At 31.5% G+C, this 575,943-nt stretch overlaps 6 protein-coding genes and 2 long non-coding RNA genes across 11 annotated transcripts; 4 read left to right on the plus strand and 4 right to left on the minus strand.

Moving 5' to 3' along the window:
• Positions 1-11,844: 11,844 nt before the first annotated feature.
• LOC126742796 (MAM domain-containing glycosylphosphatidylinositol anchor protein 1) lies at positions 11,845-402,154 on the minus strand. 2 transcript variants are annotated; one of them, XM_050449592.1, is made up of 10 exons: positions 402,016-402,154; positions 397,010-397,227; positions 345,400-345,507; positions 136,972-137,169; positions 25,305-25,426; positions 24,073-24,223; positions 23,381-23,478; positions 13,455-13,612; positions 12,577-12,718; positions 11,845-12,276 (listed from the first exon to the last, which is right to left on the minus strand). In XM_050449592.1, the coding sequence occupies exons 2-10, from the start codon at positions 397,104-397,106 to the stop codon at positions 11,968-11,970; spliced, it is 1,383 nt and encodes a 460-aa protein (XP_050305549.1). In that variant the 5' UTR covers positions 397,107-397,227; positions 402,016-402,154; the 3' UTR covers positions 11,845-11,967. The 2 variants fall into 2 exon arrangements, with proteins under 2 accessions (XP_050305549.1, XP_050305550.1); XM_050449593.1 differs by lacking the exons at positions 345,400-345,507; positions 397,010-397,227; positions 402,016-402,154 and adding an exon at positions 152,494-152,514.
• LOC126742799 (uncharacterized) lies at positions 83,903-84,944 on the plus strand. The gene is made up of 3 exons (XM_050449599.1): positions 83,903-84,363; positions 84,466-84,597; positions 84,702-84,944. Exons 1-3 carry the CDS (start codon positions 84,276-84,278, stop codon positions 84,803-84,805), a joined length of 324 nt encoding a protein of 107 aa, XP_050305556.1. The 5' UTR covers positions 83,903-84,275; the 3' UTR covers positions 84,806-84,944.
• Positions 402,155-408,523: 6,369 nt separating the features above from the next.
• LOC126742798 (transmembrane protein 42-like) lies at positions 408,524-425,954 on the minus strand. 2 transcript variants are annotated; one of them, XM_050449597.1, is made up of 3 exons: positions 425,719-425,954; positions 412,579-412,725; positions 408,524-408,761 (listed from the first exon to the last, which is right to left on the minus strand). In XM_050449597.1, the coding sequence occupies exons 1-3, from the start codon at positions 425,803-425,805 to the stop codon at positions 408,627-408,629; spliced, it is 369 nt and encodes a 122-aa protein (XP_050305554.1). In that variant the 5' UTR covers positions 425,806-425,954; the 3' UTR covers positions 408,524-408,626. The 2 variants fall into 2 exon arrangements, with proteins under 2 accessions (XP_050305554.1, XP_050305555.1); XM_050449598.1 differs by having other exon boundaries at positions 425,627-425,756.
• A 6,290-nt stretch (positions 425,955-432,244) lies between these two features.
• Positions 432,245-488,765, plus strand: LOC126742794 (periodic tryptophan protein 2 homolog). Its single transcript, XM_050449590.1, has 16 exons — positions 432,245-432,384; positions 449,880-449,992; positions 450,085-450,308; positions 452,489-452,660; positions 452,734-452,917; positions 460,281-460,530; positions 460,746-460,913; positions 462,113-462,365; positions 466,657-466,831; positions 469,305-469,615; positions 471,121-471,268; positions 475,154-475,297; positions 475,356-475,533; positions 482,529-482,603; positions 483,536-483,755; positions 488,576-488,765. Exons 1-16 carry the CDS (start codon positions 432,367-432,369, stop codon positions 488,739-488,741), a joined length of 2,799 nt encoding a protein of 932 aa, XP_050305547.1. The 5' UTR covers positions 432,245-432,366; the 3' UTR covers positions 488,742-488,765.
• An 8,973-nt stretch (positions 488,766-497,738) lies between these two features.
• LOC126742797 (ER membrane protein complex subunit 2-A-like) lies at positions 497,739-507,989 on the minus strand. The gene is made up of 5 exons (XM_050449596.1): positions 507,796-507,989; positions 500,644-500,757; positions 499,257-499,551; positions 498,866-499,118; positions 497,739-497,973 (listed from the first exon to the last, which is right to left on the minus strand). The coding sequence occupies exons 1-5, from the start codon at positions 507,809-507,811 to the stop codon at positions 497,824-497,826; spliced, it is 828 nt and encodes a 275-aa protein (XP_050305553.1). The 5' UTR covers positions 507,812-507,989; the 3' UTR covers positions 497,739-497,823.
• Positions 507,990-542,926: 34,937 nt separating this feature from the next.
• On the plus strand, positions 542,927-546,874 carry LOC126742801 (uncharacterized). Of its 2 annotated transcripts, XR_007662724.1 has the most exons (5): positions 542,927-543,239; positions 543,374-543,527; positions 543,858-544,161; positions 544,220-546,200; positions 546,260-546,874. It is a non-coding gene; the product is annotated as an uncharacterized LOC126742801 (long non-coding RNA). The 2 variants fall into 2 exon arrangements; XR_007662723.1 differs by having other exon boundaries at positions 544,220-546,874.
• A 322-nt stretch (positions 546,875-547,196) lies between these two features.
• Positions 547,197-547,867, plus strand: LOC126742800 (uncharacterized). The gene is made up of 2 exons (XR_007662722.1): positions 547,197-547,353; positions 547,447-547,867. It is a non-coding gene; the product is annotated as an uncharacterized LOC126742800 (long non-coding RNA).
• A 726-nt stretch (positions 547,868-548,593) lies between these two features.
• On the minus strand, positions 548,594-564,963 carry LOC126742795 (probable cytochrome P450 6a17). The gene is made up of 8 exons (XM_050449591.1): positions 564,808-564,963; positions 554,810-555,245; positions 554,331-554,523; positions 553,809-553,936; positions 553,625-553,747; positions 553,053-553,289; positions 551,814-552,065; positions 548,594-548,787 (listed from the first exon to the last, which is right to left on the minus strand). The coding sequence occupies exons 2-8, from the start codon at positions 555,237-555,239 to the stop codon at positions 548,624-548,626; spliced, it is 1,527 nt and encodes a 508-aa protein (XP_050305548.1). The 5' UTR covers positions 555,240-555,245; positions 564,808-564,963; the 3' UTR covers positions 548,594-548,623.
• Between the last annotated feature and the right edge of the window lie 10,980 nt (positions 564,964-575,943).

A 575,943-nucleotide genomic window follows, 5' to 3' on the forward strand; every position in this document is an offset into this window, starting at 1 on the left:
TGGATTTTCAGAGCTGACGGGCGTACCATGGTTGACATGTTTTCGAACTTATACAAGTAAATATATTTTTTTAATTACCTTCTGCTAAAGGCAAGTAACTAAAATAAATAAGGTAATTTTTTTAATTTTTTACTAGGACCAAACTATTTTTTCACTTCTGTAATTAAGTGTACTTTTGTTTCAAATTGTAATAAGTAGTATTTAGGATGATTGTATATCTCTGACTCTTAGTGTCTTAGACTCATTACCCCCAACCAAACCTAAGGGTGTATTGTAAATGAGTAAATTTATCTACAGAGTGAAATCTATAACATCTACAGGGTGATTCTAACAAGAATTATACAGGAAGAATTGAAAGAGATTTCCTTTGAACTAGGATCTACAGTTTATTTTTTTTAGTTTGGAAACCAGTAGCATTCTATTTTTTTATCTATTAATTAATTAGTTACAACCCTTATCTACTCTTCCTACTCATTGACATGTGAGCCGCGAGCATTGATAGTAGAAAACAAATTAGACCTTGAAACAATCTCAGATGCCTTTCCATTAATAGATAATATTTCAAATATTACAAACAAATATGGCAAGGCTAGCGAAAAATAAAATGCTTTAAATAGGGTCACCGATAATATTCATAAATCATAAAGTATGCTATTATATAAAATTAGAGTTTTGGAAAAGGAAAATAATTCATTAAAATTTTAGATTAAAACCGTAACGAACAAAAAATAAATATTTACAACCACGGAATACAGTACATCAAACACAAATATAGAATAAGCATCCATACACCAAGCCAAAAAATCCTATGCCTAGAAAAGTGCATTAAATAGACAATCATTTACCATAAAATAAAGAATAAAAATCTAGCTGGATAACACCAATACATTAAAAAAGCTTGAGGTTGATTAAAAGCAAGCGATAATTATGTATTTTTTTTGTATTTTATATATTTTTTTATATTTCTATAAATGTTTTTAATTTCTATATAATTTTCTAAGTCTATAAATTTGTATATTTTATAAATTTCATTATTCGTTATAAATAAACTGTTACTAAGTTACAAACGCAAGCCCCGCGTTGTTGGCACCATTCAGTTATCGTGTGCCGGCAACGATGACTTTAAAATTTTTTTTTATGTTTCTATTCATGCTCCTATCCCTATCTCTAATCCTATCCCTTCGGTATATCAAAATAAATTAGCAAAACTATAGATCATTTCATTTTATTAAATCTGACATAAAAAAAAATTGTTGGCACTTAGAGTATGCTAGGCTCATCTACCGGCAGCGAAAGTGTTAAAGGAGAACTGGATCTAGCAAGAACCTTGGATGTTGCGAAATGGTCTCTAAAATGAGAAAAAATATTTATAGATTTATGGTGGGTTATATCCAAGCAAACTTTACTTTAGCAATATGTTTTAATTGTTTGGGATTTTGACATATTGCTAAGTATGGTAAAGAAAAAATTTGTTGCCACAAATCTGGAGAAGTCCATTAGTATTTAGCTGTATTAGTAATATACTAAAGTGCCCAAATTGTACTAAGTTTAAGCTTAAACCAGAAGAAAGTCAAGATTCAAGATAGCAAGAACCTCTAAATATGCACTATACCAACGAAGACTCGGACAATATCAGAGTAATATAAATTACAAGGAAACACACAGGTTAAGAAATATCTTTGCCAAACGTTCAGTCATTAGGTAATAAAGTAGACCTAATTAATTCCATTTATTTATTTATTACATGTTATGGCAGATACGAAGCCACTTATAGCACACAGATATTAATTTTAAGATTCCATAAAATCTACTTATGAAATAAATAGTAAAAGAAATACAAAAATAAGCAAATACACAAAACAGATAATAACGTAGAAATTACCTACAATAATAAATATTGTATGTGTTTCTTTTTCTGCTGCAGAGAAGAGAGCTACAGAAAACTTTAATGGGTTTATGGTACAACTTAAATTCCTTTTAATCAAAATGTTAATTTTTATTGTAGAAGACTAATGTTTAAATAATTATTGTAAACGAAAAAATCAGATCCTTGTTATGTCTTATTACTACCTCAAGCAGGACATCGCAATCTTCACCGACAGTCAAGCAGCCATAGCAGCACTGAGTTCACATGTCATCAGTTCTAAAATGGTAAGAGACTGTTTGGGCAAACTTAATGAGGTAGGAAAGAGAAATAAAGTCACAAAATTGTGGGTACCTGGACATACAGGCGTGCAAGGTAACGAAGAAGCCAATATTCTGGCAAAAAAGGGATCTGGTTCTCAATTTGTAGGACCGGAACCTTTCTGCGGCATAGGAAAGAATACTTACCTATATGAGCTTACAAAAATGGAGGATCAACTCAGAGAAAGCCTCTGGGATGATCATCCAGGGTTGAGACACTCCAAGATGTTCCTTGGAACCCTCGACCCAAAAAAATCTAAAGCTCTAGTAAGTTTAACTAAAACTAAACTACGGATTGTAACAGGATTCCTAACAGGGCACTGTCACCTTCGAGAACACCGCAGGAAACTAAAACTAGAACAGACAGGTGAATGCAGATTCTGTGGGGAAGAGGAAGAGACCCCAGAACACCTAGTAACTGCATGCGAAACAGTTGCCGAAAGTCGTGCCATGCACCTCGGAAATTATGTAATTCCAGAAGGAAATATCTCATTACTGGAACCGTCACAACTACTAGCCTTTATTAAAGCCATAGGATTGTACGAAGTAATTTGACTTGAGAATAACATCAAGCAGTAATTAGAAAGGGGCACACAATAGATCTTTTAGGTCGCAGTGAAACTTCACCCTTATTTTAATCTAATCTAATCTAATCTATGTCTTATTAATTCCTTTAATTGTATACATCTAAGACCAACGATCCAATCTGCATAAATGTTATATTTCCAAATAGTAAGTATGTAACCGCAACTGTACATGCCAGTTTAATACAATATAATTAAAAAAAAATTAAACTGATATGATTGGAAATTATATAAATTATAGATGCATCTTCTCTGATGAAGATAAAAATCACCTTTTACTAGTATATCGCTCACGGAAACAGGAAAGGATATATTAGGCGACGAGTGATAATGTTAATAAGCCATTGGTCGAGTTTATGAAAGTCTACAAAAATTATTTAATGAAAGTTTTTTTTAAAGATTAAAGGTAAAAAGTCGAAGACAAACACTGTATAGAAATGTAAGTATTTTAACTTGTAAGATCAAGATAAGATATTTTGTTTTTGTTAAACCTGGTAGACAGCTTAGTAAATATCATTGCATACATAATATAAGGTCAATATTTCCGGTCAATGAGTCCTGTAACACCAGATGAAATTTGTAAAAATAACAATAAATAAAATATTTGTTAGGCGCCTTTTCTAATATGTCGTAAATAAAACAGCTGATTTTTTTTTTCTAATAGGTCGTATACCACAGTCGCTCCATGGTTTTACTAAGTGAGTGTTGATAGTACATTATACTTTGTCTATACTTTGTTGCAATATTACAATTAAAAAGGGTATCTTAAGTGTCTATATTTTCAAAATGTCGAAGGTAAGTTGCATTGTAATATCTATTATTTTCTTAACGCATTTAAATTTATTTATACTATAAAATTATAGTAACAATATTTGCTTTTAAATAATTAGGTCATATACGTCGTATTGTAATTCTGAATAACCATGTTGGATACGACATATTTATAAAAATTACTGCTTAATACGACGTAACGATACCATGTATTTTGTGGCTTAGGTCGTATTAGAGCTATAAATAAATGTATGGGTTTATCTGAGCAAAATCTATAAGAATAATTTATAATTTAGGCATTTTAAGCCAAATTATAAATTAAAAAAAACGCTGTGACACCTATAGAAATTGAACGAAAAAGAACTTTTTTATTTAGAGTAAAACTGGGTATAGCTATTTATTTTTTTATTTTACCTTTAAAGTTTGTTATGGGTAGATATTGTAAGCCTTTTACTTAAACGGACTATTTGTTTTAGATCTCTAATAGAGTAGCAAAGATAATGACAATGGCTTTAAATCAAACCGAAACGAAGCCACATTCATCAATGACGAAGTAAATATTAACGATATGATGTACAATGTGCCTTACGATTTAGAAGTAATTAACGAAGATGACAATAACTTTTTTCAACACCCCTTTGATAATCACAGCGTGAACGTTGATTTTTTGCATTCCGCAGACGTAATCTATGACAGTCTGCCAATAATCGACTTAAATATTACCATTGAAGCACCCCAAACAGATGAAATAGATGAAGATGACCTATCTCTATTGGAACTTAAAAGCAAGATTTAGAAGATAACCCAGATGAAGATAGCCCAGGTTTAGTACAGTCTGAAGGTAAAATTTAACATCAGTAAAATGCTAAAGATGGGAGAAAATTGTTGGGTAGAGGCCCAATAAATCTAAAATTTCTTGACTTAAATGTCGAGATTTCGACTTCAGTAAAGTCATCCTCAGGACCCCTCGATGGAAACCAGATATTATAAGTTTTATACTTAAAGAACATAGTAGTTTTTTTCCGAAATTTAAAAAAATAAACATTTTAAATCCGTTTACCATTGTAGTGTCCTAAAGATAACTTCATAAAATTCGAACGTCGATATTTAAATAAAGAAGCCTTACTTTTATTTGACCCCTATTCAAAAATCTTCTCCCATCTTATTCGATTTTGGGTTGCAAAACCTATTTGAGAATCAATTTCTTTTTTTATAGATACAAAAATAGCTGAAAAAAGAAGGAAGAAAAAAGCTAATAAAGAAATATGGGACAAAAATGTCAACAAAAGAAAAAGAATGATGGAAGAAAAGTACATTGGATACACAAGATCTAAAGACGGGACAGTTAAACACGATACAAAAAGAAATAAAAGAATACTTGGACCTAAATGTATGTCGAGTTTTTGTAAAAAAGCAGCAAATCATTTCTGCCACCTAATGTCAGAAGAAATCCGACAATCAATTTTTAAAACATTTTGGATTGTGTCCTGGGAGCAAAAAAGGCTTTACGTTTTGCACATGACTAGTTACTTTGAAAGAAAAAGAAGTTACACAAAAAATCCATCCAGAAGACAAGGTTTAAAAAGTTAGTACGATTTAAAAATTGAGGACGGAAAACACCAAGTGTGCAAGCAAACATTTCTTGGTACGCTAGGTATAAAAAAACGAATGGTTAGGCACTGGGTTAATGAGGGATCAGTGTTTGGAACACAAAATAATCAGGAGGACATTAACAAAAATAAGACTAATAAAAAAAATACATCAGTACATTCAGTTGAACAAAATAAAACGCTAGAACAGTTGCACCTATTTTTAGATAGTTTGCCTAAAATTGAAAGTCACTACTGCCGCAAAAAGTCAAACAAGTTATATCTAGAGGAAGATTTTAAATCAAAAACTGACGTATTTCAACTTTATAAAAACAAATGTCTAAACGAAGATGTGGTGCCCTTGTCAATGAGTACTTTTCTAAGAGAGTTTGACGAAATGAATCTTGCATTGTTCACGCCTAGAAAGGATCAGTGAGGTTTATGCTGTGGATACAAAATGAATCAGATTGACGAAAATGTTTATCAGAATCATATTTTAGCAAAAGATCATGCTCGAAAGGAAAAAGACTTCGACAAGAAGAAAGCACAAGATCAGTCTATTTATTGCTTTACAATGGACGTACAGGCCGTGAAATTATGTCCTCAATTACAAGCAAGCTCCTTGTATTATAAAACAAAATTGCAGATACACAATTTTACCACCTACAACTTGTCAAGCCATGCATGCAAAAATTTCCTGTGGAATGAAACAGAAGGGGAACTATGTTGTTCAGTTTTTGTAACCTGCATCATCAAACAGCTGACATCAGCTTTGGAGGCAGACAAAAAACCTATTATTTTATACTCGGACAGTTGCGGTTATCAAAATAAAAATATCGTTCTATCCAATACATTTTCCTTTCTTGCAACAAAATTTAATATTGAGATTGAACAAAAATTTCTTGAGAAGAAAGAGTCACACTCAATCTCTTGACTCAATCTCTTGACTCTTCTCATAGCCTTATTGAGAGACGATTGAAGGAAAAAGATATTTTATTACCTACAGACTACATTAATATTATAAAAGATGCCAGAAAAAACCCAATGCCTTTAGAAGTTGAATATTTAGACCACTCGTACTTTCTTAATTTTGACAACCTGAACTTGATGAGATATAACTGAATTCGCCCAGGAAAATTAAACAGTCCGTTAAAGGCGGCATACTTAAGATGTCTAAAATATTTACCTTCGGGGGAAATCTTGTATAAAACTAAATACTACGACCCGTATGCAATTTTACCACAACGACAAAAAGGCATTACCTAGTATGAATATGAACCCAGGCCCTTATACAGTAAAAGGTTAGAAATTTCAAAGAAAAAATGGATGGATTTACAACAGTTAAAAAAAGTGATTCCAAAAGACATACTTTTACACTTTTTTACGACCTAATAAAATATTACGAAAAAACAGAAGTATCAAACAAGAAGGTAAACAATACAGAAGTACAAAAAAATAAAAGTTCCACAAGAAAGACTGATAAGGCTGTAAAAAAAAGTAAGGGAACAAAATAGTCATATTAGAGTTCCATTTTGTAAAGATTTGGATTAGTTTTTCAATATTTGTTTTGAATTAAACTTCTATTTCCTAATTTTTTTCTTTAAAAAAGTTTTGATAAGGAATAAAGTAAATTCGTTTTAAATATAATCGTTGTTTAATTTGTCTTAAGCCACAATATTTAGAATTTAGTTATCGTGCTAACATGACAACTACAAAGAAATATGTTGTATCCAATAAAGTCATAATATTATAATAAGACGTAACCCACTTATTGCCGCCAATTTAAAAAATAAGTGAAAAAAAAACCTCATAATCTAAAACAAATAATAGAAAAAAAAGGTATTAAAAAAAAACATTTTTTTCTTAAATCCTTAAAAAAATATACGGTTTTTTCCTCCTCCTGAAAAATTTGGGTTTTATGGGATACATCCTATTAGAATATTGGTATCGATATATAATAAACAATATATTTAAATTTAGAATACATATTTTCTGATAGTTTAAAAGTGGCATTGATTTAACTTTTCTCAGATCTTCGAACATGTGATGTGCTCCCAATTAGAAAACTTAAAAAAAAAACCTTTTTAGCCATTGTCAACATAGGTTTTAATAGGGCAAATCAACAAGTACTGCATATTCACCGGTATTCCGATATGCGGTAAAAGTGCGGACTCGGAGGCCCGACTAAATGAAATATGAGTAGCGCAAGGAAGCATATTAGGCATATTATATACCTGGTACTAGAGGCTCCAAATCAGCGTATAATAACTGAATTATTTGCTGTAAACGTCTGGAGATATTAAAGTTAGATACTAAGGAACTTTTTGATTGAATTTTTTATTTTATTTAGAACAAGACAATCAAAGATTATCAGACCAGCCCAAATTTACTTTGATAAAAACACATTTGATATATTGGAACATGCTAAATTTTTGGGTACTTTCATAAATGGAAATTTGTATTGATCCTGGCAAATATTAAGTAAATATAGGAATGAAGCTTCCCTTATGATACTATAGGCTGAGCCATTTTAATATATGTACCCAAATTGCTCCAAAATTAAGTGAGATACAGAAAAATGATTGAGACCAAAGTTGTTCAGGATATTAGATATAAGTCAGGATATTAGATATAAGTCAAGATATAAGATATAAGTTAGATATAAGTAGATATAAGTCGCATTCACAGTCAGTATGCATTAAGATCTTTGAAGATCTACAGTTTTATTCGTAATACATTTTTTATTATTCGCAAAATTCGTTTCTGTACAATAAATATATTTTATATCAAGCTATCTCCCCAAAATATATTACCATATTTAAGAACCATAGCATTTTTTTTGTTTTGATCTTCGGCGTCCGTTGCTTTCATGATCGGCACGTTCTCTATCTAAAAGTATTCTGGTTGTAACTTACCACCAATTATGTTAATCCATTCCAACGATCATTCCAATATCACCAGAAAACTCTTCCACTATTTTTAGTATTTGGTCTAATTGGTTTCGGGTAGCCGCTAATATCTAAAGTAGATGATTAAGCTTGGTTAGTTCTATAATATTCTTTATTGTAACAGCAAATCCATATTCAAATCCGACTTAATTCAACCATGTGGTTGAATTAAGAATGGATTCATGGCGAGGCAAACACTATATTGGGCTTAGCAAATCCCCCTGAAATATAGCTATGCAAATTCGAATTGTGCTTGTATTACTAGTGGGAAGCTGGAAACCGCCAGTGCGATGATCGTCCTATATATATAGTAGATTTTAAAAAGGAACTGATGTAGGCATCTACCCTGTGTAGTTAGCGAGCCATTGATGTAGCACCACATCAAAGGACTTTTGGTAATCGATGTAGGCAGGCAAAGGGTTCCTCTTACTTTAGATGTCATTGCTGACAAGTTGATTATCAATTTTTTCCATTAGTTAAATATCTAACATTGCTGTCATGTCCAGCGCTAGCTCTATATATAATATCTAAGTAAGTCATGTAGATCTAGGAAAGTCACATCAAAAAATAGTCTATAACTATAAACAATCATAATATAAATACTATTTACGATTTTGTTACCATAAAAAGAGCTTTTATAAGTTAAAATTAACATCCCTAACAATAATGTTAATACCATTAAATTTTACTTGTAGAACAATTAAACTTAAATAGTAATCTTTAGATTACTTAGATTACATAAAAAGTAATCTTCAAAAAAATCTAGAAAATTTGGCATCTTCATTCTGATGTGTTGCGTCTATAAAAAACATGTCTGTTTTTATGAAAACCTTTTCCAGCTTCACAACGTTAACTTCTGTTTCTAAATAATTTGACTAACAACCTGCCAAAAGATGTCAATAAACGTCGAAACGTCGGTAAATATTTGTTAATCAGTTTTATTTTGTTCCTAATGCGCTCCTCCTTAGCTGCCAAAAAAAAAAAATTAACTCTAGCCTGAGCTCCCGCCCATCAAGGCAACTAGCGAAACGAAAAAGCGGATAGATTAGTCATGGTTACAGTCCCCAATTTATAGACGTAAAACTTTTTTTAGGCTAAAAAATTTGTAAAAACGGATAATTCTGAATTTACCACAAATCTTTTTAGGCAGAACAGGAAAGTTGTAAGGATGATAGTAGATTTTCTCACAAGACATTATAATCTGGGTAACCGCCTGATTAAGAATAATAATTCAATTTAAGGAAAACGAAAAAACCTCATTCAAAAAACCGAATGGAAAAATAAAGTAAAATCGTCCGAAAATAAAAAGGCTTGCTTTAAACTAATAAAAAGGCTACTGTATCTAACTAACAGGTCACAATGAATATAACATGATATCACCTTAAAGCAACATTATATCTTACAAGAAAATATGTACCTAATACGTATCTTATTATTTATTCCCTGCGTATTTTTCTAATATGCGCTCGTATATTATCGTAACAAGCTACACGTTTTTTTTCAGCAGATTTCTTATTCATGACACGGTTAGAAGGGCGGAATATCTTAAAATTCATGCCTTGTAGGGAAACTGGAGAAAAACCTTTGCTATAACTGTGTTTAATAGGAAAATTCAACTTTTATATGGAACTCAAGGTAAAAGAACACAAATAATAATCCTTGTTTTATGCAAATTGAAAGAAGAGTTCTTTAACTTTAGAAGTAATAATTTAAAGGATTAGGTTTATCTAGTTTCTTTTTAGTTTTCTGATATTTATCAAATAATAATGTCAAATTAAAGTATTATTTTAATATAATTAGATTATCTTCATAACTTGATATTTGCATTAATCAAAGGATAAGTTTGTCGCGATATTCCGTAAGACGGAAAGCAGAGGAAATAAAGGTTGTAGCTCCCGACATATGGGAGATTTGTTCTTTAATCTTCTTCAGAGCAGGGCATTCAGACAACCAAAAGAAAAAGAGCAAAAAACGAAAGGGATTACAAATAAGACAGAACAACCAATTCGTGTAGACAACTTATTACTTTGGTACAGTTTTGAGAAAAAAATAGAGCATTTATTCTAAAGAAGCATGAGCTATCTCTGTGATACAGCATTAACCCGAATTAATATACTTAGTATTAAAGAAAGGATGTTAATACAGGAAAATCAATCAATAAAAAGATAAGTTTGTCGGAACTAGAGCTGATTTTTTTTCGACTTTTTGAGTTAGATACTAATATTTTTTTATTACAATGGTATCAAAAATTTAAAATTCAATCTAAATTCAGTAGCAAATTATATATATTGATCTAAGACAATCAAAGGCTTTTACAAGCCCTCCAAGGTAAAGAAGAAAAAAGTCACATTATTTTATTATTCGAACCACAAGGCAAACATGTTTCCACAAATTCTGTAGATTCTTAGTATGGAAAAACTATGACTAATTTTGAATTTCACCAAGTAAAAAAAGGAAATATTCTACGTGCACTTTTTTCACAATTTTGGCTTTTCCGGTCATATAGAAAGTAGTTGTTAACTTCGTAAATGTAGATAAATGGAATTCTATATATTCTATATCTTCCTTAAAGACGTGCTAATATTTAAGAGGGTAATTCCTGGACCCATTTTAAGAAAAAAAGTTCCTATGAACATATGTCCTAAACTTTTGAGATATGAGGTGTTAGAGTTTAAAAAAAAATCAGTTTTTTAATAATAACTTAAAAAATATTGTAGATATTTGCATGAAATTTAATACATGTATTCCATGGATAGGAGACAAGTACCAAGTCGGCCGTTATAAGCTGCGACCGTAGATAATCGATTTTTAATTAATTCTGCAAACTCTGCGTCTGCAAACTGCAACTCAGCTTAAACGTGAGTTAGCGACCATTCGAAATGTACAGATATCATTAGAAACCGTAAAAAATATCCTGGAGTAATCTGAAATAAAAGCCAGAGTAGCTGTTACTGCGCACCGGGCGCATGGTTAACATTCGCAAAAGAACACTTAAATTGGAATATAAGTGATTAAAGTGCTCTTCATAGATAAGTCGATCATTTGTTTATAATCCTCAGATCGACGAATACCTATTTATATACGATATGGTGAGCGCTATTTGCTGTGTGAAATGGAGGACTTATTCTGCTCTAGGAAGGAACATCTTTACGAGGCCACAAGAAACTGGTACTTGTTGAAGGGGTTTTTAACTGTCGATATATTAGTGATATTTTGAAACAACGTGTTGCGCATTATGTATTATCATGCACACCTCCACGTATTTAGAATATTTACCAAATATCTTCAGGAGATGAATTTTAGAGTTTTAATCTAGTCCGGATTTAAATTCGATAGAGGATACTTAGGACCTACGCTAAAGAGGCGTGAGATCTGGAAACGACCACCTAGTTAAACTTAAGGACCTGCTATAGTTATTAACTGTATTAAGGGAAAATCTGAACCAACATTACTTAGGGACATTGATTAGAAGTATGTCACAGCGTCACTTTTTTTGTTGCCATACATTTTTTCAATTCAAAAGTAGTATTTATTTGATATTAACGATTTATAATCCAATTTATAAAATTTATTAAAAAAATAATTGTTTATGATGTATTTTGCATTTTTTACTCAATAGACCAATAAAAATTTATTAAGCTACTTAAAAAACATAAAAATTCACTAATATATATATTTCTTTTCCTATCGAGTTAAGAAATCTTAATGCTATGATACTTTCTCGGCGGAGTGTCCTTGTAATAATTTTAGAAATAAAACACTGTAAAATAAAATAGGTAAACCTCATTTATTATGATCTTAAGATAATATGTAATAAATTTGCAGAAATTAAAACAAAAATAATGGCATAACTTACAATGTCTTCTTTTTTATATAATATAAATATATCATTTACAGCCAAAATCTTTGTACAAAGATAATGTAACTAAGCACAACATACATTGAAACTTTAACACTATTACTACCGCTATTAGTAAAAATTATTCTACCTTTTGGTGAGGTAAACCACTGAAAAATGTCTGACAGTCCACCATAACCATGTTGATTTTTTGTTTGAATCAGACACTCATAGACCGAATCAGCGTGAAGATTAGTTAGTCTGTACCACTGTGTTCGTTCGCTGGTGGCTGAGTTGTATGTTTGGCTCGGTTTTACCAGAAGATCATGCCAGTGGCCTGGATGATGATAGGACGTATTTACCTGAAATGTCGTATTTTTATATGTTTTATTAACATTGACCGTTGAATTGAGAATTATAAGTTTAATTCAAAAGTTTGGTTAACATTTTCATTAACCTTTCGTATAAATCCAAATAACTACTGTAAGTAAAAAATCTTAAATTAAAATTTGCTTTAGGACATAACTAAAGTCAATTATCTTAAATATGTCAGGTCTCATCTTAATGTATTTCCTATAGGTATTTCTTTACACTACAACTATAAAACATACATAACACCATAAATATAAAATTACAAACTCTAAAAAGTTAAAATTACTTACCATAACTTTGCGATACAATATTCGAACCTCTAAAATGGGAAAGACTGATTGAACCACCCACTTGAGATCATATTCGTGTGGGTTTGAGTATGATGAGCTAATGATTTTTGCTGGTCCAGGCTTTCCTGATAACTCAATGTATCTAAAATAAATGCGTATTATTTGATGTAATATTTAATTTTGAAAGCAACCAAATTTGGCAGAAGCGTCCAATCAATTAGAATTTTTAAATTAAAATGTGATCTTTTACTAGGATTTACATGACAACATTGAAGCAGCAAAACCTGGGAAATGAACATGATATACAGAGATGCTCTGGCTTTTTTTACAGAGAGATATGTTAGCTTATGGATCTATGGTATGCTATAAAAACGTGTCTCAACAATTTTAAAGAATAAAACTAAACAGCCTTCAAAGGTATCCAACAGCCGCTGGACATGACACTCTGAGAATGGTATAAAATTATGACAAGAAAGACAAACTTTACGATAAAAACACGATCCTCATACATGTCTCCCTAATGTAAATACCAGTATCTACGAATTAAATGAAATGAAACGTTAGAAGTCTGGTGCTAAAAATTACTTGCTTAAAGTTATAAAGTCTAGAACCAGCTATACCATCTGTAATAAAAGAACACTGAAAAAAGCATCCTGCCTCTGCATATAGTACTTATGGCACTAATGCACAGTAATAATTTTCTTGACTAGAAGTTTCGGAAGTCTAAGCAATATGATAATAATTATAAGGCACTAACTACTTTGCTTTTTTGATAAAATAAAAAATATTTTATGTGTGGGATCAATTTAAATATAAAGTTATTATAGTAATTAAAGAATAATTATAAATTATACTGATCTTTTTTTGTTGTAGCTTACCTTTTATCTCTTCCAATGGAATTTGAAACCAAGCAACTGTAATTTCCAAAATCTGACATTTGAACATTCTTAATTGTCAAACTATAAGTTTGTCCATTCTTTGTCATAATTCTCCGATCGGTTGGTTGTATTTGAAAAGAATCTTGATACCACGTAACCTGAAAATAAAATCAACTTTAAATTTAAATAACTACGTATATAATACAAATTACTATAACCTAGATTCGAAACTTGTATATTACGCTATATGTATTTTGATTCTTTCCAACTCCACACTACTATTGGGTTCCAAACTAAAAGCCATATTTTAAAACGTAATCTCATGTTAAGTACAGTCATTATTGCGTCTACCTGTGTATAGATAGGGCGCTTATGTTTCGTTTTATTTAGTTAGCAGCCCGATTTTTGCTAGTTTTTGACTCCTTCGCCACGTAGGCCATCGTAGCTTTTCCCAGATATGCCTCCTCTCCCCCACCCTATTAAAGCAGTTAGTTTTTTTTATTACAAATGCTGTGAAAAAAAATTCTTTTTTAAAAAAAGTTGAGATAATTATCTTTTAATCCGAGCTTGGAATGAAACACGACATAAGATTCATATAGATCATATATTATCGGTTCATACAGTTATATTTTTTTGTTGCATTTTCGTTAGAGAATTTATGATAGTTGCGCGGACTTTATGAACGAGAATGAAAATATATACAAATAAAACCACGTAGCCTAGGCCAAGAGATCCTCCCATCCTATGTAGCTTATCGTGGATTTGCGGCGACGCTCTCTATGCAGGCTACTATACTATTTTATTCATTACTTAGTTTTGATTGATTGCGTTACATAATTAAATGGTTTTGTGATCTTATATAAGTTACATAAATGTGGGTATTATGCTTATTCAATTAAAATAAAAATGATACTTAACATTAATTTGGTTTGTCTAAAGCCGCTTTTCCAGAACCGGAATACTCGTCACCCAGGCATTTTTTATGTTTTAACTTGAACCAGATAAAAAAATATATTTTCATGTTTACTGGATGCCATATAACATAAAAACTTTTGATAGTACTTTATTTTAAAATTATTAAATTATTATTATTAAAATTTTTTGACGTTATGTGTTAAAAAGTGACAAGAGGGTTCATAGTTTCTAAAATATCTTAGAATATCCTGTTTCTATGAAATATGTAAATTCATATAAAATACACACATTTTACTTCGTCTGCGAAAGGCCCTTATTACTCTTCTAAGTTATTCATGTCTTTCTTTCATAAACACTGCCGCATTTCTAATGCTTTAAATTAGCCACTCATTCACTTGGTACATCTCATTTTTAAACCAGCCTCTCAAACAATAGTCCAGTGGTGTGAGGTCTTGAGATTTTGGAGGCCAACTAATAGAACCAACCCGACCTATCCGTAATTCTAAAAACTCTTTCTCTAAATATACCGGGACCTGATGAGCGAAATGTGCGGGCGCTCCCTCGTGATAATAGTACATTTGCATTTTGATTTTTAGAGAACTTCGATGAACTATTGACTATGCAACACCACACGTTTACCGAAAACTTGTGCTATAAATTTATTTCGACTGATCCCTGTCGATTTTCGTCTGCCCATACATGAGAGCTGTGAGTATTATTGATGCTTTTATGGGTGATTGTTGCTATATCGATCAAAAATATACGCGATACAACAAGGACGATTATTATTTATCCAACCACAAAATTGCATACGCCTAACATAATTTCCGGTTGTAGGTGCTCTACACGCTGTATGGATAGAGGCCTTAGGCGTGAAGCGTAAACAACACTCTTTTCTGTGGAATGACTAATTAAGTAGCAATTCTTCGTGAGCTGGTCATTGGATCATCTTCTACCAAATTCAGAATATTCTCCACTTTTTCTAAACCTTGTCAAGTCGTACGTTCAGATGTTATGTTAGTATTGGGCAAAATTCCAGTCTCACTAAGTTAAAAACACTTTGATAAATATGTTTTTCTCGTAGTATAGCATTCCCACTACCAAAGCCGTAAACAAAAAACATATTTACATATGCTTAATTTGAATAGATGTACTGCATGTTATACTACTTTAATCGCATAAACTCAAAAATAAACGCATCAAACACTAATGCTAACATTTGTCAGAACAACAAAACGAACCAAACCATCAGAGCTTACAGCATTTTTGATAAAAATCGGTAAACTATTTAAAACATTTTAATTACGCTATAATTTAAAATCAAATGACAATCCGATAAGAACTTTTGAATTTTTTAAAATTATTTTTACGTATACAATACTCACTTAGAGTTTGATACGTTCTTTCCGACTCACCCTATATATTGAATAAGACATAATTTTCAGTGCTCTTCATATTTATGAAATTATTGAAATACTAATTTTAGTATTACATAATAGACGTAATAGAGGCGTTCATTAAGTTATGACAAAAAGTGTTAAATTCCTCATCTATCTAAACTAAAACTACCATTTAAACCAGATTTCTAGCTAACTAAAAGTCGTTCAATATTTTAAGACATTTATTCATTTACTCATTAGTTACTAGGCGAGAGGATAATAATAATTATAAACTTTACGACTAAGGATGCGGTTGCCATTCTAACAGAATCTATTAATCAGAGTTGTGTTCAGGGTAAACAACATACACACCATATTATATTTGATAAATTAGAGAAAATTCGAATACGTGCTTTGGTACTGGATTTTCGTCAGTCATAAAGTCGAAATTATACCCATTTGTAGTTACGTCATCCAGGTGAGAAAAAACGTATGACGTAGATATTTTTGCTAATCAATATTAGGTTAGAAACTTTACCATCGCCTTCAGAAATTAATAGTCTGCTATGTATTTGTATACGTTCAGAAATTAACAAATGATTAATTTTAGCAGCATATTATTATATTTTTATATTCGTCATTCTTTGACATTCTTCGTTTTTCTCTTGACTTTCATTCCCAAAATTTTTAAAAAATCTTGAAGTATTTATTGTATTATTAACAAACTTAACAATTAACAAATATTATTATAATTAATCATAAATAATGGGACATAAACAACAAGTCCGAAACGGAATTGCACTTCAAATTGAAAATGTGATGAGCGAGCCGCAGATGCAACAAAATTGAGCACAACAACGATCGCAAATATAAAGAAGAATGGGATAAAATCAGATCAGGATTAAATTTTGTGTCCTAAAGGTTTAACATATTCATTAAGGAAGTACTTTTTTTCACTAGGGCAGTTTCTGCGTGCAATACTCCATATATTATCTTTCATGGCTTTTTCTGGAAAGCCAATATTCTTTTTCTTCAACCATTCGGTCAGTCTCTGCTTTGTCCAAGATTTTCTCGGGATTTCTTCTAATAAACCAGAATGGTAACTTGCATTGTCCATGATTATAAATGACTTTGGGGGAAGATTTGGAACCAGCTGAGTTTTAAACCAGTTTTTGAAGTTTTTCCTGTTTATATTGTCATGATAATCTCCCGTCTTTAATCCACTCTTGAATATTAAATTCGCACCCTTGATGAAGCCATCTTTGGTTCCGGCGTGGACCACGATATAACGATGGCCTTAAAAATAAAAGATAATTCAAGTCTCTACTTTTAGAAATCATTCTTCCAGAACATAAATTTAATATAATTAATAAGTAATGTTCCATGCACATACGACTAGTGTATGGAGTTAAATTCCCTCATATACAAAACAGCCAAATTATGAAGTTAGAGGGCCCTTACAAGGGCAATAGTTTTTATTAAAAAATGTTTACCTTCACTGTTTCTCCTTGAATCCGTGTGCTTGGTGTCATCTTGCCAGCTACTACGAAATGATCCCTTGATAAAAATCTACGTCTCGTCAATGAAAACTGGAGTAAAACCTTCCGGACCTACATTTCTATTTTTGATATACTCCCTTAAAAAATTGATTCTTTTATGAACAATATTTGGCAAGTCCATCAAATATTTTCTGTTATTTGATTTTTTCCACTTGAAGCCTCTACTATTGATCCATCTTCTTAAGGAGTCAATGGAAAACTCAAACTATTCAATTTCTTCCCTGAACTTTTCTCTTATTGTTGCCAATATTACATATTCTTTTCTGGCGTACATAGAATAAATTGTGTCCCGAATTCTATGTTTCAAATATGTTGTAATTCTGGTTTTTGCTGTCTTTTGCTTGGAAGATATACGGCCTGCGTAATCCTGATCTGATTTTATCCCATTCTTTTTTATATTTGCGATCGTTGTTGTGCTCAATTTTGTTGCATTTGCGGCTCGCTGTATCACATTCTCAATTTGAAGTGCAATTCCGTTTCGGACTTGTTCCTTTTCCAGTTGAAAAAAAGCCAATATAAATCATCAGCTGCGATTGTTCATTATACCTATTATATCTTTTTTTAGGCATTATCTAACACTTTTCGAAATAACTTTTAAGAACAAGTTGACAAACCAATATTTTTGATTGACAGTGACGGATATTTCACATAACCTAGTATATAAAAGATGAATAATCATCAGACACCATTTTTTTTCAAAAGTTTGTTGTCGCCGCTATTTGGAATATGCTAAACAAAGATAAACAAAAATTACGTCATTACAAATGGGTATAATTTCGACATTATCTAGTGGGTAGAGCACGGTGTGTTAAAATGAATAACTCAATTCCCTCATATAAATCAATGACGTATGGTGTAAATACAGCCTAGGAAACAGTGCTCATCTAGGTGTTATTTAATATATTTATGTGAATAGGTTATTTGCGATAATTTCATAGTCAGGGTCATTTGGTGTATTTTGCGGATGACACAGCTATATTACAGAGGAAGCTAGTGACAACATACAGAAAATGCACTTAGCCATAGCATTATAAAACTTGCTTTGCTATCTAGCATTAAATGCGAAACTTGGTTTAATTGGCAAGACAGGTATCGCATTTTAACACACCTGTTATCTGCATTAATAATTCAAAATTGTCGATCTAAAAAGCTGTTCTCTTTTTTAAAATAGTTGTTTTAAATATATTTTGATTTGATAATAATTCTTGTACATCACATAATCCATATAGTATCAATTGTTGCGAAATATTCTGTTGATGCTTTTTCTTTTGAAAAGTCTTAAAAACAATTAATGATTTAGATATCCTTTATTGCAGTATATCATCTAATATTATAAATGCCATCAAACTGTAATTTAGAAATGATCAAGCCTTAATATCAGTTCAGTGATTCAAGTCGACAAATAACCAAATTCTAATCGAAGTGAATCAACTTATGTTAGTTAAAATATGAAGAAGTTTGTTCATTAATAATTTGTATTAAATTATATATTTCCAAGCATGTGAGAACTGGGTTAGGAATATTGAAGACATTTACATTAAGGTCTCCCATATAACTAACGTTGTTAAAATTTGGGCATATGTGTGATATAACATTATCAATATTGGACAAAAATGATGTTATATTAGACTTAGGAATTCTATAACATACTATAATGCCATACGTCTGGTTGCGTATTTTTAACTTTAAAAACAGGTGCTTAAGGAAGTTACCTGAAAATCAAAGATGATTTTACCATAAGGAATAGTATTCTTAATATAAGCAAATACTCCTCCTCCTCTATCAAACTTTCTAACCTCACTCTGTATTAAAAATTTTCGAATTTGTATTTTGCTTTAATTAACTCTCAGTTAATATAACATGAAAATATAATATTATTATGAAAATGTAAATACGTTAATTATTCTCCTAGTTTTTGTACTACTTTTATTCATTGCATTCTGTAGTTAAAGTTGATTCATAGGGTTTCTTTAGGGTTCTACTTACGTTTGGTTTATTAGTTTTATCTAAAGTGTTTAGTTTTTAAGTAGTTCATCTTATTCTAGAGCCCTATTTTGGCCCCAATTTAGGTTATTTCGGTTATATTATTGTAAATCCCTGTAGTTCTAACTTTCTAGAATTTGTATACTTGCTTGCTTTGACTGTCAGTATTCTCCTAAAATTATTGGTCTCTTTCGGCAAAAACAATGAAGATAATTCTAAATATTTCGAAACTGCTCCATCGGGTTTTAAAAAGGACGCGCTTCGTGACAATTCAGTTTCAGTTTTTAATTGTTTAGTCAGTTTTTACCTTGGAAACAATTAAATGACAGTCAAAGCGAGTTAGGTTAGTGTTTTTGACGTTGACAATAAAAGTGTGTTCCCGAATTTCGTTGCAATATAATATATTATGAAAGTTATTTTGTTGGATTAAATAAGAGGGATCATTAAATTCAGTAAATATGTATACCTGACATTCAAGTATGCAATTTTCATTGCTAGTAATAAGATAAACATACTTGTGGTATACAGTTTATCACTGATAGACAATATATGACATAAAATATTGAAAATAATTTAAACAATTTATTTAATAATTGAAAAAACTTTAATTTATTTAAAACCAATAACCACTTAATAAAATAATGCTACTTATGCTGCTCTCCACCTTGCAAATAGATCAAAATAGGTCTCTGCCTATACAAATCAACAAATAAATTATATCTAGAAAAGACAATTCAGTATGATGTAATCAAGAACTTTAACAGCTATATATACGATAGTTCTTGCTCATGCTCAAAATTTAAATGAAATTTTTAGATATATAAAATAAACATTAGTGTTTTATAACAGCACATATGAGAGCAGGAATAACATGATATCGGTACAGTTTATAAGACGTTAGCCAAACTAAATAAATGTATGCTTACAGAAGTAATACCTAAACTAAAAAAGTCTACCCTTTGTCTAACCTGCCAATGCGGTATCCCCAATAAGAATAGTAAAATTAAAAAAAAAATTCTTGGAAGAACAAAGCAGAACACTACTGAAAATATTACAAATGAGTGTATGAATTCTTATATTAGCTAGGTAACTGCAGAAGTTGGTAAATCGTCGCAAGACCATTGTTGACAAAAATTAATAACGAGAGGGCTGAGCCGATTGCTGGAATGTTTTGCATCTTTTTTACTTAAGTGGTAACAACTACTTATATTCATTTTTTGACAAAATAACAGATTGTAATATGTTAAGCACAGAAGTATAAATGTCACTATCATTAGATTCCTCCTTTGACGTGAAGAATAAGAGATTGTTCATTGAATTCATTCAAAGGATCTTGAGCTAGGGATCAAAAGTAGTATTTAAGATGCTAATGATGTGTGCCCAATAATTTCAAATTTTTATATAAAGTCATTCAAAAGATAAGAGGGGGAGGGGTACAATTAAGAGGCGCACTGTATACTGTACCTTCATATGTGATAAATAAAAATTGAAATCTCGGGCATTGACTTATATAAAGTCAATATAAATCCGTCTCAAGTCCCGAACTAAGAATAATTAGTTTAAGAACAGACTGATAGGGAAAGGCAGTAGAGCCAAATGCTTTATACGCTTCGGAGACGAGAAAGGAAATAGAACAGGAGAATATAATTATAAATGCGCAGATTGCATTTAAGACGATTGCAGACGTAACTGCTTCTCTTCGCTATCGCTATTTCTATATACTTCTGTTCGATTAACTCATAATTTTCATTTTCCGTTCTAATTAGACAGTTGGGTATAATTGTCGTTTTCAGTTAAGCTAGCAAATCAGCGAATTCAAGACATTAGTCTTTATTTCATCAGACGAGTTTTTTGCCAATATTTGAAATATATTTGGTACAGAATATCGTCAGGTGACAGCGTTCCTTCAAGTATATATAGTTATATACTCTATTTGACTACACGGGCTGGTATTTTTAATATAATGTTGGATTTTAGTTATTTGGATATTGGATATTCGTTAGCGTAAACTAGTTAAATAAAGATTAGCTAGGTCGAGAACGTTCGAGAACGGTCGAATAATGAAAATCGACAGAATTAGGATTATATATATTTAATAAAAAATCTGCTTCTTCACTTTTAATTTTAAAAATGCCTAATAATATTTTTTAATTGCACGCCTTTAAAAGTGTGCGACTACTTGACTCTGACTAAAGTCCAAAATAAAAGTTCTCCAGCCCCCATAAAGTTTTGGATAAGTAGAGCATATTGACAAGAATCTTAGGGTTTTTCAGTATCTTTAGCCAGGTGCAAGAAATCAATTCTATTTTATAATATCAAAATAATTGATATAATTTTATAATAAGATTTGTGAAAAGTACATTCTTCTGGTTAGAGAGACTGCATAGTACACATATCAAGTAAATTCTCCTCATACATAATTATCTACTTTAAGGATGTCCTTGGATAGAGTTTTAAATGGGTCTTGTTGAATTATCAGCTTAGTCTTAACCTTAAATAAAGGTTTTGACTAGTTTGGATATTCTTGTCTGATAATGTCTGTTAAATGAACATTTAGCATCAAATAATACTTTTTTATATTTGATAAGTCCTGAAAAAAAGTAGGTCTACATATAATGTTAAAAAGCTTCAAAATGTGTATAAAGTAATTTGTACAGTTGCTATTGTACAGTACAGTACAGTACAGTATAGTACAGTACAGGTTTTGCTTTTAATTTGAAGGATATTACTTGATACTTGTTAATGTAAACATTGAATTTTGCATCACTCCAAGTAATTAAGGAATTAAAAAAATGTAAGCTTTAAACATCGCTCAAAGAGTTTAACTGAAGCAGGATTTTAAGATCGGCCGAATAAGGAAGCTAAATTTCTCGCTATCACAAATAATATAATAATATTGAATTAAGCACAAGCGCTTCCTGAGGTGAATAGGTACTAGTGACAAAATTAATAGTTATAATATGTTATATCTTTACAAAAAAAAAACAACCCTGAAGACTTATAAAGGTTTTAAATAAAACTAACTATATAAAAACTATATTTCAATAAAACAGTACTTAAGTTTATGCTGCTTAGCGAGGCCTTCGTATCGGAATTCAATAATTAAATTATAGATTGTTTCTTACGGGATATTCATCAATTCTTTTATACTACATATAATAAGCTTTTGCAAATTTCTTAATGGATTATTTCGATGGAATTCGGCTCTATATTCATTCTATAGCATTTAGACGACATTCCCAATCATTCTAGTCTAGTAATGTTATGATTCTCCAGACCATCTTCAAGCGATCTAGTGAAATGTCCCCTGGCAATTATGTCTATAAAAATAAATGAAGCCTTTTTGTTATTAGGAAAGATTCTAGTTATAAAACTTATGACACCTCCACGATAATCGTCTCGAGAATACGACTTCTTTTCTGAAGTATTATGCTAGTTTTAACGAATTCGTGCCCAAAATCTAACTAAAGAAGAGCTGAATTCGATGATAACTAGTTACTAGTAACAAAGAGACCCGTAAAGGCCTTTTTTAATCCCGATGCTAACATCATAAAACTGATATAAATTGCAGCACTTCTGGAGGTGCAATCTTACTGTCGGTGCAGTAAATGACCAATCTCTATGAGCTGAATGAGTAGTATAACGATTTATTCGAATCGTGACAATACTACTACTCAAAGCAATAAATCTGGCTGAGCATTTTACACCTTTACCGAACTCTATTATACTTTGTAGATTGGTGGTGCCTCACATTTCGGTGTAAACGTACACCAGTATTTAAATAAGAGATTTCCCCATCGATGGATTGGAAGAGGGGAGCAGTTGGATCACTTTATTTAAATTTTAAATTTTCCTTTATTTAATAAAAAGCAAAATTATAAACAGTGATTAAATTAATGGACAAAATAATGAGTACCAAAGAGTTTTCTTGCTTTACAACCCGAAAAATTCATTTAAACTTATGTTTCATAAACAAAAATGTGTTCATCCTCTATATCTACCACCCGTTAGAATTTCTAAGTATAATTTTGGGATACCCTCTATTTAGCAAATAAAGAATTTATTTTCATTATTATTATCTTTTTCTTACCTCAGCAGGCGGATCAGCATGAACCACACAGTCTAATTTAGCTTCCAAACCTTCTCCTGAATTAACCCAAGATCGCACTACGCTGACTTCCGGTTGATCTGAAATTATTATTTGTATTATAAGTTTACTAATATAAGTATGGCGATGAAATTAATAGATACTTTTGTTACCGTTAAAAGGTTATAAAGTTTTGTTAATTGGTTAGTCATTACATTATTATGTTGTTAAGTGTAGGTATATATATTTAAAAAAATAAATTTAGATCTATATTCTTGGTATCTACAATTACAGAGATAACTTTTAATAGTAATTGTAAATAAGTATAGTGTAATTTAACAACTTATTATTAACTTATAGAATAAAGAGTGTATAGCTCTGTCATAGTTCAGTTTTAATCTACTAAAAATGCCGACTAAATATGAAGTATTTTGGTAAACTAACTATGGAAAATGGAATTTTTATATCTATATATATTGAGTTTTAATTTAAAACTAGAGCTTAGTTATTTATTTATTAAGTGTGTGAAATGATCGTATATTAAAAAATTTTAAATTTGTAATAATTCCCATGATTTATACATAAGTGCGTAAAAAGTTAAAATTTATAAACTTTCGAGAATGTGACAAGTAAACACCTTACGCATAATTATAAAAAAAAGCTTTGAATACTAAGAAAAAAAAGGTTTTACTTACATAAAACATGTAGTTTAACTTCACCAGTTACTGGTTGACCAATTCCGTTTGAAGCTGTACATTGATACGTTCCTGCATCTTGTCGTTGCACTTCATTAATACTTAGTAGATATCCAGTTTCTACTTGTAATCCTGATGGAAGAAGTCCATCCTATATTTGAAGGTAAAACTGTTAAGAACTTGGAAAATTGGGCATGATCTTTTCCTCTCTTTTATGGTAGTAATTTAAAGTAAAAGAAGGTATATAAAGGGAGTTTTTTTTAGAGGCGGAGAACTTTCATTTGGCAATACTGTTTTTTATGACAGCCGACCTGAAGGTTCTGAGTTATTTTTAGATTAGTTTGGTTTGGAAATTCATCATGAACAGACTCACGTCGGAGCAACGTTTCCAAATTGTTCAAATTTATTTTGAAAGACATGGTTCGATTCGAGAAACACATCGGGCATTACGTGAGTTTCATGGTGCTCATAATCGTGCTTCAGAGAGATTAATTCGAGAAACTGTTGATCGTTTTCGCAATACTTTTATTCTAGTCGACAATACGCATCCCGTACGACGCCGAATAGTGCGCACGCAACAAGCTATAGCTGCTGTGCAGCATAGTGTTGATAATGATCCAAATGTGTCAATTCGTCGTCGTTCTCGACAAGTGAACTTATGTCCATCCACTTTATGGAAAATTTTGCGCAAAGATCTCGGATTGCGAACATATAAAATTCAACTTGTCCAGGAGCTGAAACCCCAGGATTATCTTTTGCGCCGTACATTATAGCTGAATGGGCGGAAGGAAAGATTGCTGTTGATCCACCATTTCATATGAAAATTTTGTTCAGTGATGAAGGACATTATATTATTTTCTTTGGGGCTATGTTAATTCGCATGTCTACGCTGATAAACCCGAAATACTTGAGCACTTGGAAGCCAACATACGACGCGTGATTGCCGAAATACAGCCTGCAGTACTGGAAAGAGTGTGTGAAAATTGGACCTCTAGATTACGCCACGTACGCGCCAGCCATGGGGGTCACATGCCCGAAATCATTTTTAAATATTAATGCCAAAAAAAAATCTTTAATATAAAAGCAAATTCGGTTTATATCAATAAAATATTTTGTGTTTAATTTTAATTTAAAGTTCTCCGCCTCAAAAAAAAACACCCTTTACATAAGTGCTTACTTAGACGTTCTCATTATAAGGTACAGCTCAAATATATGCGAATTGTATTACATACCTTTTTGGACCACTGCACCGTCGGAAGAGGATTTCCATTTGCCTTACATTCAAACGAAACTGGACTACCTTTTCTGGTAACTATTTGGCCGCTTTGTGGCATTATTTGTAGACTAGGTGGCACTGCAAAAAGATATTTATGAAAATTTCAGTGTTCTAATTGAAAAGTGTATTATATATTAAAGTATATAAATTAAAAGCAGTGTAATAAAGTAGTAATGGATGATATCCGTGAGCAGGTAACCGTGGAGGAACAATCAGAGAAGCGGAAGTAATTAGAGATTAGGAAAAACAGTGGATTTTAGTAGAGTTGTCTAAATAATTATATAAAAACCGCCAGATAAGGATAGGATAATATATCTTGCTAAAGGAAAATAGTCGACTAACTATATGTTTTACTGAAACGAGAATACGTGTACACGTGTCCATTGTATTTTATATTAATGGAAATACTTGCTAGGAGGTCGAAAGTCACTTTCGCTAAAATAAAAAATAAAATGTTATTAAAATGCCTTTGTGATACCTTTTCAAAAAATTAATCTGAGTGACCTAAGCAGAATGCCAAATTATTTTCGCTAATAGATTTTGCCAACTCATTTGATAGCAGAACCACTTATCAGAGATCGTGTTTTGACTCTTCTTATATTATTACAAATTGTACATAACCATAATCATCTGGATCATTTTGAAGCAATCACCAAAACTTTTTCGCCAGAAATAATGCTTTAACTAATTTAACTCTTTTTTATCCTTTAATCCAAAAATATTAATTTCATAAAAATAACATAAAGAACTAGTCGATCGATTGTTGAAACAGCGTATTGCCTACAGCTATCGAGCTATCAAGCAAATATTACCTTTCCCAATAAAGCGTATTTGGGTCGGGATTCTGAATTCGTTCTCAGGCGGTTAATACAGCCAATCTACGTTATTTGCCAAATGAAATTATACGTTGCTGGCAGCACATCAAATTTTCGACATTTCGAGGCGGTTTTAACTAAATTCAGTTTATTACTAGGTAAAATTTGAAAATACTTGTTCTTATGTAAACCAGCAAAATGTTTATTTGTTTGAGTCACTGATGTCATAATAATAGGTAAGAAATTAAAATTGAATCAATATAAATTAACTTTAGTTTTAGCGGTCGAGATTTCGCAATCCTCATTACATGCTTTTTTAAATTCTTTTGATCTTGCGATATGTCAAAAAATGTATTATTTCAAACAATAAGCATTTTCAAAAAAACACTTAAAAATAAATGAGTAACTGGATAAAGAAGAATATATAAGAATATATTATATCAATTTAAAATCAATCCGTAATCTTGATGTATCAGAGGAAATAGAGAAGATAATTAAAGAGTCAACTTTTCATACTCATAATGAATTAAAACGATTTATCGAAGCTATCGAGGCACTAACTCTTAAAGACGTAAAGAGTTTTTTTCCAACATAAATGTCTTTAAAAGCTTTATAGTAACTTTTTTCTTTGAATATAGCAAAACTATTGGAAAAACTACTAAAAAAATCAATTTTTTGTTATTATTTGTCTATGAAGGAAGCTTAAAGTTAAAAATGTGTATATCTTCTAGCGATTTTAGGAGCAATCTAAACATGATTTACTGCCTAACCTGTAAATTATATAGAAAAACTAAGAAATTAAGATAATTAAAATATCAACAATTGACCTTCTTGGTAAAACTAACTAGGATAACGTTAGCAGGCATAAAAAGTCAAAAGTTTAAAAACAGAGATAACTAAAGAAATTATTTTGAAGCAAATCATCGTAATTCGGTTTTAAATGTATTTAAAAACTCCTAAAATTTAATACATGTTAAGTGATGCCTCTTGTCAAATTAAATTTACTTAGCTAAAATATTAAATCTGTTTTTCTTTCGTGTCTTATTTAGCATAAAAACGCAGTATAAAAAACTAATAACTTACAAACATTTATTTCGATTGATTTGAATACACTCTGCATTTCAATTCTTCTTTGCTCTTAAGTTATATAGCTTAAGTTTTAAGGTTTTGCCTAGTTATTATATATAGTAAAAATAAATTAATTATTCTAGTTCTAACTTTATTATTTTTTCACAAAAAACTTTAAAACAAATTTATATTCTAGGAAAGTATCGGTATAAAGGTAAACAGTAAACTTAGTGATGTTTAAGCAGATTTTTCTCCTTTATATGTAAATATAAAGCAAATATGTATTTTTGCTAACCACAGCATTTTTTATTTTATCCTATAATCGAGCGAATCACTTGAAAACGTGTAGCGATTTAAATTATAACTTAAAGTGCAGACGTTACAAAATATGATTTTATGGAGTATTAACCAAACAAAACAAGCATTTTAAATACTTACACCATAAATTATTCTCTAAATACGGCACAAGTATCTGAATATCAAGCCTATTTAGTGGATCAATAAAAACATCCACCTTAATTTTTTCGTTATTTTTCGCAATGTGGCGGCTTGTCAAAATAAATTTTAAGTTAAGAATAATGAACATAATAATAAAGATTGACTTAACTATTATTAATACAAAATAATTATTTAAAAATAAATCTAGCATTACTATAAAATTTTAAACTTAGCTCCTGTTTACGTCGAAAACTTTAGATAATTGCCTGGTACTTTTATGGTTAATCACATTTATCACATTTATTTAAGATTTTATCCATATTAAGATGCCCCAATACAGTAATTTGGATTGTGCTTACACTTGATTGAAATTGCACTTGAATCGGAGTGTCCTTCTGGTTTTCAACTGTCTCAGTTTCCAAAGACTATACTTAATTATCTGGCATAAGTATGCAAGACAAGCCTAAATCACACTAATTAATACTGAAATACCTTCTAAGTTTTTTTGGGCTACGTCATTCTTTATAAAGACACGATTTTAAACAATATAGTAACGGCTAAAGCAAATGCGATAATATGGCCAGACTTGTACCAAAATAAAATTTAGTTAAAAAACTTTACATTTTCATTGTTATTTAAATACAAGGTAATACTTTTTTTGGTAGAAAGCCCTTTTAGTTTCTTCTTTATTGTAATTTCGATAAGCTGTCATACTACAAGAATTAAAAACAGCCGTTTTAAGCATAGCGAATAAAATCACAATTAAAAGATATTTAAAATAAGATGTTAAGGTCCCCGTTTAATATTTAAGGGTTGACAGTAACCTCGCGTTGGGGATGCACTTGGGGAATTAAAAACGGTAAATTAATTTGTTCCTTTGGTACTAAAAATTAACGTATGCAAGTTGTTTAAATTTTTGAATATCTTTAAGAGTCCTGTTTTATATAATAGTCATAACAGCAAATTTTTAACAAGCTGTCACATTGCGAAAAAATAGCAGATAATTTAAACTCGGGTGATAAAATCAAAATAGAAAGACCTTTAAACTAAGGTACAACTCGACCCCTATTCCTATTTAAGATTTTGGGGTTGATACCCATCCCCGCGTTGAGGGATGATGTTTCGAGCGTTGAAAACTATAAAAAGAACGAAGATGGAAAGTTTTCATTGGCCCACCCTGTATATTACATATACTAATATTACAAACATATACAGTGAGGACGCGGAAGTTGAAACAAATTCATTTAAAATTCAAAGCGATTTTTTGATGATGAATTCATATATACAAGGTGAACCAAAAATGAGCTACGACTATGAACTAAATTTTTTTAAATAGAAACATCCATTTTTATTTTATTATTTAATTATGTATAAAATTTAAAGTATATTTTGTATACCATGTCCTATACCTAACCTCAATAGTTATTTAGAAATTTGCGATTACATTTTTTTTTAATAACCATGAATTTTTGGTTTATAAAAAACACAAAACAAAAAAATTAAAATAAATGTTCAAATTGGTGACCATTAACTTCCTGAAGCTAACCAAGTTGATATTCAAATTCTTGTAATACTTTTAATTTTTGGGCTTTAATTTCATTTTTTCATTCTTCGAAACTTTCAGGTTTATCAAAATAAACTTTAGATTTTAGATAACCCCATAGATAAAAATCCAATGGGGTTAAATCTGGCGATCTTGTTGGCCATTCAATAAATCCCCCCTCCCCCATCTATTTAGGAAACTGTTGGTGTAAAATATAATTATGTAAATAAAGGTAATCTCGCACTATTCGCGAATAGTGTGGGGGGCGCCATTCTGCCTGAACCATATCGAATCTGCCGGTATAAATGGCTTTTCACCATTTGGATAAAGTGCAATTAAGCTAGGTACTATCTGATTTTGAAGCAACTCTAAAATATTTTTCAGAGGTACGAGTGCCCTTAATAAATGTAAAGTTTTTATGAAAAAAAAATCTTGACGCATATTTTTCATTACTTTGATATAAAATATATAGAGTTTTTCCAATTAATAAAATTAAAGTTTTTAGATTTTTTTGTAAAGCTCTTCTTTTAGAAGATATGGGTTTTCGAAAATCTAATGGAAAGAAGATTTTTTATTTTACCACCAGGCATATTTCAAATGTCTTTTCATAATGCATAGTAACACTGTTCAAATCTCTATCAAAGTATTGTGAATTAGTCAAAGCAGCAACATGAATTAGCTCATTACCATTTTTTTTATACGATGAGAATTTTGCACGGCTTTTTTACATACCTTTAACTATTAATTAAAAAATTAGTATAATTTACTTTATATGTAACTCTTTCACCTTAGTCCCCTGTTCAACTAGTCCTAGGTTCCATTACTTGTCTGGTCACTTACGAGCAAAATGAATTGACCATAATTGAATATCTCGGCATTGTTTCTCTTTTGTAAGCACACAACAATTTTCGGTTACAGTTTTTAAGCTCCCACTTAACTTCGGAATCTTTGCAGATTTCTCCTTATGGATAATAACAGATTACCCAAAAAATTATTTTCTACGATTGCTTCGGTAAGCAGTCATCAACAGACTCCACGACTCATATAACTACATATAACTGGGTAGTATAACTAAAAGGATTTTTTAACAAGATCGATTGTTGTGAGACACTAAAATATCTTGACTCCAACTCACTGTAACAAGAATAAGCAATTATAAAAGTAAACTATTTTAATCGGTTCGGATAATGAAATTTGCCAGGTAGTACTACAAATCATAAGTAATAAGATCTGTTCTGCAAAATGAATGAATAATTATAGTTCCGATTTTATGCACTAATGCTTTATAATAATTTTAGATTCAAATTGTTAATAAATTGTATATTTCTTTATATTTGCTTTTTCCTTTCTTATATTTTTTTTCTTAAATTATTTGTATTTTTATCGTCATAAAATCTTGTTTACAAGAATTTCTTGTAATTCTTATAGAAATAATAAAGACATTGAAATTGAACTGAAAAATGATTGCTCATATGATCAACCAATAAAAATGTAAAAAAATTAAGTCAAGAGATGAAAGAGACCAATCAATGAGTTATTTTCTAGCGGTTTTCATAAAAATTATTCAAGTGCTCCTACATAGAAAAACTGAAATAAAAGGGGGCCCGATCTTGAACACAAATATCCTTATGTCGGGTAAGTGCTCTAATAATTCGTGAAAGTCGTTCTGTAGGAACTTCAAACTAAATTGTTCATAAGACCGTGATGGCATTACAAGTCATTGAAGCAAAATTTTTCTATGGTTTATCGATGATACTAAGACATAGATCATATAAATTGATGCCAAAATTAAAAAGTACGAAATAAAAGTCAATATATAGACAGTTGTTTAAATTAAGGACGAATCATCATTTTTAATATATTTTTTTATCTGCGATGAGAATATTTTAAATGCTGTAGATTACTATAATAAAGCTCTGATGAAGTATTAGCGCATCAGACGCATAAAAAATTAGTATATGAAGGTCTTAACAAAAACAATATATAATTTATGAAAGGTGCATTTTTGAAAAATTTTCCAGTAGTGTTCCAGCTTGAAAGTGGCTACTGGATCAACAACGAAAAAATTTCAATTCAATTAGCAATATTAATATCAATATAATATCATAACACAAAGTGCTTAGTGTGCTTCAGTGATATTTGTAAACGTTTATTTTTGATTTATTATATTGGTTAGTAAGTAATAACTAATCAATATAATATATTGTTATGTATTATGTATATCGTTTTTTTTAATAAACCTTATTATTGTTATTTTAAGACAGATTTTATGCCAAAGGGCAAATGCCCTCCCCTCTGGAGAAGAGAATATCATTCACTTATCCCAGATATTTCAGATATTAGAAGGATAAAGCTCTGATAGAGTTCTTTCCGGATGTTATCGGACTCTGTTTTTTTTTTACCTTTATTAACAAATAATTTATTTACAGTTAAATTATATAATATGTTTTTTTAAAATAGTTGACGTTATCTGCGTTTCCAATGAACTTTCTGGCGGTTCGAGATGTGGATAATATCGTCGACTTCTTCATTAGCTTATAGATGCATTTCTTAAGGTTAAGCAATTTAATGTTTTCGATCAGGCTCTTTGCTCAACTCCTGTTCTTGACACAATAATTGGGATTGTCCGCACTTCTCTCATTTCCCATTGTCTGTATCTGGTGCTCTATATCCTTGTACTTAGCAATCTAATCATTATGTTTCTCTCTTAGGTTGTTATTATTAGGAATAGAATCAATAAGGGTGATCTTCCTAGAAATTTTATCGATTTGTATGATATTTATTATAATTATTATTATTGTTTAAGAGAAACTGGGTATAAGCCATAAAACTGTTAAATGTTTTGAAAAAATAAATGTTTCAAATATTCCAATATATTTTCCGAAGATCAGTGGTAAAGAATGGATTTTTGTAAAACTTAAACTAGGATGCAAAAGTTTTAGAAGATTAAAAGGCTAGAAGTAGCATATCGTGAAACTATCGGTATTTTCAATTCTCTAATGCAATGATACCAAATATTTATGTAGAAATTGCAAAGAAAAATGTTTAATATCATAAAAATTTGTCACTTAATTTGACAGACCCAAAACAATGCTACTGTCCCTCCTCAATAAAATATCAATTTTTTTTAATAAACTATGATAAAATACTCTTTAATGAAGTCGATATTCAACATTAAATAAATGTAGATAATGTATTTTAAAGAAAAAGGTACATGCCAACGCCGCTCGATCTCATTGTTGATGCCACCAATACAAGGAACCACTTCAGGTACCATCGTCAAAAAGTATTTATATCATAAATATTTATTAATAATAGCGAATGCTTTTATTTATGCTTTAATTATTACCGTTTATGAACTATGTAAAGACACCTAGCTAATAAGCAGCATGTTTATGTTAAGTTAAATATTTAATAGATTTCTTAATAACACGTTCTAATATACACCAATTTAATATTTTGCGTAATTTTATTGTATTAAACAAATATTACTTTTAAATCACTTATTATATATCACATCAGATAATATATACACAGTCGTGATTTCTTCAAAGGGACATTATTGATATATCGAAAACGAATGTCTTTATTGAAAATACATAATAACTATAGATAGGTGTACGTAACAAAACATGAAATAAGTCCTGTTAGTAAAATGCGTTGTTGCTATGCCACATTTTTTAGAAGTGCGATGAATGAGAATGTTAATTTTTTTTGGCTTAAAGATGTTATGTTTACTCTAAGAATAGGTTATATCTATATTTGTTTTATTTTGATTCAAAAATCCTTTACAAATGATTTATTTTATGTATTTTTATATATATAGCTGAATTTCCTTTTTAGAAATATGTATGTGTAAACAGCAGAGAATCGCTAAAAAATTTGTAAGCAAAACACCCCCTTGCCCCTGAATGCATGTTAAACTCAAACAAAGTTGTTGTTTACTGATCCTAGTCTTTCCTGTGCTCTTTCAATGTTTTAAGTAAAAAGCAAATTAAAATTCCTAATTTTTTTACGAAATATTCTATTTTCAGACGAATATTCTTTTCCATTACATGGGACACAACCCTTTCGTTATTCGATATTTATCTCGGAAAAATTGAGTCTGAACGCCCAAAAAAACCCTCAGGTGTTCTAAGGCCATGTTCGTCTTGCCATTTATCCTCCTGGATTTAGATCTAAGATAAAATGATGGCAATGCTCTTACCTTTACAAGGATTTTTAAAATAATGATTAAAAAATAAAAATAAAATAAAAAATAGATAAAATTAATAGTACTAATTTCTAAATTAAAGCTGGGCTAAAGATAATATTGATAATAATTAAAAGTCTGTTATCTTGATTAATTGCTTGATATGAATACAACTTCTGGAAAAAGACTGTTTGGAGTTGGAAATATGCGGATCGGTTAAATTTTTGAGCTAAAGGTTATGCTTAAGTGACCTAAATAAAAGTTTCTCATAAAAATACGGCAGTATTTTTCGACAGCTAATTATGTATATGTACGAAGTTCAGAAAAGATTGTTACGATATTGTTCCATATTTAACTAATGTAGTTAATGTATATTTTTTCAAACTGACTATAAATCTGCAACATTAATTTTGAATAATTCGTGTTTGCTTTTTATGTGAAAATCCAAAATAACTCGGGTAAACTTTAGCACCATGGTTAAATAAGGAAAGAATCAGAAAGTTGAAAACCATTCTATTTGTCGCGATATAAAATTCGTAGCGATGTGTATAAAGTAGTTTAAGGGAGAGATAGGTCCTGGTGGTGATGAAAAAGATACGTTCTCTAAACTTTAGTGCATTATTTAATATTATACCCAGATTTTTACGGGATATCTTTGCCTCTAACATTTTCTCATCTATATGGATATAAAACTCAAAAAATCTTATACTATCAAAAAATCTTATACTATCCACTACTTCCAAATATTGTCAAGAATCATCTATTGGAATATTGACGATTTATTGTATCAAATACCTTCTCTAGTAAAATGATGGCTGTATCCTCCATTCAATATTGGTAGTTATGTCATCGGCGAGATTTGTTAGCACTGTTGTAGTTCTGTGATTAACTCTGAATCCAGACTGATGTGGAGATGTTTTTTCAGTTAGCATACGCAAAGACTTGTTACATTATTTCTCTAAATAACTTCTAAACAATTTAGAGTATGCAGTAAGAATGCTCGCATTGCTTTTTCTAGTGTTAATTTTCTATTAACTTAGGAAATTACGATATTCTATACAAAAATGTATAATATGTACATCATATTTATTCATAAAGGGGCTACTCTACTGCAGCATTAGTGGAAATATGTCTTAGTGACCAGTTGCATTTGTTTTAAAGTATTTAATTAGCATAAAGATTTCTACTATATTGAACACTTTGAAGCTAAAATAGGCTTTTGTGATTATTACTCAAAGAAGTCGACCAAATCCTGATCACCTCTAGGTATAAAAGATGCTCCAAAATGGTTATTTACTTCACTGACACTTCGAAAACTGTCGGGCATTCATGAGGATTTACCATTTTTAATCTTTAACTCATTTAGAGATTTCCACAAAAATTTAGGGTTATTGCTTTCACACACTCACACTTTAGATAAGATATGTATACTTGATAAGATATGTATACTTGATAAGATATGTATATTTTGATAAGATATGTATGCGTGAAAGTTGCATTGCAATTTTGTTACTTTATATTTTTTGCAGGCATTGTTTCGGCGGCTTATAATTTGTTGAAGTTGCTCGTATTTTTTGAAATCCAGTGGCACTTTGATACACACGCTCTATCCTGGAGGTAATGTGCTTAAAGACATTTAAAATAAACGAATTAAATATTTATAATTTAGTATCAATAATCTCCACCCCAAAAATACTATCGAACGAAGAGAAAAACAGATCATTTAAAAAACGTATTCTCTAACCTTTTAAATTGCCAGGCAAAAATTCAAGAATAATATAAGATATAACCAAAATGAGATAGATATGTCGTAGAATTTGCAATACAAATATAAGTTCGAGCCCAGATTTTTAAAAATACTTTTGTTATTCAGCAAGCTTAGAAAAACCAAACGTCTAAAAGAAAACTTCCAAATCAATTACCTCATCACGAGTGGAAAAAAGAAGAAAAAGCTGATTTTCGACCTTAACTTTCTCTATCGGCCCTATACAAGGTAAAACCAGGAATTGATACACTAGAATTATAACACTTGACTGCAGCTCTCAGAGATTCCCATAATTGAAAAGCAAAGAATTTTTTTAAATATCAAACTTACACAATAATTATCTAATGTTCAGATGTCTATACTTAATTTTCCCCATTCAGCTGTGAAAGACTTAAAATATTTATCAAAAAACTACACAATAAAATAAAATTAATAAAATCAAATCGCATAGACATTAGCTTAGGCATCCAATAAAACAAGAATAAGTTTAAAAATAGCAAAAAATCAAAATTAAATTTTGATCTAAGCTTAGTATAAACTTGTAAAACACACAAGACATACAAACTTTTAAACAATGTTTAGATATATTTATAACATAATAACAATTAAAAGAAGAAAAAGAAAGGTTTCTAACATGTAAAATTTACGGAATAATTTCCTCTATTGTTTTTACCTGATTAGATATAGAGTTTGTTTGTTTTTATTTAGTGGTTCATAAAGGTTCCCTGACTATGGGTGTAGCCTCTGCCATTTAAGATTTTGGCTTCCCAGCACTTTTACCAATTTTATCTTTACGTCCTGGTAGTTCAACTACAGATAGTTAAACTACCTACCTTCAAGTTATGTTAGTTATATATATTCTCATTCACTTCTTCGATTGGTTGACGTTTTTTTTTAACCAAAACAGTTTTGTTTAAAAAAAAACGTCAACCAATAAAGTTGAAAGCTGAGTTACCTTTTGCTAAGCCTTTTTTTTAAGCTAAAGATAAAATAGAATTTAGTTTGCTTTTGTCTATAGAGATCGTATTATCGTGAGCAACGTATTACTCAAAATAATGGCAACACCGCTTGGTTGCGGCTTGCAGGCGGCGGAATTTTTCGTCTTTATTTTTGGAACCGGGAGTCAGCAGACCTCGCTTTGCTGTGTTACTGCACGTTGCATTAATAATTTTTGAGCGTTATTTTCGTGTTTTTTTCACTATGGCTGTTTATACCCCTTCCGAAAGAGTTCAACTAATTAAATGGTTTTATGGAGGCAATTCGGCAGTACAATGTAGAGATTTGTTTTCAGTGACATTTGCGAATAGACCGATTCCTTGTGCAAAAACGGTTTTAAATGTGGTTACAAATTTTGAGACATCTTTTTGTCTTCAAGATTGTAAAAAATGCCACACAAAACGTCAAGAACCACCTGTTGAAGTGGTCCAGGATATAGAACGGCGGGAAGAAATGGTTTACAGTACCCTAGAACTTGATTCGACACGGTCCACTAGAAGTGTTGGAGAGGAACTGGGAATGAGCAATAAAACTGTTGCTCGTATCTGGAAAAAATATGGGTACAAATGTTTCAAGTATTCAAAAACTCAGGAAATATTTCCTGAAGACCAGTGGCGAAGAATGGAATTTTGTGAAACCATGATGGAAAAGGCAAATGAAAACGAATATTTTTTTAAAAATATTTTGTTTTCTGATGAATTTTCTTTTCCATTACATGACAAATACAATCCTTCCATTGTTCGTTATTGGTCTCAGGAAAAAGAGCACAGAAGTTTTCAGTTTCGTAACCAGTATCCTCAGAAATTGAATGTTTGGGCAGGTATTTTGGGCGACAATGTTATAGGGCCATTTTTTATTGATGGCACTTTAAACGCCCAAAAGTACCTTGAGTTGCTGCAAAACCAAGTTCTTCCTGCCATTCAAATCCTACCTGATGTAGACCTGGGATCGGTTTATTTTCAGCAAGATGGCTGTCTTGCTCATAACGCGGCTAGGGTAAAAGAATTTTTAACAAATACTTTTCCTAACCGCCTTATTAGTGGGACTGGCGAATTAAATGGCCTCATAGATCTCCAGATTTATCTCCAAATGACTTTTATCTATGGGGATACCTTAAGCAGACCATTTACAAGCATGAATTTAGTAGGCCAACAAATTTAGAGGAGTTGCGAAATAAAATTGTCGAAGGTGCCAATTCCATTTTACCTGAAACTCCTTTGGAGGTGCGAAATAGCTTTTACGATAGGTTAAGTTTTTGTTTAGCGAAAAAAGGTGGTTTATTTGAGCCTTTAAATGATATGTTGTTAAGTTTGTTTATTAGAGATTTATTTCTGATTCTTTATTATATTTTTATCAGTTGATATTTTATTTTTCATTAGAATAACGCTTTAAACACAGCATATCAAACATTTTAAGATTATAATTCTATGCGGGTTTTACACATTGTCATGTCTGTAAAACCCGCATTAGAATAAATATTTTAAAAATGCCTGGATTTTCACGTAATATTTTGTCGCCAAACGACGCAGCTCCCACGAAAGTCAAATATTTACTAATCCCGTCCTCCGACGGGCCGGCCGGGGCGGTGCTCTAGTACACGCGCGACGCAAAATTTTGTGTCTATGCGGTTTCCTATAAGTAACGAACGAAAACACGATGTGTGTTTTCGTATGTGAGAGTAATTGAGATATGGCTATTGATTCTTGCGCGGAACTGTTCTAAAAGAGTTAACAACAACGAATGAAACTAAGAGGTCAGTTTTAAAAAATTAATATAGATGTTGGTTTCTCAATTAATTCTTTAGAGTATTTACGAAGAAAGAGAAACCGGTATATTAATGAAACTAATAACTGGTCTAATAGGACAACTGACTTTATATCTGTTTTTCAATAGCAGTTAATAAAGGCCATATTTATACATGAACATTTGCTGTAATCAAATATAATATTTTGTTAATTTTTACATTAATATTTGAATATTATGATAATTTAAAATCCCAAAATATAACAACATTTGAAATGAACATAAAAATCTCATTTATTTAGCCGAAGCGCGAAGTAAAGAACTTTCCGTAGCTAATTTAACTTTATTCGTCAGTTAAATTTTACAACCCTGCGGCTGAAAAGATAAAATCTTTTTCCTGGAACTGACATTTGGAATGACGAACTTGCGACTCCAAATTAATATTTTTCTTTATGCCATCGTCATCATGAGCCCCAGTTTTAAATTAGATTTACGGTAATTGCTTTACTCAATCCACTAAACTTCAGAAAATAAATGTTCAGTTCAGATATCCATATAACTTTTTCTAAATTCAGTCGACACTATTAGCATAACTTTATTATCTCAGAAGCTACAAGGTTGAGGATTAGATTATTGTTTGATTAGACTAAAACATAATTTATAGTTGTCTTCGATAATGTAATCAATCTAATTAATAAAGAATCATTATTTAATAGAATAAGATTATTATTATAATAATTATTAGTAACTGTGGTCACTTATTTTGTAACAAAAGTACTATAATAATAGTGTTAAATCCAGTTAAAAAGCCTAGCCTTGGTTAATAAATACAACTTTTTAGAAAAATTTCTAATTAAAGCTGTTATTGCTAATGTTTCTAGGTGTATTTTTATTTGTAATGTTTTGTAAGTCACAAAGGGGCTTAAGGTGCTGATACAATATAAACAGCAGATTTATACTTTAATAAAACCTATATAGCTACATAAAATAATAGAACAATGTGTTTTATTTTAAAACTTAAAATTAAATAAATTCTTAAATTTCATCGATATGCTGGAGTTGTTCTGTAATATGAACTTCTACAAAAAGAACCCTTAGTTTATACCTTTGTCTAATAATTGCCATGCCTTTCCCTTATTAATAAGACCAATGATAAGAATTAAATGCTATATCTAGGATTTAAAAATAATTCTTTTAATAATCATTCTCTTTTGTAAAATAAATATTTTATTTGCATCTCTGTTAGAGCTTTAAAAAATATGTCATAATTTAGGACTAACTGCGCATGTATAAAGTAATATACTAAATAAAAAACTCTTAATAGATATAATATTTCTGAGCTTTCGTATCATAGCGCAAATTATTTACTTTTGATGTTACTTTCTATATATGGTAGGCTTAAGTTAAAAAGCTGTTTCATTCCCAAGTGGCTTATTAAACTCTCAAATTGAATTTTACTTCCCAACAAAGACTCCTGCACTCTTTTTGCAAAATTCAGAACAGTTTTATCTGTATTAAGTTTGAGTGAGTTGTTTGAGTGCCACTGATTTATTTTATTTGCTGACTTCCCAACGATCCGAACAAAATTCATACATGTCATCAAACGCTTTTATCTAAATATAAAAAAGGGATTATTTTTAACGACCCCAGTCGATTTCAATGGATTCATGTTAAACTTAATAATTACCCTGGTGACCTTTCTAGACAAAGCAATGGAGCGACGGAGTGCACCCACTCTTTGAAACTGAATTGAGGTTAATATGATTGGCTAATCAGTCTTGCATTATGATCGACCAAGGATCTCACCACAAATGAACAGGTGCGTGAGATAGGTCCACAAAAAATAAACAGTCCCTTGGTTTGATTTCCAGATCTTTGAAAAACTTGATTTCATTAAAGATCTTTGGGTCAATCTCCATTTATATCGATAAAGACTAACATAAAAAAAGTTAATAATATCCAAAAAAAAGTTATATTAACACTTTATTTTCTTTTGCAATTCACAACCACGAGAGATTCTAGTAATTTTTAAGACCGTAGTATGACATCTGCCTAGTGCTTTCAGCTGTAGGTCATCATCAAGGACGTCGTTAAAAAAGACGACTCTACTTAAATGGACATACCGAAAAACCGAAGACCATCAAACAAAAAAAGGGTCTACGACAGCGCTAGACAGATGTCTTATATTTCTTAAGCTGAATACGTGTTTTTATGCCATGTGATTTTTCCGATAGTCAAATTAATAGGTACACAACATAATACTACTAAAAATTGATAGAAACAGGCGAAAGTATGGTATAATCATGATTGATAATACATTTTTGAATTCTACTGTTTTTAAGACACATCATTTATAAAACGTAGATTTTATAAAAGCTGATATATATTTTGAATTACTTTTTACCAAATACGAGAATATCTTAAATTGTCTGCATACATTTGGAACTAGAGCTATTGTGCTAGATTGAAAGAATACGTATTGTCCAAAATAATGGCAACACAGTTTCCTTTCGAATCTGAAAGGCAGGCTCCGGTCGTCTAACGTATTAACGTTGCCCTTAAGTAATTTTGACATTTACTTGATTATAGAACCACAAATAAGTGATTAGTGTGGTTCAGTGACATTTTTAAAGGTGTATTTTTGATTTATTGTATTGGTTAGTAAGTAATATACATATAATAACTAATCAATATGTATATTGGTATATATTATGCATATTGTTTTTTTTAAATTAACGTTATTATGCTACTATTATGACAGATTTCATCTGAAACGGCAATTGCACTTTCCCCTGGAGAAAAGGTGACCATTCACTTATCCCAGCTATTTAAGATATCAGAAGGGTGAAACCCCGATTGAGTCCTTTCCATGTTATCGAACTCTATTTTTTTACCTTTATTAACAAATAATTTGCTTACACTAAAATAACATGATATGTTTTCTAAACTAGTTATCTTAAACTTATTATCTGCGTTCTCACCATCACCACTCGGTGCGTGAGCCCACAATAAATGAACTGGTCCTTGGTACTCATTAAATGTTCTACGTGCTTGCGAGACTTGCGTTTTTATTCTTTCGATTTTATTGATCTTTCGTTGTTTTATTGTTGTTATTTGTAATTTTGTTGTTTGTTTGTGTGTGTTGTCACTTGTTACTTATTATTTCTTTTTGATTTTTCTTGTTTATATTTTGTGTAGCTGTCGCTTGTTTGGTACTTCTTTAGTTCCGATTATAGCTTTTCCACATTTTTGTCGTATCCCTGTAGAGTATTAGAATTTTCATTAGGTTTAAGTTGTTATAAAATTCTAAAAAACATCTAATTTTTCTCAGTATTTAGAGTTTGTTTTGGGAGTAGAATTGGTCGTTCTTATTAAATTTTTGGTTTGTTGCTTCTCTCACCTTACTCTTTGAACATTAAGTGTTCAAAGAGTAAGGTGAGAAATCATTTAAAAGAATTCTGTAAAGAATTATAGATAGTTATTTATCCTGAGTTCTTGGGAAATAGCTACAAACATGTTATTTTTAATATGGGGAGCAATGCCAGGTATAGAGCAATACCATCCTTTGGCTGGGCGCTTTGTTCTTGAAATCTTTTGGAAATTATACTTTCTAGGGGATGAAAATGTGTGTATATTAATATAATTAATACTTTGAAAACCGTAACTTTACCCAAAAGGGGATTTTATAACAACCTTCAGGATTAAACCCACAGAGTCACATTCCTTAGTGGAACGTTTTTGGTAACCCTCATTAGTTTGCCTATCATTTCTACTTGATCCTATTTTCATAGAGGTTATTTCTTCTTGGGTTTTCAGTTTTTTTTTTAGTTTTTCCTTTTTTTCTGTCTTGGCTTGTTGCTAATTAGACATATATTCTTTTACTTATTTCTTTCTGTAGTCTACCCATAATCTATTTTCTTTTAAATTTAATATTGTTGACTACATTTAAATATCTCCTTAGTTTATTACTCGCCTTAGAGAGTTTTACTTTATGAAGTGTACCTAAATTGAGGTTGGTACTATGTGTAAAGCAGCTATGCTCATACTACTTCGCTATTGAGGGATGAAACAAAGTAAATTTTAATGATTTAATAATTAAGCTGTTTCTTTCTTTTTTTTATAAATAAGAAGTACTTATATTAGATGAGCTACTATGATATAAACCAAATATTTTAAATAATTTGAGGAGCTTCTTCAATAGTCGGATTTAACATTAAACGACATTAAACGACATTTTTCGAATTTCTGTCCTCTTAGTATCTTGAATAATGTCCTAGAATTTGGGACTAAAAATTCAATGGCGCTCATTAATATTTAAAATGTTCTAGTTAATCTTTGTTTAATTTAAATTTAGATAAATTGGTAACGTTTCTGATATAATAAACTTATACCTGAGTAAAGTTAAATATTGAATGGTTGAATTTGTAATTTAGATGGGCACAAGAAGGACCTTTCAGGTCTTTAAGATTTATATATATTTTTTTTTAAATCACAGCCCTTAACCCTATTTAGTTAGTTAAGTCTCTTAAACTAAATACCTATAATATTTAATTTAGTCTAATTTTTACCACCAGTGAGAAAGAAAAATTTACATTAGATATACGATACCAACTGCCAAGGCCACCCACGTCTGGTCCCGAATTGGAAGTTGGACAGTGTCATCAGTAAAACATATAGTCTTACCATCAGTTAAAAGCTCTGTTAGAGAATTCACATAGATTAAAAACAGAATAAGGTCGAGCACTGTGCCTTGTGGACTACATTCAACATTTAGAACTTGACTTGTATTTTTTCCAATTTTACAACTTGCTTTGCTTTGGTTAACTAAAACTTAAATAGATCCAGTAAAACACCTTTATAAACCACCTATTGTTATAACAATATTTTTAGTTTCATTAAGAGAGTGAGGTGCTCCACCGTGTGGAACGCCTTTGACAAGTTGAAGAAAACCGCTAATGGTTTGAGTCCTTGGTTAAAATTGTCGACTATAAAGTGTGTGACCTCTGAAATCCTCCCTAAAACCAAACTGAAATTTGCAAAGTAATTGTTGATTTTTTAAGAAATCACTTAGTCTCAGTTTTATACACTTATAACTTTATTTATATTAGTATTAACGGCAATAGGTCTGTAATTTGTCTTTTCGTAATGAAATTGTTAAAAAAAATACCAGTAGCAAAAACGCAATTTACTAAATGGTTTAGAGGTTCCAATAGGAAAGTGTGACAGCCGATACTCCATCAGCATAACCCCCATTGACCAAATTTTTAGAGAATTAATAGTCATTATTAGTTTACAATTTCTAATAAAATTAAAAAACATAATCTTGCCTTTGAATAGGATCGGTTAGTTTATTTTTAGGCACTTTTATTTTACTAGTAAATGTTTTTCTCATCGTGCAAAAAATTTATTAAATTCGTCTTCCTTTCTTTTCTATGTATTAATTCGTTTAGATCCGATATAAATATGTCTTCTTCTTGAGAATGCAATCTGTAATATGCAATAAGCCCACAATAGTTGGTAACCACTCTAGATTTTTGCTTTTAATAAAATTTGACTGATGTTTAAAGTCTTTAATAGAGTGGTACATATTAGTTGGGAGCTTATCAGCTATACCAGTTTATCTAGCTATACTAGCTTATCAGTCTGGAGAACAGATTGGTGGTTGGTTGGAGTTATTCTAGAGATGCTTACCTTTTAAATTATGGGCGCCATCTAGTTAGATGTGTTTATTTAAAGTGCAGTTGAAAGAAACTTTAACTGGCAAATTGGTTCTCATATAAACAAAAGGGTGTAAAGAAATATGATACATAGTAAAACACAAAATAAGCCTTAATTAACAACACTATACTATAAAAAAATCTGTAAATATTGGTCATTGTTCGTTGTTTAATCTTTCACTTAAATAAATCCATATTGTAAAAGTTATAAGGCAATTTCTTGTTACAAGTTCAACCCCTGAGTTGTGCAAAAGTCTGCAAAAATATAATGTTGTATGAAAATGAGGATAGTATAATTAAAAGATATTAAATAAATTATTATTTAGGTAGATATGCAAATTAATAAATTAAGGAGCCTCCAAATAATATAAATTAGAGTAAAATCTCAAAATCCAAATAAAAATAACAAAGATAAGATAACCTGTAAAATTAATATATTTACTGTTAGCTTCCATGCTATTATTAACTTATTTATATATAATTTGGGTTGCATACGAGTACCTCGCACAAATACCCATGACTTGTGTATTTTTTGTTATCGGCCACTATGGTAGCGCTGTAGTCCTTCTTATCCTGGGGTTATATAGTATATATTTGTAAAATTATTTGTGTGTAATTTGTATATGTATATTTTGCGCAAATAAAAAAAATTGAATTTCAATTTGAACAAGTCAGAAATCATGACATTGCCTACACATTCCTTTAACCTGGTTTGACCGGGTAACCCATTTCACAGATTTAAGAACAGCACCTGAGATGGCTCAGAATGGTCTTGGGATGGCCCCCAAGACTTAATACTTCGCTTGAGACTCGGCTTAAGACCCTGCATAAAAAGGACAAACAGATGAGAGAAAAACAACCTGATGTCAATCAATTACTTAAAAATTTAAAACGAAGAACCGCTAACGCCATCTAGAAGTTCTTATTTTTCACAAGGTCATTAACCGACTTTACACTAGATGTTGCAACCAATACTATTTTTATACAATATTAAATTATTACATTATGAAAGCAACCAAAAAAAATAAAACGGTATAAGTTGATGAATTCTTTTGAAGAGTAGTTCTAAAAAACTTAGCTTCTCTTAAATAATTATTCCATGACTTTTATTTGATCTACTTTTATTATAGTAAATCTCATATCCATCAATAGGATATTACTGTAAATGATTAAAGACGTTTCTGAAAGTACTATCACATTAAAGCTTACCATTATTGACTGCTAGAGCACAATTCGTTAAAACCGAAAATCGTTAAATAAAAAAATTAATTTATTTTAAAAAAGGTATATATAAATATATAAAATATCATATGTAAATACCTCTAAGACTGAAGTTGGATGATTGAAGGCACATGAAAAGTCTTTAATTAAACTATAAAAACAAGAGCTAAGAACAACATGTCAAGCAGAAAGTAGCTTTTCTACGTCATTACACAGTAGAGTCTTCATTTTCCTTTACATTACATTTTGTTTTATCCAGACAAACTTATAGGCACCAACTTGCCGAAGCCTATGGGCGTTTCGAAATCATTTACAGTTAAATCTTTATTAATGAAAATATTATTACTCACACCCAGATCGCATTGGTCACTTGTAATTTTTCCAATCGCTTTTGTTTTTATCATTATTGGTTGGTTTGGTTGTACTGTAAGAAAAGAACCTACTAACGGTGAGCTTTCTTAATTTTTATTTAAAACCTGAATTTTGTCATTGGTTGGGATTAAATCCTAGTCAATGTATTCAATAACACTTTTAACTTTGCTAATCATATTTGAATATAATTTATACCTTTGGGTATATTCGGAATGCCTATAATGACTACGTTGTTTTTGAGTTCTACGAAGTTCTAATCGCTGATAGAATGTTGAGCTTTAAGTTGCTGTAATTGCTTGTGTGTGTCTTCTTATTTTCTTAAGATGGTTAATTTCTGCGAAAAAGAGTTCATTTTTAGCTTTTTGGTCTGCATACTGTTGCGCATAAGACATCAACTTCAACTTCCTCGGCTAGCTTGTTGGATTCGATTTTATTATCCCTGTAGGCTTTTTTTTGCTCTGAGCTATGATTACTAGAGGTGGAGGTTGACTCCTCATTTGTTGCTAATAATGTCCTAATCTCCTTTTCCATCCTTTCCCTACACAGATCCACTTTTTTGCCGTCACAGAGGTTTTTGATTATGTTAGCTTCTACATATATATCTGCAGCCGAAAAACGGATCTTATGTTTAAGATTCTCGCAAAAAAAAAGATCCTTGACCTACTCTTTGCACAGTTTGTTTTAGTACTTGCCATAATCTTAGACATAAATCGATAGCAAATCTACTTTTTCAAAGTAGACCCGGGAACAGTACGAGTTGATGTAGCAATTGTCCAATATAAGGTACCCGCTTGCAGCAGTAATAGGTTACCTACCGTTTCACGGTCAAATATTTTTCTCCCAAAGTACACCTCTTATCGTGAGGCAATATTTCCAATGATAAAATTTCTCTCTAAAATATATCATCTATGTAATATATTAATAATTAGTCGGGAGACTAAGGAATACTTATTATCATTTTCAAAGTTTCTCGGCAGTAAAGGCATGAATACCTTTTAACAGGAATTGAGTTGAAAGTTACGTTGGATTCGTGGATAGCATGCTGGCTCATAAATAATTAATTCGGGTTCGATTCTGACTAAAGAAATTAATTTTTGGTTTATTTTTTATTTATGATTTAAAAAATGGCATATCAAAAAAAAGGTTACTACTTATTTCGATGTTAAAACTATTGCAAAAATGGGTTACAAGTAAAACACATCAGTCAGAAAATATAATTCTTAACATTTTACATTTGACATTTTTTAAATAAATATTCACCTTAGTGATTTTTAATCGAAAACTGAGAATATACTGTATTAATTGGTATTATTAATTTTTTTAAAATTTTTTAAATAATAGTTTTTATTCTGTCCAATAAGCAATTTTGTAAATCTAACGATATTTTCATAAAAAATATCATTTCTATCTCTTATTATTTAAAACGGTAATTTGCCGACTTAGTTAAAATATAACGTGGAGGAAAAGTTAAGTACACAACTCGTTTTCCACTGCCAACTTCCACTTTCAAAATCAGAAAAACTTCTATTTGCTATTACAACGTCTATAAGAGTGAAGAAAATAAAAAAGAAAATACGCGAGGTCAAGCAGAACTAACCATCACAAAGGTAATTAAGTACAAGTTGGTGCAATCTGCGTGTTTTTACGCTACAAGGTGATTCTATAAAACTTTTTTTAGAGATCTGGTCGATATTTAAGAAAAATAATACAAAGACAAAACTAAGGTATTTGGCTTCAGAGCTAGCTTCTTTTTTCATCGCAGAGATGACGCTAGATCACGTTGTATATTTTAGTAATGGGTTACGCTCGATTGAATCTACCAATTTTCACCACTCAAAATTGGAACAGATAGTGCTGAGCTTACTAATGTTAGAATTAGAATTAATCTAAAATATTGCACTATGGTCCGCGTTTGGAGTAACTTCTTTTAGAGCTAACCAGTTAGATTTTGCAAAAGATATAATTTTAATAGCACAGCCTTTTGAAAAAAATGGTGATTCAGTGACATATAAAATAAATGTCGCTATTTTGCTATATAAGCTGCTGTAATCCTATTTTCATTACAAAAAAGGCAGTCAGAACAAGACTAAAGGTGCACAATTAAACTTGTTTTTTTGAGCCTAGAATACTTTTATGACGACTTTATATTTTTTAAGCGGTGTGGCGTTGGCTATTTGAAAAAAATTACACAATGCAGACGCATATAATTGCTGAACCTGCTGGATTTAGAGATATTTTAAATTCAGAAGATATACAAAAAGCAACTTATTTTTTCAATATTCCAATAATAAGTAGATTCTGCAAATAGCTTGGACGGAGATGATGAAATTAATATTAATTCGAAAACGGATCTCTTACTTAACCTATTAAAAGGAATTAATGAAAACTATATTGAATTCCCAATTATCAGCCCAAAAATTAATAAGTTTAACATGACGAACAAGGGCGAATTTTATTATGTTAGATACGTAATTTGAAACACCTGTGCCTTAAAAAAAACTAAGAGATTTGAAAAAAAAAATAATAAAGGATGATTTTTACATAAGTGTTTTCTTTAAAATAATAAATAAAACCTCAACTATTATTCGTTCGTAATAAGAACATCTACGGTAGTTTTCGTTACTTTGTCCTACGTTCTGTGTTTACAGGCTTTACATAAAATAACAAACTTCACTTCCAAGATTACGACATATACCATCATTTCAACCTGTATTTGCCATCGATCAACATTACAGTGTTTATTTCAGTATTTTTATATGCAAAATAATGCGCTATAATAATATATGCACAAATTTAGCATTTATTGAGAAAAGTAATTTATTTAGACAGTCAAGCGGAAAAAGATAAGCAACCAGCTCTGTAAGACAAATTAAGTAGCCTGAGTACCAGTATGTTCTAGTATATTCTTCAGCCATTCAGAAAAGGAAAAAGCAGAAGGCTCAAGCTGCATATTAATACCCCAGTGCCATTCCATGTGTACTTTTAAGCTAAACCTGGGGTAAAAATAAAATTATAATAACTTGATTTCTTTAGACACCAGGACAGAGGCGAAGGGAAAATTAGCAGAAAATTACAAGCCTAAATTTACTGCAAAGCTTAACAGCTCTTATGGGGAGGAAAAGACCTATACCCATGGTACGCATTCTGAAGCATTATGTAGGGATAGGTTCGATAGTTGACATATAGAGGAGCGGGTGTTCTGCCTCTGGAGTTTAATTAGAAATACAGGCTTAGACAAACACCACTAACTACAGTTTAGAGAAACTAATAAATCTTCTTAAATTACGATAAAGAACGTGCTGTTAACTCTGCCAAATCTCGGGATTATTCTAGAACATGTCAAATAAAACATTATGTGTTTAATACCTAAAATGTATTTCATTATTAATATAATCACAAACAATTTGTTACTATTTTAAAGGACCGTGTTGCGGTACTTCGACCCTTTATCAAAATGATAAAACTCGCAACGGCAAATTAATTTCCGATAATTCCTGGCAATGAACAATGTGTTGTCACTTGCATTCGGAAATTCAATTATTTTCCTTAACGTGCTTATTTTTGCCGGATACTAATATGATGGCTGGCAGACCAGTATTGTACCACATAAATCAATAATTGTGTTTTATAAATAGCAGTTTTTAAATTTTACCAAAAATTTATTGATATTTTTTTATTTATTTTGCTTTAGATAGGCAGTCTAAATATTCAAATTTAGTTTCATGTTGAATATATTTAATTGATGTAAAATTAATGAAACTTAATTTTAATTTATCGGTTTAAAGATTTAAAAAAATAGGATGTAGTATAAATATTTACTGAGCTAGTTATCGGATTAGGATAACTATACATTTTATATTTAGTATTTTTGCGTTACTTTATTTTATAAGTTTAAAGGTTTTTTTATTTTTCGACCGCTATATGAGATATAAAAAACAGTAATAGTGCAGCAAAAAATAATATATTAAAATTGTGTAGGTATAAAACACATTTTCTGACGGAAACATTTTAACATTCATGCTCTGCGAATTGAGCAATACTAAAAAAAACATGATAGTAATGACTGTGGTTTATACGCCCCCAAAGTTCTTACTTTTATTATCATTGTCGGGGTATATTTATGGATGAGCGAGATCCATGTTTCACGCAAGGGAATAATAAAACTGAAAAACCGCAGGTTTTTAAAAAACTACAAGTGTAACAAATACTGAGGGTGATAACCTTTTTTATCAGGGGAAAGAATAAACTTAATATAATAACGAAAATAACTTCTTGTCTGCCAAATAAGACTGTTCAAAAAAAAGTTTAAAAAATAAAATATTATAAGTACATGTATAAGTTATATATCATATTCCTTATAAATCTAAATAGTAATCATATTATATTACCACTTCATTATTTTATATTTAACCTTTCACTATTTTACCCGATTTAACCTTTTTATATTAATTGTTTTAAAAAGTTAGTCCTGAATTAACTCTGTTCTAGATTAGTCGTTTTCTATTTGAATGAAGTTTTTTTAAAAAACAAGTTTCGTGGCATCACTATATAATTGGCGTAGTCGGTTTTTAGGACTCTCTAACGTATTTAGGAATAAAATACGGTTCGGTTTAACGGTTTATTGAGAGGTGAACCTTAATTTCGGGAGTGCGGATTTAAAGACTTTACGTCGTTTCGTGCTTCTAACCAGTTGAGTGAACTGAGTAGCTCAACGAGAAGATCCAAGAACAGTACAACTCCGCTGAAGCACATCAGCGTCGTGACAGCAACCAGTTCAGGGTTTCCAGAGTCGAAGACTTCAAAGGGATATTGGAGGACACGGCACATGGACAAAATACTGGTTCTGCTGTAAGTATATATGTCATTTAGAAAATCTAATCTTGATAGTGATAGCTCATATGAAAGTTCATTATCTTTAGATACAGAGGATTTTAATTCAGGCTCACAAATTTCTTTAAGATTTAAAAACTTGTATCGCTCAAGATCTCTTTTAAAATCTAAAACGAAGGGACATCGTAAGAATTTAAGAGATTATTTTAAATTAACTAAAGAAATTGATTTAAACATGCCTAACGAAGGTATTAACCCAAGAGCTTTAGCTCACAATGTTTCTATTTTAAAACATAAATATTTAAATATGGTTCCCGAGTTTCACGGCGAAACCGAACTTCTTCCTAGATTTTTAAGTATTTCAGAAAAACTCGTGAATAACTTTCACAATGCAATAAATATTGTAACGAAATTCAGGAACACACTTTTATTGTCAACGTCAAAAGCACTAACCTAACTCGCCTTGTGGTTGTTGACTGTGGTTTAATTGTTTCCTAAGTAAAAACTGACTAAACAATTAAAACTGAATGAATTGTCACGAAGCGCGTCCTTTTTAAAACCCGATGGAACACTCGAAATATTTAGAATTATCTTCATTGTTTTTGCTCAAAGAGACCAATAATTTTAGGAGAATACTGACAGTCAAAGCAAGCAAGTATACAAATTCTAGAAAATTAGAATAACAGAGATTTACAATAATATAACCTAAATAACCTAAATTGGGGCTCTCGAACAAGATGAACTACTTAAAAACTAAACAATATAGATGAAAATAATAAACCAAACGTAAGTAGAACCCTAAAGAAACCCTACGAATCAACTTTAACTACAGAATACTAATAAAATTGTACAAAAACTAGCAGAATAATTAACGTATTTACATTTTCATAATACTGCTCCCCTCTCAAGTTTGATCGTCCCTCAACCATCAAACATGGGACCACCTGAGCCATGATAGGGCGCTAGCCGGATGATGTTTACAATTTTCATCTTCGCTGTCGGATGTCGCTGGATACGGTACACCACGTCGTTGATTCTGGTGTCATTGAATCCATTCAATGAATGTCCACATTGAATGGACCTTCCCAATCCTTCTGGAGCTTTGGTGACTTGCCCTTCGTCCTCCGTGGATTGTATAACCAGACTTTATCCCCAGGATTAAAACCGGTAGAATTTGCCTTTATATCATAACGTCATTTCATTCTGTTACTTTCTAGATGAAGTTTATCCCGTGCTTGTTCGTGAACAATTTGTAAACGCTCTTGTAAATGGTCAACGTACTCCTCAAGGGTTTCAGACTTATGGGGTCTTCCAGTAATAATGTCCAAACGTAAACGAAGCTCATCACCGTAGACAAATTTTGCCGGGCTTTTTCCATTTGACTTGTGGATAGAAGAACGATATGCCAATAGAAATGGTTGTATACAGGTATCCCAGTCGGTTTACTTAGAGTTTACCACCATCCTCAAATAGGTTTCAAATGTGCGGTTAAATCTTTCAACCATTCCATCAGACTGAGGGTGTAGTGGGATTGTACGGATCTTATTGATTCCCAGCAACTGGCATACTTTTTGGAATATTTGTGACTCAAAGTTCCTTCCTTGGTCTGAATGTATCTCTCTGGGTACACCAAATCGACAAATCCAGTTCTGGAACAGCACTTCAGCTACTGTCGTTGCTTCTTGGTTTGGAATCGGATAAACCTCGGGCCACTTACTAAAGTAATCCATAGCAACAAGAGCATATCGGTTTCCGGAGCTACTAGTAGGAAAGGGTCCTGCTACGTCTATGGCAATTCGTTCAAAGGGTGCACCAACAAGATACTGCATCATCTTTCCTCTTGTCCGGGTTCTTGGGCCCTTGCTTGACGAACACTGCTCACACTGTCGGCACCAGCGCTCAACATCTTGATGACTGTTCAGCCAGTAAAACCGTTCTCTAACTTTTGCCAAGGTCTTACTAACTCCAAAATGTCCTCCGTCGACACCGCCATGAACAGCTTCAAGAACTTCCGGAATCCGTTTTCGAGGAAGGACTGTCAGATATGTCTTTTCTTTTCCATCTACGCTCTCCTATACTCTTTTTAATAATCCATGTTTTATAACCAATGAATTCCATTGAGACCAATAGGCTTTAAGTTCTGGAGATTTGTCAGAAATGTCTTTCCATTCTGGTTTTGAAATTTCTCGAGATTTTAGTTCGTAAATAAGATTAAATACTAGGTCATCACACTGATCTTGGATTAAACTAGCTATATCCCACTCTTTAGAACTGTGAAGGCCAATACGATTACAAGTAAATATCCCTGGATGCTGTTTTGATTCCTTTTTAAAACAATGTTGACATGTTTCAATACAGGGTCTTCTCGATAAAGCATCGGCATTTTGGTGATATGCGCCTTTCCTATGTTCTATTGTAAAGTCATACTCTTGTAATCGTTGAAGCCACCTTGCTATTTGTCCTTCGGGGTTTTTAAACTGAAACAGCCATTTCAACGAAGCATGGTCGATTCTAAGGATAAATCGTCGACCATACAAATATTTATGGAAATGTTCAATAGCTTTTACTGCTGCCAATAGCTCTCGCCTGGTGACACCATAGTTTCTTTCTGGTTTTGATAACGTTTTACTGAAATAAGCTATCACTTGCTCACCATCTTCATATTTTTGTGATAGAACGGCCCCAATTCCAACATTACTCGCATCGGTATCCAAAATAAAAGTTTGTCCAGGAATCGGATATATTAAAATTGGAGATGTGCATAGTGCTCTTTTTAACCGTTGAAATGCTTCTTCACAGTCTGTTGACCAACTAAATACCATTTTGTCCTCCGTGAGCTTATGTAGAGGCTTTGCAAGATTAGCGAAATTTCTTACAAATCTTCTGTAATAGGTACAAAGGCCCAGAAAGCTTCTTAACTAGTGTTTGTTAGTGGGTCGTGGCCATTTTTCGATTGCCTCTACTTTATCTGGATCAGTCTTGACACCTTTTTCTGATATTACATGGCCAAGGTATCGAACTTCTTTTTGAAATAAGCAACATTTTTTAGGACTTAGCTTCAGGTTGGCCTCTCGCAGTTTAACAAATACCTTTTGAATATTCTTCAAATGATCTTCAAATGTTTTTCCCAGTATAATAACGTCATCCAGATAAACTAAACATGATTCCCAAGTCATTCCACGTAAAACTGTGTCCATAAGTCTCTCAAAGGTAGCTGGAGCATTGCAGAGTCCAAAGGGCATTACTGTAAACTGCCAAAGTCCTGTTCCAGTCGAGAATGCGGTCTTTTCTTTATCTTCTGGGTGCATCTTTACCTGCCAGTATCCACTCTTTAGATCGAGTGTTGAGAACCATTGTGAACCTGATAGCGTGTCTAGGGTGTTGTCAATTCTTGGTAGGGGATAACTGTCTTTCTTGGTAATGTCATTCAGTCGCCGATAGTCTACACAAAATCTAGTGGATCGATCTTTTTTCTTCACTAGCACAACTGGAGATGTCCAAGGACTCTGAGAAGTTTCTATCACTCCTTGTGTCCTCATTTATTGAAGCATTGAGGAAACTTCTCCTTGTTTAGCTATCGGAATTCTTCGAGGTGCTTGTTTAATCGGAGCATTGTCTCCAGTGTTAATTCGATGCTGCACCAAATCAGTTCTTTCCAGGTCTTTATCGTGCAAGGAAAACACATCTTGATTTTCTTCAAGAAGACGTCGCAATTTACTACACTGGTCCATGGTTAAATTGGCAGAAGATTCTTCAAATAGGTTTTGTAAACTTACAGGAAAAGGTCGTTTTGAATAACGACTTCTATCAGCATTTTTCATGACTGCCACTACTTCAGAGCATACGCCAATGTTCTGTCCTTGTTTCAGGTGTTGATCATATCCTTTTAAATTTACCATTCGAACCAAAATAGTAGATTTCTTCTGCGTAGATAACGTCTTGGCTGGAAAAATTCCTTGACCATATAGTTTGCAGTTTTCCATGGGCTCAATCAAAACAGTTTCTCCCTCTTTTCCTCCAGTTGTAGCATTAACCACCACCTCTGAATTTCCTGGTATAGTAACATCCTTAAATAACTTAACGACTCTGGCATTTACTTTATCTTTATATAGGTGGTGCATAAAATCTCTTCATTTCTCGTCGTCAATATCCGGTTATATACATCCATTTTAAACTGCTGAGCATTCATAACATCTAATCCTAATATGACATCATCCATGATTTCTGCCACTAGTACTGGCTGTTGGAATGTTGTTAGGCCAATTGTAACTGTAGCTTCATGCAATCCAAGGATCGGCATCCTTTTTCCATTTGCAGACTCCAGAATTAAATTGGGTGGTGCTGAAAGCCTACAGTGTGCTACGATGTTCGGCTTCACGATAGTATGACTTGATCCTATATCCACTACCATCTCACATTCACGGTCGCATATTTTTCCCGGTACTACCAAGCTCTCTCCAGGATGTGGCAGCCGGTTTAGTCTTACACGTGGGGCTTGGTAGCACCCAGCCAGCTTGCGCACCATAAAGCTGACTAGTTGAAGTTTTCCTGGTTCCTTGGATCTCTTAAAGGCTTGGGGCATTGACGTTTAAGGTGCCCCTCCTCATTGCAATTCCAGCATTGCAATGGTCTTTTAGGTTTCCTCGCTAATAATGATTCAATCTTCTTTAGGCGGTCTTCGAGATCACTTTCCGAAGTTCTGATTTGTCTTATTCGTGTTTGCCTTCTAGTTGCTTGAAAAGCTGCCTCATACTCTAGTCCATGGGCCAAAGCTTCTGATATACTTTTATGATGAGCCATCCTTAGAGCGTGGTTAGTATCTGGATCTCGGACTCCGTCAATAAAACAATTTATAGAAATTTGTTCTCGGAACTCTGTTGGGGCTGAAGGGTAAGCCAGATTTACTAATCGAGCAACATCGGCCTTAAACTGTTGGAGTCCTTCCTCGGGTTGTTGTCTTCTAGATTTCAATTGAGCCTGGTACACTTGTTGTAGATGGGCTTCACCGTATCTCATCTCTAAGGTATGCACCAGTACGTCGAAATTGAGCTGATCCTCAGATGGCACCATTCTTAATATTTCTGTAGCTTCTCCTCTAAGGCTTAGCTTAAGATTGATTGCCTTTTCTTCGTTATCCCAGCGATTTCCCCTAGTAGCGGCCTCAAATTGATTCAAATAGGTACTCCATGCTTCTTTGCCGTCGAATTTTGGTGGCTTTACTTTCATCATTGTTTGCATTCCAGGATCGGGATGAAGAGAAGTCCGTTTCACTTTCATCTCTAGTTCTTGGATCTTTTTTTGTACTTGCCCCAATTCTTCTTCTACCGTTGCTTCGAAGTTAGTCATTAATTGTTTCTGATTCTTCTCCAGATCTTCTTTAAGTTGTAAAACTCGTTCCTCTTGTTTTCTGTCTCGTTCCTCCTGGTTCTTTTTAAGATTATCTTTTAAGTTAAGTAAGTCATCTTTCATGGTTCGAATCAGGTCTTCATTTTCTTTCTTTAGGTCATCTTTCATGGTCCTTATCAAGTCTTCATTTTCCTTCTTCAGGTCAGATTTAATTGTCTTTAGTAAATCTTCCTGTTTCTTGTCTCGCTCTTCTTGTTTACGGTCTCGTTCTTCTTGTTCTTCCTTCTGTTTACGGTCTCGTTCTTCTTGTTTGCGGTCGCGTTCTTCTTGTTCTTCCTTCTGTTTACGGTCTCGTTCTACTTTTTGCTCTTCAAACTTCCTTAATAGCAGCTCCATCAATTTCTCGGTCTCCATCTTGGCCTGACTTCTTGTTAAAGGCATCCACTAAAATGAGCTTCCAATATCCTTTACTTCAGACACCGATTGAAACGAAATTCGGGAACACACTTTTATTGTCAATGTCAAAAGCACTAACCTAACTCGCCTTGACTGTCGTTTAATTGTTTCCAAGGTAAAAACTGACTAAACAATTAAAACTGAATGAATTGTCACGAAGCGCGTCCTTTTTAAAACCCGATGGAACAGTTTCGAAATATTTAGAATTATCTTCATTGTTTTTGCCCAAAGAGACCAATAATTTTAGGAGAGTACTGACAGTCAAAGCGAGCAAGTATACAAATTCTAGAAAATTAGAACTACAGGGATTTACAATAATATAACCTAAATAACCTAAATTGGGGCCAAAATGGGGCTCTCGAATAAGATGAACTACTTAAAAACTAAACAATATAGATGAAAATAATAAACCAAACGTAAGTAGAACCCTAAAGAAACCCTACGAATCAACTTTAACTACAGAATACTAATAAAATTGTACAAAAACTAGCAGAATAATTAACGTATTTACATTTTCATAATAATATAAATGATTTTCAAAATGAATATCTGATGTCTAGTATAATATCTAAAATAAAAGGCGAAGCCGCAATTAATATCTCCTCTTATTCAATAACAAATTGGCAGGAACTTAAAAACGCTTTACTTAATGCTTATGCTGATAAGCGTGATACCTATACTTTAAATATTAAGATGACTGAAGTGAGACAAAATAATAATGAGACACCATTTGAATTTTATAATGGAATCCAATATTTATTAAATTTACAAATCTCTTATACTTCGACACACTATATAGCAAACGAATCTCTGGTGTTGTCTCAGTATTGCCGTAATTTAGCTTTAAGAGTTTTATTACAAGGTTTAAAAGAACCCATAGGTGCACTTATGCGAACTAAAAATCCTCCAGATCTAAATACTGCCTTGAGCATGTTAGTCAATGATTTTCAAATACAGTCAGCTCAATAGAAATCTCAAAAAATAATAAATAGGCCCATCAATAATAAAGCTAAACATCCAAATATGCCAAGAAATTTGCCAATGCCGCTAACAAATTATAATCATATCCGTCCAAATTTTTATAATCAAAACTTAGCCAATCAAACAAATTTTGGTCAAAATACTTCTACCCAAAATTTAGCAAACCAAATAAATTTTGGTCAGAATTCCAACTTTCCAAATCGCAATTTTCAAAATCAAACTAATATAAACCCAGATCAAACTGTTAATGTGGTTCGGCCGAACCAAAATAAAAACTTAAACCAAAACCCACCCCAATGTCAATCTCAACAAGAAATACCTTTAAACCACCAGTAAACAATTATTTTAGAAATCAAGGCAACAACCCTAATATAATTGTTGAAGAATTACATAACATTGACGAACCACCCGCTGACGGTGACTTCAACGAATTCGGAGACGACGACCCCTACAATTATCCCGAATACTGTGTTGAACAGCCTAATGAAAATGATGATTTTTTCGTCACTAGGCCTCGGAACCAACTTACAAAATTTTCAACTAATGAATTTTTCGTATAATTAAAGTAAATTGCCATTTATAATTTTTCCAGAATTTAATTTAAAAGTTCTTGTCGATACCGGTAGTACAAGATCTTTTGTAAAACCTAGAACCGCTAAGAATTATTTTGAAAAATTTATTAAACAAGATCCATTTCAAATTTCAACGGCTCATGGTACATCAGTTGAAAATGTTAGCACCTTTATCCCATGTCCAGGAATATTTAAAAAGGAAAAAATCCCTCCATTAAAATTTTACATTTTCAATTTTCATAGTTATTTCGATTGTTTACTAGGAATCTATTCCTAGTAAACAATAGAATTTAAAAATATTACAGGCAACTATTGACTTAAATAATAATATGCTTTGTACACCCGAATCGAAAATTGCTTTATCATATTACAATGTCATGACCCAAGACACAAATGTCATTACGCTGCAACCAAGGTCGGAACAGGTTATTAAACTCAATATTAAAAATATAGAAAACGGGACCGCAATAGTACCTTACATGAAATTTGATAGTATAGAAATTCCCGAGTGCCTTGTCAAGGTTAAAAACTGTCAAGGTATCTGCTCCGATTTAAATTCCTCAGAACTGCAAAAAACAATTGACTTCTCCGAACCAGTGGAAGTCATTAACTTTATTAACTATAAAATAGCATGTAATAAGAATACCACACTGAATAATCTTAATGTCGAAAAATATCAATTGGATTTTTCGAAAATGCGACAACACCATATGAACACTGAGGAACGAGATGCAATTTTAAAGCTTATAAAAGAATATACGGATATATTTCATGTAGATGGCAACAAACTAACTTTTACAAGTAAAATTAAACACCATATTAGGACTATAGATGACATACCTGTGCATACACGAACATATCGATACCCAGAAGTACACAAAAAAGAGATACAACGGCAGATTAAAGAAATGCAAGGCAGATTAAAGAAGGACCAAAATATAATTAGGCCATCCCACTCAGCTTGGTCCTCACCAAATTGGATTGTTCCAAAGAAAGCTGACGCATCTGGTCGCCAAAAATTGAGAATTGTTGTCGATTTTCGGAATGTTAATGCAAAAAGTATTGGTGATTCCTACCCATTGCCCAATATTTCAGATCTCTTGGATAAATTAGGCCGCTGTCAATATTTTACCACATTAGATTTGGCATCAGGATTTCACCAAATCGAAATTGCAAAAAAAGATGTTCATAAAACCGCATTTAATACAGAAAATGCCCACTATGAATTCCTTAGGATGCCATTTGGATTGAAGAAAGTCCCAGCGACATTCCAAAGGATTATGGACAACATACTAAGAGGTTATCAAAATGAAATATACGTCGTTTATTTGGATGATATTATCATTTTCAGTACTAGCCTCCAAGAACACATTTCAAGATTAAAAAAGGTCTTTATAGACTCAAAGAGGCCAATTTCAAAATTCAGGTGGATAAATCGGAATTTTTAAAGAAGGAAGTCTTCTACCTAGGTCACATTGTAATACCTGATGGCGTTAAGCCCAATCCTGAGAAAATAATGGCCATAAAAAATTATCCAATACCAAAAAATCAAAAAGAAATCAAAGCATGTCTTGGACTTCTAGGTTACTATCGTAAATTTCTTAAAGACTTTGCAAAAATCACAAAACCTTTAACGATAAGGCTAAAAAAGGACGCTACAGTAAACATAAAAGACCCAAACTCTGTTAACTGCTTTGAATTATGTAAAAACCTCTTAACAAATGAACCCCTCATGCAATACCCTAATTTTGCCGAACCTTTTATTCTAACTTGCGACGCATCAAATTTCGCTTTAGGAGCAGTTCTTTCGCAAGGAAAAGTCGGATCAGACTTACCGATCGCGTACGCTAGCCGTACCCTTAGTGAATCAGAAATTCATTATTCCACTATTGAAAAGGAATTGTTAGTGATAATCCGGTCCACAAAATACTTACAAAAATGCTGACGTTAAGGAAAAAGTCCATTCTGAAATGGAGTCAATATATTATTGAAAAGTTAGTAGGAAAAGTCTTTTTTCCACAAATAAAATGCTAATCCTCTAATTTCAGGAGTGATGTCATTTCGGCAAGTGTTCTTGCCATCATCAGACTTGAGTTACTTAACACATACACTAATTTTAAACGATAACATTATTGTTTACAATTTAAATTTAGTTTAGAATTTGCCATAATTTTTCACCAGCAAAAACAAACAGGATTAGCCTCTTATATAAAAACAAAAAGAGAATTCATGTGCAATTTTCAAAAAATAACTATGAACAGGAAATGATAACATTTATTAAAGAAAATATTGCACCAAAAATTAAATACTATTTGTATTTTGAAGATCCACTATATGATAAATTTAGCAATGTTCTTCAAAAATATTTTAATAAAAATTCACAAATATCCATGATAAAATGCATCAATTCAAAATTAATAGATATAACCAGCCAAGATGAAATCCAAAACATTATTCAAAACCATCATGAAGGCAAAACCAACCACCGGGGCATAGAAGAAATAGAAAAACGGATTAAAACTGTATACTATTGGCCTAATCAGCAAAAATCACATACAATACAATACAATACAATACAATACAATCGTATATTAACGAATGCGAAATATGTCAAATCACAAACTACGATAGACAACCTCTTAAATTACGTTGTAATATCACCCCAACAGCTACAAAACCATTCGAAATACTGCACATAGACAGCATTACATTAGAAAAATATAAATTCCTAACAATTATAGATTCTTTTTCTAAATATGCCCAAGCCTTACAAACTAAATTCTTCTTAAGGAATAGAAATAGCAAATAATTTAATAAAATATTTCACTCACCACTGCATACCAGACAAAATCATTTCAGACAATGGCTCAGAATTTAAAAACTCGATTATTTCCGAACTTCTTACAACCCAAAAGGTAAAAATCCATTTTGTCAGTTCTCAACATCCTGAGTCAAATGGACTTATTGAACGGTTCCATTCCACCTTAATTGAACATATAAGGCTATTAAATAATCAAAAAAAAATACAAAAATGAACCTATAGATATTAAAATTAACTATGCCATTCTTGCATACAACAATACTATCCATTCTGTAACCAACTTAAAACCTTACGAAATCATAACTGGTCACTTGGCTCCTTTCTCCTTTAGATATAAACATTGATAGTCAACTGATTAATAATTATATTTTAACGCATCGCGAAAAAATTAAAATTCTGTATGAACAAATTAATAACGACATTAAAATGAAAAAACAGGCCGATATAAATAAGGCTAATAAAAACCGTGAGGACCTTCCAACAATACCTTCGACTGTCTATGTAAAAAATAAACAAAAACAAAGCAAAACCTTAAATAAATATAAAAATGAAAATATTAAGTCTCTTGCCCAGATTTAAAAACTGCAAGACTCAATACAACACATGGCAACACAGCGGAAAAAATACATCTTTCAAACGTAAAAAGGCCTAGAAAAAAACCATACAAATTCCAAAATCTTTCAGGTTCCTCACACTTGGACAAGGAACAGAAATAACGAACATTACCAGCAACCTAGGCCTCCTGCTCATAAACCTGGATCCTGCAAAACTACAACGTACAGATCATACCTTTGTACATTACTTTAATCTAGAACCCCTTTACACCGAATTTAGTCACCTAAATAAACAGTTCGCTGAACTAAAATTTTACTTAAATAATTCAACATAAAATTTTGACATAACAAATTATTATAAAATTGTAAATTTTACCCAACGCTGCATTTCTGAAAAAATCGAAAATATACAGTTTCACCAACACAATCGCACAAAACGGGGTTTAACCTTCCGGAGCTCGCGCGCGGACTCTCGTTCCGCAGGTTCACTATTTTTATGTTAATTTAAAAATCCGCCGCCTTAGGCGCTCGCACCGCTTAGTATCTTTCGCCCGCGACGTACTAGTTAATCAGGAGCCGGAGATCCAATACGATGATGAGGAAGAGTCTGGAGAAGAAGATCATGTAGAAAGACAGGATCTCGACAGTGACACTGACCAAGAAATATCGGACGTGGAACAAGAAGAAGAAGAAGAGAGGACGATGATGATGATGATAATTTGGAAATGCAGCCTACCTTTGTTGGTAAGGATGGAATTACAAAGTGGGAAGAGAGTATTTCGAAATAAAATTTAAAAACTAGAGCTCAGAATATAATAAAGCATTTTCCAGGAGTAAAAGTAGCTGCTAAGGGCTTAAAAACAGAAATTGCGATTTGGAAATATTTTTTTACAAACGACATTTTGAATTTAATTGTTCATTACGCAAATAAACACATTCAATCAGCTAGATCAAATTATACGGGGATACAATTAGTACGGGATTAAAATTTTTGCTTTAGCAGATTCGAAAACTTTTTATACTTCAAATATGGAAGTGTATGAAGGGAAGCAGCCAAGCGGACCATATGAATGTAGTAACTCACCAACTGCAGTTGTACAAAGATTATGTGAGCCAATCAAAGGAACCAGCCGCAATGTGACAGTTGACAACTGATTTACCAGTATGGATTTGTTGACATCGCTTTATGAAGATTTTAAGCTGACTCTTTTGGGTCCTGTACGGAAAAATAAAAGACAATTGCCCTTAGAATTTTCACAGCCATCACGTCGTCCAGTTGGATTAAATTTATTTGCATTCAGAAGTAATTGTACATTGGTATCACATGTACCAAAAAAAAAACAAAAATGTTTTAGTTTTGTCAAGTATGCATTATGATGACAAAATAGATACCATCACAAACAAACCTGAAATGATAGTGGATTACAACTTAACTTACAACAACTTGGATTACAACTTACAACAACGAAATATTTTACTCCTTACTCAATGTGGCTGGAATAAACTCTTTTGTCATTTTTTCGACAAATAATGCTACTGCAATACGACGAAGGAATTTTTTGCGAGCTTTATCTTTTCAGTTGGTAGAAGAACATGTTCGCTGACGTGTCACCCAGTGCATTCCCAGGGTTATGCAACTAAGGATAAGTGAAATTTTTGAATTAGAAACACCTAGACCAGATCGAGTACCGACATAAGCTGACCAACGAGGACGCTGCGCATTCTACGATCGCAAAAAAAAATAGGCCTTCACGTTATTTATGTATTGAATGTCATAAATTTATTTGTTTAGAGCATTCCCTAATGGTATGTCATGAATGTCACCCATAAATTTAAAGTTTTTATTTGATTATAAATTTCCTGTCACTTTGTTTGCTAAATTTGTTTGCTAAATGCCTTTTTCACCAATAATTAATGTTTAGATTTCATAATTTATATGCAATTTTACAATAAAAATCTTGTTTATTTAGAATCTGTACATTTATTTTTGGTTAATATTGCATAAACATTCTAAAAAAAATTGATTTAGCCTTCGACTTTGACTGCGGACTGACAGTCCGCGTGCGAGCGTTCTATCTCAATATATGGCGCGAGCTCCGGAAGGTTAATTAATGGTTTAGGCTCTATTTTTAAAGGCATAACGGAAAATTTGGATGCTGAAGATAGTAACGAAATTTTTAAAATTCTAGAACATCTTACTTTACAGCTTGAACAAAATATAAATTTTATAATAAATATAAACTGTCCTATCACATCGTCCACCCACCGAACAACATCACCAACAACAATAATTTTAGATGCCTTAGTTATTTCGGCGGAATTTCTCAACAACTTGCAAAATTTTTTAAGCCTTTCAACCTTTCCATAGCTTTCAAAGTGACTAACTCGCTAAAAAAGAACCTAGTAAAGACGCTGGATAAAAGTAACCCTCTATCTAAATCGGGTGTATATTGTCTTAATTGTAGGGATTGCCCTGCTGTTTATGTGGGACAATCAGGAAAGAGAGTATCCACAAGAGTACAGGAACACCTAAGCCTCGTTAATAAGTTCAGGGACACCGACACCACAGAAACTAAGTCAGCATTTGGTAACCATTTATTATCAACGGGTCCTAGTTTTTCCGTCCCTGAAAATGTTTCCATTGTTGGATCTCTTGGAGGAAATGGAAATTACCAAAGCCAAAAAGAGTCCAATTTTGACATGCGTTAATGATATTTTCACCTTTGATCCAGGACTTAGCTTTAATAATCTTATCTAACCTCTTGTTTCTGCTCACCATACGCATATGCCTTTGCTCTAATATTCATAAGCAGGGCTGGCCGTGTTGTTAACGGTCTGGTGTTTCACCGAGATCGACTTTAGAGCGTGGGTTCAATTACTACACCTGTCACGTTTTTTCCTTTTTATATTTTTTGTTGAATTTTTGTGCCGTGTTATTGTTTTTGTTATAAAATATGTGAGTATTCTCACATTTAAATTTTATTTGTCAGTACTTAGCAGGTCATCTAGCTATAAGGTAGTTTTAACTAATTTTTAATATTTGATTTTGTTTTAGTGTAAGGTTTTATTGTAGTTACGTGTGTTTTTCTGTTTATTATAGGTCTGATGATGCTTTATTAGCGAAACATGTTACCTGATTAATACATATAAAAAGACATTTTGAGACTGAGACTTAGAGTTTTCATTTTTTCTCTAGTTACGTAGGTCTCTTTGAGATAATGGACGAGTTCTTGCAAATAATTAAATAAAATATTAATTTTAGAGATATTTTATTTGCCAAAGATATATTCAATCAACTTATAATCTTATATAACTCCATATTAAATATCTTATAAGATATCGAAAACTCAGTAACCTTTTGCAAACTTGGCATTATGCATCCCAGCACAATTAAACCTAAAGAGTTATTTTTAGAATTACAAAAAATTGAGAAACATTATCAAAATCAACTCCTTTTCGACGTGAAACCCGAAAATATACTAAACTTTGAAAATACCATAAAAGTTTCTTGTCAAATTAATCTTAACAAATAATATATTTTTTATAACTTCCAATTGAATACACAAATGATTTTAAACTCTATTATTTACTTCCTATTCCAACTCAACATAATTCAGATTTCCTTATAATAAGTTTAAAAATTAAATATCTTCTGAAATCCGAAAATGATGAACATATTAGACCTCTGAATGATAAATGTGTCGAAGGTAGACCGTACCATTGTCCAAAAACGTTGCAATCCACGTCTAATGTACCTTGTGAAATCAATATTTTAGTTAAACAAAAAACACAATTATGTCGTTTTCATAAACTTCAGATCCCAGAGAATCATATAGAAATGATTCCAGAATTAAACCAATTTTTGGCAGTTTTCCTCGAACCTGAAAACCTCGAAGTGCAATGCAAAACTCAAACGACCATGAAGAATCTTAAAGGAGTCTTTCTAATCAAGAAGGGATTTTGCAAAATTTTCTACAGAAAACAAATGCTAATTTTTCAAGAAAAAAGCTACGGTAGCCGTCTAGTCCTCGACGCCCCGAACGTAGAGTTCAAACCAGAAAATCTCCCGAAGTTTCACATTCAACTAGAAAACTTGTATCTGGATACGTCAATGCTTAATCCAATAATCCCAGTAGAAGAAACCTCATATTCAAGCAAATATTACATCCCAAGCCTATGGACAATCACCCTGTATATAGGCCTACTAGTGGCAGTATTGCTTTTCCTCATAAAGAAAAGAAAGGTGTACAGAAACTGGTTCAAAACCAAGGACGAAGATTCTTCCTTTCAGGATGTTCCTCTCCAACTAAGATGTCCGAGAGTAAACCTTCCAGAGGATGGTTCATTCTAAGAGGGGAGGAGTTATATATCATATTCCTTATAAATCTAAATAGTAATCATTTTATATTACCACATCATTATTTTATATTTAACATTTCAGCATTTTACCCGATTTAACCTTTTTATATTAATTGTTTTAAAAAGTTAGTTCTGAATTAACTCTGTACTAGATTAGTCGTTTTCTATTTGAATAAAGTTTTTTTAAAAAACAAGTTTCGTGGCATCACTATATAATTTATATAAATATTAACTTAATTTAAAATAAAGAAAATGTATTTACTTCTTTTAATGCGATTGATCTATTGTTAAACCAAAATATAACAAGATAAGCATATTTTATCTTATTGTATAGTGATTTTAACTCTAGTTTGCTTGAATCAAACTAAATATAATTCAAAGGTTTGCTTAGTATTATAGGTTCTCTAAAATTGTAAAGTAAAATTGTAAACAGACATGCGAGATAGAATCAGTAACCACAGTACTCTGAAAATACTTTTTGATATGACGCACAGATAGACAACATACCCCAGAATAAAATAGAAATTTTTGGTTTAAGGTTAGAAGAACAATCTTGATTTATTTAATAAAATAAATACATTTTTATGAGATATTTGTATTATTTATCAGATATATGTTTTCATTTTAACCATAATTATTATTAAAACCCATATTAAAATATTATGAATAAAATATTTCATTTTTAAATAAACTCACAAAACATATATTTCCAAATACTTTAAGAGTCCATATGGCATAGCGAATGCGTAGCCTAATTAAATTTATACATAACATGCAATATAATATTTAAAATATTTAATTAAAAAAAAAAACAAGAGATTTCTGCACCAAAATTCATTGATTTGAATGTTAATTAATATTTATTACCGAGAAACGAGATAAAATTTTAAATTGTCACAGCTTGGCAATATATATTATAGAAATATGAGAATAAATATTAATTTTGAATTCTAAAAAATATCAAAATATATGATATCATTATTATTAAATTAAGTGTGGTTTTTAGATTTAATTGAATATATAGAATGACGATTTAAAAACTTGAAATAGTCATATATTAGGAACGAAAAACTTAATAAAAAACGCTGGAAACAGTTTCGATAAAACGAAGTGGGATTAAAAACAAGGAAATTATCTCACTCCTATCTGTAATTCCTTGAACAGGGTGAGATATACCCCTAAAATGTTAAATAGAAAGGAAAACAGTTTATTAAGGAAAACAGTAAATGAATTAAATTAAGATTATTATTTAATTAAATGTTTAAAATGATGTCTACCAATATACTGTCTCTTAAGAATTCTAAATATGTCAAGTCCATAGGTATTTTATATTGGCTTATTTGCTATGTTCTTCGTGCCATCGTTGTTTGTTATGCCGAAAAAAAGCATTGTTTATAAATATTCGCATTTTATTATTACCGAATTTACTTTAAAAGTAACTTGTACTAGTATTAATATTTTAAGAACAGTTGACTTTTGGTTCAGTTTATATAAAAAGCAGCATATATCTGAACGTGTAAACATTATTTTAAGGTAGCCAAATTTGAAGAAACTGGTTCTGTCATAAATAAAAAGAGAAATCAAGTTAAGGAACTAGCGCAAATTGCAATTTTGGGTCAGTTTGCAATGAATTCAACTTTATCAACTGGTCAATAATCTGTAGTAATTGGATTGTCTCGTGAATTAATAAGAAAGGTACCTGCTTTTCCTAAGCTTTATCCCTATAAGCGGCAAATGTTGCAAGAACTTGGTGACGATGATTCGGATACAAGAATTCAGATTTTTTAAATGAAGACAAATATAATTAGGGCAAAACAGTGACTAATTAAAATTATTTGCTTCAATGATGAATGTACCTTTTATTTAAATGGGCATGTTAATAAACAAAATGTCGTTACTGGAATGGGAACCCACACGTATTTAGAAGGGTATATCCAGAAATCTTCGAAAATTAATGTTTGGGCTCTATTGAGAGATGGTATTATCGGCCCGATATTTATATCAGGAAATTTAAATGGCCACGAACTAAATATCGAACCACTAGTGCGGGAATAAGAAAATTAATGGGTGATAGATGATCATTATCCTAACCAGTGAATTAAAAGAAGAGGTCCCATTGAATAGCCATCTAGATCTCCGGACCTAACAGTTCTTGACTTTCTTTTGTGTGGTCACCCAAAATTTGTGGTTTTTAGAACGCAACCTGAGTCACTGGAGCAACTTCCACATAAAATAGTTTAGCATTACCGTGCTATATCCAGAGAAATACTTGAACATTTACGTCAAAAATTTGAAAGTAGGCTTTACTATTTGTCTATTTGATTTTTATTTTTTGCGAAGAAAGTACTGTATCGAAAGCTCACTGTTGAGAAAAGTAAACTGTATTTATTGTTTTTTGATAATTAATGGTTGTGAGACCTTACCTGGTTTTCTCTCGATTACAGTTTTTGACTCGCGTTAGCTGGCCAGCTTTTTGTGAGTACGAAATGCGGTTTATTCCATAAACACGGGATTGTATCGGGTGGTACTAGATGCGTGAGCGATGCGGTCTAGCGAATTTACTTCTTCTGGTAATGGATTTCAACGAACTGGTTCAGTATGTTGGACGCGCACCTTTTTATAAGGCCTCAAAACATTCTTTTGGATGCATTTGAATAGAAATACTTTAACTAACCATTTCTACACAGTGAGCCAAGCGAAATTGAGTTAAAGTTTAAAGTTTAATGAAAATTTGAAATAGAATGAAGAAGCTGTTGTAAAATTTAGGAAAACTGAACATACCGCCCACCAAAAATGCATTGCATTTTTCAGTGGCTTCAAAGCGGCAAAGAACATAGCTTGACTACAGGTCGCTTTAAGGTGCCATTACTGGTTTAAACAGTAGCGACTCTGACTACTCCATCCGAACCCGGATGTACATACCTCCTTAACTCGACCCATATGCCACTGCAGCGGCGGTGCTAAGTCACTGCGAATTAGCACTAGAGTACTAAAAAATGCCCGGGTGTCAAGGCGGTCAGGTTGTTTGGGTCGTTACTAAAGGGTGTAAGAGGACGTGAATTTAAAAAGGCTTCAATTTGAATTAAAACGGTGTTTAATTCTTCATAAGTTAAACACTGATTACCAATCACGCGATATAAATGGATTTTACCCCCGCCTCCCACAGCCCTCCAAAATGAGGAGCGGAAGATGGATTGAAGTGCCATGATAGTCGAGGCAGAATTAACCATAAAACCATTCAATTGGTTAGACGCACCAGTAAAATTAGTACCGCAATCGCTAATTAAGTGCTGACAACGGTCACGGCGAGCGATAAACCTACGTAAAGCAGCTAAAAAGGCCTCGGTAGAGAGGTAAGAGATCAATTCAAGATGTAAAGCCTTGGTGGCAAAGCAAACGAATAGGCACAAGTAAGCCTTAGTGGTGCGACTGCCACGGTAGCGTGACATCATTACATTAAAAGACTCGGCGTAGTACACTCCGGTGTGAAGAAAAGGCTTTACTTGGGAGACGCGCACAGCAGGCAAATCACCCATTGGGGGCTGAATAGACTGGGGTCTACACCTAAAGCAGCGTACACATTTTGAAATAATTTGACAAATGACCCTTTTGGAAGATACTATCCAAAATTGTTGCATGATAAGAAACTGAACGCTTTGGACACCTGCATTTAAATATTTTAAATGAAAATAAGTTACTACAAGCTTTGTAAACTCGTGAGTACCAGGTAAAAGGGCAGGATAATTGTGATTAAAACTCAATGAGCGTTTTAAGCGACTATCCACGCGCAAGATATTGTCACTATCCATTAAAACGCTTAATCGTCTAAGCGGCTTCGAATTAGCCTTATGTCTGAACAAAGGCCCGGGACTGAACATGCTTAACCAAAACCATTGTGGCGGCATGAAGTTGGGAAGGCGTAAGAACGCCTGTAAGTTTTTTAAGTGGGACACAAATGTTATTTTTGTAGCGAAAGATATAAACAACAATGCGCGTTAATTTATCAAATGATGAAAACTTCAAAATAAGGCTTTCAAAAAAATCTTCTGAAGCGGGAACCAATAAGCAGGTTTTATTTTAAAGTAAAGAAGAAGATTTTAAGATAAAGATTTTAAGGTAAAGAAGCGACATTTGAAGAAACATTATAAAAGGGATCCAGTTGTGGTTTGAATTAAGTAAAAAACTCGGACCTGCCCACCAAAGCGAACTATTTTTTAACTCTACCGGAAACAGGCCTCTAGAACCTAAATCATTTGATTGTTTTCAGAGGAGACATGATACCAATAAGAAACGGGTAACCTTTCTTGGATAAAGGAGACCTTATTAATAACAAAAGTACTCCAACGATGTAGAGACGCTTTGATCCACGAAAGGGCAATTGTTGAGTCACTCCAGGCGAAAATCTTATGAATTGCGAAAGATGAGGTATACATTTTGTAAACATGTGACAGCAAACGAGACAAAAGCACGGCTGCGCATAGTTCCAAGCATGGAATCGAAAGAGTTTTTAGCGGTGCAACTTTCGACTTAGCACATACAAATTGAGTGGCTACTTCTCCATCAGGAGTTAAATAGGTAAATTACAGCGCAATAGCCTGTAATAGCTTTGCAGAGCTATCGCAAAACCCGTGAATTTCTATGGTCTTATAACTGAGAGGGAACAAACAACGAGGAATTTCACATTCCGATATAGAGGATATCTCCAAATAATATTTATTCCAAAGAAAAATGATCTCGTTTGGAGGCGTTTTATCCCAACCTAGCTTTAAGTACCATAACCACTGAATTAAGTGCTTAACAAGAAAAGTTAAGGGAGAAATTAATCCCAAAGGATCAAAAATCTTTGCTAAATTAGACAAAAGTATTCGTTTTGTGCATCCTTTATCAATTGAACTAACTAAAAACTGGAAAACATCAAGAGAATGATTCCACTGAAGACCTAAAACTTTCAAGGGGCTATCTGAATCGAAATTAAGTGAAAGACTTTCATTATAAAGAATAGATGGTTGAAAATCAGCTAACAAACGAGGATCATTACTACACCATTTTCGAAGTTCAAAACCCCTTTCTGAAGAAGAGACATCAAATCCCTTTGAAGATTTTTCGCTCCCGATAATCAGCGATAATCAGCGATAGGTTGATCTTTGGAAAAGCGCCACACGATTTTTTGATAATCGGCGTGGGCGGGGTTTATTAAAATTTGCCTAAACATTTGACGAACATCGGCTGTGAAAACAAAACGACGAATTCTGAAGCCAAGAAGTAACTCGAAAATATCAGTTTGTAATTTGGGTCCAGGGAGAAGACACTCATTAAGCGACATGTCCCCGGGAGATTTTGCTGAAGCGTTAAATCCTACGCAAAGTTTAGTGGTGGGACTAGAATGGTTTAACACACAATGATGTGGGATATAAAATGACCGTTGTGGTAGGTCCCCTGAAGGTAGTATTTCCATGTGATTTTGAGTAAGGTATTCCTGCATAAAAGCAGAATAATCACAGTAGAGCTTCGGATTCCTTTCGAGTCTGCGCTCTAACGATAAAAAGTTTCAAACAGCTAATTCTCTACTGCTAGAACTCAGGGTCCTGGCTTTGAAATGGCAAGGAAACTGCGAATCTCCTATTTTTGTTGCGATAGGTAGAATTAGCAAAGATTTCCTCGCATTTTCGATCCTCTGGAGATAAAGTCTTGACGTGATGTACCTCCTCAACTTCCCAAAACTTTTGCATTGTATCATTAATAAACGTATTAAAGCAAACGACAGACTGTGAAGCATGAGGCAAAGACCCTGACGACACTTTACCCATCAAAATAAAGCCGAAGATGGTGTTAATAGCGACAGGCTCATTGAGCTGACCATTAAGATGACCCTCCTCCAAAATATAAGGCAACAAAGAAGCACCTATTAGCATGTCAATAGGACCGGGGATGTTATAAGTAGGGTCAGCCAGCACAGCATTGCGCAAGTGAGGCCATGTACCTTTAGGCAAAGGGGATTTAGGTAAACTACCATAAATTTTTGGAAGAACTGCTGCTTCCAAATCAATAATAGGGGTAAGTTTGTTACAAGGGCGAATTTTTGTGAAAATACTTTTTGAACAATTAGGTACATGGGTATACAAAAATTCTTTAGAAACTAAAGTAACTACAAGTAAGGAATATATATAGAAATGACCAATCGTTATTCTTTAATAAAGTGACGATAGTGAATTCGAAGTATTAATTTATGTTTGAGTCACCCTTTAAATCTAACACAAAATACGACCATGCACCAAGCACCAAGAAACGTTCAACTGGTAAAAATATTTGCGGTGTTTATGTTTTTATCAATTTATGTTTTTTAACTATTTATGTTCAAATTTCAGCAAAACCTGAGCGTAAAACGACCTGTAACAATGAAGACTACAAAACTTTATTTAGAATTTATTTTCGATCAACAAATAACTGCGATTTAAGAAAGATATAATAATAAAAAATGGTAATCCGGCTCAAAGGACCAAAATGTCTATTGATTTTTATTTTTTGCTGAAGAAAGTACTGAATCGAAAGCTCACTGTTAAGAAAAGTGGACTGTATTTATTGTTTTTTGACAATTAATGGTTGTGAGACCTTACCTGGTTTTCTCTCGATTACAGTTTTTCACTCGCGTTAGCTGGCCAGCTTTTTCTCAGTACGAAATGCGGTTTATCCCATAAACACGGGATTGTATCGGGTGGTACTAGATGCGTGAGCGATGTGGTTTAGCGAATTTACTTATTCTGATAATGGGTTTCAACGAACTGGTTCAGTATGTTGGACGCGCACCTTTTTATAAGGCCTCAAAACATTCTTTTGGGTGCTTTTGAATAGAAACACTTTAACTCACCGTTTCTACACAGTGAGCCAAGCGAAATTGAGTTAAAGTTTAAGGTTTAATGAAAATTTGAAAGAGAATGAAGAATGAATTACTTGATTCAAACTGTTGTAAAGTTTAAGAAAACTGAACACTATTCACTATTCAGTCTTTAAAATAACGGAAATAATTTTCAACATCTAATTAAATATTTATAAAAATTTCAAAATAGTTTATTATTTTCTTTCATAAACAGAGTAGAATCTTCTGAAATGTGGCTTTCTATGATATCATTGGAGAGCATTTTTAAAGAGCTTCAAGATGATCTCCTCAACACCCTCTTTCTATTTAAGATGTTAGTGGTGTTTTTCATTCTGGATAAGAAGTTGCAGAGATGGGTGGGATAATATGCTTATTCTTGTTCCCCTTCGTTCGATAGAAACTTTCAGTGAAAAGTTTTTAGTCTTTTTTATTCAGTTTTTCAATTGTAATATATGACCATTTCAAGTTATTAAAGTCACTCTGTATAATATGTCTCATACAACTCGTAATATGCCTCTACATGTTTTTATTATAGGTATAACAATAATGGTAAATGGCAGTGTCAAGTGCCTCTAGATGTAATTAATGTCTACTTGTTGCCTCGTGCCCAAGCACCAAAAATAGTACCAAAAACAGCTTTATTAAAAAATCAGTTAATGATTATTAAAAAGAAATTAATACACTCGTTATAAATTTTTGGTATGCGTTTGTTGTTCTATCTGGTATATTGTTCGAAATAATTATAAATTCGTTTGATTTGAAAAGTTTCGCTAATGTGTAAATAACTAAAGGCATTGCAAATATTTGTTATTCGTTAAATTTTGTATTGGACAAGAAAGATTTATTATTTTTATTATTTAAATTGTCTGCTTAAAGATTCACTTCTTGAAAATGTTGTGTTTTTTTTTTAATATAAAAAAAATTAGTTCTGCTTCAATACCCAAAATTTTGTCCATATGGTATGTCGTACTTTCAAAAAACTGTAATGTAGGATCACAAAAATATTCGTTCACCTCGTGCAGTAACTGGCTATTTTTTTAATCATAAAAACGCATTTGTCGCATAACTTCTAAACTACAACTGGAGAGTTTTACGAATAATAGGAAGTCTTCCTACAGGACACTGTAAGGTGGTAAGCATATAAAAATAATAAAAATCTCAAAAAACAGTATTTGCAGACTATGGCAGGTGGAGGAAAAAGCTTTTGAGTATGTATGACATATAATATGGTAACTAGAAAGTATTATGTAGGATTAGGTTAAAAAGCAGCCAGAACCGCAAAATAGTTCTAAAGGCTACATGCGTAGAATTTAACGCAAAAATAAGTTTTAGACACAGATAAGTTTTAAACATCTTTACAAATTTATCTACTTAATTGAGTATCTAGATTATTAAAAACTATTTCTTTAACTACAAAATTAGTTAAGTTGATAATATTATTCCATTTCATTATTTACTTTGTCTTTTTTTCAAGTCTCATATCTTAATAATATAGAATCATGTCTGATAAATCTTGTTTTTCTAATTAAGGCACCTGAAAACTCCTTTTTTCTTTTTGAATTTTTAATTTTTCTATTCCATTACGAACAAAATAAGCATAATAACTATGGTATTTTTTTTTGCGGTTACATTTTATTTCCTTTTAAAAATCTTAAAACTATTTCATAGGTATTTTGGGTAATCCATAATGCCCACAAATCTGTTTATTTCGATGCATGCATCTAAACTGTATTTCAATGCATTAATTCGAAACTCTGAAAATATGGGATGAATTTCAAATTTAAAAATATGACAATAGCGCATAGAATTTTCGAGCTAGCGTTCAAATTCTCCCCTTTTATTATCTTTTTAACAGCCTGGCTGCATATTCATAAACGGCAATGGCTTTTATTAAAGTTTCAACCTAATACTGGCTATTTTCAATGCCTGTAAGAACGCATGCGCCCAATCTGAATAGAAACAGAACAAGATGTTATTATGTTTGTACACAATACGTATGTGAACAAAAATGTAAAGAGAAGTTTAGGGATTTGCATTTAAGTCTATGTATTTCTAGATTTTATACTTGATACATTAAGAAAAAACAACAATAAAAAAAAATAATAATACTTAGATCAGGTTATCATTTCGATACAATGTTTAGACCAATTACATTAACGGAAGACTTAAATTCAATTACCTAGAGTATGCCAAGATATGCCAGAGCATAAAACAGCCCTAGCACTCAAAATCCACTAAAATGCTTGTCAATGATTTGCCTACGTTGTAGAAACTAACGATATCTTCATTATGAAACTTATATACAAGGGGTCCCAAAAGTAATGGGACATAGAATAACAGTAGATTCCTTACATCAAAATAATGTGATTGAGGTCAACTTGCCTTATCCTAACTTTAATAGTAGGTAACTGAAATACAGGGTGTCAAAGTATTATTTGATTTATCGTTTTTTTTTCTCATAGGTCCTAAACCAAATGACATACTGTCATGAAATTTAGAACATACGAGTCTTTTAAAAAGAGAAATAAAATTTCGTATACATTTTTTGTGTTTTCAGTAGAGGGCGCTCGTTGCTTTAGTTTCTACTTTGCAGCTCAGTACATTGGTTTGAAAACTAACAAAACTGTTTTCATTTTTAATATTACATAAAAAATGTATACCAGTTATATATTATATCCTTATTTAACTTATAAGAAACTGTACAATACCAACCAGCTTGCCGAATCATCATTTTGCCTTTTCCTATTTTCAGCATTTTATAAACTTCAGCTTTTATTGTACGTAAATTTATTATTTAGTCTAGAATTAACTCTGTACTGTATAAGACATATCTAATTTGAATAAAGTTTTTTTTAAAAACAGAGTTCCGTAGTATCGTTACATAATTGGCGCAGTCGGGCTTTTAGGACTCTCTCACGTTCTTAGCATAAAGTACGGTTCGTTTTAACGATTTATTGGGAGGTGAACCTTTTGTTTTCGGGAGTGCGGTTTTGGACTTTTACGTCGTTTTCGCGCTTCTAACCAGTTGGGTGAATTGAGTAGCTCAACGAGAAGATCCGGAACAGTACTACGTCGTTGACGGAATATCAACGTCGGAAGCAGCCAGATCCAGAGACGAGACTTCAAAGGGACATTGAAGGGCTACGTATGGACAAGATACTGGTTTTGCTGTAAGTACATTTAATGTCATTTAGAGTGTCTAATACTGATAGTGATAGCTCATACGAAAGTTCATCATCTTCAGATACAGAGAATATTAATTCTGGCTCACCAAGTTCTTTTAATTTTAAGTATCGTTCAAGATCTCCTTTAAAAGTAAAAGCGAAGGCATATCGCAAAAACTTTAATAAGGAAAAAAGAATTCAAGAGAGTAACTTTAAAAATTTTAATATGCCTAACGAAGGTGCAGGAGCTTCGACTCCAATCTTTCCTTCTTTAAAAAAGGAATACTTAGACATGGTTCCCGAGTTTCATGGCGAAACGGAACTACTTCCTAGATTTTTAAATATTTCGGAAAAACTTGTAAATAAATTTTACAATACTTTAGATTTAACTGATTTTCAAAATGAATATTTAATGTCAAGTTTAATTTCTAAAATAAAAGGTGAAGCCGCAATAAATATTTCATCTAGTTTAATAACAAATTGGCAAGAATTAAAAGATGCATTACTAAATGCTTATGCTGATAAGCGTGATATTTATACGTTAAATATCGAAATGGCAGAAATAAAACAAGAAAATGAGACACCATTCGAGTTTTATAATAAAATACAAAATTTATTAAATTTGCAAATATCATTTATTTCAACACATTCAAGTGTGATAGAATCTCCAGTGCTGTCTCAATACTGCCGAAATTTAGCTTTAAGGGTTTTATTAAGAGGGTTAAAAGATCCAATTGGTTCATTAATGAGAACCAAAAATCCACAGGATTTAAATACAGCTTTAAATATGTTAGTTAACGATTTTCAAATTCAGTCAGCGGAACAAAAAAGTTTAAAAACGTTTAATAAATCTAATAATAATAGGCCTAAATATCCAAATATGCTAAGGAATTTTAATTTACCGATAACAAACTATAGCCATAATAATTATACACATTTACAAAATCAAAATCAAGCCAGTAATTTTAGGCAACATTTTCAAACTCAGAATTTACAAAGTCCAAGCAATATTGGTCAGAATTTTAAAAACACTCAAAACCCAACACAAACAAATTTAAACACACAAAACACCACAAACGTTTTTAGGCCTAACCAAAATAGATCTTTCCCTGCACCCACACCAATGTCAATTTCAACGAGGAATACTTTTAAGCCACCCCTTAGCAATAATTATTTTAAAAATCAGCGAAATAACCCAAATATTATTGTTGAGGAATTACATAACATTGACGAACAAAGTAATGATAATATATTTTACGAGATTGATGACGAAAACGATCAATCCGATTGTATTATTGAACAGCCCTGTGAAAGTGACGAGTTTTTTCGGTCACAAGCCTCGGTAGCACTGACACCATTACAAGATTGCCAAAATTCCAACTGATGAATTTTACTTATAACGAAAGCAAATTACCATATATCATATTTCCTGAATTTAATTTAAAAGTCCTTATTGATACAGGTAGCACAAGATCTTTCGTCAAACCTGATATCGCTATGAAATATTTTAAAAATTGTAGAAAACATGATCCGTTTCAAATTTCCACTGCCCATGGTACATCAGTTGAAAATTTTAGCACTTTAATTCCCTGTTCTAAAATATTTAAAACAAAAAAGTCTCTTGATTTAAAATATTATATTTTTGATTTTCATAATTACTTTGATTGTTTACTTGGAATTGATAATTTAAAAAAATTAAAGGCTATGATCGATTTAAATAAAAATATTCTTTGTACTCCAGAAACTGAAATAAAACTTTCATATTATAATGTGATGACCCATAATACAAATTTCATAGTACTGCAACCAAGGTCAGAGCAAGTTATCAAACTCAAAGTAAAAAATATAAAAGACGGTAACGCGATAATACCCCACTTGAAATCGGATAATCTTGAAATTCCCGAGTGCATTGTGAAGGTTGAAAATAATCACGCCATTTGCTCTATATTAAATTCGTCAGAACAGCAGAAAACCGTTGATTTTTCCAACCCAATAGAGGTCATAGACTTTTGTGATTATAAAATATCAAGTAACTTTAATAAAAATGAAAATTTAAATAACGTTAATTTAAAAAAATTTAAATTCGATTTTTCGAGAATTCGGCATGAACATATGAATTCTGAAGAACGTGACGCAATTTTTAAACTTTTAAGGGAATATTCAGATATTTTTTATCAAGAAGGCGATAAACTAACATTTACCAATAAAATTAAGCACCATATCAGGACAAAAGATAATATTCCCGTACACACCAGAACATACAGGTACCCAGAAATACACAAAAAGGAGGTACAACGTCAAATCAAGGACATGCTGGACCAAAATATAATTAGGCCATCCCATTCGGCTTGGTCTTCACCAATTTGGATTGTCCCCAAGAAAGCTGACTCATCTGGACGCCAAAAATGGAGAATTGTCGTCGATTTTAGAAACATTAATTCAAAAAGCATAGGCGACTCCTATCCACTACCAAATATAACCGACCTGCTGGATAAATTAGGGCGCTGTCAGTATTTTACTACATTAGATTTAGCCTCTGGATTTCACCAGATCGAAATCGCAGAAAAAGATATCCAGAAAACGGCATTTAATACAGAAAACGGACACTACGAATTTCTTCGAATGCCGTTTGGGCTAAAAAATGCTCCGGCGACATTCCAGAGGGTCATGGACAATGTACTCCGAGGATATCAAAATGAAATATGCGCCGTATATTTAGATGACATTATCATTTTTAGCACCAGCATCCAGGAGCATATAACCAGACTAAAGAAAGTATTCGATCGACTTAGAGAAGCCAATTTAAAAGTCCAACTAGACAAATCGGAATTTTTGCAAAAAGAAGTGTCATATTTGGGCCATATAGTCACACCCGATGGTGTAAAGCCCAATCCTGACAAGATCCGAGCGATAAAAGAATTCCCAATACCAAAAAATCAAAAAGAGATCAAAGGATTTCTTGGGTTACTAGGGTACTACCGTAAATTTATTAGAGATTTTGCGAAACTAACTAAACCTCTAACAAAAAGACTAAAAAAAGACGCCATTGTAAACATTTCGGATCCAGACTATATCAACTGCTTTGAATTTTGTAAAAACCTTCTAACAAACGAACCCCTTTTACAGTATCCAAATTTTGCCGAACCGTTTATTTTAACCTGTGATGCATCGAACTTTGCTCTAGGAGCGGTACTTTCACAAGGAAAAATTGGATCTGACTTGCCAATAGCATACGCTAGCCGTACCTTAAGTGAATCAGAAATCAACTACTCAACAATAGAAAAAGAACTCTTGGCAATAATCTGGGCAACCAAATATTTTAGGCCATATTTGTTTGGGCGTAAATTTAAAATCGTCACCGATCATAAGCCCCTCGAATGGCTATTTTCATTAAAGGAACCAAACTCAAAGTTAATAAGATGGCGCCTCAAATTAGAGGAATTTGATTATGAAATCGTTTACAAAAAGGGCATTTTAAATAAAAATGCCGATGCCCTTTCTCGTATGGAACTAAACGCTAATGAAACATCCGAACAACAGCAAAATTTTTCTTTACATGACTACATAGATCAATTTAACCAAGAACTTGAACAAAACAATAGAGAAAATGAATCTGTAATAGTTGAAACGGGAGATCTGGATAACACAGAAAACGTAGCTGAAGACGATAGTAACGAAACCGTACACTCAAATCACGAGAATCCAGTGATAGGAATACCAATCGTAGATTGCCCCGTAAATTATGGAAAAAATCAAATAATTATCTCAGAAGTCAATTTCTCTCCTGCAGATACTAATAGGGTCAATCTTTTGTATCGAACAAAGAAAAGAATCCATGTACAATTTTCAAAAAATAACTATGAACAAGAAATGGTTAAATTCATTAAAGAAAATATTGCTCCAAAAATTAAATATTATTTATATTTTGAGGATCCCTTATATGAAAAATTTAGCAGTGTTTTACAAAAATATTTTAATAAAAACTCCCAAATATCCATGATAAAATGCACTAAAAAATTAATAGATGTTACCACCGAAGACGAAATTAAGAATATAATCCAAAATCACCATGAAGGAAAGACAAACCACAGAGGCATAGAAGAAACGGAAAAACGTATAAAAAATATTTATTATTGGCCAAATCAACAAAAATCAATTCAAACATATATAAATGAATGTGAACTCTGCCAAATTACCAAATATGACAGACGACCTCTTAAATTAAATTTTAACATTACCCCAACAGCCACAAAACCATTCCAAATTTTACATATAGACAGCATCACTTTGGAAAAATGTAAATTCCTTACTATCATAGACTCTTTTTCTAAGTATGCACAAGCATACAAATTAAGGTCATCACAAGGAATTGAAGTAGCAAATAATTTAATAAAATATTTCAGTCACCATTGTATACCAGATCAAATCATTTCTGATAATGGCTCAGAATTTAAAAACTCTATTATTTCTGAACTTTTGACAACGCATAAAATTAAAGTCCATTTTGTTAGCTCGCAACACCCTGAGTCAAACGGGCTTATAGAACGTTTTCACTCTACCCTTATTGAACACATTAGACTATTAAATAATCAAAACGAATATAAAAATGAACCTATAGAAATAAAAATTAATTACGCTATTCTTGCCTATAATAATACAATTCATTCTGTAACCAACTTAAAACCCTATGAAATTATTACTGGGCATTTAGACACAAATTCTCCACTTGATATAAATATTGATAGTCAACTGTTAAATAATTATATTTCTAACCACCGAGATAAAATTAAAATTTTATACAAAAAAATTAATAATGATATTCAGAAGAAAAAACAAGTGGATATAAATAAAGCTAATGAACACCGTGAAGAATTGCCGATAATACCCGATACCGTGTACGTCAAAAATAAACAAAAACAAAGCAAAACTCTAAATAAATATAAAAACGAACAACTTAAAACAATCGACCCCACTTTAAAAACTGCAAAATTAAAAACAACACACGGTAATACGGCTGAAAAAATACATCTTTCCAATGTAAAAAGGCCTAAAAAGAAACCCTACAAGTTTCAAAATATTTCAGGTTCCTTTCGCTTGGACAAGGAACAGAAATAAGGGACATCACCAGCAACCTAGGCATCCTGCCTATAAATCTAGGACCTGCAAAACTACAACGTACAGATCACACTTTTGTACACTATTTTAGTCTAGAGCCCCTTTATAATGAATTTATTAATTTAAATGATCAATACAGTAGACTTAAGTCGTCCCTCTCGAACGGCACGTATAATTTCGATTTAGACAATTATTACAAAATTGTAAATTTTTCCCAATATTGCATTTTTGAAAAAATTGAAAATATACAATTTTATAAACATAACCGCACAAGAAGAGGTATAATTAATGGCCTGGGTTCTATTGTTAAAAGCATAACTGGAAATTTAGACGCTCGAGACGGTGAAAAAATTTACACAATTTTACAACATCTTCAGAAAAATGACCAAAATCTAGAAAATCAAATTAAAATGCAATACTCCGTTAATAAACAAATTATCGAAAATTTTAATAATACTGTCCAGAGTATTATGCACAATGAAAATCTTTTAAAATCAAGAATATTGCAGCTTAACCAATTAATTAAAGAAAATGCTAGTTTCAAAGATATGCTTTTTGCCAAGGACTTGTTTAATCAACTAATAGCCTTATATAACTCCATACTTAATACTTTGCAAGATATCGAAAATTCAATTACCTTTTGCAAACTGGGCGTAATGCACCCTAGCATAATTAAATCTAAAGATTTGTTTTATGAATTGCAAAAAATTGCCACACACTATAAGAACCAACTTCCTTTCGATGTGAAACTCGAGAACATAATAAATTTCGAAAACATTATAAAAATCTCTTGCAAAATCGATTCTAACAAAATATCGTATTTTTTATCACTTCCCATAGAATATAAAGACAATTTTAATTTATATTATTTACTTCCAACTCCAACAAAAATTAATTCAGAATATTTTGCAATAATTCCAAAAATAAAATATTGTCTGAAATCAGAAAACGATGAACTTATTAGGCCTCTTAGTGACAAATGTACCGGAGGTAAACCGTATCACTGCCCAAGCACGTTGCAGTCAAAAATAATTAACGCAACTTGCGAAAGTAAAATTTTGTTTGAGCAAAAAACCAGTACTTGCCGCTTCCTCAAACTTCATGTTTTGGAAAACCACATAGAAATTATTTCTGAATTAAACCAATATTTGGCAGTATTTCCCAAAGCCGAAAAACTAGAAATTCACTGCCAGTCGCAAATAGATGTAAAAGAACTTAAAGGCATTTACCTAATTAAAGAAGGAGCTTGCAAAATCTTTTACAGGAAACAAATACTAATCTTTCAAGAGACGAGCTATGGAAGCCCTTTGGTCATTGATGCCCCTAAGCTTGAGTTCACACCTAAAAGTTTCCCGAAGTTTCACATACAGTTGGAAAATCTGCGCCTAGATACTCCAGCGCTAAACCCAATTATCCCATTAGAAAACAGCACATCAGCCGACCAATATTATATACCAAGCCTGTGGACAACCACTCTGTATATTGGTCTAATAGCCGCAGTGCTCTTTTACCTTGTTTACAAGAGAAATATCTGTTGGAAACGGACCAGAATTAATGTCGAAGATCCTACCCTGCAAGATATTCCCCTACAGCCAAGATGCCCAAGAGTAAATCTTCCAGGGGATGCTTCGTTCTAAGAGGGGAGGAGTTATATATTATATCCTTATTTAACTTATAAGAAACTGTACAATACCAACCAGCTTGCCGAATCATCATTTTGCCTTTTCCTATTTTCAGCATTTTATAAACTTCAGCTTTTATTGTACGTAAATTTATTATTTAGTCTAGAATTAACTCTGTACTGTATAAGACATATCTAATTTGAATAAAGTTTTTTTTAAAAACAGAGTTCCGTAGTATCGTTACATAATTTACCTTAATAAAGTCGCTAGGAGCAACAATTTACTAGATTTTTAACAATGCAGTTATAAATAAAATAAAATTAATACCTAAGATTAATGATATTTATGTAAAATTAGAAAATTACTAATTAAAAAAAATATTACGGTTTTTTTGTCAATTCTTATATCATAACCAAGATAAATATTAATTATTTATTTTTTTATATTTTATTTTCAAACAAATATACCAAAAACAATAATAAACAAAGAAACATAGAAATAACGCTACTATAGCGACTGTTCAAAATGCCCTCCATTAAACGTATTTCAGAATGCCCTTCAATGCATTTTGAATTACGTTTAACAAATGACTGCCGTATTTTGAAATGAAGATTCTCATGATTTTTTAATATATTTACAGAATTTACAATTTTTAAACTGATGACAAAACTGCATTCTGGCTGGCAAATCTGGTGAGATCAAACACTGAACTGGTGTAAAGTGGTATGGATGGAGACCTTCTTTCTGAAGTACTTTATCAACACATGATTTAGTTACACCCGTAGCTATTCCGCTATTCGCCTAATACTTAACCCAGGTTTTTATACTACGCCGACAAAAACTTCTCCTTCCTGTTCTTGGGAAATTTTTTGGGCTGCCCAAAACAGGCATTTTTGGCCGAAATGATCCAGTTTCTCCTAGTCCGCTATAAATTATTTGGAATAATTTATGGTTTGGTTGTTGTCTATCTGGAAATATTTCCTGATACCTGCGTCTTGCATGTTGTCCATTAAAATTTACTTGCGCGAAAATACTAAGCATATCCAAATTGGTAAACAAATTATGCCTAGGCCTTACTTAAAATGATTAAACTTAAGAAAAAAACTTTTTTACTCGTTTTAAAAATTTTATATGACATTCAAAAAGTTTGACATAAATAATACAAACATTTGTCTCCAACGCCAACTGCCAAAGATGTGATATAATTATAGTAGTAACTAAATATTATTAAATTTTTTTTTTTGAAAAATGGTGATTATGTTGAAAATGTTTGCTCCTAGCGACTTTAATAAGGTATACATTATTTATGTAAAATTAAAAAAGGAATTTATTTTAATGCTTTTTAAACCGATATATGTGGCTGAAAAAGAGTTAGGTGTTCTAAAAAAGAAAAAACTAGCGCAACGAGTGGTCTTTATCGAAAACACGAAAACTATATACAAAATTTTATCTTTATGTTTTTAAAAGACTCGTGTGTTTTAAATTTCATATCAGTATGTCAATTGGTCCAGGACCTATGAAAAAAAAACGATAAATCAAATAATACTTTGACTGTATTTCAGTTACTATTAAAGTTAGGATAAGACAAGTTGACCTTAATCACATTATTTTGACGTAAGGAATCTACTGTTGTTCTATGTCCCATTACTTTCAGGACACCCTGTTATAAGTACGGTGTTTAGACTTATCCTATTTTATGTTCAAATTAGATTTAACGTCTTATTGCGCAGTTACATTTGTGACGTCATATTAGGTATTAGGTATTAAGTTAAAGAGAGGAGCGGCAACACCGCTGATGAATTGCCATTTATGTCGAATGTCAGTGGTCATGTCATATGTTATTACTTCTTTAGAATTCAATCATCAAGCAACATCATCAGGCGGCTTCGCCGATTTCCCTGCATCATTTTTATCTTTGAGTTTAATATCAAGTTGTACAATTAGTGTATGTGAATATCTTGGCATTAAAGACATTAAAAACCTAAAGAAATTTCATGATACAACCGGCGACCTACACAAGGAGTAACCGCATATTTAAGGAGATCTCTACATATGGTCATTGCAATTTGACCGAAATCATAGCGCTGCGGCTGATCCAATGCACCAGGCGCTATGGGCTGCAAAGAGCAAGTGATAGATAACGTCCCTATATCAGAGAAGAAGGCAACGCTGCTCGATCGCATTGTTGATTCCACCGATATAAGTATTTTTTATGTAACTATTTTTAACCCTTTTTGTACATTAATATCCAATGTTTTGTAAAAATGTATTTATGTATAATAGGTACATATATTTTATCTTAGAACGAATAGGGACATTAGTGTTTATTATCTTTCCATCCTTCTCAGACACTGGGTTCAGAAATGATGAATACAGAAGCTGATTCAGAAATTCTTTATGTCACAGATAAAATGAAAACCAAACAACAGGTAGAAAAAAACATAAATACAGGTATATGTTTCATGAGAATAATTTTAAATTAGAAATCGTTAAAAATTGTCTTTGGCATTTAAAAATATTTTCACCTACATCATAATATTTTTATTGTTTTAGTTGACGATGAGCGCTGTGATCTCCAGGAACGAGATGAGCTGGAGATGCCAGAAAGACTAGGATCAGAAATTATGGATGTTGAAGCTGACTCAGAAATTCTTCAGACTTCTGATATTGAAAACAACACAACAGGTAAAAAAAATACCCTAATGGTCTCTGGTTATCACTTAATTTATACGTTTTTTATTAAAACTACACAAACATTGTCTAATTATGTACTTATTTTTTCTTTTTAGAAAGTGTGTCACTTGCTACTGCCGAAGATTGTATGAAATTGGATACTTTTAATACAAAGAAAGGAGAGGCAAGAAAAAGAAAAAAATATGTAGTGAATGTTTAAACTGGTAATAATGATACTATTTTGCGAATTATAGGCAGTCCTTTGTCAGATCAACGTGGTTCATATAAACGTATAAAGGCCGATCGTGACATTATCCAAATCACATTAAAAAATATTCACCATGCGGGTCCCACTACAGAAGGGAACATGCGCCAAATAAACTATATTTGCCCAGTGATATAACAATTACAAGTATGTTTCAAGATTTTAAAATATGTCACGCCAATATGAAAATATCATACGAACAGTTGTAAAAGAAATGAAAATATCATTTACGAAATTGGGACACGAGGAGTATGAGGAATGAGAATCTTTTTTTCTGCATAATTCTAGCCACAATAAAGAAAACGCATCACAAAATACCGATTGTTCTAATTGTTCTGGATGGCTAGAACACATAAAAAAAGTTGAATTTACTAGAGAGGAATATCGTGCTGATAAAATACAAACTAACAATGAACATAGCATATTCTATTCTACCGATATGCAAAAAGTCATTATGCTTCCTAGAATAGATATGTTCAAGCAAGTTGTATTTACACCTCACATAATTGCCTTTAATCAATCCTTTGTTCCTCTTGGCAGTCTAACTCGAGAAAATAAGGCTTTGGCAGTTCTTTGGCATGAAGCCATTGCTGGGAGAAAAAAAGAAGACTTAATTAGCTGCTACAACGTTTTTATTACTAAATATGCAAGAGATAAAGAGAATATTTACATATGGGCAGACAATTGCAGCGGGCAAAATAAAAATTGGTCGCTCTTAAGTTATCTTGTATATATAATTAATATCAATTACACCGCCGCTCAAAAAATAACCATTAAATATTTTGAGCCCGGACATACTTATATGTCAGCAGATAGCTTTCATCATTTGGTGGAAAAAGGCCTTAAAGAAAATCCCAAGGTCTACGACTTTCAGGATTTTTCAAATGTTGTCCAAAATTGCACAAAGAATATGCTGATTTTAAACACTGACGAAATTTCACTACTAACTATCAGCTCAATAAAGTTAATAAAGATCATCCACTCCTAAAAGATATTGTTTTGATAGAAGTAAGGAGAGGATGCACTCAATTATTTTACAAAAAGTGCTTTAAAGAAATGGATTTCAGAGAACTCCATTTATCCTCAAAAAAGAATTTTTTGGCTCAAGCCCAGGACCCCAAAAGTTACACGGCAAATCGAGGCATTTCGTCTGAGAGAAAAAAGAAGATTCTAAGCAACTTATCCCCTATTGTTCCAAGCTAAAAATTGCATTTTTGGAATAATCTGGTTGAAAGCAATGCTGTTGATCTAATTAACAATATTGAGGATGAATAAAATTAATTATTTAGTGGAAACACATATTTTTTTTCTACATAATTTTATATAACAAACCTAAGTCATTTGTTTAACTTCTACTTTGTTTCTACATTTAAACATTAAAACTTTAAAATTACATAAACTGTCTTTTATTTTATTATATTTTGTAATAGATCCCAGATTATTATTTTTTGTCTTTTAAAATAATAGATACTAAATTTACGCTATACGGTCTTTATAGCTAGTAAACTACATTTTTAATATGCTGACTCGAACCGTATGTCAACATACGGTTTTTTGCCTAGTATAAAAACATTTTACACAAGAATAAATTCACGTATCTATCATGTTTTTCGGAATAATTTCAAAAATACATATCCCATACACAAAATTTTGGTCATTTTGAATAGAATAACTAAAAATACTTATAGTTACGGACAACGTAATTGCTATAAAGCTTTTAAAACTACAAAATAACTCGAATTAAAAGCCTAAAATTTCAAACGTCATTTTCTCGAAAGTAACTTTTTTGGAGATGCGGTGTTTTTAACAAGGACGGCAGTATTGTCATTTCAATTTTTTTAGAAGCAGTTTTAGAAATAAGAATTTTAATAATTTTTTTATTGCTTTGAAGATGTTACTTTTGCGCTTAGAATAACATATATCTATTTCTACTTTTTATTTTTAATCCAAAATCTAACATCAGTAAGTTAAATTAACATTATGATATGTGTTGATACATAGCTGAGAATTTCCTCTTTTAAAAATGAGTGTAAACTTGACAACAGAGAATCGATGAATATGTTTGTAAACAAAACACTCTCCTTGCCCCTGTGCACATGTTGAGCTCAAATAAAGTTGTTGCTTACTGATTCTAGCCTTTCAATGTTCTAAGGTTAAATATAATTGTTGGTGTGTCTATAATCGATATATATATATATATATATATTATCGTGATTTTCATTAATGGTTATGACAGTCGGTTGTGTTTAAAATTTAAATTATATTTTATTCTTACATTTTTTATATTATTATATTTATATATTATTGTCTGATATGTTTTATTTTGTTTTAATTTTTATTTCGGTTAAGTTTAAGGTTCGGTTCGGTTTAGTTTAACTATTATATGAATTAATACGTAATCAATATATCAATAATTTCTTATTATTGGGCAATTTAGCTGGTATAAATGAAGGTATGCAATGTATGAATGGTTAATGTATGGTAAGAAAAATGAAAATAAATGAATAATTCAAAGATTTCTCATCATCCTATTAACAGAATTTTAATTTGCTTTAAATTTTAAATATTTGAAGATTCCTGTGCCCCAGTTAGTTTAAGAAAGGTTAGTGAAAAAGCCGCTTTAACATCGATTTTTTTAAATTTATATAGAAATCTGTTATTTTAAGCAACATCTGGATAGCTTACAAAATTAACTAATCGTGTGTATGCAGCTCAAGAGGATTAACTATACCAATTTCAAAGGGAACGAATTATTTTGAATCATTGAGCTGAAATAAATTATCGAATTTATTCGGCCGATGTGTCAGCTGTTTGATATAAAACTAAAATGATGACATGATTTGCCTGATAATACCTAATAAAGTTTTAATTCTGAAAGAAATTGAACCCATTCTTTTCTATAACCAACTCCTATGTTATATTTTAGTGTATGCTATCTTTGTGATTATATAAAATTCCATGTTGGCTAGAAAACGTTCATAAATCAGATTTATTACTTTAGTTTGCTAAAGGTCTAACGTTTTTTTGAGCTAAAAATATCAGGTTATCAATGCACTAAGTAATTTTCTAAGTAAAATTTCTTTAAAAACAAAATTAAACCGGATTGTTAAGTAGAAATGATCTCACTCATTATCGTGTAAAAAGTAGACAAAATATACTTAAATCGTATAACCTAAAAATAGTTTTGTTATTAGTTGTGACCTTTGCTATACAGTGATTGAAAAGCTGTTAGTTTAATGTATGAATATCCGCATAATAATAACTAAATTAATTCCGTACTATTAAAATTGGCCTGCTAACCCGACGCGGAATTACTTTGTCAGTAGTGCAAGTCACTGATAAGAATTTCGCAACAAGACCTACTACGCTGTGGCTCGGCCTGAACTCTTTGCTTTAGTATGTCTATTACAAACCAACAAATTTTTGATGTATTGCAAGAGGTTAAGCAGCAGAACGTTGGCATTAGGTCAGATAATAATGATATTAAAAAGTACCTTGGAGAATACTGTAGAAGACTTCAGTAGCTAGAAGAAAGGATTTTGGAATTAGAGATCAAACAACTTAGCATAAAAACTAAGCTTAAGCGTGTCGAGGAGGCTGAAAAGAGGTGATATTTGGAGTTGAGGACAAAGCAGTAGACGATTTAAAAAAACGAGTTATGGAGATATTTTCTAAGGTCTTATTGCTAAATATTAAATCCCGAGATCTAGATGATACACATCATATTGGTAGTAAGAGCGACGGCCGACCCAGACCAGTTATTGTAAGGTTTCTGAGGGACTATTAAAAAACAGATTTTGCTGAATCTCCGAAAGTTAAAGGGTTTAGGTATTATTATTACTAACGATTTAACGGTTAAGCAACAGCAAAATCAGAAGATTTTAGATAAATACTTTAAAATAGTAATAAGCAAGAACTTTAACGCCAAAATATCAAAAAACCACTTGATTGTAGACGAGCATAGTTTCATTTCAATGAGCATTGCTAATTCAAAAGAAGCTTCAGCGGAAACTTTTGCAGATTTTTCCATAAACAAAAAACAACTATTTCCTAGTAATAGCGCTCCAGCTACACCAGAAAGACAGAGCAAAACTACATCTACAAGTCACCAGGCACTGCTTCAAGAGATTCCATCGAGGTCTGATTCAAGAAGCAAAGAAGAGTCTACCAAAGAAGTTAACGGGAACCCAAAAGAAAAAGGGAAAAGGATAGAACATAAAAATGAGGCCTCAACTACTTCAATTGTTCAGCGAACTACCAGATATACTGGAAGAACTAACTCGACAGTCAAGGAATGGCACAAAAAAAACAAGTCGAAAAAACTAGTATGTAAATCTTATGTATATATCTTTGTCTTATCAATAATGTAATGTAATGTATTTATTTTTTTTACACTATTTCATTAATGCTTTTAATTTGTGTTGTGTTAAATTTATCTTATTTATACATAGATATACACATGCATCTATAGACAGACACATGCATCCTAATATTTTTTTTTGCAGTGGGTACATTATTTTTCTCTTAGCGTATAATTTTTGGCCCTGTTACACCTCTTAAAATCCTAAGAATGTTTTTCAATATATCGCATCTTAATATTCGATTGTGGCTAATTTTCTTAAGTTAAAAGATTACATTACATTTTAAATATTACATTTACATTACATTTTCAGATACATTTTAAACATTGATTTTCACATTGTAGGATTATCAGAAACCTGGCCTATGGAAGATTTTGATTCAAGTGTCATTAATATCAATAAGTTTACTTTTATCTCTCAAGATCGATCTTATCGCCGGGGCGGATATGTCGCGCTATGCATTAGAGATGGCATAAAATTTAAAATTCTAGATGGTAGGGATCTTTCATTTGTTCAATTTATGTGGGTCGAATTGAATTGTTGTGGTGTGTTGTATGTAGTAGTTGTAATGTACAGGACACCAAATAGGAATGTAGCTGACTTTTTGAAATTTTTTGAAAATATTATTTCTATTGTATACTCGCAGTATGAAAATATTATCTGCCTGGGAAATTTTAATATAAACTTGTTGCAGGATAGCAATAGTGCAAAAAAACTGGAAAATATTGAAGTATTTGAAGTAAAACAATTGATCAACGAATCCACCAGAATAACTAATTTTTCTCCATGTCTTACCTATTGATTTAATTTTCTGCAATGAAATAACTGTAAAATGTTTTGGAGTTGACAAACCTTTAAAAGCTGACCATTTTTCTATTTATCTACAGTTCACCAGTCCAAATGCGCTATCTGAACCTAGGATAATTAAATACATGCCACTAAAAAATATAAATTTTAATGCTTTTAATCATGATCTTTTAATAGGCCCTTGGGATGAAATTTTTTACAAGCCGAACATCGACGATAATTTTATTTTAATTCTCTTATCCTAAACCTATTTGACATTTATGCTCCAATATAAACGTTTCGTACAAATAATAATTACAAACATTCACCATAAATAATAGATAATATTAAGTTTTTGCAGAATTTGCACAATAATGCCCGTCTCAGGGCAAAAATCTAAACAGCCCGCGCATTATTCATATTATAAAGAATTAAGAAATTACACTACTTGTGCTATAAGAGTTGAAAGAAAATCTTACCTTAAAAATAAGTTTTCCAGCTCAACACTTATAGAAAAATGGGCTGAACTGCAAAAACTTAATCTTAAGTCTAACAATAATAACATCCCATCGGCTTTACCTGAAGATCTCAATAAAATAAATTAATTTTTTGTTAATAAATAAGACTCTACATGCCTTTTAGACAATACCTTGATTCAGTTCTACAATACCCATGTTAAGGAATCACGAGTAATCTCACCTTTGAACCAGTGGCCGAGGCTGACGTAACTAAAATAGTGTTTGACATTAAAAGTAAGGCAGTTGGTAGTGATTTAATTAATTCTGTTTTGATTCAACTATGTTGCCCTCATATCACTCCTTACATTACTCATATTATTAATGTATGCATTGCTGAATAACTGCTTACTTTCCACATTGCTGGAAACATGTTTACGTAGTTCCTTTGCCCAAAGGTTCTAAGCCTGTCGATCTGATTCACCTTCATTCTATAACCATTCTTCCTGTGCTATCAAAGATTTTTGAGCAAATAACTGAGAAACAAATAAGATCATTTACTTGTAAATTTAATGTTATTCCTCCCGAACAATCTGGTTTTCGTCCAGGTTTTGAGTGTTCCTCCGCTATGGCAGATGTCACGGATGATATTATCAAATCAACTGATGATGGAAAGATTAGTGCTCTTGTCTTGCTAAGTTATAGTAAAGCTTTTGATATGTTAAATCAACATGCTCTTATAGCAATTCTTCATTTCATTGGATTTATTATGTCAGCTATTGAGCTAATAAAAGAGATCTAACTAACAGGTCACAGGTGAAGATATGTCTTCGGACCGTCTCCATGTTAGTACTGGAGTGCCGCAGGGAAGTATATTGGGACCACTCTATGCGATCTACCATCGAACATTATTAATGACCATACATTTTGTAACTACCACCATTATGCGTATGACACTCAATTATATTATTCATTTTTTCCAAATGAACTAGATGTTGCTAATGAGCGCAACTTCCGCTAAACACCAACTAAGAATTAACCCTTTAAAGTTAAAATTCATCTTGTTTGGTAATACTGTATCAAGAAAGGCCGTCCAAGAACGCCTGAATCTCCAAATCGATAATGTTGTTATTCCTTGTGTGACTCATGCGAAAAGTTTAGGTTTGGATATTGACAGCGATTTGCGGTTGCGGAGTCACATCACTCAAAAGTAAAAAAATGCTTATTCAACGTTTCGCCTTATTTACTCTAGTCGCATCTTCTGCATAAGGACATACAAATTTTGTTATGCGATTATTTTGTGCTAACTATTGTGACGTTGTTTACGGGCCATGTCTTGATAATTTTAAAGCAAGACTTGTTCAAAAAGTTTAAAATTCACGTTTACGTCTAATTTATGGAATCCGTAGGCATGAACATATTACACCTTTTTTTATGCAGTGCAAAATGGCTAAATATGTACAATCGTAGAAAGCTGCACACAAATGTTTTTTGTTTAAAAATTCGTAAAACTAAAACACTTGATTATTTAAGAAGCTTGAATTTAGGGTAAATGTGCGCGGTCATCCTCTGTGTCATAATCATGGAGTTTCTATTCCTAGGCATCATAAATAAATCTTTAAAATATCTTTTTCACATGCTGCTGCCAAAGCTATAAATTTATTACTGCAAACGTTACTTGGTTCCTTGTTAGTTACTTTTAAAAGAAAAAGACACTGCATCATTTTTAACTTTTAATCCGTGAACAAATAGGCGACTAGCTAAAGTTGGTAGGTGATCTTGACTTCTTTGCTTATAGCAATATATATGATTTCAAATGATCTTGGTCATTGATATAGAACTTACTCTCATATCACTTTTCACATATTTGTTTTACTTCTTAATTTTTACTTTAGTTTTTTTCTTTTTTAATTATTTTACTTTAATTATAAAAGTTTACCCAATTTTGAGGGTTTGTAATTGATTATAAATTGTAATAACAATCAGTATACCTATATATTTTCCTACTGGATTGATTTGTTGTATTTTGGAATTTTAGGCACTTAAATTTAGATTATTATAAAATTTAAGTTAAGTTAGTTAAAAAGTAAGAGCCTACGAGCTAAATATTAGTTTAATACTTAGTTTCCAGCTTAAGAAGTACCCTTATCTCTTGTTATAGAGCGTCTGAAGAGCCTTTTAGGACAATTAAACTTTTTCTTTATTTTTAGATACATTATCTTAAGCAAATGTGTAAAAATGCATATTTTGTCCTAATAAACACATTTATTATTATGATAATCCTTATTATAATCGTAACACTCATTAAGGTGAAATAATTTATTTAATGTATTCGTTTGATGTTTTAATTTTTTCTAATAAAATATGCTATAAGCAGTTTTAAAGGAGTTCATAAACTAGATTTCTTTAAGATCTCAAGAGTAAGTAATTTTATTTTATAGTTCTAATTTATCAAAGGCCTCGCCTGGGGTTAAGCAGAATTGTAACGGTTATATCATTCGTGGAGTACTGAAAGCGCCTTTTCGTTTTACTGTACGCCTGGGGCTGGCTGAGAATATCTTGCTTTTGTTACGAAAGCTCTCGGTGGTTGCATTCGTAAATGCCGAATGACTTTAAGCTGGATGAGTGATAGTTGTAATTGTTAGCTGAAGCAGAAATTTTATTTAATATATAAACGGCATAGAGAAATAGAATAAAATGTTATTATAATTAAAATGCAATTTATATCCATGAACTAGTAATTTTTTAAATATAAAAGAAGAAAACATGAATACTTATTTACCTTACTACACAAAGTAATGTATTTTAGTGTGTGACTGCCGTTAGATTATCATTTAAGTGGTAAAAAGGACATTTTTGCTTATATTTACTACATAATAGAATATTTTTTACATAATAGTAGAAAAAAATATTTGTTTATATTCTATTATCTTTGCTAATCAAAAATCAGATCAGTTTTGGTAAAAAGAAGAATCTCTAATGAGATTTATTGGAAATTATATTAACAATATTTACATACGGTTTTAATAAGATAGAAAATACGAATAAATGGTGCGGAAGCTAATTGCATGCCAAAAGTAGACATTTCTGCCAAATATTGTAATAATGCGTGCAAATTTTCTACATTTAATAGTTATATACTCTTTAATATTTATCACAAATTTTTACTTTTAAAAAGGGGATCAATAGTGATGAGTGAAAATTTAAGATTAAATAGAGAATTGTACAGGATTTGTCAAATTTGAACGTGACCAGTGCCAGAAGTATTTTTGAAACCGCAAAAGATATCAGGTTGTGCTAATTAAAACAAAATTGCATAATTTAAAAACTTAAAAATTTCCGGATATATACGAGAAATGCCAAAAAGTATTTTTTTTACTTGAGTTTTTTTTTGAGTTTTCTGATTTAATTTAATGCCATAGAACAAAATAAAAAACGCTTTTTCATAGCTTATTTTTTGCCCTACATGATGATTTGCCATTTGAAATTGATGATACGATGGCTCATCTTTTAGTGACAGTCATCAACTTTTTTTTATTTTATACATCATATTGGTAACAAAAAATAATCTGTAACGGGATTTATTGGAAATGATCTTAATAAAGTTAAAAGTTGTCTTAGGTACCATTTCAAGGAAGTTTTCACATGCATATCCAGCAAACTTTAATTTTTTTTTGGTTTCGCTTATGTTTAAGAACCATTTTTTATAGTTACACACTATTTTCTTATATGGTTGCAACACAATGAACAGGCGTGGCAATTAGAAACTGGAAGATCAAGTTAAATAATAATTCAGTATTTTAACTTTATAGCGATTATGTATTAGAACCGAACTGTTCTTTAATTCTAATGATAAATTCAAAATAAGTTCTTACTAAGGAACTTTCTTTATTATAACGGCAGGTGGATATCAAACCATGTAAGCTGTAAAATCCCCACTGAAGACGCATACTTTACAAAAATGCGGGCTTCAACCTTTTACATGTTGAATATTGCTGCTAAAATAACGGAAATAAAGTAGGTTATAATTAATTATCAAATATTGTAATAAAATTTGGAAACACACTTTTATTGGCAAGGTCAAAAACACCAACCTAACTCGCCTTGATTGTCGTTTAATTATTTCTAAGGTAAAAACTGACTAAACAATTAAAACTGAATAAAATATCACGAACTGCGTTCTTTTTAAAGCGCGATGGAACAGTTTCGAAAAATTCGAATTTCGAATTTTCTTTATTGTTTTTGCCGAAAGATACCAATAATTTTAGAAGAACATTGACAGATTTTTTATCTCCTTGTACCACTATAATTACATATTTTGTAATTTACACACACGAAAAATAAAACAACAACCTTATTGACAAAAATGGGAGTGGCTTCACTATGTCCCCAGTAGTATTTTTTGATTTTGTCTGGACACTTTTTAGTTGGATGGGGTGGCTGTGGACTCAATTTTAGATAACAAAGCTATAAAATAGTTAGATTTTACATTACATGAACAATTTACAACATCTTTATCAGGTTATCAAAGTATAAAATTTGAAAAAAAAATAATTATTAATAGGTGTTGGAAACAAATCCAACAACCTTTTATTAATTCCTGAAAATACATTCCACATTTTTTTTTATATTGAAGCAGTTACATCGCCGAATATGTGTACCAGTAAAAAGGGCATGCACAATAGGTAAATAATAGCGATGAGGTTTAATGTAAATTAACTTATAGTCAAAACAATAAATATCTTTATTAATAAAACATTGATATAAATAACTAAGCGCAACCATAAGAACTTATATCCAAAACTATAATCTAATGATTAACAGGGGTATTTCCCGCACGTCAATATTATATTGGGACTTGACATGCACATAGGGCATACGCTTGTATGTACACACGCATATACATATAAGCACACTCACACGGGGCTAGCGCCCCGTGTTTGTGCCTATAATTCCCATTTCCTAACTATTATCCCATTCCCTAAATAGGGCTCAACCGACTGCCTAACCCTCTATTTAGCGCCAACCCAAGGTTCCAATCCCTTTTTGCAATCATAACTCCACATGTGCGCCAACCACACAGTCCCGTGGCGCACATGGGGCTACCGCCTCGTGTGCATATAATATGATTAAACAGGGTGTTTCTTAACCTATACGCATAAACTTGGAAAATTATTGCTGACGGCAAATAATGACTAATAGTGAAAAAAAAATTTAGTAAAATAGTTTTAGTTACGGAGATAAACGACTTATTAATTAAAATTTAAAAAAAAAACGTAAATTCTCCAAAATAAATGTTTATTTAACTATTATAGTAACTGTTCGAAGTTATTTCCATGACTTTCAATACATAATTGAGCACGCCTAATCCAAGAGTTGCAGACAGCAGCTAATCCAGGTTGCAGTCGAATTTCCTCGGCGGCAGCAAATATCCGATTTCTTAATTCTTGTTCATTGTCAACTTCGGTTACATACCAGAGATTTTAGGTGGCCCCAAAAATAAAAGTCAAGCGGATTAAGGTCGGGTGATCGAGGAGGCCATCCAATTGCACTGGTCGCGTAAAATGTGGTGGAGCACCATCGTGAAGAAACCACAAATTCTGCCTAATGTGAAGAGAGACTTCTTCAAGGAGTACCGGCAAATTTTGTCGCAAGAATTGTGAATAAAGAGCACCAGTTAGACGATTATCCAGAATGAAAGGGCCAATAAGTATTCCGTTTACAATTCCAGCCCACACATTTACTGAAAATCGTTGTTGAAAGTTTGTTCGCCGAATGGCATGCGGATTTTCAACTGCCCAAAAATGCATGTTGCGAAAATTGAGAATACCATTGCGTGTGAAAATTGCTTCATCCGTAGCTAAAATGTTCTTGGTAAAGTTTGGGTTTAACTGCTGCTGATGTAACAACCACTCGCAAAAGTTTACTCGAGGCGCATAATCCCTTAGAAGTAAAGCTTGTACCCTTTGGACGTGAAATGGATACAGTAATTCATGCCTTAAAATTCGCCAAACTGTGACTGGTGATAATCCAAATTGCGTTGCAATTGTTCTAGTGCTTATGTCAGGATGCTCTCCGATGATATCTAAAATCAAATTCTCCAGATTTAAAATGCGCCTAGGTCTAATGTCTCCACCATGTTGCCCTGGCCTCGGCCGCAAATTTCCAGTTTCTCTACCCCGCTGAACCACACGCAAAAAACGCGACGGATGATACCTATGAGGAGACCTTTGTGCATAAAGATTAGCTGCAGCCACACTGTTTTGTCTTGATTCCCCATATGCCAGTAACATGTCCATTAGTTCCTCATTTGAAAAATTATGCGGCATAATTTTAATAAAAAACGAAATACGACCACAACTGTATCAACTGATAGCAAAGTAGGTACTACTAAACATAATAAACATCATCCAGACTTGTTTACTTCTTAATTTGAAAACTAAATTCCACCTGACACAAAAATGTAAGGACTTATTACATTTTTGTGAAAAAAAAAGAATTATCTCAGAAACTAAAAATATTTAACTCAAATTTTTTTTCACTATTAGTCATTATTTATCATAAGCAATAATTTCCCAAGTTTATGCGTATAGGTTAAGAAACACCCTGTATAAATAAACAAATACTTACCTATAATGAGACACGATAGAAAATTACGATAATCGTACTAGTACAGTAGCTTCTCCTAATAAATATTAAAATAATATTTGTTGACGTAAGTGACATTTGACAGTCTTTTACTTATGAATTAATCCCTATTTACATATTTGATATTCCTGATTTCCGTGTGGAAATTTGTGTTTATTACCTAAAGAAGTGATGTAAATCCTTCTTAGTTACAGAACTTAAGGCTTTAAATTTAAACTAATAGCATATATAATATATCAACGTGATGGCTAGTCGCAAATAGATTGTAGTTAAGCCGGGTTTAATTGTGAATTATACGTAAGTAGAAAATCCTTTAAAATTTTTAAAATTTTGCATCTTTTTATTTCACCCTCACTTTTTTATCAATAAAATGTTTAAACTCAACATTCTTCAAATTTTTCAAAAAAAAATTGGTTTTTAGACGTCTCTTTAACTTTACCGGAATCATATAACCTAAATTGGGGCCAAAATGGAGCCCTCAAACAAGATGAATTACTTAAAAACTAGACACTATGATGAAAATTTTAAACCAAACATAATTAGAACCCTAAATAAACCATACGAATCAACTTTAACTACAGAATACGAATAAAATAGTACAAAAACTAGGAGCATAATTAACGTTTTTACATTTTCATAATAATATATTAGAAAAAAGAATGTATTACTGTATACGATTCATTGGATTAATCAATATTTGTCTTTAAAGGTATCTTTTTAATCACTTTAATACTATTTTGCTCTTTATGTGTATTGAAATAATATCCTGACTAATTAAAAAAAAAATAAGATATAAAAATAAAAATAAAGATTATTTAAGGGCTTTTAAGAATTTTGATGCCACTAGGTGGTTAAATATATTTATATATAACTTTTTGGTCAAATTGCATGTTGGGATTGGCAACGTCAGCTTAACATCCCGAAGATAGTCTCCTTCCTAGGCCAAAAAGCGCGAGTGTTTCACAGGGCAACCAGCAATAGCGACACTATTAACATCATTTAAAAGATATCATTTTACTCTTGGTGATTTAGTAACAGTAAGTTTAATTGAAACCAGTGGTTTTTAGACTGCAGATCTGGCGCCATGATTATTCGCAGTAATTTAGTACTTGAAGCAAGCCAAAAAAGCGCTATTGGTTGTAAATAGAGTAAATCTGTATCTGTAGAATAAAGCTGATAAGATCATTACTATAAAGCAGAAAGGGCCGTTTAGAAAGTAGAGAGCGAGAATAATAGGTCGCGAAAAACTGCAGCGAATATTTCATAATTATTTAACTGGGAATAAATCCCGCAAAGAAAACTAAATATGGCATCACTGGTACTTTTCTTCTAGTGGAAGCCAAATTAAACTCGCCCAGGATACTGCTGGCCTCTAAAAAAAAGCAAAAGAGACGTTGACCACCAAGCACTTCGGTTCTTTTAATTTTTATTACTTCTAAGAATTTCAATCAATAAGAAAATATGTTTCTCTTCCATGAAATATTAAACGCATCAACCAATCATTCAGGTAAGTTCCAGTTCAGAAAAAGCCTGGCAAAAAGAGTATCTCCTGCACCGCAGAATTGTTGTTTTTAAGAGTGTTAAGTTAAAATTTGTTAGTTAGTCATTTGATTCAATATGAGTTAACCAGAAAATGTTATTGAGTGTTGCTTAAAAAATGTATACAAATGTATACTAGTTTCAAATTGTACTATATTAAATCAAAAAATAAATTTGTTCAATAGAAAGAAATATTTTTTCTCTTAGCTGGCAGTGGACAGAACAGCATCCTAGGTCTAAAATATGCATAATCTAATTATATCTGATATATTTTTTCTTATATGCACGTTACGAACAACTTTAAGGTATTTTCTATATTTAGTAATCTCTTCAATACTATTTTATTTTTTATATGTAAAATTCTGGCAATATTGGACAATATTGCCTTGATTAAAGAATTTCTCATTCGGTCAGGATTTTATGATCTTACTAAAAAATAAATATTATTTTACGCTTATAATACTAGCAAGTATTATTATTTTGTTAAAACAAATGTTTTCTTAATACCATTTCAATATGATTGAGCCATAATATCATTTTTTTTTAAACATGTAGAGATAACAACATTTGTATTACCTTATTATGCTTTTAGAACCAAAAATATCATATTATATCCCTAATACAATGACAAAAATAAAACGTTAAATAAAATTTTTGGTTAATATTATTATATAGACGGAGACATTTTATTGATTAAATTGAAGTAATAAAAAGAAACAATAAAAGTACTTCCAAATCAATTTTTTCAATGGGCTTACCAGAAACAAAATATGGCTTTATTTTAAAAGCACTTGAAATTTCATTTTGTGAGGCTGAATTACTAAAACATTAGGTATATTAAAAGTTTTAATTGGAAAGCTTCAAACTTTAATTCAAAAAAGCATACACAAGAAAAACTGCCTTAAAAGTAGGACTAATATTTATTTATGTATAAGCTTATAACTATAAATATTAAATCTACAAAGTGCTTTCGTGCAGAATATTAATTTAGATATATTAAAAAAAGTTTTGTTTTGTATTTAATAAAGTTCTTTTAATCACCTCCTCAACTCCAGCTAATCTTATTTTGATATTTAAAATCGGAACCCTCATGGTATGACACGCCATTTTCGGCAGTATAAAATTGTTTATTGAACTGTAACAAAGTAAGGTTATCTGAAGGCAAGGAAGTGACCAAAACTACTAAATGCAAAATAACACTTTCCCTTGTATATCTAAATTAACGTGTATTTTATTATATTTACATTAGAAGTAAAAGATAGGTCCATTATTTATAGTCTAATATATTTTGTTTATATTAAAATAAAAACTTTTACTACTAATTAGTTACTCAGCTTTCATAATACGCTCTTAAATAAAAAGAAATTTTCTCGTCAAAAGGTATGTACTAATAGGACAAAAAAAATAAAAAAATAAAAAATACTTTTGGTGCGACTGTTATGAATACCTTTATATAAAAATCTTGTTAAACAGTTTATTCATGTAAAATTCATCTCATTATACATCATCATCGCTTTTTGCCCTTATATATTTTCCAAGCTTTTTAAAAAGAAATTAATTATCTTATAGCTGCAGGTGCTTCCATAAAAGTACAAACATTTTATTAATACCACCTATTAGAGCTTTGCCAAGCTCTTCAAGTCATTCTCAAGTCATCTTTTAGATAGTCTTTCATAACCAGAGATAACTTTATGAATTTAGGTGTTCACGCCAGAATAAAATAAATAAGTAGATATTGGAGCAATGCTGCAATTGGAGCCCTCAAGAAATTAATGTATGGGCAGGTATTTTAGGAAATAAAATGATTGGGCCTTTATTCATTAACGGAAATTTAAATGGAGACATTTATTTGGATATGTTGGAAAATACCATCAATCCGCTTATCACTGAATCCATTGAAAACCAAATCGATGGTGATGGAAACTCCTCACTATGTTCTTCCCGTTCGGCAATGGCTAGACGACGAGTTTTCAGATAAATGGATAGGGCAAAGGGGGCCTATAGAATGGCCTGCTAGATCTCCTGATATAACGCCGTTAGACTTTTTTCTATGGGGTCATTTAAAATTCATTGTGTTTACTCTCCAACCTGAAAGTTTGAATGAACTTCGTCAATGCACCATCGACAGCTGCCATGATATCCCACAACATGTTTTTGAAAATGTCCATCAGGAATTTGAACATCGCCTATATCATTGTTTGGCCAAAAACGGGGAACATTTTGATTAATTATTAAAATAAAAACTGATATTTTCATGTTTTTGTTGTTGTCCCCCTTGACAAACCTTTTGACGTATTTCGGCGTTTTTTTTTAAACGGTGGTTTTCGATAAATTCGTGGTGGGAAGTTTCCAAATGAACACCCTGTATACATTTTTTCAAAAGCAACTGACATAATTTATTGTTTGTTGCCGTTAAGCTTTAAATACAGTCTAAAACTATTTAAAAAAAAAATAAAAAAACGTAAATTCTATAAAATGGTGTGAACTTAAGAAGAACAATCAAGGAAGCAAAGTAAATCTTATTTGTATGGAGCAGGTTTCAATGGCCTTAGAAACCAAAGCTGTGTTCTAATAATAATTTCTGGGAAAACTTTTAGACCAGTGGTCATATATATGGATTACGTGGAAATACGAACATAATTATGGGCTTCAGTTCATTTTAAAGTATGATTTGGTACGTTTTATTTTTAATAATATTAGCAAAACTAAGTAAGAAACTGAGTAAAATTTTCCGCCTTTGAAACTTGAAATAGGAATGTGGTTTCTTTATCACTGTGCTCTTCAAATTTTACCTAAGTTATTTGAAATAATTACATTCGTATTATAGTAAGTAGGGGTTGGGAGGGCATGCTTAGTGCCAATCGACGTAATACTGAATGGCATTTGAATGGGTTCCAGAGGCAGCGATGTGTTACATACCAGTCTGTCATGGCTGCCGGGTACCCTCTGACAAAGATCGGGGTATGCGAGCCATGCAAGCATCCTTCACGCGGTAACCCTGTTCAAACTAAACTCTAGACTGAATATCGGCAATCTCCCCGGTGGCGGCGCATTCCACGCGCGACCTGCCACGACCTCATGTTTGCATGGCATACTTTCTGGACGACGGCGAAGATTCCCGCCTAAGTTCGGGTGATGTGCTAACGCGTCTGAGGCGGATGAACCGAGGCGCGAGGACTGGATATTCACGAATGGGTCGTAGTAGGTCGCGAGTGTTCGGGACCGGATCAAACCTGGACTTTTGCTATCGCCGACACATCTATAAAAATAGTGAGATCAATGGCCTTCAGATCGTTTTTTGGCTTTGGCCAGGTGCGCTTTCGCCCAAGGACTAAAGCGTCCCATCGAAGAGCTGAGGATCTGGGCGATAAGAAAGGCCTCTCACGGCCTCAGCTCAAATCTCGGGACAGTCATCCATAGGGAAGTTTAGCACCAACCCAAAAAAGAATGCCCTGAGGCAGCAGCAATTGCCCTCAGCAAAGGCAAACACACACTGAGCAAAATCAAAACGGTGTCCAAGAGGGGTAAAAGACCTGAAGGGGAAGAAAGCGATAACAGCCGCCCTCTAAACGAGGTCGTGTGCTCTTTATCAGAATATAAAGGGGGCGCACCTGAGGAACCGAAAGGGCTTAAGCCAGGTGATAGAGGAATCGTTTTATATAAAATGGCTGCACCACGCTTTAAAGTACTACAAGCCAATTTGCAGCATGTTAGGGCTGCAAGCACCCTCCTGGCAAAGATCTTCGATGAGGCAAAAATACATATCACCCTTATCCAAGCACCATGGAACTTCAATAAAGGTCGAGTCTGAGGACTGAGTATAACCACTGGTAAAGTAATCGAACAACCCTTTGGCAAAAATCCCAGGCTGTGTATGCTTACAGCGAATAACATTAAGTATTTTACTCTCTAAGATCTCTGCAACAGAGACACCATAGTAACCCACATCTTCTTTCCGGATTATGCGGAGGCAATCATCTATATAGTTCCTGGGCGATGTAGCAGAACAACCTTCCCCACAAATGGTGCAAAATCTGATTGCATACTGCAAAAAGAAACATGTACAATTTATGCTGGGATGTAATGCAAACTCTCACCACACAGCCTGGGGAAGCACAAACATTATTGACAGAAATGAGTGTCTCTTTAACTATATACTTGGGGAGGGAATAACAAATAATATTACAGACCATGAGCCAACCTTTATCACTAAAAACACAAAACGGTCTGGGTCGTGTCATCTCAGCCATCATGCTCAGATCACAGACACATACGGTTTGACATTGCTATCGGTAACAGAACAAAGTTGAGTGCAAGACCGTAGCAAGTACTGACGGAGGAACTTACTATCCTGTGACAAAACTATAAAGAATCATGATCAGCTAAATTACATGGCTGATAAGGTGTCTAAAGCTATTGTAATAATTGCATAATGTAATAATTGCATATTTTAATAATTGCTAATTGTATAGCATTAAAACTGTCCGCTGAAGGTGAAGCGGGACAATCGCGGCACCCCTTGGTGAAACAACAACCTTAACAAAATGCGGTCTGAAGCACGTAAACTCTTTAACCGTGTTAAAACCACTAACAACTGGGAACCATATCGTAGGGCGTTAACTGATTACCATAAGGCTATATGTAAAGCTAAGACGGATTCATGGAGAAGGTTTTGCGAGGACGTCAATGAAACGCCTCGTAATACAAGGATCTACAAAGTGCTCTCAAGGGAACAAGAACAGGAGCTGCGGTCGATAAAACGCCCCGATGGCACTTTCACACAAACCAGAGGAGAGATGCTTGCAGTCCTAGCAGAAACACACTTTCCTGGATCCGAATTGCTTCACCAGTTTGGAGACAACGCTGGGCCAGAACCCCGGCGACCATCCAAAGAAAACTGCTTTTTTACTAGAAACATAATTTCGCCTAGTGCGATTAAAGCTGCTGTTAAATCATTTCAGTCCTTTAAATCATCAGGAGGGGACGGAATCTATCTAGCATTTCTTTAAGTTGGGTTAAACTTACCTACTCTTACCCCACATGTTAGCACTACTCAGAGCCATGGGGGTACATTCCAACATGCTGGAAAACTATCAACGCAACATACGTAATGAAAGCCGAGCGACCAAATGCTGAGGCATTTGGTCGCTCAGATCAATAAGCCTGGCATCATTTCTGTTGAAGATCCTGGAGAAGGTCATTAATGGACACATCAGAGATGTAGCGCTGGGGAACCGCCCGCTCAATGTCCATCAATACGCCTGCCAGGCAGGTAAATCAACAGACTTAGTTCTCAACAATCTTGCAACGAAATTCGGAAACTCGTTGAAACAAAAGTAAGTAGCAGTGGCGCCTTCTTAGACATAGAAGGGGCTTTTAAAAACGCACTGCCACGCTTACTCTATGAATCGACAGCAGCAAGAGAAGTCAGCCCTTTTATTTGCAAAGATCAAAGTCAATGCCGATCAAAGTCCTGCTAAGTGACAGAAGAATAACGACCACCTTAAATGGCGAACGTGTGCACTTCAGAGCCGTTTGTTGACGGAGTCATTTGAGTTTTTTGACGGAATTCCCAATTACAAAATTTAAATATAAAATAATATAATGAAATAGAAATCTTAGTCTTTACAAATACATTAGAAACGATATAAATAACCTTTAATATAACCTCTAGTAAAAAAACCAAAAGATATACTTGAATTTAAATTATCAATCTTTTTATTTGTGACCTAAACTGCAAAAAAGGCATACGAAAGATATGAATTTCCTTGGGTAGATCATTGGCCAGTCTACACATTCGATCAAGAGGCCTATTAAAACCATAATTAGTTCTATGAAATTGTGTTCCAAACGTTACCTCATATCTATTTCTCTTAACAGGTACATGGAAATTAACTAGCGCAAGGAAATTAGGAGAATTGGTCATACCGTTCAATGATTTAAATAAATTATATAAATCTATGTAAGTTCGTCTGTCTATTAACTTAGGGAGTTTTAGTAACACAAAGAGGTCATCATAATTAATATTATCTACAGGAATATTTAACTTGTAAGCGATGAATCTTAGGAATAGTCTTTGGACCCTTTCCAGAAGATCGATGTGGCACTGGTAGAATGGTGACCACACAGTACTAGCATACTCCAATACAGATCTTACAACAGCACAATAGACATACCTAATGACATACACATTATTAAAGCATTTGAGGAATTTAAATACAAAACCAAGCAATTTCATAGCTCTGTTGGATATCTGAGCAACATGAGAAGCAAGTGCAAGCTTTTGATCTAAGGTGACGCCAAGATCCTTTATCTCTGGTGGGTAAGTTTGTGAATTAAAATACAAGGATTTACCTGGTCGAAAGCCTTCGAGAACTCTCGAGTGTATATTGTATCCATTTGATAATAGCTCTCTAGGGCTCCCAGCACAGTAGATTGAAATTCCATTAGGTTAGATGTAGTTGACTTAAACCTTATAAATCCGTGTGATTGCTGAATCAACAAATGATTAAACTGAGATGTTAGAGCTTTAGTAATAAGAGATTCCAAAATGTTCGGTATAAGAGATATTTTGGATATAGCTCTATAATTAACGACATCAGAACGATCACCATTTTTAAATATAGGTGTAATGTAGCTCTATTTCCAGAGCAGCGGGCAAATAACTAAACTCAAAGATCTAGTAAGGAGTCCTTGCAAGACATTTGACAGAACACACTTTGTTTTTTTCAACAAAATAACATTTACATTTTTAATGGTTTTAAATACATCAATAACAATAATAAGTACATTACAGAAACTATTGCCAACAGAATTACGTTGACGATCTGTTGGCCATAATTCGACTGTGGGAGGTCGAAGTCTAAGCTTACGCAGATGATCTGGTGATCCTGTTACAAGGAAAACTAAGAAAGCAATCTTAACAGTACTACAAGAAGTGCTGAACATGATTCTTAAATAGTGCGAGAGGAAGGAAATGTCCATTAATTCGCATAAAATGGTAATAGTGCTCACCAGAAAAAGAAATATATCGGCGAACTCAAACCGCCAATCCTGAGAGGTGAAACAATCCAATTTGCAACGGAGGCAAAATATCTTGGGATAACCTTAGATAGGACGCTTAATTGGAACTTACATCTTGACAAAACAATCAAGAAAGCAAAACTGTCCCTATGAAACTGTCGCAGGATATGCGGGAAAACATGGTGAATAAACTCAAAACAGATGCCGTGGTTATCCATACAGGTCATCAGACCTACAGCGGTCTAGTCCTATAGCGGAGCAAAGCAATACAACAACTTACCAAAACAAAACATAACAGCCTTTAAAGGCCTGCTTGCTGATTACGGGGGCAATCAGAACCACCCCGACTGCCGCCATAAAAATACTACTTAGACTGACTACTCTGCACATATAGCTGCAGGAGGAAGCCATAAGAACTATTTACAGGCTGCACCATATCATAAATGGCATCTCGCCAAACAAAGTCTGGATGGAATCAACTGAACTGTCTGAACTGAGAAGGTGTGCAATCACAGCACACTTGGTAAGCCATCAGACCTAATGCTAAGAAAGACACTAAACATGAGTTCATACTCGTTTAACATACCAGACTGGGATCAGAAACGGATGGAACTAGAAAAAGCGGGTCATCGAGTATATTCAGAGGCTCCAACACCAATTTTGGAGTAGGAGCTAGAATATACTGCACTAATCCAAGGAAAGAAAGATCTATTTGCCTTAGGAAACACTCATCAATTTTTCAGGCAGTTTCATCAAGTACATGCCATTGAAATCTGTGCAAGAACGCTAAATCAAATGTCACTTGAGAATAAAACCATCAAAATCTATAGTGACAGTCAGGCGGCTTAAAACGCGCTAGAATCCCCTATCTGCACATCTAGAGCAATATGGAGCTGCAAAAACGAGCTCATACTGCTTGGGGAAGGGAATAAAATTACCCTAACATGGATTCCGGGATATGCCGGGCTTACAGGAAACGAGGCGGCTGACAAGCTAGCCAAAAAAGGACCAGAATCTAACCTGATAGGTCCAGAACTGGCATTAGGCTTTGCCAACAATATAGCAAAACACACAATCTGAAACCTGCTGCAAAACAAACCAAAGTACTACTGGGCGGGATTACCAAGACACAACCATGCGAAGGCTTTCATACCGGACGTAGCAAGGAAGGTAATAGATAATATAAGGGAACTCAACAAAAAGCACCTAAAAGTTCTAATGGGAATGTATACCGGCCACTGCAGCCTGCGTGAATAGGATTGATTTGGCGGAAGTCGCCGAATGCAACCTATGCATGGAGGAAGACGAGACTGCAGAGCACATCCTATGCAGATTACTAGAGAGATTCAAGTAGGCCTGATTAAATCAGATGAATGAATGCCTTACCTAAGATACATTAAGAATGCTTCTCCCAGTCAAATTATAAACTCTTACAGAGGGCGGACTTGATTGGGAAAGTGTAAACACCTAGGAGTGAGCCACAATAGACCTAGGGTCACAGTAGAGGGACACATGCTGTCCCACTCAGAACAAACCTACTCATTATAGTAAGTAAAGGCGTATCCGGAAATTGGTCAACTCGATTCCGTGACATACCCTCAATGTAAATTAGTTCTTACGGTAAACTTTGACCCGTTGCGCCGCTAAGCCAACATACAGAAGATAAAGCCAGGATAAATATAGATTTTATTATAAGAAAAGTTATTTTGAGCATTTCTTAGAAGGCAACTTAAAGTCACTGAACTCAGTGCATATTAATTAATCAAAGATTATACGTATTTCACCCACTAAACCATCAAACAGAAAAGTAACCCTTACATAAAAAAATTACAAATTAAATAATTTAAACATACTAACAAAACCACATCATTAAATTTTAATTGTACAAATACGTTAAAAAAATAATTTGTATTTAAAAGTTAATTATAGTGAAGTATTATTAAAGATCTCAAGTAATAAAAATGGCTCTAAATACAGTGGAAATAAAAACAAATTTTATTTTACCCCACAACTTGCCGCATTTTGTAGCAATACACAAATTATTATAAAAAAAAATTAAAAAAATAACTATCTAATCTATTCATAAAATATAAGATATTTGTTATAAGAAGCGCTAGAACAAAAACCCCCAAATCATATAAAAAAATTAAAATATTAAAATCACTTTGCATTTAAATGAAAAAATTATCATTCCCTTTAGCCTGCATCTATTTGCTTTTGCTTTTGCAAAATTCATAGAGTCTCGAAAATTCATCAGATTTTAGAATTAAACGGGGGCCAGGGTGACACATATGAGACGATGAGTAATGAGGTTATTTAAATTCGAAGTTGGACTTCCCCGCCAACTCGTTATGTGTTCGCCCGAAATTAGTGGAACTAGAGAAGTTTAATTGCCAACGAGATGTGGTGGAATACGAGCTGCAAAAATGAGCAACACGACGAGTCACGGTGCTGTTACCGTGGCTAGGCGTGCAACTGTAACAAATTGGATTTTTTTCTCATTTTAGGTAAACTCGAATTATATCATATGTTTTTAAACGCTATTTAATTTTTAATTTGCCAAATCCTTTCCGGTTGCTAGATTATTTACATATATTTTTTATGCCTATAAGGATCCTTATTTTATATGATTATAAGCTTTTATTAATAAATTGTCTTCAAGGAAAATTCTCTTTTAGTTAACGTAGAAATGGTTAATAATGATTATTTTCTTTTAAATTGAAGAGGTTCCGTGAAAACCTTTCTGCAAATAGTCGTTTTTCCTTCTGCGCAAAAAGGTAATCATTTGTAAATGCATCTCGAAACACTATCTATATGTTTTCAATGAATTGGTGTTTTTGTAATTTGTTCCCTTGATACATTTTTTTAACGAATGTAAATTCTTATATTTTACATTACAATTTTATAAATATTTAACGATATTGGACATAATATTAGCGTTTGTCGAAATAATCACATAATATCGCACCAAATTATATATGAACAACCTAAAATAATTCTCCTATGTCATAAAGTTTAGAATTAACGATTAATGGCAGGAAAAATGGCTTTATATATAAAAAACAGATTAAAAAAAATAAGGATAGCAGAACAAATTGCCAAGATTATTTTGACTACACGTAGGTCAAATGCACGGCTTAGACTCTGTTCCAAGCTACGTTTTCCTGAAACAGAGGGATTTATGATAACTTTATATCAGGTTGTGAAAACTAAGAACTATTTAAAACATATAACTAAAGATTCTAAAGTAACAGTTGACAGATCCCGAATATCCAAAGAGAAGTCAGAAAGTATTCAACACATCCAAATGCAATAGTACAGCATAGACTGAATGTCTTTATCGGGATAATCAAGTATTAGCTATATTTTACCAGCAACTAAGCTTCAATCTTAAACTTAAAAACAAATAAAGAAATTACTTTAAAAAAGAAAAAAGAGCTAACACTAAAACGAGTACCCACGGTACTGAAACTCCAGAATCATACATTCTGTAATAATAGGTCTATCCTTATATAACAATCCTGTAAATTACTGAGCAATTACCAACACAAGATGGGACACCATATGGCAAGATAAAGGCAGCATACCTATCTGATTAAAATAGCGGTACTAATAAAAACCTAGACTACAGATTCATAGAGAAAAATCAAATATAAAAAGATCTGCTGGCAAATTTTTGAGTAAGTAGAAAATTTGATATTTGTCTGGGCAATGCTAAAGACATATTGTAATGGTATTACTGGCGCTTACTAATTTTTTTCTATCCTCTCTCGATCTTCTGGATTATTTATAAAGTTTGTAGTTGGTTATCCAACCATTATCTCGGGCGCCACCCTTAAGTTTAATGTGGATGAGGGACCACGGCCTATCGGGTAGCCTTTAGACAGTGGAGAAAGTAATCCAGGTCTGCTGTGTAAGTAAAATTAAAGGCCACATTGTAACAAAATTACATTTATTCATCCCAAAACCTAACATGTCATCTCTTTGCTAACACTTCTCAATAAGCTTTACATACGGCCAAATTCAATACGATACGGTGCGGGAAGAGGAGCGGTGCAATGAAGAGAACCCATGTCGCTAAGCAAAATGTAAAAGCGATGCGGTAATTTATGGCAGTGAATAAACGGATCAGACACAGCCCAGAGAAAATAAAGTATGAAACGGTCGGTATTAATCGGAATGGTAAGCGGAAAGTCACCCACAGGATAATTAAGCGGTCTTATAAAAAATGCGGTCGCTCGTAACCTTGGCCAACTCTGTTTTAAATGTCGGTAGATGCGGTCTTAATTATATAGGTAGAAGATGGCAATGTTGTCAGGTTGGGAATAATGGGATAATATCCAATGCAGGGTGATACCTCCTAACGGTCCAACACGTAGCCCCCTAGCACTTTTTAAGGAATACACAGTGTTACCCCGTAACGGTCCGGCACGCAACCCCGTGTATCCTGTGGATATTAGGAATAAGGAGATAATGTCCAATGCAGGGTGATACCTCGTATCGGTCCGACACGTAGCCCCCTAACACTTTTTTTAAGGAATACACAGTGTTACCCCGTAACGGTCCGGCACGCAACCCCGTGTATCCTGTAGACACTAGGAATAGGAAAAAGTAATTTGCCTACCTTCTTACTAATTATACTTACATGCTGACAACACCGGCGGAGCGATGTACGGTACTGTGGGCTTACCTCGGTCGGACTACTACTCAACGGACTGCCGACTGCCGGTCAGTGCATCGCGTTATATAGAGCACGGACATGCGCGATACTTAGTAAACGCGGTAACAGTAGCGGTGGTACGGACACGAACGGGACTGAGGTATTAACGCGGTGATAAATTAATAATTAACGCAGTCGCGCGTTTATTAACAAAATAGAAACTTTCCTAACTTTACTGGGCAAATCTTAGTTGTCAATATGAATCTTGAAAATTATTAATTTAAGTTGGAAAAAGAACCGAGTAATTCTATAGATAACTAAGAGAATTACAGAAAATTTAGTAACTTCGTTACAATATAAAGAAATGGAAATAATAATACTATTATACAGTAGAGCTCGTTAAATAATAACTTTATATTAATTATTATCAAAGGTAGCAAAATGACGCCTTGTTTGACGACTTGATATGTCCCGTACTTTTTGATGTACGTACTTTTAGACGTCCTTACGACCTTAAAGTGACGTAAAGATGTCACATCTAAAATGACGTCTTAGGAGACGTCGCTGAGACGTCCTAAATAAAGGCTAAAACACGTCTTATACGGACCATAAAAACACGCCTGGAAGACGTGAAATATTTATATAGGACGACGTTTAAGGACTATTTTAGATCATTTAAAATTACTTCTTCAATATAAAAAAAAACATTCTTACTTAAATTCCAAATATACCTTTATTTATTTATTCATTTGTAAGTATACCAAAATACAACAAACATTCTTCAGTTAATTTTCTTGAAGCAAATTCGGAACAAAAATATTGAAATTTTTCATCTTTATATATTTCAGGCGGACATTGCCTCCATTACATTACAGGACATTACTCCAAGTATTAAATATCGCATTTTTTATGAACAACGTAGTTTTTTACGTACACTTATATAAAAAAATCATACGTAATATAAATATAATAAGACTACTACAAATTAATGATGTTTTTATTTCTTAACTTAAAATTCCAAACTATCAAACATTTAATTAAATTAAATCAAATAACAAAACGTGAAAAGAATGATTCCCTTTAACAAATGGAGCTTATGAAGACTACTGCTGCAAAAAGCCATCAGAAGTAAATTAGCTTTATTGCACAATATGGCCGCTTACCATGTCCAAACACATGGCTGAAAGAAGTAAACCATCTATTAAAAAAAAAATTCTGTCGATATTTCAATTATAAAATAATGTACCGGATTTGATCCAATTTAGCCATTTGCTAAGATGGTAGGCATGTTCAATACCCAAAACGTGAAACAAAGAGCGAACACAAAAAAAAATACAACACCAAATAATTACAAAAGCAGGTTGCCGGTTGTTAGCGATGGTGGGGCCAGTGCCAGCGCCACCTGTATCCCCAGTTGCATATCTTATTTTAGTCGCGTGGTCAATTAATGAAAGTTAACCCTGTTTGGGTATTAATAAACTAAGCCGCGTTAGTGTGTGTTTGTTGTACAGCGAATATGGTGCAAGGTGAGCCCGAGTTCAATTCTCGACATTGTCTCTTCTTTTTTATTTTTTTTTTACTTTAATATTTTGATATTTTTTTGTTATTGAAATATGTAATAAAAAAAAATATTTACCTGTGTTAAAAGAAAGTCATTTTAAAGACCACAAAGAAACGCCATTATGTATGAAGGATATGAACGACCACATTAAGACGTCTTTTAATGGCGTCAAAGTAACGTTTCTAAAATGACCTCGCCCGGACGTCATTTTAGGTCACAAAAAGTCTGTGACCCAAATGCGACCTAAAAATGACGTCATCTTGCTACCTGGAATAAGGTGATTTAGATATTTTAATTTAATAATGGAATATTATGCATGACTTAAGAACATTTTTATTTAAGCTCGCCATATTTAATGTTACCTCTTTTTCCAAAAGAAGTGCTATTTAGCATAATATTCTAAAATACTGGTCCAAAGAGAGTTAAAAACGTCCTTTAAGATCTGCATCAAAGGAAAAAGGCAATATCATTTTACAAAAGTGACTGAAAGAATAGCGGGCCGTTAAGTGGGTTAATCTCTTTGTCCTTTTTGAGATCAAACGAGAATATTTTTATAGGCAAATCGATTTTTATATTTAAAAGAACCAAGCGTTATTTTAAAATTTATCTCTTAGTGGCAAAATATGGTGTATAAACGTAAAGTTGTTACATATAGTCAACGATTATTTGTGGCAAAAAATAAGCAGAAAAATGCTTTTTTTATCTTGTAACATATTAATTACAAAATCATAATTCAAAAGAAAAGTCAAAAAAAGACTTTATGACGATGCCCTACTAAACTCATATAAGTAATCTTATTAAATCTATTAAATCTAATATTTATTGTATTATTATATTTTATAATATTTTTTAATTTTAATATTGTACATTAAAATTCGGATCTTAACATAAAGATTTTGGCTTTAAAGTATATACGCCATATGATTCGATAAACATTAAGTTAAACAAACAAAATTTTCGTTAAGCACGACTTCGTCAAATAGCCGAGTTGGGGTGCCTTGATTAACTCTTTAAGTTATGCGGGCAAAATATCCCCTTTGCCATGAAGCGAAAACTTTTGCGACCGAATTACTTGATGAAACCCAAATGCAAATAGCCTGCTTGAAATTCATGAAGTTAAAAATTTTCTTACAGAAAAGAAGAAAAGTTAAGAATATAACCTTGCTGTAAACTTTGTTGGTCAATAAAATCGTAACAGAAAAACTGTCATATTTTTATTGGTTTTTATAAGGGACACTTTTTGAATGCATTATTTTTATTTGTACGTCAGGGAAATAATAAAATAGAACCTTCAAACATGAAAATGTGATGATTATGTTCTTTTATAGTTGTTCAAACTGTCTTTATACAAATAAATATTTTCCAAAAGAAGGTAAATAAAAACGTACTTTGCCCTTAATATTAGGTAGGGAGCGAGAACTAGAACAAAAATATTTTAGTTACAAGACGTATTGCCCCTTAATATAATTAGGCGCCTCACGATCTCAAATATAATATATCTCCTTTGCGACACCCTAAATTAAATGGCTCCTAAGTAATATTTGCACATTAAAAAAAATAACAGAATATAATAAAGAAACGATTTAAAAAATATAGTTTATTAAGTAATGCTTTGGTAATTGGTAAGTTGTTCAAAATACTTTTTATTTTATTTTAAACAGAGAGAGAAACTCTTTTAAATTAAATGGTATTCATGGGTAAAAATGTATTAGCCTGAATGTACTGGACCTTTTTTAGTGTTAAATTTAAATATAATATACTTATCTAATAAATATAAGATAAAATAATATATTATACATATATTTTAAAGTCAAATTTACAAATAACTATAGTCTTTGTCTTCTCCCACGGTTAGGTTTTGTGGTACATAATCTCAAATCTCCTCAGGTTATTCCTCTACTCCAGTTAAAACACTATTTTATTCAGAATCTGTACTACAATAATAAGAAATTAATCCACAACAATATTTAGTGATATACAATATATCAATATACAATATACAATATATATGATACAAATATATACAATATTTAGTAAACAAATTCTAGTGATTGTTCTTGTTTTGTTCAATTGATGGCGATTTGATGCTGCTACGAGGCAATTTGCCAGCACGATTTGAGATTCGGGAAAACCGTCGGGTATGTACCCTGCTCCCCGAATCGACACTTTCACTATATTAAATCATCAATCACAATTAAAACTTTTAAATGCACGATGTCGCCTTCCCCACGATGCATCCGGCATCATCCGGCCTGGTTACCGGCGTGAATAGGATCAGCTACCATCGGCAAGGGGTATGGAAGGGTCTGGGAAAGGTATTTAAAGGATAGGAAGGACAAAACACCACGTGTTGATAAGATGAAGAATAACGCGGAAGTGGGATAGAAGCTTTCACAAAGTTTAATTCTGAAATGCACGTTTTAACACTGAAATACACGTATTAATGCCAAGGGGTAGGAAGGGGTCAAGGAATGGAATCCATAGGATAGGAAAGGACGAGAACAACCACTTGTTAACTGGATGAAGGATGACGCAGAAGTGGGGTGATTGTTCTTTAAAAATATATTCTTGTTCAATTTTTTTGCATGCTCACAACGAGATTTCCATTTGTCAAAAGAAAATTCTTTAAAATAGTTATGACACAACTTGACTACAAATAAAGTCTACGTTTTTACCGATCTGGATGATATGGTGGTAATCTTAATACGTCATGAACTTTTTCTTTAAAGAGTTTATCTATTGCATAACGTTTTGTAAAGCTTTATTAGATTATATATTTGTAGCTTTAACATAGATTCATCATATGCATCATTCCTCTATACCATAACTATTCTTGCATTTAAGCTTTCCTTGACAAAGTTAATGGTTCTTTTTCTAGTGTATTATTTGTTTTGGTATCAGCTTTATCGATTTTTACTACAGTTCTTGATTTTAAATTTTGAATCGAAATTTAAAATTTTCAAAGTTCATGTCATGATAGTCATTACTTATGGTATTTGAGTTCCTATTTATATATTGTTTATCAGAAATATTGACTTCTTCAGCCACGGCTTCAGTTTCCATAAAATTTATTAATATGCTAATTATTTGACGACTTTGACCGACTAATAATTTACTTTTTATTTTACTTTTAAAAGACATTTTAAGATTAATAAGTTTTTAAAATGCACAAAAATGCGCAGATCGTTTTTATATTGAATATTAACAGTTAGATCCTTAGCATACAATGCCCTGTCCTCAACAAATGATTGTGTTTTTTTTTTAAATTACACCAAGAAGAAAAATGTAAGGAGGGAAGGGTCGGTATTTTTAGTCTACTGAAGTTAGGTTTTCAGAAGGGTCTGCGGGTCAGGCCTTAGAAACAACGAAAGATACACTTTTTCATTCTAAATATATCTAGAGCTCGTCTTCCTGATTCCCAGAAATAGTATTCGTAAGATATTATAAGATCATCTGTGCCTGTCGGAAATAAAACAGGCGAAGAGATACCTCAGACACTATATATGCCTTAATCTTTTAATCAATCCGCACAAACTAGCTAATCTGAAATAAAGGTTTATAATATCTCCCAATATCAATAGGGTCAATGTGTATTCCTAAGAATTTAATACTGTTGGCTATAAGGATTGACTGCCCACCAGACCACAGATGTAAAATATTCCGAGAAAAACAAGGGTATTCGAAAAATAAAAAAATTACCATTGTCTTCCGGCCCACTATAATTGATGTGTCGTCGACGAATTAAAAACTTATATCAGGAGGCAACAACTCATAAAAACCATTGACATATAACAGGAAGAGCAGGGGTCCCAGCACATCTCTTCCTATAATTTGGGGCGGGAAAACGTTGGTGAGCCATGGTCTGTTGCCATACCGTCCTAGGATGTCCAATAGTAAACAATGGCAAACCGTATCGCTTTAAACAAATCCAAATACAGTCCAGCTACTGTAGCTTTTCTCTCAAGTTTCTCCATGATACATTGTATTGTCCTATAAATGATAATTTGCATCGGTCTTTTGAGAATTAATCGGTATTGATGTTTATTTATTATTTGATGGTGAGTTAAATATTTCATAATTATTTATAGCATCGATATTATTTCCTTTTATGTTTGTATGTAATTTAGTATTCCCTAAAATTAGTATATTTGAGGCGTTGAGAACCAGAGCGGACTATCCCTGACTGACTTTAAATGGAGATAATTAGGTTTAAAAAATATGAATTTTTTTGTATACTTCTAAAAGGTTATATTTGAATTTAATTTATGTTGCAATACTAAAAATTATATATTTTGTATGTATCTAAGAAAATAATGTGGGTTGGTCCGTTTTGGTTTTATAGAAGTTTAATTAATTTCCATAATGGACTAACCAAATAATGCAAATTATAAATTTTTGTACATATTTTTATTTCAAAATGAACAATTAACTTAAAACTATACAAAAAAAATAAAAGTTTTTTTCTGCAAAAACAACGAGAAATATATTCATTTTCTAAAGAAATAGAGAGAAAAACTATTTATCATTTTTATCAACTATAGGAATTTCATCCCGTGCTGCTGCCGAACAGTTTAAAGAGTGAAAAAAATTGTGATAAATTGGCGGAATGAAATCGATTAACTCTAGAAGATCTTTTTTTTTTCGACAGTTACACAGTGTCCGGTAGGGTATAATAAAGGCAAAGGTCCCTGTATGCTATCTTTTGAAATATTTCTTTTTTGAACATTAAACTTTTGCAAGGGTTGAGTTTCGCTTATACCATATTTAAAATAAATTATAAATGGATCCTCTGTTTTTATTATAATACAGTGCATTTTCAACCATTCTACTTTTGTAGAATCTAAACTTATTTTTCTGTTTGTAATTAGTTTTTCTAGGCCGACTGTAGAAAAAAATTGTTTTGGTTTATTTGAACAAATTTAAAAGGATTTTTTTTTGCAGTTGTAATGACATTAACCCAATCATGAGGAACATACATATTGGGAAATATTTTTTTATTTTTTTCAATTACACCAAAGTCTCTGTCGCAAAACTAAAAAGAAATGACCGCTAACCAAAAAGTTATACTGAATTTCCTCTACCGTAAATTCCTGAGATTGAACAACATAATGGCAAATTAAAGCCATTTTAATGTTTCTGTTCTGACCTCTGCAGCCGTCAGAATATAATATAACTTTCTTGGTCGTTACGTTATGTTTAAAATAATACATAAGACATGATCCAATTTCTTGAGATCCACGAGATACTAATGATTCATCCCATACAGACATCGTGGCTTCATTGCTCTGCAAATTGTGTACTCCAAGATAGAATGTCCATAATTGCCTTTTATAATAGGTTATATCTGTAGAGATGACGGGCGTAGGCAATGTTTTCATCAGATCGAAGGCTATAACTGTAACTTCGTCCTGTGACATTTGGGCATCAAGACTCATGGCATCGCGTAGTTGTTGAGCTTTTCGTTGGTGAAGTTCTAGTTGAAAATTTAGTTCCTTTTTCTTTCCTTCATCTACTTCATATTTTAATTTATTTTGTAAAGCGTCACATTTCTTACAGGAGTCTACAATAGTTAATAATATATATAATATTGTTAAATACATCAACTTAAATTCTGACACAGGATTAGCTGCTTTTTTCTTATACTCAGTATAAAGAATTCTAATATTCATGTCGGGACAAAGGTACTTTCTGGTCTTATGCCTTGAGTAATGGGAAACATAGGTTGGAAAGGTTCTAAAGAAGTCACAAACATCATCAATTTTTTCAATGGGTGTTTTGTTTGCAGGAGGGTGTCGGCCTCGTTGATCCTGTGGTAGCTTTAATTTATTTTTTTTCTTAAGGGTTCTATCAAGTTTACCGTCTGACACCATTAGAATTTGTTTAAACAAGTTTTTACATATTCTAACGCCACTTCCTTGACTGTTAGGTAAATAATATTCTCTCGTCATATGTTTTCATTTATTAGTAGAAGTAGCATTATTTGTGGCATAATGACGAGCCACTGGCTTAACTTTAACTTGTGAAAATTTTCATATCCGGTCTGTAAGTCGAAATTAGCTAGTTCATAAAATTTATTATGGATTTTCGTTTGAATTTCTGGAATGATTAACTTTTAACATTCTAATTTACAGCAATAGCCTGCAGGTCAAAACGTTTTAGCGGGAACAATTTGGTTTTTTACATTGGTATAACTCTTACCACTAGCTCGAAAACATTTACGTTTGTTTTTTTTCCATTGACTCTCGTTTCTCATACCCTTTCTTGATTTTTTTTACGCTTTCTTCTAACAAAGATTCTTGAAAAACATTGTTATCAATAGTATTACTAGAATCGCTCTCGGGTTCTAACTGTGAAATTGAAGGCTGGTAATCATCAGAGCTTCCATTGTCTTCAAATTTCGAGGGCTCACTTTGACCATCTCAACTTGTTTCTTGTTTCTAAAAATTAGGTTAGAATTAGCTGAATATCGGTTTACTAAAATTTAAAAAACAAAAACACCAACCTTCTATTTCCTGGGACGTCCCTGGACCTGAGCAACTAGTTGAGGCCATATTTTTTAAACGAAACTCTAATAAATAAGTATTACTAGCTTTTTAAAGTATTAAACGCTACCACGCGTATCGTTCATGAACTGGACTAACCCACGGTAAACAATCTTTAGCATAAATACCAAAGCGGATCAAGCCACATAGTTCGCTCTGGCACCGATTTATCATAAAGTATTTTATCACCCGAAAGGGTGGACCATCCTATTTAGTGGCACCATCTGTTATAGAATGCTTGCAACTCAGATGGTCCACTTTGGCTTTGAAAAATGTAATATTAAGTATCGAAAACACGTCTTAGTCCAATATCTATGATTTTGTGGGATGGTCCGCTCTGGTTCTCAGCGCCTCATTTGTACCAAACATATAGATATTTTTTATGTAGTCAGAATATCCCTTTAGCTCTGGTGTAATCCAGGTTGGATTGTTATTTTTTTATCCTAGTTGTCCTCATTGGAAAAGCCAGATCAAAATAATAGAAGAAGACACGCAAAAAAGTCTTAAATTTCCTTTCAGCTCCTTCAACAGAATAGACCTCCCTCCATGACTCAGACATTAGCATATGGTAAAATCGATTTATGTTGTGTCGAGGTTTTTCATCGCTTTACAACTATACAATGTTCGGTATCTTTTAAAAACAAAAATTTGAGGATAATGTTGAGACAGGTTAAAAAGGGGATTTCAGAAGATGACAAGACTTGGACTCATATTTGTATAGATTTTGTGCAACTGAAAGGCACAATGAGCAGTGATTCTTGAAGTTAACCTAAGGTATTGGATTGAAGTTCCGCATTGGTGAAAGCAAGGCCCTCACGTCATGATCATTAGGATTACTGAACTTAAAATTAGTCTCCTGAAATAATAAAAGAAATTTTGTTGAATTGGCAAGATTGTATTGAAAAAATTGGTTGTCAGCTCTAGGTGATCTGTAAACCCAAACAACTAAAATTAATTTTTTGTTTGAAAGAGTGATTAGAGTTCTAATAAATAAAATGTTAAGTAAAGGGAATATCTTTTAGACTCTCTTTCAATCCTATATTAGAGTTTCGAATGAAAACTGTTAAATGTGTTATGAAGAACAGCAACTTGGTTAGCAGGGATGCTAGTAATAGGGTTACCGACATGACATTGGAAAAATGATTGATCAATGCATATTTTCGTACGTAATAATACCGGAGCAAATAGGCGATAAGCAATTACCATACTCTAAAAACATGTTGGCAAGACTATCCATTAAAATTTAAATAATTATTTCGAAAAACGAAATTTAAGATGTCTATAAATTCTTGCAAAGATACCGTACATCGGCCTTTTTTAGATCCTACCTTCTCGTTAAAATTGCAATGACCAGGTCTGTTGAAATATTTGTAAATAAGGAAATAACATCGAATGATACGAAGATATAATTTGGTGGTAATTAAAAATCTTGCAATAAGTTGACAACTTAAAGGAATTTTTCGTATAATGATGATCTCTTTCACAGGCAACCTCAATCAAACTGGCCAAAAACTTTGTTAACTGATAAGATGGGGAACCAATTAAGCTTATTTGTAAATTTTTGATAAACAATACATTTATGTATAATACCATTATTACATTTAAGTTTTTCTCCCTCTTCTTTCTTTAGACCTGATGACAAAGTAAGTCTATCTAAGATTTTGTTCATTCTGTTATATATAGGTAGTGACTGTATGATCTTTATTAGTTTTAAGTAGGTATTTTGATCTGATAAAAGTGTGCTTTTTTTCCAGATATTCATTTCTATCCATTGTCCCAGTAACATTGCCCTTATCCGGCTTGTAAAATAAAAATATTGAGATATTGTTTCAAAAAATTGTTTGTTAGTTTATTAACTTAGCTTAAATGTCTTTTAGCTTATTGCGGTTCTCTATTTTTACATTTTTATCTTGCACTTCATTTATAACATATTCTGCATCTATAATAAAATTAGCTATAGGGAAGTCTATTCTTTTTATAACGAAGGTTAAACTTGTCCATCAAAAAATCTGTACCTTCAATATACAGGACTTAAAAGAGGTAAAGTGTTTTTAAGAACTAATTGCTAACTCAAGTATTTGAAAGGAAGTATTAATATTTACCAAATTAGTATGAATTATTTAACTCACCATCAAATAATAAATAAACATCGATACGGATTAATTCTCAAAAGACCGATGGAAATGACCGTTTATACGGCAATACAATATATCATGGAGAAACTTGAGAGAAAAGCTACAGTAGCTGGACTGTATATCACCAAGAGCCAACAATCATTGTAAATTACTAGGAAAAGTGGTGTTGGTAAAACTGATAAACCATTTTGTTTTAAAATCAAAATCATTGTTTTATTGACAAACTATTATTATATAATAAGCCTATTCAATTTAGATTTTTGTTGTAATTTAATAGATTTTTTTAAAAGCATTTTTTGTTTAAAGGCATTATCAGTTTAAAGTAAATTTTGAAAAGATTTTATTGATCTACTTATATGCGAGGATAATACCTGTTTTTCTCTACATTGCAATAAAAACAACTTTTTTTTTTAAATTTGCCAGTTGTTTTGTAGCGTTTACCCATATTTTTATATCCTAGTAAGTATCATTTCCATATCTATTCCTAATGGTTCCTAAAAATAGTATATTTCTTCTTGAGATGATCTCCAAAGCTGTATTAGATGTGAATTATTTCTCGTGACCTAAATTTTAAGTTTGTTTAATTTTTGATTTTATTGGATATAGGTGAAAAAAAACTTCTTCAGATCAACTATATATTCTGTTGATTTTTCGATCTCTATGGAGTCATTCTCAGGACTTTAGAATATGCACAAAAAATACAATTAAAATCATTAAATTAAAAGTCATTAAACCAATTTTATACAATTAAAATGATATTGAATAAAATTAATTATTTTAAAGAATTTTTTATTACGGTGTAATCACAACTAAAATTTTAAAAAACCATTCAACATGAAACTTCTAAAACTTTAAAAATCGAAAAATTCCAAGAGATTGCAATAGTATTATTTATATTTGAGGAACATTCTATCTAAATGAAAAACTGCATGTACATTTACATATATGGTAGATCGTCCTCAGGAATAATAATAACGGTAATATTACAATTAATACAAGAATTTAGGTTCTTCCGGGCTCTAAAATTAGATAAATATACCTGGGGACTCTCGCACTATGTACAAGTTGTTCTGAGTTTCTTTTTCACATTCATGTTGATAAAGGTGAAATAAGTATTACTTAGATTTTCAACATCTTGTTTCAATTTTCACCCTATGCTAGTTGGGTGTTTGCGTAATTTCAATGATTTCACTTAAGTCTCTTTTTATAATTTTGCTGTTTAGATAGAATTTCTGTTTTTTCAAAATCAAAGGTCTTTGAATTACTGTTAATAAGTACGTTAGCTTTTGTACTCCTTTAGGTTCAGAAATCCTAGTTTTTAAAGATCTTAACGTTTTACCGATCATTAAAAAAAATAATACTAAAAAACATAAAGATTAAAGCACCACAATTATCTCATATTAACTATCACAGAAAGAATCTTCTTAAAATATTTTTTTTTTAAATCATGATTATCCACAAAATTTAATTAATAAAATGTTGTGTAATAGCTTAAAAACAAATTAAAACCGAGGAAAAAAATGAAGATAATCTTAAAATTTTTCTTAACAATAAAAACACTACCAAATGGTTCTTTTTAAAATTAAAAACAAAGATACCAAATGACATGTATTCTGTCGATGATACCATGAGGATGGTATCTATTGCAACCTTTTGGTTTTTTAGTTTTTTTAATTGAAGTTTTAGAAGTTGGGTACACATCGAAATGTCGACAGAATATATAATTGATCATCTAAAGTAGTTTCTTTGACATATATCCAATGAAAGCGAAAATTAAGCAAACTTACACACTGAGATCTCCAGAAATAATTCACAATAATTTTTACATTTTGTTTAGATTCTAGGCACACACTTGACTGCCCATTCTAATTCATAATCGATAATAGCCTCACTAAAGATCTCTCGAAATATTTTTTTAGCATTTTAAAATTCTGTTTTTTTTATTATAAGTTTTAGTAAGTTAACGTAAAAACATGATAGGTACATACATTTTTTAAAGCATGTGACCAATAATCTCCTCAAAATTTGAATTAAAAAAAAACTTACTAACTACGCCATACGTCAAACATCAGATAGAAGATGTCATAGCAGTACTTTAAAATAATGCTTATATCAAACCTTGGTTCAAATTATGTGACAAAGTATTTTAGTATTAAGTTTCATGTATGTATACTTCATAAACATTTAAGTAGACGTTTGCATATGCTATTTTTTTTCAATTATTAATTAAATTCAATTTAAAAACGAAAATAAAATCAACAAGAACTAAATAAATATTCATTAATTAAATTCCATTCACATAGCAGTTGCATTAATTTGTAAACTTCATAGGAACTGAATAAGTATACATGTTTTTACTGGTATTTTTTTGCAGTCGAAATCAATTAGGAAATATTTATTTTTCATCAGACAGTATTTTGATGAGTATATTTTGCCGCAAAAACGAAATGTTGGTGTTTAATTTTCGGTTTCGAGTTTTACCTGGAAAAATACACATCGTTTTATTACAGTTACAGAGCTACATTGGATAATTCGCCAAAACGACCGACTCGTAACGACATAGGGCTATTGGGCTTTGTTTTGCTTTAAATTTGGATAAAAAATAATAGTAGATTACGAATCTAGAGAGGAAATAATACTAAAGATTTAACGTAGGTCGGTATCCAGCGCAAACTTCCTGGGTGCAGAGTACTAGACATCCTTATGCTATAGACATTTTTTGGTTGGTTTACTATTTTTCTATTGTGCTATGAAAAAAAGTAGCATTTTGTATTGCGGAGCAGGACAATAGTGGTTCTTTCCTCCAATAGAACAACATATTTTTATAATATGAATTATGCAATTATTGATCAGTAAAAGAAAAATATCGTGAAGAGATTTAATCAAAATATAAGAAATTATTTAGATATAGCTTTTGTAACTTGATAACTTATGATAAATTATAATATATAAAATAATATCGTCTTATTGGCATTTTCAATATGTTTCCAAATAACAAGTTCAAACGAAGAGAGATGGACTTTAAGACTAAAAAAATCAAGTTTCCTAAAAACATCAACAAACGCTTCGTTATTGATATAGCGAGTTAAAATGTTATTTTTTTAATTGCAATCTTCAACGTCAAAATCAAAATCTATAGAGTAATATTTTTTTAGGGACCACAAAAAAGTTCAGGGCGTGGCATATCGATAGACGCCCTGTAAACTGGTAATGAAGCGTTTGCGGACTTTAGATAGTCATAGGAAGCTTTAGTCTTAAAATAAGTTAAAAAGTCATCCTTTTTCATTTGTAAACGACATTTAGACAGTCTTGGAAGCAATAAAATTGGTCAAAGCAGGAAGCTAGAATTTTTTAAATAGGAGACTATTTAAAAAAACTTTGAAACTGTAGAAGTACTAGCTAGACCGATAATAAACTTACTTGCCTAGTTCTAAGAAGATAAAAACAAAAAAGTAAGTATAACAGGGAAACGTAAAAAGTATCGAAGAAAATACGCGATATATTCTGGATCATATTTTCGAATAATTGTCGAAATTCAGTACCGACAGATTATTTGTAATCGGTAACTTATTATTTTTAATTAGAACCTTCTGAAAAAACTTAACAAGATAAAATGATACACCTGCTAAGTAGAGCATTCAAAACTAGTGTAGCCATATATAACAGTCCCAAGAGATCTTCTGCAGTATCTTCAGAAGCAAACATAAGTTAGATACAGCCCGATCAAAAACGTGAAATGATAGAGACTATAAAGATCAAGTTAGAAATATCGTCTAAAGAATTATAAGAATAGAAAAAACTAAAGCTTTTTATAAAATGCTAATATACTCTATAGCAGATTACTTTGATGGATCATAAAAGGTCGAAATAGAACTAGTTCGAATATTGTGACTGTAAGGAATACACACATAAAGTTCTTTTTATACAACTATTATAATAATGGATAATATATGGATTCCGATATAATTTTTGATAGAGTAGATTCATTTCGCAATTAGTGTGAGCATATTCATTCCTTTACTTATTTGTTAATTGAATTAATAAAATAATATATAATAATAAATTGAATGTAACAATTATAATAATATAATAAATAAACAAAAGTATAGTAAAATAGGATGAGAAAGAGCAATAAATATTAATAATAATAACAATATTAATAATCAAATAGACCCAAACAGACCTACAGACCTGGAAAATGTCCCTATAAATACTAGGTCAGAGTTCACGAAATATAGGAAACACCATTCCAATTCTTGTAAGGAAAAAGTTACAATAAATAGAAAAAAGGGAGAAAGAGGCATGATAGACATCAAAGCACTACATTTAAATAAGATCTAGTAACTGCGGAAATTCTTCCTTTGTAAACAATCAACCGTTCACCAGGCAGTCTGCAAAGCTGATAAAAATTACACACCTCTTGATCTATCCTGACCCAGTCAGTATACCCCAACTGTCGTATAAATAGCGCGAAAAAGGAAAACTCTTTTCTGAGATCGAAGATTTTCTTCTCGCAATACAGGACCAAGTCATAACCACGCACAACGACAAAAAATAAATAATAAAAAATCCAGAAATAAACACCGATATATGCAGAAAATTGCATCAGTCATATTATCAAATGCCAAATATTAGCAGGCACAGAATACACGCAAAGACACATGGCAGGAAGAATTATTGACCAGGCACTCGCAAAGACAAGTAGGCTCATTAAAGAACAAACACCATACTACAATTTATTTTTCAACATTTTCAGGGTGGACTGTTTTGTCTCGGACACCCTGTATAACATACACAATAATGCGACGATCAACAGATACACACATTCTACCACAGTAGATAATTTTTTATATTTATGCTTTAATATGCCCGTTGAAAAAATAAAAAAAATCCGCAGGAATCCAGTCCTAAAATAAATAAAAATGACCGCTGATAAAACATAGTGGTATGCAGCGGCGGAGAAATTAGACCTCTATGCCGGAGATTTAATAATTGTACGTCAGTTTTATAGCGTATTTTAGTTGTTAGATACAAGGGGCAATTTAATTTTATTACTTGATAAAACAAAATTTCTAGAATCCTCCTTGGAAAGCCATTTCATCTTGGACAGGATCTCTACGACGAATGCCGTAACTTAATAGCAAGCATGACTTTTGTACTCGCTGAATTCGACATAAAATATACAGGGTGTAAAAACATTTAGTGACGTAAAATTATTTGGGAAATCAGAAAGGGTAGTTTTTGCAAGAATAGGGGGTTGTTTCTTGAATAACTTTTTAAAGTTATTATTATCGCAACGTGGATTTATTTTTTGAAAACTACATACTTTTTCCTACAAAAAAGTACTACTTGTTGCACATCGCCAAGAGCGAAGGTTTTCGAGAAAATTGAAGGTAAAGAGTTTGCTTGTTTTATTGAGGTTTGATGGGTCGCTAACTGGTTAATCAACATAAACTTGAGAAAGTTATCGCGTTTCAAAACTAATCAAGGAGTTATTGTTTAATTCATCAAAATTTAATGTTTTTTTTAAAACATATGATTTAAAAAATTAAATAGACCAAATACCGAAATTCCTTATTAAATACAGATCTATTTGATTGATTGAAGGTATGCGGTTTTTATTTATTTTACAGGTACGCAAAAAAAATTGTGTTTTGATTTGCAAGTATTTTTGTCAGCTTATTGTTGTTGTGCGTACACGTAAAATTTGACTAATTATGGAATACACTGCGTGAACCGGCAGATATGGATTTTATTTATGGAAGAGTGAACGGAACCGGTCTTTTGGCTAAACGCTTGTATATGTCTAAAAATATCCAAATCGCAGGGCCTTTTCTCATCAGATATTTTTGGGAATTCATCAGCTCCTAAGAGACATAGGTTCATTTGCACCCAGAAACCAAATCCGTGGTCGTAATTTTGACAGTACGTACACCTGGTGTTAAGGAGCGCATTTAACCCATATAGAGGAAGACTGGCTACTGGGCTACTGGGCTCTCTGTAAGCAGAAGTGCAGCGAGAGAAAACGTGACTCGCCATTTTCACTGCGCCACTCTTCGTACTCAACTTCTATATCCATATCACATCCAAAGGGTACGAGCTCTTGCTCCGGCAGACTATCCCGTTCGAGTCATGTTTTGTTGTTGCTTATTAAAAAATTGGTACAAGAACTCTTTTTTTGGTAAATGTTTTATGCACGAATAAAGCTGGGCTTACAAGAAATGGAATTTTTAATTACCATAAGACACATCACTGGTCAGATGAAAACCCTCAAGCTGCTTTGTGAAAAGTCGACATTAAATTCGATTCTCCGTTAACGTTAGGGCGGAAACATTTTTTGCAATTTTTTTTACGTATCAAAAATGGTTTAATAGAGAATTGCTTATTAAATGTACTATACATCCATTATTTTTATGTTCTATTTATATGGTTGTAATATCCTGTTTCGGACCTATAATAAATTGTTCAAATATTTATGACTGAATGGATCGGATAAATGATTATGTATCAAACAATACTAAATCAAATTGTGGATATATCCTGATTTGCCAATTGTAGCGCGACGCAGTAATTCAAACCGAAATGGTGCGGAGCGGGCCACAATTGTTCCGATTCGGTAATAATTATGTTTTTCATTATTACTGAACTGCTGTTCCCAAAATTTTGCCATATTATGTTTTGGTTTAAGCCCGATATTAGGTTTAAAAATTTAATGAGTATAATTTTGGATATCATGGTCATGCATAATCATATTTTAGGTTTTTAGTTTGTCTATTATATATTAATTGTAATGAATTTCTATTAAATAAATTTTGCCGGTTTTTATTTTTTTTAATTTATAGGAAAGTATTAATTAAAATCTTTGATTGGGTGCCTTTTTAAAAATTACTGACGGCAATTTTTTTAACCATCATGACTACCAAAACCATCCAGACTATATAACCAACGTAAACTAACGTTGGTGTCACCACTGCGGACCAAAGTCTCGCTAATGGTAACCATACGTCGACAATGGCATACGCTGGAAATTGATTAGCGTACATTGGTCATTTAGAGTCCAATTGCTCATATTAGCTATGTCATCTGTATACGATTTTTTGAAGTACGACACCAATGGTGGTACACGTTAGCCATTTGTACTTCATCAATACGGCATCGCAAGTATCATCGAGTAGCTTTAGATAGATAGAGAGATTACCTCTAATGTAAGATTATACTTAAAAAAATTTTTTATATAATTTTAATATTTTTTAATTTTTGCAGCCGGATTCAAAAGTCATAGGACTAATCATAAGTTCTTCTTTAGAATACCTAATTTTTATTAAATTTTGCATAAACGTTGAATAACCAATCTGTATATACATGCTAGTGAGGGCATCAAATCCCAAATGAGACTTGCCCACAGAAGGTGAATGAATAACTTATCTGTTTCTGTATTTTTTTGTTTCAAAGCCTTTGAAAAAAACTGAAAATGTTATGGATTTTTTTTAAAATGCAGCTAAATGATTTGGTTTTCAAATTATGATGATGATGATTCTATTATTGTACAGTTTGAAAAGGTCTACCATTTTTGAAAGCATACTGATGGAGATGTATTTTAATGATCTAGTCAGCGGTTTAAGCGACATCGCTAATGCTTTTGCTGAATTTTTTAATTTTGTTTTTTAGCCCTAATGAAAGCATACCGAATAAAAATAATAAACTGTGATAAAGCTGTTACATAAAATAAAATTTTACGAGTTTTAAAAAACTAATTTGAATTTCAATTTTACAAGCTTTAAAACATCTACAAGTTGTACAGTTGTAAATAACATAGATTTACAAGGTAGATTGAACCTGAGGATGTATATTGTTAAATTTTGTAGTGATAACCTGTGTGGAATCGTTGTTATCTATTTTTAAATAAATGTGATTAGAAACATCCACTTACAAAGAAACAAAGTTATGAAAAGAAAGTTAAGTTTTTTATTTATACAAGGGAGACTCGAGGCGCATTCTGAAAAACTATCGTACGATTTTAATACTTAATACTGTTTAATAAGTTTTTGAATTAGTCCTTTACAATAGAATGTATATAGAGAATAGATACAATTGTAATGAATAATTCCGGATTTCTAATACAAACATTTTCTATTACAAAATTGATTTTGTTTACATATTTTATTTATGATTAACTTAATAAAAAACAATAAGTTAACGTTATTTATACTAATATGAAAACGGCTTTTGCTAAGACAAAGCATAATGTAAACATAAAAGCCTTAAATGAAAAGCGGTTATCTGCTTATTTGGCATTTTTAGTGAAATTCTATTTAAACAACCACGTACAATATGTAGAAATCGAAGGGGCCAAATCTTTAAATCTTAAATGATTTTTATTTATATTATAAGCAATTATATATATAAATAGCAATTAGTACCTTATGCAAGGTAATTGAAAATTTCAAAATAATTTTTGCGGATAATTTAAAATTATTTATGAAAATGTTCAAAACTGTGATATTTTGCAGGAAGATCTAAGTAAAGTTCATGAATGGAAAGTCAATAATGGTTTCAGTTAAAACGCGGTTAAATGGGTTAAGTGCTAATAACACATTAAAAAAGGTTAATGATTATAAAGACTTATATTATCAATGGATTTTACTGTGCCTTTGTCAAATATACTAAATGTAGTTGCCTTAGATTGCTTGACTCTTTGGTATTGCCTAAACTGGAACACAGTAGCATTATGAAATCCACTGTAAAATACATGCATTTAAAACTTTTATTATTATCTTCCCCAGAACATATTATAAATTATAACATTAACATTTGTAATTATAATACTTAATTGCTAGATTTGTTTAATATGCTTTCATTTAAAAATAAAAAAAAACAAAATATGTTAAAACAAAATGATAGCAGAAATAAAAATATATTTTATTTAAATTTACCTCGACTTAATCTGTATAAGAAGTCATCTATATACAAGCTGTAAAAATTTTATTTATATTTAATTTGCTGCTAATATTAATCCTGACTTAACTAGCTTACGGCAATTTTCCAAAATAATAAAACAAACGCTGCGTACTGGAAAACTAGTAAAACATACTGTTTAAACAAAGTAGTGGTAAAACAAAAACTGCGTACTAGTAGTACCCGTACTGCTAATATGTATTTCGGTTTACTATTAGGTTAATATTGGCTTAGTAATATTTTTATATCTTTGTAATTCTTTTTAAAACACATCTGTAAAATTCAAAAGCTGTAGAAATAAGAACTAACATATATTATTATAATAAATAAATATTATTTTAAAAATTGTGCTAATAAAATGATCACTATAAAAATATTAAAAAATATACTTTATAGTCATCATTTCAAGGAAATTGTAAACAGTGTGTTAAGGACTAACCGGTCCACTCTGACTACTTTCCCTTGGCGATATCCATGCCAAATAATCCCGCCGGCCAACTCCATGGGTTAAAAGAAGCTAAATTTTAAAAAGAAATACATTAAAACCTTTTTTTTAGCTTTATCGTATTAAATTTACTTATAATTAATACAAATATTTTCATGTTTCTATTTCTTAGTAATCTCTTCATTTTCTTTATGGTAAGCAAATTAATATTTGGGGATATATCGAAAAGAATTAAGGAAAATTATTACGAGAACTATACGATACCAAATATAATTAAGTATTTTATATAATGTCAGTTTCGTAACTGATCCTCACTTTTTAGTTAAATTTAAATCTTTTTTCAACAAGCGCAAATAAAAAGTTACAATTAAAAGAAGATCCTAAAAAATTACAATTAAATTAATATCTCGATGGCGTTACAGAGAATATTCAAGGATAAAGTCAATTCTTTAACCACTTTATATAGCATCAAAAACTGACCAAAGCCCTTAGAAACGTAGCTTTGTAACATAAAAAAGTCAAAAATTCTTTATCTTAGTATTAAAACTTTATCCTAGTAGTAGCAATTCTAACACTCTTCTTAAAAATCTCTAAAAGAATATCTGCTTGATTGCAGATACTAAAACTAAATTTAATAAGCCCAACACAATAAGTTTCTCTTCCCGGCATGCATTAAATATCCTTTTCCTCACAGGCACTACTTAGCAAAAAAACTAAAATTCGATGTTGTCTTACTACTCCATTTGAAGTTTTGCTGAAGGAGTTGGGTTGGTTTGAGGCCCATATTTAAATGCAAAACTCTTGTGATATATACAGGGTGTCCCAAATGTAATGGGACATAGAACAACAGTAGATTCCTTACGTCAAAATAATGTGATTGAGGTTAACTTGCCTTATCGTAACATTAATAGTAACTGAAATACAGGGTGTCAAAATATTATTCTATGTTCCATTACTTTCGGGATACCCTGTATATATATAAAGAAATACAAACTTATTATCAGGGTGCGGTGACTTCACAGACCGCTACCTGATAATAAGTTTAGATTTCTTCAAATAGTACGCTCGATAACCACAATACCACAATTATATATATATATATATAGAATTATTTTAACTTGCTTTTTTGCTTATATAAACAATGATTTCTTACAACCATGCATATTAGTAAACTTAAAAAAATTTTCTTTCTTAACTAATATTAAATTTAGAATTTGTGCCACCAATTTATAACCAACTCGCGCTACCGCACTTCATTTACGATAATGACATCTAGACCGATCTGTCGCTACTACCACTCTGATAGGTTCGCATAATATAAATATTAATTTTAAAGTAAAGTTAACTGTAGGCTAACCTAATTTGACAAACATTTTTCCCGCCATCTAAGAAACCACAATAAATGTAAACAAAACACAAAGGAGACCATCGTTCTCCCCTTTTTAAATACTGTTCGTCCTGTTTAGTGTTCTGTATAGTCTTAAGTGTGTCTAAATGTTACGTGTAATTTTAATAATATCGAATGTGTTCCCACTATGGTAAACTTCTGGGCTTAACTGACAAGTGAGTACATTCCATTCGTTCACCTTTGACTATAGTGTCTTTTACGTATTTAACACCCAAATCATTTCAGTTAGCACTGATGATGGCTCATACGCCGAAAGCGCTCTGCTAAGCTTTTAAAATAAAAATTGCTCTGAATACATCTGGTTTGATTGATTTGTAATATTAAATTTGTATTTATCCAATTTAACGCGTTTTAAAAAATTATCTAAATTTTCAAATTAAGCAGCGATTTTTCCAGTAGAAAATAGGTATTGCAGTGGTTAGGTAAGTGTTCCCAAATTACTTTTAAAGATTTTTGAATAATTTTTTCTATAGCTCTTACATTGTTTTTTCAATAATAATTAATATTACATAATATTTATGACACCGTATGACCGTTGAATGAAAAATAGATATATGTATAACTTCTTTTATTTTGAAACAGGTAGCTGCTACAAATTATATATTGGAAGTAGTTCAAATGTTACTGTTTAAACATCGGTATAAAATTACTATAATTAGTTTCAATCTCTAGTAATAAATTGAAATTTGATTATTCACACCAACTATCTATCTACCTTTAGCTAGTGTAAAAATCTTCCTTGCTAGCTCATATAAGTCTTTGAACACGTTCTTTTTAAACTCTTTAAAATTAGTAATTTTCCTTAGTTTTCTCTGTAAATGGTTGCACAATTTAATAAAGAGGTAAAGGCATTTTCAGTCAGTGCAAGACGACACAGAGGATTTTCGATTTTTAAAAATTATGTTTAAGTTTTAAGGAACTTCCAGAATATGAAGATACACAAATACAATTTATAATATTGTGACCGCGTACACTCGCGTCCTAAGGTAGCGGATTAATACCTGTAACTCACCCTTCAACAGACTCTACAGGGTGTCATTGAAATGGTGTAAAAAAATTCGGGGGGTGATAGTACTCCTAAAAATTTTAAAAAAAGTTCCTATAACTATAGAGTGGAAAATGGATATTAAGGGAGTTAGGGGCACTGAAAGGGTAAATTTAAAAAACGGTTTTTTGAAATTGTAGGCTTAAAAAACGAGATAAAATTTCGAAAAAAAATCCTTTGCCATAAATTTTGACCCAAAATCAAATGGTGATACTGAAAAATAATTTGGAAAATCGGAAAGGGTAGTTTTTGCAAGGGTAGGGGGTTAATTCGTGAATAACTTTTTTTAGGTTATTTTCTTCGCAACGTGGGTTCATTTTTTAAAAACTACATACTTTTTCCTACAAAAAAGGTACTCTTGTTGCACATCGCCCAGAACGATGGTTTTCGAGAAAATTGAAGGCAAAAAGTTTGCTTGCTTCGGCAGACTATCCCGCTCGAGTCATCTTCTGTCGTTGGTTATTAAGAAAACAGGTACAAGAACCCCTTTTTTTGGCAAATATTTTATGCACGGATGAAGCTGGGTTTACAAGAAATGGAATTTTCAATTACCATAATACACATCACTGGTCCGATGAGAACCCTCATGCTGTTGTGGAAAGTCGACACCAAATTCGATTCTCAGTTAATGTTTGGGCGGGAATTCTTGGCGATAGACTTATTGGACCATTTTTTCTACCCCCGAGGTTAATTTGACACCTTTTGAAAAGTCGCTTGTTATTTATAATAATAAACATTTTAGGCTAAATGGTCAAAGTTACCTTAATTTTCTAATACATGATCTACCAGCACTTTTGGAGGAAGTTCCCATAGCACAGAGGCAGATCACGTATTTTATGCATGATGGTGCACCAGCTCATTTTCCGCTAGCGGTGAGGAATCATTTAAACCAAGTTTTTGAGAGGCGTTGGATAGGACGTGGTGGTCCACAAGCTTGGCCAGCAAGATCACCAGATCTTAATCCATTAGATTTCTACTTCTGGGGCCACTTGAAAACTTTGGTTTACTCAGTGCCGATTAATACTGAAGAGCAACTACGTCAACGCATTATCGACTGTTCCAATCAAATTCGTACAACCCCAGGGATATTCCACAGGGTACGCAGATCATGGAGAAGAAGAGCAGATGTCTGCATTGAAATGAATGGTGGTCACTTTGAACATTTACTATGAATGAATTAAGAAATGCATTATTTTAATAAGGAATTTTGGTAATTGGTTTATTTCGTTTTTTAAAGCAATAAGATGTTTTAAAAATCATAAAATTTAGATTTTTCAATTAATTATTTAATAACTACGTGTTTACTTTTGAAACCCCATAACTTTCATAGGTTTATGTTGTTTAACCAGATAGCAACCCATCAGAGCAAACTTTTTGCCTTCAATTTTCTCGAAAACCATCGTTCTGGGCGATGTGCAACAAGAGTACCTTTTTTGTAGGAAAAAGTATGTAGTTTTTAAAAAATGAACCCACGTTGCGAAAAAAATAACCTAAAAAAAGTTATTCACGAATTAACCCCCTACCCTTGCAAAAACTACCCTTTCCGATTTTCCAAATTATTTTTCAGTATCACCATTTGATTTTGGGTCAAAATTTATGGCAGAGGATTTTTTTTCGAAATTTTATCTCGTTTTTTAAGCCTACAATTTCAAAAAACCGTTTTTTAAATTTACCCTTTCAGTGCCCCTAACTCCCTTAATATGCATTTTCCGCCCTATAGTTATAGGAACTTTTTTTAAAATTTTTAGGAGTACTATCACCCCCCGAATTTTTTTACACCATTTCAATGACACCCTGTATAGGTATCAACAAAAGAGAAGGCGTATATAGGGTAATTTTAACTTGACTTTTTTCTTGTTTGGTATATAGTCTACGGGTATATATAAAGTTAATAAATTTTAATACAAATAATGATATATATAAGTATATATAATGATATATATAAGTATATAAGTTATACCTACACTTTACATAGCAGTTCTTAAAATTTAAACAAAAAGTACTAAATATGTTGATATTTTATTAAGATTATTAGCAAGAGTTCTTTGAAAGTTTTAACGATAGTACTAAGTAGTCACAACAACCAAAACTCTTGATATTAATAAAATATTAATTTTATATCGTAATTATATTTTTATTATACGTTTTTCAAATATTTTATTTATATTCTCATTAAGGCAGTTTAGCAATTTTATCCGCGTTAAGCATTCTGAAAAAACTTTTCTTTCCTAAAAAAGTGTATTTTTGGAAAATCCTATCCAATTATTACCAACCGATATTATAATTTTTTTTTCGTTATGGCAAGTATGTCTCCAACGAGTAATACAAATTATTGTTGGCCATAATTATAGCCGCCAATGACCAAACTCATGAGCTCATTTTCTAAAAAATAATAATTATGCTTATGTAAAACATCAGTAGTACTTAATAGTAAGTACGTAGTATTAAGCAAGATTTAAAATTTACCTACAAACTTTAAAGGGTGGTTAAATCGTCAGGCAACATCAATACATTTTGGTTTATTAAACATATGACCTTAAATAAACCGTTTGGTCTCATTTAAGGACATATAGAGTAAACAGTGTATTTGGCCCTTAATATTTTAGTTTAAGGGATTTGCCAAGGTAAGACCTATAATTATACTATAAAAATATTAAAATCGTTTAAAAATGCAGTACAAACTAAGATTTAAAACAATTTAATATTGCAACTTTTCAATAAAATGATTGTACCGCGTCCTTTGAATTCAGATTTGCATGTGATCTGTGATGTGCAATGAAGCTACAACAATCATGAAAGGTATCTGGGTTTAGAGACTTTTAGAGAAGAGGCATCTTCTTTCATTACCTCTACACAGTTTGGTCTTATTTTTGGATCAAAAATTCTCTTCTTACAATGATGAAAAACCATTTTAAAACAATCGTAACCTCTCATTGTTCTTTTTGTTTTTGATAATTTAGAAGAAAGCAAAGCAATGTCTCAAAAATGTGAAACTATATTTCAAATAATTTTTTCGCAAGGAATCGGTCTATTTTCAAATGTAATTGACAAAAAATCCGTAAATTATACTGCCGAATTGCCTCCATAAAATATAAAACCTTTTTATAATTTGAGCTCTCTCGGAAGGAGTATAAACAGCTATAATAAGTTGAGAAAAAAATAATAACGCTTAAGAAGCTTATAGTCACACAGCAGATGAGATAAATACCTATCAAAAGACCAAAGGTGGCGGCTCATCAATGAAAGAAAATGGTGTTCTCATTAGGTTGGACTATGCATAACCTTCAGTTCCCCAACCTGTGTAACTATTTTGTAACTAAACTTTATTCTTAAGTCTGTACTATTGTAATAATAATGAATAGTTTAAATACTTTCACAGTAAGCGCATTAAAAAAAAATTAATTGTTGCATATTTGAAGAAGTAAAACCAATACCAAATAATAACTTAAATTCAAAACCATGCTGTATAATCGTTAGAACACTTAATGACTTGGACGAACTTTAAGTTATTTTTAAACTTCTTGTACCGAAAGCAAATGGTCAATTAATATCATTTAGATAAAGTAATAACCACCTTTAGTTAAAATATTCAGAAAATACTATCAAGCTTCTCCCCAAGTATAATAAGAAAAAGTTAAAACGATATATAAGCCCGGTGCACGTAGCGCAAAAGTTTCCCCGTGGAACAGCACGTTATATCTATACCACTTTTATGATACATGTATTTTAGCCAAGAGCATGTTAGGGTAGTCTCATAATTTATAGTACGCGATGTTTCAATTACTTAAATGTTTCGTATGTCTTTTCTATTTTTTTAAATCTGCCAGCCATGCCTTTTATTCGATAATATGATACTGATATTCGTCTAGAGCTTCCTCAGATAAAGAATGGTTTTATAATCCCTAAGTTCCCTTAATCCCTAGTTCCGTTTATTCAATTTGATATCATTTATTTTATTTTACTAATTAAACCTAGTATTTAACATACTAAATATATTCGGACAACTCTTTAGAAAGGCGAATAGGTTGACAGGATCTATGCAGATGTTTGATTATTTGATTCTTGAATCACATCTACCATTGTGTACTTCAGATAAACTCATTGGTATTTATATTTTTTTCAAAGTCGAGCTGATTTTTATGCTTATGATTTGTGTACAACTGCTCTTATTCATAGAGAGGAAGTTCAAAGTTAATTATAAAAAATTATGTATGAAATTGATAAAAAGCAATCAAAATACTCACAAAATTAAAACATTGTAATATTACTTTTTAGTACGATAGTGTCACAATTATGTTTTACCAAATGTTCTATTATTGTAAAAAAATATATTAAATTTTAAAAAGTTTAATTTCATTTAATTTCAAGTTTGCTTTAAATAATTTGTTTTTCATAAATATATAAAATATCGTACTTGCACACTTTCCTAAAAATTTAAATTGTCGTATACCGCTACATTAGCTGCTTTTCTTATTAAGTTTACTAAAATTTTTGATAATTTTTTTATTACTGTCTGAAGTTAGCATTAATCCTAATTTATTGGCTTTGGTCTACTTACTAAGTATCTCTATAGTGTGAATTAGGTCCCCTTGAGATCCGTCTCCAATTTGGCAGGTGTAATCGCCTTGATCGGCGTGCTTAATATCCTTGATTTGCAAATTGTAGCCGACCAGGGATATTCGAGGATCCATAGTAATTTTTTGTTGACCCGCACTGATTAAAGTTGTACCACGTTTCCAAACAATGACGAAAAGACCTGAAAAGAAACAGAAAAATTTGTAAAAAGAAGAGATATCTTTATATTAAGAACTTATAAGAATAGCTTTCTAAGTCTAAGGATAATTCTTAGCTCTAATTACAAACGATTGTTAAAAGCGATATAGATCATGAATATAATTTTGTCATACCACGTTTAAGAAACATTCACAGATTTCCTAGTTTATTCTATAGAAAATAGTTATGTGGAGACTATTTTACTCCATATTTGTCAAAGGCGTTCGGCTGAATTAACTTTATAGGTCTATTGAATAAAATATAGAAATAGTGAAAGTTATTTTGTTCCAAATCTTTTTTCAATATATTACAGACATATTATTAATATATTGCAGACATATCAATGGATTTTATATACCAACAAATCTGAAACTGTTCACGTTACACTATTTGTAAAAACCTTAAATATTACAAAATGTTAGTGTGAATATTGACAGATAATTGAAAAAATACGATATGTCAAAGGTTCCAATTTTAATACATTGCCAACTAGCTTTGTTAAGACTCAAATTCTTTAATGTCCTTGAAATAATAGCTTAATAAATGGTTCAGAGGAATCTGTATAAATATCATCTCATGATATCACCTGATATTAGTTTCCATAATAAATGTTTTTTTAAGCTACATATTCTCATAGATTCACAAAAATAGAGGGACGAGGGAAGAAGCCATTTTGCTCCTTTATTATTATTTCAATACATTAGAAAGCTGTACGGTAATCACTATGTTTCTATATTTCAACTACTATTCTTAAATACTTAAGTATTTTGAATTATTAGAAATAGTATTATCTATCAATTTACAGTAACTGTTCCTCGCTGCGTTCTCATCTTAATTAATGCTTTAGAAGGCGTATAACACCAAATATTCTCAATTTTTATTCAAACAATTAATACAGTATAACAGTAGTAGTGTAACTTAATAGAGATAAAAGACTCGTAATCATCTCGACCATTAAAATGATGGTCGAGATGGTCTTATGATAAAAACATAATAAAAAAAACAACAGATTTTTATATTCGCAAGTTAAGGATCCAACGCATTACTCAAATAATCAGGTGTAACCTATAGCAGTTCTTGCTCGTATAGTAGTCTTATTGTTTCCTAATATAACTCTCTTATGAATTATATAACTGTATGTTTTACTCAGTATCTGTGCTTTGGTGATCCTGTCAAAGCTAACACATTCAGATTTTATAAATAACTGATGTTTTACGTAAGTATCTATTTAATTTTGTAATATTATTTTTTCTTATTTGTGCTATGTTCCAAAATTTCTAAAGAAATAGCAATATGTCGCAAAAAAGCAGCTTTCGTTTTTTCTGGAAAACTTTCCCTTCACCCACGATTTCTTTACCTATATTGTTGACTTATTTGCAAAAGTAGCTTAGCCCGGGCTTATAAGGAATGGAATGTAGGCCCTTATTTCGTTAAACCTTACTAAAATAAATAAACGGTCTGTCTTCACCGATAAATGTCATTAGCTTTATAGGTGAAATTAAATGAAAAATAACTCTGCTGGCAGAAATTTCACTATTTTTAAGACATTAAAGGAAATTCAAAGTCAAAAGATTTTCTACATGAGGTAATCTTAAAAAAACTATTAGCTCTTAAAAATTGTTTATCCATAAACCAACTACTTAACTACTGATATTATTTTTAGTAAGCCTTTATAATTTGCTATAATTTTGGTTTATGAATTATTGACGTACGAACGATAGTAGGGGTGGGGGAAGCTATTGAAAGTGGAATCATTAAAATCGGTCTAAATTCTAAACCACTTATTCGATTTGAGCAATTCAAAATTTATTTGCAAGATAAATGTAGCTGCTTTAAAAGTCTGATCTCATCACTACTCTATAGTTCCTAATAAAACCGCCAGAGGGCGCAATTTGTAATAATTCCAGTTTTTTTCATTTTGCTCAAAAAATTAAAATTGAATGGATAATTTTTGTGAGTATCATTTATTTTTGTTTAAATGTTTCTTTTAGTTTTAAGTGCAATAATAATTTGGTTTGGTATATTTGACTTAATCTTTTACAACGCGACAACACTATTAAATCAACAGCGCCACAGTTCTGACGAAAAGGTTCATGTGCGCGATTAGACGGGCGCGGCCGAAAGAAAAGAGAAAAGAGGAAGTTGAATTACATTCGGGCTTCGTTCGCGTTAGAGGCTACATTGATTTTTGGAGGCAGTGTTTTTAACTCTTTCCATCTAATCTCTTATTGTTTGTGTGTACGTTGTTTAACGGTAAGTTGAGCTTATTATACGTTGTATTGGCTTTTCATTGTTTTGGCTTACATCATCTGCTTTTTGGCTAGAATTTTTTCATTTTGTGCATGCTTGTCTTAAATTCTTGCTTTCAGTTAAAGTAATATGAGCGATACAGGGGGGAGGCCCCCCTGTATCGCTCATCGGCCCCCCCTGCCTAAGGTAAAAAGTTCAGAGGAATGTGTTCTAGGTAATGCTGGTATTCTTCAAGATTCTACAAATACCAAACTTGAAAAAGAACCAATTCTTTATTTTCAAAGTGAAAATGGTCCATTTTTAGTTTATCTGGAATCCACTGAAAAAGTGGGCTTCAGTATAGGCAAGTTTAATAACATAAAAATTGCTAGAGATATTTTTAACCTGAACCTTAATGATGTAAAAAAAATTAAAAACAAAGGCCTAAATAGAATTTCCGTAGAATTCATTAATTATCAAGCAGCAAATAACTTTGTAAAAAATAAAACTTTACTCAATAAAGGGTATAAAATTTTCATTCCTTTTAATTTTGTGACATGCAAAGGGTTAGTCAGGCAGATAGATTTAGAAATAGGGGAAGGAGAACTCTTAGAGTGCTGCAAAACAAATAGTGCAGTTGAAATTCTTTAGAAAGTCAGGAGATTGAATCGTAGAATTGTTAAAGATAAAGAAACTGTATATGAACCTACTGGGTCAGTCCTCTTTACTTTTAAGGGTGTTTGTCTTCCTAAATCTATAAATTTATATAGGCTCGAAAGACCAGTATCCATATATATATCTCCAGTAACACAGTGTTTTAGATGTTTGCGCTATGGACATACTCGTACAAATTGCAAAGGCAAAGAGAGGTGTTTTACATGTGCAGAGGAAAAAATTAACAATGAAGAGGAGCACTCCTGTTGTGAAATTAAATGCTTCTATTGCAAAAACCCACACAAGTCAACAGACAAAAGCTGTCCAGAGTACACCAGACAGAAAAATATTAAGGAACTAATGGCTTTCGAAAATATTACCTTTTATGATGCTAGCGAAATCATTAAAAAAAACTACATCTCAAGAGATGAATTTGTATATCGTCCTACAGAATTCCCAAGCTTACAAAATATAACCAGACAAGACCCTTCAGAAAATACAATCCAACCATCACAGAGACCCACACAACATGCAAAAACAGCACCTATAAAAAGATCTTTTCAACAAGTTGTCACTGAAAACAATAGGAAAAAACGCATAATCCATAAGGGTTATGACAAAAAAGCACATAATGAACATTTAATGTTTCCCAATTCAAGACCTCAAAAAGAAACTAGAGCACCCATTTTTCCACAAATTTCAGAAAATAATTTAAATACATCATTGCCTAGTACTAGTGCAGTTCACACTTATAATTTACAAGAACCTCCTTACCCTGATGATGTCAGGCATATTATTAATGCAATCTTAAACACCTCAGAAAATAATAAAAGATTAATTCTTTGTACAACTACAAGTATATTGTACAACCAAAACCTTGACATGGATATCGATCCCAGTTTTCAATCTGATTCAACCTAAAAGTCTACCTTGCTTCACACCCTTATGTTAAATAGAAATAAACTAAAAATTATCTGTTGGAATCTGAGAAGTATAAATTCCAATAGGGACAATTTAAATAGCCTTGTGCATAAAGAAAGTCCCGATATTGTTTTAATAAATGAATCATGGCTAAAAACTAACGACACCTTCAATCTAAATACATATGTTAGAATCAGGCAGGACAGACATGACGGTTATGGGGGAGTGGTCACCTGTATTAAAAAAAATCTTATTTTTAAGGAAATCGAAACTTTTTCATCAGACAACACACAATATATAATAGTAGAGATAGGTAATTTACAAGTGGTCAACTTCTATTGTAATTCACATAACAATATATCTATTGAAGTTTTAAGTAAATTGATTTCTTATAATGCTAAAAATATAATAATCATGGGGGATTTTAACTCCCATCATCCCTTATGGGATAAAGCCACACCTAATAAAGGTGGTAGAATTATCAGTGATTTTATTCAAGATAATGGACTTGTGATTTTGAATGATGGCTCACCAACTTTGTTCCAACTAGCCCTTGCAACACCAAGTGCCGTAGATTTAACTTTGGTAAGTGGAAAATTAGCTACACAAGCGACATGGAATGTTATTAAAGACTGTGGTAACAGTGATCATTTTCCCATATGCGTTATTCTTAACGATAACGGTGATGTTAACTTACATAATAATATTGCTAGTCCTTATAATATCAGAAACTTCAAAAGGGCAAATTGGGAAGCCTATCATGATAAACTCTTAATACAGCTCTCAAATCTTAATTATAATCTGGATTATGACCAATTGATGTCTATAATTTTTGAGGTTTCTGAACAAGTAATTCCAATAAAATTGGTTGGAACACCTATGAAGAGGGGTAATCCATGGTGGGATGATGAATGTACATCTTGGGTTAGGGAAAGAAAAAATGCCATAACAAATTTTAATAATGCCCCATCTACAGAATATAATGTCTTTTTAGCCATAATATAATACTATATTATGGCTAAAAAGACAATTGCAATAACTAGGAAAAAACTAAAACATAAAAAAAAAGAAAAATTCAAACTTTTTTGTGGCACTTTAAATAGGAATTCGAGTATCACATATGTTTGGAACAAAATTAAAAAATTTAATAACAACTATAAAATAAGTAGATTTAATCACGTAATTTCAGATAATTTTAAGCAATCCATTTTAGACAATATGTCAGTTATAAATATAGACCCCAGTTTCAATCTGGTTCCGGCCAATGGAGATGACAATTTCTTGCTTTTTTCCTTAAATGAGTTAAACCTGGCCTTAAATAAAAAGAAATCATCTGCACCAGGTATGGATGATGTATCCTATCAAATGTTTAAATTTCTGCCCTTTAAAGCTAAACAAATTCTCTTAAATATCTACAATAAAATCCTAATGGGAGGGGAAATACCGATATCCTGGAAAAAATTCAATGTTGTTAGTATTTTGAAACCAAATAAAAACCCAATGGACCCTGACAATTATAGACCAATTGTATTGTCATCATGTGGTGCTAAAGTTTTAGAAATTATGCTCAAGAATCGTCTGGATTGGCAACTGGAACATGATCTGAAATTTTCAAATAGACAGACAGGTTTCCGTAAGGGAAAGGGCATATATGACAATATTGCATTTATCACATCTTATATTAATGATGCATTTCTTTCCTCTGAATCAGTTATAGCAGTCTTTTTAGACATAAAAGCAGCATATGATAATGTAAACATCTATAAAATGTATAATACTCTACAAAACATGGAAGTGCCCAGTCATATGTGTAATGTAATCTACAAACTTTTTACACACCGACTTCTGTATTGTAGGAGCAATAATGGGTCATTCTTGGGTCCAGTGCTGACAACTATGGGTCTTCCACAAGGCTCCCCTTTGAGTACCATCCTATTTAATATTTATATAAAAAACATTTTTGACTTAAACCTGGGGGATGCATTTGTAATAGGATATGCCGATGACTTGACAATAATAATTAAGGGCAAAAACGTAGCTACAATGATTAATAAAATTAACATTGCCCTGGAACGCATAGATTTATATTTCCGGGAAAACAACCTATCCTTATCGATTAATAACTGTGAAGCAATGTGGTTCACTAGAGGGAGAAAAAGTGTCACCCCACCTCCCATACAAATTAATAATTCAGTTATCCCCTTTAAACAAAACGTCAAATATTTGGGAATAGTATTGCAAGAGAATCTAAAGTGGCCACCTCACATCTTAAAAATTAAAAATAAAGCAAAAAAGTCACTGAACGTCCTAAGAGCATTGTGTAGAGTATGGTGGGGTGCAGACCCAAACACCCTCTTGACTGCCTTTTTTGCTTTGGTACAATCTCATCTAGATTTCGGTTCGATAATTTTTAAACCATGTGCAGGAACGGCTCTGAATGGATTGGACGTGGTGTTTTACGAGGGCTTATGCATATGTATGGGATGTATGCGCTCTACGCCCAGAGTGGCATTGTTAGCGGAAGCATCTATGATAGACCTAGAATACAGGAGAAAACTACTGGCTTTCAAACTAATTTCGAAATTTTTATTAATTAAAAATCACCCTATTATTCAAATCATAAATACTATTAGATCTAAAATAATACATAGACCTGAGTTTTGGAATAACAATAAAACTCCATATCTAGTGACTGCATTTCAAAGCTACAGACCATACATAACCTTACTCTATAGAGGAGAAAAATTTCCATGTTACGAAATCCCCTTAAACATTCTAAGTGGGTCTCTAAAAATTATAAAATGTAACTTTAAAAAGGGAGATATCATGACAGGAAATAAATTTATAGACGAAACCAACAACTTAAAAATCCGCTATACATTTATTTATTCTGATGCTTCAAAAAAGGGCAACAGGGTGGGATTTGGCATATCTATCCCATCCTTGAACTATAGATTCTCGTCACGTTTGCCGGATAACCTTAATATTTATAAGGCCGAAATAATTGATATTCATGATGCTGTAGAAACCGCTATCAAGCAACAAATCAAGAGAGCAATAATATTTTCAGACTCAAAAGGTGCAATTACAAAGCTCAGTGGCTCTTTTTTTACAGTAAATTCTGAATATTGGGTTCTTAAAACTAAAAGATTAATTGCCATGACTAACAACAATGGCTATGATATTAGACTGTCTTGGATCCCAGGTCATTCAGATATACCAGGCAATGATGAGGCAGATATTCTGGCCAAAGTGGGAACTGATTTAAACATCCCTAGCAAAATGCTCTATGATATTCAGGATATATTCAACATTTTAAAGCAGGAAATAATAAATACATTTAGGGACAAGTGGAAAATTTTAGTGTTAAACCATCATCGCAGATATGCTAGGGTACAACCCACATTTACCAACAAAAAATGGTTTGCTAACTTGAACTATAAAGACAGAAGACATATCACAACAATTATTAGAATGCGTACAGGACATTGCTTGACTAACTCCCACCTTTATCGAATTAACATAAAAGATAACCCTTTGTGTGATTGTGGTTTATGGGACGACTTGGACCATATTTTCTTTGAGTGCCCAATTAATCGCGTTATTAATTTTGACCTATATAAGATCTTTGTATTAAAGAAAGGAGTATCACCATTATCTATGACTGACATTTTATCTGCTCCGGACGATGAAACAATAGAGATAATCATGCGATTCATAAACATTAACCAGATTAAAATCTAAAGCTCAACTTTCTAATAACCTTGAATTGTCCTATAATCCTGCCTTAATTGCTTGTTTTAGTGCATTGGTGTGGTCATATATTCCCTCTGTTGTATCACTAATATTCCTCCTGTTTTACAGCCTTAGATAGAAACAGAATACGCCTAGAGGCCCGAGCATAAGTTGTATTTCCTTATCAAAGAGTTACAGTGCAGCAAAGTATCCTGAGACTCCTACATGGTCCAGAGCCAGATAAAGTAGGATCTCACACAAATCGGGCTGGCAATTGCCTTGCAGCAGAGCCATCAAGTCAACAATACAAGACAAGACAAGGAAGTTGAATTAGTCTCGAATCTGGGGCCGGTCGATAAATAATCGTTTAAGGAACGAGTATGACGACACGACGTAAAAAAACGACGAAAAGCCGGAAAAGACGTGAAAACGCGAATCCAGACGTGAAAACGCGAATCCAGACGGGGTTTTGTTTTTCTTAAAGAGTATTTTAAGTGAATCCAGACGGGGTTGCTCTTAAAATTAGTTTGTTCGCGCCATTTTGCACCTAAATTAAGTTGTAAACAGAACTGTCCAGTTCAAGGTTTTGTACAATATTTACCGCCGAGTTTATTTGTGAATTAAATCAGTGCTTACATATTAATCGGGTCGTTTTATTTCATCTGTATTGCTAAGAATGGACCTAGACACGAATAAAAACCTACATTTTTGACATCATATTTAAAAAGTAGATAAAATTTGCAGAAATCCTGTAAAAACTGCACGATGATATCTTTGCTTGTTTTAAAGTTATAGCGAATTAGTCTTTTACGCACCGAGTCCAAACTTATGTAGCGCCATGTAGCGCTCGGCCTTAGAATGTCTAGTTAACGTATAGTAGGCGGCAAAAACAAAAGAAACTTTTAAAAAGGATTGTATGGAAACGTCAAATATTTATTAGACGGCCAGTTTAAATCTGTTTGCAATTTTCTTTGCTCGATTTTTTGCAAAATGCCTTTGACAAATAATGAAGCTGTGTATTTGATTGCGGTTTCCTTTGAGTGCTTTCAAAATGCAGCAATAGCTGAAAAACAGTATGCCCTTCGGTATCCAGATCGCCGCCATTATGGCAGAAGAATTTTTCCACGGTTGGTACAGCGACTACGCGATACTGGGAGTTTTAGTCGGCCCAAATTTAGAAGGCCTCGCTCTACTGGAAGAACTGAAGAAAAATCATTAATGTGTTGGCCTACGTAGAGTTTAATAGGCATATTGGAACTCATGCGTTATCTTTAGATTTGGAAATAGCTCGAACTACTGTTCAAAGTATACCTAAAGACCACAGGTAATACATCTTTTTATTATAATTTCCTTCTCGAATATAGGCATTTCTTTTTATTTTAAGGCTAGACCCTTTCCATATAATTCTACACCAAGCTCTAAACGAACATGATTTTGAGCGCCGAATTGATTTTTGCCAATGGATACTAGCAATGATTCACGAAAACAGGGATTTTTTGTCACAGATTCTGTGGACCGATGAAGCCACTATTTGTAGCGATGGGAAAGTCAACAGGCATAATATGCATTATTGGTCGGTTGAAAATCCTCGTTGGATGCGAGAAGTCCAGCACCAAGGCCGCTGGAGTGTAAACGTGTGGTGTGGCATTATCGAAATGAAAATAATTGGTCCTTATTTTTTTGATGGCACATTAACCGGTAATGTCTTTTTGCATTTTTTAACAAATTCCTTGCCTATTTTAATGGAAGATTTGACATTGGAAGTAAGACGAACCATGAATTTCCAATTGGACGGATGCCCAGCATATTTTCCCGTTTGGTGCGGTATCATATAAATAATTACTTTTAAGGGCGCTGGATCGGAAGGGGGAGTCTATATCCTTGGCCGGCCAGGTCACCCGATTTAACATGCCTAGACTTTTACTTGTGGGGTCGTTTAAAAGATATTGTGTACAAAACTCCACCTACAACAAAACAGGATATAGAAAACAGAATCCGTGATGCAATAAATGAAATATCAGCTGCTGAAACAGCAGTTTTATCCACCCAAAGAAGATTGGAAGCTTGTTTGGAAAGTGATGGAAAGCAGTTTGAACACCTATCGAGGTATTAATTATTAAATATGTTTGGGTTTAAAATCGGTCCTTTTCAGGACCATAATTTAAATATAAAAAGAAATTCGTTAATAAAATTATTCGCCTTAAGAAAGTCACATATACTTCCAGTTATTCTGTGACATAGGTATTATTACTTCATAATTAATAATATCTATGTATAATTATATTTTATTAATTATGACAACATCATGGTATCCTAGTTGTGGTAATACTAATTAGAGATTTTTAGGCGGGACACTAGATGGCGGTACGTAACTTTAGGCTCGGTGCGTAAAAAACTTTAATTCGCTATAACTTTAAAACGAGCAAAGATATCACCAAGATAGATATCACCAAGATATCACGTTTTAATATGTCAAAAATATACCATTCAATTTGATTTTTTGGAGCAAAATGAAAAAAACTGGAATTATTACAAATTGCGCCCTCTGGCGGTTTTATTAGGAACTATAGGGTAGTGATGAGATCATACTTTTAAAGCAGCTACATTTATCTTGCAAATAAATTTTGAATTGCTCAAATCGAATAAGTGGTTTAGAATTTACACCGATTTTAATGATTCCACTTTCAATAGCTTTCCCCATCCCTACTATCGTTCGTACGTCAATAATTCATGAACCAAAATTATAGCAAATTATCTAGGCTTACTAAAAATAATATCAAAAGTATAAGTTAATATTTAAGTTTTCGGAGAAAAAGACGTTTCTTTTATTTAATTTTTAGTTGCGCCCTCTTGCGGTGAAATACGGAACTTAAAAATAATTTCCAGAATTTTTTCATGGTCACTTTTATAATAATAAAAAAAATTCCATTGTTGCCAGATATACAGGTCCTGAGATACAGCCGCTTACCTCTCTTATTTGGCCACACGGTACGTACAAAGCCTACATATGATTTATACATCTAAAATACTACAAATGTATAAAAACCGCATATGCCTTTTACATAAAAATATTTCTAAAACCTTGTATTCCGCATTTTGTCACGTATATAGGGGTTCGTAAAAATGAAAGACGGGAGTTATTAATGGTTTAGAAATTAAGGGACCATTAAAAGGGTAACGATCGTGACATACAAAAAGAGGCTTTCAGGGTAATATGTAACATACAACAAAAGCCCTTTCACTAATTTTATATACATAACGTTCCGGATGTCATATTCGCATTAGGGAAAGTTTTGCATAACTATATAACATCTGTGTGACATTCTAACAATTCCTTAAGTACAGAAGAACTTAGCCATTAATTTGATTATCAATCATTCAAAAATGCCAACATTATTGATGATTGGTAAATACCTCAACTCAATGTTGATTGTTACCACATACACAATTCTATATAAACATAGATTTTTGGACAATTTGTAAATGGCATAAATCCACCATGTCTATTAGAAAGTCTAATAAAATCATTTCGGAATATAGTTTCAGAACGTAACTTCTTACATGTTCTAGGTTAATTACAGCAAAAAATCTTGGTAAGCTAAAAGTCATTAGAAATTATTGACGTGACTTGTCAGCTCAAACGTGCCGATTAATGATTTTTTCTGTTCGGTTTTAATATTCAAATAAAATACCAAGAGCGTAAACACACTTTGCTTAAAATTGTAAGATGATTTGACCAATATTCTTACAATACTAAGTATTACTACTTTCTACAGCTAGATAATACATTTGGCTGCTAACTCGGTGTGTGCTTCCTGGTGTCTTTATGAAACCAGCCGTTTAACACCTATAATCAGTGGAAGTATTTTATGTTCTCCAGCAGCCACATTTCTTTAATTCCTCTTGACAGACTTCCAGTCCTTTTTTTCAACAGCAATTAAAACTAAAGATTTTTGTATATAGTAAAAATTTTACATCTTAAGAAAGACCGAAGAAGAACAAGAAAATCCCTATCTTTCTGCTACAGATGACTTTAAAGAAACTGAAGACTATATGATACAAGAATACAATATATTAGCTAAAGTTTACAAGACGATATATTACCTAGATTACTCAAAAATGTAAATATCAACCAACTTTTAGACAAATCCCATAAAAACCTATTTTTCCTTTTTCTCCTTTTACCTTAAAAGAAATTTAAAAAGTTGCCTCATAAAATATTAGAAGATATACTAAAAAAAGAACATTTTAATTTCAAGTCTTCTAGTATTAACATCGTTTACAGTAAATCAGTTAAGAATAGAAAATATCCTATATTTCTACCACCCTATATGTACTTCCACTATTTTATATTATATAGAAATATATATGAATTTGATGACTCTAAAACTTAATGCCCACAAGAAATTAATTCTAACCTCAGACAAAGATGAAAAAGCAGAAATCCTAGATAGTGGAAATCCTCCATCGTGGAAAAATGAATCTCCACCAGGGAATCAATGAAACTGTTAGAAGAATCAAATAAAAATACACTTGGTCTCATTGGAAAAATTATAGGATATTAAATCAGCATTCTCTAGTGTTAATCAACATCAATCAAATCTATTGAAAGATTTCACGTAGGCTTTTTCCTAACGATTCGCGCTAACTATGCTGTTAACTTCAAAAGGCCTTTGTACCCTATCTCTTTTGTGCCCCATGCAATGCGATAAGCGACTCGCAACAAAACTTATAGATTTACCTTATACGAACTGATTCTCGGTTAAACTAGTTGAGCCTCTAAATTCTTATAATCAAAAGGAACTAATATTCAAATAAGTTTTAGATCTTAATAATCGAAGAGACTTTTACTGTAAACAAACATGCCAAAGAACTGAAACAAAAAAGAAAATTAACTACTTCCGTTATTAATCTTAAGTTCAACATTACAAAAATTAAAAACAGACGAAGAGAAGATAACAAAAGCGCCAAAACTTTTAAAGATTCTTCGGCTTATTATCCTACAAAAGAACTTAAATTGAACTCAATTATCAAAGGCTGGGAGTTTATTAAATATGTGAATTTTACCACATTTCAAAAATGATGATTCGAAATTTGGGATACTGTAAAAATCTACGACGATGTTAGAAAATCAGTCTGGACATACTTATTTATCCAATAGATAGAAACGCAATCTGTGAAGGGCAATTCCAGAATAGAATGCCGAAGTAGTACCAACTAAGGACCGTAATACGGATGTTTAACCCTTAGAACTAAGCGCAAGAGAAACCAATTCAAACCGTAAGTATCTCTTCAGCAGATGTCTTCCAACTAACTTCGAGAATACACAACAATTTAGACTCAGCGGCATCCTTCCCAGAAGAAAACCTGTTCACCGCACTGAGTCTTTCCGAGAAACCAGTGTTGACTTGCAAAGTTGCTGCAAGGTATTAGCATTTAACTAAATAAAGGAACTGTTCAAGTGTTCTTGAACATTGTGAGGTATAACATGTCTAATTTGATGGCCTTTGTTAGTTATGCGGTTTTGGAAGTCTTGTAAAAATTTACTCTGGGTGGCATACATTAATTTTTTTAACTCCCCAAAACTTCCTAAATGTAATCTAATTGCAAATATGCGGACTCCGTTTCATTATATCTCATTATCTTTCAATAGGCTAGAACAAGTTGAGTGTTGTCACTAGTGTCATGACGACAGAAAGTATAGTAAGATTTTTCAGAGTTCTATATACTTATTTATGCAAAATATGAATATTTTTTTGGCTAACTATTTGGGTATAGGCTGCATTGAAGCATCAGCAAGAAGCTTGCTGGTATTTGATTTAATATTTGTAAGATTATTTTTGTACATTGATAATAGTATGGATTTAAGGTGCCTTAAGACCAATATTAGCAAAACTCTTTCCCGATAACTCCCTAGAATTTGTCGCAAACTGTATGCTGTTTTTGAAATATGATTGGATTAAGTTTCCATAGAGTCAAAGGTCTTACTAAATAAACAAAATATAAAAATACTGAATCGCATTGTCTTATAAAGCAATCTAGGATATATTGCTCTAGGTCACGATTGCCGAGCACAATGGTTATATGTTTTCAGAAACGAAACTCTGACGAAAAAATTCTTAATATTTAAAAAAAACTATGTAAAACGAGTAATACCGTTAGGTATGGAAACATTTATAAATGACTGCAAACGCTTATTTTCTTAAGTTAAGATGTAATTTTTATATGAATTTAAAGGTAGGCAAATTATATGTTCTAATTTTAATGAAAAAAATTTTGTTTTTTCTTGAAAAAGAAAATGATTAAGTGATGATAAGTAATATGTACATACATTCTATTTTTACTTATGTAAAAATTAAAAAAAGAGTTAAGCGTTCGTTGCCACATTAAAATTTAAGGGGGAAGCGCCCTATTTTAAAAATTTGCATACGGGTCGTGGACCTCTTTACGACATTCCTGTCAATACCTCAATATTTAGTTCTCAAGCACTCTTTTATTGTGCCTCTATGTAAATGACCCTTATTCCTCAAAACTGCAAACTCATACATATATACATTTTGTCAATAATACTAATATCACATTACAATATACCATTCGTACGAAGACGGAACAGGTACTAGGCATATCTGTATGATTCCAATGTATGTCTAGTTATAACTCACATTCAAAAAAAGGAATGGTGACCTATTTCAGATAATTTTACACTTTCTGTAACGGTTTTTTTATAATATAGTGCGTTATAATATAGTGTTGCGTCTTTTTACGTTTTTACCAATTCCGTTTTCAATTAGAATATCCAAAATCAAACTACAATGTTCTGTTGCAAATAGGTAGAAGTAATGTAACCGTAATAAGTGTGCAAAAGCATTACACGGTGACTCTCCAATAATGTATGCATTTTTCATAGTTTGCAATATGAAATTAATACTTTTTAATGAGATAGTGCGACAAATGCACGCCTTTGTACTTTGTACTTTGGCAGGGTACTATAATATAAATTAAACCATGTATTATATCTTCATTAAAAATTAAAAGGTTTTTAATTTTTAATGAAGATATAATACATATAATATATTTTAGATATAATACATTTTAGATATTACATAAATAATAAATATTATATTTTTAATAATAAAGAACTCTAGTTGTCCTGATCTGGTTTAAATTAACATTAATAAAATAACATTATTATTTTTTTTTAATATTATAAATATTAAATGTTAATAAGACATAAATAAATTTTAATTTTCTTATCTCATGAAGAGCTGTCTTCGCCCCGTAAAATATTAAATATATATTACCTTTATTAAATAATCATTATTCATAATTTAGCAAAAAAAATAGGGTATGCTATACGGTGAAATCTAGTAGGCTACTCTACTCAATCACACAACAAACCAATAATTACATAAGAAATATCCTACGTATTGAAATCACTATTGACTATAAAAATTGAAGCAATACTCACATAAAAATTATAAACATAAACATTACTTACGAATATTATAGACATATAAAGACATATAGAATAATATGTCAATAGTATAATACACAGAGAATATTATAAACATATAGGGCATTGAAACAATGTAGGTATACACTTGAAAAAAAAAATTGGGGTCCGGTAAAGTTAAAGGGTCGTCTAAAAACCGATTTTTTTTGGAAATTTTTGCATACAATGTTGAGTTTGAACATTCTATTAATAAAAAAGTGAGGATGAAGTAAAAAAATGAAAAATTTTATTAATTATATAGGATTTTCTACTTACATATAATTCACAGTTACACCCGGCTTAACTACACTCTATTTGCGAGTATCCATCACGTTGACCATTATATATGCTATTAATTTAAATTTGAATCCTTAAATAATTAAGTTCTATAACTAACAAGGATTTACATCACTTCTTTAGGTCATAAATACAAATTTTTACAGATTAATCAGAAATATCAAATATGTAAATACGGATTAATTCATAAATAAAGAAAAGTCAAATGTCACTTACGTCAACAAATATAATTTTATTTTTTATCGGGAGTGGCTACTGTACTAGTACGATTATCGTAATTTTCTGCCGTGTCTCATTATAGGTAAGTGTTTATATAATCATAATATATACACACGGGGCTACCGCCTCGATGCGCACATGAGACTGTGTGATTGGCGCACATGTGGAATTGGGATTGCAAAAAGGGATTGGAGCCCTGGGCTGGCACTAAATAGTGAGTTAGGTAGTCGTTTGAGCCCTATTAAGGGAATGGGAATTATAGAACTTTGTATACACGCACGTGTGGATGTGCTTATCTATGCGTGTATACATACAAGTATATGCTCCATGTACATGTTAAGTTCCATTCTTATATCTTTAAAATGAGGGAGGTAACCCTGTTAATCGTTAGATTATCGTTTTGGATATAAATTCTCATGGTTGCGCTTAGTTATTTATATTAATGTTTTATTAATAAAGATATTTATTGTTTTCACTTTTTAATTTACATTAAACCTCATCGTTATTATTTACCTATTAATAATTAAATATCTTAAATTATGTTTTTTTTTAAATGTATACTTATAATATATTAAATTACATAAAATATCAAATAATTATTTAAATAAATAATACCTATTTTTTAACATCTGATAAATATGTTTTGTGCATGAAATGTAAAGTCTAACTATATTATTATCTAAAATTGAGTCCACAGCCAACTTATCCAACTAAAAACTGATCCAGATAAGATCACTACTAGAGACATAGTGAAGACTCTCCCATTTTTATCAATAAGGTTGTTTTATTTTTCGTGTGTGTAAATTACATAATATGTATAGGAATACAAAGCGATAAAAAATCATATAAATTTACAATTTTAGCCCCCAAAAAGTTCCAAAATTGCCCCAATATATAAATTTTTTAATTATAGCAAAACACAGACATTCAACTGTGAAGCAACTATTTCTTATAAAATCCCTATCCATGTTTGCTCTTTCCATCATATCCAAACAGAACTCCTGCCGCCGTAATTCATCCCCATCTGTTAGCTTCTGATGTCTTCCATATTTGTACGAGAAATAATTCTGTTTTTTTAAAGCCCGAAACGCAATTGTATGATCAATGCATATTATCTCTCTAAGATTTCTGTTCTTATTTTTCGTTAATTTTCTTTTACGTGTAAAAAAACCAGTAAGTCTCTATCAGTTTCTTCGTTTTTTGGCCTTGATGATTGTTTTGTTAATTGTTTGACTCACATTTGCAAGTATTTACTACAATGCCCTTTTGCTCAAATTTTGTAACAGTTCTATTAACTGTTGATTTTCCTGGTATCAAAATATTTTGAAAAAAAGCTGCAAACAAGTCTGAAATTTCTCGGTAATTATAGCCTTTAAAACCAACTAAGCATTAGTACTTTTTCTTCAATAGTACTCATAGCTGAGTTTCTAATGTTAATGCAGTGAACTTATTATGACAAATTATTTTATGTTCATCACCATTTCAGCTCGTGAATACAAGCCAATATTTGACCCTATTCAAAATTAAATACTAGAACAGAGATATATTTAGACTGGATTTGGCTATCTATTTATACTATATATTTTATTTTTGACAATAAATAACTTGAATTATATATGGTAATTGAATTCATATTTGCGAAATGGATCTATTGGAATATATAAAATATTTTCGTTTATTGTTTCTTTAAACAATTTAAAAAAAATTTGGTCGAACCTAAATTTGAAAATTACGCCTAAAGAACGTACCCATTGTTAGCCAAGGGTGTAGAATATCCTATACGATGTGTCTACTTTAAAAACCGCCAAACTTTAAGAGGTGAATTAACAAGTCATTTGCAACAAAAAAGTCGTATAATATTTTTCTAAAAGTTGTTAGTTCTTCTGGTATTTAACAATTTTTGATTTTATCAAATTTCTTTGTATTTTTTCATATAAACAAGAATATCTCTGTTATTCTTACCACCACATAAAATTTAGATATACATTCTGAAAGAGAATGAAATTTGCTATAAGATGGGTATATTTAAGTTTTTGAGTAATTTTTTATACCGGGTGTAATCAGAGGTTAAATGCAACATCTGGGAAATGTGCAAAATTAGTGGTATCTGCTTCGTTGTCGTTTTTCTAAACTTTGGTAAGAAAGAAAGAAAGAAAATGTGCTATATTACGTAAGAATAATCTTGTGTACAAGCATCCTACAAGCTAAAAAAACAAAACAAAAATACAATTTCAAAAATTAACAAAACAATGAACAAAATTAAACACAAAAAGACAATACTTTTTGAACATACTTGAATTAAAGATAACTAAATAAAACAATCAATTACTAAATAAAGGTAAACTTGTTGACAAAACTAGAGAAGAAAAAAGGAAAAAAAAACTTATCAACATGTCCAAGGTTAAAACCTATCATTAAAAAAGTCATCCAGGTTATAATATGCCTTAGCCAATAAAAGCGACTTTAATTCTCTTTTAAATTTCTTAACATCCGATATATGTCTAATACATAGAGGAACATGATTGTAAATTTTTTTACTTATGTAAATTAATGAGTTTTTGGTAAGGGAAGACGTAGGAATAGGTAGGGGAACATCATTTACACGACGAGTCAAATGGCCAGTGTCAGAGGGTAGTTTGGGAATTTTGTGAATAAGAACAGCTATTTCTAAGATAAAGAGTGAAAAAAGAGTTAGGATTTTTTCAGAAATGAAGAGGGGTTTGCAAGAATTTCTTAACTTAGCAGAACACAGGTATCTAACTGCTTTTTTTTAAATAACAAAGATAATGTTAAGTAGCCCCTTATTGGTTAAACCCCAAAAAGGCAAGCCATACTGAATATGAGATTCAATAAGTGAAAAGTACACTGAACGTGCAACCACCCCTCCCAGCTCTTGTTTTGCCATTCTTACTGCAAAACATCCAGAAGATAATTTCCCAGCTAAATGTAAAATATGATCTTCAAACAACAATCAAAACGTCAATCAATGGTAATTCCTAGGAACTTGCAGCACTCTTTAATCTGCAAGAGGGAATTTTCGTTAAACATCAGACCCTGAACATCGCACTTAAAACCCATAATAGACGTCTTTCTTACATTAAACACAAGTCTGTTGGAAGCACACCACCCTGATAAAATCTGAAGGTCTTCAAGGATACAAGTCTTAATATAATCAGAATTTTTATGGCTCCATAGTATGGTGGTATCATCAGCAAACTGAACCACCTTGCCCTGCAGTTTCAATGAACTCAAGTCATCCACATACAGTAAAAATAACAGTGGTCCCAACACTGAACCCTAATAGGGACATGTTTTTTTTTATCAAAAACTACTGCATTTAATATGCTTTCCAATGATATACTTACTTTTGTGATAGCTATTTGTTTTCACAGCAATATCATGGGCAAGAAATTTTAAAATTTTCAATTTTTGTGGTTGACCAAAATTAAAAAATCAAAATTTCATTAAACAAACCTAAAATTATAACAATTATTCAAAATGTCTTCTCTCTTCTTTAATACATTTGATGCATCTTCTTCTAACACTATCAATAACCCGTTCAAGTTCAATGCGTTTTTGTCGCTTTTCGTCTCGAGTATTAATATTAATACTATAAACATTAGATTTTAATGTGCCCCAGACATAAAAGTCAAGGGGCGTAAGGTCAGGCCTTCTGGGCGGCCATTTTACCGGACTGTATCTTCCGATCCATTTCTCCCCAAAGCATTGATTCAAGGAATTTTGCAGAATTCTGCCATTATGGGCTGAGTATCCGTCCATTTGAAACCAAAGTTCCTGTCTAGCGGCTAAGAAGATTTCTTCCAGAAAGTCAACAAGGTCATTATTTAATAAATTTGAAAACCCATTGGAATTGAGCCGATCAGGAAGTATAAAAGGCGACCTCTCATTAATCCTATCCATACGTCGACCCTTATCTCTGAAAATGTAAAACAACAGTCGCATAAGGATTTTCTGTATGCCATATATGGTTATTTCTTAAATTCATTATTCCGGCTCTTGTAAATATTGCTTCCTTCATCTGTCTAAAATATTTGATATGTTTCCCACTCTTGCAACTTATTCAAGTACCACCTACAGAATTGAAGCATCACCTCACCATCCACTGGCAATAAATCCTGAACTTTTTTTAAATAAAACGGATGCAAATTATTTTTTTAAGAACTCTATGTACAGTGGAATGGTGAATCCTTAATACAGCACCAATGCGGCGAGTACTTCTAGATCTATCTTCTGTAACAGCTCTCATAATCGCAGGTTCTTGTCTCCAGCGTTGACCATTTTGACGACCTTCTCTAATCCGCAATCCTCGAAAGGAACCAGTTTCCCCACAGCGTCTGAACACTTCTGCAAATGTACTTCTATGGGGTTGCCGTCTATTAGGAAAATGAAGCGCATACTCCTCCCGCTGCTTCCCGCTGCCTCCCGCGAGTTTCCATTTGCGACACCGTAAATAAATAAGATGTCCCGATATTCAATGTTTGGGAAACTAGGCATTATTTTTTTAAGCACGTTTAAATCAAATTACTTATTTAACTAGTTTAAGTTGAAATGGAAACTTAATGACAGTTCTTGTCAAATTGTAAATATCTATGCTTTTGTTTTAAAATCAAGGTTTGGGAATTTCCTTCTTTTGCAGATTCATTGCCATTTACAAAAGAAGGAAAACCTGCCTTTTTTCTTAAAGAATGAATATCGCGATATGATATTTATTTACGGCTTCTCTAATGAAAATTTTTGGAGTTGTTGTGTTAGGGAAGATAGATATACAAGTACTCACCGCATTGGTGCTCAAAAGATCAAGATATATAAAATTAGAAAATTTTCAATTTTTGTGGTTTTCTTTCTTTTGCCTATGATATTGCTGTGAAAACAAATAGCTACCACATAAGTAAGTATATCATTGGAAAGCATATTAAATGCAGTAGTTTTTGCTGAAAAAAAAAACATATCCCTATTTACCAAATTTTAGAAAAACGACAACGAAGAAGATACCACCAATTTTGCACATTTCCCAAATGTTACATTTAACTTCTGATAACACCCGGTATAAAAAATTACTTAGAAACTGGAATATACCCATCTTATAGCAAATTTAATTCTCTTTCAGATGGTATATCTAAATTTTATGCGGTGGTAAGAATAACGGAGATACTCTTGTTTATATGAAAATAACAAAGAAATTTGATAAAATCAAAAAATGTTAAATACCAGAAGAAATAACATCTTTTCGAAAAAACGTTATATGACTTTTTTGTTGCAAATGACTTGTATAATCACCTATATATAGTAGACACCTTATATATTCTATTTAGAAATGTTATTTAACAAACTGTCAACAAATATTTTTTTTGCTTATAACATTTATTAAGCTGAAATAATTAACTTACATTTATTAAACTAAAATTATATTTATTTTAATTAACTATTAATTATAAAGCAGGTTTTAGAAAAATTAAAATAGGTACCGTGAATAGGTTTAATAGGTATTGTGCTTAAAGCACAAAAACAAATCATGCATACATAATCATTGGCAAACAAATTCGGGTTCAAATGCATAAATTGCAAGCTCATGCATAATAGTTAGCTATGTGTATCTACGTATGCGTATTTGAGGATTATATACCACTGATGTTTGCTTTAAATTATTTTTTGGATGAAGCAATTTGAAATTTCATGATTATATTGAGTTATCCTTTACAGTTTATGCCTAAATAAATAACCGATACAACTAACCTTTAAGTTTTGTTGTTTAATTTAATAATTATTTAAATTATATAATGACATACAGAATCATTTATATTGTTTAGTACAGTGGCTACAAGAATCTTAGAAACTATAATGCATACAAAAAGTAAGTATTATTTAAAACTATTTTTTAACAAAAATTAGACAGTTGTTTGTAGATATTTAACATAAAACTTAAAAAAATTAAATTTATTCAAACATATTAGCACAAAAAAATATGAGACATCATAAATTACAAGAAAAAATAATAAACTTAAAAAGTAAATACTAGTATGTATTTACTTTTTAAGTTTATTGTTTTGGAAATGCGCAATCTGGAAATGCACACTACCAACCCAGGTTCATCAGAACCATTGCAGAATCAAAATCCTATTTCTGGTTCAATTCATGAGTAACCTCGGGCAATTATCTGTAAGAAACTAATATACACTAAAGCGTTTTCGGCAATACCATATGAATTTCTTTGTGGTTTAATAAAAAAAAATAGCGCAGAGATAATAATACTAAAATACGAGCAAATTTAATTATTTTTTTAATATTTTTGTCAAAATAATTACAAACTATCTTTTCATTCCGTAAGTACACATTTTTAAGGGCATAACTAAATGCCTTTTGGATTTTAGCTTTTTATACGTAAAGAGGCTTTTAAAGATTAATTTAACTAGAATTCAAGCAAGGCGACGCCCTTAAGCCCATGCTGTGTTTAAGAGCATAAACGTGGGGTACGTGGTTTCTCGTGCCTTATGTTAACGTAAAATCCACTCAATTTATTCGGTAAATATTCAGTAAAGTGAATATGCGAATCTAAAATTGGTATCACACAGACATTTTACAAGGAAAACCATTTTTATGGATAAATGCAATTTTGTGACTACGTAGTCGTTCTTTTATTGAGAATTTAAAATACTGAAGAATAAAAGTAAAAAATGCCTAGATATTGTTAAACATAACATATTAAAAGTCTATGTAATATAATATTATTTAAGAAGTTATAAGTATTAAGAAATATTTTATACCAGCAGAGGTTATTTTAACTTGATAAAACATGACAAGTTAAAACTTTTTCACGGAAGTATATCTTAAGAGATTCGGAAATTGAAAAAACTAACCATCCAGTAAATTTCGCATTTTTTTAAATATTTTTTAAACTTGCTCTTACATTTAACAAAAAATAATTTTAAACTCTGTGCTTACACAGGATATAATCTTTGGTAATTTGCTAATGAGTAAGTATCGCTTATACATCTTGCTATTCTTTTGTAAAGGGTTCACAAGTTATCGCAATTTATTCATTTCATAAAAAATAAAATTTATCGCCGTGAGCGAGGGCTCTGTTGAGAATACGAAGCTTATAGCATTTTACAATCTCAGTAGGGCATTTGAGTGTTTTTTGTAGAGAGTATCAGGAAACAGGACTTTATTAGGTAGTCAATTTAATAGTCTAAGGCTTGCTTGGTAAACATGTTTTAAAAAAAATAACAGAACAATATACAAAATAAATAAATGTAAACATTAATAAACATAAATGTAATGCTTATTAATTTATAATTTCATTATTCGACATGACGACAGGAGTCACTCAAGGTTTATTTCTGAGTCCCATTTTCATTTAAATATTTATTATGTTACATTAACTCTACTTCAGAATGGACTGTTTCTTAATTCATTTGTTATTATTTGATTTCAAAACACCTTTTTCAACTTAAGGAGATTCTATTCTAGCTTCAAATAAATGTATCTCAGTCTTTCGGTAGTAATGTGTTTGTTTTAATTTAAATTTTTGTGGACTTAATTGTATTATTAACCTGAACTAAGTTAGTAATGATTATTTATACCTAAAATACATTCTAAAAGTTTCGTGAAACTATTAATTATCAAAAGACCAACAGGTTTATTATGTCAATAAGGAATCCAGGTAAGTTATATATTATATCCCTATTTAACTTATAAGAAACTGTACAATACCAACCAGCTTGCCGAATCATCATTTTGCCTTTTCCTATTTTCAGCATTTTATAAGCTTTCGCCTTTATTGTACGTAAATTTATTATTTAGTCTAGAATTCCCTCTGTACTGTATAAGACATATCTAATTTGAGTAAAGTTTTTTTAAAAACAGAGTTCCGTAGTATCGTTACATAATTGGCGCAGTCGGGCTTTTAGGACTCTCTCACGTTCTTATCATAAAGTACGGTTCGTTTTAACGATTTATTGGGAGGTGAACCTTTATTTTCGGGAGTGCGGTTTTGGACTTTTACGTCGTTTTCGCGATTCTAACCAGTTGGGTGAATTGAGTAGCTCAACGAGAAGATCCGGAAAAGTACTACGTCGTTGACGGAATATCGACGTCGGAAGCAGCCAGATCCAGAGACGAGACTTCAAAGGGACATTGAAGGGCTACGTATGGACAAGATACTGGTTTTGCTGTAAGTACATTTAATGTCATTTAGAGTGTCTAATACTGATAGTGATAGCTCATACGAAAGTTCATCATCTTCAGATACAGAGAATATTAATTCTGGCTCACCAAGTTCTTTTAATTTTAAGTATCGTTCAAGATCTCCTTTAAAAGTAAAAGCGAAGGCACATCGCAAAAACTTTAATAAGGAAAAAATAATTCAAGAGAGTAACTTTAACAATTTTAATATGCCTAACGAAGGTGCAGGAGCTTCGACTCCAACCTTTCCTTCTTTAAAAAAGGAATACTTAGACATGGTTCCCGAGTTTCATGGCGAAACGGAACTACTTCCTAGATTTTTAATTATTTCGGAAAAACTTGTAAATAAATTTTACAATACTTTAGATTTAACTGATTTTCAAAATGAATATTTAATGTCAAGTTTAATTTCTAAAATAAAAGGTGAAGCCGCAATAAATATTTCATCTAGTTTAATAACAAATTGGCAAGAATTAAAAGATGCATTACTAAATGCTTATGCTGATAAGCGTGAAATTTATACGTTAAATATCGAAATGGCAGAAATAAAACAAGAAAATGAGACACCTTTCGAGTTTTATAATAAAATACAAAATTTATTAAATTTGCAAATATCATTTATTTCAACCCATTCAAGTGTGATAGAATCTCCAGTGCTGTTTCAATACTGCCGAAATTTAGCTTTAAGAGTTTTATTAAGAGGGTTAAAAGATACAATTGGTTCATTAATGAGAACCAAAAATCCACAAGATTTAAATACAGCCTTAAATATGTTAGTTAACGATTTTCAAATTCAGTCAGCGGAACAAAATTAAAAACGTTTAATAAATTTAATAATAATAGGCCTAAATATCCAAATATGCTAAGGAATTTTAATTTACCGATAACAAACTATAGCCATAATAATTATACACATTTACAAAATCAAAATCAAGCCAGTAATTTTAGGCAACATTTTCAAACTCAAAATTTACAAAGTCCAAGCCATATTGGTCAGAATTTTAAAAACACTCAAAACCCAACACAAACAAATTTAAACACACCAAACACCACAAACGTTTTTAGGCCTAACCAAAATAGATCTTTCCCAGCACCCACACCAATGTCAATTTCAACGAGGAATACTTTTAAGCCACCCCTTAGCAATAATTATTTTAAAAATCAGCGAAATAACCCAAATATTATTGTTGAGGAATTACATAACATTGACGAACAAAGTAATGATAATATATTTTACGAGATTGATGACGAAAACGATCAATCCGATTGTATTATTGAACAGCCCTGTGAAAGTGACGAGTTTTTTCGGTCACAAGCCTCGGTAGCACTGACACCATTACAAGATTGCCAAAATTCCAACTGATGAATTTTACTTATAACGAAAGCAAATTACCATATATCATATTTCCCGAATTTAATTTAAAAGTCCTTATTGATACAGGTAGCACAAGATCTTTCGTCAAACCTGATATCGCTATGAAATATTTTGAAAATTGTAGAAAACATGATCCGTTTCAAATTTCCACTGTCCATGGTACATCAGTTGAAAATGTTAGCACTCTAATTCCCTGCTCTAAAATATTTAAAACAAAAAAGTCTCTTGATTTAAAATATTATATTTTTGATTTTCATAATTACTTTGATTGTTTGCTTGGTCAAATCAAGGACATGCTGGACCAAAATATCATTAGGCCTGCCCATTCGGCTTGGTCTTCACCAATTTTGGTTGTCCCCAAGAAAGCTGACTCATCTGGATGCCAAAAATGGAGAATTGTCGTCGATTTTAGAAATATCAATTCAAAAAGCATAGGCGACTCCTATCCACTACCAAATATAACCGACCTGCTGGATAAATTAGGGCGCTGCCAGTATTTTACTACATTAGATTTAGCCTCTGGATTTCACCAGATCGAAATCGCTGAAGAAGATATCCAGAAAACGGCATTTAATACAGAAAACGGACACTACGAATTTCTTCGAATGCCGTTTGAGCTAAAAAATGCTCCGGCGACGATCCAGAGGGTCATGGACAATATACTCCGAGGATATCAAAATGAAATATGCGCCGTATATTTAGATGATATTATTATTTTTAGTACCAGCATCCAGGAGCATATAACCAAACTAAAGAAAGTATTCGATCGACTTAGAGAAGCCAATTTAAAAGTCCAACTAGACAAATCGGAATTTTTGCAAAAAGAAGTGTCATATTTGGGCCATATAGTCACACCCGATGGTGTAAAGCCCAATCCTGACAAGATCCGAGCGATAAAGGAATTCCCAATAGCAAAAAATCAAAAAGAGATCAAAGGATTTCTTGGGTTACTAGGGTACTACCGTAAATTTATTAGAGATTTTGCGAAACTAACTAAACCTCTAACTAAAAGACTAAAAAAAGACGCCATTGTAAACATTTCGGATCCAGACTATATCAACTGCTTTGAATTTTGTAAAAACCTTTTAACAAACGAACCCCTTTTACAGTATCCAAATTTTGCCGAACCGTTTATTTTAACCTGTGATGCATCGAACTTTGCTCTAGGAGCGGTACTTTCACAAGGAAAAATTGGATCTGACTTGCCAATAGCATACGCTAGCCGTACTTTAAGTGAATCAGAAATCAACTACTCAACAATAGAAAAAGAACTCTTGGCAATAATCTGGGCAACCAAATATTTTAGGCCATATTTGTTTGGGCGTAAATTTAAAATCGTCACCGATCATAAGCCCCTCGAATGGCTATTTTCATTAAAGGAACCAAACTTAAAGTTAATAAGATGGCGCCTTAAATTAGAGGAATTTGATTATGAAATCGTTTACAAAAAGGGAATTTTTAATTAAAAAGGCCGATGCCCTTTCTCGTATGAAACTAAACGCTAATGAAACATCAGAACAACAGCAAAATTTTTCTTTACATGACTACATAGACCAATTTAACCAAGAACTTGAACAAAACAATAGAGAAAATGAATCTGTAATAGTTGAAACGGGAGATCTGGATAACACAGAAAACGCAGCTAAAGACGATAGTAACGAAACCGTACACTCAAATCACGAGAATCCAGTGATAGGAATACCAATCGTAGATTGCCCCGTAAATTATGGAAAAAATCAAATAATTATCTCAGAAGTCAATTTCTCTCCTGCAGATACTAATAGGGTTAATCTTTTGTATCGAACAAAGAAAAGAATCCATGTATAATTTTCAAAAAATAACTATGAACAAGAAATGGTTAAATTCATTAAAGAAAATATTGCCCCAAAAATTAAAAATTATTTATATTTTGAGGATCCCTTATATGAAAAATTTAGCAGTGTTTTACAAAAATATTTTAATAAAAACTCCCAAATATCCATGATAAAATGCACTAAAAAATTAATAGATGTTACCACCGAAGACGAAATTAAGAATATAATCCAAAATCACCATGAAGGAAAGAGAAACCACAGAGGCATAGAAGAAACGGAAAAACGTATAAAAAATATTTATTATTGGCCAAATCAACAAAAATCAATTCAAACATATATAAATGAATGTGAACTCTGCCAAATTACCAACTATGACAGACGACCTCTTAAATTAAATTTTAATATTACCCCAACAGCCACAAAACCATTTCAAATTTTACATGTAGACAGCATCACTTTGGAAAAATGTAAATTCCTTACCATCATAGACTCTTTTTCTAAGTATGCACAAGCATACAAATTAAGGTCATCACAAGGAATTGAAGTAGCAAATAATTTAATAAAATATTTCAGTCACCATTGTATACCAGAGCAAATCATTTCTGATAATGGCTCAGAATTTAAAAACTCTATTATTTCTGAACTTTTGACAACGCATAAAATTAAAGTCCATTTTGTTAGCTCGCAACACCCTGAGTCAAACGGGCTTATAGAACGTTTTCACTTTACCCTTATTGAACACATTAGACTATTAAATAATCAAAAGGAATATAAAAATGAACCTATAGAAATAAAAATTAATTACGCTATTCTTGCCTTATTGTATAATAATACAATTCATTCTGTAACCAACTTAAAACCCTATGAAATTATTACTGGGCATTTAGACACAAATTCTCCACTTGATATAAATATTGATAGTCAACTGTTAAATAATTATATTTCTAACCACCGAGATAAAATTTAAATTTTATACAAAAAAATTAATAATGATATTCAGAAGAAAAAACAAGTGGATATAAATAAAGCTAATCAACACCGTGAAGAATTACCGATAATACCAGATACCGTGTACATCAAAAATAAACAAAAACAAAGCAAAACTCTAAATAAATATAAAAACGAACAACTTAAAACAATCGACCCCACTTTAAAAACTGCAAAATTAAAAACAACACACGGTAATATGGCTGAAAAAATACATCTTTCCAATGTAAAAAGGCCTAATAAGAAACCCTACAAGTTTCAAAATATTTCAGGTTCCTTTCGCTTGGATAAGGAACAGAATCAAGGGACATCACCAGCAACTTAGGCATCCTGCCTATAAATCTAGGACCTGCAAAACTACAACGTACAGATCACACTTTTGTACACTATTTTAGTCTAGAGCCCCTTTATAATTAATTTATTAATTTAAATGAACAATACAGTAGACTTAAGTCGTCTCTCTCGAACGGCACGTATAATTTCGATTTAGACAATTATTACAAAATTGTAAATTTTTCTCAATATTGCATTTTTGAAAAAATTGAAAATATACAATTTTATAAACATAACCGCACAAGAAGAGGTATAATTAATGGCTTGGGTTCTATTGTTAAAAGCATAACTGGAAATTTAGACGCTCGAGACGGTGAAAAAATTTACACAATTTTACAACATCTTCAGAAAAATGACCAAAATCTAGAAAATCAAATTAAAATGCAATACTCCGTTAATAAACAAATTATCGAAAATTTTAATAATACTGTCCAGAGTATTATGCACAATGAAAATCTTAACCAATTAATGAAAAGCTTAACCAATTAATTAAAGAAAATGCTAGTTTCAAAGATATGCTTTTTTCCAAGGTCTTGTTTAATCAACTAATAGCCTTATATAACTCCATACTTAATAGTTTGCAAGATATCGAAAATTCAATTACCTTTTGCAAACTGGGCGTAATGCACCCTAGCATAATTAAATCTAAAGATTTGTTTTATGAATTGCAAAAAATTGCCACACACTATAAGAACCAACTTCCTTTCGATGTGAAACTCGAGAACATAATAAACTTCGAAAACATTATAAAAATCTCTTGCAAAATCGATTCTAACAAAATATCGTATTTTTTATCACTTCCCATAGAATATAAAGACAATTTTAATTTATATTATTTACTTCCAACTCCAACAAAAATTAATTCAGAATAGTTTGCAATAATCCCAAAAATAAAATATTGTCTGAAATCAGAAAACGATGAAGTTATTAGGCCTCTTAGTGACAAATGTACCAGAGGTAAACCGTATCACTGCCCAAGCACGTTGCAGTCAAAAATAATTAACGCAACTTGCGAAAGTAAAATTTTGTTTGAGCAAAAAACCAGTACTTGCCGCTTCCTCAAACTTCATGTTTTGGAAAAACCACATAAAAATTATTTCTGAATTAAACCAATTTTTGGCAGTATTTCCCAAAGCCGAAAAACTAGAAATTCACTGCCAGTCGCAAATAGACGTAAAAGAACTTAAAGGTATTTACCTAATTAAAGAAGGAGCTTGCAAAATCTTTTACAGGAAACAAATGCTAATTTTTCAAGAGACGAGCTATGGAAGTCCTTTGGTCATTGACGACCCTAAGCTTGAGTTCACACCTAAAAGTTTCCCGAAGTTTCACATACAGTTGGAAAATCTGCGCCTAGATACTCCAGTGCTAAACCCAATTATCCCATTAGAAAACAGCACATCAGCCGACCAGTATTATATACCAAGCCTGTGGACAACCACTCTGTATATTGGTCTAATAGCCGCAGTACTCTTTTACCTTGTTTACAAGAGAAATATCTGTTGGAAACGGACCAGAATTAATGTCGAAGATCCTACCCTATCTTCCAGGGGATGCTTCGTTCTAAGAGGGGAGGAGTTATATATTATATCCCTATTTAACTTATAAGAAACTGTACAATACCAACCAGCTTGCCGAATCATCATTTTGCCTTTTCCTATTTTCAGCATTTTATAAGCTTTCGCCTTTATTGTACGTAAATTTATTATTTAGTCTAGAATTAACTCTGTACTGTATAAGACATATCTAATTTGAATAAAGTTTTTTTTAAAACAGAGTTCCGTAGTATCGTTACATTATTGATATGGATTCCTCAGTATATTAAGATATACTAGCTGAATGCCCGCGGCGTTGCTCGCGTGAAAATAAAAGAAAAGTCGATGAAGGCCTCCAATAATAGTACATGCAACCCACAATTGCCACGCCGCTTTTCTTGAGGTCAAGGTGCGCGATTGATATAATATAATTATTATAACCTATCGTTCGTGTGACGTCAGATGTGCATGTCGCCTCGCCCGGTCTTGTCGATCGACGTACCAGCGCATTCGCCATACTGCACAGAAAATGTTATCGGCTTAAAAATTATTTAAAATTATATTGTTTTTATAAAAAAATATACGCAATAAAACAATAAAAAAAAAATAGTGTTGAAAGGTCTCGGTAATCAGAGGATTATTTTAAAAAAAAGATCGTGTAAATTGATGCAATACAACTCTCTCACGAATTTGCTGAAAAATTTGGCTTAGTGTTTTAAATATATAGATTATATTTCAGCCTTGTCTCGTAAATAAGTAGAACAGGTAGTATCTCCAATGGCATCGAGTCTCACACAAATTCAAAGCAAATAAAAAACCCCCCCGGTCCTGCATACCTAAATCCATTGCATACCTTTAGTCTTCGTTTGTGTGTCGAGTCGACCGCTCCGCTTTTCGAAATTATCGATTTTTATTTTGTACCGTGTTACCGTGTTGTTCATTGTTCATTAAATAAATAGGTTAACATGCCTAAGCACAGCCGTAAACGACAACATTGTAAACAAACTCGTAGTCGATCTAGAGAACGGAAAAATCGGCGTTTAGAAAAACGATTGGCCGAAATGCAACGACAATTAGATGAAATTAATATTCGGGAAAAAAGGCGACGTTTGGAGAGTATGGGAAGCTCTAGAGGCGGTGATGCTGGAGAACCCAGTGCATATTCTTCACCGATTTGTCGCCTCGCCACTCTGCTCGTGAAACAGTTAGGGCACAGATGTAAATAGCTCCGCACGGAGCTATTATGTTTAAAGTACCTATGTTTTTGGTAACTTAGGTACTTTAAACATTAAACTAATGCCAGTTATATAAATTAATAATTATATAATTGGGTGGGATATTGTAACGGGAAAAGAATACATGGTTTTTGGACCGAAAGAGAAAAAACTTATCAGATAAATTATTTAGAGCTAAAAGCTGTTTATTTGCTTTTAAAACATTTTGCTGAAAATGCTTCAGATTGCAATATATTATTCCGAGTTGACAATACAACTGATATGGCTTATATTAATAAGATGGGAAGTGTACAGCACCAATCCCTAAATAAATTATCTCGTATTATTTGGCAATGGTGCGAGGGTAAAATATCTATTTATATGCCAGTTATATAAAGCCTAAAGACAATTTTGAAGCAGATGCACAATCCAGACTTAAATTATTCAAAGAAACCGAATAAGAAATAAGCAACTTGGTGTTTAAAGATATAATATTCACTTTTGGGAAACCAGAAGTTGATCTCTTTGCTTCAAAATGAACGCTAAATGCAAAAAAGCTTGTATCATGGTTGGGAGGTTCAAAATGCATAGCAGTGGACGCTTTTACCATAAAATGGAACATGTTTTTCTTTTATGATTTTCCACCATTTTCTGTTATTCTTCGTGCTTTGCACAAAATAAAAGAGGAAAAAGCTAGAGGAAATGTCGTTGTGCCCTTCTGGACATCCCAGCCATGTTACCCACTTTTTACATTATTATTAGAATCAACACCTTTAGTTTTCGAGGCTGACGAACGTTTACTTTCTTTTAGGAACGTGCCTCATCCACTTTGGCGAAAAATTACCCTGGTGGCAGGAGTGTTATCCTCCAAGCCCTGAGAGCTGGTTCAATACCTGAAGAAGCTTTAGAAATTTGCTTGGCCTCCATTGCTACCTCTACAATTCAAAAATATAATTCAGGTCTTAAACCGTGGTGGCAATTTAGAAAATCTCGAAACATGAATGTTTATTCAGTCTCTGTCCCAGATATTTTAAAATTTTTTACTACTCAATTTAAAAATTTAGCTACTTATACGTCTTTAAATTCATTTAGAGCAGCTCTTACTCAAATTTTGGGGGCCAGAATTAACTTCGGATTTTAGAATTAAGAGGTTTTTTAAAAGGGTCCATAGTTTAAGACCTACTGCTCCCAGATACAATTACACCCTCTATTGTTTTGATATATGTTAAATCTATGTCTAATGAAACACTAAGCCTTCAAGACCTCATATATAAGTTAGCAATCCTTATTGCCTTGGCTACTGGTCAAAGAGTACAGACTTTAGCCAACATAGAAGTTGAAAATATTATTATAGATGAAAACAAAGTTAAGGTTAAAATACCTAAAAAACTTAAAACTTCAGCCAAATCCACCAGGTCGAATGCGACCATTCGACCTACTCTTCTTTTGCCTTTCTTTAATCAAGATAAGAAAATTTGTCCAGCTAGAACCTTAATTGAGTATTTAAATAAAACCAAGAATTTAAGACAGATGTCAAAAAATCTTTTTATTACCGTTAAGAAACCTCATAGAGATGTCACTTCTCAAACAATTTCTAGATGATTAAAGGTGATTCTAAAGAAGAGTGGGTTGGATACGAACCAATTCACAGTTCATAGTACTGGCCATGCTGTGACGTCTCCAGCTGCGCGAAAGGGAGTATCTTATGACTCTATTCGGCTTGCAGCTGGCTGGTCGGAGAAATCCTCTGTTTTTGCCAATCATTATAACAGACCTTTGCTTTAAAAAGACAATTTTGCAACGACTGTTCTTAGTTGTTAGTATTATGATGAGTTTTTATCTTTAAGTTTCTTGTTTCTAATGTTAGTATAGCAAAATATTTTCCAGGTTTGTTATTTGTCATATTAAGTAGGTACATTTTTATTAAGATATAAGTTATCTTGAAAAATAAATGTATAACCATGTTATGTTGCTGCCATCCTTAAAATTAATGTTTTATGTACATACCAATTCTAAGTGTGTGCCTAATATTATTTTTTCCCGTTATTCTGTTCGTTATGTTGTTTAATTATTATTAATATTCCAATGAAAATTGTTGCAACTTGCTTTAAATAGCTACCTGTTTTTACTTATTTACGAGACAAGGCTGAAATATAATTAACAGATCAAACGAACTTACCTAAGTGAAGTTCGATCTGGATTATATGAAGCCTTGTCGAAGTAAATAAGTCCCTTCCCTACCCTATTATTTATTTCCCTTGGTTGCAACAATGTAGCTTTGAAGAAGACTGAAGGTATGCAATGGATTTAGGTATGCAGGATCGGGGGGGTTTTTTATTTGCTTTGAATTTGTGTGAGACTCGATGCCATCGGAGATACTACCTGTTCTACTTATTTACTTCGACAAGGCTTCATATAATCCAGATCAAACTTCACTTTTTTCACAGGTAAGTTCGTTTGATCTGTTGATTATTTGCTTTTGGGTTTTTTTTAGGTTGATCAAGGCTATCTGACGATGGTTTGTTAGTAAGGAAAGATTTGTGCAAAAGAAAGGTGCAGAGGAAATTTATAATTTTAACTATTTTGTCTTTTAATATTTGACTGTGTTTATATATTTTTAATTAACAACATAAAATTTAATAATTTTATAAATTAAACAACTTAAAAAAATGTTATTTAAACTAGGTTTACAAAATTTTACATTTTCATTTAAGTATCAGAGTGTTTGTCAATACTTTCTAGTGGTGATTCTTAGTGTTACTATTAGCCGTAATAAATCAGTAAGTTGCTTACTTACATTAAATCTAAAGATATGGCTTGTAGAGTGCTCAAAGTTTATTTAAAAATATAATTATATGCAAAAAGTTTTGCTAGTTTTAATGTCTTTAACAATATCACTTTTCATCAATAGAAAAATATTTGTAATTTTAAACTTTGCATCTTCTGAATTATCTATTTCTATCAGTTATCCAATTTTTACAACTAATTTATATGGTTTACAAATATTCATCTTACAATGCGAAACGCATGTTGCAACGTGTGTGTCTGCTTAATGGAATAATCTTTTTCTTGTGCATAATGTTTATGAGTATAACCAATGACTTTTCATCTGGTATAGTAAAGATTTCTAAAATAATTTTTAATCTTAAGTATAATTCAGTAAAATATACTACATATTGTAGTTCTAACAACATAATTATACCCTTATAGTCAGGACTTATTAAGAGACCTAGTGCTACCACCATTCTGTTACTTTCAGTATAATCTCTACCTTGGACAAGGGCGAAATTTGTAATATATTAAAGATATTCTAGAATTATACTAGTGAGGAGAACGAATTTGGGCTTACTTTTGATCTTATGGAGGTATGTTTACATTTTCATGAAATAGTTGCTGAGTCAAACAATTTTTTCTAATCATGTTACCTCATGTACATACGCATAAATTGCTGCTCACCTCTTTTTCTCTGTACCTGCGTTCACGTACAGAACAGAATCATCATGGCCAGAACCTCTATTGACTTATTCTTATTATCGTCTTACACTATTTAGCCGTTGTTTTATTTATAATGTCATTACATCATATGTATAAACATGTATTTAACAGGACTCTCATTTCTTATAAAGGGCTACCAGTTAAAAGCTTTTACAAAGCATGAAAAATTAATTTCTTTAGTGTCAATAACCTAATCAGTGTTGTTGCTTTTAACAAACAATTATTAACCAATTAAAATTACGTACCAATTAAAATCAGTGTAGCGCAATAAAATTATTTATTAAACATGTAGAGTGGTAAGTCACTATTACACGTCTATTTTAACTGTTAAATGGTTGGTCCCAACCCTTTTTGTTAAAGACATCAAAAATAATTGCTTCCTTATCAGTAGAGCAATCAGGAAAGCTATTAAGCTTTTGCGTGCACCGCCGGTAATCGCCCTTTCCGTTACCGGGAGTGATACAGCTGTTTACTCAGTCACATGTCGAATCCTAAATTACATGGCATGCGAATTTAGGTGTAAACAAGTGAAAAAGATAAATAATTTTTGTTTACCCTAAAATAAATTAAATATTTTTTTAAAAGTAGAAATAAGAATGGTATGACATAAAGTTTAAAAAAATTATAGTTCAAATTTTATTGTTATATTTTATTATAGTTTTGTCTAGAAATATAATTTTTTAGGCTAGTAGGAAAGTTTTGCCTTCCTACTTCTACAATTTCTTTTTTTTTAAATATCCAGTTATAATACCAAATAATAACCATCCTGGAATAAAGAACTTTAATCATCTTAACCTTTATAACGTCTATGTTCAACATTTAATGGCTAAAAAATATATCATTCATCAACCATTAACCATCGACGCTGCTATTTACAGTTTCATATCAATACACTTTCAGACGTTAGAGTTCCGATACAGCTCAGATATGAATTTCATTTTTCCACACCTAACACTAAACAAAATTTATTAAATTAATAAAATAAGTTATCGTTATTTATTTACAATCCATGTCTGCAACACAGCAATAATAGTAATTTTAGCTGACAATATGCTTTACCATTGAGTTAAGGTTACGTCAAATACCAGGTTTACGACAGTTGTTTATCAAAGTTCCTCGGGCATTCCTAAAGAGTCCTTGGATCTAGTTTGACAGAGCTTTACCAATATTTTATACTTATATATATCTCCATTACATAGTACACCGTAATAAAAGAATCCAGACTAATCAATTTTTGGAACATAGTAGTCGTCTGACCCCTTTAGCATACCAAGAAGCCTTTCCACACGTATACATATTTCACTTTTCAAACGCTTTATTCCCCAATACCCTACAGACGAAGAAATAGGGTAAGACAGCTCAGTATGACGGATGTAAGCTTTTGGGATAAAGAAGGCTAGATAATCTGTATGTTAAAAGTCCAGTAAACAAACAATAGTTTAGAAAACATAATAAGCAAAACCGAAAAGGAAAGAATAGAACTTTTAACCATCTGAGGTAAAAGATGCCGTGCGATACAAATACGAGGTTCACTGTACAACTCTGTTCAATGCAGGTCTTGGGTACAGAGATCAATGTACTATCTGACGACAAGTCTAAATCTCAAATTAAAAAGAGGTAGCTCTGCTCCCCACGAATATAACAAATTTCTCCTTTCATTGTCAAAGCATTATCATTAACTCTTTAACTTAAAGCTTTGCCTATAATTTTTTACTTTTAGATTGTATATTAATGAATGGGTATTTCAGCAACCAAGTTAATAGCTTTAGCCATATATAGAAACTGCACATTCACGTTTAAAGTTCGCAATAGAGCATCATAAGTAGCATGCATAAGTGGAAGAAGCCACGCAATTTATTTTTATATTTTATTCCGCCTTTCAAAAAAAAATTAAATAAACAAGGTAAATTTAGAACTTTGATGTTTAAATATATGTATGTTAGTTTGTGACTTTAAAAAAAGTTAAGTAAAGTTTTATCTGTGGCAGATCGGATTTCAAAGATTTCCCGATCCCAGTTTAAACGTCTAATCTAAAAGTGTTAACTTTCTGTGTAATGCCAGTAGTAATAAGTTAATGTACTTCTCTAGTTAAAACAATAGTCTGTTATTTTACCAATCTTTTACAAAAGCTAATTTCGATGCTTTCGAAACCATAACGAAATGTAACCAACGGAATTTGTATACTCTTTGTTCAAAAATACAGTAAATAATGTAATGAAAACCCCTTTTAAAATTTGTGTTGAGAAATTATGAAGATTTGTAATTTTGTAAAACAATTATTTGATTGAAAGCGAGTGAACCAAAAAGCAAATTTAAAAATCTTTGAAATATACATTTCATTGCTGCACTTTCTAAAGCTTGGTAAACTTTCGGGAAAATAAACTACTTTTTTCTTATTGCGATATAATTAAAAGAGCTTAATTATACGATTTTTAAATGAAAATTACTCACCACAGTTTTATAAAACCTTAAGAACTTGAAGGGTCCAGTATTTGTAGTTCATTAATAAGCACTTATATTTTTTACTTTTGCTTTTAGAAAACTTAAAAGTTTTTATAATTTTTAATTTGAAATATCCATTTATAATTTTTAGATTCTACAAAATTAATATTTCATACATGATGTTGTATTAGAAAAGACAGAAGTTCCAAAAATACATAATTTATGGGTCACCCTTAATTACCGAAATATAGTATTATTAGCAAAAATAGAATTTTTGTAATTTACCTTTCCGAAAAACCCGGTATTATTTCTTCATTATTTGGTGTACTTAGCTTACCTGAAACTTAAAAGTATCAAAATAAAAAATCCAGGTAACATTTTGGTAAAATTTACATGATGAAATAATACCCCAAAAACTCACCCTGCGTATTTGAAACTTAAAAGTTTTCTTTTGTTGGCGGATTAAGAAAGAAATATAATAGTTAAAAATGTATGGTTCATTTTTCAACAGGAAACTTTTATATGAAAGTTTTAGGTTAAATTAATGACTCCAAAAATCTTAAGGGTGTACAAGATCTGCATTTAATGCAGTCAGTGGTTTTATATGGAGCATATAAAACCCCTGACTATATGTTATTTTTGCTTACTATGTATAATTGCATCTGTTACTGTTTCTTGGATTATAAATAAAAGTAAAAGCCCTATTATTGTAAAAATATAACGTTCTTGAATAAAAATGTTTAAAAATTTTTTTCGATATTCCGTTTCGTAACTTTTTTTCTAAGATAAAAATACCGGCTTCAAATTTAGGTAAATATAAGTCTTCTTTTTAATTGCAGCTTGTTTTAGAATCATACTTATTAATCAAAATATTTTGCAAAAGAATTATGCAAAATTTCTTTAAACTATTTACTAATATTTCTAAGATCCTCTATTCTACATTTATGAAGACGGTTCCCACATGATGTGATGTTATGAAAGTATCGATATTTACTTGTGAAAAGATCGGCTTTTATTCCTTTTTTTCATGCTGCGGCACAAACCGCACAAGTTTTTACCATCGTAACAGTTCATAAAAACATTTAAACGAGACATTTTTTTCTCTTTTTCAACCAGAAACTAAATAATAATTGAGTAAATTTACAATTTACAATAGTCCTAGCTGTTAAAACACTTTAACCAATTATTAAATATTAAGCAAAAGCATTTATTTTACTCTCGACACATATTTCGCTAATAATGTTAGCATCTTGGGGAAAAGATTATAACTGGTAATGGCAAATAATAAAATTGTTTGATAGTTATTGTGTTAATTAAAACAAAAGAAATTTAAAACTGCTATTTAAATTCCACAGCCTACATTTTACTTGACACCAGAAAGGAATAATAATATATCATCCAGAATTATTGACAATAAATAACTGAAATCTAATTTTTTTAATTCTATTTATTCTCTTATTATGTGGAAAAATAAACATTACATGGTCGATTAAATAATATAGTACTTAATTTATTCATATATTTTTTTAATGTCAAATATAAAAGGTGAGTTTTTAGGCTAATATTTTACTCTGAAAATTGTATGAAAGTCTGACTAGAACTTTTTTATTTTAAGGTAAAATAAGGTAAAATGAAAATCCTTCAGTCTCCCTCCACTTATTTATTAAACATTTAGTTTAAAAGCTTAAAATTCCCTACATGTTTCGGACCAAGTGTCCATCATCAGGGGGTACTAAAAGGAAATAGTTCCGAACAAAAGACAAACAGAAACAGAAAAAACTTATAAAATTAATATAAGGTACACTTACAAAGGTTTAAAATTGGTAACAGGCCCACGCCCCAGGGTTTGAATACATATCAAAAACCCTCTATTTATTACTATTATTTTTAATTTTATTTTTTTTATTTTTATTTGTTTACATTCTGTTGTTGACAAACACTGTAGGTGACATCTATGGGAGAAGTTCTAAAACTGCCATAGTACCTGATGGTGTGTTACTACAATTTTTTTTGGCAAAAGCAAGAGGAAAGCAGAAGGTTCATAGAAAACATATTAGATGCGCGGTTAACATAATGATTCGTACGCTGTGGAGATGGAAAGCAACAGATAAGTACTATATAAGAGAAATTGTAAAGGGTAAGAACGATGTATTAAGAGACTATGAAGAGATAAGACACAGTAAGTTGAAAAAGTGAGTACAAGAATGATGTACTGATCATTAACACAATAATGGTGGTTGTTTTGTGTAGCTTTATTTATTTCGAGTATTTCCAACAGATAAGTTTATTGCTTTTCCGGCAGAAATGTAAAAGCTTTAAGTCAGTAGCTGGATTAAAACTGTGGTTGTTAGCATAAACATGTCTTGCAAAGTTAGATTTGATGGTTTTAGGGCAAATATTTCGGTTCTTGCTCTTCTCAATCTCCCTACAATGTTCATTGATACGTGTAGAAAACCGTCTACCGGTCTCTCCAATGTAAAACGCATTGCAATTCTCACTCGAATACCCTATCCGATAGACTCCTGATTTTTGTTCTGGCGGGATTTTGTCCTTACAGTTGATAACAAAGGATGTTAATGTATGTTTAGTTTGAAAGCTAGTATTGATATTATGTGAATTAAATATATTTTTGATTTGGTATGAAACCGTACCCCAAAAGGGGATTGGATAATATTTTTGATTGTCTGATTGTTTGATTATCAGATTTTTATTTAAATGTTTATTTAAATGTTTGAAATAAATTTTATTGAATAATTTTCAGGGAAAATGGTTGTTAGAAGCTATTTGTTTTATAATATTTAACTCTGTGTTGAAGTCAGCTTTATCTAGGGGAATCTAAAAAAGTCTAAAAAAGTAGGAATCGAAAGCTGCGAATTTCTGGCTATTAGGGTGATTTGAATTATGTTAGATGGTACTGTCAGTTGATGTAGGCTTACGGAATGTTGAAAATTTGATCTTATTGTTTATACGTGTTAGTTTAGGATCTAAAAATGTTAAAGATTCGTTGGTTTCAATTTCAAAAGTAAAATTAATGCATGAGTGCCCCAATGATTCCACCAATACTATTGGTGGGGGGATCATTGGGGGCTCTCTCGTAAATCTGACATGGAAAATGATCGTTACTTGTTGGCTAGACTGAGAGATCCTTTACTCCTTAAATCTCTCAGACTTTACCTGGCACATCTACATGATCAACCGACGACATGTTTTGATGGACAAACCAACACCAGCATTAAACTAATGCTTGCTGCTGAGGGACTGCCGACCGATCTGGTCTTGCTACGAAAGCTGTAGATCCGGTTCCACGAGGCGTATAGTATTGGATCCACGGAAGTTGAAGAGGACCTTTCTGCCTTTAGGACCTATTTTTCGTCGGAGAAGCTTTTGCGGCTCCAAAAAATTAGGAAAAGCCAAAATAATTATTTTTCTAGTGGTTCGCCATCTAGAAAACATTTTTAGAATGCCTGATGCGACCAGAGGATTAAGCACCCTCTTTAAAATTGGTTGATAGTGAGCTTAGTATTTTTCTTTTAAATATTCAGTCCTTAAGACACAAAACTAACGATCTATTTTTTTTGCTAGAAGAACTACATTTCCCTGAAATAGTTGTTATTACTGAACATTGGTTAAATACTGATGAACTGATGATGAAAACATCATAGCTAGATACAATAGAACAAACATAACGCATGAAGGCACATTGATAATGTCCACTAATAGCGTCTTTTCAGTAGTGACAAAGTTTAATACCTTATTATCTGAAAAATTGTTTGAATTTTCCATTGTTTATAATAATTCACATGATCTCTAGATTGTTTGTCTATATAGAACGCCCGACTCTGATATACAAAGTTTTAGCCAGAAACTAGTAAGCTTGCTAGAATCCATGCCCTTAAAAAGCAAACTAATTTCATGTGACGACCTTAATATTGACTATTTCAGTGTGTGTGCTGCCCAAGAATCACTCCAGTCTATATTCGAGTCAATGGGCTTGATAATGCACATAGATTCACCCACCAGAATAACTAAAAATAGCTCCACCACCATCGATTACGTAGTATCATCCTTGGCTCCAGAACTCTTAAATTGTACTGTTTTCAGTTCGGGCTTTTCAGATCATGAAGCTATATTAACCAGCTTCTCTTTGGATTCAATTAACAATAGCACTTGGCGTAAATTAGGCCGTGTTTATAACAAAAATAATTTTCTAAATTTTAAGAATCATTGTCTAACGGAAAACTGGAACTTTCTTTCAAATGATGTCGATAATGAGTTCTCCAGATTCTTAAATTCGCTATCAGATATTGCAAATATATCTTTTCCGCTAAGGCCAATTAAAAAAACAAAAGCCCTGGTCCTCCAAAGGTCTTCGTGTATCGGCAAAAAACATGCGCTCATTTTCCTACCTAAAAAAGCTCTCAGAATCTATTGCTTTTCATAATTACGTCAAGCAGTATAGGAAAACTTATCTTAAAATAATTAAAGCTGCAAAAGGGAGACAGTGGGAGGCTGGAAAAATCTGGCAATGTAGCTAAAGAAAAATGGTCTATTGTTAACGAACTAAGAAATAAGTCTACCTCAACTAGCACTATCTCTACATCACCTGAGGACCTAAACAATTATTTTGTAAACGTGGCAAAAAATCTAATAGCCACCATAACACCTTCTGATGAAAATTTGCACAATTTCTTTTTTACGCCAGTATCATTTACAGAACTTTAAAGTACAATTAACGAAATAAAAAACAAATCATCAACTGGTACAGATGAGCTTACTCTTAAAATGTTTTCAAATATGCCTGATTGTACTCTAATCCATTTAGTAGACCTAATCAACATGTCATTTCAAAATGGGGTCTTTCCAAACTGCCTTAAAACTGCAATAATCATTCCATTACATAAAGGAGGAGATAAAGATCAAGCCTCAAACTATAGTCCAATTGCACTTCTTCCAACCCTCTCAAAGATCATAGAACGCCTGGCTAAAAAAAGGTTTTTGTCATTTTTGTTTAAATATAATATCTTAACCCCTTATCAGTTTCGATTTCTGAGCAAAAAATGCACCAACGATGCTATGTTCTCCCTATTTAACAGCGTTTATTCAAATATCAACAAAAGTTACTTAACAGCAACAATTTTCTGTGACTTTTCAAAGGCTTTCGATTGCGTAAACTACATTATTTTAATTAACAAGTTGCAGCACTATAGATTCAGAGGTATATCCCTTCAATGGTTTAAGTCATATTTATGCAACAGAAGTCAACTTGTAAAGGTCGATACGTCAAGATCTTCTTGTAAACCAATTGAATGTGGGGTACCTCAAGGTTCCGTTTTGAGTCTTATGCTCTTTCTGCTGTTTATAAATGACCTGGCCAGCCTGAACATAAGCGGAAAAATCTGTCTTTTTTGCTGATGATACTAGCTTCACTTGGAGCAATCCGAATGCAATGGCACTACATACAACAATTTCCAACGACTTGGTCTTCATTAAATCGTGGTGCGATTCCAATCTTTTATGCCTAAATCTCTTAAAAATTAAAGTCTTATCATATAAAACGACCATTCCTCCATTTATTCTAAACAATACCAGTTTGGAAGTTATTGAGTCTGTCAAGTTCTTGGGTCTTGTTGTGGACGGCTCTTTGAAATGGGATTTGCACATAGATACGTTATCTAAAAAACTAAGCTCGGCATGTTTTGCCATAAGATCAATCTCAAGAGAATTAGGCTTTTTCACGGCCAAAACAGTTTATTATGCTCTTTTTGAGTCACATCTTCGTTACGCCCTTCCATTCTGGGGTACATGCTGCAAGACCCAATTTGAGCGTATATTTAAACTTCAAAAGAGAGCGCTTTGCTACTTATTAGGACTTGATAGTAGACCTCAGTGCCAAGTAAATTTTATAAAATATAAGATCCTTACTCTTCCCTCGTTATTTATATTTGAATCTATCTGCCTTATCCGCAAACATGTGTCGCAGATTCCAGAAAGACCATCCCACGGCTATTCACTAAAGAACGTTGATCATAATCATCATCTGCCAATTCCACGGTCGGAATTAGTAAAGAGCTCTATACTTTATGCAGCAATAAAAATGCACAACCATCTGCCTTCCGTAATAAAATCGATGACTACTTTTAGTTGTTTTCGCAATGCCCTAAAATCTTTATTACTGCAAAAAGCCCTATATACAGTAGAATACTTTTTTAATATTTCCTTTTAAAGCACACACACTGGCGTTATTAGCTACCTATTATTTGCAAAATGTTTGCCTGCTTTTTATTGTATGTTTTTTTTTTGAGACTAAGGTTTTTGACAATTTTATACATATGTATAAAATTGTCAAATTGTCAATTGTGTGTGTATATTTGTATATAAAAATTATTTTATTTATGTATTTCGACCAAATTGTACAATTTGATAATTTGTACAGTATTTTTGTTTTGTTATGTACCTATTTACTTTGTGTGTATTTTGTCTGAGTATTTTTTTATGTTTATTTGTTTATATTTGTATTTTTTTTTTCCTTTAGCTTTGTCGATAAAATGTAAATTTTCTGACAATAAAGCATTTTGATTTGATTTGATTTAAGTGTAAAGAGTTTAAGAACTAAATAAAATTTTCTAAAAAAAAAAAGGTCGGAGGGGCTAACCTTAAAAATGGCAAAAATATCATCCACATATCGTTTGATAAAGAACATGTGTTGAAAGAGCGGACTATTTTTTATTTTATTTTCCAAGTCTGACATTTTTTATTTTAGTAAAGTTAAGGTAGGCTGCCATAAGTAGGTCCACCAAATATTGGAAAAGAATTTTAAATATAGCTGAGTAACAACTAAAATTCTTAGATTTGAAAAATTGATAATTTCCATATTTACAGATTTTCAATGTAGATAAAGAAAAGTTGAATTGCTAAAAAAAGATCGTACCTTTATTTGTAGTAAAATTTCATAACATAGGTTGCATGTCTTAGGATCATCACTAAAAAATGCCAAAACGAAAAACGGTGATGACCAAGAACGTTTTCAGACTAAAATTGTTAATCTAACAGAAGTGCTGTGACAAAAGGGAGTATGTTCCATCCAAACCGTTCTTGAAGTTTGTAGCCCTGTGTATTTACTACTTAATTCAAGACGTGTCAAAATTTAGCTGAGATCTTTGACGCTTTATTAGTATAACTGGGAAGAGTTAACCTTCTAGTTTATTAATATACTGTCATAAAACAATCGGAACGGGCTTTATTAGCAGGTATGTTAAAGCAGAATTAACATCAATTTGTTTGTTGGTAATAATTTCAAAGCATTATTTAAAATATTCTCACTTTATTTCCGTTTTAACATCTTATAGAATAGTAGAAGACCTGAAAAAAAAATATGAACTTTTGTCTTATCGCTTTACTTATTCAATTGAATTGAATTCACGCAACCCTGCATTAACAGTTAATTCCTAGTAGAGCATAATACTAATTGATGAGCTTATATTCCGAAATTCTTAAGTACATGATTATGAGTAGCAATTTTTAAATTACTCGACATAATGTTCTTTGGGGAAAAGTCGATCGGGTATCGCTAGCCAATGATTTGTCTGGTATTTTGGTCAAATAATATTTCTTTTTAAAATATCTTGAAAGTACTCAATAAGGGAATGCAATCATCAATTTAATATCTGATTTTAGTAAATAACTTTCTTTTTCGAGAGTTCAATTTGTAACTCCAAAGAAGTTTATGCTGTAAAGTTATATTTCATAAAAAATGGTCCAAGAATATAGTATCTGAAAATAATATTAGTTGTTGCAGATAATATATTCAAATAAGGTGAAATAAGATATTTTTTCGGTTCCCTTATTGGGAATTTCTGATCCCCTTATTAAGTGCAAATATGCTTAATATAAATATTTTTCAAAAAGATGCTTATATTATTTTTTATTAAAAAGATTATACATCAGGGTCTTATAGCTTTAGATCTTTCTTAAAAGTGTGCGGTTATACGGTTTAATATGTTTCAACCACTTACCCAAAAATCCTCGTGCTTATTATTTTATTTTCTATGGACATTCTCAATTAAGCATTTATAGTAGTTTGTTATAGTTTCCTTGAAATTAAATGAAATATATATAAATAGCTGTTTTGCTATAAAGTACCACCACCGAAAATATTATCTACTAACATTTAATTCGGCGGTATTCGTGGCATTAAGACCTATTCACATTTAATAGAAATGTTATATACATAGCTATAAAAAATATTCTTGCACTTACTTTGCACTATATGTTGAAAGTGGTATGTGCAATTTTATTTTCAATTTTATTATATTTAATATTTGAAAGACTTTAAAAAATCTTGGAAAATGCAGTTTTGGAATATCTCTGAAGTAATTTCTTACTTTTCTATGTTGTTGATACACTTTCTATATTTTTCAGCATTTAAATTAATTTCTTATATGTTTCAGATATTTGTATTGATTCTGTTATAAAATATTCCAGAAATATGTAATAAAAATTTGTATCAAATATCTTCAAATATCTTTCGATTATTTAATAAAACTTTTCATCTTATCTGATAATTTTTACAGGCTTTTTTTTAAGATTTTATGTTTTTGGGGAAAAAAATCCAAACATTTCTATTTTTTTATACAGGGTATTTTACTAAGACTGGATCGCGGCTATATCTCGAGAACTGTCTATGGCTATATCTTTTAAAAGACTTATCCGAGTTTGTTGAATCAGCTTGTTTGAAAGTGAAATGTAAATAATTTTAAATATTTTATCCAGTAGTATGCGAGACGCTTTAAGATACGTCATTTAAATTAACTGCTTCTTTGATTTTTCCGCAAAAAAATAAATGGTACGTCACCATTTTGATAGCAAAAAGTAGTTTAAATTTGCTTTAAAAAAACGCAGTCGGTTATTTTTTTTTATTTTCGAGTTATTACCAGGCTAAGATCTTTTACGCTTAATAGAGATATGTCAGTTGACATTAATAATTATCGGATTTCTTTTGTTTATTTGGCACCTCTTTTAGCAGTTTATCAAAAACCCTAGGCATTGAACTATTCCAAATTATGTAAAAATAACAAAATTTCTAAAAATTCTGAAGTTTAAACATCATAATCCAACAAAAATTAAAATATGTTTAAAGTCCACCGGGCTAGATTTCTCTAAGCCAGTAACAATCGCAAAGTCATTTTTGGATAGAGCTTGGTGCAAGCATGCTTTAACTTCTTTCAAAATTTGAAACATGAAGGATATTGACAGGTGACAAATTAATTGATAGATGATGCGAAATTTCTCACGTGCTTAAATGCGCTACTGCTTCAATGTATGTTTATACTATTATCTTCATCTTTTCTTACCGGACGCCTTCGAATTGCAACAGGAAGGAGATGTACACTTCCCGTTGTCCGTATTAAATATACAGGGTGATTTAATATTGAGTGCAAAGATTTCAATGGCGTATTTACCTGCCAAAAATAAGAAGTTTTTTCATATAAACGTACGTCCTAACTTGCTTCGTTTTCTGGATACGAGAGTGTAAAGGTTTTTTAATAAAATCGGTTTTTTATCAATTATTCAAAATCCTTTCAGCCGATTTAAATAAAATTTGGTAGGCTTATTTGTCGTCATAAAGGCCCTCTTTTGGTGGGAATAAAATAAATTCCAGTGGCGTTTCAGGGGGCTACCTACTTGATACTTATAGGTCAAATTATTGCAAACCACCGCTTTTTTAACAATATTTTTTTTAGATTAAACGGTCAATAATGTAGCTTTCTTGCCTCTTAAGCTTTACTAGGCCTTACGTATCTAGCTTTATTTCCAAGAAAAAAATTAAAATCTGTGCCTGGCCCTATTAAAACAAATAATAAATTTGCATCGATTATTGATATTCATTTAATTTCTTTTTAAAAATTTACTTAGCCTAAGTAACAGATACATACAAAAGCAGATTTTCATAACAAATGCTGGAAATGACTGCCTCCTGCGGCGATACAACCCTCCATTCTTCGCCTCATGGACTGTCGAACGCGTTCAAAAATTTCGGGAGTGTTTCTGACTACCTCGAAGGCATGAAATATCCGTTGTTGTAGGATTTCAATGGAAGGAACTAGGCTTTTAACATGGCCCCATAGAAAGAAATCTAGCGGGGTACTGTCCATCGTGCATAAAATAATTTTTTGGCGAATATTCAACGGCACATCAGATAAGCCGGGTAAATGATTCGGTAAAAAGTCCAGGTATGTATTTAAAGTTCGGGGAAAAATAAATGGACTAATTAAAAAGTCTGCAACAATCTCTGCCCAAACATTTAAACTGAACCGCTCTTGGTGGTTCGACTGTCGAATTTCGTGGAGATTTTCATTTCCCAAACATGGATGTTATGATAATTATCGACCCCATCGCGGGTAAATTGGGCTTCGTCCGTAAATAGAATGCGAGATAAAAAGCTCGGATCCCTGGCACAATTATTTAGTATCCATCTTGCAATCCAATTGTACCCGCTGGGGAAAATCTCGTGGGAGCAAACCCTGCGTGTGCTAGATGCCATGCCATGGATAAAAACTATTTTCATGTAAAACCCTTCAAACTGTCGATTGACGAAGGTTTAAATCTCGTGCAATTTGCCTCATGCTTAACGCAGGATTCTCCTCAATAAGTTGCAGAATTTCCTCTTCCGACATCACGCGGCCTATCAACATTCATTCTGGTAGTTTGAAATCTTCCAAATTCCCGGAAATGCTGATGAGAGTTGCTGAAAGTTCTGCAGTTGGGCAGCCGACGATGAGGAAATCTTAACGAGTACATCCTTCGAGCTTCAATCGCGTTTCCATCAGCCGGACCATAAACAAAATGAATGTCTGCAAGGTGCTCAAATGAAAATGGTTCATTTTCCATTATTAAAAGAAAAAAAAAAGAAGAACAACCACACAAAAAAAACTAAACCGACTGTAAACACCAAAATGTTAATAATGACAAATATGTCATGGTTATGGAGAAAAAAATTTTGAATCACCCTGTATTGTCAGTCATATAAATATTTTATACCTTTTAAGTTCAGGATGTTTTTGCAGCATATTCACGTGTCATTTTTTAAATTCAAATTCATTCTGCCGATAATTTTCCATAGATATCTAGATTTATCTCACATAATTGTAAAAGGATTTGATGCTAGTTAAATAAGTTTCCAACATGAGGGTGTTTTTAAAAACTTTTATTATGACAGGGTGTGACCGACTTACAAGACATACGAGCAAAGAGTTACTAAACAATAGGTTACATAAGAATATATAAGCTTAAAGTGATTACAAAGCATAATAAATTGAATATAAAGCATAAGATAAATAATTAATTAATAAGCATATTTAAATATACAGGTCGTCAAAATTATACATATAACTCCTCCCGCCTAAGACGAAAACAACAGGGATGAAGGGGCTGTTTTCGGATTTACCATTGGTAGGGTTGTTAGCTTCTTCTTCTTTTTCTTCTTTCTTCTAAATTAGGAGTTCGTATACTGCAAAGGCAATAGTAAAAACAATTAGCAATAAACCAAGGGTACTAGCGAAACTCCAAGTAACAGGGTGGACTGGGTCGTCTTCAGTAGCTTAGCTTGTTCCTGTAGTCTTTGGATATGGTTGAAATCAATAGAATCTAGTTGAATGAGTGAAATTTAAATTCGATATTGTCGATATTAATTTTTGGTAGATAGAAAGGGCTGCTTTCCACAGTGTCTTCTTTGTTCATTAATTTGGATCCAAGTGGACTAATACCACAATTATAAGGTATAGAAAGTAGGCTCGGTTCTGTCACGAAGAGGATTTCTTTATTCTGGCACAGCTTCTGGATTTTAATCTTAGTAGAAGTAGGTATTACCAAAATATGTTGATTGGAAATAGGGCGTATAATTGCTGTGGTTACATTTACATTGAGTAGTTGGCATTTCTTCATCCCAGCTTTCTTGATGAGGGTAGTAACACAATCATTGAGTTCTGGATTTAAAGCATCTCGGCATATGTAGAGGTTTTCAATCTTGAGACAAGCTTCATTTTGGTATTGTTGTGAATAAGTGCCCATCAAGGTAAGGTGATTTGGGTATAATTAAGGATTGATTTATAGGAACTGAGAACAGGTGACACAATTCAAATGATTCTTTTACAAATATTGGAAAATGAATTGCAAAAATTATTTTATTTTTTGAAAAGCTGACTTGTAGTCTTGCTAATTGATAACCGTAATTAAGGTCCTTTAACATTAATATTTTATCGGTACCATAAAGGGTAGATAAATTTGAGACTATTAGTTCGAGTTGAGAAGCTGACAGTATTGTGCTGTGCAGAGTATTTAATTTTGCAAATGAGATTGCATCTTCAATGTTATCTAAGATTGTTATAAAACTTTGACAGTTAATAACTATATGGTTTATAGTATTTTGTAATTTTAGGAGTATTGAAATATCTGTTATTGTTTTATTCATTTGATTTTCAAATTGATTAACATGTGCCTGTAAAGATTTTTGATTTTTATTTAATATGCTTATAGTATTGTTGTAATTATTGATTAATTCTTTAGTTAAAGACATTTGTAAATTTAATTCTTTTTTATAAGTATTTTGATTATTACGTAATTCTTGAATAGCTTTTTCGTAGCGCTCTCCATCATCTGAGTCCAGAGTACCAAATAACCATTTTGAAGTTTTTCCTACAATGTTTAATAGTCCACGTTTTGTTCTATGTGGTTTCATATTATTTAATTTAATTTTTATTTCGTTAATTAAATATTTCGCGTACGTAAGCAAATTAAAAGTAATAATATGATGCATTAACATTAAATTAATTATATTGGTATTATTGCAAGAAGCATCTAAAATATTATAAGCGTTTTCTAAATTACTAAGTTCTAACAATAAGGGTTCTAAGTCTATAAAATTTATAAATGTATGCTTATTCTCTATTACTCGTGCATTACCAAGGTGGAATGGGAGTAAGGGCATATCTCTTCGATCAGTAATGTGTTTATTGAGAATTATTTCATCGGTTAAATCGAAAAGGTCTTAGGATTTTACACGGCCATTGATGATGTCAAATGGTCTTTGTTTTGTGACACTATGATATGCAAGGTTATAGCCTATTACTGCGTATAACATAAGTTGTTTGGTAGAGGCATTGGGTTCTTTTAGTTTTAAAACTCTAAATAAATCTATAAGGGTTGAATGGACTCTTTCAACAGGGCTATTACTGTTTGAGTTACCAGGGGTTGTAAAGTGTATTTTTATATTATATAAATGCAAAAATTAGTAATGTTTTGAATTCGGTATCATTATCGCAAGTAATTTGTTGTGGTAAACCGTAATGACTGATAAAAGTACATAAATTATCTAGCACAATGGCTGATGTGCAACTTGGTTCTAATGGGTATGCTTGAGTAAATCTAGAAAATACATCTATTATTGTAAGAAATTGTGTTACAAATTTGAAAGGTGTCTATGTGAATAGATTCTAAGGGTTCAGGGGGTGTAGGTGTCAAACCAAATTTAATTTTAGGTGGATGTCGATCGTATTTAGCTTGCTGACACATTTCGCAATTATTAATATATTCTGTCAAATCATTCTTCATATTTGGCCAGTAATATAATGTTTTTAGGGACATCAAGCATTCGTTTATACCTCTATGACAAGTTTTCTCATGGTGGTTAGTTATAAGTTTTAACTGCATATCTTTATCTATTATATCATTTAAAAATAATTTTGTCATGATAAGTTTATTAGAATTATGTCTAAACGTATTGGGTAGTATTACACTTATTTTATAATCTAAATCATTAATTTCCGATTTCATAATGTAGATACAATGTACTACTTTTGGATTTACATATTCTTTAAAAAATTTAATAATTTCTTGTTCATAATTATTGGTTAATGTTAAGTGATACCTATTTTTATTATTAAAATGAATTGTTTTTAAAACGTTAAATTTTTCATTGGATTTTTGTGTAATAATGCTTTGATTTGTGTAAGTGTTCAAACAGTTCTCTGTTGTGGATATATTTAGTATCGGATCTTCATTTGCTGAATGGACTGTATTTCCATCAGATTGTTGGGTTTGAATATTTTGAGTATTTTGAATATTTTTAGGGTTAAATGGGGGTCTAATTTGAATGTCTGATATTATGTGGATTTTCTTTTTGGTTGGGTCAAATATATTTTCTAATGGATTTAATTCTTCAATTGTTACATCTTCCTATTCATCGCCAGGGTTTCCTGAAAGTGATTGATTTTCTATTACATTAATCTCTATGCGAGATAATGCGTCTGCGTTCGTATTTTGAGTTCCCTTTTTATATTTTACATCATAGTCAAATTCCTCTAATTTAAGTCTTCATCTTACGAGACGTGAATTTGGTTCTTTCATATTAAATAAATATTGTAAAGATTTGTGGTTAGTGATGATAGTAAATTTTCTTCCAAAAAGATATGGTCGAAAGTATTTAGTTGCCCAAACAATAGCAGGGAGTTCCTTTTCTATTGTTGAATAATTAAGTTCTGCGGGGTTTAGTGTCCTAGATGCGTAAGCAGTAGGTAGATCTGAGCCTATTGTTCCTTGGCTAAGTACAGCTCCTATAGCAACATGGGAAGCATCTGTCGTAAGTAAGAATGGTTTCTCAAAGTTGGGATATTGAAGTATTGGATCATTACATAGTATGTTTTTACATATATTAAAAGCTTCAATGTATTCTGGTGTCAAATTTATTGTAACTCCTTTTTTTAGACATTTTGTAAATGATTTAGTTAATTTAGCGAATCCTTTTATAAATCTTCGGTAATAACCTAGCAATCCTAGAAAAGATTTTATTTCTTTTGCTGTTTTTGGAATTGGAAATTTTTGTATTGCGTCAATTTTCTTGGGGTTTGGTTTTATGCCATTTCTAGTTATTACGTGTCCTAAAAATTCTACTTCGATTCTAAGGAATTCGGATTTGTCTAATTGAATTTTTAACTTTGCGTCTCTAAGTTTTTCGAAAACGTATTCTAGGTGTTTTAAGTATTCTTCATGGCTTGTGGAGAACACGATAATGTCGTCCATATAAACTAAGCAAAACTTTCCTTGTATATCTCTTAGAATATTATCCATTATTCTTTGGAAGGTTGCCGGCGCGTTTTTTAAACCAAATGGCATTCGAATATATTCGTAGTGTCCATTTTCTACTGTGAAAGCTGTTTTTTCAATTGAATTAGGAGACATTTCTATTTGATGAAAGCCGGATGATAGATCAATATCCATGTCATCATGTGCTACTGGAATTTTGGCACTTAATACTTCGTATGCATTAACAGTAATTTTAAATTTCTCACGCTCGGGTTGTCGATAAAATAAGGTTAATGAATTATTTTTGCTGACTAGTCTTTCGTTAATTAAATCTATATTAAAGCCAAAGTTCTTTAAGTCATTTAATCCTAATATGTCATCGAAATAATTATGAAAGTCGTATAAGATAAATGAAATATTTTTATTTGTTTTAAATTCGGGAAAAGCTGGAATATCGGCTTTAAATAAAATTTCTTTCTCTTCTACGCCAGTTTTTAAGGTAGAGGAAAATTGATATATTTTGTCTGGATAGTGTTTTTCTGCGATTGATGGTCTTAGTAGAGAATGAGAACATCCTGTGTCAATTAAAAGTTTAATAGGGGGTTGTTTTATTTGTAAATATGGTAGGCTATTAATTGTTTCTACATTCATATCGAAAATCATTTGTGAATTTCTGAAGGGCTGGTTATCTGAAAATTTTCATTCTCATCATGATTTTCATTTAATGTTAAATCATTAAATGATGAATAATCATAATTGGCGTCATATTCGGGATTATCGTTACAATTTTATGATTCATAGTGGTTATTAAGTTCTCGATCATTATTACCAGAATAATATTGATCTTGATTAGACATATTATCAGAATAATAGTCATTTTAAATATTATCAGCATAATATTCTTCTCCATTAGGATCAATTTCCTGTTTATTCTCGAATTGGTATAGTTCTTGAGATCTAAAGTTTCTTGGACCTGTTTGTTGTCTAAAATGATTTTGATTATTATTATTATTATTATTCTTGTTTTGAAAACTCTTGTAGACATAGGTTCTGGTTGATTTTTAGGAATTGCTCCCGTAGGTTTAAATACGTTTTGAGGAGGGCCAAAAACTTTCTCTCTGGGCTTCTAGGAAATTCGGGATTAGTATTAAATCTTTGATTATTATGTATTTGGTTTAGATATTGTTGGTTACTATAATTATTTGGGTTTGGATTGTAATTATTATAATTAGGGTTATAATTTGGATTATAGTTTTGATTATTTGATCTATGATAATTAATATTATTGGGTTGGTACTGTTGTCTAGTATGATTATGATTTGGTTTTTGTTGGGGTTGCTGTTTGTTATGAATAGGTGTATGTCTAATTAAATTTTGGGTATATTGGAAATTTTCTTCTTCTACAATCATTATCATAGCATTTTCTATACAATCTGGACTTGATTCGAATGACTGACTTTGAGTCGAATTATACTTTGTAAGGGATTTGGTTGTCCTCGTATAAAGGTTCTTAAGCATACGTCATCATATTGTCTTAAATGAATTAATTTGGTACCTTCATCCATTTGAGTAGATGGGTAACCATTGATCTTTTTTGCTAATAAACTTCTTAAAACTTGTAAACGTTTTCCAAATTGTAAGGAAGGTTCATTTTTATAAGGGGTTGCCATAAAAAGATCTTGTTCTAAACACTCTAGGTTTTTTTTGTCGTCAAAACAGTCAAATAAAGCCTTTTTAATTTGAAGCCATGTTACTAGTTCTAATCTACAACCTACTAGAATTTGAGCTCTTTCAATTAATTTCATGCGGATTGTGCGTATCAAATAATTTTTTAATATTACGTCATTTTCATTTCCATAAGTTGCAAATAAGAAATCAGCGGCGGAAATAAAGCTATTTAAGGTATTTGGATTTCCGTTGTATGGTAGAATAGTGTCTACATACATTTTTAATAAAGTATAATTAACATTACTTGAAGCATTTGTTTCAGGCATTGTGAATTGATTTGATGTTTCAATACTTTCAGTTATAGTTTTTTGATTTAATCTTAATGTTTGTGAAAATGTATTGATTAAACTATCAATATCTTCAAATTTAGTATTCATAAAATATTATTTGACTAGAAATGTTTTCTTTAACTATTATATCTTAAATCTAAAATTCAAATTAAAATCGTCAAAATTAAAATATGCTAAATAAAATGTGCAATATATCGATTTGGAATATATCTTTTTCAATTTATAAAATCAATTTAAATAAAATAAAACTTAATACTAAACTATTAATTGCTCAATCGGAGAAATTAACAGAACTTTTCACCTGCTCAAACGGCAAAAATGAAAAGGGTTGATAGGAATTGGATACCGTTTGATAATTTTCAGTCTTCTTCCTATCGGGTGAATACTCTGCTGCTTGCTTGCCAACCACAGCTGCCAGGAGTTCGTCTCGGTGCTGAAGAGTTGAAACTCACGTTCTGAAGCAATAATCGTCTCGATGACGTGAATTTTTATTGCCAAAACTGCCCCGATCCTACCGACTGCGCCAGTTAAATAAGTTTCCAACACGAGGGTGTTTTAACTTTTATTATGACAGGGTGTGACCGACTTAGAAGACATACGAGCAAAGAGTTACTAAACAATAGGTTACATGAGAATATATAAGCTTAAAGTGATTACAAAGCATAATAAATTGAATATAAAGCATAAGATAAATAATTAATTAATAAGCATATTTAAATATACAGGTCGTCAAAATTATACATATAACTTGCTTAAATTAATTTTTTTTATTATACCTGCAGAATGTTTAGTTATTTTGTTATTTTTACATAATTTGGATTAGTCCGATAGGCTAATTAATCTAATACGGCTATGATATTAGGCGTCAAAAATTTTTATTTTGGTAATACCTTAAAAAGTAAAAAAGATAGTCGACTGCAGTTTTTGAGTTTTTCTAGTAAATTTTATTTACTTTTCAATTTCGCTATCGAAATTTTCCCGTGCTATTTAAATTATTGTAGAAAAAATGAAGTAACAGTTTTTAACTCAAATGGCGCCTCCTACCAATTGAACTAAAAACTTTCGCGTACTACTATGTATAATTATTTTAAAGTCTTATATTTCACTTAAAAACAAGCCCACATTGAAGAAAATCGAATAAGTCTTTTAAAAGTTACCAATAAAATAAAATACCAATTTAAAGAATTACACTTTCCCTACCTTCCCTACTTTATCAAGGTTGGTACGATAATGAGTAAATAAAATGATGTAAAATATTTCCTAAAAAGTTCCCAAATATATTAAAAAAAGTTAGCTTTGATTGAAATTTTTCGAAGAAAATAAAAATTTTAATATCGTTTTATTTTTTTCTTACAGTTATTAATATGATATTATTGGGAAAGTAAATGAATAGGACCTTTATGGATATTAAAATTCAATATATTTTTTCTTAAAAAATAGAATTTATGATAATAAAAAATCAAAAAGTTGTAAATAATTTTTTGACAAAAAAATTTTTACATACAAAATTGCTATAAAAACTATTTGTATAAATAAAGGCACTGCAGTTTTACTCAAAAATCTAAAATGTATGTTGATCGTTTTTCTTTATCTTTAATAGTCTCGATACCGCAATGTTTGCATCACTGATTTTGGACACACTGTTTATATTTTATTCAATCGAATGAATGATAGCGTCAATCTGTTCTATAGCACTAAAATCTTCAGATCGCTAAATGTAGTCATAGGAGTTACCACGTCTGCTGTTCTTACCACAATGAAATGTCATTTCCAAAAAAAAAATTAAAAAATGTAAAATAGTTTAATAAACAAATAAGTAAAGATATAATTACGACAACACTTCTAAAACCAACAACGATGTCCTCTAGACATATAATAGCCTTTATATTTATTATAACATATAGTAAATTTTAAATGAATTATAAATGCTTGATGTTGCACGGTTTCTTTAAAATTGTCCCTTTTCCAAAACTAATTTTCGTTTAATGTCTTTCCCAAGATATTTATATTAATGAAGAGATATTTAAGCGCGTTATTATGCACCGTCACTCTCTCTCTATTATACTTGCTACACAATAACGAAATCCCTCTTGGGCCTCACACCGTAAAGTAGTTTGCAGTATTAAGCGGTTTCGCTTTTATGTAACATTTTAAAGAGTTAGGTACGCGCTGCTCTTTGCTGCTCCTGACTGCCTGCCCACTTTTTTCTCTTTGTTCTCTGATCGTTAACCCTTTAGCTGCTGCAACATCATTTGCGATAGAGTTAAATGCCTATAGCTTTTGTTGAAAAAAAAGCTCTAAAAGGCTAAACTTTATATATTTTTTAACGTTTAATATATTAATTTATTCATTTTAATATAAAGATATGTTTGAAGAATGTTACAAATTTAAATGATTATAATTTTAAACAAAAATTTTAAAACATATTAAACTCATTTTTAAACATTTTAAATCATTTTAAAATTCCAAATACATATAATAAAATCTTATTTTATTATATGTATTTGGAATATAATATGATTTTGCTATATTACATCCATTTATTATACAATTTCAGCTTCTTGTTTTTTGCAATATCTACCTCATTTTTTTTTTATAAAAATAATCTTATATATCCTTTATCAAACCCTAATAAAACTTCTGGCAATCAAACCTACCTTTTTCAAGCTTTAAAAGTTGAAAAAAATAAGATAAATAATTGAATTGATTGGATTGTTATCCAGTCGAATAAAACCAGTTTGTAAGCCAAAAGGTCGAAAGTAGACCTTGGAGCGGAAGAAGAAAAGGTGAGAATAAATACCTCACTTATATTATGATCTTCCTTAATGAGATTTTAGAAAACTAGTTAAGCAAAGTCGAAAGTCAAATATATCTATCATTATTATTTATAAATAATGTCATACATAAGTAACTCATGCCTCATCAAAAGGTGGCCATAAGAAGTTACTAGAAAAATGTTCAAAAATCTAGAGTGGCCATTAAAAAGCACAACTTCTAAAATTTCTTTGCTGAATAAGATATAGATTCTTACAAAATTATGCCTATGGAAGAGTTCTTATCTAAGATAAAACAGTCCACCTGTAATCCCTGTTGCGTTGCTTTGGCCTCATAGCCCCCATGTTAATTTTTTTAAATGGGCATAGATGTCGAACGATACCTTGAATTAAATGTAATTTTATTCTGTATATAGCCCTAATTTTAATTTTTTATTTTAATAATTCGTTATCAAGAATTCGTTTTCAAGAATTCAATATCTGAGGAACATTAACAATTATAACAAATATATTATACCAATCTGACATCATTGAGATTTTTTTTGACATTATAAAAGGGCTAAAAGAAAATGCTGGAAATTACCTTTAGATTTAAAATTTAGCCAGCTGGCTATGGAATGATTAGAAGGTTGAAAATTGTGAAAACGTGTAAAAGTCGGTAACAATATAACAAAAAACGTCAAACAAGTCTAGTTATGAATTTTAGGATTTTTCAAACTCAAACTCAAAAATGCTTTATTGTCAATATGAACATAGAAGTTGTAGACAAAGCCAATAGACTGTAGATTAAAGGAATAAAAACGAGGAACTAATTTAAAATAAAATAAAATTATATAAAACTTTGAAAAATACTTAAATGCTAATCATTAAAAAATTCACTTAAACTATAGTACGCTTTACTAGCAAGAAATATTTTCATCCTTGTACGTAGGCTTTTTTCAGTCTTAAGTTGTCTTATTTCTAGTGGAAGTTTATTAAACAGCTTTCTACCTCCATATATGATAGAGCTACGGACAAGTTCAAAATGAGGAATGGGTAGCCTCAACAAATAGTTTTGTCGCGTATTATAGTGGCTTCCTAAGTGGAGTTCCTGTTTATATTTTCTAAAAACTAAGTAAACTGTTTCCAAAATAAAGATACAACACAGGGTTAAAATATTATGACTTACAAAAAGCGGGCGACATAAGTCACGAGGCTTGACCCCACATAGATATCTAATGGTCCTTTTCTGGAGTACAAACACTGAACTAAAAAGTGAATTTGAACATGAACCCCAAAAGCAAATTCCATATCGAAGGTGCGACTCGATAATCGCGAAGTATGCAGATCTGGCGATGGAGAAATTAAGATTGGTGGCAATAACCCTTAGGGCGTAGCAGCCTGATGAGACTTTTCTACATACATTCACAATATGGTCTTCAAATTTAAGGAACTTGTCTATGGAAAGACCCAAAAACTTACTGAAAGGTGGCATGGTGATGGCTTCATTATTTAAACATATATCATTTGTATTACATTTAAAATTAAGGATATTTGTTTTGGAAACTACACACCTTACCACATTGCTGAGATAGCTCCTGGGACCTATTTTTTGTGAGAGATTGGCTGCAAGGTTACTAGCAATATCACAGTAGAAGGAATTGAGGACATTGGAATCTAAGGTACTTGGAATAACCAAGACATTATTTTTGCCCTTTAGCTCATTTAAAATCTTCCAAGACTCTTTTGCTCTGTTGGTTTAATTATTTATTCTCCATTGAAAGTAGGTCCACTTAGCCATTTTGATTGAGTTTCTGTAAATCTCGCGGTATCTGTTAAAAATGTTTGCCAATTTGCCAATTTCTTTTTTCAGTTTTAGGGTTGGATTGAATTTGGGGTTAAATAAGGTAAATAATACATTTTGCAGTTTACTTGAGTATACTTTTGGTAAGGTGATCTAAGAAAATCTTGAGCAACACCTAGTTAAAGTTCATTTTGTTCATCTGAATACAAAAACCGCTGCGGGAAAAGCTCGAGTCATTCACTTTAACTGACTGGCTCCTTATGGAAATCAGAAAGACGCTGAGTGATAACAAATCCAACCAGAGCTAAATATGACAAACCAATTAATTCATGACCCATGATTCTAATACCCAAAGGAGTCGTTACGGGGTTACCAGTAAAGTGCAGAAAGATCTATTTACAAATATATCGAGGAATAGCTGAGGTTTTCTGCAGAAAGTTCGGAAAAACAACATCGGTATAATTAGCACTTAAAATAACTAATAAACAGACTGGCAGAAAGATTTTCTACCTGGTCACTAAGGAAGCGTCATATCAGAAACCAATCTATAAAGATATTTGAGACGCTTTGTGTTTTGTAATAGAGGAGTTGCTTGCCGAGGACCTAAAGAGCCTGACATAACACACTGAAGGATAATTCGCAACATATTAGAAGTGGTCTTCAGGTTTACAGACGTGCAAATTCTGGCATGCTGTTTCATCGTGCTCCGACGTCGTTATTTAGAGAAAAGCGTGGATTGTTATTTCTGCAAGTAGAATATTACGCCGATATCGAATCGATATCCACCATAATTAGGATCATCTTGGAAGCTTAGGAATGACAACGCCGCGAATACATATTTCTAGTAGTTTTAAGTGTTTTGTATGTAAAAAATCGTGTGTAAAAAATCAGAGGCTTATTTTTTTGTTTTATATTAGGTATATTAGATTTTTCAAATATGTTTAAATTGCTGACGTTTTTTCTATAAATTAGCAGTGAAAATATTTTCTACTAGCATTTAAACAGCACATCTGAAGTGAAGTATTATGTGCATTATTATTAATGTTTTGTTATTAATTAATTTTTATAATTTGCATAATTATTAATTTTTTAATACTAACATTTCCTCAAATTAAAATTCATTTATTGCTCTTTTGATTACATAAAGTAATATAAAGTCGCCGATTTAAGAATAGTACTAGTTAAACATTTTTAAATTAAAATACTTAGAACTAAGCAAAAAATAAAGATAAAAGTAAAATATGATGTGTCTTTTACACTAACTACACCAACAGACACAGACTTATCAAACTAGCAATATATAAAAAAGACTTGCTAGCAATATGGACAATTAAAGTCAAACACAGATTAAGCTTACCCGAGTGAGTCATGTATTTACCCACTGACTAAAAAGGTTGTTGAATAAAAAACTTTTTTGATATTGGCTTGAACCGCCTATACCCCTTTATCTTTATAATTTCATAAGGTAATGCATCACATATATTTTAACAAACATATAATACGGACTCATTTCATACATCGAAAAAAATCATCCATTTTCACAAAGATGCTGGTCATATATTTCATAAAAATTGACAACACAAAATCTACAGCATCACATTAAACATTTAATAAAAAGACGAAGGTTACATATTTCACCAGACTAGGGCATCATCAGATCTACAATAATTATGATGATGTTACACGAATAAAGGAAAATTCAACAAACAAATCAAAAAAACAGTCCAGTTTGACTTAAAATGGCGGACGTTTCGCAAAATATATTTGCTTTCTCAGGGCGATTTTAAAATTCTGAACGTAGTCATAAAAATAAATATAAACATGGATGGAAAAAAACATAAAACATTTTAATTCGTACGTGTCTTGTCTTGTGTAAAGAAATATCCATACCTATATTCTCTATGTCTATACCTAATTATTTTTTTATCTATGTTTATATTTATTTTGCGATCAAACTATATAATCCTAAACTAACCGGTGGGAATAATTTTATGGTACTTAGTAATTTTACCCAATTTAACTGGATTGGCAATAAAGATGGAAACATGTCAGACTTAGTAAACTAATTTCTTCTGTAATAAAAGGAGGCAGATCCTTGATTTCAGAGATCCCTTTCATCCTGCTGTCAATATAAAGATCGACAAAAATAGCTTGCTAAAATATCAAACTTTACCACAAGCCCAGATTGTATAAGTTATAACTACAATCAAAGCAAATTACTTTTACTTATTTTAGTTGATTGCAGGAGTGGACTGGAGTTTTCTAAGTCGTCATACTGGTTTATCCAAATAAATGCAAATACACATTGAGGCTTAATTTTTAAAGGCTATCAACATATTCCAATCCAAAATATCTAATATTATTAAAATATCTATTATTTTGACAATTAATGATATTAAATTCCAGGTCGCATGCAGTTTGCAGGTTACTGAATTGCCATAACTTTGAGCCGTAATCTAGGTAAGGTTTTAGTCGGCGTATTAAGTTAATACCCACCTCTACTATTACGTATAGTATTACTCTAGTAGTATTCACCACTATTCATCTTTACAATTCAAGTGATTTTAAAGAGCCTAATCATAATATCAACAAACCAGATCAAGGCAAACCATAAAAAACTCATCCATTATTCTCCATTACTCTCTCCAACTTACAAAATTGACGAAAACAAAGAAAACACAAAGTCACAGGCTACACGTGTTTCGCTCTAGCAAGAGCACCATCGGGCCTAAAATCAACTATTAGTGCAAACAAAACTAAAAATTTAAATAAAAAACACTAAAAACCTTCAAAAGTTATACTCAAACTTTACACTACATAAATAAACAATAATTTTTAGGTTATAATTGTACAAAACAAAAATGAAAAAAAGGACTTTTAAGTAATTTAGTATTAGGTCTATATCGTCGTTAGGTTTTATACCCATATTCTAATCTTGTGGTACCGGATTTGATATGTTGTTACGTTCTACTTTTTAATTTTTAATTTTTTTATTTTGTTTTGACTATTTTTATTCATAGAGGCAATTCGGCAATACAATATAGAGATTTGTTTTTAATTACATTTGAAAATAAACTCCTTGCATAAAAACAATTTTAAATGTGCTTTCAAATTTTGAGACATTCTTTTGTTTTCAAGATTGTTATAAATGCTACACTAAAGTGCACGAAAAATATCTATCCTTCTATCGAAAGGATCCAGCGAGAATGACTGGAAGAAATGGTTTGTAGTCCTAGAAAAGAATTTAACATAATCAAGTAGAAGTGTTAAAGAGGAACTGCCTATTGACCATAAAATTGTCACCAGGATTAATAAACCATTGGTGTAAATGTTATAAATATTTCAGATGTATTTTCTTTTAAACTAAATAGGAAATATAATCCTTCTATTGTTCAATGTTGGTCTAGCGAAAATAAGCAAGAACTTTTTAGTTTCGTACTCGGTATACTCAGAACCCATTACAAAAAAGCTATAGAATCTGGTCTGATCACTTAATTCTATCAAATTTTAATAACGCTGATAATCATAGTTTTAAGCATGAAGCTAAAATCTGATCTCCATTAAAGTATTAAGTTCTATCTGAACGTAATTATTCTCTCATAAATCTGAAACAACTATTCTCCAATAAATCTGTTGAACTTGAGACTGACCCCTCTGTTGCTGCAAAGAAAATATTTTCAGGTCATAAAACTGAAACTGCTGAGATTCTGATGATTGTAGACATTAGTGGCGAGACCACTTTATTATCCTCCTCTTTGGGAAATGTCCAGTCTGTTTAATCCCTACCGGTGCCCCAGCCACTGCATTCAAGAAACTATTTATGCAAAAAAAGCTGGTTTTTCCAAAAATAGTTGTTATGAACAGGTGATTAAATATGATGTTCATGAATCTACTATGAGCAAGCTGTCAAAACTTAAATTACTTCTGAAAAATTAGAGCGCTCAAGTTGTCCCTTTAAAATCCCTTTATACTGATGGTAGACTTCAATTTATAGAGGACGACTTTACTGAAATAGCTATGAAATTTATTAATTCACAATTATTAAATGCTAGTCTTCCTCCTTCAGGTCGCAGATGGTCAGTGAAAAACAAAGCCTTGGCTCTCTCATTTTTAAAGGAAGTCTATATCTTCTATATCTACAAATACTTAAGAGATTTTTTACACTGCCTATTTTTTAATTTTATTTCATCCTCGTATCACACCACTTTCTGTATTCACTGAGAGAAAATAATACTATAATAATGTTCAGCTTGACCATCTGCAATGAATCAGAATGAATGTTTTTATTGTTTTTTTTTTTAGAATTTGTTGTTATATTATATAGACGTTTGTCTTTCATTAAGTTTATTATTATAGTTCCAAGTTATGTTAGGATAACTTGGAGTATGTTGCTAAGTTATGTTGAACGAGAGACCAGCAGATATATACTATGTAAGTATAATAATGTATGCCATTTCTTATACTATAATAAGTTATTTCTTCTTTTTTTATCTATTAAAATACTTTTTTTTCATTTTGAGATAAAAAAAAGTCTGAATGCATATGGGCACTAATTCTAGTTAGTATTACCGGAAATTCACTTATTAAAAAAATCATGTCATTCTGTTTTTTGAGACCCTAAATAAATTGGCAAATGAAAGAATATACACAAATACAAATAACACAGACAAAAATCTTTATAAGGTGGAAAATTTTAAAAAATCCTTCAAATAATTTTTTTGCATAAATTAAGGATGCGTTTTTCTTCTATCAAAATTACGATTAACCTATGGGGCGAAATTACATTTATTTATTTAACAGTAAATTAAGTATTAAGGGCTTAAGCCTAATAATAGACTTACTAAATTTCTGCTAACCAGCTACATTAGTCTTCTTTTATTCTACAAAATGAATAAATAGATGTAATTTTACTCTACCTCGGCTACCACCCTATGTCAGACCCACGCAGTCGAAATTCATTACGAGAACCCTAACTATAATCTAACTAACCGCTTGAACTCTGTTAATTTTCCCGACGGAATACTTGTTTCGTTACTAATTACTCTGACGCAGGGTCATAATATGAAATTCCAGCTCTCTGCCTTATTAGAATTTCCCCTAAAACGTTATATTATTTACTTGGTATTTCTAGAAAGCCGAATCGGTTTGTTGTTTTGTTAAATTTTTTTGATATCATTAATCAGATTCGTTTTTTAAACATGAGTTCAATTGTCTTCAAGCATGTGATATAAATGATAAAACAAAATAAAATGATGAGTTTCAAAGGTTAAACAGCATCTTGTGCATACTTGAATAACTAAATATTAAGCTTAAAGAAAAAGCACCCTGCATAACACACAAGCCCAACCAAATCTTAATACTTTGTTGACTTTTTGTCTAAAATATCGTTTATATTTTTAAATAAATATTAGAGTTTATTGATTAAAAAATTCTAGATTTTTACTTTATCACAATCTAATACAAAAATATATAAAAAAAAATTTAAATAAATATCAGTAAAAATATAACTTTCTTAAATCTCATTCTGAATGTAAAATTTATTTCTAAATGTAGATTTAGTTAAGTTTTCACCCTCGTTCGAATTAGTCTATTACATTGGCTGTTATAGTTTCTGCAAATATAACAACGAAATTCTTGTAAAATTTGAATTTTCTTGGAAAATTCATCAAATTACAATTTTTAAAATAGAAATACTATTTAAAAATTTAATTATCGATTAGATACTATATACCTTTATACCTTTATCTACTATATTAATATATCTTTTTTTTCTTAATAATATAATGTATTTAATATCGAAATAAACTAATCGTATATTACAGATAACAAAAGAATCACTTAAGTAGAATGTCAATTAAGAGAATAACCAAATGTATGACGCAAAATAAAGAAATGTATCAATTGTAGCACATTTCATGCCTTGTATTGAAAAACCAAATAACCTCTTAAATCAATATTGACTTTGACCAATATTTGTATCCAGGTTGTTCGACAGCTGATTTCTTATTATAGTTGTTTTAAAAACACTATCTACAGCTACAACGCCAGTGGATTTAGAGAAGTTAAGGCAAAGAAATATTGAGTTTAGTAATTTCATTGGCGTAAAACAATCATTCGGGGTTACGAAACGGGACGTACGGTAACACAAGTACAGTTTACCTGAAGAAGAACATTTGAGCCTTTTATTCCAAATAATTTGAATATATTTTTATTGAGTTGTCTTCATTATTCAATAAGAAGAGTTTTTTTTCTAATAGAACCGTTTAATTTTTTTTACAATTATTTTTATTGGAATTATTTTTTTTTTCATAATGCTTTACACAGCATAAAACATTTTTAAAAAATCGTGTTAGGTATATTTCGACTTTTGCGTACTGCTTGAAGAATCTATTTGTATCACTATTTGGTTTTTTTTGACATTAGGTATCAAAAAATTGTAAGTGGGATATCATTTCTATTAGAATATAGTTTTGTAACGAATGTTAAAAAAATTGAAAATTACAAAATTAAAGCAATTTACTTGGACTTACTGGAAGTTATAACAAGCAATTGAATACGTTAAAACTGACTTAATATATCTGAATACCAAATTTCATTCATTTTTGCTTAAAAAATAAAGAAGTTATAAAGTGTTTACTTTATCTTAGGAATACTCGATATATTTGACCAAAAAGTATATCTATATTACTAAATTGAAACCAATAAAGACCGATTCAAAAACTGAACTTTGAATGACTGCATATATTTTGCCCATTTTTTATTTAATAGAACAAGAACTGATGTGAAATAAGATGGTATATGATATCTTCACCTAAAATATTTAACCATAAAAATATTTCTATAGTGTTATCGAAATCATAACTGCTTATAATAAATTTGTATTCACCTCTGTTTAATTCTTATAGTCTGTGATAAGAGTCAAAATACAAAAGTAAAATTAATAAGCAATGCTTTTTATAAAAATTAAATTATACGTAACGTTATTGAAATATAAAAAAGCGGTAAATATATTTTTTTAATATGTTAATAATACTTTTACAATATATTTTATATTCCTAATTCATTGCTGTATATTTTTTTTTATTTGTATAAATAATTTTACGTGTAAGCTCATATATTAGATTAGAAATTAGAAACGATTAATGCACCTAAGGTGCTGCATCAAAGAAACCGATTGGTCATAGGCCTTTTTAGAGAAATATATATCTCCCTCATAAAGCTATAGTTTGTGCATAATGAATGTCAAATAATTTTAAAATATGAAATCCATTTTTATTTTGGAAAAATATAAAATTGATAGACTTACTAAAATTACGAAATATATATAAACATACAGTGTGGTGACTTTAACTGGAATAAATTCAGTTAAAACTAATCAAATTTTATCTCGCAAAATTCCTGAGACCCGTAGATTTTTGTTTATTTTTTTTTCACATTTCAAGATAGTTTTTGTATTTTTTCACCTAAAGGGGGAGTCCAAATTAACCCAAACTTTTTTTTTTCAAATGGAAAGCCACTTTTTTTAAACTCTCATTGAAAAGAGCCCTTTTTCCTGATTAAATTGCCCTATTTACTTTTGTGATTATCTAAAGGAGAAATACGAAAAAAAAAATTAAAACCATTAAATTATTAAAAGTCTCGAAATATTTTGTGTTGGTAAATTTTTGGCGCGTTTGTTTATTTTATTGGTATCGAGACATTTCCTGACATTGTTGTAGTGTCACTGTTAAAGTAAATTTCAACCAGTTGTTAAATAAGTTAACTTATATTGAAAAAGTGCCTTATTTATCCGAATCCCACAAGATTGAAATGTTAATGATGATTGGTTATGGGGACAGAAGTCGTACTTAGCTAGAGGTTGTCCACTTATTCAGGCAGAAATATCGAGAGAAGTTGGGCACGTAAGGGATGTTTCAAGACAAAGGTCTTCTAAAATCGATGAAAACACCCAATTAAATGTATTGTTAGCGATGGAAGAAAATCCGGTAACTGCAGCCAGAAGAGTAGCTCGCGAAAACTCTATTCATCGTAAATCTGTGCTAAAAATTTTAAAAAGTGCAAACAAACGACCTTATACAATGCAACCCGTTCAAGAGTTATTGGAAGACGATCCAGATCGCAAAGTTCAGTTCTGTGAATTAATGATGAACGCCATTGACGAAAATCGCATATCTTCGGAGTGGATCCTTTTTTCTGATGAGGCTACATTCACCCTAAATGGCCATGTTAATTAGCAGAACTGTCGCTACTGGTCTGACGAGAACCTACACTGGGTAAGGGAAACTAATACACAATATCCCCAGAAAACTAATGTTTGGGCTGGCATAATTGGCAGGCAAGTTATAGGGCCCATATTCTTCAATGATACTTTAACTGGGGAAAGATATCTAGAATTTCTTGAACATGAACTAGTTCCAGTCTTACGTGCCTTATATCCGAGTCAGTTCGATCCAGATTTGTATGATGAAAGAATCTAGATGCAAGAAGATGGTGCTCCCCCACATTATGCCCGTAATGTACGCCAGTATTTAGATGACAATTTTCCAAACAGATGGATTGGTAAAAGAAGTGCAATCGAGTGGCCGGCACATTCTCCCGATCTCACCCCACTTGATTTTTTTCTGTGGGGACATTTGAAAAGTCAAATTTATATGAGCAAACCAGGAAACCTTGACGAACTCAAAGAACGTATTAGGCAAGAAATCCGACAAATATCTCCAGAAGTGTTAGAAAATGTCAGAAACGAATTTTATTATCGTCTTGGGCTTTGCCAACAAGTAAATGGTGCTCATTTTGAGCATCTTATACATTAAACGCAACTTTAAATAATTTAATGGTTTTTATTTTTTTTCGTATTTCTCCTTTAGATAATCACAAATGTAAATAGGGCAATTTAATCAAGAAAAAGGGCTCTTTTCAATGAGAGTTTAAAAAAAGTGGCTTTCCATTTGAAAAAAAAAGTTGGGGTTAATTTGGACCCCCCTTGTAGGTGAAAAAATACAAAAACTATCTTGAAATGTGAAAAAAAAAATAAACAAAAATCGACGGGTCTCAGGAATTTTGCGAGATAAATTTTGATTAGTTTTAACTGAATTTATTCCAGTTTAAGTCACCACACTGTATACTATAAATGTATATCTGACATAAAACCATATACATTTACTGAAATTAATACACTTACTTAAAACCATGAAATTCATCCATACTATCTAAACAGTACACGCATAATAGTTTTCGCAACTTTGAAAAGTTTAAATTAACTATAAAGTATATAACCATAAGTGTATATTTATCACAAATCTACTGAACCGTACCTATGTATTTTCTACTTTTAATAAAAAAAATCAGCTTCATACGATACCATTTATATTTCAGCCGAAGCAAATTAACCAATTCATATTGCTAAGCGACTCTAATTTACTTAAATATTCATATTTACTAATAAAATTATTTTTTTCTTGTAATAAGTTAAAACTAAGTATTTCGAAAAGCTATGTGACATCGTCTTATAAACTAGAAAATGCAACGATTTTAGTAGTACTTTCATTACTACATTTGATCAATTTTATTTGGAAATTCGTGAATCATAAAGTCGATTATCCGTTTCATTTGGCTCAGCTTCCAATTCATACGCCTTGCTTTCAGATAATTGCTTGTTTGATAAAATTCTGATCTTTGATAAAGCATGATCTATAATTTATTGCATTATTACATTTACGTAATATACAACTTTATGCCACGGCTTTTTATAGACAAAAAATTTACTTTTATTCCAGGCCTATAATTTAATGATTACTATTTTGCATTAAATAACATTGAAATTCTGCCTATTCTGATTCTTGTGACAGGGTATGCTTTCGCGGTTTTAAAATATATTTTCATCTGTATATTTTATTTTATATCATTTATAAATGCTTAGTAATATTTATACAAGTGTTAACCTAATGGTTATAATTTATAATATTCATTTTCGATTTTTTAATAGTAGTCCATTTATTGCTTATAGAAAATATATTCATATTTATTAATTAATATAGATACATTACCCCGTAAAAAAAAACAAAATACAATCTGTAAAAACAAAATATTTTATTTTTCTATACGTGTGCAAGGAAATTGCTGCACAAAAGCAATAATCTGGACTTATGAAATTACCAACATTGATTGAATATTGAAGCCGCATTGTGGGCAGAATTCCCTGGATTATTATTGCCTGATGTGGTATTTCCCTTGTTAGTTTTGGAATTTTAATTTACGATTGGCTGGACTTATGTCATTTAACCTGATAGAAAATAAATAACCCTTTGAAAAATATATTTCTGGTAAATCACCATTACTGCTGCTTTATAAGTAAGCAATTTTGTGTTTTTAATTAAAACTCGTATATTCGTTTATAGCCGATAGTTGTAGTAGTGAGCTTGAATTTGAACATTAAATATTGTAATATAAGCGTAACATTATGAACGTGGCCTTAATCAGTAACACTTGACATCTGAATGACTAGCTTGGCATCGTCGATTTAGAGGCTTCATGGCAGCAAGTTGATTATATACTATAAATGAGTACCATTTTAATGTATGTCTTATGTAGTTGAAGTTAACAAATTCTAATAAAGAAAGTCGAAAGACTTAGATTGTTGTGTAAATACACAATATTTTCGCGACGAGTCAAGAGTCCGCTTATAGAAGTGAGTATAAAAGGTAAAGTGAAGATTAAAATAAAGTCATTCGTTGGCTTTATCGAGCATTTAATGCGCTTTTGAGTCATATAAGAAAAGCAGGAAACAGTTATCTAAGGTAAAATACTGCTAAGAAAAAAAATCCACTTTCTATAACCTTAATAGGCCCAGAGGCATACAAACTGTTAAAAAGTCTAAGTTTAATGCGACCAAAAAACCCTATGTCAAAAGCATATAACATAATCGTGGCAGTTTTAAAAAACTACTATACCCTTTAAGTCCCGCTAATTGCCAAAAGGTGCTAATTGCCAAAAGGTTCAAATTTAATTGTAGAAACCAAAAAGGGGCTGAGTCAGTTTCTGAATAAATTTTTTAGTTAAAGACCTTATCAGCAACATTTGATTTTGGTACCTTCCCTGATCAGGCTATGAGAGAAGTCAAACAGTAATACTCAAGATAAAAAGCAAACCACGGTAGTTGTTTTCGGTTTGGAAGACGGCACAAGTGACATGTCCTGCTAAAAAGTAGTGCTCCACATGCAAAAAGAAAGGCCACACATCCCAGGGCTGTAGGCAGAGAATCAGACAAGTTAAATATATTGAAGATGAATATGCATCTGGAATTACTTAGATGACCAATGTTTCAATTTAAAGCTGGGAAAAGTAGTCACAATTAACATTTCAGGCGAATCTAAAGTCGTTCAGTCGCCAGTCGGCCAGTAGCAAGAATAAAAACATTGAGATGGAAATTGACACAGGTAAGTGTTATTTCTAAACAAGATTATATAAATTATTTTGGTAATAAAGAATTAGGTGGTAAAGTCCAGTTCAGAGATCTATTAGAATCTTTGATGTGTCGCAGATGCCGCACTAACTAGTCCGTGCGCCTATGTCATATTTATTGTTGCATGATATATATGTTTAAATGGCAAAATTTAATATTGCCTATCTCTGAAATCATTTTAAATATACGTAAAACCCCATGTTTTATACTATTTTTTATTTTTCTTTCGAAAATGTCAATTTTTAGAAAGAAAATAATATCACAAGAAAATAATATCAAAAAATTGACCGCGGACTAAAATCCAAGCATCTTACAAAATATTTTAAATACTTCCAGCACCCACAGACTTGTCACCTCTTTATAGCCAGTCTATTAAACAAAGATAAAACAGCTGCGTTCTGGCGATTCCTACTTTAGGCTGTGCAAGTGGTTGTGTATCTCTCTCTATATATAATTTTTGGGCAGTTTTTGTATTACTGTTGACGTGTTTTTAAAGAGATTTTTAAGGATGGGTCTATCGCCTTTAAAATAGTTTTTGGATGGGTCTATCATCTTTAATAGTTGGGAGGGGAGCCATGTGAGGTTATTATTTGATGTGTTTTGCCGGTTATGCTTTTTACACGTTTATGAAAGTAAAGTATTTAGAATTTGGCCTGTATTCGTCTAAATTTTTTGCAGTTTTTACTGTGAGGAAGTGTGTTTTTTAATTTGTGTTTGTGGATTTGTTTTGGTATTATACCTAAAGACCTTAAAATGTTTCGACCCTGGGAAAATAGGCAGGAACATTTGGCAAATGAAGAGGAAAGTGTTTGTGCGGGCTTATGGAGACCGTGGGTGTACAAGAAAGACAATAACATTTGTGATAAAAACAATAAGAGTGATCTGGACAGTGATTTAGACTTACATAGTTCTGATAGTTCATTTTCTTGTATTGAGGAAGCAAAAAGAAGCAAGGGAAGTAGAAGCTACAGAGGAAATCAAGCAGTTTTAAAACGTAATTGTTTAAGTACAGACGCCAAACAAGTTTATCTAAATATCTATAACAATCTAAGGAATGATCCTCAGTTCACAAATAATTGTAGTGCTTTGCAAAAAACAGCGTTTTTAACAGGGGTTCCCTATAGTACAATATGCCTGTAAAAAAAAGGATTAAAACAGAATAAAAAGGAAAGATGCAGGAAAATCAAAGGGACTTGACACGGATATTGCCAAATTGCTAAGGAAAGGTGTGTATTCTAAATACAAAAACAATGAGGTTCTGGCCGTAGAGACATCTTATCGGCAAGGGACAAACATTTCTCAGTCTCAACCTTGCGGAGATACCTGATAAAACTTGGATTTAAGCTTAAGATGGTTAACAAAAGAGCTGCTGTAATGGAATTGACAGGTGGTGACATTGATGTATGATTTCCATTCTCTGGGAAAAAATTCCCTTTTTTGCCATAGTAAGAAAACCATATTTTTATTAATAAAACAAGTTTAAAATTTTGTTTTTTACAGCTTACTGCCCCTGTTTGTCCTTCAGCGACACAATAAAGTATATATAATGTAATGCTTTAGTATCCATAATATGCTGATGTACGAGATAAAGTTTTGAGAAAAGAGAAACTGTTTCCTTCCTTAATGGAAGAAACTGCTAAAGAACAATGGCAAAAAAACAGAATTTAAAAAATTGTATTAACTTTTTGGGCCAGATTCAAAAGAGTGGGTAAATTTATAAAACTATTTAGTATCCTCACTGTAGTTTTAGGATCCAGTATACTTAAAATGTAGTGTTTTGTATAAGATTTTTACTTTTTAGTATAAGCATTTATTTTTGTTAATTTTTATCTAATCTCTCCTAATATGCATAATAACTAAATAGGCAAACAAATTAATAAATATTACATTCAGGATGTAAAGTGTGTTTTTTTTATAAGTAAAACTTGTGTCTTTTAAACGCATAAAGTATAGACAGCTAGATGAATTTTTAATGTAAAAGTTTATTTAAAAAAATAAACTTCCAATTTTCCGACTACATAATTACTTTTTATCAAAAGAAGTTGGTACTAAATATAGAGATGGGGGTTTTTCATGAGTATATTATTATAATATGTATTAATTACAAAAAAACTATAATAAAGGACATTGAATATGGCAGCCACAATCCCCATTAATAATCACCACCATGTAAAAATAAATCTCAATTCCCAAAAAAAGGAAATATATAAAATTTGAAGACAAACCAAAACATTTTACACTTTTGTGTCAAAAAGTAACTATTTAATGCCTTAATCCACAGAGTAAATGGGCCTAAGTAATTCATATCACCTATTCTCTCATCAAACTCAAAAATGCTTTATTGTCAATATAAACATAGAAGTTGTAGACAAAGCCAACAGACCGTAAATTAAAGGAATAAAAACGAGAAACTAATTTAAAATAAAATAAAATAATATAAAACTTTGAAAAATACTTAAATGCTAATCATTAAAAAATTCACCTAAACTATAGTACGCTTTACTAGCAAGAAATATTTTCGTCCTTGTACGTAGGCTTTTTTTCAGTCTTAAGTTGTCTTATTTCTAGTGGAAAATTATTAAACAGCTTTCTACCTCCATATATGATAGAGCTACGGACAAGTTCAAAATGAGGAATGGGTAGCCTTAACAAATAATTTTGTCGCGTATTATAGTGGCTTCCTAAGTGGAGTTCCTGTTTATATTTTCTAAAAACTAAGCAAACTGTTTCCAAAATAAAAATACAACACAGGATTAAAATATTATGACTTACAAAAAGCGGGCGACGAGGCTTGGCCCCACATAGATATCCAATGGCTCTTTTCTGGAGTACAAACACTGAACTAAAAAGTGAATTTGAACATGAACCTCAAAAGCAAATTCCATATCGAAGGTGCCACTCGATAATCGCGAAGTATGCAGATCTGGCGATGGAGAAATTAAGACTGGTGGCAATAACCCTTAGGGCGTAGCAGCCTGATGAGACTTTTCTACATACATTCACAATATGGTCTTCAAATTTAAGGAACTTGTCTATGGAAAGACCCAAAAACTTACTGAACGGTGGCATGGTGATGGCTTCATTATTTAAACATATATCATTTGTATTACATTTAAAATTAAGAATATTTATTTTGGAAACATTAAATGTCAAAAAATTTGCATCACACCAGTCTTTTATTTTTAACAAATCTGCACGTATATTGGCCTCCATTTGAGAAACATCAGAGTCGTGCCAGAGGATGGTGGTATCATCGGCAAACTGGCAAACAATGTAAATTTGCCAGTTACCTGCAGTTGTGGCAAATCGTTCACATAAATGAGAAAAAGTAAAGGACCAAGTACTGATCCTTGCGGAACACCCACATTTATATTAAGTGTTCCTTAGAGATACCACCATTAAATTTGACAGCCTGGACACGATTTGATAAGTAGGAACGAAACCACTCAAGGGCAGTTCCTCTGAAACCATAAAGCTCCTGTTTCATCAGCAGCACTCTGTGACTCACGCAGTCAAATGCCTTGGACAAGTCACAGAATACCGCTGCTGCAACTTCACCAACATTCAGTCGGTTGCACAGGTGCTCTAGAAAGCTAAAGATAGCATCATTTGTGCTCACAGACTCACGAAAGCCAAACTGCTGAAGACTCAATAGGCCAAACCTATTTAAAAATGAAACCATCCTCACCTTAATGAGCCGTTCCACTATCTTGGCTAAAGTAGGCAATAACGCTATAGGTCTAAAGTTAGAAGACTAAAAAAAGTTAGACAGTCGCGATCACCACCCTTGTACAGCGGAACAATCATTGCTCTTTTTAAGCACTCCAGAAACTCCAGACATAAATGAAAAGTTAATTGACTCGGCCAAGCAACAAGAGGTAAAACAGAAAATATTTTAAGAGAAAGCCCATCCCATCCTGATGAACTCTTATTCTTAATATTAACCATTAACTGTTCAAGCTCTTCTACACTTGTGGGGGCAAAAAAGAAGGATTCGGCTACTACCACATTGCTGAGATAGCGCCTGGGATCTATTTTTTGTGAGAGATTGGCTGCAAGGTTACTAGCAATATCACAGTAGAAGGAATTGAGGACATTGGAATCTAAGGTACTTGGAATAACCAAGACATTATTTTTGCCCCTAAGCTCATTTAAAATCTTCCAAGACTCTTTTGCTCTGTTGGAGGAATTATTTATCCTCCTTTGAAAGTAGGTCCACTTAGCCATTCTCATTGAGTTTCTGTAAATCTTGCGGTATCTGTTATAATAATTTAAAAATGTTGCATTGTTCATAGCGTATTTCCTAATGTAAAAAAGGGAGCGCATATTTTTTTCCCAGATAATCGTAAACCCTTAGTATACCAAGGTTTTCTATTTCGTTTCTTAATATTGACAACAGGAAAAGCAGTGTTAAAATTGTTTAATACTATTTGATGAAAGCTATGCAGTGGGTTAACAGTAGTCAGTAGTCAATACATTATTCCAACTTATTGCAAAGCAAAGAGACTTGACTTGTTATAAGGGACTGATGGCGCTAAGAACTAAACTTATGAAATTAAAATTTTTGGTTAAACTCATTTAACGTACTTAAATCTTATATTTAAATTAAATATTATCTTGCTATCAACTATCCTGAATTTCTAACTTGATAAAACTAAACCCAAAAATCCCGAATAATAAAGTTTTAAATACAAATAAATTTTAAGGCCGGACCTGTACAACTTTTCACGCTTGAGTGGCTGTGAAAAGGTGAGGCGTTTAACAAAATAGTACGTGGGCGCATGTAGTCAAATTTTACGAATCAAATGTATAAATTCTTTAAAAAATGCTTAAAACATTTATTTATTTAATGAAATGATTAAATATCGCTTAGAATATTACTGTATGACTCTTTCCACATAAAATTTTGCGATTTAAACATGCATGTCATGTGACAATACAAGCAACAGCGGCACACGGACTATTTGCGGTACATCAAAAATTCTAATGGATCTCGGAACTAAACTATATCAATGTATCCATTAATGCAGTGTCAGAAGATAAATTGTTAGTCTTAGGTCAAATTATTGTCAAAGTTAAGGCAAATAATTATAGTTTTGAGTTTTTACCACTGATTGTCAAAACCGGTTAATCTTTTAAGTCATTATTAGGGAGAAACTGGTTAGACAAGCTGATGCCAAATGCTGATGGAGGTCTTTAATTAATTTTAGTGAAAAAATTAATAATGTTTTATTATTTTGTATTAAAATTTATTTTCCAGATTCAATGAAAATAAACATACGTTTCTTAGAACAAGTTCACATGTAGAATCTGCTAATACCCGTAATACCCATATAATAACGTCCTGGTTATGAGGTCAAGTCGATTTGTCAGATGTCTTATATGAAAATTTAAGTCGGGTCACTTGGTATCGATGTAAAGGTGGAAATGTCCTTGATAATAAGTCATAAGTCACCAAAGGCCCACAAAGGTTACAAATTATGTTAAAACTTCAGCCATTATCAGTCAATATGAGTATTCCTCTTAATAGTTTTGAAGCACGTAATAAGTCAAATGTAATCAGTCCTATGGAACAAGAAGAGATTTTAAAACCGTTTAAAGAGTCATATTATAGGGTTTTAAGCTAATTTGGTAGTGAAATCTATTTTGGCAGGAAAAGAAAATTCAAACAAGATTTTAGAAGGTTTAATTCCTTAAAAGAAAAAGTCCTTAAACAGGAGTTAGACAGTTTAGTATTTTGATTTGTTAGTTATGCTGATGTAGCTAAATAAATAAATAAATAATGTCTTTATTATACCAAAATGTACAAAGGTCTAAGAGAAGTCTAAGGGGCTAATCAACTTAACCTCTAATTACATGAACAGAAACATATACCAAATTACATAGAAAGAAGGTAATAGGAAACCCGTGAAATCCATGAATCTATCTTAAGTTGGAAATTAAGCAATGACATAAAACTATAAATGAAAAAAAAATGCATTTTCTCTTTAAATCATAAAGAGATCATCTATAATGTGGGAAAATGCGATTTTGATTTTACTTTAAAACCAGCAATGGACATGCACTTAAGTGAATTCGGAAGTTCGTTATACGTCGAAACAGCATTAAAAAGAAAATATCTGTGAAATAAGGCAGAATGAAAACGATGAGCCGATAATTTACTTATACATCTTAGATTGACGTCGTGTACATCTCTTCGAAAACTGAATTTTTCACGAAGGTAAGCAGGGAAGGATGTACTAAGCAATCAATGCACAAAAACGGCCAACTGATTGAAGATAAAGATTCTCTACCTGCAACCACCTAAGAATACAATTTTTTTATGAAACTCTGTCATATTTTCTTAAGTTAAAAATTAATCTACAGCACTGATTTTAAAGCTTTTGCAAATGATACGGGGTGACTTTATTTAAACAAGGAACATAAACAATGTTACAGTAGCTCATAATAGGAAGTACTAAGGACTCGCATAATTTCTTGCGTACTTTGTAGTTAATAATACTTCTATTAGCGTACAATGATTGGAGTGCAAAATAGGATTTTTTAATTACGTCAGAAACGTGCGTCTTGAATCTCAAGTCCTCCTCGAAAATCACACTAAGATTTTTCATGTTATCAACTATCTTTAACTGGGTCTCCCTCACAAATAGTTGTAAATTATCCAAGCAATTTTTTCTTATTTTTTGAAAAATGATTATTGCTCGACGAGAAAGTTGAAACACATGAAAAATCTTCATTTACTCTACTATAACCCCCCATAAGTCATCAGCTTTAAGAGAATAATGATTTTGCATATCATCCGCAAAGCCATGAATACTGCAATATTTAACAACCTTATATATGTCTGCTATGTACATTAGAAATAAGATAGGACCCAAGACGGATCCTTGTGGTAGCCCAAAATCTATATAAGAGCGGTTTGACTGAGCTTGAGAAGTTGAGAAGAGCTAAAGAAGTTTAATGAATTATTATCGAATCCATAATAGGTCAATTTTACTAAAAGGAGGCTGTGATCCAATGTATCGAAAGCTTTAGAAAAGTAGCAATACGAGCGCCGTAGTATGACGTCTATCCAAAGCTTTAATGATTTCTTGAGTAACTTTTAACAAGACATATGTGGTGTTGTGCCTAAAACCCATTTAGAAATCGGTTTTAGTAAAAGTTTTAAAGGTATTTGGAATTAATTCTAATATAGTAATGACGGCAGAAAGAAAAGTGAAGGTTTCAGCACAAGCGTAACGCTTTTTAATTTCCAGAAATATATATACAAATTATGTTAGTAAATCAGCAGTAGATATTTTGATAAAATCAGATATACCGGCAAATCACAATGAGTTTATTGGAGCGGTCAACTTTTGAAAAACAAAATTCAAAGAAAATAATGCCCCCTACCAGGTAGAAGTAGAATCACAAAGTTCTAATAATCATTCTACTCTTATAATATCTCCTTATTTTGAAAATAAGATTATAATTCCTACTCCTAATTAAAAGCTGAAACTACATTAAACAAAATGTTTTAAACCTATAAAGAACAAAAAAACGTTTTTTTTTACGGATATGTCGGAAACTGTAAAAATTATTTAAAAAATTCTACATTTTAACCACAAAAATGCTCTCATCAGGAATGAGCATCTTTGTCTCATGTCACCATCTTGATATACCTAAAAGTTACAGAGCTGGGGATCCCAATGGGTGATCTCGACGGAAATAGAAGTTTGTGTGAAAATTATTAGAAACTTTTAAGTTAAAATATTTCCATTATTTGATTTACCTTTTTAACTTTTTAAACTTTTTAATGAATATTTTTTGTTTTTATAATGAATGAAATCTGATAAATCAAATAGTTTATGATTAATAGGGGAAAAAAACAAATTATTACAAAAAATATCTTTTTCACCATTTTCAAGGGCTAATTAATATCTCATACTTATATACTGACATACCGTTGGGTTAAAACAAAAACAAAGGAAAAAATTAAGTTAAAACTGAAGCGGATCGGGCTTTAAAATGACAATTTTTGTTGATTGATTGATAACGTAGTTTATGATTGCCTTTTGATTCTATATGATGTAAGTTTAATTATGGTGACTATGAAGGGCCACTACCACTTTTCTTCTATGCTAGAAATTAAGTGAGAAACTGATAACCGGCCTGATGAATATTTTATAATCTGAAAAATGTCTTAAAAACCTAAGAATAAGCGATTTTTTAAATATATTTTTTTGTATATTTTTTAATGTATATTACAGTTCTCTTACTCATCTATTTTTATAGCTTTAAATTTATTTTCCACAAACCTGACTTATATCTGCCAAATTACACAATATTAAAAAGAAACTCCACAGCGATATATTTGGCAGACTGATCTTCCAATGGATTTAAAATTGCCCAATCGCTGCAGAAATATACGGTCGGTAATCCGGGGAAATCGTTTCAATGTCCCAGTATGGAAGCCGCGTCGGCTTCCGATAAGGGCTAAGCCTTTGATATACGGGTTCGTTATTCAAATCAAATTTCTCTTACTGCCAGGTTAAACAAAATCGACAAACTCGATCCGAATATGCGGCGTGCTTTCGACATTTTGCAGATTAATTTTGAATTTCTTTAGAAAGCCGCTTTCCTTACGATACCAACACTGACAGTACAAAAGAGTCGAAACAAAACATTTTAATAAAGATAAAACTTAACAAACTTTAAAAAATGTTCTAAACCACTTCGCTTATATTAGTACTATATTTCATTAGTTCATATATATTGTGTCATTATTGGTTTATAATCTCTACCTAAAATAAGGATTTATTACAAAGACTACAACTTTGTCTAAAACTTTACAAAGGTAAGACTCGTCGTTAGGTATTAAAACTATAGACAAAGTTAAAGGAGAACACACTTGCGCTGGCCGCTGAAAGTGAAACTTTATTTTTGCATAGTGAAGAACCCAGGCAATATAACTCGGCATCGATCGAATTCGTCCATCGTACATTCCCGCTACCGCCACCTCTCGGACTCTAACGTCTTTTGGGGCAAACCTTAGCCGATTTTCAGCGTTGAATTGGTAACAACCGCGGTTACTCTTTTGGTTGACAACTTTGACAGGTAAGTGTAGCGTATTGTTCTCCCACCACTTAAAAATTCCGATCTAAAGAAACAGTCGCTAAAATGAATTGGTTATTATAAGAATTTAACTTTTTTTTACTAAGTAGCGTATTAACACTTTATTATGAAATAACTGAAAAGAATATAAAATATGTATGCGTAATAAATATAAAATAATATAAAATTTCTAAAATAAGTACCATCAAGCTAATTGTTTGTCGTTTCCAGGTCCTCAGTCTTAACTACTACTCGTTCGCCTTGTTAATTTAAAACTATTTGGTATTTATTTTTCTTAATTTATACACACTATATCGCAATCCTCAATAATTTTTTTAAAATCTAAGCATAGCCTTCTTCTGGACTGTATAACCGAAAGAATAACCTAAGTCCAAAACAGAGTAATAATTGGTAAATACCAAACGCCAAACAGCTGATTCGTGACATTACGTTTTCCCCTATTTTGGTTAAAACCAGAATCGCTGAAACGCATTGGTAAATACCAACTATCAGAACCGTTCCACAGTGAAAATCGGCTTTTGTTTAGTAGAGGGGTCAAAGTAGGAAAGACACGGTCGCTCTCTTTTTGACTTGTGAGTTTAATTTGGGTTGCAAGTTACAACTCAACCGTATCCAAGTGGCGGATGAAATGCGCAGACGAAAGAGTGAAAGAGTCAATGTGCACAGAACAAAAAACGATAAACTTAATATAAAATCGTAAATTCCCATGTTTTTATTGAGTTTACCCTCGGCTTGTTTTAGTCGTGAAATTTACGAATGTGCATAACTATTTTACAATAAGTATAATATCTGTTATAGTTATTAAAATTCAATTATTTTAGCCGCTTATTTTTCCATTGTTTAACTTTTTAATATAAACATTCATGTTAAAATAAAATAAAGATTTTATAATTTTAATTTTTTTTTGAAAATCTTAATTTTTCTAGACGTCAGGAAAAAAAAAGGTTTTTAATTATTTTTTTTAGAAAACTGGGTATAATAACTCAACACCCCCAAAGATATAAGATGTGCTACAAATAAAAGATTTTTTTTACAAAAATTTATAAAATCTTTTCGTTCTATATTTTCAGTTTGCTCTATAACGTAATATTTTTCCAGGTAAAAATGTCTTACCCGGTTTGTACTTTACTTATTTTAATGTTACATTCAAATTTAATAAACTTATCCAATATATAAAATATAAAATAATATCAAGTCAAATATACACATTTAAATAATTCCCCTATTCCAGACAATTCACTATTTTGTTTAAAATCTGTATCACCTTCTGATTCTATATTAGTTTCACCTACATCAATAAGAAGCTGATCCCCCAATATCTACTGATGGTTCTTTTGAAATGTGTTCTTGTTCATTTTTTTTTCATGGTCACACTAAAATTTTCATTTGTGGGGTGAAAAGTGTTTAGAAAAGTCATCTAGAGCCTGTTAGTGGCCTGACCACTGCTTAATTGGAAAAATACGGATCTTCTTCAAACAGTATATAGGGACTGAAGCCCTTAGTGCTCAAAATTTCAAATGGTTTAAGGCTTTTAAAGGTGATCGTCAATGTTAGTGTGCAGACTCACTCGATTTCTAAGGGAAAATTTTAATAAAAATTGCAGGGTTTCCAGTCTAATTTTTTAGACAAAAATGCAAAGAATAAAATTTTAAGTCAAAGGTTTCCTAATTTCCACTAAAGTTACTAGGAATATGACACACTTTCTTTTAGCACTGGGATCCTAATCAAAAATAGAACAAATCATAAAAAATAACATTAAGTCGTAAATCAAAAAATAAAAGAGTTATATTTTTCCAAATTTTCCCACAAAAGCCTTAAAAAATCAGATGCATAGGAAAATGTCCATTGATTATTTTTTACATAATTTATTTTCTGGAAAACAATTTGTTGGGGGAAAAATTATTAAAATAGAAGTTGTTTAAAATATCAATGCGCATCAGTTTTCTAAACAATTGAGAAAATCTCTTAGCAGTTTTATCTCATTTTCTCAAAAACTATTGGCAGATTTTTTTCTAAAACTAACATAGAAAATTTTCTTTTAGCATTAGAATCTTAATCAAAACTAGAACGAATCATAAAATAATAACATTAAGCTGTAAATCGAAAAATAAAAGAGTTATGGAGTCAATATTACATAATTAATCTCGATTATATAACACTCGGCTATAATACTGCGATGTAAACTAGCAGGCCTCTACGACCGGAGCTCTTTAAATGAGCTACGGTATTCATCAAAGGGTTTTACCACTGCGCCTCTAAATTTCATCGGCCACTTGGATATGGTTGAGTTGTAGCTGATTGATTTCCGCACTCAAACAAGACCTGAGTTGGCCCGGCATGTAGGTACTTATACATAGATATATATATATAATATATTTTTCTTCTTAGTATAATATATATTTTTTCTTAGTAAAAACTAAAAAAATGTACTCATGTTAAATTCCATCATTATACTCTGAGAAGTAGTATTCAATTTTTAGGTAATAAACCTTCTATTAAATAGTAATACATTAAAGTCGCAAGTTTCAAATATAATAAGATGTAATATGCTGTGTCACTTCCTCCATATCCTGCTGTATATTAATTGAATGGTATATTAATACTGATCGTTGCTAATATAAATGCTTCTATTTTTGTGAAAATTAAAAATTGACATTTCCACAGTCATCTGTATGCATTTGAACTATATGAAATTAACTATATTTTTAAATTAAATTGGAAGAAAAAGAGAGGAAATCATTTTTTTTGCTACCAAACCTATTTGTAAACAGTGGTCCTGTTAAATGTTTCAAATTAAAGCGACGAAAACAAAGGATGAATTATGATTTCGCTAAGGTACAGTAATAAAATTAATGTCAAAATATGTACTGTATAATATATGTAATATATTCTGGTTTGACGAGGAGTTATTCTTTAATATTAAGATACAAATCCATAATCCTTGCTGGTCTATTTTCAATGGGAAATCCTTATATATCTGTTCGATCGCTATACTTAATAAGTACCATCCGCAGGTAAATGTTTCTTAGAAGTTTTTCAGCATAACCTATACGAATAATTATTTATATATAACATTACCATTTTTAGTTACATAAGCCTAGAATTTTATTGTAAAGTACGTTGGTAAAGTATAGCACAAATTATATATGGTGTCCCGAACTTACATCGCAATATTTTACCAGCCGCATCCTTGTCTAAAAATTAGACAAAAACTTTATATACCGGAATCTTGAAAAGTGAATAGTTACAGGGTGTTTTATAATTCTAATTGAAGATGGTTTTTTGTTAATATTTTCGAAAAGCCTGGTTGTTTTTTTTTCAAAATTTTTATCGGGGTCGCTTAAAATTAGTGGTCAGCAAAGATAAAAATGTCATAACATTTTTTTTCTGGTTACTTTTTAATTATTTGGCTACTAAAATTTAAAAAAAACAACATTTTTACATAAAAAAGGTACTCATGACTTGGTATTGAAAAGGTAACTATGTATAAAATAAATAATAGCAGTTGGCAGTGCTTATTTACAATTTGTTTATTGCTTGAATTTTGTTTGACGTTTTGATTGGCATTTTAATTATTTTACATTTACGTTGGTAAAGTTAAATAGTTATTTGTATAAATTATTTCTTTAAAACTATGGATAGATTTACGAATTAAGAATTGGGCGATATGCATTTTGGTTATGGTTTGTATAATGGCAGCTCGTTAGCTGTTGCCCGTGAGTATCGCCGAAGATTTCCCCTCAGACCAATTCTAGATCGTCAAGTTTTTGCTAACATTCACCGTAACTTATGTGAAAATGGAACTTTTCGAAGAGCTTGTGGACAAGGCAGGCCACAAGTAAATCATAACTTGGAAAACGTCTTAAACTATTTCGAAGAAAATCCTGGAACAAGCATCAAAACAGTGTCACGAGCCACACATATCCCCCGCTTAATAAAAAAAATAAAAAAAATGTTTGAATAGGAACAATGGTAAGAGTCCAAGGCTTACATCCCTATCATTACCAGAGAGTTCAAGAGTTGGTACCAGACGATTTTGCGCTAAGGGTCCAATTTTGTAAATTGATAATTAACAACCCAAACTTAGTCCATTTTTTAATATTTCAGTACGGCGGAGCACCTGCTCATTTTGGACTTCAGTGGATGGATATCCATTTTGCTGAAAGTTGGATTGGTCGAGCTGGCCCTATTGGTCTTCTCGATCTCCAGATCTAACTTCAGTAGATTACTATTTATAGGGATTTACACTATATATGCATTTAAACGAATTGGTATATGCTGTAGAAATTAATATCCGTGAAGAATTAATTCACAGGATTAATTGGGCGGTTAATGAGATAAGGGGAAATCCATTTTCTATTTTAAGGGCTACTCGCGCAGTAAGGCGTAGGGCAAGATTATGTCTCTAACAAAATGGCAACCACTTCGAACATTTGCTATAATTTGTTTTCTTTTGTTTGTTTGTTTTGTTTCGTATTTTCAGTTTTTTTTTCTGAGGTAATAAGTTCATTGTTTTAATTTTTCTCAATTATTTACACACTAGTTACAATTTTGAAATAAAATTTTAAAGACAGAAAAGTTATATGTCATGTTTATACCTGATGATTTGTAAGATATCTTTTAATTTTATTAAACGTGATCAAAAATTCTTTATGAGTGTAGGTTGTAAAACATTTATGTACGATTATTTCAAAAACGGCCGCTCCTATCTAAATAAGACAGGAGCACCTTTTTTAATTCAAAGTATTGATTTTTTTCGATTTTATTACCAAAATGATTAGAAAGTAGCTAAAAAAAAGTTTTGATATTTTTAACCTTGCTGACCACTAATTTTAATCGATCCTCTATACATTTTAGCATATAATGTTTTAAAATCAGTTAGTAACAATAACAGTAGTATACGATAAAAATTTCGAAAAATAACGACCATGCGTTTCGAAAATATTAACAAAAAACCCTCTTCAATAGGAATTATATGGTATAAATATAATAGCAACACCTTGTAACATGAAAGCGATTCCCTTTTCAAGATACCTGTATATAAAGTTTTTGTTTTATTTTTAGACAAAGATACGGCTGGCAAAATATTGCGATGTAATTTCGGGATTAGTTTTTTTCTTCTTTTAAGCTTGTTTATCAACCGATTTAAAAAATAATCATATCAAATTATTGGGAGAAAGAAACCGCATTTCAAAAGTAGATGTTACCAATAATGTGCTATTTAAAGAAATAATGTAAATGCCAAAATTAATGATTTGGACATTTTAAATAGGCGTGTAGATTTAAGTCATAAAATGCAATGAAAACTATTTTTCCCTGATTACTTTTATTAAAAATTAAAACTTTCAACGCATTCATGGCACCCTATTTTAAAATTTAAACAAAATTATTTTTTCTATGAGTATAAAACAAAAAGTAGCAAATAGAGTACCATTGTTTTCAGAATATTGTTTTCTATCGTAAATAAGTAATAATATAACAAGTGTCTCATTTAAAATTAAAAAGTTAGTGTCCTGTTAAACCGAAAGTGATGGAAAATAAAATAATATGTCAAAAGATGCTCTTATAACTATTCTATCGATATACCAAATTTCATTTGTTTATCTTGAAAAGTAAAAAAGTGATTAAGTGTGCCCTCTTTTCTATGTCACCCGGTATATATAATAATATATACAGTACATCCGTAAAGTAGCGGATAAATTCAATAAAAATGAAATAAACAATATCTGAAAAGCCCGAACCCGTCGATTTAAATATTGGGTTTAGGGTTTTTCTACGTGGAAATTAAATATACAGGGTGACTTAAAAAAACATACGACGTCATCAATATATTTTTGAAATGGAAACCACAATTTTTTAATGCAGAATCAGAAAGACCGCTTTTTTTACAAAAGATATGGTACAAATGAATAGTGGTTACATGCACAATTTTGAACGAAAAATGATGATAAAATGTAAAATTAATGAAATACCTATCTAAATTAAATCTTGGTATTTTGGTTTTTTAGTTGTTGTTTTCAGTGCCAAAAAATGAATGTATTTTGGTACAACTATTTGAAGTATTTTTACATTTGCAAGTGGTGTTTATTCTTTTTGAAAAACGAAAGCAGTATCATCCTGCGTTTAATGAGCAACTATACTTTATTACCTATTCTTATTATATGAAATATGAGAAAGGTAATCGAAGGTGAAAGAATCAACGTCTTGTGCATGATTGGTTTCAGAGATATGTCATGTATTCAAAAGAAGGTGGTTCAGTTGTTTAATACAACTTGTCCTGATCAGTTGCCTATTAGTCAAAGCATGGTAAGCAGAGTTTCGTGAATTCGGGCATGTTCGGGATAGTCAAAAAGCTGGTCGAGGTTCAATAACTGAAAATGAGCTGAACGTTCTGTTAACGCTCCAAGATAATCCCAAAGCCAAAATCACAGGCAAGGCTTCTAATGTTAATTTATCGCGTGCATGAAGTATTGAAAAAAGCCAAGTTTCATCCTTATAAAATATTCTTACTTCAAGAGTAATCGGAAGATGATTTTGATCGCAGAAATAAATTTTGTAACCAAATGCAGCAATTATGTAATGATAACAATAATTTTGTAAAACGGGTAATATTTTCTGACGAAGCAACATTTACTCTAAACGTTCATGTGAACAGACAGAATTGTCGATACAGGGCGACTGAAAACCCTCATTTGTTCACAGAATGGTATACACAACACCCTCAAAAAGTCAATGCGTGGTGCGGTATAGTGGAAGGAAGAGTTTTAGGACCTTAATTTTTTGATGACACTCTCACTGGTGAGAGGTATTTGGAATTTCTTCAAAATGATCTTATCCCCGTTCTGATAACTTTGTATCTGGATTTGAAAGAACCCGACATGCACCAATGGGATATTTTTTTTCAGCCAGCTGAAGCCCCGCCACACTATACTTTACCCGTTTGCAATTATCTAGATTAAGTTTTTAAAATCGTTGAATAGGTAGACGAGGGTTCATTGAATGGCCACCCAGATCGTCAGATTTAACTCCCCTCGATTATTTTTTATGGAGATACTTAAAAAGTAAATTGTATGTCACTAAACCAGCGAGTTTAGAAGATTTAAAAGAACAAATACGCCAGAAAATTAAAAATATTACTCTAGATGTCATTGAAAACGTTCAAAAAGAATTTTTAAGTTACCTTGGTTATTGTCAGGTTGTTAACGGTGCTCAGTTCTAACATTTAATTTAGATAGGTATTTCTTTAATTTTACATTTTATTATAATTTTTTGTTCAAAATTGCGTGTGTAACCTCTATCCATTTGTACCATATCCTTTCTAAAAAAATGCGTTCTTTCTGACTCTGACTTAAAAAATGGTGGTTTTCATTTAAAAAAACATATTGATGACGTTAGATCTTTTTTTGAGTGACCCTGTATATTTAATTTCCACTTAGAAAAACCCCAAACCAAATATTAAAATCGACAGGTTCGGGCATTTTTTTCAGAAACGGTTAATTTCATTTTTATTGAATTTATCCGCGATTTTACGGAATCCGCTACTTTACTTTATTGAATTTATCATTTACTTTGTTATTTACCTAGGTTCCAGTGGAGGGACACAAGTGCCCCACTCACAACAAACCTAAAACAGTACTTACCTGAAGTTGGTTGCGTTCCTCCCAACTCACCCTATATAATTTGATATCATCTTTAACGTGTTGATACATATAACTAGAGGTTATTTCCTGACTATGCAAGTCAACCATTCTCACATTTATAGAAAATAAATGCAATATTTCCAAAATTGAATTAAAATTAAAAAGGAGTCGTTACAAGAGGATTACTGGGAGAAATCGAGACGATGAGTGATTTAAGAGGATTAATACCATCTAACATTAACTATATAAAGTTTCGCATGACCCCCGTAAGCGTTATCGCCAATATCTATTTCTGGCTACCCTATATTATTAGATTTTCCGTATTTGTATGCAAATTAGATAAAATTAAATTAGATTATATCTTTTTCATTACATAGATAATCTACAAGATGATTATTTCCTTTCAAAATAATTCAATAAAAACCTATGTACAAGATGTAATTTCTCTTTGTTAAAATTATATTAAATATAACTGTAAAAAAATAATTAATATTTAATTTTATGAGTTCTTTATTTGACCCAGTCCACATATACCAAATTCAGTGCTAGATGTAAGTAAATGTTTTATTCTTCCACAGTTATTTCCTTAATTATTTGTTTCATTATTTTCATTAATTCGTAGTTCGCAAGTATTTTTAGGTTTTTGTCTTCTTTTTTATTTCAACAAAATTGAAAATATTTGAATTTATGGTAGTTAATTACTTGATTTCACCCGCAGACATGGTAGTTTATTCTATGTCTTTCAGTAACCATAACTTAAAAAATATATATATCTTTATGAAACAAGTTTTTAACATACTTTAAAATAGTTTAGTAAATTAAAGTATACAGTGGCTAAAAACTGTTCTAAATTGATTTTCATATTATTCTCCATTCAACAATCTTTAACATTACTAAAAAACACTTACACTACTAAGTACATACTAATTTAAGTACATTTCTCACTTTATGTTTATTTATTTATTAATTTTATGTTTTATTAAAAAATAACACACTTATGAGTAACTGATTTTGTAAAATTCAACTTTTGTAATTAACAAGAATCATTATTTCTATTGCTTTTAAATGGAGATATATTTCATTGAACCTTCTACATGTTCTCGTTATAATTTTATTACATTGCTCAATAAGTAGTTTCACCAAGGCTTAATTTTAGTAATTATTATCTGAGATCTTCAGAAAATGATAGGTACTCTAATTAGTCAGACTCTAAAGTCATTATTACACTTTTTTCATATGATAATTAAAACAAACATTTCCAAAAATTGTTTTAGTTACTTTTATTAAAAATTGACACATGTATTATAATATCGCATTAATAAATAAATAATCATTCTCATGCAAATGCATTGACAAGCACCAATTAACTCATATGAATAAATCTTTACAAAAAATAAAATACCAAGCTATTGGGGATTTCTAATGATGTAAACAACACCGTCTACACTAATTAAATGTGCCAAAAAAATGTACGCCTTCATCAGCTAAATATGATAATTCGCATTTACATATAATAATTAACCCCGGAGGCTCTCCGAGCCAAATCTAATACGATACACAAACGTGCCTCAGTAAACCTCTATTGTAAACAGCATTATATTTGGAACAGCAGCAAACCTGTATTAGCATCCAGCTGTTAATATTTATAGAGGACATTAGAATAATAAAGGTCCTTGCTATGCCCTGAAAAGGGTTTTGATCTTGATAAGTCGAAGTTCGTTTAGAAACGTATTCTGTGTGCGATGCAGATAAAAGATGGGATCAGCCAGCATACATTGAGATGCGTGAAAAGTGTAACCAGACTGAGAGAATGAATTTCAAAGAAAATATTTTATTTAATATGCAAAACTATAGTTATTATATAGCTAAGATATCATACGTTATGACAAAATCTTTTTCAGAAAATTTGTTCAAAATTTTGTCTATGTATATATGTCTTGCCATTAACTCTTTTTGTTATTCTAGATATATTTGCAACTCGCTTTCAACATATTGAGAATATACTAAACCTTTTAAAACACAATATTAAAATATTATATATATAAAATATATTAGTATGACACATTTTAATATTGCTCCAATAACTTTATTACAAGGAAATTACTGCTTGCCTCCTTGCATTTTTTCATTTAAATGGAATTTAAATGAAAAAATGCAATTGTGAATCGGTTAGCTATCTTTTATATATTTTATGTTTTGTTCTTCAACTTCTTTGTTCTTCTTCTTCCTGTTAAGTGTGTTTGCATCAAGTTTACCGGTTTTTTCTTCTACGTTTTCTATTTCTGTGTCTATGGATTTACACACCTTCTAGTCTGTGGCGTATCAGCTGATGAAAGTTAAGGTTAGATTTGATTAGAAAGGTAGGAATTTATACTTTCATTTGAAACATTTTGTGTATTAGATAATACTAGTTTCAGAATTTTATCATATTTAATTGTATGATTTTTAGCTCGTGTATTTTTAAATATAATTTTTTATATATTAGCATAACAAAACTTAGAGGCGATTTGGATTTGAATCTATATAGACACGTTATATAGACAGTTCAAGTGTAAAATTTTATTTAAATTTATGAAATACCCAACATTTATTGCAATAAAAGAAAATAACAAATATCGTGATCAATTGCCTTGCATAATTACCAGAGTATTACAAGACAAGTAAGCATGATATTTATATTTCTTTATATCTAATAGAAAGTTATACTTGCATAAATTTATACCGAAACTAGTATAAATTTAAGCTTAAAAAAATTCTCAAAAAGCTAATTTCTTATCTATATCTATCTGATATATCTATCAGATAATTTTAGAATGAGTATCTCATGCAATCCATTTTACCTTACAAGCTATAGAAACTGATTAAGCCTTTAAAACTCGATTTATAACCCTTTTTTGGTAAAAATGTACCGGGTTGTCTTTTATATTTAGACAAAGCCTAGCTCGGTTATTATACGAGGTGGAAAAAAAAGTTTTATATAAAAGTTGTAGGGTTTACCTTAAATCGCCAGGAAATGTTATAAAATATAATACAGGGGTATCACAAAGTTAATAAAAAATACACAGTTCATTTTTTTTAAATGGAACCCCTTGTATATTTTTACATTACATAAAAGACATTTTTTTTCTGATTTCAAAAATATATAATATGTTAATATTTGGTTTAGCCGTTTTCCCAATATTTATCTTTAAAAGATTAAAAAATAAAACAACTTTTTACCCGAATCCCCGTTGCTATGGTGTTTATCGGTAACAATAAAATAAATAATGTTATTTGTTGGGCTGTCACTGTCAATGTTTCTGCTATTTCTTTTGAATATGGGTTATACCGAAGAAGAAAAGTTTGAAATTATGAGGTTGTTTTACAAAAACAACAATAATGTTGCTCGAGCGCAAGCTGAATATCACCGTATTCATCTCGAAATGAGAGTTCCTGCTAGGTCCACTTTTCATTACACTGAAAGGAGTATGAGAAACCACAAAAATCTACAAAGAAAAAAACGAACAGTTTTAGCTAACGCGGATGAAGAACTACAAATTTTATTATATTTTCAAGGTAAAAAGTTATTTTATATTTAAGAGCCTTATAAGAATTATAATTTATGCTTTGATTTTTGTAGAAAAACCATATTTATCAACCGTAGATGCTAGTAGACACTTTCAATGCTCTAGATCTAAGATTCAAAGAGTTCTTCAGAAATATGGATATCATCCTTACAAATTGATGCCAGTACAAAAATTAACAAATAATCATGAAATAAGAAGGTTAACATACTGTAATCAGATGTTAGATATAAAAAACGTAGATAACGATATCTTTAATAAAATCTTGTGGACGGATAAAGCTGTATTTACAACAGCAGGGATGTATAATAGAAAAAATACTCACATGTGGGCACCAGCAATCCTCACGCATACGTCGAAATAAAAGAACAGGGCAGAATGTCATTAAATGTGTGGTGTGGTAACCTTAGAAACCAAATAATTGGACCCATTATATTTCAAGGATCTTTGACTGGAAATAGGTATTTGCGGTTTCTAGAAAATGAGATTGAAGCTTTATTAGAAGAAATACCTTTAAGAGAATATACCAATATTATATGGCATCAAGATGGCGCCCCGCCTCATAACTTTAGGCCAGTAAGGATTTTTTTAAATAATCGTTTTATTCAGTGGATTGGAACCCATGGTACCATTAACTGGCCACCAAACAGCCCTGATTTGACTCCTCTAGATAGTTTTTTATGGGGGTATCTTAAAAATGAAGTTTATAAGGAAAGAAGTGAAAATTTGGAGGAATTAAGGGAAAAAATTCAAAGAAGTATAAACTCCTTAAATGAAGAACACCCTGAATATATTTCAAATGCTCTGTTAAAACTGGACAAAGATTATAGAAACTGCGTTGAAAATAATGGCGGCCATATACAACATTTGTAAATATTTAAAGAAACAAGGCTCAAAGGTTTTTTTTTTTCAAAAAACCAAATTTTTTTAAAAATGATGAATTAAATATTAACATTTTATATATTTTTGAAATTAGAAAAAAAATGTCTTTCATTTAAAGTAAAAATATACAAGGGGTTCCATTTAAAAAAAATTAACTTTGTGTTTTTTATTAACTTTGCGATACCCCTGTATTATATTTTATAACATTTCCTGGCGATTTAAGGTAAACCCTATAACTTTTATATCAAACTTTTTTTTCCACCTCGTATAGTAACCGAGCCAGGCTCTGTCTAAATATAAAAGACAACCCTGTACTTTTAAAAGACGGTCCTTAATTAACGTAGTATTGCTTTATAGTTTATACTCAAAAATTAGTAGGAGGCTAAACGGACTTTTTACAAGTATGATATAAATAATACCTAGAGGGCACTAGAAAATCCAAAAGAGACGCAACCAGGTCATATTTTAATTATATTAAAATAATTTTAATTGGTACATACACTTGGAAAAAATGGTCTAATCAAACGTTTTGATTGGACTTATTTTATGATAATTAAATTTTTTAATTACACCTATCACTCAATTGAAAAATAAGTTATTCAACACATAGGAGACATAGAACAATTAGGTTATCTAAAACTTCTAGTGCAGCTATAGTAGCACTGATCTAAATTGTTATCTGCATATTATAGCATTCTGTGCATTTTTTATATAATTTATTTATGCAGTGTTGCCAGTGTGAAAGCTTTATCGCGATGATCTTAAGTCATGACATTTTGTCGGGTATTGGGAGAATTCCTAGGCGCCAATTTACGCCTGGTGAATTAAAAATTCTGGCAACGCTGAGTAATAGAAAAGGTAATACTAGATAAAAGGTCAACATATTATAGGTTATAGAAGATTTGCGAATGGCCTGGTGAAAATTTCTGTACTGCGAAAATAAAAAAGATAATAAAAAAAATACAAAGAAATGTACATCGTCGGATTTTGCGTCATATGTTTAAGATTTTGAAGATATGTGATAGAAGCTATTTACATAATAACTGTTAATGTCAGAATCTTATTATTAAATGGGGTTGTCATATAATTAAATTCTTTGAGCTACTAATAACTTTTTTATTACGTTAATAAACAATATATACACATACGTTTATAGAAGTTAAATAAACTATTATAATTTTATAAATATATATACATTTTTATACTGCTAGTAACTTATGCACATATTTTCTTTCATTTTAGGCCCTTGACGTGCTGGAAACCAGTTTGGAATTCCAAAAAAAAAATAACGGAATAATTATTTAAGAATTAAGCTTAATTGTTTATATTTAGTAATTTAAGGTAACTTTCGATGAGATACATTTTTGTGCCTATATAGTTCGTCAAAAGGTTAAAATAACCTTGTTTTGCTACTTTGATTTTCTGTTACTTCTAATTAAACCATTTTCGTTTTGACAATCAAATTGTGTGATTGGCGCTTATTATTATGTTTTTGATTGGAGTATTCCATGTTTCATTAACTGTAAACTAGGTTTTTTTCAGAGTAGATGGTCTATTAATAAATTCAGCCATACATACTGTTGTCATGTATACATTTTGGTTCAGATTTGCATTACTATCACATACATTACTGTCAGTTCCGAAAATTTGGCACTCGCAGGACAGTGTTACATTAAAAATATATCGCGCGAGAAGTATAATATCCCCAAATTAACATAAAATTACATAGCAGGTGTATCTGTGCTAGCGCGGCAAAGTTAATAGAATGCAAAAAAGAGTAAAATGCGCAATTATTTCAAAAACAAGTGGTACCACAACATCAAATTGAATTCAAATAGTTTTAAATATAGCTTTTTGTTTAAATAAAATATTATATAATTTTCTTCAGCTATATAATATACTATATTTTTATCATTCTTCTTTATTGACTCTAATATATAACAGAATATAAATAACTACTTACAAATCATAAAGCTCAAGTAATTAGCATATAAATTCTGAATATTATCATATATTAATATTATGAAATCACTACTACTTGTATACTAGTTCAGACGAATAATCCAAATTATTAATTTTTTATAGGACCATCAGTGACGTAGACTCGTAAAAGATAGAGCTAGTTCTAGACTTGGAAATAATGACTTTGTTAAATGTACCGTAAATATGAAATATATTTATAAGTTTTTCGTTCAAAAGATCAATTTGAAAATTCTTTAGTAATTCAATATCTAGATATTGCTTTTTCATTATCAACTTAGAGCACTAATACTAGTATGAAATAAAATAGTAGGTAAAATGGTATGACACTTACATAATATCATGTAATAGAATAAAGCTGACTTCAGTATCCTGATGGGCTCGATACATAATATGTTAGGAAAATAAGAACCAAACTACCATATTTAATCAGCTGAAGCAAATGTTTTGATGATTTTTCGGCAGACATTTTAATAAATTTTCGGATAAAAAAAGTGTTGTTTACTTAAAATTCTTAAATATATGCCATAACAGAATGATTTTCAGAGGCAAAACCGAAACTTCTGCTGGCGAAGCCTTTGAGCGATACTTTTGACAAAGCTGCAAAATAGAATATTGCTGGATCCAACTATACCACTCTATGACTATTTGACTACTATCACTCTATGACTAACAAAATACTAATATAATTACTTAAAGAGAACTTATCACAAAAATCTCTTCAAGGCTCTCATTAGAAATATTATATGGATTAACCTTTAATCCCTAACTTGCAATTTTTTTAACACTATCACTTACGCAGAGTTCCTCAGACGCTGCACATTATAAATCAATATTTTGGTTCAAAACTTTTTTTCTAATAAATTGCTTACATGGTTGTTAAGAACTGTTTTTATGTATACTAATATAAACAAAGTTACAAATCAATATTTTTCTTTACAGAAGTTTAAAAAAAATATGATGGTGAAAAAATGTATTCCAGGGTAAACCGAACAAAATTTAGTTTTACATTTTTCGAAATCCTTGAAAGTAAAATTGTTTTCTAATAAACAAAACATAAATAAATACAAAAAAAGTAATAATAATAAAATAAAAACGTGAACATTGAAAAAACTCAATGGTTTAAAATTAGATATTTGGACACATTCACTACACAATTTTTTGCTAAATTTTAGGTATATAGGTTTTTAACAGCTGTAACAAACGTAGGCAGTTTGTCTTTTTTCCTTGATGGGCAAGTATACCAAGTTTTTTTTAGACAAACGTTCGATTATATTTTCTGGAAAGATTTCGGGTTCACTCAAACCTAAGATCTAATCTAAGATCGCAGATACTGATTCTTGGAGTTACACGTGGATTCTTCGGTCTTCTAACGAGATGTGGGGTAACTAAAGCAAATGGAAGTTTTTCGATAAAATCTGCTCTTTCTATTTTGCTATATTCCTTGTATGAGCGTTAACCGTGCTAATGTCAAAAATCCTAAAAAATATGGTCATAGGCAATCTACGTGTGCGACGGCTGCATGAGAATTGTAAACATTTTTCGTGTAACGCATCTTCCCCACCTTTAGTACAAAAAACAATATGACATGATTTCTGGTTTGTCTTTTATTGGATCAAATTGGATAGTTATTTCACGTTTACTCTTCTTTAATGTTCCGACACACGTTAAGCCATTATTCCTCAGCAATTGTGCTAGTTCAACAGAGGTAAACCAATTATCAAAAGTTATATTTTTATTGGTATTGAATAGCAGCTGAACAAGTCGTAATACTGTTTGAGTCGGTTTTCCATATTTTCTTTCCTCTTGCGAAACTCCTTTATTTATTATATCCGTATCTTTGTCTTTGTAAATATATCCATTAAAGCAATAATTATTACGTGCATCGGTAAGACACATGATTTTGATCCCATATTTTGTTGGCTTCTTAGGAAGATACATTTAAAATTTCCATCGCTCACGAAATTCAACGAGCATCTCGTCGATGAACCCTAATGATCAAATAGAATAACAAGCTTTACAATTCTGAACAAATAATTGAAATATTTCAGAAATCGGAGTAGCAAGTCTGCTTTCTTACTAACCTGTCATCTGGATTGTCAAACCTTAGGGCCAGTAGCAAAAACGCGAATCTTTCTATGGTCGTTATGCGTCGATATTATTTCTCTTTTTGTACTATTAGTTTTGAAAAGGACTTCTATATTCTCACTGTTGGATTTTAATATGGCTGTAAAAGCAAGAAGTCCTAAAAATGCGTTCAGATCAATTTTATCGATATTTTTGTGTATCGGTGAGTTTTATATTTAGATCGAAGTTTATGTAGCAGTAGAACCTGTTCGCACCGCACGTAATACGGGTAACTCCATAATAATGTAAGTAAATGTTCCGTAGTCCATTTATGTCTATTTTTGCCATAAAAAGTTTTTGCTAACCTTTTGACGGATCTTTACATTTGTTATTTCACCTTCTTCTCCTTCTCCTTCTCCTTCTCCTTCTATAACTTCATTAGTACTCGATTCTATGTCCCCTTCTATTCTGTTTTTAATAACAGTCAAATCTTACTTTCTTCAGATTTCGTATCATGATCACTCGGTATGACAAAATCTTCATCACATTCCTCTTCAAAATCACTATAATAGGTATCGATTTCATCATACCATTTTTGTATGATGATGATGATGATGATCTCAGAATTATGATCACGCATAGACACTGATTTGGAACAACTTGGTTTAGAATCCATTAGATATAAATAATCTCACAAATATTAACGTGACGTCCGCCAGACGTATTGCAATCTTTTGCAGCCAGTAAAAAACAAAGACAACGTGCTCTGATTAATTCCCTTTGACTGATTAAGTAACGATGTGGTTAAAAGTAGGTATATGTTTAACTTTGAAATACAAGGCGGCGAATAGTTATGAGCAGACAAAGAATTGCTCACGTCTCCCAGACGTCACGTTAGTACTTAAGGGTTGAAATTGACATATTAATCTAGAAGTTCCGCAGAGAAAGCCATGTTTTTATAACAGGAGGATAAAAGACTTAAAAAAAGAAAACTTAAATATAGATAAGAAACAAAATCACCAACAAACCACCCAAGCTAAAACATAAAGCCACGCAAAGAGCCCATCAAACAACAGTAGAGATTTGCAGAAACCATGCTGTAAAAACATAAGAAAGCAAAATTATGCTGGCAAAGAAGAGTATTCTTTTCTCAAAATATATTCCTGAAACAGAAGATTCTTTGTTAGCTATTTAAGAATAAGACATCTTTATATTCTTCTGCCTACTCTATACAGCAATGAACATAATTCTTTATACCTAAAAGCATTTATACTATTTAAGTTTCTAATAAATTATTAAACCACCGGATTCGATCGAATGTTGAAGATGTCAGACATTATTCCAGTCTTGCATAAACAGAAAAAAACCCTGGAAGGACAAAAACCTTCTTATAATCATCAGTATTATAGGTGTATAAAGGAGGTTTTAAATAGAATGACATAAAAGGACTTACCTCAACCATGAGGGTTTTTCGCAAAAAAAAACTTTTGAGAAAACGTTACACATGACTATCGAATTTGACTTTACTATAACAGCATATAAAAGAACTTAAGAAATAATCACTCGGCGGTGTTAAATAATGTTTATGATACTTTTTTAAGACATAATTTAATTAAAAAGGAAATTACAGGAAAATTACAGGGAAGACCCGAAAAGGTCTTCACAGGTGTGCCTTTCACCTGCCCCCAAAGTGAAAAGAAAAAAACCGTTCCTGTTAAAAACGTCGCTTAACCAACTGACATATGACAAGGCCTTTGTCTATGACGGATAGTGGCTAGAGTCCATGTGATCCTATGTGATAATTTATATCGATTTTCATCAAGTGGAACATAGTCCAGGTTAGGGTGAGAGTTTGGATATTGACATAATAGTACGGCTGTAAAGGATTTGAATGTGAAAGTAAATAATAAATAAATTTAGAAAAACTAGTCAAAAAAATTAAACGCTACAGGATAATTGAATTTTGCGAAATGGTATACCACCAATTTGACGACGACTTTCATTTAGTAAAGAACATCTTCTTTAGTAACGAGTCAACTTTTTGTCTAAATGGACTAGTAAATTGCCCGCACGAGCACCAGACTTAGCAGCAAACCAAATAATTAAGCTGCATTTCTCTTATAAACACCGAATACATTAACTACTAATTAAATCAGAGAGTAGCATATTTAGAAAAAGATTGGCTTATAATAATAATCATGCACATATATCATGAACATAAAAGGATTAATACATTAAACATTTTTCACTTCAAGTTGGAAAGGTGAAAACCTTCGGAAGGGAAGGCACAGCCGCACTTTAGAAGGAATTAATCCTTTCCCGGTTAGAAGTTATGAGTATGTACACTACACTCGAATTCCGCCAGCGAGAGCGCCGCAATTCGGCCGATTTTTCTCTTTGTTTTGCGGATTAATGCGTTCACTCTTATCGTCGTCTTCCTACTGGGTCTCCGACATTTCTCTCATCATGCTAAAAGTCAGCATAATCATAAGGATTTACTGTTTAGATAAATTGAAAAAATGTTTTTTTTTTTAGTTTAGGAAGATAAATTTCGATATCTCTTATTATCACTTCATCTATAGACTGTATTTGAATAATTGAAACACATTGTTGAATTCGGATAAAAAAATTTCAATAATTTTTCTCAAATATACTATTCGGTGTAATTATATATTTAATTTATTATATCTACTCGAATTTATTTAAAAAAAGACGATATTAATTAATACAATAAGAAGCGTTATTTAATAAACTGATCCGTAACTGAAATCATCTACCTAATAGCACTTGCGTTATACTATAGGCGTACATTTTTAATTCTGCAGTACAAAAAATGCTATAAATATTTCAAAGAACAGCAATTTACAAATTTGGATGAAAAGCAAATATCAAAGTTAGAATTATTTAAATATGGACTAAAAGTATAAAAAATAAATGATTATTTTTTGCTTATATCTAGTTTTTAAACTTAAGATTGATTAAATTTGTTTAAAAACATTGATTACATTTTTTACACACAGCAAACTCCTTACACAATTTTACACACGATTATAGTATACAGTAATTTCATGATTTTAGTATACAGAAATCCATCATAGTATCTGTACAGAAATTTGATATATCAATAGGATGGTTATAACAGCATCTTTTAACATATTCTGTTCTTTCCGTCTCTTTCTGTTTAAGTAATTAAGTGATTCTGAAAACAATGTGCGATATCATAGTTGCTACTTTTCCATTTATAAGAAAAAAAAAAATTATCTTAAAATAGGGTGCCATGAATGCGTTATAAGTTTTAATTTTTAATCAAATAACCACCAGAATTTATTTTATTTAATAACGGAAAAATAGTTTTACAAGTATTACACATATGAAAGTAGTTTATGAAAACAATTTTTGAAGAATTATAGAACAGCGAAATCGTGTAAAAGACGTTTCTTATCTTAAAAAAGTGAGAAAAATAATAAACATATATTTTGAGTGCTAAGAAAGATAGTAGGTCGCCAAAATTGACGTCATCTAAGAGCATCGTATTACTTGAGGACTCTGGATAGCAGAAGTATGTTATATAGGATCTGAAAACTATGCAACATGGTATTATGCCGATGTTTAAAGAAATCAAAGCAATGAAGTTGGGTGAGTAAAATAGTTTATTAATGTACAAGGAGACTGCTTTGGTCACTTAAGCCATGACCAAGGATAAAAAATATCCTATTTAATTTTTGTAGGATTATATACTAGATTTATTTTTATATAGAGTTAACTAATATCTATCATAATCTAAGTGGTAATAGTAAATCATTAATGACTGATCATATCAATTTTTCAGCAGTGTATTTATTAATTTTTTGCTATTTGTTTTACTATCCCTATCGGTCATATTATGAAAATTATATGTAAACTATTTATTCTCAACGGATTATATAAAAACGAATTTCTAGCGACTTCGTAAAGTATTCTCTAAACGTCATAAAAAACAACGGATAGTAGGAAAAAGTGTTTTTTTTCATTTTGGTTTGGTAATTAACGGTTCGATTTCCCGTTGGCAGCTATTTGTTTTTGCATGTTACTGCTTCTGCTTGTTTGAAATGCAAATTTCGGTAGCCAGTTTAGAAACTGATGAACGTCGACTGCCATGACTGTTTAAGCTGAATAAACAAGTATATACTACAATAGCTGGTTAGGGAACCAGGCTTCTAAAACGGTTATTTTAACCTCTGTAAAAGCAAATAATTTAATATTAGTAAGAGGTGTAACGAATAACATTGAAAAGAAAACAACATCAATTCTATGAGTATTTTATTTATTCTAGTATGCTTTCAATATCTAAATAGAAGTTACATGTATGTTTAATATAATTAAATCGCTAAGAACTTAGAGAATCATTTCACTTCGATCTTACTGAATGTCATTAAGAGATTTATTCAATTTATAAATATTATTTTATTACTTGTGTTTTAAACGATTCATTTGCAGCATTCACTAATTTATTAGGTAATTATTCCGAACCTGCTGTTATCAATAATTGTTTTGTAATTATTATATTATTATTACCATTTAAATTACCCCGTTAAAAGAGGCTTAAACTTAAAATCAACAAGTTTTGGCATCAAATTGTATTATTACTAACCGATCAATATACAACCAAAGCAATTAAAATAACACAATAAAATATCACTCAAAACTAATGGTTTGATTTTAAAAATTGTTAAAGAAGTAAATAGACTGATTTACCCTAACGTACCCTCGTCAAAAATGTATTGTGTGGTTGTTATATTTTAATTCCCAAACCCCGTTATTTTAAGGTCTCTTCTTACAAAAAGTGTTTGATGTTCCAAGCATTTTGTAAATCGAGCAGTATAGATGCGTTTGGGGCTATTAGCGAGCATTAAATTTCTGCAGAAGAATAATGCTATTTCCTAAACAACTAAACTAAACCAAGAATTAAGTTAATGCCATCGATTAATGAGTTAATAAGGGTCATCGAATTTTTTGACTAAAGACCTAGGATGTTATTCAAAATATTTAAACATAAGCGAAAAAATATACAAATATTTTTATAGTTTAATCATTAATCATTGTCGATTTTTGACTAACAGCAAGACTGCTCTTTATAATAGAAGTCACAATCAAAAATGAAAGACACAATCAAAATTTCTAGAAAAAAACAACGCCTTAATGATAAATCAAGTGAATTTTAATTTTCTTTATTCATTAGTTGGTTGGGAAATTTGATACGTACTTTACATAAGTTGTAAAGTACATATATTAATGCTAAAAGTTGATAATTAACTAACGGACATATAAATAAAATCAGTAATATCAAATTAAAAAAAATAATTATAATTAAGGAATAAATAATTAAAACAACACGTATTTATTAAAAGCTTATTTAGCTAAAATTAAGCTGCTATTAGTTGTAGTTATCTAACCAATTAATCGATACTCTTGTAATTTACCTCAGCCATTACAGGGAAAGATGGTCGAAATCAACTGTCATATTCAGGGAAAACAGCTGACGCAGTGGTGAGAATCCAATAGATCCCAAGGTTCAATTCCATCAATAATCCAGGTACATCAAAGGGTAACCCGGCATCCGAGCATACCCAAAGGAAACAAAAAAAATCGAAATGATATTATTCCTCTTAAAAATAAAATAGGGGCAAGTCAAAATTATAAAACTTGCCTCGCAAACCAATAACGATCACAAAAAAAGCATAAATTCCCGGAGGTTGTGATAACCTTTGGAAGGAGATTTCGGGTGATATTACGCTTTTGAAACAAGATTATAAACTATTAGCGAAATTAAAACCACTTTGACCCTTATAAACAATTCCAACGAACGATCTTGAACCGTTTTTTGAAAAGAAAAAATTAACATTTAAGCAAAAACTCGAATGTTGAAGTCAACCCCATTAACATTACTCAAGATATATTAGTAATAAACCTTATTAACCAGATCAACATAAATTTATCTCAGTCCAATTCATGAAAAAACGCTTATAAAAAGAAAACTACGTATCATTTATCAAGTTTATGTTGTAAAGCACATTCCTTCACAAAAAAGCAACAAAGAAATAACTACAATTTAATGGAATTGAAATGGCCATAGTTCATAAGTACCGTATATTCTATAAAAACAATGACTAGAGATCGACAATTTTCCATAATGTTTATGACGATTTTGCCACACGATTTCTCAGGCTTGATATGGTCAAAAATATTTAAAGAGAACTTTGAGTATTCAGTTGGAAAATGGTTTACTGACATAGTCAAACTAATGTGATAGCAATATTTTATTTGATTACAAATGTCCTTAAGTCATTTCTTTTTATCAAAAGAGGGCACAATTAAAACATAAGTGTAAACATAAGATACGAGGGCGGGTCAATAAGTCCGTGACTTTTTGGATAAAAGACAGGTTTTTATATAAAAAGTATTTTTTTTTCAACATAGTCTCCTTTAAGTTCTATACACTTAGTTCAACGTTTCTCCAATTTTTTTGTCCCTTCGGAAAAATATGATTTGTCGAGGTCATCAAAACAGGCATTTGTTTGAGAGATGATATCGTCGTTGGAGTCAAATCTCTTGCCGCCGAGCCATTTCTTTAAGTTTGGGAATCGGAAATAGTCACTGGGGGCTAAATCTGGAGAATAGGGCGGATGAGGAAGTAATTCATAACCTAATTCATGGATTTTTGCCATGGAAACTGCACATGTGTGGACCCTGTCTGGCACTGCACATGTGTGCCATTGTCTAGTGAAAAAGAATTTTTTTTTTGGCCAAATGTGGTCTTTTTTCTTTCAGTTCCTCATTGAATCTATCCAATAAGTTGGTATAATATTCTCCATTGATTGTTTTCCCCTTTTGAGGATAGTCAATGTGGATTATACCACGTGCATCCCAAAAAACGGTCGCCATGACTTTATTGGCTGACAAACCCACCTTTGCCTTCTTGGGCGCCGATTCACCCCGAGAAATCCACTGTTTTGACTGCCGTTTGGTCTCCGGCGTGTTGTGGTGGATCCACGTTTCGTCCACGGTGACGAAACGACGCAAAAATTCGTCCATATTGCGGTTGAATAACGCCAAACACTCTGGGAAATTGTCACACAGTTGCGTTTGTGGTCGATTGTGAGCAAACGCGGGGCCCATCTTGCGGAAAGCTTTCTCATACCCAAATGATCATTCAAAATTGAAACTACTGAACCATGTGAGATGCCTATGGCTTCCACAATCTCTCTCACTTTCAATCTCCGATCGGCTAAAACCATATCGTGAATTTTTTCGATTGTTTTGGATGTAGAGACCTCGACTGGGCGTTCAGAACGTTCGGCATCTTGCGTGCTTGTACGGCCACATCGAAATTCAGTAAACCACTTCTTTACCATGGAAATGGATGGTGCAGAGTCCCCATATTATTTATCAAGCTTAGCCTTGGTTTGAGTGATGGTTTTTTTCCGTAAGAAATAATGCTTAATGAGCACACGAAATTCACTTTTTTCCATTTTCTTCTCAAAACGAGTGGTAGTCTGCTATCAACAGCTGTCCAACACAAACTAAATGACGCAGCTTGTTTAAATTTTGACAGGCGTCAACTGATAGTTCTCTGTTGACAGGAGCAGAGTTGTCATTTCCATTAAAGATGGGAAATTCAAAAAGTCACACGGACTTATTAACTCGCCCTCGTAGATTAAAATAATTTCTAAAAACTTGATCCAGACAATCCAAAATCAGTAGAGACTAAATTAATTTAAAACATTTTCTTGATTGTCAATAGCTAACATTTTAAATTAATTACAAATCTATTACAATCCTAAATATTATGGCATTTTTAAAATTTTTCAAACTAAGATCATTAAATACAGATTTCGATGAACTAGTTAATTACATTCAAAATAATAATCTTAACATATTTATTGTACCTGAGACTTGGCTTTTCTCATCAATTTTATACTAATGCTTTCAAAATCAGTGAATATAATTTGTTTTTAAACAGGATAGATAGGTTGGTAAAGGTAGTTATTTATATTAATTCGAATATTTAGTAGCATAGCACTAGCATAGTAAAGCAGTTTTTTAACGTTCATTTAGCTTTGTTGCCACACAAACGTGGAAAGGTTTGTCAAGATCTGTCAAAAAAATATGTATATTAAAAGAGCGGTTTTACAAGAACAATTTATTATTACTGTAATTTATTTTTTGTTATCCTTGGTTTTATAAATTTACCAATTAAAAAATACTCATGTCGATTACTAACTTATGACCTATTTTTATACGGTTCTGATATTAATACTTTTCTCCTGCTTGCTTTCATTTCTGCCAATCGGTACCTGTATTGCTTACCCGCCACTACCCATATATACAGTGCGGCTCTTAATTGTTTCCCTCCCTCTCTATATCTTTTGAATGCGTTTTGAATGCAAAAATTTGAAATTTAGCACACATTATTAGCAACATCAATACTACTTTTTGGTCTTTAGCTCATTTTGCAAAGCTTTAAAATGGCGGCAGGACGCCAAGTGTCTTCCAAACGTCCACATTTGATGCTAATCAAAGTCTTTTGTAATTCGCCTCGTACTAACACCCGAGTTCTCTTCAGTTATATCGAGAACATTTTCTTCATTTTCCACATTTAGTCCTGCCTCTCGTTTAGAATTAATTCTTACGCTTGGAAATATTCCTGTTTCCTGAGCATTTGCAAATACTGTCTGAAAAACTTTTCGATTGGAAACTTTGCTGTTTTCAAATTAAAACGCTCAGAATCAATCAGACTGACAATCATGCTTGTCAAAACGTAAATATTCCAAAAATATACAAAAAAAAACCTTAAAGTCGATTATATCAGAAACGGTTAGGAATCGGATAAAAACATATGGGTTAATTTATCTTATTTTGACCTTCTGAATATGTTTCCAAAATATTTCCCTTTCATCCCGATATAAGTATGGTCCTTTACTATGGTTACAGCTGACTTAATCACTTATATACTAGAGTGACACAAGATAATAATATATTGATTGATCATTTGTTACATACGATAAAATGGTCCACAAAGAAACAAATGAAATTATAATCCTTACATCTTAGAGCCTTATATAACAGATCATTTTCCTAATTATCTAGAGTAATTTTCTTTCTTAATTCTCTTTATGCAATTTTTGAAAAACAAAAATTTCTAGAACTTATAAAATCAAACCTGGCATGAGGTATATCAGATAAAAAACTTAACCCTGGCATATCAACAGTTCATAAACATTTTTAATTCCATAAAAAATAAATATACAATAAATAAGATATACAACAAAAAAAACACACCAAAATTAAACCCTGGATAACTGAAGGTATTATTACTTCAATAAAAAAAAGAGACCAAATAAAGAAAAAGTTATTAATAAATAAAAATAATGACATACTGAAACGGAATATAAAACTTATAGAAATAATTTAAAAATAAATGATATTAAAAAGATGTATGAAATTCTGAGTGACCCTTCTAGTTAAAATTAAGTTAAATCTAATCGAGACGTTTATATAAAAGATCTAAATAATAAAGACTTTTAGTGCCCCAAGGCACAGTGCTGGGACCCTTACTCTTTATTTTATATGTAAACTTCCTTTTATCCTTGCATATAGGTGGTATGGCACTATCTTATGCGAGTAGATAGTTTTAGATTAGTTTTTTGTCTATTATTATCTAGGGTATAATAATAGACAAAAACTAAAATGGGCACCAGACATTTAAAACTTAACATCTAAGGTCAAAAGCTTAATTCATACATTTTTCCTTATTAGAAATATATTGAATAAAAAAAAGTTTAATAATGTTGTACCAATCATTTGTGGAATATCTGATGCTATGGTATAGTGACTTGGGGTGGACTATAATATAATGCTCTCGAATCCTTAAAAACTGTTTAAAATTTTATTATCAAAATAATCTATAAAAAAGACAGATTGTACCCCACCTCACTCTTATATGATACCAAAATACTTAATATTAAATCCTTATATCTATACTCCAGTTGTATATAAACTTAAAGATGAAAACTATGAAAACTACATAAGTCACCAGTATTAGTTGTCTGGTTTCTACATAAGAAACTAGAGAACTAACTGAAAGACATCTCAATGTACCATTTCCCAGATTCGATGGAAGCCAAAGATGTAAGTCTGTAAGAGGACCAAAAATGTTCAATAAGTTGCCGCGGATAATTCCGGAGATTATAAATAAACACAAATTTTTAGAACTTTGTAAAAATTTATTTATGAACATTATGATGCCTTACTTGACCTTATATAAATAACTAATAACGGCTTTTCTTCTGACATTTTTAATCTTTGTGTCTTATAGTTGTTTTATTAATTACCGTCAGGTTTATGTAAATTAGTGAATGTATGGAGCCCCTAGTAAATATAATTGTGTTGTATAGTAATATAATTAGTTTTAAGTTATACACATACAGCTGCTTGGACCTAGGTGTACTTTATTTTATTGGTACTACAAATTAATTTTGTTTACATCGATCCTGTATTAAACATCTATTTATTATGTTGAATAAATATATAATTTGTATAATTATTTCTGTTTTGTAATCAGATGCTTACAAGTAATAGCAAGTAGCTACAGCATAATGGCATAGGTATCTGTCTTGGATGCCTTTGGTTTTTATATGAAATGTAAAGGAGAAGCATTTAAGTTTGTAATCATTTTAATACCAGTTATATACCCTGTATAACGTATATTCCTTGTATAATATTGCTTACTGTTAATTCCCGTAATTGCATAGTCAGTATATTAATATCTTATAAATATGAGTGAAACCAATTATATGCAGCTCATTTGTTGGTAGTACTTGCTGTCAATCTGAATAAAAGTTTTTTAAAAATATCGTTTCCTTTTTTGAGAAGAAAACTGGCGCAGTCGGTAGGATACACCAAGCGGGTTGATTAAAAAGTTTCATCGCGAAAATTTACAATTCGCTTTCGTTTCAACGATTAATGGTGTATACCCAAAAACAAAATTCGAGATTCGGTAGTGCATTGGCAAAGGGCTCACGACCAGGGAAGAAACTGTCCTATTGGTGCGAGGTGAAGAACAGACATCGTCCGACCCTCATAACTAACCTCCAGGGAAGAGACAAGCATCGCTCGTCCTATTGGAATGAAGATAATTCTATTGCTGTCGTAAGTACATTGATTTTTGTTTATTTGTTATTTTGACAAGGAAGATTTGATATTTTATAGTATTGAAAGATTTACTTGATTTATTTTATTTGATCGATTTATTATTTAATTTATTTGTAGAATTCAAGTAGAATTCAATTTTATTTCTTGTCGTATTTGAACGTCTTTACGTTACTTATTTTATTTTTGTGTTACCATTAAAATAGCAAAATGCCAGAACCAAATTATGCGTTAATTAGGTTCCAAGCCGATACCATTCCCCCATTCGATGGTAACCCCAGGCAAATTAACCGCTTTATTTCCGCCTGTGAAAATTTTATTAAAAACCATCAAGACACAACAAATGTTAATGCAACTATTAATTCTTGCTTATTCGATACCATTCTAACAAAATTGACTGGTAGAGCTGCTGATTTGGTAGCATCCCGAGTAGAATTAACTACATGGGAACATGTTAAACAATCCATAATTAATACGTTTGCAGACCAACGATCGATAGATTGTATAGTCCAAGATATTATTTCTTGTAAACCACGAAAAGAAGAGTCACCCCAACAGTTTGGTATAAGGCTCCAGGATATACGTAGCTTACTATTCTCGAAAATTAACGTTAGTAATGACGAAAACAACCTTAAAGTTCTTAAAATTAAAGAGTATTCTAACTTAGTTTTAAAAACTTTCATTAATGGTCTTAACTACCATATGCAACTAGTAGTACGCCTAAAAGACCCCAAAACACTCGAAGAAGCTATGTGCTTAGCTCAAGAAGAAGAAAACTTCATGAGTTATTCAAAAAGAAATTCTGAGTATAAACCCTCTCAACAACATCAAACATTTCCACAACAACGACAAAATCCACAACATCACAACACCAATCAAAACACATTTAGACAACACCAATTTAATAACCATCATCGCTATTTTGCTACACCAAATCCATTTAGACATAATAGATTTACACAAAACCAAAATGTTTTTGGAAATCAACAACCCAAGCCATTTCATCCTGGTTATCCAGTAAGGCCGCCTCAACCCCAATACTACACAAATCATAATCCTAATTTTAACCGCAGTTATAATAATAACTTTAACCAAAACAATAAACGCCCTGCAACATCCTCAGTTGTCAGGCCTTACACCCAAAGAGTTGAGCCGATGGACACATCGTCCGGCAACACCGTTATTCATGCTCACCCTATTCAAACCCAACAGAAACCTGAATATCAAATTGAAGATGTTCATCCCAATGTTCGTAACCACTCACACGAACCACAATTTAAGCAACCTCAAATTATGCTAGAAAATCCTAATAATAATCAGTTCAACTACCCTTCAAGTTCTAGTCAATCTAATAACTACCACCCCGATCAAGGTTATGATGAAGTCGACTATTACCCGCAAGGAAATAGTAATTATGATAATTATTATTATGATCAATCTTTGAATGGACCCGAAGAATCTCTGTTGTACGATAATAGTTACAACCCCATAAATAATTTCCCCTCAGACGGAAATTTTCAAGAAGTTCAAAATCCCAACGACATGACGTAATTCCCCTAAATACACACCCTAATACCGACTTACCCATTATATATCTACCGGAAATTAATGCAAAATTTCTTATAGATACTGGTAGCGGTAAAAGCTTCATTAACCCCGCATTAGCTTATAAAATTTACCCTGACTATATAGCTTATGAACCATTTTCTGTAAAAACAGCCCACGCAATATCCAACCATAATGAAACCATAAACATACCTATATTCGCCTCATTTAACTCAAACGAAAAGCATAAATTTTATCTTTTTGACTTTTCCTCGAGATTTGACGGATTATTAGGTATAGATTTTCTCACACAAATAAAAGCTAACATAAACTTAAAAGACTCTTCATTACAATCTCAGAATGTAACTTTACCTTTATATTTCCCAAAACCCAGTTCACCAGAACTCGAGTTAACGGACTGTCCACCGTGCAAATTAATAATTCCCGCGAGAACATCTCAACGTGTAAAAATTCCAGTGAATTACACTACTGGAGTAGGCATTATTAATTACAAGAATTTTGGCCCAGCCGAAATGCCTCAAGCCTTAGTAAGCATAACTGATTCTTATGCATTTACTACTGTTACAAATTCTTCTGAAAATGACATTAAATTAACATTGTTAAAACGCGTAGAAGTTGAAATTTTAGATGAACCAGATTTTCATTTTATTGAAAAAATGGAAACTGATTGTGAATTAACCGAACATATGGATAATTTACAAAAACAAAACTTAAAAAACTTAAGGCTTAGCCATTGTAACTCTGAAGAGTACAAAGCCATTAGAACCTTATGTCACGAGTACAGAGATATTTTCTACTGTGAAAATACTCCCTTGACATTCACCAACCAAATAAAACACACAATTAACTTAAAAGAAGATTCTCCTATTTTCACCAAAACTTACAGATACCCCCATATACATAAAGCTGAAGTCAACTCCCAAATTTCTAAAATGTTAAAAAACGGAATTATTCAAGAATCCTTCTCCCCATGGAGTAGTCCAATTTGGATAGTCCCAAAAAAAATGGATGCGTCCGGTAAACGTAAATGGCGTATAGTCATCGACTATAGACGACTTAACGAAAAGACTATCGACGAAAAATTCCCGTTACCTAACATATCCGACATTTTAGACAAACTCGGAAAATCGCAATACTTCTCGACTTTAGACCTTGCCAACGGATTCCACCAAATTGAGATGGATCCAAACGACATCCAAAAAACCGCCTTTTCAACAGACACAGGACATTACGAATTTAAACGAATGCCCTTCGGTTTAAAAAACGCACCCTCGACCTTTCAACGCGTAATGAATAACGTCCTTCGCGGATTCCAGAACGAAATATGCCTTGTATATCTTGATGATATCATCATTTTTTCTACATCCCTACAAGAGCATATCGACAGATTAAAATCTGTTTTTGAAAGACTAAGACTTGCCAACTTCAAAATTCAATTAGACAAAAGCGAATTTTTGCGCAAAGAAGTTGCATACCTTGGACATCAAATTACTAGTGACGGAATTAAACCTAACCCCGACAAAATAAACGCAGTCAAAAATTTCCCCTTACCCAAAACATCAAAAGACATTAAGTCATTTTTAGGTCTAGCCGGATACTATAGACGCTTTATTAAAGACTTCGCGAAAATCTGTAAACCCCTGACCGCCTGTCTAAAGAAAAATGCAAAAGTAAAACATTCGCCAAACTTCATAAACTCGTTTAACCATCTAAAAGAGCTGTTAATAAATGCACCCATTCTAAGATACCCAGACTTTACAAAACCGTTTATCTTGACTACAGACGCCTCTAACGTAGCTTTAGGCGCCGTACTATCACAAGGAATTGTACCCCAAGACCTTCCAGTCGGATACGCGTCGAGAACTTTAAATGAAACCGAACAACGCTACAGTACCATCGAGAAAGAACTCCTAGGTATAGTATGGGCTTGTAAATATTTTCGACCTTATTTATACGGTCAAAAGTTTACCATATATACAGACCATAGACCTTTAGTTTGGTTAGCAAATCTCAGAGAGCCTAACAGTAAATTAATGCGTTGGAAATGTAAACTAGACGAATACAATTTCGACATAATTTATAAAAAAGGACTCTTAAACACAAACGCGGATGCACTCTCTCGCATACAGGTAAACGCAATTGAAACTGAGTCTATAATAAATAGCCCAGGCGACATAGACTTTGACATTGCACAATTCTTCGACAACATAAATCAATTTGACCCAAACTCACTGGACCCTGAATTAGTACAGAATACTATAACTAATTTAGAAAAGCCAAAATCACCCAAAATCAAGATTTTGTCTAACATTCAAATTCGTCCACCAAATCCCATAAAAACTGACCCAACACAACAACAAAACAATGACCCACTATTGCAACCTGATACCCAAGATAATTTAATTGCGAATGACGAAATGATACACACCGTACACACGACAAATTCGGACCAGAATTACACGACAATGACCTTGTTGGATGAGATCATTAATAATAAATTAAATCAATTTATTGTTAAACAATCGCCCTATCCAACTTACATTAAAATTGACCATGAAATATTTGATGGGAATAAAATTGTACATGCAACTCTTCCAACAAATATGACACAGATTGTTAATTTCTTAAAAGAACAGTTAAATCACTCTCCTTCCTATATATATTTCTACTCTAAAGAGTTAAGAAAATATTTCCACCAAGCCTTAGTTAACCATTTCCAAAACTTTAGGTTAATAGAATGCACTAAGTTGGTTAACAATGTAAAAGAGGACGAAAGAACCCTCATGATTAAATATAGGCACGAAGGAAAGACCAATCACAGAGGAATCGACGAAACACTTAAATTTTTAAAAGCCAATTACTATTGGAAATCACAAAAGAAAGACGTCATCAACTATATCAATCGATGTGTATATTGCCAAAGAGCAAAATATAATCGAAAACCCCCAGATCAACCATTAGTCTTAACTGAAACACCAAGTAAACCCTTTGAAATTGCCCATGTAGATACATTTATCATAGGGAATACTAAGTTTCTCACCTTTATAGACAAATTTTCTAAATTCGCACAAGCTCTTCCATACAATGGAAACGCAATATCTTGCTGCGAACAACTTGTTAAAATTTTCTCTTTTCTAGGTGTACCGAAACTTATAGTATCAGACAATGGATCTGAATTTAAGAACGAAGTTGTTAAAGAACTTCTTAAAGCCCATAACATCGAAATTCACTTTACAACCCCTAGTCATCACGAATCTAATTCACCTATTGAGCGCTTACACTCCACGCTAATCGAACATATTCGTTTATTGCGTCAAGCTGATCCTAACGCCGATGTTGTAAAACTAATACCTTACGCGATTATAGCTTATAATAGTACAATCCATTCGAGTACTAACTTTACCCCTTTTGAGCTAGTTCACGGTCATACCGATAACAGAGACCCTACGAATTTAATAGCATCGCATGTATATACAGAATATATACACAATCATAAAAATAAAACGCAGATTTTATACGACGAAATCGCAAAAGAATCTACCGCGCTCAAACAACGAATTATCGATAGAGTTAATCAATCGAAAACTACAAAAGTCCCCAAAATAGCTTCTACAATCTATAAGAAATCAGATAAAAGATCTGGTAAAATCAAAGATAGGTACTTAGGCCCCTTTACAGTTACTCAAATTTTAGAAAATAGCAAATTAGAGATAGAAAACCCTAGAAATAACAAGAAGGAAATAATCCATGTCAATGAGACTAAATCAGTCTCTCTTCTTCCAGATGGACCTGGACCGTCTACGGAACCATCAACGTCAAGTTCCACGACTTAAACGGAAATCCGGGAATGTTGCCTTTCAAATTAGGAACGGCACAGTTAGTTACAAATCATTGGTCATTTGTACAAACTATAGATTTACAACCAATAATCAATGAATTCCTATCTCTTAAAAACCACACTAAAACCCTATCATTTAACTTAAAAAACAGTACTACTTATCACGCCGAGTACTTTAATTCATTAACACCCCTTCATGCTATGGAAAGAAATATTGATATTTTAATAAATCAAATATTTCCTTATGTTTCTCCTAATAATAGACGGAAAAGAGGTTTGTTTAACCCCTTGGGTTCTTTTATTAAAAGTATCACTGGAAACTTAGACCAAACTGATGCTGAGAACATATATCAAAATATAAGATTATTACAATCAAATTAAAATAAACTAAAAGCTGATGCGATTAACCGTATTTCGCTCCTAGACAAAACTATTGAGAATTTTAAGCATATCATCACTAACATTACTCATAACGAATATATACTAAAATCTAGGATCCTTCAAATAGAGGAATCGATTAAGCGACACGATATTCATAATGTTCAACTGCATGAATATTTAAGAATATTCGTCATAACTAGTCAAATCACATCAATCTACCAATCAATTTACAACACCCTAAATAAAATCGAAGTTGCCTTGACATTTTCGAAAACAAACATCTTGTTTAATTCGATTATTAATCCAGATGAATTGCTACTTAAAATTAAGGAATTAAATAAACACCTTAATGAAAATGATAAACTACCCCTTAGTGATAACGTAGAAAATATATTGACCTTAGAAAAACTAATCCAAGTCAAAAGCCTCACTAAAGACTTTCAAATAACTTTCATTCTTGAGCTTCCACTGGTTAGTGAAATTACATTTCAATACTATAAGTTATTAACGTTACCAGTGCCAAGTAATGAGTCTTTTCTTGTCAATTTACCATTTAAACAATATCTTGCGCTGAGCAGCACGAGTTATTTCTACCAAGACGAGAAATGTCCAGAAGTCCAAGATAATCAATTTCTATGCAAGAACACCCATAGCAGAGTTATTGAGGACCACCCGCCATGTGCCGTTGAGCTCCTTACCCTAAGGTCAACCACTACCACCTGCCATCCATTTGCGATTCACCTGCACGATGTACATGCCGTACAAATCGTTAACGGTAATTGGGCAATTACCACCCCTACGAGCACAGTCGCCCAAGTCAAATGTGGCAACTCCGAGTCAAGCCAACTCCTCCAAGGTTCCTACTTGATGGAAATCCCGCAAAACTGCATGGTTCAAATAAAGTCAATGGTTTTTGAATCATACGAGCCAACAGAATTAGTCTACGAGAAAGTTAGTCTTCCTACCTTCAACTGGACTAAAAATGTACAAGAAAAGCCGCCTGTATTCAACCCACCTTCTATTGATTTGAAACTAGTAAATCTTAAAGCCACCGATGAAATCCAACAAGAACTAAGAAGCCAAGCTAGAAGCCTTGAAGACATTACGTCACCCATTTCCTTAACTAGGACTAGTGTATGGACTTTCATTTACATTCTCATTGTACTAGTTATTTTATATCTAACAGTGAAAAAGTTTCGCTCAGTGCGTAAATTAAGACCTATCGAGAAAACTAATACCCCAAAAGACACTATTTTTGAAAGTGTTATGGTCTAGTTATACTTAGTTTATATTTTATATCCTTTTATATTGGCTTGTTTTACCCTATTTTTAGATTTTAAGATTATTGTTTTATTTTACGTTTTATGTTTAGACCTTTAAGTATTTTTACTGTACCCTATTTTACGAAAACATACCCTTTAAGATATGCTTTCGTCTAGCATGGGAGGAGTTATATACCCTGTATAACGTATATTCCTTGTATAATATTGCTTACTGTTAATTCCCGTAATTGCATAGTCAGTATATTAATATCTTATAAATATGAGTGAAACCAATTATATGCAGCTCATTTGTTGGTAGTACTTGCTGTCAATCTGAATAAAAGTTTTTTAAAAATATCGTTTCCTTTTTTGAGAAGAAAACTTACCTCTTGTTTTTATGAAAAAGGAAAAAAACGTTTAAAGTAATTTTTATAATTTTGTCAGGTTAATTAGCAAAATCATAAAGCTTGGAAAATTAAAACCTTCCTATTAAATAATAATCAATTTTAAATAATTGACATTACTTTAAAGTATCCACTCCAATTCGACTATTAATATAAATAATTAAAAATTTCACTGAGCCAAAAAGACCTATGAGAGTGTAATATCATCTACTGTAGATTGTTTGAACTATTGGAACCTCCAATTAAAAAAAAAACAAATATATAACGAGCCTTGATGTGATTTTTCTATTTTGCTACGTTAAAAAATCAGTATAATAGTTAAAGACAAATAAAACATATAATAATATAATAGTAATAAATGTATGTTTTTCAACAGCACCATAAATTCACTCAATCGCCTAACGGATCATGGAGGGTCAAGTTTTAATTTAAAAATACACAGAGCTAAATCAACTAACCATTCGTATTCCCCGTTCGTTATTTGTTTTGCATGTTACATCTGCTTGTTCCATATGCAAATTTCGGCGAGGCGATTCGGAAACTGACAGATGAAAAGAGACTGAACAAACACAGATACGGGACGGCGATGTGGACTGGACGTGGAAATATTGTTATTCCTTATTCGTTTGTTCTCAGAAAAATACTGTTTTTATTACAATATACCAATCATATATCTAATGATTTAAACAAAAATCTGTTTTAAATAAATAACTTTATCTAATATTCCCAGAAAATTAAAATTGTTGGTGCTTTCTTAGAAAACAAAATCTAGATTTAGGTCAAGTGTATATGTGCTGTACTTTAACCTTGTTATACTTTTTATCAAAAACAACCACACTATCTTATATAAATAAATTTTATAATGTATTATATACATGTCAGAATTAAGAGTAGTCTCCAGTGCCATTTCTTAGACACTAAGCTACGAAACACGATATCCAAATAACCCGAATAATGGACAACACTAATACTGCACCAAAAATTGTTAATTTATTGTGACACTTATGGACCTAACTGTCAGGGGGTGCTAACAACATGGGTGAAAACTGGGAACCTGGACGACAAAAAAAGGGGTAGGCAGAGAGATTTTGAGCCTCGCTGAGATGGTTACGCTTCGAACCATCGATAATTAGTTTGAGTTTTCTAAGCGGACCGGTGAACCTAATTTGGTATTTAGTCGTAAATAGATTTATTTGTTTTTAAATTAAAGTATTTTATTGTCGAATCCCTTATACACATGTTAATAAATAAAGTTGTGACTTAACATCGATGGTTACAAATATTTAATGATCATTTTGCTTATATTTAGATTTCGACCAGTCAGGAAAGTTCGACCGAGACTTTATTATTTGGACTATATACAAAACCTACATATAATCTTTTCTACACCTCACAGAATATAACAAGGCATTGTTAATCCAACAAACCATCAGAAGAGTAGTTTATTGATAATTTATAGTAAAAATGATATCCAGATCGTGTTTTCGTTCGTTACTTATAGGAAACCGCATAGAGGCGAAATTTTGCAACGTCGCGCCTGTACGGGTGCCTGCGACAGAGCACCGCCCCGGCCGGTCCGAGGACGGGATTAGTAAACATCTGACTTTCGTAAGAGTTGCGTCGTTTGGCGACAAAATGTTCCAAAATATTACGCGAAAATCCAGGCATTTTTAAAATATTTATTCTTATGCGGGTTTTACAGACATGACAATGTGTAAAACCCGCATAGAATTGTAATCTTAAAATGTTTAATATGCTGTGTTTTGCATAATGAAAATTAAAGCGTTATTCTAATAAAAAATAAAATATCAACTCTGATAAAAATATAATAAAAAAATCAGAAATAAAACTCTAATAAACAAACTTAATAACATATCATTTTTTAAATAAAAGGCTCAAATAAACCGCCTTCTTTCGCTAAACAAAAACTTAACCTATCGTAAAAGCTATTTCGCACCTCCAAAAGAGTTTCAGGTAAAATGGAATCGGCACCTTCGACAATTTTATTTCGCAACTCCTCTAAATTTGTTGGCCTACTAAATTTATGCTTGTAAATGGTCTGCTTAAGGTAACCCCACAGATAAAATTCATTTGGAGACAAATCTGGAGATCTAGGAAGCCATTTAATATCGTCAGTCCCACTAATAAGGCGGTTAGGAAAAGTATTTGTTAAAAATTCTTTTACTCTAGCCGCGTTATGAGCAGGACAGTCATCTTGCTGAAAATAAACCGATCCCAGGTCTACATCAGGAAGGATTTGAATGGCAGGAAGAACTTGGTTTTGCAGCAACTCAAGGTACTTTTGGCCGTTTAAAGTGCCATCAATAAAAAATGGCCCTATAACATTGTCGCCCAAAATACCTGCCCAAACATTCAATTTCTGAGGATACTGGGTACGAAACTGAAAACTTCTGTGCTCGTTTTCCTGAGACCAATAACGAACAATGGAAGGATTGTGTTTGCCGTGTAATGGAAAAGAAGATTCATCAGAAAACAAAATATTTTTTAAAAAATATTCATTTTCATTTGCCTTTTCCATCATGGTTTCACAAAATTCCATTCTTCGCCACTGGTCTTCAGGAAATATTTCCTGAGTTTTTGAATACTTGAGACATTTGTACCCATATTTTTTCCAGATACGAGCAACAGTTTTATTGCTCATTCCCAGTTCCTCTCCAACACTTCTAGTGGACCGTGTCGAATCAAGTTCTAGGGTACTGCACACCATTTCTTCCCGCCGTTCTATATCCTGGACTACTTAAACAGGTGGTTCTTGACGTTTTGTGTGGCATTTTTTACAATCTTAAAGACAAAAAGATGTCTCAAATTTGGTAACCACATTTAAAACTGTTTTTGCACAAGGAATCGGTCTATTCTCAAATGTCACTGAAAACAAATCTCTACATTGTACTGCCGAATTGCCTCCATAAAACCATTTAATTAGTTGAACTCTTTCGGAAGGGGTATAAACAGCCATAGTAAAAAAACACGAAAATAACGCTCAAAAAATATTAATGCAACGTGCAGCAACACAGAAAAGTGAGATCTGCTGACTCCCGGTTCAAAAAATAAAAACGAATAATTCCGCCGCCTGCAAGCCGCAACCAAGCGGTGTTGCCATTATTTTGGGTATACGTAACTCACGATAACACGATCTGTATAAGCGTAGCCGATCGATAGTTCTAGCCTGGACACTTATCCCCGCTTCCATCGATACCTCACAACAGAAGCCGAAATCATGCGAGGCGACGACCGCATCACGATGGCAAAAATTCCGCGCTGGTGCACATATTTTGCGTTGATTCGAAATAATATTTTACTGCAGTTATTATTGTAGTTTATAGTAAGATTACGCATTTAAAATTTTAAACTACCAAACTATTTTGATACTCGCTTTGAGTTTTAAAAAGAATAAAAATTCGGTATTTAAATTAGGTGGGTAAATTGACAATTTTATTTTTAACTTACATTTTACAATCTTAATTTTATTTAGAATAATGCCTACCTCTTACTGCATTCCTGTTTAAGCTCAGAAAAAATTAAAATGGATTTTAATTTTTTTTTGGTTTTTTTAATTATCTTCGGAATCATTAAAATTTTTGATTTTTTAAATAAGCAACAAAAATTTGGCGTAGGTACCTACCTAATTTTGTTTTCAACATTAAGATTTTTACGAAAAAGTAATACACAGCAATGCAAAAACTTTCCCATAGCAACCAAGATAACCCACAAAAGTGGCATGAATAAGTTTTTGAAAATTTGTTTTTTTTTCAATAATCTTCAAAACCACATAAAATAAATTATATATATTTTTTTATATGGCATATTCTTTTACAAGTAAATAATGTGCAACTTTGAGGTAAATTATCCATTTTCGTATTTTAAGGGTAGACGAATTTGAAACACCGTTTATGTATATTTTTCCAATAAAATAAATAATAAAAAATATTTAAAATATTTATCATATACCTAAAAATACGTAATAATAAAAAAAAAAATATTATCTTGTAAAATGTAAAAATTATTAGGTCCCGCGGTATCTCCACTTAGTCGTTCCACTGTACGGCGTGCGCCACCAAATCTCGGCTTCAATTTTGACGCCACGAAACCAGTGTCACGGCTAGAACTCTCGATCGGCTACGGTATAAGTCGCAAGCCCGTTGTGAAATTATAATTATAGTCTTATTATAATACGCCTAGGCTCTTTGGGCGCTCTGCTATTTGCCTGCGACGAAAACAACAAAACACGTTGTTTTACAATATTTTACAAAGGTTTTTGAATAAAACTTTTCTTTTTGGCTAAGCAATAAACTTACTTATCATAAAGGTCATTTCGTACCTCCAAAAGAGTTTTTAGTGAAATGGAATTGGCACATTCAACAAGTTTATATCGCAACTCCTCTAAATTGCTGCTAAAGCTGGCATACCAAATCCGTGTTTGTACATAGTCTCTTTAAGATAATCCAAAATAAAAGTCATTAAGGGATAAATCTGGAGATCTAGGAAGCCATTTAATATTAGTCAATATTATCAGTCTCACTAATAAAATGATTGGGAAATGTATATGTTAAAAATTTTTTTCCATACAAGTTAGAAAGAACTTTTGGTTTTGCAGAAAATCATGGTATTTTTGGGCGTTTAAAGTACCATCAAAAAATGTCTCTAAAAGATGGTCGCTCAAAATACCAGCCCAACAATTTTTGACGATATTGAGTATGGAATTCACAACTTGTGCTCATTTTCTCGAGACCAATATCGAAAAACGGAAGGGTTGTGTTTTCCATGTAATGGACAAAAATATTCATGTAAAAATAGAATATTTCATAAAAAAATTTTATTTTCATTTGTTATGAACGGTTAATGACACAACGACTTTTTAAAGAGTCACTTATTTATTTTCAAACAGTAAAATTGGCACAATAAATATGAACAACAGGTTATCACCTATTCACGGTGATAAATTACGCAATTGGAAACATTTATGGCAAAAAGTCAGCGTTAATTTTTAATTCCCCAACCTAAGTTTATTTTTATATATTTAATAAAAAACACAATTCAGTGTCTGTTAAAATTGACATGCATGGATTATTTGGTCTATATACACAACTTGCCAGACATATTTTATATTGGATCTATTAAGACAATTTATAGGTACAAATTCTAGTCTATAATGATTAATGATAGATGGAAAAGCAGCAAAAGAGCAGTTGTCTGAAATACTTTAGCTTCTAGCTTGCTTTCAAAGGAGCTTCAACCACATTGGTAACATTATGACATTTTTAAAATACTGTCGAATAAAAGACTGTCACTGACATAAATTATGTCGGTAGCTCCTATTCCCTTTCTTTATTCCCTCATTCCATTCTCTTATGCAACTCCAGTAATTTTGATCAAAGTACATTATTTATATATATGAATTCCTGTGGGAAGAACTTAAGGAAGAAGTAGATTTCACTGCTTTACATAAAAATTATTAGCTATAAGCTAATAAAAATGTTGCTAGATATATAGGAAAGCTATATGTGCGATACATTTTGGGTTAATAACCTTGACTTCAATTTAAAGTATACAAAGTGCCTCTGATTAAGTCGGCACTATTGGTACCTTGGTTAATATTTAAGATACGGGGTCGGATAAATTATCCAACTAGGAGAATTTTTAAAATATTTATAATTTTTAAAGATTAAAATGGTAGAAATAGAAAACAGAAAAAAAATTGAACATCGCGTTTCCGAGAACATGTGAAAATTTTACTTTTATTAAATCGAGTCCTCTATATAGTTTTACATAAATCAAAAGAAAATAATTTCCTTAAAAAAAGTGTCTAAATCTAAAATATAACAATCTGCCTAAATCTAAAATATAACAATGTTATAGCGATATTAATAATTTTACTAAATTAAGGCAAGTTGACTTTGAACTTTTTGAGAGAAAAACAAATAAATCATGGGTTTAATAATAAAAAGACAGTCACAGAGCTTTAATTAAACAAATAAATATTGACAGTTATACGTTGGCAAGTTTTGTGGTTTGGCGGGTCATAAAGAAACACAAATTTGTGACGTATAAGCATCGATCAGTAAACATTGTCGCCTGACGATAACGAATACTTGCTTTTTGCAACTGGTTACATAATAAATATGAAGCAAATAATAATATTTTAAACTGTATAATTTGGAGCAACGAAGCTAATTTTTTAAAGGTATGTTTAATCGTAAAAATGTATACTATTGGTCACATGAAAATCTTTTCCGGTCTCATCCCAGAAACCCTCAAAATCAATTTATTTTTAAAAACAGTTTAACTTAACCATAGGACTGATACATATTAATTTTTTAGCATACTATGGTCGGCGCTTTCATTGCCATATCTGTATATCTTAGACGCTTTACGATAATAATCCAGCATAATATATTGTTACTAATCTAAAACATGCTATCGCTATTTACTTAACATGTCCATATATATTAATTTTGACATATAGCCAGCTCATTAATTTTAAAAAGCATAAATTCCTTTTATAGTTTTTATCCGTAATACTATCATAACTAACCTTATAAAAACCACAATGTCAGCCTTGACGTCTTATGATAACAATTTAGTCATTATCAAAATAGTTATCAAGATTATAATTGCTTAGAATACGCTTATAAATGATGTCCCCTAACACAGTAAAAGTCATTGTGGTAAAAACACTGTTAAGAAGAAATGTATATATTTTTGGTAGTATTAATTTTAGTGATTTGCAACTCATTTCAAAGTGAAAAAAGCGTGGATAGATTTTCCTTTGTCCGCTGTATTTTAAAGGGTGAGGAGCTCTTCAGTAAAGCGTTTCACCCTATACTTATCTCATTACCTATAACGGAACAAGATATAAACGATACTTCAGTAGTTGTATCTAACTCATTATTAATTGAAGGCCTAACACAATATCGCAGATGGTCACTCATCATAATGGATATCAAACAATCTCTGGTAGTGCCAAAGGAAATATTTGCCGGTACTATATATAATTATATTATTTATTTTCGACAAAGGAATGAATTTCAAATGACTATGCACGTTTTAAGCACCCTACAGGTATTGAACCCTCACGCTAATTTTCTAATAGTTTCAACAACAAGTTTCGAAAACCAAAATTTGATCAAGTGGGAAATTTTTAACGTTTTAGAAGAATATGCTATCACTAATGCAGTATTGCTAATTAATAACCCGACAGATGATGAAACATTTAACATTTATAAAATTAGATCTTTTAAAAACTTGTCCTGCAAGAGAAATATTAAAAGAGATGTGTATTTAGCTGATAAATGTTTCAATGGTACCTACATACTCAAAGCACCTTGGTTTGATTTTGAGATTCCAAAAACTTTTAAATATTGTCAGTTAAGAGTACTGTATATTAAGCTTCCTCCGCATGTTGTAAATATGGATAATAATACGCACATAATAGATCCAAAAGACTTTACCAAGCACGGCAAAGAAATCGGACTAATAACTAACATATTTGCCTACATGAATATTTCACTTTATTTTATGCTATCAGATAGTTCTGGAAGCATTAACGCTAGCAAGTATGCAACGGGATCTCTAAAGTTGCTGTTAGAAAAAAAGGCGGATATAGCAATTGGAAGTTACGTAAAAACTGTTGACAGAATTTCCTTTTTTGATTGCAGTAATTCATATCATCAAGAAACATTAGTTTGGGCCGTACCCCATGAGCATTTACCAGCATCAGAACTTCTTGGTCTAACTGAAGTTACCAAAAAGGAAGTTTGGCTTGCAATTATTACACTTGCATTGTTAAGTGTATACTTAATTGTATCTATTGCTAGACATGAAAATATTAATAACGATGTATACAGGCATGTTTCCAATGTCTTACAATTTGTTTTAGAAGCAATACTGAATTTCGCTGTTACTCCTCTTCCAAAATCATTTCGTGTCAGAGCTATATTTTCAATGATTATATTGTTTGCGCTGATTTATAATGCTGCATTTACGACCTATTTAACAAGTGTATTGGCAAAATCAGAAAGATATTATGAAAAGTATCAAAATGTATCTGATATTTTGAATCAAAACTTAGCCATATATATTATTCCAAATGGTGAAAGTTACTTTCAAAAAAATACAACTATAAGTTATAAGTTAGTGCAAAGTGCTAAAACTTGCGAAATAAATGAATTCGACAAATGTTTAAGTCAAGTAGCGGTGAAGAAGAATGCTGCATTTCTCCTAAAAAAAAGTTATTTTGAATATGTTAAGATAAACTATATGTCACCCTCTTATGTATACCTTCTGAGAATATTGCCAAATCCTGTACTAACAATGCAAACCAACTTTATCATGACAAAAGGATTTTGGGGATTCAAAAGAGTCAATTCGATACTTAATCATGCAATAGCTTCAGGATTGGCAGAAAAATGGGCACATGTTCCCAGAAATCCCAACCTCCTAAATGTTACAGAAATTCCTGAGACGGCTTCATTTACTGGCAGCAATACATTAGACTTTAAAAATCTAAAACTAGTATTTGTTCTTGTTTTAATTGGTGAATTCATAGCATTAATTGCATTTATAGTGGAAGTGATAATGTTTAGGCATAAAATAAAATTCATGAATATTTTTAAAGGTATAACATTTTAGTGTTATTTGTTAATAAACTTTAATAATAATATATAAGTAATTATATGTAATTAAGTTTTTTTTTGTTTAATTTCATCGTAGATTTGAGATTCTACATAAGGAAGGAAATTTCAATATAAAATTGATTTTTACATGAAAACATATATTTTATCTTGTAGAGTTTTATTGTGTTAAGATACTGAGTAGTGTAAGTTTGATAATTTTTTTCTTGTGTTTAAAATTTTAACAGAAAATGGAATACCTCAATTTTTATCATCAAATGTATTAAATTAGTCCATGTTTCTTTGTTTTGAATGCTACAGAAAAAAAAATTATTGGAATTTGTCTATTTTAAATTAAAATAATTAAGTACCTAAATAAATTTTAGATTTGTTATTTTCTTTAATCTTTTTAAAATAGTCACTCCTTTTCGGTCTGCTATCACCGTTGAAAATAATAAAAGCGTAGTATTAGCAGCAGTGCTATACTACTACGTGTGATTTTTGGTTTCGATATTAATATTGATTGCCTTTCCAAATGACCAATTTGGAACTCTAAACAAAGTTTTACAGGGATTTAGTGATTAGCGTATAAGAATAACCGAGCATAGCAGTACTCGACATTTTAGTCATTTCTTTAATGGAAGATCTCGCCAATGCTAAGACTTTCTCATAAAATAATATGTTAGAATTAAACTTTATAAATAGTGTATATTACCAACATACAGTGTGTCCCACTTAAGGGTTAGCCACCCCTCTAAAATTTTTGTTTCTTGACCAATTTTCAAAAACTTTATTTTGATGGATAGATGGTCAAAAATGGCACTTTCGACAAGTTCGACATTTAGAGAAAGCAGGTCATGGCCTACTGTATTCAAGTTTGAAGTGCGAAAAATCGAGAAGTGGTATTAGCGATATTTATTTTTGAAAAATGGTACTGGATTATTGTTCAGGACCACTTAAAACATAAGTGTACCAAATTTGGTTATGATAGTATACAGGGTGTTGAAATAAATTGGAATAAAATTTTTAAAAGGTGCAATAACATTCTTAATCGAATACGAATATTTTTAAAATTTTTGGCTAATTGACATGCATCTTGAGAACACAAAGGTTGGAAATATCCTTCAATAAACAACAGTCGATCATATTATCATACTATTTTGGGCTTCAAAATAATACAACTTCATTTATACATTTTTTAGTTTTATTTCATTGTTAGGTTGCAATTTACTTAGGTTTCACTAGTTACTTAATAATGTAATGGCTAAGCAGCAAAAACTGAAAATAATTACCTTAAAGAATTACCTACCACCAAAGATAATAATACTACTAGTATTTTATCTTTGCTAACACTCAGATTTAAAAATTAATGCCACAAAACTAAATATTAGTTCCTTCAATATGTCCTCCATTTATTCTTATACATTTTTCTATGCGTCTTCTGTTGTTTACTACCACCCTTCTTAACTGTACTCTGTTTATTTCATTACACTCTTGTTTAATGCGCTCACAAAGATCATGTAGAGTTTGCGGTCTTGATTTGTACACTTTGTTTTTAAGGGTTCCCCAAAGAAAAAAATCTAAGGGAGAAAGGTCGGGGGAACGTGCTGGCCACTGAATTAATGGACTGTTTCGTCCTATCCATCGATTCGGATAATTCTGATTTAGCCAATTCCGCACTACCACTGCATTTTGGATAGGCGCACCGTCAAATTGTATGTGTAAGTTTCTCGTTTCGGCTAACGGCAAATCATCGATTACGTCACTAAAATCACCTTCCAGGAATCGAAGAAAATTAAGTCCATTTAGATTTTCATTAAAGAAAAACGGCCCGATTATATGTTCGTTCAAGATACCGCACCATACGTTAATTTTCTGCGAATACTGCCTTTTACATTGTATCACCCAATGGGGATTTACGTTACTCCACATTCTAATATTTTGAGATGATACAATGCCGTTTGTAGTAAATGTTGCCTCATTGGTGTATAAAATATTTTTCAAAAATGTAGGGTTAGCCAAATACTCGCCTTGTAACCACAAACAATATTCCATTCTGCGTTCTTCATCCCCGTGTTCCAAAGTGTGAAGGAATATAGGCTTGAAAGGCTTCTTGTTATTTTTCTTTATACACCTCCATATGCAATTTTCGGAAATATTTAAGTTGGCACTAGCAACTCTAATGCTAGATTGCGGATTAGCATTAAAGTATTCAAGAATTATTTGGTTATTATTATTTGCTCGATTACGATGTAAATGAGGACGTACTCCGCCTACCGAACCAGACTAATCAAACCCGTAGTTTATTCTGGCTATTGTTGAATAGTGGATGTTTTTACCAGGATGTCTCTTGTTAAATTCCGCCGCAGCTTCACGAAATGTTCTAACTCCATCGCCAACTAGCCGCACTACTTCAACTCTTTCGTTTAAATTATAATCACCCATAATTGTTCGACAGGCAGTCAAAATGAACTAAATGCATGAAAACTTTGACAAACTGTCAGGAACATTTTCTTTCATAGCATACTTAGGTAAAATTCCCACAAAATAATTTTTAATTTAAAACACAATCATATCTTTGGAATTTAACAAACAAAATCATAAAAAAACAAACAAATTGAGCCCAAAATAGTATGATAATATGATCGATTGTTGTTTGTTGAAGGATATTTCCAACCTTTGCGTTCTCAAGACGCATGCCAATTAGCCAAAAATTTTAAAAATATTCGTATTTTATTAAGAATGTTATTGCGCCTTTTAAAAATTTGACTCCAATTTATTTCAACACCCTGTATACTATCATAACCAAATTTGGTACACTTATGTCTTAAGTGGTCCTGAACAATAATCCAGTACCATTTTTCAAATAATATCGCTAATACTACTTCTCGATTTTTCGCACTTCAAACTTGAATACAGTACGCCATGACCTGCTTTCTCTAAATGTCAAACTTGGCTCATTAGTGTCATTTTTGACCATCTATCCAACAAAAAAAAGTTTTTGAAAATTGGTCAAGAAACAAAAATTTTAGAGGGGTGGCTAACCCTTAAGTGGGACACACTGTATATGTCATAAAAAAAATTTTACTTTCTTTAAATATGAACATGAATATGATGAAATTTTAATATTCTTCTTTTTCACGTTCCGCCTCCTCATCGGAGATTGGAAATCATCAATGCAATTCGTACTTTATTTACACCTGTTGTAAATAACTGATTTGATGTTAATCCAAACCAGTCTCTTAAGTTCTTAAGTCACGATGTTCTTCTCCTTCCTTGGCTATTTTTTTCCTTTAATCTTCTATTTCACGATGTTCTGGAGTAGCACATATTTAGGTTCTCTTACTACATGTCCAAAGTATTCGAGTTTATATGTTCGCACCAAATAGCGCCTTTCTCGTACCTCTTCTAAAGCCGACTTGATTGTCAATTATTTCAGCGTCCGCTTTGACAAGAATTATGTTATATAATATAATCCTTAAGAAAACTTGAAGAGTATGATATATAAGGGTGTTACATTGTGTACATAATTTTCCATGATCAAAACATTCTTTTGCGATTGGTTTCTTAGGTAAGGTAACGAATGTAGACAATAGTCATTCTTTAGGGATAGTGCCTGTTAAATAGATGACATTAAAAACATTAACTAAAATTTTTATCGCATCATCACCATCTATGAGTTTGAGAAGTTCTATTTGTAGCTCGTCTGCGCCGTTCGCCTTAACGTCTTTTGTCTATCTAATTGTATAGGATTTCTTCCCGCAATATTGGTGGACCAGTTTCTTCCGAAAGGTTGGGTGCTATGTCTGGGCGATCATCATAAAAAAGTTCTTTAATATACTCGGACCAACATATATTTATATTTCTTGTGTAAGTTAAAATTGTCATATTTTCGTTCGAGTTCTTTAAGCTCATCACATTCCTTGCGCATCCAGTCTTCTTTTGCCTCTTTGATTTTCCTTTTAATTAGTTAGTTTAAGTCTCTATATCTAGTCAGGTTGTTTATATTTTTACGTCTTATTTCCACTAAATTGAGAATATCTTCTGTCATCCAATTTTTCTTTGCCTTCCTTTCTGCTCTTAGATTTTCATTTCCAACTGTCACAATAGCATTTTTTATTTCTGTCCATGCCGTATCAGTTTCAGATGGATCTTAACAAATTGGAAGATTTGTAAGATTTTTATTTACTTGAAACTATGTTTTTTGCAAAACAGATGGGTGTTTTAGTTTTTTTGTATCTATAATAGGCGTATTAGAGTTTTTTTTGCTTTGTAAGAGTTATTTTCATGCAGGACACAACTGCGTTGTGATCGGAATTTATGTCATATCCTGGATATGTTTTTAACGATTTGACAGAGCTTTTATATCTATTATTAATCAGAATATAGTCTAGGTGTTGACAAATTGTTCATTTTAACACAATTTTACTAGCCTATTATCTCGTTTATTCCTCACTCTTAAGCTGAAACCACCAACAGATTTGTCCACCTGCCCTTCTCTAATTTTGGCATTTAAATCCCCCATAATTTTTTTATGTCACGGATTTTTTTTTAAGGTCGTTTTCCGATTTTGTAAAAAAAGTTCAATCTCGTCATCGTTCTTATCTGAAGTTACAGAATTTTCTACGAACACTCCAATGACATACCGGTGGTGCGCTGAGTTGTGGTTGCCCAAACCTGGTGGACCTGAAGACTTCTAGAGTTCCATGTAGAAAGCCTCATGGCTAACCCGGAGCTTGCCGGGGACTGAGGGCCCGTGGTAAAAATTGCTTAGCCATGATAATTATTAGAAGGAAAAACTAATGGGGGGGGGTTTCCGTTGCCTTCCCAATTGCAGTACCATAACCGTTCAAACTGCTACACTGGCAAGGGACCCTTATGCAGGTGCTAGCCCTCCGGTCAGAGAACCACTGAAATCTACGGTGACCAGGAAGCAATTTATTTTCCCTAATAGACTAGTCTACCCGCTACCCCAGTTAATATTGACACTTACAATATTGATTGAGATATATTCAAATTTATTGATTTAGTATTCTAGACAATAAAAAAGTTCAACTATATAATTTTGAAGTAATAATGCTGGCGCTGCTGCTTTCAGCCGTATCTTCTCATCTGACATTTATTGCTTCAATTAAAAAATTTCTAAACCAGTGGAAAAATTAAACGAATCGCAACTTCCTATTTCTGTGCAAATTAGCTGTTATATTTCTGAGTTCGCTATATTACGTGCGACTTAATTAGGTAGTACTACTCCGGTTCTTGTCAAAGGGGCTGATATAATATTATTGTGTGATCGAAATAAGCAGACGTGTTTGTTGCTTCTTGATTATATTAAAGCGACTGATACTGTCAGACAAAACTTCTTATGCTTAAAACGTAAATATTTCAGACAGGGCGTTTTAAACTTCCTTAAGAGATTATCCGCTTGCTTATCAGATAGATGACAGAAGATATGTTTTAATGATCACCATTTAAGCAGGGCCTACCCCAAGGAAGTATTTTTGGCTTTTTTCGTTTTCTATTTATACCGTAGATTTTCATCTTACATTCAGGTACTATTTTGTGATGTGAACAAGACAAAATAAAGTTCCTTGTATTTAAGATTTGTAAGATTTTCAAAGGACCTCTCCAATTTTCTAACCCCGTCATTAATACTACCATAATTAGTCACTTGGGTATTTGCAAAAACTTGGTCTTTATTTTAGTAAGGATATGATTTAAAAAATATATCATTTATTATAAAAACATGGCTAAAGTTTGCAGATACGCTAAGTCGAAATTTATTTTTGTGATTTATGACCCCATTTTTACTGCTGTTTATCCGCATCACAGCATGACAGCTTCTGTAAAATGAAGTTGACCCTAACGCAACGCTCTTTCTGTCAGTTTTCGCGCCAAAGTTTTAACAACAAGGACATTTATGAAAAAGCCTTGGATATCTTTGCGCCTCTTCTTTTAAAGTTTTAATGTAGTCTATTGCTAGTTTAGGGTTTAATCTCTATTTTAAGTATATTTGTTCGTGTCTTTATGTCTTTGGGATTCTGTTAGAAAAAACGTTGACGAATGAGTTTATACAAAAAAATACTACCCTAATTTCAATTAACCTCTTATAAATAAAAAATCTATGCTGTCTTTTCAGGAATTATAGTGAAAGACTGTGAAATTATAAATTTTACAATGAATAGCCACCTCACGTGGGTGTTATGGTATGAAATGCCATTTTATATATACAGTCTTGTTTTAACTAACATAAAAAAATCACTTTTAGTATCACATTGAAGTTCATCAAATTTATTTCTAAGGCTTTGGATATTTAGAAACATTATCGTTAACAAATTATCTTCTATATCTAATTTAATCCTTATCATCAATCAATTATATCTTCCTATTTTATTTTCTTTGCAAATAAGATCCTTTCTTCTTCCTAGTTTATTTATACCCAGATCCGTAGTTGTTATGGTTTTTGTCTTTTTGGCAATCGTCCTAATTTTTTTGTCTTCGAGACATTTAAACACCATCTTTCACGTTTTCTTTTTTTAAACATTGGCAAATCCAGTTTTTTAATAAAGATATCACACGTTCTTAAGACGGAAGCTTCCGGCGTAAATCTTGTCGATTGGCTATCTTAATTTGCAGAATTAAATAAATAAATAGTCTTTATTAAGAATGAATTAATATTATATATATTAATTATAAATATTAAGAATTAAATTCTACAAATTTCTCAATAGGAGAAGTCTAGTTAAATGCTCCTTAAATTAAACCCTTTAAACAAACATAATAAGTAATTAACTATAAAAACATAATAGACAAATATCTACTAACACGACAAAAGCCTCCTCCAAAAATATTTATAAATTCCACTGGCTTAAAAATAGACTAGAAACGTATAACACTCTGAAGAGTAATAATATTTTTTTAAATTTGTTATAAAATAATTTTTTTTAGTATAAGTTAAACAAAAAACTTATGAGTGATAACCAAACTGGAACATCTAGGTATTGGAAAAAGTTATTTCTTAGAAATACCTGATGCCATATGTGCTCTAGAAACTAATTTTGGACCTTAATTAAGCTGGGACAATTGTCGTAAATATTTTTTATATATGTACCAATATAAACTACTTATATAAAGCCCGTTGTAATCATTTGCTTTATACAATTAGAAGGCATATAACCAAATTTCTTTTCAATTTCTTAGACCAACAACAAATCACCAATTCCGTCACATTCATCAACACAATTATTCTGTATGAACTATAAATGTTGTTTGTATTTTTGAGTATGTAGAAAATTGCCCAATTACCCTGTTATTGACTATAAGATAATACTTTAAAAAATCTGAAAAATGTTTAAAAATACAAAAAAAAAACAAAAAAATGAAAAAAAATATTTTATTTCTTATACTATTCAATTTAAGATTGTGCTTTGTTCAAAAAGGGCTTCGCAAATATAAATTAATAATAAGAATAATAATAATAATAATAATAATAATAATAATAAATTAATAATAATAATAATCCGAACAACATTTGATTAAGTTCCACATAAATGGCTTATCAATGTATTTAAATTGTACAAAATAGATAAGCACATAATTTCCTTTTTAGAGCTCACTATCACATCTTGGTGAACATCAATAAAACTCCAGGTGCCTCACGGTAACTGCATTGAAACTAATATGATTCCTATTCCTAGTAGTAGTTTTAGTTCTGCTTTGCCATAAACTCACTCTCTAGTCAACACAATTCAACTAGGTTAGGATTTGGCTTGAAAAAAAAATAATAGAGAACTAACAAGAGTAAACAATCTACTTTGTATGGATGATTAAAAAATTCTTGCGGCAACACGAAATTAAGCAGAACAGATGCTTAAAATAGTAGAACTGAAAGCCTATATGATGATATAAGATGACCTAGAACAAAGAAAATAATAGTAAACTAGTCGTTAGTATAATTATCTTTGCCTAGAATGACCTTTGGGCTGGATAAGTGCCGAAATGTGAACACTATTAAGGATAAACTACAATCAGGTGACTTTCAGATAGAAAACGTTTAATGACTTAAGAAAAATCAGCATACTTCCGGTCCTGTCAAACATTTTCGAAAAAGTTCTCTATTCACAAATGTATAACTACTTTATTTCTAATAACATCATTCCTATTGCAGAATGCGGTTTTAGAAAAAAATTTTGGTACGTCCGTTGCTCTTGTAAATATAATTGATAATTTTATTCGTAGCCTGAACAAACAAATGTATACCATATTAATTTTTCTTAATTTTATTAAGGCTTAATATTTTAATAATTTAATTTTTTAATAGTTTATTTAATATTTAATAAAATCATATATGTATAATAAAACTCAAAAAGTATTTATTAATAACAAATATTCAAGTTCATCTCAAATATTATCTGGAGCACCACAAGGCTCGATTTTAGGACCGTTACTTTTTCTCATATACAGGGTGGTCCGGTTTCGATGGCGGAAAATTAAATGGCCGACGGAGAACGAAAAAATAATAAGTTTGCTATTATAAATAATATTCGAAAAATGATTCGTTAAAAAATTACAGGGTGTCAAAATTCTTATTAAAAAAATCAATTTTTTTTATTTTTCTTAAACCCCTTTAGATATTTTAATGAAATTTGGCACGTTTAGACAGTTAATCAAGACGCATCTTTTTGTGCAAAAATTATTAATTTTATTCACCAGTGGCGTGTGTGCGGGCCGATCTTCATACAATTTTAATTAAAAAAATGATGCGCCATTGGTTTTTTTTTTTAATTTCTTTTTTTTATGAAATCCTTGTTTAATTTAAAATAAAAAACATCTCTTTACTTTTTGTCGTACGACACACTGTTTGCGAGTAAAAAAATAAATTTTTATAAATGCTGATTTTTTTTTATTAAGTAAAAAATATGAAAATACTACGTCAAATTATTGCGTTGGTTAAATTATTAATTTTGCTATTGTTAACAGTGTTGTTAAAAGTATTGTGAAAAATGCGTTTTTCAAGTAATAAATACGCTGATATTCATTTTTGTTATGGATTTTGTGATGGAAATGCGGAAGCGGCAATTCGTGAATATCGAAGACGGTATCCAAATAGAAGAATTCCAGATGCTCGCGTGTTCATTAGAACACATCAAAATTTTAGGAACTTTGGTCTACGTGGTAATAATGAACAATACCGAAACCAGAGAAATAATAATGAAAATCGTGTACTGCGCACTTTTGATAATAATCCAAGGCTGAGCTTTCGCAAGGCAGCTCAACAACTACAAATTCCTAAATCTCAAATATTGCGAACCTTACACGCTGACCACAGGCATGCATATCAACTACAGCCTGTTCAGGGTTTACACCCTGGTGATGCTGAAAAGAGAGTAAGATTTTGTCACTGGCTTTTAAACTCAACAAAGGAAAATCCCGGCTTTTTACACAAGATACTTTGGACGGATGAGTCTTGTTTTACAAGACGCGGAGTGATAAATTTTCATAACATTCATGTTTGGGCACAACAGAATCCTCATGCAATTCGGCCAAGATCGTTTCAAAATGAATTTTCCGTTAATGTTTGGTTGGGCGTTATTTGTGATAATGTTTGTGGTCCGCATTTCCTATCTCCAAGGCTAAACTCACAACTATTTCTGGAGTTTTTAAATAATAGCCTGCCGGACTACATTGAGGATTTACCCATTAATTTGAGACATGAAAGTTGGATACAACTGGATGGAGCCCTCCCCCCCCCCCACACATTTTGGAATAGGTGTAAGAAACTGGCTTAATAATAATTACCCTCGAAGGTGGATTGGCCGGCTAGGGAGGAATGATCTTAATGATCAAAATGGTATTGGACCAATACCCTGGCCACCCAGGTCACCGGATCTTAATCCACTAGATTTTTACGTTTGGGGAAACATTAAGGATAAAGTTTACGCTAATCCCGTATTTAACAGAGAGGAATTAATCTTAAGAATTCAGGAAGCATGTAATGACATGCAAAATCAAAATTTTGTGGTACTGGCTGCAATAAATTCCTTAATAACTCGGTGTAGAAAATGTATTGAGGTCGGTGGGCTGCATTTTGAACAACTTCTTTAATTATTAATTGTTTTTATTTTGTTATTGTTTTTAAACGAATTAAATGTGTTATCTTATGTGTTTTTATAAATCAGCATTTTTACTCGCAAACGGTGTGTCGTACGACAAAAAGTAAAGAGATGTTTTTTATTTTAAATTAAACAAGGATTTCATAAAAAAAAGAAATTAAAAAAAAAAACAGTGGCGCATCATTTTTTTAATTAAAATTGTATGAAGATCGGCCCGCACACACGCCACTGGTAAATAAAATTAATAATTTTTGCACAAAAAGATGCGTCTTGATTAACTGTCTAAACGTGCCAAATTTCATTAAAATATCTAAAGGGGTTTAAGAAAAATAAAAAAAATTGATTTTTTTAATTAGAATTTTGACACCCTGTAATTTTTTAACGAATCATTTTTTGAATATTATTTATAATAGCAAACTTATTATTTTTTCGTTCTCCGTCGGTCATTTAATTTTCCGCCATCGAAACCGGACCACCCTGTATACGTCTGATATTTTAAGATCACTGAATTATTAAGTAAAGTTCAAGCTTTTGCTGATGACACTCAGTTATACAGTTGTTTTGATGCTTGTATATTTGTGGAAACTTAGGCTCTTATAAATAAGATTCTTATGACTCTTGATTTATTATCTAAGGACCATAATTTAATTTTAAATCCTACAAAGTATTTTCTTATGTTTTTTGGAAATAAGAACCAAGTAGAAGTTTTGAAATATCCTTTGAACATTTTTGTTGCTGTTTAATTTTAGATACTAATTTACATTTTAAAGAACATCTTAAAACTGTACTTCAGAAAGCATATTTTTCATGAAAAACATTATATAATGCTTGATCATTTTTAAACCGCAAGCTTAGAAAGGAATTATATGAATCTCTCCTACTTAGCAATTTTAATTATTGTGATTATATTTATTTTTATTGTGATTATATTTAGAGATTAAGTTTATAATAAGATTCCGAGGAATAGCTTTGAGTTATCTATGCCTCTTCACCGAACAGCCATGTTTCAACGAAGTTTTTCATGTAATGCTGTCAAATATTACAATGCCCTGCCTGCTGATCTTGCCTCGCTTTTTGATGAGGCACTTTGGGGCTAAATACAAACAATTTTTGCTGAGGAATTTCTTATTACTTTAATTTTCTATATAATTTTGGGATTTATTTTTTTTAATTGGGTGGGGTAGATAGAAGACTTTTTTATAGTTGCGCCGTAATATAGTTAGTTTCATTTTCTATGCATGGTCTTTACTACTTGGTTCAGTAGAGTAGCTATTAGCTAGACTGCGTCAAGTGGGAACTAAACAAGTGGGTCAAAAACAAAAGTCATTTGTTATTACTATTATTAATGTTATAATAAAAGATCTTTTTTTATTTAGGAAAAAAATACAATAAAAAAGTTAATAGTTTAAAGGCGATATTCAGCGTACAACGGTTGAGATATCTAAATACCTGTTCTTCCATCTAACCTATTATTATTATTATTAAAAACGTCAGATGATTAATGCTATGGATGAAGAATAGGATTCTTTCTCTATATCTAGTAATAAAGCAGGCGCAAAAAAAAGACCATAGAACTATAAAGAATGAGCTAACTACTAAGTTCACTAAATAGCAAAAACTTATTTAATGATAATAATACATATGGAGTCAGTTCACTAACTTACTCTTTTGGTATTATAAGATGGACTTAAACGGATATCGAGAACTTGCAAAGAAAGGCTAGAACACTCCTGACGAAAGCCAATAAGCATCATCCGCGCAATGCCGTAGAACGAACTATGATACCTCGATATATGGGGAGAAGAGGAATGGCCGACATAGAGAAGCAATTGACTCAGCAAATTAGTTGGTTTGTTATGAGTGGGGCATCTTGTGACCCTCCACTGCGATCTTAGGTCTATTGTGGCTAACACAGCAAATTAGTTAACTTGCGACCTTTTTTCTTAAGAAAGACCAAAACGTCAGACATTCATCGTGCCGTATGTGAAACAGACGACACAACACCACTTTAACTCCAGGAGCTTGAGCTACCTATACACCAAAGCACCAAGAAAAAAAAGCAAAGCTTGTATGGGAAAACCACTACATGGAAGGCATGTTCACGAGGTTTAACAAGAGTATGCCGACGTCAAACTACTGGTTGGTTTTTTGTGGCTATCCAAGATCAAGTAATACCAGCAAGAAATTATTTAAAGTTTATCGTAGGTGACTGGACGGTATAAAGTGACAGATGAAGGTATGAAAGTGAGACAACGGAGGCCATTCAGCATGCCACAGGTGAATGTCAAACTTTTGTACCAACGGAATATAAAAAATTGCATGATATAGTTGCAAAGATACTGCATCAAGAGCTCGCAGAAAAACTAACCTCTTATTCAACAGCCAAAGAACTATATTGTACTTACTAACACTAATAGTAAAGAAAACAATAAGTAACTATGCTGTACTTACAGACCAACGAGTAAGTTACAATAGCCCTGACCAAATGCTAATCGATAAAATTTCTACGAAGACAACCCTGAATGATGTAGATATTCCTTATAATAATAACCTAAGAGCGGAACAAAATGAAAAGATTATTAAGTACAGAGATCTAGAACATCAGATACGAAGACAATGGGAAATGAGAGAAGTGTGGACAGTTCCAATTATTATAATAAAAACTGGAGTAATACCCAAGAGCCTGATCGAAAACATAAAACTGCTTAACCTTAAAGAAAGCATCTATAAGCTAATGCAAAAGTCGACGCTATTATCTATATATCGAATCGTCAAAAAGTTCATTGGAAACGCAGATAACGTCAACTAGTTTGAAAAACATATAAAATTTTAATTTAAGTGTATGAGTTGTAAATAAAGGTAATGAGTCCGATAACCAGTTTTTCTTCAGTTGTGACATTAACCACAACCTGCTGGTATGGTAATCTCCTTAGATAACTTAACGCCTATATGTTATTGAGTAATTCTTTTTCTATATGGTATTTCCTTTATCTCTATGTAGGTGGTCTATAAAAATCTCTTTAGTTCTCGTCCTCAATATCCGGTTATATACATCTATTGTAAACTGCTGGGCATTCATAACATCTAATCTGAATATGACATCATTCATGATTTCTGCCACTAGTACTGTCTGTTGGAATGTTTTTAAATTAATGGTAATTTTAGCTTCTTGTAGTCCGAACATTGTGATTTTTTTTTCCATCCGCAGACTCCAGGATTAAATTTAGTATGGTAAAATCCTACAGTGAGCCAAGATATTCGGCTTCACAATGGTCTGACTTAATCCTGTATCTACCACCATCTCACATTCATGGTCGCAAATCTTTGTCGATACTACCAAGCTCTCTCCAGGACGGTTGGTAGCACTTACCTGGCTGCACCTCATCAAGTTTTCCTGGTTCCTTGGGTCTGTCAAAGCTGGAGGGTCTTGACGTTTAAGGTGCCTCTCCTCATTACAATTCCAACAGCAGAATGATCTCTTAGGTTTTCTAGCCTAAAAAGCCTTAAGCTTCTTCAGGTGGTCTTCGATATCATTTTCCGAAGTACTGATTTGTTTTATCCGTGTCTGCTTTCTAAATGCTTAAAAAGCTGCTTTAAAAGGTTCATACTCCAGTCCATGAGCCAAAGCTTCCAATATACTTTTATGGTGAGCCATCCTTAGAGCATGATTAGTATCTAGATCTTGAACATTTTCAATAAAACAATTTATAGAAATTTGTTCTTGACACTCCATTGAGACGGAAGGACAATCCAGATTTTAATCGAACAACATTGGCCTCAAACTCTTGAAAACCTTCTTCGGCTTTTTGTCTTCGAGATTTCAATTGGGCCTGAATCATTCCTAATATATGTGACGCTTCTCCTCTTATATATTAAGATAGATTCCCTTTTCTTTTTTAACGCAGCGGTTTCCCCTGGCAGCAGTGTTGAACTGATTTAAGTAGGTACTCATGCTTTTTGTCGTCGAATTTTGGCAGTTTTATAATTTATACTTCAAGATCGAAATGAACAGGGGCACGCTTTACTTTTATTTCTATATTTCGTATTTTTGTATGTACTTCTCTTCTTCTTTTCGTATTTTTTTATGTAAATTCTTCAACTGTTGGTTCAACGGGTCATTAACTCTCTTCTAACTCCTTTTTAAGATCTGATTGTAAGTCTTGTTTCAGAATTTTTATCAGGTTTTCTTATTTTCTATCTGTTTTCATTTTCTTTCTTCAAATAATCTTTTAGAGATTTGATTAGGTCTTGATGTTTCTTGTCTCATTCTTCTTGCTTACAGTCTGGTTCTTCTTGTTTTTTATCTACTCATTAAACTTCTATAATAGCAGCTCCATTAATTTCTTGGTCTCCATTTTATGGCTGACTTCTTGTTAAAGGCTTCAATTAAATTACGCTTGCAGATATCTTTTACTTCTGACACCAATTGTAATAAAATTTATTCCTGTCTGGAATACACTTCTAGTCATCCTATTTTATATCAAAAACTCTGACCTTACTTCGCGCGACAGTCAAGCGCTTAATTGTTTCCAAGGTAAACAACAAAACTAATTAAACTAATTAAAATGTCACAAAATGCGACTTCTTTTAAAGATAAAATAGAAGTGAAAAAAAAAAGAAATGTTTAGCATACTCGACATTATTTTTGCCGATGAAGACTAATCATTTTAATAGAATACTGACAATTAAAGCAAGCAAGAATACAAATTCTAGAAAATTTATAATACAGGGATTTACAATAATACAACCTAAATTGGCCCAACCTGCTAACTAAACTGAAATAAACTAATTAACCCTAAACAAAATGAACTAATTAAAAACTAGACACCATAGGTGAAAACAATACACTAAACGTAAGTAAAGCCCTGAGTAAACTCAACTAATCAACTTAAACTACAAAACATGTACGTACCTATATGTACAAACGTACAAAAACTATGAAAATTATTAACGAATTTACATTTTCATAATATGTTACTAAATAAATCATTAACTTTTGATATTGTTTGATACACAATTATTGTATATTTTTTCTTTCGGTTGTATATCTTTATATACTGGTGCAGATATAAAAAAACATGCCATTACAATAAAATATGATTTAGATTTACTTAAGAAAAATGCGCAAATGAAATCCTCACCCTACAGTTAAATTCAAATTCTTATAATAATGGAAACCTTTTGCAGAGGCGTGCTTTAATATTGCTGCCATTCTAATACAAAGGGATTTTATGTTATGAACTCTGGCTGTTATACAAAGCTAAATTATGTATTGTTCTTTATTAAAAACTGAGACCACAAATTCTCGCATTTAATATTTTATTGTACTTTCCACAACTTTAGATCTACGATCTATGCAAATAATTGTTTGTAAATTTTTTAGTCTGGTTTATTTTAATTGCATGTTGCACTCGAGTAAGAATATTGTCAAAGATTTAGTATAGGCCAAATAATTTTTCCAATGTTATAATTTCTAAAGCAATTAATCAATTTCATATTATTTGAGAGGCACAAACTGCAACTTTGGTAATTGTGCATATACTCATCTCTATCTTACTATGGGCCATTCAACCTTTAGGTAGGAGCCGCTTTGAACATAAACTGCTGATTATAAGATATATAAACTGCCGCTTATGGATAAATTGCCTCTGTGAAGAAATCTGTGAGATGTCTGTCGATTGGGGGACGACCAGTAGGCTGTAAGCGACTTTGGGCTAGTTTTCTACTCTATGGAGAATTGGCTTGAATTGTTGAGTTCTGGGTAATCTCGGGGTAAAATTATTCAAGAGGTGGTTTTGAAGCTTAAAGTATTCTTACAAAAATTCCAAATTGAATAATTTATGATAGAAAAAGTGTTGAAAAAGTAAATTGTTTCCATTTCTGAAGGCTAAATATAATGTGTGTATGTCTTATTATATCAGACTGAATATATACTACTGTAAAATTCGTGGGATTATTTTTCTCAGACTTGTGAAATCGACACTCAGTAGGAATAGCATCAGAAGTAAAAGCCTAATGGACCAAAAAATAAAGTAGATATGTCAGCTAGAGTGTTAACAATTTTTTTTTTTAAATAGAAATATCTCAGAACCTGCTTCAAAATTTTTGATAAACCAAGCTGACAACTTTTAAAATATATCATAAAATGTATTTAAATTAATAGAATTTCAATATTTTTAATTTATAGGTTTAGAGAACTACTGGAAGCAGTTTTCATTAAACCCACATGCTGAATAAATTATTAAAAAACAAATTTTTTAAATGTTAAAAAAGTTATGTTTACCTACAGGAAACCTATGCATGTAGTCTTAGCTTTGATCGAAAACTTGTTCTTCAACACAAGGATAATAAAAGAATCTAAGCCTTGATCTAAAGCTTTCATATGCTAGTAAAGTAGAATATAAAATACTTCTGGATTCATGCTATGTTTTTTGACTAATAAAGTTTGCGACGTTTTACTGGAAATCTTATTGACTTCTTCACAACGTAGTCAGATGAAGAAAAATTGATAATTGTTTTCTTCTACACTTTATTTAAATTTGAGAGAGGAGGGTTTTACTTACATAAATACATTATCAGAAAGATGTATTTATGTACGGACGTAGTATAAACAAAGTGAACGAAACTTCAGTTTTAAGAGGCCATCCATAGTAGTCTTCCCTATTTATATTCAAAACAAATACGAGTATACCAATCGATTTTAGGAACCGATTGTATAATCGATTCCCTACATTCGCCGCTGCGTCAGTTTATTTCGGGAGCAGCTAAATCTACAATTTGATAGCCAAGTTAGCGTAGTATATATTCGGGCTATGAAATCCGGTGCGACAATCTATATGCAAATTAGTTGGGAAAACACAGAGAAATCTAGCGATCCACCCGCTTTATGTATTTTAACGACAAACCGGATTTAGCAGGGTTTTGCAGTTCAGCCCAGTTTTGAATAAAATAATATAGAATAGGGCTTTTCGAAAATTTAATTACTGCGACAAACCCTACTCGTTGGTCCAGTATACCGGCAGGTCGCCAACGAATACGATTTAATCAGAGTAATTTGCGATAATGAAAAGGGGTCAATTTACATTATGAATTAGCCACTAATGTATATAGAGAGATTTATTGATAGTATATGCAAAAATATTAGCGTTATATGATAATTTCCCGTAAAGAATTCAATATTCGTCATAAAATATCTCATAACATGGACCAAATAATAAAAAAGGAAATAATGCATTGAATTTGGTTTCATCGCAAAACATTAAATTTTCTTATTGGAAAAATAATGGAAGTCATTATATTCTGAGAGTCGAAAATAACTTTGGTGAACATGGGATAAACTATAAAATTTTCGAACACACTAGCAATAAGACTAATAAAAGAGTAAAATTAATTAAAGAGGATTTTGATAAGAATGAGAAAATAGCAGGATTATTCTTCACCTTCATAAAATTAATAGCTCTTTATTTGGATGTTCCAGAATGTTTATTTGGATGTCGAAAACAAGCTGTTGGAGAGGCAGTGGAAGTCTATGAGTCGGAAGGTGTATCAGTCAAATTTCATTTCTTTGATTTTATCAAAAATTGGTGATTTATATTGTTATGTTGCTCACAACTAAATCTCAATCCTGAGATTTGCTTTCAGACTCATGAAAATTCCTTTATATCCTTATTGACGTATTTATCAATTAAACAGGGCCATTGGTTAAAAAGATTAATAAGTCTTTAAGCAGGCTATTTTATTAAAAAAATGACTTGGTTGGTTGTAGTTACTCATTTATATACATATATACCAGATAACATTAGTTATAACGATACTTGAAGCGAGGTGTAAACCAAATTTCTTCTATTTTTAATTCACAAATACAAGCTTATTCTTAGTATTCCTATTAATATACATATAAAGTAACCTCACTACTAGAATAAATTGAACAGTAGACTACTTCAATATATGAATATTTTTCATATAATATATGTATATTATGTATGTTTCTTAACTGTAATAATAGGTTGCCAGCTTCAAATACAATTTGCAAACTAATACTAACAAAACATGTTAACGTAATAGACAGCTATGACAAGAGAAAGGCAAAGCATTAGGTAAACATTATAATTCTAACTTCGAAAATAGCATGTCAAAACTTCCGGTCTCCTAGGAAGATATTTCAAATCATAAACTTTTAAGCTGAAAATTCTGTAATTCGAATTTATTATAAGGCAATAAGTCTCTACACCGTAATATTTTTCTTGTAGTTCTAGGAAAAAGTTATCTTATTTTTTCCTCTAAGCTAATGAATTGTATTGAAAAGTATATTTAAAATTGGCTTAAAACATATTTTGTGAAGCAAATATACCTTTTAATCTTTTACGTTATATAAATTTCAATAATCATTGTTTAGGTCAGTTGGGGGTGACCAGCGGTTAGGCTTTACTACGGTCGTTGTTTTATACAACCTTAACTTTTATAGAGCTGCCAGCGGTAATTTCAAGTTTGACTTTGTACTTTGTACTTATTTGAGCATGTACTTATGCAAGCTAGTAATAAGGAAATACCAATGGAAATTATATTTGTAAGTTGTATACGATATTTGTTTATTATATTACATTAATTGTTGGGATAATAGCGCTAGTGTAAAACAAATTTTCCGGTAAATTTAAAAAATTAATGATTATTGTCAGATATTATTTATCTGCTTGCAAAAACCTTAAAAATAAAAGTTTTTTTTCATTTAAAAAAATGGCAGAAAATATTTCTGTTCTAAAAAATTCAACAAAAGTGTGATAATAAAATTGTTTAATCAACACTTATGTATAGTTTCTCTTCGTATATTTGTGATACAAGCTAAATTTGTGTAATTTTTGGTATAAATGACTATTTGAAAAACTTTTAACTTTTATGACTTACTTTTATTAAATATATTTTTAAACGATTTCATTTTTCTGCTTAAATTAATAATCTAGCCTATTTCGACTATTTTCGAGCAAATCCATACAGTATCTGACTATGCAGTTCTTGAATGTTACATTAATTCCGTTAGTAAGTGGCGTATTTTAAATAGATTAGATTTAGAAAAGTCAAAATGCAACATTGTTACTTATGGTAAAAACAGCCAATATATTACTTTATTATATTAACTACATAAATTAGCTTTTGTGTGCAAAGAAGGAGAAGTCATATTCAAATTCAAAAGACTTTTATTACCACTTTAATATTGTACATAGAAAATGACATTTTTTTTTATTAAAAGAATTTACACAATGCTAAGAGTAATGCGGACTGAACTGCGATTATAAAAACCACTGAAAACACATACACGAGCTAGCGCGCATGTGTTGCTCAGACCGTAAAAAGATACTAACCTAATTACAACTAAAACAAGAATAAAGACTTTTCCAATTATAATTATTTAGAAAATAAATCATTAAACCCTAAAAACATATAAAAGCTAAAAACAAAAAAAAATAGGGTAATGATTCACTATATCAATTATACTAATATAGGTACCATTTGTGCAATAGACAGAAAGGAGGAAGGGCAGCTAAAAACACGAGCCGAGGCTGGAAAACCAGGGCGACGCAAAAATTAATAGGTATTCCAAAATCAACCATTTAAAATTTTATTTTTATGCCTGCAGGATAACAAGACCAGTGTTGATTTAAAAAGTAAGAACTCAAAAATAATATGGTTGCAATTAAATAAAAATAATTAAATTATAATTTTAATAAAAATTTGGTGGTGTGAATTTGTTAAAATGCCTATGTTAGTTGAGAATTAAGAAGAATTTCTTTAACATATGCAATAAATTTCTTTGGTGAACTATTTTTAATGTAATCCGGTAACTTGTTCCACATATGAATGCCTACATACTGGAATGATTTTTTAAAACCTGATGTTCGATAAAATGGAATTCTAATCAAGTTTGGATTTCTTACATTGTATAATATGGCGGCTGACCTGATTTAATTATTTTGTAAATTAAATTATACATTATGACACTCTCTTCTATTTCTCATATTTAATATAAAATGTGAATTTAGATTTAGAAGAAGTAATGTGGTCCCTATACGATATATTAAAGGAAAAACGCATACAACTATTTTGCAGTTTTTGCACCGTCCTTGACAGAGATACGGTTAGTGAGTCGCCATACACAATGTCTGCATAATCCACCAAAGACAGTACAAGCAAATTGCAAAGCAAATATTTGGTGTTTGATGGTAACTGATTTTTGTATTGATATAAGTTTTTTAAACGACCGTAAGCAATTTTAATTTTGTTCTTAATGTAGGAGGCAAAGCTGAGATTTGAATCGAATATAACCCCTAGATTACGTTTTTCCGCAATGGTTGGTATAACTGTTCCATTAATATTAATTTTAAAATTTTCCATGCAATCTAGAAGATAACTTTTATTTTGTGAAAAAAAACATTGCACATGACTTTGAAGCATTTAATTTGAGGTTATGGTTTTCAGCAAACAAAGCAGTCTGATTTAAGTCGGCGTTGATTTTATTCTATGCCACCTGAACGTCTGATATTTTAAAAGAATTATAAATTTGGGAGTCGTCAGCAAATTGGTGCAGCTTAGAATTTTCGATGCACTGATTCTTGTCTGCAACATACAAAGAGAAAAGTAAGGGGCCTAATATGGAACCCTGAGGCACCTCTTTTCTAAATGACAAAAACCTTGAATATTTAAATTCACCATCATTCACCGTTCGGACACAATGTAACCAATCTAAGATAAGAGCTAAAAATATGTATAGCATTTGCCGAAAAACTATAATAGTTCAGTTTTGCCAAAGCATTTGGTGATCTATGGTATCAAACGCTTTACTTAGGTCTAAAAGAGTTAGGCAAGTTATTTCCTTTGAATCCTCTTTAACCCTGATATCATTAGCAATACTGATAAGACTTATTATAGTACTAAAAGATTTACGAAATCCTGACTGGGAATCAAGAATAATTTTTAAATTATAAACATAGCTATTTTGCTATATCCGTGACGTTCTAAGATTTTTGAAATGAAAGGCAGAATACTTATTGGTCTAATATCTTTATAATCTGTTGGACAAGGTATTTTTGGTAAGGAAATGAGTATCGCTTTTTTCCAATCATCGGGGAATTGGTTTTCTAAAATGCAGCAATTTAAAATATTGACTAATGGCTTAAGACAAAAAGGAAGACATAGTTTAAGATCTTTAATTGAAACTCCATCACCATCTATTGCATTTGACCCTATTTTCTTTATAATATATTTTTTGCGAGCTTTGTCTCTTAATTTAATTAGATATTTAATATTACTCGTTATCCACGGCGTAATTGGTCTATCCTTATATAGTCTTGTTTTAAACGGAGCGTATTTATTTATTAAATAGGAAATATTATTGGTAAGTAATGACACTTTTTGATTAATGTCAGAAATATAATAAATATTATGCCACTGTAGCTGCTGGGTCTCCTCCCCAAATGAAGTCATGTTAATACTATTGTCCCTGTTTGGTCCCTGGACCTAACAACTTTTTTACATAATTTAGATTTTGGTAAGTTTAAAATCGCTTGAACTAGATTATGATCAGATATGGACTCCGATATACAGGTAAATTGAGAGCTAATACACTCGATGTTACTGCTAGCTACAATGACGTCAGAGTATTGACCGATTGTTGATTCTAGTATGGTTATTTTCAGTTGCCGAAGATGGAATACTTAAAGATACCAACCCCGCCACCCCGCCCATTCCGATCTTTCCTTATAAAATTTTAATTAGGTATGTTAAAAATCAAGCTATCATCATCTGGTGTAAGCCAAGTCTCTGTAACTCCCAAAATATCAAAGTCATATTCACTGGCATAATTTAGAAATTCATCGAAACCGGTATTTATGGAACGAAGATTTAAATGAGCAACACTGAAATTGGCCTCAGATTGCCGATCCTGCAGGATTTCAAAACTATCCCCCATTGTATACATCAACCCTTCGCCACCCCAACCCATGCCAAACTGCCCCACTGCCCTATCCCTCCAAATTCCATATCACTCCACAAAAAAATGCAAAAAAAAACAGTCGACTATATAGTAATATGCAAACATATAATAAAAAAAAATGTGGCCTGATGGTCTCTAAGTTTTATCCACTTCCTACCGCGCAAAAAACCAAATGTAAACAAAATAATAATATTCCAAACGTATTCCATATTATATTATATGTCGCCAAGAGATATTGTTTATTTTTTTAATTTATTATAAACATATTGCTCAAGAACTTTCGTTATAAAACTCGTTTAAATTAAATCTTATCCTAATTATTATAATTAAACCCATCTCAATTAAATAATAATAATAATACTTGACTTAAAATTGAAATTGCTAGTAATAAACAATCATTTTTTTTTAAATTTATCATGAAGTATTTAAGTAAACCTAACATATACAAGAACAGGATAATTAATTATGCAAATTAAAATTAAATTAACATATAATTGTCATACAATGGAAAACCCCTAACACCATAATAAGACCCGTGACATGCATAAAGCATAATTAATATTTTATTAGAAGGACATACCCCAAAAATCCTGAATCCAAGTAAAAAGAGGGAAAACACATCACTTTTAGTCACTAACGGAAATCATGTTAGCACTAATAAGCCCCTGAAAGTCTTCCTCTGAACTCACTTGATGTTTCATACCATTAGCTATGACATAAATTTTGCCCCGGGATGTCCAACAGGAATTTTTAAAATGGCTTCTTACAACCTTAAGCAATTTTCCTACCGCAGGATTAAGGACTTTTTACTTTTAGGGACTTAAGGACGGTAATTAAAAGTTTATGTTCCTTAAGATGTTTTTTATTGTAAAAAACATCGTCGCGGAGCCACCGTTGGCAAAACGAAACTATAACTGTCCTGGATTTGGTATCAACGCCGGTGTTTGAGTTTATCGTTTTTTTTTCGCCTAGAAAAAAAATTATGTCGCTTTTTGTAATTATGATGTCAATGTTAGTGTTAACTATTTTAATAACTGTTGTATATAAATCTTGTTGTTCATGTATGCCATGTATAAGCAAATTGATTTGATCTCTGATCTTAGGTCCTGTAGACTACTAATGATAGATTTTTCAAACTCCAAAAATTTTTTCTTTAGGGTTGCACTTCTATCTGTATCGTCAGATGGGTCTGTAGATGTCGATTTAGCCTTAATTTTCGAACAAAGATCCTTATTAAAAATCAATCAACGATATCAATCAATACACTTATCCTGTGATAATTTGATATTAAAATATTAAATATATGATAAGTAATAGATATGCCAGTATGAAAGATTTAGCCAGTCTTTAGCCAAAATATACAGGGTGTTCATTTGAAAACTTCCCACCACGGATTTATCGAAAACCACTGTTTAAAAAAAAACGCCGAAATACGTCAAAAGGTTTGTCAAGGGGGGACAACTTTCTAACCTAAAATTACTTCACCCCCTTTCACCCCCAGGGCTCCCCAGGGTCATCCTCTTGAAAATTTTAAATGGCAAGGGGCATCGAGTAATAGCTTGTTTAAAAGGTCTTTCAAAGTCTTTTATTTGGACGTTTGATTTTTTTAAATCGGTTGATTCGTTTTCGAGAAAATTAGAAAAATCTTTGTTTATCTTAAATTGTTCGGATAGAAAACAAAAACATGAAAATATCAGTTTTTATTTCAATAAGTGTTCAAAACGTTGCCTGTTAGGGTTTGCCAAATCGACAATTCGTTTATAATTTAAAACAGAAACTACCAACATAAACAGCAATTTCGAAGATTAGACGTGGAAAAAACTAAATAACAACCTGAATTTTTTTCCGCATTCTTTGCATCAACACAGATACGAGAAAAAGAATTTATTTTGCCTTTAGTTACATTTGTGGCAGTCTTAGAATAATGAAAATTTATTTGTTGAATTGAAGATTTTACTTCCAAAATGGTCCAAAAACACAAAAAAAGATGCATTAACTGTATCAATGCAAGGGCAAAATTTAATTTGAAGCTTAGTTATGACAAAACTTGTACCGTTGATTGAATTTGATTTTGATTGAGTTGATTGAATAATAGGCAATTGATTGAATAATAGGCCTATTATTCAATCAACGCTTGTACATCTTTCGAACACTAAATCATGATATTGACGAGCAAAATTGACTATGATGAATTATGGAGAATAGTGCGCAAGGGATGGAAATATTACAAGACCTGTCGGTGTTGGATATTTCAGATAACCAAAGCACACACTGTGATTACGTTAAAAAAAATTAAGCTTATTTTAATTATTAAAAAAAACTATAAGTTTCTGGTAATTAAAATAATGCTGATGTAAGATCTATGGCAAAATAAATAATGGTCATAAAGTCTGTTGATGCAAAGTAACAAAAACTTGTAGCATATTAAATAAAGAATGTTATGTAATATATAACTGTATTAAATGAAATTCGAAGATTAAATTGTTTACTAACGTAGTAGTATTCGCATTTTTTTGATTTTTGGACATAAAGTGCTGCTGGGTATGCTGTATTTTTATAGTTTTGTGTTCACGAGACGGTTTTCTAGACAAATACATTATTGCTCATTTTTCTTATCTGTTTAGAAACTCGTTTGTCTTATTGGTTTGGAAACGACAACTTTAAACATACATACACATTAGCAAAGCTACATTCTCATGTGGCTTTGATGACGAGGAATTAGTTTTTGTTAATTTAAAAGTTTTTATTTAATCTACCTAATTTAGGGTATTAGTTAAGTAGATAGACAAAGTCCAACGGACAAGTATTTCTAACTAAAGATTTTTCGCATTTTGCTTCATTTTAAGGAAAAATTTAATACAATTTCCAAGCCACTATCACAAAATATCCTTTAATTTTTCTTTTATAAGACTCTATTAGTTCTAGAAATTACGAAATGCTAGAAAATTGTAAAATAATAATATATTGCTACCTAAAAATAAAACTTTTTGTGGTTTATTTTTACTATTCAGTAATTTTCCTTTGCTCACTAAAAAAATAAAAATAAAGTTATTAAAATTGGTACTTAAGTTTTTTTTAGTTTCTTTTAGGTTTTTATGTCTGACTTTAGGTTTAGTTATTCAAATTTAAGTAAGCCACTTAACTTTTATTTTGCAATTATTTATTATTCTTTTCCTTATTAATAGTCGATAGTCATCCTTAGTCATGAAAATGCATGCTAACTGCATTATATATATTTGTTGTTTAAACAAAAACATAATTTATTTATTGTCCATAAACATACAATAAAATTACTTTTTTATGCTAAAGGATGTATTTAGTTGCTTAATACAAAAACATTTTTTGGAAGCCAGTAGCGTAGATTTTCCTTAAAAAAATGTATGTGTCCCCTGATACGTGACTGGAACTAAATTACTATTTTATACCTCTATATGATAGATATATATTTTTTTAATAAAGTGTTAATATTTGCCAAGCACGAATTATTTTGAAAGCACTTCATATAATATTAAAGCGTCAGTTATTACCAAATTGATTTTGCAGATACCTAGTTAATACAAAAAAACTTAATATATGAACAAATTTCCAAACAATGCTTGATTGGTACCGAAGTTATATTAAGAATAAACTTTTAATTAGAAAAAAAAACAACAAAGTGACTCCGACTCTTTCAGATTATATTTATATACCAAAGTTAAATGCACCAGTCATTACATAATCCTTAAATTTAAATAAAATAGGCTATTATATTAAATTTTAAACAAATTATAGTTCAAACACATTGTTAAATACTCTTGTTAATTATTGTTTTTTTTTTTAATAAAATTTTCAAATGCGATTTCATTAAAGCTATTATTACAAAATCGTATTGAGCCATATGAATTATTAATCCACTATAGCTGAACCATTATTGTTGTAATTCAACTGTGGTCGTTATATGTTGCATACATGTTTAATTTACTCGTTAGTTAGATTATAAGCAAATATGTTTTAACGAATTTACCGATAAATGAACTATATTAAAATAAACTTTTAATATAAAGTAATTCATGATTTTTAACACTACTATTATACAGGGTCCTGCAACAGTGCGTCGGTCTTATATAAAGCCTAAAAAAATAGGGTTAAAAATAACTAACTAACTTAATAAGTATACTTCAAATATCTGGAAAATATTTTGAAGTATACAGGGTGCTTCAAAAAAGTAGAGCGATATAAGCAGCATTTTTTTTAAATGGAATGCCATTCTTTTTATTTTATTTATAAGACCGCCTTAGGCTACCTAGTATACGCGCTAAATATGGCTGCTTTGTCATGCGCAGTTTGACTGCAATAATTTTTTTTATAAAAAAAATCTAAAAATCATTACATCATTTAATCTCATCTTGATACTAAAAATGTTAATTCAATGTCAATATTGGACTTAATTGGGATTCTAAAAGAATGGAGAATTACTTTGACTTAAATTGTTACCTTCTGTCAAATACAGGGTATTCGTAGTTAGCAATCATATTTTACGAATTTCAAAGCTCCATTTCTCGCTTTTTTTAAATGGAACACCCTGTATATTTTTTATCCATTTAATGAAGATTTAATACATGAACATTTTTTATTATGTAAACATATTAGCTATCTTTAGTCGTTTTTAAAATATTCACGATAATAATAAATTCTAGTTGCGATCCTATAGGTTTGAAATCTTGAGTTTAGTTGTGGGATGGGATCGAAGGAATAAAAACAAACGTCACTTTATGTACTGGCCAACGTTTCGCAATAATTTTATTGCTTCATCAGGGCCCTAAGGTAACAAAAAAGACACAATAAAAAAGGATTATTACATATAAACAAAATTTTTTTTTTCTGTTTTTTTCTTTTTTGGTGGTATCAACACAACCCCAAAAAGTTAAATTGGGGTAACAAACACTCCCTGTCTCCACAAATCTTGCTAGTAACCTTTCTTTTTCCTTAACGATTCTTCTTAACGATTTTTCTTCTGGACATCTTCTATCAGGATAGCACGCCCCATATATTCGAGAGGCTAAGAGGCATTCTTTTCAGATTCCTCCAACACAAATATCATGTTAACAAGTTCGTCTTTGCTAAAATGCATTTTATAAGTATGCAATTTTCGTTTAGATTAGATTTCTGAAACAAAACTCTAAATTTCCTTTACAAACAAAGTTACGATAATTCAAATAACTAAATACTTAAGCTGATAATACACATACAAAAATGAAATTCTCACCAAAATGTCAAAAATTTATTTAGAGAAACAGGTGAAATATTTTGCTTGGAAACAAAAAAGGTATTAAAATACCTATTTTGTTAAGAATGCAGATTTCCTGGTTCTTATTTAAACATTTTATTATCTACGGATAATTTTCGTGAATATTTTAAAAACGACTAAAGATAGCTAATATGTTTACATAATAAAAAATGTTCATGTATTAAATCTTCATTAAATGGATAAAAAATATGCAGGGTGTTCCATTTAAAAAAAGCGAGAAATGTAGCTTTGAAATTCGTAAAATATAATTGCTTACTACGAACACCTGTATATAACAGAAGGAAACAATTTAAGTCAAAGTAATTCTCCGTTCTTCTAGAATCCCAATTAAGTCCAATATTGACATTGAATTAACATTTCTAACATCAAGATGAAATTAAATGATATAATGATTTTTAGATTTTTTTTATAAAAAAAATTATTACAGTCAAACTGCGCATGACAAAGCAGCCATATTTAGCGCATATACTAGGTAGCCTAAGACGGTCTTAAAAATAAAATAAAAAGAGTGGCATTCCATTTTAAAAAAATGCTGCTTATATCGCCCTACTTTTTTGAAGCACCCTGTATACTTTAAAATATTTTCCAGATATGCGCTATCAGGTCCCAAAAATTTTTTGAGAGGTTAGAAAATTTTAACCTAATTTTTTTAGGCTTTATGGAAGACCGACGCACTGCTGCAGGACCCTGTATAAATATTGTATGTAAAAACTTTATTACGTTTAAAAACAAAACTATGAAACAAATAACAGGAGAATGCATCTTTCTGGGCTAATGTAATTTAAAAAAAGAACTTCTATGTATAACTTATCAGGATTTTCTTTTATGCTATAAACTCATAACAAACTATTGCACTACTAATCCCGCCTTTAAAGAGTTTGCTATATACATTTTACTGAATGATATTCAACGAATTCGATCCTAGTAGTGGTTTAAACTGCAGGGAAATAGATGTTTGTGTAAATTTTGCTCTATTTGCATAAATATAAAACATTTCCAAATAAGCATTGAAATAGGGACGTTGAATATGAGATATCGTAAGCCCGACGTGGCTGCCGAAATTTGCTATATTAAATTTCTAATCTCAACCTAAATATATCTTTAAGGTATTTTGAATTAATATTGCATAAGCAGGCTCTTACATTGAAAAAATATAGCAAAAAACGAGCAATTAGTAATAAGCAATAAAATATTTACATTTACTTTTTTAACGATCTACATAAAAGCTGATACGTTCACTTAGATACCGAAATACTATACATATTTTACTTTAAAAAAATATTCGATTGCATAGGCATTAACAAGAAAACAAAATTAAATCTCTAAGTCTCGGTCTCAAAATATCTTTTTATATCTATTAGTCAGGTAACATGTTTCGCTAATAAAGCATCATCAGACCTACAATAAACAGAAAAATACACGTAACTACAATAAAACCTTACACTAAAACAAAATCAAATATTAAAAATTAGTTAAAATTACCTTATAGCTAGATGACCTGCCAAGTACTGACAAATAAGATTTAAATCTGAGAATACTCACATACCTCATAATAAAAACAATAACACGGCACAAAAATTCAACAAAAAATATAAAACGTGACAGGCGTAGTATTTGAACCCACGCTAAAGTCGATCTCGGTGAAACACCAGACCGTTAACCACACGGCCAGCCCTGCTTATGAATATTAGAGTCTGCTCTGCTCAATTTTAACTAATTTTTAATATTTGATTTTGTTTTAGTGTAAGTTTTTATTGTAGTTACGTGTGTTTTTCTGTTTATTGTAGGTCTGATGATGCTTTATTAGCGAAACATGTTACCTGATTAATAGATATAAAAAGATATTTTGAGACTGAGACTTAGAGTTTTCATTTTTTTCTCTAGTTACGTAGGTCTCTTTGAGATAATGGACGAGTTCTTTCAATTAACTAACAAAATAAAAACGCATTCATAAGGTAGAAAAACTTAAAAATGCAATGTTCACCCGTTTTTTTACAAATTTTTAAACCACATTATATTTAAGAAGACATAAAAAAATGTGTTTATTATATCAGGATAGCTAACAGAATCAGTTGTGCTGTCTGTACTCTTACTAATGATTTTATTACTAATAAGTGTATAGCACTCATTAAGTGTATATACATATTTGTAAATACTTTAATATTTATGTAAATACTTTAATATTTATTACAGTCCATGTAATAAATATTAAAAGTACTCAATAAAACCTTTTAAATGGGGTAACACAAGATTTCTATTTAATGCATTTATTCAAGATGGCGCTTATGTGTTATTTTGACATTTAGAACTGTCGTTTTTATGTCAAAATAAAATAGTGACGCATTTATTTTCGTACACTGATTTTTACCTATTCAAAAATCATAAAAATCTAAAACGTTAAAATAAAAAAAAATACTTTTTTATTAGGCCGCCATTTTGAAACGAGTTAAGATATGGGTCTAATATTTCAGGATTATAAATACTAATTGAGACCTTTAAAATGAGGTACCACACGACCCCCCTTTCTATTTAAAATTTTTTCTCAAGATGTCGCCCAGCCGCCATCTTGGAATTTACAACTACCTAGTTTACAGTGAAAAATAGTATCTATAGACCAATTTACTTATGCCAAGTTTCAAAATTTTTTTTTGACCCGTTCAAAAAATTAATGGGGGGGGGGGGACTTCAAAGAAAAGCACTGTATGTAAAATTCTAAAAATTCCTACCTAAGAATGGATGCCACCTATTTTATAAAGTAACCTTTACATATATTCAAAATAGTTTTATAATATGATCTTACCTGCCTTAACGTATAAGTAAGGACTTTTCATTTTAGGTGCTTATTAAAATTAAAAAAAGACATTAGTATAAGTTTCAAAACTATTTCGTTCATTACATTGATCTGTACACACTCACATCTGAGAATTATCGGAAAGTCCAATATCTCGCATGCTAAACCATAAAATCTTAAGACCATAGGACTCTTAAGACTCTGTTGAAAGTGTTGAATTTTTCCCCCTTGCGATGCAATTCGAGGCCATAAGAATTACATAAAGTCTACTTGTTAAGACTGATGGAAGACTACATAGGAATATTTTTTTCTTTTCATGAGCATCTTTAATAATTCACAATTAGGGTTTTATTACCTACACCATAAAAAGAAAAAAGGGAAGACTTTAAGCCTAAATCAGTAAAAAGACGAGCCATCTGATACACAGTGAACTATAGAATAAACATAAAACGGTGCATTGTTGTTTCTGTGAAGGGTCGCTAAAAATTAGCAGAGCCTATTCTCAGGAACTTTAATAAATAAAATTGCTAAACGGCAATAAATAAGGTCGTTTCAATTTTTTCTGACATAAAATTCGCCATTAAGGCTATCGCGGCCGATAACGTGAGGTCCTAGCGCTAGACTGCCCAAGGTCTTAAATTAACTGGTGAAGGTGAATACAGTTACACATTTTTAGCGCTATTACGATTCTTAAAACGAAACACCTCATTACTAGACATAAGTAGCATTAAGTCAGCATAATGCATGACTCAGGCACAACACCATCTAAAAGATCTAGTAGCTAACGGTCAACACTTTAACGTGTTCCTCCTAGTAAAAGGAAAAATAATTAAAAAATTAGTAAACATTTAATGCAATTCATATTTTTTTGTGAGAAACCCTAACAAAACAATTACCCAAAAATTTCAATCGCAGCTAGAGCTTGAAAGCCTGGGAGTCACAGTCAGTACATGTTTGCATTTACAATTTAGCGTCCAGAGTTCTGTTATGGCCCCAACGAAAACATTATGGTCCTGCTAGACCTTGACAACAGAAATATTAATTTTAATAGTCAATTTTCTTGGATGCGATTAAGCATAAAAGAAACACCAAATATGATATGAATACAATCTATTTCGTGTATCTATACATATTTCTAAATTTTCTTGTCATCTTCGATGACTTAAATTTGTAGAAATGCTGCGAAATGGTTAAAATTTCCTTCCTTCATTTTAATACACTCTTCTTTAATCAACCTAAATGTTTTTTAGTTATTTTTAAACTGCTTTAGCCACTGCTCATTAAAAGCTATGTTTTCTGCATTTGTAACAAAAGTAAAGGAAATGTAGAGACCGTGTTTTGAGTTTGTGTATAAAAACCATACTGAATTTAAATTTTCATCGTTAAACGAAAATGCCAGAACGGGAAAATATGGGGACTTTAATTAAAAAGTTTTAAAGCTTTCTGAATTTCATTAGCTGATTTAAATGTGACGAGAATATATGATGGCTTGCCAGCTTTATTTAACCCGATAAAGCAAATCTTTTATTTTAGTTAGAAATTAATTAAAATTTTGTAATATGTACAGGGGACTGAAGGGATAAATCTTATAATATTTCATGGCATTCATTTTAATAACAACAACTAATTAAATTTTCACTATTGAATAACAAGATATAAGGTTTTATAAATATATTAAAGGATAGTAATTATTCATCATAATCATATCAAATATCAATCATCATCATAAAGTAAAAATTACCGTTAAAAAAGCCACAATATAAACTTCACACCACATTGCCTTTATTTGCTTTTTTTTCAAGCTGGGAATTAGCATGGGTTATGAAATAACGCAATAAGGAATATTTATAATTCATGTACACAAAGAATTTAAGAAAATATCCTATCGCTAACTCCATTATTTCGTATTTCAAAGATTTGCGTCCATGAATTCTAGATATTTTCAGCAGATTTTACGAACTTTTTTTGGAGTCCAGGAAAATCAGTATTAAAAAACATTCAAACTAAAATTCGTAAAAAAATTTGGGATTCTTTTAGTAAAAAAATATACCTTAGAAAGACAACACGACTACAAATCTCAACATCTATTTCCTAAAGTCCTCGAATGAACTGTTTTATTAAATTCACTACCTAATTTATTAAAAAAATTTAATGTAACAAATATATTTTAAAGTTTTAAGGCTTTGAGCGGATAGTTTTCTAGTATGCATATATCATGAATAGAAGTAAACATAATGTTAAAAAAAATTGCCATAGCATCAAAATAATTCCTCATAATAGTATGAAATTTGAAGTAATGTATTTGAGAGGTTGTAATGTATTTTTTACGTCATAGGCTTTGTGGTTAAACCAATTGATAAGCTCTTTCTGTCCTCCAATTGAAGGACTCTTTGGCAGACTCAGATTGACATATTGACACCAGTTCCAGATTTTAAAAGCAATACCCAATTTAAAGACCTGAGTGCCTAAGACTTAAACAAGAATATCAAACCGAAATGCTGACTAATATGGATCTATAATTAAATAACAATTTAATTACAATTTAATTAAATAACAATCTATTTATAAATCCAACTTACAACGTATTTAAAACGCCCTTATAAAATCTACAAAAAACACCATCAATACCTAACGGAAAATTTTCATTTTTGAACTATATGTTTAGCGAAGTACGTCCTATAATACGATCGCAAGTTAGTTTAAATCCAATTGGGTACGGTTTTCAAGTATTTTAGATAACTCACAAATGCTATGTTGTTATTAATTATTAATCATAAATAAATTCCGGTGGGTCATTCTCGGACAGACGCTTTTCTTGACGATTTTCTTTTCATCTGTTTTTTTAACTTGCCGTTCTGGCAGGTAAAACAAGCAAAAGGTCACTTTCTTGTGTGGTTTGTGACAAAAATATTCAAGTCATCCTATAAGCTCTCATGTAGTATTGTATAAAAGTGGCATCATTCTGAGTGTGCAAACTTAAGTGAGCTTGAGGTACGAATAATCAGTGAACAAAATAATTGTTGGTCTTGCAAAAATTATAAAAGGCAATCTACTTCGACAGTGCTATTTTCCCAAACATCAAGTGCTTCTGGAACTGGCAAAAGTATAACAATGAGTCCATGTTATTTACCCTAGTAATGGAAATGAAAAGTGAAATAAGTAGCTTAAGAAGTGAAGTGTCAACTATGAAGCAATCCCTTAAATTTTTTAACTATTTATATAAAGAACAAATAAAGTTATGGGGGAGATGATGGAGGAAATAAAAAAGGAGAATAGCAAACTTTGTTGCAAAACAAGTTTTCTGATATGGAAAACAACAAATGCGAAAAGTCCCTTTTGGTCAAATGGCGCATTTGAAATTGGAGATAATCCTGATGTTATAAAGAAAAAAGCTTTTCAAGTAATTAAATTTATAAGTCCAGAGTTTTCAGAGAGTATTGTACAGGACTTAAGATCTATCATACCCAAAGAAAAACCACCACTAGTAAGTGTGACTTTTAAATCCAGGGCTGCAATGCAGAATTTAGATAAAATTCGAAGAGAAAAGGGGGATTTAAATACAACTGCCTGTGGAATTAATAAAAAATGAAGCGTTTTTTGTTAATGAAGAACTTAATAAAAACACGTACCAGTTGCTTAAAGAGGCCAAGCAAGCAGCATCGTGAAAAGAGCTATAAATATGTATGGGGCGGGAGTAACTTGGTGTTCATAACGAGCACCGATGGAGATCAGGCAATTGAAATGAAGGATAGTGCGCATGTGAAGCGCTGTTAGCACTTTCCAGGATTGTTGGAAAGTGGTAACATCCTGGAAAGTGGTAACAAAGGTTATAAATAAAAATCAGTGTAATGTGGTATAATTTTATGGCTGCAAATATTTTTAGTAAAATGGCAGGTAACACTAAAATTGTAAAAATTGGGAATCTAAATGTAAGATCATTGGTTGCTCATTTTCCTTATGTACTTACGTGATGTCGACATGTGAAGCGCTGTTAGCACTTTCCAGGATTGTTGGAAAGTGGTAACATCCTGGAAAGTGGTAACAAAGGTTATAAATAAAAATCAGTGTAATGTGCTATAATTTTATGGCTGCAAATATTTTTAGTAAAATGGCAGGTAACACTAAAATTGTAAAAATTGGGAATCTAAATGTAAGATCATTGGTTGCTCATTTTCCTTATGTACTTACGTGATGTCATACTTAATCATGACTTTGATATATTTTGTATAACTAAGACTTGGTTAGAATCTGACATACCTACTAATCTTTATAATATATAAAATGTTTCACAAAGGTCGTATGAATAGGGCGGGAGGGGTAGCGGTTTACATACGCAATGAGTTTGTCTCTGATATTTCTAACCCCAGAAATATGGATCAGGATCCTATGGAATACTTGTTAACTATGGAATACTTAGAAGATGTTTTGAAAAAACATCTGTAACAGAATCAATTGCGCAATTCCAGTCCATTTTATCAGAGGTTCCTCCGGCTTTTGATCATGTTGTGGTAATAGGTTATGAAATGTCAATCTCCTAAACCTTAGTAATCCTTTAAGCGATTGTTTTAACTCCTGTAATTTAAACAAAATAATTAATGAACCAACTAGGATTACTGAAACAATAGCAACTTTACTGGATCCAATACTGGTTAGCGATTTATCTCTTGTTATTAGTCATGGTGTTAAAAATACAGATATAATTTCAGATCATAGCCCTACTTATTGTCAACTTGGGGTGGCTGTTGGGTCGATACAAAGACTTTACATTTTAGATGTTTTAAACAATTTAACACAGATGATTTTTATATAGATATGCAAAACGTAGATTGGAACAACATATATCAGACTCGGGACATTAATAATAAAATTACCCTTTTAACTGACAACTTACGAACTGTAAGATACAGCAGACCGCCAGCTCCTTGGCTTACGGATACTTTGAAACTTTTTTTCTTAAAACAGCATGATATTGCTTTTAATAAATTGGAACGAAATAAAACCACAACTAATTGGAATAGCTAACTTTGCCCTAGCATCCGTAAGGCGGAAAAAAGCTGCTTACCTGAAATACGTCTCTAATCGGGATACCATAGCTATATAGAAACGTTTAAAGATAGCTGGAGTCATGGCAGGGTCAAAGCCGGAATTGCCTATAGAGCTGCAAGATCCTGACAATATAAATGACTATTTTTTATCAATATTTAAACAAAATGGAGCTGACCGGGTCTCTTAGACTTTTTTGAGTCAAATAAATGTGATTTCCTGCTTTTGACTTTTCGTTACCTACTCAGGCAGAGATACGCAGAGGCATTGACGAATTAAAGTCAAATGCGCCGGATACGATATGACATTTTTTATGGTAAAGGTTAACATCCCTATTCTATTGGATTATCTTACTCATATATTAATGTATGCCTTGAGAAGGGATGTTTTTCCTCAACTTGGAAGACTGCTGTTATCTTTCCTTTACCTAAAGTAACTTTACTATCTCGAATTACCGACTTTTTTAATACCTGTAAGTTTTTTGCCTGTTTTATGTAAGCTTCTTGAGAAAGTAGTGTACAGACAAATGTTTTCTTTTGTTGATAGTGCCGCTTTACTGCCTTCCACTCAGTCAGGTTTTCGTCCCAGTTTTAGCACGATAAGCACTTTAATGAATTTAAATGATTCAATAATTATAGCCATGGATAAAAAGGCTGGCTACTATACCATACTTGCTCGATTATTCAAAAGCGTTCAATTATGTTGATCGTAATCTTATGTGTGCTAAAATAAAGTATTTTGGATTTTCGGATAGAGTGGTTTGCTTTTTTCAATCGTATTTATGTGGTAGACAGCGGGTTGTACGTACACAGGTGAGAATATCGGCAATGGGCACTGTAAAATCTGGAATCCCACAGGGGTCCATTTTGGGATCCCTGTTATTTCAATTATATACCTTTGATATGAATAAAATAACTAGATACTCCCCAATACAGTCTTATGCCAATGACACACAAGTGTTATACCCGTTTAATCCTAAATATTATAATGATGCAGAAACCGAAATAAACAGTGACTTATTCAACATTTGTCAGTATAGTAGAAAGCATGGACATACAGATAAGACCAAGGTCTTGCACTTTACATCAAGCCCCAACTCAGAGTTTCTCAGGGAATACATTCATCTTGAGATAAAGGATCAGCAGCTTGTCTACTCGAACACAACTAAAAAATTGAGAATTGTATATGACACAAGACTTAGGTTTAAGGATCATATAATGTATAAGGATATATTCAACACTGAGTAAAAGGAAATATGTAAGTTTAAAAGTTTTATATGCAAACAAATATATTTTGAACTTTAAAGTGCGTAAAAAATTATGTAAAACATATGTTTTATCAAAATTGACTTACGTTTTAACTCTTCTTTACCCATGTCTTACTCAGGTTGAAAAAATTGAGGCTTCAAAGAATGCAAAATAACTGCGAAATAACGATTTATTTATGGACTCAAGAAATTTGACCACATTTCATCAAAGATACAACAGTTGAAGCCAATTGTCGAGAATTTGTTTAAGTATCTTCTTTTAATGTTTATTTATAAAATTCTAGATACAAACTTGCCCTTATATTTAAGATCTAAATTAATATTTAGGGATGAGACCCATCAGCGCTCTTTGAGAGTTAGAAGCAATTTAATTATGCCACAACATACTACTGCATTATTTCAGAGAAATTTTTGGTTTATTGCTGTGTTATTATATAATAATTTTTATAGTTTTTTTCATATTTCTAATTCTATCTCAATTTTCCAAAAAAATATAAAGAATGTTTTGTTGTTTCATCAAAATGTGTACTTAGGGTTTTTTCCAGTTGGACTAAGATTACAGTTTTACATTGCATATTATAACATTCATTATTGAACTTTTAGTAAATTGTGGTAATAATTATATATATAGGCGGACGTATTAGTATTTATTTATTTTTTCTTACAGACATTGAATAAATGCGTGTATAATTTAAGGGTTAATTTAAAAGATAAATTAAGAGTAGCGGTTTAGTGACTAAACAAGCTAGAATGCGCCCTTTATGATTTAATAATCTAATAGTGTTATTATTCTTAATAAAGACATAATTTAGTTATTTATTTAAATTATTAACATATAATATTTTTTTAAATAGGTGTAAAAAACATAATTATTTATCTCATTTAATTTGTATTGTAATATTGATAGACATTTAATATTAATAAAGAAAATGCTTATATCTAAGGCTCTGGATTAAGAGTTAGTTGATGCTTTGTCTCTTCTTTAATTTAAAGTATTTCCAAATTCTGACATATACCGAGACCTCTCTTTTGGACGAGATCACAGCTTTGAATATAAAATCCTTACTTAAGCAGGTTCAAAAAGTGGAAGCTATTCTTTTCTCTTAGTTCAGTCGCAAACTGGACTATGTTTTTTAGGACAATAAAGTATATATTAGGAGAATTTAATTAAATATTACTTAGATTTATTTGCAAATCTTGTAGCAAAAACTTAGAAGTGCACTACTTTCGATTCATCAGAATTATAATATTTAGTAATTTTACCACAAATTACACTATTAGCGATGCGAAAATTCTAACCATAAATATATGTATCTCGATTCTGCTTAGCGTCCAATAGTTACAGAGCATCCCATATCTTAATACACAATCTCATAATAAACACGAAAATTATAACTATTCCATCTAGTTTTGTATAGACCCATTTTATTCATATGATACTTACCATTTTATTCATTAGTTACTTTACATATGCAATCAATTTATTTAGTTAATATTTTGTACCATAGCACGAACTACATTAATTTTCCTCTAAAATCCATTCCTAAAATCCCTGGACAAAAAACTCGCCATCTATGCGGTTTATCTAAGATTATATTTTTAAGGTCAGAAACAGACAAAAAAGTCTTTATTTTTGTTTTAACTTTCAGGCATCTAGTTTATTAATTTAAGCAGATTTCGACTACAAATCTCAACATCTATTTCCTAAAGTTCTCGAATGGCCGGTTTTATCGTAATACCGCTCAATTTTTATTATGTTCGCTCTATTTGTCAAAGACTGGCAGATCCGATAAAACTTTTAGCAATTAAAATCTGCAAAACTGGAGCGCGGTTAATCCCGAAACCGTGTTGGGTCCATTCGAGGGATGCTCTCTAAAAGTATAAATTGAAATGTCTGCATGATATATTTTGTTGAATAAAACTGATTACATGCATTTAAATTTTTTCTTGAACAAAGAAGAGAAAGGCAAATAGAAATGTAAGATATAGTTTTAATTTTTCATAAATATGGAATAACAATGTAATAATCGATAATAAACGTACATCAATAATTCTGTCTATCGCTAATCTGTTATTTTTCTTTTTTCAGCACATTTGTCCCATTTAAATTTCCTTTTGCACACCAGGTTTTGTCTCATTTTACAATATTAATCATAAGGCCTAAGGGTGGTTAGGAAAATTATTAGAACCACTGGTGCGATTGGTGCTAGTTCAGTTACTTCTAATGAAATTTTTTCTGCAAATTAGTTTAAAATAAAGGTGGAACCATTGCCTGGAACCTTGCGTGTAAAAACAAATAACTATTTTAAAGTTATTGAGCGATCTGTGCAACACTTGAGTAACTGATTCCAATAAAAATTCCTGGGAGCTTCGAACGAAGTAACTATAATAGAAATATAATACATACAGTGCATCCGTAAAGTAGCGGATAAATTCAATAAAAATGAAATGAACCGTTTGTTAAAAAAATGCCCACACTCGTCAATTTTAATATTTAGTTTAGGGTTTTTCTACGTGGAAATGAAATATACAAGGTGACTCAAAAAAAAGATATGACGTCATCAATATGTTTTTTAAATGGAAGCCACCATTTTTAATGCAAAATGAGAAAGGACGCATTTTTTTACAAATTATATGGTACAAATGAATAGTGGTTACATAGGCAGTCTTGAACCAAAAATTATGATAAAATGTAAAATTAAAATATCCATCTAAATTAAATGTTCGAATTGAGCATTATTCAACCTGACAATAACCAAATCGATTTAAAAATTCTTTTTGATATTTGATCGTTGTCAATGATATCTGGAGTCATATTTCTAATTTCCTGGCGTATTTGTTCTTTTAAATCTTCTAAACTCGCTGGTTTAGTGACATACACTTTAGTTTTTAAGTATCCCCATAAAAAGTAATCGAGGAGAGTTAAATTTTGAGATTGGGGTGGCCCTCCAATGAACCTTCGTCTACCTATCCAACGATTTCCAAAAACTTCATCTAGATAATTGCGAACGGACAAAGCATAAAGGGGCTCCATCTTGGTGAAAAAAAAGATCACTTTGGTGTATGTCGGGTTCTTCCAAATACGGATAGAAAGTTATCCGGAGCGGGGATAGGATCAATTTGAAGAACGTCCAAATACCTCTTATCAGTAAGATAAGAGATATTTGTGTCCTCTAAAAAGTAAGATCCTAAAACTCTTCTTTTCACTATACCGCACCACACATTGACTTTTTAAGGGTGTTGTGTATGACATTCTGTGAACCAATGAGGGTTTTCGGTCACTTATTATTGACAATGATGTCTGTTTACATGGCCGTTTAGAGTAAACGTTGCTTCGTCAGAAAATATTATCCGTTTTACAAAATTATTGTTAGCATTGCATAATTGCTGCATTTGCTCACAAAATTCATTTCGGCGTTCAAAATCAACTTCCGATAGCTTCTTGAAGTAAGAATATTTTATAAGGGTGGAACTTGACTTTTTTCAATTATTCAATTTTACTTTATGCACAGTAGATCGCGATAAATTAACATTAGAAGCCGTGCCTGTGATTGCGGCTTTAGGATTATCTTGGACCGTTAAGCTTATCTTCTTCAGTTATTAAACCCCGACCAGCTTTTTGAGTATCCCGAACATGTCCGAATTCAGGAAACTTTACTTCATATCTGCTTACCATGCTTTAGCTAATAGGCGTCCTATCAGGATGAGTTGCATTAAACAGTTGAACCACCTTCTTTTGAGTACGCGGCATATGTATCTTCGAAACCAATCATGCACAAGATTTGGATTCTTTCACGTTCGGTTAATTTTCTCATATTTCAACAGTAGGTAATAAAGTGTGGTTACTAATAAAACGCAGGATGACACTAATTTCGCCTCTCAAAAAGAGTAAATGCCACTAGCAAATGTAAAAATACTTCAAATAGTTGCACCAAAATGCATTTATTTTTTGACAATGACGACAACAACAAAACCAAAAGACCAACATTTAATTTAGATAGATATTTCTTTAATTTTATATTTTATCATTATTTTTCGTTTAAAATTTTTTATGTAACTATAGTATAAACTAATGTATAAACAGTATCGGACAAAAGTAGGGAAACTTTTGAAAATTAGGTTTTATTCAAAATGCCGAGAGTAATGCAGTTCTATAGATAATGAAAATTATAATATTTTTAAAGATTTTATTTCGGTAAAGTAATAAACTATACAACGAAAATCAAAGATTTTATTTAAATAAACAAAATACCCTAGGAACAAAAGTAGAGAAACCAAATTTGTTTACTAAATATTTTAACATAATACTTATTTTTAAACTTTTAAAATTAATAGTGGGTAAAATATCTCTTATTGCCAATAATCTCGCGACAACGGTTTGGCATACATTCCTAAGTTTCATAAGTTTCATAATGGCTTTTTTCTCCAATAAAATTCCAAGATCCTTGCAAAACTTTTATTAGATCTGATATCGTCTTATACGCCGGTCTAGTTCCTCCCAGAGTTTTTCAATAGGGTTAAGATCGGGACTTTGTCTAGGAAAGTCTATAATACCCTCAATAACATGTAATGGTTCTATACTGTACCCAGAAAAGCAATCCCATATCATGCAGAAGCCACCACCATGCTTTACAGGAGGATCTGTATACTTTGGATCAAATATTTTGCCTTCTGGGCAATGCTCTTACGATACTCCATCAAACCCGAATAACTTAAATTTACGTTTATCAGTAGAAAGAACTTTTTTCCAGTCGTTGATTGTCCAATGCAAATATTTTTTCATAAAATTGAGTCTAGCATTCTGGTTCTTCCTGCTGATTAGCGTTTTTTTAGCGGCTCTACTACTAAATAATCCTGCTTTCCTTAGACGTCTTTAAATGGTTTTAAAACTAACATAGAGAAACTTACTTAAAATTTTGTTTGCCGTTTTGTGGGGAGTTTTTTGTAATCATTTCAATTTTTTTGGTTGTTTTTCTCAGGCGTCCACTTTTTCTAATGCTTTTAACGAATTTCGCATTTTAAAATTGAAAAGTTGTCTTGCTTACAATAGAGTTATGCAAACTAAGCAATTTGCTTATGTCCACTTGTCGTACACCACTCTTGTGTGCATCAACTATTTTTGTACGAAGATCAAAGTCAAGTCAAAGTCAAAATATACTTTATTTGCTAAGTTTACAAACTTGTGCTAAAAGCTTTCTAATCCTAGAATTTATAATACAAGTATTTATTTGGTTATACAGGACAAAAACAGAATACAGAATCGATTTTGATTGTACATAGAAGTATATTTTATATAAACAAAGAAAAAACAAAACAAGAAGAAAAAAAAGGCGAGAACCAACATAAAACAAGAATAACAAAAAAATTATAATAATAAAATAAATCTGATCAACAGATATATAATTAATTTTAAATATTAAAATGAATCGTTAAAATACTCTTCAATGCTGTGGTAAGCTTTTGGTAAGATTTATTTCTTTAGTTCTCTCCTAAACTTTTTAAGGTCTGTAACAGTCCTAATCGAAAAAGGAACATGATTAAATATTTTACGACTAATAAATATAAGAGAGTTTCTCGTAAGTGAGGAGGTGGGTATTGGAAGAGATAAGTTGCCCACTTGACGAGTATTATGATGACTGGTGCAGGACGGTGGACTTACTGACTTATGTATGAGTGTTATGTATGCAGTTTCCAATATAAAGAGTGAGAAAACTATTAAAATTCTTTCAGCTACAAAAAAAGGTTTACAAGAGACTCTCAGACCAACACCACACAGATACCTTAATGCTTCTTTCTGAATAGTAAAAATCATGTTAAGGAGTCCCTTGGAGCACAAACCCCAAAATGGCAACCATAACGGATATGAGAGTCTATTAAGGCGAAATAAACTGAACGAGCAAACAACCCCCCCAGCTCATGCCTGGCAACCCTGACTGCAAAACAACCAGAAGAAAGTTTAGCAGCGAGGCCCAAAACGTGGTTGTCAAACCTTAAACTCTCATCAATGAAGAGGCCGAGAAATCGACAATAATCCCTACCATGTAGTGGGCTCTGCTCATCAAATAAAAAACCCTCTACATTATACTTAAAGCCCAGAACAAAAGTCTGATCAACATTGAATACAAGCTGATTGCAGATGCACCACTCTTTAATTTTGTGAAGGTCCTCTACTATGAGAGATCTGACTACTTTTTGATCTTTGTTATGCCACAGAATTGTAGTATCATCGGCAAACTGAACCACTAGTCCATGCAGTGATAGAGAGCTTAAGTCATTAACGTATAATAAAAATAAAATAGGACCCAACACTGACCCTTGAGGTACACCACACTTAAGATGTGCTATCCCTGATGAAAATCCAGATGCAACCACCCTCTGGGTGCGGTCAGACAGGTATGACTTCAACCACCCCAAATTCACTCCCCTAAATCCATAAAAATCAAACTTTGACAGCAGTATTCCATGATCCACACGCTGCTGCAGCCTCCTTGGAGTTCATAAATAGATACACACTCTCCAAGAATCTGAAAATGGCATCCTGCGTGCCCTTTAGATGACTGAAATCCATACTGATTAGGGGACAGCACATTGTATTTGATCAAAAAAGAGACAATTCTCTTTTGCAAGCGGCTCAAGAACCTTGGAAAGGGTAGACAAAATTGATATGGGAAGGAAGTTAGAGATGGAAGTTAGAGGGTCGGTCCAAGCTACCACCCTTATGAAGAGGGATAATCATAGCTTCCTTTAAACAGGATGGGAACTCGCCCTGAAGAAATGACTGATTGATTGCCCAAACCAAAGCACCTAAAGCGCTCGCAAGCAGAAGTGACAGCAGACGTAAAGAGATACCATCGGAACCCGAAGACCTATGATTCTTCAAGCACTGAATTGTTTCAAGGACCTCGGTGGCATCTACAGGGTGGAAAAAAGATAATTGGTTATAGCATTCCGATTAAGATACTGCAATGGATCGCCGTCACTGGGAACTGCTTCCAGTAACTTCTTAGCAATATTAGAAAAATAGTCATTGAAATCATCGGGCCCCAAGTCCAGTTCCTTTGTGACTTTTATCAGATGCCTATAAATTTTCCGATATTCCTGAAAATAAGACCAACAGGTCTCATTCAACAGAATTGATTGTCAATAGATTTGCGAAGTCTTGCTAAGCATCGCAAATTTTGGGCAGATGTTTTTAGTCCCGCGGTGATCCATGGTTTTCGTCTCTTGGATTTAAGTTTAACCAAGGGAAAGCAGATATTTATTTTATCACGTAATGTATAATAAAAGGAAGAAAATGGTTGTGAAGCAGCCCGAATTGCATTCCAGTTAACAGACGAAACGGATTGAGAAAATCAATTTAAATTGTTCCCACTGAACACTCTCCCAATGCGGCGGCCAGATTTGTTTTTAAAGTCACCAGGGCATCTTCATCTTCCGCGCGGTATATTAAGTAAAAAACTATTAACAGATCTCACCTAAAGCAAAATAAATATTAAATTTACTTAATTCTTGTATGAGTTTCTCTATTTCTGGCCAACCTGAAATATTTGGATTTATACTATAAATAAACAACTGATAAAAGAAATGTGGAATATGACGGAGAAAAACGCCGTTGTTAAGAGAGTTATATAGTCAAAAATACCCAGTGGCCAGTATATACATTTACTCAACAGTCACCTTTATTTTGCTAGATCAGCTTTTATATATGTAATCGTAGTTTTAAGCTCATTCTTTATACCTGTAGTCTAGGTACATCATGTCACTCTGTCTTTTTAATTAAATAAAAAAAAATTAAAAATAAGAATTCCACCATAAAATATATAATTAGAGCGATATTTTTAGGAAATAGCAATTTAAATACTGAGGTTTTTACTATATAAAGAATTTTAAATAAAAAGTTTCTTTACTTTTGTCCGTAATATTATAAAAAATGTGATGGAATAATTAAAATTCCAAGGAAATTCTCATTTAATGATCTAAGAATTTTGAAAAAAAAATAATAAAAATACCAATAAATGTTGATGAAATATTTCATTTTGAAATTAAAAAAATCCAATAATGGTCAAACATAAGACTGGCAAATATTTCAAGATTTCACAATATGCAACAAGTCAAATATTTCTCTTATTATGACAAATTGGGTACATCTTTTGGCTGAAAATTGGAAAGGGCCTCCGAATTAATATTAAGATTTTATTTCAAAAGTTTTAAACGACTCAAGTCTTGACATAATTGAACAATTTACTCTAAAAGATAGATAAATATTGAATTGTTGAATTCTGTAATAAAATATCAAAGCCACCAACTGTTGCCATTACAATTTGACGAAAATATTAAGAAGAGTCGGATGTTAAGCCCAAATTCACCACCAAGTTTTTTAAAAAGTTGAGTGGCGAAGAGGAAGTGGAATTATAAACTTTATTTAAACCATTCAAAAAACGATAAAATTAATATGTTATATGATCAGAACGAGGAACTAATTAATTGAGACTCGTGATAAATTATTCTGTTGCATTAAACATTAAACAGTGGAGCTTGTAAAAACCCACGAAACACAAAATAAAAGAAGATTTCTCTAAATCGGTACTAAGTATTGGGAACGTGTAAGTGCGATGCATCTCTAGTAATGGCATTCAGTCCATTCAAGTATCATAAATAACCAGCTGAACAAATTACTAACCAATTACTATATACTATATACAGAGTGATTCATTAAGAATGGGCAATCTCTGAACTGGAGTACACACCAAAATATGGCGATTGAGCTTAACATGTCTTATACAAATGTTGCAGGTTTACAAGATACAGGGCATTTAAAGTTGGAATTTTAACTTGAAATTTCTTAATAATTTTGTGATTTTATGCAGTATCGTCTTAAAAATTGGCGAGTTTATGTGTTTTGATATGAAAATTACGAATTTTGTGGTGAATTTAGCATTATTTATACAGGGCGTTAGTTGCACCCTGTTACTTAGGTAAATTACAACATATCTTTTTTACCTAATCAGTTATGGCTAAAACGACTAGAAAATCTAAAGGGCAGTTCAATTTTGAATAAAAAAGGTTTACTTGTTTATTTCATGTAACTCAATCAGCTTTTAAGTTATTTTCATTTTAAACATTTAGCGTAAAAAATCCTAAGCCACCGTTATTACATTGGCTTAATAGGAATTTATTATTTTAAATTACCACTATGCTGGGTAACAACAGTAAAGACAACAAATAACAATCAGTAACAGTATTAAAAGAAAACTTCAAAGTAAATAATCAAAATGCCCGCCTTCCACTTCAATACACTTTGTCGGGCGTCTCCTTAAAGATCTTCGAATATTAAATAACATTTGTTGATTATTTTTGATAATATTAGCAGCTTCTTGAATTTTCTGTCGTAATTCTTCGATAGAATTAATCGTATCTTTGTAAACCATTTCCTTCATGTGTGAACATATTGAGTCAATTCTTGAGTCAATTCATCTAGAGGGTTTAAGTCTGGACTTCTAGGTGGCCAAACAAATTCACTGCCACGCCCAATCCATCAGTGAGGAAAATATTCATTATATATCGCCGTACTGGCAGAGAAAAATGTGGCGGCGCCCCGTCTTGTATAAACCACATGTTCCGCCTTATAGCTAGTGGTACATCTTCTAGTAGTAGATTTAACTGTTGTTCAAGGAAGTTTAAATAGAGGGGCACGTTCAGATTAGGAGGAAATTCAAAAGTTCCAATAAAAAAACTAGATATCACACCACACCAAATATTTACCTTAAATTCAGGCTGAAAATGTCGTTCCTTTAGAGCATCTAGATTTTCGGAGTCCCACAAATGATTGTTTTTCCAATTAAAAACACCTCGTCTAGTAAACGTCGCCTTATCGGTGAAAAGAAGGTCATTAAGAAATTCCTGGTTTTCGGATTGTTTATCTAGCATAAATTGAGCAAACTCTAGGCGAACTGGTGAATCTTGAGGTAGCAAATTTTAGACAGGAGTATAGTGATATGGACGGAGATTCTCTTTCTTTAAAATTCTTTAGATAGACGATTGGCTTATTCCTGTTGCCATACTTAACCGACGAGTACTGAGATCTGAATTTTCCGAAATACGAACCAAAACCTCTTCTTCACCATCGACGTTAATATTTTTGGGAGCACCATTTAACATTTTAGGACGAAAGCACCCTGTTTCTCCTAGGCGGGTATAAATACGTCTGAACAGTTTGTGATTGGGTTGTCTTCGATTTAGGTATAATTCTAAATACCTTCTAGCTGCACCAAGTCTACTATAATTAGATTGAGCAAAAACGCAAATTATATCACCCATTTTACTGATAGAATATTTATTAGGATGTGGCATTTTCTTATTTTAGAATTATTACTACAAATGATACACTCTTACTTAGTGACAGTAAAATTGTCATATAATTTTTTTACACGAAAAACTGTGTGACAGTGCTGACACAAGCCTACTTGAAAAAAAGTCAATGTAATAACGGTGGCCTAGGATTCTTTACGCTGAATGTTTAAAATGGAAATAACTTATAAACTGATAGAGTTACATGAAATAAACAAGTGTACTTTTTTTAATCAAAATTGAACTGCCTTTTAGATTTTCTAGTCGTTTTAGCCATAACTGATTAGGCAAAAAATATATGTTGTAATTTACCTAAGTAAAAGGGTGTAACTAACACCCTGTATAAAAAATGCTAGATTTACCACAAAATTCGTAATTTTCATGTCAAAGCACATAAAGTCGCAAATTTTCAAGACGATACTGCTTAATATACTTATTACAAAACTATTAAGAAATTTCAAATTAAGATTCCAACTTTAAATACCCTGTATCTCGTAAGCCTACAACATTTGTATAAGAGATGTTAAGCTCAATCGCCATATTTCGGTGTGTAGTATCTTCAGTTCAGAGATTGCCCATTCTTAATGAATCACCCTGTATAGTATTCAGGTTGTACAATATATACTATAAACAATAGAAAATTATGTACTTATCTGTAATGTTCTCAATATAATTTTTCTCCTTGATTGAGCATGAATAGTACTAATTATACTGTCTATGAACTAACTATCCTATTTTTATTTATTTAATTATATAAACGACTAGTTATTCTACTTTTAAAGTAGATTATTTCAGAATGATTTACTGGAAATTATACGATAATAGGAGATTGGATAAGGGTAGGTCTAAGTATCTTCTTCCCTATTCCCCATTGAAGAGCATTTAGCAAAAAAAAAATTTCTTCCATAATAAATAGACATGAACATAACGTATTGCATTGACGAAACTTTTTGTTTTATCCATTGCTAAGTGACCTAAAATATATGAAAATGATTTGTTATTTTAAAGTTGCTTAAATTTTATACTACCGTGGAAAACATAAAGAACAAATATTTATTCTCAAAACACTGACCAAGTGCAGTTCTACAAACAATAAACGGCATCTGAGTCTGCTTTATGCGGGTAAAAAACTGCCACAATATTTATGGTTCTCTCTTTGGATTTAGCATCCACGTTTGGGCTGTAGCAGCAGCAGCGTCATATGAAAACAATGCAATGTATGAATAAAAAGGCTTTCCGTAACAAATGGCGCAATCGTAAAAATTAATTAAAATTGTGTTTGGGCGCTGGTATAAATTTTTGTCTGTGGTTTTAAAAAACATGCTATAAGATAAATGTGCTATGATGAATAAAGCCATATTATGCATTTATTTATAATAGAAATCTCCACAAAGGAGGTTTTGACATAGTTCAAAATAGAGCATATTTTATGCGAGCCTCTATCTAAGTTTAGTTTCTAACATTTTATAGCTAATACTTCATTATAAATAAACCTACTTTACATAATAAAAAACATGATTAAAAAATAATTAATATAATAGAATTGTCCCAATATTATATTTATTAAGACTTCAGAATCAAAAAAGCTTACAATTTTAGAATAAAATCTTTCGAAAGAAATAATCTCTTGCGCAACAAAGTCAAATCATTTCATAGTTTAAAAATTTTAAAAGCAAATACATTTGAAACATACATACACGAAACATTTAACATCCCATAATGGCTAAAAGGGTAAAGCGGTCTGTATGACATTTTAAAGAATACTCCCGCCATACATCAATTAAATTTTTTTCACTAATAAAATGAGTAATTATTTAGGAAAGTCTTTTAAATGTTTTACGTTGAAAGTAAAAGAAGTAAAAAGCTTTCAAACTTAAGATGGAACAGGAGGCTTTCATTCTAAATCACTGCACTATAGATAGTGTAAACGTCGTCGACCAAAAAATAACACCCATAAGGCAAAAACTTTTACCGTTAAAAGATGATTTTTTAAAACTTTAAATATAAAATTATTACTTGCATATCAAGAAGCTGTTTGGAATATATTGGATATTACAAAACACCCTGGTACCAAACAATAAATTAAAGACCTGCAGGTAGATAACCTAGTCAGTAGTCCTACAATACCTAGGATATACCGAGGGAGACAGAAACAGATATACAGCTTACAGAAACATATATACAGAATAGAAATATATATACAGCCTAATATATATTTTTGTGAATCCCATTTCAAAATCAAAAATCTAAGATCTAAGAAAAAAAGACAATTATCTAAATTCTATTTTGTAACTGAAATTGAATAGTTATAGTAAATCTTTCCAGTTTTTTTAGAAAAATAGAGAATTATGCTCTATTATTTTAGAACCGGATAAAAATAGGTAAAATCCAAATAATTATGCAATCACACATTGGGTCTATTAAAAAAACAAAGTTGTTCTTCAATGCCACTAAGCCAGAAATGACAGAAAAAATTTAGTAATGTAAAAAAAAGTATAAATGTGGGGAATAATTCACTGGACAACTTTTGTTAAGGTCACTTTCGAATTTCAGATAGTTACAAAATTACAAGCAATATACGTGACATTTTTGCCTATCTATATATATTGACATACTATTTATTTTCTGAACATAATGTAACTCACAAATATTTATGTATATCTTTTGTTTAAGGATATTTCCCAATGTTTTACACTGGTATGAACGATTATATCCAAAACTTTGATATTATCGAAGAACTTAATTATTTCAATGTCTTCAATTAGCCCAGTCAGCGTTTCGTAATAACCGCAGCAACGAGGGTTGCGCTGTTACGATCGAAGTAATTTCGTAACAGCCAAATGCAAAACGGCTTCCAGAATTCAAGCAAGCCTTTATCGTGATTTCTGGCGTACAGAGCGAATAAAGTTTTCGCATTGGTTTAATTGAATAAAATAAAAATTAATGAAACTTGATAAACTTCAGCTTCAGAATTTTTTTTTTTCAAAATTTTGTAGAAAAAGTAAAACATATAAACATATTGAATATAACATAAATTGAATATATTGTTATTGAATATATTGCCTTGCGTCATTCGGTACTACTTACACAAAGTCGATCATTCATTCTACCTCCACGCGAGAGAAGCCACGTACTTAGGCTTTTAGGCTAGTAAGCTATAAAAAGCCGTATAAACCATTGATATAAGTTATTTATTTCACAAGTGTGTAAAATGATTCTTTTTTTATAAATGGGAAATTTGACTGTTTTAGGCATTATTGCGTGAAACGTAAAACTTTATAAACTCTAGGAAGTGTGTAGAGTGAGTATGTACGGCATGAGAAAATAATTATTCATACAACAAATGTGTAAAATGATCTTTTTTTTATAAATGGAAAATTCATCATAATTAAAAAAAGGGAATTTTGCAGACGTGTAAAATTTTTCCAGCTTCCGGAAAAAACTTTAAAAACCTGTATATCTAATCAGTCAAATTAATTTTTACCCTAACCATTATTCCTATTGCGTTAAGCTTTTTGTTAAACAAGAAAAATATAAAATTAGTATATTTTTATCAAAACTCATGGTCATTTGTAATATGAAAACATGGTATAATTGCTCGGTAACATATAATCTGAGGCACTATAATGTGTGATTAACCAGTCGCAAATTAGTAGACTATGAGTTGAATTACTAGTGAGAATCAAATAATAGATATTTATGATACGATAAGTAACTAAGCAGTAATATAAGCTGTAATATATATTAGTCAAATTATAAATACCGAAAATTATCTAAAACACGAAATTCACACAATATTTCCCATTCCATCAAGATCTAAAAATATTCTTTCCAGATTCTGAATTAACAGTAAGATAAATTAAGTTTATTAATATTGTGTTGTTTTGGTTAATGAGCTAGTTAAATTCAGATATCGACGAACGGTCTTTTAAAAAACATTTATTAACACAAAAGGGCCTTAAACTAGGTGAACAGAAATATGAACAGCAACGTGTTACAGTTTATTTTCTTCAGATACATAAAGGATAAGAAAATAAAATGAATCCAAAATGTTAGCGAAAGCATGTCTGGATTATATAACTTTAGGAGGCAATTTCTAAGTTGTTCTGGTGCTAAGGTTAATAAAATAAACAGTTATCATTTCAGTGTTAATTCTATTTTTGATATCAATAATTTTCAACCCTTATGATGAAACTCAAATTATTAATCATAATATTAATTTTTTTTAATTGTTTTGATTTCACTAATGTCAGAAGTCATATCCTAGCCAATAAGATCCCAGCTCATTCTTCTATATCCCTACTAAAACCATTTCTGGCGCGAAAATCTTTGACCTCTTGAAGTCTTGAAGAACAAGCCTGAAGAAGGTTGTTTCTTGGTATTTTTGCCGGTTTTACTCCAATGAAAAGTTGAAAACTCACCTTTTGGGTATTTTAGTTTGTGGATACTAAATTCCATACTGCAATAGTGGAGGATTATAAGTGGTGCAGTTAAATCCCAACTTTTTCAAGATTCAAGTGTCCAGTTTTGTGTTTCCGAGAAAAGGCCAATTCCATTGGTAAGTCCTAATATTTTCATTTGGCATCTTGGTTTATGATAATCTACATATTATAATTTATATGTTTTTATTTTATTTTTATTATACACATGTAATTTTATAGAAGAAGACTCAAGCATACCGTTAAGTTTAACCATCAATGCTTATATCTACTTACTCTATTGGCAATTCCTTAATCTGGGTATTCTTCCACTTTCAGGCTTTTTTTCTCCCCGGTATGGTTTTTATCCACTATTATAAGAGTTAGAAATCTCCACTCATCTACTCCAATAACGTCCACAACATCTACATTGACAATCACTGTTAAACCGATCCACCCAGATCCCCTCATCCCAGATCTCAATCATGCAGCCCTTTTGAAGCCAGGTTTGATCAATGTTTGTGCTGTATAGTGAACCATGCAGTCAGTAAACCACGTAACCAGTAAACCTAAGTCCTATCAACATTTATTAGCTTTACTGTAGTATATTATACTAAATATTAACCTCAAAATTACATTGTTATCACTCTCATTATTAGATTTCACTACTACACTGTTGTTTTGAATAGTTTCATAATAACTAGGTGCATATTAGTAATTTTATTGAAATAAACCGTATAGATCTCCTTGTAAACTGGATAAATAGGCCTATTTCGAAAGTACTCACGCGAACTTGTAGCCCCAAACAACATAATATGAGATTTTACTCTTGATATAGACACTATATTCAACATAACTTGTTTTTAAAGTAATAAGTTTAATTATTAACTTTTCTTTTAATAAAGATTCACTTGAATGTATCTCAGAACTAATGCTTTTCTTTTATGTTTATTTTGATTTTTGAAAGATAACCTAACTTTCTAAGTTAGACAAGGGACTTTTGGTGTGAGCCCATGAGTTTTAGGGCGCTTTCACACTAAAGATGTAAGTTAATAGCATATAATTTAATAGCCAAAGGAAAGGGTTAATATTTATTTTATTGTTAATTTATTAATTACACCATAACACTTGTACATAATATTAAGGGTCAATATAATTAATTGTATTTATAAATCTCCCTGTGTGTTCTTCATTGTGAGATTTTCTTTCAGGTTTATAGGTATAGTGCTTTTAGTAATTTCCTGTTTTCTTGGTCATCGGGATTTTCTTACCCATGTGGGATAAAACAGTTGGCGCTTATATTTTATTGAACTCTTGTTGAATCCACGCCACTCTACCAAAGTGGTTAGTGCTAGTCGGCTTCTCTTTGAGAAGATCCCCTGAGCCGTCACACAGTGTTTGCCCCAATGTACAAAAGTCACAAAAATAATAACGCAATTTAAAATAAGAACAGCCATTAATGGTAAGTATAATGATTGAAGATTACAAAAAAGCCAAATATTAGAAATTCCAATGCTCATACAAAAAACTGCATAGCTTACTGTCGGAGTCCATTTTGCTCACGATAAATAAAAAACTGTGAACTGTACGCAAACCTTGGCAACGTCAAACTGATCTTGTAATTTTTCGTGCCGTTCGTAGTTGCGAAAGCCGTCGCGTGTGTTTTAAGTCGAGCGGCGGTCCACCGGTCGCCGTCGCGGCGCAAACCGCTTGCAAACCGCCTCGTGTGTTTTTAGCCTTAAACTGATAAGAGCGAGAATTTTTAAATACATAAATGTTTGTGTGTGCAGCAGGTTCTTTATAAGTTTTCTGCAAGTGCAATTTATATTAGTAGTGTGCCCAAACATGGATTGTAATTTAACAGGTATGTATTCCTTCCTTTCCCTATTATATTACAAAATTATAAAAAAATAGTTTGACAAAATTCAATTATGTTTTTTAAAAAATGTGCAAAAATGCCCCATATGATTTTTTGGAATATGATAGCCCCACTACTCTACCTTATTATAAAACATTAAAATCTTGCCCCAATTTGCCCCTCTCTTAGTAATTAATTTTTTTAGATGTGTCCTACAATATACCAAGAAAGATCCTATTTGAAGAGTGGCTAATAAGCCCTTCAAACGAAAAGGAACATAATATTTTTTTGAAAATTAAGTCATTTTTAATTCAAGAAAAGGTTTCCGAAGACATTCTAAAGCAAAATAAGGGCTATATACAGCAGAAAAGCGATATTTTTTGTTTAAAGCTTAAGGAATTTTGGGAAAGATATAATCGAACACGTAGTAGAGTAGAAAAAAATCAGGAAAAGTGGCTTAATGGAAATATTACGGGAACTCTAAAAACCACAACTTCAACTTCAGAAGTAGCCAAAACTTCAAGTGATGACTCCGCTTTGGTATATCAACTCTCCACTGTTGGATAAGATTTTTTTGAGTGTTTGCCATTCATTTTTAGATATAACGGAAGCTTTAGATACTGATACCGAAACAGAAACTGATAATTCAGAGTAAATTTTAAGTGGAAAATGATTTAGAATAATATCCTTTAAGTTTTTATATAGGTATATGTAATTTTTATTTTTGTTGATAAATAATTAGATTTTTTATGTATTTTATTACCTAGATAATTTTTTTCAAAAATATCGAAAATACAGTTTTTTTAACTACGTATTTATTATTAAATAATTTCAATTACCCGCCTATACTCCATACCTTTTTAAATTCCTATAAAAACACCTTTTTAAAAATATAAAGGTATAATTGAAGCTGTATCTATATCTATAGATATAGGTATTTACATACTATAGGTTTTATAATAAACATAAATTCAACTTAAACAAATACCTACACCTACATGATAGCCAGATTTGGTTTGTTTATGTTCTAAACATTTTCTTAACACAACCACAATTATTCTAGTTTTTATGGCATCTCACTAGCTGAAATATTAAAAAAGGTAAGAGAGGTCCCGTATTAGAAAAACCCTCTGCAATTTCCAAAAATATGCTAGCCATGTCTCTGTAATGCATTTTGGTTGTTCTTTAATATTAATACATTAAGACATAAATATGTTTAAAACATAGGTTGTATATTACTTTTGTTCCAAAACTCCTATCTTACGCAACGCTGTGCGTCACCTCTATAGTCTATAGTAAATCTCCCTCCTTCCATTGGTTTCCTTGTACCCATTTTCTAACCCTCACTTCCCATACCTTTACTCTCCTTTTTCCTTCCTGTTTTTACCATTCAAATTTCGTTCAATCCAGGTAAATAAGATAAAGTATTAGATAAATTATAATTTAAAGTAAAATTAAAGTATTAAATTGTTATTAATTATTATTTCTTTATATATTTAACAAACGATATTAGCCAGGGCTCTGACACAATATTAATGTTAACGATATATTACCAGCGATTCCTTAAATATAAAAATAGTCCTAAGCTAAGCATATTATAATGTAATATAAATAATTAATTGTGGTTTGAGGATATGTCTAGCTAATTCAATTTAATTCATTCTCATTCTCAGATTACACGGGACTAAAATGACTAATCACGGTCGATTAGTATTACCTCAACCTAACTGTACTGAACTAGATCCCAACCAACACAATACAAAGCTAAAACAATTAAATTATAACCTAAACCAAACTAAATCAGATCAGAAGAACTGATGTTTTTTTTTGCGTTTCTTCGGCATTAAGCGATACCCAGTAGAATAGGAAATCAGCTGATGGAGCAGATATATAAGTGAGAATTAATTATAATGACAAAAGAACAAAGTGAAAAATTAATAGAATCAAATTCATTTTTTTATTCAATTGTAATGATTCGTTAATTAAAACATTGGCAGAATAATAAAATGTCAATAATGTGACTTTTTTGAGTGAGCACATTTCCTATTTTGTCAAACTATGGTAGTCATTATTAAATTTTACAAGGCAGACCCAATCTGATGTATTAAATAAAATTTTCCAGTGGAATAGAAATCGACTGGTCGGGCAGAAAGTTAAGTTGTTCTAGAGCAGAAAAATAAAGCGTTAAGCTAATGGTAGGTGGGCTAAGCAAAATATCAGTTCTATCTCTCATTTTTGTGAGATTGCGCTACCTTTTCGAAAAATATTAAGGATTATTTCATTTTATGTGTCATACTAGGTTTGATATTTGATTAAATAGTGTAAATCATTTTCTTCTAATAGTGTGCCTACTTAATTAAAAGTGATTTAATAATCTTCTACATCTCTCATATAATATCAAATTAGCATCTAGACTACGAGACATTTGTAGCGAGTTTTACAAAAAAGATTATATGTAATAAGAGGCAAAAGGGAAATATGTGTGATTGAGTGATTATAATCAGAAAAACTAAAGTTTACGAGCAATAAGACAGACATATCAAGTCTTTTGAGCAAATGATCCATCTATAGATGTACACTGTGTCCCATTTTGGATGAGACTGCAGGGTATCTCTGTCATTTTTTAAGATAGAGCTTTGCGGTTTTCGCGACCCTGTATTACTTTTTTGTAAAACTTTTAAAGCCACAAACAGAAATATTCTAACTACTTTTATTCCTGAAATACAGGGCGAAAACGAAAATGTTCACTTTTGGAGATGTTATTATTTCTCAGGCCCTGTATAAGATAGAATAAAAATGAAAACTGCTTATAATAGATATTTTTACATAAAAGTCAGTGGCGTATTTAATTTTTTTTCCCAATGCACTGTTTTTAAGATTGGGCACAAACTTGGTATTTTTTAAATGGAACACGCTGTATATTTTAACGTCAAATTTTTGCATTTTTTTTTTCTGAATACATTGATGTATCACAACCTATTCTTTAGTAAATTTTAGCTTCAAAAATCAGAAAAATCCATATTTATTTTTGTTTTTAATAGTAGGCCATGAATTCTTTGACACATGCATAAAAAAATGTTTTGTTTATTGCATTCACGGAAACTAAGTCACAAACAGACTCAATACATATCAATAATGACGGCTGACGGTGAAAATATGGAATTCCAAAATTTTGAAAAGTATGATATTATAAAATGTGTAAACCTTTCTAACGAAAATGTCGAAGCGGCGCAGCAATTATATTTAAATAGGTACAAAATTCAAAAAATAAAAAAGATCTTATTAGGTTTCCAGAAAGACGTCAGCCATCTCGGGCTACGGTATTCCGGTTAAAATCTAATCTTTTAAATTATGGCTGCTATTCAAAACCTAGGCAACCCCATGTTGATAGAAATGAAGCTGGCGAAATTAATGTTGTAGCGTGTGTGGAAGCAAGACCCCAAATTTCCTGTAGAAAGATAGAGGAAGAGATAGGAGTTTTCAAAACAAAAGTGCAAAAAATTTTAAAAAAGCATAAATTTAAACCGTATAAGATAAATATTATTCAAGAATTGCATCCTGACGATCCGTTTAAACGACTGGAATTTTTTAATTGGTTTTTAACCAAAACTAATGAAGATCCGGATTTTGTAAAAAAGGTAATATGGTCTGACGAATCCCATATAAGCAGTAGTGGCATATTGAATAGGCAAAATACCAGACATTGGTATCAAGAAAACCAACATATTACTTTTGAACGACAGCAACAAGGCCGATTTGGTTTTAGTGTTTCCTGTTTTGTATTGGGCACTAAAATTGTATATCCAATTTTTGAGGGTAGCTTAACTGCCCAACGATATCTAAATATATTGCAAAATAATTTGCCAGAGTTGCTGGAGGACATACCTTTAGCCCAGCGACATCAAATATATTTCCAGCAAGATGGAGCGCCCGCTTATAATTCAAGGGTAGTTAGAGAATATTTAAGTGCCCATTTTGATAGACGTTGGATTGGCACACACGGGCCAATCAGATGGCCCCCGAGGTCACCGGACTTAAGTGTTTTGGACTTTTTTGTATGGTCGTACTTAAAAAATAAAATTTATGCAAATCGGCATAATAATATAAATGAACTCCGAGCGACAACTGAAGAAGCATTCATAAACTTACAAAGGCAACCCTTTATAATTTTAAATGCCTTAAGACGAATACAGACTGTATGTGGTTTTTGTATAAGACAAAATGGACAGCAGTTTGAACAGTTTTATTAAATTTATATTTGTTGTTTTTTTTTTGGTTTTTGTAATTAATTTTCTAATTTGATTTTTGTAATTACTAATTAGTTTTTAATGTTAAACCTGGTCCGATATATTTTTTTTGTTTTTAACATTTTTATGTTTATATTAATATTTTAAGTTAATCTTTAAAATATAGTTAAATAAACAGGTTTAAATCACATGGCGTTTTAAAAAAGTAATAATTAAATGCATGTGTGTAAGAATTCATGGCCTACTATTAAAAACAAAAATAAATATGGATTTTTCTGATTTTTGAAGCTAAAATTTACTAAAGAATAGGTTGTGATACATCAATGTATTCAGAAAAAAAAAATGCAAAAATTTGACGTTAAAATATACAGGGTGTTCCATTTAAAAAATACCAAGTTTATGCCCAATCTTAAAAACAGTGCATTAGAAAAAAAAATTAAATACGCCACTGACTTTTATGTAAAAATATCTATTATAAGCAGTTTTCATTTTTATTTTATCTTATACAGGGCCTGAGAAATAATAACATCTCCAAAAGTGAACATTTTCGTTTTCACCCTGTATTTCAGGAACAAAAGTAGTTAGAATATTTCTGTTTGTAGCTTTAAAAGTTTTACAAAAAAGTGATACAGGGTCGCGAAAACCGCAAAGCTCTATCTTAAAAAATGACAGAGATACCCTGCAGTCTCATCCAAAATGGGACACAGTGTACAGTATTGGCCATAATAGTTGGAACTTTTGAAAATTTATTATATTTTGTGTGCCTTTTAATTAGCATTTTATTTTCTTTTATAAAGTTGTTTTACACGAAAAAATAGTGTTAATTAATTTAATTGTTGACAAAAATTCAGCACCAGTAGCAGTTCGGAATAAAAATTAAAAAAAAAGCTGGACAAAATACTTGGAACTAAATAATTTTTATTCAAAAATGACATAAAACATAACTTATTGAAACCATAATATTATATTTAATATTTGGTATGGTAACCCTTAGCATTAATTACTGCCTGCATTCTTCTGGGCATCAATTCAATCAAATTTTCCATTATTTGTCTGTCAATGTGAGTCCAGGCTTCAACAAGCTTATGAAATAGTTCATCAGCATTTTTGACTGTTCCAGATGCCCGAATTTTGCGATCCAGATGTACCCATACATTTTCAATCGGGTTTAAGTCTGGACTCTGGGCCGGCCACTTTAAAACTGTGTCTTTTCTTGGTCCAACCATTCTTTTACCAATTTTGACGAATGTTTTGGATCGTTATCATGCTGGAATACAAAATTGACTGGCATAGACTCAAATGTGTAAAGCTCCATTATATTTCGCAAAATATCCCGATACATAAATCGATCTATTTTCCCCACAATTTTATGTATTGGCCCAGTACCATACCAAGAAAAGCATCCCTATACTATCACATTACCACCTCTATGTTTAACCGTAGGTCGGATAAACTTTTTCTTGAGTCTTTCACCATTCGGTCGTCTTACATGAAGTATTCCATTACTGGAAAACAGATTAAACTTAGATTCGTCATTGCATAGCACTTTTTCCAATCTTGTACAGTCCAGTTAAGATGATCCATTGCAAATTGTTGGCGTAACTTGATATTTTTCTTCCGCAGCAAAGGTTTTTTAGCAGGTCTGTAGCTGTTAAGTCCACCAGAACACAATCGCCTTCTTACCGTTCTTGCAGAGATATTGGAAGGCTCACCTTCGTTTAATTTTTGTAAAATTTTGGAGGATGACAAAAATGGGTCATTCTGGGAAATATTTAAAATTCGCCTATCTACACGGGCAGTCGTGGCTTTAGGTCTTCCAGTGCTTTTACCTGGTACCATATTTCCAAATATACGATATTTCTTAATTATCCGTGACACGGTGCTCTTAGGAACGTTTAGTCTTTGAGCAATATTATGCTGCCTAACACCCTGATTGTAAAAATCTGAAATTCTTTGGCGAATGTCGCTGGAATAGGCCTTGCCTTTTCCCATGGTAACACAAAATAAAATAAATAAAAAGAACCCACTTGCACCAGAGACAACCAAAGAGACGCGCAACTGTGCGCTAATAAAATATCCGATTATTTTCCATCTTTGTCTCTTTCGTGAAGATAGCGCAGATAGCGTTTGCCGCCATAATTCAAACCTCGGTTATTAAGCATTTAATGATTTTAATTAAAACAAATAAAAAGTTATTGATATGTTTTAATTGCTCAGAACGATGGCAGACTTTAATTAAAATAATGCAATTTAATAACATTTAAATTGGGGAACTAAATAAACTAAATATAATTCTGAAACGTTTTGTATTGTATTTTCAGTATATGGTATAACTATAATCTGTGCATGCATTTTCTTAATTATTTTCATAATTTATAATTTAAGACGGTAACAGTAACATGCATATACATAAACGCAATTAAAATATAGAAAGATTTTAATTATCACAGTACTATAATAATATTCAAAAAAATATATCCTTTGGTGTAACACTTAAAATAAAAAAAGTTTAATGTTTTGCTGAAGATGCTAATATCGTTAGCAAAACAGGTATCCAGAATAAATGAAATTGATTTGGTCAAGTGGTAAAACTGTTTTTCTACTAATTAGTAAAAAATAGATAAGTCTGTTCTATTCTATAATAATGAATATACTGTTAAATTTGTATGAGTATGAAATACATATGTATACACATATTTCATTATTTATGATGCAGTATGTTTTTATTCAATAAAAATTCATTAAAAGAATAAAACAGAAAGATTACAGCTAAATTTAAAATAGCAGCAAATAGTCAGCACAGATAGTCCAAAAAAATGTTATTCTTGTAATTATTTTAAGTTATAATAAAAATTAAATTCATTTGACTATTTATGTTAGTTTTTTAATTTTTTTTTAATGTTTTTTTTGCAAATCTGTTAATTTTTCGTTTTGAACCTATTTTAACTACAGCCTTAACAATTACCTTAATGAACATATTTTTGTTTCTAACACAAGTCAAAACACTAAAATCTGCATCCTACAAAAAACTACAACTACTAACTACTGCAACCAAGTTCACCTAAATCCGGTAGGTAATAAAACACGTAAAATTTAAGCACTCGTCCAAAATCTCAACTAATGATGATAAACAAAACAAAATCAGCAACAACAACTATTCAGCCATATTGAAATGCACGTGTTCATACTTCATGTTGAGCAAGGATTGCACCGTTGCCGTACTTAATTATAATTTTAGAAATACTAGAGAACTGGACACAAGCTATCCCGTATTTTTGCATTCATTTAGACGGAGATGGAAGAATGTTTTCTCTTGACAGCTCTGATAATTAAATACATTTAGAATTGCGAAAGATTAGTATTGTGGCGCCACCTTAGCTCACCTTTTATAAGGGAAGAGAGAGACAATGAAATACAATATATACATATTAAAAAGAGCAACAACAATAGGATAAAAATTTCTATGAAGTTGCACGTCTCTTTGGTTGTCTCTGCTTGCACACTGGTATGTCAAAGACTGCCTGTAAAATACATTTTTGAAAAAAAGTTCCAAGCATTTTGTCCAGCACAAAAATTTAAAGTATTTCTTATTGTCTGAGACAAGATAAGGTTGAAATTCTGGTATGCTTTTTTGTTTACTTATAAATATGTTTATTGATTGGATGTACAAAAATAAAATATAAATTTAAAACATTGAAAAAATTTTAAAGTTTTAAAAGTTCCAACTTTTATGGCCAATACTGTAATAGAAATTTAGGTCTATGTCCCTTTTATACATATACCTACTTTTCGTAAACTAATAGAAAAACTCAAAAAATTATGAATAATCTCGTTTATAAAGGCCGATAATTTTTCCAAAATTGGTAAGTTTTAATTTCTTTAGCTTGCTTAAGTTTAAGATTTGAATTATTGATTTTAGACCTTTATAGCATAAGGATGTAATTTGTAGTACTATATATTTTTAAATTATAGAAAGTCTGGGATATAACGTATATCTTAATTATTTTTTAGCAGTATACTACGGCAAACTTTTGAATTTAAGTATAAGTATTAATTCAAAAAAATCATCCATAATTCACGAAGATACTGATTGTTTAAGATATAAAATTAAACAAACCAAAAATACAAACTCACAGAATCACAGTTAATTTATTAAATATTTTAGTCAAATGACCACATATTTCGCCTTAAGAGCATCATCAGACCGGACAATAACACAACAAATACTTATAATGACAAACAAAACGGATTATCGTCTTATAGGAGATATACCGTTTAGCAAAAAAAAACACTTAGTGCTTCTAGTTGGGCGCTACTACTACCTGGAATAGAGAAACTTTTTTAAAAAATTAGAAAATATTCATTTTCCACTGATAAACTAAAAAAATTAAATAGTAGTTTCAGGCGTCCAACTACTCCAGTAGAGGTTTTAAATTCAAAGTTTTATTAAACACTTTATTTAGCTTAATTGAATTTAGATTTACTTGTTCTAGATAATATTCGAGAATACGATCAGATTCATCAAAATATATATTTAAAAGGTATAAATCAAAAAAAGAATAAATTAAGCATGATGCAGCAATAGTTATTAAATTATTGCTGTATCTCTTGTATTTCAATGTTCCACCCAAGTTGTCTGGAAAGAAGTTCTGATGCCATAAAACTGAAAGGCTACAGGATTTTATGCTCACAAAGATGTCAAGATGATTTTAATGAAAGAGATCAGGAAGGAGAAAAATTAATGAGCAAAAGATTTATGATTTGTTGACAGAATTGAAAGAGAAGGATAGACATATAGAGAGAATGAGAAGAAACAGCATGGTTTTTGAAGATGAATTGTTGGCATTACTGGAAGTGAGTGAAAGGGCAAGTCTTAAGTTCAATTCACAAATTAGCGAGCTAAATATCCTAAATAAAAATTTAATTGTTACCATAAAAACATTAGAAAATGAGTCTTCAACCTATAAGACTGAAATAAACTTGCTACAAATATACGTAAATGACTTAACTAACTTAAATAAGAAGATGTTAGACTCCGTAAAGGTGTTGGAAGTTGAAAAAGATACCTGTTATTCCGACATTTGTGCATTGAAGCAACAGTTACAGATATCTAAATCTGTTGTTATTAATTCTTCAGCACAGCTACCAACTAGGCCAAACACACCTGACGATAGTCGACCTCGGCTTCTCTTTTTGGTGGAAATTGTAGCAGAGTATTTCTAAAACATTTACGTTTAAAGTTTGAAGCTTACTACAAGGTCCAGTGTTTCCTGAAGCCGGGCAGTTCAAGCAGTGAAGTGATTAGGACAGCATCAAATTTAGTTAAGAACTTTACGAAAGAAGATTTTTTAATAGTAATGTTAAATGAAATTTGTTCTTTATTAGATGTTTAAAAAAATTTAATTCAAAATCATGTTGATACAAATACTTTAGTGATCACAAGCCCTTATACTTATTTAAACCATAATGTTATCTATAATAGTAATAAGGCACTTTATCGTACTTTTCATGCAAATAATATTAATCTGTATGGGATTTTAGAGTCTAATCACGCCAGTAACTTTAGTTCAGACTTGGCATCATTATTACATGCACATATTTTCAAATATTTTAAAATTAATATTTCATCGAATAAATTGTCTTTAAATCATCAAATTAATGAGTCTAAACTGATTACTGATCGTGAATTGAATTCTTCTTTTTTATAGACATGTCCACGAAGGTTAAATCTCATTCATGTTCATATTCTACTAGTAAGATTGAAATTAGCTCTTCGAAAAGCTTAAATATCTTTATTCTTAATATACAATCGCTAAGAAACAAGATGGATGAGCTTAATCTTTTGCTGGACACATGTAATTTTCCTGATATTGTACTTCTGACTGAGCACTGGTTGAGGCCTAGTGAATGTTTTTTTAATATCTGATTATGTTCCTATATCAAATTTTTGTCGTCAACAATCTATACATGGAGGAACCATGATCTTGGCTAGGCAAACAATTGAAACGATTTTTTGTAATATTGATAAGTATGATAATCTTCTGTTAGAGAATGTTTTTGAAGTCTCTCTTTCTTTTTGTAAGCGTTTTAATTTATATATTCTTTGTGTTTATAGGCCACCTACAGGAGATATTGCTATGTTTTTGGACAAACTTGATTCTCTTTTATCCCAGTTGTCTCTACACTCTAAGGTTATATTGGCTGGTGACTTTAATATCAACTACACTGATGAAACTTTGCCACGTACTTCTCTTTTAAGTATTTTAAATTCTTACGACTTAAAAATGCACGTTCTTTCTCCCACACGAATAACTTCTTTATCTGCAACTACAATTGACTATTTCTGTACAAATTTTGATGACGTTTTATGCACAGTACTCCCATCTGATATTTCCGACCATGAAGCTATTCTTGCTAAAATGCCATATAATACTGCATTATCTTCATCTCATTATATGGGAAGAATTTGGCAGGAGATAGATACAGCAGGAGAAATTTCAATGCTTTTTCTGCTACTACAGCTTCGGTAAATTGGAATGCACTTGAAACGGCTTCTGACCCACTTACTTTATTTTTTTAAGTTCTGTGTGATAAGATCAATCAGTGCTTTCCTAAAATGAGGCTTAAAACTAAGAAACGAAAACCATGAGTTACAAGAGGCCTTAGAATTTCAGCTAAAAACCTCCGTTTTTTGACTAAATTGTGCAAATATATCACAAATGAAAATATCCTTGTATATCATCAGAAATACCGTCTGTACAGAAAGGCAATTAAAGCAGCAAAATCTAATTATTATAGGGATCGCTTAAATATGTCATCAAATAGGCAAAGAGAGTGTTGGTCGATTATTAATGATTTTAGACATTGCCATAGAAAAGTATCTGAACCGGAGTTAAGACCTGAAATTTTAAACGACTATTATTGTGATATACCTAATATCTTGCTCAAGGGCATTTGTAGTAACATTGATCCTTTACACTATCTTCAACAAGTGTCGGTTGAGCATTCATTTTTCTTTCATCCTGTCGATCTTACCGAACTAACAAATGAAATCAAACGCCTAAAAAACCATAAATCATCTGGAGCTGATGGGATATCTTCGAGGTTGTTACTCTTTTTGCCTGATTCAAAGCATTTATGCTTTAGTTTCTGCCATAAACAATTCTTTACATATTGGCATTTGTCCTTCATGTTTAAAAGAGGCAGTGGTTATCCCTCTTCATAAGGGTGGAGATTTGGATCAGCCTTGTAATTTCCGTCCTATTTCTATTTTGTCTACCCTCTCTAAGATAGTTGAAAAACTTGCAAAAAGCAGAATTTTGTCCTTTTTACATCATAATGGCATTTTGTCTGCAAATCAGTTTGGATTTCAAGCCGGTAAAGGGACTCATGATGCTGTTTTTACTTTTTGGAGAGCGTCTATGTGTCCTTGAATTCTGGAAAGTCATCGGCGGTAGTGTTTTATGATCTATCAATGTCAATTGCTTTATTTGACTGTGTGGATCATGGAATACTGTTATCTAAGCTCGATAAATATGGTTTTAGGGGCATAGCGTTGCGATGGCTTGAGTCCTATCTATCAAATCGTACTCAGAAGGTTACAGTGTCAGGGTGTTTGTCTGCTTCTAGATCCCTAAAATGCGGCGTTCCCCAGGGTTCAGTGTTGGGACCACTGTTATTTTTACTGTATGTGGATGACTTGAGTTCATTGAAACTGCAGGGCAAGGTGATTCAGTTTACTGATGATACCACCATACTATGGAGCCATAAAAATTCTGATTATATTAAGACTATATTCTTTTCAATAGTTAATCCCTCTACTATTTAGACTAACAAATTATTCTCGGTAAACTGAATGTATAAATATTTACTTTGCAAATCTAGTCTTTTTATACTCTACATGAACAATTTTTTTAGGAAAAATTAATTCTGCAAAATCATTAGAAAACTATATGGGGCATTTGCCACTATTACAGGTTTTAATAGGAACAATGGCATGTAAAAAAATCATAAACTTTAATGCAAATATTAGTGTCAGACGAGTTGCTTATAAATGACAAAAACAAAAGCAAAACAAATATTTAATGATATTCAACTTTTACGGTACTGACCGGGACACACATAAGAAGTATATCATGAGCCGGTTACAAAGTTTATTTAGAAAGCGCTTTTTGTAAAGTTAATAAAGTACTGGGTAATAATAAAATAAGCTATTTCCTATATAAGATCCAATTTGCTTTTCATGAATCAATAACTTTTTGCATTCGTAAATTACTCGGAAAATGTGCTACCTTCTTACAATAAATTCACGCTCAATATACTCCAATTTTTATTGAGTTAATAGGAAGAAACGTATCAGCAAAGAATTTCTTTCAGTAAAGATTTTCATATATATTGAGACATATACGATTTTATAAGGGCATAACTTAATCCTACTGAAATGAAATTGAGCGCGGAGCCTGAATTCCCGACTTTCTACAATAAAGTAGTTTTGACTTGAAAATTTGTGGCTTTCTTTAGTCTTTCTTTAGTTTAAAGTTTAGCCGTTTAAAGTTTGAAATGTATTATTAATTTTTAGCTGTAATTTAAATGGATAAATTTACAAAATAAATGAACTCATTGGAGCCACGGATCATAAAATACCAAATAAAATAGGCAACCATTGATACGTATGTGTAAGTTATAAACTAAAATTATATATTAATAATAACTCTGTGGGTGCTGCTCGTATTTTATACATGAAGCATAATACAATACTTGTATAATAAAGTACAAATTATTTTTTTGTTAATGTATTAATTAATGAAACGTATGTAATTACTATACAATATCTATAAAGTGTTTACGTAAATTAAAACTCTCGGCCAGTTTAAATGAAAATAATTGGAAATAGGAGAGATTGAAAATAATATTGCATGAAGGCATATTTACTTCAATTATATGCATAATCATTATTATGATAACAAGCAATTTAATCAACTGCTTTCTATTCGAAATAAATTTGAACAGTTGCGAAATTTACAAGTGCAATAGGCGCCCTTTAAAAACCGCCAAGGGTGTAATTCAATCATATCTCGCCCTTTATATGCCATGCGGCGCTCTTTTATAATAAAAACCCCGCAAAAGGGGTGAGATGATGATAGTGCGGAACTATTTGATTTACATACATATAATAAGCATGCTGAAGTATGAGAAGCCCTTCATATTTTATTGCAATTTGAGAAAGGGGCAGTGGAGAACCCACATGAATAAAATTACTCCTCTTTGTCATTTATTAGATGTGTTATTTAAGAAATATGCTCATTCATTAAAACCGCCTTACGTTAATATTTAAATAAAATTATTATAAGCATTGGTTCATATTATTATATTATAACTCTCTAATGCTTCTGGCAAGAATAAATTTAAGTATTTTTTAATTATGTAAGTATTTAAGAAAATTGATTTTCTTAAAGCCTTTATTTGCCACTAAAATATATTTTCTAGAAATCAATTCACAGATAAAAATTTTCTTGCGAATTAATATTGCAATAAAATAACTATTGGGGGATGCTTTCGGAAAGGGTATTTAATTGATAAAATTAAAAATTAAATATAACAGATTCTCATTGTCTTAGCTGGTTAACTAATACTGGCTTGGAATCAGTTAAAATTTTACTAATAAGTAATATTTCAATAACTGAGGCACCACATTATTTCTGAAGGCATAATTGACCTCATTTAGATTTCCTAGTCTTAATTTTTAAGTTCTAAGAAAAGACGTATTTTTATCGATCCATTTGATAACCCTGTAAATATTTTTTTCAAAAATACGTAATTTCTTATGCATTCACAACCATTTTCCAATATACAATTTAATTTAAATTCACTATTGGGTGTCACGATGCTGGATGGAAAATTAATTCGTTACAGTGATTCATGTCACTCTGGATATTTTAACGTAGATATCTAGATAATCTTTATCCTGCTTATTTTTACCTCTATTTTCTTTATGAAGTAGCATTCAATTATAATAATTTTGCAAGTAAATAACGTTTCCTTTCCAAAAATCATCCAATTAGTTTAAATAATATAAACTTATAATATATTTTAATCCTTTTATTGACAGTAGCTTGATATTCTCATTTACATTCAAATGATGCACAGATTTTCCCCATGGAAAGCACACAGCAGACATTAAAGTGGATTATGTATTCAAAGGGCAAAGCACCCCAACCCCGACCACATCAGGGCCGCACCGCACCGCCATTTCGTCCCAAATCCGATTATCCCCAGTCCGATTCTGAATTTGAGCTGCTTTGTCTTGACTGAACGATTAATTGACGGATTACAAATCATTTCAAAGTTTCCGCTCAAGAGGTAATAGTTTTATAAAATGAAAGCAAAAGTTTAAAAAATATTAAATAAATGAATAACTTCTAGGATAAACTTTGATACGATAAAAATGTATATTTGTTGCAGAAATATGTTTGTATAAATAAAAAAATAATTAACATACAAGATAACAAAAATTATAGTATTTTCTAGATAGTCAGTGAGTTAACGTAAATTTGAAAAAAGAGTAATAGACAAAGCAAATAGTATTTTTTATGTTAGCACACTTCTTCCATTTTTAGAGAGATGATAATTCAGTTTAAAACTTCAAGAGGAAATTAATAATTAATTATAAATTTAAAAAGATCCAATTCTATTCCAAAAACAACACTATTATGCAAATATATAACCTTTTATTACTGTCAAGTATAGCTACAATATACATGGCAATACTCGTAGGTTTGATATTATACAGACGGTTCAGTATTGTGATAAAATTTAGGAACATGTTTCTTGGATAAAGCCAGACAAAAAGTGTCTATGAACGTACAGGGTGTTCACTTGAAAACTTCCCACCCCGGATTTATCGAAAACCGCTGTTTAAAAAAAAAAACGCCGAAATATGTCAAAAGGTTTGTCAAGGGGGACAACTTTATAACCTAAAATTACTTCACCCCCTTTCACCCTCTACCCCCCAGGGTCATCCCCTTAAAAATTTTAAATGGTAAGGGGTATCGAGTAATAGCTTGTTTAAAAGGTCTTTTGAAGTCTTTTATTTTGACGTTTAATTTTTTTTAAATCGGACGATTCGTCGTCGAGAAAATTAGAAAAATCTTTGTTTATCTTAATTTGTTCAGATAGAAAACAAAAACATGAAAATATCAGTTTTTATTTCAATAAGTGTTTAAAATGTTGCCCGTTTTTGGCCGAACAATAATATAGGCGATGTTCAAATTCCTGACGAACATTTTCAAAAACATGTTGTGGGATATCATGGCAGCTGTCCATGATGCATTGACGAAGCTCATCCAAACTTTCAGGTTGGGGAGTAAACACAATAGATTTCATATGACCCCATAGAAAAAAGTCTAACGGCGTGATATCAGGAGATCTAGCAGGCCATCTATAGGTCCTCTTCGCCCTATCCATTTATATGGAAACTCGTCGTCTAGCCATTGCCGAACGGGAAGAACATGTGTGAGGAGCGCCGTCTTGCTGGAAATATATTTAAGATGACGAGTTTCCAGATAAATGGATAGGGCAAAGGGGGTCTATAGAATGGCCTGCTAGATCTCCAGATATAACGCCGTTAGACTTTTTTCTATGGGGTCATTTGAAATCTATTGTGTTTACTCCCCAACCTGAAAGTTTGGATGAACTTTGTCAACGAATCATCAACAGCTGCCATGATATCACTGTATATTCTAAACGTTTTAGATTTTGCAGTACAGGGTGGTAAATTTTAAAGAAAAAAAATTAGAACCATTATTCGATACACCATTTCAATTTTTATATTCGCGACTGGGGTTTATTATATGGCGTTTATATTCGCGACACGCTTTGAATAAATATTTTTTGAGAGAAGAGAAGATGATAAGCTACTGATTATTATTGTATTAAAAAAATGTGATATTTTTGAATTTCTTATTTATTTTACAGCATATCTGGTCTTTTTTTGCCTAATGTACGGTTTTCGCATCAAAATTAGACCATTTTTAACGCCAATGACCAATATAAAAATTTAAATTTAGTATTTCGGGAATTAGTTGTATGTTCCAGTACCATTCTAATTTTTAAATTCAATATTCAGGCTGAAGCAAACGAAGATAAATAATGTTCTTAAAGAAAAGTGAATCCTAGAATAATTTTTTTGCTACCTGTACATTTTGCCGAAATACCATATAAGTCATAGTAACTTTGCAAGAATTTTTTGTCTGTTAAAGAAAAACAAATAAAGTTTGTTTTTCTTTAACGGTTTGAGAATGCCATCAAAGACCACCCATGCCTAAAAAAAACAGAAAATTCCTACTTTAATGGCACCTGCTTGAGGAGCTTAGCAGAAACCATTTACATGAGAGAATTTCATACCCGAATAATTGATGACGTTACCAATAATTGTTCCATGCTACAATTGTTTTAACTTGGACATAATCCTAAACACGCTTATTATAATGCTTTAAAGGAAAATATCATCTTATTAACTTTCCTGGCTACTATCTTAATGCCATTGCATTAAAAATTTAGAATAATGTATATAAATCTACACTTTTAAGGCCAAGTTATATTTTAATAGTCTGTATTGATGGAAGATAAGACATAATATTATATACTGGATAAAAACATTTTATTTATTAATAAGGGATATATTTAAGTCTGAAACTTAATAAATAATAAATGATTTTAGTTATATTTCTTTAATTCTAATTCTGTGTAAATTGTAATGATGATTTAATCAGTAACAAAACGCTTTGACCGAGTTACACATTTCATTTGAAAAATAATTTGTGCAAGACTAGATTAAAATTGCTTAAAGAAAAACGACTCAACTCTAGATTCTCTAATTAAAATATCTTTAAGAATTTTGTACGCAATTTTAACAAGTAATATGTAGATAAAACGTCTACAAAAAGCAAATGGCATAAAAAAGTTTGTAAGAGTAAGAAATAATAAATAAATAAGAAATACATAAATAAAAATAATAAGAAATATATTTAAGAAAAAATTAGAATAGGAATTTATCGAGAACAACAAGTTATTTGATCATGATTTATTCTATGTATAATCCAGACTACTCATACTAGTTTTCTGATCTGTCCTCTATGCTGCCTAAACAATTTAGTTACTATTACTTCTTAGCTGCTATGATACTTTAAATTTTCGCATCATTTAAAGGCTAATCAGGAAGTTTTCGATCCATCTAAGATTATTCTAGATTTTAAAATTTGGTGCAATATTACTGTTAAGTATTATTTATTGGCTTTAGTTTTTTATGAAATTAATCAAACTCTCACAGGAAAATATTACTTTTATACATTTTTATTAATTTAATCACGTGTTTGCTCATGTATTCCATTTTGATTGATCGTTTTGATTGATCTGTATTAAAACAGTCATGAACGTTTATGCATGACTGTTTTAATACAGATATACTAATTTCGAAAAGTTCTGTTTAATTACTTACAGGTATACCCAAGCTTCCTTTGATGTACCCCTACCGACATGATGGGTAACGTACTTGTATCACTTGCTCTACTCTCACTCCAACTCTACGTCACCTCAACATATGAATAAGTAAAATACGTCTAAATAAGTAAAATAAATCAATAGCACGAAACTTTTGTTTAATCTAGGCCCGTTGATATTGAGTATTGATAACAATGATTTATACGCTGCAAGAAAGAATTGAGTTGATCGGTCTTTATTAACAACAAATAATTCAAAATTTTGAGTATCGTCAGCATAGAGGTACGATGACTATACTCAATTAAAAAAATATATTCGTTAAAAAATATATACGTTCAATTTGATAACAATCCTTTGGCTTTAGCCGAGAGCGTCAAGATTTTAGATTCAACTATTGATTCTTCTTTAAGATTCCAAGGACATATTAGTGCTGTCTTGCAGAGGTGCTATTTGCATATGCGTTTGCTCTATGCTAACAAACATATTTTAAATTTTAAGACGAAAAACTCTCAGTATCATTAGTGTTATTTATATTAAATTACTGTTTTATCGTTTATTCCTTGTTTATCCTTGTCTTGATAAAATAACCTAGCAGAAACTGCAACGTGTACAAAATAAGTGTTGTCGATTTGTATATAATTTAAGAAAATTTGATCACGTGTCCATATCTATTGATTGCAGTAGCTAAAAATGTAATTTCTTTTTATGTTTCATTTCCTTACATTTATGTATCGACTCTATAAAAATTAAAAGCCAAAATATCTGTTAGAGAAATTAATTCCAAGAGATGTGATTCATGATAGAGATATAAGACATAAATCAACAGCCAAAAGGCTTTTTGGGCAAATGTAATGTATTGTGCATTTGATAACAGATAAAGACATATTTATTTATTTGTTCTTTATTTATTTATTTAGTTAAAAAGGGTCAGTACAAAACAGAAAAAAAAGTTCAGCATCCAATGAGAAATAAAGTGATAGGAATTGTAGTGCTTAACTTACATCTGCTCAAAAAATTGCTATCGCATCTGGCGTGTCTATAAGTACCCTTCACAAAATTTTAAGATTACACAAATATCATGCCTAAAAATTAAACTAGTACATGAGGTAGGTTAAATCATGAGACAAGTGTGCTTTAAAATGTTTGTTTCTCGGACGCATGCTCCTTTTATTTACATGAAGTAAATAGACACAACTGTCGATAAATGAGGGATACTAATCCTCATTTATTTCGAGAAACACGTACGCAGCGACCTCAAAAACCTAATGTATGGGCTAGTATCCTGGGAGATCACATTGTTGGACCTTTTTTTATTAATACAAATCTTAATACTTGAACAAGATGATAACCTTCTAGAAAATAAACTGATGTTTCAACAAGATGAGGCACCACCACATTATGCTACTGCCTTTCATCATTTTTTGAACGACGTATTACCTGAATGATAAATTGGCCGGAGAGGTATGTGGCAAAATCTTTGACACAAAGCCTGACTTCCTTGACTATCTTTGAAATAGAATTGTGAACGAATTTCAATTAATAACCTCCGAAATATTCCTAATGAGCGCAGACGTTTTGAACAACATTTGTATTTTAGTATGGAAGTCAAGGGAGATCATTTTCAACATTTAATAAAATCGGTGTTAGATACTTTTTTTTTTCATTTAAAATTAGGTTTATTTTTATACCACATTATTTATATTTCTTAAGAACGAATTGATAAAAGAACGAATAAATAAAAACAGAATAAAATTACCTGTAATTTAAGGTATCACTCGATCCGTATTTCTATTTAAAAATATTGACATTGGGGTTCTGGAAGGTGAGGGGATGACGTCAGAAAAATTTAATTCCTCTCAAGAACTGTCTCATTTAATATTAAATTTGACGTGTTGGCCCATTTTTGGCTGAACAATTTATTTTTCAAGATCTTCAGGGTGGAATATTTTGTCTCGGACACCCTGTACATGAACTATTTGTTTTGATTTAAAACTCGCGCCAATATTCATACATAAACAGGCCTCCTACCATCGAAGATCCTTTCTGTCCTGATTTACCAATAAAAAGGTAGGTAAGGTATGGTATTCATTTGATAATACCAGTTGCATATACCTCAGTCTCTATAGCATCATTGGAAATGTGCTTGGTTACAGCCGTATATTAGGCCTTTCTTACTCATCCAACAAAGTTCTGTTTTCCTTGGTATAATATATAAATTATGGTAATATAATTGTAGATAAATATAACGACTGCTACAAGATGGGCAGGACGTTAAACATCATAGGAGTAATATTTTTTCTGTTATGTGGCTCTACTTGAAACAAGTCATATTTTAGTATACAATTAATTTGTAATTGAAAACTCAAAAAATCGTTCATAAAATTATTTATAAAATTATTTCATCTTAACAAATCTCTTTACAGAATATAACTACGTCTATACTTAAAGTTCAGTGATTATATTTTGCGTCAGTATGCACTACATACTGATGCTAAAATAAATTAAAATATGCTTTAAATTCCAACTGTTTAGTAATAACATAATATCTTATATTTTCAAATAGCAACTTTAACTAGCATCTCGAAGTAACTTTACGGCAAAGCACTAATGAATATTGTACCGAGTTGAAATTTGCATCTTAGTTTGAAAAGTTTTCGAGTGAACTTTACATCGACGTTGTTTGATTGGTACTACGGCTTGATTAATTTAAATTCATAAGCCTGTATAATTTTCTAAATTAAATGGGGGGAAATTCAGCATTCTACTACAAAACTTTATTTGCTGATTTTGCGAGAGCTTGAAGAAGTACATGAATAAAAACAAATATGATTGCAAAGTTTATTTCAAAAAGTTTCATGAAAAATAATACATTTATACAAAGAGTGTCACTTGATGTTTAATTTTAATTATCTGTTTATTATGTTAACTTTAAAATTTTTAGATATTTTGTTACTGACTAATCCGATGCCTACATAAACTTCGAAGGAAGTTGTCCCAATAAATAAAATAAACCCAATAATTATTAATACGAAGTGGCATACCCGTATTAAGCGTCAAAAATTCTTATTTCGGTAATAACTTGAAAAGTAAAAAAAGATATCCGACTGCGTTTTTCAGGTTTTTTTTCTAATAAGTTTAGTCTACTTTTTGATTCTGCTAACAAAAAATACCGTTCCGTTTAAGTTTCTGCGAAAAAAATCAAACTAATAATTTTTAATGCAAACGCCTACATGACGCCTCCTACCAATTTTACTACTAGTTATAGTATTTAAGATATTACTATATTATTATTAAAATAAGTACTTACATGTCACTTTTAAACAAGATCAAATTAAATAAAATTGGATAAGTCTTTTAAAAGTTAAAGCCATTTAAACAAGTATATTCTCACTACCTTCCTCTACTTTATGAATTTGAATTACGCCAATACGAGTCTTTTTATATTGACGATCCGAAAAGCAATGGATTAAACCATCTTATAATATCGGTCAACTGGTCATTTCAGCACGGTTCCCAACTAAACTTCAGCTTTTTCCAAACTTTTCATGCATGCTTTCAAAAATCTGATGATTTAATTTATAATCATTCGCTCACTTACAACTGTCTATAAAACGATTTCTTTCAGAACGATTAATAAATTTATTACAATCACCATCATAAGGTTTAATTTAAGGTAATTTCTTCTTTTTCTTATATTATAGATAAGCCAAGTAAAAAACTTAATTGATCAATATCTGCCATATAGCAATTGAATTTTTTTACATTTATTACCAATTTATTGTAACTTAAAAATTATTAAAAGCGTTTAGTTCGCTGAAACTAAAATTAATAACCTCTATTATTCGCTGTTACTAATATTGTAAGCCTTCAATTTGCTTGCTAAAGTTATCCTTATATATCCCTTAAACAAAGGGTTTGACGCAAAAGAAAAAGGCACTTACGGTGACTTCTTCATCCCGAGATTATTGGAAACCTGCCTACAATTGTGAAGCCAGATGTCGCTGGTTGTTTGGATTACGCTGCCAGTGCTGAAACACTCCAGAAGGAGAAAAAAGTCTTCTTTGAGGCTGACGATGCGAAGGCATAAAAGATGCCTGAAGGCACAATCTTACCGACTGCGCCAATTACGAACGTTATGCGACACAACAATTTTTTATAAATTTAATTTATTTTAAAAAGTACTACTGACAAAATAACATGAAACAGCAGGTTAACTATATAATCTATGAATCGAATATAGTTTACTCTAATTTTCTAAATAATTAGATTCTTAAAACTAAGGGTTCGTATAATAAATATGTGATGATGTGCCAACCGCGTTATGGAGATTCTGTACTTTTTACAAAGTTATGTCTAAATTCATTTAAAATTCAGGGGTTTGTTCGAAAAGAAAAACGCTCGGACCCGTCGATTTTTATTTCAAGTTGTGCATTTTTGTACGTGAAGTTTGTATATACAGGGTTGCTCAAAAATAAATTACGATCATCAAATTTATTTTTTCAAATGAAAGCACCTTTTTTTATTTAATTTTTGAATTTCGCGTGAAATTCTACGTATGTTTCATGCATCATGTCCTATACCTAAAGTCAACAGTTATCGAAAAAAAGACGATTCATGTAACAAATAAAAAAATAACAAAAATTAAGTTAAATGTTCAAAATGGTTGCCATTCACGGCTTGACAATATCCAACGCGATCAATAAAGTCTCGTTACACATTTTCAATCATTTCCGGAGTTATTGCACGCACTGCTCTGCGAATTCTCTCTTTCAAGTCGTCTAGATTATCTGGCCTATTAACAAATACCTTCGACTTGAGGTATCCCCACAAAGAAAAGTCCATTGGTGTTAGGTCAGGCGACCTAGCAGGCCATTCGATGGGTCCTCTCCTTCCTATCCACCGATTGGGAAAGGTTTCATCCTAAAATGTACGCACAGTGGCATCATAGTGCGGAGGAGCGCCATCTTGCTGGAAAATTAGTTCTTCGTCAGGATAGTCTGGGTCCAATGGATTTGGAAATAAAGCTGGTAATGCTGGAACTAATTCAAATTGGAGAAAATCGAGATACACTTGTCCCGTTAAAGTCTGTTCAAAGAAAAGGGGACCTATTACTCTTCCGCGCACTATTCCAAACCACACATTTAGTTTTTGAGGGTACTGGGTGTTTACCTCGATGATCCAATGCGGATCTTCTGTTGCCCAAAATCGACAATTTTGTCTGTTCACACTACCATTCAAACAGAACATGGCTTTATCGGAAAAAATAATATTTGTTACTAAATTATTATTTAGATTGCACATGTTTTGTAAGCGTTCACAAAACTCATTTCGCCTATCGAAATCGTCATCAAATAACTCTTGCACAGGAATAACTTTGTAGGGGTGATATTTGTGCTTTTTAACTATTCGGTGAACTATAGATTTCGCCATGTGTAAATTTGCCTCAATCTGCGACAGAGGAGTGCATGGATTTTCTTCCATAGAAAGCAAAACGTCAAGTTGTTCATTTTCATCTCGAGCAGGACGACCAGATTTCGGCAGATCTCTAACATGACCGAATTCTCTAAATTTAGTCTCTATTCTACTCACCACCTTTTGACATATTGAAGGACGATCAGGATAGATTTCATTGAATAATTGAGCAGCTTCTCTTTGAGTACGTGTTCTATCCTCAAATCCAACCATGCACAGAATTTCTATTTTTTCTCGTTCCATTAACTTTAACATTGTAAAAACCGCAACTTTGCTCGTACACTTCACACTTGACAATATCTGTTTGTCGAAGATATCCCATCAGCTCCAGATGATTTATGGTTTTTTAGGCGTTTGATTTTATTTTTTACTTCGGTAAGTTCGACAGGATGAAAGAAAAATGAATGCTCAACCGACACTTGTTGAAGATAGTGTAAGGGATCAATGTTACTACGAATGCCCTTGAGCAAGATATTAGGTATATCACAATAATAGTCGTTTAAAATGTCAGGTCTTAACTCCGGTTCCGATACTTTTCTATGGCAATGTCTAAAATCATTAATAATCGACCAACACTCTCTTTGCCTATTTGATGACATATTTAAGCGATCCCTATAATAATTAGATTTTGCTGCTTTAATTGTCTTTCTGTACAGACTACGGTATTTCTGATGATATACAAGGATATTTTCATTTGTGGTATATTTGCACAATTTAGTCAAAAAACGGAGGTTTTTAGCAGAAATTCTAAGGCCTCTTGTAACCCATGGTTTTCGTTTCTTAGTTTTAAGCCTCAGTTTAGGAAATCACTGATTGATCTTATCACACAGAACTTGAAAAAATAAAGTAAGTGGGTCAGAAGCCGTTTCAAGTGCATTCCAATTTACCGAAGCTATAGCAGCAGAAAAAGCATTCAAATTTCTCCTGCTGAAAATTCTTCCCATATAATGAGATGAAGATGATACAGTATTATATGGCATTTTAGCAAGAATAGCTTCATGGTCGGAAATACCAGATGGAAGTACTGTGCATAAAACGTCATCAAAATTTGTACAGAAATAGTCAATTGTAGTTGCAGATGAAGAAGTTATTCGTGTGGGAGAAAGAACGTGCATTTTCAAGTCGTAAGAATTTAAAATACTTAAAAGAGAAGTACGTGGCAAGGTTTCATCAGTGTAGTTGATATTAAAGTCACCAGCCAATATAACCTTAGAGTGTAGGGACAACTGGGATAAAATAGAATCAAGTTTGTCCAGAAACATAGTAATATCTCCTGTAGGTGGCCTATAAACACAAAGAATATATAAATTAAAACGCTTACAAAAAGAAAGAGAGAATTCAAAAACATTCTCTAACAGAAGATTATCATACTTATCAATATTACAAAAAATCGTTTCAATTGTTTGCCTAGCCAAGATCATGGTTCCTCCATGTATAGATTGTTGACGACAAAAATTTGATATAGGAAGATAATCAGATATTAAAAAACATTCACTAGGCCTCAACCAGTGCTCAGTCAGAAGTACAATATCAGGAAAATTACATGTGTCCAGCAAAAGATGAAGCTCATCCATCTTGTTTCTTAGGGATTGTATATTAAGAATAAAGATACATAAGTTTTTCGAAGAGCTAATTTCAATTTTACTAGTAGAATATGAACATGAATGATATTCAACTTTCGTGGACATGTCTATAAAAAAGAAGAATCCAATTCACGATCAGTAACTAGTTTAGACTCATTAATTTGATGATTCAAAGACAATTTATTCGATGAAATATAAATTTTAAAATATTTGAAAATATGTGCATGTAATAATGATGCCAAGTCTGAACCAAAGTTACTGGCGTGATTAGACTCCAAAATCCCACACAGATTAATATTATTCTCATGAGAAGTACGATAAAGGGCCTTATTACTATTATAGATAACATTATGGTTTAAATAAGTATAAGGGCTTGTCATCACTAAAGTAACGTAAGGTATATGGATGAAGAACATTATGCTGAAAAAATGTAGTTCTGTAAAAGATTAGAAAGTACCACTACCTCCAAAGATATATACATATAATAAGTTAAAAAACTAGTTAGATGTTAATGACACACCAATGAAAAATAAAACATTGTGTCGCAGATGGCGCCACTAATATGATGGACAAGAAAAATGGCTGCTTAAAATTTATGAAAAATTCGAATCCAAAAGTTAATATTGTACATTGTAATAATAAGGGAACTTAGTAGCTAAAAATATCTCGCCTGTCCTAAATCAAATACTACATGCAGTAATAAAGTGTGTTAATGCTCTTAAGGCTAGGACCAAACGTGAGCATGTAAGAAGTAAGAAGGCTATCCAAACGAAATGTTTGATACTAGTGATTTTTTAAGCGACAAGCCTGAAATGAAGTATATTTTAAGGATCGATGGTAAAGCCTTTATTTAGCCGATATCTTTGAAAAACTAAATATAATAAATAAGCAACTGCAAGGGCAAAATAAAATATTTTCCAATATAAAATCAAATTTATTTTATTTCATTACCAATATAGTTATATCAGAAATATATTAATAACAAAAACTTTAAACAGTTTCATAAACTGCAAAAATGTCAAGTAGCTGATACGGTTTTACTTATTGTCAATCAGTTGAATATTCGCTGAATTAAAAAAAATATATTTTCTGATTTAGAAATTGATTTGTCAACATGGATGATGTAGCCAATATAAGTGAATTTGTGTGATATATTAAATATGTACTATCAAGAAGAACTCGCAGAACTGCAAAATGATGCATCAGTAAAAACTTTATTTAATATAAAAGGATAAAAAAGAAGATGGCGTGGCTTTGTGAAGGAACTGGAACACTCAAATACAACCAAATATGCAAGAAAACTTTTACTTCGGTTTTCAGCTTCCTATATTTAGCTAAATGCGAACTTGCTGTAAATTTATTGATAAAAAAAGAAATCGACTTGATTTAACACATTTAAGTTGAGAGTTAGGAGTAAAGCTATTTAAATTGAAACATAATATACAATTTATGTGCAGCTAGTATTAAGCGCATGGATTGCATTAAATGAAGATAGGGATAAATCAATATTAAAATTATTTTAAATTTCAGTTTTTCATTACATATTGAAGTTTTACTTACGATGTTTTGATAACAATTTCATAGTGATTTAAACTTCTTAAAACTTATCATTTATATTTCTTAAGGGATCAAGAAATTTTTTTTAAGTATTATGAATGGCGGGCATACACATTTTATGAATATTAAATTAGGGCATGGCTTAAGAAGGTTAGAAAGCACTCTTCTTCAGGTATCAGTTATTTTGCCTTGAATATAAATACATTTTGTGTGACCCTTAGACATGATACCAGCTCAGAACACAGCCCTTCCTGCTGCAGAGAGCCTCTTATTACTCCCTCCAATTACATATCCGATGACTATCCTGTATCAAACAAATTCTTGCATATCTAAGTATCACGCATATCTCTTTGGAGTGCTGGTATTGCCATAGTTGGGTTCCTTTGGAAGATTAAGTAAATATAACGGTTCTATTGTTGATTCTGATGACAGAAATTTTAGTCCTTCTTGGTCTATTATGAAGAAAATTATTCTGGAGATAATGATTCCAATGCGCGACACATAACTTTGCCAAACCCCAACTCAATTAGGCACGAACCTTTCAGAGTGTCCTTTTTCAAGTAAAACGACTATTCTTGCACGGTCAATCAAAATTTTGATTAGTATGTTATAATTCGATTTATGTGATCATGCATTTTGATAACTCCTCAACTAAAAAATAAATTTACCGATAATAAAAACCATCTTTTTATTTAACCATTTTTTTATTTAACCATAATAAAAAATCATTTATTTGAACATAATTATAAGAAAAATAGAAATCTTAAGAGAAATTCTTTACATATTTTTAAACAAAAATAAATTTTAAAATAAGCTAAGAAAATGATTGAAAAATTATTCATTTTAAGATGTTTTATAAGTATTATTTCTGGAAAAAATAATACTATCGTTTTGATTTTTTCCTTTTTCAATACGCAAAAATATACGATAGTATAAAATATATTTATATTTATTTCGTATTTTAAGTCACGTACAGAATGTTATAGATATGATGAAAATATATATGTAGGATATTCCAGTAATGTTTATTTTAGTGAAAAGATATTTTAAATATCCTAATGTATGTCTCTTTAATATTCTTAGAATAAATTTTATATCACATATCATTCGGGCTGCTCTGTGATACAAGCTTTTGTTTGGTAAATTTTAGTGTAAATTAAGATAAGATTAAGATTGTTTTTTTAATGTTTCTATCTTGCGGTTTTCGAGGTACAGAGTTAATTTGAAAGAAATATGATCTACCGTTATTTTTACTAGAAAAAGCGGGCTCGGACAATATAACTATTTTTATTAATAAATAAAGGGATGCAAAAACTTTGATTTTTTACTTAGTCAGAAGGAATCCTGCGGGCGTGGTCGATATTCGATGGGCCAAGTTTTATCGCATGTATTTTTATTAATCCCATAATATATGTTAATAATTTGATATTTAGCTGTTTCATGACATAAGTACTAACCAACAATATGTAATTTCCTTAAATAGTATAGAAGACGAAAAAAAATCAAAAGATTATTATCTTTATACCATTACTAATGCTCAAAAATAAGTACCAACACTATAAGGCCTAAATAACATTCATGCAAAAAGTCTCATAATTAGTTCCAAAATATTATTTTCAAAATACAAAAAGAAAACTTTACGTTTGGATTGCACCTTGCTTACTTATAAATAATAACTTGTATTGCATTCTGTGTGAGCTCTAATTAAAAGGTTGAAATAAATCAATAAGTATGACAAATTATATTTTCTTCACTATGCCTTTAAACCATTCTGTTTTGCAATTATTTCAGCAATAATTATTAAAACCGATTCATTGTGTTCTCAGTGGCAAACTAACAAACGTTACGTTTTGTTCTGACATTGCAAGGATTTAATTTATGGATTTCCATAATTTATAATCCCTGATGATTTATATGCTGGTTTTGCCACACCAAACCGGAAAGTTTACGTTCTCCTTTCCCAACTTGTATCCGTTTTAGGCTCACCAAAAATTAGTTTTTATTAATATAATGAAACACAATTAAAATTAGCTTAATTATCTTTAAGTCTAAATACTGCATTTTTAAATCAGTATTGTATCAGTATTGTTTATTAATTATTGTTAAGTAAGTTATTTTCTTATCCAAATTATCAACATCAATTTCTTACATTTATTTTTAAAAAAATATTTCGGCTTTAGCCCACAGAATTTTGACGTTGCATAAGAAAAACGACGTCGTTGAAGTTCTTCAGTTTTTTAGTATGGATTCCTGATTGAAGTAACGGTCTTTTTTGCTGTTATTTGAGACAACATTAGTCTTTAATTTATAAATACATAGTGAGTCGATAATATCGTATTTATTGCAAACTAGTCTAAACCAGATGGTTCGCTCGCACAGAAATAAGATGAATTATCAAATGTGTGAGTACCGAATAAAGCGGCAAAGCAAAGGGCGCTGCGCGAGAACGTCATATGATTCTATTGTTCAATATTCGCGTAAGGCTATGGCAATATGACGAATCCGTGATTAAAATAATGTTTATAACCTTCTTCGCATAAAAACACATAAGTGTGCTGAATTTCGTATTATTCCGTAGCGCAGTTTAGACGTGATGCTGACACTTCAGACATACATTCATAATTACAGAGGGTGTCATTACGTACATTATGACACCCAGTATTGTCATTGAAATGGTAATAAAACTAACAAATATTTCCACTCGTTTCGTACATAAAGTTAAAAAAAAATAAGTTGTTTCCTTATAAAATTCATATTCTTCATGAACTCGGAGAAGATGATTTTGATAGGAGAATTCAATTTTGTGAAGTGATGTGCCAGCGAATTGACGACGATCCCCATTTATTAAAGAACATTTGCTTCAGTGACTAATCAACCTTTTTTTTAAATGGCCTGGTGAACAGACATAACTGTCGATACTGGGATAATGAAAATCCGCATGTTTTTCGGGAAGGCCATACCCAATATCCCCAAAAAATTAATGTTTGGGCAGGAATTTATGGAAATGAAATAATCGGGCCATTTTTTTTGGAAGAAAATTTGACTGGCGAAATTTATTTAAACCTTTTAGAAAATGCAATATACCCTTCCATCATCCAATCTATGGAAAATCAAGTAGACCAACATGGTGCTATATTATTGAATGAAAATAATATACATTTTCAGCAGGGTGGAGCTCCCGCGCACTACACTTTGGTAGTTCGAGAGTGGCTTGATGAAAATTTTTGGAAAATGTTTTATGAACAAGAAATGGAATTTTCAATTACCATAATACACATCACTGGTCCGATAAAAACCTTCATGCTGTTGTGAAAAGTCGACACCAAATTCGATTCTCAGTTAATGTTTGGGCGGAAATTCTTGGTGACAGACTTATATAGAATAAATATGTTAGGCTAAAAGATCAAAGTTACCTTATTTGTTAACACACGATCTACCAGCACTTTTAGAGGAATTTCCCATTGCACCGAGGCAGATCATGTATTTTAGGCATGATGGTGCAAGCTCATTTTCCGCTAGCAGTGAAAAATCAAATTCATGTAAATAATACCAGGGATATTCCATAAGGTACGCAAATCGTGGAGAAGACATTATTTTAAAATAGAATATGGGTAATTGGTTTATTCCATTTTTTAAAGCAATAAAATGGTTTAAAAATCATGAAATTTTGTTTTTTTTTTATTAAGTATTTAATAATTACTTAGTTCATCAGTTGTGTATTCACTAATAAAAAGAAAACCTGATCAATAACACTGCATGTTACAAGTCCAGTGTAAAAAGAGAGTAGCATTAAGTCTTGCGTTAAATTGATTTGTTGTAGTGCACTTGTTTCTTTTAAGGAGAATCTAAAAGTAAAGTGAAATTATTAAAAATTAAGTGAGGCTTAACATTAAAAATGTCGTTTACACACTTTAGCACTTTCTTTTATTATTTCCAATTTTTCTAGAAGGTGAAACTTTTACCTTACTAATGTAATAATTTTACATTCTCATGTATAGTAGTAGAATGTCCTACAGATAGTAGATGTTTAGCAAAAGGTAATTTAAATTATTTTGTTTCATTTCGCAATGAAATCAAAATCATTTTCAAGTGAAATTTAACTTAATGTGCCCTAACTCCTTAACCTAACCTAACGAATTCTAAGCTGACAACATTATTATATCCTGGGATATAATAAACATTGTTTTATTTCGTCATACGGTGTACAACTTGTTGTTCAAGTCAAAATAAACCGAAACAATAATTTTGCACAACGTAAAGTTAATTCCAAATGATAAACTAAGTTCATTAAGATAAAAATATATCTTTCAATTTGCTAATAATAATATAAAGTAAGGAAAAGGTACATAGTAGCAAAGTTGTACTAAATGGCTCTTCAGATGTCCTAAAACAAGAAAGTTAAAGGTAATTATTAAGCTGAACTTACTTGAAAATTACACTCATGCATTTAACTTCATATATTGTTTTCGCTTGATTACAGCGAAAACAACCCCTGAAGCTAAGGAAAACAACAGCTATCAAAAATAATCCCATGGTCACCCGTCAAGTTTTTATTTTTGATTGACAGAAACAATATAAATCAACAATTAAACAATATGTTGAAGGAGTAGGGAACCTTCAGCTCGTCATCTAGCCCAGTAAATTAATCAGAGTGACAACGTCGTAAAGGGACCCCGTAATCTCTTCAAGGGATGGCTGTGATACGCCTAGAATACTACTATATATTGACTATAGAGCAGGGCAATCGCAAACTATGCGTGTCATTGTCTTGTCTTCATGGTTACATGCCCACATAAGAGACTCCTCTTTTTTGAAAAGATGGCCATTTAATTGACACTGACCAGTTACGATGCCTGTTATTAGTCCAGCCTCCCTGGTTTCGAAAGAAACACAACTCTCATTTTACTCCATGTTTAAGGATGTATCTTACTGTCAGAGACGCTTTGAATATCCCCACCAGGTAACGCAATAACTTCCCCCTTAAGTAGTGCGGGACATATGCCGTCAGCTCCTGGGGATTTCATAGGAGAGAATTCGGAGAGTGCCCAATTTATTTTTTCATCTTGTATTATCCAATCAGCAAGTATCCGCATCCAAGGGCAAGTAAGGTACCTGTATCCGATCATCCGTATTACTGAAAGTAGAAGCAGAAACAATTGCGGTAAGGAATTAAAGGTTTTGGTAGCAGTGTATAAGAAAACCCTTTTAAAGATTTATTTCCGGCGCTGTGTAATTAGAAATCTTGTTATTGAAACGCGATCATGCAGATACATCCTAAATGCAATCTTCTAAAAAGACACCCAGATTTTATCTTTAGCTACCACGGTCAAACAAATTATTCATACCTTTCTTAAAAGTTTTAAAAGTGATTTCTTATTTTCGAATGTACATACGAAGTTTCTATGTACATCCTAGTTTTTGACTCGTGACAAACAAGTTTATAGTTAGTTCTTAGTTTCTATATAATGATTGTCTATATAAAAACGTTTGTTATTAATTTGTATTTTTTTTAATTTTGGATGTGAGTAGATGAGTAATATGTTGACATCCTATACTTACATCCTATTAATATAATTTAGATTCATGATAGAATATGCATATTTTTTATATTTCTTCAAGAATATTAAAAAATAAAGCATGATAATATAATAGCTTACTGTAATGTTTAAACAACCGTTTTATTAGGGATGTAGGTGAGACGCTAATATCTTAAAAACGTAAAGTAAAATCTTTTTAAATAAACTTCTTTATTCATCAAAAATACATTTTTGTAGTATACAGATTGGGTATTTAACAATTACGTACGGTGAGGTACGGAAATATGGAAACCTGGAGGACATATCGTCCTGCGGTCGTTTTTCTACTGAAGTATTTCGCAGTAGTATTAACACAATCTGTTTATTTAATAAAATTGATTGACAAATATATTTATATATATATAATTTAAAAAATATTATAGAATTAACGATTCTACATTAAAAGTACTCTACATCATATCACAAATCGCATGATCAACGGTGAAAACATTCTTTACAGTGTGGTAAAGTTATCGAACAATATGTGAATGTTGTGTTAGGCGAACATTAGCTACATCGCGATGACGCAACTTGGCGATCCTTAATTTACTTCTAACATTATGGAACATTTTCGCATTATGTGTGTCGACCTAATCTATTACTTACCAAGATGCTGGATTTCACAGGGCAGAGTAACCGTATCCCCTGTAACTACTTTAAAAGTAGTGCCTCTAGAAATAAACCGTGGACCTGGATTATTGCTGAATATAGCACCTGCAACAAATATTATACATAAATAAACCTTACTTACTACTTACATCTTTTATTAAAATGTGCTCATGTTTTTTACTGTTAAGAACATCTTATGGCAAAGTCGACTAAGTTAATAAAATGTATTTTATGAATTTGTTTGACGACTGAGTTTAAACTTATGAAGAAATTTTGCTCACATGTATAAAAGTTTATAAAATAATTAAAAAACAGTTACCTATGTTCGTGTAAAAAAACATAGTATTTATATACTGGGTGGCTAACCTAAGACAGTGTAGCAAGGTTTACGGTTTTAACTGTAAAAATTATTGACGGGTTCAATTCTTTGGTTTTTAGGGGGATATATTTACACGTAAATTCAATCACTCTTATTCAACTTCAACTCCTTAGTATTGACAGGGGCGGCATTATTTTTTTTAATGGCGTTTCATTCTTTAAATTCAAGCCTTCCCATTTTAAAAAGTAAGGGTGAATGCCGCCCCTGTTAAGGGTTTAAAGAATATGGTGAAGGCATTTATGTGAAAAGTAAAGTATACGAGTCCGAGGATTTTTAAATATTTAAATTCAAAGCTGAAAATATTACTGGATCTTTTTTCGATGGATCATGTTGTATAATGTTTAAAACTAATTACCAAAGAATAGAAAAACCCTATATTCTTACCTTCTTAAAAAAAATATTGTATAGTTCAGAAGCTGATACAACTGGTATAAGAGATACTGTCTAGAAACTCTTCAAATCCTATTTAGAAAATCGAACCCAACAAGTTAAAATTAGTATCTTGGCACCAATAGTACAAATCTTGCCTCGTAGAGTATGATGTGCCTTAATGGACTTTAATTAAGACGTAGATCACATCTAGAATTATACCTTGATTTAAATAGGCTCTATTCTAATTATTGTAAGGATAGTTAAGGAATGATTGCATATAAACTTTTAGATAGAAAATACAAAGAAATTAAATTTTATGAGTTTCTCACCTAATAAACAAAATTATCTAAGGAACCACGTAATAATTATTGGCGAAGAAAACTGTTATAATCACAATTATTGTCAGTATTAAGAAAGAATATTATTTCATACAAATATAGTATAATAATATATAATATGTATATATAATAATTTAATATTATTGTAGAATTAGCTAAATATATAATATAGGTTATAGCTTCATGAGGATTCATGTCGGATATTCACCTGATTGCTTTTACCGTTTTTAGTGTTTTACCATTTTTACTATGCAAATTTGTATCGAAACTATTCTCTGTTATAATTTTAAGTTATAGTTTTAAGCAAATCTGCAAGCAAAGCAGCTCTGTTATAGTTTTAAGCAATTATTTTTAATACAGATTAATGTTGTCATTGAAAAAGGACTTTTATTAAATATTTCCCAAAAGGACACATTTATAATCGATGTAAATTATCACATGGCGACCCTGCCTTAAAAAAAAACTATAAAAATGGAGTCTAATTAAAACAAAATATAAAAAATGGGGAAAACTAAATGTAAGGAGAATATAATAGTTGTCCAGGCGGGTAATAGTGGTAGACAAAGTGATGATACAAGCAAGTTGCCGAAACAAGCCAGTTTTGACACAAGTCAAGATATCCCGACTTTAATAATTGTTCTCATATTGTTAATACTTTTAATAGGATAGTTTATCTTTGTAAAATGCAAATGGGCTATGGAGAGAAAAATAAAATGAGTAATGAAAAATAAATGGTATCAAGAAGCCGAGAGATAGTGTAATTTTTTTAGGGTTATTCATTTATGGACAGATATTTAAGTGCAATTTATAATATTTTAAACCAAAGAATAGGTAGTTAAAATCAAATTAAGACCCCAGAATCGATCGAAATTCGATTCAATCGGAACAATTGGATTTAAAAAAAGCTGCAGGATTAATTCCAATTATGAATGGATCTGAAACACTAATTAAACAAATATTAGATACTATAGAACTATATAAGTCGTTACCAGATACTGAGGAAAAAAAATAATTACAAATTATATTTTACCAGACTGTCATGAAAATAATAAAATTAGGTTGAAACAAACATATACATCTAACACGTTTTTTAGTAAACGACTTAAAAACTATTTTATTCCAAAAAATCATCTTCGGCCTGATTTTCAAAGGTAAATAATGAAAAACAAAATTCTAGGTCAACTGATGAATTCGAATACTTGTGTCACGAATTATTAGTTGATCTTACGTCAATGACAAAAGGCCAACTTCTTAAGGTCTATTAACGAAAACATTTATTATTAACACCTCTGCGAACAGATAATAATAATCATAAATAATAATAGTCCATGCACCAAATATCATAACAACAAATACTAATCTACAGCAAATTAGTTTAAATATTGTTATTATTATTTTTCTGTTTTAGCTCGCTGATAGCGGTGTTGTCAATTTCATCGGCCTGAAGGCAAGATGAATTTTGCTATGGTAGATTTAGGAACTTTCGAACAATGTTGCATGTATTCAGTATAACAGATTTCTGTATAGTGATAGTCGTCCAGGAAGAAAGACCCAATGCGTTAAGGTTTTTGGACAGTGTTAAAGGGACAATTCCAGTGGATAAAATAACTAGAGGGAGTATATATACATTATCTTGCCTCTATTGTTGTTTTATCTCGTGAGTTAGATCTGCGTATTTAGCAAGTTTAGTGTGTGTCGTTTCTAGGAAATTATTGGTATTTGGCACTGCTATGTCAATTAGAAAGGTTTTCTTTTGGGCTTTGTTTATTAAGATTTTGTAAATTATATACACTTTGTTTGAAGTCAGTGTCCTATCGGTCAAAACAGTTCTGTCCCAGTAGAGGCGAAAGTCGTCATTTTCAAGTACAGTTTCTGGTTTGTACTAGTAATAGGGGCAAGTTTCGCCAATTAGATGATAAAGTTTTGCCAGTTCTTGATGAATAATTTTTGCCACACAGTTATGTCGGTGCAGATATTCGGCAGCTGATAGAGATGTGCATCCTGATGTTATATGTTGAATTGTCTCCGGTACGCGCAGGCATTTTCTACATCGATCGTCGATTACTTTCTCATCTTTAGTAATGTACTTAAGGTAATTTCTTGTAGCAATCACTTGGTCTTGTATAGCCATCATAAAGCATTCAGTTTCAGGAAATAGATCTCCATCAGTAGTTCGAGTCAAGCAGTAGTTCGACGTTTCATAATCGACATGTTCGGCATTAAGTTCGTGAGGATGCTTTCCGTGTATTGCCTTTTGCTTCCATGTGTTAATTTTAATAGCTATGTGCTTTGATCTTGTTACAGTAATGTGTTCTGCTGTACCTGCACGGAGATTCAAGGGTGTGTATCCGTTATCCGCTAGCACCACTGCTCTATGAAGAGAAGAGGTTTTCCTCGTAGTGAGGAAGTATTTCTGAAGATCTCCTACTTGTTTTTTGAAGAGAAAAGAAATATCAGTTAGTTCTCTGCCATCCTTGGATCTGGGAAGAGTAAGTCTTTCGATGGCTGACTGAGGGTGGTGTGCTCAAAACGTCCTGAGGGTTGTTCTGGTCTTCCTCTCAATCTCCTCTATATCAGTCTTTATCCACCTAATGACTCCAAACGAATACGTTAAGATAGGGATAGCGTAGGTATTAACCGCTTTAATCATGTTCTTACCATTCAGTTTAGTTTTTAAAATTTGCTTAAGACGATTAATATATTCCTTTTGGAGTTTCTGCTTCATTTTTTTGTGCCCTGTACGCCCAAGTACTTATAAGTTTCCCTTTCTTCCATAGCCCGAATGAGACTACCATCTTGTAATTCAAAGTTGTGTTTACCTTTGGTAACTGTTTGAGTTTTGCATTTATCGATACCAAAGCTCATTTTAATGTCGTGGGAAAATATTTCAATTATTAGCAGCAATGACTTGACATGCGTTGATGCCCCAGCATAGACTTTGATATCAGTCATGTACATTAGATGTGTAATATTATATAGGTTTTTCCTGTTATCTTTAACGGTAAATCTATGTTGACTTTGATTAAGCATATGGGAGAGGGGATTCAGAGCCAGACAAAACTAGAGGGAACTCATGGAATCTCCCTGGAAAAGTCCTTGTTGTATTGTAATAGGCTCAATCGCTAAAGTTTCATGTCTGCAGTGAGATTCAACTGTGTGGTCCAGAAACCTATTATATATTTTAATAAATTGATAAGCGATGGAGCGACTTTATAAATCTCAAGGACCTTAAGCAGCCAAGTGTGTCGAACGGTATCGAAAGCCTTACGGTAATCTATAAAGACGGTGTATAAGTTTCTCTGCTTCTGTATTGCTTGTTCCATAATTACAGTATCTATAAGTAACTGTTCTTTACATCCTTGAGACCTCTTAATGCAGCCCTTTTGTTCTAGAGCGATAATTCCGGGGTCTTCGCAGTGCTTATAAATTATTTTTGCAATGCATGCTGTAAGCAGTTCTTGTAGGCAGGCAGGTGATATTTTAGGCCTATATTTTGCAGGATTTTCGGTATCGTTATCTTTTGGCAGCAAATATGTTAGTCCTTGCGCAATGTAAGTTGGTATTGTGGTTGGTTCCTGCAAAAATCTGTTGAAATGACGAGCTAAATGTGTATGAGTGCATTTAAACCGTTTGTACCAAAAGTTATGAATTCGGTTGTTACTAGCTGTTTTCCAGTTGAAGGAATTATCAACTATCCGCCACTTATTATTATTATTATTAAATAGATTATTGAAATAAAATTAAGCTAAATGGAATTTTAGATTCACTAACTTCGCCAGGCTCAGTAAATATACCGTTTACAGTAAATAAGAGCTTGGTTCAAATGATTATAAATCGAAGAAAAGTCTAGGAAAATCGGAAGAATCGTTAAATTTAAGTGATTTAAACAAAAAGGAGAATATTAAGGAAAACTTAACTGTTCACTAGATGACGTGCAATGTACCATTCAAGTATTATTTGATATTGTTTGGAATTTATGTATGTGTTAAGTAACTGAGTAAGTAATTTACAATTTTAAAATTTTGTCCGTATTTTTTATGTCACCTGTCAAGAAGAAAAAATATTCGTATATGTTTTTGAACTGTTTGTAATATATTTTAAAGTCTGTCTATATTTTAATGATGGCAGAGATACTTGCCGAAATGCATCACTCCTGAAATTAGAGGATTAGCATTTTATTTGTGGAGAAAAGACTTCCTCTACTAACTTTTCAATATTCAAGAAAGGAGAATATTGCATTCCAAAAAGTTTGTATAAAATACTTTGTTATTTTCTTGTTGGATAATGATCCTTTAACAACAACTAACATATTTTATAAGGCCTTTTGGCTTTAATAAAAAAAATTTATTAAAGCCAAATGCAACCCCTGTATATAAAAAACTGTAGCGATTACCATTTTCTCAGCAACAAGAAATCGATAGTCAAATTAACAAGATGTTGCAAGACGGTATAATTGAAAAAGCTAGTTTTGAATGTTCCTGCCTTTTTTGTTAGTTCCAAAAAAGTTGGTACAAACGGTAATGAGTCTTTTAAGACAGTGATAGTTTGTAGGCACTGTAACACTTAAAGTCACAAGATAAAAAGCGGCCTTTACCTTCTATAATAGCGATTTTAGATTATTTGCCTGGTGCAACTTATTTTTCTCGATTAAATTTATCACAAACCTATTACTAAATGGAACTAGATAAATCAGGTAGGCCATACACTGCGTTTACAGTGGGCAGTAAGGAGCAGTATCAAATGACTAGACTTCCACTTCCAATAGGATTAAAAATTAGTCAATAGGATAAAAATACTTTTTCTAGAGTAAGTGCTATTTTAATTATGAAAGCTGCTTTATCTATTTAGATGATCTTATTGTTTTTGGCAAAAATTTTATTAAGCATAATAGAAATCTAGTAAAAAATTTTCAGCAATAAAGAAACGTTATTGTAAAATTAAATCCTAATAAATGTGTTTTCTTACAGAAAGACGCCATACCCTCAATATAAAGACCATGTAGTATCGTCTGAAGGGGTTTTAATTAAATTATTTGTTAAGAAAAAATGTTCAAGTTGAATGGACATCTGAATGTCCACAGTCTTTTGACAATGAACTATGTTATTATGCAATTAAAAACTACTTTAATAAATCCCTCCTCACTACAATATCCAATTTTTTCTCCGCACAACACTGACGTATTTGATGATAGTGTAAGTGCAGTTCTTTCAAAAAATAATGATAGACCTATAGCCTATGTAATAAGAGCATTAAATAAAGCTGAAAAACAATACTCTATAATAGAAAAGGAGCTTTTAGTAATTGTTTTCGGTAGTAACCATTTTCTATATTATTTATATGGGAGAAAATTCATTATACAGTGCTTTCATTTAAAAACGAACCACCCTTAATAATTTATGTAAAAAAAAAGTCAATTTAGATATATAGAGGGTTGTTTAATTTTATATTTCACAAAGTTTTGTCAATCGTCTCCAGCTAACCTCACTGTGATATGTCAAATGGAAATCCCCAAACCCCCCATCGTGTGAACATCATTGTAAGCAGCATTAACAATCTCTATTTAACAGTTTTAAAAAAAATTAAATCGGTTGAGATAAGAGCGAATAGTGACCAAAAATGTCTAAGAATAATGGATATTTTATCGACCCCAAACTTTTGTCAATTGGCTACTTAAAAGGGTGAGGCATCAGTTTATTTAAGGCCATTCCATCTCTTACCTAACCAATCCAAAAAAAAAAACAAATTCGGTTAACGTATAAGAGAATAGTAAGTAATTTTAAACGTAATAAAAATGCTAGTTCCTCCAATGTTATTTTTGTACGTATTAGGTAGTGCAAAAAATATTAGTAAAATAAATTCGCCAAATATTATACTGCGAAAAATATTGGGCAGAATTTCAAAATAGGATTAATTATTTCCTCCAGGCAACCATTTGACCTACCAAAGTTTAAGTTTATAAAATAATGTCTTTTATCACTAGACATTTTTTCTTATACGTCAACCAATTTTATTTTTTCTGGTTTTGTTAGATAGGAGATTGTATGCCTTTTAAAAGAAGGTATTATTTTTAGTCACTGTTCGCTGGTACGTCAACCAATTTAATTAGTTTTGCCACTGTTGAATAGACATTTTAATGCTACTTGGTATTATAAATCCTTATAGTTGGTATGACAAAATTTAGATTAATTATAGAACAATGTGATTTTGATATAAAATATATAAAGGGTTAGAACAATGTAACCACAGATGCGTTACATTGAGAAACGATGAATTAAAAAATATGACAAATACTGTCGAACAAACAATATTTATTATAATTAGGCGACGACAGATTGTAAAAAATATGATATTCCGGAATTAGTTATTATTAAAAACAGAGAAAATGCACAATTATTAAGTGATATAAAAAATAACATGAAAACATAAAGATTTTAAAATGAATGAGCAGGAAAATAGAATATTTCAAAAAATTGCATTCTTCATAACTGGAAAAATATTTCTTGCATTTTGGATTTTTTTTCAATCGTTCTTAATTCTGGCCTCTTTTGATAAAAGGTTCTTGTACTTTAATTTGGCATTTACGACAATTTTAAAGATAAAAGGATGTCTTAAAATTTGAAACCATATTTAAAATTAAGCATGCACACTCAGTATTTATATGCTTTATATGTGATATAGCTTTAATCCAAGCTATTTATTTAAGTTTTCAGATTATGGAAAGAGAAAAAAATGTATATGGAAAGTATGTATATGGAAAGAGAAAAAAATGTACATAGTAAAGCAACGGAAGGTTTTTAAGATATTCCGCCATCAAAGAAAGCAAAAAATATTAAGTATGGTATTTTCCGACACGTGTCTCTGGCTCACTTGCGGATTATCATGAAAATCTTTAGCCCCTTAACCATTCGCGTTAACCTTTCACATTGGCTTATACTATAAGTATATACCGGGTGGTGCGTCGCCGAGCGGAACATAGGAAAACCCATGTAAATTTTAAGGGCGTCAATTATTGGCTTCCCTGTACATTTTATAGGCAAAATATAAGATAACTTTTTGACGAGACCAATCTGGCAAACCCTTGTGCAAAGTTTCAAAAAATTGTAATAAGCGAATCTTGAATTATTCTATTAAATGTAATTGCAAAATTAGCAAATATTCGGTTCAGGTAAAACCAAACGGGCACCAGTAGAATGAATATTGTCACTGACGTGAGGAAAAGTGTCAATAAATCAGTGACAGTCGATATTTGAAAACAAGTATGAATTATTCAATCGACGAAAAAATAGCCATTATTAAGTGGCATTATGCGGAAAACAGTTTTAGAGCAGTATCTAAAATGTTTTCAGTTTATTTCCCCACCAAGCCCATTCCGTCCATTTCAACTATTAAACGTATTGTCAATAAGTTCGAGTCCAAAGGTAATAAATAATTGTAAATGTTTAACTCAGGATATCGAAAATAGAGCCGAAGAAAGAGAGAACAGAGATCTTAATATTCTACTGAGTGTGAAGAAAAACAAAATGGTTAGTACGAGGGTTCTTGGGCAAGAGGTAGATAAACATCATACAACGGTATTGCTCACTTAAAAAAAAACACAAATATTATTCGTATAAATTCGAAAAACATCAAGAGCTGCAGGAAGGAGATGAAAAGCGAAGAATGGCATTTTGTTTAGAAATGATGGAAAAAGCAAATAATGATAGGATTTTTTTTTTAAATATTTGTTTTACTGATGAATGTACATTTACACTCAACAATACACCAAATGTTCAGAATTGCCGGTATTGGAGCCAAGAAAATGAACATCGCTTTGTTCATACTCGGACACAATATCCCCAAAAAACAAATGTATTCGTGGGAATTATCGGACACCATATCATTGGACCCTTTTTTATGGACTATAACCTAACAGCTGAAACCTATTTGGACTTATATCAAAATCAAGTTGGACCCGCCTTGGAAGAAGTTGTTCAGGAAGATCAAATATGATCTGGTACCAAATGGATGGTTGCCCGGCCCATAATGCCCGTATTTTTTTTATGGTAAACGCAAGCACAAGAGGAAATCCTATGTCACTCTTGGAGTGGTGCTTGCGCGAAGATATTTGTGGGCATTTATCTTGAATCGCTACAGATTGTATGCGTCGGGAAATATGTGAGGTGGAAGCCCGTTCCACAAAGATGTTCTCCAGATGAATGAGTCCCGATACAGCGACGTCCTTGGGGTAGGCAGGTGGACTCGATGTTGATGAGCCGCAACTGCTAGACGCGTCCTTCTTGCCGGAACAGCCCTGGGTGGGATCAGGCCTGCCAGCTCAGAGGAGCACTTACCATGATAATAACGGTAGAATAAACAGAGATCAGCCACCTTTCTCCTGTGCTCCAGATTATCCAGAATATTTCTTAGTTCTGGTTTGTCGATAAGACGAACAGCTCTCTTCTGTATAGAATCTAGCAGCTTTAAACTATGCTTGGGTGCAGAGCTCCAGACATGCGAGCAATACTCGAGGGAAGGGCGTATTTGAGCCTTATAAAGAGTCAGCAGCTGTTCTGGTGTATACAGTTTTTTTCGTTTTGAAAAGCACTCCGAGTTTTTTTGGAAGCTGTTCTGGCGATCTCTGCAACGTGGTCATGCCAGGACACACTGTTGGTGACTTCGACTCCTAGAAGATGTAAAGATGATTTCATTGGCAATGTTTTCCCTGCCATAACCAGCTCCGGGCCACCAAGGTCAGTCTTCATCGTAAATACTGCAGCCTGCGTTTTTTTAGCGTTAAAATTGACCAGATTGTTATCGCCCCACTCCAAGGTTGCTCTAATATCCCTGTTGGTTGAAGCTACTTGTTGCTGCCTAAGATTCTGAGAAGTTGCGGCTGTCGTTGGTTTGGCGGACTTAAATGTGGAAATAAGTGTGCTATCGTCCGCAAAGCTGTAGATTGGATTGACAGTGGTTCATAGCAAATCATTGATATATATCAAGAAAAGAGTGGGGGATAGAATGCATCCTTGAGGGACTCCAGCGTTAATGTTAAATTTGTCGGAGAGGTGTCCATCGACGGCTACTTGGATTGTTCGTTGTTCAAGAAAACTTTTGATCCAATTCAATAATGAGTTAACTGATTGAGGAGAGCTTGGTTAGTAGTCCCTCATGCCACACTCTGTCAAATGCCTTGGAAATGTCAAGAGCGACTGAGCGGGACTCGCCGTGCTTCTCCATGGCCTCCGTCCACAAGTGTGTGACGTAAGCCAGAAGATCGCCGGTGGATCTAAGCTTTCGGAAGCCGTATTGATGATCGTTGATTAGTCCAGATGATTCCAGATATCTTAACAGTTGTTGGTTGACTGCTTTCTCCATAATCTTCGATATTACTGGAACTAGTGTAATCGGGCGATAATTGGACGGCATCGTCTTCTTTCCCTTTTTGGGTACAGCTTGCACTTGTTTAGCTGTTAATGGAGGGGTTGTTTAAACATTTGATTAATTGATGTTTTTATGTAATTCTCTATTATTTTTAAAAAAGTTATTGTATTTTATTTTATTTTATTTTTCCACACTTAGTAAAATATTAAGAGTTCTGTTCTCTCTTTTTTCGGATCTATTTTCGATTTTCTGAGTTAAACATTTACAATTATTTATTGCAATGTCTTTGGACTTGAATTTACTAACAATAGGTCTAATGGTTGTTTAGGTATAGTTTAATGAAATGGACTAGATAGGCTTGATGGGAAAATAAATTGAAAATATTTCAGATACTGCTATTGGTTTAAATAAGTTTTAAGTATGATAAAATTATTTTTTTAATAATCGATAATTATAATTGTTATTGGTTTAACTTCATCGTTATATTAAATAAAAGTTTAGATAAAAAAGTAATTTTATTATTTGTGATGCTGTAGATTTCGTGTTTTTTACCTTTTATAAAAGTGTATGACCAGCATCTTTGGGATAATGGATGAGTTTTTCGAGTTAAAAAAGTAATGTTAACGTGTCTTACTTTGAATGTATGGTTGTAAGATTGATAAAACGAAAAAAAAAATTTCTTGTATTCAGCTGTACGTCAGATTTGACAAAGCCTTATAACAAATTGTTTGCTGGTGGCTGGTGTCTGGTTTTACCTGAATCGAAAATTTGGTAATTTTGCAATTACATTTAATTGAATAATACAAGATTCGCTTATTAAACTTTTTTGAAACTTTGCACGAGGGTTTGCCAGATTGGTCTCTTCAAAAAGTTATCTTACATTTTTTCTGTAAAATGTACAGGGAAGCCAATAATTGACCCCCTTAAAATTTACATGGGATTTCCTATGTTCGGCTCGGCGACGCACCACCCGCTATAATTATACTATATAAGTATACATTTATTACGAAAGTATATTTACAGTGGGGTATTACAGATTTAAATATTTTTCTTTCTTGAGGCATTTCTTATATTAGTATATTCCTAGTAATACTTTTATTATTACTTCTTTTTAATTCTCGTCGAGTAATATCTTTGTAGTTTTAAGAACGGTGCTATTTTATTATTATTCATTGAAATATTTAGTACATACCTTTTTGGAGTCATAGATAAAGCGCGCGCAACTATATCATGTAAACCGATAAAACGGGTAAAGTTTTCTGTGAAGAAAAAATACAGAAGATTTGTTATTATATTAGAATTAATAATATAATAATCCTTTAATAAAATATCTTTAAAAATATTACTTAATTTTAAGGTAATCTTATACAGGGTGTAAATCCTATTTGCTATGTGTGACTATTGCTATTTCTGAAACTATAGGATATACGAGGGCGGTTAAATCAGAAAAAAGTTGCCAATTTTGATGCTTATTGTAAATCATTTTACAGCGTTGGAAAATATTTATTAGTTCGTGAATTACAGGGTAATTTATAAACAAAATGCCAACATTTATTTAAATGATTGGTTTTAGAAATTTACTTCGCCTCCGACAAACCTGCATAAACCTAGAGGACCTAAAGTATTATGGTATGTATAAATTGTACCTCAAAGAACTAAATGTCATATTTAATCAAGGCACCTGCTACAGCAGAAGTCTACAAAGCATATAGGGGAATTAAAATACATTAAGCACATTAAAAAAGGTTTATTATTGAATAGATACATATCGTAATCTTAAAAAGAAAAGAAAAAAAACCTATAATTTCTGTCCTTATTTCATACTTTTCTCAAAATAAAAAAAAATCATAATGTCAATTTAACTAAAATTAATTAATAAAGAAAACCGAATTTTTAAATAGTTTTTCTATATTAGGTTTTTCATTTTTTATGTAAGTTATGATATTTTTCTGCCTCAGGTTCTTTTTTGGAAATCAAGTATAGAATGCCACAATAAAATTAAATTGGCTAACTACACAATGACAACGCTGGAAAACGGAAGGAGATTAATTAGGGCATTATTTGTCTGACAAGGCCACGCTGCATGTAAGCTTCAAGTTGAGTTATTGACGCTCGCGGCATCCAATAGCTTCCACCGTTACGTCAAAATACGGATTGTGTGTTTGATAGCTTTACGTGGCTAGGACTACTGGGTGTCAGCTCTGTTAGCAATGATAATATAAAAACTGACCGTGCATAATCAATCTTCCATGTGGAGTTGACATTTTTTGTTCTTGAAATAAAATGATTGCACTGGAGCTAATAATAAAAACTGCTTAACCACTTTCTATCTCGTATTATCAGCCAAAAGACTTAAGAAGCTTAAGAGCCATTAGCAGTTTTGTACAAGCTTACCCTTAATAAACTTTAATTAGAAATTGTTGTAGCAATATAAAAGTCAAATAATTAATAATATCACATATTTACTATGAAGACATGGGTTAATAAGTTATGAAGATTATCTATGGAGTATGTTTGCAGATCGTTTTACGAAGATATTTGACAGACTGGACAACACATTTTTGTTTTGCTGGCTAAACTTTAACTAATTGATTTCAGAAGTAATATTATTTGTTGGTTGTGATATATTATTTACTGTATAAGTGGTAATATACATTGCTTTCATTTTAAAACGATCCACCCTTAATAACTTTCTTAAAAAAAAAAAAAAAAAAAAAAAACACGTCAAATTAGATATACAGGGGGACGTTTAATTATGCATTTACTGAAGTATTGTCAATCACCTCCTCACCTCCAGCTAACCTCACTTTAATATGTCAAATGGGAACCCCTATCGTGTGATACATCATAGTAAGCAGCGTCAAATTCTCTATTTAACGGTACCAAAAAAAATGAAATCAGTAAATGTGTAAGCAAATAGTTATCGAAAATGTCTATAAATAATGAATATTTTATTTACACCAAACTTTGGTATGTCAAATGGCTACCCCATGGTGTGATACATTATTTTACATTATTAAGGGCATTCATTATGCTATCAATGGTTGTAAAAAAAAATAAAATTAATTGACCAAGAAGCAATTAAAGTGTAAATCGGTAGGGTAGAAAAACAAATTTAATTAGTTTAACAAATTTATTTTATTAAATGTTTAAAATGCGCGCCGTTATTAGCAAGACAATAAAAAAAGCCTATTTTCAAACTCCTTACGAACATTGGCAAGGGTCTGCCCGCTAATTTCTCTGCATTCTTAAAATATTGAATTTTTTAAATTCTCAATACTCTCAGGTGGGGTTTTATAAACTTTGCTTTTTAAGTAGCCCCAAAGAAAAAAGTCTAGTGGGGTTAGGTCCGGAGACCGCGCAGGCCATTCGATTGCACCACGTCTGCCAATCCACTTTTCTCGAAAATCTCGGATTTTCATTATCCCAGTATCTACAGTTATGTCTGTTCACCAGGCCATTTAAAACAAAGGTCGACTCGTCACTGATGCAAATGTTCTTCAATAAATGGGGATCGTCGTCAATTCGCTGGCACATCACTTCACAAAATTGAATTCTCCTATCAAAATCATTAAACTTTATCTACGGAACCAGTGGAAATATTTGTTAGTTTTGCGGCCTTTGGTATAGACAAAGTTGGATCCATAGCAAATTGTCCTAGTACTTCAACTTGGCATGCTTCATCGACAACTCTATTTTCATATTTTTTCTTATTGCAAATCGATCCCGTCTCTTCAAATTTTCGTATCAATTCTAATACGTATTTATGGCTCACGTTTTTATCTTGATACCTTTCATTAAATGCTCTCGCGGTTCTGCGAGCCCACCGATCTTGAGCTCCATAAAGGAAAATTATTTCTATTTCTTCGGCTAGCGTATACACCATTTTATTAACTCACTGTTTTACTAAAATTGAAAAATTGCATGCGTCAAACTAATAGTTTTAACAATAATAAATCGCCTGCTTTTTAAACGCCTTAAAAATGTAAGGTTTTGCAGTGTTTTTTTGTACCTATTAGGTAGGTTTCGCAAAAAATATAAGTGAAATAAATACACATACTTTTATAAGACTGCAAAGATTTTTGCAAAAAATTTGAAGACACTCTTTTTTCTCGCAAATAACGGTACACATTCTTTACTTTAAAAATAAATAATTCGCTTGAACTAAATGTACTGTTTGTTACCACACATCTTAACTTCTAAATTGCTTGTATTTTTTTTTTGATGATCTATTATAAAAAATGTAAGAATTTTAAAATGATGTAGGTACCACACTAAAAGTATTCATTTAAAATACCAAAGTTTGGCGTAAATAAAATATTTATTATTTCTAGACATTTTCGCTAACTATTTGCTTACACATTTACCGATTTCATTTTTTTTGGTACCGTTGAATAGAGAATTTTACGCTGCTTACTATGATGTATCACACGATGGGGGTTCCCATTTGACATATTAAAGTGAGGTTAGCTGGAGGTGAGGAGGTGATTGACAGAACTTCAGTAAATGCATAATTAAACGTCCCCTTATATATCTAATTTGACGTGTTTTTTTTTTTATTTTTTTTTTTAAGAAAGTTATTAAGGGTGGATCGTTTTGAAATAAAAGCACTGTATAAGATTAAATTATTTTATTATAATGTATATAGAGTGACAATTAAAAAATATGAAATGGCAATATATTAGAAACGAAAAGCTGAATAAAAAAATTCCTTTCCCTCCTTTCTTTTTAAGCTATCGCATGAACGGTGTGGGCTAGCGGTCAACGCAGCAAACGTTTACAGCCTTATCACCACCTTAAATAATAAAATAATTTTTTGAGGCCGAAACTTTGTGTTGTTCTCTTTTGATTTATGAATAAAGAAACGCGGATGACAGTTTCTATAAAATAAAGAAGGAACAAAAATAAGGGGGAAACAACATATTATCTCAACCTCTTGGACAGGATACATCTCTAAAATCTTAAATAGAAAGAATGGTCGAATGATACATCATTTTGAAGCTTTTGAAAAATGTTTTCCAATGATATAATAAAAAGCAACATTTCAGAAAATTCTCCTTTGTTTATCTAGAAAAATAATCAGATCAAACATCTCTTCAGAATTCTAAACATGTCAAGTCTATATTTTGTATTGTTTTATTTACCTTATGTTTTTTTTCTTGAGTTGTTTATAAATATTCGCATTTTATTATCGAAGAATTTACTTTAAGAGTAACTTATACTAGTATTATTATTTTAAGAACAGTTCACTTTTTTTGGTTCAGTTTAAATGAAAAGTAGCACTTCTCATCTTTAACAATGGTGTACAGCATAACTAAACCTGTAGACATTATTTTCATTTAGGGCTCCCAAGATAAATGTTTCTTAAGGACAGCTGAACGTTTTAGCGAAAGGCATCCAGGTCAAAATTTAAGCCCGGAGTAGATTCGCCAACTAGCAGCCATATTTAAAGAAACTGTTACGAATAAAAAGAGAAATCAACCGAGATTAGTCGATGAAACAGCGCAAATTGAAATTCTGGATTATCTCGTGAATCAATAATAAAGGTCCTTAGATTTCATATTGAGAGAAGGGCATACCCAGTACTGGCTGATATATTGGGAGATGGTATTACCGGCCCAATATTTATACCAGGAAATTTAACTGGCAGTATCTATTGAATTACTAAATGCGAAAATTAAGAAATCAGAGGAACTTACACGGAAATTAATCTTTAGAAAAACGCTTACTACAATTCCAATAGGATGGAGCACCTCCTCATTATATAGTTCCTGTTAGACAATAGTTGAAGGATTATTATTTTAACCAGTGGAAAGACGTAAACAGAAAGTAGAAAGTATCTCACCCTGTCCAAGAGGTTGCAGATAAGGGTAAGATGATATTATTGTTTTGTTCTTCTTTCGTTTTATTGAAACTATTTTCAGCGATTTTTATTCAGTTTTTCGTTCGTATATGGCCATTTCAAGTTTTTAAATTATTACCCTATATATATTGTAATTATATAATGAAACTTCAAAGAAAAAAGCTAGCACGGAGAGTTAAATGGTAAAGGTATATGTTTATCGGGATACTATGTAATTTGACTATGTCTGTTATGACATCCTGCTGCAATAATTATCCCTATATGGAAGAAGAGGAAATTCATACAAAAAAATACATTTTACCAATTAATACATTATACCAAGACCTCAGAAATCCTAATGAAATTAATAGTTATTTTACATCATCTTTGCAATCCATATCAAATATCCCAAATAATCAAATTTTATATTATAACACCCATATATTCAACCCAGAAATTAACTTAATTTTTTTTAGCTACATTGTATGGATGGAACACATACGCTTCGCTTTACATAACGTCCGAACTAACGCTGTTGCGTGCAGTTCAAATAAATGCAAAAATGCTAAAAATATGTAGCCCTTTAATAGATCATAATTATAATTTTACACTTTGCTAACACGGCCATAGAGAAGAAACAAGTTCCAACAATTTGGAAAACTGCTCCGGGAATACCACTACCAAAGAATAGCCAGCCCTCCCATTTTTCTGAGCAACAGACCTATAAACAAATGTTGACTAAAGAAAATAAAAATGCGAAAAATAAGATTTTGAAAGACTGTCATTTTGCGCTATGGGTAGAAGTAATGATTTAATTTGACCATAAAGCATTCAGTGGGAGGATTTAAACGATTAATCGCATGACCTCCCCTTTCTATTTAATTTTATAAAAAAGATAAGATAAAAAGATAAGAGGAGGAAGGACAATAAGAGCCGCATTGTATACGGTTCATGTCTTACAGGTCTCGATAAACAAAAAATACAAAGGGTACAGAACGCTTGCTGTGGATTAACGTATGGTATACTTGTTGGAATATTTGTAACTTAAAGTTCCTTCCTTGGCTTCAATGTATATCTCTGGGGACATCAAATCGATAAATCTAGTTCTGGGACTGCACTTTAGCTCCTGTCGTTGCTTTTTGGTTTGGAATCAGATAAACCTCGGGCCACTGAGAAAAGTAATTGATTTCCATTGCTACTAGTAGAAGAAGGTCCTGCTACGTCTATGGCAATTCGTTTAAACGGTGCACCAGCAAGATCATTTTTCCTCTGGTCCGGGTTCTTGGGCCCTTGCTTGATGAACATTGCTCACACTGTCGGCACCAGCATTTAACATCTTCATGACTATTTAGCCAGTAAAACGGTTTACATTGAACAATAAGTAGAGCAACTACACCAAGCTTTTGAGTTCTGGAGATTTGTCAGAAATATCTTTTCATTCTGGTTTTGAAATTTATGGAGATTTCAGTTCGTAAATAGGACCAAATACTGGATCATCACACTGATCCTGGATTAAGCTAGCTACATCTTACTTCTTAGAACTGTTAAGGCCAATACGATTACAAGTAAATATCTTTGGATGTTGTTTTGATTTCTTTTTAAGACAATGTTGACATATTTCAATATAGGGTCTTCTCGATAAAGCATCGGCGTTTTGGTGATATTTGCTTTTCCTATGTTCTATTGTAAAGTGATACTCTTGTAATCGTTAAAGCCACCTTGCTATTTATCCTTCGGGGTTTTTGAACTGAAACAGCCATTTCACAGAGGCATGATCAGTCCTAAGGATGAATCGTTGACCATAGAAATATTTATGGAAATGTTTAATAGCTTTTACTGCTGCTAATAGCTCTCGCCTGGTGACGCAATAGTTTCTTTCTGGTTTTGATAGCTTTTTACTGAAATTAGCTATCAGTTGCTCGATAGGACGTCTCCGATTCGGCATCTGTATCCAAAATAAAAGTTTGTCTAGGAATCGGATACATTAAAATTGGAGGTGTACACAGTGCTCTTTTTAACCCTTGAAATGCATCTTCACAGCCTGCTGACCAACTAAATACCATTTTCTTTTCCCTAAGCTTATGTAGAGACTTTGCAAGATTAGCGAAATTTCTTACAAATCTTCTGTAATAGGAGCAAAGGCCCAGAAAGCTTGTTAACTGGTGTTGTCAGTGGGCCGTGATCAATTTTCGATTGCTTCTACTTTATCTGGATCAGCCTTGACACCTTTTTCCGATATTACATGGCCAAGGTATCGAACTTCATTTACTTATCCCAGATGCCTCCGATATCAAAAGGATTAAGCTCTGTGGGGGCCTTTTCGGTGCCCTTAAGTGACCTGAAATGTAAAGTTATCTCCTAGGAATTTTCGGGTGCTGCGAGCAGTTGCCAGTAGTACTGCCTTTTGCATGTGCTTACATAGATGTTCGCCAGTTCCTAGTTGTTTAAGGTATTTCAGTAGACTCTTTGTAGATATAACAATTGGGATGGTCTGAATATTATCCATTCTCCATTGCCTTCCGATTTGAATTTCTAGATCTCTGTATTTGGCGATTTTCTCAGTGTATTTCTCTTGCAGATTATTGTTGTTCGGTATGGCTACGTCAATTAGAGTTGTTTTCCTGGAAATTTTATCTATTAAAATAAGATCTGGTCTATTATGCCTTACATGTTGATCAGTAAGCACACTGCGGTCCCAATATAACTTATATCGGTCATTTTCCACTACGGGTTTTGGAGTATATGTATAATACGGAACCTTCCTATATTATTATTATTATTGCTATTAATTTCTTGGTATCCACCTTAATAAAGCCTCACCTTAACAACATAGAAAAACAATCTTCAAATCTTGCAAGTATAACATTTTTAATCAATTATCAACATAAATCAACTTATTATGTGAAAATTATCAACATATTTGTGTCAAGAAATTATTAGAACAGTATACATGGGGATGTTTCAGAGCCATGCCTATGGGATGCGGTTTTTCGGAAGCTCTACGATGTTATGTTTTTATACTATAAAAAGCAGTAATTAGAGTAATTGCAAAGCTGTCATACATGTAAAATTTACTTTAATAAACTCCACTTTTGTTTTTGAATGTTTGTTATACGCAAAGCTATCTAAATTTACTGCTCATATAAATTTACATACCTATAACACTAGGACAAAGTCTTTAATAGTTTTACCTCAACATCCTTTAAGTACAACACACAATAGTTTTGTAATAACTTCTATTAAATTATATATACTTATATATATCATCTTTCATACAGCCTGTGCAGGTAAGAAAATTTAAAATCAGTATAGAGTGCATATTAATTTCTCTGTCTTACACATACAAAAAATTTTTAGATGAACCATTGGAAATTGAATCATTGCTAAAGAAATTGATTTGTTTGGACTTATTTTCCATTAATTATGTTTATATTGTTGTTATGGTAAACATTAATTCTTAGGCTATGGTTTTAGGTTATAAATTTCAAAATGTAGGTTAGATTCTTCTTCGTGAACACAGTTGCTGTGAGCGCATACAAACTACGTGCAGGATGGTGGAACAGTGGTGTCAGAAGACAGGGCTGTCGGTCAACCCAGAAAGAACCGAACTCATTATGTTTACTAGGCAGAATTTGGCAGACTTTAAACCTCCCACCATGTATCGGACTCGCCTATCATTGAATCATCAGGTCAAATACTTGGGAGTTAAATACTTAAGAGTAAACTCACGTAAAGCAGGTAGTAAATAAGGCAACAGCTATTATATGGTAATTACGGCAAGAAGCATTGGAAAATAACGAGAAGACTTGCATCCACTCTGATGATCAAGCTGCCCTCAAGGTGGTCCAGAAAATCAGGACCAGCTCAGCATTAATCCACGAACGTAGGGACGCATTGGAAAAACTGGCAGCCACAAGGAAGTGAGACTAAGGTGGGTCCCAGGACACCCGAATGAGGAAGCCAATGCGCGGGCTGACAAACTAGCAAGCTAAGGTTTCGTTAGCCCCTTCGTAGGCCCCGAGCCGTGTCTCCACTTTGTTTCTTTGTGACGAAGTTTTTTTTGATTGATTTGCTTCACGGGAAGCAAAAAAAATAAACGGATTAAACGTATCGCGCCGTAGACAAATGTTCAAAATGCAGTCGTGGGGTCTCAGGTTCGAATCCTGGCATCGGCATGGTTGTTTGTGTTTGACTTTACAAAAAAATCGTGCGTAGTTCGGAACCCACATTAAATTGTAGGTCCATTAGATTAAACCTGGGCGGTCGTCTAAAATGACGCAGTCATGACAAGAAGAAAGAAGAAGAAAAAGAATAACAATGGAATTGGGATATATGCATTCGATAACACGCATAAACATTATTTAAATTAGGGGAAGCAAAATTTGGAATTATTAAGTAAATTGCAATATATTATGTTAAGTGGTTCAATATAAGATTTGGAATTTATTGCATTGCTTTAATAGGTCATCATTATTAATATGAACCACCTTCATAAATATATAATTATTTTAATTTTTTTTAATTCATAAATATATTTTATTTTAATTTGGTCCATTATTTAATATTTTCACAATATCGCACGTAGCACTGTTGGACATATTATATTCAAATCAAGTAAGGGGCTTAGTGTTGGCGAAGATTTTCTAACTGAAAGATAGCAATTTTTCAAAATTGAGGCTACATTAAGTGATAAGTGATTAATACATATATTAACTGACTGACGGAATTGTAAATAGATTGTTATGTCATATACAGGTGATACGGTAATCACTTTTTTTTAAGTTGGGAAAATGTAAAAGTGGGAAAAGATAATGCAACAATTGGAATGGGTAAAATAAGAAACTGGTTAGACACATACCACACCATAAATTATCATTTAACACATCAAAAAACAGTATAATGCATTTTTATCAAGCGAAGCGAATAGACCTGCATTTAATTCTTTTGATATAGAAAACAATACATACCTAATAGGTTTCCTTTACTATTATCACTATTTGAATGTTATAATCGATACATATCTAAAAGAGAATCACAGCATTTTAAATATAATCAAAAATATTCGAAAACTCTTATACAAATTTTGCATTTTAAAATAAATTTTAAATCAGAAATTGCTGGTCGATGTTTATGAAAGTTTGGTTCAGTCATTGAATAGGTACGGAATTTTTGTATCGGGTGCTATATAAGATTTTTTTAAAACCCTTAAATCTGGTACAAAATTACATTTTAAAAATCTTATTTGGGAAAAATAAACAAGTATATTCAACCAATTTATTGTACTTATGTGATATGTTTGATGTCCATTCAATTTATTTCTTAGAAATTTGTTGCTTTGTTCATAAAAGTCCCAAGCTAAAAATCGTGTAACATACTCGCAATAATATAAATGAGCGCTTAAAAATGCTGCACCATAAAATATAAGATAAATCATGAATAAAAAAAAATTAAGAAATCTTGTAAAAATTGTACATATTTATACAAATAATAAAAAAATTAAAGAGGTGTTTAGAAGAAGTGAGTATAATAAGTTTGATTTCATATAGGTTAAGTTTAGTTTTTTTCTTATGGTTTTCTGGTTGCCTTGCCCTAAAGAAATCAATAAGCAAAAACATGTGTCGGCAAATTTCATCCTCCATATTTCTTTAAGTTTTCAATTGAGATATGTATTAAAAAATGTGTAGCTGCTAGTTCGTTCCTATTTCCGTCATAACTTTATTCTGATCTCCCCTGTACACTCTCGAACTTATGTTTATGCACTTACCAGACAACATGAAGAACTACATAACTATGTTAATTTAATTTATTATAAATAGTTATGTAAATACTTCCTCGGGAGCTATTTCTCCGAAGTTTAAAATAAATCTGCACTTAAGATCCAACTAATTTCTCTTTTAAGATACGTTGTAAAAATAAATAGGCAATAACTTTTAATAGATCGTCTAATGTCGATAAAAATCTATACCATCATCAAAACAGAATGAATGAGATAAGCCCCAATCTATGTCACTATAAATGCGTATATTCCCCCATTTTGCAGTAAATCTGAACGTCATTTATTATATGCTTCGACTTCGTCCTAAAAGGGCAATAGTATCGTTGACATTAAAGAAATGGATTACGGTACATTAACAGATATTTTGTCCCCTATTTGGAAGTGATTGATACACTCATAAATAATAAGGGGGTTACGGTCGTAGGAGCACCGGGCAATCGCTGATAAGTGTTAGTTAATACAATAAGTAAAAGTTCTAATTTCTTTTTATCTTTGTGGGACGCAATAATTTAAATAATGTATATACAGGCGCCATTACCCATTATTTCTATTTTTTTATCAGTGGAAAGAATTAAACCTTTATAAATTTTTTTTATATTAATATTTAGAAACCTATAAGTTATGTGTGCTTTATTTTGTGACTGAGATAATGTTGAAGCAAGAATCTATTATTCTTTATTATATGAATTACTGAGTTATGTTTGAAAAACTTGTAATGCGAGCCGTTTAAAAAAAAACTAATTCGAAAGTGTGATTTTCCCATTCGATATTCTAAAATATGAATGTGCGACATTCTATATAACTTATTTGTCTAAACGCGTGGTTTTGAAAATCGCATTATATTATTAACATGCAGTGTTTAAGAATTGTAGTTGCAAAAGTCTAGGAAAGGTTCCTTTTACAAAATATAACAAAGTTCTAATGAATATTGGTCCATTGGAAAATGCTTTCTGTCTAAAATGTCAAATATTTAAAAACCCTAAAATAAAGTTTTTTATTAACAGTAAAATCCATTTGGCCACACTTTCTTTTTCCAGGAGTGCACTCAGCAGGTAAATTATTTAAGGAAGATACAAGAATGACCATGTATTGCAGCGATCGTGTATTGAAGTTTTTTTGCAGCTCTGCAAATTTTTATTGAACTAGCAAGAATATGACGAAAAGCTAAAACAATGAGTTATTTTTTTTCGATTACTTAAATAATTTAAAACATGATTATAAACCTATCGTTAATGTCATTCATGGTTAGTTATGATTAATTATGATTAGTTATCGAAGTCAAGATATCTGTAAAAATATAATTGTTATCATTCATGCCTAGAGCCGTATTAGTAGTATTGAATTCTTTATTTATACATATATAGCTAATGCCAGGATGTTCTCCAGGTTTGACAATATTCGCTGCACGAAAATAGCTATATTTATAGATACGAAATTAGTATTAATTAAGTATGAGTAAAACCAAACTAATAGAAAAATAATGAAATAAATCTCTAGTATGATACCAAATTGGTATAATACATCCAAAAAATGTATAATAACTTAAAAGACATTAATCCAGTCTATTATAATTACGTATTTTACAAATTACCAGGCTGATATTAGAAACGATTGTCAAAAAGCTTTCTCGGGACCATAAAATCACCAACCATGAATGTCGAACAATAAAAGCCCTGCTGGAAAATTCCCAAAGCAAAACTGGAAGAGCAGTTAGCGATAAAATAAAGTTTTATCCAAAGTAAAATCTTAATAGGGTAGGACAACTTGTGGGGTGATGAGATCTATGAAATAACATGACTTGCGAATATGTTCGATCAGACATCAGACTAGATCTCCCCTACAATTTGTAACAATTCAAATATAAACTCGGATGGCTTGTTTCCTTCCGTTAATAAATCGTTTCTTATAACGACCGAAGGGAAAGACTTTTTGTTATCAAAGTAACTTTTATAGGATAGTCGCAATGATTTTGTGTTTTCCTCATAGATATATCTATAAAATTGCAAGCTCTTTTAGAAGTAAGATCATAATCTATATACAATATACTTAGAGACATAAATCTTTTAAAAACGTTTAATTTAGAGGACACTCGTTTAAATCCTTTAGGAGATATATATATATGGATATAGAGATATACAGAATATATATCAAATATAGAATATATTGTACATTAGAGTACCTTTAGTAGTATAATCATATTTGTATAATAACTGACGTATAGCGAATAATTTAGGTGTCTCCGTAACTCCATACATTAAAGTCAGATATAATGAGGCTCGTCTTCGTCGATATTTCAGCAGCGATAACTAAATAGGGATTTAGTTAAATTTACTTTAAATACTTAAGGATACTAGAAGTGTTCCTTACTTACCTTGCTCTAGAAGAGCCAAAAAGAAACAAAAAATAAACATAAAACGCCCGAGAATTTTTTTTTAATATGTCAAATATTTAAAAAAAAAATTAAAAATATCCTAAACGCTTGGAATACCTAGAGTAAATACAATGTATTTTTTACAATTTCATCAGCCAGCAAAAACTTGTGTAAATAACAATTAATGCCTTCAAATGCCTTGAAAGTATGCAAAATTATATAAAATACTCAATTGACTTCAAAGGCATGGAACAAAATTCAATTAACTTCAAATGTTTAAACATTGTAAAAATTATAATGAATAAAATAAGAAGTATTCCAGCAACCCAAGATGCAGTTTTTGCTCTTTATTAAAGCTTGAGTTTTGATACTGCGTCTCTGATTGTCTTCTCGGATTTGAAAGCATTCTGATGTTTTTCAATGTATTTTTTATATATTGGATTGTGAATAGTCCTGCATATTGATTTAAAGTTCGTTTTTTTTCTCATTTCTCCTGGATTTATCTCTGGATGTTGGTTTTAAAAGGCTCCTTCGGAAAAGCCATGTGTTGCAAATCGCTCTTTATGTTTCCTAGTTCAGCATTGTCATCCGTATTCTTATTTCATTTAAATGCTTCTATCTGATATAATGTTTTCATGATCCGCCAAACACCAAAACATACTATTTGAGCCCTCGTATGGGACAAGAATTTGCAATTCAATTTTGCCCACAATTATTAGTCCCATAAAATAACGCCTCTGGTGTTATAAGATGGCGTAATAATAAAAAAGAAACTCGAAGAGATTTTTAAATTAAAAGATATGTGCTACTGATCAATTGTTAATAACCTCATCAATTTTGTTTTATTACCTAAAAAGCTTAGATATACTTTAAGCGAGGACTTCAAAAAATCCCTTTTTTATTAAATAATCCTTAGTAAATGTCGAGAAAATAGATATGATATATGGAAAGATAGCTAACGTCTAACAAAACTTAAATTGGCCGTAGCATTTCCTTTTAGGAAACATTACGATTTTAGCTATTCCATCACTACAAAATTTTCAGAACAGACTACATTATATAAAGGGGTTAATATAAGGTTATAAAATTCAGTGCAAATATTTTAAGAGCATAGAGAGTTTTTTTCCTATAAACATGTGTCCTAAAATGCACCTTCAGAGTAGCAGCCCATGCAAATTGCTTGAAGAAAATCGATTATTTGAAACCGTAACTACAATTATGCATCAATTTTTGTAAAAATTTGCATTTTCCCTTTTTTTGGGTGCTCTTTTTATTTTCCGCCCCAAAAATGGTGTAAATCTAATTTTAGGAGAGGATTTAAGGGAGCTTACCGTTCTGATGAATTGAATCTTATGTTTCCTATAAGAGATTTAAAAATCTAGCAACATTATCTAGTTAGCCATGAAAAAATATAAAACTTTTGTCTCGTGCATTTTTTCGATATACCTAAGCATTTTCGAGAAAATCGCTGATAAATGCAAAAATGCAAAAAAAACGATAGTTTTAGATTTTTTCATGGCTAATTAGATGGTGTTCTACATTTTCAAATGTCTTATTGGAAACAGAAAATAGGGGCCATCAAAAGGCTAAGCCTCCTGAGTCCTTTCCTAAAATTGAGTTTACACCATTTTTGGGACGGAAAATATCAAGAAGACCCAAAAAAGTTAAAACTTACAAATTTCCAAAAGATTTTACGTATGACTGTAGTTAGAATTCCAAGTAATCGATTTCCTTCAAGCAATTTGCGCGGGCTGTAGCTCTGAGGGGATGCATTTTAGGACACATATTTATAGAAAAAAGTCTCATTTTAACAATACGCTGTTAAAATATGTGCACCGAATTTTGTCACACCCTGTATAGTCCTATGAATGGAACCTTTGGTGTGACACTCAATTCATAAAATAGTTTTACCACTAACCTAAACTCTATATTTTATTCTGTATATTTCAGTGTCGAGAATAAAATAAAGAGTTGGTTAATGATAAAACTGTTTTATCATTTCAGCTCATAATATAACTATAAAAATAGACTTTTTCTATTTAAAATATACTGGCTGAATTTACATCTGATGATTTTTCTTTTCATAGCATCCTAAATTATCAATTACCAAATATCACGCAATAAGTCCCAAATTAGTTTTTACACTACGTAGGAAATAAGTTAATAAATAAAGACGTTGGTGTAGAAAAAATTATGAGTATTGAAAATAATTCTATAGAACTAGTTTTTAAAATATTAAATTTTGTAAAAATAGTAGAGTTTAGATAAGGACGGCCCATTTATAAAATTAATTTAATAATGGGCATATACAGTGCTTTCATTTCAAAACCTACCACTCTTAATAACTTCTTAAAAAAACAAAAAAAAAACACATTAATTTAGATATACAGCGGGGCGTTTAATTTTAAATTTTATATTTCATCATTGTAAGAAGCATTAAAATGTCTATTTAACAGTGCCAAAAAAAAACAAAATCCGTTGATGTATAAGCGAAAAATGTGTGGTAATAAAAGACAACAATCAACTTAAACTTTGGTAGGTCAAATGGCTGCCTCATAGTGTTTAATTAAACATTTATTAAAAATTAATACACATTATTTTAAACAGCAAACAATTTTCCATATTACTTCGCCAAAAAAATTGATGCAAGTTGTAGCGATTTACCAGTAAAAATGTATGGTAATAAACAGTTCATTAAGTCCAAATATTTTTTTTAAATATGCATCAATTATTTGCGAAAAAATAACTAATGTCATTTTGAAACTCTTATTATATGCGAATTAGTGGTGACGAAATCATCGGGCCATTTTTTTGGAAGAAAATTTAACTGGACAAATTTATTTAGACCTCCTCGAAAATACAATATATTCTTCAATCGTCCAATCTTTGGAAAACCAAGTGGATAAAACTAGTGCTGGGATACTCAACCAAAATAATTTGCATTTCCAATAAGATGGAGCTTTCCCGCACTACGCCTTGACAATCGAGAGTGGCTTAATGAACAGTTTCCATTGGCAGGCATTTTGAATGGCCCGCACGGTCGCTAGACTTAACACCGCTAGATTTTTTCCTTTGGGGGTAAAAAGCAAAAATTATAAGATCTTACCTCAAAATATTAATGATTTAAAAGATCGAATTACTCGCGAATGTAGAGATATTAGCGAAAAAACACTTGCCAATGTTCGAGAAGAATTTCAAAACGGACCTTATTAATGTCTCGCAAATAACGGAGCACATTTTGATCACTTAATAAAATAAATTTTGTGAACTGATTAAATTGTTTATTTTTTAAACACATTTTTACACGCTCACTTTTTATAAGTTCATCAACGTACATTTTTCATACACCATTGGGTGGTAGATTGTATGCTTTGTAAAATGATGTAATACACTATAGGATAGCCATTTGACATACTAAAATATGACGTTGATAAAATATTTATTACCAGACATTGTTGGTCACTATTCGCTGGTACGTCAACCGATTAAATTTTTTTGGCACTCAAATAGACATTTCAATGCTGCTTACAATGTGGATTCTCATTTAATATATCAAAGTGAGGTTAGCTGAAGATGAGGAGGTGATTGACATCTCTGTCAATTATAAAATTAAACGTCCCCCTGTATCTAGATTGACGTGTTTTTTGTTGTTTTTAAGAAGTCATGAAGGGTGGTTCATTTGAAAATAAAAGCGCTGTAATATACATATACATGTTTTCTGTTATTAAATTATATTATTCCTTTTTTTTTAAATGTTAAAGGGTGTCAGTGAGGGTAAGTATTTTTGGAATATTCAAAGAAATACCAAAAAGATTATAAGAAAAAGAAAGAAAGAACTATTTTTATAAATTTAATTTAATTTGACTTGATAACGTACATTCAACTACCACAACTGGTTGGTTGAAGTTAAATTTTTTTGTTCAATAAGTTCTTTAAGATTTAATTTTTTTTTATTAAAAAAACAATAGAAAAGGAAACGACTTTAGAAGTCGATAGATATAATATTAGATATTATACATCAAGTAAATTATTCTATTTAAGAATTATTGTACTTAGAGTGAATTAAATATAACAAAAGATATTATTAACGGTTTTAGTTTATATTTCTCCTGAATACGTGAATAAGTCTATTAAATAAATAATCAATTACAAATTTTGCAGAAAATATCCCAAAGCGTAATAAATATATTTCAAAGATAATTATGATTTTTCTCGTGTTTCTATGTGTTAACTAGAAAAAAATATAAATTGTATAATATAAAATTATAGATAAAATTATTTATTTTTTTAAAAGTTCCGTATATTGAGTCAATATATTATGACATTATTTATTATGTCTCTTTCTTCTCTCTTTTTTCCTTAAATATACATCTCTTTTCGTATACCTAGTAATTCTACCTTTCTCTATACTTTTATAATCCTAATATTTAGCTAAATAAAGTCGGTGAAATATAGCAAAACCAAAGTTAAGTGACAAAAAAAGTGACCAAAGTTAAATGAAAAATAAAGTTCTTAGTAATGTAACTTGTATGTAATGTAATGTATGTAATGTAACTTAGTACTGTAAGTGACTTACATTCGCGTTTAAGTCATTTAATGACACGCCGATCATAGTCATTCAGTATAGTGTGCATAAATAATAGCAATGATCAAACAATAATATGTTTTATTCAACAACTAGTCTGATAAACTTAGATTGAATACCTATGTAGGAAATCATAGTACTAAATGCTAAAATCATTAAACAATAGTTAACTTAAAATCCTATTTAATCAACTGTTGTAGTTTCAGTGTAATTTAATTTTTGATTAACCATAAATTTTGTTAAATGCTTTATATGCACTATTATTTTATCAAAATGCTTGGCCAGCATTTTGATAAAATTAAATCGATGTTATGCTTTTTGTAAACTCAATTTTAAAAAACTTATTTAAAAAGTATTTTTTTACCTCCACTTTTTTTGAGTAATTGGAAAATAATATTACAACTTTGACTATAGACTATCTCAGAAATCAAAATATATTATGCAAATATATAAAGGATATGATGACGCAAATTTAAATTTGAGTAATTTTAAATTAAAATGTAAACAAATATATAGAACTTTAAGTCTTAATATACAGATAAAAAAGAATAACACATAAGAAACCTTTCTTTCTGAGTTTTATTGGAAAATTTTGAAACTTTTGAGAATAGAAAAAAAAATATATATATATATTTATTAAGTGAAACAAAGATTTTGATGTCAGGTCAAGTCAATATACCAAAACTAATAATTAATATCTTATACATAATTAAATTAACTTAACAAATTCTATCCAACCAGTTCAAAAATTATTCCGAAAGGTACCAATTGCTCCAACGTATTCGATAGAGTTAATAAGAATTTATTTGGTAAAGAAATTCTTAGTTTATCTCAGATTTAAATATGGTTATCCAATTTTTTGTCTAGCAGAACTCAGCAGATGCAAATCAGTATTACAAAATCAAGCTACATTTCTGCCTAGTTTTACTACGATGTCATATTATTCAGATCAATTACGGAAAAACCAATAAGTATTGAAAAAAGCAAATAATTGCACTTGTAGAATTGATTTAATAACTTTGCTTAAAAAATTGTCAGACGGACAAAGGTACCTGCTTTTGCGAGGAATAAGTGACAGGAGTGGTACATATGGCCCCTTCGTTGGCGTGTGGTGTTCTTTTATGATAATATAATATATATAAAAATATTCTTTCTTTACATTTTAATTATAATGAAAAATATTTTTAAGAAAAATTGCCCAAAACTTTGAAAAACTAAACGAAAGTAAAAACACAAAGTCATGGTCTCATCAAATCAATATATATATATATTTTTTTTTAAAGTCACACGTATTTCACTCCTATCGGAGCATCGTAATGTGATCTGTGTAGGTCTAGGCCTGATGATGCTCCGATAGGAGCGAAACACTTGTAGCTTTAAAAAAAAAATTATATGGATTTGATGAGACCGTGACTTTGTGTTTTTACTTTTGTTTTGTTTTCGTTTGGTCTCTTAGAGAAAAAATGGATGATACGTTTCTATTTGAAAAACTAAACTTAAAAAAATAGTTTAGACAAAAAACTTCACCAATATATACAATTAAATACAATATTAAAACTACAGGTATAATACTTATTGTACATATTATTACGTAATACTTTTTAAGGTTATAAAAGAGTAAAGCATTACAATAATAGATGAGTAATGAATACAATACCAAAATATTTGTTCAGATCGAATGGAACAAACATATTATTTTTGAACGTGAGTGAATAGATATTAAAAAAACGAATAATTGCCTATCTTGGGGGTTGGTTTGACAATTGTGCACAGAAATTCGAAAATATAATTTTTAAGCTTTAACTTTTTAAAATTTATTCGGTTTGTCCTTCACTTATTCAGTCAGTTTTTGATGTCAAATTAAACATTTAAGGTGTGTGTTTGGTAAAAAAATTATTATTTACTCGTTAATTCCACCACTGAATTTACTAGCAGCGTAAGCAAGTTAGTGTCAGAAGCTCTAAATAATTTACTTGGTATATAAATAAAAAAGCATTTATTCATATTTAATTATAAAATTTGCTTTTAAAGTTCTATTAATGCCTATCCTATCTTCGAAAATAATTAATTATACGTTTAATATTTGCCAAACATGCAATTATTCATATCGGTTGGCTAGTTTTAATATTATTTGGTTTTAAATCGATAAATTCAAACCTCAGCTTAATTGCCTCTCTCCGGTGTTTATCGATGTGGTATAATCAATAGAGATTAATTAGCGCATTACTGTTTAATAACATCATCTCCTTTCGATGTAAAATAATCTTCTATCCAATTTAACGATTTTGAATAAATTCTCCCTGTAAGGCGAGACAGCTTGGATGTTTGGATGTTTTTGGAGACGATAGACGATGCGAAAGTCTTGAAGACTTGGTTGCCTCTTTTCAAAACTTAATGGCTGATGAGGATTTTAAAAAGTGTAATATTTAAATACGTGATAACGTTGGAAAACATGTTAATAATTCTAAGATAAATTTTCTCAAGAATTATGACCAATATATAGTCTAAATGTATTTGTTATGTTGTCTTTAATTCTGTTATAATTAAAATCCTAAAATTCTAGATACCACCCTGATGGGCCTGTGCTTTTTTTACTTTAGAAATTTTTATTTAAGTACCTAGTAAGAGTCTATCGGGGAAAACTCAGGGAAAACATTCATACATAAGCCATGAGTCTAAAAATTACAGAATTATCTCAAAGTAAACAAACTCCAAACAACGACCTCTTTTATCATATAACAAAAGAATGTTATTATTCGTGTGCTGCATAAATTTACTAAAATATATTTTTGAAAACTTTAAAAATAAAACTTTATGACGGGCAGCATGACTTAGATGCTGAAAATGTACCATATTAAATATGTGCAAATTTGCCACACAAAGCATTTGAAGCTGTAAGTAGTGAAGCACATAATAACCAATATATACTTACTATCTAAAACCTTCGATCTTATTGACCATGCATGAAATCCTAATTAGGCGATTAGCAGGGTTGGGCTTTTGCTTATCTCTCATCGCATAAAGTTAAGATCCTTACATTGCACCTTATGGAATTCCACAGGAGAGATGTGGAAATCTTAGAATGAGATGAATGGAATCTCTGTTATTTTTAGTAACACCCTAATCAAATTTATAAAAATTATCTTGGTTTTCCAGGCAATTTATTATACAAGATGTATAGTTATGTAGAAATTTAAATCATAAAAAGTATATTACGAAAAAAGTACTTAAAATCCCTTTCAATCAAAATTAAATATGTTATCAATGGAAAAAAATAAGTTGAAGCTTAGTTGAAATATAATTTTATTTCAACTAAGCTTGGGTCAAGTGCATGCCGGACTGTCAGTAAGTCTGACAGTCGTTTCATCTGCTAGCGATAAGGCCAATGCTTTGATTGACTGTTTTTGTGCAAATTTTTCTGGTAAAAGTATGGACTCAGTTAATATTACTAGTGATTCTCTAACGGATCAAACTGAACTATTACAGTTTCTCAGAGGATATATATTAAGCTGGTTAAGGAAATGTAAATGTAGTTTACAGAGGAAACCAATGATTTCTGCAATGGTTTACTTAAATTGACAGCGAAAATTATTAGTATTTTTTTAAAGTGATATTTGATATAAGTTTAAATAATTCTTAAATGGTTATTAAGTCAATGTTACAAATTTGCGTACAGTAAATTATAGGCCAATTAGTCCTACATCTTTATGTTGAAAAGTATGAAGGCAAATACTAAATTTAATATACCGGGTAACCCAATAAGACTGGTTTTTGGCCATATCTTGGGAACCGCTCGTCGGATGAGGGGTAAAAAAAATTATTGGATAAATCCGTCATCAAGAATCACTGGAAAATGTTTTCAAGTTCCGAAAATGACCACCAGAGAACGTAACTGCCATCTTAAATTTTAAAATTGCATTTTGTTCCAATTTTGCATAATAACAAAAAAAATTGTCTTCATATTTTTAAAGCGAGCTAGTTTATCTATCATTTTCGTAAAAAATCAGTCATTTAAAAAATAAAAATGGTGGTTGGGGTTTAATTTTTTTTGCAATAACGTGCTTTAACTTCTTAACAATTTAACTGATTTTAACAAATCTGGTATCGTTGAAAAAAGCATTCAACAAAAAAAAACAAACGGAATGATATGACTTTTTCTTTATGAAAAGTAGCCAATTAACATCCAAAGAAGACAGTGAAAACAGTTTTTCAAAATCTCATTCTTAACCTCAAATATTGAGAAAATGAGATTAATGGATTCTGGAAGGCCAAAGATCGCGCGGTAAATTTCCTAAGACTATTAAAAATGTAGGCAAAATGAATAAGATATTAAAGAGGCTATTATGAGTCTAAAAAATATACAACATTTAAAAATTTATACCGTCAGAACATTCATGTTGCTCCAAAGGTATTAAACGCTTCCTGAACTTATTAAGTCACTTTAGTATTATAGATATAATCGAGGATATATTAAAGTTAGTTTACTAATTTTTTTTATAATATGGTATCTGGCTCTAAATAGAACCGTTTTCTAATCAAGAAAGTGATCTAATGGCGACCCAATATTGAAAATGGCATCCGTTATTTTGGATGCTCATCTGCAGACGATATGAGTTGAAAGACAGCAGTCTTAATTTCAGTTGTTAGCATGTTCTAGATGGCATTCCTAATTCTTGCAATAATATCCTCGCCGTTGGTCTTATATAAGACTATATCTTTAATCCTTACCCAGATATACAAATCGAGGCAGGGTAAATCGGGAAATATCGAAATATTCATTAAGTTTTAATATGTGCGCAATTATAAACAGAATCATTCCAAAAGGCAACATCTAAAGATTCTTGCCTCCAAGGCAAATATTTAACACAACAAGGGAAGAGGCTAGAAATAGGCGAAATAGGTGAAAAATTATTTAACATAAAATTAATGAATTTTAACATAATTTTGACACAACCAGATTTTCTGATGTTATGTTTCTAGTAAATGTTAGTAGTTAACGTAGGTTGTCAATTTGTTGTTCTTGCTATTTAAGGTAAATTTAAGAATTTTTATCTAATTTTGATTTTAAAGTTGTATTTTGATTAAATTTGGATATAGTATACCTCCTTGAATTTTTAGAGTTACTTCCTATTTTTCCATTAGTTTTAACTAAAGGTGAGACTTTTGAGATTACTATTAAAGTGACTTAATAAGGTCAGAATGCGTTTAATCTCTATGGAGCAACATGAATGTTCTGATGATATACATTTTTTAATGATTTATATTTTTTAGTCTTACAATAACCTCTTGAACATCTGATTCATTTTGTAGCTAATTTTGAATAGTTTTAGGAAATTTACAGAGCGACCCATGGCCGTCAAAGATCCATTAATCTCATTTTCCCAATATTTGAGGTTAGGAACGAGATTTTGAAAAAGAGTTTTCACTGGCATCTTTGAATGTTGTTTTTAATTTTAATAACATTAATTTTTTTTAATGTTATTTTTTATTTTTTAGGATTTCTGGTCGTGGTGTCAAAACTAGCCCTCCCTCCCCTAGCGGAGAAGGATTCACACTCGGATATACTACGATGTAAGTAATAGATTACGAAATAACAAGATGTAAAAAAAGTGAATAGAAAAAAAAGTGAAAGTTTTTGTTAAAGAGAGTGTATGACCATCCCTGTTATTAATAATGGCTGGACATCTGTTAAGCACCCTCCTAATTAAATTGAAAAAGTCGTTTTGCTCAATATCTAGTTCCATTTTAGGTTTTAAGTCGAGGGATTACACAGGCCATGACAATACCCGAATATTATGCTGCTCCAAAAAGTTTCTAGCAGTTTTTGCAAGATGCCGACGTGCATCTCATTCTGTTTCATATATTTGCCTGTTAAAAACCCTTAAAAAAACCAGATTAGTCCCAAAACTTAAGCTGCAGCCCAATTAGATGTTTTGCAAACAAGACGCGCTGCCACATCCCCTGCTTTCTTGAATCATGGTTAATATTTAATCATCAATGGTTTATGTCCATAAACCAAACCTAGATTTTTCGGTAAAAAGAATGCATGCACAGCCATGCTCTAGCATCATATTTTTTAATGCAATCTATTCCTTATAGCTGAGCAGTACACTAACGCCATAAAAATTTTGAAGCCCACTTCTTAGCTGGTTGGTAGCAGACTAAACCTATTATGTGTAGGTTTTGTCGCTCTTCTCTGCTACAACCTTATTATTTCTTAATTAAATTTACAGCCTTTGCAATTTCGTGTGATTTTCGATTCACCATCATAGCAGCCCGTGATTGTGTCAAGATGTTACCTTTGCATATTGGCTATATAGCACACCGAATTAAAACAAATTCTTATTTTTCTGCCAGCAAAAATTGTTGTACTGAATACATTTTTCACTTTACTAAATACATCTTAAATAATTTAAACTATTTATTTACTATCAACAAGAGAAACTTAAGATGATGAATGTGATAAGGTATCTTCAACGGAATGTCCAATAAATAATAAACACAATTGTTTGAACCTTTACCGAGATTTTCATTTTTTCCACCTTTTTAACTTATGTTGGACCCATACATGAATATTTTCCGACTGCGTGGTATCCTTACCAGATTGGCCTTACAAATGGTTTAAAAGGCCAATGAAGAAAATGCTGCAAAGAAAAGAGGTATGCCTTGAGTTCGCTGGAATTTTAAGAGACATTTTATTCTTTCTTTGCCTCTATTTGGCTTTGCAGAATTTAAATTTTGTACTTTGCCTCAAAATAAAAAAAAATGATTTATAAATTACAAACTGACATCCCCTTGCGGGTCCTTAAAGAGGAATTGGGGTCACCGTCCTATATAGGTAGGAATGATCATCAGTTTAAAATTGATTCTTCATGCCTTAAGACATATGATAAATTTTATTCTCTACTAAGTGTAAGAATGAGACTGTCAAACCTTTTAGACAAGTTGCTTGATTTTCAGGGTCTACTCATTAAAAAGCAAAATAAATAAGTTAGGAACTTGGTTATAAACCACTTTTATCGAAGGAAGTTAATGTTTCGTCAAGACAAATGGTATTGCAAATTTTGTAAAATACTGGTTGCTTAAGAAATCGTTTAATTTGTGATGAAAGCAAATTCTTTTTGAGTACTCGTGTATTTATTAATAGATCGCCCTTTAAATTCAGCAGCTCAGCAATAGTAATAAAACTGCAGTTTATGTTACACTCCTCTGCTTTTAATTCAAACAGTATAGTTGTGTTCTATATGAAAATGTTGATTAGATTGTGTGTCATAAGTGTCTTGTTAACAAAGAAAAATTTTTCATAGATTTTCCATAATTATCAGTTGCCAAGAAAACAATACTAAGTTAACCAAAGATAGTATTTGCACTGTTTACATAAAACAACCATAAGATGCAGCACTAATACAAGTAATATTTTCAAATTAATTCCACCCTATTCGCTGAAACAAGATGTGGTCTCATAATTTTTAACATATTTTGATTTTATGGGATATTCCCACAACGAAATGTAGATCGTTATATTCAAATCTTCTGGTTCTGGATATAAGTGACTGGAATAAGCTTAGATGTTTTTTTTGCTTGGGTTAGTACCTTTTGTTATGTATATTTTAATTTTTTATTTTTTCCTTCTTCTTAATATATTCAATAGTTAGATATCGTAAAAATATAAAGGTATATCGTATTATTCGATATACTACATAATATGATATTATATTATATAGTATGATATTATATTGATAGAACTTCAAGTTAAATTTTCTAAAAATATAGCAGCAATGTATATAGAAGGATAGATCAGTTAACGATGAAATATTTGGATCTGTTTATAATAATTATTGTCGCTTAGTTTTTTGTAAAAACGGTGTAGGAATTAATTAATACCTCTGAAGCACAGCTTTAGTTGAGCAACGCATATTCTTCAATGTATCGACTGTAAAATAATTGTTTAGAAAGCCAACGGAACAAAAATATATTGGAAAAAAATACATTCTAAGACTAAAGATATAAGAACTAGTGCATGAAAAGGGACCAGGAAGCTAATAAAACTCATCTAAAAAAGGTATCTCAGATGTGAAAGCAAACATCAGAAGGTGTAACGAGAATTTAGAAAATTACAGTGAACTCTTTAAAAATGGTGCAGAGTTTGGTAAGCTAATTAAAACTAAGCAGAAACCATCTAGTAAACTATATTTAGAAAAATAGCAAATTAAGGAAGAAGCCTAATATAACTTAAGAACGAAATAGGCAATTAATGAAAGTGAGCAGGAGTATGGTGTCTTTAATGTCTTTTATTTAGAAGACGATGACAAAAAAACTTCAAGAAGAATTGGACCAATTTGAAGAAAAAAACTACATAAACTTCCATAAAAGGCTGAATAACAAATTTGTCCGCCAAGTCCAATTATCACTAACCTTATTATAAAGTATTGATTTTATGTGGTGGGTTTGGTCATAATCATATTAACCTCCATATTTATGATAATAAGTATGAATTGGATATGCACCTACATATAATGTTGTTGCTTACATAATTGCAGCTTTAATTGTAGAGTATAAGTACAAATAATAATATATTTTTTATAGAAACTATAGACTGAAGTGTTCCCTCTAATACAATTTTATCAAAAAAGGAATGAATCTCAAAAAATATAGACACATACGAGGATGATAATGTGCCTGGTCCATAATTTATATTGACAGAAAATTAATTCACTCTGAGAATATTATTTCTCAACCCAATTATATAATGAAAGTCTCACAGAAAAATAATATTGGATCTTCTGTTAATTTTCTCCAAATAACAGATACTGCCACTGAATTCCATTAACTCAAACATCTAATTATAATTATGAAGTAAGCGTTACACGGATATATAGGTGTCGTAATTATTTTTTTTATTTTCACTTACATCTTTAATGACTAAAAAACAATGAAATGTTGCTATTTTGGAGGATCACCTACAATTTTCACACATATTTGAACACTGATTAAGTTGTGTTGGTATGTATGAAGGCGCTTGTATAACTCTAGTTAAGGATCAATGTATTGACATATTTAAGCTTGAACGTGTTAACAGATATGACCACTTCTTAATACAAAAACTCTTTGAATTTTCTATTATTTACTTTATTCTCTTATATAATATGCATTTACATAATATATGTTTATATGCTATGGAGACTTTAGCTCCAAACTAAGGCGAATTATTTCTTTACAACTGTGAGGGAACGTGGTTATATTAGTGAGTTCAGGAAAAAACAATCAAAAATTCATAATTCAATTTCTCCTAAAATGTATGGCTTACGAAAAACACATGAAAATGACTTTATTTTAAGACCCGTTGTAAGTTATATAAGTTCGCTTTGTTATAATTTAGCGAAACTCATAATTACACGAAATGTTGTCACCTCTGGCATTGACTTTCAACTGCAATATTAGGAACTGATGTAAAATCATTTTTTCCTAATATCCCTTGTTATAGATATATTAAATAAGCAATGGCCTGATATTTCATCTCTTACTGTTGTGGATAAGGAACTACTAATTGAAATCATTAATTTTGTTTTGAGTTCAGCTATTTCAGTTATAATAATGTCGTTTATAACCAATTAGATGGTAGCGCGATGGGAAATCCAGCTAATCCTATCCTAGCAAATCTTCTAATGAATGATCTTGTTTCAAGCATATTAGGAAAATCACACAAAATACATTTCATTAAATATTATGTTGGCGATACTTTTCTTATAATTCCTAAGGATGAGTAACCTGACATTTTCCACCACTTAAACAGCTATCGTAATAAAATACAATTTACTTTTGAGACAGGGGAGAATTACTGCATCCCTTTTCTTGACACTACAGTGACTAGAAATACGGATAGCACCATAAGCACCAACTGGTACGTTAAACCAAGTAGTAGCGGAAGAATTATAAATTTTTACACTAGTCATCCCATGGGTAATAATGTGGGAACTATGAAGGGACTACTCAAGTCATGAATCACTTCATAATAAAAATATTGAGATCAAATTTCTACTTAGAAAAAACAAATAGCCCACCCGTTTTATAAACACTTGTACCTACATAAGTATATCTAAATTTCATAGAATATACTTTACAAAGATGAACAAACAGGCTCATAAGGAGAATGTCCTGTATTTCAAGTTTTCTTTTATTTAAAGTTGGTCGATAAAATTATTAGCTGTTTTAAGAATGTTTTAAGAATAATAGGACTATGCTGGCCTTTTATAATGTAAAATCCATATTCCCATTGCTTACTAGGCTTAAAAATACTTAATATTCCATTAGATTAGCAATCAAGTGTTTATCGTGTTTTATGGTCTTGCGGGAAATCATATGTCAGACAAACTAGACAGTATTTAGGTTTAAGTTTTAAACAACACACTAACAATAATTGTCGTATTAAATATATGCAATAAAAGCAATAAAACATACTTAGTTAGCGTGCTATCACTCTGGACATGATTTTTTATTTAATAATGTCGGTATTTTAGATCATGAAGCTAGCACGACTAAAATAAATATTAGTGAAATGATCTATTTATGTAAAGATAGTGTAAATTTAAGAACGAACACCTTGAGCCTGAGTCATTTCTACAGCAACTTTTTAAATAAATATAGTTCATTTAAATTACTAAGCCTTATGGGAGGTATTGCAATATAATTTTTACACATTATACTTATTTACTTCTTAATCATATTTAACTAATAACTCAACTAATAACTAAATTACAAATATAAAACCTAGTAATTAAATATGACGAAAAATTAAATTGCTTTATAGGCTTACGGAATCCGTGGTTTTTTACCTTATATGTTTATTTTTGCTTTATGTTTTTTTGATTACTGCATAGCTGCATACCATCGCGTAGATATAAGTATTCTCTTTTATCAGTTTGCGGTTAACACCAAGCAAGAGTGCGTATTGTTAAATTGTTGTAATTCATTTATCAATGTCTATTTGTGTGACGTTAATGTTATTCAAGTAACAAAATCAGTAATGTATCGTATGTGTCTTTTTTTAGCTGTTTTTGGATTAGCACTGATTGTTAAGGTAATTAATTAGTTTGTTTTTTTCAACAATTTTTTTTCTTTTAAATCTTCTTACCTATTAATGAACTTTAATAGCTTATTACATTTAATACTATTAATAGTTTTTTTTGTTTTTTGTTTCTGAACTCTATGTTTTTCATTATTAAGTTTCTAATTTTTTCAACTGCGTTGTCTTTTTTGTATTTATATTTGAACAAATGCTGTAATTCTTGCCTATTTTAAGGAAAGGGACTTTTCCCTATTTTGTTATGCAAGTCCATGTCATGATATCAGTGTCTGAGGAAGCAGGACTTAACCCTGCGAAACGTCGCAATAAATTAATAGTTTTATTCCTACTCCTAAGTTCCGATGAACTGCGAAATTTTTTTCAGGCCAAATAATCCTAAAATGCCATTAACATGACTCAACAAGCATTATTGCTATATCACGGCAAACCTCACTCAACATATAAATAGCAGTATTAAAATTTACTAAATTATTTAAGAAATACGAGTATCCGATAGTGTTTCTTCTTTAAATTGATAATCTTCGTAGAACGCCTCTTGGCCATCAAGCAAATCAGAAATAAATATTCTACTGTCGAAAATTCATGTCAGGAAACATTCTAGGGAAACTCCTCGTGCAACAAATAATATATCCTGTAAAGAAATTAATCAGTCGTCGATAAGAGGACTCTGTTTCGGTATGTCTAGGTAAGGTAGCAAAAGTAATACCGGCACATGTACATGAAAAATTAATAAAGGCATTAATTTTCTACGAGACCAGAAAAATTTATCACTTGCCTTATGATTATATTCAAGGTATAGAATATAGAATCAGGACAGAAATAGTTTTTTAGTTTACTGGCTCAAGTCTTATTGCTAAACAGGTAATACTACGGCCTGGATGAATACAACACAAATGTTGTGTTATCTCAATTATGCATTTCAATTGTTTTTATTATTTTAGTTGTTGAGAGTTATAAATATTTTAATTGTTTTATTACACCTGTAGGTACCTATCCTTTTTAGTTTTTAATATTCAATATTCTGTTTATAATTCTATTTTGTATTTAGTTATGTTTACTGAATGCTATATTTATTTCAATAAAGCAAGGGTGATAGATAAACTGTTAAACAATTATTATAATTATAACAATTGTTGCTAAATATAATTTTTCACAATTTTATATAAGGAAAATAATTGATATAGGTCTTAGATCAGAGTAGTTCGTGGGTTAGCTTACCTTGCGAAAGAACTTGGTTAAAGACCATTTCTTATTTCTTGAAAAAAAATTAGTTTCTCGCCAATAGTTTAAATTACGTGCTATGTGGTTACAACTACTATTTTCACAATGCTCAATCATTTGCCAGAGATATTTTCAAGATATAATTATCTTAAAAATCTACTAAATATAATTTAAAACGAATTTAAGAAAAAGACTTTTGAGAAAGGTTAGTTTCTCTCTAAATGTTACGCTGCAAGCGTAATTTAAAATTACACGGTTTAGTTGTACTAACTACGAATAATCTCTACTCTTTATGATATTGTTTTATCAACGATTAAAGTTCTTAATAAAATAAAGTAAAAATATATTAAATTGCCCTATAATATATTATGCTATAGAGAATGGTATTGTACAGGGTGTTTTATGGAGAATGGCGCTATATCTCAGCAATGAATAATCCAGTAGCCTTGGGCCAAAAAAATGTTGTAAATAATTTTTAAGTGCCTCACTCTGTTGCTAAAAAGTGCAAAACGTGTCTATAAGTTATAAAAAAAAATATAACGTCAATAGTTTTACTACGATTCTCCATCTCTTAACACGATTTTTAAAGTTTAACTTTCGAAGATAAATAATACAAACTCTCAACTTCAGCTTTCAAAGTTAAATAACGAACAAGATAGATAAATAGAAACCAAATTTTGGAAACGTGAAATCTACAATCCAGCCTCCGGATATTCAAAATGAAAACGGATTAGGACAATCAGACTAACAAAGTTCCTTTAGTGGTTTGCTATTTGACTTTCGAATAGAATGCGGGAAACTGCTTTATGAAATACTATAAACTTAGTGCAAGACCTATTCATGTGGAAGTAGAATATGGGTGACAGATATTTTTTAAAAGGTTATTGGTCTGGTTTTTTAAACTAATTTTCATATTTTTATTTAAAGGAAAGTTAGGCCCTTTTGGATCTTTAAATTAAACATGAGATGAAGTGAGTGTTGGAGCAAAACCGAATAAATCCACTTTTTATGAAAAATGAGTTAGCGACGGATTTCAACTGACTTTGTTAAATTACACTTTATAAACTATCCGATGCGAGCAAAACCGAATAAATCCACTTTTGATTCAAAACCGACTAAATCCAGAAAATTTAATTAACGTAATAAGAGATGGCACCAGGGTTGTATAACTTAGAATAAAAAAAGGTAATGACCTTTTACGGCTGTTGGCGGCATATTTTGCGTGGTAATGGGATAAAACAGTATAGTTTTAGCAGTAGTCACTAGTGCTCATCTGATTAGTCTTGTCCTGGCGCGATATTATTTACATTCGATTGTTTTTGCTGTTATATAAGCACGTGTTGTTTTGATTTGGCCGATACCGAAAGGAGAATAATATGGATGAAGATATAATAGATGAAACAGTAGCCGTGTGTGATGCCAATGAAGGTAGCCGAATAAGAAAAAAGGTTGAGAAAAAGCAGAGAGGAAAACCTGGAAGGTAAGATTTACTTTTTAAAGGTGTTACTTAGGGTATGCAAGAGGGGGTTTGTTCAATTCAAGAACGTGTGGCGTGTCATTTTAACCCTTGTATAACCAAGCAAATAAAATTGTTTTCTTTCTGTTTTAAAATTTAATTTAAAAAAATAAAATAATCGTGGGGATGCGCTAGATTTTTTATGATTTTTTTATTGTTTTTTTTTCAAAAGATATTTTCTAGGCTGATTGGTACCTGAGTACCCAGTTGGTTACACAAAGGTTAAAGGATTTTTTTATACAAAAATACATTTTTAGTTTTTTAAAGAAGCGAGGCGCTTAAGATTTTTTTTCTGTTGTTACAGATACCAGGATCCAGATCCAGACTTAAATGGTTTTAAGCGACCCTGTTTACATAATACAACTTATCAATGCGAACAAGTAAAAATATCTGATATTAAAGTGACTAGATGGAAGCTGTCATATGATTAGTGTTTGCGGTACCGTAAGGAAGAGATCTGTAAAAGAAAATCCTCGACAAAGAGCAAGAGCGGCGAATTTCTTTATAAAAATTAAGAAAAATCGATCAACAGAAGTAGTTAAGGTTTGTAGGAGTTTCTTCATGGCTGCACTAGCAGTGAAAAATCACAGATTGTTTACCATTTGTAAGACTGTTGATTCAGAAGATATTCCCAAAGAACGTCGTGGTGGGGATCATGTTTCAAAAAAAGTTTTTCCAAACGTTCAAGAGTTTATCGGAAAATTAAGAGCTACTGAAAGTCATTATAATCGAAGCAAATCTAGAAGGATTTATTTACCAGCCAATCTCAGTGTTAAAAAATAACGCCAAATTTATAATGAACAGGCTGAAAATTAGTGTAAAGTTAGCTACGCAATGTTTAGAAAGATTTTTGTTACAAAATTTAACATTGGATTTTTATCTCCAGCTTCAGATACCTGTTCTCAGTGCACGCGTCTAAAATATCGCATTAAATCGGAGAAAGACCCACAGAAAAAATTAGAGCATATGACTGAATATAGAGTTCATAAGAAAAGAAGCCAAGCTTTTCATACCCATTATAAAGAAGAGCCAGAAAATTCTTTGACATTTTGCTTTGATTTACAACAGGTGCAGCCGCTACCGCGCACTCCTATTTCTGATGCATTTTATTCACACCAAATAAGTATGTATTCATTCTGCTGTGTTTCCATGAACTCAAAAAATCCTACTTTTTATATATGGACGGAAGATCAATCTGGGAGAGGTACTACCGAAATCGGATCTGCGTTGTTGGACTACCTAACAGCTTTGGACCTGACTGGCATAACTCAGATAAGATTGTTCTGCGACGGATGTGGGGGCCAAAACAAAAATTCCCAAATCATTCATATGTTAATGTTTTGGCTCTTAAAATACTCTCCTGATAATATTATTGAAATTATCATTACCTACACTGTAAGAGGACTTAGTTTTTTCTAGCGGACAGAGTGTTTGAACGCATGGAAAAAATATTTAGAAAAACTCCAACCATTGATTCTAAAGAAGAATATGTTGGATACTATCCTGAAGTTGGAAATGTTATGGTCTTAGGATCAGAGTGGAAAATTTTCAATATCAAGGAATTACAAGATTATTTTAATAAAGTTGCAGGAATATCGGATTTAAAACGAATTCGTTTACACTGATTCGAAGCCCAATCAGAAGTTAAAAAATATCTCTATAAAAGAGGAAAGAACTTAAAGAACTTTTCGTTGTCCGCTGCGCAATACCATTCCTCAAAAAAAAAATCAGAGTGTAAAACAACTGATAGAAAAACAATTTGGAAAAGAGTGGGCAAGTGAAGAAAAATTTTAATGGTACAAAAAACTGCTGTGTAAAGACGAAGGTGAAAATAATGAGAAAATTTCTCAGGAAAAGGATAATATTAGCAATGATTGCGACTGCTTGGAGGAAGAATACGCACTCCATATTTAGGTTTTAGTTAATGACTGTGTTGTTTAAAAAAATTTTTTTTTGTTATTTTTATTTTTTCTTAATATATTGGATTAAATATTTTAAGAAATAAAGCTCTCTTGTTTAAAACAATGTTTTTTTGACAAAACCGAATAAATCCATTTTTGGTTTTGTTATATTTCAAAAAACAATAATTTTTCAAAATTGTATTTAAGTAGAATGTCTCGAATGACGTCTCGAATAATATGTTCTACCAAAAAAAAAAGAAAAAGATAATACTTTTTGCGTTATTAAAAATTCGGGTTTTTCTCAAAATCATGTTTGGAAGATTTATTCGGTTTTGCTCCAATACTCCTCAAGTATACAATAAATATTATCCCACCATACTAAGTATGTTATAATTGGTAAGTACCCGTCACCAATAATAAACGGTAATTTTTTGAGAAATCGATAGATTTTAAGAAAGACTTTAAATAGGAAATACAAGTATTGATTACTTTTATAGATTTTTTTGGTTATCCACAATTTTTCCTTTTTTATCCAGAATATCAAACTAAAAAGGTCTAAGAGTTATAAAGAAAAATGCAACATTATTTATAAATGTATTAGATTTTATGAAAAAATTAATAGCGGACAACCTTATAAAAATAAAGCTAGCCTACTTTGCTGTGACTAGTTATTTCTTGCAGTCAAATTCCAATCTTCGATGCAGCATTCAACCGTAAACAATAGAGATTGAAAATAATAACAATTAGAAAGTATTTTTATTTATAAGTATTCCGATTTGACAGAACATTACATCATAAAAAAGGTATCCTGATATTATTGCATATCCGAATATTATTGCATTAATTAGAAAAAAGCAAACAGCTTTTAAAGGATATAAAAAGTATGGTTCAAATTATGATTACAATAATTTTAAAGTCTATAGAACAATACTTAAGAATCAAATTAACGCTGCGTATCAAGGATTTATCAAAAAAATTGAAAGTGATATCCATATATGATATGATAGCTCATGATAGGTCATTTATACGGATAAAAAAGGGTAAATCCCGAATACCTGGTACATTAAAAAATGGTGATAGAGAATTTTTATCGTCTAAAGCTATTGTTGAGAAATTTTCAACATTTTTTTCAAGTGTTTATGTAGAATCTAGCAACTCCGTCGATATTGATCCTGTTTCTCTGGAAAAAATGCCTTACCAAATTGAATGTGTTCATGGAATCTGATATTTTTTAGCTGCAAAGAAATTGAAAAAAAAATTAACTACAGGTACTGACTCCATTCCAAGCTTTGTTGTAAAGGATTGCATATATGATTTTTCAAAGCCACTTCTTTTTATATTCAGCAAACCTATTGAAACTGGTATTTTCCAAGTTGTTGGAAAACCGCCAGTCATACATGTTTGGAAAAAAGGCGATCCAACTGATCTGCGTAATTACAGGCCTATTTCGATTTTATGCAACTTTTCTAAGCTTTTTGAATCGTGCATTTTCCATCAAATTTACTCACAAATTAAAAGCTTTATATCATCAGATAAGCATGGATTTATGCAGAGAAGGAACCTGACATGTTTTTCTCAGAGTATCTGTACTACACTGGATTAGTTTGGCCAGGTTGATGTAGCCTATATGGACTTTTAGAAGGCATTTGATCAATTAGACCATAAAACTTTCCTTTTTAAAATTAATGCCTTGGGATTTTCGGATAAGTTGGTTGCTCTTATACAATCTTATTTAACTAGCCGCTATCAATTCGTCGAAATTAAGAGTTTCCGTTCTCATAGTTACGAGGTTTTCTCAGGTGTCCTACAGGGATCTCTTTTTTTCTGATATTTATTGATGACCTTACTAAACTTATTAAATGCCAAAGACTCAAGTTTGCGGACGACCTTAAACTTTTTCTTAATATTATCACTATCCGCGATTGTATTGATTTGCAAGATCAAATAAATAATATTGATATATGGTTTAAAACAAACAAGTTCTACTTAAATAAGTCTAAATGCTGCATTTTAACCTATTCTCGAAAACAGAATCCAATAATATTTGATTACGCAATTGATAATAATATTTTATCAAGATGTACTGAGAATAGGGACTTCGGGATTACTTTTGATCATAGCTTTGACTTCAAAACTCATCTAAATAATGTCGTTTTAACTGCCTCTAAATCTTTGAAATCATCTTATTATTCGCAATAGCAAGCATTTTCAAGTTCTTTTTGTAATTTAGTTTTAGATCCAAATTGGAGTATGGTTGTCTCATTTGGCATCCAATTTACCGGATTGATATTATGAAGCTTGAGTCTGTGCAGCGCAAATTTTTGAAATATTTAGCTTTTAAGGAGGATGGTATTTATCCTGCTAGAGGCCTAGATAATGATTTTTTGTTAGATAGGTTTGGAATGGTATCCTTGCAAACCAGAGGGCATAGATTAGGAATTACCTTTTTATACAAACTCTTAAATAATAAAATTGATTGTACCGAGTTACTAAATCAAACTAGATATAAAATTCCCAGATTAAACGCAAGACGTTCCTTAACTTTTTATTGTCAACGTCCTAGAACTAAATTGCTAATTAGACCGCCAATAAATTATATTTATTTGTTTAATACTTATTGTACACAATGTAATATTTTCTATGATTCGTTGAAAGCAATAATTAGCAAGGTTAATTGATCTATTGTTGTCTTCTATTGTTTACTTAGTTTATAGTTTAGGTTAGGGTTATGGTTTATTAAGTAATTTTGTTAAAATATTTTTTTTTCTTTTTTTTCTTTTTTTTTATAAACTTTATCAAGACTTTTTTTATTTTCTGTAATTGGGTGACTTACCAGGTTGAAAATATATGACTATTTATTATTATTATTTTTCATAAGCAATAATGTATAAAATGTTTTTTTATAGTATCTCTGATGGACATGTTATATGTCCGAAACATGTCGGATTAATGTTTTTTTTTTCAATAAATTTAGTGGAGGATGACCAAAGTATTTTTAGTTACCCTACATTGATAATAATAGTAATTATACAGTAACATCTCAGTAAACAGCCATAGGAGAAAATAAAAGTGGCAAGTGACGATAAGTTTTTATTAGTATTGGCAGTTTCCTTGAGCCACCACTTTGCTATCATTTAGTTTTATAATAACTATTATAAAACTAAATTTTGCCATTGCAATAGCTACTGATACCCATCACGTTTTGGGTGGTGAACGGCAACGTTATTTCTTTTAGAAGTCTAGCGCTTAGTTGGAATACTGCTTTTGACGTGTTTATACCACGAACTTAATAAATATACATGGACTGCCAATTCAATGAAAAGTAAATGACCACTACTAGGTGGCCGCCATTTTTCGTGATTGTGTCCTTTCGATGTTGGTCACGCCGACAAATATTTCCCTTGTGCCAATTGTAGAGAAACAAAAAAATTCAAGTTTTTGAGAGGTTATGTTGACAAAAAAAAAACAAAATAAAAAGTTACATTTAGTTAGTAATCCTCACCTAAAATGAGACAAAGTTTCAATCAACTTGGAATAGATGCTTGCACTTTAAAATACTTGTTTTATTATTCTGATAATCTTGAATCTTATAAACTCGAAACTTATAAATCCTAATACCATGAAAGTGATGATCTTCATTTAAATTTTTGCTTGTATTTACTTAACAAATTCAGTTAAAAACATTTTTATTTTCTTTCTATTTTTACTATTACAACTTTTACTTTCCTTCTATGTACAGTGTTTTCATGTTAATAGGTACAACAATCATACATTATCCACGTATTAAATAAGGAGGAAGCTACATCGCCTGTTGCAGACGATATACCCAAGTGTCGTTTACAAATCGCCAAAAACTAACCGTTGCCGAAAATGTTCAGAGTGACCAACATCAAAAGGACACAACCACTATAAAAATGGCGGCCACAAGGCAGTGGTCATTTTTGGGTATCGTGGCCATATGCATTAGCAGTCCAGGTATATTTATTAAGTTCGTGGTTTGTACGGACATTTAAGTTCTAGCTTTTTAATAAATCATAATTTTCCTTAGGGTAAAGGTTGAAAAAAATCTTTGATGCATTTGTCCATTTAAAATAAAATAATTGAATTATCAAGAAATATTTTTATTGTAAGAACTGCAGTTAAGGTCGACTAAGACGTAAAGCAAAAATTTAAAGAAAAATAAAATCGAATTTTGTCTCCCGATCTTTTGATTAGTCGTTTTAACAAAGCGCTATCTCTTGACTGGTGGTTTTAACCAAAGTATACGTATGAGCCGACCAATTAACACCAGAGTATCGGTATAAGATAAGTATTGTTTCTTTTTTGCATTTTTGCTTACCGAGTTTTATCTTGTTTCCAAATTTATACCAATAATATTCATACAGTGCTTTTATTTCAAAACGAACTAGCCTTAATAACTTCGTAAAAAAAACTTCTTAAAAACACATCAATTTAGATATACAGAGAAGTTTATTTTTATATTTGACAAAATTCTGTCAATCACCTCCTCACCTCCAGCGAACCTCACTTTGATATATCCAATCGGAACCCCCTTTGATATATCCAATAGTAAGCTAAAACATCTGGCAATAAATATTTTATCATACTTTGAAATGTCAAATAATTATCCTACAGTGTGATACATCATTTTAAAGAGCATACAATCTACCACTCAACGGTGCATAAGAATGTAAGTTTATAGACTTATAAACACTAAGGGTGTAAAAAGGTGTTTAAAAAATAGGCAATTTAATCCGTCCACAGAATTTATCTTATTAAGTGCTTTGTCATTCGCGAGATAATAATAAAGTCTGTTTTGGAATTCCTCACAAACATTGGCAAGTGTTTGTCCGTTATAAACATTCGCAAGAAATTCGATCCTTTAAATCATTAATATTTTCAGGTGAGGTTTTATAAACTTTTCTTTTTAAATACCCCCAAAGGGAAAAATCGAGTAGTGTCTGGCGACCGTCTGGGCCATTCAATTGTACCACGCTTGCCAATCCACAACCCTGAAAAGTGTTCATTAAATTTATGAAGAGATTATTAATGTTTATTACCATACATTTTTACTGATAAGTCGCTTCAACCTGCATCCATAATTTTGGCGAAATAAGGTGGAAAATTGTTTGCCATTAAAAATAATGTATGATAATATGAGATAACCATTTGACCTTCCAAAGTTTAAGTTGATATATAATAAGTCTTTTATTGCCACATATTTTTGCTTACTATTCGCTTATATCTCAATCGATTTAATTAGATAGGAGATTGTATGCCCTTTAAAATGATGTAGCATACTTAGGGTAGCCATTTGAAATCCAAAAATTTGAGAGGTGTTGACATAACTTGTCAAATATAACATTAAACGTCCCCCTGTATATCTAAATTGACGTGTAATATGACGAAATAAGTAATGCGTTTTAAAATGAAAGCACTATAATATCGTATAGTATTTAAATAAAATGCGTATTACGAGTAATTGCACGCTTGTGAGTAAGATTGATTTAAACAAGGTTCCTTACAAACATCTTCTAAATTAATAACTGTACAAATATTTTTTTAATATTAAAATTTAAAATGAAAAATACATTTAATTTAAATCTAAAAACCTTAATTGAATTTAATCCTTGTAATTCAAAAGAAAATTAATTATTTTTTACCTCCTTAACTCAACTCTCTGCAACCCCTGTATGTTCCACTAAGAATGATTGGTCTGTACCTACTGCACCAAGCAATGTATGTGCCCAATTTGGTTGCAATTAGCTTAGCGATTTTTGCGAAATCGTTTGTATAGACATACACGCAGCCGTCTTTTTTTATTGTTCATGAAATTCCAAAAACTTATGTTCATGTAAAACCAACGTTACCTCCATATTACGTAAAGACAGTAATAATCCACAATTTTTAAACGTTACTTATTTGTAAAATTAGCGTAGAGCTCAAAAAAATAAAATACGATAAAAATTATATTTTCATGGTTTCTTGGCGCACTTTTCAACTTGTTTAATTAAAAATAAATTTTTAAAAATCATCATTTTCAAAATGTAATTTTTTATCAAAATATTTTTTGCAAAACGTGACACCTCTAAAATCACGCGCGTTTACTTGATGTACAAAATACTTAGTTTTTTTTTGGAAAAAAAAGAAGAAAATTATAGAAAAAGCTATAAGTGTTTTCTTTATCCTAGGCCAGTTGGTACTTACATAATATAATTGATAGTTGAGAAATTATTTTGGTAACATTTTCTATCCAGAAGATAATCACATTATTAAAAAAAAAATTATTTAGTACAGCTCTTTTTGAATAAAGACAGCTGATTTCCAAATACTAAAAAGTACAAAAGATTATCGTTGAGCAGGTTTAATATACCATAAAAATGACGCAAAAATGCTTAACCTATGCCAAATATCGCTTTTCCGATCTTTTGGCCATATCATATACATAGTGCCCAGCATAACTTTTTTTATTTTTTTGATAATCCTCGACACATGACTTGAATTACATGGATCGCCATACATAATTGTCCTTTTTTACGGGGTGGAATAATAAGGACAGTTTTAAGGTAATCGGGAAAAAAACCAGAAAATTATCAGCTACATCGCCAATGGACCGATTTGGTAAATTTTGAAGCAGCTTAACAGCATCCCCATTTGCAGAATAATTTTATTACATATGATGAATAGTTAGTTATTACGTTTTCAAATTAATCTCTACGAACTAAAAAGGACTTTATAAACAATTTTATAAACCTTAAAGCTCAATAAAAATAGTTTATTTAATTTAGACTTCGGAGTATCAAGCATATCCCGTCTTGATACTTTCAAAGTAAAGAAATATTAATAGAACTACTTTTACTTACCTCCATTCATAATAGCCTCACCTCCTATTAAACGGACACAAGTTAATAAAGAACACAGGACACGCATGGATAGGTCCATTTTCAATAACTTTTTCATTTCAGTAAATGAACACTTGAAAAGTCCCCTAAAGTTTTTTTTTGGTTGTTTTTCCTACATACTCGAACAGATTCGTTAAAGTCAATTTTTCATTAGATTTCCTTAAATGTTTTTCTTCACCCTATAAGTCAAAAGTAATTGTTTTTGGAAAAATTTCTAATTTATTTTTTAGGCTAATTTAATTAATTCATTCAAACCTATTCTGATAAAATAACTACAAATTTAAAAATGCACTTTTTATCCGAAGAATTCACATTAAAGTTGCATAATCCACATAGAAATCTAAAAGATGTATATTAAATTGAATTTAATAGTTTGGTCTATGAAAAAGTATTATTTTAATCCAATAGTTACTTTTGGAATTTAACTCATTACTAAGACTGATAATATAATTAATATTTAGTGGTACACAAAAATTGTTTTCACTAGTAATACAGAAGATCGTTTCAGAGAATCATAAATTATGTTACCCCACACCTACAGGGTTTTTTGTAACTCTCCTTGATAAGAAGAAGATTGATGATAAGTTATTTAAATCCCCCTATAACATTAGAATTTCCACTTTATCAATTAATATTTATTATTTCCGCCTTGTAATACATTTTATTCATACCTTGGTATTTACAAATAGATTTCTTTAAATGGATATTTCTGCCTCATTTATCATTTATTATTAACACAAATAAGGTATTTGTAATTACACGTTTTTATTTTCTTATCTATTTTCGAAAATTTTCTAGTACTACTCATATCTCGCATAAGTAGTTTGACCCAAGCCGAAAAAGAACGTTCGAGGACCAATCTGCTCTGTCGGAAAGAAAAGTGACATTGTCGTTTTGCGTAGCGGAGCGAAAATGCCATTATCGAAACTATCATTCCAAAATATGCGTTATTGGTTCAAAATATTCATAGTTCATGTTGGAAATATTATATAAATCTGTCGTATATACCTTTTAATGTCAGCATTTTGAACAAACATTAAATCTAACTACAACAATAAACATTTACATATTAATGTACAGAGTGATAAAGATATGAAATTTTTAACGAAAACTGTAAATAGCTTTGTTTTTTTTTCAAAACAGAGTACTATAAAAGCTTAATTTTTTTTATCCATTTTCTAATACGATAATTTATTTTATATGAAATATTTATATCTCTAGAATAAATTTTTTTCGGATTATGTGAATAAGTCTGTTTTATTTTTTTTATTTTAATAATTGAATGTAAAAATTACCCAATAGAAGAGATAACTAATTATGAATTTGTCACAACAATATAGATTATATTTAAATTAAGTGTCGTCATAAATAAACAAACAAAAGCAATGTAAATGACTGCATGGTTGTTCTTTTTTTTTAAATATTACATTATGTACAGTATGTCGGCCTAAAGGTATTTTCGATCGATTTTAATAATTATTTTTTGTTGATTGAAAATATGTCTTCAAGAGGTAATATCATTTAAGTAACAATTATACAATTTATTTTTTTTAATTAAAATTTTTATATTTAAATTCTTGTTCAAATTTAAAGACGAATTCTTACAAGAGGTCATTAACTCACTACACAGTCACTAGAGGAATTACGTAAGCTTTTAAATTCAATTAAAATGCAATATTTAAAATTTCATTTTTTATTCTGTCTATGTTACAACTGTGAACATAAGAACTTGTATATTTCAAGTAAACTCTAATAAGAATGCTTCATAAAAATTTAAACTTTAAAATCCCTAATGTTACTTTTTTTAAAAATAAGCTAATAAACTTTGGCAAACTGATATGATATTCTATACATGATTGTACTAACGCAGCAAAAAAGAATTATTAAAGTCAGCAAAAAATGTATATTTTGAAATATAGAGCCGGTTGAGAAGGGCGGGAAGACTTTTTTTCACCAATGAAAATGCCAATCTTTTTATGAAGAGTATACACAGCTGGGATGTTTTTTGTTTAAAAACATTTAGTGTAAGAGTCTGATCATGATGAAAAATGCATTTGACACAAAGATTGGCATTTTCATTTGTGGAGAAATGTCTTCCCAACCTTCCCAATGCGCTACATTATAGCCACTCCACTTCAAGAATGGACTTCTACTTACAAAATTTTAAAATATCTTAACGGCTTTGGCATATTTTGCAAATGGAAACAAAATTAAAGGTGAGTTTGTTAGAGGCACCACGAGATTATTAAGGTTATCTATTTCAACTATGTAGTTTTTGAAATTCGAATTTTAAACAATTCGATATTCTATATAAACAAAGTAAGATAATATAATATGAGAAAAAAAGGAAGTCACAGTTTATTATTTTGGAAGTTTGACATACATATGAGATGTTGGCGTAAATTCGGATTAAGATTAAAATATGTAAACAAACATTATCTAAATGAATTTAATTTTTACAGAGAAAGTGGTAAACCTATTAAAAGAACATGTTATTCAACAATTATTCATTTTATAACAATTCGGAAAAGCAGAATCTTGCACCAAATGAAGCAAGTAGGATTGAAATCTGGATTGTCGATAACGATAAATTCGAAACTTTTATGGAAACACAAATTGGACCAACAGGTTCATTATTAAAAATATTTTCAGTCAAAATCTTTATTATCAAACTAAAAAACTGAGAAACATGTCTATTTTTATTTCCTTCTAATGACATATTAGTCCTATGATTGGAACCTTTGGTGTGACGCTCAAATTACAAGAGAGTTTTACCACTAACCAAAACTCTTTATTTTTACTCTCGACACGTATTTCGCTAGCGATGTTAACATCTTCGGGAGAAGATTACAACTCAAAATGCTAACATCGTTAGCGAAACACGTGTCGAGAGTAAAAATAAAGGGATTTGGTTAGTGCTATAACTGTCTCGTAATTTAATTTAATGACATATTGTTTCACAATGTTGCCAAATGACTTTTTTTGCAAACCTAAAAGTCCTAAGCTTATACACAGTTACCTTGAATCATCTTATTTTAGATCCTAATTAAGGACAAAAAAATTATAAAAAAAAAATTGAAAAAATTAAGTGTTAAAAGTTTTTTCAATTCTATTTTTTCTCTTCCTTAATCGCTCTATTTTGATAAATATTAAATTTATCAAATATAGTGCAAATGCTACTAGAGTCAATCTTTTTTTTATGAGAAATTAAATATAAAACTGAATAATAAAATACTCCGTATAAGAAAAAAATATGATCTCTTAATTACATGCAAATATAATTTTTTTAAATAAAATTAAAAATATCACTAAAACATTCCAATAATCTGTAGGTATTAGGAAAAGATTTTCCTATTAATTATAGGAAAATTTACACTATCTTTTAAATTTGAGTAGACCGAAAATGCCCATTAAGAAAGTTAGGAGCACTTAAAGGGTGAATTAAAAAAGCTTTTTTTTAAGGTGTAGGCTTGACAAACGAGATAAAATTTCGACAAAAAATCCTCTGCTATAAATTTTGACCTTAATTCAAACAATATACTGAAAAAATTTAAAACGTTAAATCTTAAAAAACATTATATTGAAAAATGGGAAAGGGTAGTTTTAGCAAGGGTAGAAATTGTTTCGTGAACGACCTTTTTGTTGTTATTTTTTTCATAACATGGGTCAATTTTTTGAAAACTACATATTTTTTCATACAAAAAAGGTACTCTTGTTGCACATCGCACAGAGCGGTGGTTTTCAAGAAAATTGAAGGTAAAGAGTTTGCTCTGATGGGTTACTATTTTTCTAATACATGATCTACCAGCACGTTTGGAGGAAGTTCCCATACCACAGAGGCAGATCATGTATGTTATGCATGATGCTGCACCAGCTCATTTTCGGCTAACGCTGAGGAATCATTTAAACCAAATTTTTGAGAGGCGTTGTATAAAACATGGTGGTCCACAAGCTGGGTCAGCAAGATCATCCGATCTTAATTCACTAGATTTTTATTTCTGGGGCCACTCGAAAACTTGAGTTTACTTAGTGCCGATTAATTCTGAAGAGCAATCAAATTCGTACAACACCAGGGATATTCCATAGGGTGCGCAGATCGTGGCGAAGAAGAGCAGATATCTGCATTAAAATAAATGGTCACTTTAAACATTTATTACGAATTAATAAAGGAATAAATTAATGAATTAAGGAAAATAAAATGTCATTAAGAAATTTTGGTAATTTTGTTTTTTAAATCAATAAGCTTTAAAAATCGTGAAATTTTGATTTTTTAATTAACTATTTAAGAACTACTTGGTTACTTGTAAAAAAGGTATGTTTCATAATCAGTTAGCAACCAATCAGACTCAAACTCTTTACCTTCGATTTTCTCGCAAACCATCGTCTGGGCGATGTGCAACAATATTTTTTTGTAGGAAAAAGTATGTAGGTTTTCAAAAATAAACCCAGGATGCAAAATAAAGGTAAGCTCAAAAAACTTATTTACGAAACAACCCCCTACCCTTGCAAAAAGTACCCTTTCCGATTTTACAAACAATTTTTCGGTATTACCATTTGATTTGGGGCCAAAATTTATGGCAGAAGATTTTTTTCGAAATCTTATCTCGTTTTTTAGGCCTACAATTAAAAAAAAAATCGTCTTTTGAAGTCAACTTCTCAGTGCCCTTAACTTCCTTAATACGTATGCATTTTCCGCCCTATACTTATAGGAACTTTTTTACTATTTTTAGAACTTCCCCGAATTTTTTTACACCCTATCAATGACACCTTGTAGACAGGTACCACAAGCTAGACATCATGTAACAAACACACACACTAAATAAATAGTATCAATTATTATATCGTTAGTGACGTGATCAAATTCGCGAAAAATTTAATAAATTAAATACTCTTGACACTTGGAAATAGCTTTTTCATAGACCAAAGACAAATGTTAATAATTTCAAGTGCATTATAAATTAACCGACAAATAAAAACGATCCGTCGTCAAACCGCGAACGCAACAAGCACGTGACTGACAACGTGCTTTCGCTCGAAGATCGTAAACAAACGCTTGTAGGGCCTGCCCTCCGACATCAACCGCATCCGTTGCCGGTTAGCCGAAACCTGGATCGTGGCGCGTGGTGTCGCTATCGCAATTGCCGGCCGGCGGCGGGCGCTATGACAGAGCGGCATTGCTGAATTCTGAAACACTTGCTATCTTGCTCATTTTGCGGTCGTCACCGACCAATTTGCATTTTGCCGATCAACGATTCTCCCATTTCCCAATAGGTCACAGTGGCGCGCAAAGTAGCACAACGAATTGAATTATTTATTATAATCATGAATGTGGTTCGATTTCGTTCTAATTAGCCCAAAAAAAAGGGTTAATTAGGGTTTTTTTATATGGGACATTATGCAGGACGCCTAATAATTGAGTGCCGATAATACAGGTTGTGAATCCTACGTCATGAAAGTTAGCAACTGAATCAGAAACAAAAATAAAAACAGAAAATTTGAAGGAGATTGATCCAAAATGCGTTACCATTTTAAAAATGGTGTGTAGATACAAACAAGAAATAAATAACAAATTTAAATAAATATTTTATTTGGGGATGAAGAAGTGTGAACTTTTATAAATGTTTAAATTAATAAATAATTTGAAAAATAACACCATAATACAAACATACATCTCAAAGACACACGTTTTTTCAAACACTGAAGGGGTAAACTCACCCTCAAATTTTTAAAAAATTGATTAAAATTACTAAAAGTTTGATTGTTACACCTTCAAATTCGGTAAAAAATATAAAATATATGCAGTGTGTCCGAGATAAGGATGTCTATCATGGGGATCTTGAAAAATAAAAGATATTAATTAATAATTTCGTTTTTATTTTTTTCTTACAGGAATATGGAAAAACAAGAGACACTTTTTATGGCCACTTTTTATGTTTTACAAAACAGCACTAAGAGATTTTCCGTACGATGTTTCGTTTCAGAGAAATCATCATCAAAACAAAACGCATAATTTTTATATAGCGCGTAAAAAAAGGATAGTCTGTATTAAATAGCATATTTCATTATGAATAAAACGATGTATGACTTACGCAATATTTAAATCAGGAAAAATGGCTTTATTAAATTCCGAATGTTTTGGTATTGTAGGCGGTGAAATGATGGCGCTGAGTATGGTGTAGTAGTGTTACATTAAAATCACGTTTAACGATTTAAAAACTTTATTCATATACGTAGGTAGGTCACGTCATATATTAATTAATTTAACAAATTAGTTAAGAACTACTAATTTGAACCAACTCAACCCAACCCAAAAAAAAAACTAATTTAAATTATAAAGTTGAAAACTCAACTGTCGAACTTAAAACACTTCTTAATATATCAGATGTAATGCTCTCGAATGCTTTAAGAACAATTCTTCTCAGCTGATCCTCACATTTAAAAACATGGCTGTAAACATAATTTTTGCAATACCCCCAGAGAAAAAAAAATCAAGCGTTATGTCCGGCGAATGAGAATGCCATGAAACTGTTAAATGTGTACATATCCATTTTCTTCAAAATCTGTTCGCTAGATACTCGCGCACAATTAGGACATTGTGCTCGACCGTACCATCCTTCTGAAGCCAACAATTTCTAACCTTAGAAAGCAGTAAGTTCTCCAAGGATTCTTCCTAAGCAAATTGTAAGAAAAGGGGTCTATTAATTCGTTCCAAAAATCCCAATCCACATATTAGAACCAAAACGAAGCTGATGTCTAGCCATTCGGTGTAATCGGGGATTGTCCCTTGAGCAATAATGAGTATTTCTCCAGTTCAAAATTCTATAAGTAGATAAAACAATATAAAATACTACATTTTATAATTCATTAAGGTGTGAATTAAAACACTAGATATACAAAAACATAGATTAATACTTCTTAGATAAAAAAAAACTTAAGAGCTAATAGAACACTGAACCGATTGAGTGTTGCGCCCTCTGAATGTAGAGGAATAGTACTAACCCGAAACGAAAATGAGCTTGTGACGTCATAGTAGCGGAAAATTTAAAACTTGTGTTGCAAAAGGTTATACTAAATGTATAAAGGCCATAAAAATGTAACAACATCATCGAGGAATTTATTAATACTTAAGTAATAAAATCACCACTAATTAATTCACTAGTAAAATTCCTTAGTAAATATAAATTAAATAACTATTATAAAATTAGCAATGAAAGAGGCAATAAATAAATATGTTAAAAGTAAAATTTACACAAGATACAATTTTTTTTAGTAATTTGCCTTTGAAAATATCATAGACTCTAAGATTTGGATAGAATCCAAAACTGATCATACATTGAAACTGGTGAAATTGCTCTTCTCTTAGCTTAAGTGTCAACTTTACAGTAAGTTTTCACATTGAGGCTGTCAGAAAGTCTAAGCAGAAACAAGATGAATTCTGTTTTTTGTTGAGGTTCACTGGTTAATTTATTTTGAATTTCGATATCTAGAAATAGAAAGTATATTTTGTATAAAGTATTAAAAAAATCATACTGCATTTTTCCATATTGTTCATCTAGGATCCTAAGGTATTGCTAAAGACCTGAGTGCAGCTTTTAATTTTCAATCCATCAGCATATTCTGTTGTCAGACTTCTGCTTTATGTGATCAAAAGTGGTCAGTTCTTAATTTTCGTGATCTGAAAAAAGATATTTTCAAATGGAATGTTCTATATATCTTGAACTTATAATATGAATTAATAATATTAATTTATTGATTTCAAATATATCATACAAAAAATCATTTGGTCACGCAACAGTGGTATCAGTCTGAGAGATACATTACTAAGTTTATTTTTATTACCACAGTTTTTATTTATAGGTTAAGCCTACCACCTCTGGTGGGTTCACTTGTTACGAAGTCCATTTTAACTTACCTTGTATCCTGGAGATTAACCGAAAGTATTTTATGACATGAATGAATCACGAATAAAATAATTTTTTTAGAACTAACTTTACATAGAATTTGAAATAGAATTGCTTATTACTGAGATTTTCATGGTTTCCAGGCCCTAAGAATCTGAACCCAAGTATTAAACATATTGGGCCTGTTAAAAAACTAGGAAATCTGTGTCTTTTGCTGTCCACATAATTTACACAACAGCTTCTTCTTCTCAGAATCCATTTCTCACATTTGTTCTTTAAATTTGCACCTGCCATTCTCACAAAAAAAATTTATTGCAATACCTACTTATGCAAATGTAATCAATTAAAATAAATAAAAAAACTCAGGAAAAATGTGTGAAATATGAGAAAAAATCAATTTTGTTGAGGTTTTTCGCAAAATGTGATTAATGAAACTTAGTTTTTCGGCAGAAGTAAAAAGAAAGCCTTTGCAAGCTAAAGAACTATGAAAAATGGCGTTATTTTATATGACATATCAGATACTTGACAGTCCGTGTAGTCTCGAGGAGGTAATTTCGTCTTAGCGTTATCTATATGTCGAGGAGTAAAAGCTTTCTCAGTATTCCGTAAATCGACCAAGCTTTCAAGGTCCTGATCACTGACCAAAATAGTCAATTGATTTATTTTACACGTATAAATACACGACCCTAGACTCTACTTGAAGTGATTACATACATAAATTCGGTAACCCTGACGTGGTTTGAGAGATATCGTGTGGTATGCCCGCCTTCGCCACAGCGATGATTATAGAATAACGAAGAAAAGCTGATATTCGTGCCGTTGCCAATATCGTCACACTGCCCCCTGCTCATTTCGTGCCAAAATGATCCCAAAAATATTGGACGTCAATAATAGCATAAGGTTTTTCTCGTATATCAGGATCACCTGTTAAAATAGCAATCCAGGCTTTTCTCCACAATGTTAAGAATGTTCATTGTGGCATTAGAATGTTCAAACAATGTTGAGGAGTATAACAAACAGCACACTAGAATTTGAATGCCTGTAAACCTAAGGACCACCTCTAAGATACTGCGAATCAACCTCCAGTCCAAGTTATCGAGTCCGCATACGAGTTTGGGAATTTCGAGGCTGCTCAGATCCTTGGCACGCAACTCTTCCTTTAGAGAACATAAAGCGTACCAAACGTCCTTATAGGTGACGCCTCTTTGACTGTTTAGTAACCAGCTAGAAAATCCTTCCACCAGTCTCTTTATCAATTAGTTATTTTGAGTGCTTGTACGACTCTGGGGTTAGACCGACAGCAATGCACAGCTCTTGATTTTTTACAAATTTCCTGCGAAAAACCTAAGCTTTCCGTACACCAGATTGACAGACTTTTTCTTTATTAAATCATTGGCGGTACTAGAAGTTTCCTGATTTGGTAGAAGGTACGTCTTAACCCATTTATTGAAGTACTCCATCACGACCACGATGTACTTACTCCCTGCTTCTGATTTGGGAAATGGGCCGACAACGCCAATAACTCTTTTAAAGGAACATCCCATGTTGTACTGACGCATGAAAGCCTCTGGCTTTCTATGTAAACTATGCTTTCTATTGCTAACTTCACTTATTTTTCCAAAATTTCTCCTTTTCATTCCTTTTTGACATTAGCATTGCTTTCCAAAATGTTTTCTTTTATTTTCTCTTAGCTTTTCCGCAAGCTCATTTTTTAAATTGGAAAGTGTTCATTCAGTTTTACACAATTTTTTAGCAATTTAGATTTCAGAATAACAGAATTCTCTTGCAACTTCACTTCCAGAATAGCGAAATTTTCTAGCAACTTAATTTCCAGACCTTGCAACATTTGATCGACCTCGCTTGCACCATCAAAAACAAAGTTGTTCGGGTCATCGCCTTCCATAAGTAAAGCGGTACGAAGTCGTTCCTACAAGTCCGCTTCTTTCCTGTCGTATCGCAGTTCCTTTCCTCCAGCTTCCTTTTCAGCTAAGCATATGTAAATCAAGCAGCTTTGCCATTTTCACACACTTTATTCCGATGTATTCCAGTTGACTGACGTCCAATTCAAACCTTACACCTGACACCAATGTAGCGTTTTTACTATTAGTTAAGGAGTGAATACCACTCAATGCACAAAATAGTCAACTGATTTGTTTACACTTACACATTAAACACGATTCTTAAGACTTCTGGAAATATTTATTTACGCTATATTTATTTACTACTAATGGCGGTGAGGGCTTCTTATATACCTGAAAGTTCCGGAAGATTCGCTGACCTTCCTACACGTCTCCAGAGATGTTGTGCGGTGTGCGATGATATGCCGAGAGAAAGAGGAATTACACCCCAAATAGTTTTAAAAAATCATAGTTAATACAAATTTTGTGAAACTCTCAAACTCGGTAGGGGGATAAAAAATATTAAATACACTAGATATGTATATCTCAAAAACACGTCTTTAAAGGGGGTGTAAGACACCCCTTAATAGTATTAAAAATCATAAGAATTAATAAAAATGTTATATTATATCAAACTCGGAGTGTAAATAAAAGAATATAAAATACATAAAATATCTCAGAGACGCACATTTCTTCAGGAAATTTTATTTGTGAGATATATTGCGTATTTTATATTCCTTTACTCTTAAAAAAAGTTAAAAAAATTTGGAAAAATCCAAATCTATACCCGATATATTGCATGACGTGGAAAATATTTAACAAGAAAATACATACAAATGTTAACCAAGGCAATAACAACTTCTTCAATTCTTTTATCCACCCGCTGAAGTTAAATATTTAACAGAAACAACAGATATTTTGGCCGTGGGGACCAGTTTGTTTAGGTCTTTTCAGTGATAGAATAGGAAATGGAAAAAAATATAAATAAATTGTCAAGAATAGGTAGGTTGGGCCTGAAGGTGTCTAAGGAATCCACAAATAGCATACTGTATTCAATTCTGAAAAGCACCTCTTCGCATGATTACAAAAGTTAAATAACTTGGCATTTAGAATGCTCGAATCATATAAAAAACGCTATTTAATCATACGAATTCTCAAAGTTGGATAAGAGCCGGTTTGAATTTCTGTAGCTGGTACACGTTGAGTATAATATTTAAAATAAAATAATACTTTATATCGTACAACTACGGTAAGAATTAATCCAATTGCTTAGTGCGACTGAATTTTATAATACCTAATAGTATTGTTCATTAATTTTACCATTATAACAAAGTTACTATCGACACAGGCGTTTTAATTTTTTCAACTTTAATAACTCATAAAAAAATCGCATCAAAATTAAAGAGTTTCAGATGAAAGCTAATGAACGCGTTTCATAGCAGCAACCGTTCTAATACATTTTTGAAAACGTTTTCATCAGTTGTTGACACGCTAAGACGTCTAGTAGAGAATTAACATTGATATCTTCTCAGCCTCCTTAAAACTTATGGCTCGTAAAACTTATAAATATTTGTTCCGCTTGAACGATATCATATACAATAGTAAAACTCCTTGTATATGATTGTTGCTATTTACAAACAAACCTCGCTTACAATAAGTCGTGAAAAAAACGCCAATTTTCTTTTTAAAGGTGTATTTTTGTTTGTTTTTTCAATACTTAATAACAAATGAAGAATAAATAAAGATACAATAATAAAAATTATATTATTAAACACTACGCTATTTTAATTTAGCTTTATTATTATTTTCTACATTTTCAGATGCCACCAACCACAAGCCCGTAATGTTTAAAACCATCCCAACCCACCACAATATGGATGTTTTTTCGCCTACTAGCAGAAATCCAAGAAAAGCCTACAAAATACAAATATGTTTTTATAAAAAAAAATGTTTAGCTATGATTGGTAATTTTTAGTCACAAAACAATTATTCCAATTGTTTCTGTCGATAAATGGGATTATTATATACACCCAATTATCTACTGATAATAATTTCACGGAAGAAATTTTACATAACCCAGCTTAGGGACAGTGTGGAATTATAACTCAAGGCAAATGAGAGAATTTCTTTAAGATTGGAAGATTGTTGGGATGGACAAATAAAAGATGATATCCGGAAGGCACTCAGAATGCCGCTGTTTCCATAGAACAGTTGTTACTAAGGTATGGTTAGATCTTGATTTCAAGAGATAACCCAGGAACTATTGCAACAATTTCTCCTAGATAATTTGATTTGGAAAGTGCAAGAGTGACTGGTTGGCAAGTAATAGCCCAAAGCACAACTCCAACTCGGATACAATATTGAAAATATCTTAAACATTGAAAGGCTAGAATTAGTAAACAACAACTTTGTTTGAGTTCAGCATGTGCACAGGTGCGAGGGGGGTGTTTTGTTTACAAACATATTCTTCAATTCTCTGTTGTCAAGTTTACACGCATTTTCAAAAGAGGAAATAAAAAGTAAAAATAGATATGTGTTATTTTAAGCGCAAAAATAACATCTTCAAAGCAAAAAAAAAATTATTAAAATTCTTATTCCTAAAACCGATTCTAAACATTTTGAAATGGCAACACCGCAGGCAAAAGCTGATGTCATCTTGCAAAATGTCATCTTGACCAACAGCTTTGTGTTTACATTTGGCATTTGTGAAGTTCTGTGTTTTTTCTTTAGTTTTTGGTTGAAAAAGGAAAAAGGTTGAGTCATTTCAGTGTTTTTGTGTTACGATAGTAAAAACTTGTGCCGTTTGTGCCGCACCATGAGAAAAAGGCGATTTAAGCCGATCTTTTCACAAGTAAATACCGATATGGTTATAACATCATAACATCAAGAGTTCATAAACGGTAATATTGTTTATAATTTAAAGCATTATCTACTAGTAATAAATATTTATCATGTAAATGTTTTTTGACGACGTCACTGGTAAAGATTACTTGTGTCGTTCGAATCAACAATGCGATTGAGCGGCGTTGCGATGTTGTTGCCTTTTTCTCTAATATGTTATGTACGTTATCTACATTCATTTAACTTTGAACGTTGACTTCTTTATAAAATATCTTCAAATCAAATATCAAATTTTATAAATAAGAAATGCTTCATATTTTATTAAAGAGGAATAGTATTGTTTTGCGCCTGTCAAAATAAGTGACAAATTTTTATGATATTCTAAAGTGTGTTTTTTTTGCCATTCCTACATAGACATTTGGCATCATTGCAGTAGAGATGTTGCATGCAAACAAACTGTCCATAGTCCTTCGGCAATGCTAATTCTAGCCTTTCAATGTTCTAAGGAAAATATAATTTAAGACAGTATAATATAGTGTCACACGATTTATGAATTAGTCCAACAGTGCGTCTAGAAAAATCTGAAGTTCCTATCTAATGAAAATCGATTGATTGATATTGGCACTATAAAGCAATGCTATATTTTCAGAGGACAAGGATATTAAGAAAAAGACAATGCAAGAAGAAATGTGTGGAGTTGTTTTAAGTTGTCCGCTCGAACGAAAAATGGCGCGGCACGTCATCGATTTGCCTTACATTACAGAAGCTGTTCTGTTTCATTCATTCTCCCATAGATAGAGGAATTGTATGTTTTGTTATGATGAATATTTTTTTATTGGATTAATAAAACTTAGGTATCGTAGGTGTGGTAATCCAAAAGCATTTTAATTAAATATTATATCTAGAAAAAACACCAATATTCTTTTTATTCATAAAATTAATTATGTTTAGTACTAAAAAAGAATAATAATTAGAAAATATGGCTATATCCATGTATTATGATTCTGAAATATGCTACTCGTCACACCCTTAATGAATCACCTTAATGATACAACCTAAGCCTCTCTATCAAATCACTTGATACTTCGTGTTTTGGTCTGAGTATTGTGGGGTAGAATGGATTCTGGGGCAAAATCATTGACACAGACAGTGTTCTGTTTGAATTATTTCACCAGTAGTTTTTAAGCAAGGATTTTTAATATTAATTATCCATTGCTGTCTATATTTGGCATCATCTCTTGGAAAAAAGAAGCTGCTAGAAAATAGATCTATGCAGCGTGGGACAATGCATTTATGTTTTGCGTTTACGTCACCCATAAACATAGACATTTTGTAAAATATCAATTCAATGTTATAATAAAAAGTTAATAACCAAAGTAAAAAGTAAAGTTTTAGATAACACACACACAAGTTAAAAATACAGAGTGCCTCATTTATTGGAAAATAAATGAAACAAAACAGCTTCTGCAACAGATCGCAAAATTACGTTTCACGCCATCTTTCGATCGATCGGACAACCTCGAAACAACTCGACACGCTCCTTCCATTTAACTTTCTTTTCTAAATGGGGATTTTCTGTGGTGTCGCCTAAAGTCATTGTTCGAAGCGGTTGTATCGCGCAGTCACTACTAAGCACGTGGTTTTGATGTATTTATGAAATTATTTTGAAGTAAGTAATCAAATAATTGATTTATTGATAAATAATCTTTTATTTTATAAGAACTGTGATTTTTGTCACCTCTGTTATCAACTGGTGATAACGGAGTGGTGATAAGTGATCATGGAGGTGACCATATTTTGTATTTTCTAACTAAATGTTTATAGTTTAAGCCTACCTACCCTAAGGTTATAATTTGATTAGATAAAAAGATGCTCGATGAACTTACAAATAGCAACCCTTTTTATTTTTCTTTTTTTTCTCTTAAATTTAGACTAGGCTGCCAAAGGCAAAGCGACCTTCAGTAAATGCAGTCGCTGAAAAGTGAAAATTCGAATGAACATGCAGCGAATGAAGAAGAGAATAAAAGCAGATGCGGGCAAATATGAAGAATATCGAATATCAACAAAAAAAGGAAGAGATATAAAAAAAAGAATGTGGAAAAATTAAAACGATTTATCAATTAAGTAATAGAGAAAAAAAACCGTTCGCAAAGATTAGAAAGAACGGGCTGGAAGATCAAGATTAAGAAAGAGGGTAAATGCAAATTTTTAAAAAGAATTGGCAGTTAATACCACACCCGCAACTCCTTCTTTAATCCCAAGGCCGTTAGAATTGGTTCATAATGTAGAAGCTGGTCAGCAGGCTACTCCAAGTAGACAAAATTTAACTGGTAAAGCTGTAGCCCGAAAAAATTGAAAGAAGCTTAAAACAGAAGACGGAGAATTGCAAGAAAAAGTTAAGGAGCTAACAAAAAAAGAAATAGATACGCAAGGGCACAAGAAAAGTTAACGTGTAAATCAAATTATAGTCCAAATACAGAGGTCAATAAACTTTTGAAAGATTCACGAGATGTGAGTGAAGAGGTTAAGCGAAAATTGCATTTTGGGAAAGTCATAATTAAACAGTTAAAAAAAAATAAAACATAAAATCGGTGAAGAAGAAAAGAGATCTAGTTAATTGTCCACTCCGTACTCCCTTATTAATCCTGTCACCTCCATACCACCTATTTTTTCCAAAATTTCAATGTATAAAAAAATTAAGCATGACTTTCATATAAAGACGTTTTTGGGTTTATGATATGGCTATTCATAAACCCAAAAAGTTTTTAACTTAAAAAATAATAAATAAATATTTTTTTTTTCGAGAGTATGCCCCTAGTTTGATAATGGCTCTTGTACTAATATCATAATAATATAATTAAATTGACAATATAATTAAAAAGTTGCTTACCGATGAAACAAAATTGAAAGTGGAACTAATCACAGTCGGTACCATTGATGATGTTGTTTGGTGTAAGGACTTCACAAACAGGGTCATTGATGCAGAGTTGCACAATAGCATTATTCCAATTAGTAACACTCTAGCCAGAAACAGGTCCTAGAATTTAGGTAAGCTTTTAAATCTATGTAATTGAAAACATGAAAAGTTATAACTAATTGATGAAAAATATTTAACAGTAGAATGTTGAACATTATTAAAGAAAAAATTTAGAGAATTAACAAATATTTTAATATCTACTGATTTTAATTTAATTAATTTTTTTAAATTTAATTGGAATGTTATTTAATTGAATTGAGAAAAAAATCATAAAGGTAATAAAACCAAAAAAGTTGACTGCTAGCAACAATGCTGAGTAAAAGACAATAACACCATTTGAAACGCAATTGGATATATTATTTGGATAACTCACCTCAACGAATAGAATATATTTTTTTAAGAAAAGGAATGGTCCATAGCAAATATCAAATAAAAACTATAATTAATGTAAAGTTCTTTGAAATTTTGAGATTAATGTAAATTAAAAACTTTATAAAACATTTCTACTTCCGCTAATTTTATCTATTACTTATTTGTCTTATTTAAATAGTATAAATATTTAAAAACAATTTAGAATCAGCAGCGGTAAATGGTAAAATCAGAATGTTTATTTATATTTAAAATACATATTTCTATTCTTTACACAGCAAACACTTCAATTACTTTATTGTCAAAATCTAAAATATTCTGTACAAGCTTTTTTTTTCTGTTGAAAGCATAGCAAGAGCATTCAGTCTATTCTGAGCCATCATAATTCTAAAAAAACACTTAATTATTTTAAAAGTTGAAAAATATGTTTCCCTCTCACATGTTGTCATTGGAGTAGTACAAATGATTTCTAAAATTTTGTAGGTTTTAGAAAAACATTCGTTTAAATATTTTTTTATTACGAATAGAAAAACTGAAAAACACCAGTTAAATCGGATACAACACATCATTCATATGTATAAGTTCATTTGACGATGACATTGTTGTTCCATCTTTACTCTCTTGAATAATTTTTTCCAAACAATCAAGCAACATTTGCACCTAAATTTTAAATTTCAACTTTTTCTTTAAAGGGTGGTGGTGTATTTTCTAAAATATATTTAATAGTATTCATTATTGATATTATTTAACTTTAACAAAAACAAATTTAGAAGAGTTAATAGGGAAAGTCTTTTCTCTAATTAAATCCAAATAAAAAAGAAATTAAAATAAATGTGTTTTAATATAATATGTTGATGAGTCAAATAAAATTTTAGTGTTATTGTTAAGACTCAAGGAATTAAAGAAGGTGTTGATGTCGAATTTAGTTTACTCATTAACGCAAGTGTAATCCGGTGATTTGTTGGCTTTATTTATTTCCAGGATTTCCAAAAGATCCAATTTTAAACCTTTCTGACAAACGTGGAAAACTTTGGTTTCCGCTTCAGGCTCAAACCTATCTCTAGCCTCAATAATATGATTGGCGAAAGAAGAATAGGTCTTGGTTATAAATCGGTTAATATTCTTTTCAATGATTATACTATGTTCTTTGATTCTCGTCTCGATTCTCCGCTTTATCCGATGTAGCATACATTGAAGTCAGGGTGAGAAAGATGACATTTTAGTCTGTAAACACCAGATCTGTGTGTGACGGGAATTTTGTCCTTGGACTCCTTGGTGTTGACTAGAGATTTAGACAAAAGTCCTAAAACAGATACGCAATCGACATACTCTTGGCAACTTGATGGGATAGATTTCCAAAATAAGCTATGCTTCAGTCAACGGCATAGTTTTTGTAAATATGTGGCTTATTTAAATATTTATTAACATATCTACAATAAAGCGAATTTATTATTTTGTCAGGATAACGATTGTGCGGACCAATTTGAAAAATTATATTAAGTTCTTTTTGAAAATGTTTTTGGAATAGAGGCATATTAAAAAAAACGATGGAAAAATAAGTTGAACATGGAAAACTTTTGTTTAACTGAATTGTTTGAACAGAAGGGTATAACTTTATCTTACCAACATATTATATGTTTTTTTATAAATCTCGCAATTTGAGATTTACCTTTTAAGAAAAAACATAAACACTGCTAGAAAAGGTGACAAGTTAGAACCTACTGCAAGGCCAGAAGAACTGCAACTGGCCTTGCAATGGGTTGAGTTTGGACAATATACGACGATCCGCAAGAAAATAAAGGATAGGCACTGATGAACTACTCCGAAAGCTTGAAAACACTTTGAAACAGCAGCAGATCCATGACGTTGCCCGTTGACATGGTAACCACAGATCTACTCGACGATCTATTGGCCGACGTGCTTCGCGTGACGTCACATTGGGTTTAAGTTTAGCTACTACCAACGTCCACTCATTATTTTACTTTTTCGGGAACACTCAAAATTACTTTCCGATAAATTTCACTGCTTGCGGACGCGGCATCAAATGATAAACAAAACTAAAAAAAATCTTAATATCTAGGCTTAAAATGTGAATAATAGTATCGGAAGTTTTAAATCTGGGATATATACTGGTAAAATAATTATTTTTTTAATCATGCGTAAAGCATTAGATTTACATACTCGCCAGAATTTAAAAGTATACTTTTTAAATGCGTAAAAAGTAAATCTTTATTAATTAGTAATTTGCTTCAGATTAAATTTTTAATCTGTCAAAATTATCGATATAAAATGCAGTTTACTTTCATAGTCGACAGAAAAATTAGATACAGTAGCGTGATTAGTAGGTAGGTAGCGGTCATGGGAAACATCAATCACCTGCTTATTTATTTATTGATATATTTACTCATACAAAAAGTCTCATACTCATAAAACAGTAATTAAATGTAGGAATTCTTACTGGATCGATGAAATTTAAATTAGGAAACTAAAAAATAGAAAATAGGAAACTAAATTAGATCAAAGATGAAAAGATGGCTGTATATAACTCTTAAAATAATAAATAAAATACAATCAAAATTAAATATACCTATCAAAACAACCATCACCCTAAACAATTGTGTTGTCAAATTAACATTTGACAACACAATTAAGTTTTTTATACTTTTGACACTACTTGCAAATAATTCGTAATTACATTTTTGTACTACATTGTTAAAGTCTTGACGCACTCTATTTATAGGAGAACAGCTTGAGATTGAGCCGAAGAAGAGCTTTGGACTTCTTAGTCTTAAATTGATACTGTAAAAGTGCCTGCAGTTGTATCCCAACATTTACTGTTTCTGACTAGCACTTGCTTATTAATAGACTAATTATATGCAAAGCAATTGATTTAAAGTTAAAAGTAATTTTTAGGCACTTATTTATTTAAGACCATTTTATTTAAGACCATAGAGCAACAACTTTTAAATCTAACTTAAGAAGATGTGTCTTCAGGACTTCAAAATATACTTGCTTTGAAATCATCTACGAAAATAAGACTTAAAATATTTGATGCAGCTAGGCAAATCATCTACAAAGATGTCGCTGTCTCTGTCAGAGTTTGTTGTTGATAGATCACGTAAAAATTGATCTTGTTCCTTAAGAAAATGTTGTGGAAGGCATTGAGTATAAAATATATATTTTCACATTTCTCTTAGATCGATTATTTAAGAAAACAAAAACAAAGTAAACCTATTCTAGTGCTTGAGTTTTTTTCATGCATTTATATAAGCATGGATTCGAATTTTTCTATATATTACACATTACTTTAACATATAACATAATAATTAAACTTTTCAATAAGAATAAAATTTGAGATATATGACATATATTTATCATATCCTTAACTGGCATAATATATAGCCCGATTTTAGTTTTTAAAGTTAAAAAAAATATAATTTTTGATATTTTTTATGTTGTTGCCTTCATAAAAAAAGGATGATTTTACAAACTTGTGACATATATAACTATTCTGAAATAAAATTTAGAAATAGAGCATATCAGATGTGATAAATTCAACTAAATTATCTAGAATGTTATATTGCTATAGCTATTTGCTAATAATCATTAATTATATTGCTATTGATGGAAATATTTAAAACCATAAATTATCTATATTTAAATTTGCTTGCAGTTTAAATGTATAGAATAATGGAAGAATATATATTGTTCAAAATACATCTTTAAGGACTAAACTCTATATGAAAGCAAAAAATTCTTGCAGATAAAAATTCTAGGTATTTGGTCTGTTGACACTAGCGCAGGTCTTTTATAATTATGCAATTTTTTTTTCTTTCACTGACATTCACAAACTCTTCTATTAAAAAAAATTAAATCTGAATCTTACCCAAGCAAACCCTTTAAATTCTATTATGAATGAGCAGTCCCAATTCAGTGTTTTTTATTAATGAACATATTTCTGAGTTCAGTTTTATTAGAATTTTTAATTAACCGAACGTCTCCATGTCAAACCACTGGTTCCTTGCTTATTTTGGTGAAGTTTCTCTTAAAAAGCCTGTCAATTAGTTAAATTCACAAATGTAGAAACAGTTCTTTCATTCACACCTTGACCGTTTTACTCAAATACAAATCATTTATGCCATAATATCATAAAAAAACTTACTTAGAGTTCTCTTGAAAAAAAATGTTATGTTTGAAGATAAAAAATCATTTTTAATAAACTAAAGGAAGCCAATATTTATAAAATTATTTCAAATTCAAAATAAATTTATTTATCATATAACTTACAATTAAGCAATAATAATTTAATAAGGAAGATGTTTTCCTAAACTCTAAAGGAAGTCTTTTTCCATAAAATAAATCCCAATCTTGTTTGGTGGTGCAAACACCACTGCACTCGGCTCAGTAGTGTGTACCTCTGTTGAAGGAGTAGAGGACTTTTTTTTCATTTATTTATTCATCGGTCAACGTATACAACATTTCAAGTACGTATTAGTAGCTAACAGTAATCTTAAGTAATAATTATACTTCTAATAAACAATACTCAGCTAAGCTTAACCTAAAGAGAGGGGCTACGGTACTATCCCAAAATAATAGCCCTAGCTGAAAACTTAAATTTATTTATAGAAGTGCCGAAAAAGTCAAGATCTTTTGCAAATCTATTCACTGTAGAAGCTATTCTGTTAATAGGACTGTTTAGCAAATAGGATATTCTGAAAAAGGGAATATGGAGAAGCTACTGATCTGGTGTTCTGAGGATACATGTATAGAGAAAAAGTTCAGACACTCTGGACTTCTAACAATAGCATTCAGGACTTAATATCCTTGACTGAGTCAAGCTACTTTAAGGGGATACCTTCAATAGCATATTGACATGGAGGGGAGACTCTTAAACGAATAAACCTCATGAACCCAGAGAGAAATCATAAAAAGTGATTTCTTCCCTAATTTTTAATTCAAATGCTTAAAAGAAATACTTTCTATTCTAATTCTATCTTCAACCAGAGGTTCTTTTCAATTTTCTTCAAGTGCCTCATAGTGTTCAAACAGCTTAGGAATTTCAGAGAGGAAACTAACTGGACGATAATTAGTTACGTTATTTTTATTCCCAGATTTATAAATAGGACATACATGAGATAGCTTCCAATCATCTGGAACCTTCTGTGTGCTATTTTTTTCTGAATAACGAGACTTTTTAATTCTCTCGAAAACCATGGTAGGTAGTGTTTTTTAGGAGTGTGTTTTTTATATGCATATTCAAACAATCATGAACAACAGAATAGAAGTTCGCAACAGTGGTATTTAAGTTATCGTTAACAATAATAGAGAGCCAGTTAAATGTAGAAAATTAGTTATTTCTGGACATAAAATTAACTTGATTAAAGTCATAAAAATAGGTTACTTTTAGATCCAAGTAATTGGTTTTACTATTTGTTAGTTGCAGCTCAAGAGCAGGATGATAAGGATCTGGCACGACTAGACCATTACATTTAGTTATTAATGTGGAATAAAAAATTGTAAAACAAAGGTCAAGAATTGTTCCATGATCATGAACCACTGCATTGAGCTGCATTAAACCTAGAAAAGTGAATGTGTCATGTAAAAGGTTTTCTTTATCGGATATAACATTATTTGGCCTTCAGCCATGTTCATCGTCACTTGGTAACCATGTAATATTTGAAGGTTAAAGTCACCAACAATAAGAATATTTTTAAAGCACTCCAGCTTTGATAACAGAGTCACAACGCTTCGCGTATAGATCCATGAATGGAGAAATGTAAATGCAGTTAATTCAATATTCCTCACTATCACCATGACACACAGAGATCCAGGTTTCTTCAAGTGAATTGTTAGCAATTGGCAAACGATGGGATTTTAGGGTATTGCTTACTGCTAAGAGGACACCCCCGCTTCTACTTTTCGAGCTGTTGCTAGTGTTGCGGTGCGTTCTATACACGCAGTAGTTGCAACTAAGGAATTCACAGTCGTTAACTGCGGGACCCAGCCAAGTGTCAGTTAGGGCAAGAATGTGGTAGTCTTCCGATTGAGCAGCACAGAGAAATTCTATTAGTTTAGTTTTTAAGCCCCTCACGTTCTGATGAAAGAACAGCACATTATCTACTGTGGATGCTGAGACAGTGTTGGGTCTAGTTGAAAATTCATCCTCCTGGACAGAGATTCGGGTCAAGTACTCGTTTCAGTAGGGACTCTTTTACCCCTATCTTAAAGGATACGACATCCTCATTTTTATCCAGTGTGACACATATAACATCTGAGATGTTTAGTTGCTTTTCAAGGTAGTTTAATATCTGTTACTCAGTAGTGTCCGGATTTCACCTGCCCAAATAGATAGTGAAGAACCTTCAGAAGAAGTCCCAATGATGACAGTCTGCCTGCTAGAGTTGGGTTGATAGATAGATTGTGGTGTTGATCTGGGCTGTGATTTTGCTTCAGAATTAGTGCCATCCATTGAAGAGCTACTAGGCCTGGATGTAATTGGATCAACTCTTTTTGCATAGGTATGGGCTACTGTTTCTATTTCTATAGGCAAAGAAACAGTATTATCTGTAGATATTTGAGAGGTTTTGTCAGTTGGGAGCAAGATTAATTTCTTTTCCAGTGTTGTTAACCTGGCCTCTAGTGCTTCATTTTTTGCTTGTAGTAGCTTTATTAGTTCAGAATCGCTGTTAATTTCTATAGCAGAAACGCCATTTCCTCCGACTTCATCCTCAAGTAATTTCTTAAATCCCTCATGGAATGCAGTGCATCATGAAAACCGCAAGACATTTGGTTGGTAATTGTGTTCTGAGAGGATTGGAGAGCCTCCTTCATTTGGGGTTCTAGAAGAATAACAGCACTCGTTGAGAAGCGGTTTTCCTTACTGGTTATCTGCAAGCTAGGTTTGCACATAGAACATATAAAAAACATAATACTACTCTTCATTTGAGTGATTTAAGCCTCTGATGTAGTAAAGGCTAAGCAATGCATGACATTACAAAAATTACAAACAATCTTAATAACAATTTGGCACATTCCAAAAAAACTCCAAATCTGAGAATCTTGTTGGTTTAAGCAGAGCAATAAAGTTAATACCAAGAATGTTAAAGTGTTAATTCCAATAGAGACGTAAAAAAGTTTTAAAAACTTATTGTAATCTGAGAATGTCTATTGTTTCCACTGAAAATCACAATAACTCGCGCAATAAAAGCACAATAACTACTAATTACTGAAAGTACTAGACCAGGATATTGCAAAGACAATGCTAATGCTGAGAAATAGAAAATATATAAGAATCACAAATCTACCTCTATTGAGTTATATAAAATAAAGCAAATATGCGAAGCGTAAGATGCGTGTGTCGACACGGTTGAGATACACCGAGCCACAGTGATGATCTGATACACTGTGGCTAGGTGTATCTCATCTATCAGCAAATCAATCAATGAGAGCGACAACGTCGCCAAGAAACTCCCTGATTTTCTTAAGGAATGGGCGCTTAGAACATTGAAAGGCCTTTCAATGTTCTAAGAATGGGTGGGATCCGTACGTACAAATTGACGTGAGAGCAGGGCTTAGAACATTGAAAGGCCTTTCAATGTTCTAAGAAGCAGGGCAATCGCAAAGTATGTAAGTTTGTTTTGAATTCGATTTGCTCACTCAGGACAGCATGTCTCCAATATCATAGACAGTATTGACAGGTGTCTCCAAGCTTGCATAAACTTTAGAGGTAAGGTAGTAGGAGGAAGTAAGGTAAGTAAGAGTAAAATAAGTAAGGGAGTTAGGAGGAAGTACATGGTATTAAAATGTTTTTCAGTACCTTTATTAAGAAAAACCATCAATTTGATGATTTAATTTGTATTAAAAAATAACCCTTATTAAAAAAAATAGTTATAGGTAGAGTAATAAGTTTTTTACAAGCATTTTAGTTGTTTTCTTTAGTAAAACTAATCAGTTAATAAGTTTCTATCTATTTTTGCTGATAAAAAAACTTTCAAAAATAGGGTGATGCAAAACTTTTGAATCTGTGTGTATTTTTTTAAGCATCTAGCAAATAATTGTATTTTGACAAATTATTAGTTTTAGACATTTTATTCCAAAGCTGAGAGGTAACAAAAGCCAAGGATTTTTGAATATTTGACATTCTCTTCTGTGGCACTACAAATAACTTTATGAATCTAGGCATTATGCGGATATAAGTAATTTTTGAAAGCTTAATATGATGGTGTTATTTTGAAAATGTGTTATTTTTAACCCGCAATATTATTTTTTTAAGGGTTAAACTGAATCATTTTGTCCATGCCAGTGAAAAATATAGGTGTATTACAATAGGAAATCTTATAACATCTGTGCATATAGATTTCAGGGCATTGCCATTTATTTCCTAAATTGTAAAACTACATTTTCACAGAAGTTAAAAAAAAATTTAAATTAAATTATTTTGCTACCAACCATTAGACTTATGATTCAATTCAAATCTTCAATTTTTCCAAACATATTTATATTGCTATAATATTTTTAGTTAAATCCAAACCTATATTTGACTAACTTAAATTTAAAAGTATTTTGTTATTTCATATGCAGGTGTTACATTAGTTTTTAAGACAAAAAACCAAGTAAAACAAAATATCATTGTGGATTGGATATTGTACAAAACTGGTTAAACATTCTTAAGGTAATTAAAGATCACTTTCTTAATAACACTGGCCAATACTCCATGGTTAAATTAAGGATAGAAGTAGATATAGATCAAGATAGACAGATAATTTAGAATAGAAATACTAAGAGACAAATGGGTATAATGGGTTCTGAAGCTGAATAAAATATTTGAAAATTATAATATTTCACATCCTTAAGTACTTCCAGTGAGTAGGGTAAACCATCCAGTTACTGGACATGTTGCAGTTATTGGACATATTCATTTAAACAAATAAAAACCAGATTCCTAATTCTAATATTTCATCGATAATAATATAGATGGCGCTATTTAAATATCTCCGATCTGTCTATTTTTTTCCTGTGTAGTATCGGCATGTTTTGGCGCCAAATCTTATTAGTCTTTGGTACATCAACAAAGCGGAGCCTTAACTTATCGTTTTCTTTAGAAATACAGTGTAGGTAAGTTTTTTATTTTAATTGTGCAAAAGTGAGGTTATTTTGTCTAGGATATTCGTAATACCTGAGGACCTAATTAAGGTAAGAATTTAAAGGCTCATGACAGAAGGTATTATTAGTTAGGTTAGAATATGAGGGGTGTCCAATAACTGAAATAAGTAACCGTCTTTTTTAAATTATTGGACGTTTGTCCAATAACTGAATTTGGCGGTTATTTTTGGTTATTTCGCTGAAAATTCAAATCTTTAATTCCGGTTAATTTAATATAGGTTTGCCTGAAATATTCTTTTGTCGAGCAGTTATTGGACATTGTCCAATAAATGGTACTGGTCTGTCCAATAGCTACAACTTTTGTATTTAGGTATTGCTAGAATGCCTAAAAAGGGTCAATATGATTCCAGTTCTATGGACACCGCAATTAACGAGGTTAAGAATGATGAGCTGGGATTAAGGGCGGCGGCTAAAAAATATGGCGTTCCAAAGTCCACCTTGGAATTTAAACTCAAAAACCCTGGTCATAAGGAAACTTGCGGCCCATCACCTATATTGACCTTAAAAGAGGAACAACAGCTTGTAAAGTAGGTTAAATATCTACCATCTAACCGCATGAATATAGTAAATCCATACGTGATTATTCTTACAGGTGGATAGAAGAGTTAGCAAATAGAGGATTTCCAAGAAAAAAAGAAGATATTCTCAACAGTGTTCAACAGTTTCTAATCGAAAATCCACGACCAAATCCGTTTAACAATAACAGACCCGGCGACTGTTGGTTTAAGGTAAATGTATTTAAAAAGTATTTTTTATGCTTATTTAGGACTTTTTTTTTTATTTATTTAAGTTTTCATTGGCGGCTTTTTTAGGCTTTCCTACGGAGAAATCCGACAATCGTGCAAAGAACCAGTGAAGCAGTTAGCAACGCAAGTGTTTGTGTCTCTGAAAAAGATATAATGAAATGGTTTAGAGAAATTCAAGATTACCTGACGATAAAAAATATTAATATGAATAATCCTTCCCGAATCTTTAATGGGGATGAAACAGGTTTTCAGATTTGTCCTAGCACTGGAAAAGTTTTTGCTGGAAAAGGTGTTAAGAACGTGTACTCAATAGATAAAGGATCACAGAAAGAAAATATTACTGTTATGTTCTGCTTTTCGGCTTCAGGGATGACAGCTCCACCAATGATAATATATCCCTACAAAAGAATACCGGAAAAAAATAGCCATTACAGTGAATCCAAATTGGAGAATCGGGCGATCCGATAATGGATGGATCACATCAGATACTTTTTATGATTATATTAAAAACATATTCCATCCATACTTAGTTGAAAACAATATTCAGTTTCCAGTTGTATTATTCTTGGATGGGCATATAGTCCCACTTAACATATGATCTAAGTATCCTCTGCAATGACCTACAAATAGAAGTATTTGCCCTTTATCCTAATGCAACTGGACTATTGCAGCCTTGTGATGTTGCGGTATTTAGACCAATAAAGATCGGCTGGAAAAAAGCTGTTAGAAATTATTATGAGCAAAATCCAGGACAAGTTTTAAATAAAATCTCTTTTGCTCCCTTATTAGAAAAGGTGGTGACAGAAGCAGTCAAAACAGAGACGCTTATCAATGGTTTTAAAGCATGCGGACTCTATCCATTTAATCTGGATGCTATTGACTATTCTAAATGCTTGGGAAAGGAAACGATATCTGCTCCTGTAATGATGGATGAAAAGACTTTTAGTAATTTTGTTGGGGCTGACCTTATTACTAAATTCGAATCATATGACGCCATTCTCATCAAAGAAGGATTTACACCTGAGTTTTTAGCCCTCCATAGGATGTGGAGTTTCTTCAAGAAACCTAATGCCAGAGAATTGGAGGAATCTTCTAATCAACACAATCCAACAAATGAACCAAATAACGTTAAAAATGATACTGAAAAAAATGATGAATCTAGACAGAAAAATCGAACAAATAGGTACTGATTCGAAGAACAAGACACCTAGCTTTTCACCAATAGGTAAAGGTATTAGTGACTTCCTTAAAATTCCTGATAAGCCTGAGCGCAAAAACAAGCGCGAAGTTGAACGTGTATCTTTTGCTATCTTTTATAACTTCACGAGCTCAAAAGGCTCTTAAGTTGGAGGAAGAAAATAAAAAGATTGAAAAAAAACGTAAAAGGGAAGAAAAAGCTGCAACTAAACCTAACCTAAAAAATAAAAAAGTTTGTAAATCAACCGAAAATAAACAAGATGCCGCCTGCTCGGTCTGTAAGAAACGCATAGCCAAAAGTAAACATTGGACATGTAATATTTGCCATAAAAAGTTTCATAACATATGTATCCCAAAAAAACATAAGGAGCATGTCCCCGATGTAGATGATAACATTTTTTTCTTATGTCATAACTGCTACCAAAAAGAAAATGATGAAGATATTAATAGTGAGGAGAATTTTGAGGATTTAGAAACAGAACAAAATGTCTTCATTGGCGAACGAAGATTTAAGGATCTGGCGAGCATGGCAAAAAAATAAATTATCTAGAAGAAGAAGAAGATGAAATGGTAAAAGCTATCGACTCGGAGGAAGTAACATAGAAATTTTGTCCAATAACGAAGATTTTTGACATAGTCCCAGATTTTTTTTTGTAAAAAATAATTACTCCTTTATCTTAATCTTGTTAATACTAGTGTATAAATCCAATATATTTTCGATCCAAACTAGCAATCACTCAAGTCTCTAGTCTCTAAAAAATATTTTTCGTAAATTCAAACTTTGTAAAATCCTTAAATGTCCAATAACTGGGTGGTTTACCCTATACCAATTAACTCGAGTTATATACTAAAACTAACTTACAAAAAATAGGGGTTTACACCACAAGCATGTCTAAGAGAAGTTTTTGAAGTACAGATAATATAGTGTTCTGAATATGTAGGTAGGTATGTTTAATGATTCTCATAGTTTTTGTTCTGTTTTCCTTTATTTAGTTTAAGTATATATTACCAAAGTTATCAAAAGTAAAATAGGATGAATGAATAATAATAATAACCAAGAGTAATATCCATACTGAAAAGAAAAAGTAATATCTTGTCAAATAATATATGGTATTTTTTTGTATTTAGCCTTGATAGGAAATTGCTGCTATTATTTTCACATATAGATGTTTGTCATGTAAATATTGGGATGTAATAATTAAAATATTTTTTTTGTTGATTTTGTCTTTGTGTTTTCTACAATTTACTTCTGAATCATAATAATTTATCTTAAATTTCCAATTTTTATAAACTAAAGATAATAAATGAGAGTATCCATTATGATTTCAGGTGCACAATTCATCCATAATTTTTTCTTGTGGTTTTTTTCTAGCATGCTATAAGGACTTCATCATCATGTACCTAACAAAGAAATTAAAAACTCCAAAAGAAAGCACAAATGACAACACTTTGGCTTGAAAACTGATGCCATAAGCAGGGTTACTCACTTTCTGTAGAAAGGTATATTGTATACTAAATAACAAAATGGATATAGGTACCATGATTTGCCTATAATAATATCTTAAATGCTAAGTTATACCATTAACATTTCATGTCCTGATAATTTGGCAAAAGCTCCCCCACTAGCTGCAAAAATGCCTGCAGCAGCAGCATAATATCGCTTCATGACTACTTTGCGGAGGATGCGTCAGCATTAAAAGATAGTGTAAAGTACCATTTTTTTAACTTATGATCATTCCACATAAACATTTATTGTTTAAATTTTAAATACATAATATTCGTATTTGTAAACAAACACATAACCAAAATCCATGAATAAAAAATGGACGCGTAAAGCCTGGTTCATAAGATTATAACGAAACGCGAATTTCAATTTGTAAAATGATTTGTTCGGTACTAGTATTTTGATTGATTATAAAAGTAAAGAGACAAAATAGTGCTATGGTTGAAACCTTTGATGTGACACTCAAATTACGAGACAGTTTTACCACTAACCAAAACTCTTTATTTTTACTCTCGACACATGTTTTAATAAGGATGTTAGCATCTTTGGGAGAAGATTAAAACTAAATTAAAATGGTGAAACTAGTAGAGCAGGAAATGCAATGAAACATGGCCGAATAAATCTTAAATACTAACTAAACTATATAATTGACTATAAGGCATTTTATCCCTGTTAAGAATGTTATTTTGATTTTTGAATATTTGTAAACTTTCGTATGCACCTAATTTTCTATTGTTATTAACTATTTTAAGTAATTTTAAGTTGTCTATCCCTACAAAGTAACCAGTATTTAAAACATGTTCAGTCGAACTTTACTTTTCAACTCTTCCATATTTCACATGAGCTACATGTTCTTTAAATCTGACATTAATTGATCTTCTGGTTTGTCCTGTGGACTTTTTATCACAATCCTTGCAACTAATCTCATAGATTCCAGACTTTTCATTGGTCTTTATATTCTCTTTTGGGTTTCCTAAAAGATTTCTTAACTTGGTCGAACCTGAAAGACCATTCTTAGACCTAAGTATTTTAAAACCCTATCAAAACCTCTCGTCAAGATAGTATCATATGGGATTCCAACTAAAGTTTACTTATTTTTAAAATGTGGTTTTAAGAATAACTTTAAACCTATGTCTTCTAATCAACTTATCAACAATCTTATCGTCATAACAATTGGCCCTAGCTTTAATATATAAATCTGTTATTACTTAGAGGAAATGAGATTAAACGATGTACGAGAAATGCATGCTAGCTATTTTATGTTAAAAAAAATTATTAGAGTCACTAGTTATGTATCTGAAAGTATTCGTTTTTTTTATAAATATCAAATTCTAGCTTATTATTATTTTTGATGACAAGAGTATATAAGAATAGAAGTTGATTATTTATTTCTAGGCTCGAAGGTAAATTTAATAGATGAAAAACAGTTATTGATTTGTTTTACAAATTTATCAATATTAAATTTGGTTTTGTCGAACACGGCAAACACATCATCAATATATCTTAACCAAACTCGTGGAAACTATTGGAATGTATTTTTTGCATTTAACACAAAACGGTTCATGAAGAGCTCTGCTAGGAGAAAGGCAATTACCCATGGCTGTACCTTCCAGTTGTTCATACTATGAGTTGTTATATTAAATAATATTTTGGGACATGCAAAGTTTGGTTAATAATTATTTCTTGGATATTTTCGAAATTATTTATTTCCAGAAATTAAATCAGATATTCCAAAGTTTCTGGTATAGGAATGCTTGGGAACAAAGAAGATACATCGAAAGAAACAAGAATGAATTTTACTTTCACTTAGAGATAAATTATTGACTTTTGAAATAAACTGTTGGCTGTTTTTGACTGAAAAATATTCATAAGGTAATTTTGATGTCCAAAGTTGTAACTTGAGTTTTTCTGAAGAGGAAACAAGGTTTTTTTCAACCATTTAATGCTGTCTTAACCTGCGAGATTATTTCTGATAAAGGGTTTTAGATATCTTTTTATATGGGCCATTTTCAATAAGATCAAGTTGTAAGACCATCAAGTCGATTAAAATATTCTGCTTTGTCTAAAATAACAACTTTATTTCTCTTATTAGCTTTAAATAGCAACAATCTTTCGATGAACTACATGTATACCATATTTTGATTCAACTGACACACCCAATATTAAAAAATTGTATTGTAAAAGATACGCAACTAAAACTATAAATTGACGTATCTGAACGTTTTCTAGAAAAATAAAATTAAGAGCATGTGCAGATGTTGATGGTATTGAAGTCAAAGTAATTAAAAATTAAACTTCAAATGGACTTGTGAAAGGAGAATGAGAAGAAGAAATGAAATAACGAGAAGTTAGGAGAATAGTCTGCAGAATGAAGACAGCTTAAAGTCAGCTTAAAAATTTTATGCCAAGCAACATAAAGATCAAAAGTCTATTAATGGCTCTCTACCGAAGAAAATAAATAATCTTAAACAGTTACATGCAAGAACTTAAAAACAGCTTTTGCAGTTAAAATCCCTACACCTTTTTAAGGACCATTAATCCAGTACCAATAATATACATTTAAGGGTGTCTTTAAGACTGTAGATTATTAAAAAACATGAAATAAAAAAGATAAAAATGTTAGTCGGCTTGGGACCACGCGACTGAAGTGAAACTTCTTTAGATGCATACATATGTATATACCGGGTGGTGCGTCGCCGAGCGGAACATAGGAAAACCCATGTAAATTTTAAGGAGGTCAATTATTGGCTTCCTTGTACATTTTATAGAAAAAATGTGAAAGATAACTTTTTGAAGAGACCAATCTGACAAACCCTCGTGCAAAGTTTCAAAAAATTTAAAGAAGCGAATCTTGAATTATTCAATTAAATGTAATTGCAAAATTAGCAAATTTTCGGTTCAGGTAAAACCAAACGGGCACCAGTAAAATGAATATTTTCACTGATGTGAGGAAAAGTGTCAATAAATCGGTGACAGTCGAGATTTGAACATAAGTATGAATTATTCAATCGACGAAAAAATTAGCCATAATTAAGTGGCATTATGCGGGAAACAGTTTTATAGCAGTATCTGAAATGTTTTCAGTTTATTTCCCCACCAAGCCCATTCCGTCCATTTCAACTATTAAACGTATTGTCAATAAGTTCGAGTTTAAAGGTACCGTAATAAATAATTGTAAATGTTCAACCTAGCATATCGAAAATAGACCCGAAGAAAGAAAGAACAGAGTTAATATTCTACTGAGTGTGGAGGAAAACAAGATGGTTAGTACGAGGGTTCTTGGGCAAGAGGTAGATAAACATCATACAACGCTATTGCGCACTTTAAAAAAACACAAATATTATTCGTATAAGTTCGAAAAACATCAAGAGCTGCAGTAAGGAGATGAAGAGCGAAGAATGGCATTTTGTTTTGAAATGATGAAAAGAGCAAATAATGATAGGAATTTTTTAAGAAATATTTATTTTACCGATGAATGTAAATTTACCCTCAACAATAAACCAAATGTTCAGAATTGCCGGTATTGGAGCCAAGAAAATGAATATCGCTTTGTTCATACTAGGACACAATATCCCCAAAAAACAAATGTACTCGTGGGAATTATCGGACACCGTATCATTGGATCCTTTTTTATGGACCATAACCTAACAGCTGAAACTTATTTGGACTTATTTCAAAATCAAATTGGACCCGCCTTGGAAGAAGTTGTTCAAGAAGATCAAATGATCTGGTACCAAATGGATGGTTGCCCAGCCCATAATGCCCGTATGGTTAGAGAGTGATAGGAAAATGCTTTTAACGGCAATATTATAGGTCGACGGTACCGCATACTTTGGCCAGTCAGGTCACCTGATCTTTCACCGAATGACTTCTTTTTGTGAGGTCATTTAAAGAGTGTCATTTATAAAAGTGTAAAATTTGAGAATCTAAGCCAGTTACAAAACGCTATTTCGTTAGAATGTAATAAAATTTTCCAATATCAACTTAGTAACGTTAGAAATGAATTTTATGATCGGTTAGGATATTGTTTAGATGTTAGTGGGGGTTTGTTTGAACATTTGATTAATTGATGTTTTTATGTAATTCTCTATTATTTATAAAAAAGTTATTGTATTTTATTTCATTTTATTTTTCCACACTTAGTAAAATATTAAGATTTCTGTTCTCTTTTTTTTTGGGATCTATTTACAATTATTTATTGCAATGTCTTTGTACTCGAATTTACTAACAATAGATTTAATGGTTGAAATGGACCAGATAGGCTTGATGGGAAAATAAATTGAAAATATTTCAGATACTGCTATTGGTTTAGTTAAATTCTAAGTATGATAAAATTATTTTGTTAATAATCGATAATAATAATTGTTATTGGTTTAACTTTATCGTTATATTAAAGAAAAGTTTAAATAAAAACGTAATGTTAACGTGTCTTACTTTGAATGTATGATTGTGAGATTGATAAAACGAAAAAAAACATAAGAAATGTATTCGGCTGTACGTCAGATTTGGCAAAGCCTTATAACAAATTGTTTGCTGGTGGCTGGGGCCTGGTTTTACCTGAACCGAAAATTTGCTAATTTTGCAATTACATTTAATTGAATAATTCAAGATTTGCTTATTAAAATTTTTTGAAACTTTGCACGAGGGTTTGCCAGATTGGCAAAAAATCTCTTCAAAAATTTATCTTACATTTTTTTTGTAAAATGTACAGGGAAGCCAATAATTGACCTCCTTAAAATTTGCATGGGATTTCCTGTTTCGCTCGGCGACGCACTACCCGGTATAATATATATATGTATATACTCTTTCTTGCTCCTACAGTAATATACGAACTGTAACTCTCTGTCTTTTTATCTCCACTAACTCATATCTCCTTCTCAACTACCGTTTGCCTCGCCCGATCACACTTTTCGTAACGCTTTCATAACGCATTCGCCAGCTTACGCCCCAACTCAAGCGTGCGTAAAGAAGTTTTACTTCAAAAGTAAAGCAAAAAGCATGGTTAGTTGCTCATTGAGTACTAAATCAACTGACTACACTGTACATGTGGTAAACAAGTGCCAGAAAATAAAAACTCTAATGTAATATTTCTTTTGCAATAGTCTTTCAGTTTCCTAATGTAACGGTAATCTTATTGGACCTATGGTAATCTTATTTGACCGGTATTTCTTAGCTATATCATTCAGTGTTCCTACCTTATTCCTTCTAGAAAAGAGTCTTGTAACAACCGATTTAATTAAGAAATATTGACTTGATAGATATGATATTTTCCATAATCGAAATAAAGTAAACAAATATGATGGCACCAATATTTATGCCAAAAATGAGCTTTAAATACAGAAAAAAACACAAACTTTTTAATACTAAATAAAAATTCTATTACTTTAGAGGTTATTACTCTTGAAAGATACGTATTATATTATGGCTTGACTTAATTGTTTCAGAATGATTCTATAGAATGCTCTTGTGAAATTTTTTTGGAAACATAAATCCTGATATCATGGATTTATAGCAGATAATGAAATAATAATTCAAATCAATTCTTTAAAGAAATGGAATTTTTTAAATCATTGCGAGGGAGGGAACGATGGGAATTCTGTAGATATTGTGGAATGCAACTATAAATCTTTAATTAAACCTCTTAGGCATCTTCTATCTAGCATTTTCAGTACTGGAGTTAACCCGGTTATTTTTAAAATACCATGGCATTTTAATCTGAAGACATATCTCATTATTTTTAATAAACTAGAGAAAATGTGTATTGGATGCGTTTCGATAACTTATTTAAGTTATATTTTACTGAAATTGAAAATTATTGTCAGTAAGCCGCCAAGGATCGAGTTTGGTGTTCCACAGGAAAATGTGCTAGGCTTGATCTGTTCCTTATTTAGGTCAATATATTAACACGTGTTATCAAAAAGGCAAAGTTATTTGCTTTGCAGATGTTACTATACTATTAGTCAGAAACCGAACATCATGTCATTCGAATCCTTTGGGAGTTTTGGAAGTTATGGTGGTTTATATTTTTGTACATCTAAAAATTCAATAATTTTTTAATAAAAAACTTTTGTTTGCAGAGGTTTGCAACTATCTAAAATCGGTTTAGATATTTATTATTATTCACCTAAAAAGTTTCATATGAATCCTTTGAGATTTTTTGAAGTTATATCCGTTTATATTTTTACACATCTAAAAATTAAATAATTTTTTATTAAAAAACTTTCATTGTAGAGATTTGCAACTATCTGAAATCGATTTAGATATTTATTATTAATTGCATAAAAAAGTTTTATCCAAATCCTTTGGGAATTTTGGGATTTAGAGCCTTTTTCATTTCTTTAACATTTGAACTTTTTAATTAATTTTCACAAGAAAACCTTAGTTTGTAGAGGGTTGAGACCACCATAAGTCGATTTAGGTATTAATTATTAATATCTGGACAAGAAAAATATTAAAATCCCTGAAATTCCAGGAGATACGGGCATTATATTGATTAAATAACAGGGAGCGCGGACTATGAATTGGTTGCTGGCAACCGACATATGCTTCGTTCTCGATTTTAGTCGCTAGATATTGATCGGACGCTAGCTTCACACACACACATAACTTAACCTAACTTTAGAAGTTTTTAAAAACATTGTGCTTTTGTTTATATAGTGGTGTTCTATATTAACTTATATTGTTTTGTAAAAACTAAACAGTAATACCTGCTTTTATAGAATTATGAAGTTTTCGTACAAGGTAAGAGCAACTTTTAAATTTATACACTATTTCTTAATTACATTTCGTAATCTAATGATTTCTAAGTTTAAAAAGTGACCACAACCGAGGACCGTCTATAGTAGCATTTATTGCTTTACATAGAAAATATAAATTTAATAGAATTCTTCTTGACGCCAAGTAGGCAAATTTAGACTATCCAGACTAGATGTCCAGATCCAGATCCTATATATTTAGACACCCACTGATTATTTTATAGACCTCTAAATGAAACACCTTCATTTCCCTATTTGGTACATGATTAAGCATTACAATAATACCAGTTATGCCATAAGACTCATTCATAGTGAATGGAGATTCAGCAAAAATTTTTTATTTTGGGTTAGTTGAGTCACATCTGAGATATGGGATCCAGTTTTGGGGTTTTGCAAGCGTCTATCTATTGCAGTCAATTTTTGTTTTGCAGAAGCAGGGTGTAGATTTAAGATTTGGGGACCACCAGAAGCCACTTTTTATTCAAGAACAAATACTAACATTAACCTGTATTTTTATTTTATTGACTTTGGAGTTAGCTTACAAAACATTCAATTTGAGGGGATCAAAATATACAATCATTTGACTCTAGAATATAAAAATATTAGTAATCAGTGAGTGATTTAGTATGTTAGTTTAGACATTTTTATTGAGTAAAGCATATTAAAGCTTGAATGAATGTTATGAGGATGAGAGATGATTGTGATGAAACACTTGCTTTGTTGTCTATGGCATGTATGTATTGTATTGACTATTTTATTGCCAACAAATACATTTTATTTATTTTTTTTGTCTGTTTTTGTATTGGTCTTATTATTTTGAAAATTTCAGTTTATGTGGTTTATTTTTCATCCAGCTTTGTAAATGAGGGTGTAATACAATATTTATACAATAAAGCATTTTTTGAATTTGAATTAATAATAATGATAATTATAAAGTTTATTTGCAAATCTACACAAAACTAAAGATTAGCCAGTTTCGGAAATTTTTAATTTTTTTGTACTTTCCTTACCATCAACCGATTTACGGCCAAGGATAGAAATAAAACTTAAAATTTTTAAATTATATATTTTAATTATAAAAGCAGATTACAGAAACACATATATGAAAAGAAATAAATCTGCTACTTTCTAAAATAAGTGGTGTTGCGTAAACACATCAACGGCCTATAGTGTTAAGTGATATTGCCGAAAACAGTCAGAGTGTAAATAAATAGTGCAATGCTCACAAATATAAATTGTTTGACTTCTACATACACAACATCTTCTTCGGGAGTCAATCCTACTGATTACATGTCCAGAGTGATCAACCCTCACTTCAGATGGTTCTAATGGAAGTGGTCTAGCAACAAAGTTCTTTGTTTTTAATAAGCATATGGCGATGAATGATTTAAAATTCAGTTGTGACATTTTATTGTGATTCACTGTGTTGTAGAGTTTCCAGGAATTGACAAGAGTACTGTCTATTGTATTTTTAAATAGTGGCCACCACCATTTCTTACCCATCACACTGATTCTATAATTTGCCACGCCATTATCATGCAAATCTACTCCTCCCATGTATTTATTATATCTTGAAATTACAGCTGGTTGTGGGATTGACACTTCTTTTTTCGATTTTCTATTATATCTTTTAGCAGAAGTAAGAGGTTCTACACTTCTACGTGATAATGGGTACTAATTGCTAGACTTGTCTTGACACACTTGTGACAGGCAATTTCAGTTATTCAGCCGATGATGCAAGAACGCAACAGCATAATTTATGACCTAATTAGGAAAACTCTGGTTCAACTAGGCCTCGGTTTTCAATTTTATGGTGTAGTTTGGAATGTAATTAGTGTTAAAAAAATACAAAACTTTGAAAATAAAAACATTAAATAGTAGTATATGATTTTTAAAAATGTGCGGCCAAATATAAGGAAAAATCCGGCTTCAAAAAATATAAAAAAAAATTCGTACAAGAAAGCAAATGAAAAAAATGGTTCAAATTTAATTCTGTCACTTTTGTTCAACCTTGCGTCAATGGTACCAGCCCATATTTCAGGCGAAAAAAGCACTATTTTTTTGTAAATAAATCATTAGTGCAGTGTTGCGTATACGCATCACTGGCTATAAATGGGTGCTTCTTTATTTTATTTTTTTTTATTTGAGTTGATACTTATTCCTTTCAAATATTTATCTCATTCGAAAGCACTGTAGGTGTAGATAATTTTTTATAGCTAATTTTGCAATGCATTATGTAAGCATGTTACAGCTACTTCAGAAGGGCCACTTCATAGTTACCAACTTAGGAATGCGCTTTATCTTCCAACCTGTCACTCAGAGCTATTGAAAAAATCGATTATAATGTAAAAAAATGCACAATGATCTGCCATTAGAAATAAAGTCCTGCCTTCCTTTCCCTCATTTTGCAAAGCCTTAAAATTGTACTTACTGAAGAGAGCCTTGTATGTAGTAAACGACTTTTTTTATTCATACTTAGACTTAAATTTCCCACACATTTTTTAATTAAAAAAACAAAAATATTGTGTCGGTCTTTGGTCTTGTATTGTTGTGCAATAACAAAAATATATATAAAAAAATATAATATTTATGTAAATATTTGGTCTACACATCCTAATCATCCTATTGACAAGTGAAAGATAAGATGTTAAATCTCACAATAGATTCAAATTGATTTGAGTTGATATCATAAAAACGAATACCTGTATTGAACTCAAATGAATTTGAATCCTTGATTCTCTATTATCCCAATTGTCACTACACTCCATAGTTATATTGGCTGGTGACTTTAATATTAACTTCACTGATGTAAGCTTGCTATCATATCATACATCCCTTTTAAGTATATTGGAATCTTATGACTTAAAGATGCATGTTCTTTCACCCACACATATAACATCCTCATCTGCAACTACTATTGATTATTTGTGTACAAATTTAAATGATGTGTCATGTAGAGTACTCTTATGACCATGAGTACTCTTATGACCTGGCATTTCTGACCATGAAGCCATTCTCGCTAGGATTCCATGCAACACTGTATTTCCTTCATCTCATTATATAGGAAGAATTTTCGGTAGAGCAAATTTTAATGCTTTTTCTTCTACTACAGCTTTGCTTAATTGGAATGCAGTTGAAATGGCTCCTGACCCGTTTACCTTGTTATTTCATGTGCTATGTGACAAGATCAATCAGTGTTTTCCTAAAACGAGGCTTAAAATGAAAAATAGAAAACCATGGGTCACAGTTCTGAACAGCAGGCCTCAGAACTTAAGTTAAAAACCTCCGTTTTTTCGCTAAGTTGTGTAAGTTTACAACTAATGCAAACATTATTCTTTATCATCAGAAATATCGTAGTCTATACAGAAAGACGATAAAAGCATCAAAGGTTAAATATTATAGTGACCACTTGAATATGTCCTCAAATAGGCAGAGAGAATGTTGGTCAATTATAAATGACTTCAGGCATTCTCACAAGAAAGTTTCAGAACCAGAAGTAAGACCAAATAGTTTAAATAATTATTACTGTAATATTCCTCATTTATTGCTCAAGGATGTGAATACTAATATTGATCCTTTGCATTATATTCTACAAGTGTCAGTTCAAAATTCTTTTTTCTTTTATCCTGTTAGCCTTACTGACGTTAGAGATGCAATTAAAAGCTTAAAAAACCATAAATCAGCTGGAGCTGATGGGCTATCATCAAAATTACTACTCCTTTTGCCTGACTCAGCATTGAATGCCTTAGCTTCTGCCATAAATAATTCCTTTCATAATGGCATCTTTCCAGCATGTTTGAAGGAGGCAGTGGTTATTCCTCTTTATAAGGGCGGAGAATTGAGTGAGCCTTGTAATTTCCGTCCAATTTCTATATTATCTACCCTCTCCAAGATAGTTAAAACTTGCAAAAATCAGAATTTTGTCTTTTTTGCAACATAATTGCATTTTATCTGCAAATCAGTTTGGATTTCAATCGGGAAAAGGGACTCATGACGCTGTTTTCGGCTTTTGGGAGAGTGTCTATGTGTCCTTAAATTCTGGAGAGTCCGCGGCGGCAGTGTTTTGCGATTTATCCAAGGCATTTGGTTGTGTAGATCATGTAATACTGCTGTCTAAGCTCAATAATTATGGCTTTAGAAGTGTGGCATTGCAATGGCTAGAATCCTATCTGTCTAATCGTACCCAAAGAGTTACAGTATCTGGATGTTTATCCGATTCTAGATCCCTTAAAACTGGAGTACCTCAGGGTTCAGTGTTAGGACCACTACTATTTTTGCTCTATGTAAATAATTTGGGTTCATTAAAACTGCAGGGCAAAGTGTTTCAGTTTGCTGATGATACCACCATTTTATGGAATCATAGAGATTCTGATAATGTTACGAGCCCAGGTTTTTTAAGGATCTTAAGATTTTATCGGAGTGGTGTGCTGCAAACAGGCTTGTATTTAATGTGGGCAAAACCTTTATTATGGGATTTGAGTGTGACGTTCAGGGCATTATGTTTAGTGAAAACCCCCCTTTTGCAAAACAAAGAAAGCTGTAAGTTCCTTGGTATTACCATTGATGGTCGCCTTTGTTTCGAAGATCATATCCTAAGCTTTGCAGTAAGAATGGCGGGGCATGAGCTGGGAGGGGTAGTTGCACGTTTAGTGTACTTTTCTTTTATTAAGTCCCATCCTCGTTATGACATAATGTTTGTGATTCAAAAAAAGGCAGTTAGATAGATACCTATGTTCCGCTGGGTTAAGAGATTCTTGTAAACCTCTCTTTATATCTCAAAAAATCCTAACTCTTTTTTCTCTTTTTATCTTAGAAACAGTTACTCTTATTCATAAATGTCCTAAACCTCCCTCTAACACTGGTCATATGACTCGCCAGGTTAACGATTTTCCCTTACCAATCCCTACATCCTCCCTCACCAAGAACTCACTTATATATAGCAAAAAAATTTACAACCATGTTCCTCTATGTATCAGAAAAATTTTAGAAGTTAAGAAATTCAAAAAGGAATTAAAATCACTTTTATTATCCAGGGCATATTATAGCCTTGACAATTTTTTTAATGATACCTTTTAACCTGTGCTCTGACATGATTTTAGTGTTTTAGTTTTGTTTAGCAATTAAATAATTTAATTTACTTCCTCTAAATTCTGTTTTATTGACAGCTTTACTTATTTTTTAATCAAATTTATCAAAGAGATGCTTTTTTTTCTCAATCTGTTTTGTTACGATTAATTTTGGTAATGTGTGTAAATTTTATGGTAAAGTGTTTTAGGTGTTATGTTTGTTTGACATTTGAAATTTAAAGTGAATTTGGAATTTTTTAGTTTTTAGGATGCTTGTACACAAGATTTTGTTGTCTTACGTAATATAGCACATTTTTTTTTTCTTTCTTTCTTTCTTTTATTATGTAGTAATTGTATACATTTGGGGCATAATATTCAAAATACATCTGGCCTGTAGATGTGTCCATTTTGAGTAACATAGCTTGCTTTCCTTTGACCAATTGGGTGCCATATGAATGCTCTACCTGTTCAATAACTATTTTATTAATTGATTTTTGATAAGTTTGCTAAAAGCATTATTACTGCCTTAAGTCAAGCACCTTCAAATCTCTAAAATGATGATCACTTTTGCACAACTTCTAGAGATAGAGTATGGCAGTCACTGACCCCTCTTCCACCACATGATGATTGACACATGTCTTCAGAGATCTCATGTGCAGTTTGCCCACTTGAATGCTTCTGGAATGATGAAGAACAGCTGATATTTGTGGTGTTTGCAATATTGAATATAATATGCGCAAATTGCAAATATTTGATTACATTACTTTCAAGAGTTTGTCTGATAGTATTGTAGAAGCTGTTCATGTTTTCAGCCACATCTATTTTAGTTCCTAGGATAATATTGGAACCAATATTTAATTTATTAAAATCTTTATATACTATTTTCTGGTTGCAAATTATTACTACAGTTTCATAGAATTTTGTCTTATTTTCACTTTTGCCTATTTGTTTGTGATTTTTTTAAAATTATTTATAGCATTAACAAGACCCCTTCGATCTATTTTTGTTTGCCAAAATTTCTATTGTTCTTTTTTATATTGGTGATATTTGGCAATTTTTTCTCTTAAAATTGTTCGCTGCAAGGTTTAAAACAATAGTATTACATACATCAACTAGACTTTAGTTTTATGATCATATTTTCTTTTTTCTCTATGATTTATGTATTTAGCCATAGAACTCATAGGTAAAATATATTCTGTTTTAGTTGCTTTAATCAAGGTGATAGAAAAATGATGTGTAATTTTATATTTGATTACAAACAATTTTGGTTGATCGACATCCTTTGATTTTTAATCTTTACCCAAAAGTAGTCCAAGCATGTATTTTATTCTATTTATGTCACACAGCCTACATAAGAGACAAATCGAGAGTAAGTCTATGTAAATATCTCCAGCGATAATGTCGTTTTTAATACATATTTACTATGTATCTTTTAAATTTTTTCACCTTTAACTTTTTTCGCATATGAATTTAGCACTGGAAAAAGGAAATTATGTTCAATAGGAGTCAATTTACTTTTTATTTTAGAGGTTTAAATGCAGGTAATTTGTAGAACTTGAAATTGAATGTATTGAACCAATTGAAATAGATAAAGAATTTTTTCAAGATATTTATTAATTTATTAACAGTAAACCATTTTAAAACATTAGAGAAAGATACAGTGACTAAATTAAAACATATCCATTGTTATTAATATTGTTTGAAAGAGGATTTAGTAATGCAAAGAGTTTTGAAATTTTATTATAACATTTTTATTACCTTTGAAATATAAAAATAAAATTCTTCCTTGGACAACAGTAAATGAATAAAATAATAAATTGAAGGAAAAATATGATAACAGCTTATTAAAAAATTGCTTTCTGGATTTGTTTATCTGAACTTTCTGTTCGAATACTTCCTAAATGTTTTTAATTGGATTCAGCTCTGAGAACTTGGATGCACGTTTGGAATCATGTTAAAAATGAGTAGAAGTGGAATTTAGTTTTCTATTTATAGAAGCATTGGTTTTTGTTTTTTTTTTTGACATCCTTATGGCAAATATGTCCATTATCTTTTCTATCGTAAGCATTAGGCACATGCCAAATACCAAAATCTATTTCCAGACCGTGACAGATGCTTTGTGATAATGTAAATCTTCTGAAATTATCATAAAATGTTGAGCGCAATCTCCTTAACAACTACAATTTAACAAGGAAGACTGATAGGTACTATATTATTCTCATTTAAAAATATTTGTTCATCTACTTTTACCCATAGTAGTCGTGAACATTTTTTTTGAGATTTATTAAATTTAAAAAGATTGAATAGTGTTCATATAAAATGTGCATTTTATTAATATTTTTTAAGCAATTTCTTATGATATAAAACTTGTGATTAAAAACAAGATTCTAAATTTAAAGTATATTTTTGATCAGAATTTATTATTTTAAATCAAAATTTACAGTTTGCTTATCCACTTAGGGCCAATAACCTCTGAGACCATAAAGATAGTCTAATAAATTGACGAAAAAAGAATACAGTTTTTTAATAACAAGTCAATAAACACTTATTCTTCAGTATAATATAATTGGTTGATACGTTTATTTGAATCAACCCTAATAATAAACTTCTAGGTGTGATAGGAAATATATTTTTCTTAATTTGATTGTGATTTAAAGGAAATCGTTCCCTTTACTGATATTTTAGAATTGTATGTATTATTTTGAAAAAGATATGCTATATGCCTGTTCGGGCAATTTAGTCACATTGGCAACGCTGCTTGAAACTGATGGGGACCGAAGCGGTAGCGAGAACGAGAAGTTGGACAGCGGGCGTGTGTGTGCGAACTTTGAACAGAACAGACTGTTATATATTATCGTCTTGATTTGTATTTTTATGGCGATGTAAAATAAATAATTTGTTTACTTTTGAGTCTGTTAATTTTTGGCAGTTCTGGCACAATATTAGCACACCAATTTTTTATACAGTCCACATATTTTTACATGGTCCTTCTTCGCTGGATAATTAAATGAAAAAGCAATGTGCCGTAATTACAAATAAATATATCACATCGGTGGCCGGTAAATATTGTTTATCTCGGCTGGGTTCGCAGAAGAATAGTAATTTCGAGAACGACGGCTGAATGTTGATTATTGAAGCTGGTTAGCCGAATTTGTGTTAGTAAAGTTGTTTTATGCCTATACCTAAATGATGGAGTGAGGTAAGTTTTTCCTATATTTTCCTGTAATTTGTTGTCGCCTCAGTATTGTGCTGTTTAGGCTTAAATAAATAAATATTAATATACCCACTTAACCTTTTGTTTGTGCATAAGTTTGTGACACATCGTTTCAAAATGGAGGCTTTAAAACGGCAAAGAGGCTCTCTAAAGCGAAGTTTAACTAATTTTTCAAAATATATTAATGAAAATTTTATAAATAAAAGTAATATTTCTTCTAATATTTTGTTAGAATTGGAGGTAAGAATAAATAACATCGAGGGTAATTTAATACAAAAGTTTTGTGATGTACAAAATGAAATAGAAAATTCTTGCAAGGAAGAAGACCTAGAGGGTGAATATGGAGAGCGATGTGACTTTGAAAATCAGTACTATGCCCAATTAGGTTTGGCTAAAAAATATTTAAGTGACCATACACCTGTGCAGCTTCAGGAAAATAAAAGTGTAGATGAAGAATCTCAAGCAGCGGCGTTGAATATTAACAAACTACAAATAAAACTTCCGGATATAAATTTACCGACATTTGATGGGTCCGTTCAAAATTGGATGGAGTTTCGGGATATTTTTGAGTCGCTTATACATAAAAATGAATCGATAACAAATATTCAACGATTTCATTATTTAAGATCATCTGTAAAAAATGAGGCTGCACAGATTCTTTCCACAGTTGAGTTTGGTTCTAATAATTATAATGTAGCTTGGGAACTGTTAGGTAAGAGGTATGATAATGATAAAACGTTAATTCATAATCACATCAAAAATATATATTCTATTGAACCCTTGCATAGGGAAAATTCAAAGGGGATTAGAACAATTTTAAATGAAGTAACAAAAAACATGCGTGCGCTTGAACAAATTGGTTTACCTACATCGCAATGGGATGTTCCCATTGTATATTTGATTGGTACCAAACTTGATAAGGTAACTGCTAGGGAATGGGAATCCTATAAGGCCAAGTCAACAAATTTTCCTACTTTAGAAAATTTCAAAGTATTTTTGAATTCCAAAGCTGAGCTTCTTGACATATTAGAACAAAATAAATTTGAAAAGCATGGTACAAGAAATATGTTAACTCTTGATGAAAGTACAAAGTCTGTTTCCAATCATAATTTTAATGGTAAAGTACCAAAATGCTTATTTTGTAAAGGGGAACATTATATTCAAGTTTGTTCAAATTTTTTAAGAATTCCTGTGCAAAAAAGAGGAGAAACTATAATGTCTTTAAAACTATGTCTGAATTGCCTCCGAAAGGGGCATTTTAATAAAAATTGCGCAGATTCCCTACCTGCAGAGAATGTCATGGTAAGCACAACATTTTGTTGCATGTTAATAGATCCCAAGAAGATAATTCTGACAAAAATAAAATTAATATTAATGAAAATGCTCAGGTCGATGAATGTAAAGTCCCGACTTTCACGAATTTATCTGCTAGTTCTAAGGTAAATGATGTTTTGTTGTCTACGGCTCAAGTATATATTTTGGATACTTTTGGAAAGAAACATTTAGTGCGAGCCATTTTGGATAGTGGTTCTCAATCTAGTTTTGTTACACAAGATATGTGTAATAAATTTGGTCTATTTAAAGAAAATGTAAATGTTGTTTTAAATGGTATTAATAGTAGCCATTCTATTATACACAATAAATGCAATATTAAAGTTTATTCTCAATTTTCTGATTTTGCTATAAATTGCACATATTTCATAATTCCAAGTATTACTAGTTTATTGCCTATTTCACCTGTAGATATAAGTAAATTAAATATTCCACAAACCTGCAAACTGGCTGATCCATTATTTTTTGAGCCGCAACATGTGGATATGTTGATTGGTGCTGACTTGTTTTGGTATGTTCTAAGTAGTGAACAAATTTCTTTAGGTAAAAACCTTCCAGTATTGCAAAATACAAAGTTTGGGTGGATTGTTACAGGACCATTGGGTAAAATTCAGCAATATGATTTAATTAGTTGTAATTTTGGTTCCACAATTGAACAGCAGATACAAGAGGATCTAAAGAAGTTCTGGGAAATCGAATCTTTGGAATGTAGTGTTAAAGGTCTTTCTCAAGAGGAAATAGCTATTGAAAAGCATTTTGTTGCAAATACCAAACGCAATGAAAAGGGTGAATTTATTGTGCGATTACCATTAAAAATGGATATTAGCAAATTGGGAAGTTCTCGGGCACAGGCTACTAAAAGGTTTTTAAGTTTGGAAAAAAGGTTGTTAAAAGATAATAATATTAGATTTCTGTATCATGATTTTATTCGAGAATATATACAATTGGGGCACATGACAAAAATAAATAATTCAAAAACTGATATGTCATGAGATTACTTTATGTGCCATCATGGAGTTTATAGACAAAATGCATTGACAACAAATTTGAGGGTTGTTTTCGATGCCTCTCTACCAAGTAGCACAGGATATTCATTGAATAATATTCAAATGGTTGGCCCTACTATCCAGTAGGATTTAGTATCAATATTAATGCGATTTAGGCAACATAGTGTTGTTGTTGCTGCTGACTGCAGTAAAATGTATCGATCAGTTTGGGTAGCTCTGGAAGATAGAGGTTTACAAAAAATTCTTTGGCGATTCAACACTAATAGTACACTAGATACTTATGAGCTCAACACTGTAACGTATGGTACTGCAGCAGCTTCGTTCTTGGCAATTCGTTGCTTGTTTCAATTGGCTTATGACATTGAAAATGACTATCCAGTGGTTGCAAATATTATAAAATCCGACTTTTACGTGGATGACCTTTTGACCGGTTTTGAGAATAAGGAAGATGCAAAACAAATCATTTCCTTAATATATAATGTTTTAAAACAAGGTTCTTTTGTTCTTCGTAAATTTTATTCAAATGATCCATCTGTGTTAGTTAATATACCCCATGATGATCCTTTATCTAAAATAGTGGAGTTCGGAGAAAATGATAATAAAAAAACACTTGGGTTGATTTGGTGCCCCTCCCAAGATAAATTGATGTATAGTGTTAAAGAAGATTTTAGTTCCTCTGTTATTTCTAAACGTACAATTTTGTCTGAAAGCTCTAAAGTTTTCGACCCTTTGGGACTAGTCAGTCCATGCATTATTATTGTGAAAATGCTGTTACAAGATCTTTGGCTTGAGAAATTGTCTTGGGACGATCAGGTTCCACAGTCCATAGCTACAATTTGGAAAGATTTTAAAAGTCAACTAATATGTTTAAATGAATTAAGAATTGATCGTCATGTTGTTTGCCCTAATTATCAATATGTTGAAATGCATTGCTTTTCGGACAGTTCTGAAAGGGCTTATGGTGCATGTATTTATTTAAAATCTTTAGACATAGAAGGGCAAGTTTTTGTTAATTTGTTAACTTCAAAGGCGAAAGTAGCTCCATTACAGTCTATTTCCTTGCCGCGTTTGGAATTGTGTGGTGCATTGACGTCGGCTAGATTGGCAAACAAAGTTTCAAAAGCGCTAAGACTTATTGTTGTAAGACGGGTTTTTTGGACTGACTCAACAATTGTTTTAGGTTGGGTTCGTACTCCTCCAAATAAGCTAAAAACTTTTGTCTCAAATAGAGTATCTGAAATTCAGAACTTTACTATTAAAGATGAATGGAGACATGTACCTAGCGAATTGAATCCTGCAGATTATTTATCTCGTGGGGTTAAATGTTTTGATTTAAAAAATTTGGATATGTGGTGGCATGGACCCTTATTTTTGTTTGACGATGAAAACAATTGGCCCAGAAATCCACTTTATGCAAAAATTTTGCCTGATTTAAAAACAGAAAGGAACGTAAACGTCATGAGTTCAACTTTGGAAAATGGAAATTATATTTTGGAAAAATTCTCAAATTTATTAAAATTTAAGAGACTTCTAGCTTTATTATTTAGATTTGTAAATAACTGTAAGTCTTCAAAAGATAATCGTAGACTGGGACCTTTAATAAAACTTGAAATTGATAATTCATTTTATTATTTTTTAAAGCACATTCAGCATCAATGTTTTGAGGATGATATAAAAAAAATTAAACTGAATAAATTAAAAAATAATTCTAAAATTGTAAATTTAAATCCGTTTCTTGATGAGTTTGATTTTCTGAGAGTAGGTGGTAGATTGCAAAATTCTAGATTTAATTTTGAAAAGAAGCATCCTTTGCTTTTACCTTGAAATCACCATCTTACTAAATTAATTTTGGAGCATGAACATATAAAATTATTTCATTGTGGGGCCCAGCAGTTACTAGCATCTGTCCGCGAAAGATATTGGCCGATAGGAGGACGATCTTTAGCTAAAAAGATTGTGTATAGCTGTATAACGTGTTTTAGATATAATGCCAAGACTTTAAAACCTATAATGGGCAATCTACCAGAACAAAGGTTAAATCCAAGTCATCCGTTTGACGTAGTTGGTGTCGATTATGCAGGCCCATTTTTAATAAAAAATCATACGGGCAGAGGTGCTAAAGTTTCAAAATGTTATGTCGCGCTCTATATTTGCTTCTTAACAAAAGCTGTCCATTTAGAATTAGTTACTAGCCTTAGCAAGGATGCTTTTATTTTATCATTACGTAGATTCTCTTCCCGTAGAGGAAAACCCTCAACAATTTTCTCAGATAATGGCACTAATTTTGTCTCTGCTTCTCATGAATTAAAAGAGTTAAGTAAATTTTTTATAAAAAATAATCTTGAACTAATCACATCTGCTTGTAATGAAGGTATTGATTGGCATTTTATACCGCCTCAATCACCTCACTTTGGGGGCCTCTGGGAGGCTGGTGTAAAGAGTATGAAGTCACATTTGAAACGTGTGGTTGGTGGTGTGTCACTTACTTTTGAGCAATTATATACACTTTTAGTCGAAATTGAGGCAATAATGAATTCTCGCCCTTTATCCCCAATTTCTTCCGATCCCGAAGACCTCGCTCCACTTACACCAGGGCATTTTATTATTGGAAAACAACTTAGTCCTGTTCCTGGGACAGATGTTATTGATGGTCCAGTAAACCGCCTGACGATTTATCAACATTTACAACAAATGAAACAACACATTTGGAAGCGTTGGATGAAAGAGTACATAGCTGAGCTGCAGCAAAGATCCAAGTGGAGATTGAATTATGACTCTTTAAAGGAAGGTGTCTTAGTGTTAATTAAAGATGACAAACTTCCTCCTATGAAGTGGAAGCTAGGACGTGTATTAACTGTTTTTCCGGGAAAGGATAAGATTTCGCGAGTGGCGCTTGTAAAAACTGATCGCGGAAATATAACTAGGTGTTTTTCCAAACTGTGTCCGTTACCCTTGTCGGACTTAGTGTAATTGTCCCTACGACTATTTTGAAAGTTCGGTCTTTCAAGGCCGGCGATATGTTCGGGCAATTTAGTCACATTGGCAACGCTGCTTGAAACTGATGGGGACCGAAGCGGTAGCGAGAAGTTGGACAGCGGGCGTGTGTGTGCGAACTTTGAACAGAACAGACTGTTATATATTATCGTCTTGATTTGTATTTTTATGGCGATGTAAAATAAATGATTTGTTTACTTTTGAGTCTGTTAATTTTTGGCAGTTCTGGCACAATATTAGCACACCAATTTTTTATACAGTCCACATATTTTTACAATGCCTCTTGGCAAACACATTAGGCTCTACTTAACTAATGTATAAAAAAAAGTAAGATACTTGTATAAGCATATCAGACTATTTAAATAATTAATTTTTACTCCTACCTACTTTTTGTATATTTACTGATAAAAAGAAAGAAAGCAAACAAACAACACTAAATATGATATGTGAAGTCAAGCGTAGAAATTAAAAGGTGAAATTGATAAAACTGGAAGGAGACTAATTACCAAATATTGAAAATATAAACAAAACAAAATGAGGAGCGAAACACGTGTAATCCTTTGACCTTATATTCCAATATATTTGAGTCCTGTGACTTGGAGTTTAATTTATTATTAAGGCTAAATCGCCAAGAAGCAACCATAGATTGGATGTGCAAGTATGACTTGCACAAGAAGAAGAATATTATTAAGAATATTATCTATACTATAACTTCTTGCCCATTACTGATTTGTATGCATGGATTATTGTAAAGAAAAGAAAGAAAATGTGCTATATTACGTAAGAATAATCTTGTGTACAAGCATCCTACAAGCTAAAAAAAACAAAACAAAAATACAATTTCAAAAATTGACAAAACAATGGACAAAATTAAACACAAGAAGACAAAACTTTTTGAACATACTTGAATTAAAGATAACTAAATAAAACAATTACTAAATAAAGGTAAACTTATTGACAAAACTGGAGAAGAAAAAAGGAAAAAAAAAATTTTCCAACATGTCCAAGGTTAAAACCTATCATTAAAAAAGTCATGCAGGTTATAATATGCCTTAGCCAATAAAAGCGACTTTAATTCTCTTTTAAATTTCTTAACATCCGATATATGTCTAACACATAGAGGAACATGATTGTAAATTTTTTTACTTATGTAAATTAATGAGTTTCTGGTAAGGGAAGACGTAGGAATAGGTAGAGGAACATCATTTACACGACGAGTCAAATGGCCAGTGTCAGAGGGTAGTTTGGGAATTTTGTGAATAAGAGCAGCTGTTTCTAAGATAAAGAGTGAAAAGAGTTCGGATTTTTTTAGAAATGAAGAGGGGTTTGCAAGAATCTCTTAACTTAGCAGAACACAGGTATCTAACTGCTTTTTTTTGAATAACAAAGACAATGTTAAGTAGCCCCTTATTGGTTAAACCCCAAAAAGGCAAGCCATACCGAATATGAGATTCAATAAGTGAAAAGTACACTGAACGTGCAACCACCCCTCCCAGCTCTTGTTTTGCCATTCTTACTGCAAAACATCCAGAAGATAATTTCCCAGCTAAATGTAAAATATGATCTTCAAACTGAAGGCGACCATCAATGGTAATTCCTAGGAACTTGCAGCACTCTTTATTCTGCAAGAGGGAATTTTTATGGCTCCATAGTATGGTAGTATCATCAGCAAACTGAACCACCTTGCCCTGCAGTTTCAATGAACTCAAGTCATCCACATACAGTAAAAATAACAGTGGTCCTACACTGACCGCTGGGGAACGCCGCATTTTAGGGATCTAGAAGCAGACAAACGCCCAGACACTGTAACCTTCTGACTACGATTTGATAGATAGGACTCAAGCCACCGCAACGCTACGCCTCTAAAACCATATTTATCGAGCTTAGATAACAGTATTCCATGATCCACACAGTCAAATGCTTTGGATAGATCACAAAACACTGCCGCCGATGACTCTCCAGAATTCAAGGACACATAGACGCTCTCCAAAAAGCTAAAAACAGCATCATGAGTCCTTTTACCGGCTTGAAATCCAAACTGAATTGCAGACAAAATGCCATTATCATGTAAAAAGGACAAAATTCTGCTTTTTGCAAGTTTTTCAACTATCTTAGAGTGGGTAGGCAAAATAGAAATGGGACGGAAATTACAAGGCTGATCCAAATCTCCACCCTTATGAAGAGGGATAACCACTGCCTCTTTTAAACATGAAGGAAAAATGCCATTATGTAAAGAATTGTTTATGGCAGAAATTAAAGCATTTAAGGCTGAATCAGGCAAAAAGAGTAACAACCTCGAAGATATCCCATCAGCTCCAGATGATTTATGGTTTTTAGGCGTTTGATTTCATTTTTTACTTCGGTAAGTTCGACAGGATGAAAGAAAAATGAATGCTCAACCGACACTTGTTGAAGATAGTATAAGGGATCAATGTTACTATGAACGCCCTTGAGCAAGATATTAGGTACATCATAATAATAGTCGTTTAAAATGTCAGGTCTTAACTCCGGTTCAAATACTTTTCTATGGCAATGTCTAAAATCATTAATAATCGACCAACACTCTCTTTGCCTATTTGATAACATATTTAAGCGATCCCTATAATAATTAGATTTTGCTGCTTTAATTGTCTTTCTGTACAGACTACGGTATTTCTGATGATATACAAGGATATTTTCATTTGTGGTATATTTGCACAATTTAGTCGAAAAACGGAGGTTTTTAGCAGAAATTCGAAGGCCTCTTGTAACCCATGGTTTTCGTTTCTTAGTTTTAAGCCTCATTTTAGGAAAGAACTGATTGATCTTATCACACAGAACTTGAAAAAAGTTGGTCAGAAGCCGTTTCAAGTGCATTCCAATTTACCGAAGCTGTAGCAGCAGAAAAAGCATTAAAATTTCTCCTGCTGAAAATTCTTCCCATATAATGAGATGAAGATGATACAGTATTATATGGCATTTTAGCAAGAATAGCTTCATGGTCGGAAATACCAGATGGGAGTACTGTGCATAAAACGTCATCAAAATTTGTACAGAAATAGTCAATTGTAGTTGCAGATGAAGAAGTTATTCGTGTGGGAGAAAGAACGTGCATTTTCAAGTCGTAAGAATTTAAAATACTTAAAAGAAAAGTACGTGGCAAGGTTTCATCAGTGTAGTTGATATTAAAGTCACCAGCCAATATAACCTTAGAGTGTAGGGACAACTGGGTTAAAAGAGAATCAAGTTTGTCCAGAAACATAGCAATATCTCCTGTAGGTGGCCTATAAACACAAAGAATATATAAATTAAAACGCTTACAAAAAGAAAGAGAGAATTCAAAAACATTCTCTAACAGAAGATTATCATACTTATCAATATTACAAAAAATCGTTTCAATTGTTTGCCTAGCCAAGATCATGGTTCCTCCATGTATAGATTGTTATTTGTTATAATTTATGGTTTAGTTCGTTAAATTCATAATTTAATTTTTTATGATTTCATTATTTTGGATTTACCTTTATATTTTTTTCTGTTTTTCTTTATAATTATTAAGATTGTGAATTTAGATACAGTGGTAATCTTTTATATTTTTGTATTCCAAACATTATCTATTATATATACTGATAATTTATGTACTCGGTTAAAAGCAGCATTGCTGAAATTCGCCGAGTCAAAAATAAAGTCCTTTTTATTTATTTATAGATCCCAAAGAAGTTATAAAAAATAGGTTATTTTACTCTTTATTAAAGGCAAATTTTAGAAACATTGTTAATTTTTAACCTTTGTGTTCAAGCCTTCCTTTAAGCCTTAATTATCAAATATTAACGTAAACATATTATAGTATAAAAAATGATAGTATTTAATTAGATGTTTTTACTATTTTCAGTTTAGTAACTTGCTAGGAACAGTGTATAGAAAAGGTGATCTACTTTTTACCCCAGATGGAAATTCAGTTATTAGCTGCGTTGGGAATAGAATTAGTTTATTTGATCTTCGAAAGTAAGTATTCTATTTGAGTTATTATTTTTAACTATCAATTAACATTTTAAGTGGTATTTTATTTATAAATATTTATTTTTTCTCAATAATAGTAACAGATCAAACACCCTTCCCATTGAAAGCCGGTATAATTATGTAACATTAGATTTGAGTCCAAATGGTTGTACTTTGATAGCTATAAATGAAGAGGGTGAGGCACACATGATCAGTCTAATATCACAGACTATAGTGCATAGATATAGATTTAAGGGAAAGTGCAGAGCTGTTCGATTTAGTCCTGACGGCAAGCATTTCGCGGTTTGCAAAGACAATAATGGTAAGTTTTTTCTTATAATCAAGTCTTTTAAGTTTTTCTTATAATCAAGAATAAAAACATCTTCATTCATTTGTTACATAACATGATTTATTTAAAATGTATTCTGTTTTGGCGTTTGATAAGAAAAACGGTAAAGCTTATTTAAATTATTAGATTTAATAAATATATTACACTATAAATCTTAAAAAAAGTTCAGGAAGGAATTGAAAACATTAGAGAAAAAATAAAAACTTCAAGTCTCAGTCTCAAAATATCTTTTTATGTATTAATCAGGTAACATGTTTCGCTAATAAAGCATCATCAGACCTTATAGCTAGATGACCTGCTAAGTACTTTACTTACTACCTAGCAGGTATGATAAAATTATATTTTTTAATAATCGATAATAATAATTATTATTGGTTTAACTTCATCGTTATATTAAATAAAAGTTTAGATAAAAAAGTAATGTTAACGTGTCTTACTTTGAATGTATGGTTGTGAGATTGATAAAATGAAAAAAAAAACATTTCTTGTATTCGGCTGTACGTCAGATTTGACAAAGCCTTATAACAAATTGTTTGCTGGTGGCTGGTGTCTGGTTTTACCTGAACCGAAAATTTGGTAATTTTGCAATTACATTTAATTGAATAATTCAAGATTCGCTTATTAAAATTTTTTGAAACTTTGCACGAGGGTTTGCCAGATTGGTCTCTTCAAAAAGTTATCTTACATTTTTTCTGTAAAATGTACAGGGAAGCCAATAATTGACCCCCTTAAAATTTACATGGGATTTCCTATGTTCCGCTCGGCGACGCACCACCCTATCAAAACAATACAAAACCAACAAATATACAGTGCATCCGTAAAGTAGCGGATAAATTTAATAAAAATGAAATGGACCGTTTCTGAAAAAAATGCTCGAACCCATCGATATTTATATTAGGTTTAGGGTTTTTCTACGTAGAAATTAAATATATAGAGTGACTCAAAAACAAGTGATGACGTCATTAATATGTTTTTTTAAATGGAAACCACCATTTTTTAAGCGATTTAAAAAAATTTTTTGAACGTTATCAATGATATCTGGAGTCATATTTCTAATTTCCTGGCGTATTTGTTTTTTTAAATCTTCTAAATTCGCTGGTTTAGTAACATGAACTTTACTTTTTAAATATCCCCATAAAAAGAAATCGAGGGTAGTTAAATTTGGCGATCTGGCTGGCCATTCAATGAACCCTCGTCTACCTATCCAACGATTTGGAAAAACTTCATCTAGATAATTGCGAACGGGTAAAGCTTAGCGTGGCGGAGCTCCATCTTGCTGAAAAAAAAGATCACGTTGGTGCATCTCGGGTTCTTCCAAATCCGGATACAAAGTTATCAGAGCGGGGATAAGATCATTTTGAAGAAAGTCCAAATCATCTTCCGATAGCTTTTGAAGTAAAAATATTTTATAAGGGTGAAACATTGCTTTTTTCAATACTTTATGCACAGTAGATCGCGATAAATTAACATTAGAAGCCGTGCCTGTGGCTTTGTGATTATTTTCGACCATTAACAGAACGTTAAGCTCATCTTCCACCTACTTTTGAATACGCGACATATCTCCGAAGCGAATCATGCACAAGATTTCAATTCTTTCTCGTTCGGTTAATTTTCTCATATTTCATACAATAATAGTAGGTAATAAAGTGCATCTACTAGTAAAACGCAAAATGACACTGCTTTCGCCTCTCAAAAAGAATAAACACCTTGCAAATGTAAAAATGCTTCAAATAGTTGCACCAAAATACATTCATTTTTTGACACTGACAACAACAACTAAAAAACCAAAATATCAACATTTAATTTAGATAGGTATTTCATTAATTTTACATTTTATCATAATTTTTCGTTCAAAATTTCTTAGGTAAACACTATTCATTTGTTCCATATCCTTTGTAAAAACAATGCGTTCTTTCTGATTCTGCACTAAAAAATGGTGGTTTCCATTTAAAAAACATTTGAGTTCTTTTGAGTCCCCTGTATATTTAATTTCCAAGACAGGTTCGGGCTTTTTTTCAGAAACGGCTCATTTAATTTTTAATGCTACTTTTATTCGCTACTTTGCGGATGTACTGTATAAGCTTGCAAACTTATTAATAAAGTGTATTTTCACTTTGACTAAATGCTTAATATAACAAAGGATTATTTTTTAGCGTTTGTCTTCAAGGCCCCAGGGCCGTTTTCAGGAGAATATAATGCATTTGTTATGGAACGGGTATTCCATGGAGCATATGATGAAACCACTTGTTTAGATTGGTCATTTGATTCTAAGCTTTTGGCTATTGGCTCCAAGGATATGGCAACAAAAATTTATCCTTTGGAAAAGTAAGTATACATTATAATATTGTTATCTAAAAACTATAATAGGTAATTAAACGTTTATATTGTGTTTTTTTAGGTGCAAAAACTTTAGGATTTACTCTTTAGGTAATCATACAGATGGAATAGTCGGGTGTTTCTTTGAAAAAGATACTTATGATATAATAACAGTAGCTAGAAATGGACAAACGTGTGTTTGGGAATGTACTATAGATCCCAGTGACTTACATCCACTTGATGACATTGTACCTAGTAAGAAAAAAGTGAGTTATCAATTTCTTTAATTATCACGCGTCTGTTTGTCTTCTGAACCAAGTCTAGTCAATTATACTTTTTCTGGTTTACGAAAAAGTGCACTTTCGCACTGCTGCGCAAGACAGAATTCCAAGAATCCCAGTTTTCTAGTTTTTTTCACGAAAGGTTTATTGATTTAATTGATTGTATCTTTGTTAGCCCTGGATTCGCTTTAAATACTGTGTGATATTAAACAATTTTAGTTTTGTACCTACATCAGTTTAATTTTTTTTTTCAGAAAAAAGCATATCATTGCTTGACGATTACTTTTCTTGGATGATTTAATTTTTTGATTTCAAAAATATATAGTTTAGCTACATTTAATCAAACCGTTTTGGAAATATCAGGCTCCAAACTTAAAAGAAATAACATATTGAAGATCTTGGTAAAAAAACATTGTTAGTATTTGACATTTATTATAAAATAAATAATTCAGAAGACATTATCATTTTGCCGTCTTGTAAGGTAAATGAATTAAGTAGAAACAATAAAAAAGTTTAAATTTTTTTTAAGCGATATCTTTTTTTTGACAAAAATACATTATTTTAATAATTGTTTAACTTTATATTAAATCCAAATAATTATAACTGCTCTATATGACCACCACCATTATTAATATAATTTATATAATCTTGTTAAATTTTTTGTATTAATTATAAACTGTCTATGGTTTTGTATATATAAAGACATATGGCGGCGATATTTTTTTGCGGAGCGCCTCGAGGTTTTCAGTTTTCTGTTTGTAAATTTTATTTTGCGGGTACCCCGATCAAAGTGCATCAGAGGTGCCAGGTCTGGACTATTTATTGGCTCAGTCCGTCTGATCTAAAAATCGTATTTCTCATTTAAAAATCGCAAAACAGGTAACACATTAAGCGGTTTGACGATAATCCGCTCTCGCTGCATTTATGTTTTTTTTGTAAAACATACGCACGAAGTCACATTCTTCTTCCTTGCTATTCGTAATTTGTGGAGATTTATGGGTCAATCAACAAAAAATAATAATGTCTTTTTTATTATTTGTTTCCTAGCAAACGCCAAACAATAACAATCTGCCTACCAAGATCTTCAATACTTAATTTTTTTAAAGTTTGGAGCCCGATATTTCCAAAAACGTTTAATTAAAAGGTAGTCAAACCCTATATTTAAAATTCGGCTCCTATTAACTATGAAGTTATATACAGGGTGTTCGATGAGAAAAAACTAATTATCTGTCAAAATTTCACATTTCTAAAAGGAAAAAAAATTCAGATCAGATTCAAAAATTTTAAGTAAAATCGGAAAAGTTGGGTATACAATTTTTCTAAAAACTTTTCACCTAACTGCTGTAGAGGAGGGTCAATAAATGGGGAAAGACCCTGTACATGTACTTGGACATAAAAATTGGTAATTTTTTCTAATTCTAAAATTAAATATTTTATATATTATATTATAACTAAAATATTCATATTTTGTATTATTGCATTCATATTTATACAGGATCTTTCAATTTATTTTTGTATTTAATATCTGTATTTTATTACTGGATATAATTAAAAAGCTATTAATAAAGTTTATTGTCCCGAAATTCATATGGAGAGAAAGTGTATCAGGTTTAGGACCTCAAATATTTGATCCTGATTTTGTTCCAGAAGAAATACCGTTGTATAAAATACTTGACCTTTTATTTAGGCCATCTTGAAGGTTGAACATAACAGGTTCGTAATTATTTATGTTAAAAAAAAATCATATCCGGTAATAAAATAAGAAAACATTATGAAGCCACTCATTATATTCTTATATTCATAATCGAACTTAAAAGTTTAAATCTATCAAACTACGTACCTCCGAAATGTTCTTAGCGAGATTGATTATGATGATAGCTAGCAAACTTAGTTTTTATTCTTTAATAGGGAGTCCTTTCCTTATATTAGTGGCTTAATGTCATGTTTATAAATATATTGCTAATTAATAATTGGTTATATTGGGCGCTAATGTTTGAGTTTTCAATTCTCTAGACAAGATCCTAACCTTAGAAAAATAAAAATTGCGATCCAACGGAAAAAGGTGCTGTGCATAATCTGTATGGTCCTCCTTGTCCGCGTTAAAAATGCTTCAATCGTATTTGTGCCGACTCATTGTGCTCTTAATGTATTGTCTCGTCTGTCTATAACTCTTATCACAATTAAAACATGGACGCCGGTAAATAATAATAAATATAAAATATAATAATATCGCTTGTCCTGTTAAGACGTATGTTTCTGTCTAATACTTTTAATACATATTGTGAAATAAATAAGTGCAAAAGATTTGTTGTACAAAATTCTCTGAAGCGTTCCTGAATTATAAAGGAGTGATCTATCAACACTTTCCTACTTACATAAATTAATAAATGCAATTCTATTGATGCCGCATGGTTCTGATTCACCTTGCTCACACACATCATGTGTGTATGAGCAAGACAGAAAAACGACATCATGTCTTAGTGCGGTTTTTGTAATGCATCAGCGTCCAGCTCCCGAAATAAGCCATACGTGACATGCGCCGGCTGTTGCTCCAAGCGATATCACCTTGATTGTATGCGTATACCCACTGAAGCAGAAAATTTATTATCTACGGTTCCAGGGCTATACTAGTGTTGCCCAGCATGCAGAAATATTCCTGACATGGATATTTAAAATACAATTAAAGAGTCCATAAATAAAAACCCTTCCTTGGAGGTAATTAAGAACTCTTTAAAGCAGACCATCGACAAAAATATATTTTCGGTTGAGTATTATTTTGGTTAATTATACATTCTATGGATTCCAAGGTTGAATGAATTTTTGTCGAAACACAATTAAAGCAAACTTATGTTCAACGAAGATATGCTGAGATTGTAAACAAGCAATCGATAATTATTACTAGGCCAAAAAATACTAATCAAGATAACACTCTGTTATATTTTTTTTTTCTAAAGTGCAATAAAATGGAATTATGTTGATGCGATGAATGCCAAGTTAATCAAAAGAAAAGAAGTACTAAAAGTAGTGAAAGGTTTATGGCCTTAAGAGGGTCTCCAAAAGTTGTTTGATGCCCGGAGGAACTTAACCCCTCTTACCTGAAACGCCCAGAGAAGGAATCCTTCACAATGCTGCTAGCTCAAGCCGATGTGGGTTCTAGCTTCTTTCTCAACCAAATGAACCAAAATTTCTTAGGTAGTAACTACCCAAGAGTTACCCAACTAAATGTCAAAATCAGTATGGCGCCACCAAGTTTTGGATTTTATATAATCCCAAAGGACGCCCAATATTTATCAAAATTTATTTAGGCAAGTTCAAAACGAAACTTTGAAAACAAAATCAAAGTCAAATCAGTATACACTATTGTTTCCAAATGACCTATGATATTCCAACCTACTCAACTCAAGTGAAAAACAAATTAACAACAGAAAATAACAATTTATTTAAGTCTTGATTATCACAGAGAATTATGTTATGTTATTTATCGTTAAGAGGAATAATTATTTAAGTTGGTAATAAGGAACCACAACATCACAAAAAAAATACACCATCAAAGTGTGGTTGTCAAAATAAAATAAACTATGTTACACCCAAACTTTGGGGAATGAAGCTTCAATTCAATTTAAACTAATAATTTACATGGCCCGGTATATCCCGCCACGGACATTGACCTAAGCAAAAAAAAAAATAACAACCCTAACTGTTGAAGCTTCCCCACTTAAAATTACCCTTTTATTAGTTTACTCTAATATTTACTAGCTAATCTGGGAAAATTTGACATCTTAGGAGTAATCTGAAAATAATTAATATAACCCAAGTATATACTCGTAGTACTACGAAGCCGGCTGCGTCTTACCTCACAGGAGTCACTTGTCACATATATATGTACTCTTATCAGTAATATTCAATAATAAAATAGCATCGATTAAATAATGTCAAATAAAATTTTAAATAAGCTTATGTATGTATCTCAACTCAAAAGATAAAAGTTGTGATAATAAAAATAAAATAAGTGAATAAAAAAAAAATGTTATGTTGTGTCACCTAGCTCCACACACAGCAGACTACTTCAGATTCTTCGAGATTCTCCCAGACATCCAATTCCCAGTCAAAGAAAAACTGCAGGCTTCCAAGCTTCACCTCTTCCACTTCACAATACGCCAAGCTCTGGTAGTGGTCTAGGTTAGACGTTAGCTCACAGTTGCTTAAAATCTCCTTCTAGATTAGAGCCAGTAGAGTACATAACCCCAAAACGAAAGCACCATGTGGCATGAAGAAATCAGGTCCGTACAAAAAAAAATCCGTCCAAAATCCATGTTATGTAGCTTTGCTAATTAAATTGTCCCCTGCCAATGCCAATCAGAACCGCTATTTTGCCGATGTTCGAGGGCACGTGAAAAATTATTAGGTTTTAAATCGCCATAAAGGCCAGTAAATTCAACAAAACAACAAATTATAGCATTACGCCCAAAAAGTTGATTTACTCTCACCACATTTAGTCAATTATATCCCCATATGGGTAAAATTCACACGAATTTCAAAAAGAACTAAAGCACTCTTCACTTCATGACGGCGGTCTGGCAAAAGGAACGACCACAGAGGTCAAACCCGTATTTAAGCAATCACGCACAAAATGTATTGCCAATCGAAAATAACTTAACTTTTTTTATAAGTACCATAGAACCTTTTATAAAAAAATAAATAACAAAATTTGTGGCCCAAGGAAGTTGGCAATGAAAATATGTGTCACTATGACAATCAATTTCGATTTTGCCTAGATCAGCAACTTCTTGCTATCTTCCAAGAAAACTAATATTTACATTAGATAAAAAGAGACAAAAATTAGATAGGTCAGTCCGAGTAAAATCAACCAGCATATCTGGTATGGTCAAGCCAAAATCAGATATTGTACTATGAACAGTACAACATACACAATAATTGTACATGCCCAATTAATCATTATTCGTTATAAAATAATTAAATAAAGTATGGAATAAGCAATATGGGATATAATTTAAATTCTAAAATATTTCTTTAGTCCAGAACCGGGTTTTATAAGAGTATAAATAAAATTTCATTAACAACCAGTACAATATGAAGCTGAAATGTACAAGACTAAATGTGTCATTAAAAAAAAGAATACTGTAATTTGAAATGGCTAGAGAACAGAACTATGGGTTACTTGGGAGGCTATTACAGAGAGGGCATTACTAGTATCAATCATTAATATTTGTAAAATATCTATTTTGAAAATATAACTGTAATCAGTGCTTTTAATAAAGAGTATAAAATGCCAATTTTAACCTGTAACAACGAAGACAGATATCTTAACTCACATCAATCCAGCACACGAAAGCATTCAACTAAGCAAGGTTTAGAATATCGCAGATGGAGGTATTCTTTTGACAGCTGATTCCATTGGCGTTACTATAGTTAAGAATCTTGCCAGCGAGAGACCTACGGAGGACTAGAGAGCATATCTCGTGCCAACAATTATAAATGCGGAAACTGCTATTCTCTTAAAAACAAATTAAAACTAGATATAGACACCGATCACGCTGTCTGGAACAAATCTGTTTTTCATACATATTACAAGCGAACAAAAAGTATAGAGCGGATATTTTTTGGTCCACTCTATAGCAACTAAGATCGCGCACTCCCTCCCACGATAACATCTTCCTTAGAACATTGAAAGGCCTTTCAATGTTCTAAGACATCTTCTTTGCATCTCGCTCTTTAAGCAACTCATTTGTTCAATTGTCGCAGACTCGGCGGCAGCAACAGCCTCACAGTGACCTTCGCATTTATTATCAGAATATTAAAGATCTACGAACGAAAACACAATCTTTTTATCGTGCAGTTTTAAACTGCGACTTTGATAATACTGCTATTACCGGGGTGTGGCTAAACGATAGCATTTCCGAATTTTTCTCACAGGAATACTCTGTGTACAGATACAATAGAAAATACGCAGAAAGATGCGACAATCGAGGAGGAGATGTAATGCTCGCTACTAGACAAAACTTTGCGGTCTCTTAATTTAAAATTATTGCTTCCTCAATCGATTTGTAATATTGTTGACAAAAACTGACTATAGCTGCTTATACACTATTCTCATATATACAGGGTGATTGATGGTTGATGGTCCTTAGACGTTTACGGATAAGGGAAAATATAATTTTTTGGAAAATTTGGCATCATGGATTTTAGCTATTCATCTAACGATTAAAAATTTTTAGCGATAGGACGTTGCCGCTTATGCAAAAAAGTAGGAGTATACATTTTTATTACTACGGCACTGGAACGCGCAGAAAATTGGAATTATGAGGGTAATTTACGAAAGTATTGTACATTAATTAGTCTTCACTATCCACTCTATTATTGGAGTTTTTCTGTTGAGTGACAATGTAAATAAATAAAGTTAAAAGATAGAAGGTCTTTAGGGATTGGATCTTTTAGTGAAAATAGAGCCTATTATTTTTGTGTTATAAATTGCAAGCTTAACAATAGGTGCTTTTTTTTATAATAGTACACACAAGATGGTCTAGAGGACAAGGAAAAAAGCCGTTTTATATTTAGACGAAAAAATTTCTTTCGAAGATAAATTGTATTTATTGTTTGTTGGGCATTCCTTTGAACATACCTTATCACATTCATCATATATAAAATATATTAAATAATTACTTTAAATTCTGCAAGGTGTATTTGATAAACTAAATAATGCATTCTATGTGTATGCAATGCAATTTAATTGTGCGTGCAGTGTAGTGAATATGCAAAGACATCATGTTGAACGTGAAACATAGCTACGAGCTGTTGGTATAATACAGGGTGGTATGAATATCCGCGACGTCGCAGAACCTTTAGATTCTACCAAATTTAAAAAGAGTGATGATGCGAGAGAAAGACATACTGGTCCAATAAAAGCAAAAGAACTTATACATGATAGGTTTATTCGCCCTCCAACCAGCCAAAAAGGGAGCTTCAAAATGTTCATAGCGTTATTGTCACTGCTCAAAGAATAAACAATAAGTTACATGAAAACGACTTTCTCGCAAGTCTTTATGTTAGTAGTATCCTGTGCAAATCGCGCAAGAAGATGGCTTTTTTACCGATGAATCAGCCCAACATTTATTTGAACCTTTTTTCTTACCTGGAAATTTGACCGATGAAATGTATTTGGAATTGCTGGAAGATGTTATACATCCTGCATTAACTGCCATAATGAGTGGTACATTGCGAATAGATTTATCACCTATGGATTTATTTACGTGAATTAATGTTTGCTTTACGTTCTGATTCAAGAAGGATGAGGATGTGTCTTTTTATATTTAATATTTCTTTGTTTCAGAAAACTACAGAGGAAGATGAAGAGGATGATATAGATATTACTAAGTCTTTGGAAAAATCCCAAGCTGAAACTGAAGAGGCTTTGAAAAAAATGGACATCAATGATATTGAAACAGGAAGTAAAGAACCCAATAAATTATTTTACAAAAGAGTTGCAAAACATTATCTTTCCGATGAGGTCAGAAAAGATCAAAAAGATGCAATCCTGACTTCAGCTGCTTATAATAAAGCATCAAAAATACTAGTTACAGGTATTAAAAAATATACTATAATTATTTTTTTATAAATTTTTTAAAATACTAACTTTTAAAACTTTGTTACTCATTTTCATGATATATATTGTCCTTAATTTTAGAGTTTGCGTAGATATATTTAAAAAAAATATAATATAAAAGACACCTACATAAAAGAAAAATATATACTATTTTCCTTAAAATAATTCGTTATTTTTTGCATCTATTTATAGGTTTCTCTTCTGGAGCATTTGTTATTCACGAAGCGCCGGACATGAATCTAATTCATTCGTTGAGCATATCTGATCAGAAAATATCATCTGTAGCATTAAACCATACTGGTGATTGGATTGCGCTGGGTTGTAGTGGAATTGGTCAGCTTTTAGTTTGGGAATGGCAAAGTAAGTTGAATATTATAAATGAGTCTTCATTACCAGAGGAGTTACACATTTAATATGTATTAGTTTATCGTTTTTAATTGTACTATGAATATTATATAATTTAATTAAGGTCGGAAGATGGTGTACACCTAAAGAAAGAGGTTTTTGTTTTATTTCTTTGGTTAATATTGGTTCTAAAACTTCGTGTTACCGTCTACTATTTTATTTGATCATTCTTTAGAATAAGTATACATTACTATAACTTGGAAAAAAAAATACACGCATACAAGCGAAATATACACGAATTTGTTTTACAAACATATGTTTTAGTATAATTATGGCTATTAATCCAATTTCTCAAATTAGATTTGATATTATTAAATTGCACAATTGCTTTGATTACTTATTAGTGTTACTTCTTACTTGTCCACAATTAGTTGACATAATAATATTTATACGATTTTATTGTTATTTAATTTATTTAAAATAAAAATTTTCATTTCAAAACTTTTTCAGAAGAACTTCGATCGGTTATTACGTCTGGGGAGGAGAAAAGACTTTTGCAATGTCAATAGAACGGCATTCGACATCTAAGAAATTATAATTTTTTTAAAATAGTTTAGTAACGAATATTTTTAATACCAAATCTACCCATTTTACCTCTCACACGTGTTTACGGGGTATAAATTTTCTTCTCACACGTATTTTAAGGATGTACAAATAATATTTTTAATTAATATGTTTAACGTTAACCCATTTGCTTGTCACATGTTAATGTTAGAATCGGTTATTTTACCAATCCTATATTCCCTCTTTATTCACAAAATGGTGAACAAACCAATTGATAGAACCATTCCTTATTTTTGCCAAAATATCAGGCATACAGGGAACAAAACACTCTCTTCGGCCATAGAGGAAAAGCCAGTCAGGGAGTCTGGGAGCAAAGCTGAGTATTTATATAGCATATTCAAAGATTACAACTTTAAGTCTCAAATGAAAACAAACCTTTAATTCGAGCATTAGTAGTTAGTATTAGAGTTCTCTATATTTACTATTGCATTTTAATTTGCTAATTTTTGTAAAAATGTTGGCGTGTGAAAATGAATAAATATATTTTGTTATGTTATGTACCGAGGGACAACCTGTATCGTGTACTATGTACTTATAAATTTATATCTGACCTTTAATGAGTTTATCATAGATTTCTGGTATTATTTTAGGTGAAACATACGTTATGAAACAGCAAGGACACGCGAACAATATGTCATGCGTAGCCTATTCTGGTGATGGACAACTTTTGGCAACAGGCGGGCATGACGGCAAAGTAAAATTGTGGAACATTGGTTCCGGGTTCTGTTTCGTTACATTTAGTGAACATTCTAGTGCGATAACAGCGATTTCCTTTAGCGGAAATAAAAAGTTTGTCGTGTCGGCTTCTCTAGATGGAACTGTTAGAGCTTATGATGTCATAAGGTATATAATATACAGTAAACTCTCGTTTATTGCAAATCCCATTTATTACAACTCTCGACAAATGCAACGCGACACTCTGTTTATTGCAATTTTCTCTCACTTGCTTCATTCCCACCAAGCTGCAGCGTAGCGTTACTCCGACTAATCGAAGTCAGAATTAAATGTTCGAATTAAATCAATATTTACATCGTGTAAATTATTGCAGATCATATAAAATATCATGTGGAAATTCGGATATATTTTTAACAATACAGAAATATCCATTTTATATATTATAACTTTATTTTATCAAATTTATTAAAATTAATACTGATTAGGTTTCACTAGTTGTGGCGCGGTCAGCGTGACTGCTGTGCGTCAACCAATCAAGTGCGACAGATGCGCTGTCGCGTTGAAATGAGAGGCAGAGTGGGAGCTTCTTTCGAGTTTTGATAATTGAAAGAGATCGGACTCGGGGACGTTGTAATAAACGAGAGTTTATTCTTCTTACTTTTATTTGAACCCTTATTTCTTCATTTTCAGATAATTTACAATATTAGCTATAAAATACAATAATCAAACTATACAACACATTACAATTTGAGCCTTTTAAACAAATTCTTGCACCTAGATTACAAGCAATTTGTATGTGCAAAATCTAAGGAGGTTAAATTAGTTCCTAAAATATAATGGACTAAAATAATTTCTTTTACAACCTGCAGGTACTAAAATGAACAGATATTAGTGTTAATGAAACAATATTCAATAGGACAGAATCTGAGAATTACATTAGCTTAAGATATGTTTTGTAGTTGTAAATAATTGGCTTACATTTTTTGCTGAATTTATCATATTTAGCGATATTTCTTATGTCAATTGGCAAGGAATTGTATAGTTTAGAAGCTAAGCTCGTAATAAATCTTTGGTTGTCATCCTTTCTATAAAAGGGAACAGTCAAATTCTGGTTGGATACTTGTCTAGTTTGGTATGTATGCTTAAGTCCTTGTTTCTGTATAGAAAGAGACAAATGTTATAAAAGCGTACCATTCGCACTTGCAAACGCAGTCGCCAAAAACAATAGATTTGTTGTTTTTTATTGGCGTAGTGAAATTAAGGTCATTGTCATCTTGGATAAACTGGTTTTGTTGTTTCAAACAGTTTTTGATGTCTTCTATGTTCATATTTTTTGTTGTCATAATAATCTTGAACCTCGGTTTCTTCATTTGTGAAAGTTGTACTGTGTATTTTTTCTCGGTGTATTGTTCTCGTATAATTTTCAATTACTTTTGGCATCCTTGTTCGCTACAGGTGATTATGACAACCCCGTTTCTTGAAGTTTTAATGTATTTTATGCTCACATTCAACTCGTTCAGCTTATTTTTTGATTGAAGATCTGCCTTGGTGACTTCCGCGTTTTGGATATTTTTGGCTTAATAAGCACTGGAGGGATATTCTTAGGAGTATGAGGTAATTCAGAGCAATCACCACAATAATTTGTTTTGCGAGAATCACAGGAAAACACATAAATTTTGTCCTTATTGTTTTGTTTTTGATTGCACTTTATGCAGGTATTACCTATGTTCACTTCTCTTTATGCCCAGAAAAAATGCTGCACGCGAATTGGTAATAGCGCCTGCCACCCGATAAGAAAATTACACGTTTTTAAGAAAGCTGTGTCAATATTTTTACACGAGACTCACTAACTTCACTTCACATCAACATTAGTGCTAAATAATTCCATTAAGATCTTTTTCATAAATCAATTTGTAGAAAAACTTATAATGTAAACAATAATACCAGCAATGTTGCCGCCACGTTTTATTTGTATAAAACGCGTTAACTGTAATTTAACGCGTTTAATGAATATGGAGCGGAGAATTGACCAATATTTCAGAATTTCAGCTATTAAGTCTGGGGACGAAAAAGACTTTTTAATTACCCATAGAGACCATATTGAGGAGTTAAAAACTAAAATAAGGCAAGAGTGTCGAAACACTTCTCCAGAATGCATAAGAAACATTCAAAATTAATTTGTAATACGTTTAGGGCATCGAATAAAGGTATGGCATGTAATGACAAAATATTTGGAATTTTGTGGAGAATTCAAAAATATAATAACATATAGGGTGCCCCATTTCTCATTTAAAATAAGAAAGTTGATATTAGCCCCGCCTACATGGCCCACCCTATATAAAAAGTGTTGATTGTAAAAAATGCGCAACTTACAATCTCTATTGACGTGTCCGAGCGTTTTTCCGAATACGCCCCCATTTATTTATTTTCGAATTTATTCCAAGTACAGACTCGCACTGTACAGGGTGTCCCGTAATTAATTGGACATAGGTTAATGTAGGACACCTGACATGAAAATAAACCGTTTGAGCTCAATATCGCTTAGCAAAATGTTATTGGTTTTCGTTCTACAGGGTGTTAAAACTAATTTTTTACCAAACATTGAAATATTTTGGAATCCACTGGACAGATTAACCTAAAATTTGACGTACTCTTATTATTTGGAATGAGGAACACGAATATGATATCTATTTTCCCATTATCACTAGATGGCGCCACATACAACAACATTGAGTGATTAAAATGGTCATAACTTTTTTGACCTACTTGTACGCACATTTGCGAGTCAAAATAATAAAACAGCATTTAATTCTAGTCAAAAAAGGTATACTTCTTTGATCTCCAAAAAGTAGACCGTTTTCGAAATAAACGCATTTTTGTATTAGGTTGCGTATGAACAAATTATTAAGAGCAGCGCAGCGTTATTTATATCTATATCCGGATAGAAGGCAGCCAAATTATCAAACATTTAAAGCGTTGTACGATAGATTAGGCGAAATTCAGTTAATTTTTAAGAGAGCGCCAATTGAATAATCCATTTTTTTGTAATAACATTTTATTTACGGATGAAGCCACGTTCACAAGGAGAGGTGTTTTTAATTGGCGTAACAATCATATCTATTCGATGGAAAATCCTCATGCTTTCCAGGAACACCATTTTCAACATGAGTTTTCAATAAATATTTGGTGTGGTATCTTTGGGGATTGTATTGTGGGACCGTTTTTTTAAGCTTAATGGAGAACGTTATCTAAATTTCTTGAGGAATGATCTATCCATTCTTCTAGAAGATGTGCCCCTAAATTTAAGACGTGACAGTTGGTATATGCACGATGGTGCACCGGCACATTATTCACTGCAAGTCAGAAATTACTTGGACGAAATTTATCCTCATAAATGGATTGGTAGAGGTAGTGAATATCCATGGCCTGCGCGTAGTCCCGATCTTAATCCCTTAGATTTTTATTTCTGGGGCTACTTGAACTTACTTGTGTATAAAAATAAAATAAATAACCGTCAGGAATTGTGGCAAAATATTGTGGAAGGAGTCAATACCATCAGGGCCCAAGAAGAATCATTGTTTGGAGCAAAATTTAAATAAAAGAATTACACAATGTGTCCTAGTGGATGGTGAACATTTTGAACAATTATTATAATCAGCCTTTTCTAATTTTATCGTTGTTAATTAAATTTTAGATTAAGTGTTCATACGCAACCTAATAAAAAAATGCGTTTATTTCGAAAACGGTTTACTTTTTGGAGATCAAAGAAGTATACCTTTTTTGACTAGAATTAAATGCTGTTTTATTATTTTCACTCGCAAATGTACGTACAGGGAGGTCAAAAATGTAAACTTCATTGTGCTTCCGCCTGGTTATCTGGCCTATGTAAATAAATAAATAGGGCTGGTAATAAAAAAAACAGAGTATACATATTACTTCAAAAGTGTTAAGCATAATATTGTTTGCTGTTACGCCGTAGTGCACAGATATATACAGGGTGTCTACCAAATTAGTACCTATATTAAATATTATCCTTATCTGTGAGACATTTAAAAATCGCACCTGCCTGTACCCTTCTTATAGCATTGAAACCCTACTTTTTTTTCTCGCTTTCTATAAATATTTTTACAACGATAGTTTGACAGCTTTGACGCAAAAATTAAAGCTCAAATAAAAAATCGAAATTTAAGATCATAGACCTCTTAATATTAATGACTTAAACCTACAGAATATTTTTTGTTGTCTATTTGAACAATATTTTTCATATATTTTTCAACAAAAAAAATAGTCGATTTAACACATTATAAATGAACTTTCGCAACTTGTTATAGTTACATTATAGGAAAAGGATATTTGAAATACTTTCTTCAAATTCGCTTTAAAAGTTTGGCTATTTTTTTTACAATATTTTTCATTTAATCACTTTTTCTGATAACAAATGTATATGTATCTATTTTAGGTATCGGAATTTTAAAACTTTTACATCTCCTCGCCCAGTACAAATATCATGTGTGGCAGTTGATGGTAGTGGGGAGTTTGTGGCGGCAGGAGGACAAGACGTTTTTGAAATTTACCTATGGTCCATTAAAACGGGTAGGCTACTCGAAATTGTATCTGGACATGAAGGACCTGTGGTAAGTTTATTATTTTAAATCTGCCAAAATCCATACTAGTGAACTTATGCTAAAAAACTGGTTATAATGTTATAATCGCTGGATATGGACTGGATATATAGTGTATTTGTTTCTTTCCTGTAAATATGTTCTTACAATAAAAGTACAATGAGTGAGTGTATGTAGGCCAAAATGGTGGTATTAAAAGAAAAAAAGTTTTGAACAGCTTAGGTTTTAATTGACCCGACATCCAACTTTACTGTTAAAAGTTAACACATTTGAACTGGGTCACTAATACATGTCTAATAAAATTGTAAAGAATAGATAAATAAAGCAAAAAAAAACTAATAACGACTATAAAATACTATCAATGTCAATAAAAGATTACTTTAGAACTTCTCTTAGGAGTTTTATAAATTATTGCAGGAACAAAAACTGTTATATTGAAGTCAAATATACAGGGCATTAACGATGAACAAATTTGTTTAAAATTCAGGTATTTTTTTCTTCTTTTATTTTTAGGACACGTCGATTAGCATTGTCACTTTGCGTTTTTTGCAATAAAAAAATTTCTATACAGGACAACTCAAATAGAAACTATGGCGTCAACATCTAATTTAAATATTTAATTTCTTAAATTCTTGGCTTTAAATCATCAACATTATTTAGTCCATTCGTACAAACTTTAGGCTTCAAATAGACCCTTAAGAAAAATCTAAAAAGAAAAAAAGATAGTTAGGAAGAAAGATTTTCTTTTAAATGTTTATTTTTATTATTTTGTAGTAATAGAACTTTTTTTGGCATTATGAACATTTTCATTCAGAATAAACGGATTAGTGAAGTGGTTTCGATAAGCATAAATACATGCTTGCAGTACATAAGTGTCAATTACAGTTAAGATTTTTAACCGCTTAAAATACTTTATGCATGACTCTGACACTTGATACAGTATTCCTACTACCATTTTTCAAGAGTAAGACCCTTTTGCAGTAGCCAGTAGCATTCCAATTTAAAATGTATAGAAAATTTTGGTAAAGTTTGTAGTAAAAAATAGGTAAAGTTTCACTGCAGTGGCTATATAAACATTAAAAATGTGTTTTTTTTTCTTTATTAAGAACGAAGTTATTTAAAGAAAGCAGTTGTTTATTAATGCATATTTCACTTCTGCATGACATGGAAAAAAATATTAGAATAATTTTTGTTTAGGTGGTAAAACAGATTACTTATATATACTATAAAAAACAACGCACTTAGAATGGAGTCTTGACACCAGACAACTCTTAGTCTTATTAGTGTTGCCATCAAAAAATGATGGTTTAAAAAAATAGAAATTCTTAGGTCTCATAGACCTAAGAATTGCTTATTGTTATTTCCAGCTCCCACAATTTTTATTTGAAGAAAGCCAGGAACGGTTTCAGTGCTTCTATTTATTTATTACTCGAATTTATGCTTTTTAAATAAGCAGTATAATTAATCTTATAATGCATATGGCTGACAGCCCGACAATTCCTGTAAAACTTTGCGTCCCCTTTTTATTGATTAATTTAATGAGAAAAATTCTCTTCTCAAACCAAAGCTTTGGCAATTGTTGAGAGTTGCAGAATAAAACTCCTTCATTGCAAATTTATATAGTGAATTGGTTTTCAATTTTTTTTTTCTAGTTTCGGAAAATGTTATTTGATACAAGATGTGGAAAACTATAATCGCAAATACCTTTAATAAATAGTGAAATCCTCTTTTCATGCAAGTTCAAACTTCACTAGTGCCGATAGGTTCTGGCTTCATTTGCTTAAAGTTGGTAATTTAAAAAAAAAATTGGTGCATAATGTAGGTATGAAGATTCAAATTATAAGAGCATACTAAAAAATTATGAGAAATCCACAGCCTAATCAAAACGATAAGTTTTATTCTAATACTAACTTTGAAAATAAGTCTACTATTTTGTTGATTCTGTCAACAAATTGTTGGGTATATCTAATAATATAAAATTCCTTCAGAATAGTTGCAAAAAATGTTTCTTGTTTCTGTAATTGAGATGTAAGACTTATAATTAAAAGTAAAAAAAAAAGTTCCATATTCATCACATTAATAATGTTGCAAAACTGCAGGGTAGGGTGTTTTGTACTGTTTATTGCTGGCATGTCTACTGTGCCGACCTCTGTTTGTTTGGTTGGTCATTTGTGATAGAATGAGCTATGTAGGTTCAAGACTGAAGTAACAATACCCTTGTGTTTAACCTTGCTAAGACCGTTATTTTTAATGGTTTATCTTTTATCTTAATAACATACTATTAAATAGAATACGTTTTACTATTTTTTTTTTGAATTTGTTGAATCGACTTTCCTACTATTTTAATTGCATCAGATAAAATTATAGCATATTAATTATCGATATTCTTGATTTAACTTTTTTGAGTAAGTTTAGAGTTGTAATTAACATTTATTTTATAAGTAGGGTTTTAAATTGACAACTCCAATGTTTTGCTTTTTTTTAGGCAGGTTTGGCTTTCAGCCCAAGTATGACCAATACAACTCTAGCATCTGTATCTTGGGATAAAACATTACGAATATGGGATGCAATTGAAAAAGGGTCAGCACACGAAACCATTGAACTTATAGCAGATGGTGTGAACGTGACTTTTAATCCAAATGGTTTGGAAGTTGCAGTAGCCACACTGGATGGTCAGATATCAGTGTTTAATGTAAAAACTGCAACACAAGTTGTGGCCATCGAGGGAAGGAATGACCTTGGCAGTGGACGGTCCGAATCGGATTTAATAACGGCCAAGAAAAATTTAGAGGCAAAGTTAGTTATTCATTAATTATTAGTAAATTAGTCATTTGTTGACAATGCGAAAATATAGTTTGTTTTAAAATATATTTATAAAATATATTTTTATATATATATATATTTTTAAAATATAATTTTTTTTCAAATAATCCCTATTATGATGGGAGTAAATATTACTTACTGATAATTAGATAGTTGATATTAAGATCATCACATATTTAAGTTTATTGGTTTGTTTGAAAAAAGAGAAACCTTCTATTTTTCCGTGCATTCTAATATACAGTACTAAATCTGAACGACAAAAACTAAGTTATGCGAAATTTATTCAAGGATATTTTTCTAAAGGGTATATATAATATATGCTGTAAAAGCAGACTGCATTCTCTTTTTTTAGTTTTGTTGGATTACATTAAATTTTACTAAATAAAATGCATTGAACTAAAAAAACACACAAGAACAGACGTGGAAATATTAAGATAGACATAAACGATGCATTATGGTCACAAGCACAATAATAAAAAATAACATATAAACACATTTATTATAAGACATTGCCTTTCTTCAGGACTAAAAATAATACGAAAAAAAACAATTACTTATGCGTTTTGAATGTTACATTAAAGGTGACGATATACATACTGTATGTCAGTAATGAATAATCGAGAAGCTTTGGGCAAAAGTTTACTGATAAGTTGTTAAAAGGGATTGCTTAAAATATTTTTTTTAGTTCTTAACTCTCTTTTTTTTTAAACATCCCCATAAAAGATTCCGAGGATGACTGCATACTTATATTGATGTAGACTGATATGAAACTCCACTTCTTTTTGTAATATATAATACCAATAATTTTGGACTATTATTAAACAAAGACATTAGTAAAAACCACATCACCAAGAATATAATCTGGAGTAAGTATAATATTTTTTGATGTTTCAATTCAATTCATTTAATACATTGAACTGACATTGATATTTTGGTTTCGTATTTGCATTTTATTTTTTCAAATTTATTGTAATTAATTAGACCTGAAGAAGATGAGATACAAATTGATATTAAACATTAATAATAATAATAATAACTATACAATAGATTCGTCTCTTACAGTCCCGAAAAATACCGCATATGGTAGAAACCTCGGTAGTTTTTTAAAATAAAGTGGTTTTATCTATTGGTAGTTATCGCTATATAACTATAAGGACGCGAGCATTTACAATGATTGAATAATATATATACCATGCAGCTCTTAATTGTCCCCAAAATGACGTCCATTTTGAAGTTTTGCAAAATGAGCTAGGGACCAAAAAGTAATATTTAGGTTGCTAATCATGTGTCTCAAATTTCAAATTTGTATATAAACGCATTCAAAAGATAGGAGGGAAGGAGGCAATTTAGAGGTTCTTATCTCTTTTATCTTATCGATTCTTATTTTTTATCTAATTTATATATTTCTTTATTTGCTTTTGCCAAAAAATAATAATTGATGTAATTCAATTTTAGATGATCTAGAACTTTATTTTCAGATCATTTACTACCTTATGTTATTCAGCCGATGGTGAATATTTATTAGCTGGAGGCCAATCAAAGAATGTATGTATCTACAATGTCAAGGAGGCCTTACTTGTTAAAAAGTTTGAAATCACCCAAAACCGATCGATGGACGCCGTCGATGTAAGTTATCTAACGTGTATACATTTGTTAAAATAATATCTATAATAATTAGCACAAATTATGATTTTCCTAATATGAAAACTTAAGAAAGCAGTGAATGAATTGTAAAATTAACGCAAAAATATCTTCTACGTTGATCTTCAAATAACATTCGCCCTAAAAGTAAATTTGCTTTATATTTCTTTAAACTCATAATATAGTTGAATAGAGTCAACTCACAATATCCCTGTTGGTAATAGTGCCAAGCTGTAAAGAATACAGACAGAAAAACATTATTTATTATTATGTAATGATGCAAACCGTGAAATAATTTTTAGATTTTAATTAATTTTTTTGAGGTTGGAAATTTTTTTAAATACAAAAAAGGGTTTTATATTTGATTCATGTCACGGAGGTTTTGATAATATTACTTGATAATTTTGAGCGTGCTGCTTATTTTAATATACTTCATGTGTCTACAAAAGTTATCTTATCGACAATTAAAATCATAGCCAGCAGTAGATCTTTTAATGTAAATTATCCTATCCATGAATTTACACAGTCTGATGGCAGCTCCATCGAAGCCACCGTAATATAGAAAGCCAGAACCCTCGAGTCGTGACGTCACGTCGAACGTCCGAGTATCCCGTGTCGTTCGTATGTTATAGCCGTATTTATTCAATACTACCGCTGTTAAAATCATAATATTATCATTGTGTATCGTTTAAATGATAATATTGTTTAATAAAATTAATAGTGTGTTAGTAGAAAGAAGTACAAATAATAAAAACAATTCTTTATTAAAACAAAAATGATATAAAAATCAACAAATTCCTTAATGAGTTATAAATATGAGGCAAATAAGGCCTATATGATACAATAGTTTTTAAGAACTACTGAAGCATATATATATTTATAACTATTAATTAAAACCAATACAAAACTCTTAAAAAAATAATAAATATAGCCACTGTAAGATGGTTTAAAACAAATTTAATAAAATACTAAATAATTATTTAAAAAAATGGATAGATAGTTAGTAGTAGTACAAAAGAAACAAAATAATGTTTTTTATTAAAACAAAACAACATAAAAAAATATAACATTCTTTAATAAGGTATAAATATAAGGCAAATAACCTATACAAGCTTTTAATACCTCCCGAAATATATAATTATAATAAATTAAAACATAAATACAAAACTCTTAAAAAAAATTAATATAATTATAATGAAATAATAAATATAATAATATGAAAGTTGGTTTAACACAAATTTAATAAAACACCAACAGAAATAAAACTCAAATAGCTAGATAAAAAAACTCGATAAAAACAGAATAAAAAATTTAATAAATTAATTTTATGAACTGGAAAGTTTTTTATATTTTCTAGTCTTTGGTTCTGGTTTTTGGTTTTCATCTTTTGATTTGGACACATTTTGTTTTTCTTTTCTCTCTATAATTTTTTTTCGTTTGGCGGCATGGATTATATTATTTTGGACTTTTCGGTAATTATTTAATAAAATGTTTGAAAACTTAAATACCGCATTTTTTACAAGATCTGACATAAGAATTCCACAGTCACATCATGTTATTTCAGGATTGATATCTGAATTGTCGAAAATAATTCCAACAGCAAGCTTGGTGAGGACGGCTCTCTGAGATGAGCATTTTAAATAATTTTCTTCATATCTGTCCGATATTAGAGATTTAAAGATGTTAAAAGTTATTATTAATACTTCCTAATGCCTTCCTACCGAGTGCATACCTAATCCCGGGCCGGGCGAGGAAGTCGAGTCGTTCGGGCAATAGACGTTCGACGTGACGTAGCTGCTGGAGAGTGGGATGACGTTTCTGGCTTTCTATATTACGGTGGCTTCGGCTCCATGTTCTCATGTGTTAAATACTGCAATGTGCTTCCTAATATAAAGCCAATTTCAGACTTGGTTTTATTATAAAACGGCTTTTTTAGTAAATTTTGAGTATATTTAACACAAAAATTATGTTTGATGATACAAATCACAATTTTTTTATTTATATTTTTAAATAAAGATTTTTTTCTTGGTAAAAATATTCTCAAATCTAAGATACTTTTAACTTCTTGCGCAAAATTCTAACAATATATCTATATCTTGGCTAAATTAACTAATTTCTATTTCCCCAATTAATTATAGTAATGTTTTGAATATTGTCTCTGGTTCGATCCCTATGTTTTTTGAAAAACCTTTTTGTATATTTTTTTCTTTCATAATTGTATTTGTTTTCATTCTTTATAAAATAAGATGTAAAGAATTTACTGGATGTGATATTTGGCGTTTTATAATTCATATTTTAGTCAATAACGATACACGATGGTATAAACTTATTTTATTTTTATGTTAGTGTGAGTCAGTGTGCAGTTTTTTGTATTTATATATGATTATAGGTATGTCTTTTCTGTTAATTAGCGTTCTGCTCCGTATTATTTAATTTTGTTAATTTTACTTAGGTCTGATGATGCCCTAATGCGGCGAAACGCGTAACCTTTAAATAGACGCTTGATTGATGAGACTTGGACTTTGAGTTTACTTTCTCCTCCCCTTTATTCATTTTGAAGGTAGTTCATGCCTATCTTTTGAAACTGATGCTTTCTAACATTTGCTTAAATTGTCCCTAGCTCTCTATTTAATAGCTTTTTTTTGTTAAGATATACCGATTTTTTGCTATACCCTCCATTGCTATTGTCAAGTCTGGATTTTTTATTTGAAACTTAAAATCTCCCCACAAATATGGAATTAAAATCTTACAATATTATTTTATATAGGTTCTCTATGGTCACTAATTGATTTTCTTTCTTCTCTGCTTCATAAGTGTAAGTATATTCAGGTTTGGGAAACGGTCATTACTCATAGAGGTGCTTAAAGGCCGAAATGTGGCAATTAGTCTAATAAAAATTTAAAAAAAAATATTATAAATAAACTTAACGAAAATTATTTTTCTAAATAAAAGCTTCAAGAGAGTTTCGGTCTAATAGTATTTGTTCAAAATTGTTTTATCATAACCGCATTATAAGCAGGACAGCCGTCTGGTTGAAAATAGACCGATCCCAGGTCTTAATCAGGGAGGATTTAAATGGCAGGAAGAACTTGAGTTTGAAGCAACTCAAGGAAACCGTACCATCAAAAAAATGGCCCTATATGGTTGGCCAATATACCGGTCCAAACATTCAATTTTTGAGAATACTGAATACGGCATTGAAAACTTCTGTGCTCATTTTCCCAATATCGAACAATAGTTGTGTTTTCCATGTAATAAAGGAAAGAAAAGAAGAATCATCTATATTAAAACTGTTACCAATATTTCCAAATATTGGTAACATTTAGTATTTAAGTTATATATATTTTATAATATTTAAACTGTTACCAATATTTTCTAATATTGGTAACAGTTTTATGGTCCATACCCAGTTCCTTTGCAACACCGGTCCTGTTGAATCTACTTCTAAACAACAAATCATTTCTTTCAGTCGTTCTTTCTCCTGGATCCTTTCGGTAAAAGGTTCTTGCACTTAAGTGTGCCTTGATTGTTGCTATTATTTTAGATAATGCATAACTTTCAATTTCCCAACCTTTTTACCATAAATATCGTTAAGTGATTGATTCATAGAGTTTTTCAATTAATTAAATATTAATTTATGCTAAATAGTATTATTTATGGGATTTTCTCAGTCGCATTTTAAATTTATTCATTTGAGACAGTTGTTAAATCAAAATATTATCTTTTAAGTCAATATGTTTTAGTTGTATTTTGATATCCGAATAAATCAAATAATAGAATAATAGTGTCCAACGCAGTTTTTTTAGCTAAAAGACCAAGCTGACAATTTATTCTCTGACATACACATGATGGTAAATATTATGTTTTTAGGATTTTATAAATCGAAGGAAATTAACAGAATTTGGAAATTTAGCGCTAATAGAAGAAAGAGAAGAACGGGAAGGAGGAAACGTGATGCTTAAGTTACCCGGTGTAAGAAAGGGAGACATGTCAAGTCGATCAATTAAACCGGAGGTGAGTTTGTATAGTTAATTATCTATTAATATTGTATCTGTTTTACAATATTTCATAGGTAAGAGTGCTTTCCCTACAATTTTCACCCACTGGCCAACAATGGGCAGCAGCAACCACAGAAGGTCTTCTCATATATTCTCTTAATACTGGTTTAGTATTTGATCCTTGGGACCTGCAAATCGGTATTACTCCTATGGCCGTCAAACAAGCATTAAAAGAAGAAGATTATTTGAATGGTAAGAAAGTTTATAATAAATGTAAATACCTATCGACGGAAATAGTTACTTCCTTCAAAGAAATACTTAGTTATAATTTTCGGTTTTGTTTTTGTGACCGAAAAATACTTTATGCTTGTTGTTAGTGAGTTGGATCTGGGGTCAAATAAAACTCAGGTTTTTTATTTTAATACTGCCGACATTTCGGCCATCCTCAGCAAACCCGGAATGCCGATGATGTTGGGAGAAGGGTGAAAATGCAGACTACGTTATCGGGGAATACCCAGAACTCAATCGGGCTAGGTTCAAATATCTGGATAACACCTACAGTTTACCCAGCGACATTAAGTCTATCAATCCAAAGTACCTCATTATTTTTTTAAGGGTATTGGCCTCTGATACCTCTTGTGCCTCTCTGAAGGTACGATGGCGTGGGTCCATTAGAAAGCTTATGTGCATTACAGCCCCTTTAGCCGAAAACTGCTTTACAAGTATAATTTCTAGTAAAACACTTAAACTAACACTAACTAATTGCTTAAAAGATTTAGTTCTATGATTTAAATAACACGGTCGTACTTCCTTCCGCATTAACCAGATACCTTTAAACTGGTCTGGCCAACTCAGGTTGTGGGAGCGGAAATACATATGCAACAGAAAATCACTTGGGCTAGCCGCAGATGGATGGAGTGTATTTTTGCGTAGTAAATAGTGTCTGGTGTCGTCCCTGCGTTATTGGGAATGTAATCTTTAGTAATTTAGCTATAAGTTTGTTTTCTACACAAAAAAGTAGTAACAACTGAACTCTCGTGGATTGTTGTTTGTTGTGTGGCCGCCTAGCGATGCTTCTAGGACTGTAAATCTAACATCCTTAGATTCACGTATTTTCAATAAGCATGATCTAAATACTGATTATGTATTAGCCTTAAGCCTAGGCTAGAAATAAAAACTGGCACTCACACATTCTAAAGGGTCATGCCTAGTTGCCTGTTCCCTGGCATCTAATCTGCTCTCGGGATTGGTTATTTGTCGTATTTTAGAAAAATACAAAAAAAAACCTCTTGTCAGACTGAGATAGAAATTGGTGACAATATTTTTCATTAGATTCTGCTCACGCCTTCTTTTTTGTTTGGCAACCCCCTCCAATTTTTATTTCATGCTTCGATATTATTGGCTTCTCTCGACTTCAAGCAGTTTTTGATGGATGGCGCCAAATACAGATCTTAATAAAGTGAGGTCTGTTTTGTCTATGCTAGCGCTTATCTATACTTTATTTTTCAATTGGCATTTTATTAACTAATTTAACTCGTTAAATTTTTGATTTATAAACTAACATTTCAATATCATTTGATCATTGTAAGACCTGATAGTGAGAAAAAATATTTTTGAACAATTCTAATTGTGAATTTCTATAAAAAATGTGAACTTAAACTCGTTTATTTTTGTAAATGTGTTAATTATTACTATTTAAATTGTAACAACTAGTACTTTGGTCAAAAGAACTAGTTGGAATTTTTTGACTTTTTGTCAGTACTTAAAAAAAGACCAAATAAAAGAAACGTGTTATCACGATTATCTGTGTGCCAGTGCCAGCGTGGTTAGTTAGATACCTTAGTTTAATCTGGATGAGGAATCACGGCCTATCGGGTATCCTTTAAACAGTGGAGAAAGTAATCCAGGTCTTCTATATGAGTAAAACAATAGGCAACATTGTAACAAAATCACATTTATTCATCCCCAAGCTTAACATGTTATCTCTCTGCTAACAATTCTTAATAAACCTTACATACGGCCAAATTCAATACGGTACTGTACTGGAAAAGAAGAGGAGGGGTACAATGAAGGGAACCCATGTCGGTAAGCAAAGTGTAAAAGTGGTAATGAATGCTTATGAAGAAACGGATCAGATACTCCCCAGAGAAAATAAAGCATGCAAAGTCGGTATTAACGGAATGGTAAGCGGTAAATCACCCACAGGAAATGTATGCGGTATAATGTATGTCAAGTAAATGCGGTCGCTCGTAACCTTGGCAGACTCTATTTATAATGACGGTAGATTTTGTAGGTAGAAGATGGCAATGTTGTCAGGTTGGGAATAATGGGATAACATCCAATGCAGAGTGCAATCTCGTAACGGTCCGGCACGCAACGCCGTGTATCCTGTGGATATGAGAAATAACGGGATAATATCCAATACAAAGTGCTACCTCGTACCGGTCCGATAGGCAGCATCCAGCACTTTATTAAGGAATACAGAGTGATACCTCGTAACGGTCTGACACGCAACACAATGCATCCTGTGGAATTCGGAAAAGGAATTTGCCTACATTCTTACCTATTATACTTACATTAGAAGTAGTAAGCGGCGGCGGAGAGGTGGGTTTGTGGGCTTACCTCGGTCGATTATTGCTGGAGCTCTGGTCGGTTCTATCGAGTGGTAGCGAACTCAGCAGTCTGTCGTAGTGATGGCTTCCTAATAGTGGAACTGATTCCGCGGAACTGATGTTTACAGTTGGAACGGTGGAACAACCTACCCACTAGAAAACATGAGTCCAAGTTCTAGTCCGGATTGGTTTGAGAATTAATTATTACGGTCTACCAAAATCTAAAATGACACGACGGAACGTCACGTCGGCGGGTTTAGGTTATTGTAGTCCGAGTCCTGGGGCCGTATTTTTGAAACCATTCGACTTTGATTCGCATACGAAATTAGAGGATTTCGCACGAAAAATCGATATTCGTATTTTCGACCGCTTCGTATGCGAACATTTTCGCATGCGGTGTCTCGAATGGGTATATACCATTCGAATTTCAAAGTTCGTGTGCGATTCTGCCGCTTGTCTTGTTTTGATTTTAAACTAGCTTTGTTTTTTTTCTTAATTTGTGAGTTGGTTAAGTTTTTTTGTAGTGTTTTCTTGTTGTTTATTGAAAAAAAAATAAGAATAATCAAATAGCAAGATTAAACAATATTGTGCAAAGAAAAGTCGTCGATGCACTGGAAGAGACTAAAACTCTGGCAGATAGAAGGAATAGGATGTACTCTTCATTTCTTGACCCATTTGAAATGTATTCAGATTCTCAATTTAATAATATAGATTACAAGCCTATTACGATAGAATGATTAAGCCTATTACGATGATGTGCTCTTTATGTGCTCCAGAGGCTGTGTCTGTCCGCTAGTTTTATCCACAAGGCTTGTGCAGTTTTAGCCGAAAAATTTTGGGTGAATTTGCCCGACTTTAATTCCGGGTGCTTTTCCATAAATGAAATTAGTTCTTTCTTTCGCTCGCTCGACACAAAACCGCAATATTTTTTATTTTTTTAATTCATTTAAAAAAAAAGTCGCAAAAACTCAAGAAACGCCATGAAAAAACCTCAAAATTCCCTTATGTTTTTAAACTTAAATTTTAGGTTAGGTTAAATCTTTATCGTCTTCATCCCGGTTGACACGGCCTCCAATAGCACTCGACTTTGCTACGTTGCCACTACATTTCATGTTCGCATGCGAATGAAATTTCGAGTGCTGTTCAAAAATGCACTTTTTAATTCGTGTGCGAATTTTGCCGCTCGACTTTGTTCGCATTCGAAGATTCTCGCATGGTTTCGAAAATACGGCCACTGTAGTGCTGCTTGTTATACGCGTGTATGATTAGATGGTATGGACTGAAATCGTTTTTTTTTCTGTTTTCCTAGTCCGGAATTTTTTTGCCTTGTTTTAGATGTTAAGTTGCGACTAGAAATGTTGATCTTTCTTTTAATTCATTTTAGTATTTATTTTTTATTATATATTTAACACAAACTAGATATTTTAAAGAAATGTGTATTTATTGTAATAAATTTAATTTATTTCTCATTAAAAGATATGAAAAACTAAAAGAAGTATTCTATGAATATTAAAAATTAAAGTACTTAATTATTAACTGTGGTTTTTCGATATTTTGAAAACAACATCGATTGGATACTTCAAAAAATCATTATATCTGACATATTTTGTTTTTCCCCGTACTTAATTTCTGTATTTTTATGAGACTAATAAGTATATCGATCATTTCATTACGATTGCTATATAATTCTGGAACGCATATTGGAGTTACGAATTCGTATAGCCATTAATTTATAATCCTGTAATAGGTATATATTCGGGTTCAGTTCGGACTCGAACTTGGAACTGAACCGCAAAATTTGTTGGATCGGCCAACCCTCACTGCCGATTTTATTATTATTATGTACAGCATTTTCAATTTGATAAAACTAATTCTTATAGAGTTTTATTTTTAATTTTATAAACGGCTCCGCCTTGCATCCGTTTAGACCTTTCATTTTTTTAAAGTGATCCTAATTCTATAGTTAATCATAAACCTAAAACTACAAATCTTTTTCGGCTTTTTATTACATCTTAACTGCCGACTTTCGGCCAGTGTATCGCGTTTTAAAGAGGGCGGACATGCGCGGTACTAAGACAATAGTGGCGGTACGGACACAAATGATGATGGAATTAGCACGGTCGTGCTTTTATTAACAGAATATACATTTTCCTAAATTTACTGAGCAAAGTTTAGTTGTCAAGATGAATGTTGAAAATTATTAATTTAAATTGGAAAAAGAACCGCATAATTCTATAGTAACATATATAATAAAATTCTATAATTACATATCCGAGCATTATTTAAAAAAAAACTAGATAACTGGCGCTTTCACCAATGTATCAGGAAATAATATCCACCATTAATGATTTGAACAGAATAGATCAATAGTATATAGCCGAATTATTTATAAAAGTGAGGAAAAAACAAAAGTAAATTAATTTTTTTAGCCGGTGCTGTTTTTTTTAAATAAGCAAATTTTTTAAGGTATTAGCCGGGTTGCCGTAATTTTTCGGTCCAGTATGAGCGGTCAAATTCAAAGTTTAAAAAATAAAAATAAGAAATACTTTATTTTAGAATAGATTTCTTATTAAATTTTTTGGCCGTTTAGTTTAATGTTGGTCTTTGATCAGTAAAATGACTATTCAGTGTTGCATAGCTAAAAAGAGATTCTAAAAAATATTTATTTTTAAGGCGTGACAATCGAAAATCTGATCCAAGAGTAGGATTTTGGTGACTTCCACTAAAGTGCCAATATCTCGAAAACCATCGATTTTTTACTAAGGTCATTTTATGTTTTTCTGGGTGCTTATGAGTTGCTCCATCAGCCCCTTCAGTATTATCGTTGACTTTCCGGACACCCTGTATACATGGTATGTACCATTGTCAGGATATACAGTCAAGAGTATATACACTATACAGTCAGGATATAATGTTCGGAGTTTAAATACCTTTTGATGCCATACGTAAAAATAAAATTGCAATAATACATTTAGAATGGCTCAAAATGTTTTATGTGATAATATTTTCGATAATAAAACTGATTTACATGGTGTTTTTTTATTTTTCAAAAACCTCGGATACGTCGATTTTATTTTTGAGAGGGACAACTTTTAACGAGCTGAGCGTCCTCATGCCAGTAACCCCCTAGGTGTATTTGGGATCTAGGAATTCTTAAATGGAAAGAAGAGTCGTGTGATACCGTTACTTTAAAGGTCTTTTAATTCTAAATACAACTGCTAAGTTTTAAGTAGCTGCTATCATTTTTTTTAATATAAGAGCTTTTCCAAATTTTAAAAATTGCAAAAAATGTAACGCAGGCATTTTGAGTAATTTATCTTTATTATCTTAAACGCGTTAATTTATTTCATTTTTCAAAAATATGCCTATTTATAAAGTAATCGTCTTTAGACCTACAGCTTTCTACGAGGGGATGAAATAACCCCTAAAATTTATTAAATTAGTATAGTTACTATCTTCAAAAACCACCGCGGTCATCTAATTTTAATGTTTTTTATTTTTTTATTTCTTAATAAGAGAATTGCCATCAAATAGTATAAACCATATTTCTCTTACATACAATAAACTTATATAACTTGCATTTCTTCTTAAGAGTTGGCTTTATGTTTAGGTATAAACCTACCTTCAGGTACTTTACCTAAAAACCTTTCAGTAATTTTAATCAAGTCTCAGGCAAAATTTAATATTCATAATTATGTCCTTTAAAAAATATAAGTTTATTAAATTAAGTTAATTTATAAGTGCTCCAATTGACTCCGCCTACTCTCTTAGAAGAATAAAGGTTTTGCTCAAAACGAAATCTGACATTTTCTAGAACTTCAGGTGTCTATCATTGTAGGTGTCTGTTATCTAACACTTATTTATGATCCTTTGACCTAAGTCTTCCAGGGTTTTTGGTTAGGTAGCGTAAACTTAATAGGTTTTAAATGCTCCCATAAAAAAAAATCAAGTGGCGTCAAATCAGGCTACCTAGCTGGCCATTCCATGAAGTATTCTCTCGTTCCAATCCAATGATCAGGAAATATCTCATCAAGATATTAGCAGTTCCATCTTGTTGGAAAACGACTTCATCTTCACCTTTAATTATTTTTTACTATTTTTGGATTGACCGCATTTTCCAAGAGATTGTAATACATTTCACAACTTAAATTTTCTTCCCACTTACTAAAATAATCAATTACCACGATTATGTACTTTATTTTTTCTTCGATCTCTAAAGGAAGCATATCTACTTTAATAGTTATTTTTTGTAAGAAACTTGCAACGGATGTTGTATTGAAGGATTTATTCACTTTTTTTAGTAGTTCTAGCATCTAGGTATAATAATAGCTGTTTCGCTGCAAAAGTTTACCGTCTACAAACAAATAAATTGTGCGTATTTACATTTAACAGTCTCGCCACTTCTTTCTGGGTTAGTTTCTGCGTTCTTTTTTTTAGTTACGGCAATCTTGAACTTGAACTATATCTTATTTCAATTGTTGACAATGCTTTTACATAATTATTGTTTATATTTGAAAAAACCCAAGGTAATTAAATATTCTAGACACCTAAAAAAACTTATAAATATAAGCGACGCATCGAGAATAAAATTATGAATACATTATTTTATCTTCTGTATTGACATTTATGTTTCAGCATTGACTATGGCAATAAAAATCAATGAATCTAGCCTCATTCAAGAAGTTATGGAGATGATTCCGGTTAAAGATGGTAAGTTAATAATTCTTATTTGATTAGTATGGAAATATTATGCCGAATAACGTATATAGAATAAAAGATGCGTTTTATTAAACAAGCAAATCTAACAAATCGCTTTATTCTTTTGTTGTATGTTTAGTTTGATTTTATTCTCTAATTAAGTTACTTATTATAAATATATAACTCCTAAGTCCAAACTGAGAGATGTGATTTCGGATAAAAATAGTTCATATAACGTTATTATATTTCTCACCGAATATTTTACGTAAAAATACATTTTTGAATCAAATAAAAAAGTACAAATTGTGATATTTAAGAATTTTTTTATGAAGTAAATTGGATTTCTTCAACGAACCTTCATTTGTAGCATGATTGTAAAATTGTTACCAAATGGTTTCCAAATCTGAAAGCTTAATTTCTTCTGTTTTGTAAGAATGGGCAATAATTTACAGAATTAAATCCTAAGGCGCCATACTCAAATAATTTTAACATAATAAACTATTTTAACAAAAATTAATTTTAACATTTCTGAATTATTACCACGGGGCTGAAATAATTTTGAAGAAATTATTGGCCGATGTTCTTGGTGTAATTTTTAAATAAATGAGGCTGTGGGCACAAAATATATTTTTTAACCAAAAGGATACTTAAGATATAGTCGATAATAAAGAATTGGCCCTTTTTTTCAAAGACAGAAATGCATCTCTCATTTTTTTTATCTTTACACACATACTTCCAACGAAAAACCAACAGTCCTTCTATTTAGTTCTTTTAAAAAGTCTAATATTTTGGCTAGTTTAGTAAATTCTATTACATTAGATGCATTGCTTTTAGGATTCATTAAACAAATTGCAACTTTTGACGGTGTTAAGTATTTCGTTTGACCAATTGGTACCGTCACGCTGTATATTTAAGTCAATTTTTTATATAATTTTTATTTCCAGTACAACTGATAGTATCAAGCCTTCAAGAACAATTTATCGAGAGACTTCTTCTTATAATAGCCAGCGGATTAGATAGCTCTAGGCACTTGGAATACTATTTATACTGGATACAGCATACACTTACCATTCATGGTCCGAAAATAAGTGGCCAAAAAAGCATGCCTGCATTGCTAGCCCTAGAAAAGTGCCTTGTAAGAAGATATGAACAAATTTCCAAATTGTAAGTTATATCCTCCTCTAGTTTAGGTTAAAAACGGTTTAATATATATTTTTTTAATTTAACATGTGCGATATAAAGCTTTAAAAAATTTCATTCATCAACATTAGCATCTACCCAGGGTTTGTACTAGATATTATTGGAAAATTAGTATTTGTATGCAATGTTTGTATTTTGGTTTCAAAAATATGGCACAAAATAAGGCAAAAAGTGACAGTATATTGTCATAAGTCCATAGAAAATTATTTATTTTATGTCCTATTATGTCCTATTTTTAAAACACTTTAAACAAAATAGGATATATTGAATCGTATTTTCATTCCTGTCCTCACTTATGAAAATGAGGTTCTTTAACTTGTTCTCTTGCAAGGAGACAATTCTATTAATAAATAATCATCCCTAAAATTAACATACCTTACTCTTAAGGCGGCGTAGTTGGCAGCCATACTTGACTTTCAACTTAACAATTGTTCGACAGATGCCGCATCTAACATAATGTTTTTAAATCGAAATTAACGGCTTAGTTTAGGAAAAGACCGCTGTTGGCGGCTGGCGCTACTTGTGGTGGTTTCTATATTATATTCATGCGATGTTGAAGTGTGTAAGTAGACTAACGCTTTTTGAAAGAATATTATCGCCTGGGCTTTAATATTAGTATTAAGTCAATTACAAAAATATTTAAAAAGATTTTTTCCTGAATTTAAAAATTATGAAAAATGTATATATTTTTGAATACATGATTGAACGGCGAGAGTTTTAAAAAATATGTTTGGGGTTTCTCAAGTATTTGTGAAGGCTTTGTATTGTTTCAAGGGGACTTATTTATTTATCCTTGATTATTTTTTAAGTAAAATATTATAAAAGCTAAAAACTTTTCAGCAATAACACTTTTATTTAATAAAAGAAATAAAATTAATAAACATTTTCTCACATACCCATTTTAAACACCAAAACTTTCTAAGTCTATGACGATTTTAAGAGGAATTTTCTCAGTGTATACAATTTTAGAAAACATAAAGGATATAGTATTACTTAAATTATGACAAAGTTGGGTAATTTGGTGCTTATTAAAATCCGAATTTTTACGAAGAAAATCAAAAATTGTTTTGTCTTCTTTTCTTTTTTTTTGCCATTCTTTCATTCGTTATTTATTTTCTTTTAATATTATTTAAATCCATAGAACAAAATTAATAACAGTTCTTCGTAGATACGTTTTTGTATTTTTTACAATGTTAATATTATTGGGTAGATAATGGGAAAATTAGAACTATTTTAAAAAACGATCTGAAGATTTACAATACTCTAAAAATAGGTCAAATAAGTTAGAATATCCTGAAAAACCTACCCTTTTCAATCCTCAAAATATACAAATCATTTAAATTCAACTACTACTGGTGCCTTTCTTTTGAGAATAGTTTTCAATTGATTTAATTATTATGTTTGGCTTAAAAAGCGAGGAAATTATTGAATACAATTATTTAAAAAACAAGTGTTTCTTAGATTTTGGGCAAATTGAAGAAACTTATTAATTTTCGAAAACTATTCCCCATATAGTACCACTTAATCGTAGTTATTTTATCTTGATTCAAGTAATAATTATTCATACTGACCACTAAATAGATGACAATACTTTAACATAACATTTTGATAATTTAGCAGATGTTTCATATTTTAGTTTTTAGCTTTTTAAAATAAATTGTAAATCGTTTAATAAAAAGTAATGAAATTTGGTATGGCGGCTTATTTTACTCTCTCCTTTAAGAGTATAAGTCTAATACAGTTTTTCTGAAAAATATACAGGGGAGAGAATATTTGAAAGTATCATAATTTATATGGGATTTATATACAGTGTGGTGACTTTAACTGGAATAAATTCAGTTAAAACTAATCAAAATTTATCTCGCAAAATTCCTGAGACCCATCGATTTTTATTTATTTTTTTCACATTTCAAGATATTTTTTGTATTTTTTCACCTACAGGGGGGATCCAAATTAACCTAAACTTTTTTTTTCAAACGGAAAGCCACTTTTTTTAAACTTTCATTGAAAAGAGCCCTTTTTCCTGATTAAAGTGCCCTATTTACTTTTGTGATTATCTAAAGGAAAATACGAAAAAAAAAATAAAAACCATTAAATTATTAAAAGTCTCAAAATATTTTGTGTTGGTAAATTTTTGGCGTGTTTGTTTATTTTATTGGTATCGAGACATTTCCTGACATTATTGTAGTGTCACTGTTAAAGTGAATTTCAGTTGTTAAATAAGTCAACTTATATTGAAAAAATGCCTTATTTATCCGAATCCCACAAGATTGAAATCTTAACGATGATTGGTTATGGGGACAGAAGTCGTACTCAGCTAGAGGTTGTCCACTTATTCAGGCAGAAATATCCAGATTTGCCGCCTGTTAACCAAGGTACGGTTAGTAAAATCGAAAGCAGATTTCGAGAAGTTGGGCACGTGAGGGATGTTTCAAGACAAAGGTCTTCTAAAATCGATGAAAACACCCAATTAAATGTATTGTTAGCGATGGAAGAAAATCCGGTAACTGCAGCCAGAAGAGTAGCTCGCGAAAAGTCTATTCATCAAAAATCTGTGCTAAAAATTTTAAAAAGTGCAAACAAACAACCTTATAAAATGCAACCCGTTCAAGAGTTATTGGAAGACGATCCAGATCGCAGAGTTCAGTTCTGTGAATTAATGATAAACGCCATTGACGAAAATCGCATATCTTCGGCGTGGATCCTTTTTTCTGATGAGGCTACATTCACCCTAAATGGCCATGTTAATAAGCAGAACTGTCGCTACTGGTCTGACGAGAACCCACACTGGGTAAGGGAAACTAATACACAATATCCCCAGAAAACTAATGTTTGATACTTTAACTGGGGAAAGATATCTAGAATTTCTTGAACATGAACTAGTTCCAGTCTTACGTGCCTTATATCCGAGTCAGTTCGATCCAGATTTGTATGATGAAAGAATCTGGATGCAACAAAATGGTGCTCCCCCACATTATGCCCGTAATGTACGCCAGTATTTAGATGACAATTTTCCAAACAGATGGATTGGTAGAAGGGGTGCAATCGAGTGGCCGGCACGTTCTCCCGATCTCACCCCACTTGATTTTTTTCTGGGGACATTTGAAAAGTCAAATTTATATTAGCAAACCAGGAAACCTAGACGAACTCAAAGAACGTATTAGGCAAGAAATCCGACAAATATCTCCAGAAGTGTTAGAAAATGTCAGAAACGAATTTTATTATCGTCTTGGGCTTTGCCAACAAGTAAATGGTGCTCATTTTGAGCATCTTATACATTAAACGCAACTTTTAATAATTTAATGGTTTTTATTTTTTTTTTTGTATTTCCTTTAGATAATCACAAAAGTAAGTAGGGCAATTTAATCAAGAAAAAGGACTCTTTTCAATTACAGTTTAAAAAAAGTGGCTTTCCATTTGAGAAAAAAAGTTGGGGTTAATTTGGACCCCCTGTAGGTAAAAAACTACAAAAACTATCTTGAAATGTGAAAAAAAAATAAACAAAAATCGACGGGTCTCAGGAATTTTGCGAGATAAATTTTGATTAGTTTTAACTGAATTTATTCCAGTTAAAGTCACCACACTGTATATGATAAACTGTAAATAGTTTCTTGCTTTCTTTCTAATTTAATGGCTCTGATTCGAGGTAATGCCTAGAAGAATTCATTGGAGATTCGGGGGAAAACAGTCGTGTATGTACCCTGTTCTCCGAATCGATCACTTTCCTAATTCGTAAATGTATGGGGTATGAAAGGGATCTGAAGGATAGGAGAGGGAGAACGACCACATGTTGACTGGGTTAAATTCTTAAATTCACATTGACTCCAACGGCAAGGGTTCCTACCCCTTTCTTTTGCAAATCCGAGGTATAGTAAAAGACAAAGAACAACCAGGTGTTGGTTGGGTGAAGGATGACGCGGAAGTCTTTTAAATAGTTATGATCCATAAAAGCGCCAACCACCTGACAGGGACTGATCAAAATAGAAGCCCGTAATAACAGTAACAAACTACAAAATGTAAAGCTTAATGAGCTGTGAGCGAAATCGAATAAAAATATGGATCATATTTTAATTTTTTTTATAGATTGAAAATAGGATTTTACACATGATTATATGCTGATATAAGTGTATTAGTATTAGAATATTTATCTTAAAACTAGTAATTTGCATTGTAATAAAATTATAATTTGTATGTATTCCCTGAAGTAATATTTTCAGGCTTTTTTATGTAATTCATATTAATTTATTGCCTCTTCTTGCACCTTTCTCTTCAGTTCCTTACCGACCTTTGCCTTTGATAAAAAATTAACATTTTAATGTCGACAAAAAGTAAAAAAAATCAAATTTGTCCTAAAATGAATGGGGATCTTAAAGATACTTAAAAAATCTCCTACATCAAAAAAATTGCTATAGATGTTTACTATGCGTATGCGTTCTCAAGGCAGTTATTTCATATTATAATTAAAAAAACTCATTTCTTCTTAAAACTTTAGCTTTTGGAAAACACGTTTCAACTCGAAAACAAGAGATTTTGGACATAGGTTTATTTATACTAATCTTAAAATCGCCGAGGGATTCACCCCTTTAAGAATTAGGATCTTATTCTGAAACACCCTGTCTATTGTTACTCTAGTGATAAAAATATGTTCTCTATTGAATTCTGCCAAAACACAATACAATCGCAATTGTAAAATTTTAATGTAATTAAGAAATTTTGTTTCTCTTAAGTAAAGAATAAAGCTTTAAAGACAAATAACATGTTAACATTATATATATTTTTTTTAGATGCGACTATAATAAATATTCTCTACAATATATTACAATGTTAGGTAAAGTTCAATCTGAGAAGCAGGCTAACGACATAAAAATGGCAGACGAAAGCGACACTGATTCAGATTCTATGGAAGCACACGGAGAAATAGAAAATGTAACAACTTTAGAAGACCTTTGAAGTAATAAAATATTGTTTGGTTTATCTTGTGTTTGATTTAATAAATCTACAGTCTTTTTTTAGCCTCTAGATTTTACCTTCTTTGACGATTTTTAAATTCACGCCATCTTTTCGAAGTGCAGTTTTTTGAATAGATCGAGTGGACCGGACCGCCCACCAAAATGCATTGCATTTTTCAGTTGCTCGAAAGTTGCAAAGGACATAGCTTTACCACCGGTCGCTTTAAGGTTCCATTACTGGTTGAATAGTAGCGACTCTCACTACTCCATCCGAACCCGGATGTACCTCTGTAACTCGACCCATATATGCCACTGCAGGGGGGGTGCTAAGTCATTGCGAATTAGTACTAGAGTTCCAGGAGAAAGGTTAACAATAGGCTTATGCCATTTGGCACGTTGATGTAGCGTGAGCAAATACTCACTAGACCAACGGCGCCAGAAACATCTTTCATTCATTCTTCATTAATCAATTTCATCTTCATCTTCAACATTTTTTGGAAAAAATCTGCCAGCGATCTAAACGATTTATAGGTAGCGAGGTCACATCAGTTTTGGGAAGAGCCGAGGCTCCAATACTAAAAAATGACCGATTATCACGGCGGTCAGGTAGTTAAGGTCGTTACTAAAGGGTGTAAGAAGACGTGAATTTAAAAAAGCTTCAATCTGAATTAAAATGGTATTTAATTCTTTATAAGTTAAACACCGATTACCAATTACGCGATATAAAGAGTTTTTACAGATTTCACCCCAGCCTCCCACAGCCCTCCAAAATCAGGAGCGTAAGGTGGGCTGAAGTGTCATGATATGCCTTCAGTCAAGGCGGAATTACTGATAAAACTATTTAACTGCTTAGACGCACCAGCAAAATTGGTACCGCAATCGCTATATAAGTGCTGACAACGGCCACGCCGAGAAATAAACCTACGTAAAGCGGCTTCCAATTCAAGATGTAAAGCCTAGGTTGCAAAGCAAACGAGTAGGCACAGGTAAGCCTTTGTGGTGCGACAGCCAGGGTAACGTGACATCATTACATTAAAAGGTCCACGCCGGTGGACTACGCCCACTCCGGTGTGAAGAAAAGGCTTTACTTGGGAGAAAACGTCGTCAATATAAGACGACCTTAAAATAACTTGGGAGGCTTCAGGCAAATTAGTCTTTTCCTCTCCTGCTAAAGCTAATATTGACCTAATAGCAAGATAAGGTGCACAAGTTAACCTATAAGTAACTGTAAGAAGACGATAATCAGCGATAGGTTGATCTTTGGAGAAGCGTTACACGATTCTTTGATAATAAGCGTGTGCGGGGTAACATTTGGCAAACATCGGCTGTGAAAACAAAGTGGTGAATTCTAAAGCCAAGAAGTAACTCGAATTTGGGTTGGGAGGGAAAAGACACTCATTAAGCGACATGTCTCCGGGAAATTTTGCTGAAGCATTAAACACTACGCGAAATTTAGTGGTGGGACTGGAATTCCTTCATACACAATGATGTGGGATATAAAAAGACCTCTTTGGAATGTCCTCTGAAGGTATTAATTTTATGTGATTTGGGTATTCCCCAGTAAGGTAAGGTATTCCTGCATAAAAGCAGAATAATCACAGTAGAGCTTCGGATTATTTGCCAGTCTGCGCTCTAATGATAAAAAGTTTCGAACAACTAGTTCTCTACTAAAAAGTAGTAAACTCAGAATCCGGGCTTTGAAATGGCAAGGAAACTACGAATCTCCCATTTTCATTGCGATACAAGATAGAATTATAAGTAGGGTCAGCCAGAACAGCTTTGCGCAAGTGAGGCCAGTTTCCTTTAGGCAAATTACCACAAATTTTTGGAAGAATTGCTGCTTCCAAATCAAAAATTGGGGTAAGTTTGTTAAAAGGGCGAATTTTTGTGAAAATAGTTTTTGCACAATTTTGTAGATGGGTTTCTCTTATGCCCTGAACTGAGCAAGGCATATAAGAAAAAAGACCAAGGCGTCTAACATAATCTTGTGAACTAAAATGAAGTTGAGAGCCCGAGTCCAATATATTCGAACTTTTTGAAAATTCGCAGATGCGTCTAACATATCTACTAGAGCTGTAGATAGTAAAACATTAATTGATGTATTACTATTAATACTACTTGTGACTAAATGCGAAGAATTTGAAAGATCAGTTGGCAAGTGTGACTGTGCATCATTATCTACAGGAGAAACAGTAGAGTAGATATAGCATGATTGCTGTTGCCAGAGCCAGTGTTTCTTTCGAAATGCAACAAATTGTGATGCTTTTGTTTACATTTATGACAAGCGTGAGTAGATTTACAATCCTTAATAGAATGGGTATTTATGCTTAAGCAATTTATATACATTTTTAAAGATTTTGCGAGTTGATATCTCTCATTTGGACTTTTTGCTAAAAAGCTGGGATATCGATAAATACTATGATTTCATTTACAAAGATCACAAAAAATTGATTTGGATTGGTCATGGCTGAAAAGAGAAACTTTTTGAATTGGAAAATGATCCTCCCTCTTGGCAAGTTTTTTCTCCTTTCCATGCAATTGGGTGTAACAAACATTATCAAGAGCCGAACAATGCTTATTCAAATAAGTAGTGAGTTGACCAAATGAAGGCGTAACACTTAGATCGTACTGAAGCTCAAATTTTGTAGCCACAGAAAAATGAATGCGTTTAAGTAACATCTGAACTAGAATGAAATCCCAAGAGTCCACACGGAAAAGTAGATTACGTAGGGCAGAAAGATTATCTGAAAATGTGTCCAAAAGCTGCCTTAAATCGCTAGGATTTTCTTGGTAAGGCTTGGAGTATTTTCGATAGCTGCCCAGTGCGTAGCTGCAACTAAACGAGTGTTTTGGTAACGTTTTACTGGCGTTTCATAAGCGGTTGAATGATTAAGGTAGGTAAGGTATCTTCTGAATTAATCATAACGGTTGGCCACGCAAAAAAATTAAAAGATAATTTCTCTATATTGCTCAAACTGCCATTGTTAATGTATCAGCGCATCAAACATATCTCTAAAAGTTGCAAATTGTGTGATATTCCCGGAAAAGATGGAAATTTCAATTTTTGGTAAAGTTACATGTGATTGATTACGAGAAACTGATGAGGAGGAAGGTTCAGAGCCTCACCGAATAAGTATGTCGATTTAATGCACCAAAAATCTCGTTCGATTGAACTTCTAATGCGATTGTGTAATGGTATTTACTGGCGCTTACTAATTTTTTTTTAAGGAATACACAGTGATACCCCGTAACGGTCCGGCACGCAACCCCGTGTATCGTGTCGACACTAGGAATAATGAGATAATGTCCAATGCAGGGTGCTACCTCGTAACGGTCCGACACGCAGCCCCCTAGCACTTTTTAAAGAATATACACAGTGTGACTCCGTAACGGTCCGGCACGCAACCTTGTGTATCCTTTGGACACTAGGAATGGGAAAAAGGGATTTGCCTACCTTCTTACCGACTATACTTACATGTTGGCAACAGCAGCGGAGCGATGTACGGTACTGTGGGGCTTACCTCGGTCGGTTATTGCTGGCGCTTCGGTCGGTCTTCTCGGTCGGACTGTTCTCAGTGGACTGTGAACTGCCGGTCAGGTCAGTGCATCGCGTTATATAAAGCACGGACATGCGCGGTACTTAGTAAACGCGGTAACAGTAGCTAACCTAAATGTTTTAGCCCCTGTAGATAGTCAGTATGACTACGCAAATGTGTATGTAAATATTTTTCCTAAAGCACTAAAATAAAAAAAGGCTTCTGACACCATTACCAAAAATACAAAAGGTATACAAGGAGGGTGGTAGAGCCGCTAAGCGAAGCAGAACACCAACACTACAAGTTATTCTGCTTCACTTAGCAGATCTACCTGACCTCCCTTATATTCTTTAATAACCCTTTGGAAATATTTTATGGTTAACATGGGAAAATTTTCGGGAAAAATAAAGGTCAGGAGACGATTTTTTTTCTTCATATTCTGAAGAAAACATGCATAAAGCAATAGAGGTTGTAAAAAATGGAATGACCCAGAATAGAATTTTCTGTTCCTCGCATCACCCTTATAAGCAAATTGTCAGGAAATGTTCCGATTCGAAAAAAATGGGACCCTCAACTGAGCTTTCTGAGGCAGAGGAAACTGTCGTTGTAGACTGGATATTAGCAATGGGTAAAAAAGGGTTCCCAGTCCAAAAATAAAATTTAATACAGGCCGTGAAAAATTATTTGCTAGAACACAATAAAAGTGTACGATTTTTTAATCAAGAGACTTTAACTCCAGGCAGAGCCTAGTTTGAAGGTTCTTTAAGACGCCATCCTAATATTAAACAAAAGCATGCGAAGGCAGTTAATAAGGCACGTGCGACAGTAACCAAAGACAGGATTCAAAACTGGTTCGATGAAATACATGATTATTTAAAAGCCAACCATCTAGAACACATTCTTACTGAACCGAGTAGAATATTTAATGCGGACAAAGCTGGGTTTGCTTTATGTCCAAAAATCAAAAAGAAAATAAAAAAGTAATGGCAACGTTTTCTGCGGATGACAAAATCCCACTACCCATGTTCATATTTCCCTACAAAAAGATGCGAAAAGCTATAGTGGAGTCTGTTCCTACAAACTGGGCACTTGGGCGTTCAGATTCTGGCTGGATAAACTCGGAGGTGTTCTTTGAATATATTTCCAGTAATTTTTTACCTTATTTGGAAGACAGTAATATTACTAAACCCGTCATCCTTTTTGTTGATGGGCACAGATCTCATCTTACGCATCAAGTGAGTAGCCTATGTGATGATAATGGGATAGTTCTAATAGCTCTTTTTCCAAATACGACACACATAACACAACCTGCCGATGTTTCTGCTGTCAAGAGATTGAAAATTTGAAAATTTTCCAAAAGCGGTAACTAAATACACATTTGGTAAAATCCTTAAAGGTGGTTTTGATAAATATGCCACAGCTACAACAATAGTGAATGGTTTCAGGAAATTCGGTTTGTACCCTTTTAACAAAAATGATGTTGACTATTCAAAGTGTATTCTGAGTCGATTAATAACATTTTCTAAGAAAAAAGAAAATCTTTCGAAAGACTTTAACCTAAAGTTCTTGAAAGAGTAGAAAGTAAAATTGACGAATATGAGCTTTACCAATTTCTGGAAACTTATTAAAAAAATAACACCTGGCAAGGATGTTTTAAATCACACAATTTATACAAACTGTGGTATTCTCTAAAATAGGATTCGGTTCCAAGGCCCCCTATTACAGCCAAATATCAAATTGATTTGCTTGAAATACATTCACCTAATACAAATATTAATTTAGATGAAGATGAAGCACAAGAAATGCCAACAAACTAATGGTGTTTCACAAATTTCAAACCCCAAAAGTCCCAACGCCCTTCAAAAAGTGTCTGCGATTTTAGGAAACACCAGAAAAGAGAATTATGCCTAAAAGAAAGGTCACTATTTTTCCTGCTGATGTGGTATCAAGTGCGGCATATCAAGACTTTTATGCCTCAAAGAAGTTTTAAACGAAAAAAAAATGTGCCAAAAACTAAACTGAAAAGAGGAGCTGTACCAGAAAGTAAACGACATTATCTTCGTTTATTTTGTCTGTAACCCAAGTGATACAGAAACAGAACTCGATTTGAAGGAAAATATATTATTGTCAAGTATGAGGAAGAATATTACCTAGGCAAGTACTACTTACATTTACACATAGACATTTTATTTCTTAATCCATTTATTTTACCATAGTGCATCCCATGTAAATGTACTAAAGACAATACTTACCTTATTTGTAAGTTAGTTAACATAACTATTTTATTTTAGGAGTGATCTTAAAAAAGGACCACGAAGGAGCTGATGTAAGATCTATGGTTAGAGTTGGAGTAGATTCGTGGAAGTGGCCAGTAAAGGAAGATGAACTATACTTTTTCAAAGATGATATAAAAGCAATAATCAGCAACTCAGTGCAAAAAAAAAATAGTAGAGGGCATTACAGTGTGCCGGAAATGGCTAATTTTGAATAAAATGTAATGCCTTATATTTTATATTCAAAAATGCAATACAAATTTATATTTTTTCTAAGCGTCCATTACTGCCTCCTCCAAATAATGTCCATTACTTTGTCAATTATGTCCAATACCTCCCAGAATTTGTCATAACTTAAATTTTTATTTTTTGTTAAACCCCTTACTAAAAGTTATTAATAATAATCCTGTATCCTCCAGTTAGTACACTAATAACCATATCACCTGCTATATCAAGGCAGCTGATATCTTAATTCATATCTCCATAGAAAGAAATTAGATAAAAAAAATCTCTCCGTAGTGTCCATTACTCCCTCAACTACCCTATATGGATTAAATTATTTTTTGGTCCGTCGACTTTGGTTTTAGGAAATCTACATAGGCCATCCTTATCTTATGTTAATCAATTTTTTAAATATTACAAGGCATTATTAACTGATTTATTTACTAGTAATGATTTTTTTTTTGTTACGTAGATTTTAATATTGATGTGGGTAACCTGGATAATAAATTAAGCGTATCCTCACATAATATATTCGATCTAAAACAGCTTATTAGAGAACCGAGTAGAACAAACAACTTCAGTTCATCAATTATTGATTTGATTTTTTGTAACCAGGATAATATAACAGGTGTTGGAACTAGAGATATACAAATTTCTGATCAAAATTAATATATACCGCAATATTCAGACCGAAAATAACAATGAAAAAGTTATACCAATTCAAATTAATACTTTCGTAAATTCTATAATAGCATTTTACCTAAAAAGCAATCGGGCTTTAGACTAGATTTAGATTTAGAGGCACACCTGTGAGATTGCATTGGCTGAGGTAACAGACACAATTGCTCAATCTCGTAATGCTAGGTTATTCCAAAGCATTTTGATGAATAAAATGAAGAACATTCAACAAACATTAGATTATCTTTGTTGATATTCCAAAGCACAATAAATTTTTAAATGTTCGTTTTCTTATAATGCGCCCAGCCTGATTAATAAATATAAAGTCTTAATATTTGGTTCCGTGAGTTCATTTAAGGGCTAATAAGCAAATACAGTGCCCCTCTTCTTCTCTGATTTTCCCTATTGTTTTTCTTTGCCCTCTATCATCTTTTTTCTCTAATTCGCTAGCTCTTACCTTTATATTTATCACATCTTAGAGTAAATTTTAATTTATATTTATCTTTAATAAATTTTGTTTGTTTTGTGGCCTCAACCACCCCTAACTTTGTTAGGATGTTTTTTTTATGGATGCTTTAATTCATATATTTTTTCAGTGCTGGGCAGTTAATATGGATTAATTAATAAACGTTGTTATTATTAATACTATAATTATAAAAAGCATGAGTGTTAAGAATTCGAAAGCCTCCTGTTCTCTCCTCCTCTCTGCCCCTGGCCAGACACAATTTTTGGAACCCCATTACAACAATTCTCAGGTCCTCTTTGCCAGCTTTAAGTCGCTCATGCAACTGCTTCCCGAGATTCTTATGCAGTTGTAATTGATTTGGAGTCTTATCATCTGAGGAAGACAGTTTAGTTCTTTTCGGAACATTTTATTAAGGTGGAAGCAACATCAGGAAAAGTGCATATTACCTTAATGGGTCTACACTGATTTTCAGCTTTTTTGCGAAGCCTAACAGCACGAGACAACCTTAAGTTCGATGCCCATGGACTGGTAGTAATCACAATCGTGATTAGTATGGGTCTAGATGTTTTGCCTCATTAGACTATGGCAACGTACCAAATTTTGGAAAAAGTATGAGCAGTATGAAAGGTTTGTGAGTTAGTGTTTGTGTCTAGCGCCCAACCTAAGAAATTTTGTACTAAGGTAAGTTTAATTAAATCGGCTACAGGGACGTAGCGAGGGTAGGGTATGGGAGGAACACACTGCCAAACTTTTAGCAGTGGGCAAATTTCGAATATTTAAGGAAATTACATTAGTAATATGAGTCAGCAGTTTTAAATATTGTACTAAAGATTTTCTGACAATTAGTCGAATAAACAGAAGATGAAAGTGGTCGGCAACCTATTAATATAATATTTTAATACATTCAAGTACTTCACAATTACCTTAGTGCTGTATTATACTCGTTATGAATATAGTACAGCATATTATAAAATTCATCCACTAAAATATTCGTTGGAATTGAAAAATCATTAAAAATTCTACAAACATATCTTTGGATTGAGAGATTACTTACTTACTAGCTTAACATAAATTTAAGAAGAAAAATTTATGTAGTCGGCAAACTGTCAAGGTAGTCATTATCCTCAACTAACCCTCGTTAGGTACGTTTTTGTAAAGAGATTCCCTATAATTAAGAAAATATAAAAAAAAATGTTAAAGTCAAACGTCAGCAGTTGGGCTATCAATCTCACGTAGAAGCATTTGGTCAGACTTCAGTTGCCCGTAGTAATTTTCACCGTTATAATTGATCCACTTAAAACCAGTTTATTAAATCATGTTTTATTCGTATCTATATATATAAGTTTATTATGAAAAACGTTGTTCAATTTTTGTGCGGCTATTTTTGTTGAGAAAAGGATAAGTTCATCGAAAAATTTCCCCACAAATGAAAACGGAATAATATGAGGTATGGTATTTTGTATGATATTTCTTCTTATTCACTTATTCAGGACAAGGGAATCAGGAGACCAAAGAAATTTAAGATTCATGGAAATTAAGAGACTCTCGAGCTTAATTTACTGGACTTATATGAGAAATATCTCGAATAACTTTTCTTTTTGTCAGTTTACTATCTGCAATAATTTTTTTCATATTTATTTAATTTACATACACTTAACAAAATAAAGTGCTTCATAAGGTCTCGTGCGCCATTTTTTATTAGCGTTATTAACACCAGACCTAGCGCCGTACCAGTTTTTTTTTTATCTTACATGAACATTATTTAAAACTGTTACTGTTTAATACGATAATAGGTTTACATGTTTATGAGTAAAAATAAATCATAAATAGAATACTTTTACATTATTTGAATTAAATTAAAACAAAATATATCAATAACAAATTACATACTTAACGTTCAATATTCATTTAAATTTCTAATGCTGCTAATGCTGTGACAACTACATCTGCCTCACTATATTTGTTTTTAATTTCTTTAAGACTCCAGTCTACCATTTTAGCAGCTTCTTTCTTTTTCAACGCAGAACATTTGGATGATGATGACAAAGCTGAAGATGTCTGGAAAAAAATGAATGTTTAAAATCATAAATAGATTAAAACTTATTCGGCTATAAAAATATAACACGTTCACATTCAAAAAAGTGAAAATTATTTAAAAAAATTAAACTTTATAATTTAAAACAACGCAACGTATCGAAAATTTAATTCGTCGGATCTTGGTCGATTTTTGTGGATTGAAATATGAAGGAAACATTAAATACAATTGTTGGCATTTTTTAAAATAACTATGACTGTCAAGGCTATTTATGTAAGATTTGAGAAACTAATATAGTATTACAGTAGTTTTTCGAGGAAAAGCGCCTCTTTCTACCGTGATGGTCTGTGATGGGCAGGAATTCGAACAGCACACCATGCATCAAATCTGCCATCATAAATTCATATAAAAATTATCGAGGCAATACCAACACTCTGGTGAAACCTTTATTTAACGAAACCAAGAACTGGAACCACCTTGGGGAAGAATCAACGAAAGCCTTCAATAAAGTAAAAAATACCAGTACACCGCAGGGATCAATATAACCAATCAAAGATTTTAGTGTGGATTTTGCTTCAATCCTGATTGAAAAAACCCCATACAATTAACTTAAACGGCATTGGTATCAATCGAATGGTAGACATCCCTAACATCTACTAAGATAGTTTCAAGACTAAGAAAGGGTCGGGCTGTAGTGTACACTTTAGAGACCTGGAGCACGACCACAAAGAAGAATTCAAAGAATTTTCACAATTTTTTTTAATTCATAAAAACTCATGATATGAGGCTTTTTTCTCATTTAGGCAATATTGTAAATCACCATTTATAAGATTAAATTTTAAATTTTCACCCTATAGCTCAAAGACGCCGCACAGTCTAAATTTTGTGTATACTAATTTTATTTACTAATCTTACCAGATATAAACCATACAAAGCTCTCATATTTTTAGGATTAATCTTCAGTGCTTGGGAGTAGTATGCCTTGGCTGATTCCCAGTTTTCAATTCCCCCTTGCGTGTATTTTATATCAGCATAACGTTGATGCAACAAATGATTGTGAGGATTGTGCAAAATGAGTTCTTCAACGCAGAAGGCAGCTTTATTATAATCTTGTTCAGATATGTATAGCTCTGAGAGTTCTTGCCATGCTTCAAAATCAGCCATAAAACTAAAAATAATCAAACACACCAAATACACTATAATGTTATTATTATGTTTTTGTCTCAAAACTCATTAAGCTGACAATGGGTTTTAATTTAATTTTTAAATCGATTATTTTACAGTTGTTTCAAGATCTTACACTTACATTTTTAAATATTCTGTCAACTCCTTAACAGCGTCGGATGTTCTTCCTTGAGCCTTGAGTACAGCAACCTTCCTTTTTCTTGCAGCACTGTTTGTATCATCCGCTTCAATAATACCATCTAAGATTTCTAAAGCTGTTTCAAACTCTTCTCTGGCTTCAAAATACATTGCCTGTAATTTCTTCACTCTTGAACTCTTTGGAAATTCAGCAGCTAATTGTTCTATAGTAGCTTTGGCAACATAAGGTTCATGACAATCCAGAGCAGCTATACATACTTGTTCCAAAACGAGGAATTCTAAAAGATAAAATTCACAAAAAGAACGGGTGTAATTGTTGCTTTGCAATATATTTATATTATATATATATATATTAATATTATATTATATATATATATATATATATATATATATATATATATATATATATATATATAGTATATTATATATAGTATATTATATATAATATTACAAACTAAAAGTTGTACAATAGATGTAATTTATTTGTATTTTATTTCTTAGATGACCGGTTCGACGTATATAAAAACATACAAACAAAACCTTTGATTTAATTTTTCTGATACAGTTGTATGATATATACATCCCAAAGTTTCATTTCCGGATTAATTATTAATATGACGAAGACTTTTTAAACGGATTAAAAGCTGCTTCTGTTTAGGTCGTTATCTGTAAGAAAATCCAATAATAAATATACATTTTTATGAAATATTTTTTCTTCAGGTCATCTGATATTTATTGAATCAAGGAACTAAACAAAATTATTTATTTAGATCTGGTTGTTATGAACTTTGATGCACGACATCAATCGTAACATAACATTGCACGATTTTAATTATTCTTCTTAAACCAAATATTTCGAAAACATTGCAAAATCTAACGTAAACATCATAAAGAAAGAAGTTCAATACTGAATTAAGTGACTTATTATGAACAACAAGGAGTGTATTTTGGTTTCCAAAATAAATATAATAACCAGCGAGAAAGTTTAACAGTAGTGATCCAAGAAAAGTTTTTGCTGATATCTTAAATAATACGAAAAAGCCACTGTGTGTGGACCAGAATGAATATATTTATAATTAGAAGTTTTATTGTAATATATGATTTCGCATTAATGCCTTAAGTAACAAGAACCCAAAAAATTATGATTAAATAAAACTCCAATTATTATAGTATTTAAAACATAAATTTAAAAATATAATAAAAACCCCGACATAAACTATTTTTAACTAAAATAAAATTCAAGATGCGGCATATTACCTGGAACAATATATTTAATAAATTTTCTGCGCTATGACAGAATTTTTCTATTACAAAATAGTAAGATAACTAGTTCAAAATATTTAACTTTAAAAGGAGGACTATTTACTTACTCTCAGTACCCAAACTGTCAACTTTTGACCAAAGTGAATCCAACCAAATTTCTAATACTTCTTCACTTTTCCTTTCATTGTTTTCTCTCCAAAGACGCAATTGCTCCACACCATCTAAAATGATATTTTAAACATTAAACAATTAGACAAGGTTTAAGTTTTATTTCAATAAAATTTATGAAGGTTTCTTTTAAATAAACTTGCTTGTGTTTAGAATGGCCTATAATATGGCTGTGATCTATTATCTAAGTGATTTTCATAAACCTATGAACTTTTCAATTGTTGTGGTGGTTATTAGAATCTGCTTTGTAGTACTATTCTTCAATGTACATTTTCGGATGCATAACATTTAGATTGTTTTACCACACTCACTAAATGTTTCCTCTTACTACAAATGTACTTCTCTAACTGTGGTGATCCTTCCCCGGCTAAGTACATGATACACATGTAAGTAGCATTAATGATTTGGAGATTATATTTAACATTGAATTGAGCTTGAACAGGTAGTATGCTTTTAGAATGATTGGTTTTTTTAAAATGGAAAGATTGAGTATATTAATGTACAGCTTAACTGCTGTTTTTATATCTTGTGACTACTCAGTCAACACTGTTTTTGCGCAGATCTCACCGGAACCACGTTAATAGATAAAACCACGAGTCTACACTAAGCAATTTTATAATTACTTACGTTGCTGGGAAAACTAGATCCTAGACTACACACTACAGACAGATCTATCAAAATTAGAGCTAAAGTACTCATCAGAGGAATAAAAAGGCTGAACAAGAAAAAATACTTCTGGACACTTGATACAAACATTTGTTTCCAGAGAGCGAACACTAGAACCATCTAAGAACGACCATCCCGCATAACCAGTGCCAATCCCTATTGAAATTTGGCACACATCATTAGCAACCTAAATACTACGGCGGCGGGACACCATTTTGAAATATAAAATTAGAAAGTAGTCACGCGATACATCGTTTGAAAGCTCCCACTGAATGCTTTATGGTCCTAGAATATTAAGTCCTACCTGCTTCTACCCGTAGCAAAATGGACTTTCAAAATCTTACTTTTCGCATTTTTATTTTCTTTACTACAACAGTTCAGGTGTAATTTGTTTCTAGGTGTTTTGTTGTTTGTAGAGTTTGTATTTTTTATCAATGTCAATGTCACAAGCGAATAATACCGAAAGAAGAGAATATTTTTGCTATTTCGTTCAATACCTTGATCTAATCGAGAATACCTTCGATCCACGTCCCCTTGCTGAAAAAATTGAAATGTTGGTTATATAAACAGTATTTCAGGCTACCTTTGTTGGTCTCCAAAGTCATGGTAAAATTCATGCTTAAACATAAAGTTGCACAATGTATGTAAGATACTTCTACCAAGAAAAATTTACTTAACATCCACACAAAAATATATATTTGTTGTATGGAACCCCAAGTCTATAATGAAATTCAAATTTTATACAAAAACTAACCTTACATGAATATTAAATCAAAATTAAATATTTGGATACTTAGTAATAATGTTTATTCTTACTAGACGACAAATATAATTTCTCATGATTTTTTATATACTTCAGAAAAAAAGACGAAAATATTAACTGTCATAAGTATAATAACATACATAGAGTGCTTTCAGTTCAAAACGAACCACCCTTAATAATTTCTAAAAAAAATAGACATATCGGGAAAATCGTCGAGTATGTACCATGTTGAAGGACTCGATAATTTTCACAATTCTCAATTCTGAAATGCACGGTGAAGCTGCTCCCACGATGTATCCGGCATCATCCGTCCTGGATAGGTTCAGCTACCACTGGCAAAAGGCAGGAAGGGGTTCAAAAGGATTCCAAAAAATAGGAAAGGAAAGAACGGCGACTTGTTGACTGAGTGAAAGATAACGCGGAAGTGGACTTGATACTTTCACTAAATTTACTTCTTAAATGCACGTTATAGCCAATGGCAAGAGGTAGGAATGGGTTTAGAAAAGGAATCTGAAGGATAGGAAAGGAAAAAGAATGACTGAGAAAGAGACGAACCTGGTGAGCGATGACGCGGAAGTGGGACTATACAGGGATTTAAGTTCTGTCACCTCCCGCCAACCTCACTTTGATACGTCAAATGAGAACCTCATCGTGTGACACATCATTGTAAGAAGTATTAAAATGTCTATTTAACTGTGCCCAAAAAAAAAATCTGTTAATGTACGAGCGAATAATGAGCTAAAATTTGACGTTTTTTTTCACTGACGTCATACTTGGCTACGTCAAATGGCTATCCTATAGTGTGATGCATTATTTTCAAGAGCATACAATGATTTAATTTTTTTGTTACTTGATTTATTTTGTTATATGTATGTAGCCAATAACGTCGTTTCTTTAGTTTCTTATTATGTTTTGATAATAATAATGTAAGAACAGCAACTATTGTATTGTCTTAACTATAATTGGTGTCCATTTGCTAACTGAAACTAATTTTATTTTTGATTCTTCTGTTATCATTATTGTCATATTTATTACGATAACTGAAACAGTTTCATGTTTGGTATTTTATGTCACATTTAATTTCTCTTTGATGTGTAGCTTGCCTAAATGTTAGTTTCTATTTTAGATAGATTGTAATGAATATCAAAAGTATAAAAGTAAAATATACTAAATAATAAACTTTTCTACTTTTAATATTTTCATGGCATATTTATATATTTTTTTGTAATTGCTTTCCCTCCTAACTTTGTTTCTTTAAATCTATACTGACTTAGATAAAGGATGCACATGAATTTTTTCTAAAGATTTTTTACATGCTTAACCTCATTACACACTTATTTTTCTTTTAGCCTTCGCAGAAGAAACAATAAATAGAAATATCTGTGGGCAGGTACTACTGTTTCTCCTGCTTCCAATAATAAGATTAATTGTGACGAACCTAGCATTTTCTCATTGTCCTGTCCTTGCTTTCTTTCTTTAAAAATATAATTTACTAAATTTTTACTGGTCCACAAATAAATCAACAATATTTAAATTTCTGAACATCTTTTGTAGTTTGTTTTCTGACAAGAATGATGACTGTTCTCTTGGGTTGATATTCTATAAAGTGTAAAAAAGCAAGAGCTTGGTGTTTTAAATTCAGTCTTCAGCTTGTTCATGAGGTTGGGGAGGTGGTCTGGGTTCTAATCGGCGTAAGGCTAAACGGTCCCTAGTACACCTCTCAGGTAGTTTGTTGGATCTGCACGGAGACCATTTTGTTTTTTTTTTTGCTAGCACCTCCATCATCAAACTACCAACAGGACTACAGGACACTCTCGTCAATGATCAGGAGTATGCAGCCCTAGCCTGCATCCTACACGCGGTAACCCTGTTGAAACTAAATTCTGTCTAAACTGGACGTCGATAAACTCCTCGGCAATAACACTTGGGATTGTTGGACTAGAGCCACACCTTTCTTCCGCTATTCTTGGGTGTACATCTGCTTTCTCTTCTTTCTGCTTACTATCTGCCGCCCTCGGCCTGCTGTTCTTCTTTCTTAGTGTTCGTCTTTTCCTGCGTATCTTCTCTTCTTTAGCCCAATCCAAGGTGTGTAGGCAACGTGCAGAGAGATGAATGGCCGTGAGGCAAAACACGCTGACGTTCTCTCTGGAATACCGGGCGACCTTCCAGAGTATCCAGCCTTACTTAGGTAAACGGCTCTGTCTGGGTGGACCGCTATTTCTGATATACTTGTGGGACCAAGAGGACACAGAAAAAACAAAAAAAAAACTCTCCCTCCCCTGCGCTCCAATATGGCGCGCTCTGAAACATTAGAGCTCACCTTTCCTTCAGCTCCTGATGCAGGCCCTTCCTCTGCCACACATTCCTCCACCCCCGAGGGCTCTGCCTCAGCAGGGAACCCGGTAATCCGCGACGTCAACATTGACGATCTAGCTGGAGCTCTCAACAAGGCACTGCTGAAAAGAAAGAACAACTGCGGTTCAGAGAAAAGAAGGAGAAGGAAGGCTAGGGCTGCAAAAGTGGCCAACGGCTCCCTCTCGGCTTCCGCGACGTCCTTGGCACCTACTCCCTCAGTGGTTTGCAAGCCTGGGGCTGCCACTAAGGAGGGACCTGGTACCAAAAGGCTCAAGACACCTGGGTCTACGCCTACAACATCGTTAGCGAAACACGTGTCGAGAGCAAAAATAAAGAGTTTTGGTTAGTGGTACAACTGCCTCGTAATTTGGGCGTCACACCAAAGGTTCCAATCATAGGACTACCAAAATTAGTTTGACTAAACAATTTAAAATGAAAAATTTAGTTTCGTTTTTTACGGAGATAAAAAACAAAACTACCGAGGTCTGCAAGGTTTCAAATAATATCAAAATAGCTTTAGTAGGCAGCCGCCAACCAAAAATAAATTTAAATAGTTTTGTAATATATTTTTTGTTAACATTTAAAACTATCTATTCATTTTTTCAATAAAATCTGCAGTAACTTTTACCCCATCTGCAAGAATTTTCCAATCAATAGAAGTATACTATGCTATAACAGAGTGACATTAGATATTAAATATTGCTAATTTAACTTCTTTTTCTGAAAGTTTTTTGAAAATGTGCTCAGTAGATATTTTTGGAGCAAGTCAGTACTGTTTCATTTTATCATAATTATACATTTTTTCCAAATAACTCTTATTTGTTTGCCCATTTATTAATTACAAACTAGCCCCTGAATAAATTATTCCTTGTTGATTTTAAACAAATTGGGGATGTCAAACATTTATAAAAGTTCTTTGTCATCAACTAAAAACCTGTCATTTAAAAAACATGATTTTAACTGTGTCAATTGAAAAATAAATTCAGTAAATGTGCAATAAATGAGCCAATGTTTTCTGAAACATTGAACAGTAGACTTTGACGGAAAATGAAAAATGGATGACATTTTATTATACGCTTTTCATCCAACACCTCATACACTCATAGCAAATTGTTTATATACATTTGTGTACCTGCTTCCACAAGCAGACTTTTTTATCAAATCAAATCATTTATTTCCATTGACATCATTACAATGTATAGGAATTGTCAATAAAAAACTACAATGCTAATAAAAATTGTATAAAATTACAAAAGAAATTAACAAATTTAACTAAATTTAGTCAATAAATCTACAGTTAAAGAACTCTCTTTAAAAGAGATAGTTGGGTCTTATGGAATACCCAAAAATCTGCTGTTAGTTGTTAGTTGTCGTCCAGGAATTTTTGAACAGCGTCCAAAGTTGCTCCTATTTCAACAGATCTTTTTGTGTGAGAGACTTCTTTTCTCCAGATTTCTAATTTCTTTTCTTAACTAAACTTTTCTTGTCTTGTCTTTGAGTCATTGATGAGATCTTCATTGAGGTTTGGCAGAACTTATCATGAAACTAAAATTCATTTTAGATATGGTCCTGGTTTTAATACCAACTCAAAATTTAAATTGGATTAAGACTACAATAATTTAGGTAAATTTATGTTAAGTTTTTGGATTTAATTTGCCTAAATGAAAATAATAAAATCCAAGAAAAAATATATATATTTTTTTAAAGGTCTAAAGAAGTATGATAGGGTTGGCATCATATTTATAGTTAAGGTACTGGGTCACTCAATTCCTTCTTTAATGTGTGAGTTGCAAAGATGTTAGATTTATCTGTGCCTGGAAAAATAATATGTACATTTCTGAGTTTTTAAGGGATATATGTTTGAGAAAGTGGATCTTCAGTGAATGTTAAAGGATATAAATTTCAGCTATTCATTTCAAGATCTGGTGTGCCTCACGGTTCCAATCAGGGTCTCTTAATACTTTTATTATTTATAAATAACATTACAAAAGTTAAAAAAAAACAACTGGTTTATTGTTTATGGATAGCTTAAGAATTTATAAGATGATAAAAGGCTTTGCTGACTGTTTGGAATTACAAAAAGATAGTGTCACTCAGTGGTCAATAGAGAATAAAATATATTTTAATATAGGTAAATAGTCTTTCATATCATGTATCTGTACAAATTAAATAATATGTTGCTTAAACATGTCAATGAGGTTATTGACTTAGGAGTAGTCATTAGGCAAAAACTAACATTTTTGCCTCATTATGAATCATCTCAAATGTATGGGTTCATAGTAAGGCATACAAAAGAGTTCTATAATCCATCACATTTGAGGCAGCTGTAATATGCCTACATAAGAAATTTAGTAAATATATATGCTTAATTTGGAACCCATACATGACTTACAAACACAATGGTGCATTACATGTTAAAAGAATCTAAATCTTATATTTTAAGAACAATGTAATTAGCCTTTAATTGATTAAATGATTTGGGATTTTACTTTATAATAGGATTAGTTACACAGTGTAATATAAACTGCAAAATGCAAATAAGTGAATAAATAAATAAACAAGATCATGAAGTAACAAGGTAGGCAATCATGATTTTAATAAAAAAACTAATTTGCATGTACTTACCTACGTAATTTTTTGTACACCTAAAAAACATTAAACCACTTCCATGCTCTGTTACACAATTATTGTCTCCCAAACAATAAGTCAAAATTTTTTTATAATAAATTGCTAGCCCACCGAGTCCACCTGTTACAACCACTAATAAAACATTCACACTGCTGGAATGATTTAAACTACACAGGGATTTCAATCCAAGGGATTTCAAATTTGAAATCTAGAAAGCATGACTTGGCAGATGAAGTGAGGGGAAGTTACTACACATATTACTAAGTAATATGTCATGTAGGGCCAAATGAAGCAACTTGTATTTTATTCTGTAAACTTTGGAGTAGGGAAACAAATCAATTTCCTAACAGTTACTTGTAACACTTAATTTTCTAAATTTTATGAAATGCTTAAAAAATTATGATTGATTATGAATGTAAGGTCTATTCCCTTTTGTGCTTAAGTTGATATTGAGATTAATAAGAAGTATGAAGGATATTCCAATCTATATACATTATGGCTTATTATTTATGTAAATGTATGCTATTTAAATAACTATTAATTTTCAACTTAAATTGAAACTTTTATGTCATACTTGAGTAATTTTGATATAACCTTTAGGTGTAGGTAAAAGTATATAACACTGGGGTGTTATAAATCTGCATCCCTATATAGTTCTTCGAATATACAATTCTTTTACCTTTAGGAATTCCCATTTTAATACAATCAACGTTTTCCTTTCTCTGTTTTTACCTCGTTAGGAACTTGGAACTTTTTCCTTTAACTTATATTTTTATTACTGTTAGAAATAAACGTTGAACTAACAGCAATATTTAATTTAGGACAGACTTAAAATTAATAAATAACAAATAATGAATGGCATATTAAGGTTAAGTTTTTTGAGTTTTTAAGATGGGAAAAGCCATATGTCAAACGGGCAGTCCGTTACGGCGAAACCGTCTAGGATTGACACTAAAGGCTCGTTTTCAAAACTATGTAACGGAATGGCAGGGAAGCGAACGATGGTCGAAAACCCAAATATAATAATAATAATAATAATAATAAACGTCTTTTATTTAACAAACAAATAGTTTACAGTTGTGATTATTATACATACATTTCTATAGAGATATAAGAGAGGCGAAGTCTAGCCATGTGGCTAGTCTTACTTAACCTACCTAATCCCTTTGAAGTGAAAATAAAACAATATCATGCAACTTATTAGCGAATAGCTCCTTAAATGTACGCACATATTGTAGAAAGAAAAGAAAAGTTACTTAAAGAATTATTATACACAACGACAAACTGTGCGATACAAAAGACCGTAATATAGCTTTATCCAGTAGCAGGTAGAGATTTTCTTTAAAAAGTAGAGAGTTATATTTTGAAATAATTTCAAAGCCTAGTCCAGTTCAGCATACAATGCCAATACCTGTTTATAAATTCTTCAAATATATTATAAGGTTGGTTTATTATACAAGTCTGATACACTATTCTCCCATTTTTTTAATTTACCCCTTTATTTTTTTTTATTAAGTATTGCCTTAACATGCTCATTTTAGGTGTCTTTTTGTCTTTAGTAAGAAAGAAAGAAAAAAATCCTTTCTTATTCATGGCGAATTTGTTGATTAAATAAAAACAAACGCATTTTGTATTTAAATTTGTTAATATTAAATATTTTAAAATTATCAGGTATGGAATTATATAAGGTGATTGCATTATATGAAAAGGATCTTTTATACATAGATGTTTTATGTAACGGGATGGAGAATTTGTTTTTGTTTCTAATATTTTGTCCATGCATGCTTGTCCTTGGCAGAAATTTATTTTCAAGAGTATTCGAGGTGTTAGTGGTATTGAGAAGCTTATGCACAAAATTTGAAAGATGTAGTTTTCTACGGCTTTCCATATTTAGCCAGTTAGATTCTACAATTTTATGAGTAATATGGTCATGCTTCCTAATTCCGTATATCAATCGACAGCATGCGTTCTGTACCCTTTGTATTTTTTGTTTATCGAGAGCAGTCAGACATGGACCGTATATAAAGTCACCATAGTTGAAATGTGAGAGTACTAATGTGTCGCATAAACTTTTTTTCAACGAGTAGTTAAGAATGTGCCGATTATTATATAATAATTTCAGCGCACAGAAGCTTTTTCTTGTTATATTCTGAACGTGTGCACTAAATCTGAGATCTTCGTCGATAGTTAAGCCAAGATTTTTTGCGTTGGATCCAAATTTTAATGTAGTATCATTTATTTTTAATTTTAAGTTATTTTTAATAGTGGTCTTTTGATTTTGCTGCCAATACATAATAGTTTAGTTTTGTCAGAATTTAAGTTTAGGTTATGTTCAGCAGATAATTCTTTAATTACCTGAAGATCAGCGTTTATTTTATCGACCATTTCTTGCGATTTGTTATAATCAAAAGAGACATAGATTTGTGTGTCATCCGCGTATGCTTGTGTTTTACAGTATTTAGGTGCGAGAAGTATATCAATAGTGTAAATAATAAATAGAAGGGGTAATAAAATAGCTCCTTGTGGCACACCCGACAGAACATCCAATGCATTCGACGTAATATTGTTATAGACCACCTTTTGCGACCGTTTGCTTAGAAATGAATTAATTAATTGAACAGAGTCCGCGTCGAACCCATAATATTTTAGCTTAGCTAATAGGATACGGTGATCCAGAGTATCAAAGGCCTTGGAGAAGTCTAGAAGTACCAAAATATTTATGTAGCCTTCATCGCAGGCCCTGAATATATCATCAAGCACAGATGCTAAAGCAGATACTGTACTAAAATTCTCTCGAAATCCACATTGATTATCAGGCAGGATTTTATTAACAGTGAAATAAGTGAATATTTGGTTATAAAGGATTCGCTCAAAAATTTTTGACAGGGTGGGAAGAATACTTATGATCCTTAACTCAGAAAAATGGGAGGGTTGACTATTCTTTGGTAGTGGGATTCCCAGAGCAGTTTTCCAGATTGTTGGGGCTTGTTTCTTCTCTATGGCCGTGTTAATAATGTGTAAAATTATATGATCTATTAAAGGGCTACATATTTTTAGCATTTTTGCATTAATTTGATCTGTACCAACAGCGTTAGTTCGGATGTTATGTAGAGCGGAGTGTATTTCATCTATTGTAGCTAAAGAAAATTTGAAGTTTATTTCTGGGTTGAATATATGGGTGTTATAATATAAAATTTGATTATTTGAAGGATTTGATATAGATTGCAAGAAGGATGTAAAATAACTATTAATTTCATTAGGATTTGAGAGGTTACTTGGTATAATGTGTTTTTTTTGTGAGCGAACATTTAAAGCTTGAAGAGTTTTCCAGAGTTTAGCTGTATTGTTTAATTGAGAAGTATTTATAATATATCTCTTTTTTGCAGCTCTAGTGGCAGATAATGTCTGGTTACGAATATTTTTATAGAGTAAATGGTCAGCGTCCGATCTAGTCTTTCTATACTTTTGCCAACTTTTATCTCTCAATACTTTTAGGTGACGAATGTCATCATTTAACCAGGGAGCTTTTGGTTCTAGAGTTCTAGTTTACTTTCTAAATTCTCTTCCCATAAAATTTGATGCCACGACATATTTAAAAGATCATTTTCAAAATTTAGTTGATTAAAATTTCTAAATGATCTAAAAGAGAATATTCTAGGAGGTGCTTTTTTAATATTAAGAGACATATTAACATATACTAAATTATGGTCAGAAATTCCATTTGAAGATATCGTTCCACATTGTTTTACTATGTCAAAATTATTGATAAATATAGGATCAATAAGAGTGCTTGAGGTCACATCAAAACGTATAAATTTCGAATTTACCGATCGGAATGAAATTCGTTGTATCGTGTTCATGGTGCTATATCGTTTTAATTGGCATAGTATGTAGATTATTTCTGTACAAATTTGAACTGTTCATTTTGTCAATAAAATCTTATATATATATATATGTTATATCCAATTTTCTCACAATAAATGTCACCTTCACAAAGTCACCCAGTCCTTGGTTCTCACCGGATCAAATAACACTTATCTAAACCAGATAAGTCACTTCCCAGACGCCGGATCAGCAGACACCCACACACACGGTCAACCAAGATGCCTGTTCCCACTGAATCGGCATATTTTACATATAAATAGGATGACAAAAACTATTGTTTAAGATTTAATTAGATTAGACTCTTTAAGTTAAGTCATGATACTGTAATTTTTGAAACTTATAATTTTATACAATAAAAATATTTTTTAAAAAAGTAATTTTAAAATCAGTGATATAACATATATATAATGTTATATTTGCGTTCGCCAGGGGTGTCCAAACAAAAGCGTTCTTTTTTTCTTTTTTGTGATGAAAATTTTAATAATAAATTAGACTTAGTGTTTTGTAAGCGTAGAAATAGCGTTGAACAGCTGCCGAAATCTTCTGCCTTGTTATTTAGAACGATTTTAGTTGATTCATCATTGTTGTTCGTGCTTATTTACGTATTGATTTTTATTTACATTTGCCAGGTAGTCATTGCGCATAACGCTACTGCGCAGCCCGAGAATAGATGTGGGAGTAGCCAACTTCCCATACAGATTTTGGGCTACCCAACACTGGCAAGATATCTCTCCTTCATCCAGTCTTGTCAAGTTAAACATTTAAACTTGATAAAAAACCTGTGATAATTGCTGAGATTGGGGATGAGCTGATCATTGGGACGGTTATAATGGATACTAATGGCTTTGAGTTGAGCTTTAAGCAGATTGTGGGGGTATTCCCATCTTATTTGAGGGAAGTAAACACCACTCGTAGATATTAAATTTTTATTTACCCGTGATGTGGAGAATTAGCCATTTGCCGCGAGAGCAGCAACGCAGCACCTTAACGTCTTAATGTACAACCCAAGACTCTCTCTATCTCTCGCCGTATTTCGCACGTGAACAATGACAAAGAAAAGCGGCCTAGCCGAAGTTACCAAAATTAAAAATGGCTTGATTAAATAGAAATATCACTTAATACAGAGAGTGTTGAAGATACAAGATAAAAAATTGTTTTGCATTCTTAGAGAGATTACACCGTACGAGTCCTACCTCCGAACCAAGCTAGAATCAAAGAACTAATCAAGATCCGGAGGACTTAATAATAGTAATAATAATAATAATAATAATAACCCCCGTGGGGGGCCGGGGTAGAATAGCTTCCTGGTATGTTCTGCCTGTCGTAAAAGGCGACTAAAAGAACAACCTGGACCACCAGGGTTAAATGGTGGTACACCCATGGAAATGGAGACACGAAGCGGAAGATGCCTTGGAGAAAGGTCACTGCCTGGGAATCGCCAGGGCATGTCTGGTGCCGGCGCTGGACATGACAGTATGCGGACCGTCGGTGGCAGGGAGTTAAGGAGGCGGCAACCAGTCATTCAAGAAACTACACCTTCTCCTCTTCAACAACAGAACGACCAGGAGGGCCCAACACCATCACGAGCCCCCCTCGCTGAAGGTGCTGCGCAGGAAATTCAGGCAGCTCTCACCCAGGCGGGACTACAAAGACAGCGCATGAAATGGACATCTGCGATGAATGAAACCGTCATGCGCAGCTTTTATAAAGTGACCAACTTGGGACGAGAAATGATCAGCTACAGACAACCTTTACATGCCGAATTTAGGAGAATCTATTCACATCTCCAAGTTACCGAACAGAGAGTAGCAGACCAGTATCGGGTAATAATGCGTAATCACCTAACTCCAGAGACAAGACTCAATACCATTAAAGAAGAAATACAAGCGCAAATTAACAACGAACAAGATCCAGCTAACAATGAACCAGCTGAGGAGCAACCTGTAATAGAAAACGTATTAAATAACACACAGGAACCTAACACTACCGAAAACACCACAAGAGGACAATTCTGAGCTATATCACGAACTATCTGCAGAAATGGCACGTGCGATGCTAAAATTTGAGGGAACCAACCCACTGATAAGACCCAAACTTCCGAAAGTAAACTCTTCAAAAAAACTAGGTCAAATTATGGAACTTTTAAACACCAAAATTCTTCCACCTTATCTTTTAATTATTAATAACATGCAATCTCTTCACCTTTTAGTTTATAGCGCAGCAACTGCCGTTATTAAAACCATGAAGATTAAGATAAGGATCCACAATGACTCTGCAAGAACGGAGCTCCTGATACCGCCATGGGAGACCAGACTTCAACGAAAAATTCAGAGGTTTCGAAAAGATATCGGCCAACTAACAGAATATCTGAGGGGTACACGAACAAACAGACTAAAACAGAAAATTGACGAAATTTTGCAGAGAAACAACATCCACACTCGGCATGGACCAGAAAATAATACACCTCAACAATGCCTGGATACTCTAAAATAGAAACTTATTTTCAGGGCGCCTACGAAGATACAAGATCAGTAATAACCGAAAACGTGACAATCTTCGTTTTGAAAAGGCCGAAAAACTATTTTATAGAGAGCTAAATTCAAAATCAGATCACCCAGATAAGCAATACACCACGAAAGAACAAATTCAAGATTTTTGGGCCAGACAACTTGCAACTCAAACAACATGCAATATCAACGCAAGCTGGGTTATTGAAGAGAAACAAAACAGTAATAAATATAACCAGATGGAACATCGACCATTTACTATCGAGGAAGTCAACCAGATTATAATACAGGGTGTTCCGTTGATCATGTTACAAACTTCTAGGGCAGATCGAAAACGTCAAAAGAAAAACAAATGTTCATATAAACATGGGTCCGGAAAAGCTTCCTCAGGGAGCTAGAGCTCTTTGAAAATAACCTTTAAAAACTAGTTTTTTTTTAATAGCTCCGGAACTACTTTAGCTACCGCAACCAATTTTGGGAGGTAAATTATTATTAGTACGTTTATTCTTTTGAACCTACTAAATAAAAAAAATATTTAACAGGGGCTTCAGAATCAGGGGGGTGTTTGGTAAATTTAGGCCCATTTCTTTAAGACTTTAATTTCTGCCCGTTGGGGCATTAGATTATGATGTTCCTAAGCTTTTTACATAAAAAAGGTGCTCTTAGTAGAAGTCGGTAAATGGTAAATATCACCTTTTTTGTGAAAATTGGCCGGAAGCAAGTTATGAGATACAAAAACGAATTACCTATTATCATTAATAAACAGTTAAAAAAAAATCTGGCGTAAATAAAAAATAAATGTTTAAAAAAAGTTAAGGTAGCCACTTTATTAAATTGGTACTCAAATTAATTAACTGTCACTTTAATTACCTTGAGGCTTAAAATGGTTAAATGATTTTAAGTGTAATAAAAAAACCAACAAATTAACAATTTTAGAAACGTAAACAAATTTTATTAAAGATTGGTATTACAAAAATAAACTTAAAATATTAAGTGCTCAAAATGGCGGCCGCCACGATCAATACATTTATTGTATCTACGCAGTTACGCAGCATATTAAGGTTGACGTGGTTAAAAATATCAGGCGTGGTTTGGATTACTTCAGCAGCTGCGGAAATTCTGGCCACCAGGTCTTCTTCTGACTCGACTGGAGTTTCATATACGAGACTTTTCATATGCCCCCAAAGAAAAAAATCTAAGGGTGTCAAATCTGGTGAGCGCGCTGGCCAGGTGACAGGGCCTCCGCGGCCAATCCAGCGCCTTCCAAAATTTTCATTTATAAACTCGCGGACAATAAGTGAAAAATGAGCTGGCGCTCCATCGTGTTATAGCCATAAGTTCTGTCGTATATTTAGGGGCAGATCATCTAATAGTTCTGGCAGTACATTTCTTAAAGAATTTAAATAAATATTTCCCGTTAAACGAGGAGGCAACATAATTGGACCAATTCAGCGTTTTCCAACAATGCCGGCCCACATATTGACCGAAAACTTATGTTGATAGCTCCTAAAATGAATACTTTAAGGGTTTTCCTCACACAACACATGATTATTCTTAGAATTAAAAATGCCTTCTTTTGTAAATAAAGCCTCGTCAGTAAAAAGGACATATTTTGGAAATTGAGGTTTTTCTGTACACCGGTCAAGAAACCACTGGCAAAAGTTCACGCGGGGCATAAAATCATTGGGTCCTTATGATTGCACCTTTTGCAGGTGGTAGGGCCGAAGAAGCTGTTCCTTAACAACGTTCCATACCCGAACATGATTTACATGCATCGCATCAGCTACTGCTCGAGTACTTACTGATGGGTTATCTTCAAATCGCTGAAGCACTTCCTCCTCAAAATCTGGGATTCGGATGTTCCTTTGCGCGCCATTATCTTGGCGTTTTATTTTAACGGAGCCAGTCTCCCTGAGCCGTTGATTGACCCTTTTAAAAAGTGTGTGAGCTGGGATTCGCCTTTCGGGAAATCGCTCTTCATATAGTCGAGAAGCAGCTCTACCATTACATCGAACTTCCCCATAAATTAAAAGCATATCGGCGTATTCAGCAAAAGTGTAATCTTCCATTACTTAACCGTAATAAAAAGGGAATTAATGTCATGTAAAAAATACTGACAGTGACAAATTTAAAAAGTACTGACAGTGGCAATGAATTAGCATTATTATTATTATTAAAATAATGAATTCAGGTGCTGTATCTTAGTTTGGTTTTAGTCAATTTCCACAAAAACGGTGATATTTACCGACTTTTACTAAGAGCACCTTTTTTATGTAAAAAGCATAGGAACATCATAATCTAATGCCCAAACGGGCAGAAATTAAAATCTTAAAGAAATGGGCCTAAATTTACCAAATACCCCCTGATTCTGAAGCTCCTGGTAAATATTTTTTTTATTTAGTAGGTTCAAAAGAATAAACTTACTAACAATAATCTACCTCCCAAAATTGGTTGCGGTAACTAAAGTAGTTCCGGAGCTATTAAAAAAAAACTAGTTTTCAAAGGTTATTTTCAAAGAGCTCTAGCTCCTTGAGGAAGCTTTTCCGGACCCATGTTTATATGAACTTTTGTTTTTCTTTTGACGTTTTCTATCTGCCTTAGAACTTTGTAACATGATCAACGGAACACCCTGTATAATACTATTCCTTACAACTATACTATAAAATAATACTATTCCTTAATAAAATATGAAGCATTTTTTTTTCATAAAATATGATAAAATACTCAAAATTCACTCAAATGACTCAACCTTTTTTTTTTTCAAACAAAAACTAAATAAAAAACATAGAGCTTCTCATGACTATCTCATTTATTTATACAATCCTTCCATACAGAATCTTTACATAATCCTTGGCAGAGCTGGAATCCTTATAAATCACAAATTAATTTCCATGTAATATTTTTAAAGGTTTCATGTCAAGATAACATTTTACAAGATGACATCAGCTTTTGCCTGCGGTATTGCAATTTCAATTTTTTTAGAAGCGATTTTAGGAATAAGAATTTTAACAATTTTTTTTTGCTTTGTTAGTTGTTATTTTTGGGCTTAGAATAACATATATCTATTTCTACTTTTTATTTTTAATCCAAAATCTACAAACACTAATAAGTTAAATTAACATTATTATTTGTGTTTATATTTAGCTGAAAATTTCCTCTTTTGAAAATGCTTATAAACTTGACAACAGAGAGTCGATCAATATGTTTGTAAACAAAACAACTCCCTTGCCCCTGTGCACATGTTAAACTCAAAGTTGTTGTTTACTAAATCTAGCCTTTCAATGAATGATCTAAGTGTAAACACCAACTTTAAAACACGAAAAATATTAGGTTTGTTCCAAGCGACATAGAAACCTTAGATTGTAGGGTCACTATTTTGCGCACTAAGTGTATATATGTTGCGCAGTACTTAAAATTCTTTTTCAGCTCAATCAAGCGGCACCGTACATTGTATGGTTTTCATACCAATTCAAATTTTGTTAACATCTTTAGTTTTACGAAAAAGTAGCACAGTGTCACAAAAACCGCAACTCTCTATCTCAAAAAATAACGGAGATATCCCGCAAAAGTACCCAAAATGGGACACCCTGTACATACATCTTATTGATAAGTAGTTGATGAGTTGGTACAGATTACGATAATACAATAATTAAATAAGGGAGAGTATATCTAATGCTAGCCATTCAATTACTACAATGTATAAGTAATAAAAATAAACAATAAATATTCTAGCTCTAACATGTATGTTACTGATTATCTAATAGAACGCCTTACTTTTGTTTTAAATCTATAAATGGAATTAGACATATATCAGTTATATCGAATGATAGCGCGTTAATGACATGACAAATATTATAAAAGAATGATTTTTTGAAAAATTCATTTTTGTGTTTGGAAATAGTTTGGAAAAATTTATTTCTTTAATTTAAGTGGTGAATGTCTGTCCGAATTGTAATTTTGTTGTATAGATAGGCAAGACTGCGATATTTCATAAATTTATAAAATAGCACGTTGGAATGTAGCTTACGTCTGTTAAACATATTAAGCTACTTAAGATCATTAAGCTTATGTGATACATGACTTTGCCTATTAATACCATAAATAAAACGAATATATTAGTTTCGCATTTTTTGAACTCTATAGGAGCCTTGACCATGTAGACAAGCTACATAAATCACATCACAATTATTAAAATTTAACAATACAAGAGAGTTGTATAGCTCACGTTTAATATTCAGATCTAAGTAATGTCTATGAGGGTACATGGTTTCTAGCACAATATGAATTTTTAAGATTATTTGATATGACCACTAAAATTTAGTTGTAAACCAAGTATTAAATCTAAACTCTTGGTATTCTCAACCACTTGAATTTTCTGATTTTCAACAAATAAAAAAAAAACTCATAAATTTATTTGAACTTTACTTCCAAAGAGAATAACTACACATTTTTTAGGGTTTAATTTTACGTTTACTAGAGATTTTAACAAGTGCATCAAGATCAGAGTACCAAAATAAAGCATGTTGAAGAAATACTAAATAGTAGTGGTTCCAATATACTACCTTGGGGCAATCCATTAAGAACCAAAAGCCAACTTGAAAAATTGTCATTAATTTTTACCATTTTAACGTTATTAGTTAGAAATGTCTTTATTAAAACTATAACATGATTTGAGAATCGCGCGCAAATTATATACACTTGGAAACCCAGTTTGCTGAATGGGTAATATTGAAAATCTATTAATATGGTCATATTTTGGACATAGTTGGTAGCACACTAATGTATCGAAAATGTGTATAGTGAGTAGGATTACTTATTTTTGGAAAGGGTAAGACAATGCCTTCCTTCCAATAATTAGGAAAATGGTTAGTTTCTAAACGTTTATTTATCATGTGTGTAATATACTCACAAATATGAGGACAACAAACCCCAAGAAAAGTTATTTTAAGAGCGTCTGATACAAAGGCTTTCCTTTTTATTTTTTTTTTATCATAATATCTCATAATTTTCTACTGACCTGAACTACAAAGACAAATCTAAACCATCTTTTTTATTAGTTAAATAAATATTTCAAAGTTGTTGATCTAAAGGCTGATTTGAGATAGTAAACTTTATAAAAAAAGTTGTTAAATTTATTAACATCATTAAACTGCACCGCAATATCTTTTTTCTTCAAGGCAATTAGTTTATTTATTTTTTTTTATTAGTTTATTCCTCTTTTTCTGGATGTTTAGTGCGTTTAAATTGTTGAAGAGCTGCATCTTTTAATTTCAGAATTTTCCTAATATTCTCTCTAATCCAAGGTAAGAATGTTTTGTAGGCAAAATAATTGTTTTAAGAGGAGCGTGAATATCAAATAGGCTAGTTATAGCGTTATTAAAAATTAAACTTTTTGATTAATATCAACGATATGGTAAACATTATTAAATGGTATCGATTGAAGATTATGTAAAAATAAGTTAAAGTTTTTAGATTTCTAGAAATGATCAGTATTCAATATTAAAGTAATAATAATAATATCAATATTAAAGTCTCCTATACAAAATATGTTGTCATACAAAGAAAAGAAATTCGAAACAATGTCCTCTATTTTGTTTACAAACTGCTGAATATTCGATCTAGGTGGTCTATAATTTTTTCCAATAACAAAATGTTCTTTCTTTATTGTAATTTTTGCCCAAATACACTCTAAAAACTCATGATTCTCTGAAAAGAGAGCTTATTGCAACTAATACATGTTAATGTGCATGTAAGTTCAATAAATTTACTGCTTTTTTTTAAATTATATCATTATTTTTTTATGGGCTTAGGTTTCCAGGTTGGTTGGACATTAAATATGACACATATTTTTTTTGAATTATTGATTTGAAATTATTTTTTTTAATAATGTCATGCATTGGATTTGTTTTTTTTTTTGTTAAATTTTATTTTTGATGCGGCTTCCTGAGAGAGTTTTTATCTGATAAAAAATTAAATTATACCTTATATTTTTTAGTAGTATAGTCAGTATTAGTCTATAATGGCACTGCTGACTAAATTCTCATACTACATATTGTACCGTTAAATGGCCCAGACTGCAGCTGAAAGCAATTATTTTATATGAATCTTCAGTATTATTACTAATTATTAATGAGAGTTATAAACTTAATAATTTGATAATATATCTGCAAACTTGATTATTGTATTCCTTTTTTAATTACAGGTCCTAAAAATAATTGAGACTCTCTAAGAGCTCAATGCCGAAAATACTTATTAAAATTAAAAACTAAAACTAGCCAAGCAGCACCGAAAATTTTAAAATGGCGGTATTGTTATCACATGCAATTCCTCAATGACTTTGTTAATATTAATAGGCCATGAAAGTCATCAGTTATTGATAAAGACAGTGAGAAAATTGAAATTTGGAACAAGGATTCATCAGGTGCAAACCAGCTTTGTTAGATGCGATGAGAATGAGAATGTTGAACTGACGAGAAATATCAGTAACACATGTACTAAAGCTACCCCGACAACTTCAAAAGTGAAAAATCGACCAGGCTATACCCAACAAGAAAACGCATCATCCACTTTAATGACATACATTTTAGAAAAAAAAATATCAAGAACGGACCATTTATCCAATAGAACATTTCTTCTCTTTGATGGCTATTGATCAACATCTCCATCTTATTTTTCAACACCATCGTCGCAATATTCATACATGCATCAATAGGTAACTCCTCTACTCGCATTCATATATGGTGATTCCATGCCATATTTCAACAAGTTGAAAATCATTCGTCACAAAATTCATATGACTTACAACCAACAAACAACAGTAATAATAATAAAAATTAATATATATTATATTAATATAATATTTCTTTCAATTTTATTATACGTACTTAATTAATTAGTATTATGTTAATCTTTGTTTGGTAGTATTAGATATTTTAATAATGAAAATAATTACAATTTTTCTCGTGGAGAAATAGTCTAACGAAAAGTAGTATTTTTCTTCGAAATTTTATCTTCTATTTTTTGAAGAACCGACAGTATTGTATACATTTTTCCTCTTTAGTAAGTGACGATAGAAACTGTGGTTCCTCTTCTTCTTGATATTTGCTTTTTTCTTATTTTGATTTTCTTCATCAAGCAAAATAGCCATAATGGCTAGATCGTCACAATCAAAATTGAATGTCAAGTTTCACGAAAAATGAAAAATCTATATACGTGTTCACGCAGCTCAAAATGGTGATGAATCATCCAGACTGCACGAGAACCAATGCTAGACTGAAAATATAGATGTCTGAAGGACCGAGAGTGGACCGTCATCGGCATCATAGTGTGAATCCAGCCTAACTATGCGGACTTTGTTTATGGTCCCTGCCTTATACAAATATCAAACTTACAGAATTCAAAACATGTGTTGCCGTTTTATATTTAATTGAACAAAATATGATAGTATCAGAGAATCAATGAAATTGAGTGGCTAAATATGTCAAGTAGTAGGCTCTTTTACCCGGGTACATCTTTTAATAAAACTATGAATTGTGTGTGAAGCTAGCGTCCGATCGATATTCAGTGACCAAGTCGAGAACGTAGCATATGTCGTTGCCAGCAAGCTATTGTTATGGATAACCCATCTAGGAATCTTTGGGTCTCTTTTATGTTTGAATCTTGGACGGTCCATCAACTCATGGAGGCATGGCCGGAATTTTTCCATGTGCATTGTCAATAGTACTTTGTCTCGGAGGAACTTTAAGCAATCACTAATATCCATCCAATACCCATATTCCTTATGGATGAAATGCATGACATTGTAAACTGTAAGAATTTCGTATTCAACGCTAAATAAGAGATCCTCGAGCTTTTTGTCACTGTAGGAGCTGAAGTTCACAAGACGGAACTGAATGGGTTGATGTATAAAGAATTATATTGACAATACACATGAGAAAGTTCCTGCCACGCCTCTATGAGCTGATGGACAATCCAAGACTGAAGTCTGAAAGTACTCCCGATCAGTGTTGCCAACTATAGAAAAATGAAATCCGCTAGTTTGATGTTTAAAAACCGCTAAATTGCATATTTTTCCGCTAAATTACTAAGTTCTACATTTATATAGTTATTTTAATTTTGTCTCTGAAACAAAAATTGGTCTAAAGATGTAAACAAGGGTATGGCGTATTTTTTTTAAAATAAAATAACATAAAACTTAACACTGATTTATAAGTTTGTTATTTTTTTAAACTGTTTTAAGGGGAAATAAATAAAGATCCCTAAGCTTATGTATTAAAGTTTTTATTATTCAAAACAAAACAAAAATATTTAATAACAACGAAAAAATAGGAACTAAAATTTAATAAACTAAACTACATTATTCTGTGAAGTTCCATAAAATAAGAAATAGAATTGTTAAAAATAATAAAAAAAGTTATTTCTAAATAGTTTTAAAAACTAAAAGAAGAGAAAAAAAATTTAAAGATTCAAAAATGACAAATAAAGGTATGTATATACCTATGTTAAAAAAGATTTCTCAATCAAAATATTAAAGTCTGTGGTATTGTCGTCATCATAGCACTTTTTTGTGCCTATTCGATTGACAATATCAAGATGCACATCATAATCATTACAACATTTGTTATACCTTTTGAGTCCATATCTTGTAAGTATTGCATTTGCCATATTGGTACTCATTTTATTTCGGTATTTGTTTTTCACTATATTTAGGGAACTAAAAATTCTTTCCACATCTGCATTAGAAAATGGCAGTACTAAAATTCCCAATGCAAAATTGGAAAGTTCCATAAAGGGATTTTCCCCACTTGCATCCCGATATTTTACGACCTCAGTCCAAAAGTTAATGGGTGGGTTATATTTTCCCATTTAATAAAAGTTATATTGTTATATTGCAAAATAATTTTTTCTATTTCATTATCAGCAATTTGCATATTTTTTAATAATAAAATCAGTGGCTCGATTTCTTTGTTTTGCTTTAAAATATTCTGAACAGAAATTAATGAAATTTTTTCTAAATGTTTAACATTTTCAGTAAGACGATTCTTAAGTTGCTTAAATAACTCTACTAAAAAATTACGGCACCGCTCTCTTATCACCTTTTCTTCTGCAGGAGTAACTTTTTGTTGGTTTAATAATTCGCTAATTTTTGTCTCAAATTGGTAAACCAAATAGGGTTTGGGATTTATTAAAATTTCAAATATATTATCACCGTCTGTATTTTGAGTTTCCCAATTGGGAACTCAATTTCCAATACTCTTAATTAACATATTTAAATCATGTAACAATAAACTCGGATCTACATGATTAGATTCGAACATTTTATTAACTTTTTGTACTTCATTTAGTACAGGTTTTAAAAATAAAAGATATGCCAAATTTGTTACGTCTTTAAACATTGAGTACAAAATCTCAGCGGTATAGCATTTTTCAGAAAGACGCGTTATTTCAAAATGGGTTTTTAACTCAATATATTGATTTAAGATTCTGTCTACAGCAACTTCAATACTTAACCATCTTGTGGAGCACGCGCGTACAATTTTTTTTGGATATGCTCCATCATTTATTGCATTAAAAAGATGCTTGTAATTATTTTGACGATTTGCCGATTTACTAAACCAATTGTACGTTTCAGAAATCATAAATTCCAAATTTCTTGGGAATGTTTCTTTAGCTCCGTGAGATACAGCTAATTGTAGAGAATGGCAGACACATCTAATTAAAAGTAAATTTGGAATTTCCGATTTTAAATGAGTGTAGACACTGTTGTTAATACCTGTCATAACACTGGCATTATCAGTACCAATTCCCACAAGATTATTTAGAGAAAGGTTAAAAGTTTTTAAAGTTTGTTTAACGGCGGTTGCAATACTTTCGGCATTACAATGCTCTAACTCAACAAGCGCTAAAAATGTTGATATTCTTTTACCCAATTGATTATCACAATAAATGATTGCCATTCCTAGTAGTTTTGTAACACTTATGTCATTGATTTCATTCAATAACAAACGATATTTACAAAAACCAGTAATTACAGATTTTAACAAATCTTTTTGAAAATGGGGGTAAAATACATTTCTTATGATCCCGCTGCATTTTGTTCTATGTATTTTTAAATTTTTGGCGGAAACATCCTGGAATGTATTTTTACATAACTCGCCAAGATGGTCTATGGGTAATATAGACAAATGCACACAAACAAATAACGATAATTTTGCCTCTGCAGTCGCTGAAGGGTTATCCTTATTCATACCGGCATAATTTATTTTTGATTGGACCCCAGATCTACTCGGTGCAAATGGTTCAGCTACCTTGACATGTTTAAGGGATGTCAAATGTTTTTTTATATCGGATAGCTTTGCAGAAAAACCAGATTTACCATATTTGCACCTTGCACGGGTTGGATGGCCTGCAACCTGCACTAACCAATTTCGAAATTGAGGAAAACTTAACCATTCTTCACGAAAATGTTGGAAATATTTTGTCTTAGGGTTTTTGGCCATTTCTAAAAAGTAAATCGATTGGTAACCATAGAAATAATTTTTTAATAGAGAATTAAATAATAAAAATTTAAATATGTATGTTACGGATAAAATGCACTTTTTGAATAAAACGCAATATCTTTATAGTATTTTAATTGTTTAATTCGGTATTTTTTAAATCATTTTAAGAATATAATAAAAATAATATTTAAAAAAAAAACGACAATTCCACTCTTATGTCATCAGAATTATCCGGCAGTGTTTCCAGATTTCGCATTTCACCCATAACGTACCTAACAGTTGAAACAATAACAATAATAATAAAACTTACCAGTTATTCTGTTTTTAAGCAGAAAACGAACAATGTAAAATAATAACAACAAAATTTCAAAGAACTAAACAGCATAACCTAATAACGTAACTCTGACCTGATAAATTATGTTTCTTATTTCCCAATAAGGCAAGTTACGAACTAAAGAGAATCCCCGAGAACAAGGGAATCCCCGAGATCTGAATTATGCAGCCAATAGGAGTTCGAATATATCATTAGACAAACCAAGCAAAGGCGATGTTGCCTATTACTAATAAATCGATTTGTAAAAACAATAAAATTATTCTAATTTATTGTTTAAAAGGACAGTTGCAGTTAATACGCTAAATTATGTTTTTTCCCCCAGGTAAACCTCAGTTTTCCGCTAAAAAATCCGCTGGCCGCAATAAGCAATTTTTTTCCGCCAATGCAAATGTAATTACGCCATATCTAGCGGAAATTCCGCTAAGTTGGCAACACTGCTCCCGATTCCCTTCGTTTGACGTCATTGACGTGAATGACAAGAATAACGACACGAATTTTCCCGCTTTTTTTGCGTTTGTTGGCTGGTTGTTTACTTTCGTAAAAAAGCTCCAACTAATTTGATCGATTATTGCAATTATAATGAACTTTCCTTTGTTTCTTTCTGAAATATTGACCATATTGTTGTTTATAGTGTTTTAAAATAATACCGTCATCTGGGGTGAATTCGGACAGTAGGGGAGAATTCGGACATAATGCGCAAGAATATTCCTGTCGGTAACATGTTCACGTCAGTCGACGTTTAGACACGACTAAGTATGCATGTTCATGTAATCATGTATTCACAGTGTAAAAACAATTCAACTTAAAGTGAGTATTCATTTTATGACTTCAAATATGTGTTTATGTTTTGCCTTTTCTCTATACCATAGAAAGAAACTTCTGGTAGGAGAATTAGGAAGTATTTGAATGTGCATTTTTTAACAATAGTTGAAAAATATTATATAAACAACAATTTAGCATAAAAACATTGCGACTTTTGACCTTGGTTTTTTCGTTTAGGGGATTAACTTTAAAATTTGTCACTAGGTGGGGTGAATTCGGACAGCCATGCCACGTAAATATGTGAAGAAACTCGGTGTCCAGTTTATGAACTATACGCCAGAGACCTTGGAACGGGCCCTAGAGGATGTTCGACGGGGCAGAAGGTCTACTCGTGATGCTTCAGAAACCTATATGATTCCGAAATCAACCATCAGCGATAAGCTAAAAAATAATCACAGTAAAAAACAAGGTGGGCAAACTGCACTCTCGGCAGAGGATGAAAGATTTTTGGCAGAGAGAATTCAAAAATTGGGTGAATGGGGCTTTCCCCTCACACGATCCGATATACGACATGTTGTCAAGAGCTATTTGGATCGTAAGGGAATGAGGATAGCGAAGTTCCGAGATAATATGCCAGGGCAAGAGTGGTTTTATTGTTTTTTGAATCGAAACAAGCGTCTAACTGAGCGACTCGCACAAAACATTAAACGTGTCAGAGCAAACGTATATAGAGAAAATATTGTGGAATATTTTTCGAATTTGAGGGACACGTTGGAGGGAGTGCCAGATACGAACATCGTCAATTACAATGAAACTAACATGAGTGATGACCCGGGTCGTGTTAAAATGATGTGTCGTAAAGGCTCAAAATGAGCGGAGAGAATAATGGATTCAAGTAAAAGCAGCATCTCTATCATGATGGCTATTTCTGCATCTGGCCAATTACTACAGCACAGTTTATAAAGCTACACATTTATATCCCACGTGGGTGGAAGGGGGAGTAGAAGGCGCTTTCTACAACCGTACAAAAAGCGGATGGTTCGACGGGCCCACCTTTGAAGACTGGTTTGATAAGATTGCGTTGCCATATTTGAAAAATCTCCAAGGCCCAAAAATAATAATAGGCGACAATCTGTCAAGCCATGTGTCTTTACATGTTCTTGAGGAATGTGAAAGATTTAATATAAGATTCGTTCTATTTCCGCCAAATTCCACGCACCTTCTTTAACCCTTAGACGTGGCATTTTTTTCCCGATTGAAGAAAAAATGGCGGGTTGCATTAACAGATTGGAAATTACAAAATAAGGGATGTATTCCTAAATCAGAGTTTCCCAGAGTTTTTAAAACCACATTAACTGCCATGGAACCTACAATGCAGCAGACCATCAAGTCGGTTTTTCGAGCATGTGGAATCTTTCCATTGAATCCGGAGATAGTGTTAAACAAAATTCCAGTTCCAAACGCTCAGGATGATGTTCCTGATGAATGGTCTGAAACGTTCGTTGGCTTACTTCAAGATAAATGATTTACTGAAGAACCGACGCGTAGAAGAGGCAAAAAGCTCAATGTGGCTCCCGGAAAAGCTATACAACATCCAAACAACAGATCTCCTCTTCATCATCAGATTCATCATATGAACTAATCTGTCAAATGAGGATGAAGCCGATGAACGATTTGATGGTGAAAGCGAAAAAGAAAATAAACTTAATGGAGAAAATAATCAAAGCGGAAATAATAACGAAGTCCAGGGTGCTTTTGAGGATCCAAAAGCCGCAATTATAACAACTGACACCGTTGTCGTAGTAAAATTGACCAACTTAAAGACAATAAAAAACTATGTCGCCTGTGTCAAGGAAGTTTTGGATCAAGATACATATATGGTTTATTTTCTGAGAAAGCACGAATCTTCCAAGATGGGAGATTATTATACTTACCCCCAAACTAAAGATGAAAGTATCATTGAAAGACGTCAACTAACGCTTGTTCTCAGATCTGTAAAAGACGCACGAAGGGGCCGATACCAATTTAAATTTCCGGGTAATATAAGCACTTCTTAGAATAATATATTATTATAATAATTAAATAATATGTTTTTTTTATTTCTTGTGAGAATATTTTTTCAGTTAACAAAGGAGTTTGTTTTATTTATTTTGTGAACAAATGCTTATGAATATATCTTATGTTTCTCAATTATTGTGTTTTCCTCATATCCAAAAAAATATATTTTTTTCATCTAGAGACGTGGGAAACATTTTATTTTTAATTTTTGTGTCCGACTACACCCCAATGTATGTCAAAATTCGAATATAGGCAAAAAACAATAGGTGTCCAAATTCACCCCACACATAGGGGTGAATTCGGACACTAGGTTAAAAAAAATATATTAAGAAATGAGAATATATATTTTTTCTTGTGTGGAATGAATCGACAAAAGACATAAGAAATTTATTAATTTTTTTGAGATTTTTAAAAAAATAAATGTAGCTGCTATTTGGAAAAATACCGGAAAATCGTCCGAATTCACCCCAGATGACGGTACCTGAAAAGTTTATTTTTAAACACTATATTACCATAGACAAGTATTATGTTACAGAGCTGGAAATTAGTGAATGCTAATAATAAGTAACGTACTGTAGTTGGGTCGGGTTGAGCCTAGGATTTGTATATATGTATTTTATAAATTACAAATTCTTACATATTTTATTTGTCGTTGAATAATTTTCAGCTTTCACGCTGAAACGTTACACATCATTCTCTGTTTGATCCATTTCCTAAATTTGCATCGAAATTTGATTATGCACGAATCTAAGGGTTTTAAAGTTGATATTAATATAAATTATAGGTTGATGGATGTAATTGAAGATTTGGTGGACGCAAAGATGTGGCAGAGAGTTTTGAAGTTGGAAAGACCAGATAACTACCAAGATAAAATGATAGTAAAAGCTCATAAAATGGCCGAAAAAATGGATATGGCAAATATGGTAACTGAAATTGGATTTGGACGAAATTATGTAAGATCTATAGAAATTATGTAAATTATGTATTGTAAATTATGTAAGATCTGTTTTCATCGCTACACATGTGAGTGGCCACAAGGGTCCGATAAAGTTAAAGGGACGTCTAAAAACCGATTTTTTTTTGAAAATTTTTACATAGAATGTTGAGTGTGGTCAAAATGTTGATAAAAAAGTGAGGACGATTGGAAAAAATACAAAACTTTGGAAATTATTAAGGTTTTTCTACATACGTTAAATACGTAATTATTGCCGGCTTGCACAAGGTTTTTTAGCTCTTGATTTTGCTATAATTAAAAAATATATACATTTGGGCAATTTTGGAACTTTTTGGGGGCTAAAATTGTAAATTTATAGGATTTTTTATCGCTTTGTATTCCTATAATTACATATTTTGTAATTTACACACACGAAAAATAAAATAACCTTATTGATAAAAATGGGAATGGCTTCACTGTCTCTAGTAGTGGTTTTGTCTGGAACAGTTTTTAGTTGGATATGGCTGTGGACTCAATTTTAGAGAATAAAGGTATAATATAGTTAGATTTTACATTACATGAACAAAACACATTTATCAGGTGTTAAAAATTAGGTATTATTTATTTAAATTATTTGATATTTTATGTAATTTAATATATAATAAGTATACATTTTGAAAAAAAAACATAATTTAAGATATTTAATTATTAATACGTAAATAATAACGATGAGGTTTAATGTACATTAACTAATAGTCAAAACAATAAATATCTTTAAATTCATTATAGGCATTAGGAATAGCAATAAGGCATAGGAATTATAGGCACATACAAATTATATTTGTGCTTTATTATTAGCCCTTCTTAGCAAATGGGAGTTATATTTAATATAATTCCCATTTGCTAAGAAGGGCTCAAACGACTACTTAACCCACTATTTAGCGCCAACCCAAGGTTCCAATCCCTTTTTGCAATCTCCAACTCTACATGTGCGCCAACCACACAGTCCCATGTGCGTCCGCCTTGTATGGGCGCCTTGTATGGGCGCACACGGGGCTACAGCCCGTGTGCGCATGTTTTATGATCATATAAATAAACAAATACTGACCTATAATGAGACAGGACAGAAAATTACGATATTCGTACTAGTACAGTAACCACTCCCAATAAATAATATTTGTTGACGCAAGTGACATTTGACAGTCTTTTTTATTTATGAATAAATCCGTATTTACATATTGGATATTCCTGGGCTGGGATTCGAAAATCACGATTCGACACGATTACTCGATATGACCGATTCTAAATAAAATTTTCAGTCGAGAGTGTCTTGCGAGTTGCCTAGTTTTTAACAATTTGTCGACGACACGCTTGGGTATATCGTATACACCAGACGATATAGCTTCTTCCTTTTTTAATACGTGCATAATGTGACAGCATCCTTTTTCGAACGTATTTGTTTCATTTATTGTTTACCAATAGTCATACCAGGTTTTCATTAGTATATCAAGAAGCTTTCTTAAACACAACAACTAATAGATTTAATTCGACCCTATTTTCTACAACCTTCTGTTAATAATAGAGGCAGAGGAAGTAGAGTTATCATTGAATGGGCAGTTTTAGTATGTCAAGATTTTATACCAGTGGCGGATCTGGAGGGTTTTGGTAGGTGAGGCGAACCCCAAAAATTAATAATAATATATTTTCAAGTTATATAATTTAAAAACAATGGACTGTAACCACCAAAAATTTAATACACCCACATTTAAATTATTTAAATATTTTTAACTCCTTTTTGCAGAATAAGGCTCTCAAGACTCAAGGGCTCTATTTTTAGTTACTAAAAAAGTTTTTATAATTTTTTCATAAAAGTCCTCTTCGTCTGTTTTGGAACTAGTCATATCATTAATAAGCGACTTTTCGATTGACAAGAGTGCAAGGTCAGATAACCGGTCTTGATTCATAGTTTACGAAGGTAAGTCTTTATTCTTTTAAGGCAAGAAAAATGTCTTTCCACACTTGCACTTGCAATAGGTGAAGTTAATATGAGCATAATAAGTTTAGTTGTATACGGAAAAACATCTTTTATGTCGTTGTGAGAATATTAAATATTTGTTGCGGACTACAGCCTGAAAACTGTTCATCGCCAAATATTATTTTCAGTTCAGTTTTTAACGCAAGTCTTTCCTTTTCAAAAATTTTGTAATTTTTAACTAGGTTTGCCAACAAATCTTCAGGAAATATCTTTCTAAATTTTATAAAGTTATTGCATTCAATTAGCGCTAAAAAGTGGATGTCTGTAAAGTTCTTAAATCTTTCTGTTAATTGTACAACTGTTGTAGCAAGAATTTCAAAATAAAGACCTTTCATATTTTCGTCAGACTTTTCTTTAAGATTATATGAAAAACTGATGGTTTGTTTAGCATTATTAACTAAATTAGCTGATTTTGTTTTTAAATTATAAAAAATATCATCCGTCCTTAATTCGCCCAGTTGCGTAATACATGTATCAACATATTTTTTGCATAGGACAACATCAAATGTTTTTTTTTTGTAAAATGTCATAAAGAAAATCTGTTTTTAAGAAAATTTCGCTAAACACATTTAAAAGAAATACAAATTCAAATTCTAAAAAAGATTTTAAAAATCCTTTAGCACTATTAATAGAGACCGCACCTAATATATCACCTATCATTCATAATATTTTCAAACACGGAGATAAAGTTGAGGTATTCATTTGTTAGTAGCAAAACAATCTGGATGCCCATCTGGTTTCGCAAAAGGACGGGATTCCCACTCTTCGTTTGGCCGACTGATGAAAGAAATTAGGGATTCCCGATATAGTAGTAAAAAATATTCGACATTCCTTAATAGATTTGCATCCGTCTTGAAGTACCAAATTTAGTTTATGGGCTGAACAGTGAATAAAAGTTGCTTCAGGAGCATAATTTTTAATTTTCATTTGCAAGCCGTTAATGTGACCAGCCATGGCACTTGCTCCATCATAGCACTGTGCCACGAGCTTTTCTCTGTAATTAAATCGAGATAAAACGCTGGCAACTAATGTGTATAAGGCTTCTGAAGTTCGGTCATCACTCACATCGTAAAAACCCAAAAATCGTTCATAAATATTCAGAGATATTTTCTCTACATATCTTAGTGACATTGCACACTAAGATTTTTCAATTACGGCAAAAAACTCGTGTCTTCATTCCTATCTTCTATCTTCATCCATCATTTTGAATGGTTTTGGAACAAATTCATAAATGATGTTAAATGATTGCCTGATTCCGCATGCTTTTTTGCTGACCGTTGCAAATTTTTAAGTTGTTAGCACAGAATAAACGATCTCAGATGATATAGATGATCTCGAGATCGTTTATTCTGTGGTCATAGTATCTATCTTTGATCCAGACAGACTTTACATGTGAAAGAAGAACACATGGCCAACAAAATAATTTTTGAGCATATATACTCCCACACAACCAAGGATGGGTATTGTACCAAGATGATTGAAAGGAACGAAAATACTTTGAGCCTGAAACGTAATTAGTACTATTGTGGTTGATCGACCTATATTTTTACAATGTTTAAGATTTATAAAAAATGGTTTAAGGAAAATTTGAAATAAATAAATATAATATAATCATTATTTTCTAATATTTAGGTCGATCAACATTTAAAAGAGGATGAATAATGAAGAAAGATATAGTAAGCCTAATTTTATATATTTAGTCATTTAAAAAAATTATAAAAAAAACATAATTTGGCATAAGTAGGTTTACTTTAAATCGGTTGAGTATATGTGGTTTGGAACTTCATGTATGGCAGGAAACAAGAATAAAATTGTATATGTATAAATATTAAAATAGATTAGATTTTATAACAATATGCTATTTTATTCTTAAAAATAATTAGTATTATTAAATAAAAAATAATAACATAAATATTATGATTATTTTTTATATTACATTATTAGTAGAAGTTTACTATAATAGTTTACTTATAGATACTAATATTTCAAAGATGAAATATAAATAAAAATATATTGCCATACATGAAATTTAAACTACTCCTTTCCAAATTATTATCATCGCCCTTTCTTTACCTGATCTTTTATTTTCTTTTAAATTGCATAAAGATAGCTGAGGTCTACCAATAGTAAGAATCTCTCTTTTTTCATTTTCCGTTCTTCTGGAAAACGGAATTTCCAGCAAACAAAGTAATGGGTCATATTCAGGGCCAAAAACAGGCATGACTTTTTATAATTAATTAAAAATGTTTTGTAAAGTCTAAATCATAAACATTTATACTCTATTTCAGAAGTGTATAGAGCAATAAACTGGGGAATTCCGTTCTGTTTGGCTACATTTCGTGGTAGTTCATAGGCGCAGGTACTTATAATATTTAAGAATTTAATTTTCACGGATTAAATGCCTTTATTTTGAAAGAGATTAAATACTAAATAAATACTTTTAATCCTTTTTGTATAGGTACCTATCTTTTAACGCTTTGTAACATGCAAAAATGGGGTCAGGTAATATATACAGACTATAAATACTTTTAAATCATATTTTAAACGTTAGTAGTCACTGCTACGCTGTAGTGTAATCACAATATTATTATCCCAATATTTAAAAAATGGAGGTATTCAGTCCAACGAAAAGATGTACTAAAAATTCTCCACTATCGCTGAGTGAAAAAGTTATTATTTTAAATGTACATGATTGCATAAAACACGATTACCCTAGTTTTACTGTGCAAAAAATTGTTGAAAAATGTTCTCGAATGAGTAAAATTGGAAAGTCCATCATTTTCAAATTGTTGCGGGAAAGAAAAGTAGCAGGTCAAGTGAAATCTCCCAAGCAAAAGCCAGGACGACCTACAAAAGTCCTTGATGAAAATGCTAAATGTATAATTCGAAGAAAAGTTCACTCTTTTTATTTTAAAAAGGAAATACCCACCCTAGACAAAATTTTAATGGAGCTTGGCCGAGATGACAGTATTCCGTTGATAAGTAGAAAACTTTTATGGAAAACTTTAAAAAATATGGATTTTGCCTGGGAAAAGCATAACCGCAAAGCATTTTTACTGGAGATATAATTAAAATAATATAATTTAAAATTGTTATACACTGTTCAAAAAGTGCCAGATCCAAAAGTGACATTTTTAACTGTTTTACTCTACATATTATGTTCAATAAATTTGTGAAAAAAATATATTATTCCATTTAAACAAAAGTAACTTTCTAAAATAAAATAGCATTTAAGTACATTAATTATAAGGTAAAAAACAAGTCCCAGTTGCACGCCTTTGGCGAACCGTTTTCAATGTTTATCAGTGGGTAACAATGGGCAAAACTCATAAATTGACCCAAAACCGGGTGGCACTACCTGCAATCAACGAAAAGAAAGAATTTCACATTGAAACTAATACCCAACTAAGGTAGTGGCATAAAATATTGGTGGATCACCAGGTACCACTTTTGCATACCTAATGAGGTTTTATTGCTCTACACACTTCTGAAATAGAGTATAACAGTACAAACAGTACAAAAACAAATAATTCATGTTTATTCAAAAAAAAATTTATTCGTGCTGTTCTCCGCCCGCCACTTGACTGCCAGCGGGCTTTTCCAACTTTGAAATCGTTCCGTACCGGGTAAAGTCCAGTTCAGAGATCTATTAGAATCTTTGATGTGTCGCAGATGCCGCAGTAACTAGTCCGTGCGCCTATGTCGTATTTATTGTCGCATGATATACATGTTTAAATGGAAAAATTTTCTATTGTTTATCTATGAAATCATTTTAAATATATGTAAAACCCCATGTTTTATAGTATTTTTTATTTTTCTTTCGAAAATGTCAATTTTTAGAAAGAAAATAATATCACAAGAAAATAATATAAAAAATTTGACCGCGGACTAAAATCCAAGCATCTTACAAAATATTTTAAACACTCCCAGCACTCACAGACTTGTCACTTCTTTTTAGCCAGTCTATTAAACAAAGATAAAACATCAGAGTTCTGGCGATTCCTACTTTAGGCTGTGCTAGTAATTGTGTATCTCTCTCTATCCCACTGATTTTGAGAATTACGGGGCCGTACCCAGATAAATTTGTGGGCTGTTTTTGTATTACTTTTGACGTATTTTTAAAGAAATCTTTAAGGATGGGTCTATCGCCTTTAAAATAGTTGTTGGATGGGTCTATCACCTTTAATAGTTGGTAGGGGGGCCATGTGAGGTTATTATTTGATGTGTTTTGCCGGTTATGCTTTTTACACGTTTATGAAAGTAAAGAATTTAGAATTTGGCCTGTATTCGTCCAAATTTTTTGCAGTTTTTACTGTGAGGAAGTGTGTATTTTTATTTGTGTTTGTGGATTTGTTTTAGTATTATAACTTCTTCCATCATTCTCTGGGAAAAACCCTTTTTTGCTATAGTAAGAAAAACACTGTTTTTATTAAGAAAATAAGTCTAAAATTTTGTCTTTTACAGCTTACTTCCTTCTGTTGTCGCAGTTGAGGATCCAATTTCGTGTTTGTCTAGGAATTTTTTTTGACGAAGAAATTTACAACAAAAATCAAATTTTTTTCTTACTTAATAATAACCACAGGAATTTTTTCAAGAAGGAAAATGTCAAAATTTTGCAATTATTGATTTATGGATTATTCTGAAGATTTTTTTAGTATTTTTTAAAGAAATGACTAAAATCCACTAGCTAAAAGCCCAGAACATTGAAATTTCATCCCAGGAGTGCCTGTGCGAAAAAAAACATTTGTCCCTTATTGGCACCCCAATATTTTAATTTTTTTTAAAATCAACATTTTTTCAATTATTGATTTATGGCCATCTCTTTTCTGAAGAAATGATTGGAATTTATTCATTAAATGTCAAGACAATTGAATTTTCATTCCAGGAGTGCCTGTAAAAAATAAAATAATTTGTCCTTTATTGACACAATAATATCTTGAGTTCTAGTAGTCAAGATTTTGAAATTATTGATTTATGGACTGCTCTGAAGGGTTTTTTAGACTTTTCTGAAGAAACTGTTGAAATTCATTTACTAAAAGTCAAAAAATTGGATTTTTTGTTCCAGGAGTGCCTGTAAGAAAAAAAATAATTTGTTTCTTATTGGCCCGCCAATATCTTGAATTCTAGTAGTAAAAATTTCGTTATTATTGATTTATTGACTACTTTGAAGACTTTCCTAGTCTTTTCTATAAAAATAACTAAAATTTAATAACTAAAAGTCGGAAAAAAACGGACATTTTATTCCAGAAGGAAAAAATTTGTCTCTTATTGGCATCTTACTTATACCTTGAGTTCTAACAGCCAAAATTTTCCCGTTATTGATTTATGAACTACTTTAAAGGTTTTTTTATTCTTTTTTGAAGAAATGACTAGAATCCATTTATTAAGAGCCAAGAAAATTGCATTTTTATTCAAGGGGTGGCTGTAAAAGACAAAATAATTTGTTTCTGGTTAGTACCCTAATATCTTAGGGTTCTATTAATTTAATTTTGAAATGAACGAGTTATGGACTACTCTGAAGGCTTTTTTAGTTTTTGTTAAAGAACTTACTAAAATCCATTTTATAAAAGTCAAGTAATTGGAATTTTTATTTCAGGAGTGCCTGTAAAAACATAATAATTTGTCAACATTTATATGAGATAAAAGTATACTTATCTCATTCCTTTATGAGCTAGATAGAGATAAACTTATGTGTCAAAAAGATATTGATCCATTTTAATATTCAAACGTTTTTTCATAAATAATAGAGTGTTTATGGGTAAAAAAATTGAATGGGTTTATAGAAAACGACGGTCAACTGATTAAAAATTAGCAAGTCCCTATCACGAATTTTGTTCCAATCTTATCTTTTGGCTCATTGACAACATGTAGCAATATATGCCCTTCAGCGACACAATAAAGACTGCTTCTTCCTTCATTCTCTGGAAAAAAGTCCCTTTTTTGCCATAGTAAGAACACCCTATTTTTATTAATTAAACAAGTTAGCAAAGCAAACTGTTTCCTTCCTTAATGGAAAAAACTGCTAAAGAACAAAGGCAAAAAAACAGAATTTAGAAAATTGTATTAATTTTTTGGGATTCAGATTCAAAAGACTGGTTAAATTTATAAAAGTATTTAGTATCCTCAGTGTAGTTTTAGGATTCAGTATACTTAAAATGTAGTGTCTTGTATAAGATTTTTAGTTTTTAGTATAAGCATTTATCTTTGTTAATTTTCACCTAATCTCTCCTATTATGCACAATAACTAAATATGAGGCAAACAAATTAATAAATATTACATTCAGGATGTAAAGTGTGTTTTTTACAAGTAAAACTTGTGTCTTTTAAACGCATAAGTTATAGACCGCTAGATGATTTTTAATGTAAAAGTTTATTTTAAAAAAATATACTTCCACTTTTCTGACTACATAATTACTTTTTATCAAAAGAGATTGGTACGAAATATAGAGATGGGGGTTTTCACGAGTATATTATTATAATTATATATCATAATATGTATTAATTAAAAAAAAAAACAATAATAAAGGACATTGAATATGGCAGCCAAAATCCCCATTAATAATCACCACCAAGTAAAAATAAATCTCAATACCCAAAAAAGGGAAATATATAAAATTTGAAGACAAACCAAAACATTTTACCCTTTTGTGTCAAACAGTAAATATTTAATGCCTTAATAAACAGAATAAATGGGCCTAAGTAATTCGTACCACCTATTCTCTCATCACTTGTTATAAACACCCCACTGATGGCGCTAAAAACTAAACTTATTAAATTAAAATTTTTGGTTAAACTTATTTTACGTACTTAAATCTTATAGTTAAATTAAATATTATTTTGCTATCAACTATCTTCAATTTCTAACTTAATAAAACTAAACCCAAAAATCCCGAATAATAAAGTTTTAAATACAAATACATTTTAAGGCCGGACCTGTGCAACTTTTCACGATTGACTGGCTCCGACTGAGGTCAGGCATCTAACAAAATAGTACGTGGGCGCATTTAGTAAAATTTTACGAATCAAATTTATAAATTCTGAGAAAAATGCTTAAAACATTTATTTATTTAATGGAATGATTAAATATCACTTAGAATATAACTTTATGACTCCATTTACATAAAATTTTCCGATTTAAACATGCATGTCATGGGACAATACAAGCAACACCGGCACACGGACTATTCGCGGCACATCAAAGATTCTAATAGATCTCTGAACTGAACTATATCTTTCGGTTTTTCATGCGGCGACAGCGAAGATCGCCTCAATCGAACCATTCGGTGGCGATATTTTGTAATTGCGCGGGCGCGTATAGCCGTAGCCGATCGATAGTTCTAGCCTGGACACTTATCCCCGCTTCCATCGATACCTCACAACAGAAGCCAAAATCATTCGAGGCGACGACCGCATCGCGATGGCAAAAATTCCGCGCTGGGGCACATATTTTGCGTTGATTCGAAATGATATTTTACTGCAGTTATTATTGTAGTTTATAGTAAGATTACGCATTTAAAATTTTAAACTACCAAACTATTTTGATACTCGCTTTGAGTTTTAAAAAGAATAAAAATTCGGTATTTAAATTAGGTGGGTAAATTAACAATTTTATTTTTAACTTACATTTTACAATCTTAATTTTATTTAGAATAATGCATACCTCTTGCTACATTCCTGTTTAAGAAAAAATTAAAATGGATTTTTAATTTTTTTTTTGGTTTTTTTTGATTATCTTCGGAATCATTCAAATTTTCGATTTTTTAAATAAGCAACAAAGATTTGCCGTAGGTACCTACCTAATTTTGTTTTCGGCATTAACATTTTTACGAAAAAGTAACATAGCAAGGCAAAAACTTTCCCATAGCAACCAAGATAACCCACAAAAGTGTCAAAAATAAGTTTCTGAAAAATTGTTTTTTTTTTCAATAATCTTCAAAACCACATAAAATATAATATATATATTTTTTTATATGGCATATTCTTTTATAAGTAAATAATGTGCAACTTTGAGGTAAATTATCCATTTTCGTATTTTGAGGGTAGACGAATTTAAAACACCGTTTATGTATATTTCTCCAATAAAATAAATAATATTTATCATATACCTAAAAATACGTAATAATAAAAAAAATATATTATCTTGTAAAATGTAAAATATTAGGTCCCGCGGTATTTCCACTTGTCGTTCCACTGTACGGCGTGCGCCACCAAATCTCGGCTTCAATTTTGACGCCACGAAACCAGTGTCACGGCTAGAACTCTCGATCGGCTACGGATCGAGTTGTGATTTTAGAATCCCAGCCCTGGACACTTATCCCCGCTTCCATCGATACCTCACAACAGAAGCCGAAATCATGGGAGGCGACGACCGCATCGCGATGGCAAAAATTCCGCGCTGGGGCACATATTTTGCGTTGATTCGAAATAGTATTTTACTGCAGTTATTATTGTAGTTTATAGTAAGATTACGCATTTAAAATTTTAAACTACCAAAATATTTTGATACTCGCATTGAGTTTTAAAAAGAATAAAAATTCGGTATTTAATTAGGTGGGTAAATTAACAATTTTATTTTTAACTTACATTTTACAATCTTAATTTTATTTAGAATAATGCCTACCTCTTGCTGCATTCCTGTTTAAGCTCAGAAAAAAATAAAATGGATTTCAAATTTTTTTTTTTTGGTTTTTTTGGTTATCTTCGGAATCATTCAAATTTTCGATTTTTTAAATAAGCAACAAAAATTTGGCGTAGGTACCTACCTAATTTTGTTTTCGGCATTAACATTTTTACGAAAAAGTAATACAGCAATGCAAAAACTTTCCCATAGCAACCAAGATAACCCACAAGTGTCAAGAATAAGTTTTTGAAAAATTGTTTTTTTCAATAATCTTCAAAACCACATAAAATATAATATATATATTTTTTTATATGGCATATTCTTTTACAAGTAAATAATGTGCAACTTTGGGGTAAATTATCCATTTTCGTATTTTGAGGGTAGACGAATTTGAAACACCGTTTATGTATATTTTTCCAATAAAATAAATAATAAAAAATATTTAAAACATTTATCATATACCTAAAAATACGTAATAATAAAAAAAATATATTATCTTGTAAAATGTAAAATATTAGGTCCCGCGGTATCTCTACTTAGTCGTTCCACTGTACGGCGTGCGCCGCCAAATCTCGGCTAGAACTCTCGATCGGCTACGGTATAGCTCAAAGAGCACGTTCATAAAGTTAAATGTTGAGTATCGCTGACCGATAGGTTTTACCGGATTTATATACTACTATTTTACCGAAATCAATTTTAAAAGGTCTTAAATATTGATTGATTTAATTTTTTTAAACGAATGCTACTATATAATATCGTATTTTTTAAAATATTTATGCAAGGTGAGGCCACAGAATAAACGATCTCTGAGATCGTTTATTCTGTGATGAGGCGTCGCCTCCCTTGCCTCACTGGCAAATCCGCCACTGTTTTATGCCACAGATTATTACCAAAGAAGCAATGGACAAGACTTTAAATTTGGAATTAGCAAAACTGCTGCAAGTCGTTGAATCCATAAAATTACTCAAATTATTGAAAATCACCTTTGCTGACCGATTAATTTTTCAAATATAAGAGATGAGAGAAATTAATAAATTAACATTTATAGAGAGATCCAATTTCCCTGGTGTTGGTCCTATTGATTGCACCCGTGTTGCCATATTAAAACCAAAAGTGGATGAACAAGTTTTTGTGATTTTCCATGAATTGAATTATTATTTTCCAATGAATAGTGGTGGTTTTAAACGACATTTTTTTTATTTTAAAGAAATAATATAGGCATATATTTAAATAAAAAAACACAAAAAAAAAACAAAATAAATGAAAATTCTTAGTGTTTATCAATAGAAAAGACAATTGGCGTTTCCATCTATCAAATATTAGGGAAAATAACAAATATATACCAAGAAACCTAAATCAAATCGAATAAAACGAGTTTAGCCGACGATTGAAATTTAGAATCACCATTCTCGTCACGACTGAATTGCGATCGAATTCGAAGTCGTGATCGTATAGAGATCGAGTCGTGATTTTAGAATCCCAGCCCTGATTAGCTCTGATTGACTAATTTTTGACGTACATCAACTATAACAATAGTGACATTAATGACATTTTAAATGTTGTATTTGATGATTGTCTTTTTTAAAGCCATATTTTAGCGAGTAAGCGGATATAAGATTGAATTATTCAATTAAATGTAATTGCAAAATTAGGAAATTTTCGGTTCAGGTAAAACCAAATGAGCACCAGTAAAATGAATATTGTCACTGACGTGAGGAAAAGTGTCAATAAATCAGTGACATATTGAGTCGATATTTGAAAACAAGTATGAATTATTCAATCGACGAAAAAATAGCCATAACTAAGTGGCATTATGCGGGAAACAGTTTTAGAGCAGTATCTGAAATGTGTTCAGTTTATTTCCCCACCAAGCCAAAAAAAACATTTTTTGTATTCGGCTGTACGTCAGATTTGACAATTACATTTAATTGAATAATTCAAGATTTGCTTATTAAAATTTTTTGAAACTTTGCACGAGGTTTTGCCAGATTGGTCTCTTCAAAAAGTTATCTTACATTTTTTCTGTAAAATGTACAGGGAAGCCAATAATTCACCCCCTTAAAATTTACATGGGATTTCCTATGTTCCGCTCGGCGACGCACCACCCGGTATGTCTAAACATCACAAGCATGATGTGACAACCAAAAACACTGCTGAGATTGCTTGGTTAATTTTTTTCTATATTTCCAGGCTGTAATTTTTTTAAATAAGTACTTAAGCCTTAACGCCTAGTACAATTGTCTCATGATCTTGCCGAAAATTTGACTTCTAATTTTTTGTTTTAGAGGCGACCTGTGACTGTTTAATGCCGCCTGGAAATCACTGTGCCTCTGCAGTCAGATGTGTGGTGCTACGTTGCCGCCATTCATTTTAAAATACCGGCTGCATATGTTGCGCGCCGGCAGCTCTGAGAGATATTTTTTAAGGTGGTAGTTGGTTAAAAATAAAATAGCTTTGTGTTAAATGGAGGATTCTTTTATTAATTATTTTTTTAAAGGTTATATCGCTACCTACGGGGTACAGTAATAGGACATTATGTACCTATTTAAGTACCTATACCTAATTTATATGGAGTTTTCAGTTTTGGTTATTAATGTTAAATAGTTGTCCTTCCTTATATACTAAAATGGGTGACATTTAACATTAGTGCAATCGAAATTACATTACAAAATTAATTAATATGATGAGAATAACCTAATTTAAGTCAATTCCAAAAAGAAAAAATGAGGAATTTTAATTTTTTATTATAATATTAATGATTTTAATATGAAACTATTTTTCGACGCGTAGTAATAATGTCGGTGTGTTGGGATTTTCTATTGGTTATAGTGACATTAGTGACAAGCGAAGCGCAAAAATATTTTGTTCATTCTAACGGGTTTGAATGACCAAAATTCGAAAGGGCGCGCCTGGGTTGGAGTGAGACTTGATTTTAGAATTGCATCTCAAAACGGATATCGACCGTGGGTTGGAGCCTCCCATCGGTTGGGTTAGTGTCTTTTGAGCCGCGTACCGGGAATATTAACTTTATTTATTACTTTTTTTCGTTTTCACGCAAAAAACTTATTTTTTCCGCATTTTTTTTCCTTTAAAAAATAAAAATACTATACAATGCCTCTCCTCTTTAAATTTTCTTCAAAAAACGTTTTCTTTTGATTGCACTAATATTAAATAGACCCCTAAAATGAGTTAAGAATTGATAAAGGTACCTACTACGATTTCAATGAACTCATAATGTAATAAAATCACATGCCATTATTTTATTCAACCATTCATGAGATAAATGTGTTGAAAATTGTGCTTGCGATGACTAGGAAACTGTGCAGGATGCTTTCTCATTCATGATGGTAAAAACATATTGCACTTTTCTGAATGTAACCATTAACCTTTGAATTGCTAATTTTAGAATTTATAAACATTTTGATATTTTATTCAATAAATACCTATGTATTTTTTTATATGGGTAAAAAACGTAAGATAAGAAAATGCGATTTGTTTATTGTTTATCTGCAAATAGATAATAGATTTAGCTGCATATTACAGACTGAAGAGCATTAACGCATTAAAATAGTAATAATGTAGGATTTGGAATTTTTAAAATATCGCTTTTGAGAAATATGTTTAAATTAGCAATTATTTCAAAAATATTTCAAATTTAGAAAGAAAATATTTTTTTAATGATCTAAACACCATCAATAGAATGAATAAAGGCACCAATCCAACATAAAACCATAGTATAGGTAACTAAATTTTATTAATAAAAAACAAAGAAAAAGATAAACTTATTTATGTAGCGAAGGGTTACTAGAAGTAGGACCCAATAAGAAAATGAAACCAATTTCTTACAAAAAAATGCCGACGTTTCGACCTTATCCTTATATTTAGATTATCTTCAAATGTGGCTGGAAATAACACAATACATGCATAATGTAAATGGATATACGTGTAAACCAATCACTTAGCTAATGATATTTGTTTATGTCAAAATAAACAAATAAATACAAAATTGCTAAACATTGAGTCTGCGAGACTGCGAGCGAGCACATGCATGCATAACGGCTCACCCAGAATGCGTTTTAATCATAAAATATGATATCTTTGATGAAAGCGGCAACATTGACTATGCTCTGCCGCGAGAGCGAGCGCCGGCGGCACAAGGAACGGTGGTTTCGCAGACGCTAGTCTGTTATGTGGTCGCCAGTGTGGCGGCAACCAGCGAGCCTGCAAGAGCGTTATTTATTTTCATATTATTTCGCGCCAAGAATTGCGTCTGCTATTCAGTTCTGCGTGGCGCTGAGCTAAGTAGCGATTATTTACATAATGAATTTGCCAAAAAGTTTTAACTACAGTTTAATCGATAAAAATAAGTACAGAGTTGACATTAAAAACGAAAAAGACATATATAAATGGCTAAATGAATATAAAGGTATTTATTTTTCAAGCTGGAAAGCTACAAACACGAAAAAAATACCCCCCACTATTTATGCAGGTAAGCTCTTGTACAATATTTTATTAAGTATAAATATGCTCTCTTATTTATATATAATTATTACATGCAATTATAAGCATACAATTATAATATTTATTATAATTGTATGCTCTAATAGTATTATATTTTTCCAGTATAACTTATGTATGTCATCATTCAGGCTATCGAAGAGTCCCACCAAACACTAATAAAAAAAGAAAGTCTAAAAATTCAAATTGCATGGCTAAAATAAAAATATCGATTAAACATACAACAAAGGATACTATGAAAAAAGATAAATTCGTTAAGGTAAGAACTAAAAAATGATTAATTATTTATATGTATCTATGTACAGGGTCATTCCATACAGTGCGGTTTTTTTAAATATAAACCACAGGGTTTTAGGTGTTAAACACTTTTGCTTAATGCTTCGAGACAAAACTTTCAGTAGACTAAGTTTAATGTTTTAGTTTAAGTGTAATGCAATATCTTATTTTTGGACTACCCTGTAATTGTACGGCTATAGATAAAAAAAATGAATAATAGAAATAAAAAAACAATCATAAAAAATTGTTGGAAATAAAATTAAATCATTAGAATTAAATGTTAATTAAATTTAATTCATTTATATTCTTTAAGGACGGTTTGCCAGATATTATGAATATAATTGGAGATCATAATCATAATTTGGAATCAGGTGAAAGCCTTTCATGCCTTCGTCCATCCGCTGAAACCAGAGCCAAATATTTTTCTTATTTTGATAATGGAATGGGAATTAAAGAGTCTAGTTTATCATGAGTCTAAATTAGAATTTAAATTTGGCTTTGACAGTAAACTTCTAGCAAATGCAGAAATCAATCCAAAATATCGTACAGTGCAGCACTGGCATGATATATGGAGAACTGAAAATTTGGGACCTCGTGATGGAATTGGGGTTTTGGAGGTAAAGAGAATCTCGTAAAAAATCTTTAAAATTACTGACCTTTTTGTATCTTTTTTAGAAACTAAAACAAACAGTTATTGTTTATGAAGCTGAAGGTATTTTAGTAAAATATAACGTTTGCCATCATTGTTGTAACAACCATTATGCAGCGGGAATACAATCTCCCATTTGAAAAAAGATGTTGTTTTTACAGATAGCACAGCTTCTTGCAATGCATTAAGCCATTCGGTTCATATATGCCAATCTATTTGGCGCTGGCTCTGTGAAAAAAAGAATGGAATACTCCAAGACGAACGACAATTTTTATTTAAGACATTCCGAACTATATTATTAGCATCGACTATTGAGAAAGCCACAGAATCATTTAAGATTATTTTTGAAAACCAACGATTTCTACAATGGAAAAAATATATAACTAGTGAAATAACAGTAAGGCCTTTTTAAGGACATAGTTCTACTTTAATAGACATCAGCTGTACTACCTTAGAGGAATATTATAGAAGACAACTTCAAAATTTCGTAAACAGTAGAGATGCAGCTTCAAGATTACTCTTTAAAAGGCAATTAGAAAAAATGAAATATTTAAAAAAGGAAGATATAATAAAATTATCAGAAAATTTATACAAAGTCCCTAGTGAGCGAAATTGCGATGTGCTCTACGAAGTCGACATAGCCACTGGATTTTGCAGCTGTGAAATTGGGAGATTGGGTGCATTTTGCAAGCACCAAGCTGCGATTGCACACATTTTTAATATATCTGTCAGCAACGTTCCAGCTACTAATCCTGAAGATCGATACGAAATAGCTAAATTAGCTTTTGGCGAAAAAGTTCAACCTTTCGCATTTTATAGCGGGCTTATAGGATCCAGTGTATGTATTACAGAAAAGTATACTAATAACAACTTTAATAACATGGATGAAAATAATGTTAGAGAAGATATTTCTATAAATAAAAATGAAATAGCTAAATAACAACAAATCTCATTTGCAGATTTTATTAATACGCTACAAGATAAAAATGTTACATTTGAAACTGATTCATCAACGTTAAAATTATTGAATGAGAGATTATCCCATATTAAAACCAAAACGGCTTGGGAAAGTTTTTTAAAGACTGCAGGAAGCTCCTCGGCAAGACGATTTGGACACAAGGCCAGTATAAGAGTACAACCAACTTCAATCAGCCGAAGAAAGTTAGAAAAGTTACTAGAGGGTCAAAAAGGTTACCATTTGGGCGACCACCTAAGGATGAAACTTCTAAAAAAAGATTAAAAAGGCGCCACAATCTTTCTGCCAACATCGCAGAAAATCAAAGAAATGCAACTAAACATGGCGAAGGACATGAATTTCGCATAATTATTAATTATTCTGGTTTAAAAGATTCTTTTTTTTTAATATTAATTTGAATAAATGTTGTTTACTTCCTAATATTATTGTTTTAGTTTTCTTTAATAATGCATTAATAAATATTTTAAAATCAGTCTCCTTGTAACTGATTTGCTTACGTCCGCGCCCGCATAATATTATGTAACATTCCGCTTATGAATTTTGCACCGAATCACATTCCATATACGTGTTTGGCACCTCGCTGTCTATTGGTTGAATCATGACCGCGTGCAGCAAAGAACCAATGGTAAAGCCCTAGGTGCCAAATACATATACGGAATGTTTAGATGCGTTCCGGTTTGCAGGTGTGACCTCAGCAACATTTCTTGCATTAGTCCGGTGAAACTACGCGTTTAACTGGAGCGCGGGAATTAAATTGTCACAAAAATAATTCTTTTTCCAAATAATGTAATTTTTTTATATAATCGTTTTTTCAGATACTTTAGGGTAGTAAGACTGAGTTTAGTGTCAAATATATTGGCATTTAAATATATGAATACACTGCTCAGATTTCTAAAGCGACCGTATTATGATGGCTCCAGCGGGCCAATCAGAATCTTAAAGAGATTCCGATTGGTGGCTACTATATATACCCAGAGAAAAATATTCTCAAAAGTTCCAAAAGAGACATGGCAACGGCGCTTTTTAACCAAGTATTTAGAATTAGAATAATTTTAGTCATGTAATCCAAGACATATGTAATTACTTTTAGGAAAAACGGAGAAAATATGTCGTCATTTAGTAAATTAGCGCCAATAAATTTGATTTTAAGCCATCCGACAGTGCCATTTGCTTTAAATGCGGTAAGTTTCGGTTGTTTTTTCCATTAAAAAAAAACGGGCTTTCATTTACAAAAAAGAAGACAAATTCGTGTTTCTGTTATCACATCTATAAACTTTATACCCAACCATAAACTATAAATAAAGACTAACCATAAACCAGCCTAAACCATAAATATCCCGTTTATTGGTAAAAAAGCTGAAAACCGTTTTGTAAATTTGGCACATAACTAGCCCTTTGGCTATTTCGCAAGGGTTGAAATATGTGTGTATGTGAAATATATGCCGAAATTTGTAAGGAATAATCAGGGACTCTATTAGTATTTTTTTTAATGTCGCTTCTATGCTGGAACTGCTAAGTTATAGTGTTGTTCTCTTTTCTACATACGATCTGTAACGCAACATAGGTATTTTTTTGTAATTTATATTAAAATAATCCACTGGAGGTTAAGTTTGTGTAGCCATAGGCTCTACTTCTTGGAATATTGTTGTAGTAATCAGTTTATAAAATTTTATGATGTTTAATTTGATTTAATAAAAGACGATTATTATTATTATTATTATTTTTATTAACATTCCCATTTTTAGTGTTAATAAGTGATTTTTGGTATATCAACTCCTTTTGACAAGTCCTACAAGCACTTAAAATAAATGACTTACCTTTAAAAACACCCTGTATATATAATCTGTCATTTTAAATTTTCGAATAATCTAATATTTTTGTTAATCTTTAATGTATTAGTACTTAGACAGCAGGGCTTTCTCAAAAAATGTTTGTGCTAATAAAGCTAGTTTTTGAATTTGAATTTTGAGAGCCCAGATTGCTGGGATATAATGGCTCTAATATAATTTAAATAATACCGCCAAAATTTTACTAATATCTAAATATTAATGTTAGTTATGACAATTTTCCCTAGTCTTCTAAGTGAAATTATTATTTTCAAAATTATTTCACAAAATATTATTAAAATAGTCTTATATTTTCTATATGACTATATACCAGTATAGTATCACTAGCAAAATAAATGTTATCACATGTAAATGTTATTTAATTACTACAATTTAAATAGAAACGTATCATCCATTTTTCTCTAAGAGACCAAACGAAAACAAAACAAAGGTAAGAACACAAAGTCACGGTCTCATCAAATCCATAGTCATCAGTCGGAGTATCATCAGGCCTAAAAAATACATTAAGATATTTTTCACAAAAAGAACGCTTATAAATTATGATAAAACTCATTACCTAGACCTACACAGATCACATTACAACTAACAACAAAAGAAAAGCTAGGTTAAGTTAACAATTCGCACCATAGATAAAAATGTATACTTAAAAAAAATAAAAAAGTAAAAATGTAAAATGTCACCCGTGGGGAACGATCCAGCAACCTTTAGATTCACAGGCGCGCGTCTAACCCATAGGCCACCAAGTAAGATAATCAAGCATGGGGAACTATCCGAACTATACTAATAAGTTTGAATATAAGTAAACAATCTTAACAATAAAAACTAAAAATATATAGAATTGAAAAGGAAAAGACTTTTAAAGTCTTTGAGAGAGGTGTAATTAATTAATAATAATTTAATTCTTTGATTATAAATAAGGTGAGGTTCAAACGTGAAAATATCGTTCACACACACAAGGACAGGGCTCTTCTTAGCTTTAGTTATTTGAATTTTTTCTCCAGTTTGTGATCTGTGTAGGTCTAGGTAACGAGTTTTATCATAATTTATAAGCGTTATTTTTGTGAAAAATATCTTAATATATTTTTTAGGCCTGATGATACTCCGATAGGAGCGAAACACGTGTAGCTTTAGAGAAAAAAATTATATGGATTTGATGAGACCGTGACTTTGTGTTCTTACCTTTGTTTTACTACAGTTTAGTAACATATTTAATACAAAACTGTAATAATATATGTTTTTGAAAGTGATAGACAATGGTAATGTAGAAACAGGTAGTCGGACTGATAAGTTCCATGCAATGTAAACTGTTTACACTTGATAACGGTCGGAGATACTTACCGACCGAAACGTCGTGCTGTGCCAAAAACTAAGACAATGTCAGTCCGACTACCTGTTTCTACATTACCATTGTCTGCCACTTTCAAAAACATATATTATTACAGTTCCATGCAATGTAAACTGTTTACACTTGATAACGGTCGGAGATACTTACCGACCGAAACGTCGTGTTGTGTCAAAAACAAAAAGAATGTCAGTCCGACTACCTGTTTCTGCAATAATATAATTATGGCATAATATATAATAATTATTACTAAATTTATTAAAAATTAAACATTCGTTACTTTTAACATTACAGGGTTCTTAAACATATAAACTAATGAGCCTCGATCTGCTTCATATGGAGGTTTCATGGATTCATCAAGAGTAAAGCGAAACTTGCTTAGTAGGGTTGCAATGACAACTTTAACTTGCAGGTAGCCAAATCTCATTCCTAAAATTAAATTATATATTAAAAATAATATGTATATTATTTTGATTGCAGTGATATATGTAGGTACAATATCTGTACATATGATGACCATATTTGTTAATCTGGACAATAAATAGACTTACATATTAATATTTAAGCCAGTGTATCCAAGTTATTATTGAACGCAATGAACGTGTTTTGAATATATTTTGGACATTCAATGGGTCTTGTGGGCCACCCGAGATGTGTGTTTAGGAATTCGCGCTTTACCGGAGATTCATATTTTCACCATATGTTTTTTATTTAAAGTTAAAACCGTTAGAAAACATTTATAGATAATTTTTGTTACCTATATATATATAAGTAACAAGGTAGTTGTAGACAGGGTGGCCCATCGACAGTCCAGCAAGGTTTGGAGTCTTTGGTCAAGTGATTTTCTCTTCTTTCTTTCTTTTCTCAAGTCAAGCTTATTTAAAGGTCTTTTTATTTTAGTTGGAACTACCAAGTTTCAAATTGCTAACTTGAGTTTTCGCAGTATGATAGCTTGTCAAAGATTTTAAAACAATACCATTGTTTAATGCTTTTAGCTCTAGTTTTTAGAAGTTCTTGATTTACACAACAGAAACACTCGCACCCGTCAATTTTTGATTTTATAAAAACGATTTTTTGTTTAAATTTTTAACCCCACAACTTCAACTCCTTAACGAGGGCGACATTCACCCTTATTTTTTAAATGGGAAGGGATTTGTTGCGCTACATCTTTTGAAAGGGCATTCAATTTTCTTCAATATTTCATTTCCATTATGACATCAGTACGGCAGTTTCTGGATGAAACGTTTCCTGGTAGATGGATTGGAAGAAGGGGTGCTGTCGAATGGCCCGTGAGATCATCGATTTACTTCCCCTTGATTTTTTTTTGTAGGGACATCTGAAATCGAAAATTTATGCCATCCAACCTGAATCGGTAGAAGATGTAATATGTAATATGGAACCGCATCATTCATGAATGCCAACAAATGACACTCGATATTCTTCACAATGTCCGTATACATTCACAATACAGTTATTGTACTATTGCATGGAGGTAAACAGTGGATATTTTCAACATTTAATAAGATAATGCGTAAGTTCTAATCAAAATTAAAAAATTGGATTTCTCTGGAACTCAATGCTCACATTTAAATAATAAAGCGCTATTATAAAGAAAATTGAATGCCCTTTCAAAAAATGGATGACAACACACTCCGTCCCATTTAAAAAAAAATAAGGGCGAATGCCAAATCATAATGTAGATTGTAGAGAGACTGGCAGAATATTCTAATCCCCTTATAGTAGACTTGATGCTCAAGAAAGCTGACCATAATAATTAAAAACAGAAAGAACTGAACAGAAAGCCTTGGTTCGGCGAATATACAGGTTTGACCAACGCAGGACTTAGATGGGGAAGTCAATGTATTAACTTGCATAACAAATCTAAGTTAAAAAGATAACGATAGCGTTGTCTGTACTTTCCCGCTACTAACGTTCGGCCCTAACGGAACGCTGAGTGGCGAGAGAGAACTGACGGGAAAATATGATCAAGCCGTCCCATCGATCCTGAGTTGACGCGCTTCCAGTGTTTCGATATCCAAGACAAAAATCAGAAATTTGTTAGAGAAATTGGAATATTGGCGCGATTTTTCAATCAAAATAATTAGTAGGAAATAAATACAGTGTAAATCAAGGTTTCTAATAGGCTTAAGTGAATGTGTTTAGTGTGTACGTGTGTAATAAATCACTTGACTATTTTAGTACATAAAATTGTACGGTCGCCGCTTGCTTTGCTAATTAATATTATTCTCGTATAAAAATAAGCTCAATATACACGTTCTCAAAATCTAGGGATATTTAAGACTTTAACTATTAAGTATTTCTTTCTTACCTTAAACTATGTTGAGCACTGCAACACGGTTCTAGTAATATTTACTAATGGAAGTATACGACTTTAATTCATCTGCAAATATTTTACTCACAAAAAAATGTTTTTTTTAAAGACTCTAAAATACACCATATTAAAAAAATGCATAATATTATTAGAGTTTTGCCAAGTTTAGTATTGCACAAAAATGTTTTTAAGTTGTTCAAATATAGCTAGACGCCATTTGGCAGATAATGAGATGTTAAGGGCTGTGATGATACTTGAGGCTGCAATGCGTCAAATTGATGTAGCCAATGCTATAGGCACCACTAAAGGCATTTGGATCGATACGTTAGAAGCTCGAAAAAACGACACAGCAACAGCACCACAATCAATAACTCATTTCTGCTGCTCAATCATAATGTGACTTTCAAGACATATCATCTACAGAAAGTTGAGAGAAGGTAATCTAGTATACCGAACGCCTTGGAGATGCAAACCTTTAAATCAAGGGAATCGCGGCAGTCGACTAGTTTAGGCTCTGGAACATGTCACTTGGGAGCAAAATCAATTGCAAAATGTTTTATTTACTGATAAATATCACTTTGTCTTGTATCCAGATTCTCGAAGAGTACACGTATGGAGGGCACCTGGCACAAGAAATCGAATCCGTCATACACAGGAGGTTCATAGTTAGAGAGGAGATACAATTATGGTATGCGTAGGAATTTCTCTTGGGAGTCGCACTGAGCTTGTTCTTCTTATCAGCCAACCACTACTAAAAATATTCTAGAGCCTATTGTTGTTCCATACGCCCAAAATATTGGTGTAAATAATAATTTTTGGAGGAGCAGAAGATTTGTGTTTTAGACTGGCAAGCTCAACCACCTGATCTCATTTCTATAGAGCATGCCTGGGATATGCTTCAGTGAAGAGTTCCTTAAGGCCAAAGTCAGTTTCAGCCTGAGACTAATCGAGATCAGCTATTTCAAGCTCTTCAACAGTGTTGGATCTCCACTTATAATGGTTACAAAAAATATTTTGAAAATTTAAAACCTTATAATTAATCTAATAAAATTCAATATTCTTAGATTTTGAGCATGTGTCTAAGTTTAACGAAAATTATTCTTATCTAAACATTATTTCTTACCCAAACATTGTCTTGGTCCGTCACCAAAAGGTAACCAAGCGAAATCTGGCCTAGACGCTACATTTTCCTTACTAAAGTTCTCTGGATTAAAAACTTCAGGACTAGGATAGTATTCTTCATCCATATGTATCCCTATTACTGGAATAGGTATGTTGGTACCTTTTTTAATGACAATATTGGTATTTGGAATTACATAATCTCTAGAGCATACTCTGGGTAAAATGGAAACAACCGGATATTTCCTTAAAGTTTCTAAAAAGTAGATTTGTTAATGAAAATAAGGTTTTTAAAATTTGAATATATAATAATTCCTTATTTTGTTAAATTTTTTAAAGATTTAATTAATTAATTTTTGTAATTTAAGAAGACTAAATGAGTTTTATTAAAATCTATAGTATTAATAATTGATAATTTAATGTTAAAATTACACGTGAATGTTAAAAGTTGTATTATTTTTCTGAATTTGCTTTTTTAAGGGTATTGGACCTCATGATTCAAACCGGTTGATGACTATCTACTAATATGCAATATAAAATGCTTAAATCTATTTGTTCGTTTTCAACCCGTAGTGCAGAATACATTTTAACCCTTCAAAATAAAATATTATTGGTCATTTAGTCTTAATTAGCTAGTTGTGATACATAATAATAAAATTAGGATATTTTGGTACCTCAAGGCAGCAAGAAATCCAGACAGATTGATGAAAAAAACTATATTTTCATAAAAAAACTTTTAAACATTTTTGGATTTCATTACTTCGTAAGATATGTGAATCATTGGCAGAAATCTATAATACCTGAGGAATAGAGTTTAAATAACGTGTGACAAGAACTCCTTTCACCTCTACGGATAAAAAGTGAAACATTAAAATACAAACATTTAGGTCATTAATTTGAATTTTCTTTTACGTTCTTGTACAATCTAAGCAGACTATCGTATATCTCAATAATTTTTCTTCAACATGATAGTTTTTTCAACGCCAAAATTTAAAGCGCCTGAAATTTTCTATAAACCAAATTTTTTAATGCTTATTATGAAAAATCACATTATTAGCGTTAAAAGGTATGATTTTTGATTCGACAAAATGGGATGCGACAAAAGCAAACTTCGCACGTGTTTTTTAATTTTTCGCCTTCGTTAAACAATATATATTACGAATTCAAAATGTTTTACAGATATATATCTTGAAATTGATGCAATTTTTCGCTAAGCTAAAAATCTAATATCATTGATCCTTACCTCGAACTACTTTATCCAAATATTCCATTTCAGTGATACCCTCATAAGTTAGCTTTTCGTTATGTTTTTTTAAACTCTCCAAAATTTCTTCACGTAGCTTCTCTTGTATATAGTGATTCTGGGGTTGCGCAAGCTCAAAGCATGCAAATGTCGATGTACTAGCAGAAGTTTCATGACCAGCCAGATAAATTAGAAAAGACTCTGATATAACTTCGTCTATTGTCAAAGACAATTTGCCTATAAAGAATAAAAAAAAAGTTCTATTGAAAACATTTAACATTACAATGTAGAAATAAAACCTATAACAAACATATTATAAAGTCTTAATCTATATCGACAGATTACAATATTTCATTAAATTTTCTACAGATTTCTTAAAAATAATTTGTGCTAAGTTGTTATGATACGACCACTTAGCACAAATTATTTTTAAGAAATCTGTAGAAAATTTAATGAAATATTGTAATCTGTGGTATATTGTAGGGTGTTTATTTCTTATTACTAAAATTACGGATGAAAATTATATATAAAGGTCTTAAATTCAAAACTTGCATTTAAAATTATAAACTTACTGTCTGTTTTTGATGGGTCAGCATTCAGTGATCCCGTTTTATTAAGTTGTATCATCATTTGCATAAAGTCGTTTCTCTCAATATTATGTTTTGTTCTAAAGTTCATGGTATCCAAAACCACCTCTAAAATACGAGTACATTATATTTTAATAGTTAATAATTAGACTGCGAGATGGCGACTTACTAATAAAATATTCTCGAACATCTTTCGGCGTTGTTTGATATCTAAGTAAACGCAATAGGTTATGTGGTAATATTGTTTCAATGGCCATTTTTATTAGGCTTGGCTTTAAAGCTTTTTTTCCTAGTTCACTAAAAATAACAAATACATTTTTGTCACGAAGATAATAAACTTTTTTGTTTATTAGAGCTAAAAAATTTACATTTTAATTTAAAAATTAAGGTTGTATAATACTGGATTATATCGGTGACTACGATGATCACTTTTGCTACCGGCAAGCTATTACTCGAAAGCAAATTTGGTCTTTCAAATTTAGCCATTAGTTAGCGAATGTTTACATAATTAAAACTTTTCTCAGTATAACTCCCAACTTGAAATTTAAAAATTTTTTTTACACGTTCAGCTGTGCTACGAACCCTTATAATTCGTAAACATAAACGGTGGTTCCTCGCATCGCTCACATCTTCATGTAGAGCTTAATATTTTTATACATGTGCAACTTTAGAATAAAATTTGTTGTTTTACCTAAATTTATCGGATGGATCCGTTAAGGTGTCAACATTAAGTCCAAATGCAACATTGCCTATAACATCAGTGCTATATCTTAATAAAATATCCTTGAGATCAATCGGTTTTTTCGAATCAGCAACGTTTTTCAAAACATTCGTTAACTGACTGGCTTTTTCAAGCAGGGTTTCAAGCATTAGTTTTATTTTCCCTAAAAAATATACAATTTTAATAGTAACTTAAATAACTAAAAAAGAGTTGAAACTAAATCTAAAGTGCATTCATAAAAATATGTGATGATATATCACTGTTTAGGATAAACAAGTCCCAGAAATGTTAAAACGTTTTAATCGTACTGTTCTGATCTCCCACAAATCATTTTTCAACAATTTTCAATCAGTAACATTTTTTGCCACACTTCGCAACTTTTATTTATTATGAAAAAACTACACTACATTTTCAATTTACGTATCTTTTATACCATACATTACACTTACCTGAACTAAAAGCTGGTGTCATCTTAGTTCTCCTATTCTTCCATACATTTCCTTCAATATTAAAAAGATTCATAGAAAATACATCGGACTTATGGCTGTAAAAGCCGTGACTGTCAAAGTAATTATAATCTTTACTCAAAATTCTTTTAATAAGCTCAAGATTTACAGGCATTAATGTGGGATAACACATGTTATATAAGCCCATGTACGGGTAGCCTAATACTTTTACTTTTCTGTATAAATCCAAAAAGAAATTCTGAAGAGATGTTTCGCCAGTAACCATTGGTTTATAATTCCCAAATATTAAATGTATTGGTTCTAGTTGAGGTATACCCTTTCTTTTCCAGTACTGGTGGATATAGTTTAACAACATAAAAAGTAAAGTAAAGGCGAGCCCTATGAATAGGGTTACTGAAGTCCAATAAACCATTGCAATCTGAAAAAAAGTAGGAATGAATTATATTTTTGCCTTTTTTTAGTTGCTTTTCTATTGTCTTGTCTCTTATAGAAAATTCAAAAATACTTTACGTATAAGTATTATGAAATTATCTGAAATGACCGTTTTATGTTCTGAGAAAAAAATGAAATGCATAAAATCATTCAATATCAACAGTATAAATAAATAGAGAAAAATTTATCTATTTGTGAGGCAAATAATAAAAATGAATAAATTTTCATTGAAAAATTGGCATTATTTGGTATTACTTGTTCATTTGAATGAAAATATTCAGCTGAGCAAACTTTTCACGAGTTTTTTTAATCCATTCGAACTTAAAATGACGTCAGTCAACTATCATTCGTAATATTTTACCCAATATAATATATTAGTAAACTTCCCATAAAAGGTGTTAAATATATTCTTATATTCTGTGATATAATATCACTGCTTAAATATATATCAAATTTAGAGAGTACTTTGTCTCATGCCTATTTATAGAAGAAGAATATTAGAGTTATTTATAAATTCAGAATATCTTTCGATATTTCATTCAGTCCAAACTTCAATAAATAAATAATTAACAATAATATCTTTACCGTTTAATGCGCTAACGCGTTAATTATTAAAACGCTATTTAGTTTTGTATATACAATTTATCGGTAACGTGGTAAGATGTATGTATACGAAATATTGAGATAAGTTATATTGCGTGCTCGAGTGTTTTTTTTAAATCAAAACGAATGCTTAACAGATCGTTCAAGCTTACTCACTGTTTTAAAGAATAACTACTTTTAATTTAGAATCATACATTTGAAGAATAATCTAAATATATTAAAAACACAATGCTCGATTATTATTTCAAAATGTATGAAATAATAAACGTAGCAACAGTAAACCTTAAAATAATAAAAAGAATTCCTACTTTTGACTTTACAGAAAAGATTAAAATTTAAAAAATACAAACAGAACATCATAAATTCGTTAATAGAAGTAAAAAGTTAATACGATACAAAGTCGCCTGGTGAATATTAGAGATTGTTGCCCACAGGTGTGATAAGAATAAGGCCGTCGTCCCACCAAAGATACACGACAGCGACGCCACATCTCCGCGATGTCGCCAGCGTGTATCTTTCGTGTCGAACCCATGTTTTAAAATCATTTTGTCCCCACCAACGCTGCGCCGAAGACACATCCAAATGCGTGTCGCCTTCGTGTTGCCGGGAGACTGGACGTGTCAGTTGCGAAGCAACATTCAAGCTGTGTGTGTTGGCGTTTTTTTTCATTTATCGAAGTTTTGTTTTTTTGTTTATTATGGCACAACAAAATGCTGAACTGGATTTTAATGGATGTCTGTGCAGCTTCTTAGCAGCAACAAAAAAATTTTTTTTTTTTAATTTTTTTCAATAAAAGTATGCACCCACTATTTTCTTTTTTTTGCCTTTTTATTTTTTTTTTCTATTCCGCAAATACCAATACATTGCAACATTACATCCTCGTCTTCACTCGATGACATTTTGAACTAAACTGAACAACTTAACGTAGGAAACACGAAACGCGTATCTTTGGTGGAGCAACTGCATGTCGTCTGAATGTGTCCAGGCGAAATCGTATCGCCTTCGCGTCGCCGTCGCGTATCTTTGGTGGGACGACGGCCTAAGCCCTAAGGCCTAAGGCCGTCGTATCGCGGAGATGCACGTCGCTGTCGTGTAGCTTTGGTGGGACGACGGCCTAAGATCTCTCTAGTTTATTAAATCCATAAATCTGTAACTGATTATACTAGCGCCTCAGAAGCCACTATAACTGAAACCGCACGATGAAAAGTAATTAAAAATATAAAATTTTAATTTTCATTTAAATAAAAATTAAGAAATAACTTTACATATAAAAATGTCTTTAAATTCAAATTAAAACTCAAACTATATATTTTTACAACCGTTTGATTTTACATAATAATATATAAACATTACAGCTATGTAGTGTAAGAACCTAATGTTGATGAGTGAACTCATCGAAATGCATTACTATTGACAACAATATTGGAATTTTCATTTGAGGAAAAAACTCTTTCCGCCCTTGCTAATCCGTTAAACTGGAAATATACCCGCTATACTAGTATTTCATGACTAATTGTGTCAAATGCCTTTGTAAAATCTATAAGAGTCAACCAGGTATTCTTTTTAGTTTGTTGATTTTCTCTGGTAGCATTTAAAATATTCACTGGTGCTGTTTTAGTATTGTGTTTTTTTTTTAATCCTTACAAATCAAATACATTAAAGTGCATTCCGTCAGAATGGAAAATATTACCTTAATTTTTTTTTAATTTAATTAATTATGTATGTCTTATCGATAGGCCGGCCGTCTTCGATATTATTTTAATCTTCATCGTCAATCATTTTAAAACTCATTTCTTCAATATTATTTCTTTTTCTGGTATTGTGATAAAACTCAATGTGCTCTCGACTAGGTTGATTGTCCGATTCCGAGAAAAAATTGTGAATGTTAGAGGCGCTAATAATATTTTAAATATCTAGAATTGCAAAAACACTTTGTAAATAAACTATGATTTTAAAGCAATGATAAAATGTTTTAAAAATACTATAAAATATAAAAATTTTAATAAAAAACATACACAAATACTTTAAATACCTAAAATAAAATCGAAAATGATTCGACAAGTCTCTGTTATCTGGAAGATATATTTAAAATATCTAAAAAATATCAGAACGTTAATTAATATATTTCGTTATGATAACACTAAACATTTTTCCTTATGATTATTTTTACTATATGATTTAGTTATATTAGATTATTATTAGATATTATTTAGATATCGTTTATAGTAAAATTATAAAGACAAAACTGAACTTAAAAATTCATAGTATTGATCTGGACTAATATCTAAACCGTAGCTGAAAGTAGTTTTAATCTTCTCTTGAAGACGAACCGTTTGCAAAACCCGTAACAAGTGGTAAACAAAAAGTCTTTTGTTTTGTTGGAAGTCTACACCAAAAGTTTAATTACTTCAGTTTTACTCATGTCTATTTTGTGTGGAATATTTTTGTTATCAATGACCAGGTTAATTGGCACATCTATAGGACAGCATGACGTATCAAGCGAATCGCGAAATGTCGTTGGGCAAGAATTTTCTAATAAAAATTGGATACCATTCATTTCTTATATAATACGGTTTTTCTAGTGACAAAATATGGTTGTTCAGAAATTATTAATTTTAGACATTGGTAGGGAAATAAGGCTTTTCAAAAATGGTTCTAAGTTATTAAAATTGGAAGCAACAAGCCGTTTGGGTTTCAAACATCTGAGCACAAAACACGCTCTAGCATTATTGACAAAAAAAGTTACCTGACAGAAATGATTGAAAAAGTCCTATAGCTATCCAGTTAAATTTCTCATATCTCAGAGCAACTGAATCATTATCCAGATACTTTGAGCCTTTCCTTGCTAACTTGTCTGTTTCTTCATTTTCATCGTGGCATGGTACTAAGCCACAGGACATAATAAGTAATGTGGTCCTATGGTTGTAGATAAGATGCCATTTCATGAAACATGGGTTAATGCAATACACGCTTAAAATACATAATGTATTTTTGAACTCAATCTACGACATGCCATTAAACAAGATGGTACTTAATACTACTTCAAGAGACACTTATATATATAAGTGTTTTTATATAAAAATCAGTCACGCAGACATGGGAGGGTAACCTCGAATAAAAGCAGACCTAGTCTGTTAAAGAAGGATTAAGATCAAAATAAGCAATTGAGAGAAAATACATGTAATAGACTAACACCAAAAAAGGTTTGCATCGAGTCCAAAACCATCTAATGGTTTAATTATGCCACAGTTTTTCAGGTAGAAGTTGGTATTTAACACTGTGCCATGATGCATGTCTAATGTCAAAGACACATGTATAGTTATATATTCAGAAAACTAAACCGCGTTTAAGGCATTATCCCCATAAGGGCAAATCCAGGTTAATAAAAAACGATGTCCAATAATATGCAGGGATAACAGGCTATGAAGGCCGCGATAAAAATGAAGAAGTAGACAAACAAGGAAAGGCGTAAGGTATCTGGATCATGTTTTATCACACTTGCTCTAAGGTAAAAGAGTGCATATTATTAAAACAAGAAAAAGCAACGTTTTTCTCACAAAATCGCTTTATGCAAATAAATCACAATAAAAATAGCCCATTTCTCTCTTTCTCATTACTAACCGATTAACTAATAAATTTTGAAACAAAATCTACAAAGATTCACGTGACAAACAAAAGCTTCAAAGCGTGTCTTCCGCAGGTTTTAAAGCAAGCCATTCTGTGGCATTGCAGTCGGACCCTTTAAGTATCATAAAAGTCAAATTGCGTGCAAGTGACTGAAATTCAATACATGCCCTTTTAAGACTAAAGTCATGAGACTAAAACCTTGTTAACCTTAAAAATCACTGACAATAACCTTTGCAAGCTGTGTCAGGAGAGGAAAGAAATCTCTGAACATATATGGTGTAATGCTTTAGGCAGTCTTTGGTTCGAGAGTTTAGGAGACCACAAGCCATAACCAGGTGAATAGATGCAAGTGCCTTTAAAATCTTATCAAAAAGACGGCGTATAGAAACAGCTCTAACATAGTTAGGGTACAATAAATCTCTGTAGGTTACGGTAGCATAGGAGTTTCTTTGACAAAGATCAAAATTGTTCGAAATAACTTGTCTCACATCTAATCCAACAACAAATATAATCAACTGAGGTCATGAGGAAACCTATAGTATAGCGCGTAAATTATGTATACGAGATATATAACTAATAACAATTGGTCCTTGAGTTTTTTTTGTTGTTGTTATGATAATACTTAACACATATTTTTCACAACGTAATAAACTTTCTAGATATAGTAATGCATTTTCTTATCCGAATCGCATTGGAAAAAACTGAAAAAAAAGGAAAAACCTTGATAAGAATGTAATGTAAGCATACATTTAAACTAAAATTACGATTATCTTACAAGTATATATTTATTTTTTAAATTTTTACCTTATAAATTTTTAGTACCTACTTTTAAAATTCAGAGGACGATCCTATAAGGATTAAAATTGCTCGAAATAACTTGTCCTACTTCTTAATCCAACAACAAATATAATCAACTGAGGTCGCAAGAAAACCTATTACTTATACTTTTTAATATACAAATATAAATTATGATGGTGTAAAGTGCGAATATTATGTAGACAAGAAACAACTGATAATACTTGATCGTTAAGTTTTTTTTTGTAATGATAATGCTTTACCTTCTAGATATAGTAAACTGAAATCCCGATAAAATGTATTATTTATATTTTTTTAAATAAAAATATAACTTTGATGGTGTAAAGCGCGTATATTATGTATATAGGAAACATAATTGATAATAGTTGATCCTTGAGTTTTTTTTTTTGTTATAATAAGAATGGTTAGCCCAACGTACTAAATCCTCTAGATATAGTAAAGCATTTTCTCATCGTATTGCATTGAGGAAAAAAAACTTGATAAGAATGTAATATAAGGACACACTTGACACCACTTGAAACTCATTAAAACTATTCGAAACCATCTTTTGGAATCCTGGGAAATAACCTTATAAAAGTTTAACGATGAAAAAATAAAATTTTTTTAACATGATTATTTTACGGGTATATATGAGTGCTATATATTTGATGTTTTTATATCTTCCAGGAATTTTGAAGTTTTACGTATTTTATGAAAATCATTTAATGTTATATGTATTTGGACATATTTATGAACTAATTAATAATAATAATAATAATAATAATAATAATAATAATAATAATAATAATAGACAGTTTATATTTCCTCATAAGATATTACATATGCTCACTCATAGATATAAATAAGTTTACAATATAAATACAAAGAAAAAGAAATCCATCAGTGTATATTAATTCAGCATGTAACTGTAAAGAGGAAATAAAGGTCATGTTTCAACTACCCTCAGAAGAAGGAGCTGTTAGGACCTTGAATATTACACTTATAATTTTAAAAAAAATATCGCGAACCGCATTATAAACTGTACGAGTAGCATGCATACCCTACATCCATAACTAAACGAAAGGAAAAGAAATCTAAATTATCCTAGCTTACTTATTATTTACTAATAGGAGGCAGGAAAGGAGGAACGAGGGGTACAGGCATATTGACTATATTTCTGTTGTAGACTCTTATAGTAGAGAAAAATATAGATATAAACATTTTTATTTCCAAACGCGCGCCAGATCCAAACACGGAATCCCGACACAAAAGAGAGCAGAACCAGGCTGATTGATTTACCAGAGATGTCAGTATTAAAAAGAAATAACATAAATTATTTCAATGCATTAAATATTATTTTGTTTAGATGAAAGAACCATTTTTATTGATTTTTTAAAAGCCGATGTAGATTTAGAAAAATCCCAAATTTTGTATTTATTAATTTTGGACACAATATTGTAAGAAAATGCCTTTTTAAAGATTTCTTTCTTACGTAAAGGTATAGACAAAAGGTCATGTCTGCGAATATTTATATTGTGAACGTCAGTACGATATCTGAGTTTATTATAGAGATATGGTGGTGCTTTAAATTTTATTATTTTATAAAAAAAAACATATGGAGTGCAACTCTCGGCGATTTAACATATTAAGGCATTTAAGATCGACTAATTTATGTGATACCCTTTTCCTACGTCTAATTCCACAAATAAACCTTATGCACGAGTTCTGTAATTTTTGAATTCTTGCAGAGTTAGCGCAGTCTAAAAATGGTCCATATACTGTATCTGCATAATTAAAATGGGATAGAATTAATGAGTCGCATAAATTTTTTTTTGTTTCTTTTGACAAATAAGATCTATGCTTGTAAAGTTTTTTTAGCATTGAAAATCCTTTCTTAAGACAAGTTGTAATGTGATCTGTGAACTTTAGCTTGACGTCTATGATTAGGCCTAGAGTTTTAGTTGAGACATGAAAAGGGATAAGTTCTCCATTAAGAATTAGCTGGACATGATCCAAAATTTTCAATTTTATTATATATATTTGTAGTCATTTGAAATTAATGCATTTTGACTTTACATGTCCTATATCTCCCAGGAATGGAAATTACTTTTTCGCGTTTTTTAGGCTTTTGCAGTAAATTTTTGTTTTTACAAGAATTGGAGATATTATTTCCCACAATACCTTTTGGGCATCTTTTAAAGTCGTTTAAAAATGGCTTTCAGGAAATTGTTTAAAATGGTTAAAAGTTGGGGTCATTGACCTTGGGAAAGAGCTGCCGGAAAATTTATTTATCTATGTACACGTGTTCACCAAGTTCAGGATAAAACTGAAACTAAATCATAAATCTTTTGGGCGACATGGTATGTAAGATTTCCATAACTATCACTTATATGAGGTAAGGAAAATCCACATGAAATCTTTTAAGCTCATTTTAAGCATTAGTTTTCAGTAAATGTATGACTTTAGGCAATTTATGTTCATTTATTCAGTCTAAATATCCTCCAACAACGACTAACAGACAAATCTTACCCTAGTTTTCTACAGAAGAGTTACCTAATCTTTTTGAAGAAATTCCTCTACAGCTGAGACACTTATGTGAAACCAGTTTTAAATGAAATTTTTACGAGTATATATGAAACCAGTTTTAAAACAATAAATAAATCTTTAGTTTCTAAAAAAAATCACCCGAAGCCGAAGCGTTTAGGAGCATATGTTTATAAAGCAAACTATCATTACTTTTTCACACCCTCTAAAGTTTGTCGCACTTATTTACTAACACCATGTATTCAGCTAAACTAAAAGGATGTTTACTTAACTGGTATTAATTGATACCTTAAACCTGGTATTAATTGACTGTACAACTATTTCAACTTCTTTCAAAGAGTCCTGGTTTCTCAGTTATTATAACTTTATCTTGTAAATCTTTTAAAAGACTTGTTAATATATCTGATTTTTGACAGGCCATTCATAAGATCTCAATTTATGACAGAAATTATGACATATTAAACAGGCCACACTTTTATAGAATATGTAATATTCTATGAAAGGTTTTTGCTAAAAAGGGATTAAATGGAACTTCAATAAAAGTTTTTTGTGAAATAATCTACTACATCTTTCCTAAATGTGGTAATTTCTCAGATTTATTTTGATGTGGTATATAAATTAATTTATGCGGTATGTAATTCATTTGTCTATAAAGTTGCCATTATAACAACCATTGACAATTTTTTTTAAATGATAACCAATATAAAAAGAGAAATACTGTAAAGAAACATTAAAAACACTAGCTAAAGATGACGAAATCTAAATTACGCATGAATCATCCATAAAACCAACAAAACTTATTTATAATTAACTCCTTGAAGAAGCCTCAAAAAAATCTTTATTAATATATCATTCTGCAATTTTTTTATAAATTTTTTATTTGCTTTCTTATTATTATTATTATTCATCTTAATTTATATTACATATACTCTATTTAACTTACTATTGTTTGTTTTGCCTTAAAATAATTTGACTTGATTTTTGAACTATGAGCTTTTCAAGAATGTAATTTTTTTTCAAAAAATTGCTATTTCAAGTCGTATATATGAGTCCGGCCTATAATAATTAGGCATTAGATTTAAGATTTTGGGGAAATATATCTTTTTTTAGGGTGGAGAATTATGTTGTGTTAAGGGGCAAATGCAATTTTAATTTATTTTATATTATTCATATGAATAATATAAAATTAAAATTAAAAGAATGAAAATATGTGACATATGTCACGGATATTTTTATTCTTTTTTATTATTATTATTATTAATTATGTTTTTGATTTCAATAAATGATCTACTAAGGAATAAGATAAAGATGCCGAAGGATTAAATACTGTGAGACACCTAAAAGGATCTATATTATTTTAATGATAAAAATTTTACGAAATTGTCATAACCCATATTGAAATTGGCAACCCTTTTCTAATTCATCATATCTTTTAATCCAATCCTCATATCTTTTATAGTTTTCGAGATAGAAATAAGGGTATACATTATATAGGATAGATTTAGCCATTACCTTTTAAGAAAAAAACAAAAAAATCTTAACAAGTCGATTAAATCCCTTTTCTTCAATATTAAATTTAGTTTTTTCTTACTTACCTATACTCCGCTTCAATATTCTTTTAAAAGTTATTAAAATATAGATGTCATTTCACATCGCTTTAACTTTATATTTCAAAACATGTCGATAACTACAATTTTATTTAGATCTAGGAATTGGCTGTTATAAGTGTATTTTTTTAAATAATATACATTTAATGTACAAAAAATTAAAAAAAAAATGTCAAAGGTAAACATAATTTATGTTGGCAAATAATTGTTATAATTATTTAAACAAATGAGCCTAAAATGTGTATACAATTTATCTATAATATTAAAAACGTGGTCAAATAATTTTTCTGGCTCCTAAACATTATGCTTTTTTTCGCAAACATGTAAAACAATTTTTCCTATTATCCCAAATAGCTGTACTTTTTTGCTTACCCTTTATAATAATTCACGTTCATTCAACTTCTATGCGTTAACGTCAAGAATAAACTATTATGATTATTAAATTCTCCAGTTGTTTTATATATAGGAAAATTTTAATCTCAATGAATGATATAATATAAGTCAATTAAATATCAACATGATTTTGAGCTTTTGTTATAGGAGGGGATCTTAAATTGTTTTATAATTAATACATACATATCAAATTGCATATTGCTGAAATTTAATTGCCATTTAGTGCGTTCTCATGTTATTGATGCTTTTTTTTTTAAATATTTAAATATGAGGTTTCGTTAGTCAAATTTAATTTTTTCATGGTCCAAAGCTTTTTTTTGTTAATATTAAAGCATTTATACGGTTTTATACAGTGGGAGTACAAAAAAAGCTGTTTATTTTTAAGCTCAAAACGATGGTATTATGAATGTTATTTTTTAATAAAATTATACATATAGAATAGGAATTGCAATTTAAAAATTGGGAATGTTGTCTGAGAGATATGCAAACTAATAATAAGACTATTAGAACCGAACTTAAAGCGTCGTTGAACCAGATGTTAAAAATAAAAGAAAAGGTAAACATCTGACATCTGACTACTTTGAAAACACATTTATTTAGCACACTAATACTTGACCCACATTTGTAAGAGTAAAAATATTGCTACTGTCAGAGTTGGATTAACTAAAAGCAATTTGTTTAGGATATGAAATTCAGAAAATCTTAGAAAATTGCACACAGTATTCGTATATGTATGTCGTAGCCAGATTATAAAATCCGTGATTTCATAAAATGCCTAGTCATTTCTCAGATAGCAAAATGACATCTTGAAGACATCGTTTTTCGAACTTTTTGGTCTATATGATTGGACTATTTAACCCATCATTTTGACGTCCTTATGACCTTAAAGTGACGTATAAATGTCACGTCCAAAATGGCGTCTTAAGCGATCCCAAAATAAAGTCTAAAACGGAACTAAAGTTTTAAACGGAATTAAAAGAGAACGCCTGGAAGACGTCAAATATTTATTTAGGATTATTTAAAAAAAACATATACTGACAAATATATATTTATATATTCATTTGTCAGTATAACAAAATAAAACAGACATTCTTTGGTTGATTTCCTTGTGGTAATATTCGCTACAAAAATACTAACAACTTTTAATCTTTATATATTTTGTGCGGACATTACCTCTTGGTAACATCTTTTTATTAATAATGTCGTTTTTTTATATACACTTATATAACTAAATACTAATAGAAATTAATACTTTTATTTCTTAACTTAAAATTCCAAACTGTAAAAATCCTAATTAAATAAGAAAACATGAAAAGAATGATTCTCCTTACCAAATGCAGCTTCTGAGGATAGACTGCTGCTGCAAAAAGCCATAAAAAGTAAATTACGTTTATTTGACAATATGGCCGCCCAACATGTCCAAGTATACCGGGTGGTGCGTCACCGAGCGGATCATAGGAAAACCCATGTAAATTTTAAGGGGGTCAATTATTGGCTTTCCTGTACATTTTATAGAAAAAATGTAAGATAACTTTTTGAAGAGACCAATCTGGCAAACCCTTGTGCAAAGTTTCCAAAAATTTTAATAAGCGAATCTTGAATTATTCAACTAAATGTAATTGCAAAATTAGCAAATTTTCGGTTCAGGTAAAACCAAACGGGCACCAGTAAAATGAATATTGTCACTGATGTGAGGAAAAGTGTCAATAAATCAGTGACAGTCGATATTTGAAACCAAGTATGAATTATTCAATTGCCGAAAAAATAGCCATAATTAAGTGGCATTATGCGGGAAACAGTTTTAGAGCAGTATCTGAAATGTTTGTAGTTTATATCCCCAACAAGCCCATTTCGTCCATTTCAACTATTAAACGTATTGTTAATAAGTTCGAGTCCAAAGGTACCGTAATAAATAATTGTAAATGTTCAACTCAGGATATCGAAAATAGAGCCGAAGAAAGAGAGAACAGAGATCTTAATATTCTACTGAGTGTGGAGGAAAACCTGATAGTTAGTACGAGAGTTCTTGGGCAAGAGGTAAATATACATCATACAACGGTATTGCGCACTTTAAAAAAACACAAATATTATTCGTATAAATTCGAAAAACATCAAGAGCTGCAGGAAGGAGATGAAGAACGAAGAATGGCATTTTGTTTTGAAATGATGAAAAGAGCAAATAATGATAGGATTTTTTTTAAGAAATATTTGTTTTACCGATGAATGTACATTTACCCTCAACAATGAACCAAATGTTCAGAATTGCCGGTATTCGAACCAAGAAAATAAACATCGCTTTGTTCATACTCGGACACAATGTCCCCAAAAAACAAATGTATTCGTGGGAATTATCGCGCTCTATATCATTGGACCCTTTTTTATGGACTATAACATAACAGCTGAAACCTATTTGGACTTATTTCAAAATCAAATTGGACCCGCCTTGGAAGAAGTTCTTCAGGAAGATCAAATGATCTGGTACCAAATGGATGGTTGCCCGGCCCATAATGCCCGTATGGTTATAGAGTGCTTGGAACCTGCTTTTAACGGCAATCTTATTTGTCCATGGTACCAGATACTTTGGCCAGCCAGGTCACCTGATCTTTCACTGAATGACTTCTTTTTGTGGGGTCATTTAAAAAATGTCATTTATAAAAGTGTAAAATTTGAGAATCTAAACCATTGACAAAACGCTATTTCGTTAGAATGTAATAAAATTTCTCAATATCAACTTAGTAACGTTAGAAATAAATTTTATGATCGGTTAGGATATTGTTTAGCTGTTAATGGGGGGTTGTTTGAACATTTGATTAATTGATGTTTTTATGTAATTCTCTATTATTTTGAAAAAAGTTATTGTATTATTTAGAAATAAATATATAAAATATAATAATTTATTTTATTTTATTTCTCCACACATAATAAAATATTAGTTTTTTATTTACATATATGTTTTTTAAATATTTAGTAAAATATTAAGAGTTCTGTTCTCTCTTTTTTCGGATCTATTTTCGATCTTCTGAGTTAAACATTTATAATTATTTATTGCAATGTCTTTGTACTCGAATTTACTAACAATAGGTTTAATGGTTGAAATGGATCAGATAGGCTCGATGGGAAAATAAATCGAAAATATTTCAGAAACTGCTATTGGTTTAAATAAATTCTAAGTATGATAAAATTATTTTTTTAATAATCGATAATAATAATTGTTATTGGTTTAACTTCATCGTTATATTAAATAAAAGTTTAGATAAAAAAGTAATGTTAACGTATCTTACTTTGAATGTATGGTTGTGAGATTGATAAAACGAAAAAAAAAAGAATTTCTTGTATTCGGCTATACGTCAGATTCGCTTTTTAACATTTTTTGAAACTTTGCACGAGGGTTTGCCAGATTGGTTCCTTCAAAAAGTTATCTTACATTTTTTCTGTAAAATGTACAGGGAAGCCAATAATTGACCCCCTTAAAATTTACATGGGATTTCCTATGTTCCGCTCAGCGACGCACCACCCGGTAGGGTGTACCATTTTGCGGGATATCTCTTTTTTTTTTAAGTCTTATTCTTATAGATGTTTTCCGTAGAACCAGTGGTGTACATATATTTTTTTTGATTAATAGTTTTTGAGTTATAACCCAAACTTATGTTTTTTTAACGGAACATCCTGTATATTTATATTTCATAAAATTAGCTTTATTTATTGGCTCTAGCCCAATATAATTAAATTACATTGGGCTGGAGGGATATTTTCCAGAAGGTCTGGAATAAATTCCTCCAGTATATCTAGCCCAAACAGCAGAGATATGTACTAAAGACGTATTTTGTACGTACTCCATGACATATGACATGTACTTTTAGGACATTCTGTGTGAAAATTAATTAAAAATTATCAATGATGTTTACACGATTCCTTTTTTTGTGTGGCAAAATGTATTTTGACGAAAAAATAACTCATTTATAGAAACTGAAAATATATTTATCATAAAAATATAAAACGAAACATACTTAATTTTTAAAAATAATTAAAAATACTTCACCTCTGGTAAAAGAAAATTATTTTAAATACCGCAAAGTAGAAGTCATTGCGTATGACAGATATTACCGATTTACCTGAAATGACCAATCAGCACGACATAAAGACGTCTTTCACCGGCGTCAAAGTTTTTTGTTTTTAAATCGTAAAAATTAAAACCAACGGGAGTAGATAAAAACGACTTTTATAAATAAATAAATAAATAAATAAATAAGGCACACAAAATTACAATATTACAGAAATGAAAATTAAAAAGTAATCATTTGTTCTAAATAATATGCAAGCTGGCGAAGTCAGCAATTCGACTTTTATTCCCTACTAAAAAATCCCTTGTACCTAAAATACAAGGGTGTTTTTATACCTGCATGTATGGTACCAATATATTTTATTATAAATACTTTTAAATATATTTTACTATTTGACAAACTGACTAAAGTACCTCACCCGCAAGAATTTTAAATGGCAAATACTTTATAATTTCACAATCTTCCTGAGTAGGCATATATATAGTCGTTTTATAAAATGGCTAGCCAGATAGCAAAATAATAAATCGTTGAATAAAAATTTGACAATCTAGACGCTCTATATAAAACGACTAGGCGTTTTATAAAAAGGCCGGTTTTTTAATCTGAATACGATATATGCATAATTGTAACAGTTGCTAAAGATATATGGATAAAATAATTTTTTGTATCATCATCCGACAGAAACTTTTTTAAATCAGATGATCTTTAATATTCTCTGTACGAATTTTTATTTGATTAATCATTATTCTTTTCAAACGATTATAGTTCCCTTCAACCAACTGTTTATTTGTTTACCATGCAATGCGTGTAATAGAACGATCAATATACATTGTATTTTAAAGGTTAGTTTGCTGAATGTGTGTGAGTAAGATACAGAATAATTACAATATTTCAGTCTTGGAGCTTTAAGAAAAATATTATATTTTATACAAGTTAATAATCGCCTTGTTACTTCAGATTGTAATAAGTACACTATGTCCAATTTAGCATGAGATTGCAGGAAATCTCTGTCATTTTTTTAATATATAGCTTTGCGGTTTTCGCGACCCTGTATCACCTTTTTGTAAAACTTTTAAAGCCACAAACAGAAATATTCAAAGTACTTTTTTTCCTGAAATACAACGATAAAACGAAAATTTTCCGGTTTGGAGATGATATTATTTCTCAGGCCCTGTATAAGATAATATTATAATAAAGGATATTTTATTTTTAGACGTTAACTATATTAATTAACAGACGTGAAATGTCGATATCTCCAAATTTTTATAGGATGAAATGTTACTGAACATGTAAACATTTTTCGCAATTGATTGATAAGTTTATCAAAACCGGTATATTGTCAATAGCATCTTTAAACTACATGTTTTTAGTTCAATCAAGTGGATAATACCGTATTACGGCTTTAACAGCTCCGAACTTTGTTAGGATGCTAAGTCAAAGATATTTATTTCTAATTTGTTTTTCAGTTGAAAGTTGTCATCCTTAGAAGCAAATTTTGGAGAGCTTATATGAATTTTTTTAAACTATTTAGTATTAAAGTACCGCTAGACTTATAATTAGAGTTATTATACTGTAATGATAAAATAATATACATATGTTTATGAAGTAAATAAATTTATTTCTCTTTACTAATAAACTGACCGTGCATAAACATGCTTTTTTTCCGCGCTAATCGCATATCGAAAGGAAAAAGACAGGAAATCAAATTTGCCCTAAAATTAATGGACATTATAAAAATAATTTATATTTTACGGAAAAGCAGTGGCGTACATTTAAAAAATATATTTAGTCTACGTTCTTGTACAGACGCCGCTGCTTAAACTAAAAAAATCTACATACAAAAATGTCTGTTGAGAGAGGGTGTGTGCTAAATTTCATAAACATACCTAGGAAGTTAATAAAGTTATGATGAAGAAATGATTTTTTGTTAAAGATTTTCAACACCATGTAGCTCAAAATTAAGGGATTTTGGACATAGGTTTATTTGAACTTTTTTTCTTAAAATCACCTAAGGATTAACACCCTTAAGGACCAGCATCTTATTCTGTAACACCCTGTATAAACAACATAAGTTTAAGGTGAAAACTGAAACAAAAATTCAACATTAGTGTTAGCTAGTATTGTCTATCAATGAAAATTTTTGTTACAATTACAATAAATTTTATACAGCTGTTTTTATATATCTCTTACCTTTTAATTTTCTTTACATCTTTTGGTAATAGATTGTATATTTTTGAGGCAAAATAAACTACCAAGCGTTATATTACATTTTTATTGAGAAATAGAATCCGAGTGGTGTGACTATAAGCATATAGGAGTTAATGGGATATAATTTTCGTACTAAATTGATTAGATACATATTTTTTTTAATTTAAATAATAACAAATTGTACTTACAAATTTATAGAGTTATCTCATTAATAATTTATAGATTGAGTATAATTTGGGTTTTCTTAAAATAATTTTAACTATATAATTTCAAATTATCTAAGATTCTAAACTAAATGTGAAAATGTGGTTTACAAATTGCCTCATTAGAGGCAATAGGTACCTCATTAGAGGCATACTTGCGTCTGAGAAACCTAATTTTGTTCTCAAAGGTATTCACAGAGCTTATCCCATTTAAGATGTTGGTCAATAATCAAAGATACTTTAACTGACTTCTAATTGGAGCATTTAAAGAATCTGTTTGCTGCTTGTGTAAATGCAATGTTTTTTTTAGTTTCATTCCGCGTTAGTTTAAGAGTTTTCAGAATTATTTTTATTATACAGTGCATCCCAAAAGTTATGTCTAAATTCATTTAAAATTCAGGGGTGTATTCGAAAAAAAACGCTCGGACCCGTCGATTTTTATTTCAAGTTGCACATTCTTGTACGTGAAGTTTGTATATACAGGGTTGCTCAAAAATAAATTATGACCATCAACTTCATTTATTCAAATGAAAGCACATTTTTTTTATTTCATCTTTGAATTTCGCGTGGAATTCTACGTATCATGTCCTATATCTAAAATAAAAAAAGAACAAAAATTAAGTTAAATGTTCAAAATGGTTGCCATTCACGGCTTGACAATATCGAAGGCGATCAATAAAGTCTCGTTGCACATTTTCAATCATTTCCGGAATTATGGCGCGCACTTCTCTGCGAATTCTCTCTTTCAAGTCATCTAGATTATTTGGCCTATTAACAAATACCTTCGACTTGAGGTATCCCCACAAAAAAAAGTCCATTGGTGTTAGGTCAGGCGACCTAGCCGATCAGGCCATTCGATTGGTCCTCTCCTTCCTATCCACCGATTGGGAAAGGTTTCATCCAAAAATGTACGCAGCGAGCGCCATTTAGCTGGAAAATTAGTTCTTCGTCAGGATAGTCTGGGTCCAATGGATTTGGAAATAAAGCTAGTAATGTTGGAACTAATTCAAATTGGTGAAAATCGAGATACACTTGTCCCGTTAAAGTCTGTTCAAAGAAAAAAAGACCTATTACTCTTCCGCGCACTATTCCACACCACATATTTAGTTTTTGAGGGTACTGGGTGTTTACGTCCATCATACAATGCGGATTTTCTGTTGCCCAATATCGACCATTTTGTCTGTTCACACTATCATTCAAATAGAATGTGGCTTCATCGGAAAAAATAATATTTGTTACTAAATTATTATTTAGATTGCACATGTTTTGTAAGCGTTCGCAAAACTCATTTCGCCTGTCGAGTAGAGTTATTTGATGACGATTTCCATAAATCGTCATCAAATAACTCTCGCACAGGAATAACTTTGTAGGGGTGATATTTGTGCTTTTTAACTATTCGGTGAACTATAGATTTCTCCATGTGTAAATTTGCCCCAATATGCGGCAGAGGAATGCATGGATTTTCTTCCAAAGAAAGCAAAACGTCAAGTTGTTCATTTTCATCTCGAGCAGGACGACCAGATTTCGGCAGATCTCTAACATGACCGAATTCTATAAATTTAGCTTCTATTCTACTCGCCACCTTTTGACATATCGGAGAACGATCAGGATGGATTTCATTAAATAATTGAGCAGCTTTTCTTTGAGTACGTGTTCTATCACCAAACCCAACCATGCACAGAATTTCTATATTTTCTCGTTCCGTTAACTTTACCATTGTGAAAACCGCAACGTTGCTCGTACACTTCATACTTGACAATATTTGTTTTGCGTACAACTGTCATACAGTTTCCATGAAAATACACAGTCACCAGCGAACAATAAAAAAACACGAATGAATGGAATTTTGCTCTGTATAAAAATTCTCAGAGATAAGGTGACTCGTAAGGTGAACTTCAATAATAATGTTTGGTCGTCTTTTTTTCGATAACTGTTGACTTTAGGTATAGGACATGATGCATGAAACATACGTAGACTTCCACGCGAAATTCAAAAATGAAATAAAAAAAGGTGCTTTCATTTGAAAAAATTAAGTTGATGGTCGTTATTTATTTTTGAGCAATCCTGTATATACAAACTTCACGTACAAAAATGCGCAACTTGAAATAAAAATCGACGGATCTGAGCGTTTTTTTTTCGAACACACCCCAGAATTTTAAATGAATTTAGACATAACTTTTGGGATGCACTGTATATATTCTGGCACCCTCTCATGTATTATTATAAATAGTAGGCCAGTATTGTCAGCATATGCCAATATCTGATCACTTATGTTATGATTGCAGAGTTTATTAACATAAATAATAGGGACCTAACACAGTACCCTATGAGATACTTGTTTCTATTTCCTTTCATTCTATAGGTGTATTGCCAATCTTAACATACTGGGTTCTCTCCGACAAGTAACTTTCAAAGACTCGACACAATTCCACTAGCCCCATAGTCCTGTAAGATATGTTGAGATTGATGGGCAGGGCTTGAGGAACCGTGTCCAAAGCCTTCGCCATGTCAAGAAATACCGCCAGAAACTTCTTTTACTAGATAATACACGGTATAGGTAGGTACTTAATGTACATACATGTACTTACCTTTTCCATAAAACTGAACTGGTTGATTTCTCGAATATTTCGAGTAATTTGTTTTTTACATTTATAGGTCTGCAATTACTTATGTCGCTGCTACCGGTATTTTTATAGATTGGTGTTACTATTAGAATAGTTACTAAATAAAAAAATATATTACACATTTTTTGTTAATTCTTATATCACAACCAAAGTAAATGATATTTTTTTTTAAATATTTTATTTCCAAACAAATATATCAAAAACAATAATAAATATACAAATAACGATAATATCACAACTGTTCAAAATGCCCTGCATTAACTCCAATGCGTTTTGAAATACGTTTAACAAATGACTGCCGTATTTTAAAAAAAAGATCCTCATTATTTTTTAACATATTTACAGAATTTACAATTTTTACATTTACCTCATTTAGATTATTTATAGGACTGTCATAAACAATTGATTTCAAATATCCCCAAATATAGAAGTCCATGGGGTTTAAGTCTGGACTTCGCGCAGGCCAAACTAAAGGTCCTACACGGTCCATCCAACGTTCGGGATATTGTTCGTCAAGGTAATTGCGTACCTGTCAAGAAAAATGCGCTGGCGCCCCATCGTGCATAAAATAAATGTTCTGCTTAACATTTAATGGTATATCTTCTAAAAGACCCCAAGTTCATTTAGTAAGAAATTTAAGTACGAGTGTCCGTTCAAAATAGGTGGTAGTTCATGGGGGTCTTTTATATGGTTTCCAATAATACCACACCAAATGTTTAAATTCATGCTGGAAATGACGACTGACAATTGAATGGAGGTTTTCAGTATCCCACATATGAGCATTTCTAAAGTTAAATAGGCCTCGTCTAGTAAATGTAGCCTCGTTTATGAATAACACTGTGCTAATAAACATTGGATCTGCATTTTGCATATTTTTAAACTGACGACAAAACTGCATTCTGGCTGGCAAATCTGGTGGGATAAAACACTGAACTGGTGTAGAGTGGTATAGATAGATGCCTTCTTTCTGAAGTACTTTGTAAAAATTGTGATTATGTCGAAAATGGTTGCTCCTAGCACCTTTAATAAGGTATACATTAATATGTAAAATTAAAAAGATTTATTTTGGTACTTTTTAAACTGCTATATAGAGCTGAAAAAAAGTTAGAGGTTCTAAAAGGTAAAATCTAACGCCCCCTACCGAAAACTGTATACGAAATTTTTTTTTTTTTTTTAAAAGACTCGTATGTTTTAAATTTCATGTCAGTATGTCAATTGGTTTAGGACCTATGAGAAAAAAACGATAAATCAAATAATACTTTGACACCCTGTATTTCAGTTACTTTTAAAGTTAGAATAAGGCAAGTTGTCCTCAATCACAATATTTTGATGTAAGGAATCTACTGTTGTTCTATGTCCCATTACTTCGGGGACACCCTGTATATCTGGTGAGCGGTTATTTTTTAGTAAGTTAGCGTCTTTAAATACAAATATAATGATTCGAGCGGATGAAGATTTTCTTGTCCTTTAAGATTACTTGAATTACATATATAACTTAGATTGTTGCTTATTAGGTCGCCCTGTTTGGAAATTTCGTGGTCATGACATTATTACTACACATGAAGCTTTTTTCTGAAAATTTAAGTTACCATTTATAGTACTAGTTAAAAAACTGAATATGCCAGAACTCGTAAAAAAAGTTCTAAAATTAACATTTTCATTAAACGGAGTTGGGTTTAGGACCCATAACCGCCTTGACTTTAAGTTAGTACCATCCTCTTCGGGAGCGACCAAAATTTATTTTACGAGTTAATCTTGCCTAATGTATTGACGACACGATATGACAGATTTCAACGTTTCGCCATCCATAAAGCCAAAAATATGAATGTTGCAAGAAGTTACATCCGACAATTTTGTAAGATTAAATTGACAGGTTTTATCTAATGTCACTAAGAGAATATTTGGCATTACTGTATTTGAATGGTTAAACTCGGTATTTGAATTGATGATATTGGTCAAATCTGGTCATTCAAAAGTGAAAGGTTAAAGCTAGAAAAAACTAAATACCATAAAAATTTC

The sequence above is a fragment of the Anthonomus grandis genome, chromosome 12 (assembly GCF_022605725.1).
Source record: "Anthonomus grandis grandis chromosome 12, icAntGran1.3, whole genome shotgun sequence".
NCBI classification, from domain to species: Eukaryota; Metazoa; Arthropoda; class Insecta; order Coleoptera; family Curculionidae; genus Anthonomus; species Anthonomus grandis.

What these genes read in the sequence shown, in the direction of transcription:
- LOC126742799 (XM_050449599.1), top strand. Translation starts at nt 84,276, where the DNA reads ATGATGAATACAGAAGCTGATTCAGAAATTCTTTATGTCACAGATAAA. An exon ending in AGAAAAAAACATAAATACAG is followed by an intron (nt 84,364 to 84,465) that starts GTATATGTTTCA and finishes TTATTGTTTTAG; the next exon opens with TTGACGATGAGCGCTGTGAT. An exon ending in TATTGAAAACAACACAACAG is followed by an intron (nt 84,598 to 84,701) that starts GTAAAAAAAATA and finishes TTTTCTTTTTAG; the next exon opens with AAAGTGTGTCACTTGCTACT.
- LOC126742796 (XM_050449592.1), bottom strand. Translation starts at nt 397,106, where the DNA reads ATGAAAAAGTTATTGAAAATGGACCTATCCATGCGTGTCCTGTGTTCT. An exon ending in TCACACTATAGAGATACTTA is followed by an intron (nt 25,427 to 136,971) that starts GTAAGTAGACCA and finishes ATCTTTTTGCAG; the next exon opens with TGCCACCTAGTCTACAAATA. An exon ending in CGGTGCAGTGGTCCAAAAAG is followed by an intron (nt 24,224 to 25,304) that starts GTATGTAATACA and finishes CTTCAAATATAG; the next exon opens with GATGGACTTCTTCCATCAGG.
- LOC126742798 (XM_050449597.1), bottom strand. Translation starts at nt 425,805, where the DNA reads ATGAAGCGATATTATGCTGCTGCTGCAGGCATTTTTGCAGCTAGTGGG. An exon ending in CAGGACATGAAATGTTAATG is followed by an intron (nt 412,726 to 425,718) that starts GTATAACTTAGC and finishes CCTAAATTCTAG; the next exon opens with GACCTGTTTCTGGCTAGAGT. An exon ending in CTTTCAATTTTGTTTCATCG is followed by an intron (nt 408,762 to 412,578) that starts GTAAGCAACTTT and finishes TGTATTTTGTAG; the next exon opens with GCTTTTCTTGGATTTCTGCT.
- LOC126742794 (XM_050449590.1), top strand. An exon ending in GATCGATGGACGCCGTCGAT is followed by an intron (nt 471,269 to 475,153) that starts GTAAGTTATCTA and finishes TTATGTTTTTAG; the next exon opens with GATTTTATAAATCGAAGGAA. An exon ending in AGAAGAAGATTATTTGAATG is followed by an intron (nt 475,534 to 482,528) that starts GTAAGAAAGTTT and finishes TTTATGTTTCAG; the next exon opens with CATTGACTATGGCAATAAAA.
- LOC126742797 (XM_050449596.1), bottom strand. An exon ending in TGACAGTTTGGGTACTGAGA is followed by an intron (nt 499,552 to 500,643) that starts GTAAGTAAATAG and finishes TTTATCTTTTAG; the next exon opens with AATTCCTCGTTTTGGAACAA. An exon ending in CTTTGTATGGTTTATATCTG is followed by an intron (nt 497,974 to 498,865) that starts GTAAGATTAGTA and finishes ATTTTTTTCCAG; the next exon opens with ACATCTTCAGCTTTGTCATC.
- LOC126742795 (XM_050449591.1), bottom strand. Translation starts at nt 555,239, where the DNA reads ATGGTTTATTGGACTTCAGTAACCCTATTCATAGGGCTCGCCTTTACT. An exon ending in TTTGGATAAAGTAGTTCGAG is followed by an intron (nt 552,066 to 553,052) that starts GTAAGGATCAAT and finishes TCTACTTTTTAG; the next exon opens with AAACTTTAAGGAAATATCCG. An exon ending in CGGACCAAGACAATGTTTGG is followed by an intron (nt 548,788 to 551,813) that starts GTAAGAAATAAT and finishes ATTTAATTTTAG; the next exon opens with GAATGAGATTTGGCTACCTG.